The sequence below is a fragment of the Ambystoma mexicanum genome, chromosome 5p, assembly GCF_040938575.1.
Source record: "Ambystoma mexicanum isolate Mex_15411 chromosome 5p, UKY_AmexF1_1, whole genome shotgun sequence".
In the NCBI taxonomy this organism is placed as follows: domain Eukaryota; kingdom Metazoa; phylum Chordata; class Amphibia; order Caudata; family Ambystomatidae; genus Ambystoma; species Ambystoma mexicanum.
This window is the reverse complement of record NC_090930.1, coordinates 973,146,244-973,722,959: the sequence shown is the minus strand read 5'-3', so window position 1 is coordinate 973,722,959 and position 576,716 is coordinate 973,146,244. Positions and strand designations below refer to the sequence as shown.

The following is a 576,716-nucleotide window of genomic DNA, read 5'->3' as shown; positions in this document are numbered from 1 at the left end:
CACTCGGGCGCACATGCGTCAATGTCCAGACTGGACTACTTTTTCCTCCCCGGCGATAGTATACATAAAGTAATAGAGGCGACACTACAACCCCGAGGGATCTCAGATCACTCACCACTCACGCTGCTGCTTGAGAAAGAGAGACCTCACCCGCCACCGAGGTGGCGAATGAATGCATACTACCTGGGATTCCCGGAACTAACAGAAAAAATGTCAGGAAGCAACTGCAGCATACTTTGAACTGAACCAGGACTCAGTGGAGGACGTGGGGATAATATGGGAAGCATACAAGGCAACCCTGAGAGGTGAAATCCTGAGCTGGACAGCAGCACACAAAAAAGCGCACCAGTACGAAGTGGAAGCTGCAGAAGCAGAGGTGAAACGGGCTGAAGCAAATTTCATAAGCACAGGAGCGGTGGGAGACAACACAACTTTACAAGTGGCGCAAAAGAAGCTACATAATGTGGTGCTAACGTGCGCAAAACATGCACACAGAACCATACGCGCTAAAATATACAAAACGGGAGATAAGGTCAGCAAGATGGTTGCATGGCTGGAAAGGAGAGAAGAGGGCCATCTACAAGTACGCCGGATAAACACCACAAACACCGAATGGGCCACAACGGATCCAGATATTGCGGAAGCCTTTGCAACCTATTACGAAAACCTATATTCCCCGCCGATGACCCCTACGGATCCCAGCATACTGGATACGCTGACCATTCCGGCATTAAATGAAGCACAGAGGTTGGCACTCGAAGCTGAAATAACAGAGGAAGAACTGACGACTGCCATCTCCCAGCTCCAAAATGGGAAAAACCCGGGACCCAACGGCTTCCCTGTGGAAATATGGGAGAAAATTGGCACCGCAGAAGTGGCACCACACATGCTTAAAATGTTCTTGCATGCAAAGTAAAAGGGTATCCTCCCGCCGGATTTAAGAAAGGCCAGTATAGTGGTGATACATAAAGAAGGCAAACCTCCGGATGCTTGTAGCTCCTACCGACCAATCTCACGCATAAACGCTGAAGCCAAAATACTGGCAAAAATATTAGCCAACAGGCTACAGACAGTGATAACATGCTTGGTCCATCCGGACCAATGCGGCTTCATGCCACAGAGGTCCACACAAATGAATATTCATAGACTACAAACTGCCATCGAAAGATCCCCGGCTCTACAAGACACACTGGCGCTCCTCACTATAGACTTTGAGAAAGCCTTTGATTCTGTTCACTGGAAGGCCCTGTGGATCATAATGGCTAAAATGGGATTCGGAACTCAATTCACAAACTGGGTTAAACTCCTATACAAAGCCCCAACAGCAGAAATCAGAGTAAATGGGTGGTCCTCGCGAAGCATAAAACTTGGAAAAGGCACCAGACAGGGATGCCCCCTATCAGCGATGTTATTCGCACTGGCGATTGAACCACTAGCGATAATGCTCAGAGAATCCCAGGAATGGAAAGGTTTCCAGTGGGCACAGGACTGGGAAGACAAGGTTTCCCTATACGCCGACGATCTTCTAATCTACCTGAGTGACCCAGCTCTCTCTTGCCCCATCGTCACGAATATGCTAAACACCTATGGGATCTTTAGTGGGCTAAAAGTAAACAATGATAAATCCCTGCTATTCCCGATCAAGGGACTTGATCCGACAACTCTAAATAACTGTCCGTACAAAACAGAAAGAGAGCAGTTCAGATACCTTCGGATAAAGATCACGACAGATCTAACACTATATACGGAAAAAAACCTACACCCAATAAGAGATAGATTTGTGAATGATGTGAGGCACTGGATGATTCTTCCGCTCACACTGCTGGGAAGAGCTGCCCTATTGAAGATGCTTGCCCTCCCCCGGTTCATATACATCCTGCAGAACGCTCCGATATACATACCGAAAATAGAATTTTGCAAAATAGATGAGACGCTTAGGAAACTGTTGTGGGGAGGAGGGCATCCTCGTATCGCACTGAAAACCCTACAGCGCTCAGTATGGGAAGGAGGAATTGGACTCCCCCACCTACAAACTTATTATTGGGCAGCCCAGATGCCAGTAGGGAATGACATCCTACACAACGACACAAGCCTACCGCACAACAGAGCAGATACTCAGGCGGAGCAAGGGATCACCCTGATGGAAAACCTCTATAAAAAAAGAACAAGGCAGAACACATCCACAATGGCCGCTCAGAGAACACAGATCTGGACGGACGCACACAAACACCTGGGATGGGAAGGGAAGGTCACACTGAAACAGCCCCTGTGGCATAATAAGCATCTTCCAGAGCTCAGAGGTATCCCCAAGTGGTCGGCCTGGGGTGAAGCTGGGATCAAAAGACTAGAAGACATGGTAGTGGAAGGAGATATAAAATCATTCCAAGCTCTAAAAGGCGAATTCAATCTCCCTGCTTCAGAATACTTCCACTACAGGCAAATGAGGCACACCCTTATCACAAGTGAGATAGACCTCCCTAATGTACCAGAGTGTACCCCGATCGAGAGGAACATAGTGATGGAGCGAATTGATCATAAAATAACATCTACAATGTACAATGCAATCAACTCATTCGCTACAATGGAACCCACAGAACTTAAAGAGAAATGGGAGAGAGATGTGGGCCCAATTTAATCAGGGGACTGGACTACTGCCCTCATGGACCCCAAAGAGACAGCAATCTCTGCCAGAATCAGGTTGATCCAACAAAAAATCTTGCACAGAATATATTATCCCAGAGAGGCTTTGCAACAATGGGGAAGGGCGACGGATCCCAACTGTCTACGATGCCATCGAACGAGAGGGACCGTCTTCCATATCCTGTGGGAATGTCCACAAATACAAGACTACTGGCAAAAATGCTGCGACAGGCTATCAATGGTGGTTGGCCGCGAGATACCGATGAACCCCAAACTCCTGATACTAGGGATTGATGCAGAGATAGAGCTATCTCGATACGAAAAACTCATGTTTGCAACATCCACTGGACTTGCAAAGAGGAACCTAGCCCAATTATGGGGCTCAGCCTCACCCCCACAATACGAGAAATGTGTAACGGATGTGGACATGTGTTTACCGATGGAAACGAGAGTGTATACCACAAGAGGATGCCCAGAGAAAGCAGCCAAGATATGGCAAAGATGGGAAGACACTTGAAGGTTTGAAAAAAGGAGCCTAGAATCTGATGAACTGCCAGAATAGAACTCATGCATGCGATCGAGACGATCCTAAAAGCCATCGAGCATAACAGATCTACAGTATAAAAGGAAAGGAGAAAGAATTCAAGCTTCGTGAAGAAGTGTATACATGTGTGTTTAATGTATTGACTAAGTGTTAATTAGTCGATGTTATGTTTGTTTGTACCTATAAAACAATACAAATGTTATATAAAAAAAAAACAATGTAATGATCGGTTGTACTATCTCCGAAAAGGAAGGTATGAATTTCCGGTAGAAGTTGGCAAGCCCCAGGAAGGATTGAATCTGTTTCACAGTAGTTGGAACAGGCCAGGATAGTATGGAATTCACTTTTGAGTGGTCCATTCCAATTCCTTCTGGATTAAGGACAAATCTGAGATAGTGAACACTAGAGACATGGAAAAGGCATTTCTCAGGTTTAGCCAGGAATTTATGTTCACGTAGCCGCTGTAAGACTGCCTTAACATGCTCTTCATGCAGTATATCAGTATATCGTCCAGGTAAACTATGACCAAGAGGAGCAGCATATCGGAGAACACCCGGTCCATAAAACGTTGGAAGACCGCTGGGGCATTGGCGAGTCCGAAGGGCATAACCAGGTATTCAAAGTGACCAAACGGTGTTCTAAAGGCTGTTTTCCATTTGTCACCCTCCTTTATACGGATCAGATGGTAGGCACCTCTGAGATCCAATTTCGTGAAGACTACAGCTCCTCTCACCGCTTCCAGGATATCCGAGATTAAGGGCAATGGGTAGCGGTCCTTGAGGGTGCATTGATTAAGACCACGATAATCAAGGCAAGGCCTAAGCTCCTTGGTATCTTTCTTGGGAACGAAAAACAACGAAGCTCCCGCCGGGGATTTGGATAGTCGTATGGTGCCATTTTCTAGGTTGGTATCCAAGTATTCTCGGAGGGCCCTTTTCTCTGGTTCGGATAGAATGAACATCCTTCCAGAGGGAATCACTGCTGAGGGTTCAGTATCAATAGCGCAGTGTTCAGGTCTGTGAGGGGGTAGGGCCTGGACTATGGCAGTTGAAAACACATCAGTGTAATCTGATGGGCCCTGTGGACCTGGATAATATTTGAGACCACCGTGAATGGGCCTTGCTGGTCTGTCAGCGTACCTTCAGAGGATCTTGACGAGGAATCCAGGGATAGACAGTGAGACATACAATGTTCTGAACCAAGAAACAAGGATCCTGCCGCCCAGTTGATGTATGGGTTGTGCTTCTGTAACCAGGGCATACCCAGTACCATTGGATAATGGGCAGACTTTATGATGTCAAATTTGATCACCTCTCGATGATGGTTTATCGAGAGCTGGATCTCTTTGGTTTGCAGGGTTATGGGTCCTGAAGAGAGAGGTCTTTCATCGATGGCCTCAACAGGTTGCATGCTGTCTCGAGTTTCATATGGAATGTGGTGGGCAGTGACCCAATCCTGATCTATAAATATCCCCATGGACCCACAATCCCAATCCACTAATGCCAGAATGGGGTAAGATTCTTTCTTGGACGGCGATAGAAAGGCCTGCAAGATCACAAGGTTGTTTTGTACAGGAGAGTTCAAGGATGGAATAGATGTGGAGCAAACATCTCTCTCCCGAAGCTGTGCTCCATCTAGGATCAGGAGCTGGCATTTCCCGAACGCTGTGGAGGGACTAAAGGACATTCTCTTACAAGATGTTTATCAGAGGCACAGTACATACACAGCCCGGTGTGAATCTGTCGCATCCTTTCTTGCAGGGATATGGGTCCACGGAAGGCCCCTAGTTGCATGAGTTCTGGGTCTGTGGTCGGGGCAGGAGCGGGCTCAGGTCTAGAGGAAGGTTCTATAGAGGTCTTTTGGTAAGGCATTTTAGTCTTCTTCTTCTCCGCCTTCCTTTCCTGGATATGAAAGTCTGTTTGTAAAGAGAGATCCATAAGAGCCTGGAAGGAACCTGGGCGAACTACCCTGGCTAGCTTGTCTTTTATCTCTTCATTCAGTGCTCTTCGAAAAGGCTAAAGCAGGCCTCCAAGGACCAATCTGCTTCCTTGGCCAGTTGCTTAAAGCGTGTTATATAGGTGAGCATATCCTGGGACCCTTGTCGGAAATCCAGTAGGCGTTCTTGGGCACTGTAAACCTGTTCTGGGCGGTCAAACATGGGGCCTCATTACACGGATGGCGGTAAGGGTTTACTGGTACCGGTAAGGGTACCAGTGCCGGTAAACCCTTACTGCCTTACTACGAGGTCCCTTTGTAGGTCCCTACCCTAACGGCAGGTTTTACCAGCTGTTAAGGATGGGACCCGCGAAGGGCCCTTGGAGGTAATTACGGTACTGCAATTTGCGGTACCGTAATTACCGCCTTCCCCATTCCCATTGAGTCCTATGGGGGTGAAAATGGGAATGGGGAAGTGCCCCCACACACCTTGGAATAGGGCGGTAATTCTGCCATTCACCATGGCGGATCCTGTAAAATACTGGCGGCAACCATGGCACTAATAGCGCCATGGTTACTGCCGTACGTGTAATGAGGCCCATGGTCTTTAGAGCCCATATGAACCCATCATATTCATCCAGGAGGGCATCTCCAGAATTAACTAAGGGCGTAGCCCAAGTTAATGCATTCCCGGAAAGATGCGAAATCATAAAGCCCACCTTTGCCCTTGGGGTAGAGAAGTAGTAGGGCTTAAAGGTAAAGTGTACTAAACACGAATCAAGGAAGCCACGAAGGTTCTTTGATGAGCCATCATATTTATCCACTACTCCGCCAAGCAGTACACTTTCCTTGGTCGCGGAATCACGTGACAGGACTAGTTGTTTTAATGCGGCATTCTCGGCTTTGAGATTCTGAACTTCTGTTGTTGACTCCTGCATGCCGCGCATGAGGTCTTGAACTGCAGCCTCCATGACCGTATCTGTATCAGTTTGTTGGCGTCTCAATCTGTCACAGGTTTGCCCCCTTCTCACCTGTCTGTGTTGTTTGTTGGAGTTCTTCGATGGAGTCTTCTTCCACACAGTTCGGGTCTTGTATAACCCTGTGTGTAGGTCCTCGGGTTCCAGCGTGTGTTCAGCATGCCGTCTCCTGGGAACGTTCAGATGTCCTGGAAAAGTCCAGGAAACGACGAGGAGTGCACTCAGGGAACGAGTGCAAGGAGATCCGGAAGCAACAGAGGACAAAAGGGAAGGTATGAAGGAGGAGGAATGTAGGGGACCGGGAACCAGGAATCAAAGGAATTTGCAGTACGAACTACGGCAGCACACGTCTAGCCACTGCAAGCGGTAGCGTTGAGACGTGCAGGGCCGCGGGGGCGTGTCAGCTTTATAGAACGTAGTGCGTATGACGCAGAAACTGGTAAACAGCGTTCCGCGTTCGGGGGCCATGTTGGGAGTACTGCTGAGTGCAAGCCCCTATGGGTCAGGGACCAGGAAGTCCAGAAAGGACGCGTCCGATGGTTCATGACAACCATAACTGGCTGAACCACTGTGCACTGCTAACACTAACACCCAGGACATCAAAGATGACATCACATGTACATTTACTTTTCATGCAGAGGCTCCAAAAGGGATTGTAATTATATCATTGGCAGAAAAGTATCAGAGATGATTGAAGAACTAAAATATGCTACATAGTTCATTAAGTAATGCATTGATGAAAAAAAACAATTCCATTACTGAGTTCTTTCAGTACATGAACGAACTCATGAAGAAATGTAGACATTGGGCCTCATTACACGTTGTGCGCTAAAAATCGTAAATTAGCGGCATGGTGCAATTAACGTGTCCGCCCTCGCAAGAGGGCGCTAATAGCGTAACATTACGAGTACGCGGACACAAGCATTGCGCCATGCCGTTAATGACCCTACCGCCATGCCGCTAAAGTGACCAAAAAGTCCCTTACCGGCCTCACCGAAGGTGCAGATAGCACCTCCGCCCTCGCGCAGCATGCAAATATCGGTGTCCGCTATTAGCGGTGACCGCTAAAAAAAGCGGTGATCGCTATTAGCGGTGACCGCTGAAAAGCAGAACCGGAAATAGCGTCATCGCACAGGAACGGGAAAGAGCGCGGCGGCCATCTTTAAAAACACAATCCATTGCCATCCTCTGCCCCCTGGACCTGTACGTGTTACCCTGCTGCCTGGAAACCATCGTCACACCCTTACCATGCCCAAGGCACTAAAGAAATCCACAGACAGGCAGCGAAAGGAGAAGTTCTCCACTGAGGAGTTAGTCATGCTAACTCAGACATTAGCAGACGATGCAGGAGTGGTCTTTGCTAATGACATGCGGAGGGAGACCCTCCTAAAGAAGAAGGCCATCTGGGAGGGAGTGTCAACCAGAGTGAGTGCCGTTGGCAGCAGCACCCGCACCGTACGCGACTGCCGAAAAAGATGGGACGACCTGAGACTCCGGGTCAGGATGATCCTGTCCGAGAATCACAAAACTGCCACTGCTGGAGGATCAGGGTCTCCCATCAAGTTGAAGGAGTGGGAAGAGACTTGTGCAAACCTCATTGGGGTAGAATGCATTGAGGGTGTCGGAAGGATGGAGCACAGCGTGCAAGACACATCTGATGGAGGTAAATGCACTGATGCAAGCATGCAATGTGAATGTACAGGTCCCCACAAATGTCAGCCCGGGATCACTGCATGTTTGGCCCAGCACCCACACATGCATACATCAACAGAGCCAAGTGCCACACACAACACTGCATGGATGAGGCACTGAAATGACACCTCACCTGCATCCTCCACAATGATTTTGAAATGGGCCCAAATGTAATCATGATGTAGCCTGCATTGAGTAAATGCGACCATAACCAATGACATCCCCCTTCTTGTCCCCGACAGGGTCGCATTCAGACAGCGAGGGAGCTACCCAGGCACCCCCTGTGCAAAAGAAGCGAAGGCCACAGCCCAGCGAGGATGCCCCAATGACATCCAGGGGAAAAGGGCCAAGGCCCCGATTGCAGCCTCCACAACAAGACCTGCGCGCCACTGCCGGTGCCAAGCAACACCCTACTGCCCCGGCTCCAGAGGTCCACTCCCCCCCCCCCAATTCCCCGCCACCAAGGGTCAACCTCAGCTGCAACCAGTTCGGCAGGGGAGTCTGCAGCAATTGGCCCAGTGTCCGACGTGGATGAGCCCACGTATCTAGATCTGCCCATGCACAACCCAAGCCCTGCTGTAACCCCAGAGCAATCCCCCGCCCCCACACCTGGCTCACACGTCACTGCTGACGAGTCATTAGAGGCCTTCAGTAGCCCCCCAGAGGCGGCATCTGCAGACCGGCAGGCATCCGGATGCGCAGCAGACACACCACCACAGGCCGCCACTGCCCTTGACCTGGCCACCGTCATCCAGCGCCAGCAGGCTCTAACAGTGCTTGTCGGTCAACATGTGGAGGAGGTTGCCCGTCTCAGGGCTGACCTCGCTGAGACATCCAGGCACTCCAGGGAGGGGATGGAGTCTTGCACGGACAGGCTGTGTGGCGAGCTAACACGCGTCTGGGAGGTGCTGACCCGCATCGCAGATACAATGGAGCACCAATTTACACAAGGACAGTCTGCCACCTCTTCAACCTGCAGTTTGCGGCAGACGAGTCCACTGAGACGGTCTTCACGCACCACCAGGCGCACCTCCAGCCAGCCCCCAAATGCTGGCCCTGGTAATGAACAATAGGGCGTGAACGTCCATTGACCTCGGTGCATGCCAGAACACATGCATTGTTGAAGACTTATGAGGGACAGTTGTGGGGGTGGGGGGAAGGGTTTGATGGGACAGTTGTGGGGAGTGGGGGGAAGGGTGTGATGGGACAGTTGTGGGGGTTAGGGGGGAGGGTGTGATGGGACAGTTGTGGGGGGTGGGGGGAAGGGTGTGATGGGACAGTTGTGGGGGGTGGGGGGAAGGGTGTGATGGGACAGTTGTAAGGGTGGCGGGATGGATGGGGAGTTGCACATTTTTCTGTTTCTGTTCATTAATACACAGTTGTTTGAGCAAAACACAGGCCTGGACTCCTTCATTGTGTATGATCAATTTATTGACGCCAAGGTCCATTGTGAGCTAACAAACCGACACCAGTGCCCCACCAGCCATATACAGGTGACAGTATGACTACGTGTAACTCAGAACAATTGGTTGATCAAATGCTGTCTCACAGCGCATCCCTCCTGGCCATCCCCTCTTGCATGACCTGCATCCCCTTCACCTCCATCCTCATCCCCATCATCATCCTCATCAGCTGCCTCCATTTCAACCTCAAGGGGCAGTGGCACATTCCGTCTCATACACATATTGTGCAGCATGACACATGCCGTGGTGATCTTTGCCACCTTCTCATGGCCATATAGGAGTGCGCCACCAGACCTGCTTATGCACCTAAACCGTGACTTCAGAAGTCCAAAAGTCTGCTTAATGACAAGGCGGGTACGGGTATGGGCACGATTGTATTCTTCTTCATGCCTGTTCTGTGGGTTCCGTACAGGTGTGAGGAGCCACCTCTTCAGGGGATAGTCGGCATCACCTATATGGGGGGAGGAATGGGTTCCTGTTACTTTTCGGCACATGTGTGGCCTGTTCATGTCACATACTTTGACCTATCATTGAGAATCATGTGCACATTCAACTGCATCAATGAATATGGTCTGTGTGACTGCTTTGTGCAAAGGTGAGCGCAAGCATGCAAGTAGACATGCCCCATTGATGCCTCCTACAGTAATTCCCATGTCCTGGGTGAGGCCAGGTAATTGGTGTCCCTGTGGCCAGGCAGATTTGGTACCACACTGGTGGTGTACAGTGCTTCCGACATTGATCTTGCTATGCTGAGAGGCATCGCCTCAGTGGTGCCATGTGTTCGTGGTGCATTGCCATGGCTAGGGGGGTCCCAATGCATGCATCCAAGGGCACAATGCATTGTTGATGTTGTGCTGTAGGAATGCTGCATGACTATGTTGATGTCATGGATGTCATATGTGCATTCCATGGCGTGGAGTGTCGTGCAATGTGGATGAGGATTGATCTTCAATGTCAATGGGTTTGGATTGGCAGCTGTGTCGTGAGCCATATACTTGCATGTCCGTTCATCCCAAGTACGTTGCTGCCCTCACAGATGCCCATTAGCGTACATCTGTATGTGCATTTGTGCAACGGACTACAGGCCACACCCAGTTGGAGGATCTCTCTACCCCCCCATGCACACCCAGTTGGAGGATCTCTCTACCCCCCCAATGCACATCCAGTTGGAGGATCTCTCTACCCCCCCCATGCACACCCAGTTGGAGGATCTCTCTACCCCCCCATTCACACCCAGTTGGAGGATCCCTCTACCCCCCCATGCACACCCAGTTGGAGGATCTCTCTACCCCCCCCATGCACACCCAGTTGGAGGATCTCTCTACCCCCCCAATCACACTGCCATGTGCTTGCCCTGCTACTCACCAAGTAGCCACGAACGTTGTGCCGTTTGTCGCTCCATGTAGCGGGGGATAGTTGAGTTCCACAGGACCATGGAATCATGGGTAGATCCGGGAAATCTGGCACAGCAATGTGTGATTATATTGTTTGCGTCACATACCATTTGGACATTGATTGAGTGGAATGCCTTCCTGTTTCGGTACACTAATTCATTGTGATGTGGTACAACCAATTCCACATGTGTACAGTTGATGGCCCCAATGCAACTTGGAATGCCTGCCAGTGTATAGAAGCCAACTTTGGTGTTTGCAATCTCCTGGGCAGTCCGTGGCATGGATATGTGTTCGGGTGCATGCTTCAGGAGGGCATCGAGTACCTGGTTCAGTGTGCGTGCGAATACTGGTTGGGAGATGCCATGCATCTGCCCCACTGTATGCTGGTAGGTTCCTGTGGCCAGGAAGTGGAGCACTGACACCATCTTCATTAGAGGGGGGATGGCAGTTCTGATGTCTATGAGGCTCACAATGTCGTCGTGTATCATGTCCACGATGCTGGTGATGGTGTCCCGGTCCAGACGGTACAGGGTGTGTATCTGCTCAGGTGTTAGGTTGAATGGACTGGCTCTGATCCTGGGAATTGGTGGGTGCCTCTGTGGTATGAATAGGTGGCGTGGTGGTGCTTGCTGTGCCTGTCTGGCCCTCCTCCTCCTCCTGCGTCTCCTTTGTGCAGCCTGTTGTTGTAGCAGCAGCACTGCAATGAGGTCCTCTAGGCCATGTAATGCTGCCAGTATTGGAACCATCTTGGTGTGGGAAGGGGTGTGGGAAGGGGTGTGGTGTGCTCCTTTTGAGCTGCCAGTGTCCATTGCCTCCACCTGTGCTGATTGTGTCCACCTGTGGCAGGTGGGAACAATGCTCAGTTCTATTAACGGGTGGTTCGCGATGCCGGTATTAGCATCATGGCGGTAAGGGGTTTGGGGGCCTTTACCATGCCGCTATTACCATGTCCGCTCGCCTTGTGATGGTGTGCTATTAGCGGCATGGCGTTATTTACGGGATGGAGGGTCGCGTGCACGCGGCCTGCCCACTATTAGTGGCACCGTACTTAGCGGTGCCGCTAATAGCGGTGAGCCAGGTCGTGATTGGTATGGGGATTTAACGTTACCGGTATTACGTTACCGGTAACGTTAAATCCCTACCGCCTACCGTGTAATGAGGCCCATTGTCTGCAGCATGCACTACAAAGATGCAATATTTGCAATCTTCCCATGTTGCATACCACATTGATAAATGCTACCATTACAAATGTTTACATACTGTGAAACATAAGTATCTACGTATGCTGCCTTTACTGCATAATTGCACTATTACTCACAAAAACATATAGAGAGCACTATGCATACAAATATAACCATACTTAGGGAACGTAAAGCATGCACCAAAAAGTGCAGTTTTAATAGAAAATGTTCATACCCGAACTAATTAACTTTATGCACAGAAAACATTCTTGTGTTTCGGGATTCCTTCTTCTATGCATATGTGTGATATGATGTAACGTAACATAAGGAAAGTATTGTTAGAACAAATGAGAAGGGTAAGGACCACAAATATAGAACTTTTACCTTCTTAAACTCCTGACTGACAGTGAAGAAAGCCACCTGGCTTACATATGTCAGTGAACAAAAAAAGAAGGAGCTACACATGTAATGTCATCTGTTCTGTCACCATAGTACTTTGTACTATAGTATAGTGACTTTTTAGTTCCTGCCTGTTACTGCCCCAAATATATCAGTGAAGGAAAAAAGAGTGAGCCAGACGTGTGATGTCAACAGTGATGTCATCAATGACATTTGTGTTGTCATCTTTGATGTCCTGGGTGTTAGTGTTAGCTGTGCACAGTGGTGCAGCCAGTTATGGTTGCTTAGCCTACCATAACTGGCAAATTTCAGGGGTTTTTCGGTTTTACTTCGAACCATAATGTTAAGGTTATAAAGTTTTTTTTTGTGAATTTCACAGGTTTTTAGTAGCGCAACTTAACCATAACATCCCCCTTACAAAGTTTTTTTTTAGTGATAAGTATATAGACATGAATATGCAAATAAGACACCCAATAAGCATATCACTGGTTATACTATAACATAAGAAAGAACAATTTTTACTGTCAATGCTGCTGTAGAAGACACCTTCATCTGGGCCACTATGACACTGCTTAGTCCCAGAGCAGGTAGGCAAAGAGATCACGCGCAATAACGGGACCTGTAATGGAGCGTCCTCCCTTCCAGTGAAACTATATCATCCAGGTGTCCAATCTGACTGACTCTTTAGCTGACAAGCCTCTTCTCTTTATAGGGGCTTTTTCCCCACCCTTTTCAGTTATGGCTGCCCTCGGACGAAGAGCAGATCACAAGTGAAAAATGACAAAGAGTGGAAAAAAACAGCCAGAAGTGGAAAAACCCAGCTCATCTCCTTGCATTTATTCCCAGGACCCCTTATCACTGCACCTGCATGGCGCTCTGACTCCCTTCTTCAGTTCATCCTTCGACTGACAATATCATAACTATTCTCCACAGTAAGCCCGTTTGTCAACAATATCTACGTGACCTTGCTTTACCTTCACCGCCAAGCTGCATGTCTATACTGCTAAGCTTGCAAAGACTACGCAAAAAAAACATGTCCAAGATGTACACGCACCGGCGCCATGTTGTTTTAGCGCATAAGCATTACAGGGTACAAGCGTGCCAACCAATTGTAGAATGCCGTATAACGAAGAGCCTTATAGTTCGAGAGCCAATGAGATGTTGTGTTTCTAATTACTGTTGAAGATGACTTGCACTATGACTTGCACAAATGGAGGGCATGTGTGCCCACCTGACTATAGAGACCCAATCACGATCCTATCGCATATAGAAAGTATACTTAGACGTTTCCCTTACGCCAATCACAATCCCATGTAGGTTTTCTTATTTTTCCACGTAGTATGACGTCACGCATGATGAATTTTTAGTATATACGTGTGATTATTTACGAGAAGCTTTGAGATTATGCTGTGCGACGTCCGTTGATGTCTGTTGTACTCCCTGTTTTAGACAATTGCAAATAAAACAGAGTTATTTGACAACTTCCTGAGTCGAACTTATTTGCTAAGTGCAAAGGTTATTCTCTGTCCCATTCATAGTATGATGTGGCCTCTAGGGATCACGTGGTAGCATGTTGGATGGTTGATGTAAAGACCCATCGACCTATAGAGACCAGTGCTTCAGACGCTCGAGTGCCCTTCGCCAACTAGCCGGAAGATCGCCAGGTTTCCTGTGGAGAGCGGCCAATATAGGATTCTCGCAAGAAAATCGAGACAGGTGGGATGGGCCCCTCTTTGATGAAATCCCTCCTGGTTTCCACAGGCGCTTTGCGGACGAAAGGCAAAAGTGGTCGATTGGAGAGGGGAGTCGATACCGAAGTCCCCAAGCTGAAAGAGTGAATGGTGAGTAGACTAAGGGGAATGACCATTTGAGGGGATGGGATTATGGTGGTTTAAAAAGTAACATGGGACTTAGAAAACAGTATAGAAAAGATAATGAGTGGTGTTTTTTGTGTATATAGATAAGAGATAAGGAGTTAAAGGCCAGAGGAGTCCTGGTCCAAAGGGAGTTCAGAAGAAGTCATTATACACTACCTTCGGTCAAAGTAACTTTGGCGATGCAGAGGACAGGTCCCTGTAAAATGATGACTTGAATCCTGTAATCAGGGTATATTTAGGGGCAGAGATAAGGAATAAAGCACTGAGGATTAATGTGAAGAGTCGACTAGTTTATCTGTGTATTTGTGATATATTAAGGTTCGAAGAGCAACAAATTATGTAAAGAAAATTAGGAGAAGGTGTGGAAGATATAGTATCTATCTAGAGAAGTTGTCGGTACCGACTTAAAGCTAGACTGAGACTATTGGGAAATAGAGGTTTTGATCGGCGATCATTGGAGCACGCTAATATTAGTTGTTTTCATAAAAGTATTTTGTGTAAAGCACCGGTAAGTATTGACAGTCAATTGAGACTTGTCACAATGGAAGATGTTACTCCTTTAATGCATTTGTGCAAAATCTTGCCAAAACACACACCCAAGCTCAAACAGTGTAGTGTGGAATGGGTGAAGGGCACGGCAGATAAGATGTTCATGCCGTGGCCAGAACGGCGATCTTTGTCAAAAGCAGTATTGCAACACACGACAACATACTTGAACTCTGCATACATAGGAAAGGCATTGGAGAAGAGGTTAGCTATTTTAGAGCTTTGGAAAATGTACCAGGAAGAGAGATAGTATCCGCCACCTGAGATTTGGATGCTTAACCAGTGTAAAGAGGAAGGTGTTGAGCCTTCTGCTCCCCTTGCCAGGCCTGCAGTAAAAAGCATTAGTACAGAAAGTGCAGGATTGTATCCATTGAAGGAACTGAAAGCAGCAACAGGGTATAGTAATCCAATATACGAACCGCCTTCTTATAGCAGTGACGATATTCTAGAGGAGACTAAGAGAAAAGAGGAAACCTTCAAGGTCTTACAAAATAGGGAAGAGAAAGGTGAGCCATTGAATGTATCAACAGGCATAGAACGGGAGATTAAGAGATGGAAAGGAGAAAAGGAGGAAGCAGACGAGGTAACGCTTGTACAGAATGAATGGATAGGAGGACAGATATTGCTTAAACTAGATGGATAAAGCATTGAGGAAGTTAGGCAAAAGGAAGATCGAGATGAGCAAGACAGGAAAGACAGGGAACAAGAAAAAAGATTAAAAGAAGATGAGCAGGTACACTGGCCACCGGGGGCGCACGGATGGTTGCAATCGCCGTGTGAGCTCTGCCCCCACAGGTCCGGAAAGTGGTTTGAGCTCCCACTGCTGGACCCCCCCCGAGCACCCCTGCGTGATTGATACATGAACATAACCCCCACCAGCCGGAAAAAACCCAGAGAGAATTGGTGCAGGGACATGAACAGAAGAGATTTCGGCTACGTACAACGTGGAGCACCGAAAACGAAAGTGCTTGAGCACACGCAGTGTTCTGAGAAGGCCCAGCTGTGAGCCCAGAGGACCCAAAGAGTTGTGGAGCCATCGACGTAAACAGGAAAAATGTGGAAGAAGCAGTGTTGTTGAGGCGACATCCCGCTTGACGCCCCGACCCTTGCCCCCGGTTCGCCCCACGACGGGAGCGCACAGTTCTGGGGCGGCCCCCTATCGAAATAAAGCATTACGGGGGTAGAACATTGAATGTCCACAAGCCCGTAGCCACTGGCCTCCCCAATCCGCCATCAGAACGGACAACTCTCAGGCGGAAGCCCTTCCCACTATGCTGGCAAATGTTACAACCCCTGTGGGCCAAAAAGACATGAGAGGCTTCTCTCAATGACAGTGCTGAAGCACATCCCACAACGTAGAACACTTAGGAGCTACCTGAGATTAACGCCGGGGGCGACCAGCATATAATAAACAATCTGCCCACGAACTACACAGAGCATTGAACATCTCAGAAGAGTGGATTAGATTACCACAAACGTTTTGTGCGGTGGGGGGAACTCAGCATGTGCCCTTCAACTCATTCGCGCAAATGTGCGCATCGAGTGAGCTCCCGGTCCTTTGAATGCCCAAACCCAATAAAGCACACTACGGACAGATAGAGGGCCCTGGTACTTAGAGTGGCGCACTGCTGGCGCAAGCTAGTAATAGCGCAGCACATAACCTAAAGGACAACAAGAAGACCCAGATAAAACTAAAATACCATTGTAAAGAAGCCATATAAAAGAACGCACTCCTGGAATCACTCTGAAGCCACCAGGCCTCGTGCCCCCCAGGTATTTGAGACCACGCAGGCACTGAACTGCGGCAACAGACTTCGCACCAAAGGACACTTAAGACACTAAGGCAATTCTCGTAGCGCACTGCGCACACAGCGTGGAGTGGGGTGCGCGGTGGGGCCTCTCCACCACCGTAGAGAGCCATGCGGATACCCATTCCCATGATGGCACCCGAACCACAACGGCTCGCGAATGTGGGTTACAGGAAAGGAGGCCCATGGTGTCTAGTGCCCAAAGGAGTTAAGCCCCTTATATGAGGAGTAACGACCCCTTGTGGTGACAAGAGGAATAGGCAGCTTGTGCACTCTGCGAAATCCCCAAACAATCACACTGCAAAAAGGTGCCATGCTGGACGCTTGGGTGGACATCACTGTGAGTATTAACCAGAGGGTTGGGCCCCTGAAGCTGGGGCGTGTGCCATCCTCTGTGACCACCAGGATTCAAGACCTTGGACTTTCAGCAAATGGCTCCTGATGCCCCGAGCTGACCACTGGTGAGGCCTAGAACCGCAGAAGGCCCGCTTTTCCATACTGAAGATCTGAATTGAAACTCCAGGAGGCCGGGTTCACCCTATTCTAGTGCCCACAACAAATCCTCCCCAATCCGAACACCAAGAGTAATCTAACCAAGCACCAAGCCTAGTGGACTGGGATTTGAGCCCTCTCGAAGAGAGGCACGTGCCCTCCTCAGAACCCCACTCTTGATGAGAGACAAGACCGGGGTGCCGCCAGCGACTAGAGCACTAACCGAAACTCATCGACATCAGGAACTGTATAATCAGGAAAGGACCTGGAGATACCAGGTTGGTGGTGGAGATTACAAAGAGAACCAGACGACATAACCTCCATTGAACCCAACAGAAGTAACACATGGACACATGCCAAAAGTTGGCTAAATACTCCTACACCTCGCATCATCCAGATACAACCTCTTGCCCCGAGGTAACGATGGCAGAGTCCGGAGCAGAAGCGACCGCAACCAAAGCTGACGTGGCGGCACTTCTCAGTGAGATGAAAAGCATGAGGGCTGATATAGGGGGAAAAATTGATAAGAAAACGAATAGGATCAATAAACTTGAAGAGAGACTGAAGCCTTTGCGAAATTCTATGAATGCCTATGCACATCAGAAAGGGGTTCGGATGGGACAGATATAAACCAATATATGCAGGATGTCGATATGCTAAAACTCCCCTGGGACACAGTTGAAGAGATGGATTTACCCATCACAGCGGAAGAGGTAGAGAGAGTGATTAAAAGACTCCCACTGGTAAAGGTAAAGGGATATGACGGATACACGGCGTTGTTTTATAAGACCTTTGTCTCGTCCCTTCTACCATTTATGGTTGAGTTGTTTAATGAAATTCTTCAGCCAGGTGTGGCCCCCGAATCATTATCATAGGCACTAATCTCTGTGATCCCCAAAGAAGGCAAAGACCCCAAACAATGTGGATCATACCGCCCTATCTCCTCCCTTCTTAATATCGATGCAAAAATGTATACTCATGTACTAGCTGCCAGGCTTGAGAGTCACATGCCCTTACTAATTCACACTGACCAGGTCGGGTTTATACTGGGTCGACAAAGTGCAGACACAATGCGCAAAACGGTCCACCTAATCCACGAGCTGAAGTCAATGACATTTAACCCCACCCCTGTGTCCATCGACGCTGAAAAAGCGTTCGACAGAGTGGAATGAGGCTTCGTCGAAGTAGTACTCGCTAAGGTTAGACTGGGCCCTGTCCTCCGAACAGGGATCAAGGCTGTATATACTTCCCCCAAGGCTACGGTCATGGTTAACTCAGAATACTCTAGATGGCCTAACCTGGGAAGAGGCACGAGGCAGGGTTGCCCACTCTCAGCGATCTTGTTCGCTCTATCGCTGGAACCTCTAGCCCAAACCTTTAGAGCGGACAACCAGATAGAAGGTATGCAAGTAGGTGGAAAGGAATATAGGATAGCCCTATATGCTGATGACATTCTACTCCATGTTCAAAACCCCATGACCTCAATACCCAGAGCCCTCAGCTTGATAGAAAAATATGGCTTGCTCTCAGGCTTCAAAATTAATAGATCCAAATCTATATTGTTTCCTCTATATGAACCTACTCCAGAACACATCAATGCATTCTCATCACTAGGACTGGTACTCGAGGGCCACACTCTACGCTACTTTGGGATCAACTTAACAAAGAAATTAGAGAATATACACAAGGCGAACTTCCCTCATCTGCTAACCTGTTTCCATACGGATCTCGCAAAATGGCAGAAGCTTAGAATCTCCTGGATGGGGAGGCTTAATGCTATTAAAATGGTTTGCCTACCACGATTTCTATACCCGTTTCAAATGCTCCCCCTAAAAATCCCGGATACACTCTTCAGAGAAGTAAAGAACGCCATTGTGAGATTCCTATGGCAGGGGAAAAAGCAGAGGATACCTTATGAAGTTCTTATTTTGCCCAAAGAGAAAGGAGGAGTGGGTCTCCCAGTTCTTAGGCTATACTATCATGCGGTACAACAGAGGGGATTGATTCCCCATCTGAGAGGGAGGAAGGATCTACAATGGGTGCACTGAGACAATCACAACTTAACCTCTGCCACATTAGCATAATGGCTATAGGTTGCCAAGAAATAAATTACTCCGTAGAATGCAAACACATCCTATATTGAGGCAGGGGGCAGAGATGAAGGAGGTCACCACATGGCCTTCCCCTTTGAGCCACATATGGGCTCCGGGTATATGAGAAGAAATCCCAGATCATGCCAGATTTCAATCATGGTATGAGGCAGGCCTTGAAAGGGTGGGACAGTTGTGGAGAGGTGGTGTCTTCCTCATGATTACGGAGCTCGAGGAGGCGCTGGGAATTCACTCACTACCGGTCTTCCCCTTCTTACAGCTCAAGGGCACCCTCACAAAATTCAGAGGATCTCACCCCTTTTGAAAGGTTGTTAGGGACTAAAGGGACTAAAGGGATACTTTCCAATATGTATGAGGCACTCTTAGATGCTAGAAAGGGGTCAACTATTAACTTAAGGCATAGGTGGGAACTCGGCAGAGAATTAGATGTAGAAGTATGGGCGAAGATATGCAAAGGGGCCTCACAGGTATCTATTGCGGCACAATACAAGCTACATGCCATCAAACTACTCCACAGATGGCAGTATGACCCATATAGATTGTCTAAAATATTCCAAACAACAAGCCCATTATTCTGGTGCCAGTGCGGGGAGAGGGCTGACTATTGACACATGTGGTGGGGATGTCCTCGGATTTGGATTTATTGGGATGAGGACCTCAGTTGGATCAAACAGTTAGATGGAATAACCCGGTGGCCACACCCCTCCTAATATTCTTCGGCCTCGAAGAAAGTGAGGGAGAAGTGAACAAGATAAGAGGTATTGTGGTCCCTCTTCTTCTTGAAGCAAGGGCCTGCTTGGTAATTAGATGGAAAGCACACCAGGCTCCGAGCAAGAGAGAATGGATGGAGTGGTGACAAATATCTATACAATAGAGAGAATCACGGCGGCCCTCCACGGGAGAGCAGCCCAAAATGAACTGCTCTTGGTCGATTTTGCAAGTGAATATGTGCCTAACTCCACACGCGATGTGGTACAGTCGTAATGAAGGGCAACCTAATGACACTTATCGTAATACATCCTCTGCTTATTGTATATGTTTGAGTAACCTAAGGATAAAGAGTTAAAGGGCCCGCAAATGTACAGCCTGGTCCCTGGATTATGACAATGTGAATGGTCTACCAGAAACAACGTACATTGATATTCTGAGCATGTTGGAATTAAGATAAAAAGACTCTGTCCGGGTAGGGGGATTCGACGGGAGGGAGGGGTGAAAGTGCAAAGAATACAAATTATTGATTAAAGTTATGGGTTAATCAGGGGGTGAAGGGACAAAAATGATGGCAAATGTTTTATTGAGCTTTCGATTTGTACCAGTTTCTTACTTACTCTGTTGGATAAAACTTAATAAAAACCAAATATGAAAAAAAAGAAGATGAGCAGAAAAGGAAGAGCCGACAAGCGGCGAGAACAGTTGTATCAGGAGGATCAACAAAAGAAAGAAGAAAGGGCACAGGAACAAAGGAAGTATGACAATAGGCAGAGAGCAATGGAAGAGCAGAATAGACAATATAGAAGGAGAGAAGAAGAGGAAGCACAGAAATTGAGAGATAAGCGGATACATGGATGAAAGGAAGAGGAAGAAACAAGAGCGGAGAAAAGGAGAGAAGAAATGAGAAAGGACGAGGGAAAAGTTAGATGGGAAGCTAAAAGGCGAAAAGAAATAGATGAAGAATTAGAACAAAAAAGGAGACAACAGGAACGCAAAATTAATCGCATTCATAATGAATTTATGGAGCCAAGCCCAGTGATACGATAGAGTGACATAGAAGAGTTCCTCCCATTACAGAGAGCAATGTCAGGATCATCTAGGGTTACACTAGATGACGACTTCGATATAGGGAGCATCGGAGATAGGATTGATAAAGCCTACCAGGATTTAAGAGAAAGAGGCGAATCGGGAAGACAAGGAAAGGGAGATCGATCTATAATCTCCCCATCACGAGGTGAAGAGGAAATCCCACTTGGTCCTGAGCATAGAGCGCTGCCTTTAAGTAGGCTAACTTTAGACAAGCGTGAAAGAGAGGAGAGCCATACTAGTTGGGGACTAGACATGTCAGACGAAGAGAGAGAATCCTTCAGTGGGGAGGTAAGGAGTATGTGTACCCCCAAAGGAGGCTTACAGGCAGACAAGGGAGTAAGATGGTCTGATCTAGAACAACCTAAGGATAGGACGCCAGATCCTATAGCATGCCCAGACTACCCTAAAGGACAATCGTATAGCAAGAGGGGAGAATCGTTGCCATATGTAAGTCAGTTTAGGTCCTTGCCAGGAAGAAGGCGATCAGGAACTATTGTTCCTACTATGGATAGGCGGACGATGGGAGCGGATTGCGAAATGGGATTTTAGCACAGTTTCCCCTATTGGAGAAGGCAGGGGCAAGACCACAGTATATTGCATGGCCACAAATGGACAAGGATAATTTAAGGTGTAAACTCCCCAGCTTAATGGCAGGTGTGGGGAAATTTGATTTATGAGTTAGAGAAAATGACCGGAGGAAATACTTTAGCAATAGGGGATGTTAAGGGTCTCATAGCAGCTATTCTTGGAGAAAGAGCAGATGACATTTGGACAAGAGCAGGTTATTCGAGTGTCACTGCACAAAACACAGCGCAAGATGGAGATCCATTTAATAACTGTAGGGCAGATGTTTGGGGAGCCCTTAGAGCACAATATCCTGACATGTCAGATATGGGTGCGATCATGACACGAAAGATGAAAGAAGATGAGGATCCTGTTGCTTACATTGAAGATATTCAAGAGCGCTGGTCTCTTGAAACTATCCATGACACCAGACCCCCAAGAGGAACCAAGGGTTGATGTGACGATAGGAGGCAAATCTTTTTCATTTTTAGTAGACACTGGTGCTTCTCGTTCATGTATATGAGAGGGAAAATATCCAGTGTCGGGAAATCCACGAATGCTCAAGGATTCTCTTGAGCCACAAGTCGAGTTCCTTTTACTGACGAATTACAAGTCTCTATAGGAGAGTATGACAGGTCTCTTCCATTGCTGTATTTACGGCAGACACCAGTTAATATTTTGGGGAGAGACTTAATGACAAGGCTTAAAATGACAATGGCCCTCATTACGACCCTGGCGGAAATCGCGGTGCTAAAAGCACCGCGGAGCACGGCGGAAAGCTGCCGATAGCGCCATGGAGGTTGGTGGATTTTCCGCCCCATGCCGACCTTGGCGGGGCGGTAAATCCCCATTCCCCATTTTACCCTTCCCCATTCCCATTTTTGCCCCATAGGGTATAATGGGAGTGGGGAAGGCGTTAATTGCGCCACCGCAAAATACGGTGGCGTAATTAACATCAAGGTCCCGTAGCGCCATGGATTTCTCCGCCCGGAAAAACCAGGCGGAAAACGTTCCATGGCGCTACGGGAACTCGTAGTAGGGCGGACGGGTCCGCCGCGAATACCGCTGGCGTAAACCCACTCCGCCAGGGTCGTAATGAGGGCCAATGTCTTTTACTGATGAAGACATAGTGTGCTCCACTCCTGGGATACACTATATGAATGTGGGCAAGTTATATTGGCATTTACATGGCAAATGGCTCTGCGAGGTGTGCCGATGGAGCCAGAAATTTTCCTTTATGGGGCGAGCATTCTGTTAACATGGCTACCTGGCTTAGTGGGAAAGACTATAAGGATACCTGATGAATTTCTGTTTAGACTGCAGGTACCTATGGATGAAGAGGGGGGACCGACGATCCCCTTGGAATTAGATGCAGCCATAGTACGAGGGGAAATGGCAATGCTCGAAGGAACTGATGATGAGGGTAGACCATGGAGAACAGTGATTGCCATTGGGGGAGGGTGCAGATTGACTGACGTCACTGATGATGATATGTTTAGAGATGATCCATCAGATGATGAAGTGGTGTTCTTTATGAGCATTACGTATTGGATCAGAATAGAGAAAGGGGAGATCCCACATCGCATGGCAATAATGTGACAGCGTCCAGTATTTTTTGACAAGGATTTGGAGAAGGTGCCAAGTGTTTTATGGACCCTTATGATGTAGGCCTATTAAAAGGAGTAGGAGAGGTTAAAATAAAACTGAAACCAGGAGCAATTTGACTTCGATTGAGACAATACCCAATGTCTCGAGAGGCAGATGAGGGCATTTTTTAAACTATGGGCCTCATCACGAGTCTGGCGGTAACCCTTAAATGCGGCGGTAGTGCTATTACCGCTGCATTTAAGGGTCCGCCAGATCATGGCTTCAGCTGATTTTCCCCAGCTCTTAGCTGGGGGGAAATCCGCCGGAATTTTGCGCTCATACCACCGGCGGGTTCCTGCCGGTGGTAAGAGCGTGAAATTTCCCCATTGAGCATGGGGCATTCCCGAATGGGCTCAATGGGGAATGGGGATTTCCAGTTCCGCCAAACCCGTGATCCGGCGCCAATAGTGCCGGTGGGTTTGGCGGTAGGGCAGATAGTGACAGCGCTATTAGCGCCGGCGTTACCGCCCAACTTGTGATGAGGCCCTATCTCAGCATTGATGAAGCAAGGTATTCTAGTGCCGTCAGAGTCATCACGTAATACTGCGGTTTACCCTATGAAGAAATTAAAGGGAGGGTTGTGGAGATTCATACAAGACATGAGACCAATTAACCAGATTGCAGAGGCAGAGTTTCCTTTAGTTCCAAATCCGGCGATGATACTATGTAGTATCCCAGGGGAAGCGTGATATTTCATGGTGACTTGAAAAATGCCAGTTGTTTGTCCCCAAACTGGCATGCAACAGGTCCAGCTTTGAACCACCCGGCCGCATTGTCTCTGAACATATTTCGAAGAAAGTCTCTCCTGCTAACGAGAAGGAAGTGCTCCTGCCCAAATATGGCGAACAAATACACATAACTATTGATGGGCTATCCTCTTCGCCAAGCGACTCGGCTGTCGAGACTGACAAATCAAATCCGAGAAACGACTGGGCCTGGATGGCCGTCGCGCTAAGTGGTAATTCGATGCAATAATGCCAGGCATCTGGAAATAAAGACTATATCAAACTGGGTTCGTGGAACACTAGAGTTTTAGTCACCTCTTCTACACACCGTGGCTACAAGACTTGGACCTGGTTTGCTTACAGGAAACCTGGCTATCTGGAAGCCCTATTTTGCAAGACTTTGAAACTGCCCTCAACCCTGCCATAAAACAACTTAAAGGAAGACCGATGGCAGGCCTAATGATTGCGGCAAGGAAATCTACTGGCCTCAGAATTGTCTCATCTACTAATGTTTCTCCATTTATTCAGACAGCCAGTGTTCTGACCTCAAATGACATAAATGGAGAATCTGACGCTTTGAACATTATTAATGTCTATTGGAACCACGCCGTGACTGGAACGATACTCTTCATTGATCAAATAACCACTCTAATAGATGCACTCTTTGAGGATGTAGAATCTCCAAATTTGATTATATGTGGAGATCTTAACATAGACTGTACGATGCATGTCAACCTCAAAGGTGAGGGGAAAGTTACAACCCTTGCTCGTAAAGAAGCAGTCTCGAAATGGTGCCAGGAAATGGAAGCCAGAAGCATGCTTATGCTGAATGGCAATGTGACAGGGGACATCCCTGCCAATTCTACATGGAGAAGAATAAATCAACATTCTGTTTTGGACTATATGTTTGTGTCAGACGTGGTACATTCACAAGCACTTCAGTTCAAGGTTAAACCGATGGACCATAGTGACCATGATATGTTGGTAATGAGCTTAAACACAGCATGTTCGACATTGCCTACATTCTGGCTGCATGCAGTGTCCGTTCGCTCGAGCAGAATACGTCTCGAACTTGCTGATGCTGATGTAAACAAAATTGTCACCAACTTAAACCTAGCACACAACGAGATTGAATATTGTCATCTATTGACTGACTTCACAGAACATAAACAAGGGCTGAAAAACAAAAAAATGTGTCCACAAACATAGTTTTGACTTGAAGATTCAACAGCGGAAAAGGCTAATGAGACATGAACTTCGTAACTTAACCATGGAGGACAAAAATGCCTTTGCTTTAAAGAAAAAAGTAATAAAACAAGCATTTAGAAACTGGTGTAAGTCCTATAAAGCCATCATGCTGCAGAATGACTCGGAGGCAATGATGGTCAAATTACGGAGTAAAAACTCTGCGGATTTCTGGAGAACCATTAACAACAAATTTGCTCTGCAAGATTCTCTGCAGGCACACCACATCTCCGAAGCAACATGGACTGCCTTTTACACCAACATGTTTAGTGCGGAGGGGTGTGTAGAAGACTGCTATTCCTCGAAATTGGCTAAATGGGACCTAAAGTTCGATCGCTATGATATTCCAACTGCAATACAAAGAGTAAACGCATCCAGAGCACTGGGCCCTGACAGTCTTACGAATTACACTATCAGACATAATCCAGAGGTCTGCACAAACTTTTGCATGACACTCTTTCCAAGAATATCTAACAAACGAGTATCTCCAACATCTTGGAAGAGCGCAATTGTAGTCCCGATTTTCAAAAAGGGCAACAGGGCTAACCCTGGTGACTACAGAACTATTGCCTTGCTAGACGTCATCGGTAAGATCTACGCGACCCAACTACAACAGATGCTGTTGAGTTGGGCAAGCGAAAGTAATCACATAGATCCCAGACAAGCGGGTTTGTGACAGGTGTGGGGTGTGGACTAAACCTGCTAATACTGAATCTCTTTAAGATCGAAGCTATAAGACTAAACAGCAAAATACATCTGGACCTTATAGACTTCTCTCATGCTTTTGACAGCATTGACCGGGGAATTCTCTGGAAGAAATTAAGAGCATGGAACTGTCCCACAAGCCTTGTTGAAGCCATTAGGGAACTGCACTCCAATACAAACATCAAAATTCGGCTTGATCGACAGGGGACTCTTTCAAAGCCGATTAACACATTCAAGGGTGATAAACAGGGCTGTCGTCTGGCCGCCATCTTCTTTAATTTGTTTCCATCTGATGTCGGCGAAGCCCTTAGTGAAGTTCCTTCCTTTCCACCTAAGATGAACGGCACCCACGTAAGTTGGCTTGTTTACGCGGATGATCTTATACTGTTAGATATGACTCCTATGGGACTCCAACGTAAAATGGACGCTCTTGAAGCATATGTGCGCCAAAATGGTCTGCAAATTAATAAACAAAAGTGCGAGATATTAACACTGCAAAATCTGCGGACTGTGAAGAAAACTCAGAAATAACAGAGCTGGTTTATCAAGAAGACGAAGCTAAACACTGTATGTAACACAAGATACTTGGGCATGAGAATAAGCTCAAATATAGACGATGCACCTTGGGCAGATCTAGCGAAATCGAAATGCCGACAATTGGTGTGCCAAGCAGCGATTATCAACAGACAGTTCGGGAAATTTTCGCTAAAACCCATGATTGCATTTTACCAACAAAAAGCTGTTCCAGCTATAATTTACGGTGCTGAAAATGCACTGGGCTGTTCTTATAAGCTCTGGAACAGTCTTGAATACATCTTTTGGGTAAGACCGTTACATCTGCCTCGTGGCACGTCCACAGTCTGCATCAGATACGAATTGGGGTTAATATCGATGCACGCTAGAGTAAGCTGGAGCTTACTATGCCTCTTCAGAAAAAGCACTTTAACTAAACCAGTGTTGCAGTATGAGATACTAAAATCGAAGAAGGAACATGCTAGCATTACTTTATCAATGTGGAACAAGTACTGCACTGAGATCCTGGATTTGTATGACATCAAGCTTTCAACGCTGTTAGAAAATCCAGTTCTTGCCAAGAATAAAGTGTGGAGCATGGACTGGCATCTAACATGCGAACAAAGATGCAACACTAGAATGATGGCTGATGTGGTTGTAGGTCATTTGGTCGAAAACCAAATGATCGAATGCCATTTGATCGAGAGTCAAATGGTCGAAAAAATGGTTGAATTTATTTTATTTTTTTATTTTTTTTTTGATTGTGGGTTCCCCCAACCCCTCTTTTTCTATATTAGTTTTTTTTACCAAACAAAACTAAAAAAATATATAAATAAATAAATAAAAAAATTCGACCATTTTTTTTTCGACCATTTGACTTACGATCAAATGGTCATTCGATCTTTTATTTTCGACCATTTGACCGGACACCGGCTGATGTACCAGGAGAGGCTAGAACACATGGGAACCTCCAAGCTTACCAGACCCAATTTCCAGATCCCACAGCTAGAACCACATACTTGAGGTTTAGACTGAATATAATGGCTACCAAAGAACGTCGAAATCTACACAATCCAAACATAGAGCTACTTTGCCGCTTCTGTAAATCCTGTACAGAGACGCTGAAACATCTAACTCTTTTTTGCCCAAAACTACGCACACTGAGATCTCGGACACTTGGTCCTGTATTTGTGAAATTGCAGACACTGTGCGCCGCGGAATGTTGGGAATGGATGTTTGAAGGATCAAACCGTACACTCATGTTCGTTTTAATAACATTCCTAGATGAATTAAACAAACGTTTGAAAAAAAGTGAACCCGACACGGAAGTAGTATCTACAGAAGTCGATATTTAAGGACCTCCAGAAATGGTTTTTAGGCCAGACCTTTGCGCAACAATGCGATCCTGCACGCAGTAAGAGCGCGCATACTAAGATGTGGAGGGGAGCAAGCATTGTGAACTGTTTGTTTTGTACTCTTTTCTTTTTTTTTAAAGATGTGTATAAACTGTATAAAAAACAAAAAAATAAATTAACAAAAAAATGCGTTTTTCTCAATCCCGTTGCACATAGACTCACAAGATTTACCATCCTTTACGTTTCACCAAATTCAACTGAAACATACTCGTTTGCCTCAGGAATCTTTGTCGATCTTTAATAGAGTCCTGCAGATGGACCTTGGCAATACTGATTTGAAAAGTACCGTGATACAGTACGTAGATGACATTCTGATTTGTAGTATAACAGAAGATGAGTGTAGACAAGACTCGATTCAATTAATGACTATCCTTGCAGACAAGCGGTATAAGGTAGTCAAAGAGAATTTACAGTATTGTCAAGAATAAGTGTTGTATATAGGCCAGTTGATCTCACATGAGGGAAGAAAGGTGACACCCGAAAGAGCTGAATGTCATGATGCCTACCCCCGGGCATCAGGACCAAGGCCCTCAGCTCCGGGAGCAGGCATCCAGACATTTGTTTAAACCTCAGCAGCCCCGGCTAGGGGCTATCTGGGTTCAGTCCTGGCACCTTAGGCGCCAGGCTCATCATTGAAATCAATCCTGGCGCCATAGGCCATAGGCGCCAGACTCATGGACTTTACTTACCTGATGCAGACCATGCTGCAAAAGAGTCCAAGCCTACATGAGGTCTGGATGGGACTATTTTGTTACAGGGACTATTTTTTACTTGGGCGTGGCTCTAGGGAACTTCTTACCTGGAACTACTTTGGAGGCTATTTAAACCACACCCGAACAGCAGCACATGCTTCTCGTTATTCTGCATCCAGCAGCGTGACGCTCACCGTGCCTGCAGCCAGCATCCAGTCTTCTGCCACGCCCGCGTGCCTGCATCCAGCATCCAGTCTTCTGCCACGCCCGCCTCGAATTCGGAGCTCCTAGAATAAAGAAGAAGAAAAGGACAAGGTTAGAAAACAAACTTATTTCAAATTCCTCACCTAATTCCGGAACCATTTCATCTCCGGACCTGGAAAGTACATCAGTCCTGCACGCGTCGCTTCGCCAGCTCCAGCACGGCGCCATACTCACCAGTTCTCACAGCATATTTCAATCCGGCACTGTCTCCATCATTTCTTTGCCGTAATCCGGCACCTAGGGGACATAAGAAAAAACAAGGTGAGCCAAGGGAATCAACAAATACAACCTCTTACCACCATAGACTTACCTGATTTACCACCAGCGGTATTATTCCATAACTCTCCACATTTTCATATGCCGCATCTGTAAAGAGGGAGAAAAACAACACGTTAACGCATGCAATAGTTACCGGACAGCGTTGTGTAACACAGACTCTTCCCTGAACGCCAGCAGCAGCTACGAGACCTTCTTCTCACGGACTCAGTTGCAACTTAAGGAAGGAAGTGGACAAGAGTGAACATCGGGCACATTGAACTCTTTGAACTTGATAATTACCAATCCCGCCAGGGACTTCAGAGTCAATACTTACCGGAACTCCCCCAATGCCTTCAAACCAGTGAAGTAACTGGTATCTATGCGCCCCTGCAAGACACGCAGGATGGAGAGCTCATCTTTTACAAACATAAGGAAAATACTTCTTCGGGTCCAGCAGACAAGACTAGGCGGGCCAGTCCAGAGAGTTATCTCTGCACTACGCATCACGTTGAAGGAGACCGCAGCTGTCCAGGTCTGATCGACACCCCTGTGGGGTCCAGGTAAGCGTAACAGAACACGAAGCCTCTCTACAAATACCCACCCAGGTGTTATGGAAACCTCGGAAATCGACCAACTGGCCCAATTATTGGGGGAACTTAGGGCGGAAGTACATACCGCTCGCCAAGAGACTAATGCCCTCAGGAGAGAACTGATTGTCTCAAAGGAGCGCACTGATGATCTGGCTAGGCAACTACTGCAAAACCAAGCTGGGCAAACGCCCCTACCTGGATATGGGGGAAACCCAACACCCGTTTCATCAAGCAATCCTGTGCAAGGGGTTTTACCAGGAAATATTCCGTTAGCTCCACCCGAACGCTTTGCTGGGGACCCCAAAAGGTTCGCCGTGTTTATGAACCAATGCCGCTTGCACTTTTTATGCAGACTGGGAGCCTTTCCAAATGACCAAGCCAAAGTAGCCTTTGTATTGTCATATCTTAGTGGCAGCGCAGCGGTTTGGTCCATTCCATTAGTCAACCAGGATGATCCTCTTCTCCGGGATTTTCAGGGTTTTCAAAGGAGCATGGAAAAACTATTCGCCAGACACTCACAGGGTCAAGCCCTGGACAACAAACTTTTATCCTTACGACAAGGTTACCAGGATCTGCTAACCTATATTGCAACCTTCAATCGGTTGGTGGTGGAAACCGGGTGGCCGGAGGAAAAACGAATTACATTGTTTCATCGTGAACTTCGGGGAGAACTCAAAGATGTCTTGGCTCAAGTGGTGAACCCACCTCAGGATTGCACAGAATTTATAGACTTGGTGGTCCAGCTAGACCACTGACTTCAGAACCTAAAGACAGTTCGAGCTAAATTCGAGAACCGGGTATTGGTTAAACCCAACGTTGCCCACAAAGGAACAGATGCATCTGAACCTATGCAGATCTGTGGGGTTAAAGGACCCTTAACTCAAAAGGAAAGAGAAAGAAGATGACAGATGTAGTTGTGTCTGTACTGTGGAACCTCAGGACATTTTCTACGGGATTGCCCTACAAAACCACCCAAGAAGGTGTTAGGAGTTGCTGATAAAAGCCACATAGAGCCTGATTCGGGAAACGACCAAGCCGACAAGCGTAGAGGTCCGCTTGCCGAGCTTAAAGAAGGACACTCAGACCTTGCATGTGATCAATCCAATTTGTCCTACTTGATCCCAGGCAACCATCACGTATGCACGCAGTAAGGGCATACATAGATAGTGGGGCCGTAGGAAACTATATGGACCACGAATTGGTGTCAAGGATGAATCTACCTCTTTGCAAAAAGACCACTTCGGATTTCATCACCACAGTTGATGGAACTGAGATTGCCTCGGGGCCTGTAACTCATTTCACTACAGAGATGACACTGTTGAGTCAAGATGGGCATCGAGAGACTATTGTGTTTGATCTAATCAAAGCCCCACAGTTCCAGATAATACTGGGGATGCCATGGTTGGAAACACATAATCCTTGTATAGATTGGCGAGAGAAGAGAATAACCTTCCAGGATTGTGCACACACCTGTTACCCGGAGAAAACTTTGAACAAAGGCCTGGCTACAGTCGTTAACCCAATCGTGCAGTTACCTCAGGAATACCAAGAATTTCAGGATGGTTTTCAAAAAGAACAGGCCAATACATTACCTCCTCACAGATCATACTATTTTCAAATCGACCTCCTATCCGGTGCACAACCCCCATGCAGTAGAATCTACGCCCTCACGGAACCTGAAAATCGTCACCTACGGCAATACTTGGACCAGTACCTTGCTAATGTCTTTATTCGTCCTTCCAAGTCTCCTGCATCCTCAGCTTTATTCTTCGTGCCAAAAAAGGAAGGTGACCTTAGAACGTGCATAGATTACCGCGCATTAAATCAGATTATGGTAAAAAAACGATACCCATTGCCTCTGATCCCCGAATTACTAGACCAAGTAAAGGATGCTTGTATCTATACTAAGTTAGATCTCCGAGGGGCATATCATCTGGTACGTGTCAAGAAAGGCGACGAATGGAAGACTGCCTTTCGCACCAAGTACGGATTATTCGAATATCAGGTGATGCCCTTCGGGTTGTGCAATGCACCAGCAGCCTTCCAGTATTTTCTGAACGATGTCCTTCGTGAACTCATTGACGTCTGTGTCGTCGTATACATAGATGATATTCTAGTGTACTCCTCCTCAGAATCAGACCATGTTAAGCACATGCGTGCAGTCCTTGAGAAACTACGCCAGCACAAGTTATATACAAAATTGGAAAAATGTGTTTTTCATGCTACGGAAGTTGAATTTCTTGGATTTCTCCTGACTCCAAAAGGATTCCGAATGGACTCTCGAAAGGTGGACGCAATTCTCAAGTGGCCATCACCCAGTTCAGTCAAAGGGGTACAAAGCATGCTCGGATTTGCTCATTTCTACCGCAGATTAATTCCGGACTTCTCCCATGTTGTACACCCCATCACAGAACTTTTGCGAAAAAACGAACGCTTCTTGTGGACCGAAGAGGCTGAAAAGGCCTTCCAAGAGCTGAAAGCGAAATTCTCATCAGCACCTGTCTTAAAGCATCCACGCCCTGAGCTTCCATACATAGTAGAAACTGATGCATCCAGTTTAGCCATGGGAGCTGTCCTGTCCCAGAAGGATCCTGAAACCGGTCAACTTCATCCACTAGCGTTTTGGTCCAGAAAGTTCTCAGCACCTGAGTTAAACTATGCGGTCACCGATAAAGAGCTATTAGCAATCAAATCCGCCTTTAAGGCTTTGCGGCACTATCTTCTTGGTGCCAGGCATACTATTACCGTAATCACCGATCACCGGAACCTGCAGTATTTAAAAACAGCCAAAGCCCAATCATCGCGACAACTTTGATGGACATTGTTCTTTGCCGAATTCGATTTCGTGATCACTTATCGATCAGGCTGCAAAAATGACAAAGCAGATGCCTTATCCCGAATAGGGATGGGAGAAGCATATGCAAACCCGGAACCGGTGCCAATAATTCCCGAGCAAAGAATTCTTGGCATAACTACTCTACAGACACTAGAAGATATTCATTCAAAAATCCAACAACTCTTCGATCCAGCAACCCTGCAGGACTGGGTAAAGAAAGGCCCGGACTACTCAGTCATCAATGACCTACCTTACTATCAAGGACGACTATTTCTACCACACAAGGAAATACAAGAACTAGTCATCTCCAATAACCATGACACCCTGATGGAAGGGCACCCAGGTATCGCAAAAACTGAAGTGAAAATTAAGAGACAGTTCTGGTGGCCCACTTGCCGAAAAGATGTTAAGTCATTTGTGATGTCTTGTGGCATTTGCGCCCAAAACAAAAGCCAGAAGAAAAAAACAGCTGGCATTTTACAACCTTTGGATATTCCACCTACACCATGGCACACCTTGTCTTTAGACTTTATTACAGATCTACCTCCATGTAATGGATTTAACACCATCCTAGTTATTGTGGATCTTTTTTCCAAGATGGCCCACTTTATTCCTTTAAAGGGGTTACTTTCTGCTTCGATTCTGGCACGGAGTCCCTTCCGTATTGGTTTCTGACCGAGGTAGTCAATTTATCTTACATTTTTGGAAGAAATGTTGTCAACTGGCACAAATCGACGTGAGGCTATCAACAAGTCACCATCCCCAGACCGATGGTCAGACGGAAAGGACCAACCAGACCCTTCAACAGTACCTACGCTGCATACTACACCAGACCGAAAGCAATTGGAAAGATATTTTATGGATTTCCGAGTACGCATACAATAACTGTGTACATTCAGGAACCGGACAAAGCCCTTTTTATACCATATATGGACATCACCCTCGAACCTCAGAACTCGATTCGCCTCAGCACTTAGAAATGCCCGCATTTAGTCATTTGCACTCTACTATTACACAAGCCTTTAAGGAAGCCACAGAACATTTGAAACAAGCAAAAGAGAAATACAAGAAAAATGCTGATCAACATAGAAGTGAAACTCCACAATACCAGATTGGGGATCAAGTTTGGCTGGCTACAAAACATATAACTCTGAAGGGAACTCGGACTTTTAATCCTAGATATTTGGGACCTTACACCATTAGGGCCATTAGCAACCCGGTGGCCGTCAAATTGGAATTACCCTCTAATATGCAAATTCATCCTGTCTTTCATGTTTCACTTCTAAAACCAGTTCAACCAGGGACAAGATTAACCAAACCACCTGCCCCCATCTTGATGGATGGAGAACCTGAATTCGAGGTAAAAAATATCCTGGACTCCAAGATGATTAAATCAAAACTTTTTTATTTGATCGATTGGAAGGGCTACGGACCACAAGAAAGATCATGGAAGCCTAGCGACCACGTTCATGCACCTCGGTTGGTGAAAAGATTCCATCGGAACTTCCCAGACAAATCGGGGCCAGGGGGAAGAACAACTTTAGGAGGGGCCTTGGGGGGGAGTGCTGTCTTGATGCCTACCCCCGGGCATCAGGACCAAGGCCATCAGCTCCGGGAGCAGGCATCTAGACATTTGTTTAAACCTCAGCAGCCCCGGCTAGGGGCTGTCTGGGTTCAGTCCTGGCGCCTTAGGCGCCAGGCTCATCATTGAAATCAGTCCTGGCACCATAGGTGCCAGGCTCATAGACTTTACTTACCTGATGCAGACCATGCTGCAAAAGAGTCCAAGCCTACATGAGGCCTGGATGGGACTATTTTGTTACAGGGACTATTTTTTACTCGGGCGTGGCTCTAGGGAACTTCTTACCTGGAACAACTTTGGAGGCTATTTAAACCACACCCGAACAGCAGCACATGCTTCGCGTTATTCTGCATCCAGCAGCGTGACGCTCGCCGTGCCTGCAGCCAGCATCGAGTCTTCTGCCACGCCCACGTGCCTGCAGCCAGCATCCAGTCTTCTGCCACAGCCGCCTTGAATCCGGAGCACCTAGAATAAAGAAGAAGAAAAGGACAAGGTTAGAAAACAAACTTATTTCAAATTCCTCACCTAATTCCGGAACCATTTCATCTCCAGACCTGGAAAGTACATCAGTCCTGCACGCGTCGCTTTACCAGCTCCAGCACAGCGCCATACTCACCAGTTCTCACAGCATCTTTCGATCCGGCACTGTCTCCATCATTTCTTTGCCGCAATCCGGCACCTAGGGGACACAAGAAAAAACAAGATAAGCCAAGGGAATCAACAAATACAACTTCTTACCACCATAGACTTACATAACAAATACAACTTCTTACCACCATAGACTTACCTGATTTACCACCGGCGGTATTATTCCATAACTCTCCACATTTTCATATGCCGCATCTGTAAAGAGGGAGAAAAACAACACGTTAACGCATGCAATAGTTACCGGACAGCGTTGGGTAACACAGACTCTTACCTGAACGCCAGCAGCAGCTACAAGACCTTCTTCTCACAAACTCAGTTGCAATTTAAGGAAGGAAGGGGACAAGAGTGAACATCGGGCACATTGAACTCTTTGAACTTGATACTTACCAATCCCGCCAGGGACTTCAGAGTCAATACTTACCAGAACTCTCCCAATGCCTTCAAACCAGTGAAGTAACTGGTATCTATGCGCCCCTGCAAGACACGCAGGATGGGGAGCTCATCTTTTACAAACATAAGGAAAATACTTCTTCGGGTCCAGCAGACAAGACTAGGTGGGCCAGTCCAGACAATCATCTCTGCACTACGCATCACGTTGAAGGAGACTGCAGCTGTCCAGGTCCGATTGACACCCCTGTGGGGTCCAGGTGAGCGTAACACTGAAACAGTTATGAAAACTGCAAAATCGCACACGGTAAAACAGATGCAACGATTCTTGGGAATATGTAATTATGTAAGAGCATTGGTATTTGACTATAGCTCATGTATAAAACACCAATTGCAGGCTTTAAAGAAAGCACAGGTGAATAAGGAGAAAATAAAATGGACTGAGGAAGGAGAGGAAAAATTTGAAGAGTTGAAGAAAGCAATTTGCACAGCTCCCGCTTTAGGAATTCCCAATTATGCCGAAGAATTTTTCTTTCACACATCAATGGGACAGTTAAGATAGCAGTACTAACAAAGAGAACTACATTAGGGTACAAACCTCTGGCATATTACAGTGGGATGTTAGACCCAGTTATGAAAGGGCATTTTCCATGTGAACAGTCATTGGCAGCCGTCGCATTCGCAATTGAGAAGTCTACAAGCATTGCAATAGAAAGTCAAGATTCTATTAAAGACACAGAGGCGAAGGATTATCCCACCCGATCAATCGCTTTATGGAAATTGTGACAGACATGTAATACATATGAGATAATAATGTTGCAAAACAGTGCTGTGTCATAACTATTGGCCACCCAATCACAGCTAGCCTCAGCTTGTTATTTGATTACTCCGCAGGGACGGAGGTGAAGACAACAGGATCATGAACAGGGAAGGGGAAGGCCACAGCAAAATGCAGTGTCTACCGGTTGGGGGCGCTGATCTTGAAGTTGGAGACAGACAAAGAAAGACGAAGGACAGAAGAGTATAAAGGATAATATTGGACTATGGATGACAGGATTGGTTAAAAACGATCACGTGTTTTGTTGGACATATCCAAAATGGACTACACGCAAAAAGGCTATTTCCATGTGAAATGTAGTTTTAATGTGCATATTATTTTTATATAGTTTGTAATAGTTTTCAATGCTGCTTGAGTTTAAAGTAAAGAGAGAAAGCATAATCCTTTGTCTCTGTGTCTTTAATAGAATCTTAACTTTCTATAACGTTAGTGTGGAAAATCAGTATTTCCCTCTGGAATTCTCCCTCCCAGGTGTATCTGAATAATGACAACTATGCTTAAAACCCGTGACCTTGTTTCACGAATAGTCCATCACCAGCCATATAAACTCTGTCCACCATCTCAATTCTTCCTCTTTCTTTCGCTGGTCTTCTTAAAACGTTTGCACCCCAACCGGCAAACGCAAACTGGATTCAACCTCCAAGCCAGTGTTCACGTCTCTGTCGGTTTGTTGTCCGCCATGAAACCTACAAAGTAAACCTTTGGTCTATTCGGGTGGGTAATCGTGCCACATTATCATTTGCATAACAGAGCTATATCATAACACCATCATTACATCATTTATCTTTCATCACGATTATTACGGTGAGATAATACTGATTTTCCATACTAACGTTATAGAAAGTCAAGATTCTATTAAAGACACAGAGGCAAAGGATTATACTTTCTCTCTAGCAGCATTGAAAACTATTGAAAACCATATACAAATAATATACACATTAAAAACTACATTTCCGATGGAAATAGCCTTTTTGTGTGTAGTCCATTTTTGATTTGACAAACAAAACATGTGACATTTTCCAACCACTCCTGTCATCCATAGTCCAATATCTTCCTCTACAATCCTCTGTCCCTCCTCTTTCTTTGTTTGTCTACAACTTCAAGATCTGCGCCCCAACCGGTAGACGCTGCATTACGCTGTGGCCTTCTCCTTCCCTGGTCATGATCCTTTTGTCTTCACCTCGTTCCTGCAGAGTAATCGAATAACAAGCTGAAGCTAGCTGTTATTAGGTGGGCAATCATTATGACACAGCACTATTTCACAACATTAGTATCCCATATGCATTACATGTCTGTCACAAATTCCATATAACGATTGACCGCGTGGGATAATCCTTCGCCTCTGTGTCTTTAATAGAATCTTGACTTTCTATAACGTTAATATGGAAAATAAGTATTCTATGTCAAGACCGGAGGCTCAGATTATGCTTGTTCAAAGCTTACTTACCACCAACGCAGACATGTCATTTATCTGTCTAAAATAAAATTGTTTGAACGTTGACTCCCTAGAGCAATCTGATGCCTTTAAGATATCCCCAATCATAGCTCCTGCATTATATGATTAAGACGCCATAGCTCTTCTAATGGAATGTGCCCCCTGTGTTCCAATGTCAATGCCTGCCTGAATCATACACCATCTAACCCATCTTGCTAGGGTTGCCCCTGCTACGGCCTTGAATGGTTTCCTTAGTGAGATGAATAATTGGGTTACCCCAGTAGCTCTAAGAGAACCTGTTGTTTCTTCATACTTTTTCAGCACTGACTGGGCATAATCTAGGTTGGTCCGGCAAAGCTGAGTAGGAAACAGTTCTGATGCCTGTCTTAGTTCTCTTGTTAATGTAAAACATGACCCCTGATAGGGCTAAAGGATCTCTGGTCTCGAGTGCTTTTACATCTGACAGTCTTTTGCAAGATATAAGGCAGAGCAGTGTACTGAGCTTTGCCGAGATTGCCCTCCTTGTCAAGTGCTCTTTGTGTGGCCAGTTATTAAACAAATTCAGGACTGTATTCACATCCCATGTCTGTGAATATTTGGGTAACAGTGGTTTTAAAAGTCTCACTCCTCTGAGGAATCTACATACACGTGGGTGTTCTCCTACCACCACATTCTCTATCCTGGGATGGCCGACAGATATGGCTGATCTACATGTGTTTACTGTTCTGAATGCCTTGTGCTGCGAAAGCCACTAGAAAATCCACTATCTGTGTTACATCTGCTCTAGTGGGATGTATGTGCCGTTCCACACACCAGCTACTCCACTGTGTCCAGGCCAATCTGTAGGCCTTTCTGGTACCCGGTGCCCAAGCTTCCTCTATGAATATCTGAGCGTCTCCCAAAAGTCCTGGCTTTTGCCAGCCTGCCTGGAAATCGCCCATGCAATCAGTCTCAATTTCCCTTCCTGGTTCAGCGGATGACTCTCCCCCACTGGATTCTGAATCAGTTCCTTGAACTAGGGCAGTATCAGTGGTTTGTCGATTGACAATTCGAGAAGGTCCAGGAACCATACCTGACTCTTCCAGTCTGGCGTTACTGTTATTAGTGTCGCCTGTTGTCTCCTGGCTTATGCTACCACTCTCAGAAACATTGCAAATGGGGGAAAAGCGTATTCCTTGTCCGGTCTCCACTTCTGTAGAAATGTGTCTGTTGCCTCTGCTCCTGGACCCGGCATCCAGCTGAAGAATCGAGTCAGCTGCGTGTTCAGTCTGGATACAAATAGATCTGTGTTCCATGGTTCCCTCATTTACATTAGTGATATGAATACTGTCCTGTCTAATTGCCAATGACTGGCATCTCTCAGTTGTCTCAAATTCCAATATTCCACTTCGTTCTGCAGACCGGGAAGATACTCTGCTGTAATGCTGATTTTGTTCTCTAGGCACATGTGCCAGAAATCCTTTGCTAGCTCTGCTAGCATCCTGGACTTCATCCCGCACAACTTGTTTATGTAGCGTACTGCGGAGATGTTGTCCATCTTTATTAATACGCAACAGTTCACTGTGTCTTTGGTCCAGTATTTTACCGCAAAGGAACCCGCCAAAAGCTGCAGACAATTGATGTGGAGCTCTAGTTCCTTACCTGACCACCTGCCTCTCGTTGCCATCTCTCCGCAGTGGGGCCCCCAGCCCCCACGGCTGGCATCTGATTCAATGATGAGATCCAGGGATGAGACAAATATCGCTCTCCCATTCCATGGCTCCATGTGTCTGAACCACCACCATAGTTCTGTCCTCGCCTCTGAGGAGATCGGTACTCTCTGTTCCTATGATAACCCTTTTCGCAGGTGCTGTATTTTCAGGTGTTGCAGAGTTCTGCAGTGTAGTAGCCTTGGGAAGATCGCCTGAATGGATGATGCTAGTCTCCCTACTACTCTGGCTAGCTGTCATGATGCCTACCTCCAAGGAACCAGGCCGGGCCCAGCAACCCCAGAGGCAGACATCATTTTCCCCAGGGAAGTCTCAGCGGGCCCAAGTCGGGGCCCTTTGGACTCAGTCCTGGCGCCTTAGGCACCAGGCTCATAGCGGACCCCAGTCCTGGCGCCTTAGGCGCCAGGCTCATAGAAGAGGATATGTGTTTAAGTGCTTGGGTGCACACTTACCTGATGCAGACCTTGCTGCTTCATCCAGGCCCTCTTGAGGCCTGAATGGGACTACTTTACCTGTAGGACTACTTCACCACCCGGGTGTGGTCGGGGAAGGATACATACCTGATTGGTGGAAGGATACATACCAGGAACTTCTTCCAAGGCTATTTAAACCCCACCCGAACAGCCACACGTGCTTCGCGTTGTTCTGCACCTAGCAGCTGGACGCTCACCGTGTCAGCTCCTGCATCCTGACTTCAGCCACGCCTGCCAGCACCCTGGAACACCTGCAAGGGGAGAAAGGAAGAGAATAGGAGAAGAAAAGCCCTTACCTGCTAAATCTGCATCCCGGAGTCATTTCTCCAACGGCCCTGAAAAGGAAGACATCATTTTAAAGGCATTTTGTTTCGATCGCTGCAGCGCTGCATTTTACTCACCTTTGCAAGGCGCTTCCATCTTCAGCAGCGATCTTCCGGATTCAGCTACGCCCCGGCGCTTAGAGGAAAAAAGACAAGAACAAAGGTGAGAGGGAGAAAAGGAATAAGGAAAGCTCAGTTTCCTTTTAAGTCTTACCTGTTGGATTATTCCCACTGCATTTCGGGTCCTGCCGCTTCCTGGCATCTCCGGACCCCGGCCCCTATGGGGAAAAAAGACAAAGACATTGAATGAGCGAATGCAAAGACATTACCTGAGCGCTCATCCAGAACTGTTTCACTTCGGGTCGGCGCCATATCTCCGGCACTCCGAACCCCGGCCCCTAAGGGGAAAAAGACATAAGCATTAGCGCTTGCTGCAATTAGACAACGAACATTATTATTAAGCTTGAACTTTTGAACAGAACTTTTACAGCGCCTTACCTGAACAGTCAAGCTTACCTGAACTCCCATCAATCCTCAATCCAGTGAAGTAACTGGGTTTCAACGCGCCCCTGCATCAGAAGCAGGATGGAGAGCTCATCCTTCCAAACCCTAAGGTGAGGCTTCACGGGGAATCGTGGAGGAGGTATCGTGGAGGGTTGGAAAGGAGTGGGAGGCTTGAGCATTGTTCCACAGTTGGTAATACTCCCTTTTCACGCACAGGAGGGTATCCAACGAGCCAGGGAAGCCAGAATAGAGGGGCCCTTCCTGTCCATCTTCAGAGTTCTGCGCCTTCGACGCCGCGCCTCCGTGGGAACCAGGTGAGCGTTACAGAACGCGAAGCCTTACCACAATTTCCCACCTGGGCGCTATGGAGACTTCCGAGACAGATCAGCTGGCCCATCTTTTAGGGGAATTACGGGCAGAAGTGCACTCAGCCCGCCAGGAGACTAATGCTCTCAGAAGGGAACTAATCCTATCCAAGGAAAGAACTGATGATCTGGCCAAAAGGTTATTGCAGGGCCAGGCAGAGCACACTCCTTTACCTGTTTTCGGAGATATTTCTACAACAATGGGTTCGAATAACCCGGTACAAATCAATCTACCTGGACACATGCCTTTGGCCCCGCCGGAACGTTTTGCGGGGGATCCCAAGAAATATGCCGTTTTTATGAACCAATGCCGTTTACACTTTTTATGCAGGCCCGGGGCCTTCCCCAACGACCAGACCAAAGTAGCCTTTGTACTATCTTACCTCAGTGGCTGTGCTGCCGATTGGTCTATTCCATTGGTAAATCAGGATGATCCCATTCTCCGGGATTTCCAGGGCTTCCAGGCCAGCATGGAAAGATTGTTCGCTCGACACTCGCAGGGACAGGCCCTTGACAACGAACTGCTATCCTTACGACAAGGTAATCAGGATCTTTTGTCCTATATCGCCACCTTTAATAGACTAGTTGTGGAAACCGGATGGCCTGAAAATAAAAGGATCACATTGTTTCATCGAGGCCTGCGCGGAGAGCTTAAAGATGTTATAGCTGAGATAGTAGATCCACCCCAGGCCTGCGCAGACTACATAGACTTAGTGGTTCAACTTGATCACAGACTTCAAAATAGAAAAGCAGATCGGCTCAAGTATGAAACCAGAATACCTATCAAGACCCACGTTAACTCCAAGAGTACTGACGTTTCCGAACCTATGCAAATTGGCAGTGTTAAAGGACCATTAACGCAGAAGGAACGAGAGAGAAGGCGACAAATGCAACTTTGTCTGTATTGCGGAACTTCCGGTCACTTTCTTCAAAGTTGTCCAGTTAAACCACCCAAGAAGGTGGTTGGAGCCACTGATAACGAGTTATTGACACCTGGTTCGGGAAACGACCTAGCCCGACAAGCGTAGGGGTCCGCTTGCCGAGCTTGAAAACATACTCTTTAACCTCGCATTTTGTCATGCCAATGGTGCTTGTGAACCCAAAACAGCCTCAGCAGTTGCATGCTATAAAAGCATACATAGACAGTGGAGCTATTGGAAATTACATAGACCGTGAATTGGCTTCCAGGATTAAGCTTCCTCTCCGCCCGAAAGTAACCCAAGATGTAATTACTACAGTTGATGGAACCGAAATAGCCTCAGGGCCTGTAACGCATTCCACAGTTGAAATCACTCTGGTGGGTCAGGACGGACATCGGGAAGCAATCGTGTTTGATGTGATCAAGGCCCCACAATTTCAAGTACTTCTTGGTATCCCTTGGTTAGAAACACATAATCCGAGAATAGACTGGCGAGCAAAGAAGATAACTTTTCCTGATTGTGAACCAACCTGTTACCCAAGGAATCCAGCTATGGGTCTAGCCTCTGTAACTTCCACCCCTGTACAGTTACCATCTGAATACCAAGAATTCCAAGACGTTTTTCAGAAAGAGCAGGCTAACACCTTACCTCCCCATCGATCTTACGATTGCCAAATCGACTTGGTACCCAATGCACAACTACCTTGTAGTAGGATTTATGCTCTTACTGAACCTGAGAACCTGCATTTGCGCCAGTATTTGGATCAATACCTGGCCAATGGCTTCATTCGCCCATCAAAGTCACCAGTCTCTTCCGCTTTGTTCTTCGTACCTAAAAAGGAAGGAGACCTTAGAGCCTGTATTGACTACCGCGCCCTAAATCAGATAACGATTAAGAATCGTTACCCTTTGCCCCTGATACCTGAGCTTATCGACCAAGTAAAAGATGCTCGTTTGTACACCAAGCTAGATCTCCGAGGAGCTTACCACCTGGTACGTATAAAAGAGGGCGACGAGTGGAAGACTGCATTCCGCACCAAATTTGGGCTCTTCGAATATCAAGTAATGCCCTTCGGTTTGTGCAACGCACCTGCCGCCTTTCAGTACTTCATGAATGATGTTCTTCGGGAACTTATCGATGTTTGTGTCATCGTTTATATTGACGACATCCTGGTGTATTCCTCCTCAGAATCTGATCACAGAAACCATGTTAGGGCAGTTCTTGAGAAATTGCGCCAGCACAAATTATTTGCCAAGCTCGAAAAATGCGTTTTTCATACCACAGAAGTGGAGTTTCTCGGATTCATCCTGACACCTCAAGGAATCCGAATGGACTCGCGGAAAGTGGACGCCATTCTCAAATGGCCATCTCCTAGCTCTGTGAAGGGAGTGCAAAGCATGCTTGGCTTTGCCAATTTCTATCGAAGGTTCATCCCGGAATTTTCTCGAACTGTTCAACCCATCACAGCTCTCCTAAAGAAAAATAAACGCTTTGAATGGACTCTTGAGGCTGAACAAGCCTTTCAGGACCTGAAAACCAAATTCACCTCTGCACCTGTATTGAAGCACCCGCGCCCAGATCTCCCTTACATCGTGGAAACCGATGCATCCAGTTCGGCCATGGGAGCTGTCCTGTCGCAAAGAGACCCAGAAACTAACCAACTACACCCTGTAGCCTTTTGGTCCAGAAAATTCTCTCCACCTGAACTCAATTACGCAATTACCGACAAAGAACTACTGGCTATTAAATCAGCTTTCAAGGCTTGGCGTCACTATCTTCTCGGTGCAAGACACACCATCACCGTAATTACGGACCACAGAAATTTGCAGTATTTAAAAACGGCCAAAGCTCAATCTTTGCGACAACTCCGATGGGCTTTATTCTTTGCGGAATTTGATTTTGTAATTACCTATCGCCCTGGCTGCAAGAATGGTAAGGCAGATGCCTTATCCCGGATAAGAATGGAAGAACCCAATTCGAGTTCAGAACCTGTGCCAATCATACCGGAACAAAGAATTCTGGGCTTGACTTCATTGCAAACCATTGAGGACATCCAAGCTCAAGTAAAACAGCTTTTTGACTCTTCTGCCTTACTGGAATGGAGTCAAAAGGGTCCTCACTACACCGTTAAGGATGATTTACCCTACTTCCAAGAGCGGTTATTTCTGCCAAGTAAAGAATTGCAGGAACTTGTCATTACCCGTCATCATGAATCATTAATGGAAGGACACCCCGGTATCGCGAAAACAGAAGACAAGATCAAACGCCACTTCTGGTGGCCTTCTTGGAGAAAAGACATAAAGTCATTTGTGTTGTCTTGCGGAATCTGTGCCCAAAATAAGAGTCAAAAGAAAAGGCCAGCCGGCCTACTTCAACCTTTGGACATTCCACCAGCACCTTGGCACACCTTGTCAATGGACTTTATAACTGACCTGCCTCCTTGTGGTGGTTACAACACGATTCTCGTAATAGTGGATCTATTCTCCAAAATGGCCCATTTTATCCCTTTAAAAGGATTGCCGTCAGCTTCCACCTTGGCCAAGGAATTTATGGAAAATATAGTGCGGTTACATGGTTTCCCTTCCATATTAGTCTCAGACCGTGGAAGTCAATTTATCTCCCATTTTTGGAAGAAATGTTGCCAACTAGCACAAATAGACGTGCGGTTATCCACCAGCCACCACCCCCAGACCGACGGACAAACCGAGAGAACCAATCAGACTCTCGAGCAATATCTGCGGTGCATGTTACACCAATCCGAGTTAAATTGGAAAGACATCCTTTGGATTGCAGAATATGCATACAACAATTCAGTGCATTCTGGAACCGGACAGACTCCTTTTTATACCCTGTATGGTCACCATCCTCGGACCTCTGACCTAGATCCACCTCTGACCCTGGAGATGCCTGCAGTAAATCACCTACATTCCACAATAACCCAAGCCTTCAAAGAAGCTACAACCCACTTACAGCAAGCCAAGAAAAAGTATAAAGAAAACGCTGATTTGCACCGAAGTAAAACTCCTCCTTACCAAGTAGGAGATCAGGTATGGCTAGCAACTAAACATCTACCCCTCAAGGGTCAGCGAACTTTTAATCCCAGATTCATTGGGCCTTACCCCATCAAAGCTATTATCAACCCAGTGGCCTTTAAACTCGATTTACCATCCAACATGCGGATTCATCCCGTTTTTCACGCATCTCTTCTAAAACCAGTACAACCTGGAACCAGACTGTCTGAGCCCCCAGGCCCTGTCCAAATTGATGGAGAATTAGAATTCGAAGTGAAAGACATTTTAGATTCCAAGATAGTTAAGTCGAAACTCTTCTATCTTGTTGATTGGAAAGGATATGGACCTCAGGAAAGATCTTGGGAACCCAGTAACTATGTTCACGCACCACGATTAATTCAATGATTCCATCGAAGATTCCCGCACAAACCAAAACCCCCGGAGGAAAAGACCTTGGGAGGGGCCTTGAGGGGGGGTACTGTCATGATGCCTACCTCCAAGGAGCCAGGCCGGGCCCAGCAACCCCAGAGGCAGACATCATTTTCCCCAGGGAAGTCTCAGCGGGCCCAAGTCGGGGCCCTTTGGACTCAGTCCTGGCGCCTTAGGCACCAGGCTCATAGCGGACCCCAGTCCTGGCGCCTTAGGCGCCAGGCTCATAGAAGAGGATATGTATTTAAGTGCTTGGGTGCACACTTACCTGATGCAGACCTTGCTGCTTCATCCAGGCCCTCTTGAGGCCTGAATGGGACTACTTTACCTGTAGGACTACTTCACCACCCGGGTTTGGTTGGGGAAGGATACATACCTGATTGGTGGAAGGATACATACCAGGAACTTCTTCCAAGGCTATTTAAACCCCACCCGAACAGCCACATGTGCTTCGCGTTGTTCTGCACCTAGCAGCTGGACGCTCACCGTGTCAGCTCCTGCATCCTGACTTCAGCCACGCCTGCCAGCACCCTGGAACACCTGCAAGGGGAGAAAGGAAGAGAATAGGAGAAGAAAAGCCCTTACCTGCTAAATCTGCATCCGGGAGTCATTTCTCCAACGGCCCTGAAAAGGAAGACATCATTTTAAAGGCATTTTGTTTCGATCGCTGCAGCGCTGCATTTTACTCACCTTTGCAAGGCGCTTCCATCTTCAGCAGCGATCTTCCGGATTCAGCTACGCCCCGGCGCCTAGAGGAAAAAAGACAAGAACAAAGGTGAGAGGGAGAAAAGGAATAAGGAAAGCTCAGTTTCCTTTTAAGTCTTACCTGTTGGATTATTCCCACTGCATTTCGGGTCCTGCCGCTTCCTGGCATCTCCGGACCCCGGCCCCTATGGGTAAAAAAGACAAAGACATTGAATGAGCGAATGCAAAGACATTACCTGAGCGCTCATCCAGAACTGTTTCACTTCGGGTCGGCGCCATATCTCCGGCACTCCGAACCCCGGCCCCTAAGGGGAAAAAGACATAAGCATTAGCGCTTGCTGCAATTAGACAACGAACATTATTATTAAGCTTGAACTTTTGAACAGAACTTTTACAGCGCCTTACCTGAACAGTCAAGCTTACCTGAACTCCCATCAATCCTCAATCCAGTGAAGTAACTGGGTTTCAACGCGCCCCTGCATCAGAAGCAGGATGGAGAGCTCATCCTTCCAAACCCTAAGGTGAGGCTTCACGGGGAATCGTGGAGGAGGTATCGTGGAGGGTTGGAAAGGAGTGGGAGGCTTGAGCATTGTTCCACAGTTGGTAATACTCCCTTTTCACGCACAGGAGGGTATCCAACGAGCCAGGGAAGCCAGAATAGAGGGGCCCTTCCTGTCCATCTTCAGAGTTCTGCGCCTTCGACGCCGCGCCTCCGTGGGAACCAGGTGAGCGTTACACTAGCTCTCTGAGCGATAGCTCTTCTCTCACTATTATTGAGCTGATTTCTTTCTTGATCATATTCAGTTTGTCTATTGGAAGGCTGAGTGTGGATGTCCTCGTGTCTATCACAAAACCTAGGAACTCTTTTGTCTGCAGTGGCTCCAAAGCAGATTTCTCCCAATTTATGAGAAAACCCAGCTCCTGTAATAGTTGGATCGTCATCTCTGATTGTTGTACCAGTCTTGTCCCATCAGACAGAAATCCTCTAGGTATACTATCAGTCTGATGCCTTGATCTCTGAGGTGACTCACTACTGTCTGCATCAACTTCGTAGAGGCCCAAGTCACTGACGATAGTCCATATATGAGGCACATGAATTCCCACTTCTGACCTCCCCACCAGGTCATTCCTGACTAGCCAATCTTCCCTCTGCAACACGTCCCTCAGGAGATGGATACCTTCCATCTTGAAATGTCTGTATACTATGAATGCGTTCAAAAGTCTCAAGTTTATCACTGGTCTCTGCTTCCTTCTGCCCTTTATCAAGAATATATTGCTCACAAACCTGTTGGAGGAGTCAGACTGGAGCAATGACATGCTTCCTTTCTAGTTCTACTATCTCCTTGCTAAATAACCTTTTGTCGTCTTCGTTAAACCTGATGGGCCTCGGGTATTCTTCTTGTACTGGTTCTTGCCAGAATTCTATGTGGAAACCCTGTACTGTTTGTTCGACCCATGAATCTCCTGATAACTCTCTCCACCGTTCTTAGAACTGTACTGTTCCCCCGCCCCCTATCACTGGGGTCCCTGCATCTACTGGTTGAGTGTGTAAAGCTGTGACCAGTCTCACCTGTGTTTGCCTGTTGGCCTCTGCTATTTCCTCTCCAGCCTCTGCCCCTACCCTTTCCTCTCGGTTGAAAGAAGGGGTTGGGTCTGCACTTTTTCTGATTCCTCCAGTCATTCCTGGTAGTGTAGTTGGGCCTGTACGAGGAAAAACGGCTGGCTGAGCGGCCCCTTCCTCTGCCAGCCCTTTTGAAAACCATGTGTCCGAAGACTCTTTTTAATGATGCCTGTGCCTGGTCTATCGCGGCATAAGTATTTGCAAACTTCGCCATCTCCTTTATAAACACATCCCCAAACAGTTTCCCTGTGTCACACTCAACCCCCGATCCTACCTGTTTGTCCTTCGCCACTCTCTTCTTTGTGGGTTTCTCTGATATCGAGAAGTCCTGGACTTGAACAGGTACGGCCGGTGGTCCTCTATATCCAGCGTGGAACGTGGAGGGAGACAGAGGAAGAGTTCAGGATTCCAGGAAGCAAGGGTAGACTACGTTCAGGAATAAGCACGGAACCAGGAAGGAAGTTGCTGCTCGTAAGCTAAACAAGCAGGGTGTATGCACGGAGCAAGGAAGGGAGCCAGGAAGGAAGGAGCGAGCGGCCTGGAAGAGGAGTAACCGCTCCAGGGTCCGGGAATGAAGGGGAGAAAGGATTGAAGTATCAGAAAAGTGATACAAGGAAGGAACGCAAGGCACACTAGCAGCTAACTAGTATAAGAGCATTGAGACGCAGAGCGCCGCGGGGCTTGTCCTTTTTGTAGGAGTCCATCGCACCGGTGTAAACGCTGGAGCGCAGCATGACTGATGTGGCGGCCATGTTGAGAGGAACACCGCCGGTGGTACGATGCATCATATACCAGGAAGTCCAGAAGGGGCGCGAGTGGTGATTCATGACAGCATGCCCCCTCCTAAACCCCGATCCACCGGGCTTGCCTGGGTGAGTCAAATGGAATTTCCGCACTAGGCGAGGGGCATTCATGTTGGAGACAGGTTCCCAAGTTCGTTCGCTGGGAGGATATCCTTTCCATTCCACTAGGTACTGAAGTCGACCTCTTCTATGTCTAGAGTCACAGATCCTGGAGTCCTCAAATTCAGTCTGCTCGTTGACTTGCACTGGATTGGGTCGGCGAGTTGACCTAGTGGATGAAAGATAAGGTTTGAGCAGGGAAGTGTGAAAGACAGGATGAATCCTTCTCCAGGAGTCTGGTAACTGAAGTCGGTACGCCACTTGATTGATGACCTCCTTGATAGGAAATGGCCCATAGAATTTGGGGGCCAATTTATTAGGATGTAGATGTCGAGGTAGTAGTTTTGATGACAGCCAGACCTTGTCACCGATCCCATAGACAGGGGCAGGTCTCCGTCTAGCATCAGCATGTCTTTTGACATCCATCCTGGCCTTTTTCAAATGTTCTTTAGCATCCCTGTGCGAGGTGACCAACCTTTCAATCCAGGAATCAACCGATGGAACCGGGTGGCATGAGGTAGAATGGTTGGTAGCACCGATGGATGAAAACCTTGACTACAGAAGAAAGGGTTGTCTTAATGGCTGAGTGATTAGAATTGTTATAAGCGAATTCTGCCACTGGAATCAAGATTGACCAATCATCCTGGACTTTGGCTGAAAAGCAGCGCAAATATTGTTCTAAGGTCTGATTAACTCGCTCTGTAATCCCATTGGTTTGATGGTGGTAACCTGAAGACAAGGCATGTTGAATGCCCAGCATGTGGCATAGGTGTTTCCAGAACTGTGAGATGTATTGAGGACCAGGGTCTGAAATGATCTTGGAGGGTAGGCCATGTAATCTGAACATGTGTTTCAGAAACATACCTGCCATTTCCTGGGCTGAAGGTAACTTATGCAATGGGGTGAAATGAGCCATGTGGGTGAACAGGTTGATGGTAACCATTATGGTGGTAAATCCTTTGGAAGGGGGCAGCTCTACGATAAAATTGGTAGTGATTATTTCCCAAGGACGATCTGGCAACGTAGGTTGATGGAGAAGACCAGCAGGTTTCCTATTATCTGACTTATTCTGACTGCAGACTGGCCAGGCTTGGACATACGCCTTTACGCCATCCTTCATGTTAGGCCACCAGAATTGTCTCTGAATATGACGAAGGGTGGAAGTAATGCCTCGATGACCGGAATGGAAGGTGTCTTGACAAAGGTTTATGATCTTGGTTCTCAACTTGTTCGTGTGTACTGCCAACCTATTATCTTTGAAGAGGTAACCATCTTTTGTAATTAAAGACCATTGGTTCTTTCCGACATAGTCCTTCCACAATTCAGAGGATGGGGTTTCAGCTCGGAACCTTTCCAGCAGGGAGTTGGCTTGGGCGACAAACACTGTGTCAGGGAAAATTCTTTGAAAGGCACAGGCCTCCACTGGCTCGTAATCCGGGCACCTAGATAAGGCGTCAGCAATTACATTGTGAGTTCCAGGAACGTGATGAATGTGAAACTGATACTGTGCAAAGAAATAAGCCCAACGAGCTTGACAACTATTCCTGCATTCCAGGGATTGTAGAACCTGTAGATTTCTATGATCAGTTCGCACCTGGACAGGAAATTTGGCACCCAGGAGTAAATGGCGCCAATAAGTAAAGGCTTGCCAGATGGCAAGCAACTCTTTCTCCAGCACTGAATAGTGGGTCTCACTGGGAGTTAAAGTTTGAGCTAAATAGGCGATGGGGTGTTGCAAGTTGTCTTCAAATTCCTGTTTCAGGACGGCTCCAATTGCGTGATGATCTGAGGCATCAGTTTCTACCAGGAATGGTCTGTCGATATCCGGTTGGGCAAGGATGGGACCCTGAGTAAATCTCCGTTTTAACTCCTGGAAGGCCGCTTCTTGAGCTTCGGACCAAAGGAAGGGAATGTCTTTCTTCAATAATGCAACTATTGGCGGTACAACATCAGAGAAAGTGGGAATGAATTTCCGGTAAAAGTTGACAAGTCCCAGGAAGGAATTAATCTGTTTTACTGTGGTAGGGGCTGGCCAAGATAGGATAGACTGCACCTTGGAGGGATCCATTTCGATTCCCTTTGCACTCAGGACGAACCAAAGGTAATGGACTGTTTGGGTGTGGAATATACATTTCTCAGGTTTGACCAGCAATTTGTTCTCACGTAGACGTTGTAATACCGATGTCACATGTTTCTGATGTAGCTGAGGATCCTTTGAATAAATCAAGATGTCATCCAAATACACTATGACAAAGAGGAACAACATATCCGTAAAGACTCTATCCATGAATCGCTGAAACACCACAGGGGCGTTTGCAAGGCCAAATGGCATTACCAGGTATTCAAAATGTCCAAAGGGGGTCCGGAAGGCTGTCTTTCATTCATTGCCTTCCCTTATCTGGATGAGATGGTAGGCGCCTCTTAGGTCAAGTTTAGTAAAGATTTCAGCGCCCCTGACTGCTTCCAATATGTCGGATATGAGTGGAAGGGGATAGCGATCCTTGAGGGTGCATTGGTTGAGTCCCCGATAGTCCAGGCAGGGTCGAAGTTCATTAGTGTCTTTCTTGGGCACAAAAAACAAGGAGGCACCGGCTGGAGATTTGGAAGGTCGAATGTTTCCATTGGCAAGATTGGTATCCAGATACTCCCGCAATGCCCTTTTTTCCAGCTTGGAAAGGATAAACATTCTTCCAAATGGTATCACTTCAGAGACTTCTGTGTCGATAGCGCAATCTTCTGGTCGATGTGGTGGTAGTGATTGAACTCTAGCTGTGGAAAACACGTCAGGGAAGTCATGATACATTTCAGGAACCTGGGAAATACTGGAGACACAGATGGGCGGTTGTTGGGAAACCTGGGGTTCCATATCCACATTCTGAATCATGTTATGGGTTAAACAATGGGACAGGCAGTATTCAGATCCTAGGAATAAGGACCCTGCCGCCCAATTGATATATGGGTTATGTTTTTGTACCGAGGGCATTCCCAGAACCAAGGGGTAATGTGCTGCCTTGATGATGTCAAAACAAAGCATCTCTGTTACTCACCGAATTGGAGAGTACGTAAACAGGCCGGACCTCTTTTGCTGGGGAGTTGCTTGAAGGAGCTAGGGTTGGAGCCTCCTACCCAAGCCTCCTCTCTGTGAGGGAATGAGCTCTTTAAACCGATATGACCACTTGCTGAACTGTACAGACAAGGGGACCGATCGATCAAAAAAGCGGGGAGAACAGACCGTCTCAAACCCAGGCTGTAAAGGAAAGGATAACAAGTTAATAATCTGCCAATAATGAAACTGGTTTGTTCCCAAGACTATTCCCCTTTAGTAGTACCTGGTTTAATCTCCCCTTAGCCAAAGGAACCGGAGTAATCTATAAGGTAGAGAGGTCTTAGTATATGGCTAACGTATAATTCTGCAGTATGGAAAAACCAAGAAAAACTATACTTTACCCCTGATGGAGTCCTGGAAAACAACGAAAGTATAAAATAAAAAAATAGGGAGGTTAGTAAGGTAGCTATCCCCGAACGGAACGAGGGTCGCACTGGTTTCGGGATGGTGCACCACAGCAAAGCGTTCAAAAGATGCACTTAGGAATGAAGTCGAATTCCACAGTAAATGGTGTTCCAATTAGAGTTTTTCTTACCGGAGTAGTTACTGTCTCAGAGTCCAGGAAGCAGGCAGGGGTCTGGTACACGAGCGGTCACGAAACACAGCAGAATCAGTGTCCAAGAGTTCCGAAAGCAGGCAAGGGTCTGGTACACGAGCGGTCACGAAACACAATAGAATCAGTGTCCAAGAGTTCCGAAAGCAGGCAAGGGTCTGGTACACGAGCGGTCACGAAACACAATAGAATCAGTGTCCAAGAGTTCCGAAAGCAGGCAAGGGGTCTGGTACACGGGTGGTCAGAAAACAGTTCAATCGGGGATTCAGAATAAGGAGTCCGTGTGCAGGCAGGGTCGGTACACGGGAAAACAAGGACTTCACAATTCAAGATACCGGGAGGGCACTTCGGAAAGTATGCCGGTTGTAACATTAAACAGAAGCAGCGTTCTGTATGCCGCTGTGGAATAAATAACAACAAGAGGCGTATCGTTTGAAAATGAGGCTCCCCTCTCAACGCCGAGAACTACAACGTAACAGGTTTTCTGGATACTGTAGTTCGTGTAGAAATTTGCCATGGCAGCTGCCAGCGCGATAAGAAGGGCGCGTGCCGGCGCCGTAACCCTTTATGAAGGGCGATCACTTTCCTGTCCCTTATTTTGGTTTTAACCGGAATTCCCCAATTGTTCTTGATCATACGAGAGCAACGAGGCAGAACCCGGGAAACGCGGCACGGCCGAGGGCGAGGTGTAACAGCATCCACCCCCAAAGGCGGCGCAGACCCCCTCCGTTCATGGAAACGGCGTAAGAGAGCCGGAGAATGTATATTGCACAAGGGCTCCCAGGACCTGTCTTCGGGACCGTAACCCTTCCAATCCACCAAATAAAAGGGGCGCCCCCTACGGAGACGGAAATCCAGGATGTCCGCCACTTCGTATTCATCATCCCCATCCACCTGAATCGGAGGAGGGCGATCAGGCAGCCGAACAGAGGGTGGACAAGGCTTCAGGAGACATACGTGAAATACCGGATGCTGATTCCACGAGGAAGGCAAAGAAAGGCGTACAGCCACCGGATTAATAATCTCAATAATGGGAAAAGGACCCACGAATTTAGGTAACAACAAGCGCTTGCCAGGAATCCGCAAATTACGGGTGGATAACCAAACTTTCATGCCCACCTTGTAAGCAGGTGCCGGTTTTCTGTGACGATCAGCATTTTTCTTTGCCCTGGCCTGAGCTAGAAGTAGATGAGAGCGAACCGTACTACGGGTCGTCACCAATTCCCTTACACTGTCCAAAGCCGCCAGGTTATCAATGGGAAGCGTAGGATCAAACGGTAAAGATCGTGGATGGCAACCATATAGGGCAAAAAACGGGGAGACCCCTGAGGCGGTATGCATGGAATTATTGTACGCAAATTCAGCAGAGGGAAGCATCGTCAACCAGGATGCTTGGAAACGAAGGCAGAGACACCGAAGAAATTGTTCAAGGGTGGCATTTACCCTTTCGGTTTGCCCGTCCGTCTGAGGATGATAAGCAGAACTGAACCGATCGTCAATACCCAATGAAGCAGTCAAAGCCCTCCAGAAACGTGATGTAAATTGAGAGCCACGATCCGAGACCAGGATGGCAGGCAATCCAAAGAACCGAAAAACGTTCTGGAGAAAAAGGGAAGCCAACACAGGGGCAGAAGGCAGACCTGTACAGGGAATGAACAACGCCATCTTGGTGAAATAATCAATTACTACCCAGATAGTGTCAAAACCTTTCACAGGAGGTAGGTCCACAATAAAGTCCATGGAAACCATGTACCAGGGTTTGTGAGGCACAGGGAGAGGGCGTAACAAACCCACAGGTCTAGAACGGGAGACCTTGCATTGGGAACATACAGAACAGGATGCCAAATAGTCAATCACATCCCTTGACATGGTAGGCCACCAGGACCAACGGCGTAATGCCTCCAGCGTCTTTTGCTGACCCGGATGAGCCGCACATAGGGAATCATGAGACCAGGCTAGAGCACGTAATCGTGCCTGTCCTGGAGGCACAAACAAGCGTCCTTGGATGTAGGGTAGGCCTTGAACCACATCAAGATTGAGAGTCTCACATTCTTCTTTATGCGCGGAGACCCAATCCGAAATCAAAGTCCGCAGGCTAGGTTGAGGAGTGCAGGCACAAACAACGTTACCAGGTAACAAGAGCGGTTTGTCAGAGGTTTTGTTGTCAGAATGGAAGGCAATGCGTGACAAAGCATCTGCACAAGTATTCAATCGGGCCGGTCGATATGTGATTGTGAAATAAAACTGGGAAAAGAAGAGATGCCAGCGAGCCTGTCGTGCAGTAAGACATTTCATTGATTTAAACGCCAAAAGGCTCCGATGATCCGAAAAAACTGTGACCTGATGTCGAGCCCCCAAAAGATGGTGCCGCCATTCGGAAAAGGCGTCTTTTATGGCTAGGAGTTCCCTTTCTGTGATTGGATAGTTGCGCTCATAGGGCGTCAATTTTCTTGAGAAGAATGCAATCGGATGGGCTTCCCCTGAATCTGGACACTTTTGCGATAGAACCGCCCCAATAGCCGAGCCAGAGGCATCGGTCTCCACCAAAAATGGGAGTAACGGATTAGGGTGCTGTAACACTGGGGCAGAAGTGAAGGCTGCCTTAAGGGTGTCAAAGGCTCTTTGTGCCTCCTGGTTCCATTGATAGGATTTCTTAGAGCTGGTCAAAGCCGTCAACGGCGCTGATATAGAAGAAAAAGAACGAATGAAGCGCCTATAGAAGTTCGAGAACCCCAAAAAGGATTGTAAGGCTTTCATTGACGTAGGAACAGGCCAATCCAAGACAGCCCTGACTTTAGAGCGACTCATTCTTATACCCCTACTAGTCAGGTCGTAACCAAGAAACTCCACTTCAGTGGAGTTGAAGACACATTTTTCAGCTTTGACAAACAGGTGGTTTTCCCTCAACCGTTGCAAGACGATTTGCACGTGCCTCGTGTGCTCCTCACTGGAGGGTGAATATATGAGGATATCGTCCAAATATACTACAACAAACTGATCCAAACAGTCATGGAAAATATCATTCATGAATGCCTGGAAGGTGGCAGGGGCATTACAGAGACCAAACGGCATCACCAGATATTCATATAGTCCGTAGCGTGTTTTGAATGCGGTCTTCCACTCGTCCCCTTTTCGCATTCGAACGAGATTATATGCCCCCCTAAGGTCCAGCTTGGTAAAGACTACAGAAGAACCGAGCTGGTCCAAGAGCACTGAAATGAGCGGAAGGGGATATTGATTCTTTACCGTCACAGCGTTTAATGCCCGATAATCAATACAGGGGCGGAGGTCGCCCTCCTTTTTCGGAAAAAAAAAGAGCGGAGAAGCCGCAGGGGACCTGGAAGGTCTAATGAACGCCATGGCCAATGCCTTGTCAATATAGTCCTTTAATACCTTATCTTCTGGAACCGTAAGGGAATAGACCCTACCCGCCGGGACCTTAGCACCTGGCAGTAAATCGATTGGGCAGTCGTAAGGCCTATGAGGAGGCAATTGGTCTGCCCCTCCCTTGTCAAACACATCACAGAAAGACTTGTATTCAGGCGGGATTTCGGTTTCGGGAGATTTAGTGATGGCTCCAATCATGGACATAGATGCTACCAAGGCTTGACAAGAAGACTCAGAGGACACACTAGTGTCTAGGAAACACTTTTCGTTACACTCAGTGGAAGGAAACTGCACCGTTTTTCTTGTCCAGTCGATGGCTGGATTATGATGTTGCAACCAAGGGATGCCCAAGATGACCTGGAATTGAGGGGCTTTAACGAGATCGAAGGAGATCGATTCAGCATGTCCTTCCCTGGTTTGCATATGAATTAAGGCGGTATTTTGTGTGACTAGGCCAGAGACCAAGGATGTACCGTCCACAGCGTGAACAGCCTCGGGTTGGGCTTTAGAGACAACCGAAACGTTCTTACTTGTGGCGTAATCGTAATCCATATAATTCCCGGTGGCCCCGGAATCAATGATCGCCAATGAAGGAAAGGTACTATCTTCAGTGGTAAATACCACAGGAAGGCTAACAGGAATAGCAACAGCACCATGAGAGTCCAAGGAAAGCACCCCCGGCGTAGGGACCCTGTCTATCGCCGGGTTCTGGCGTTTCCCCGCTTTTTGACAGGTCTCTTAGGGCAATCTTTCAGAAGGTGTTCAGCAGATCCGCAATACATGCATAAATTATGCGTTCTGCGATAATCCCGTTGTGCAGAAGTCAAAGGACCTCTTACTGCCCCGATCTGCATAGGTTCGGGAAGCGAAGTAGAAGGAGAAGACTGTTCCACCTGCAGAGTAACAGGGGCTGGTGACTTGCGTTCACCCCTTCTTTCGGTTCTTCTAGCATCTATTTGTAATACCAGGTCTAATAGTTCACCAAAAGTGGTTGGAACCACTGGTACTGTGGCCAAAACGTCCTTTAGTTCCTCTGACAACCCTTTGTAAAACACGGCTGATTTTTTCTCCTCCGGCCAATCAGTTTCAGCTGCCAACTGATTGAATTTAGTAAGGTATGTAAACAAAGAGGATGTGCCTTGACGCAGATTGAGGAACTCCAGGTCAGTAGCCTGGGATTTATAGCGGGTGTCAAATACTCTGTTCTTAGCCGTGATGATAGCATCGCAGTCATATAGGATGTAACTATTAGATTCCAGTAACGGATTAGCCCAAGCGGCTGCGGTACCCCCAAGATGAGAGAGAACAAAGGCTGCCTTCATTGTAGAATTAGGGAAAGCAGTGGGCCGACAGAGAAAATGTAATTTGCACTGGTTGATAAACGTGCGATAATGTTTAGGATCCCCAGAGAATCGTTCTGGGGGGGCCAGTGGGAATTGAGTAGCCATAAGCACCGGGGTAGTCATAAAGCCAGAGGCAGAGGGTATGGGACCGGCTGAACCTGATGCCGTAGCAGCAGACGTATCCACCCCCAGGGTGTGGGGGCTTGGGAAACTCTGCAAATTGTCGATCCTTTGATGGAGAGCACTATGTGCGGTTGTCATATCAGAACGAAGTTCGGATACCAAGCGAACCAAGGTGGTTAAAGGATCAACTTCTTCCATGGCTTCTGTTTCTGTTACTCACCGAATTGGAGAGTACGTAAACAGGCCGGACCTCTTTTGCTGGGGAGTTGCTTGAAGGAGCTAGGGTTGGAGCCTCCTACCCAAGCCTCCTCTCTGTGAGGGAATGAGCTCTTTAAACCGATATGACCACTTGCTGAACTGTACAGACAAGGGGACCGATCGATCAAAAAAGCGGGGAGAACAGACCGTCTCAAACCCAGGCTGTAAAGGAAAGGATAACAAGTTAATAATCTGCCAATAATGAAACTGGTTTGTTCCCAAGACTATTCCCCTTTAGTAGTACCTGGTTTAATCTCCCCTTAGCCAAAGGAACCGGAGTAATCTATAAGGTAGAGAGGTCTTAGTATATGGCTAACGTATAATTCTGCAGTATGGAAAAACCAAGAAAAACTATACTTTACCCCTGATGGAGTCCTGGAAAACAACGAAAGTATAAAATAAAAAAATAGGGAGGTTAGTAAGGTAGCTATTCCCGAACGGAACGAGGGTCGCACTGGTTTCGGGATGGTGCACCACAGCAAAGCGTTCAAAAGATGCACTTAGGAATGAAGTCGAATTCCACAGTAAATGGTGTTCCAATTAGAGTTTTTCTTACCGGAGTAGTTACTGTCTCAGAGTCCAGGAAGCAGGCAGGGGTCTGGTACACGAGCGGTCACGAAACACAGCAGAATCAGTGTCCAAGAGTTCCGAAAGCAGGCAAGGGTCTGGTACACGAGCGGTCACGAAACACAATAGAATCAGTGTCCAAGAGTTCCGAAAGCAGGCAAGGGTCTGGTACACGAGCGGTCACGAAACACAATAGAATCAGTGTCCAAGAGTTCCGAAAGCAGGCAAGGGGTCTGGTACACGGGTGGTCAGAAAACAGTTCAATCGGGGATTCAGAATAAGGAGTCCGTGTGCAGGCAGGGTCGGTACACGGGAAAACAAGGACTTCACAATTCAAGATACCGGGAGGGCACTTCGGAAAGTATGCCGGTTGTAACATTAAACAGAAGCAGCGTTCTGTATGCCGCTGTGGAATAAATAACAACAAGAGGCGTATCGTTTGAAAATGAGGCTCCCCTCTCAACGCCGAGAACTACAACCTAACAGGTTTTCTGGATACTGTAGTTCGTGTAGAAATTTGCCATGGCAGCTGCCAGCGCGATAAGAAGGGCGCGTGCCGGCGCCGTAACCCTTTATGAAGGGCGATCACTTTCCTGTCCCTTATTTTGGTTTTAACCGGAATTCCCCAATTGTTCTTGCTCATACGAGAGCAACGAGGCAGAACCCGGGAAACGCGGCACGGCCGAGGGCGAGGTGTAACAATCTCCTGATGATTGTTGATCGAGAGTAACAGTTCCCTGGTTTGTTGGGTTATGGGTCCTGACGAAAGTGGTTTTCCATCAATTCCTTCGACAGCCTGAATTGTTGCTTTAGCTTCCCGGGGAATGCTGTGTTTCAAGGCCCATTCATGGTCCAAGAAGATTCCTATTGCGCCACAGTCTACTACGGCCATAACGGAATGAGTCTCCTTATTGGCGGTAGATAAGGATGTTTGTAGGACCACCAAGGTGTTCAATCGAGGGTAATGTAAGGAAGAAGCTGATGCGGAGCAAACACCATTCTCCCGAAGCTGAGCTCCGCTCAAGATCGGGAGCTGGCGTTTCCCAAACGCTGGGGTGGAGCAATAGGGCAATTCCGTACTAGATGTTTATCCGAGGCACAATACATACAGAGCCCTGTGTTAATCCTACACATCCTTTCTTGTGTGGCTATTGGACCCCGTATGGAACCCAGTTGCAGAGGTTCAGGATCAGGAGAGTGAGATGTGGTCGCTTCCTTAGGACTGGGATATTCCATGGGAACCTTAGGAGAATCTGTTTTGTTTTTTTTCTTTTCTGCTCTTCTTTCCTGGATTCGAAAGTCAATTTGGAGAGATAGTTCAATCAGGGCCTGGAAGGAACTTGGACGGGCCACTCTAGCAAGTTCGTCTTTGATTTTGTTGTTTAATCCCTTGTGGAACAGGGTAAAGCTTGCTTCCTGGGACCAATCTGCTTCTTTAGCCAACTGCTTAAAATGGGTTACATAAGAAAGCATGTCTTGACTCTCTTGTTGGAATTCTAGGAGTCTTTCCTGAGCACTGTATACCTGTTCAGGACGATTGAACATGGTTTTTGAAGGCTTCCACAAACCCATCATAATTATCCAGGAGTGGGTCCGCAGAATTGACCAAGGGAGTTGACCAGGCTAAGGCATTGCCTGAGAGTTGAGCAATTAGAAACCTCACTTTGGCTCGAGGTGTAGAAAAATAGTAGGGTTTAAATGTGAAATGCACCAAACAGGAATCAAGGAAGGACCCCAGTGATTTGCTGGAACCATCATACTTGTCCACTATGCCCCCGACTAGAGCAGTTTTCCTGTAGTGCGGAATCCCGGGAAAGCATGAGTTGCTTTAAGGCTGCATTTTCAGCTTTGAGGTTCTTGACCTCTGTTGTTAATTCCTGCATTCTTCTCATTAGATCCTGGACTGCAGCCTCCATATTGAACACTGTATCAGGTTCGGGGCGTCTCAAACTGTCACACTCAACCTCCGATACTACCGGTTGGTCCTTCGCCGCTCTCTTCTTTGTGGGTTTCTCTGATTTTTGAGAAGTCCTGGACTTGAACAGGTACGGCCGGTGGTCCTCTATATCCAGCGTGGAACGTGGATGGAGACAGAGGAAGAGTTCAGGATTCCAGAAAGCAAGGGTAGACTACGTTCAGGAATAAGCACGAAACCAGGAAGGAAGTTGCTGCTCGTAAGCTAAACAAGCAGGGTGTATGGACGGAGCAAGGAAGGGAGCCAGGAAGGAAGGAGCGAGCGGCCTGGAAGAGGAGTAACTGCTCCACGGTCCAGGAATGAAGGGGAGAAATGATTGAAGTATCGGAAAAGCTATACGAGGAAGGAACGCAAGGCACACTAGCCGCTAACTAGTATAGGAGCGTTGAGACGTGGAGCGCCGCAGGGGCGTGTCCTTTTTGTAGGAGTCCATCGCACCGGCGTAAACGCTGGAGCGCAGCATGACTCATGCGGCAGCCATGTTCAGAGGAACACCACCAGGTGGTATGATGCATCATGGACCAGGAAGTCCAGAAGGGGCGCAAGTGGCGGTTCATGACACCCTGTTGATTCTGCTGTAACGAGTTCCCTCATTTTTGGGTCTATTTTGACGAGGATGTACCTCCTTCTTTCAGTTGTCAGGGCCTTGTTAGCATTGCCGAGCAGGCATATTGCCCTCTGCGGCTATCCCGCTAGTATTTCCGGGTCTAATTTTTGTTCCGGCCCTCTTGCCTCTTCCACCATCTGCCAGATTTGTATTATAGGGCCTAGTACATCAAGGAGTGTCTCCTGGCATGATCTCGAGGACCTACCTATCCCTTTCTTGATGTCCCTGCAATAGAGACCCATGAAAGATAGCATCTTTTTGTCCATTTCCGGCGTTTCCGCCATGCCTTCCGGCACTCGTGGCCTGGGGCATTACGCCCGTAATTTCCTCCTGGCCTCTTTTGACAGGGTGTTACGAATTCTCTTCTTTATATAATTGGCAATCTTGGCGATGGGCTCCCACTCCGCCAACCTGGGATGGATAAGAGAGTCCGGGTTGAATACCTCGTCCATCTCTTCCTCCTCCCTCTTTTCTTGGCAGCCCTATGCTTGTTAGGAGGGCTCAGGCATGATATATTCCGCTCTTCTCAGCTGTCCTCGGAGCTCTCATCCCACTCTTCCTTCTCCACTTCCTCTGAATAGGTCTCATCACTTGTGTATGCCTTGCCTCTCCTCACCCATGACCTCACTCTTTTCACACCACCTTTCTTCTTTCGTGTCGTGCGTGGGGGGCGGGGGGTTGGCAGCTGCAGGCCTTTTCGGGCTTTGTTTCTTCCCCTTCCCCTCTTGGGGTCTCTTCGGGCCTTCTCCCCGCAGGGCCTCCATGCCTTGGGAGAAAGTAATAAGGTACTCCACCAAGCTCCTACCTTGGCATACTGCCCCAGACCTGTGCCCAGTACACACTGTACTGCTTGGCCCTTGTTGGATGCTGTCCACTGCCTGCTAGTATGGGGTTCCTCAAATTCTTTGCTGGAGCTTTGCATTTTTGTAATACTAGTGGGTCCTTGCAGGGTTCTTGGGCCTTGCAACTATTTCCGATTTGATAGGTCATCCCGTTCCTGAGATAATTAACTTTTTGGTTTTTGGGCTTTGTTTTTCAGCATAACGTTTTGTGGTGTTACTCCGCCATCTAAAGTTCATTTGTTGAAAGTGCTCATCATTGTGCATCGGAGCTGAAACATGATCAACACCTGATTCATTTCTATCGCAACATTTTGTAAAGGACAGGTACCTCACGCTCAAGAATTCAAATGGAATTTTGCTACAATTTGACGATGACATAGTTGAATCAGTTGATTTGAATCAGGTTCCATGTTTAACAAAAGACTTCTTTCTTCTGTATTCTCTCCTTTCAATAATGCTTTAATCCCATGAATATATTTGTACAGAAATGCCACGAAAAATTAGAGTAGTATTTAATCCCACCCAAATCAAAACATCAAAAGCTGAAACATGATCAACATTCTGAAGAAGGTAGATCTCAAGACCATGAAGCTAATAGAATCCAACATGATTTCAGACATAACAATGAAAGTGCTCAAGAACCTGAAGCAAGACTTACTAATCAGAGAATTTGTGCTGCTAAAAAACAAAGCAACGAAACTGCTGGTGAAACTGAACACGACTTGCTGTTAAGAGAATTAGTGCTGATTAACAACGAAGAAATGAAACTGCTGAAGAAACTCAAGCGAGACTTACTGTTGTGAGAATTTGTGCTGCTAAAAAACAAAGCAATGAAACTGCTGAAGAAACTGAAGTGAGACTTACGAATCAGCGATTTAAAACTCTGAGAATTTAAATCCCGGGCGAAGCTAGGTATTTAAGCTAGTATATATATATATAATAATGTTCTTGTTACTTACTCTCATATGTTGTTTTGTGCACTGGCAAGACTTCTCTCATTATGTTTTGCTCATAACCCCTCATTCTTGGCCCTAGCAGTTTTATGTTACTTTGTGTCCTTTATGTCTTTTAATCCCTCCGGAATCATCTTAAAACTGATCCAAATATACTACAAACATAATATACACTCTATATTCTCTTATATTGTGTTTTAGCAACACATGGGGTTACTGTTACTTAAGCTGGTGCTATATGTGCATTGTAAAAATATTGTCTACTATTGTGGGAGGTATATACATGTTCTTTGTGTGTGTGTGTGCGTGTGTGTGTGTGTGTGTGTATGCCGCAGCCCCCTCTTTATGGCCATAACATGACAAAACCCTAACGTAATTATCCCTATGTTTTTCCAAATCTCATGCATTATGTCCTCTTTTTTCTTTTTTCCACGTCTCCAAGTTCCCTTCTTCTTGATTGATTGATTGATTGTTTATTTATATAGCGCCTTTACACAATGTGTTTCAAAGCGGTTCAAGGGGGAGGGAACATAGTAAAATACAGTAACATTCAGTTAAAGTCCTTGAAACAATACAGAATGTGAAAAATAACTATTGTAATAGGCCTGTCGACATTTCTGATAGTGCAAGTGCATAGAACAAGTAATGCAAGAGGGAAGGGAACATGAGGAGAACAAAGCAAGCAGTAACATTACTATGTCTGACAACAATTGATGTAGTGCAGGAGGTATACAAGAGGAGGGGTGGAGGGGAATGGGGAGGATATGAGTGGGGGAAGGAGAAGAACAAGACACGCTACTGTACACATTTGTCAGTGGCAAATTTAAGAAGCAGGGGTGGGGGGAGGAGGGAGAAGAACAAGGAGGGGAGGAGGGGAGACAGACAAGCTGCTATCAAAGGTCAAGGGGACAGATGATAAGAGTAAGTGCTAAGAGGGGGAAAGGCTGAGAAGAGGGAGAAAAGTGGGAAGGGGATTAGGGAGATGGTAGAAGAGGATGGATTAATGGAGGGGGAAGGGGGTAGAAGGCAGGCAAGGGGGGCAAGGGGGTACACAGAGCCAAAAAGAGAGGGGGGGCAAGGCAGGGGGAGCACATAGACACTCACGGGGGGGCAAGGAGGCACACAGACACTCACGGGGGGCATGGGGGCACACAGACACTCACGGCGAGGCATGGGGGTACACAGACACTCACGGGGGGCATGGGGGCACACCAACACTCACGGGGGGCATGGGGGCAAACAGGCACTCATGAGGGACATGGGGGCACACAGACACTCACGGGGGTCATGGGGGCACACAGACACTCACTGGGGGCATGAGGGCACACAGACACTCACGAGGGGCATGGGGGCACGCAGACACTCACGGGGCATGGGAGCACACAGACACTCACAGGGGGGCATGGGGGCACACAGACACTCACGGGGGGCATGGGGGCACACCAACACTCACGGGGGGCATGGGAGCACACAGACACTCACGGGGGGCATGGGGGCACACAGACACTTACAGGGGGGCATGGGGGCACACTCCTTCTAATAAACTAATCATAAGTACTACTGATCCGTAACATGCTCAGTACTTGTGCCAAATCCTCCTTATTTCTGTTTTCAATCCTTAATTGCTGAATACATTTCCATTAAACAAGCCTTTGTTTATCAAATTAATCTACCAGTGTTCTTCACCAAGAGCCATCACTGTTCTTCAGTTTTATTCGCTCCTAACCTGCTTGCACTCATTGGTTCTTCTTCCTCATCTATAGATATGTGTCATCTAAATAAAAACACTATAGGTAATCTTAACAATCTCCCCTTTATTCTTAAAAACGTCATGCTAATCAGGGTTTGTGCTTCATCACAAATACTTATTTGGCCTAATTTCTCACTCCTTTATGTTTCCTGTCCTTAAAATACTAATGTGACTTCTTGTGTACTTACATAATGAATCCCCAGTATAGTTCATGTTATCCCCTAGACACTTACTCAAATCTCTCCCAATATATCTGGTAATACGTTACAAAAATGTTATAATAGTATACAAATATCATGCTCTACTATCCTATAATCTATATAACTTCAGTCTTTATACCACTTAGAGTGCTCCCTCTCATTACTATTACTTTCCCTTATCCTGAATACAAATGTTTCATGGTGCTACTACAAAAAGTGCCTAATCTGGTGTCACTTGTTATTACATTAACTTTCTCTGTTGTGTAATTTGCATTTATAATTGTATTTTTATTCTCGGCACATACCTGGTACCATGTGTGATCTTGTGCATATTATTTCAATGATTCTGTGCTATACAGTGGGTGGAGTTTATGTCCACCCTCTTTCTGTCCTTAGTTATCAATGTTCTCACTGTTTGGTTATTCGTAGCACTCTCCTGTGCCTTCATTGCAATCTGGATCTCACTGTTGCTTTCCAATGCCTGTTTCCTTTCTTACAACCATTCTCTCCCTCTCCTTCTTCAATCACTTTCCCATTTCCCTCTTCTGACATACTTCCTTGCTTTCTTATTGTTACAAATTATATAAAAATACACTGTTTGCATCTGCCCCTACTTTTGATAGTGTACTGAAACTTCTAAGAGCCATTCCAGTTGTTGCAATCATTTCTTATGTTACTTAACACAAGGGTGTGAGGCTCCTCCCTGTGCTCATTCAGTATATGTTGGAAAGCCTTTGGGCAAGGCACCTTTCCCTTTTCCAAATTACATTCCAACAATGTGCCTAAACTTAAAAAAAATGTTTTCTTTCCTTTACTCAACATGCCTTTCTCTCTCATCTATGTGATTACCCTGTGCGGGCTTATAGTATATGCCTTTTAAAGATGCCCCATCTATTACTAATAAAGATACCTACAATTCTTAAATAGGATTTAAAAAGTCAGGGGTGCTGTGGTGTGTGCTAATATAATGTCTATGAACAGGTCCTTAAGAAAACCAAAAAATCTGGCATAGCTCCACAAAATCCAAAATGGGAAGTGGCTTGTGTAATTTTAAATACGTGATCTAATGGGAACAATCTAATCCATATGTGGGTAATGATTCGGGACAAATTCTAGTGTGAAAAATGTGCTACAAATATGGCTAATCATAAATAACCATTTGGCCAAAAAAAGTATTAAAAAATATAGACCCTCACCAAATCAAAAACAAGGCTTACACACCCACAATCCTGTATATTCCAATCAAATGCTCCCCAAGGACATCACTTCAACATAACATGTAACAAAATATCACATTCTTTTTATTTTCTTCAAAACCTATCCAATCTTGAATTCCTTCAGCTGGCGTTGTTAAATCAAACTAAAACTAATGTCCTCTACTAAAATAACACCATTAGTGCAGATATTAAATGAATGCCAATTTAATGAGTCCTGGCTATTAAACACTTGTTAAATGAGAGTAGCACCAGGCCCCTGCTTCACTTAAAGTTCTGTATTAAAAAAAAATGTGTTTCTAAATATATGATCACAATCATTTTATATTTCCTCTACTAACAATGTCAGTTCAAAATCACTTGGCTACTGTATACAACATATTATTTTATTCTAAAAACTAAAAATTACAAATCTTAAAAACCTGTCCTTATTCACAATCTACACTATGATATGCATGCCTACATATATATCATCCCTAGCCCTACTAATTCTAATCATATACACACACATTATTTTTATGCCTCAGATCACACCTCTTAAAATGTTTCATTTTTTTTCCAAACAATCATAATTGGCACTCACATGTGTGCATAACGTTTCAAATACTCTTGCTAATTGTTCAACCACAAAAACATATTATTTCAAAAATACTTGCAAAACATCCCAGTCCACCTTTCTATGAATCCAAACTCTTAATATCATTTCTCCATATTTAACTTGTCATTTATCTCATCCGTACTAACATTTCTAACAGAAACTTCCCAACCAAACTCTTTTGCATTCTAAATACATACGCATGTAAACAATAGGTCGAACCCTACATTTTCTGTTATTGGGTGTATGTGATGTAACAGGGCAGCAATCAATATAATGTACAGGAAACACAGACTACCCCCTTCTCCTGTTTCTTACAACTCTAGACTATTAGCTTGAACATGTTCACAATGATGTTCACACAATTTGAACGATCCCGGACCCTTAGAGTTTTTTATATACAAAACGTTCACTTTTTAATTCATTACATGGACATCTCCTGTGTGGAGGGTATTTTTTATCTAAAAAAATATATCACAAAAACATTACATTGTAAAGTGCATCATCTACTTTCATCAATCACGGGTAAGTGTATGGTACCCTCCTTTTTCTCGTACCAAAAATGTTCTATGATAACCAAAAACAATTATCACAGATGTTCAGTTGATTCACATATCAACGCAAATTCACACAGAATCCGGTTGCTTTGGTTTTGCTGATGACACTACTGTAGTACCGTTGACCGTCCTGATGAGTTCATCCTGCTCCAGCTGGTCCAGCTCCTCCTCTCCCCTTTTGGTATGGAAGGAAAATCCCTCGGCTGCGATATAAGAATCAGGCTCCACCATGGTATTGATATGAAGGCAAATTTGTTGGTGCTTTAGGCAACTTACTGCTTGGAAGATTGAGGTATACCTCCTTAGCAGGTCTTCAGTTTATCCCAGGTACACACCAAATTTGAAATAGATGATGTTGCATGACTCTGATGTGTCACACCCCAACAGTGCGTCTTTACCAGCTATCGTCACGTTGAATTTTGCATGCACCAGATTCTGCTCAAGACATACCATAACATGCCAAACCACAAAATACAAAGGTTTGTAGCCATGTTCTTGTATCAATGGCTCGAAGGTTTTTGTAGAGTAGCAGCTGAATGACTCTGCAGGAAGTCCCACCCCCCCTACCTCCTGTATGTTGGAGATCTGAGATCATGCTATGCTTGACACCAGCAGTTGTGACCATACCACGGAGAATATTCGAAAGAAGATACCCTCTGAGAAAACCCTACCAAATGTATTCCCAAAGAGATGACAATCTGAGGGAGCAACTCCCTGAAGGAATATGAGAAAGAGCGAAAGGGAAGCCAGTGACATCACAAGAGACGAGCGTGACGCAGTAAGAAGACTGACTGAGGAAAATGCATGGACCTCATAGAAAATGATGCCAAAGTTAAGAATCGAGTAAACTTTCATATGTGAAAAGAAGATTGCATGTGTGTGACGCACTGCAGAAAATGCAAGCCGTTCAATAACTGTACAGATGCAGCAACGCAAGTAGATTAATAATCTTAGAAGCTGGCTATACGTAGTGAATAGACTGCAGGTGGAGCCGCCATTGTATAGAAGTTGGACATCGGTGTCATGAATTTAGTAAACCCAGACCCATGGAGAGGAAAGGCTGAGAGCTGTGTCGCAGCAAGAATTAGCTGAGATTGGGGTCAAAAGTGGCGAGGCTGTCTAGCCTGGTACCAAAGCTGAAGGCAGCCAAGGCCATTTACCTATTCTCAAAGGCAGTGAATGTGAGACGCTGAATCATCCCTTGTTAAGGTGCAAAGAAAGAACAGCATGTGTGCCAGGTTTCATTCATTTAACACATTTAAATGCTGCAAAATGGTCCAAATCGCGGTCTCCTGTCACGTGAGTCAAGGATGAAAATAAAGTTGAGTATTGAGTTCCAGAACTACGATAGTGCGTGCCCACACTCCCTTATATTCCCAGAGACAAGAATACTCTGCAAGGACAAGGTCAAAGCCAATCTTCATGGCAGAAGGCATGGGTGATGAGAGACGTTGGGTTAATTGGGTGGGGAGGAAAAGTCAAGTCCACCTCCTAGCACCTGGGTCTGAGCTCACATACTGCTAAGTGAACCGAATTTTCAAGACATGGCATGAGCCTGCCAACCAATTATAGAGGAACGTATAATGAATGGCCTTATAGTTTGAAAGCCAATGATATACTGTGTACTTACTAGTGTAGAAGATGACACATTTTAGAGGTAGGTATAAGTTGTCCACCTGACAGTAGATATCCAATCACAACCTCACCCCTTATATGAAGTATACTTAGATGTTCCCCTTAAGTGTATCACAACCCCCCATAGGTTTTTCTCATTTGCCACGTAGTATGATGTCACTTATGATGAATGTTTTGTATATAAATGTGTTTTTATAAGATATGCACTGAGGGAACTGAGCTAACGGACGTTGATGTCCATTGTAACTCCCTGTTTTAGATAATTGATATTAAAACAGCGAACCTTGTCATTTTACTGAGTTGGTTCGATTATTCGGTGTCGGAGTGATTCTGCATCCCATGCACTGCATGCGTTTTACCCAAAGGGCTCTAAACTCACGTGGTAGCAGTGCGGATGGTTCAAGATCCAAACTAGTTCAGCTCCAGAGTTTTGGACGATCGAGCATCCTCCACCATTAGCAGGAAGATCGCAGGGTTTCCTGTGGATAGCGGCTGAATAGAACTAAACTTGCAAGAAGAACCAAGACGGTGGGCAGGTCCGCCTTTGACAAAATCTCTGCCCGGTTTCCACGGGCGCTCTGCAGACAGAAGGCAAAGTCATTGGATTGGAGAGAGGAGGTGATACCGAAGGCCTCGAGTTGATTAACGAATGAATGGTGAGTAGACTAAGTGAAATGGGATGGGGTTGTGATCATTTTTGAGTAACGGGAAATATTGTGTAAAGAGAAGAAATAGCTCCTAGAGTCCTAAACTCAAGAGAGTTTCAGAAGGAGATGTCTCACATCCCAACATGGGTAGAATAAAAAATATAATGAGTAAACAGTTTTACGTAAGATGACGTCTCAAACCCTTTACAGGGTATAAGTAAAGGCGAGAGAGAGAGAAAAGTGTGATCACAGTGTTTATTAATGTGTAAAGCTGACTGGTCTGTATGTCTGTTTGTTTTGTTGAGTAAAAATATCGAAGAGCGATAGAAGTTGTGATGTAATTGAAAAAATTCGGGGAGCTATAGTAACTTCCTAGTGAAGAAGTTGGTACCAATCCAGAGGTAGAGATAGCTAATTAAGAAATTAGAGGCTTGAGCAGCGATTGATGGTGCACGCTCATATTTGTTGTTTTAAAGGTATTGAAAATGTGGTGATTTAAACGAAATGCATAAAAGGTCATTTCATAAGTCTGGCAAGTATTGACAGTCAATTGAGACTTGTCATCATGGGAGACACTCCTCTTATGCACTTATGCAAGACACTGCCAAAGCACATGCCCAAGCTCAAACAGTATAGTGCGGAATGGGTGAAGGCACGACATATAAGATGTTCATGCCATGGCCACAAGGGGGATCATTGTCAAAAGCGGTATTGCAACACATGACCACATATTTGTACGCTGCGTACACGGGGAAGAAATTAGAGAACAGGTTAGCTATTATAGGGCTTTGGAAAACGTACCAGGAAGAGAGAGAGGATCCGCCACCTGAGGAGTGGATGCTTAGTCAGCAAAAGGAGGATGGTGTTGAGCCGTCAGCTCTCCTTACCCAACCCGAAGTAAAAGAGCTAGTGCGGAAGAAATAGGGTTGTATCCTTTAAATGAGTTGAAAGCGGCGACAGGGTATAGTAATCCAATATACAAACCTCCCGCTTATAGCAGTGATGATAGTCCAGAAGGGAATAAGAGAAAAGAAGAGATCTGTAAGATCATGAAAGACAAAGAGGAAAAGAGTGAGTGGTCGAATACATCAACAGAAATAAAAAGGGAGATTAAGAGATGGAAAGGAGAGAAGGATAAAGCTGACAAGGTAATGCTCCTGAAGAACGAATGGATGGGAGGACAGATATTGCTCAAATTAGATGGGAAAACCATTGAGGAAGTTAGGTAAAGAGAAGATAAGGACGAACAAGAAAGAAGAGATAAAGAACTAGAGAAGAGATTGAAAGAAGATGAACAGAAAAGAAAGAACAGAGAGCGACGAGAACAGATGTATCTGGAGGAGCAACAGAAAAAAGAAGATCAAGCAGAAGAGCAAAGAAAGTATGACAATATACAGAGAGCGATAGAAGACAGGGATAGAAGAGAAAGGCAGAGAGAAGAGAAGGAAGCACCAAAATTAAGGGACAAAAGAATACAGAGACGAAGGGAAGAAGAGGAAAGAAGGGAAGGAGTAGGGAAAGAAGAATGAAGGCAAGAGGAAGAAAGAATTAGATGAGAGGCGAGAAAGTGAAGAGAATTAGATGAAGAAATGGAACAAAGAAGGAGACAGCGGAGTCTTGATACCAGTCTTTTTTTTTTTTTGGTTTATGAGAAAACCTTTACAAAAGAAGAGTATTAAAAGTTCAGATTTCATACAAAAAGCAGTTTTTCCTGCATACTTAAGAAGACAGAAAGTGAAAGGGTAAAGCAAAAGGGTAAAATAACAGGGTAAAATAAAGGCTCAGAAACCAGGGATTAACTAAGTAGACTGATCCCATTGACTGGAGGGTTCAAGAACATGGCTAGTCTGTTGATAGTTCCTTAAGATAGTAAGCTTCTCCAAAATTTTTACTATCTCAGCAGTTAGCATTACTTCTTGGCCAGAGATCAGTCTGTCCCAAAATGCATCCTGGACTAGGCTCTGATCTCTGGTTACAAATCTCCCCAGTGATGATACCCTAATCGCCCATGTGCCTTCGCACTCCAATGCAGGTGTTTGAGGGATTGTTAGTTCGGAGAGGCACAGATCTTGCAAATGCTTATTGCCTTCTCGCCCTGGTTTCTTTGGTCCAGTATTTCACCCGTGTGGGCTATGTTCAGTCTGAGCCTGAGAAAGTTGTTTCTAATTCTTTGGTCCGGGAATTTTTCCAAGTAGATACCAGTCTCGTTCATAGGGAGCCAGTAGGGCCAAGCCCAGAAATACGATGGGATAGAACAGAAGGGTTCCTTCCGATAAAGAAAGTAACACCAGGGGGATCTAGAGTTGCGTTAGACGAGGAAATATTTGATGCGGAAAGAATCGGAGACAAGATCGATAAGGCCTATCAACAGTTGAGACGAACTCGAGGGAACGATGATCGATCCCTAATGCCTCAATCACAAAGAGAAGAGGAAAGCCTGTTCAGTGATGAACGTCTTTAAGTAGACTGAACTTGGATAAGGGTGAAGGGGAGGAGAGTCACACTAGTTGGGGACAAGATATGTCAGAGGAGGAAAGAGAATCCAGTCTTGGGGTAGAAGGAGGGAATGCGTGCGTTCCAGAGGAAAGCCTGCAAATGGATTAAGAAGTAAGATGGTCAGATCTGGAACAACCTAAGGACAGGACGCCAGATCCCATACCATATCCACAGCATCCCCGAGGACGATCATTTAGTGAAAAAGGAGAATCACTGCCATATGTGAGCAGGTTAAGATCGCTACCATCGAGGAGACGGTCAGGGACAATCGTCCCTGCAATGGGTAGGCTGACAATGGGAGCCGACTGTGGTTTGGGGTTTACGCAGTTTCCCTTATTGGAAAAAGGGGGACCAAGACCACAGTATATTCCATTACTGCAGATGGACAAGGATAATTTAAGGTGTAAGCTCCAGAGTTTGACTTTGCGCACTGGAAAATGGATATATGAGTTGGAAAAAATGACAGGAGGAAATACGCTGGCCATAGGGGACTTAAAAGGTCTCCTGACAGCTATTCTTGGGGAAAGAGCTGATGACATATGGAGGAGAGCAGGGTATTCAAGTGTGACAGCACAAAACACAGCGCATGACGGTGCACTGTTTAATAATTGCAGAGCAGATGTTTGGAGGACTCTCAGGGTACAGTATCCTGATATATCGGATATGGGTGCAAAAATTGTGAGGATACCTGATGAGTTTTTGTTCAGACCACAAATACCTATGGACGAAGAGGGGGGACAGACAATCCCTATAGAATTAGAAGAAGCCATAGTACAAAGAGAGATGGCAATGCTTGCAGGAATAGATGATGAGGGCAGACCATGAGAACAGTAATATCTCACGAGGAAGGGTACAGACTGACTGACATCACTGATGATGACATGTTTAGGGAAGATCGAACAGATGATGAAGTGGTGTTTTTTATGAGGATCACATGCTGGATAAGAATAGAAAGGAGGGCAGTTCCACAGTGAATGGCGATAATGCGGCAGCACCCAGCATACTTTCAGGAAGACTTGGAGAAGGTGCCAAGTGTCCTTTGAGACCACAGGCCCTTATGACATAGGTTTATTAAAGGGAATAGGGGAGGTTAAAAAAAAGCTGAAGCCAGGAGCGATTTTACCTCAAGCAAAACAGTACCCCATGTCTCGAGAGGCAAATTAGGGTATATTTCAGACTATTTCAGCACTGATGAAACAAGGAATTCTGGTGCCATCAGAATCATTGTGTAATACCGCAGTGTATCCGATCAAAACATCTAAAGGAGGATTGTGGAGATTTAAACAAGATATGAGACCGAGTAAACAGGTTGTAGAGGCCGAGTTTCCTTTAGTTCCTAATCCAGACCTGATAATGTGCAGTGTTCCAGCGGAAGTTTGATATTTCACAGTGATCGAATTAAAAAATGCGTTTTTCTCAATCCCGTTGCACAAACACTCACAAGACTTGACTTCCTTTACGTTCCGCCAAATTCAACTGAAACATACTCGTTTGCCCCAGTGATATTGCGAGTCCCCATCGATCTTTAACAGAGTCCTACCGATGGATTTAGGCAATATTGATCTTAAGAGTGCAGTGATACAATACGTAGATGACATTTTAATTTGTAGCACCACGGAAGATGAGTGCAGAAAGATTATATTCAACCGATGACGATTCTAGCAGACAAGGGATGCAAAGTAGACAAGGAGAAGTTACAATATTGCCAAGAAGAGTTATTATACATAGGTCAGTTGATTTCTAATGAAGGAAAGAAAGTGACACCTGAAAGAGCTGAGGCGATTATGAAAACCTCAAAGCCAAACAGAGTGAAACAAATGCAACAGTTTGTGGTATTATACAATTATGTTAGAGCATGGGTGTTTGATTACAGTTCATACACAAGACGCCTTTTGCAAGCTTTAAAGAACACACAAGTGGATAAAGTAAAAATAGAATGGACTGAGGGAATGGAGGAAGGGTTTAAAGATTTTAAAAAAGCAATGTGTACGGCCCCTGTTTTGGGAATCCCCAATTATGCAGAGGAATTTTATTTGTTTTCACACACAAATGGGACAGTCATGACAGCAGTAGTTGCACAGAGGAATACACTGGGTTACAAGCCTTTAGCATATTACAGTGGAATTTTAGACCCAGTTATGAGAGGACACTTTCCTTGCGAACAGTCATTGACAGCCGCCGCGTTCGCAATTGAGAACTCTGCAAGTATTGTGAGCAGCTGCCCTATGACTCCCTTTGTTGAGCATGCTCTGTTTGTCATTTTAGAGAAACCCAAAGGCACATTGACAAATAGGACAGCTCACAGGGTCACTTGATGTGTTCAGTACTATCTGTGACACCTGACCCCCAAGACAAACCAAGGGTCGATGTGACAATAAGAGGCACATCTTTTTCTTTTCTACTAGCCACTGGAGCTACCCGTTCTTGTATACGAGAGGGAAAAAATCCAGTGTCGGGAATAGCCATGAATGCTCAAGGGTTCTATGGAGCTACAAGTTGAGTTCCTTTTACTGATGAATTACCATTCTCTATAGGAGAGTGTGACATGTCTGTTCATTTGTTATATTCACAACAGACACCAGTTAACATTTTGGGAAGAGATTTGATGACAAACTTAACATGACGATTTCATTCACTGATCAAGGGATAGTGTGCTCCACTCCAGGAATACACTATTTAAATGTAGGCAAATTTATATTAGCGTCCACAGGGCAAGTGACTCTACGAAGCGTTCCAGTAGAGCCAGAGGTTTTATTTATATGGAGTGAGCATTCTACTGACATGGCTACCTGGCTTAGTGTGAAAAACTGTGAGGATACCTGATGAGTTTTTGTTCAGACCACAAATACCTATGGACGAAGAGGGGGGGACCGACAATCCATATAGAATTGGAAGCAGCCATAGTACAAAGAGAGATGGCAATGCTTGAAGGAATAGACAATGAGGGCAGATCATGAGAACAGTAATATCTCACGAGGAAGCGTACAGACTGACTGACATCACTGATGATGACATGTTTAGGGAAGATCGAACAGATGATGAAATGGTGTTTTTTATGAGCATCATATGCTGGATAAGAATAGAAAAGAGGGCAGTTCCACAGTGAATGGCGATAATGCGGAAGCACCCAGCATACTTTCAGGAAGACTTGGAGAAGGTGCCAAGTGTCCTTTGGACCACAGGCCCCTATGACATAGGTTTATTAAAGGGAATAGGGGAGGTTAAAATAAAGCTGAAGCCAGGAGCGATTTTACCTCAAGCAAAACAGTACCCCATGTCTCGAGAGGCAGATGAGGGTATATTTCAGACTATTTCAGCACTGATGAAACAAGGAATTCTGGTGCCATCAGAATCGTCGTGTAATACCGCAGTGTATCCGATCAAAAAATCTAAAGGAGGGTAGTGGAGATTTAAACAAGATATGAGACCGAGTAAACAGGCTGTAGAGGCAGAGTTTCCTTCAGTTCCTAATCCGGCCATGCTACTGTGCAGTATCCCAGTGGAAGCTTGATATTTCACAGTGATCGATTTAAAAAATACGTTTTTCTCAATCCTGTTGCACAAACACTCACAAGACTTGACATCCTTTACGTTCCGCCAAACTCAACTGAAACATACTCGTTAGCCCCAGGGGTATTGTGAGTCCCCATCGATCTTTAACAGAGTCCTACCGATGGATTTAGGCAATATTGATCTTAAGAGTGCAGTGATACAATACGTAGAAGACATTTTAATTTGTAGCACCACGGAAGATGAGTGCAGAAAGATTATATTCAACTGATGACTATTTTAGCAGACAAGGGATACAAAGTAGACAAGGAGAAGTTACAATATTGCCAAGAAGAGATGTTATACATAGGTCAGTTGATTTCTAATGAAGGAAAGAAAGTGACACCTGAAAGAGCTGAGGCAATTATGAAAACCTTGAAGCCAAACAGAATGAAACAAATGCAACAGTTTGTGGTATTATGCAATTATGTTGGAACATGGGTGTTTGATTACAGTTCGTACACAAGACGCCTTTTGCAAGCTTTAAAGAAAACACAAGTGGATAAAGTAAAAATAGAATGGACTGAGGGAATGGAGGAAGGGTTTAAAGATTTTAAAAAAGCAATGTGTACGGCCCCTGTTTTGGGAATCCTCAATTATGTAGAGGAATTTTATTTGTTTTCACACACAAATGGGACAGTCATGACAGCAGTACTTGCACAGAGGAATACACTGGGGTACAAGCCTTTAGCATATTACAGTGGGATTTTAGACCCAGTTATGAGAGGACACTTTCCTTGCGAACAGTCATTGACAGCCGCCGCGTTCGCAATTGAGAACTCTGCAAGTATTGTGAGCAGCTGCCCTCTGACTCCCTTTGTGGAGCATGCACTGTTTGTCATTTTAGAGAAACCCAAAGGCACGTTGACATCCCAAAGTAATTCAGCTTATGAGGTAATGACTTCGAACCCAACCATTAAAATGGTAAGATGTAAAATAGTGAATCCTGCCATGTTTATAGCTGGTTTAACACACATGAACACTTCGTGGAATCCACTTTTTCAGCATGGAGGCTATTTATTTTTCGGATGCCATTTAATGTGTGGCCTCAGAGAACATTTCTTACGATGGAGCCCTCATAGCATATGTGGGCTTCTGTTCTTAGGGGTGGGATGTGCAGATCTTCTTCCCGCTGGGGGGGTAGGGTTGGGAGTTTGTGTCTCAGAGGTACTTGGGGCCAGATTTCAGAGAAGAACTGTTTTCATAGGTCATGGGACCTTTTTTCTTTTATTGACCTTCGTGAGAAGTGTGTGGTCCCCAAATCATGGATCACCTAGTGATTGTTAAAAAAGGAATTGGTAGAAACCCTTCCGTTGTTATTTTCTCCCTTCTGGTGATTTTATTTGTTTTAATCTGGCTTCTTTTGAATTGGTTATCCAGTATTGTGTTTGTGGTATATTATACTTTATATATTACCACTCCAGTTTGATTCTGGTATGGGTGTCCACAACACAACGGTTTTTTGGGGAAGAAGCTCTTCCACAACAGGATGTTGTTTAGTCTTGTTCGGAGGGTATCCCTGGTTGATTTCTTGGAATATCCTTGGTTAAAAAGAGGTCGACCGGTTTCGATGATTGTGATTCATCATCTTCTTCAGGACCGATATTTATGCCTGTCTCGATGAGATCAGGGATTGGGAGGGATCTGGGAAGCCGTCATCCCATCTGCCTTGTTGCAGCTCAGTTGGTCAGATGCTGTCAGCCAGATTTTTATTATACGCAGCTGGAGCAGTGCATCTTTGGGATCCGGGTTGAAGGGGCCCCTAGGGGACCCTCGTGTATGGAAACAAGGCACAATCACTACACACAAACTGATACGACAGACACAAGGTTGTATTCCCAAAAGCTAATGTTTATTGCAAAGCAAATAGTCTGAGTTGGCCAACTGGGTCTCACACCCCGCGACGTGTGTTTCCAGACTCCGGGGGACGCAAGAGAGAGAGAATCGTACAACAGTTACATATATACAAAGCAAGCATCTCACAATCAGTGGTGACACATTCAATACCACCCATATTGTATTTCCTTTGAATTGGGTTTGATGATTGACAATTGTGACGAGTATGGCACCTTCGACATTTATTTTAGCAACAGTTTGCAATTTCATGAGCCTGCAGACACAATTCTTTGTTGTAAGAACACACTGCTTCTGTTCTCTGCAAGCAAGCTGCGTGCAGAGGAGAGACACATTCCAGGCCTCGCTATCTCCTTGTTTCTATTTGTGTACTGAGTGTGAACTCGCTCTCCAGGGCTCTACAGGGCTCCGAAAAGGGGGGCCGCAAATAAGAGAATAATTCAAGCCATTAAATGTTTGTTTCTAACATTTCTACTGCATTAGCGAGACTAGCTGGCACCTGTGTAATGATTAAATGCCTTCTTGCTTACTTTCAAGGATTTGTGCAGGAGGAGACCGGGCATTTCTGTCTGGGTCGCTGCGTTATGTTTCAACAAGTCTCTCGCGGCCTTGCTCTATGCATGAACAATAATGTACTAGTGGGGCAGAATAAGTTTTCAACAAAGCAGTTTTAACAGAAGGCAAGAGGCAAAGGTTAGAAAACAAAATGGCGATTTCAATCACTTCAAAATGGCAGCATTTTAGTCAAGTTTATGGCTATGTATTTCTAATACTAAACACATGAGGCAGTTGGTCTTCGGCCAACAGAATACAATGCCTCCATCATTGAGGGGTGTCTACTTTTTCTGGACTGACAAACCCTCCTTTTGGCTGTATGCCAAATGCCTCATCCGTACATTGCATCCTCTTCCGACCAAGTATCTGATTCTGAATATTGCATACTACTAGGCTCCTCCCCGTTGTCATTGTCATCAATATTGATTGACATGAATTCTTTCACTGTCTTCAATTCATCATTTTCCTGAGTACTTGATTTAGTAGTGCTCCACCATCTGTACACACTCCTCACTTATTTCAGTACACATTATAGGTAAGCAGTGTATACAACAACAACATGTCATGAATATTCCTAGCACTGTTACTAGGATCGCAAATATTTTCCATCCCCATGAGCGTAATCCCTCCCAGAACCAGGAGCTTATGTTCAATTCCCAACTCCCTTCTGTGGGGTGAAGATCAGAGCTTAAAACGTGCAACTTTCTTTTTTGCTTTGAAAATCGTAAGGGAGGAGTCGCTTACGAATACGCAACACGCTGATCCCACGATTTTACAAACTCCCCCACGATCAACCCAGATTACATCAAGAGCCATCCTATTTTGGAGTGTCATTAATCTAATTCCTTTTTCCTCTAATGTCATATTGTATAATATATCTGTTGTTCCATTTATTGTTTTCTCTAATATTCTGGACAGTTGTCTTATATTATAGGAGTTTATTGCTTGGCCCCAAAATGGTATGAATGATTTTGCTATGTCTTCCGTGATCAAACTTCCTTACTCATTTCATGTCTTGACCTGGCCAATTTGGCTATATCTGCTGTTCTTGAAAGGAATACCCCCGGAAACAAAAGTCCCAGGTAACAAGTACCTCCCCAGTTTCTAGGTAACCAGGGATATGCTTTTTCTCCACATATGAAATAAACGGGGTCACCTACATAAACTGGCTCTACCTCTTTATCAAGGAATGCTATATTCATGCATCTAGTAAATGTCCCCACCGAATAGGAACCCTTTTTTCTCAGGCAATGGGGACAGAGCGTGGACTGTAATTTACTGTATAGGAGGGGGGCACTGTATCTTTGTTCCCTTCTGGGTTCATATGAAACGTGATTACAGATGATTTATAGGGCACAAATAATCTGTCTTGTGGCATCACTACTGGGGTGATCTGTCATGCTTATGTGAAATATAGAACAACCTACAAGTTTCATAATAATCTCTTCGAATTCATTCATATTTGTTCTATCTAATTGACCAGTTTCACTTTCGTTCCATTTCCCATAATATAATGCACTCAAGGATGCGTAACATGCAGAACTCAATGGCAGCGGCTGCACATATCAACAAATTCCCTTACCACCATGCTGCGGCAAGTGGGCACATACCCAGCAATTATTTTTTCTCAATATTGAATGAGTCATATTCATTATTAACAGTAATGTGTTATTCCCATAACCTTCCCTGTGTATTTCTTCTATCGGGGACAGAGTGTAAGTGATCCCATGGACCGGGCTTTCAGTAGTGGAGATGTTTCCAACAGGCAAGAGTACTTCCAAGGGGTGTATTTCTTCTAAGTACCATAATACCAGTACTGTCATTATTGGGGCTAACATACTGATTACACACATGACTATCGTTAAGATCAGCATACAATTTTTTCGGCAATTTCTTTTTTGTAACCTTCCAGTCTCTATAGTTAACTCATTATCAGCAGTGGTGCAGGAGGGGGCAAAAGCTGGTTCTGGAATTTTTCTCTCGCTGTTCTTCTTCTCCAACAATGTTCGTCGTGAATGTCTCTTATCGTTGCACTCGTTCGAATGTCATTAAGTTCGGTAAATGTCAACAGTTCGTTCTGCCAGTTCTTAGCAGCCTGGATTGCTATATGTTGGGCAAGATTTCTGTGCATCTGCACATTGCTCAAAGAACTCCAGAGCAATTATCAATTGGCTTCGTACCATGTGAGCCCCTCTTGTCCGTAAGGGGTGATCTGCACATGGATTTTTTTTAGCACCGAGGAGCCTCGCTCTTGGGCTGTCCGATTTGCACAACCCTCACACAGCTCTCCTCTAGGAGTCCGGTTCCTACTTCATCCGTGATAGGAAACAGAGGCAACAAAGATAAAAAAGAAATGAAGATTTGATCACTCCTTCTTCCGATTCCGTAAATTATACCGCCTTGCTCCTGGTATCGTGTGATCAATGAATAGTGCAGACGCCCTTCCAGACTCAAGCTCGGAGTCAGCCTGTGGCACAATGGCAGATGGGCGGCAAAGTGGTACACGTTTTGTGTCAGCCAGCAATGATGCAGATTCTGCTGGACAACGTTGGGGCACTCTTTGCCCTTTCTCCTTTATAGCAATTTTTTCAGGCTTCGTTTCAAGCTTTATTTCGAGATCAGGCAGATTTTGTGGCAAAGAACTGGCAACAGCTTCTTTTGTTTCTGTGGCCACTGTCTCTTTCTGGTCGTCTCGATTAGGCAGTTTTTCAGACGGCGATGGGACCTTTTTGGCATGCGTTGCATGTATCTACGCTTTCCTTCCGTCTACGCGGATTGCAGTTTGTATTGTCAAAAGTATCTGGTAGGGTCCACGACATCTGGGTGCATACATTTTTCACTAGAACCCACTCTCCGGGTCCAGTGAATGCCCAGGACCAGTGTACCTGATGGGTAGAGCCTCCTGCACCTGCTGATGAATCAAACGCAATTTTTTAATTAACAGATTAAAGTAAATGCTGAGCACATGATATTCAATCTCATTTAGCCGCCTTGGCTACGGTACACACCAACATTCGCCGGCCTCCCCAGCACTATCTCGTATGAGGAGAGCCCAGTACTTGCCTGCACAGATGTGCGCATGCACAGTAACGCTAGCGGTAATGCGTCCACCGAGCTCAATTTGTTTCCTGCACAAATTGTACTTATTTTGGCCTTTAAAATGCTGTTGTGATGTTCAATAAGACTGGCACTCATGGGGTGCCTAGAACAATGGAATCTCTTGTCAATCTGGAGACCTGTGCAAATCTGTAATATCACTGCGCCCACAAAATGTGGGCCATTATCTGACCATATGACACGGGGCAGACCAAACCGGGAAAAATACTCCTTTAACATTACTTTTGCAGTGCTCATCGCGGTGCAGTCTTTTAATGAATATGATTCCACCCACTTACTGAATGCACATATAACCACTAAAACGTACTTCAAGTTTTGGCACCTCTCCATCTCTATGAAATCAAAATGGATTACCTCAAATGGCATAGAGGGAGGGCCGAAACTGCCTGTTGGAGTCACCGTTCCCTTCCCCACATTGTGTTGTAGGCACGTGATACAATTTTGGACCAGCCTCTCGGCATTCTTCTTTATGTGTGTGTTCTCCCATACCGTGGCTAGATGCTGGAATATCTTCTTAGCACAAATGTGTGTAGGGCTGTGGGCCATCGTGACCATTGCAGTTACATAGGAGTTGGGCAGCATCCAGTTTTTACTTTTCTTGTCTACTCAGCAACCTTCTAGATCTAATTCTGCAGAGCCCTCAGCCCACCCTTTTATCTCGTCTGCAGTAGCTTCTGCCTGCATCTCTTTCACAGTGGCAATTCCATTTTCTATCATGCAGGGCACTTCCTCAGACTGTACTGTCAACATTTTAGCATTCAAATCAGTGGCAGTTTGCTTCGCAATTCTGTCTGCAAAAGTGTTTCACTCTCCCACTTTACATGTTACCTTTTTATGCGCCTCGCATTTCACTATTGCTAGGCCCTTTGGACACGTAAGTGCAGACAGTAATCGTACAATCAAAGGGCCATGTTGAATTCTCGCTCCATGTGATGTCAAGAAACCCCTCTCAGCCCAGAGTCAGCCAAAGTTATGAACCACGCCAAAGGCGTATTGGCTGTCAGTATATATGTTTACACTCAGGTTTTCAGAAATCTCACAGGCTCTCGTCAAAGCTATTATCTCCGCGGCTTGTGCGGAGTTGTAGGGGATTCTTTTGGTCTTCACAATTCTTTGCAAGGTAGTGATAACATCGGCAGCAGTTGATGTGCCATTAGGTAATTTAAAACAGGAGCCGTCACAAAACAGTTCTCCATCTGGCTCTTTTTGTGGGGTATCTGTTAAATCAATTCTTCCTTTCGTTTCTTCCTCAGTAACCATTAAGCAATCATGGGGAGGTGATTCATTTTCACCTAATTCTTCAGTGGGCAGTGGCATTAATTCTGCAGGATTCAAAGCGCTACACCTTATAATTTGGATGTGTGGCGCAAACAGGACAATTTCGTATCTAGTCAATCTAGCAGATGTGAAGTGTTGCGTCTGCGTTCTATTTAATAGAACGTCTATGGCATGTGGCACCATCAAAATCAAGGTGTGCCCCAACACCATTCCTTCAGTTTGTTTCACTGACGCAGCAGCCGCTGCAACAGCACACAAACAACGTGGTAGGGCACGCGCTATAGGGTTCAGCGCGGAAGAAAAATAGCTGCATGGCCTATTTCTTCCATCTTGTTCCTGTGTCAAAACAGCCAACGTGCAGCCCTCACTTTCATGTACAAACAACCTGAAAATGTTTTCATTATTTTGTGTGCCCAAAACTGGAGCAGAACACAATACAGTTTTGAGCAAATCAAATGCTCTTTGACATTCTTCATTCCACTGCAAAGGCATCACAGCATCCTTCTTTGTCAATGCCACCATTGGCTTCACAAAATCAATGCAAAATTCACAATCCACTGCCGGCAATAAGAAGCCATGCCTATTATAGCTTTGACTCCTTTCTGTGTTTTTGGAATAGGCATACCAGAAATACTCTCTATCCTTTCCGGGGTCAGTCTTCTCCCCTATCTCGAAAGTAGGTAGCCCAAATAAGCCACCTCCTTTCGACAATATTGGAATTTCTTTAAGCTCGCTTTGTGGCCATGCGCTGCTAAATGTGACAATAATAAAACAGTACTTCTTTTAAAAATCTCTTCTGTATCAGCAGCTATTAATAGATCATCTATATATTGTAACAACACACATCCATTCGGTAATTCTAGCATATCTAGTTGTCTTTCAATGCCCTGCTGTAAATACTCGGACTCTCTGTGTAGCCCTGTGGAATGCGCATGAATGTAAATGATCGCCCTCCTAATGTAAAGGCAAACAGATATCTACTTTCCTTGTGTACTGGAATACTGAAGAAGGCGTTCTTCAAGTCTATAACACTAAAGTACTCTGCCGAGGCGGGAATCATTGTCAAAATCGTTGTGACGTCTGGGACCAATGGGAATTGAGGATCTACTACTTTATTTAATGCACGCAGATCAATTATGAAACGCTACGGTACCTCATTACCTCCTTTCTTGTATACCGGGAGAATGGGGCTGTTACATATACTGCCAGTAATCTCTTCGATTACCCCCAGTTTTACCAAATCTGAAACAATACTCTTGAATCCTCTATCTCCTTCTGCTGAAATTTTATACTGTGGAATGTGCGGTAGCGTTACTCCTTCCTTTAAAACAATCTTTACTGGCTCTATTTTCAAACATCCCACGTCATTGTCATTCATCGCCCATATGCAAGTTGGCACCTTACTCAATTCTCCAGGCAAAGGTTTGGACAAAAATTCAGACACTGGTACATTCTGTGGCAAGATTGTCAGGAACACTCCATCGGGAGTGCAATGGATAACTGCACTCAGTTTTTTCAATAGATTTAAACCCAAAAGGTTTTCCCCACAATTTTCTGTTAGGAGAAATGGACAATATTCAGTGAATGGACCTAATGTCACTGCTACTGGTTGGGACACTGGATTGATCACTGGGGTACCTGCGAACCCTACTGAAATATTTCTTTGCCCTGACAGTGGTATTTCCGGAACCAAGTGATGGTCTATCGAGCACTTTTGCGCTCCTGTATCTACGAGAAAGCTATGCTCTCTATTCCCGACTTTCATTTCTACGTCGGGTCCTTTTTGATTCACTGGAATAGGCACCGGTTCCGACCCCTGTCTTGGGCTGTCCTATTGAGGGAACAACACATCATCTGATGTGTAATCATTACTATAATACGTATTTGGTTGTGTATCAAAAAATGTCCCACCCCTCCCTCTATTTCCATTTTGCGTGTTCTGTTGACTCTGATTTTGGCTAAAAGCAGTCTGATTTTGAGCTTGGTTCTGATTCTGGGTAAGATTGCCTTGATTATTTTGGTGCTGCTGCATATTGTTTCTATTCTGCCCATTTGTTCCTGGTTGCCCCCTATGCTGTCTTCTCTGACCATACCCATTTCTAATTTGCAAATGTGGACATTGCGCTCGCAGTGGCCCTCCTCTCTGCAGTGCGCACACTGATTTAATCCCAGAAGCCCTCCATGCATGTTCGAATTACTTCTGCCTTGTGCGTTTCCTCTCCCTTTATTGTGTCCCGTCACTTGCTGAAGTAGCACTTCAACCATTGTCTGTAGCGCTTTTCTTTTTCATTGCCAAGGGGTATTCATCAAATATCTCATGTATTTCCATAGTGGGAATATTAGGATCTGTAATCCATCTTAACGCCTCTCATATACATACTTTTAGTTTATCACCCGTTTGTCTTGACGACAAAAGAAATCGCTGCTGTACATATGGTATCGCCACCTCCCCCCTGTCTGTCCTTATATCCTTTTCCCTACACCGTATTATGCCAAACATTTCAGCATATTCATCATCAAGTTCATTCTTAAATTCAAAAAGCCTGTCTACATGTTATTTTATTTCTTCATCTCTCTCTCTACATCGTGCCAACGCATTCAAATGCAACAACTGCTGTGGCGGTACCCTCCCAATCAACTGCTTCCATTTCCCCTTTAAATATTCCCCCATGCATTCCAACACTACCTGTCTTTCATTGCTCCTCCTGAAATCATACATCGAAACCAGCGTCGACTTTTCATCATTCCCGTCTATAAACATCTCGTCCTGTTCTTGCAGCTCCCGCTTTCTCTCCTTGCTAATCGCGCTACAGGTCACTCTAGTACATTCACTTTGTCCCGTCCCCTCTCTTCTTTCAGTGAGTTCAAGTTCAATAATTGACGGTGCAGATGGGACAACAACAATCTCTTGGGAGGGAGGTGCGGATAGGACAACGGGAACGGGAAGTAACTGCTGCGGTACTGGCTGGCTAATGGGAGGTGCTGCTTGTATGATTTGTGGCTGTGCTGTGCTCTGAACAATAGGGAGTGGCTGAGCAACTGGAGGGGCTGCGCAATAGACACTTGTTCAGTTTTCTTAATCCCTCTTATTGGGCACTCTCGCCTTGTTTCAGTTGGTATTTTGCTTATCAACTCATCTGATGAATGCAGCTCTTGTTGTGGATATATCTTGTCTATACTCAACTGATCACGTCTGTTTGATTTTCTCAAACTATCATCCCACTCCTCCTCTTGCTTTTCTTTCACTCTTTCTGCTTTCGACTTATGCCTGCGCGCGCTCTTCTGTCTACTTTTCCAATGAAGCATGGCTTCCTTTCTCCAGTCCTTAAGGATATCAAATGCGGCAGAGCGTGTTTTCTTTTTCAACAACACCTTCTCCAAATAATCTATTCTCAGAATCTCAAAACTCCTGTGATTCGGCCATTGCAAATCTTCCTCTTTTCTGGTTTGCCTATGCCAAATCTCACAAAACATTATCGCCCCTAAACCATACTTCACATACATCTCATACGCCGGCGACCCCATGGGTGGCGCGACCTGGCCAGTTTCCAAAGATTGTCTACTGCAGTGGAAAAATCCCGCTAAGGTGGACAATACCCCAGGCATGTTTTAACCTTACCCTCGACTAATAAACCTTACACTGGGCATTTGATTTTGCAAAATCAACGCTCAACCAATATCAGGGTTACTTTGAATCGGGGCACGACTCACCTGATCAATCAAGTCGTCTTTCAAGACGCGATTCGCCTGTATACTGATGCAACCAATAATCGTCGTGTCTGCATATCTTGGCTCACTCTGCCTTGTTTCGGGACCCTCGCCTCCTTGTTCTCTGGCCGGGCACGTCGATCAGGGATCAGTATTGTGCAGATCTGCAAAGGAGTCTCTCATCACTTTCACAGGGGTGCCCCGAACACCTCTTGATCCCAGCTCGATCGTCTCGTCCTCACCGTTCTCTCAACCTTCCTTATTTTACAACGTACACGATGGAACAAGTGGGGGAGGGTCCCTATTCAGGCACCATCTTGAAGGGGCCCCTAGGGGACCCTCGCATATGGAAACAAGGCACAATCACCACACACGAACTGATACGACAGACACAAGGTTGTATTCCCAAAAGCTAGGGTTTATTGCAAAGCAAATAGTCTCAGTTGGCCAACTGGGTCTTACGCCCCACGACGTGTGTTTCCAGACCCCAGGGGATGCAAGAGGGAGAGAAACGTACAACAGTTACATATATACAAAGCAAGCATCTCACAATCAGTGGTGACACATTCAATACCGCCCATAATGTATTTCCATTGAATTGGGTTCGATGATTGACAATTGTTTATTTTAGCAACAGTTTGCAATTTCATGAGCCTGCAGACACAATTCTTTGTTGTAAGAACACACTGCTTCTGTTCTCTGCAAGCAAGCTGAGTGCAGGGGAGAGACACATTCCAGGCCTCGCTATCTCCTTGTTTCTATTCGTGTACTAGGGGTCAACTAGCTCTCCAGGGCTCTACAGGGCTCCGAAAAGGGGGGCCGCAAAGAAGGGCATAATTCAAGCCATTAAATGTTCGTTTCTAACATTTCTACTGCATTAGCGAGACTAGCTGGCACCTGTGTAATGATTAAATGCCTTCTTGCTTACTTTCAAGGATTTGTGCGGGAGGAGACCGGGCATTTCTGTCTGGGTCGCTGCATTATGTTTCAACAAGTCTCTCGCGGCCTTGCTCTATGCATGAACAATAATGTACTTGTGGAGCAGAATAAGTTTTCAGCAAAGCAGTTTTAACAGAAGGCAAGAGGCAAAGGTTAAAAAACAAAAATGGCGATTTCAATCACTTCAAAATGGGCGCACTTTAGTTAAGCTTATGGCTATGTATGTCTAATACTAAACACATGAGACGGTTGGTCTTCGGCCAACAGAATACATTGCCTCTCCATCATTGAGGGGTGTGTACTTTTTCTGGACTGACAGGGTATGTCGGGCGGCTTCCGCTCACATCTAGCCGTGGGATGCCAGAGCTCTCGCAGAGACACGCAGAAGAGCTTCTTCCCCCAAAAAAACGTTGTGCTATGGACTCCCATACTAGAATCGAACTGGAGTGGTAATATATAAAGTATAATATACCACAAACACAAAACTGGATAACCAATTCAAAAGAAGCCAGATTCAAACAAAAAAGATCACCAGAAGGGAGAAAATAACAATGGAAGGGTTTCTACCAATTCCTTTTTTAACAATCACTAGGTGATCCATGATTTGGGGGCCACACACTTCTCACAAAGGTCAATAAAAGAAAAAAGGTCCCATGACCTATGAAAACAGTTCCTCTCTGGAATGTGGCCCCAAGTTCCTCTGAGACACAAACTCCCAACCCTACCCCCCAACGGGCAGAAGATCTGCACATCCCACCCCTAAGAACTTAAGCCCACATATACTACGAGGGCTCCATCGTAAGAAATGTTCTCTGAGGCCACACAATAAATGGCATCCGAATAATAAATAGCCTCCATGCTGAAAAAGTGGATTCCATGAAGTGTTCATGTGTGTTAAAACATTTCCAAAATAACACTTCAAGTTAAACTATAAATTAAAAACTCATCTGCTCCCTGAGTGTTTTTTGGTACGTTTATAGCTGAGCCAGCAGCAGATGGTGATCATGTGCATGACTGTGCTAATTATGTTGAATTTTATGATGTTATACCCTGCGTGGAGGAAAATGTTTTAGCAGGAGGAGAAATTCTCTTTATTGATGGTTCTTCGAAAATTGATCAGACTAGTGGGGACAGGCATTCAGGTGCAGCGTTGATAAAACACAGATTAAATGGAGGATTTGAAGTTGTAGCCAGTGCAAGACTACTGTCTCACTTTTCAGCGCAAGCAGCAGAATTGGTAGCTTTTATTGTCGCACTTGAGAAAGACGAAGGGCAGGAAGTGACGGTGATGACACCTATGTGATGTCAACCACGCACGTAGGACTAGCATGCTGGAAAAGGAGGGGCTATCTTTGCGCGGACGGCACTCCAGTGCAGCATGCATGCTTATTGGACAGGCTTATTAAGGCACTACAACTACCAGTAGCCATAGCAGTCGTTAAGTGCGCAGTGCACACTAAGCGAACAGATTTTATCTCTTGCAGGAACGAAGCAACAGATGTAGAAGCCAAAAGGGTTGCATATTCTCCTGATATTTCAAGCTTTGATACTGAGAGTATTAAAGAGAAAGTAGTTATCGCCATAATAGTGCAAGAAGGGTTTAATACATTGTCGATAACCCAACTAATGGAGATTCAGGGAAGTGCACCACAGGATGAGCAGGAATCATGGAAATGAAGGGGGTGTTCTTTATCACCCATTGAAGCATTATGGCGGCAAGACAGCACTGGAAAGCCGGTGATGCCAGTAGCATTATTGAAGGTGGGGCTTGAGCAGCTGCATTACCCCGCGCATGTAACTAGGGAGAGTCTTGCTGCAACGATGTCAGGGTCCTGGGTAGATGCAAGTCCCTGGGAAAATAGAATCTTATTATTTTATTTGTTCTGTGTTTATTTTCTCTTTTGGGGATTTATTTACTTTAACCTTTTAAGTTCCGTTCTTGATTTGGTTGGGCCTTAACTTTAGTTCTCAGGATGCTGGTGGGAGCCCAAGCCAGGATGGTTGAAAGGAGCAAGAGTCATGATTGGGTGATGGGAGAACAAAGGCTGAATATGAACATTCTAAACTGCCTTTCATTTAGTTATCTTGTGAGCAGGTCATGTTTTTGAGTTCTCCTGAGTGTTGGGCCTTGAGTCTCCTGTGAAGAAATGTGAAAACTGAAAGAAATCTGGTTCAAGTTCCATGACAACCTTCCTGAGGATAGCCTTTGTTTCTGAAGAAAGAAGATTCATATCTGCATCTTAAAACTGAAGACCTTGAGCTAAGTACTTTTCCATGAGGGCAGATTATGGTTTCTTTGCCTGTGAATAACTTTTCCGTGAGAAAAAAGACTTTGAGACTAAAAACTGAAATCCCGGTTGTTTAAGGGTTAACTTATTTTTTGTCTGTTTATGCGAATGTATGCGCACGTTCGTTCTCTGGAGATTTGCGCTTTGCGTCATCGCTCACATGATTTGTTTACTTCTGCAGGGATGCTGCTATCTACGCTTCCGTATTGAAGAGGAAATGTGTCCGGAGTCGCATTGGTCGGATCCAGTGCTGGGAGGAGTTCGTGCCGCGGAAGGTCGTTGCAGTCCGGTTCAAGGTGAGAGCGTTTAATTTTCTTTCGGGCGGTTCACTTCAAGGAAATAGGGTAAGTGGACTCGCGCGAGAGAATTTTTCATTGCAATGCATGTTTTTAGAGATCTTTTAAAGACTGAGTATTCACGTGAGGTCGTGAATCGTTTGTAAATAGTTAACTCTTCCCCAGCACAAGGCGCACGTGCGCGGCGACAGTATAAACTGAAATAGACACTGTTTTGAAATCCCAAAATGCAAGGAAACCATTTCTAGACTCAATACGTTTGAGACAACGTTTTTCCTTCTGTGAGCAGTACCTTAAAAAGAAATTTTCAGAAAGCAAGCAACAATTTAAAGTACAGTAAGATTTGTGATGTTCATTCAAGTTCTTTCTACCGTTGCATTAATTGAAAGTAATGATGGACTCAGTTTCTGGTGAAAACATTGGAGTAAACTAAGTTAAGTTGCCTGAGCAGAATCACACACATATTTTATAATGTTCTGTTGGTTCCTTTGGGCATCAGCTTCAAGAATTTGAATTTGAGAGACATTTCAGTTTTCATTTGGAAATACTAAAAGTTTGTATACTCTGAATTATTATCCAATCATAAAAGAACAGTGGTCAATACGTTAATTGATGAACTCTTAAATATCCTCTGAGCATAAACAGAGCATTTCTCAGGTAACCAGTAGTTATGTGAATTAGATATTAAACTGGTTAGATTTGTAGATATGTTTAGTATTAAAAAATTGTGTATCTCTCGTTGATGCAGATACAATCCTCCAGAGGGAGGTCCAAGTTCCAGTGTCTGAGTTTGTTATTTTCTCCAATTTCCCCTTTCCCCCCGGGGTGTCACGAGCTCAACTGGTTATATAGTTAGATGAGAACGCTACGCTTTGGTGGGTCTTTGGGGTTCAGCAGCTCCTGCCTTGGATACAATACCAGCTATAACAAACAATTGTGGAAGACTGGTTCATTCCGAATCTGTTGGAACACGTTGCACACTTTATGGTAAACTGCACTGTGTGTCAAATGTTTACTGCCGGGAATACACTGAGAACTAGAGGGGTAATCACTAGGTGATCCATGATTTGGGGACCACACACTTCTCACAAAGGTCAATAAAAGAAAAAAGGTCCCATGACCTATGAAAACAGTTCCTCTCTGGAATGTGGCCCCAAGTTCCTCTGAGACACAAACTCCCAACCCTACCCCCCAACGGGCAGAAGATCTGCACATCCCACCCCTAAGAACTTAAGCCCACCTATACTACGAGGGCTCCATCGTAAGAAATGTTCTCTGAAGCCACACAATAAATGGCATCCGAATAATAAATAGCCTCCATGCTGAAAAAGTGGATTCCATGAAGTGTTCATGTGTACCTCGACCGAATGGTCAGTTTGAGCATTTTTTTTTTTTATTGTTGAATTTAATCAAATGATTGATTTTTACAACATTTACAGGTATTTCCTATATCTTGTCCAGGTTTATCATTCTGATGAAAGATAGTTTCTTTAGACGGCATGTAGAGTTACCGAGAGGAAAAGAAAAGAAAAGCCGTAGATGTGAAGGCTTAATCAGTTTCATTTTGTTTAAGCTCCAGTTTTTCTGTTAGCTGTTTCAGGATCTTAAAAGTGGCTAATAGCCATGATGTTCTGTCTCCGCTGATCATCCTTGCCCACCATATGTCTTCATCAAAGATAGTTGATTGCTGAAGAAGGTATTTCATGTAAGGAAACCTAACCTCCTTCGTTCCAGGGCAGGACAAAATTAGATGGCGAATTGTCTCTTTGTCCTTGTGACAGAATCTACAGATATTAGTCGGGCCCAGACGTCTGATGTGACGTATTTCATTTGAGTAAAGAAGATTCAGTCTTGCTCGCATTATTAGGTTTCGTGCAGCACGGCTTGGAGATTTTTTGATGTAAAACTGGAACACATTTAGTTTCTTCCATATTGGTGGCAGATGAGATGTAATTTTGTTTCCAACTGCTGCGTTTAAAGTACGGATCCAGTCCATCTCCTTTGTTTTTTTAACAATCCTAGATGGATTGCGGATCAGATCGTCTTCTGTGCACTCTATGCTTTTTAGTAGAGTAAGATTTTTGGTTTTCCATGCGTTGAGCAGTTTACAATTTGATGTTTGGATTTCTTTAAGCACTAACCCATGAAGAAAAGAAGTAATTGGCAGGACACATTTCCGGTACAGCATGAGTGTATTGCATTCAACAGTGCCTTGCAGGGAAAGCAGACTTAGTTCATGTCGAATTAGCGTAACTGGTGTTGAGTTTGGCAATCGTAGAACCGTCCTCTAAAAATAAGCCTCCAATTTGGACCAAAGAGCTTTGGGCAAGTTGGGCATCGCCTCTGAGCCGTAAGTCCCCGTAGGAACCACCTTGGATTGGTAAAAGTTTAACAGTAGGATAGTTGAACATTTTCCAAATTTCCTATCTATGGCTTTCCCTTTAGTCGCCAGACTTCGGATTTTTGAAAAGAGAGCTTCTTGCATGGCCAGCCCTTTTGTGGAGTTATCAAGGACCACACCTAGATATTTGAATTTCTTAACTTTCTCAATAGAGATCTTATCTAGTGACCAATTGAATTTTTCCAGTTTCTTTGTGGCTCGCTCCATAATCATTATTTTTGTCTTTTCGATGTTAATTTCAAGATTATTTTCGATGGAGAATTTGTGCAGGTTGTTGAGTTGACACTGTAGTCCTATCTGGGTCAAATGAAGAAGGATAAGATCAGCGTACAATAGTCTGCTTATATTTGTTTGAGCAAGTTTAGGGGGAAATGATCTAACGCGAACTTCTGAATATTGGTAGTCCCCCATGTAAGCAAGGAAACGAGCTGGTGTCAATGGGCACCCCTGCTTAACACCTCTTCTTGTCTCAATTTGGGCAGATAGAAGGCCTTGTTGATTTAGCCGCACTTTGATGTTGGTATCTGTATGAAGAGTTTTGATCGGGTTAAGAATAGATTTTGGACAGCCCCAGGTTACCAGTTTTTCCCAGAGTCTAGTGCGGTCGATTGTGTCAAAAGCCTGGGAGGAGTCTATAAATGCAGTAAATAGTCTGGGGCTACCCTGGTTCACTTTGCTTTTCAGGATAGTTAGCAAAAAGATGTTAATTGCGGTTCCTAGGGTTTTTTTGAAGCCTGTTTGAAAGTTGTCATTACATGGCGCATGAGAAGCCCAGTTTTGGAATTTTTTCAGAAGAAGTGATCCGAAGACTTTTCCTATTGGGTCCAATAAGGCAATTGGGCGGTAATTTATAGGATCATGTTTGTCTCCTTTCTTATATATAGGAACAACAATTGCAGAAAGCCATGAAGGAGGGACAGATCGAGAAGCCACACATCTAGAAAAGACAGATTTTATGAATATTGCCCATTCGTCTGGAAATTATTTTAAATCAAATTTGGTGATGCCGTCGGGGCCCGGCACACAAGACTTTTTAGGTTTTCTTTTATATCATCGAGGTCATCCAGTTTCGTCCATTGGTGGGGCTGGTTAGGACCTTCACTGTCGTCCTTGGGTTCTTGTGCCGAAAGATCTTCTAGTGGAGATTCCATAGGGAGTTTGAAAAGCCGTCTAAAGTGGTCTGCCCAAGTGACTTCGCTGATGCTGTTCGTAGTTTACAGACTGGTTTCCTCAGACACTTTATTCAGTAATGACCAAAAGTCCCTAGAATTGTTCATGCAGATTGTTTTCAGGATACCTTCCGCGTCTTGTTGATGAAGCTTCCATCTGTACGATCTCACCCACGCTTTGTATTTTCTAGTAGCGTTTTGAATGGCTACCTTTCCTTCCACCAGTGGTAGGCTCCTTGCAATTCTCTTAGCTTTCCTGAGGTCGCGGCGTTTCTGGACCAAAAGTATGTCATACGAATGGTTTGCCTTTCGAATATTTTCATTTTGTTTTCTTCTAGGCATTCTATAAGGCGACAGCAGGGGGGCGTAGTCAACTGAATATGTATTGAGAGCATGGCCTGGTTTCTTATAAAGGTTTGTAAGATCTTTAATACTATGGGCTGTAAGGCACAGTCTATTTCCCTGAGGATTTTGTTCTAACCCGATCTTCATCCTGTTGTAATTCAAATGGGATGACTTCCAAGTGGTCAGCAAGATGTTATGGTCGCTGGCAACTGTATGAAGAACATCAAAGGTGGTCGTCAGGGCCAGGATGGGCTCAGAAACGAAGATGTAGTCAGTAGTTGATGTTGTTTTTCCGTTTGTCCATGTAGCTAGGCGATCGTTGTTTTTGTATGTCATATCCAGGTTGTGAAATTTTCTTGAGTTCATCAAGTTTAGCCACTTTTCACCACGTTGTACAACGGGCGAGGTTTTCTTGCTGTTTTTTTGGTTGCAGGTTGCATTCAGTTCTCCACATATAAGGATATGATAAATGTTGTGGGTAGACCGTACTTCGTCGATAGTATTCTCAATTAGTTCAAGGAATTTCTTTTTGGTTGAGTGCTATTGGATTCCAGTACACATTGAGGATTGCTAAGGAAATAGGTTGTTGTTGAAGTCCTTCTGGAAATTGTTGCGACCAGGTTAGCAAAAGTGCTAGTAGAGAGAGGTTGGCAACGAGAATAGTAGACACTGAAAGATCTTTGTCCATCCGGCAGGCCGTAAGCAAGCCCGAAGAGGGTCGGCCTGTTGGGCCTTTCGATGCTGGAGCCAAAAAAAGTTCATATCCGTCAAGCGAAGGATTTTTTGTCAACCAAGTTTCTTGGAAACACAGTAAGTCAAAAGAGCCCAGGTTAACATCACTGGGGGAAGTTAGATGTAAATAACCCCTTGTGTTCCAGGAACCAAGCCTAAGTTCAAGGGGTGCCTTCTCGATGGGTGCCGGCGAGTCTTCCGAAAGGCTCTTCGGCTGCTATTTTGAGCGCTGCGTTGATAAAGCTTTCGGTAGCCAGGCCCAGAAGCTAGACGAGGAACGGGTATTTTCACGTGGCACCGACTGGCTACCTATCTCAGTTTGAATAATTTTAGAATGCTTCCTGTGGCTTTCTTTCCGTTCTCTGTGAAAACTAAGTTTGCCTTCAGATTCCTCTGCGTTTGAATCTACTTCTGCTGTACTAGATAGTGTTCAATAATCCTGCGAGATAAGTTGATTCTTAGACGAGAAACTCACTTTTGAAGTATGGAACATTTCCATTGCTGAGGATCGTGAGGGGATTCTTGGTTTACGAGAGATTGTACTAGAAGTAGATTGAGTTTGCAGGTGGTGATTATTTTCGCTATTTGTTCGTACTTTACTTTGTAAAGGTTCAGAGCTTTTGAATTTTGCCTGCTCTGCCGAGTCGCTCTGTAGCGAAAGATGGTATCCTAAGCTTTGGAAGTCCCTCTCTCGGTCAATCAGTGCGTTTTTGATTCTTCTTGAGAGAATGTGTAGATGGCAGATCGCTCTTCCATGATAGTGGCTGGGTTCTACTATCCATAGGTCATCTGATTTAATTTGGGTTAGCTTTGGGATAAGATGCATCAAAACCAAAGTGCCTCCTCTGTTCAGTATGACTTCGTCTCGGTTTTCTTTGGTTTGTTCCAATTTAAGAATCCATTTCCCAGGCAGTTTCTCGAACTTCGTTGATTTCTGATATTTATTCGTGTGAGGGGGCGATTTGGTAATTGCTGTCTGTGCTCTTTTTGCCTTGTTTTAGATTTATGTATCCCTTCTTTAGGGTTCTGTTTTGTTTCCTGGTCGTTAGCTGTATTTGGCCTTAGCTTAGTTCTAGCTGACGCTGATGCTTCAATTTTCTTTCGGCGATCCTCTAAGGTCATAAAGTACGGGTAAAATTCTTAATTCTCTCGGCTACTATTTATTGCTGAGTTGTTTGGATGATGTCTCAGTAGAGAAGATCTGTTTAGATCGTCAGCAAGCTGGGCCGGAGAACCTGTGGAAGAGACATCCAAGTGTTCTGTAAGATTCATCAAATCTGTATTTAACAAAAAATCCTCTGTTGTATTTGGGGTATTTTTTGCTTTTTGGTTCAGTTTGAGCATTTACATATTGACTATGATGATATGCTGCAAGTTTGTAATGGATATAGGTATCTATTAGTGGTGGTGTGTCCCTTTTCTAGGTGGATCGAGGCGGGTCAGTGTATACACCCTGATGCCACTTGAGCAGCAACGTTTTTAGTACGCAAAGTCTTCACAAGATGGGGTGTGTGTGAAGCGCTGAGATCTGACAATGGGCCACATTTTGTTAATGAGGTGTTTGAACAGATAGCGCTTTTATTGAATATAAAAAACAAGTTTTCTTCTGCTTGTCACTGTCAAGCAAACATGATATGTGAGAGACGCAACGGCCAATATTGCCAATTGCCAATATTTAATTGACTTTGAAGAAGGGATGGCTATATTTCCTACCCTTAGCTTTATATGCCCTTCGGAATCAGCCTGGTTCAGACCATCACCTCACCCCTCACGAGCTAGTGACAGGACGGCGAATGAGAACGCCTCTTACACCTCTGTCTAGGAGGAGAAGTGATGCCCAGAGTGTAGCAAAGACTTTAGGTGATGTACTGCATGATTATTTGACATGTATGACCTCTAGCATCTCTCTCATTTCAGATCAACTCAAACATCAGGGGGGTCGGTCTCAGAGCACAGATGAAGACAATTCAACAGCCAGCACAAATTAACTTTTATTGGCACCCAAGTTATATGTTGGTGATTTGATCTTGATAAGGAACTTTACCTGTAAGTGGAATGAGCCACGTTTTCATGGCCCCTTTTGTGTTGAAAATATAACCCTTCAGCTGTGAAGGTCCAAGGGAGATGAGATTGGCTCCACTTGGCTCACGTGAAAGCCTATAAAGGTGAAACCTTCCTTCCCACCTTTTCCGATCCAGAAACAAAACAAGAAGAAGAATTTCAGCGTGTGCAGACTCGATCGATGACAAAGAAGGACGATAAAACGACCAGCTGCTGATGCAGATTTTGCATTTGGACTAAAATTCGAACGGACATTGCTTATAGATATTTTAGCAGGAGTGAAAACCCTTGCTGAGAATCTTAGGAATTTTGGAATATGAACTTTAGAAACACATTGAAGCATCAAAAATATGCCTAAATTTCAGTTCTTGATCAGAAATTGGAAGCAAGATCCATATCCAGATTCATTTCGCGGTGCATATCTGTTCTAAGCAGTTAAACATATGGTCCTAACTGACAGTGATATGCATTGGCTTGTGATTTCTGTTTTTATATTTATACTCCAAGCTTATCCTGCTATTGTCAGAAGAGACGTTGATATTTGCACTTTTTTACAGGATCCTAAGAATGGCCCTGTGATAAGGATTCTCCTAATTGAGATTATTGAACAGATTTTACAATTACAAGTATAAAGTAATTTGAGGATTGTATTAAAAATGAGAAATGTAGAAGCTGGCAAGGTTCTAGAGAATGAACAAGTACCACAAGTATCAGAATGGCAATAAGATGGATGCCAATGTTTTGGTGCTTGTTATATGCCTGCACGATTACACTCTTTGTCTTTTTGTTCCTCACTTTTCACAGTCTCCATCACATTAGTACTTCCACTGAGGCAGAGGCCACTATGGTTCCCTCCACTACGGGAACTGCTTTTGATTTGCTTACTTCCACTGAGATAGAGGCACCTATGGTTCCCCCATTAGGAGAACTGCTTTTGATTTGCTTCATGAGCATTACACAACCTTTACATTTGTGAGACATAAGAGAAATGAGGGATAAGTACCTATCTAGACAATGCAGCACACATGGGTAATAGCTATTGGTATCAACACATGCATACGAATGGTTGGAGTGCAAAAGAATGGTTGGAGTGCATAGAATGGTTGGAGTGCATAGAATGGTTGGATCACATGGAATGGTTGGAGTGCATGGAACGGTCGGAGTGCATGTAACGGCTGAAGTGCTTGGAACTACTGGAGTGTGCTCGATCTCAAGATATATCACATCTATACGCTTACTCTCTCCTTTACACCACCACTCAACTAGAACACAGCGATTCTATGACACCATTCGGTATAGCTGTTCTCATACCATCACTTGCCTCATACTCCCCATCATCCTATCTAAACACAGCTGGTTACATAGCCTAGGCGTTCTCCTCAGGCCTAACACAGCCAGAATCGGTCTGGATAACAACCTGCCAGAACGAACACATACTCTTGATTTCCCAACCACCATACCTACCGCTAGAAAGCAGCTATCACAGGAATGCAACACCGCTGCACACATATTCGGTGCTCACACGCAACTTATGATTCTCTTTCTCTCTCTACTGACTTGAACTTCGGTTCCCAAGGGTGTTCAATTTACCAGCGCCTTGAAATCATACCAATGGTACATAAGGTGCTATATAAATGCAAAATAATATAATACAACATAACATGAGAAAGGTGGGAGAGGGAACATCTAAGGAAAGTTGCTACGTCTGCGCTCTCATACCCTATGCCATGAATACAGTGCAAACTTTTATTTCCAGAGAAATCCCAAAACATGATCCCAGGTGCCTTGTTCATCTTGCAGTATGCGTGACCAGAGCTCAATTCCAGGGACGTTGGGCCACTTTACGATGGAGATCGAAATGGTTGTTTCCGTTTCAGGATGATTATATCAAGACTTCACAGATGGAACCTGGATGGGAGAGCAAGATGCTTGCGTATCCTGCAGACAGACAGGAATAGGTAGTTGTGAAAGACATGAAGAGAATGCAATGTCCTGATATAACAGAGATAGCTGGATCGCCTGGATGTTGGGAACGTACTCAAGTCTTAGTCTATGTACAAGTGAAGTCCAAGAAGGGATGGGAAGGAGGACTGATGCCCTGTGCAGCTCATCTAATGAAGTCAGAATATGTGCAAGAGGTACAAAGAGTAAACAATGGGTGTTTGAAGTCATGGGCTAAGCATGGCAAATTGCTGACATGGGTAGAGGATGAATCAGGTCCAATGGTTGTGATTCCACTGGCAAATGCAACACTGCTTCCGAAGAGAAGAAAAGAAGCGTGTGCGAGATAACATAGGCTGCAAAACTACAGTTGACGTTTCCGGAATGGGAGCAGGAGCAGCTGTTCTGATGGATCGGTATTGGGCTTGAGGACCTAGGGCCTACATGAAGCTGCCCAAGGATTGGGGAGGGATGTGCTCCTTGGTGCTTATCCATGTTCCAGCATTAGTGGTTCCTCAGAGTGACCTGAACATTGGAAAGCTTCCGAAAGGTAGATGACCATTTGCGAAGGAGAAGAGTGCTTGAATTTCTCAATCGAACTAGAAAGGAGAATTATTTTTCAGCCAAGTCAATAGACGCATATGAGTCCATTCCTTATGAGCACAGGTTGTTCAGCAAGACTGCTTTAATCTTCATGACTATCTTCATGCCTGGGATCCAGACGATAAAACAAATAGGTGGGTTTCCCCTATTTCGCTGGCAGAGGGGAAGCAGCAATCAGTGAAAACAGAGGTCAAACCAGCGGAACAGAATTGTTAACACTCAAAAGGACGCAATCTGACCGCCAAAACAGGGAAGGTCCCCTAAAGGTAACAACACAGATCACCCTACAAAGGACAAAAAGTCATTTAAAATACTATATTTATTAGAATTTGTACACATTAAAATCAGTATTAAATCGTCTGGAGTTCATGTGAAATATACGCAAAAATGTAAACATTAATATATCAATAATAAAGTGCATCGTGTAAAGTGAAAAAGTGCTAATTTAACTGTTGGCTGCAAGTAAGAGAGTCAGTGAAGTAAATCACAGTGGGCCTAGATGCTACTAAATTCATCCCGAGGAGGGTTTCCCATACGAGCGAAGGGGATCACTCAAGTAGGGAAACCCCAGTCACCTATTCAGGTCTAAAGGCAATGGGCCAAAAATAAATCAAAAAATAAATCAATAAGAGCAATCTGGTCACTAATAAGTCATGCACCCAACCGCAATAATTAGTTACAACAATGCACAATGGGAAGGAAACACAATCATAGAAAAAGAACGCTAAAATTAGCCAACGGATGCTGTGCGTCAACTACTCATGTGTCAGGACAAGGACAATATAGCATACAATAGAATAGGCCTGACACAGTTAACACATAGTAGTTTCGATGGAGAAAACACATCTAACTTAAACGCAGATGATATCCATCTTCTTCAGGACGTGGCATTCCCGTAGGCGTCATACATCTTTGGAATTTATCTGTGTCTTTATATACAAAATGTATTTAGGAAGAAAAGCTAAGCATTTTACAATTTAAAAAACCACACCTAAAATACAAAAACAAAAGAAAAAAGAAGAAAAAAAGATGTGAACAATTACATGGACAATAATGAGAAATAAAAATGAGAGTTGGTGATCTGTGGGTGGAACCCAAGGGGCCTATCCCGTTCCCCGCAACTCAGATGCGTCATGAGGTCTGAAGAACAATAAGGGAGAAAAGGTATTTATCGTGATCTCTACCTGTAAGGCTGGTCCCGGAATCCTGTCGATAAGTCCAGGAAATATTAATTAGGCCGTGCCAAAAGCAGATCTCTATAAATTAGACCTGAATGCAAGGGTCCAAAATGACACATAAACGACCAAAATAGTACATGGTCGTAAACATTTCTCCAATGGTTTATATACAGTGAAGCAGGAGTATCCGAAATGGTAAGTTTAACTACATTTAGCAATAAATACATAAAGGGAGTAAAACCCAAGAGAAATTTGCTTAGAGCAATTTTATCAAAAATACACAAGAAAAGGTGCCCCTGTGAGGTGAAATGACATATCTGTAGGCTAGTTATGAACCAAACATTCAACTCACCAGTGGACAACTGGACAAAATCCATAGAGTTAAGTCGATTCCAAATGTAAGGTTTTTCTGGAATTCAGAGAGGGTAATATGGTATAAGCAGCGTCCAAATTGGTGCCATAAACATCGCCGTTTCTGCTTTCGCAATGGAGGTCGACTGCGTTGAGCCTCAATGTTCCAGCTATGCAGGAATAGATCCAGTGAACAACTGTGAAACAAATGTTCACGAAGTGCTGTTATCAAAGGGCACTAATTAAAGAGGTGACAATAATGCATAAAAATCAAATAACCGCCTGCAATTGCCCATAGCATGCGGTCAAAATCCCTGACAAGTTAAGTTAACCGTCCCTAAAGAACCTGTCCATGTACCAACGGAATCTCAATTGCCAACACAGGTCCCCAAAAATCAAGGCAAGATTTGCTAAATCAGGGAACCCAATCCCGAAAGCAACGATTTAGCAGTCTCTGCGAAATATGGTGGCTTTCTGTCCGAACTGGGGTATAAATCATAAATGGCGTAAGTTCCACCCAAATCACAGACAAGCCAACTCAGCAATGAGCCTAATATAGCTCAAATATGCCGACGCCAAAACCAGGACAGGGCGGCAACATAGAGCAAAGGAAGCTATTGAATTAACCTCGCCTAAAGCGGAGACTGACCCAAAGCATCCGCCTTCAGACTTCCTCAGCCTTACCTGGATTTCAAACGTACGACATGCACTAGCGGAAACGGGCTGGAAATGCCAAGCTACCGTCTGACGCCCATTCTTTCGTTTAAATACGCGTAAAGCGCGTAAGGCGTGTCACGTCTAACGTTCCATATGAAAAAACGGGACTAGACTGCTCACTGCACTTGGAGCCGCATAAATGCGAGTGACAACATCCTGTGGCAACTACAAAGCCGGTACAAAATGTACCGTTTGTGTAGTGGGAAAAAATCCCAAATTCAAAGCCAGTTAAAGGCCAAACAAAGTGACCACCAAACGGTACAGGCTGACAGCCAATAAAGGAACGTTCACAGAAAAACTACTTTCGCGTCAGAAAGGGTACATTGCATCTAGAGGAATAAAGTTCCCTCTGGATATGGGTGAATAAATCATTATTCGTGATCTCCCAACCGAAAAATTTCACCTGTCAACACTAATACCTGGGGGTCCTATTAAACACTGATTGCCATTCCTCCTGGGCATTTAATCTGGATATATGACTTTGAGTATTATATATCCACCAGTGTTCACGTGAGGCAAGTCTATTAGCCACAGCGTATTGGTCAGGCCCTGTGATACGTTCCAAACACCACCATTGTAAATCCTTACAACTGTGTTGATGCTCAACAAAATGACCCACTAGGGGCGAGGACAAGTTACGCATCCTAATGCGGGACTTGTGCTCTGAAATCCTCAATTTAATAGGACTCGATGTCTTGCCTATATAGGACTTCATGCATGGACACGGTATAACATACACCACATTCTTTGAATTACATGTGGTGTGGTCCCTCAGTTTCCAGGACTTGTGGTTGATGGTAACGGTGTTGGTAGCAGTGGTCAACTCGCACTGACAACACTGCCCGCACGGGTAGTGGCCAGTGACCTTCTCCATGCCCCACATTTGGGTGATGGTTTTTGGTACCTTGGTAGCATGTAACCTGTCTGCCTGGGATAACCAGCTCTTTAGGTTCTTACCCTTTTTGAAGGCATACATTGGACGCTCAAGGTCTGCTATGTTCATTTGAAGCAGATGCCAATGTCTGCCTATAGCCTTCTTAATCTCTGCGTGGTACGTGCTATAGGTCATGGCGCAAACCATATGTGAGTGATTCGAATTTGCACGAGTGTTTTAGGCCAATAGTACCTTGCGATGTTGGTATCGCGCCCTTTTGCGTGACTGCCGCAATATATGCCGAGGATAGCCTCTATGGGAAAGTCTATCCTCTATAATATTGGATTGTGCCACAAAATCCTTTTTGTCAGTACAATTCCGTCTGGCCCTTAGGAATTGTCCATAGGGGATACTTTCCCTTAGGGATTGAGGGTGAAAACTATCAAAATGTAAAATCGTATTGTGGTCAGTGGTTTTTCGATACAAGTCTGTTGTAATCACTCCATCCTTTGTTTTTAATTGGAGATCCAGAAAGGAAATAGACGTATTACTGGTGGACATAGTAAACCGTAGGTGTTCATTTTGGGAATTAATCCATGTCAAAAATTGGTCATGGTTTCCCTTGGTTTTGTCCCAAATAATGATGATATCGTCTATGTATCTCTTGTAAAAAATGATGGATTGCAAGAAGGGATTGGAGTCATCGAAAATGGAGACCTTTTCAAAGGCCCACATGAAGAGGGTCGCATAGTTAGGAGCAAAGGCAGCGCCCATTGCGGTTCCCTTGACTTGTAAATAAAAACTATCTTTAAACCTGAAGTAGTTTTTAGTTAGGGCAATTTCTAACAAATCAACAATAAATTCACTAGGAAGCAACTGCGGATCGCTTTGAAGGTCTAGAAAAAATGTAATGATAGGCAGCGACTCTGACTGTGGAATATTGGAATATAAAGATTCCACGTCTAGAGTAATGAAGAAATTGTTGGCGGAATCACAAGGTAAGCCTTCCAAGTGTACAATAGCGTCAGTAGTATCTGACAAGTAAGTGGGAGTGTTGGCAGCCAAAGGTTTGAGGAAATAATCAATATATTTACCCAAAGGTTCCAAAATGGTACCACAGAGAGACACAATCGGTCTACCTGGGGGGTTGAGCATATTCTTGTGGAGTTTTGGAAGAATATAGAATAGAGGGGCCCGCGTGCCTTTAGTCGTAAGGATTTGGAATTCTTTAGAGCTCAGAATGTCAGCGTCTTTGGTCCGTGTAACCAGGGCTAGGATTTCATTCCATATTCCTTCTGTAGGGTCCCCTCTAAGTTTGTGGTAGAAGTCAGAGTTATCAAGTTGTCTCAATATTTCGGTGTCAAGTTTTTCCATATTTTTGTTCGTAGTAAGCTTGATAAACTTGCCGTTCTTCGTGACTTCCATTCCATCTTTGCCACACCGGTTGACCCTAAACACAATCGTTGTTACAATTTCTCCAAAAAGGAGTGGACATGCCTTCAAGAACTCAAGCGAGACACAACCATCGTTGCCCTCTTTTTATGACACCGGAATATTGAGACAACTTGATAACTCTGACTTCTACCTCAAACTTAGAGGGGACCCTACAGAAGGAATATAGAATGAAATCCTAGCCCTGGATACACGGGCCAAAGACGCTGACATTCTGAGCTCTAAGGAATTCCAATTCCTTACGACTAAAGGCACGCGGGCCCCTCTAGTCTATATTCTTCCAAAAATCCACAAGAATATGCTCAACCCCCCAGGTAGACCGATTGTGTCTCTCTGTGGTACCATTTTGGAACCTTTGGGTAAGTATATTGATTATTTCCTCAAACCTTTGGCTGCCGACACTCCTACTTACTTGTCAGATACTACTGAGGCTATTGTACACTTGGAAGGCTTACCTTTTGATTCCGCCAACAATTTGTTCATTACTCTAGACGTGGAATCTTTATATTCCAATATTCCACAGTCAGAGTCGTTGCCTATCATTACATTTTTTCTAGACCTTCGAAGCGATCCGCAGTTGGTTCCTAGTGAATTTATTGTTGATTTGCTAGAAATTGCCCTAACTAAAAACTACTTCAGGTTTAAAGATAGTTTTTATTTACAAGTCAAGGGAACCGCAATGGGCGCTGCCTTTGCTCCTAACTATGCGACCCTCTTCATGTGGGCCTTTGAAAAGGTCTCCATTTTCGATGACTCCAATCCTTTCTTGCAATTCATCATTTTTTACAAGAGATACATAGACAATATCATCATTATTTGGGACAAAACCAAGGGAAACCATGAACAATTTTTGACATGGATTAATTCCCAAAATGAACACCTACGGTTTACTATGTCCACCAGTAATATGTCTATTTCCTTTTTGGATCTCCAATTAAAAACAAAGGATGGAGTGATTACAACAGACCTGTATCGAAAAACCACTGACCGCAATACGATTTTACATTTTGATAGTTTTCACCCTCAATCCCTAAGGGAAAGTATCCCCTATGGACAATTCCTAAGGGTCAGACGGAATTGTACTGACAAAAAGGATTTTGTGGCACAATCCAATATTATAGAGGATAGACTTTCCCATAGAGGCTATCCTCGGCATATATTGCGGCAGTCACGCAAAAGGGCGCGATACCAACATCGTGAGGTACTATTGGCCTAAAACACTCGTGCAAATTCGAATCACTCACGTATGGTTTGCGCCATGACCTATAGCACGTACCACGCAGAGATTAAGAATGCTATAGGCAGACATTGGCATCTGCTTCAAATGAACGTAGCAGACCTTCAGCGTCCAATGTATGCCTTCAAAAAGGGTAAGAACCTAAAGAGCTGGTTATCTCAGGCAGACAGGTTACATGCTACCAAGGTACCAAAAACCATCACCCAAATGTGGGGCATGGAGAAGGTCACTGGCCACTACCCGTGCGGGCAGTGTTGTCAGTGCGAATTGACCACTGCTACCAACACCGTTACCATCAACCACAAGTCCTGGAAACTGAGGGACCACACCACATGTAATTCAAAGAATGTGGTGTATGTTATAACGTGTCCATGCATGAAGTCCTATATAGGCAAGACATTGAGACCTATTAAATTGAGGATTTCAGAGCACATGTCCCGCATTAGGATGCGTAACTTGTCCTCGCCCCTTGTGGGTCATTTTGTTGAGCATCAACACAGTTGTAAGGATTTACAATGGTGGTGTTTGGAACGTATCACAGGGCCTGACCAATACGCTGTGGCTAATAGACTTGCCTCACGTGAACACTGGTGGATATATAATACTCAAAGTCATATATCCAGATTAAATGCCCAGGAGGAATGGCAATCAGTGTTTAATAGGACCCGCAGGTATTAGTGTTGACAGGTGAATTTTTTCGGTTGGGTGATCACGAATAATGATTTATTCACCCATATCCAGAGGGAACTTTATTCCTGTAGATGCAATATACCCTTTCTGACGCGAGATTTGTTTTTCTGTGAACGTTCCTTTATTAGCTGTCAGCCTGTACCGTTTGGTGGTCACTTTGTTTGGCCTTTAACTGGCTTTGAATTTGGGAATTGTTCCCACTACACAAACGGTACATTTTGTACCGGCTTTGTAGTTGCCACAGCATGTTGTCACTCGCATTTATGCGGCTCCAAGTGCAGTGAGCAGTCTAGTCCCATTTTTTCATACGGAACGTTAGACGTGACACGCCTTACGTGCTTTACGCGTATTTAAACGAAAGAATGGGCGTCACACGGTAGCTTGGCATTTCCAGCCCGTTTCCGCTAGTGCACGTCGTACGTTTGAAATCCAGGTAAGGCTGAGGAAGTCTGAAGGCGGATGCTTTGGGTCAGTCTCCGCTTTAGGCGAGGTTAATTCAATAGCTTCCTTTGCTCTATGTTGCCGCCCTGTCCTGGTTTTGGCGTCGGCATATTTGAGCTATATTAGGCTCATTGCTGAGTTGGCTTGTCTGTGATTTGGGTGGAATTTACGCCATTTATGATTTATACCCCAGTTCGGACAGAAAGCCACCATAATTCGCGGAGACTGCTAAATCGTTGCTTTCGGGATTGGGTTCCCTGATTTAGCAAACCTTGCCTTGATTTTTGGGGACCTGTGTTGGCAATTGAGATTCCGTTGGTGCATGGTCAAGTTCTTTAGGGATGGTTAACTTAACTTGTCAGGGATTTTGACTGCATGCTATGGGCAATTGCAGGCGGTTATTTGATTTTTATGCATTATTGTCACCTCTTTAATTAGTGCCCTTTGATAACAGCACTTCGTGAACATTTGTTTCACAGTTGTTCACTGGATCTATTCCTGCATAGTTGGAACATTGAGGCTCAATGCAGTCGACCTCCATTGCGAAAGCAGAAACGGCAACGTTTGCTGCACCAATTTGGACGCTGCTTATACCATATTACCCTCTCTGAATTCCAGAAAAAACTTACATTTGGAATCGACTTGACTCTATGGATTTTGTCCAGTTGTCCACTGGTGAGTTGAATGTTTGGTTCATAACTAGCCTACAGATATGTCATTTCACCTCACAGGGGCACCTTTTCTTGTGTGTTTTTGATAAAATTGCTCTAAGCAAATTTCTCTTGGGTTTTACTCCCTTTATGTATTTATTGCTAAATGTAGTTAAACTTACCATTTCGGATACTCCTGCTTCACTGTACATAAACCATTGGAGAAATGTTTACGACCATGTACTATTTCGGTCGTTTATGTGTCATTTTGCACCCTTGCATTCAGGTCTAATTTATAGAGATCTGCTTTTGGCACGGCCTGATTAATATTTCCTGGACTTATCGACAGGATTCCGCGACCAGCCTTACGGGTAGAGATCACGATAAATACCTTTTCTCCCTTATTGTTCTTCAGACCTCATGACGCATCTGAGCTGCGGGGAACGGGATAGGCCCCTTGGGTTCCACCCACAGATCACCAACTCTCATTTTTATTTCTCATTATTGTCCATGTAATTGTTCACATCTTTTTTTCTTCTTTTTTCTTTTGTTTTTGTATTTTAGGTGCGGTTTTTTAAATTGTAAAATGCTTAGCTTTTCTTCCTAAATACATTGTGTATATAAAGACACAGATGAATTCCAAAGATGTATGACGCCTAAGGGAATGCCAAGACCTGAAGAAGATGGATATCATCTGCTTTTCAGTTAGATGTGTTTTCTCCATCGAAACTACTATCTGTTAACTGTGTCAGGCCTATTCTATTGTAAGCTATATTGTCCTTGTCCTGACACATGAGTAGTTGACGCACAGCATCCCTTGGCTAATTTTAGCGTTCTTTTTCTATGATTGTGTTTCCTTCCCATTGTGCATTGTTGTAACTAATTATTGCGGTTGGGTGCATGACTTATTAGTGACCAGATTGCTCTTTTTTATTTTTATTTATTTATTTTTTTTGGCCCATTGCCTTTAGACCTGAATAGGTGACTGGGGTTTCCCTACTTGAGTGATCCCCTTCGCTCGTATAGGAAACCCTCCTTGGAATCAATTTAGTAGCATCTAGGCCCACTGTGATTTACTTCACTGACTCTCTTACTTGCAGCCAACAGTTAAATTAGCACTTTTTCACTTTACTCGATGCACTTTATTATTGATATATTAATGTTTACATTTTTGCGTATATTGCACATGAACTCCAGACGATTTAATACTGATTTTAATGTGTACAAATTCTAATAAATATAGTATTTTAAATGACTTTTTGTCCTTTGTAGGGTGATCTGTGTTGTTACCTTTAGGGGACCTTCCCTGTTTTGGCGGTCAGATTGCGTCCTTTTGAATTCTGTTCCGCTGGTTTGACCTCTGTTTTCACGGGATCCAGACGATGGCTAATGCCAAATAGTTGCAAATGACCAGATGCAAGCTTCTGCATACAATCAATACCACCATAAAGGGATTCAATGCTATCAAGGAAGAGCTGAGGGCCAATACGACTGATGACTCCCCAGAATAGACATGTCCTTGACATGATTACATCGATGGAAGGAGGAGTTTGCGCCAAAATTGGGTCATCATGGTGCACATTCACACCTTCTCATGATGATGAGAAAGGGACCTTGACAGAGGCTATAATGCTGTTGACAAACCTGCATAATCAGATGGACGACGAGAAAAAGATTATAGATGACAATTGGTTTGCCTTCATATTCTCATGGATTCCGCAGTGGATGGCAAACATCTTCAAGTTTCTTGGAGCACTATTGCTTATAGTGATGTTTGGATTCTGTGTAATCAAGATAATAATTGCCCAATGTAAGAATACAGAAAAGAAGGCAGTAGGAATGAAGATCGTGATTGATGTTCAATCAGGGTTTGGACGAAAAGAATTGACTGATGAAGATGTCAGAAAATATATCAAGGCCAGCATCTTAGCATCTGAAGGAACTAAGTTTCTATAACCGAAAAATCATAAGAAGTACGTGGGATGATGGGTCTATTGCAATCCAAATGGGCAGTGCAGGTATATGACCTGGAGTGTGGATGAAAATTTAAATCAGCCGGCACCCTGAGGCATGTGATGAAGATCTGGACTCCAGAGAAGCATTTCTTCAAGAGAAAATATCAAGATGTGGAGACCCTTGTTGAAGAGGTGGTCGATTACTTGACCAGAGGGGGGAGTGTAGGGGAGCAGCTGAATGCCTCTGCAGGAAGTTCTGCCCCGCTACCTCCTGTATGTTGGAGATCTGAGATCGTACCATGCTTGACACCAGCAGTTATGACCATACCACCGAGAATATTCAAAAGAAGATACCCTCTGAGAAAGTCCTACTAAATGTATTGCCGAAGAGACGACAATCTGAGGGAGGAACTCCCTGAAGGAATATGCGAAAGAGCAAAGGGAAGCCAGTGACATCACAAGAGACGGGTGTGACGTACTAAGAAGACTGACTGAAGAAAATGTATGGACCTTATAGAAACTGATGCCGAAGTTAAGAATCGAGTAAACTTTCATATGCGAAAAGAAGATTGCATGTGTGTGACGCACTGCAGAAAATTCAAGCTGTTCAATAACTGTACAGATGCAGCAACGCAAGTAGATTACGTAATCTTAGAAACTGGCTATACGTACTGAATAGACTGCAGGCAAAGCCGCCATTGTATAGAAGCTGGACATCAGTGTCATGAATTTAGTAAGCCCAGACCCATGGAGAGGAAAGGACGAGAGTTATGTCGAGCAAGAGTTAGCTGAGATTGTGGACACAAGTAGCTAGGCTGTATGGCCTGGTACCAAAGCTGAAGGCATCCAAGACCGGTTATCTATTCTCAAAGGCAGTGAATGTGAGAAGCGGAATCATCTCTTGTTAAGGTGCAAAGAAAGAACACCATGTGTGCCAGGTTTTATTCATTTAACCGATTGAAATGCTGCAAAATGGTCCAAATCGTGGTCTCCTGTCTCGTGAGTCAAGGATGAAAATAGAGTTGAGCATTGAGTTCCAGAAGTATGATAGTGCGTGCCCACACTCCTTTATATTCCCGGAGACTCTGCATGCCAAGTTCAAAGACACTGTTCATGGCAGAAGGCATGGGCGATGAGAGATGTTGGGCTATTTGGGTGGGAAGGTAAAGTCAAGTCCACTTCCTAGCACCTGGGTCTGAGCTCACGTGCTGCTAAGTGAACCGAATGTTCCAGACATGGCATGAGCATGCCAAACAATTATAGAGGGCCATATAACGAAGGGCCTTATAGTTTGGGAACCAATGATATACTGTGTACTTACTAGTGTAGAAGATGGCACATTGTAGAGGTAGGCATAAGTTGTTCACCTGACAGTAGATATGCAATCACAACCGAACCCCTTACAGAAAGTATACTTAGATGTTCCCGTTGAGTGTATCACAACCCCTCGCAGGTTTTTCTCATTTGCCATGTAGTATGACATCACTTATGATGAATATTTAGTATATAATTGTGTTTTTATTAGATATGTGCTGAGAGAACTGAGCGAACGTCTGTTGATGTCCGTTGTAACTCCTGGTTTTAGATAATTGATATTAAAACAGCAAACTTTGCCATCTTCCTGAGTTGGTTGGATTATTTGGTGCCGGAATAATTCTGCATCCCATCCACTGCATGCGCGTTACCCAAAGGGCTCTAAGCTCATGTTCTTAGCAAGGCACCAGTGTCAGTGAGCACTGGTACTTCCTCTCTCAAATGCTTTCCTTACAGCATGACTATCTTCTCTTGCTCAGTCCAGCTCCTAGAACCGTTGGAAAATAACTCCTATTCCTCTTCCTTTTCTTGCCCTTCTTTATCTTCCATCCTCCTAGGCATGTTCCACCTGTGCCACTCAGGGTTTGGATGCATCTGGGCACTGTGTGACCTGGTTCTGGAACTTACACACCTTTGTATAGCGATTCACCTTCCCACATTGAGAATGCATAGGCCTTGGCACACTTTGGCCTTCTTGTAGAGGCCAATTGCAGGGGTAGTGGCCTCTCTTTAACAGGATGGGGTGCACTCTTTGCACGTGACCTTGGGGATCCTCTGACCACATTTGCATCTTCCTCCTTAAGAATGCGTAGTGCTTAGAGGTTGCTCCATATTGGTTGTTCTTGACTTGGCAAGTTCATGGGAGCAACTGAACTCCAGAATCCATTTCAAAGTGATCTCCAGTTCCTGCAGGATTTGTTATTGAACCCATGTCAAGAAGCACCCTTTAATCCAACACACTCACACCTCATCTTCCTCACCCAGCAGAATATATTTAAGTCAAAGGTATCACAGCGAGTCGTACATGCTAGGCATCCAGCGATTTTCTCGGATCCTGCTGTAGCTGAAAGCATATGTAATCTGCGCTTAATAACAGAATGAAATTCACTAACAGAGCTGTCGTCACAGCAGTGTAGAACAAATTGTTGCCGAGAAGAGTCTTGCAAATCTTGTTAACTAGATCACCAAACAAATACAGAATTAGAAAACTTTTGCTGCATCATCTGTCTCCCTTAACAAAACAGAATTTGGGGCATTAGACCACAGTGTTCATCTGGCACCCAATGCAGAGGGGGTACCCACGACGTCACACTCCCCTTTAGCATGAAGGCCAGATCCTTGCCTAACGATTGGCACCTGCCGGCTAGGTGTGGGGAGGTGTCCGGCCCCTCACCCTTACTCCCAGAAAAGAGAAAGAAACATACATACTAGCCAAACAAGCACCAAAGTCGCTAGATCCAGGTGCGTGGCAAACTTAAATACAGTGCCCCATGAGGGGAATGTCCAAGCAGTGGGCAGGCTGCTGGAGCGTTCCTACTGGAGCCACTAGATTTTCTGTGGGGTGGATTTTGGGATATATTATGTGCATTGGCCAATCTTGTGTAGGAACAGCCTTTGGACAAGAGCGGGAGTGGCCACATGCATGGCACACCCTGGTCCTAGTGCTTTATGGTGCTAAACTGCCACTTCCAAAAGAGCTGTTGGAGCTTATGTTATCCGGCCAAAGGCAATGTTCCTAAACTGTACACACTGTTCCAACTGCTTAATGGCAGTTGTGTTTATTGATGGGGGTGTTCTTGGAGGCCCCTAAACACTGACACTGAAGGGAATATGAAAGATACCCTTTGCTAATCCCTGGGATACCCCAAGACAGGAAATACAAAGCCCTGGGAGGAGTGAAGAAACCAACAGATAGAGTACCCCAGGTCAGCATTGGGGCCTACACGCCCCAGTGGAAGGAGGACAACCAACAAACTTTAAACAGATACGCAAGAGGGAAGGTGCAGGAATATGATATCGGTGACCTTCTTCCTATTAATGTGCCTTGGGTACCTCTTTATTTATTTATTTGTAATGCGCTGAATTCCTGCAGGCATCGGGGTGCAGAGACATTTACACAAAAGGACGAACATCAATAACGGGACGAATATAAATTCCAGAAGGCAGCTTTAAAGGAGAGATACATTATTTGAACAGCAAAATCTTAAAAATGTTCCTGAAAACTCTTAAATCAGCTTCAGTTCTCAGTACAATGGGGTAGTGAGTTCCAAAGGTTAGCTGCTTTTACTAGGAAGGATTTTCCAAGTCCATTTACACTTCTGTGATCGAGGCAGATAATCTGCATTTTTTTAGCTGAGCGCAGTGCTCTGGATGGAAAATATTGTGGAATTAAGGATTTACGGTAAGCAAGAGCATGTCCATAGACGCATCTATGAACCAGCGTTCCTACTTTAATGTTGATGCGTTCCTGGATAGGGAGCCAGTGGAGGTTTTGTCTGTGATTTGATATATTTTCACATCTTGAAACTTTCTTGACAATGCATACTGCATTGCTTAGCAACAATTGGCATTTTTTTACTTTTGAGTTTGAAGCTCCAATCAAAAGAGACTTACAGTAATCGAGCCTTGAAATTATAATAGCTTGGGCGATAAACTGTTGTTTTCTGAAATATTAGGGTGGATGTTTCTAAGAAGGTGAAGGTGGTAATTACAGTTTTGGATCAGGTGGTTGATGTATGCATCAGTATTCAAAGAAGCCTCCAGGAGAATAGCTAAGGTTTCCCCTTAATCTGTACGGGGATGATGTTGTCTCCAATTACTAAGCTCCTGAAATCAGGGCTCAGTTTTTCTGAGGCATGCTTTGATCCAAAGATAAGAAGCTCTGTTTTGTTGCCATTAGGTCAGAGCCAGTTTGTAGACATCCAATAAACCCCTCATTCTTTAAAAAGTTATATCTTGAAGAGCCAGAGACACAAGAGGCAGAAGCCAAAGATCCAAGCGAGGGAGACGAAATAGAACCCCCAGTCGAAACGAGTGGTGAAAGTAGAGAATCCCCAGGCAGACCACTCAGAACAGTAAAGAGACCAGTGAGACTCATCGAACAGATGTAGTCGGACTTTCATGTTAAGCACGGGGGAGGTGTTGTACATGGTTAAAGGGACGCAGCCCCTTTAAAAACACACGGACACCAATGCGGGAAGATGGCGGAACGGGAGGGGCCAGGGAGAGGAAAGGCAGTTACAATGTAGGAGAGATTAAAGGAAAGTTGATAAGAACGGTGTCTCTGTGTTTCTGTGGTATGCATGGCCGTTGACGAGTTCTGAGAGCCCCAACAGTAGATGTTAGAAAGAATCAAGGAATCTGATGTATAATCAGCAGTAGTTTCCATAACTAACTGTGTGTCATTTGCATAGTTTGTAAAGAAAACACCCAGATCATCTACAAGTGAACACAAAGGCCTGATGTATGCGTGGAGCAGAACAGGAGATAAGCTTGCCCCCTAGGGGCCTCCACACCAAATTGAAGCTGTTGGAGAGCACGCCAGACCCCACTGGATTTTTGATTCCCTTTCAGATAGAAAGGAATGGAACCAGTTAACCGCCCCTCAGAATAATGCCCTAGATGACGTAGAGAATCAAGGAGGCGGTCATGATCCACTTAAATCGAAGGCCGCTGACAAATCCAGTAAAATCAGCAATCCCGTTTTTCCTTTCTCTGTGATTTTCAGCATGTGTGATTGAAGGTCTACTAATGCTGTCTCAGCGCTATAGTGGGGACGAAAACCTGACTGTCTATAGTGGAGAACGTTGTTGGATTCCACAAATGTTTGAAATTGCAAACAGGCAAGTTTGTAGAAAATCTTAATAAGAAAGTTGCAGTTTGTGATTGGTCTAAGGTTGCCAGGATCCTTTGGGTTTAAGTTAGGTTTCTTCAGCAATGGGGGTGACAGATACTGTTTTGATTGAGCATGGAATCCTGCCATCTCTAAAAGATGCATACACAAATCTAGTAAAAACTGGAACAAATACATCTTTATGTTCTAGAATTAACATTGGAGGCAAAATGTTTTCAGGGCAGGGAGTTGGTCGCATGGATGTAAGCAATTTCTGCATGTCAAGTACAGTTATTGGGGAAAAAGAGAAGAGGGGATGGTTTTCAGACTTAAGCACAGGAGGCTGATGTTTGTTTGGATCGGCCAAGTTATGCAGGGCTTTCTTGATTTTCTCTCTTGCGTTTACTATTTTAGCTTCGAAAGCATTTTGAACTGTTGTAGATTCTTGGGTCATAGGTACAAACGAAGTTTGCAGAGCCTTAGTTTTTCAAGGAGTCTGAGGGTCTCAAAACATTTTTTGTGTGCAGTTAGATGCCTGACTTATCTCTAGATTATAATAGCTCTTTTTATCTTTTACAATTTTACTTTTATTTACTTTGTCTACAACCTTCCAAGCCTTTTTGTTTTCATCAGATTGGTGTTTTATCCAACGTGATTCCAGCTTGCGCTTTTCCCTTTTTAATGAGATGAGATGAGGAGTCAACCATTTTTAATGTCTAGGGTTATCTCTTACTAGTCTTGGTCGAAGAGGAGCTGTTTTCTCCAACATCATCATAAACGTGTTTGAGAAAGACGACGAGACAAGGTGTTCAACTGAGTTCGTACTTAATGTCTTGGCCATGATTGTTTCAATCCAAGTAGATACATCATGGGCTTGTATCCTTTTAAAGTTACAACTTGCAACAATTTTCATGGGATTGTGTGGTTTAACAGTAACCTCTGGGCAATTGATGAGTAAATCAACAATGTAATGGTCTGACCAGATACAAGACTGGGTATGGTTGATGTCAATATTGAGATTTTTGGATACCACCCAGTCTAAAATGTGTTTTTGCCTGTAGTGGGGTCATTGTTCAAAATTTGAACATTTATGTTGTTTAAGACTATTTCTATTGAAAGCGGTTTATCTCTTGTGTTCATAAATCCTGGTAACCCATGGTTTGGTCAGCCAAACTCTTAACTGCAGTTCCCCCTTCCTCAAGCCATATGTTTATCCCACACCTGTGACACCCTTCTTCATCAATAATGCATGACCCCCCTTCAAATCCCACAGAGACCTGGTTAATCCAATACATCACAAATATTGTAATGAGGATTTGTTACCAGGATTTGTTGGCCACATACACACTGGCAGAAGCAACATACAAGCAAAGGGAGTGGGAACCAAGAAGGAACATGATAATGCAGAGCCTGCAGCCCTAAAACCGTGTAAGTATGCTACGCAGCTCAAAGGAAGGATTGCAGTTTCCTGTGTGGGTCCATGAGCAGGATAGAAGCATGCTCATGGGCATGGAGAACAACCAGATTCTGGAGTTAGCAGCTGCTGGAAGTTGGACCGGCAGTAGAAAACACAACAATGATGTAAAAAACAAAATGCTGGATGGCCCTATTAAGGGTTTGGCCCCAAGTGCATTGCTGAGATGTGTGCACTAACCAGTTGAAGAATTAGAGGATTGTTTGAATCTTGGGATCCATTCCCTGCGCTCAGAAATTTGGGGTACGCATCCAAGCACGATCTTGCATTCGCTGGCCCTAGGCACATGTCCACAGTCCTGTGAAAGTAGTCAACATTTTATTCTGGTAGAGGGAATCTGCGAAAGGAAAGCAGTGGCATTTCGGAGTGACAGGGAGCGAAGAACTGAGAGACAGGAAAAGACTGTGGAGAAGAGCATGGCAGATGAGCAGAACTGGGAGAGAAGGAGAGAAAGTGAACGGAATGGATGGAAGCAAAGAGACCGGGAAGGAGAAAAAGCAAGAAGAGGAGGTGACAAGTGGAAAGATCCTGAGACAGAGATATAGAGAACGAAGAAGGAGGGATAAGAGGTTGGAAAGGAAGTAGAGATATAGGAGGAGAAGGGTGTAAGGACAGAGGAGTGTGAAGGACAGAGAAGGGCAAGGAATTCCCGGAAGGGGAAGGGTCGGAGGGACGTAGTGAAGAGGAAGGAGGAAGCGGGAGAAGGTGTCACAGATTGCCTAACACTCCAACTCTCAGAGATGCTTCAAGGGTTTTGCTTGAAGTATTATGCTGGGTGGTAGGGCCGTCCCTCACTCTCTCGTCTACTTGTTTTCCTCCCTTGGCCAGGTGTCCCTATTCCCAGGTTAGTATATAGAGCTTATTGAACCCTGCAATCTATCATCCATCTTGCTTTCAATGAGGTCCTAAAGGCAATCACCTTATCTATCTAAGCGCCTTCTGGGGCTTTTGCTAACAATGTTATCATTTCTGAAGGTATTACAGGGCTGTGATTTACAGATACCCAAGACCCACTCTGGGTTCCTCCTCTCACATCCTGATGTTTCTCTCACTCTGCTCCAACTACTTCCCTCCCTACAACCTCTCCCCCTGATTCGCAGCTAATACTCATTCTCTCTGTCCCTTTTGTGTCACTTGCTTTGTCTACTTCTACCTCCAACCTTCATTGCTACTCCCTCCCGCTTCCTCACTTCATGCTACTCGTCCCTCCTCGACACTATTACTCCCTCCTCCACTCTACTGCCCCCTCCTCTACTCTACTACTCCCTTTTTCAGACTACTACTCCCTCCTCCACACTACTACTTCCTCCTCCACACTACTACTCCACCCAACCTTCTACTGCATCACTCGTCTTTCACTCTCCCAAACACTACCACTCACTCTCTACACTCTTTCTAACAGTCTCAATCCCCTACTTGCACGCATATTCTCCCAATAGTACCACTTGCTCTCCCCAACCAATACCTCGCTATTTCGTTCAAATGCCTCCACACTCCAGTTCACAGTCTCTCTTCCTGCTGGTCTCTTGGTCTGCTACCTTCTACTCCTCTGGCCTCCACCAAACAGCCCACAACTTCCTGTTTCCTGTCCCTCTGCTTATCTTTCATTTCCTTCTCCCATTGGACCCAGGCCTTGACCAATCTAGACCTGTCTTCCCGCCCGAGAAGTGTTGCAATAGTGAAAGTTTACAAATAGGGGGCATAGCCCCACTCCTTTCTTCTGCATTAGGCCACCATGCTGTAGCAATAGCGGCCCACAGTTCATATTGATCCAGTTTGTGTTAGGGGACTGCATTGCATTGAAGTTCAAATCAGGTAAGTAATAGTGCTTGTTTGAATATGAAAGCCGCTCTGCAGCAAGCTTGTATTGTTTTGTCTGTATCTGTTCTGCGTGGGTGTCAGTGTGTGGCAAGCACAGCTGTTGGGAAGCAGTGCGTGGTGACCCTGGCGGCTGCTCAGGCTCTCCATCACTTCGCTCACCTCCTCACTCCGTTGTTGCTCTAGATCTCTGGGGGACTGCAATCTGCTGGCTTGAGGGGCTGGTGGGTTGCTGTCGTGCGGGCGGTCCTGCCATACTTCAGCTGGCTTTTGAATGGGTCTCCAAGAAAGAGAAAGAAACTGGTCAGTATGATTATCAAGAGTATGGGGTGAGACAAGATGGTATTTCCAGGAAACATACATGCACTTGGCGAGGGGATAGAAACAGGGACCCCTGGTAGGCCACCCACCAAAGGCTCAGTGATATCCCTAACCTCACTTGACAAGGTCACCTTACTGACCTTGTCGCATAGGCAGTGAAGGAGAGACAGGAGTCAAGGAGGGTATGGAAAAAGTAACACTATGATTGCATGTGACTGGGAGAGAAGTATGGCAGCAAAGGGAGGAGGAGAAGTAGGAAAGAAGAGTAAGGAGGACAGAAGATAAATAAAACAACCAGCTGGTGAAATGTAGCCTATAGATTTAGGGGAAAGCTTCACTAAAAACTTCAAATCATTTTTAAATGTGCCTCCTTGGTACTCTATGAGGTGCCAGGGGAGGTCTACTGCAAATGTGCTCCATTTTTTTCTCACCCTGACAGTGTGTCAGTGTTACAGGGTGGTGGCAGCAGTGTACAGTTTACTTGGTTGCACCATGGTGTAGCCTTTTTTACTGCCATGCCATGTTAGCCATTTGCTCCCACAGACGGAGCAGCATTGTTACCTTGTGTCTTACTAAGTCCTGTGACGTGGCCATTGCCATTTTGTCCCTTTATGTTCGTTTTCATGATGGGAAAGTCCATGTTTGCTGTTTTATCTCGGTGAGCTGACTCGGAGCCCCCATAGGCTTCTCTAATTGAATGAAATCCTGTTCGGGCTGAGTGAGCACACTAACAGAAATGAGGCTGGCCTCCTCTAATTGGACAGCTGCCAAATGCTTGACACTGTATGGGACATGATTGGATGCCTGCGAGTCTGTTTAATGTAGATTACCCCTGTTAATTGCGCAGGGAGTTTTACTTCTATTAAAGACTAGGAGGCAAGCATTATGCTTCAACTTCTATTTATTTACTCCTCAGCCGTTTCAACAAAAAACACAAGAAACACTGAAAGGATCCTCATATCACTTTTCTTCTCTTGAAACTACAAGTCCCAATGTCTCTATAGTTTTATCTTGCTCAGTCCAGCTATCACACTCTTCCTGTTCCTGCACTCCTCCTCTCTTTTATGAGCTCTGAACTGCAACCCTTGAACATTTTAACAATGTCCAACCAACAGGGCGTACCACTTCAACTTGTCACAGACTCAACGTAGCTGCATCACGCTTGAACTAGTCTGCTTCTCTCAGACCTTGGCACCCACTGATCCTCGACTCTCAAATATTATTCTGGTCTTTTCCGTAAGGATCATGCAAATAACAATATCAGGGTGGTGTCCTTGTACTGTCGAATCCATAGTTCATTACATACAGTTTAGACAGAACATGATAGGGTGGGAATTTAATGATCGCCTCCTAGTCTTTAATAGAATTAATACTCCCTGCGCAATTAGCAGGGGTAATCTTCATTCTATGTCAAGACTGGAGGCGAGCATTATGCTTGTTGAAAGCTTCCCCAACACAGCCATAGCCAAACTTTCAATCAGCTTGAAATAAAACTCTTTAAATGTATTATCGCTTGCCCAATCAGCTGCCTGCATAATATCCTGCAGAGACACCCCTGCTGTAAATGCTCTGGATGCCATTGTCCCTCTCACTGAGAGCGCCCCATACTAATTCAGGTTGATGCCTGCTATGTGCATCACCTCTCTCACCCACTTTGCTATGGTGGCTGTCGCTACTGCTTGAAAAGTTCTCCTGCATGCAATTAATAGCTGTGTAGTGTTGGCTGCTCTGCACACTGCTGTCTTGCTCTCGTATTCTTTAATACACTTCGCTACACACCATTTAGTGTTTCTCAGGAAATATGGGTAATTAACTGTAGTAGTTCCTGTCTTAGTCCTTCTGACTATTGAAAACACCGCCCCTTCCGGGCCGAAAGACTTCCTGTTAATCTCAAGTACTTTGATGTCTGCTACTCGCTTGCAAGATACTAGACATAAAAGCATCTCTAACTTGCTAGACAGTTGCTTTAGTAACAGGAATCTGGGTAGCACGCTAGCAGACACAGCACCACTGTCATGTCCCAAAATTTATTATATCTCGGCTCCGGTGGTGCTTTATATCGCGCCCCTCTTATGAGCTTTGCTACCACTGGGTGTTCCCCTGCTGGGACTCCTTCGATCAGTAGGTAGCCTGCTGAAATAGCTGACCTGTATACTCTGATGGTACGAAACGCTTTCCCATCTTGCAACAGATGTGCCAGAAAATTCAATATAGCTAATATAGGGGCCAAAACGGGATGAACATTTCTCCCTCTACACCAGTTTGACAACTTGGCTGAAACCGCGTCATAGCTTTTCCTAGTGGATGGTGCCCAAAGATTTCGCGATGGGCTCTGCAGCTTGAGACGAAATGCCTGGCAGCGCCCAGCGTCTCCTGATAATCTGCACGCTATTAGTGGGAGAGTCCCTCTTACTCTCAGAGGATGTGATAACCCAGCTGGGTCCGTGAGAAGTCGCTCTCCGTCTGGGAGAATTCGAGGTATATCTGTTGACAGCTCCATTAGCGTTGGAAACCAAACTTGTGACTTCTACAGTGGCGCTATCAAAATCAATTCTGCTTTCTCCCTCCGACATTTCGCTAGTAGTCTGCTCAGCATCACGAAGGGAGGGAACGTGTAATGTTGTTCTCTTGTCCACTTTTGGAGAAATGCATCCCATGCCTTGAGCGCCTGCATCCAGTCTCCAGCTGAAGTAGCTGGGTGTCTGTGCGTCGAGGCGAGACGCGAACAGATCTGTGTGACCTGGACCCCACAGCTGATTCAGACGCTGAAACACTTCCAGTCGTCTACCACGTTCAGTGATCCTGGCAGATATTCTGCTGTCACTGAAGTCCCCGACTGAAGGCAGAAATGACAAATGTCTTTCACTGGTTCCGCTAGTAGTCAGGACATTTTTCCTCCTAGGTGGTTTATGTACCTGACGCTGATATATTGTCCATCTTGAGAAGGCCACATGAACTCACTCTCCCTTTCGTGAACGCTTTGATAGCACAGGAACCCGCTAGGAGTTCCAAACAGTTTATGTGTAGGTGGAGTTCCTCTTTGCTCCATTTCCCTGCGGTCTCTATAGATCTGCATCTTGCCCCCCAGCCTATGGGGCTGGCATCTGATCCTATTACTAGATCCGGTCGATCGCCAAAAATGGCACGACCATTCCAGGCATCCATATTGTTCAACCACTATTCCAGTTCTGTAAAGGATGCTCGATCTAAGGGTATTTGCTGGTGGTATTTCAGACTCTGTCGCAAGTGCTAGACCTTCAGTCTCTGAAGCGTACAATAGTGCAGCGGACCTGGGAAGATAGCTTGAATTGAGGCTGCTAGCATCCCTAATATCCTCGGTAGTACTCAGATCGATATTGTCTGCTTGCCCTGATCTCCTTCTTGATGTCCGTTAATTTTTGGGCTGGTAACTCTAATGTCACTTTCCTGGTATCTAGGACGAAACCTAGGAAGTCTAGCCTTTGTGCCGGTGTGGTGTCTGACTGCTCCATGTTCACTAAGAACCCAAAGGACGTCAGGAGGTCATTCACCCATGCCGTCTGGTATACCGGCATCTCTCGATCCTCTGCTAGGAGCAGTAGGTCGTCCAGGTATATAATCATCCTGATACCCTTCTCTCGGATCACTGCTGCTACTGGTCTCATCAACTTGGTGAAAGCCCAAGGTGCTGAGGCTAGCCCGAAGGGCATTGTTCTGAATTGCCATAGTTGCTTGTTCCAGTGGACAGCCAGGATGGTCCTGAATTCCTCTTGTACTGGCACTGTCAGATATGCGTCCTTCAAGTCTAACCTTGTTAGCCAGTCCCCCTCTCTTACGGAATCTCTGAGCTGGTGTATTCCTTCCATCTTGAAGTGGCGGTACACAATCCAGCCGTTCAGCTCTTTTAAGTTCATGACTGGTCGCACTTTCTCCTTCCTGTGGACCAGGAACATATTGCTTATGAATCTGGGGGGAGCCCAGCACTTCTCAATGGCTTCCTTCCTCTCTAGCTGGCGCAGTTCACGGTCTAGACTCTCTTGCTCCGCTTGAGCTAGGTGCGACTGGTGTGGCCAGAGTGCTTGTACGGGCTGCTGGAGAAATTCCAGCTGCAGACCTCTGACGGTTTCTCCGAAGAGGAGACCCTGTGCTGTCCCCCTGACTTCATAGGAAGCTAGGTTGCTTAATTTAGGATCTATCTTAAGTAGTAATCCTCTCCTCCTTTCCAAGGAGATGGTGCAGTTCACGTTGCCTAGTAGGCAGACTGCTCTCTGCACCCAGCTCACTAGGCATCGGGATCTACTTAGTATCCCTGGCTCTTTCCACTAGATCCATTATCTTAGCTAATGGGCCCGAAATATCAAGCACCTTTTCCTAGCAGCTCCTCCAGGACCTGTCTATCCCTTTTTGCGGATCCTTACTGGTCTTTGACACGAAGTTCAGCATCTTCTGGTCCAACTGCACTCTACCTTCTGTGCGTCTAGGAGCTGGAGCTCCCACCCACTGCAGGAGCAGTGGGCCCTTCTTCCACACCTGCCTCGGCCTGAGGTAAGCCTTTGGGCTTTATAAATACACCCCTCTTCCAGCACGCACTCTGCTACATTGAACAGATCGCGCCTTTTTATTGCACCGCCCGGCGTGGCTTTAATTCCTGGTTCGCCCGCATTACAATTGTGCTTGACTGAGCTGCCCGTGTGCCACCCTACTGGGGCACCCATTGCAGCACACGAGGCATTGGCCCTGATAAGATGGCTGCCAGCCTCCGCTTTGCCTGATTTCAGTGGTAGCCCTCGTCTATCGCGGCTACTTCCACCCGATTGGATGCTGGCCCTATTCAATTGACCAATACGATGCCGGCCTGGCGTGCGCCGGCCCACTGCCCGAAGGACCACGACCAAAGGACTGCCGCCTGTCCTGTGCCGAATGCCTGCACTCTACCTTCTGTGCGTCTAGGAGATGGAGCTCCCACCCACTGCAGGAGCAATGGGCCCTTCTTCCACATCTGCCTCGGCCGTGAGGTAAGCCTTTGGGCTTTATAAATACACCCCAGGCTTCCAGCATGCACTCTGCTACGTTGAGCAGATTGCTCCTTTTTATTGCACCGCCCGGCGTGGCTTTAATTTTTGGTTCATCCCCATTACATTTGTGCTCGACTGAGCTGCCCGTGTGCCACCCTACTGGGGCACCCATTGCAGCACACGCGGCATTGGCCCTGATAAGATGGCCGCCAGCCTCCGCTTTGCCTGATTTTGGTGGTAGCCCACATCTATCGCGGCTACTTCCACCCGATTGGATGCTGACCCTATTCAATTGACCAATACGACGCCGGCCAGGCGTGCGCCGGCCCACCGCTCGAAGGACCACGACCAAAGGACTGCCGCCTTTCCTGTGCCTGTCGTGGCCGTACGGGGCCAGTGGGCCAGTCACGCTGCCTCTTGCTACTCTGCTGGAACAGTAAGTCTGCTCATCCATATAAGGCTGTGTGTTTAGGCACTTCATAATCGCCGCCCACTTAGCTTGCCATTAGCTCGCAAAGCAGCGCGGAACACGTATGACCCTCAAGTCGATTAGCATATACTACAGATCACCCGTCTAACGTACCTGCGTGTGAGACAGCATCAGTATCCCTCAAGAACTTTCGTCTTGCATGCTAAATATCTTTCAACACATTACATGCTCTGTTGTTGTTTTTCTACGTCCAAACACTGCTTACTTAAGGTCCAGAATGTATTAATGACTGTACATATATCCTTGTTTCACTACCTCTCGTGCTTACCTACCTACATACGACGAGCTGATTACCTCTACTCGCCAAATTGTTAGCACGCGACTTTCTTGTATGTCCGTTTGGGGGTCAATATACTATTAGGCTATCTCTATGATTTTAGGGTTAACTACTTTTGCCATATATATCTCTTTGTTCTGTTTGCAAAAATTGTATTGTATTGTGTACTGCACCCCTCAAATGTCTACTATGGATGATGCTCTGTAGCTGTAACAAACACTCGTACACCACACCAACTACTCCATGCCCACACCCACTCTACCATCTAAGGCCCTCAGCACACACTTGCTTTCTCAACTGCACCTTCCTCCCGTTGCCCATCATATCATGAAACAACTCACGCTTCCTAGCAAACACACTACACACGTGGCTACACTCTCACTGTTTCTATTGTACCTTACATCTGCACATATTATCCTCCAACTCTCTCACTACAACCATACGCACTCACCTCCACTCGCTACCATGGAACCACAGCGCTCCCTGGCACCCAACCTCCCCACTAGGCTGCTCAGACTCAGAACATGCACCCTACCTATGCTCTTTTTCACCCACCCAACACACATCATTCTTAGGAACTCCAGACATAGTTCCCGCTCCATGGCCATACACCTCTCCCACTCCTCCAGCTCACCCACACACAAAGTCAAAACCACACAGACTTGTACACCCACCCCTCGATCGAAGTTCCCACGCCTGCCCAGAGCATGCAATATAGCACCAGAGTCACTAAAAAAACCTCACTCTTCCTTCCTCAAATGTGCACTACTCAATGTCTGCTCACTCACTGCCCACGCGCTAGAAATCAATGATCTTTTACTCAGTCAAGAACTTGACATCCTATGTGCCACTGAAACGTGGCTACAAGAGGCTTCAGGCCCTGCCATCACCCTAGCCCTGCCGCCTGGATACACCATTCTCAGACAGGACAGCATCTCCAAAATAGGAGTTGGGGTAGCACTAATCTATAAAGAGGAAATTTCCTTAAGATTAACACAGCCCTCTGTAGAAAATGGTGTTGATATCCTTTCAGCGAAACTAGCCCTCTCACCCACCAATACCATCAATATTCATCTGCTTTACCGTCCACCAGGATCTCCTGCAGAATTCCAGGGACACATTACCCACCGATTTAGCAGCAACCTGAAAAAAACCCACTAAAACACTCATCCTAGGTGATTTCAACCTAGGTCTGAATGACCCCAATGACAACGCAGCCAGCTCACTCCTCAATGAACTCACAGACCCAGGCTTCACGCAAAAGAGCCTGAGCCCAACCCACACCAAAGGTCACACACTTGATTGGATTGCTGACCATAACTGCAAGTCATCGCTCACGTCCAACAGCACTGTCATGATCTCTGCTTCCAAAAGATCAGGACTTGCCCGACTCCCTTGGAAGCAGACCCATAACCCCGGTTCCGAGTGCCAGCAGCCAGTCCCAATTGGGACCTTTTGGACCCTGTCCTGGCGCCAGTGGCACCAGGCTCATAAAGATGCCCAGTCCCAGCGCTGGAAGCGCCGGGCTCATAATGCTTGGGTGGACTTACCTGCAGCAGACCATGCTGCTTACTTACCTGCCAGTTGAACCCCTGATCCTCTTCTGTTTGGGACTACTTTTCCTGTTGGGTGGGGCAGGAGCCAGTCCCTAGGTTCAGAACACTGGAACTCTTCTGGAAAGCAGGAACTCTTTTCTTACCTAGGCGTGGCTGTGGAAGGAGACACCTAAGCACTACAGGAGGCTATTTAAACCACACCCGATGGATGAATCTTGCTTTGCGTTATTCTGCATTCTCTGCAGCAGAACACTCATCGTGTCTTCTGCTTCTGATCCTGGGCCTAAGGGAACAAAGGCTTACCATCCTGGAATCCAGTCTTCAGCAGCACCTGTAAAGACAAAGAAAGAACAGGTTAGCACTACGGTCTTCAGTGGCAGCGCTTCTCTTACCTGGTCCATCGGCTGTCACCAACGCCTCGCGCTGCATTCCGGCATCTGAAAGACAAAGGCTTACCTACTCTTCGCACGCTCCGGAGGTCTTCGCACTGCATTCCGGCATCTGAAAGACAAAAGCTTACCAGCTCTTCGCACGCTCCGGAGGCCTTCGGCGCTGCATCCCGCATCTGAAAGACAAAAGAAGGTGCGTTTAAAGACATTGGGCAACTTTATTACTCACGTGCCATTACTCCTTAGCACGCCGAATCCAGTGGGTATTCCAGCACCCTTCAAATTCTCTAAAGCTCCGGACTTGTACCTGCAAGATAAAAGGGACAGTTAGTGCGCATCGTGAAGCAGGCTACAAGCGCTTACTTACGTGCTTCCAGGCGCTTCTATTCGATCCTCAACTCTCATCAGCCCGCCATCCGCCATCGCCGGAACCCTGCAAAACAAGAGATATCATTACAAAAGACTTTTAAGACATTTGAAGTGCCCAGAACTTACCGTTCGTGCAGTTAACGACGGACAGCAGTCCTCTGAGGTCAAGAGGCCTGCACCCTTATCCAGTGAAGAAACTGATTACGGCACCCTGCCCCGAGGCAGATGGAGAGCTCGGCGTTCACTTACCTAAGGTGAGGGTGTTAACCTTTGGGGTTCTACAAGAGAAGAGAAAGGGAAGAGGAGAGAGGCACCCAATAACCCCAGTTCATTAATCCCATATTTTCTATCTGCAGACATCTTACTCTTCGAGTCAGACATACAGTGCACAGAGGTCCAGCCCAAAGAGCCTACCGTGTGTTAAACATCACCTTTGAAGATACGGCATTCACCCAGTCAAGACCGGCGCCTCTGCGGGAATCAGGTGAGCGTTACAGAACGCAAAGCCTATCGCAAAACTCCCACCCAGGCGCTATGGAAACCTCGGATACCGACCAGCTAGCCCAGTTACTTGGGGAACTAAGAGCAGAAGTGCATGCAGCCCGTCAGGAAACGAATGCTCTAAGAAGGGAACTGATTATTTCCAAGGAGCGAACAGACGATCTCGCTAGACTATTGCTACAGTCACAAGCCGGACAAACTCCGTTACCCGCATCAGGGGCAAATCTTCCTTCAACATCCTCTACGAACCCAGTGCAGATCAACCTACCTGGGAATGTACCTCTGGCTCCGCCCGAACGATTTTCTGGTGACCCAAAGAGGTTTGCAGTATTTATTAATCAGTGCCGGTTGCACTTCTTATGCCGGCCAGCAGCCTTTCCAACTGATCAAGCTAAGGTAGCTTTCATGCTTTCGTACCTTAGTGGCAATGCGGCAGACTGGTCGATCCCTCTAGTTAATCAAGATGATCCGGTTCTCCATGATTTTCAAGCTTTTCAGCTCAGTATGGAAAAACTGTTTGCAAGACATTCACAGGGGCAGGCCTTGGACAATGAGCTCCTTTCATTGCGACAGGGTAATCAAGATCTTTTGGCTTATATTGCGTCTTTCAACAGACTGATATTGGAAACTCGATGGCCTGAGGACAAAAGGATTACGCTGTTTTATAGAGGTCTACGTGGAGAGCTCAAAGATGTGTTAGCCCAAGTAGTGAATCCCCCGCAAGACTGTTCGGACTATATTGACTTAGTCGTTCAAATTGACCACAGACTGCAGAACAGGAAGGCCGATCGTTCCAAGTTTGATGCTCGAGTATTTTCCAAACCACCAACTCCTACCAAAGGAGTAGACTCCGGGGAACCCATGCAAATAGGGGGCCTGAAAGGACCACTAACACAAAAGGAGCGGGAAAGGAGAAAACAGCTGCAATTATGCCTCTATTGCGGAAACTCGGGGCACTTTCTTTGAGACTGTCCGGTGAAACCAGCCAAGAAGGCAGTAGGAGCTGCAGTTACCAGGGTCACAAACTCTGAGCAGGGAAACGACCTCGCCCGACAAGAATAGAGGTCCTCTTGCCGAGCGTTAAAACCAGTTCCGTGACCTCGCATTTCGTGATACCTATGGTCCTCATTAGCCCTGAACATCCGGATCGATTAAATGCGATTGAAGCTTACGTCGACAGCGGTGCCATCGGCAATTATGTGGATCATGAAATGGTTTTGAGGATGAATCTGACTCTTTGTCCAAAGGCTGTAAAGGACGTCATTACTACGGTGGATGGTACGGAGATAGCCTCCGGACCAGTAACGCATACCACCCAAGAAGTGACGCTAGTAAGTCAAGATGGACACCATGAGAAGATCGTGTTCGATGTGATCAAGGCCCCTCAGTTCCAGATTATTCTAGGAATTCCTTGGTTAGAGAAGCACAATCCTCAGATCGATTGGCGAGCAAGAACGGTTCAGTTTCCAGAATGTGTCTCTACTTGTCACCCTCGACCTGGTGTTGCACTGGCAGCAATTTCCTCGGAGGCTCCTCAGTTACCTCCTGAATACCTAGAATTCCAAGATGTTTTCCGGAAGGATCAGGCTAACTCTCTACCTCCTCATAGGTCTTATGACTGCCAGATAGACCTGATACATGGATCTACTCCTCCTTGTAGTAGAATTTATGCCCTCACCGAGCCTGAGAATCTTCACCTCCGACAATACCTGGATCAATACCTAGCGAATGGGTTTATTCGTCCTTCCAAGTCCCCTGCTTCCTCAGCTTTGTTCTTCGTTCCAAAAAAAGAAGGGGACCTTAGAACTTGTATAGATTATCGCGCCCTGAACCAGATGACCGTTAAGAATAGATATCCGTTACCTTTGATCCCTGAACTCCTGGACCAAGTCAGAAAAGCATGCATATATACAAAGCTGGATTTTAGAGGAGCCTACCACTTGGTACGAGTAAAAGAGGGCGATGAATGGAAGACGGCCTTCCGCACCAAGTATGGGCTATTTGAATATCAGGTCATGCCCTTCGGACTTTGCAATGCCCCGGCCGCCTTTCAATATTTTATGAACGATGTCCTCAGAGAGCTCATAGATGTGTGTGTTGTTGTTTACATTGACGACATCCTCGTTTATTCTTCATCGGAAACTGAACATCGGAAACACGTGAAAATGGTCCTCGAGAGATTGCGTCAACACAAACTTTTCGCTAAGTTGGAAAAATGTGTTTTCACGTGACTGAAGTTGAATTCTTGGGATTCATATTATCACCTAGCGGAGTGCGTATGGATTCAAAGAAGGTCGATGCAATTCTCAAATGGCCATCGCCATCCTCCGTAAAAGGTGTTCAAAGCATGTTAGGCTTCGCTAACTTTTACCGCAGGTTTATCCCCGAATTCTCTCGAATAGTCCAGCCCATCACCGCCTTGTTAAAGAAAAACAAACGTTTTGAATGGTCTACCGAGGCGGAACAAGCTTTCCAGAATTTGAAGACTAGATTTATCTCTGCACCGGTCTTAAAACATCCTCGCCCAGAACTCCCCTACATCGTTGAAACTGATGCTTCGAGCCTTGCCATGGGGGGAGTTCTATCACAAAAGGACCCAGTAACCAATCAGTTGCATCCCGTGGCATTTTGGTCCCGCAAATTCTCGCCTCCTGAAATCAATTACACTATTACTGATAAGGAACTTCTAGCTATCAAGTCTGCCTTTAAGGCATGGCGGCATTATCTTCTGGGGGCCCGACACACCGTTACTGTGATTACAGATCACCGAAACCTGCAATATTTGAAAACCGCAAAAGCTCAATCCTCTAGGCAACTCCGTTGGGCACTATTCTTTGCCGAGTTTGACTTCATAATTACCTATCGACCTGGTACAAAAAACGGTAAAGCTGATGCCCTTTCTCGGATGGGAGTGGAAGAACATTTGATCAATCCTAAACCTGTACCTATCATTCCCGAACAAAGAATTCTAGGTGTAATCGCCACACAATCCATAGAGGAAGTTAAGGATAAAGCCAGGCTACTGGTAACTCCAGCAGACATACAGAATTGGCATCTGCAGGGAAAGGACTTTACGGTGAAGGACAACCTATTATATTTCCAAGAACGGTTATACCTGCCCAGCACAGATTTACAGAAAAAGGTAATCTCTTGTTATCACGATTCTTTAATGGAAGGACATCCCGGTATGACCAAGACCTCGGAAAAGATCAAGCGCTACTTCTGGTGGCCGTCTTGGAAAAAAGATATCAGAGACTTTATAATGTCCTGTGGAGTATGCGCCCAAAACAAGAGTCAAAAGGAAAAACCAGCCGGCCTCTTACACCCTATTGACATCCCGCCTCGCCCTTGGCATACGCTTTCTATGGACTTCATCACCGATCTACCTCCATGCTCCGGATACAATACGATCCTAGTAATCGTGGACCTATTCTCCTAGATGGCGCATTTCATTCCACTCAAAGGCTTACCAACAGCAGCAACTCTGGCCCGAGAATTTCTCGAAAACATCATCCGACTGCACGGTTTTCCTTCAGTTCTAATTTCGGATCGAGGTAGTCAATTTATTTCTCATTTTTGGCGAAGTTGCTGTCGGTCGGCTCAAATTGATGTGAGACTTTCGACCAGCCACCACCCTCAAACCGACGGACAAACCGAGAGGACCAATCAAACTCTGGAACAGTATTTGCGCTGCATGCTACAACAAACTGAAAAAACTTGGAAAGATATCCTTTGAATAGCCGAATATGCCTACAATAACTCTGTCCACTCGGGAACTGGGAAGACCCCGTTTTTTCTTTTATACGGTAGTCACCCTCGAACCTCGGAGTTGGATCCACTCCAAGATCCAGCAGTAGACCACCTGCATTCTACAATCACCCAAGCCCTTAAGAAAGCCGTTTCTCACCTTCAAAGGGCTAAAGAACAATACAAGAAAGGAGCAGACCAACATCGGAAGGAAGCCCCCCAATATCAAGTAGGAGATCAAGTCTGGTTATCCACCAAATATCTACCTCTAAAAGGACCACGTACATTCAACCCAAGATACCTTGGTCCCTATTCCATCACTACCATAGTAAATCCAGTAGCGGTCAAGTTGGACTTGCCCCCTCAACTGAAGATACATCCGGTCTTCCACGTCTCTCTATTAAAACCCGTGCAACCTCAAACCCGACTAACTACATCTCCAAAACCTATTCTAGTTGATGGAGAACTCGAGTTTGAAGTCAAAAGCATCCTGGATTCCAAGATCTCCAAATCTAAACTGTTTTACCTGATTGACTGGAAAGGCTACGGTCCCCAAGAAAGATCCTGGGAACCTGCAGAATATGTCCACGCGCCTCGTCTAATCAAAAGATTTCATCGAACATTTCCTAACAAGCCCAAACCCCCAGAGAAGCCCGGTTTGGGAGGGGCCTTGAGGGGGGGTGCTGTCATGATCTCTGCTTCCAAAAGATCAGGACTTGCCCGACTCCCTTGGAAGCAGACCCATAACCCCGGTTCCGAGTGCCAGCCAGTCCCAATTGGGACCTTTTGGACCCTGTCCTGGCGCCAGTGGCACCAGGCTCATAAAGATGCCCAGTCCCAGCGCTGGAAGCCCCGGGCTCATAATGCTTGGGTGGACTTACCTGCAGCAGACCATGCTGCTTACTTACCTGCCAGTTGAACCCCTGATCCTCTTCTGTTTGGGACTACTTTTCCTGTTGGGTGGGGCAGGAGCCACTCCCTAGGTTCAGAACACTGGAACTCTTCTGGAAAGCAGGAACTCTTTTCTTACCTAGGCGTGGCTGTGGAAGGAGACACCTAAGCACTACAGGAGGCTATTTAAACCACACCCGATGGATGAATCTTGCTTTGCGTTATTCTGCATTCTCTGCAGCAGAACGCTCATCGTGTCTTCTGCTTCTGATCCTGGGCCTAAGGGAACAAAGGCTTACCATCCTGGAATCCAGTCTTCAGCAGCACCTGTAAAGACAAAGAAAGAACAGGTTAGCACTACGGTCTTCAGTGGCAGCGCATCTCTTACCTGGTCCATCGGCTGTCACCAATGCCTCGCGCTGCATTCTGGCATCTGAAAGACAAAGGCTTACCTACTCTTCGCACGCTCCGGAGGTCTTCGCACTGCATTCCGGCATCTGAAAGACAAAAGCTTACCAGCTCTTCGCACGCTCCGGAGGCCTTCGGCGCTGCATCCCGCATCTGAAAGACAAAAGAAGGTGCGTTTAAAGACATTGGGCAACTTTATTACTCACGTGCCATTACTCCTTCCTACACCGAATCCAGTGGGTATTCCAGCACCCTTCAGCTTCTCTAAAGCTCCGAACTTGTACCTGCAAGATAAAAGGGACAGTTAGTGCGCATCGTGAAGCAGGCTACAAGCGCTTACTTACGTGCTTCCAGGCGCTTCTATTCCTCACGCGGGTTCGATCCTCAACTCTCATCAGCCCGCCATCCGCCATCGCCGGAACCCTGCAAAACAAGAGATATCATTACAAAAGACTTTTAAGACATTTGAAGAGCCCAGAACTTAGCGTTCGTGCAGTTAACGACGGACAGCAGTCCTCTGAGGTCAAGAGGCCTGCACCCTTATCCAGTGAAGAAACTGGTTACGGCACCCTGCCCCGAGGCAGATGGAGAGCTCGGCGTTCACTTACCTAAGGTGAGGGTGTTAACCTTTGGGGTTCTACAGGAGAAGAGAAAGGGAAGAGGAGAGAGGCACCCAATAACCCCAGTTCATTAATCCCATATTTTCTATCTGCAGACATCTTACTCTTCGAGTCAGACATACAGTGCACAGAGGTCCAGCCCAAAGAGCCTACCGTGTGTTACACCTCACCTTTGAAGATACAGCATTCACCCAGTCAAGACCGGCGCCTCTGCGGGAATCAGGTGAGCGTTACAAGCACCTATCCCTGGACAGATCACCACTGCATCCAATTCTCCATCCCCACTACCTCTAGCCCAAAAATCACCAATCCTACCCTCGCCACTCTAACTAGAAGCACCAAAAAACTCACAACAGATAACATCCGATCATAACTAAACACCCCTTGCCTAGCACCTCCCTTCTCACTAGGTCCTAACATCATAGCAGAAATATTCAAAGATTCCCTCTCCAAGGCAATTAACACAGTAGCACCTCCAGAAAGTAAAAAAGAGAAAAAATAATTTCATGCCAACTCATGGTTCACTGAGGATTTGCAAATTATGCGCTATAATAAGCGAATTGCACTTAAATCATGGCAATCTAACGCCTGTGACGCCACTAGAAACACTTTCAAATTACTGGCACGAATTTACAAAGAAGCCATTTCACTGCAAAATCTAACTCCTTTAATCAATGAATTTCCAATGCAAATTCAAAAACTAAAGAACTATTCACCATATTTAAGGAAGCTACTACGCAGCCCACCAACATAGATGAAATCACTAAGGACAAAGCCTGGTGCGACAGCATCTAAGCTGCTATGCTAAATAAAATAGACCTCCTCCAGAAGAAAATCCAGACCCACTATAAAGCATTACTCAACCAAAATGTACCTACACAGGCCACACCACCTGCCAGCACTTCCCACCTCCCTGAATTCGTCTTTAAGAACATCACTGGACTCGAAGTCGTAGACCTTCTCAAACACCTCAAACCTTCACCATGCAAAGGGGACATCTGTCCTCCGAAGATTGTGAAAGAATGCGCCAAGGACCTTGTCCCTCTTCGCACAGCGTTCATCAACTCCTCATTCAATACTGGCATTGTCCCCACCACCCTCAAAGAAGCATGGGTGCGCCCTCTTCTGAAAAAACCCTCCCTAGAGCCCACTCAGTCCAACAACTGCAGGCCCATAACCACAGTACTGTTCCTCCTTAAACATCTGGACAAAGCAGCCCACAAGCAAGTCCAACTGCACCTTGAGACGAATGCTGTCCTTGGAAAAAGACAGTCTGGGTTTTGCAAAGGGCATGTCACTGAAACCGCACTTCTGGACTTAAAAAATCAAATCAACCAAATCATAGACAAAGGTAAACCGGCCCTCCTCTTACTACTAGACCTCTCAGCTGCTTTCGACTTAGTTGACCAAAACACTCTCACCACTCACCTCAGTCAAGCAGCCAACTTCTCCAAACAAGCAACATCTTGGATTACCTCCTTTCTTGAAGGAAGAGTAATGAAAGTTTTCTCTGACAAAGCAAATGCAGCTCTCACCACAATTCATTGCGGAGTACCCCAAGGCTCATGTACTGCACCTATGCTCTACAATCTTTCACAAAGCCTCTCTTTGATATGCTTGATGCACTTGGGATCGCATGTACCAACTATGCGGACGATACCCAAGTACTCCTACCTCTAACTGGCTCATACGACACTGATGCTGCCACGCTAAACCTAATCTATGCAACCATCCAGGCCTGGATGGCAGAAAACGGCCTCTGCCTCATTGGAGATAAGACCGAGATTCTCATCTTGGGACAAAAGACAACGCTAACAAACTTAGACTGCACCTACTCCAGTTTTGACATAGACAACATCATCATCCCTGTCCTTAAGTCGGTCAAGATCCTTCGGGTTCACCTTGACGCCACACTTTCCATGAATAAACAAGTCAACGCCATAGCATCGACCTCTGCCTTTAGCATCAAACTCATCAATGCCATCAAACTCTTCCTAACCAAGACCAACTGCCTCTCCATCGCCAGAGCCACTGTAGGCGTGAAGCTAGACTACTGCAGCTCACTCCTAGCAGGCACTTCCTGTAAATATCTAGACAAACTACAGGTCACTGAAAACAATGCACTAAGGACAGCACTAGCTATCCTAAGAAGGGACCACATTTCTCAAGCGAGACAAGCAGCTCATTGGCTCCCAGTCAAAGACCGCATTACATTTAAAATTCTTTCTACAGCCCACAAGTACATTAACCACACAGCACCAGCCTATCTCTCAGAAACACTCTCGAAAGCCACTTCAGCAAGACCCATCAGAACTCGCTACTCCAACCAACTCACTATTCCTCGCATCAACAAAGCTAAGGCAGGAGGGTTAGGCTTCCTGTACCTAGCCCCTAAGCTCTGGAACGCCCTTTCTGCATCTCTCCGAGCTCAAACATTTCTACTAACCTTTGGAAAGATTCTAAAAACCTCCCTCTTCAACTAATTCCCACCTCCCCTCTCACCTACCACCTGCTCTTACCCACCCCCACTCCTTAACTACTGACACATTATATGTATGCTCTAGCAATAATGCTAGATTTTTTATACATGCTACCACTGTACCTAAGCAAAGATCTACGCATGTATCAAGCCTTAAAAATGTATACCATTGTATATGAGCATTGTAATGTATCTGTATATGTAACTAAGCAAATCTCTTCTCATGTAACAAGTGCCACGCTGCCTAAGGGCTGTTGTGCGTTCTACAAATGTGAATAAATAAATAAATAATAAATAAATAAACTCTGGTATCGCCGCCACCTTTCCCAGGAGGTCTGGTCGCAGGCATTCTGCGCACAGACGTTGCCTAACCTCCTTGTTCAGGGCCTTCCTGAGCCTCAGGGCCATGTACTGTGTCTCTCTCTGGGAGGGCTGCCAGTCAGAGGATCTCGGGTTCCTGATACTGTCTGGGTCAAACAAATCTAGGATCTCCTCTGGCCCTTTGTCCAGATGTTTCTCCTTGCAGGCTTTCTTACCCCCGCTGGGTCTTGCCCATTCTTCCTCTGCTTTCTCTTTCTCTTCATGCAAGGATAGGTCTCCTTCCGCCGGCTATTCTTCCGAGCCTGGGTCTTCTTTACCCATGTTATCTTCCCCAGGGAAGGGGGTTGTGAGGCCCGGCACTGTCTGTCTTTGCATGAATGCTTCTTTCAGCTTAGCAAGGGCATCAACTGCCTCTGGGGTCCTCTCTTGAACCCTGTATGTTTGATCCGGGGGTCAATAGAGGCTTTCCTCTTTCGGGTCTGGTTACTCTCCTTTGGCCCTGTTTTCAAGGGTCCTGTGGGCACGCTGTCAGTCTCACTGGTGCTCTCTCGGGCTGGCTCAACATTCTTTCCAGGGTTTCCTCCAGCCTTTCCTGTACGTGTTTCACCCCTTGTGCCACGGCATCTATCAACGAGCTCCCCAGCACTTCTTTGAAACTGGCGATGAGGTCTAGAGGCTGCTCCTCATCACGCCACTCAAATTCAGACACGTTGTCGTGTGCTGTGTGCCTGGTACCTGAATCAGGTGTCTTTTGCACACCCACAGCTACGTTGATTATGATGCTTCGATATAGCTGTCTTTGCAAAGGATATTAATTTATTTTATTATTTTCTTTTACTTCTTTATTTATTTATTTATTTTTCTCATGGCTTGCACCAGTCTTTTCTTACTCTTTACCATTTTCTGGCCGATTGCCTCACTTCTAGGCTGTCTTGGGCCAATTCAAACTGAGAGGAGTTCCTCTATGTGTGTCTCGTGGCCTGTACGTGCCACTTATCAGCTCTTCTGAGCAATTATATTAGCTGGCCTGTGCTGCTTGTTGCGTGTCCTCGCAGCATAGACTTTTCTTCGCTGATGTATGTAGCTCGAGTTTCTGAATCAATATCTTATCTCTAAATCACGGCCGGGCCCGCCATAAGCTCTTCTACTCTCTCTGCCGCAAAGCAATAATTGTGCGAAGTGGTCTCCCGGCTCTAATCTCCACAAAGGAGGGGGCCAGAGAGCTTTGTGCGCATTTGGCTCCACCCCTGTGAGGGTGGGGCTTGCTGTGGATCGCGGCTGCGAGGCCGAGCGAACCCTAGGGCGTGCCGATAATGCGGCACGCGGCTGCCTGCCTAAGTTCTGAAAATATGTAACTAGATCAAATCGAATGAAATTGCAATCTCTTAACGTGCCTACCGTGGCCGCTGCTCTCAATGCACTCCTGACCTCTGGTCGACGGCGCGCATGTCTACTATACTAACAAGTAGAAATGTGTACTCCTGATACCGTAGATTCTATAAGCGCACATATCTATGCGTATCCCATATACATACATATTAACCACTTATATCTGCATAACGACCAACTACACATGTACAAAACAGAGAGGCGTTAAAATGGTACTTATCTGCTGAAGACCAGTAAAAGATGAGGAGGAGTCCAGGAACAGGAAGAGTGCCATAGCTGGACTGAGCAAGATAGAACTACAGAGACATTGGGACTTGTAGTTTCAAGACAAGAAAGGTGATATGAGGATCCTTTCAGTGTTTCTTGTGTTTTTTTGTTGAAACAGCTGAGGAGTAAATAAATAGAAGTTGAAGCATAATGCTAGCCTCCAGTCTTAACATAGAATTGTACAGACCCCTAGCCACTGACTGCTAGTACCTGCAGCTGCATCTGACTAGCTCGAAAGAAGATGACAGTGATGTTTCTCAGTGGAAATTCTTCTGTGGCTCATCATCCACTGCAAAGCGTTGCTCCCTTTCATCTTGCTCATTAAACAGTACCCATACTGTACCATATTTATATCTCCACTAAGATGTGATAAAGGTGCTGGTCCAGTCCCCACTTTTAGGCAGGGCTATTGTAGAGTGTGGAGATAAAGGAAACATTATGGATACGTCGGATTCCTGTCCAAAATTAGGAAAAAAGGGAATCCATTCAGTCAATGGATGAGTCTAATCTGACTTTACGGACTGTATTGATCCAATTTCTTCGTTCAATTTTTTCAATTTAATGTTAACAACCTCAACTGCTGTGCTCTCTAGAAGTTTCTTCTCTTGCTCTAGCTTTTATGGAATAATTGACAAATTGGCACCATTTATTACCCACCCCATTCCAATATGGTTTAAACTTCGAACTGTAAATAAAGACTTCAGAATATTTTAACTTGTAGTGCTTCAGGAATTGCAGCTGCTTCGAGATACCGCTGCCTAAATTTGCCAGCTAACTCTCTTCCTGTTGGATTCTTAATATTATGCTTAAGGAATTTGCATTTCAAGTTGGTGCGCAGGGTGTAGCGTCAAACATGAATGAGACACTGATTTGTTGTTGATTGCATCAAACTAAACGAGATGATATTGACATTCTCTATGTTTTGTTTTCAAATAACACAGTGCATTTTGAAGTTGAGAAGAGTTTCCAAGGTCAGTGCATACTGTGGCCAATCCTTAGCTTAAAGAAACGAGGTAGGGATTAATAGGAATTTGATGTTTCTGTAATTTCTGATGCTAGAATTAGCTGGGGATGCTTGCAATGTTGGTTCATTGGCCAGACTCCCCAATTTGTGATGCGTCTTGGGAGTCTTTTTCCTTTGCTTATTCTCCTATAGTGTTAGTGAGCCGCTTCTACCAGCAATTTCCTGATAAGCCTTATGCTCTCGGGAGGCAGGGAGGTTACTATCATGCTTGCTGGTTGGGATCCTCAAGGTGATCTGTGGTGACAAGGGTGGTGTTTGTGCTCTGGGCATTTGGCTGTTCATTGAAGCCTCAGGCATCAGATTCAACTTGGACTGTCAGAGTGGCAGTACTAGCTTTGTAGCGTATGTGCTTCAGAGCCATCCCGTTGATGGTGATATTGATCATTGGTTGTGCTCTTGGGTTACAGCCGGTTATAAAATGAAGTTTGAATTGTGTTCTGCAACTTCCATTCAGGTTTTCCTCCTTCGGGGTACACTGTTCAAAGTTTTGTTTCTCATTCCGAGGCACTTGCTGGTGCTGCTGAATCTTTCTTCCTGTCAGATGGTTGCAGTAGTGTGTTTCTGCAAACAGCCTCAGAACTAAGGTGCGTTGCAACCCTTGTTGACTACTCGCCTCTTTGATTGATATGAGAGTCAGTGCCACTCAGATCTTCATCTGCTGGTCTCTGACACTTCATTCCCTTTCATCGAGGGTTTGCTTTTCTGCCTGGCACCTTTATCCTACACTGGAGTTGCTTTCCTATAAGCATTCTGCTTCTGCCAAGTGGGCCCACAATGGACAGCTCTGGACCTGCATTGCAGGAAGGCCGCAAGGGGCCGTAGGCCTCCTTGCCTCAGGCAGCCCCACTGAAGTGAGTATGTTGTTTGTTACAAGGTGACCTGTAGCGGGGTAAAGCGTTACTTCTATTGCATATGTTTATGATCATTTACCATTCGTTTATTAATGTCTGCATTTTAATGAATGTGACAGGAAGAGTAAATATTCACTCATAGTTTCTTAACTTCCTTTACTTATTTGGCTGCTTGGTTGCTAAAGTATAACTAATTGTACCATACTATCGATTTTACATTTTCAACAATCTCTGTGATTATTTGTTGCATTAATTTGTTAATCTATTTAAAGAAGCACACAGAATCTCTCCTGCAAGAGATTTCATGTCCGTTTCATGTGAGTGGAGGTACAATCTTTCCAAATTATTGGCTTATTCACTTCAATGGAAATTCGGTCGTTATCCAGGACTGGTGCCATTTACTTAACCATCTAAAATGCAAACACCTTATCTATCACATCTCTATAGTTCTCTTTCTCGCTCAGCTTACATGCATACTCAAACCCAAGTACCACTCTCTCCCACCAACCAATGCCTTACCTTTCACACTCCTTCAGCAATTCTCCTCCAAGCTCCTGTGCTCTGTCCTTTCTCGGCCTGGTCTCTTGGTCCTCTTTCTGCCCCTTGACTGCACTGGAACAACCCACAGCGTCCGGCTCTCCCTTTTATCCTCTCTCTTCCCTCTCAATTGGCACTCTTCCTCTTCTGGGTCACTGGGCCAACCACTGACTGTCCTTCTCCCCGGGAGTTGTTGCAAGCAAGGAAACATACAAGATGGGTCTTAAGCCCTGCCCTTTGTCTTTTGGGTACACCGCCATCAATGGCAGCCTGCAGGACTTAGTGTCTCAGTTCGTATTCAGGCCTTCCCTCTGGTTCGAGATGTTGGCTTGAGCGGTCCATGCACCGACTTGCACTGGCTTTGTGCTGGTGTGGCTCACATAGCGGCGCGGATGCTGCTGCGCGATCTGCTCTGTATCTCATTCATTCGTCTCTCTCCGTCTGTGGGTTTGGTTGCTTGCTGGCTATCACATTGTTAGGGACAGCTGATACTGCAATTCAGAGTGTGAAAACGATAAAGAAACTGTCCGGAATGGTTCTGTGCTGTTAAGGGGGGGTTGAGAGATCAAAGATGCCCTTACAATCTTCAATGATGGCCATCCTTCCCCCTGGTTCTCCTTAATCTCTCAGCAGCATTCACTGTAGACTACAGTAGACCAATAGACAGTTACTGAAATGTTATATCAATGCATGGGGAAGGCCTTCCAGCGACTTTCTTGCACCACTGAGATGTGTCTGATGTGCTGCAGCATGACTCATCAAAGGATTAAGCTAATTCAACAAGATCTGTCACATCGAACTGCACTGGCTACAGATGCAAGCACATATCAGCTTTATATCCTGCTATATCATCTATAAGGATGTCACCCTAAGTTCCCCAAGCTACCTTACTGAGAAACGAGAAACTGAGCAATTCTGCAGGTTTATGATCCATCAGAACTAAGGATATGTGCAGGCCTGAACGCCGCCAGTCCAGGAAGGAACAAACCAGAAGACAGACTTTCTCTGTCTATTTGCCCAGACTATGGAACCACCTCCTTGTCAAATCCAGACTCTACCCTCACTTCTACATTTCAGGAAGGAGCTCAAGACCCTCCTCTTCAAGGAATGTAGTCTCCCTAAAACCTAAATCCACACTCCCTCCACTCTCCACCTAACCATTACACTGGGTGATCTGCTCCCACCTGTTTCTCCCACTGGTTTCTTGTAGATCTATTACTGCCAAATTGTCTGCATTCCCCTGTTGTTATCCCCCGCTCCCTTGTATCTCTGCTTCCCTTTCCCCATGATTTGTAAAGCGCTTCATTATTTTCTGAATATAGATCTATGCTCAATAAAAACCCTAATCATAATAATAACAATAGTGGTACTTTTCTCAAGCATGAAGGCACAGGGAGAAGGGCCCGGGAATGGTGCCCTCTGAACTCCCACCCCAGGCTGAAAAAGGTCCCCACCCTCTCCTGACAGGGACAGATCCCTGGCCCTGTCACACATCTCCACCGATGGCAGATTGGGAGCAGGTCCAAGTGGATGTAGGTCACCAGGCCTAAGCCCCGCCCACCTGGTGCTTTCCTGCCTGTCTCTCTTTTTCACCACTTAGCAAGCCCCGCCCACCTGGTGCCTTCCTGCTTGTTGCTCTTTTTCACCACTTAGCAAGCCCCGCCCACCTGGTGCCTTCCTGCTTGCCACTCTTTTTCACCACTTAGCAAGCCCCACCCACCTGGTGCCTTCCTGCTTGTCGCTCTTTTTCACCACTTAGCAAGCCCCGCCCACCTGGTGCCTTCCTGCTTGCCGCTCTTTTCCCTACTTAAGGAGCCCCCCAGCCTCTTTTCCTTTGCATATGGGGAGCAGGAGCAAGTGGATGTAGGTCACCTGGCCTAAGCCCCGCCCACCTGGTGCCTTCCTGCCTGCTGCTCTTTTTCACCACTTAGCAAGCCCCACCCACCTGGTGCCTTCCTGCTTGTCGCTCTTTTTCACCACTTAGCAAGCCCCGCCCACCTGGTGCCTTCCTGCTTGCCGCTCTTTTGCTCTTTTCACCACTTAGCAAGCCCCACCTACCTGGTGCCTTCCTGCCTGCCGCTTTTTCACCACTTAACAAGCCCCACCCACCAGGTGCCACTATCTGTAATGTCATCAGGCCTAGTATGATAGTCGCTTGTTTTGTTCCTCCCCTACCTTTCTGCACCCCTCTCCCTCACCTTTTGTTTTCTCCGGCTCTACCAGAAATGTCATCAGGCCTAGTACGGTAGTCGCCTGTCTGTTTCCATTTCCTTCCCACTATCCCCCTCCCTTCCTTATCTATGTCTTAGCTCTTGCACTATCTGAAATGTCATCAGGCCGAGTACGATAGTTAATTTTACATCCTTACTGTTCATGGCCTGTAAGAATGTCATTGTATTTTCCCTTGTTCCCTCCCTTGCCTTGAAGCGCTTTGAAACACATTGTGTATAGGCGCTATATAAAATATCATATCTTATCATATCATATCACCCTTTCTTCTCAGTCCCCTCATCCTCTATCCGCCAGCTATCTATCTCCCCCAAATGTTATTTGGGACCTTCTCTCCTCCTGGACTTTTCTGCTACTGGTTACACTATGGACCTTTCCCAGAAGGTCTTTTGGGACATTGATTAGAAATATGCACCCAGCCCACATGCATATAATTTGGTTGCTTGGTTAATCCGGGGATTTATAGTTGGTGTCCTACAGCCTGGTTTCTGGTGGCATAAGGATTCCATTCATCCCTTAAATCCAGAAAATCTACAGCCCAATATCAAATCCTCTTGCAGGTCCAGGTTTACAAGGATCTTGGTAATCCTGGCCATCTGCCCCACTTGGATTTGAACCCCTGCCATGTCCCGTTCCTGAGAATGCAACAGGTAGCCATGAGATTTCCTGCACAGGGGTTACGCAAGGATACATTTTCCAGGCGAATGGTGGTGTGGTTGCTGACTGAATTTAAAAGGGCCCAAACCGTCTCCCCCTAGATCTGGACTGGCATTATGAAGGTCATTTCCAACAGGTCACGGCAAGCATGTAGATGGCCTTGGAAGTTCTTCTCTTGCTCCATCACTGTGGGGTTGGCTTTACTACCAGTGCAAGGTCCACCTACTGGCACCTGGTAAGAGGGCATAAATCTTCCATGGGCCCTATCCTCTCATAGACCAGACACAGCATTTCCTTTGCCCTGCCTTCACTGTTCTTTTGGGGGACCAAGTCCTCTTTTTCGGGTCTCTGCTGTAAAATGACTGCATTGAGTCTCGGTATTTCCTCCAGGAAGGGTGCCTCTTCCTCTTCTAAGAGATCCTCCTGCTGCAGGGGGAGGGAGGGTCCAGTGTCCATCCCCTTATTTCCCCTGGAGTTGCCTTTCTCTGAGGCCAAAGGACCCCTTCTGGTCTCAGATGGACCTTCTAGTAGCAAGCTCTTGGCTTCCTGTTGGGTCTTCCCCTTTTGTTTTCCTTGGGGACGCTCTTCCCATTTCCTATTTGACCCTGTCAAGTCAACCTTCAGTAGTTTGGACCCAGGCTTTAGTGGATGCAGACCCTAGTTTCTCACCTCTTCTTGGGATCCGCTGACAGACAACACCCAAGAGAAGGATTTCACACCCAGGTCTGATGGTTTATGTAACCTCTCTTTGTATTAAGTCTATAGTTCTGCAAAGAACTCCAGGCTTGGGTTGTAATTAACACTCAGACATGTTTTATCAAATTTCTTGCCATACTGCCTAGTGTGGCAGGGCTGGTAGGTAGTCATAGCATGTACCATATTATAATAGTTGCTTTTCTTCCATATGCTTTTATTGTGGATGCCGTTATAGCTAAAATTCATTAGGCAGCAGACAGGTAGGTCAGCCCAGGAGAGAGAGAAAGCAGAAGCGAAAAGGAAGGTCCTAAGCTGCTTCCGGAACCTCAGGTTGTCTGGCTCAAGTTGAGAGAGGCAGGGAGGCCATTCCAGAGGGAGGCACCTACAGAGGAGAAAGATCTATCACCCACTAGCTGCCTGGAGAAGCGTCTGACCCTCAGAGAGTTGGAGGTGGCTGAGCGAAGGGCTCGTTAAGGAAGAGAGAGTTTCATGTAGTGCGGGCCCCGATGCCAGAAATCCTTGTGGACGATGCAGAGGGTCTTGAATTTGATCCTTGCAGCCATCGGGAGCCACTGGAGAGATTTCAGGGCTGGAGAGCTACTACCCCTGGGCCAAGGAAAAGTCTTGCAGTCCTGTTCTGGATTATTTGCAGAGGGCGGAGAGTACGGAGGGCAGATTGAGAAAGAGGCTGTTGCAGTAGTCCAGGGCTCTGGAGACAGTGAGCTTCTGGGGGAAAGTGAAAAAAAGAAGAATACCTCTGAGGAAGTGCAGCTGGTAGTGTGTCTTCTTAGCGAGGTCCATTATCTGAGGAGAGAAGGAGAGAGTGGAGTCCAAGATGACACCGACATTTTTTGCCTCACAGGAAAGTGCAGGCAGGGGGCCCAAAGGGGACGGCCAAAGTGAAAGACAGAAAGTGGGAGCAGGGGTCCCAATGAGAAGTATCTCAGTCTTACTGGCATTAAGGCAGAGATCGTTGGAGGCACACCACTCCTGAATCGTGGATAGACAGGAATGAGCGATGGAGGAAAGGAGGCAGAGGGGAGCCTGAAGGAGCGCTGAGTTTCATCCACATAACACTGAAAGTTAGAGGAGAGGTTAGAGATGAGGTGGGTCAGAGGGGCCAAGTAGACATTGACAAGCCAGGGTGAGAGGTTAGAGCCCTGGAGAACACCAGTGATGGTGGAGAGAAAGGACCCATTTTCGACCTGGGAGGGTCTGTCCAGGAGGATGGAGGTCAACCAAGCTAGGGCCTGATCGTGATGCCCAGGTTCCCACAGAGACGATTGATCAGGATGGCATGACCGTGTCGAAAGCAGAGGAAAGATCAATGAGGATGAGGATAGAAGGAAGGCTAGAGTCAAGATTAGTGAGCTGATCGTCACAGGTGTTCAGGAGAGCAGTTTCTGTGCCTCTGGCTGCTCTGAAGCCAAACTGATGAGCATGGAGACAACCACCAGATTCAGTGTGTAGAGTAAGCATGGAGATGGCTAGCTTTTCCAAGGGTTTGCCCAGGAAAGGAGTGATAGAGATCGGGCAGTAGTTTGACAGACAGGAAGGATCAGTGGAAGGCTTATCAGGAGGGGGTGCACAAGGGAGGGCTTTAGGAGAGAGGGGAAAGTTCCAGTGGCAAAAGAGTGATTGCAGAAATCGGCCAAGGCTGGAGCGAAGGTGTCGATGTGGTCCTTGATGGTTCTGGAGGAGCAGGGGAGCACCTGCATGGATGACACTTTCATAGATCAGACTTGTCTAAGAGGATTGTATGGTGTGGTCAGAGAGAAAGAGGAGAAAGGAGGAGGCGATTGAGAGGCGGCCAGAGGAGCGCCAAGAGAGGTAGAGGGAGAGGAAGAGGAGAGGGAGGACAGGATGTCCTGAGTTTTGGTGGTGAAGTGAGAAGCCATAGCCATACAGAGAGACTGGGAGGGAACAAGAGATGTGGAGATTGCAGTAGGATTGGCCAGCTCCTTTCAGATTTTGAAGGGTTTATTGCCTTTGGAGCAGGCAGCAGGCCATTTTCTCAGAGGATGCCCCCGATGCCCTCCACTTGCTCTTAGCCACCCTACACTTGCTTTTTAGGGTGGCGAGGTCGGAGTCATAGCAAGAGTTGCACTTGGAGGTAGACTTCATGCGGATTCTCATGACAGCGGCAAGGACGTCCAGAGTGTTAGCGATAGAAAGATGAGACTTTTTATTCAATAAATAGACATTATAAAAAAGATATTTACATTGAACAGTCATAAAGGAAAGGAAAAAAGAAAAGGAAATAGCAAAAATCAATGGGAAATACAAAGTGATACAAAAACCTAACTGAGGCAAACTTGGTTCAGTAACTCTTTGACAAACAACCAAAGTTTAGTGAACGGTAGATTAGATTTATGTTTTATCCTCACAGAAACAACACAAAATCCAATCTCCAGACTCATAAACATGCAGTGGGTCTCCATAAGCTAGTAAAGATCTTCTGCGAATGGCAACCATACTCTCACATTCAAGGAGTAAATGTTTTGTTGTTTCTAGTATAGGGTTGCCAAATAATCTGCAGTTGGAGTCAATTCTAGATACGTTTAATCTTGCTACAATGATAACAAATAATTCTACATAATTACAATGTACTTCCATGGTAGTTTTAGCAGAGGTGGAGTTGATCGTGGCGGGACTCCCTTTTTCTCCTGCGCACCTCCTCTTATCTTGTTGCCGAATCTGGCCAGCAGCCTAGATCCTGGTTTTTTGAGCAACCAACTCTGGGGTTCCTATTAAAATGTAAGAGTTGTGGGGATGACAAACTCTGGATCAGTTGGGCCCTGGTAGGGTATGGTGGCCCAATGGTCGCTTGTTGAGCGATTAGATCAATTATATGGTCCAGTCAGGTCATAGTCATTCGTTTGTTTATTTTTGGTTAGTTAGCACCAAAGAAAACATCATTGTAGAAATGAATGACAGGTTTTTGACATGGTAACTCGCTACACAGCCAACGCACGTTTCAACCTAAGTCTTTTTCAAGGCCAATTGAGTTGAAGGGTGGACTTCAATTGCTGTAAGCTGGTCCTCCCAGATAAGGCCTCCAGGGGGGCTGGATAGCCGATCGTTGGCCGGTCTGGCGAGTTTGCTGCGTGCGAGCGTTCTCGGGAATCCACGGATTCCCGAGAATGCTCGCACCTGACTGGATCATATAATTGATCTAATCGCTCAACAAGTGACCATTGGGCCACCATACCCTACCAGCGCCCAACTGATCCAGAGTTTGTCATCCCCACAATCGCGCTTCCATAGTATGTTGTTCTTAGGAAATAAGGAAATGTACTTTGGTATAGATACTCGTTCAAGGCCCAAAGATAAATAGGCACTGCGATTTACATTGGTGGCAAGATTCACCATGGACAATTCTGAATCTTAGAGTGGGATTGTTTTCCTAGTTATTGTTTTATTGGTACCATTATTGTAGTCCATAGGACTTGGGCGATATTAGTGCTCCTGGTACGTGTGGTATGAAAAATAGTGTCAATCGCTGTACTTGGAAGAAAAAAGATCTAGCTAGCTAGCCCTTCGTCATCACAGATAACAAACTACCAGGGAGAGAATTTAGACATTTACAGTCAGAGTTAAGTCGCCTGGCAATCATAACTGAACTATCGCTCCAAAGATGAAACTCTAAGTAAACATAATCAATGACTGCTGGGGCTGGAAGTCTCATTTGTTTTTGAAACATTTACTTTCAATGCCTTCGAAATCCTTGGTCATTTTGTTAGGCCCACATTTTCGCGCCATATGTTATAGTTAGTAGTATTTTGGCTTGGCACACTTTAATCAGGGTGTTTAGTGAAAAACCTCCATGCCACTTAGAAAAGCTCTAAGCACACTCAATAGTTGATCTACCATAATCTGTGTTTTCATCAGTTGGAACTGCTAGTTTAGTGTATTGTCCGTAATAATACTAAGGTATTTGAATGGATCAACAAGCTCTATTGTGTGGTCGTCCAACATCCATTTAAATCCCTTGTAAACTGCTTTGCCACCTGGGTAGAAGCCATAACCTTTGTTTTTTTCAATATTGATTGCCAGCGTAGCATACGCACCTCAAAGTTTTAACTGTTCTTGGAGACCTTTGGGAGTACAGTCTTTTATGGCTACGTTGTCTGCGTAATCAAATCATTGAATGGTTGAGTTTCCTATCTTAGTAGGATGAATAGTAGCAGATCTAAATGCCATAGGTAAGCCTGCAAAGTATACATTAAATAATGTAGGTGCCAGGATACAACCTTGCTTGAATCCCCAACATTTTGGAATCCAGTCATTGACTGCTCTTTATCTGTTGAGTCAAATTTGTATTCTTGTGTTATCATACAATGCGATAATCATCATATGTAAGCCGGCCGGTATGTTCCACTGTTGCAATTTACTCCACAAGCGGCCTCTCAAGACATTGTCGAACATGGAGCGGAAGTCAACAAATGAAGCGAAAATTGATTGGTTATGGATGTTCCAGGCTGATTCAACCACTGTAACCAGCATTAGGTGGTTATCAAGGTTAGTAGCTTCAAAAGAAAAATAATCTGTTTGGTTACACATTAGAATATGTTGTTCTTTTATTCAGAAATGTAATTAATATAATACTACCGTGGCAAAAGTATTGGCTGAAGAATCCAGCATAGCCAATATTCTGTAATGAGTAGGATTATTCGAAGTCCTTTCATGAAAAGAGGAAAAAAATGCTATCTGTCTAAGAACGTGGAAGAATGCCAAATTCCCCAATAACTTGAAAAAGATGGTATACAAGTTTGACCCAACAAGCATGTTTATTTTCTAAATAAGGCATTACAAATTCCGTCTTGACCTGGCGCTCGTGAATGTTTGAATGCTTTAATAAGATTTTCGATCTGATATTTCTGCAGACCGAAAAACCCATCTACCGCCTATTGGTTTAAATGCATAGTCAGTGTTAACATGAGCACCGGTAGAGTTACTGATAAAAACGGTCCAGTCCTCCTCGGGTACCCCATTTGGTAGTGATACTATAGGTGTGTTCTTATTAATAATTTCACAAAAAGCATGTGAGTCGTGCCTTACAGATCATGAGGCCAATGATTGCCATATCTCTCTGTCAAGATTGTAGAAGTGGTTTCTCAACCACCTTTGGCATGATGCTTTTCCAGCTCTAACAGCAGATACCAGATGATCTGCCATAAGTGAGCTGCATGAAAGCAGTCAGCGGTATCGTCTTACGAGTTTATCAGCATCATAACATCTATGTTTGTCAATGTTCCTGTGCACCGCATTGTATCCATTCCTTTTCTCTCTAGGTATTGAGCAATCAGCAATATTCAAATTAAAAAACTCAAATTTAATGAGAGAATCCCTAACTATATCCAGATTGGTATTACTAAGCAATAGGTGACAGTCATTACGTATTTCATAGACTACTGTCTCTAAATTGTTCACAAGTGCATTATCTTTTTCTAGGTTTACTGCATATCAGCTAACTCCATTCAGACCATGTTCACGGATAAAAGGCCCATTGAATCCATATCTTGTTTAGGTTCTTCAATATACAATGTGGTAAGTAGGGGCAAGTGATCACTTTTCTCCCTTTCCAACACCTGGAGATGGGATACCAGAAGCTGTAAAGTTTGATCCACAAACAGTCAATGACAGAAGCGCTGTTATTAGAAATATAGTACATTTTCTTGGGCAGTCACCACGAAATTGAACATTAAGCATGGTGAGGCCATACTGATATAACAGTTTTGCCCAAAGGTAGCCTTTTAAATCAGTGAAGTGTTGAGTGGGATTAGAAGAAGTGACACAAGCAGATTCATGTGTATGATCAGGCAGGATTCTAGCATTAAAGTTGACACATATACAGAGCAATAAGATGCCAAGATATTGTTCCAAGAGCATGTCCTCAGCTTCAAGTAAAGCAGGTGCTCTTGACTAGTAGGGGATCTTAAATGTTAATTATAAGCAATGACTTGGTGATTCCTACCAACTGCTGATGATCCATTGTTACAGCTAAAACCAAATCAGTGGAGGTTTTTATTTCATGAATATTCCAAGAGTTACTAACACTAATGATCAAACCCCCTTTGGGTCTACCTTTCAGTAATTGTATAGTAGGTATACCGTCTATGTCAGTTTTGTCTACTAGCCAGGTTTCCTGTAAGGCAACTACACTATATCTGGAGAAATTGTCAAACAACTCATCAGCATCGGAATAGTGAGTGAATCCTCAAGTGTTCCATGAAAATAAATCAAACTGTTGACTAGGGTCTTTTTAAAATTTGTGTTTGAAGAATAGTGTGTAACCACTTCCAACTATTGCTTTCTGCTCAATTGGTTTGTCTGACCACAGTGGGCTGGAGCTTTACCCTTCTAGCTCCCTGTGTGTGTAAGACAACAGTAAAGGGAGGTATACTAAACATGCTAGTGTGGGAGTAATACTTGTTTGTCCCATTAGTATTTGAAAGAGGATTGACATTAGATTGTGACACAGTGCTTAATGGAGTTTCGAAACATCATGGTAAGTTATTTAAGACAGTGCAATCATAGCTCATTTTACCAAAGTGGGAGTCAAATGACATGACAAAGTCTAAGATACCAGATGATTTAAAATAAACAATAGAGGTAGAAAAATGTGTGTCTTCTAGTAAGTCTACAACAGCAATGTTGTCTGATACGATACCAAGTAATGGTATATTGCTTAGTACTAGAGCAGAATAAACTCTGTACTTTTATGGCTAAGCATTTCTTGTCCACTTTATTATAGCTTTCATTTGGTTTAGAAGCATTAACCACAGCTTCACATGGCCAACTAGACAGATTAATGGTGATAGCATCTCTAATTTGGGGATAGGGGGTGTCTTCCGGGCAGCTTGCATTTTGTTGTTTCAGAAGTTCTCTGATATCCTTGTGAAAAAGCCATTCCAGTCCTTCATATATTGAAGAATTATCTAGGCCACTTGACAAGAAGCCGAAGAGTTCTGAAGTGAAATTGAACCCTTTTGAGGGGCTGAGAGGTCAGGTTTTTTTGTTAAGTAGTCACAAATATTCTTTTTGTTTTTTGTTTTAGTCTGAGTTAAACTTCTGCTGTTAACCCCAGGGGTGTTGGATAACCCATTCTTCTTAGATTTTACACAAAGGTTTTTCTTTTTCTGTGTCTTTTGTAAACGTCTAGTAGACCTTTTTTGCTCCTGTCAGTAGGTACAATGTTACACTGGCTGTAATTATTTGTAATGAGAGCAGCTGTCGAGAGTTCCTTCTTTTGACCAGTATGCCTGATTATTCTTTTTTTATTCTTCTGGCTCTTATTTTTGTTTTACAGCTAGCTGTGAGTCGTCAATTGGTTTAGATGGGAGTACCAGGTCTGACTCAAGGTTAGAAGGGGCTTGTCAAACAACAGAAGGGGTTGTCACTGCATCTAAGTCGACAATTTCTGTAATCGATTTTGTCCGCTCCTCATTCTGAGAACCAAGGCCCATAAATGTAGTAAGATAATTTGCATCTTGATGATCTAAAATATCAATAATGGTAATATTTGCACTACAAGCTAAGTTAGTATGGGGTCCACTAGTCTGTCGTTAATGGTGTTTAAAAGGCAAGTATATGTAGCCACATTCCCTTGTTGTGCTTCAACTAGTTTTATCAGAAGCGGTAGTAGAGACTTGAATGCCCGATATTGTGTAGTAGAGGAGTTACAATCCTGACCAATGCTTTCTATTGTAGACATGTGTGGCTCTGGTTGAGAGCTAGGTTACAATGAGCCTTGAGTTATGTCCTCCTCATTAATAGATTAATTGAAAAGTAGAGGCTGAGGAGTATGAAGTATACTTTTTTCATGTGAATTACCATCCGTTTTGTGTATGGCTACAGCATCCACAGTTACATCAATATAGCGCAGTTTGAAAGTTGATGGTGTAGCTGGCGTCTATGTAATAGCAAAGGAAGGGGACAGATTGTCAAGTCGAGGATCGCCATGTGTACCAAAATTAACAGCCATGTGGATTTCGGTCTGAGCAGAACAATTATCTTCAGTGGGTAAATGACTAGTGATCGTAGAATGTAGATACTGAACGATGCCCTAAGCTTACTCCCCAGGCACGCCAATGTTGATGTTAACTCGCGCTCCAGAGGGGTAGTTAACTGTTCTTCTTCTCTTGGTAAAAAGAACTTTGTCATTTTGGGATTTGAAGAAGAGGGTGTGCCTTACCGAAATTTAGTAGGAACCTTAATAACCTCTGGGTGACAAAAGCTAGGATGTCTAACGTCATATTTGCAATTTATTTTGGCATTAGTAACGTGCGATTCCTCTCTTACTGCTTCATTGGGTGCTGAGCGGCATTCCTTGTTCAATAGACTGGATGCCGTTCCAGGGCCTGCCGTAGCCAGAGCCGAGTTGTAGCCAGCGCTGCTCAGGGGGCACCCAGCAGCTCGCAAGCACGGCCAAGTAACCTGTGGGGCAAGAGGGCGTTAGGAGAGGGGCAGAGCACAGGCTGCTAGACACATGGTCTGCACCCCCCCTTCCCATCTCCCTCAGCTACAAAGAGACATGAAGGACAGTATATGGGCCTCACAAGGTGCAAAAGTACATTAACATGTACTGCACCTACAAGAGAAATCCATGCGGCAGGAAATACCACCTGGTGACCTGCGAGGGTCACCAGGAGGCACTAACTGCTGATGGCACCAGCCGGCCGGGGGCAAGGAAAGCCACCCCCACACACATGCAGTGCCTAGGGCCTTCATGAGGGAATATAAGGAGCTGCCTGGGCAACAAACAGCACAAGTTGATCTGCTTACGCAGGTAACTTTTCTTTTATGAAACATTGGGCCTCATTATAAGTTTGCCGGTCCGGTAAGTATGGTACTGGTAAGCTTGCCGGTACAATATTTACAGGACCGGCAAACTACGAGGTCTGCCCGCAGGTGCCTGTAAGCCCGGCAGGTCTGACCTGCTGTGCGGAATGGCACCTGCGAGCAGACCTACCCGGTAGCGCCGGCACCGTTATTGACGGTGCCGGCGCTCCCGGCCTCCCCATTCCCATTGAGCCCTCTCGGGCTCAATGGGAAGTAATAAATACCGACACCCAGCAATGGGTAATTACCGGGTCTGGCGGGGCCGGAATGCCCCAGTGATTGCCCATTGCCGGGTGCCAGAAAGAAAACGACTCCAGCGGCAGCCGTGCTCGTAATTACCGGCAAGGTACCTTCATAGCCGTAATGAGGCCCATTGTCCTGTTTTGAGCCGAGTACACTGCATCTGGGGCTTTGCCTTGCTCCGGTGTGGGTGGCACGAAGCATTCTCATCATTTTCATTCCTGCCGTGAGCTTGATGCTTTGCTCTGGGACATCGTTGCCCATCCACCCCGACACCAAGCTAAAGAAGAAAGAACTCCTGGTGAGCTACGCAAATTCGGAGGATCGGCATACCAGCAGTAGGAAATAAAAAACAACCTACCCTGGTGTTGTTGGCGGACAGAGGCAAGAAGATTCCACGGCAGCTGGCGGGACAAGAGGGACGACATCTGTATGAACAGGCCGGAGCAGAGGCATACAGGCGGGGCAAGCATACCGCCGCCGGGAAGAAGAGCAATGGACCCAGGAAAGTGAAAGAACACGCTGCAGCACTAAGAAGGTCCCGGCTGGGGTTGCCAGGCAACAAAGATACATGAATGCCCATGGAGACAGCACAGGTGGAGTTTTAGCAGAAAATTTAACCTGCGCAGAGAGTTGGACATGAGTTACAGCAATAGTACGAACACATGCAGCAGCAGGCAGTACGAAAAAGGGAACACTTTGGGAAACAAGGAAACACATTTGTTCGCAGAGTCAAGGTCGGCACACAGTTTTTGGAAACAAGACCGCGCAGAGCAAAAGAAAAGGGGCCCATAATACAGGCGGACACACATACGTACAGTGGCGGCATGAAAATAATGCTTTACAGTCAACACGAATAAGAATAAACTAAATATGATGCGAGGAGTACAACAAAAGCAGGGAAGCAGTCTGAAGAAGCGGAGCAACTTCGCAACTAATAAGCATTTAAAACTGGTCGGTGGGTCGAGTTTGGCAAAACATAAATCAAGCCAGGAGCAATGATAGGGAGTCGCACAGGGGGAAGCTAAAAATACAGATATTTTACAACCCATAAATACACAAATACCTGTTACGGGGAGTTGCATGTGGAGTCACTTACTTAAGTACAATGACCGAAGAAGGGACAAGCACGCAATTTCAAACGTGATTCGCTTGTATTGACTGGCGGGGAGCATATACAAAACACGTAAAGGTATGCCGAGGAACCATTCAACTGCTTTGTTTCGAAGGGGACATTGAAGGAAAAGAGGTCACAGAGGGTGACAATTACACCCCCACCGCTATTCCCAACTAGAATAATTTTAAAAATCTCTCATACAAACAGTGTTTTTGTTTACTCTCAAAACAAAGGCTAGTCCAGTGTGAGAATAATTCCAAAATGGAAACACACACAGAGGAACTGCATCCAGCTCTGGAAACGTGGAGAGACACAGACGGCGAAATAGGGCAAAAAACACACAATGCCACAAACATTTGGCCCACAAGCGCGACAAACACGCTCGCATTTGGAACCAAGACGACGCGGAGCAACTCTGACTTTATCTACGGTTTCACGCTTAGAAATCAATGGGGATTGTAAGAAGATTCAATTCAACACTACAGCTAAGTCAATGCCTAGTCTGGGATACTGAATGGAAACCCTTATTGATATATCTTTATGTCCAGTTCATGAGTTCTGGATGACTACCCCTATATAACACCCCTCTCTTAGAATCCCCCTGACCCCACTGAGCCAAGAAGTAGTTCTGTTTTGCAAGTTTAAAAGGTTTATTTGAGAAATAAGACAAAATATAGATACCACGCTTTTATAATAAATTAATAATCGATATCGCCCTTATAAATATAATGTTAATCAACAATGGGTAATCTGACACTAGCACACTTCTTTATAATCAATGAGGAGTTAGTATAGGATGGATCAAGTAGCAAAAATACTTTTATGATTTCAAGGGAAAAGCAATGAGGAATAAAATGCAGTACAGAAATACTTGAGATGATTTTAGCAAAAGATAATATAATCACTTTTTCTCTGGCAATTCACCCCCCTCCCCTATGCAATGTAAGACATGGAAGTAGATGGAAAGAGGAGCACACCGTTCTCAGGAATGCAATCAAATACAATACGAAATTCAGTTCCCCCCCCAGCAAGCTTAGAGGAAACCGGTATGAGTTTTAAAACACAGGCCCAAGTGCTTTGAATGTGGTGGCAATGAAGTGAGAAATATGCTGAAAATGCTTTTAATTCCCTTTAGGAGGTTCAGGGTGAGTGAGAGATACTTGGGATGAGCTCGGGCTCACTTTAGCAATGATTCAGAGATGGTGATTAAGAGGCAAACAAATTTTTAGCAAGGAAAGAAATGACTGCTGATGGTTACACGTGGCTGGGTTTTTAACCAAATCGCAAATCGCGGTAAAATTCGCGAGTGCGTGAATCGTGATTGCGGAAGAAGTATAAGGAGTAGGAAGTCGGTAGTTTTTCGGATTTAAAGTAACTCAAATTGACAAGTGACAGCTATGCAGCTGCAGAATTGACAAGTGACAGTGGTGCAGCTTTACAAAATGACGAGTGACAACTTCTAGGAGGCAGTTCTGGTTAGATTAAAATAGTTTGGACTAGATTATTTTAAACTAAGAGCTTATTTCTGTCACAATCTGACCTAAGTACTCACAATATATTTTGGAAGGACTGGACCTCGTCACGGATCTGACAATCAGGCTAGCGGCACTTCACAGTGATCTGGTCTCTGGGTCTGCAGTTCTGCACGGTCTGGTCTGGTCTGGCACTGGTCTGGTCTGTCCGGATACAGCGGTCTCTGCACGGCTCCTGGATCTCTGCACTGGTCCTGGCAAAAGTTCTTGGCAAGGGATTCAAGCAGCTCGCCCGGCTGTGAGTAGCTTGCAATGATTTGAGGCCTGCTGCAGAGAACTCAGCTTGTGGTTTTAGGCCTCTGATTTAGGTTCTAAAGTATAGATTCTAGGTTCTGGAGTATGTAGCTTGAGTCAGTCTGGAACTGGTATCTTCTGGATGTTGTGTGGTCCGGCAAAACGCTCTGCAGCAACTGGATTTGAATGTCTCTACCTGTCCCAGCAGTCTCTTTTTATGTGTTTTGAAAATGGGTGTGTGCCTGGGCCTAGCTAAGCCTGCCCCTCTCTACTTGTCATTGGCCCAATTCTCCCCTCTCCCATGATTAGGGGAAGGAAATGTGAGTCAGAGTGATGCTGTAGGTTTTATGGGTCAGAGGATCCTCCCCTGGTCAGTTTGCCCACAAATCTATATTTGCTTCAAATACATCCTTCCCAGATATACAACTTGTTGAAATTACATGTGCACATTATATATTCCTTATGATCCATGCTTGTCCGCCTCTGATCTTCCTGGGGGCTTGCATTAAAAAATGACAACATTTTGCGCTTTTTAACTGGTTTTGCAATATCGGACATTTACCCAAATTTACACACATGTGCGCAAGGAGTATGGACATGAATTGATGAAGTGTCCGATTTTTAACATGCGGACATTTGGAGTGAGACCCTATTTTCCGCTAGCAACCCCTCAGAATACACCACAGGGTCCTAACGCATCTCAAAATGTTCACAGAAAAATCACAAAAATAATGATATTACTTATATAATTCTGACAAGTCCGCACTATGAGTTATCTATCTTTTTAAAATTATGCTCTGGCCCAGATGGGTGTGGTTTAGGTTCCAAAGCACATGGGGGAAGCTTCTGCCTGTCCCCGCCTCCAGCTCGGGTGGCTCCCAGAGGCACTTCTCCTCCCACTTCTCCCAAGAGGAAGCCACTTTTACAACGCCCCCAATATAACATTTGCCTGAGTCCAGGACAGGTCTTTGTTCACCTCCCTGTAGTCCCCAGATGCTACACCCCTAATCTAATAAGAGAGGTGACAACTCCTTTTGGCAAGGGGAAGAGTGGCTGAGCAGGTTTTAACTCCTGTGGGGGTAGATGTCAGGCAGAATTCAGTTTCATTAAGCCAGGTTTCAGCTAAAATGTCACTTTTTGTTCCCCGGTTTAAGTCAATACAATTTTTACATATGCAGCTAGAATGCTGATTCTAAGTTCAAAACTATGACATTTTAACAGTTACAAACTATGTGACACTCAAAAGTAGGTCACTCAGTTAATTTAAACATTTCGATTTTGGTGGTTTTAATCCAGTTTCAGTTAGGCTGCTGACATGCATAGCTCAGCCAGTTTTGTTATGAACATTGTTTTGGGCTCTTCATCTTCCCAGATTTTGTATGCACACATACTTCATTCTGCCAGATGTCCGCTGGTGTTCAGTGAGATTTTTGGATGTGTTGCAATGTTTGAAAATAGGCATTTTGAGCTGGCATTCAGAGAAACCAAAGGTAATTTTAAAGCGTTTTTGAGCTAACAGGCGCTGCTGTTTTACCTTTGACACCCATTCCACTCATGGCACCCTGGCCCATCATGCTCGCACTGGTGGGTGGCGAGTTAGGCAGCCATTTTGGTGTACGCGCAAACTGCGTGGTTCTCCTGGATTCTGGCGCACATGTGGGCTTTTTGGCCATCTTGGATTTTCTAAGCCCACAGCACCAAATGTTGCACCATGATAGCTCAAACGTGGGTCAGGACACCCAACAGGATCAAGGCCGCCGTGGTGGAGCACATACATGATCCACGGCCGCATGGGAGGTGAAGCACAAAATTAAGAATATTGTCATGGGGGGATAGCACAGCAGCAACGCGCTCACCTTGGAAGCAAGACAACACGACACAACACAGAATCTGGGCAGACAGCGCAAAAGGTGAGAAGATTTTGCATCTTCAACAGTCACCAGGAGGAAATATCTAGGTAGCAAAGATAAAAGGGGTAGTGGTTGAAGCTATATAGACAAGACCAACCAGCACCCGGGAAACAACATCTTTGGGCAGGACGAAACAGACTTCAAGCAAGCAGAAGTCACACGTGACCAGCAGTCAGGAGTACCAACCAAGATTGGCATGGGGAAGCATATCCTTGATTGACACAACTTATGTGGACTGCAGCAGTTGGGGTCAAAGTTTGTCAGCCCAAAACCATAACGCAAGACAGGGGGAACATCCGCATCAAAAGTCTCTAACACACACTGTAGAATTTGCCTTATCCCTAATCAGTAAGGGATCAGAAATCACAAAGAAGGCCGCCCAGTCAAAGGGAGGCAAATAAAGGGAGAACCCGGATTGATGAGGCAATCTCCAGTTGCACGCAGCACTCTGAACGGAATGCAGCAAACTTAGTAGGAGGTTATCGAATATCACAGGCAGCAAGCTCACAAGCCAATTCGAACCAGTCATACTCCTACATTGACACGTGTTATGCGGTACAAGAAGGTGGACTGCAGCGATGATGAACGCAAAGTTTCAACCAAACGCAACAGAAGGCAGAACAACACCCGCAACAAGAGAACAAACACGCGTAAATGTTTTCCAGGACAATTAAGAGAAGGCACACACAGGCGGTGCAAGCCAGATAAACAGTGGCTAGAAAATTAAGAGAATAGGGTCCAATGGAAGCCGATGGACACCAACAAGGATCGACTGAGAACTTCAGGAAAACCCAGCAAAAGAGAAATTAGTAAGGAGACAAATCACCGACAATAGCAAGTCAGTCTAAAAACATATAGAATTTTAGTAAAATAAGGCGAATAGCCCACAAAACACGAGCAAAAACCGGAGGAAGTACTTTTAAGAAATAAGTAAGGCAACAATAGGCCAACGCTGGACAGCCGGGGCCAAAGGGCTGCAAGTAACACGAAACCTGAAAATGCGTATAAAAAATAAGAGTGGACTCGCTGAGAAAGCAGTGGCAAACACCACTCAGCACAACACATCAGGCCAACGCTGGACGGTCGGGGCCAAAAAAGGTGCTGCAAGTAGCACGAAACCTGAAAACGGGTTAAAAACGAAAGAGGACTCACTGAGAAAGCAGTAGCAAACACCACTCAACACAATATAGCAAGTGGCTAACAGCAGTAATAATAGAAACCAAGTTAGTACTTGGGGGCTCACAAAAATAATATGTACAAACCCTAGCATAAGACAGTAAGTAGATTAATAGAAAATACAGGGCCAGTCCACATTGAATACAGTATAAAGTCAAGCTAGGGCGGCAGACCACAAACACTGCGCACGCAGAATGGGCGCAGGGAGAAGGGCCAGAGAAGTCATAGGCCCAGCAGAAGGGCCAGAAGGCCATGTTGGGGGGATCGTAAAGAAGTACGAAAAAGAAGAGTGCTCAGAACCGGTTAAAACCAGAAACGATTAAAGCAGCAGCCACCAGGGCTCCGGGGAAGACAAGGGATAGCCTATCTTAAACCAACAGGCGTTTTAATAAAAGCAGTCATCTGAGCAAGGTTAAATAAGAGTCCAACACATAAGGGTAAGACCATACCAAGCTATAGTCATAGCAAAGAGCTGGACTAATAACAGGCAGAATAATTACAGCATTAGAATGCAACCGGCATGAGCAAGACCAGGTAATGACAAAACCCCCACAAGGGGTAGTACTGGTCACAGGGAAGGGGCGAGCCCCACCTGGAATTGGCAGATAATTTGGCCATTGGTAGAGATAGAGGAGCAACTTTTGGGGGAACCTGGAGGGCCGGTAACCCATCCAGGTGTGGTGGCACGGGCCAGGGTGCACAACCGTGGACCTGGTGCCCAAAAGTGTAAATTATGTATGATATGGTTATTATTATTATGACTATTTATTTTGTGTAATATTAAGTAATGTACAATAAAAACCCACTGCCTTTTTATTGCCAACACTTACACAATGCGTCAGTAATCACTGGGGAAAGATAATATGGGTAACTGTCGCCAGCATCTTGGCTCCACTGGTTACTGGTGGGCAGACAGGATGACTGAGATGCGCTTGGCTCGTGCAGCTGCGTCAGCACTACCAGTTCCTCTTATATGGCTGTTAGGGGCGGTTCAAAGGGCAGCAGCCCTGTTGTTGCCGCCGCCCGCAAGGTTTCTGGATGAATGAGTTTGATTTCAAACACAGATGGTAAAATGTCGAATTAATTAATACTTTCCTATGTTCCCATCTTAATCTTCCCCCTCCCCATAAAGAAGAATCGGTAAGTTGATCAGGCGATGGGGGCAAACATATTTTTAAAAAATGACATCCCAGAAATAGTTCAGAATGTTCAGAAATAGTATTCATAGCCATTTTCTTCGCATTGTCGGCAATGTTGTTTTGCTGGAGTTGGGTTCCAATTGGTTTATAATAATGTAGATCTACTCAGAATCAAAAGTACCAGCTGGACTGGACCAAATTCTCGCTCTGGTTCAGAGCTCTTTGCCTGAGCCACAGTTCCAAGCATTCCAGTGTTGGAGGGTAGGTCTTCAGCTCAAATTTGTTAGCAAACATGCTTTGCGATCTGGCCAGCCAGGCCAGGTCTCCTGGTCCATATACGCACACCGCTCTTACATAACGACCTGTAAAGGGAAAGGACAGAAAGCAAATAGAACATTTATTTAGCACATGGTTATGAATGTGAAGCCTGTAACAAACAGCTATGTTTTATTCATCTTAAGCAAACTAGGACTATATATGCACAACTCCACCAGTATTAGCAATTTATCTGAGGAACTTCGGGCCTTACTGCAAGTATAGTGGTACCGTTAAGACAGGAGGTAGTCCACAAACACTGCGGCCCTCATTACGACCCTGGCGGAAAGGGTTTTACGCCAGCGTAATGCATGGCGTACCTTTCCGCCTTACTACGAGTTCCCGTAGCGCCATGGTGGTTTTTTCGCCTGGTTTTTCCGGGCGGAAAAATCCATGGCGCTACGGGACCTGTTGTTAATTACGCCACCGTAATTTACGGTGGCGTAATTAACGCCTTCCCCACTCCCATTATACCCTATGGGGCAAAAATGGGAATGGGGAAGGGTAAATGGGGATTGGGGACTTACCGCCCCGCCAAGGTCGGAATGGGGTGGTAAGTCCGCCAACCCCCATGGCGGAGTTGGCAGCTCTGCGCCATGGACCATGGTGCAAATTGCACCATGGTCCTCCGCCAGGGTCGTAATGAGGGCCTGTCTGTTTTAGTGCCCACCACATTCCATGTCTGGCTGAGTATAGAACCCCAGCGACCTTACTAAGGAATACTACCAATGGTAAGTACATCTGTATTACAAGGTGGATACTTGCCTTGGAATAACTCCAATTCTTATCTCCACCCAAAGGTAGAGCTAGACATTGTTAAAAGTCCCAAGAACATTTAAAATGTTTCTTCCTGTACTGAAGGGAATGGCAAGTGCTTTCCTTCAATACAGAAAAAAGAAAATTCCATAGGGAAATTAAAAGGCTCTGAAAAAGTGGGCCTCTACAATGCTGACCTTCTCACCACCCTTACCTGCATAAACGGATAATATTTAGCATGTTGTATTAGCAGTTCTAGCCAACTCCTGTCCCATTGCATTGATGCCTTTTGTTTGCAAAGTCCCGGAGAAGATGGTCATCTCCCAACTTCTGGCCATTACTGAGAATAATGACCTGTCAAACATTCACCAATCTGTGCTCCAGCATATGAGAGAAACTCAGTCAGCCCTCATGTTTATGACAGACAACTGCTGCATTTGCCTAATAGCCGTCTTGCCCTCCTCATCCTGCCTGATCTAACTTCGGCCTATGACACGATCACTATTCCACTCTCATTTTCTAGTGCACTATCTACAACTGTGGTGCTCCCCAGGGCTCCAGCCTCTCGATTTCTGGTGAGTTTCCTACCCCTTCTCCTTTTAATTTTTTGCTGATGACACTCAAATCATATTCACGATTGATGGCGACCTTTCATCAGCACCTAGCCAGATCGCAACCTTCCTCCATTGTGTCTAGGCCTGGATGTTTGAAAACAACCTAAGCTTTAATGATGTTAACACTAAAAAGCCTGATCTACTTAGGCTGTTCTACCTCCTTATCTTTTCCATGGCCCTCCGCAATGGGCATCACAACTAATATGGTTTCTTATTAGAGGAACCTTGGAGTTCTCTTCAATAACTCATTTTCTTTATTCCCATTCAGATTCTTAACCTATCAAAAGAAGTTTCACTCCTAGCTGCACCTTCTCAGTTGTATTCTGCCTTTCTTGAATTTCACACATAAGGTGCAGGAGAACGGAGCAATAGTCATCTCGATGCTTTCTGTAATAGCATCTATCTGGGCCTGCCTACGTTCTGCACTAGAGTAATTTAATTGCACTAGAACTGTATTAGAAGCTTCCAGAGGCATCTAGAACGCTATAGTTTGAAGTCAGATTTTTAAAAGCCCTTTTGTATAACTGTGGAGATAATTTTAGGTATTGTATTGTTTTTTAAATTGTGCCTGATTTAAATTGTGTCTGCTTTTGAAAATATGCCTAGGGGATTCCAAGATGGCCGCCGGGACACGAACGACACACGAACAACGTGAGGAGAGGGCTCCCGCCCGGGGCCACCTAAAACATTGAGGATTTTACATAGCAGATCGCAAGGGGTGTCGGATGATTAACGTTAGTGCCTTGTGGACACTGTAGATTCCTGAGAGACTTGCGATGGAGAAGGATTCCTCTTTCAGCTGAGCAACGATCAACGTGATCCTCCAGGGGAGTGGCGATTGCCATATTGGCAGCTAGCGATTCAAGAAGGCCCTGGAAGATTTGAGTGGTCCCCTCTCCCACCAGCAGCAGCAAGGAGTGCTAGGTGTGTTGTGACATGAGTATGCAAAGAGTTGCACCCTATCTTCACTGGAAAATGAACTTTTGGTTCATTGGTGAGATTATCTCTGGGGCTACAACCAAAAGACCAGGGGCTATAGCCCCGTCAGCCCCCCCTAGCAACGCCTATGGCTAGCTCAATCCTTGCAAGAGGTGAGAGGGGATATCAATGAACTGACAGAGAGAGTGGATACCACAAAAAATGCCATCCAAGAACTGGCTGAGGATATGTGCAAAATAGATGCATTAACCAACCAACTTGCAATAACTTAGAGATTCAGAGTGAGGACCGTGAAAATCACTCAAGGAGATCTAACATTCGGGTGAAAGGTCTCCCTGAAGGAGTTGAAGATCGGGACTTAAAAGATACTATGCAACAGGTTTTTGCGGACCTCCTAGAGTGTGAGGCGGGGGGAGAGGTTCCCCTGGATCAAATCCACTGTGTGGGATCTAGGAGAGTGGAACCAGGGGCCGGACCTTGTGATGTAGTTACGGCTCTTCAAAGATATGGACAAAAGGAGGCGATTCTACAGGTGGCTAGAAAGGCAAGTCCCATCAAAGTAAATGGTGCCAAAATACAACTGTATATAGACCTAGCCCAAACTACATTGGTGAATCAGAGAATGATGGGTCCAGTGGTTAAAGCTTTATCGCAGGCTTAAGTATGATATAGATGGACATTCCCATTTGGATTGCTGTTTCCATGGGAGGGATGTCAGCACTGCATTACCTCCTGCGAATAAGGTTTTAGGATTATGAAAATTGAGGATGAAGGGGTTGCCCAACAAGATTCTGGGCCCATACGAGAAACAGTAAAGATTAAACGATGGGAATGGAGAAGAGTACGAGAGTGGTCCAGGCACATCCGCCAGTGAGGGCAAAAATGTACATTATGGACCGATCCTGGAGGGAGGAGGTGGGACTTGGATTAGCCTGGGTATTATCAGAGTCAAAACCACTAGGAGGTCAATCGACAAAGAGGTGATGCTGAGGCAGATGGGAGGTGATTCTGGCACTTGGAATTTGGGGAGAGGATGGGTCCTAGTAGACCTGCAAAATGCATCTCTGGGTGTTTAGTGAGACTCAACCGCCATGGCTTGTTGCATGGGTGAGGTCGGAAATGGGTTGAGTCCGACCGGAGTGTTGGGGGAGGAGAGAAGGGGAAGATGGGAAAGGGGTCGGTTGGGTTGAGGGGGGACAGTTGCCATTGAAAGAATCAAAATACCAAAACTGCCATGGGGTAAAAAAGGGTTCCAATTAATGTCACTGAATATTAGGGGTTTATATTCCCCCGTTAAAAGATGTAAATTAGAAGCCTTTTTAAAGCATGGTAAACTGGACATTGTAACCCTGCAAGAGACCATATACGTAAGAGCGATAGCTATAAATTAAGGATCAAGGGGTACCCTCATATACTGCAATCTAACAATGGGGCTAATAAGGGTGGGGTCCTGATAGCTTTTAAGGGATTGGTTGGGCTACATATTACTGCGAAGGAGGTGGACAAAGAAGGTAGATATATTTTTGCTCGTATCCAGTGGGGGAGGTTATGGTACATGATAGCTACTTTATATGCACCAAATACGGGGCAGGCTAGATTCTTGCGGGGGGCGCTGGCCAAGCATGAAACATTTGCGGTATGACAAATCATATTAATGGGGGATTTGAATGTAGCTTGGGACCCACTGGTAGATAGGAGTGCGACAGTACAATTATCTTATAGGGGCCCCACACAAACTTTACAAACATGTATGACTCAATTGGCTGTAGTAGATTCTTGGAAAGAAACTCAAAGGAGAACCAAAGGGTACATGTTTTATTCCCATGTCCATCGGTCACTTACACAGATAGATTATTTTGGGTGTCAGCCACTCGGATGGGGCAAAATGGATCTGCAGCCCATCAGTTTGTCAGATCATGCACACATATCAATAAATATACAACAGGAACTGGAAGGGTCTGGGCTGTGGTGCTGGAAATTCTAGAGTCATCTACTGGGGACCCGGTCATAAGTAAAGAGGTATGTGATAACATTGGGGAATCATTTGAAATAAATAGGACTCTGGGAATTTATATGTATTTATTTATTTGGATTTATTAAGCGCCCAAGGGGCCCAAGGGCATTGTGGCGCTGTTACAGATTATTCACTTAATACACGTTAGGACCGGTATTTCAGAAGCAGTAATACAAGTTATGACAGATATTACACAGGTAGAAACACAGGATGAAAGTCAGTGCTGAGAGTGTTCCAAGGTTACAGTGGAACGGTGTTGGAGGCAATACATTCGGAAATGGTTTAGTGAAATAGATTTGGAATGTAGGAGCGTACGCTGTGGGATGTTTCCAAGTCGACTATTAGGGGAGAGTTAATTGTGAGGAAGATTCTACGAGAAAATCAGCTCGCCTCAATAAAAGAGTTAGAATCGCAACCGAAGGGAGTACTGAGTAGAATGGAAACAAGCAGGGATGACTCTAAAGAGGGAATTTAGGCACATCAATGGACAATTAGATTTATTACAGACTAAGCATGCCGAGAAATTCTTGTTATATTTAAAACATCGGTATTACATCAAGGCTAACAAAGCAGACCGTATGTTGGCAAGGCAAATGAGGAAGAAGGAGGAAGCAAGGGCTATCCTTCCTATTAGAACGGGACAAGGAACCTTTAGCTCCACTTCGGAAGATATATTGCAGGTATTCACAGAATAAGAATACTATTCTGCACTATATACTACTGATTCCCCAGATGAAGAAGTTCATGCAGTATAATTGAAGCATTGCCAGTTAAAAAAAATTGATTTAGGTGAAAGGGAAGAGCTGGAAGGGGAAATTACTCCAGAGGAAGTAGGGGCAGCTATCTTGTCTTTACCAGTCAACAAGGCTGCAGAACCAGACGGCTTTCCGGCATTGTTTTACAAAACATATAAAGATATATTCATTTTGGGAATTACCTCTCTTTTTAACTCCTTTATTAGATCGGGATGTATCACTCAGACCATGGAAGAGGCAAAGGTAGTGTTATTTCCCAAACCTGACAAGGATAGTACACAATGTGGGTTGTATCGACCCATAGTTCTTATCAACATAGATGCGAAAATATATACTAAAATATTAGCATCAAGATTTGGTTAATTAATACCTAAACTCATTGTTAATGGGAGGCAAACATTTGACAACTTAAGACGGGTGAGTCATCTGATCGGGAAGGCAAATAAGTCAGGGCTTTCCGCGGGGCTAATAACATTAGATGCAGAAAAAGTGTTTGACCGCGTGGAGTGGTATATTTTGTTTCGCACAATAGAGGCTATGGGGTTTGATCCGAGATTTTTACGAATGGTCAAGGCTAATTATCAGTCACTGGTATTACAATTGGCAATCAATGGATATGTTTCTCATGGAATCGGGGTGTCTAGGGGTACTAAGTAGGGATGCCCGTTATCCCGGCCCTGTATGAAATACACTTGGAGTCACTTCTATCTAAGATCCAGGAAGAGAGGAATATCAGAGGCATACAGTTTGGAGGAGTGGAGCAAAAGGGATGGTGTTTGCCGATGATTTACTTCTCATGGCAACAGATTTGGCTAGCTCATTACCAGGGCTAACAGTAGAGTTGGTGAGATTTGGAGAAGTGGCAGGCCTGAAAATCAATATTCATAAATCGGAAATTATGACTCCACAAGGGGGAACAGTATCAAAGGAACGGTTCGTGGATATGGGTCAGTATGTGAGGACAAACAGGGCCCTACGATATTTGGGAGGGAAGATAACTAATTCCTTGGACTCTATCTACCAGGCAAATTATCCCCCTTTATAAGACTCAATCAAAAAGCGGCTGCAGGACCGTAATTCCCTGACAATTTCTTGGATAGGTAGGATTAACATAATTAAAATGGTAGTGCTTCCAAAGGTATTGTATTATTTCCAGGCCTTCAGAAATGTTTTAAGATCCTAATTATGATTGTGGGGAATTTTATATCGAAAGAAAAGAAACCAAGGGTAGATTGGAAAGTACTGACGGCGCCCATAATGAGTGATGGGGTGGGGGCCCCAAACTTAAGAACCTATTATCAAGCGTCCCAGCTGCAGATAATACATGAGTGTTTTGGGGGAACCATGAAAAAATGTGGCTGTGGATGGATAGAGCAGTGGTAGGTAGGCCCCTAGAAGAAGTTTTATGGTGTCAGAAGGCTGATAGGCTGGCTAATATTTATATGAGTAAAATTACAGCTTTGATGGGTGATGTATGGGATACAGTGGTATGGCGGGTGGGTATCTACGTTTCCTTCTCCATTAATGCCCTTTTTTTGTAATCCTCAGTTTACACCGGGAGTAGAGCAGGGAGTCTTTAGGCGATGGGAGGAAGCCGGCTGTCAAAAGATGGTGGGTATGGTGGAGAGCCAAAAGATTAAGACATTCCAACAATGTAAACAGTTTTTCTCTTTACACAAAGAGGAAAGGTTTAGATACACACAACTGAGACATTGGCTGCTACCTGCGGAAAATAGACAGGGGGCAATGAGGGAGTTTACCCCCTTTGAAAAGTATCTGATGACAAATTCAGGTGACCAACATATTGTTACAGCATTATATAGGCTTTTTTATGGATGCCCCAGTTCAGTTACAGTGGGGATACAAGAAACAGTGGGAAAAGGCTTTAAGCAACCCCATATTGGAACAGCAATGTCAGGAGGTGTGGCAGAAAATTCCAAAACTCCTGAGGGGACTCCAGATTTGAGAGATGTAGGTCAAGGTGATGGTCCAATGGCATCTGACACCTGAGAAATTACACACATTTTTTTTCTAAAGTGTCTGGGGACTGTTGGTGGGGATGTAAAGTCATTGGAACATGGGGGCACATATAGTGGGAGTGTCCAATTTTGAAACCATATTGGAATGGTGTTAATACAGTGATGAAAGTTATATTTGGGCCCCATTTACATAGAGACTTTGGGGTGATGTCTTGGATATTTTACTAACAAAATCTAAACAAAAAGCCATAGATGATCTTTATTGTAGCAGCTCTGTCGCTCATTGCTCAATAATGGAAACAAACCCCAGCTCCCACACATAAAAGCTAATAAAAACATTTTTTAAAAAAAAGGAAAATACACCTAGATTTGATTTAGCAATTGTAGGCTCGATTTGAATACTTTTGCGTGTGTGTTGATGTAGCTAGAGGCAATCTGAGTACTAGAGCACTCACTGAATCGTGAGGTGGAGTAACTACAACTCCCAGTCAAATTGTAGTTCCTGGCTCCTTTTGTTGGCCAGCAGGTGCACCAGCGCCCGGCGCGACTGCAGCAAGCCAGTCTTTTCCGGGTACTTAAAGGCTGTGCGGTTAGTCATGTGGTTAGTCACTTAATTGCATTAAAACTGTATTAGTAGCTTCCACAGACATCTAGAAAGCTATAGTTTGAAGTCAGATTTTTATAAGCCCTCTTATATACCTTTGGAGATAATTTTAGGAATTGTATTATTTTATTAAATTGCCTGATTTCAATTGTGCCTGCTCTTAAAAACATGCCTAGATTTGATTTAGCAATTGTAGGCTAGATTTGAATACTTTTGCATGTGAGTGTCGTTGACGTAATTAGAGGCACTCCGAGTACTAGAGCACTCACTGAATCATGCGGTGGAGGAACTTCAACTTCCAGTCATATTGTAGTTCCTGGCACCTTTTGTTGGCCAGCAGGCGCGACAGTGCGAGCCCGACTGCAGCAAGCCGGTCTTTGCTGGTCCTTGTCAGATGCATCAGCGTCGTCGGCAGGCCGCAGGGTAAGGCTTAAACCCTAGTAGTGTTACTTTTGAGGTACCCTATTCTAAGAGATGTTGGAAGGCTGACTTTTAGCAATATGGTTGCTCTGTGGGCAGGGGGGTTTCCTGTTAAAGCTACAGGAGGCCATTATAGGTGGGGGAAGGATCTGCACCCATATCTCAGATATGTAATTTAAATGACAATCTTAAATTATTATTAATGAATACAAGATTCTTAGTCAAACATGCACTATTAGTGGCTGAGTATATCATTGACTTTGATATGAATATCTGTGCCCTTACTGAAACTTGGCTCCATGAGGCAGCCGGACCATCTTTACTACTCGCTACTCCCAAAGATGACTCCATACTTCATGTTAGTAGGGAGAACCAAAGGGCAGGAGGGGTTGCAGCCATTTTGAAGAATAGTCTAGATATTTGGGAGTCGGAGGTGGACGGCCCTATGAGATGTGAAACCTTTTGCATTAAGGTTAGGGCCGATGCTTCTGCAACACTGAACATGATGCTGATTTACTATCCCCCTATCACCATGCAAGACTTAGTCCCCCGTTTGAATTGTTTGATTTGATCACAGCTGAAATGCTCTTCCAAATGGATAATATTGGGAGATCTTAATCTTTGGAAAGTGGATAAAAATGATGTAGCAGCTCTGGAATTAGAAAGGTTCATGACAAGTATGGGCTTTATAGAGCATTTTGATGAACCCACCCATGTTATGGACAATATGCTGGTCTCTTATAAAGTGAATTTGAGCAAACCTAACATTGAGCCGTGCCCCTGGTTGGATCACTTCTTCATTGAGTTTGGTATTGTTCAGGAGCTCAAAATTAGAAACAGGGTCATACAACAAAACTGGTGTGTCTCGAGAAATTTGAAGAGGCTGAAACCTAAGACAGTGCAGGAGTGGATTTCACCTCTTATAATGAATAATTCACTCTTGCATTTCGGTACTGCAAGTTCCAGGGAAGACATCTGCATTGTTACTTGAAACATGCACACTTTTTAACATTTTTTTTTCAAAAACACTATTAGAAGAAAATATCCTCTCTTGGTTTTGTGTGTGTGTTGATTTTATGAAAGGCAAATGCCATTCAACCTGTGAAATTCGGTGGTTATGCAAAGCCAATTTAATGAAATGTGCATATTTTACCTTTATATGCTAATTTTTGGCAACCTAACATCCCATTGCATTTGTTGATGAGTCCCCCCACTTTAATTTTTAGGACATGACACCTGACCTAATGTCTCATTCCTCTGACAGGAAACTACGAGGAAGATGCCAAAGTGGTTAAAGAGACCTATAACCTTATTCAGGATTGGATGTGCATGAGTGGTCTGGCGCTGAACCTCGACAAAACCGAATTTATGGCTCCAGCCATAGACGGAATAAGATGATGTAGAAAATAAAAGCTTCCTAATTGCAGATCATGTAATACCAACTAGAGATAGAATAATAACTCTGGGGGTCTTATTCGATCAAACCCTTTGCATGAAGGCTCAAGTGAGTAGTCTGGTCTCCTCATCGGCATGTTATATTAGACTCCTATCGCATATTCGCCCATTCCTGTCTCAAGAAAGTGGGGAAGACAGTGGCCCGAGCGATTATTGGATCTAAAATAGATTATTGCAGCAGCCTGCTGGTGGGGATTGGGTAGGGAGAGGTGGCGAGATTACAGGTAGCACATAATAACACCCTCCTGGCCATAATGTGGCTGAGGAAATTTGAGCATGTCTCTAATATTAGGATACGCCACCACTGGCTCCCCTTTGAGCCAAGGATTGAGTTTCAGCTACTCACTATCACTCATAAATGTTTGTCAGGACATTTTCCATCTTACATGTGAAATAAGGAAATCAGGACTCTTATATCTAACAATCTAAAACTTTTAGAAGTACCAAGAATTAATTTGGCCATGGTTAAAAGAGTGCATTCTGGGTGGCAGCACCCACGTGTTGGAATAAATGCCCCTTGATCTCAGATGTGGCATGTCCCTGCATAGCTTTAAGAAAAAACTTAAAACCTACCTACTTAGATAACTCATTTTGGCAGTATAGCCAGCACATTTTAGGCCCCTTGATTTGTATTGACCATAACCATCTCCTAGGGACTTGAGTGCCTGGCACCCGTATGCCTCCGGGCCACTCTGGTAGCGCCTAACAAATAAAGTAAAGTAGAGTAAACTGACTCCACCAACTTCAGGTTATCCAGAACAAGGCAGCTAGGCTCATCCATGCTCTCAGACCGCATTACCAGATCACTTCCACTCTGAAATCTCTTCACTGGCTCCTAGTAGAGGTCCAGATCTCCTTCAGACTCCTCTGTATCATCCAGCGACCCTTCTGGGGGCATGCACAAGGCTACTCAATCAATAACATACTTTATTTCGGGATGTAATCCCATAAAAGCATAAAGCATTTTACACATCTATCTTAAAAGACCACACATCAATACAATTGCATAATAAAGTAAAAGTCGAGTCAAAATTAGTAAAAACCTTAAAGTTCGTATAGCGGAAGCATGATCATTCATGCACTTGTATAGAGTTTTCGGAATGAAGTCCAAATAGGTCGGAAAATCGTTCCTTAGTGTATAGGTTGCTTAAGTTCTCACAGTGCATTTTTCAAGAGCATTTGCCCAATGCTGGCTGGCCCGTAGGTTAAGGGCTTGCTTAACTGATGTACTAACATTTCCCTGCATTGTAGTCGGATTGGCAAACCATTGACTCAGTCCTAATTTTGTCAAGACCAATTTCATGTTTTGTAGCCAACTGGGCTTGTGACTGGGCAGAGTGGAGTGCAGCTATTTTACTAACATGACACAGAGCAGACTATTTGATTGCACCAGGGTACCCCTAGTGCATAGTTTCCAATTATTGCCCTTCACGGTCCCTAAGATCGGGCACATCTAGGTCTCTTGCTGTCTGGTGTTTCAGGAGAAAAAGCATTGGGGCAGGATCATCAGAGCTGCCTGTGTCTGTACCAATCTACCTGCCCCGTGTAGAGAAGAAACACGCCAATGTGGTATGATTAAGGTACTAATTACTCTGCTTTTCTGCAAACTCTTTGACGCCTAGGGTGGGACTGATTTTCCTACCCTCCTCTCTCTGAGCCTGCCCAGGCTGACCTCTTTGGGCAATATTAACTCTTTAGTGGCTACCTTGTGGCAGGGACTCATTTCACCAAAATGCCTGGGGTAGCGGAAGTGACATCACAAGATTCTTGACCACTGATGAGTTTTGTCAGTTGACCCTGCCCCAAGTGACATCACAGGAAGTGATGGCACGCAACCTTTCACCTCTTGACAAATAGCATTGCTCCTCATTACACTAAGAAAGATTTGGTTACAATATCACTGTAATATAATATACATTTCATACACGAATGGATCACCATGTGTAGTGTTAATATCAGTGTCTATCGGCCCATATTATCAAATTACTGTGAATGTAAGCGGTCGTCCAACACAACAACCTGGACTATTGTACATTACTCAGGCTAAGCTTTAAACATACAAAGCATCTCAAAGAGGCCTAAACCCAAAGTGAAGAAATCCAGTGCCTGCCAAGTGTCTGGCCACAGACTGCAAACAGCAACTGACCACCACAAGTCCAACCAGAAGACAATCAGAGGCTGTACTTTTTCATGTTTTTACACTTGGGCAATACGCACAGGGATTTTATTGTCAATAGTGCATTTTGAACCATTGCACAGGAACCCACTCCTGGCAGTCACCCAGCGCTTGAATATCCCCCAACTATTTGGGTACCCCATCATCCACTGTGAGTCGCGCAGGGCCCTCCGTCAACAGCTTTAAATGTCTGGCGCCCACTCCTGCCCTCCAACACCTTGCACCTCCAATGCCTTGCTCCAACACCTTCATGTTTACACAGTGCTACCCGCCAGCAACTTAAGTCTCCAGCATTCTCCAACACCATCAATCTCAAACAAACTAGCAACTTAAGTCTCCAGTACCCTTCCTTCAACACCTCAACAGTGTGAGCCTCAATGACCCTCCTCAAACATCTGATATCTGCATTAAATGCATTTCAACTCTCTTACAACACATTATGTCTCAAACACTCTATCCCAACATCTGTAAGTCACTAGTACAACATCTTAAATCTCCAGTACCAGCCTCCATAACATCGAGCCTCAAGCACACATCTCAGACCCAGAGGAGTGCCGGTGGTCATGAATCATTTGAAACCTTTCAGCCATCACTTTTCTGTTTTGCTTATTTGGTAAGTAACCCCGTTTTTTTGTTAGATGGGAGATAGAGGGGAAGGATGGGTTGCAGGTCACCGTAATTGCAGATTTTTTTAAATATTAAAATGTAAACAGCAGCAGCAGCCTCATGACATCACCCCTAGGAAAGGCCAAATTTATTATTTTCTTTGGTCCTTTATATGTTGCTTAATGCCAGTCTCCTCCAGCTTCCAAGCACAGGAACAGGAACTGAACCCATGTTGCACTGCATCCTCTTGTTCCCAAAGCAAGTGCATTGCTTGCCCCTGAGCTATCCTTCCAAATGTATATCTTTTTTTGCATGAGGAAGCAACAGGTGGTTTGCTTCAAAGGTGTAGGGCAACTTCATGTAAATCAATTATCTCATCTTGCGTCTATCAACAGTGTTCCTGTGATGCAGGTCTGGGAGATCTGGGTCAGGTCACACAGTGCCCAGGCAGGATTGGTGGCTGAGGCCACTCGGGCACACCCCTCTCACCACAGGCTCAGTGGCTCAATGGATGTGCAAAGCAGTCAACGAGAAACACTGATAAGATATGCGTTCATGCTGTTTTGTCACTGAGTACTGCAGGTGGACTGTGCATGCCTCTGAACTTCTCAGTTCACATAGCTCTCATACAGACAAACATAAAGAAGCTGTCAAATCAAACACATTTGTATTGCTGTTGTGGTTAACCATTGTCAACAGGTGTTAAGAGCTTACACTCTAGTCAGGGCATGTTTTGCTGAAATATAAGCACAATTTGCAACTCGATATGCTTAAGCAGTATCGAGTTCTCATGGGCTATTCACATTATAAAAATACTTCCTCACAAGTGAGTGCATGACCTCCTGTATAACGAAATTTGTAACCGTGCTGACTGTTAGGTTTAATTTACCAAGTACTCTAAAGAACACATGCATGTCCCATAAGTGTGAGTTGACACATCGATTAGTCACAAATGTAATCAAGGCACTTAGAGTAATCTTAATTCAAGAACATTTCTGAAAGGCACTACAAAATCTTAAAATATTAAACACGCATTGGCAAAGCCAACAGTTTTGGCTTTTGGATAGGCAATTTCCTGGTTCTCACATCAGGGTGCTTACTGGCTAGGTGATGACAACAGCTGGCAAATGTTGTTAGTAACTGGGTATATTGTGACAGCACCTAGAAAATGGCCGTACAGTGGGCAAAATTATTAATTTTGCCAATGCTTGTTTTTTCAGTTCAATACAAAAAGGAGATACCTGCGCTACAATCCCTGGTCCTTCAGGAAAAGTAAAAGCAAAAAACATAGGACAGACCAGTGGATAAAGGATGACAAAACTAACTAGCTCGACTAGCTTAATACATTCGATCGAAACACGAAACACGTGTCGACTATACAAACTGTTTGGAAATTATAACAAACTGTGAACGGCACCATTATTAAGGCTAGGGTCAAAAAAACATAGTATAGAAATATATGTTAAATATATGTGTAATATCAAGCTATATCTATACTTTAAGATACTTTAAGATAGTAAGCCTTTGCTGTTTTATGAGTATGTTTATGAATTAGTGACGGAGAGTGTTGAGTATGAGCCTAATTGTGTAGAACTGTGATTATGAATAGTGATTCATTTTATTTTTATATATGAGTATGGTGTAACATACAATGTATGATTATTATTTGTACTGGATTTAATAATAACATTTGTATAATGTATTAAGCTAGCCGAGCTAGTTAGTTTTGTCATCCTTTATCCACTGGTCTATCCTATGTTTTTTGTTGTTTTTTCCAGTGCAACGAACAGATGCAAGGACACATATATTGCTTATAAAGAAAGTGGCTGAAGGCACACATGATTAAGACAGTTTTATTATAACAGGAGCTGGATTACAGCTACTATTAAGACATTAGTTTAGAGAACACTGCACAAAAATAACAATGTCATGCCCTTAAAAGCAGATCTAGCGCAAAGGGATCCTGGGGCTGACGGGTGTTGTGGGACAGGTAGCTTGTGGGAATGTCCATAGGAACTAGCAGGCCATGGGTGTTCAATTGGTGGGTGAAAAGCCAAACGTCCACAGGCTGTATGTCTCTCCTCACATCTTCTCTCTCCTATCCTCACTTCCCATGCCAAAGGTGATGGCATGTGTGCAGAGCTTACATCATTCACTTCTTAACAGCCACAACTAAAAAAGAGCACACAATGGTGGAAGCAATACAGTGCACACTCTGAAGTCAGCAGAGTGCACTCTTTGGTCCCCGAGGTGCAATCAGGATATGAGCCAGTTTTCAGCCTGTTCACTTTTAAATGCCATTTAAATCAGAGATTTGCTGTTTGGCCTGTCGATGTCCATCTAAGCAATTTAGGGAAACCTGATCAGTCTACAATTCGAATGCAGCCCTGCAAAAGGTGGATTTTGATCACTTTCAGAAATTAAAATCACAGGGTTTAAGATCAACTTCACCCAGTAAAATTGGCGAGGTTCGGTGAGGCATCGTTTGGGGGATTGGAGGGTTATGAAGTGTTTGCATCTTTGAAGGAAAATAATCACAGGGAACCAGGATATTATAAGCATGTAAACGTGCAATCTAGTTTTATTTTGGGAGATGAGCAGTAGGACTGTACACGAGCTTGAATCTACAGTTCCGTTTAATCAAATTAAAGAGTAAAGTGTTTAAACAGCATTTGTCAAGTAAGTTGTAGCCTTTGCCATGCAATGCCTGTCGTGCAAGCTTCCATGATCGGGGAGTAGGATAAGTGAATGGAAGAGACCGACCTTGAACTGCACATACTCAACTGTTGTGGATCCGTGGGCATAAGATGGTACCAGCTGCAAATTGGTCTGAGTATGTGGGCCTATGATAGCTGTCCCTGGCAAATGCCTACCTAATACCTATGCACAAGCCAAAACTGTTCACTTTGCCAATGCTTCAGGCGTATGGCTTATAAATTAGGTACTGAAAGCACGCTTGGTTAAGACATGTTTATTACATCAGTAGTGCAATTATTGCTGAAATGAAGCTACTAACTCTCTGAAAATTGCTTTAAAATAACACTTGCAGGCACTTACAGCATCAACTTTGATGTTACTACCTGTTAAAGCTAGCTCATAGAGTTCCCAAGAGGATGTGTTTTGGGTGGGCACGCAAAGGTAGTGGTTGGGAATAACCATAGGGAGTATTATGGCCATAGGGAGTCAATAGGGAGCTAAATAACCAAACAAAACCCACAAGCTGTGTGACCCTCCTCACATCCCATTTCCCTTCTAGCTGTTCGCCCATGTAATAGTTTCAGCTTATAGGTGGTGCTAGAAAACGAAAAAGGATAGCATTTGGAACAGGCATAGTGCAGATACAGGCCATTCATAGAGATGAATGCTGGACTGACATGCCTGCAACAAGTATTCTCACGGCTGAATCGATGCCGTGAGCTTAGTGCCAACCCGACAAAGGACTCCAGTAAAATCAGCACTACAGCAATATACTTACACAATTTGCAACATCGAATTCATAGGTCACACAGATCATAACCACGGTTTTCAAGTTTGATGTGATATGATATGGCATTTATAACGCGTCCATACACAAGTGTTTCAAGGTGCGACAAGGCATGGGAGGGGCAACAGAGGGAAGACAGAGACAACGATCTTACTAGGCCAGGTGACATTGAGATCGTGCAAGTGCAGGGGAGGGGGAGAGGGAAAAGTGCGAGGAGGGGGAGGGGCCAGTGCAGTACATAGGATAAACAGTAAAATAAATAAAACAATAAATAAAAAGTGCATCCAACTGGTGGCAAGTGCAAGGGTAAGTGCAGACAGCGGGTGTCAAGTGCTGGAAGGGGGCAGTGCAGACGTGCAACAGGTGGGGGGGTACCTGGGCCTGTGATCAGAGGGTAGCCGGGTAACCAGTGCAGTTTCAGTTTCAGCCAGGAGATCAGCAGGGGGGAGGAGGAGAAAGAGCAGAAGAAAAGAGGAAGGTCTTGAGGTGCTTCTGGAATCGGAGATGGTTCTTCTCAAGTTTCAGAGAGGCAAGGAAGCTGTTCCAGAGGACAGCCCCAGCCGAAGCAAGAGATCTACCACCAACTTGTTGTTTGGAGAAGCGACTGACCCTGATGGAGTTGGAGGCGGACGAGCGAAGAGCTTGAGAAGGAAGATATTTAGAAAGTGAGAGTTGAAGGTAGTGAGGCCCCATATCCCTGAAGGCCTTGTGGACAATGCAGAGGGTTTTGAACTTAATTTTCACTGCCACTGGGAGCCAGTGCAGAGATTTCAGTCCTGGAGAGATACAATCCCTGGGCTTGAGGCCAAGGACAAGTCTCGCAGTCCTGTTTTGGATGAGTTGCAGAGGGCGAACAGTAGAGGCGGGCAGATTTAGAAAGATGCTGTTGCAGTATCAGGCTGCTGGTCCTGAGGTGATAATCCGGTAGAACTAGTAGCGTAGTTGTAGAGTTCTTTCTACCAATGTATCCCTTTGTATTTCTAATCAAACTACAAAAGAATCAATTAGCTGAAAGATGGAGGTCACTGCATCCGTTGTTGGAATGTTCAGACACTGTTGGTACTGTAGGGTTGGAGATTTCAATACCGTTGACTGCAGTAGGGGAAAAACCTGAGATCAGATCAAAATAATCTCCCAAGGACCAGAGCAAGAACAGGACACCAGAAAAATACGAGAGATTTACTGAATTTCCAAATAATTGAAGAAGAAAGCAATGAGATTAGATTATGATTTACCACTGTGGGTCTTTGGCGAAACACTACAGAGGAATTCTTACACCACCCAACCTAGCCCTAAAACTCCGCCGGCAAGAGGATGCCTAGGCGGAAAACAGTCTCTAGTCCAGGATGCTACCCCGACGAAACGAGGATGCCTGCCGGCCTATGCGCCAATGATCACAGTCTCTAGTCCAGGCGCTTTGAGATTTTGGATGGTGTAGGTTCGCTCTAGACAGTAAGGGGAATGGAAACCAGACCCAAGGTGATCCGGAGAACGGTCAGCAGCGTATGGACAATGAAAGTACTGTAGTCAAATAAGTAGAAGCAGATTGTTAGACAATCCGGAGGCAACAGCGTGTGAGCAATGACGGTAAAATCCGATAAGAAGAAGCAGGTCGTTAGACTGTCCGGAGTCAGCAGCGTGCAAGCAATGCAGGTAGGGTCCGATAAGCAGAAGCAGGTTGTTAGACGGTCCGGAGTCAGCAGTGTGTGAGCAATGCAGGTAGGATCCGATAAGCAGAAGCAGGTCGTTTGAGGCAGGCCGGGGTCGAGTACCAGGGGAGGACCAACACAGACCAAGAAGGGCAAGAAGGGTCAAGAACAAGAGCAAAACTACGAGCAGACACTAGCCTTGATTCGAAATCAGAAGCAGCGAGTGCGGCCACCCGGAAGGGTTTATAACAGGTGAGCGCGGCCTCGCTTGATTCCTCTGTGGAACGTGATAGCGTTGCACTTGTGGAGAGGACGCCACAATCGCCATGGTAACAATGCTGTACGAGTTCTGATGCGGCTGTGGATGTAAAGGGGTACTGAATGTTGTGTAAGGTTTGGCAAGGTTTTGCCGGAGGTTTTGCCAAATGGTAAAAGTGACAAAAAGCATATGGGCCAATCCTGACAGTTCCCCACCTCAAAGAAGACCTCCCTCTCGGGGACCAAAATTCAGAAACCAAGAGTGGAGCGTGGATGTTGTTTGTAGGTTCCCATGTTCTATCCTCAGGCCTATAACCCTTCCAATCCACTAGATACAGCCGAACCCCTCTCCTAACCTTAGTATCCAGGATGCGGCTAACTTCGTACTCATCAGAACCTTGCAAGTTGAGCGGGGGAGGACGCGAGGCCAACCTCGTAGTGGAAAGACAGGGTTTCAATAGAGAAACATGAAAGACCGGATGGATGTGCCAATTGTCCAGTAATTTCAAACGTACTGTTACAGGGTTGATAACAGCCGTCTCCCGATAAGGGCCAACAAAATGTGGTAGAAGGAAACGTTGGCCCGGAATGTGTAAATTCCGTGTCGCCAACCAAACCCGGGAACCCACCTTGTAAGCGGGTGCAGGAGCCCTGTGAGAGTCCGCCTGTATTTTGTGCTGCAACTTGGCTTTTTGTAGCTGAGAGAACACTCCATCCTGAGTCTTGTTTAGATCACGCAAACACGCATTCACAGCAAGGCTGGAGACCGACAGGTTCGGATGTATGGGAAGTGTTCGCGGATGCCGGCCGTACATAGCGAAAAAAGGGGAGGTTCCTGTAGAAGTATGGAGTGAGTTATTGTAAGCGAACTCAGCCATATCTAGCACGTAAAACCATGTCTTGATGTTGCACAGCGAGACACCTCAAGTATTGTTCAAGTATGGCGTTTTGCCTTTCCGTTTGACCATCCGTCTGTGGGTGGTAAGCTGTGGAAAAACGATCCTCGATGCCCAAGGATGTGGCCAGTGCATGCCAAAAAACGAGATGTGAATTGGGATCCACGATCCGAAACAATAATATGGGGAAGGCTGACAGACCTAAAAACATGATGCAGGAAGAGTTTGGCCAAAGCAGGTGCCGTAGGAAGCCCTATGCAAGGAACAAATAGGGCCAGCTTAGTAAAATAGTCGATAACGACCCAAATCGTATCATGACCATGGTCACAAGGCAGCTCAACTATGAAATCCATCGAGATCACGGTCCAGGGTTCTTTAGGAACCTGCAATGGGTGTAACAAACCAATAGGTTTCGTTGGAACCACCTTGCACTGAGCGCATATAGCACATGAAGCTACGTATTTCAAGACGTCTTTCGACATCTGAGGCCACCAGGACCAACAACGTAGTAACTCCAAGGTTTTCCGACCTCCAGGATGCACTGAGAATTTGGTATCATGACACCAACGCATAGCTGTAGCGCAAGTGTCTGTGTCAGGGAGGTAAACCATTCCATTATGGTAGGGAAGGCCATGCAGCAATGTTAAATTCATTTTGTGAATGATTTGTGGATTGACCTTAACCCATTTGAGTAAGGCAGAACGTAAAGGAGTGTGAATTCCACAGGCACATAACACCTGAGTAGGAAGAAGAACGTTACGTTTGTCCACGGGAGGCGGAGGGACATTGTGCATCCTGGAAAGAGCATCAGCCTTAGAGTGCTGTGCACCGGGCCTATAGGTTACTTGGAAATTGAACATTGAGAAAAATTCATGCCAACGAGCATGTCTGGCTGTGGTACATTTCACAAATTGTAAAGCCAAAAGGTTTCGGTGGTCTGTATATACCTGAACCGGCACAGCAGTGCCTAGGAGGTGGTGGCACCATGCGAGGAAAGCATCCCGAATGGCCAATAGCTCCTTTTCTGTGATAGTGTAGTGTGACTCATAGGTAGTGAGTTTCCTAGAATGAAAAGCCACAGGATGCGGTTCCCCGTTGTCCTTACAGTGCCGAGAAAGGATAGCGCCAACTGCGATATCCGAGGCATCCACCTCTACCACAAAAGGTAGATCTGGGTTAGGATGCATCAATACCGGGGGAGGTAAATGAAGACTTGACACTCTCGAAAGCTTCCTGAGCAGCAGTATTCCAACAAAACGAACGTTTTGAACTGGTCAAAGACGTGAGAGGGGCAACTATGCTTGAAAAGGACTTAATGAAGCGCCGATAATAGTTGGCGAAACCCAGGAATGATTGCAACTGTTTAAGATCTGTAGGCGTCGGCCAGTCTAAGACTGCTTTGAACTTGGCGTCACTAATTTGGATGCCTTTAAATATGATGTCATATCCCAAAAACTCAACAGAAGTGACATGGAACACGTATTTCTCTAGTTTAGCGTAAAAGTGATTGTCACAAAGTCTTTGGAGAACTGTAGACACGTGTTCTATGTGGGTTGAGTATGATGGAGAATAAATGAGGATGTCATCTAGATATACCATCACGTAGGTATCCAAGAGATCCTGAAAGACATCATTGATGAAATGCTGAAAAGTAGCAGGGGCATTACACAGCCCAAAAGGCATGACGCAGTACTCATAGAGACCGTATTTGGTTTTAAATGCGGTCTTCCACTCATCCCCTGAGCGCATCCTAACAAGATTGTAGGCGCCCCTCAAATCGAGTTTCGTGAATATTTTGGAATTGCCTAGCTGATCTAACAGAACCGAGATCAAGGGAATAGGATATTGGTTCCGAACAGTGATGGCATTTAATTCATGATAGTTGATATATGGACGAAGATCCCCTTCCTTCTTCGGTAGAAAGAACATGGGGGAGGCCGCAGGGGACCGAGATAGGCGGATAAAAACCGTACTCAGAGCCTTGTCTATGTATTCTTTCAGGATGGCGTCTTCTTTGCTGATAAGGAGTACACCCTACCACTCGGTATCTTTGCCCCAGGGAACAAATCAATAGGACAGTCATAGGGTTGATGGGGTGGCAAGACTTCGGGTCCTTTCGCATCAAAGACATCTTGATAAACATTGTATTCTGGAGGTAAGGACGTAGCAACCAAAGCGCCCACCGAGGGTGCAATGTTTATGAGGGCACGACAGGGGTTTTCATCAGGATGTTGATGATTTTGACAATGTTTACCACAGAAGGTAGAATCAAAAATCACAATGACCTTGTCCCACTCAATGGTTGGGTTATGCCGCTTAAGCCAAGGTAAACCTAAAATGAGTTGAAACTGAGGTGCAATGATAACATCAAAGGTAATGGTTTCCGTATGCCCGGAATCCATAGTCATGGACAAAGGTACTGTTTGTTCAGTAACCACACCTGACAAGAGTGATGTTCTATCAACAGCATTAACAACCTCCGGATGACTTTTGGCATTGAAGTTAACACCATTTTCCCGAGCGCAGGAGAGGTCGATATAGTTCCCGGTGGCACCTGAATCTAGGAACGGTTCCCCAATCCAAGAGGGACCTGACATAGGCTGAAAAGAAGCCTTAAGCGTGACTGGATTAATCGATACGGGGTCCTGAGACATGTGGCTCAGTAGAGGAACCCCATCTACTACCGATTCGTGGCGTTTCCCGACTTCTTGGGTTTCTTTGGGCATGCTTTTAGAAAATGTTCTGCGGACCCGCAATAGAAACAAAGATTATTCAGTCGTCTCCCCTCTCTTTCACTTGGTGTTAAAGGCCCTTTACGGCCCCTATTTGCATAGGTTCTAGAGCATTGGAGGAGGCAAGAGAAGGAGTAACTAGAACAGGCATCACACCCCTTTTCTCCCCCTTCCTTTCTGCTCGCCGGGCATCTATCTGTAGAACGAGATCCAGAAGTGCATGGAAGGCCGTTGGTACCACTGGTACTGTACTTAAGGTGTCCTTAAGAGAGTCAGACATACCCTTATAGAACAGCGAGGCCTTCTTATCCTCAGGCGAGCCTGTTTCTGCAATCAGCTGATTGAACTTGGCTACATAGTTCAGGAGAGGCGTATTGCCAGTAATTCTAATTCAGTTGCTTGGGTTCTGTAACGAGTATCGAATACACGACCCATCGCCTACAGCAAGGCATCGCAATCAAACAGCAGAGGACTACCATCCTCCAATAACGGGTTAGCCCACGTAGCTGCGGTACCAGCCAGATGGGATAGAACAAAAGCCGCTTTTGTGGCCGTATCAGGAAAGGTCGTAGGACGACACAAATAGTGCAAGTGGCACTGATTCAAAAAAGTGCAATATAGTTTGGGGTCACCTTGAAACCTCTCGGGGGGAGCCAACGGGAAATGTGTGGCCATAACCACGGATGGTTGAGCGGCTCCTTGGGAAGTCGGAGCGGCTGAACTAGCGGCCACCACAGGACGAGGTACCGGTACCGGAGTTGACGCCTGTGCCTATAACTCATCAATTCTCCTTCTTTTGAGTGGCGGCATGTGCGGCCGTCATGTCAGTCTGCAACTCCTCCATGAGTTGCATGAGATTGACCAGGGTGTCATTAACATCCATTTTTTGTATGTATGGCTTCTGAATATATCAGACTGCTGGTCCTGAGTTGATAATCCGGTGGAAGAACTAGTGGCATAGTTGTAGAGTTCTTCCCACCAATGTATCCCTTTGTATTTCTAATCAAACTACAAAGGAATTAATTAGCCGAAAGATGGAGATAACTGCATCCATTGTTGGAATGTTCAGACACCGTTGGTACTGTAGGGTCGGAGATTTCAATACCTTTGACTGTAGAAGAGGAAAACCTGAGATCAGATCAAGATAATCTCCCAAGGACCAGAGCAAGAACAGGACACCAGAAAAATACGAGAGATTTACAGCATTTCCAAATAATTGAAGAAGAAAGCAATGAGATCACATTATGATTTACCACTGTGGGTCTTTGGCGAAACACTACAGAGGAACTCTTACACCACCCAACCTAGCCCTAAAACCCCGCCGGAAAGAGGAAGCCTAGGCGGAAAACAGTCTCTAGACCAGGATGCTACCCCGACGAAACGAGGACGCCTGCCGGCCTATGCGCCAATGATCACAGTCTCTAGTCCAGGCGCTTTGGGATTTTGGATGGTGTAGGTTCGCCCTAGGCAGTAAGGGGAATGGAAACCAGACCCAAGGTGATCCGGAGAATGGTCAGCAGCGTTTGGACAATGAAGGTACTGTAGTCCAATAAGTAGAAGCAGGTTGTTAGATAATCCGGATTCAACAGTGTGTGAGGAATGACGGTAAGATGCAATAAGAAGAAGCAGGTTGTTAGACAGTCTGGAGCTAACACTGTGCGAGCAAAGCAGGTAGGGTCCGATAAGCAGAAGCAGGTTGTTAGACGGTCCGGAGTCAGCAGCGTGCGAGCAATGCAGGTATGATCCGATAAGCAGAAGCAGGTCGTTAGACGGTCCGGAGTCAGCAGCGTGCAAGCAATGCAGGTAGGATCCGATAAGCAGAAGCAGGTCGTTTGAGGCAGGCCGAGGTCGAGCACCAGGGGAGGACCAACACAGACAAAGAAGGGCAAGAAGGGTCAAGAACAAGAGCAAAACTACGAGCAGACACTAGCCTTGATTTGAAATCAGAAGCAGCGAGTGCGGCAACCCAGAAGTGTTTATAACGGTTGAGCACGGCCTCGCTTGACTCCTAGTCTGCGGAATGTGATAGCGTTGCGCTTGTGGAGAGGACGCCACAATCGCCATGGTAACAATGCTGTACGAGTTCTTATGCGGCTGTGGGTGTAACGGGGTACTGAATGTTGTGTAAGGTTTGGACAGGTTTTGCCAAATGGTAAAGACGACAAAGAGCATTTTGGGCCAATCCTGACATGCAGTAGTCCAGCCTAGAGAGACCAGAGCTCTGGAGACAGTGAGCTTCTGGGGGAAGGAGAGAAAGGAAGAATAACTCTGAGGTGGTACAGATGGTAGTGTGACTTCTGAGAGACGTCAGAGATGTGAGGAGAGAAGGAGAGTGTGAAGTCGGAGATGACCCCAAGGTTTTTAGCCTCACAGGTGGAAGCAGGAAGAGGGCCAAGAGAGGCCGGCCACAGAGTGACAGGAAAAGAGGGAGCCCGTGTGTCGATGAGGAGAATTTCTGTCTTATTGTCATTAAGGCAGATCTCATTGGCGGCACACCACTCCTGGATAGCAGACAGACAGTCAGAGATGAGAGAAGGAGAAGAGGTGGCAGAAGGGAGTCTGAAAATGAGTTTCATGTCGTCTGCATAGCACTGAAAGTTGGGGCCTAAAGCGGCAATGCGGTGGGCAAGAAGTGCCAGGTATTGGTTGAACAGCCAGCGAGAGAGGTTAGACCCCTGGGGAACACCACAGGTAGAGATAGAGATAGAGGAAGGACCCAAGTTGGGCCTGGGTGGTCGATCGGAGAGGAAAGAAGTCAGCCAAGCCAGGGCCTGATCAGTGAGGCCCAGGTTATCACTGATACGGTTGAGCAGGATGGCATGGTTAACCGTGTCAAAGGCAGAAGAGAGATCAAGTAAATTGAGGACACAGGGGGTGTTGGAATCGAGGTTGGAGAGCAGGTCTTCACAGATGGTCAGGAGAGAAGTATCTGTGCTTCTGGCAGCTGTGAAGCCGGACTGATGGTCATGGAGACAACCAACAGATTCAGTGTGAAGATTAAGCTGGGAGATAGCCAGCTTTTGCAGGAGTTTGCCCAGGAAAGGAGTGATTGAGATTGGGCGATAGTTGGCCGGGCAGGACGGGTCAGCAGAGGGCATTCTTAAGAAGAGGGTGCACAAGGGAGTGCTTCAGGGGGGAAGGAAAGACTCCAGTGGAAAAGGAGTGGTTGCAGGAGTCAGTTGGAGCAGGAGCCAGGGTTTCAATGTTGTCCTTGATGGTTTTGGAGGAACAGGGTTGAACCTGTTTTCATGGGACTTACATAGATCTGACTTGTCTAGAAACCTTGTCTGGGGAGAACAAGGGAAAGGCAGAGAAGGAGGAGGAGAGGTGGCTGAAGAAGGGCCAGAGGAAGAGCAGGGAGTAGAGGGAGGAGGGGCAGAGGATGAGAGAGAGAACAGGATGTCCTGAGTTTTAGAAGCAATCAGATAGCAATCACAGTAAGTACATTTATGGACTATGAAAGAGTTTAATATGGCCCACACCAGGGAAAAGGAAACAGTCTGTGTCAGTTTCTACAGGTAGATGACCATAAACGAAATCCATGATAGCAGATGCCAATGCCAGCGTGCATGTTATGTTATGTTATTCTATTGTGATTTGTACTACGCACCGCTGCCAATTTCCTGGTCTCCAGGCGCCCAGCCGGATCTGAAAGAAAGGGGGTTGGGATGGGATAGTTAGTGGGGATGACAGTGAAAAGCGCAAGAGAGCTTTGATGTGCTCTTGGTAGCTTCAGTTCGGACAAAATGGTCACTGTGTGCTGGTTTGATTTTAGTTGATCAATGTTGTGTGGTGTTTGTGTGTGGTTGTATGTGGATGGTTTATGTGCATCTTGTGGTGTTGCAGTGAGTCAGTAAAGTGCTTATAGTGCCCTGTGTTTTTGTGACGGGCGTATGTGTCTGGTTTGTCCAGTGTAGGAGGGTGGATATGCAGAATGTTAGAGAGTTATTAGTACTGTTAGTCAGCGGTTGTCTGATTTTTCCTCTGGGCTGGGTAGAACTGTTGGGTTAATAATCTTCTAAGGTGTTTGGTGAACCAAGAGCACAGACCCTTAACAGGGAGGTCAGCAAATGTATGAAAGGATTACTGTGGCGCTGTCAAGTGATCCCCGATTTCTGGGTTCAACCGCAATTTCAATAAAAACACAGGAGGCTGCAGGTAAAAAAAAAACCCTTAGGGCAGGCTGGGCATAACTACATTACGTTGCATATGGCATTTAAAAGGCTCCCAGCAGCAGCACTTTTTCTTTGAATGCAGTGCAGCTCTTGGAGCCAATGCTTGCCTGCATGTTATTCTGTGGCCCCCTCACATCCTACCTGAAAGTGGTTCGATGCTGAAGCATCTGATGACATACAGTTAGAGGAGTTTTCCCATAGTATACCAAATGGTGACACTTTAAAAAACAATCCCTTGGTGGACAAGCCCCAACTCTTGGAATACGTCTGTACTACCCAAAAGTTTGATAGGAGGGCAGAGCAGCCAGGCTTATCCTAGAAGGAGGATGTAAGCTGTAGCTAAGTGCAATGAACTCAGTAAATACATAGGCCCAAAGAAACTCTCACACACTTATAGTTATAGTAAAATAGACATTTATTTTATATACTCAAGGCAAAGTTATATTCAGGTAAGTAGATACTATTTCAATTAATCAACACACCAGAAAACATGAGCAATACTTGAGGTGAGTAAACCAATATTCGGGCAATTACAGTTCATGAACACAGTTTAATGATAAGTAATAATCACTTGTCATAGCCACTCAGAAAACATTCTGCTGTAGGAATACAATGGTGTATTCAGCACCAGCAATAGCCGTTCAATACTTTCAATGACTTGTAATACTTTTCACTGGCCTCAAGGCATCTGCAGTCCATCCCTATCTATATATCAGTTAATCAAAGTCAGATTGGAGGGAAAACAGGTAAGGCACATCAGCAGAAAGGGCAAAGTTCCAAAGAATTCCTGGATTACAAGTAAGTATGATGCTTTTGAGGGTTGAAAAGGTTTCAGGGACCGTGGGACAGGCTCCTTAAAGGCGCACAAGCATTAGACTTGGGCGATCGCTATGAGTAAACACTCACAAAGCTAAATGTTTCTCACAAGATGCCATTTTATTCAAGAAAAAGGGGTGAGACAAATGCCTATCTTTCCGTAGCCTAACAAGAATGTCCCTACCTAACAAACTAAGACTAAAGAAAAATTACCTAGTGTCCAAAATGTATCTGACCCCCACACTAATAAACACAACAAAATGATACAGGATTAGTTTGGTTGTCTTCTGTTCCACAAGATAACATAGCAATTCAAACTCAAAAGCTTTAGAAAATACTCCTTGTGACCAGGATCGGACTCCCTTCTCCTGGATCAGGTCAGGAATATCTGGAGCAAAGTTCAAGTTCAAGAAAATGCCATGCAATTACAAAGTTCCATTCAACGTAGCACAAAAGGTCTCTTCCATGCAACAGATTCTTCCACTTGGCAAAGTAAACATCTTTCTTTCCACAGGCTTGTTCACAACTCTGAACGACTATTACTCTTCCACAGTCTCTTGCTTGGCAAAACAAAAGTGTTTTCCTCAAGACACAAGTTCATAACATAGGAAAAATATTCTTGCCCAAAAGTCAAGCAATTATTAGCACATCATATCCCTTCTTCAAAACAAACACTTCAGTCAGGACAGAATAATCATACCTCTTCTTTAAAGGAAACACCTTCTGAAAATACAACAGTTCAGCAAGATAAGGTGCTGGATTTAACACTTCTTTTGCAACACACCTCGTTACCACAGTACTATAAATCATCTTCTTCTTTCCTGGTATACTCGCCTGCCAGGACTAACTACTAATGGTCCCTTTCCTGGTTTACTCGCCTGCCAGGATAAAACTCTTACTACTGTAATTGTACTCTGTGGTAATGCTTGTTCTATAATTGTCCACATGAGGATTCTAAGGGAGGAGGTTTAAACAACAGCTGCTTCTCTTGGTAGTCTTTTGACTATTAACAAAATGGGTTACAGCTCTTCCCAAATTGGTATTGTTTCTGGATTATTCTTTTCTCACCTCTTGGCTGTAGGCAATGCAGGTTACAGTTCCTCTCCCTTGGTCTCTCATACAAGGAGGTCTTTGCTCATGCTGTCTTAGTTCTATATTTGTGCAACCTCTTGGCTGCTGGCAATGCGGGTTACAATCATCCCATAAGTTGTATCCCTTATCAGGAGGGTTTCACCCTGTTTGTCTTGTTATCACACTTCTGCGGCTATGGCAAAGCAGGTTAAAATGATCCCATAGTTGGAATCCCTGACTAGGATAGTTGCGCTAAATTTTCCTTAATGTCACTCTTCTGCAGCTTTGGCAATGTAGGTTACAATTGTCCCCTTATTAGAATCCCTGGTTCGGAGAGTTGCCTTTATGTTACTCTTCTTCGGCTTTGGTCATGCGGGTTACAATTTTCCCCCAAATGGAATCCGTGGTTAGGAGAGTTGCGCCCTGTTTGCCTTAATGTTACTCTTCTGCAGCTTTGACAATGCAGGTTACAATTGTCCCCTAATTGGAAAAGCTGTTTAGGAGTGGAACACCAAGTGTGCCTTAGTTCATTTGTTTGGAATGCAAAATTCTCAATTTCACCTAGTAGTCTTCTCCAGAGCGCCCCAGGGTCACCTGCTTCAGGCCAACTCACCTGTATGCCTCGGCGTCTCCTTCTGACTCGCTGCTATTGCTGCAGGTTTCTTCAGAGCCTTATGTGTCTCTGCCAGCTGCCATTCAACTGCTGTGGTCCACGCAGTCCTTCGTGGGAGCTTTGACAGTTGTGTGTGATCTACGGTGTGCCTTCCGTAAGGGAGCAGTCCACGGCATGTTGGGAGCTCGTCTCCCACACAGCGTAGTGTCCTTCAGAGCCGCTTCCTGCTGTGCATTCTCTGCAAGGCATTGCTTCCTCTGCATCTACGGTGTCTCCCGCACAGTGTCCTGCTGCCGCCACTAATACACTATCAGCTTCTCCTCCCTCCTGCACATGGAACCCATTTATATATTTAAAGGTCCCGCTCAGGTGTTTCTATCACAACAACTAGACTGCTCATGATACTTCATCAACTCTAAGTCCCTCTTCCTAGTCCCAGCCCAGTTGAAGTCCATAATGTTTTTGTCCTTTTTATGATAAGTTAACTTAAGCTGATTGGTTAACTGAGAGGGGTCAGATGTACGTGAGGTTGATAATAGAATGGGTGATTTACCCTTGGGGTTTAAACCTCTACATAAGGCAGAATCATAACAGTTAGAAGTTGCAATGTTAACTTCCTGAACCCCCAATGTAGCACTTTTATGCTGATTAAAGAGGTTTTGTGTTCTGTACTTTGGGTAGTTCTAGGAGAGCAGAACCGTACATTGACAGATGCCATTAGATATTTGGGTAATGGCGAATCTCATCCTCACAAGAGGATGAATACCGCATCCCTCCTAACGGAGTCACCACTTCCCCTTGACAGCCATCTCCTGTGTTATCCTCCCTCATGTTACCACCCCCAGCGTTAGGGTCAGGTAGCGGCTGCCTTCCCCTGGCCACATGGGAGGAGACTTTAGGCTGGGGTCAGCACTCCAGCAACATAGGAGTGACAAGATAACTTGAGGTAAGTACTACCCATAGTCCCACAGTACCTGATGAGAGGTGAAGAAGATGTAGCTGGATTCTTTCATGGTGCAGTAGCGGTGGACCTAGTCTCCTGTTCTTTGGTCATGGTGCCAAAAGGAGGGAAGCTGGAAGGGATGTTGCAGCAGCAATCGAGAGAAGGGACTCTCAGCACAGAATTCTTCATACTCCCACATCGGTCTGCAATTCTGGCGCCTTTTTATAGGCACTAAGGAGGAACGTTTACCATCCTGGCAACCCGCCTCAATTCTTCGGTCGTGCTCTCTGGGGAGAAGTCTTTGTGGTGGGAGATCTTGCCTCTGGAGGTCCAACTGGAGCTCACCAAAGTCCTGAGAGGATTCGTTCACGGGAAGATGATGCAGTGCAATTGGGCAGAGGTCCCCTTAGCTTCTGCCTCAGGAACCTCACATTTTATTTGGATTTCACACTCATCCTCTGCAAACTCTCCCTGCAGTTTACAGAAAGGGGCAGGTGGCTGTCTAATCAGGACAGCCAGCCAAATAAAGGGAACTGGTTCCTTTCAGGCACACCAGTTTCCTTTAGACACAAATCTTAGATCTACTTCTACCTTCACCTCGATTAAGCCCACCCCTTTCCTACCTGCACTGAGTACCATCAGTCGGGACTCAAGTATAAGGCCCACACCTTTCCTTGCTAACCTACACATCGCCTCATCTGGGAATAACAATTATACTACCACCACCCCTACCAATGATATTACTACACCCTACCTATCTACAGGCATACCCACCCTCCATTGACAGAAATAATAGACTTAGAGCTAGGCTCCCTACGGGCTATAGCCCACCAGTTAATCATAAGCCCAAGACCATCAATAAACTACCCAATAAATACACTGACCAACTGTAAAAGACTTCACTGTAAGCCTAAAGAGACTCTGACCATTAAGAACACCCCCATCACTCTGAAACACCTCATTAAAGGGGCTGTACTAAATGCCAGGTCCCTTGTGGACCACGCTACTGAGATTGCTGACACCATTTTGTCATACAACCTTGACTTCCTTGCTGTAACGGAAACCTGGCTGCACAATGCAGCAGGACCGTCTATTGCTCTAGCAATCCCTGAAAACTATTCCATTCTTAGAGCTGACAGAAGTAATTCCAAAGGATTGATTGATTGATTTATTTATTTATATAGCGCTTTATAAGGAGAAGGCACTGCCATAATCTTTAGATCCTCACTAGACATGAGACTTGCCACCTCGTCTCCGGTCGCTTCATGCGAATTCCTATCAATCAAATTCCAAACTTCACCTAAAAGTACCATCACCTTCCATATCATATACAGGCACCCTGTTTCCCCTAAGATCATTTGAAGAAGACATTTCCGCTATAGCAGCGGATAACACTAAACTCATGGTGCAAATCATTATCTTGGGCGACTTTAACCTCGGTTACAATTATCCCAAGGATTTACCTGCCACATCGGTAGCTAATGCCTTGACAGAACATGGCTTCCTACAAAAAAATCACCCAACCCACCCATGAGAAAGGTAGGACACTCGATTGGATAGTGGACCTAAATTATAATATCATAATGAAGGAGTCATCACCCCTATTATGGACCAACCACCGCTTCCTCTCCTTTGAGTTCAACATTAACAATTTAGAGATGTTAAAAATCCCTGTTGCACCACCTTGTCTCACTAGAAACAAACGCAATATAACAGCAGAGGCCATCCTACCTCTGGTAATCCCAATACCCAATGCTCTACCTCCTACGAGTTACCCGAACCGGATGGTAGATCTGTACAACGAATCCATGATCAAATCCTAAAATACGATCGCCTCTCTAAAAATGTGCAGTGGGAAACCAAGAGCACATCTGAACTTTTGGTTCACTCCTGAACTTAAACTACTACGCACAGAAAAGAGGAAACTCAAAACACTCTGGAAGAACACTGCATCTACTGAAAACAAAACCAATTTAGCAAATATCACTGCCACATACTAAAGTGAGATGATCTGCACCAAAAAAGAAACCTTCATTGATAGGATAAACCAAGCAAGCTCCAGTTCCAAAGAACTGTTTAACATCCTCAGAGAGCTGGAAAAGCATCACCCACCTGCAGACTCCTGTCTCAAGGATAAACCCTGGTGCACTAGCATCCAAAATGCTCTTACCAATAAAGTTTCTGGTCTCCAAACCAAAATAGCCAACAAACGACACTAAATAACCATCAGCAATCTACTCAGCCCGACCAAACTTGCCCCTACTAACCTTGACTCAGGCTTTAAATTCACCAATGTAACAGTACCAGAGGTACAAACAATTATAGCCTCGTTGAAACCCTCGAACTGCAAAGGTGACAGTTGTCCAGCACAGATCATAAAAGATACGGCCAGGGATCTGGCCCCTTTTATAACAAACTAATCAACTCATCTTTCACCAGCAACTCTGTACCATGTAACTTAAAGGAATCTTGGGTGCTCCCATTACTCAAGAAACAAACATTAGACCCACTGATACCTACAAATTACAGACCAATAACCATGGTCCCCTTTCCTTAAAAAATATTAGATAGGGTTGCATATTTGCAAATCCAAGAATATCTTGAGATCAATAAACTATTTGGGTCACGACAATCTAGCTTTAGATCTCAACACGGAACGGAAACGGCCCTTGTTGATCTTAAAAGCCAGATTGACAAACTAAAAGATAAAGGTAGAGTGGCCATCCTACTCCTCCTTAACTTGTTGGCGGCTTTTGACCTGGTCGACCACAAGGTACTTTGCGACCACCTTGCATGGGCTGCCCATTTCTCAAGTTCTGCTATCAAGTGGATTCAATCATTGCTTGACAACAGGACCATGCGGACCTCTCACCCTCAGCAGCTGCTGACCCCATAACCATCACCTGTGGTGTGCCACAAGGGTCATGTGTGTCGCCTACTTTGTACAATATCTTTGCAAAGCCAGTATTTGATAAACTGGACCATCTGGGTGTTACCTACACTAATTACGCAGACGACACCCAGATACTCCTACTCTTATCAGGCACCTATGACACAGATGTAGCCAGGATTAATGAAATCTACACCATCATCAGGATCTACACCATCATCAGGCTTGGATGGCCCTCCATGGCCTCTGTTTGTCTGAATGGGATTGTCCTGGTTGAATCGCACACCAACATACAGAAACGCAGCCCAAACTTCTCTAGCATTTGCATAGATGGGAAAAATATACCCATTGCCAAAGAGGTAAAAACGTTAGGATTTTATCTCGATGCTAATTTCAATCTTACCAAATATGTAAATATGACTGCCTCAGCTACCGCCTATACTGAAAGCTGATTAGGGCATGCAGACCACTACTATCACTGAATAGTTGTCTCATTTTAGCCCGAGCTCTTATACAATCCAAACTGGACTACTGTAATGGTCTATACTTAGGTGCCAATAAATCCATCCTGAACAAACTTCAGATTCTGCAAAATAATGCACTTAGAGTCGCCCTAAATATACAGAGAAGAGAGCATAGATCAGCAACCAGAAAGTCCTGTAAATGGCTCTCCATACAAGACAAAATCAACCTCAAAACTCTTTGCCTCACCCACAAAGCACTGAACCACAGAGCCCCACCCTAACTGACTGACAAATTCACCTTGAGATCTTCCACCCAGACCACAAGATCCTCCAACACCTCCTGCCTCCTGGTACCCAGATACAATCTCAAAAGAGCCGGTGGCTCAAGCTTCCCTGTCTTGGCCGCCCAGCTATGGAATACACTCCCACAGGACATAAAAACCATACAAGTATTCAAAAATTAAGACGATGTGTTATCACCTGGCTAATCAATAAGAACTAACCTTATTTTTTTTTTTATTGTATTTGGTTTATATAAACCTTTACAATCATAAAAAAAGGTACAAGAAAAATGAGCAAAATAAAGACCATATTACAACATTTAAACAATTTAAAAAGAACACACAGCTTATAAAGGGGTCACATTTCTATGCAGCATAAAATTATTACCAATTCCTTTCTTCACAATAAACGCATGGAAAATTCATTTAAGTTTGTTTCAATACTTGACAATAATTCGATTAATTTCAGATAAAATGAGAGGCTAGAACTACTCATGCAACGATTCCAAAGCGATTCCATATAATTTCCAGTTTGGTTCTGAGCATTAAAATCAAGACTTTTGTTCCGAAGTGATGAAAAAAAAGGACAGTAGATGATCATATGTTTAAGTGTTTCATCAGTTTCGTCATCCTCGCAAAAACAACATGAAATTGAACAGTTTATTGGTGGTACTCTGTACCAATTTTTAGTTTTGGACAGAGTATGAAATTGGTTTAAACGGAAGTGAATCAAAAGATTTCTACCAATTGCAGAAGGAAATTGAATTAGATAAAACGAGCGATCACCCCATTTCCTTCGAAATTTATTATATTCCGAGTAAGACGGATAAGTACCCATTTTGTCCGTCAAAATGCACCAAAAATAACGCTCATATTTTTTTTTGAGCAGGAAGTTGCATAGTCATACTGTTTGGTGTTTCATTGATAGCATTTAGAATTGTGTTAAGTTTGTTGGTGGCAGCTTTCAAAGATTGAATACTCGTGTTGTCTATCAATTTATGTAGCTCAGAATATAAGATGTTTATCGGGGGATCTACCATCTTAATATAATTCTTTATATTGCGCCAGTTTCTTTTTACGGAAAGAGGTAATAGATTCAATTCATGACAAATTAATACATTCGGGATGGAATAGGCAAGTCCCAAAGCAGATTTCCACATTTTTCCCTGAAGTGTATCAAGAAAGGAATCAATTTCATGCAAACATATGTCCAATGGATATAACAAGCAGGGTTCAACTTTAAGTAAATAAAAATGGATAAGAGGTAACAAAGAAAATAAACAATATTTATGAAAAATTATTTTCATCTGCGACACTAATGTTTTTGCCTTATTATTAAGAAATGTTTGCCACATACCTAGGGAATAGGAGTCAGCCAACGGATAACCTAAGTAACGAATGGATGAGGAATAAGGAAGTGAAATTCCCTGTAGAAACCATTAGAATTTATTCACTTTGCATCGCCCATCGTAAAAGGTAAGAATAGAAGATTTAGTTGGGTTGACTGTGAGATTGCGTTTTTGGGCAAAATCTGCAAATAGATCTAGTTTTTTCTGGAGGCCATACGGTGTGCGATCAAATAGTAGCAGAGCATCTGCAAAGCCAATCCAATTAAGCCTAATTGACCCCAGTTTAGCTGGAAATACAATTTGCTCTTCCCAAAGTGAATCCATTCCGTGTAAATACAGGTTAAAAAGGACTGCCGCCATATTGCAGCCCTGTTTAACCCCCGTTTCAGTAATGATAGAATTCGTTAATGCACCATTTCGGTTTAGTCGAATTCGATATGACGTCTTAAGGTGCAGCATGGCAATCAAGGCGACCAAAGAATGAGAAATTCCTATCTCAATCATTTTGGCCCATAGAATTTCTCGGATAACGCTATCGAATGCAGCCGTTAAGTCCAAGCTAGCCATATACACGGGCCCCATATGTGCATTGGTGACTTGAGCCTGAAGATGTGCTAAAATGGTTGCATTCAATGGGCAGCCAATTTGCTTTCTAAATCCCACCTGGAAAATTGAGAATAAATTATTTTGTGCAATATACGTTTGAAGCTCCTGTAAAAGTAGGAGAGAAAATATCTTGGATGAAGCATCAGTAAGGGCGATGGGACGATAATTGCAAGGTAACTCAGGAGGGCCCTTTTTGTAGATGGGAATAATGTGTGCTGAATGCCATGAAGGTGGAATTACCCCCGTTTGTAAAATCAGATCAAATCGGATCTTCAATATGTGTGCCCAAAAAAGAGGATCTGATTTATATACACACGGGGAAAGCCCGTCCGGGCCAGGCGCCTTAGAATTGTTGAGCTTATCGATTGCATCTATGATGTCATTAATATTCCATCTAGGATTTGTATTGAAAATAAATATTGGGTGGCGATTTTTAATAGAAAGGAAACGATCGGGCAATTTAAATTTAGGTTTTATGAAGTTGGTCCACTCGTCAGCAGAAATTACATATTGAAAATTAACTCGTGGTCCTGATTTTATAGTGCGCAATAGTGACCAAGAATGCCTAGTGTTATGTTTTAGTAAGTGATACATCATATTTTGATTATCAGCGATATACATGGAGATTTTAAGGAATTTCATTCTGTTTTTGAAGTTTTGCTTGATTCAATTTAGCATTGTTGATCTAGATGAACAATGAGGCATAGAACTTATCATCACCCTGATTAGTTGGTTCTTCTCTCTCTTTGCTTTAGCAACAGATGTATTGTATTTATGAACATGACTTACATTTGGTTGGAAAATAGACGGTTTAATCAAAGCAATTTCTAATAAATGAAATTGGATACGCTTCATATTATTTACCTCAACTTCACATAGGGAGAGGGAGGTGCTACTAAGGTCAGTAATAACAAATGGGTCTGCCGCAATCATTTGCAACAATTTACGGCAAACATTCGGATTCCATCGAACTGATATTAAATGACGATCTGATTCAAATAAAGTTAGGCTCGGGACAGCTTCAAATCTGGTAAAAGGAAGATTAATGGATAAACAAATTAACATATGATCACCAAGGCCGGGGTCCAAAATGATAACCGGCTTAACGGAGGAGTACAAGCATGAAGAGACAAAAAAGAAATCAATCAAAGTTTTAGATTTTCCTCTGTGCCAAGAGTAATTGTATGGGTTTAGTGTTACAGGTACTGGCTGGATGTCCCAATCCAAAAAGAATTCAAGTCTGAGTTGCCCATTTTGTACAGAAGAAATAGAATGGCTAGGAATCAAATTCTTTTTGCATTGTAATACATCATCGCATAATGCATTAAAGTCACACCCCACAATTATGCAGAGAGATGGATTACGTGCAAAAGCTGCTACCAGAAGTGAGTTCAACTCATCCATAATAGTGTCAAGAATAGAGGACAATTTGTTCCAATAGATACAGATTAACAACAGAACCGTATTAGACGAGTTGTCCCGGGTTAACTCAACAGCCAGTAAACCTTGCGTACTGCAAATGTATTTGGCGACGCCTTTGGTTACGGTATTAATTAATATAGCGATCCCACCAGAGGGTCGCCCCAAAGAACCATGCGAAGCCTCATGTGAGAAAACTTGGAAACCCTCGATTGTGAATGGTAGTCGACACATGGTTTCCTGTAAAAAAAGAATGTCCGGCTGAGGACGATTCTCTTTATTCATCCAAGTCCGGAAGTTATTAAGGCCGCATGAGTTCCAGGACAGAACTAGTAAATTCCCAGAGCTAAGAATTTCCTAAAATCCCATTGTTTGGACTCGAGGCAGCTGCAGTGGTACCTATTGATTGAATACCCTTAAGAGCAGATATAATTGCTAACAATTGCGTAAGAGTATTAGTATCAAGGTCCAAAGCTCCTCCTTGGTTTTTCAATGCAGAAGGGCTTTGAGCTACTGGGACCTGGGTATTAACGAAACTTTCTGCGTCATCAATGCAGGAAAATAGTGTCGGTACTAAGCCTATGGAAATTAAATCCACCTTTTGTTCCCAGATCAACTTCAAAATCAAAGGGGAATTGTATCTGCAGATCATTTTGTTGTTATTCGTTAGTGCAGGTTTTACCCAATCAATGTCATTAGATCTTATCATTCTTAAGGCTGGAATCGCTTGCAGGGTTGAAATAAAATATGAGCGATTCAGCCTAGCTTTGCCATGGAGTTCAATGTCACTTTCCCAACCCATCACGACAGCTTTTATTTAGGTCATCAGCTATGTTATTTATAGCTCTAGATTCGGTGCTGGCTCTTAGCGGGGAGCAATGAGCAGTCGTAATAGTCAGAGTTGGGTTGGCATTTGATATAGCCTGATTCACCTCCAAGGGCAATGTATTGGGCACTTTTTTTTCTGAAATTGCAACATTATTGCACAAATTTGTGGTAGGAATAGGAGCAGCCGCTTTTGTTATTAGTGCTTGTGAACTTGGCTCGCTTTTCGTGGACACATCATTGCCTAAACCACGAATAACTCTGTCGGTTTTTTTTGTGGCTAGCATTGGATAAAAGCTTGATAGCATCGCTTGTTTAGCAGCCAAGTGTCCCTCATTGAATGTGGGTAAAACAATTTTGGATTCAGTTTCCACACACGAGTTACTATTTGCAACAACGTTTTCTTTTTTTTTGGAAGGCTGGTTGCACATTGATTTGTCACCTCCTGGACGCTCATCTTTTGAGCATAATTCTATTGAGTTAACGATAGATGGAAGTGGAACGGAAAGGTGAAGCACTGCTTTAGATTCTGCATTTAGTTGATTCAAATCTATGGTACCCTCCTCACCGGACAAATTACAGATCTCTTTTATGTTAGAGTTGTGATGATCCAGTTTGGGAGCACTTTGGTTCTTAGATTTTTTTTCCATTTTTTGTTTCAGTTTTTTATCAGCCCCTTTTCGCTTTTCGATCCTTAATTGTGCTCTCTTTTGTTTTCTCGTAAGCACAATTGGTGGAGCTTCACAAAGAAGGGTTGCAGCGATGGGTTTATCGCGTGTCGGGTTCGCATTAGAAGCATTATCTGAGGTTTCAAGCAGATTAATGAGAGCAGTAGGGCTGTCAGGGGTGGATAACATTGGGCGTTCCATTGAGGTAAGAGCCCGATCAAGATTTGACATAGTCACAGGCATTTTTATTGACTGAATTTCTTTAAATGCAGACAATAATTTCTCAATATTTGCAGCATTAGATGCTACTAGTTGTTCTATTTTATTAATCGGGGAAACAGAAGAAGTAAGCAGTGCTGGCGGAGTATCGGAGACAATTTCTGCAAAGGTTTTCGTCTGAGTACCTTTGTCACTGACATTGGGAACAATAGTAGGTCTTGAACTAAGGGCAGAAATTGCATTGCACGCAAATAGCAGGCCTTCAATCTTGTTAATTTTTGAGGATATTTCAGTATATTGCAAATGAAGAAACCTAACTTCTTCATGCGTGCGTTCGTGTCCTTTGTCAAGTAAATTCAGAATACGTGTGACAATAGGAAATGCCTCTGGATTAAATGGAAAATCCTTTTGGAGGTCTGAATTCTGAGTATGAGTGGGGTCATGATCATGACCTACGTCCCCTATTGGATGTAAATGAAAATCCTCATGTAAGAAAGTAGCATGGGATAGTTCCGATTGTGGTTTTGTTACCATAGGGGGCTTTGTCAAATTATCAGGGCAGAGCAGATTCAAGGGATCAGATACAGAAGAAATACCTCTATTTGCAACCCTCCCCTGCGATACAGATACTTGAGAGGGAGCAGACAGAGGATAAAATGGGTCCTGAGTGGGAAAGTGTAACGGGCCCCCTTAAAGCTTCTTTGCGAGATTGGTGAGGGAGGTTCGTGTGATAATCTGATTCGCCTACCCAAATCAGTTTCAATCATAGTGGGAAGAGTAAAAAAATCAGTCAGATGATGGTGAAAACTCTCAATCCCCATTTTCTTTTTAATAGCAGCACGCACAATACTATCCTCTAAATTAGCACTGTCATCCAGCCAGTCATTTGGAGAGCTGGAATTAATAGCATTGAGATTGGAGGTCACACCCGCCGGGGCTATTGTGGATACCGCACTCAATTTTACTGAGTTCACTGTCAGAGCCGGTAACGGAGCAAGCTCCTGTTTTTTGTTTTGTATTACAGGCACTCTTTGCTTCAGCTCAGAGTTAGTGTCCTGTTCGCCAGATTGATTTCCAAAATCGGGTTGGGTGACTCCTAATGTATTTAATTCCACAGTGTGCTTTGAGGTAGTAGGTGAAGCGCTAGAGTCGCCAGACACCATATTGTCAGGCATCTCCTTACAACTCTTCTGAGGGGTTAGGTTCTCAGAAAGTTTGAACTCCATAGCGTCAAGAGGAGTCAAATCAGAAACAGGCTTAATTTTAGACAAGATATCTATAGCCTCCATGACAGAGGAATCGATTACAATACCCCTCTTAACGTTAGATAGCAGAGAGCGATTTCTTTTTGAACGTTTTGCTGGAGCAGGAGAATGTAATTTGGCTCCGCTGCGTAGTCCACTAGACATTACATTAATGGGAATTGTCGTGTGGACTCAAAGGTACATGATGTTAAATATAAAAGAAATAAGTGCAGTTTGGACCTACCCACAGACCGCAGCACCGCGAGCAGCGAACAGCAAACAGTACTTTTTCGGTACTTCTGCGGTGCGCACGCGGTGCGCGGTCAATTGGGTTGAAATAGGCAGTGAAGAGCACGTCAACCAGTAGGGGAGGAGCTCCAGAAAGAGGAAGTGCCCTGGAAGCAAAGAAAAAAAAGTGCTTGAGAATGCCGTATGTTGAGGAAAAATGTAATTAAAAATTAGCTTAAAATTCCACACCCGCACCATGCAATTTCAGATTTTGTGACAAAATGGTGCCAAAGCAAGTGGGCACACCATACAGGATTGGACACACAGCGTTGGGTGCACAAGATATGAATTCTGAGCAAGGACACCAACGCTACGTGTACGATTGAAATATGGGGGGCAGGGAGGGCACAAAGTAACAGTCTCCTCGATGAGGGGAAGTCAGGCAAAAGTCCGTGCAGCAGGCAAAGACGTCCTCCACAAGTGCGGACGAAGAAAAGGCACAGCTTCCACTTCAAATTCCAGAAAACCTTGTAGCAGCGCGGAGCGGTCAAAATACCCAACAAACAGTACTTTTTCGATACTTCTGCGGTGCGCGGCCAATTGGGTTGAAATAGGCAGTGAAGAGCACGTCAACTAGGAGGGGAGGAGCTCCAGAAAGAGGAAGTGCCCTCGATGAGGGGGAAGTCAGGCAAAAGTCCATGCAGGAGGCAAAGACGTCCTCCACAAGTGCGGACGAAGAAAAGGCACAGCTTCCACTTCCAATTCCAGAAAACGTTGTAAAAATACCCAGCAAACAGTACTTTTTCGGTACTTCTTATTTCTATCTTAGGCTTCCCCACCCAGCCTGCCTACACATGCCCATATCAGCTTATGTATGACTTTACCTGACTGTGCTTATGCTGCCTTGCAGAATATGTCCTAACCATCTGCCTGTATGAGCCACATTAAGTGACGTCGGTAATCTTAATTGATTGTAACATGTATGAGTGACCTATGTACCTTTCAAAGTTCTGTAACCTGTAATCAGGTGCGCTATATAAATAAAATAAACAAACAAACAAACCAAAACACAAATGATAGCAGAGTTTCGGGATCTTCCCATGCTTTTTGTCCCTGCAGACACACTGGAGTGTCGGCATGCTACAGAAAGGGTTTGCGGCGAACACAAAACTCAAATCAGCACCTCCCCATGTATATAGTGCTTTCACGTCCAGACTGACCAACATATCCACTTTCTCCATGTGCGTGTTAGCTAGAATGTTGATTACCTCAGTTGTGTTACGTATGTAGTAATCCATTTTGGCCACATCAAAGACAAAAGCAGTGGATATGGTTGAATGCAGGAATGTGTATATATTTTGTAGCGCACAGTGATCTGTTGAGAAGGGCCATTGGAAAAGAACAATAACCTGGGTATCACTGGTCAGGCTCTGGCGTGGCTGACTTCTTTCCTCTCCAACCAACCCTCCCATGTCCAACTTGGGTCCTTCCTCTCCGACATCTTTTTCTCTACCTGTGGTGTCTCCCAGGGATCTAACCTCTCTCCCTGGCTGTTCAACCAATACCTGGCACTCCTTGCCCACCTCATCGCCGCTCTCTGTCCCAACTTTCAGTGCTATTCGGATGATACCCAGCTCATTTTCAGGCTACCCTCGGCCTCCTCCTCTCCTTCCCTCATCTCTGACTGTCTGTCTGCCATCCAGGAATGGTGTGCCGCCAAAAACCTCTGCCTTAATGCACACCCACTCCCTCCTTCCCTGCAGCTCTCTGGCCGGCCTCTCTTGACCCTCCTCCCACTCTCACCTGCAAGGCTAAAAACCTTGGGGTCATCTTCGACTCTGCACTCTCCTTCTCCCCTCACATCTCTGACGTCTCTAAGAAGTCACACTACCAGCTGCACCTCCTTAGAGGTATTCTTCCTTTCCTCTCCTTCCCCCAGAAGCTCACTGTCTCCAGAGCCCTGGTCCTCTCCAGGCTGGACTACTGTAACAGCCTCTATCTAAATCTTCCTGCCTCCACTCTCCGCCCTCTGCAACTTATCTAGAACAGGACTGCGAGACTTGGCCTCAAGCCCAGGGATCGTATCTCTCCAGGACTGAAATCTCTTCACTGGCTCCCAGTGGCTGCGAGGATTAAATTCAAAACCCTCTGCATTGTACACAAGGCCTTCTGGGGTCTGGGGACGCAATACCTTCAACTCTCTCTTTCTAAATATCTTCCTTCTCGAGCTCTCCGCTCATCTGCCTCCAACTCACTCAAGGTCAGTCGCTTCTCCAAGCAATGAGTTGGTGGCAGATCACTCTCTTCGGCAGGGGCCTCTCTCTGGAACAGCCTTCCTGCCTCCCTGAAACTCGTGGAGAACCATCTCGGGTTCCGGCAACACCTCAAATCATTCCTCTTTGCTTCTGCTTTCTCTCCTTCCCTCCCTTGCTGAATTCCTGACTGAAATTGCACTGGTTACATGTCCACCCTTTTCTGATCTCTGGCCCAGGCCCCGTCAACTGCCCACCTGCACTGCCTCCCTGGCAACCCCTGCACTTGGGGACCGTTTTTTCTGTATCCCTTCAGTCCCCCTTCCAGCACTTATGCCTGCACTTCCTTGCACTTGCCACCAGGTGGCTGTTTTATGTGTTTTATTTATCTTATTTATTCCACTTCCTATTTACTGCACTTTCCCTTCTCCCATCCCCCCGCGCACTTTTCCTTTCCCCCTTCCCATGCACTTGCGTGATCTGAATGACACCTGGCCTAGTAGGATCATTGTCTGTCCTCCCTTTGCCCCCCCTTGCCTCGTCTCGCCTTGAAACACTTGTCTATAGGCGCGTTATAAATGCCATATCATATCATATATCATATCATAACAAGAGCACTCGTCACGCGCAGTGGAGGATTATAGTAGCGTTTGTGCTGCCCAATAGAGTGTGTCACAATAACCTCCAGAAGAGCGGCGCCCGAAATAGATAGGGACACATGAAGTATATTATTATACCCAGAACTGAAGTGCTATATTTTCAAAAAAAGTAAAAACATTTTTAAAAAAAGAAAGAAACGGATAGCATTTTTAACTGAAATTAATAAAGATTTTGAGAAATTAAGTGGAAATCTGCAAATCGAATTAAAATACATATGCACTTATTTGCGTTATGTAGGTGATGTAGTGACTAAATGAGGACTGCCAAAAAGCAGATTGCCTTTGATCACTTGGATGTTGTTGAAGAAGTATCAGCAAGAGAGGAAGTATCAAAAGGTAATAACAAACTAAATTGGTATTGTGGGAGTGATGGGCACCACAAAACATTCTGCAGAATTTAAGAATTGAGGTATAAACAGAAACCCTAGATTTGGAAGATTATAAACTAGGAACCTCTATGTTTTCTACAATAGATGTGCTGTGAAACACGAGAGTATGCAGCAATTGAAATTAAAACAAAGATTTAGCTGTTCTCCCCACATAAGAAAACAAGGTTAGTGTCAAACATGTGAATGCCATTTTGGCATGGGGTAATATGACCACATTGAATCTCCTACTGATTTTACTTTTCAATATTTGTTTTAGAAACCTAATGAAGTAACCAAGGGGCTGAATGATTTGATCAAGATGTTTATAAAATGAACTTTTGTCCTGACAAAGGCCTATCTATCTATGAACAAAACCGTTGTGTATTAACAGATTTTGCTACGAAGGGCCGAAACGCATGAGCGTCGACATGATTTTATCCAATTAATGTCTGATGGAATAGCCAATCTCTGTGGAAGTTGAAAGATATGATGTTATATATGAAATAGGACGATGCAATTAGAATGGATTTTGAAAAACTCTGGGATACTGTTACCAGCAATTCATCTCATGTCCATAAGAATATGTAAAGGCAACATTTGAAAATACCAGACTCCCTTTAGACGCTTGCCACAGCAAGCTTAAAAACGTTTTTGTATTACAAAAATAAACACTGTTTACTTACTTCTTTTCGCATAGTAATAGTAGGATTGGATGTAATGTGGTTTTTAGAAATAATGAATCAGAACATGTGTTGAAAAATAATAAAACTTGAATGTACGTATATTTCTTTAGAAAAAAAGCTTGGAGTTTTCAACAAACAGCAATAGGGATAAAAAAAGCTGTACAAATTGACGGTTTGACTGTTATGGAGTAATAGAACATGAAGAGGAGAAGAGGGTAGTTTGGGTTTGTTGTTATATTTTCTGATATTATAAATCCCTCTTTGAACTCACACCACTGAAAAAATGACCTGTTATTCAAATAAATTCAAAAATAAATAAGCCACCATGTTGGGACAAAAGTGGGGAAATGTGTTAGGTCTAATTTTCTCTGAAGGAAATTGTGTTATGGTGTTTTACCCCAGCCCAGTGCTCTGGACTGACCATTTAATTCTCCCATTCATGATTGCTTCCATGATTTCTGCCCCTCAGCATTTTCCAATAATCTGTTCAAAGAGTCGGCATTGGGTATCCTCTGCCTCTGTAGTACATTTCTTGGGGGCCAGTACTCTTCAGTTTATGTCCAAAGAAAATCAGGACCCCTGTAAAATCCAGATGCCAGGATTTATGAGTCACCCTCGGTTTGGGAGGCTGTCTTCGCTGGAACAAACCTCAAAAAAGGTCTGCTCTATGAGGGTGACCTTTCCTATGAAGCAGAATCTCACCTAAATGAACTATACAGGTGAGACTAAGATTCAAATGAAAGAGCAGAAAATACCACCAGGTACGAATGGCAGGCTGTAAATGTAAGAAGATAGTTTTAGTATGGATACAGCGAAAGGAGATATCAAATGCACATACCCGAAATAGCAGTAACTATATGGGCTGGATGTTAGCCCAGTATTGGGAACGGTATACACCTGGTGGCCAAAAAACTCTGCTTTTCTTTTCGTTATTCTGTAGAAAAAATCTACATTGTAGTGGATGCAGTAAGAGGTCTATTTAACTAAGTACCCTATAGTCATATGCTCAGCTAGTACCTACAGGAAGGCTGCTTGACAAACAAAACAAAACTGTAGAATCCACCTTGAGGAATCAAGCAGTACAACGAAAAACAGGGAAGGGAAGTTAGTAGGGTTAGAAGGAACTACCGCCAGGCAGCACGAGGACGCTCTAATGACAGGAGTAATGTTAAAGGTTCTTCAATGCAGCAGAGCATGCAAAATCCATTAAGCAAAGTTCCAATTCCCCATAGTGTCTTTTGACTCCTCCAGCAGCACTAAATTGGCAACAGTCCGTTAAAATCCAAGAATCCATCGGCAGAAAAGGATGCAAGGGAAATCCCGAAGGCAGTCCAGGAATCAAGAAGCAAGTTTTGTTAGCAGGAGGTCAGACATACACAGTAGAAAAACGGGATCCGATAACAAGGTCTATTCAGAAAAGCGGGTCAAAAATCAAACATGGAGCATTAAAAGCAACTAGGAAAAACACCAGGAGACTTACTTTAATAAGAAGCGCCCGCGCCATGGAAGGGAACCTCTTTGAGGATCGCCAGAGCAGGAAGTACTGCAGCGGCGCATGGCTTTGCGTCGGCTGCCCTTGGCAGAACAGGATAACCCGATGGCGTGATCGCTTAGCTGGAAATGTACACCGCTCATGCCTTCGCTGCTGGAGCAAGCGCCATGGCAACCGCCAAGCATACTGGTGGAAAAGCGCAGCATAACAGCTTTTCCGTTGCCGGTGGAACGCTGCCCTTTGTATTGTGACATCAGTGCTGCGGGTCCTCAAACAAGCCTGCCGTCGCTGTGAGCGTAAACGACGACTTGATTTTGACTGAAACCTCAAGACTGCCTATAAACTTTCAGTGGCTCTATACCAGGAAGCTTGTAAAGCTGCAAAAACCCAGTACTATTATAACTGTATTTTATGAGCTCCTTGTGCGGCTCAGGAGCTTTTTAAGGCTGCAGAGGAGCTTTCTAGTGTTCCTCCGGCAACTGACCCTCTGCGGTCACAAGCACAATGTGATGCGATAAGCTTATTCTTTAACAAAAAGAATCAAAATATTTGGCAAGCCTTAGCAGTGTGTGGTCGAGGGGTTTCAGAGGTTCGGTTTCCTGACTCCTATCTAATCAAAAGTGAGGCTAAGTTGGCGTCTTTTGAGCATGTTACTGATGCCATTATTATGAAATCTCTCAGAAAGCTTAAATCCTCCTCACAGGCAGATCTGATTCCTCTCTGGTTAATGCATGGCAGTTACTCTACTTTGCACAGCTGTAGTACACGTGTACTTTTCGAGGAGCTTTATCCACGATAATCTGAAGCATGTGCTTGTTTCTCCACTATTGAAGAAACTGCAGCTCGGCGCTGCTCTGGCAGTTAACTATCGGCCTATCTCACTACTCTCAGGTATTATGAAGCTAATGGAAGCCACTGTTACCCCCCAACTATCCAATTTTCTTGAATCCTAAGCCCTTCTACATCTATTGCAATCTGGTTTTCACTCTGCTATGGGTACCAAGGCAGTGAGATCTCTGTCCTGGATGGTATTGTACTGCTCCAGGACCGCAGAGTGGCTGGGGTTTTAAATCTCATTGACCTCTCCACAGCATTTGATACTATTGATCATACAATCTTGATTCAGTGCTTGGAACAGGCAGGGATCTCAGGCCTCCCACTAGCCTGGTTTACCTCTTTTCTGTCAGATCGCACCCAAACTGTTTCTTTATTTCCTTTTCAATCCCCTCTGACTACTCTTTCTTGTGGGGTCCCCCAAGGGTCCTCACTTTCCCCTCTCCTCTTTAACCTTTACCTCTGTGCTCTGGCAAATCTCATTCAGGAACCTGGGATATGGTTTTACACATATGCTGATGACACGCAGCTGTTCTTCTGTCTGGATTCTCCAGTTTCCGACTCCTCCCATAAGCATTGCAATTAACTGGCGGCAGTAACAGATTGGATGGCCAGAAACTGTCTAAAACTTAATAGAGAGAAAACAAATATCATGGTCACAGGCTATGTCGCAGCGCAAACTGCCTGGACCGAGGATTTCTGGCTTGAATCTCTTGGGGGCGTGCCCCCAACCCAGAAAATTAGTAAAAACCTTGGGTGTGAACATTCTACCTTCTGGCTCCTGGGAGCTTCAACTCTTAGCGGTCTGTAACTCAGGAGTTTTTAAACTAAAAATCTTGAAAAAAACATTACCTTTTCTCCCATGAGAATCTTGGGCAAATATTGTAGCAGTGTCTGTTTTAGGATCGATTGATTACTGTAATGTCATTTATCTTGGCCAATCAGCCTTTTCTTTTCTTCAGAATACTGTGCCCAGGCTGGCTTTGGGTGCAGACCGCAGGATCTTCTATGGCAGCTGCACTGGCTTCCGCGGAGCAGTCATATTAAATTTAAGATTTCCTGCATGACTCACCAAACCTTCCACGGTATCATGCAGAATTTCTTCAGCCTAAACTGACCTGTACACGCCCCGAGGGATCTTGGGTTAGCCTCTCTACATCTTGTGACAGTCCCTCGATATCGTCTGGTGAGGGTGGGGGGTCCAAGCATTATCAACTTTGGCACCGGCTCTCTGGAATTCTCTCTCGGGGCAGCTATGTGAAATAAGTGATCCCCCATGCTTACAGAAAGCTTTAAAAACATACCATTTTAAAGAGAAGCTGTGTGTTTTTTTAATCACTCAACACTAATTCCATCGCTCACTCTCTTTAGCGCCTAGGTGCCCCCGGACCATAGCCAGCCCCGTACAAATCCTGTTACATTATGTTACATTACACATGGTTTGCATAGATACTCCCAGCGATATGAAGGAGGCTGAATAAAAAGGTTCTCTTCAAACTGATGATAGTTATCTCATCCGCCCGGCTTACTGGCTCCATTTCCACATGCATGGCACATCTGGGAATACAATTGATCGATCACTTTAGTCTCGGGTGCTACTTTACCTCATATTTTTACCGGTTCTTGCCATTGACCTTGAGATTGGACCCATCCCTCTGGTCCTTCTGCAAAGGACTGAAAACCTGTCTGTTTGACAAAGATTCCTAGAAGCTCTATGCACATGCTTCCTGCTAATCATGACAACGCTACACACCTGTACTTAGACATTACCCTTATCTATGCTATATGCACCCATGGTCGATAACTTGTGCCACTGTGACCCTTGTAAACAATGTCTGCAACTTAACCAATGTCTGTAACATGTTGCTAGTGTACAATGTAACCTCTGTAACCATTCACCATGGTTAGCCACTACTGTAACCAACTTTCCTAAGAAAAAGCGCCTAGATGCCTATGGGCTTTGTGCGCTATACAAATGCTAAAATAAATAAATAAATAAATGGCTGGGTCCTTCTGCAAACTTCAAGGCACTTAAGTGGATTACCTCTGCCTCCTGTGGAACTAACAAGCCATAACATTGTGTCCTGTTCAACGGCTGGCCAACATGAACCCCTCTTGATCGTGCAGACCTTTCCTGACCACTCTGTGAGAAACCCGAGGCATTTCTCCTAGGTTATTCTGGGGATCCTTTGTTCAGGTGGCCAGGGGAGGGTTGTCACTCTTGGATCCCAACCCTGGCGGTAGACAAGCGAGGGTGGATCATCTGGGCAGGGTTCCTTGGGGACTATGGGAGACATGGCCTTGGGCGAGACATGACATTCCTTCTGTTCTGATACACCCCTACCCGACATCCCTTCAGTTGTCATGGGATATTGTAAACAGAGTCCAATCATACCCCAGTACCTTTCTGTAAGGAAAAGGCGGAACCATCAGGGAAAACAAAGACCACCCCTACATTCCAACACAAGTTTTACCCCTCTTTCCTCAAAATCCACTTCTCAAGAACCCTACATTCAAACCCCTTTTCCTGACAAAAATCCACGTTATCCTTTTTTTGTAGAACATCACAATTCCCATAATCCCATCCCCCTATTGAAATACACAAGGACTGGGACGAAGAAGAGGGTGATGAGAGTCATTAGAATTGCCCATAGGAATCAAAGGGCAATGGATTCCTATCAGCATTCTCCATGTTGTCCCGAAAATGAAGTCAGGCGGAGTCAGGCAGAGAGGGACAACTACTCACACCTGACTCCAATTAACTCTAGCTGGGAGTATAAAAGCAGCAACCAGAAACAGCATTTGAAGCAAGCTGGGGATGCTGAAAGGTGCTGAGAAGACAGAGGAAGACCAAGTGAGCTGCAGAGACCCTGTGAGACCTAGAGGAGGAGGAAACTGCCCAAACACTGGATCTTTGAATATAGGGGAGGCTACAGTGTGGAGAGGGAACTGTACCTCCAGGAGGCAAAACCAGGGGCAGCTGGGGTCTCCTGGCGTTGCCACACCAAAGCTCCTCCCCTGGAACAAGCAGGCAAGCCCAGGTCTCTGAGGGGCAGGCGGTGAGACCAGACCTCAATAGACATCACCATTGAAACTCCTGCAGCTCTGTTTTGGAGAGCTTTGAAGTGGGAGCAAAATACACCACAATGCATTCTGGGACTGGAAGTCAAAAACTGGTTCTTTGTAAAAACTGAGAGGAGTCTGAGCGAGACCTTTGTGTAAATCATCAAGGAGGGGTCCAAACCAAGCGGAGGGGGAGCTTTTGGGGAGAAGTCGGGAACACGCAGAGGACCAGGAAAGCCAGAGTGCATAAAAAGAAGCCCTGAGAGACCGGAGAAGAACGTGAAGCCAAGATGCCGATTCTGAGCGCGAGAGAGGCTGTGGCATGGCGAGGGAGATGTATCTCCAGGCACCCCGTGAGTTGAGAGAACTTGTGCAAGACCGAGCTGTTTTGAACAAAGGTTGCCAGCGGCTAGAGTGTCACTGATGAAAGATTGGTGAAAAGAGTGAGCTGATCCAGATAAAAGTGGAACAGTGGGGAAAGCAGGAAGAAAGACCCAATTTTCTACATGGTAGCAGAGTGGTTCGGCACCACGTGGGTGCCCAGTCAAAAGATCTCTGCTAGAAAGGTATACTGGCAGAGTTGTTGACTGTATTGACTTTTTGTTTGCTCGCTACGGTTCTTGATGTTGTGTTGCCATACACGGTTTGTGGCATCACATTGCAATTGCCTGCATTCTTCAGTTCTAGGTTCCCTGTTGTGCTTTGTGCTTTGCCTTGGTTCTGCACTACATCTGCATTCTCTACTTCTATGTTCCCTGTTGTGCTCTTGTCTTTCTGATGGTTCTGTACTGCATTTAATTTGTAGGGCTGTTATTCTTGTTCTTTGTGCCCCCTCTCTTTTGTCACCCCCTCCTTTTTCCTGCACCCCCTACGCTGTTCTGTGTCTCACCTATCTTTTCTAACTGCTTTTCTATTGACCCTCTCACTATGTTGGGCAGGAAGAAGCTCAAAAGGGACATCCTGGTCTCCATCCCAGGCCTCCCTATTGCTGATACCTTTACCAGTGCTTCTGTCAGACAGACCCTTACTGACATACTGTTTGTCGTTCCCTCTCCAGGCCTATGAACCATACTGTATGGTCTCTGTTCTCTCTCCTTTTTCCTCTTCTCCCATTAATGTTGGCACCCACTGGGAGGCCCATCTGGCCCCCTTCCACTCCTCTAAGACCATCATTAATGTCTACTTAAATGGCACTGTCTTGGTCGAGGGCCCTCAGGCCAATCTCCTCCTCTTTGATAGATGCTTCCCGTGCCTTATCAACTTCATTTCCACTCCTGCTATCTCTTCTTACCCCCCTCTGGCTCCTCTGCCACCTCCTTCCTGTGCCACCTCTTCGGCACCCCCTGCTGCTTCTCTGGCCACTCTGTTGCCTCCCTCCTCTGCTGCCCCTCTGGCACTCTCTTCTTCCTCTCTAACTGCCCTGCCTTCTCTTCCTTCCTCCTCTGCCCATCCTCGGGCACCTGCAACACTTTCCAAGAGTGTACCTCTGGTGGCATCCTGCTCCACATCGCTACTCTCAACACTCGTTAAGCTGTCAAATATTCCTATGACCTTTGCCATCTCCTGGAAGAGCTTGATTTCATTCTACTCGATCGCACTGAGACTTGGTTCACGGCCAGCTCTGTCACGAGTTTTGACACTCTCCTTCCCGATGGCTACAAGATCCTCTCTGTACCCTGAACCAACCATCCCAGTGGGGGGTGTAGCCTTGGTTTTCCCAGAGTGGATCCCTACTTCTATCATTCCAATGCAGCACTACTCCTCTTTTGAAGGCCTGGCCTGCAGGCTCTCTATTTCTCCTGGCCTCTCTCTCACTGCGGCTACTATGTACAAGCCGCCTGGCCAGCCCACCTTTTCCTTGTTGGAGTGGGCAGACCTCTCCTCCTCGCTCCTTGCCTCTACATTGCAACTTCTCCTCCTTAGAGACTTGAACGTCCACTTGATTGCTACCAGTCCTTCTTCGGGACTCTTTAGCAACCTCTGCGATTCTCTCTCTCTCTCTATTCTTCCATCTAGCCCGACTCGCTCTGAAGGGCACACCCTGGGTGTTCTGATCTCCTCAGACCTCCCCGTCTCTAACCCTCTCACCACTCCTTTCTCTTGGAGTGATCACTTTCTCCTTTCTTCCCACCTTTCTCTCTTCCCCGCAGGTCAAGCCGACACCAGCACTACCAACCTACCTTGAAGCGTGTGTCAGTTGAGGCATTCGTGCTACTTTCTCTCCTGCTCCTGAACCTTTGGCTGACTCATACCCTGACACAGCCCTCTCTAACCTTCATCTCTCTATCTCAAACACTGTGGATGTCCTTGCCCCTATGATGAGGATCTGCTTGAAGCCCAAATCCAAGCACAACTCTTGGTACGATTCTGACTTAGTGCCATTAAACGCAAGTGTAGGGTGGCACAGAGGAAGTGGAGGGAATCGGGCGCACCCCCTGACAAACTGGCCTGCCGCCTGCTCCAAAGGCAGTACAGACTCTCTGTCCTCTCTAAGAAGTCTACATTGCTGCAGCATCTAACGGCCACACTTTTCAAAATCTGCAAGGAGCTGGCCAAACCTGCTGCAGTCTCTACCTCTCCTCTTCCCTCCCAGGCCCCCTGCACAGCCTTGGCCTCTCATTTCAGCACTAAAACTGGGGAATCCTGTCCACCCTCTCTTCCTCTACCTCCTCTACCTCCTCCACTACCAGCCCTGGCCCGTCTGAGGCGGTCTCTTCTCCTCCTTTCCCCTGTTCACCCCTGATGATGTTTCTAGACAAGTCAGATCTATGAAAGTCTCGTCAAAGCAGGTTCTCCCCTGATCGCCCCGTACCATCAAGGACCACATCGACACCCTTGCTCCAGCCTTGGACGATTTCTGCAATTACTCCTTTGTCACTGGAACTTCCCCTCCCCATAAGCGCTCTCTTGTGCAGCCCCTTCTAAAGAGACTTTCAGTTGATCCTTCCTCTCCGGCTAACTATCGCCCAATCTCCATCACTCCTTTCCTGGGCAAATGCTTGGAAAAGCTAGCCATCTCCCAGGCTAATCTACATACCTAATCTGTTGGTTGCCTCCATGACAACCACACCAATCTGGCTTCAGAGCTGCCAGAAGCACAGAAAACTGCTCTCCTGAACACCCGTGACGACTTGTTCTTCAATCTTGACTCTATGCTCTCTCTTCTGTCCACATTCTCCTCGATCTACCCTCTGCTTTTGACACGGTCAACCACGCCATCCTGCTCAATCGCCTCTGCAACAACCTTGGTATTACTGATCTGGCCATGGCCTGGTTGACCTCCTTTCTCACCGACCCTCTCAGGTCCAACTGGGTTCTTTCCTCTCTTCTATCCCCCACTCTAAGTGTGGTGTTCCCCAGGGGTCTAACCACTCCAAGCCAAAGGCTAACCTGACTCTTCAACCACTACCTGGCACCTCTTGCTTACCGTATCGCTACTTTCTGTTCCAATTTTCAATGTTATGCGGATGACACTCAGCTCTTCCAGGCTCCCCTCCGTCACCTCTGCTTCTTCTCTCATACCACACTGTCTGTCCACAATTCAGGAATGGTGTGCTGCCAATTATCTCTGCCTTAATGGCAGTAAGACTGAGATCCTCCTTATTGGGACACCCGCTCCCTCCTTTCCTCTCTCTCTCTGGCCTATGTGAGAAACCTAAAGGTTTCTCCCTAGCTAGTCCCCAGGGATCTGTCATCCAGGTGGCCAGGACATAGCCATCCCTTTTGGATCCAATTCCTGGGGGTGGACCAGTGGGGGAGGATCACCTGGATGGCGGGGTCCTCGGGGAGTGGGGGTGGGACACCAACGTGTGAGATGATGTGTCCCCCTTCTTTTAACACCTTTTCCCCATCCTACCACGTAGATTTTTTTGCCCCACAAATCATACCTATCTCGTCTTTCCTCAGTCTATCAGCCATTTTCTTTCTTGTGACACCTTTTCCCCATCCTACCCGCAGGACACTCGAAACTTCTAACACCCTCCTTTTTCCAATACAAATACTTTGTATTACTGTGATAGAAAACGGGCTAATGTTAATGTTGGTTACCTGATATGTCCTGATACAAGGATCAGGCAAAGTCAGGTAATTATCCAAAATCGCACACACCTTTCCTTTGCCCACAGGGCTAAAGGGGGTAACGAGAAAGTACACTAAGAGCACGGCAGACAGCCCGACGAAACGGCTAATACGGCGTGGCAGTTCAAGAGAAGGAGAAAGGTGGTGGGAAGCGAGAGGGTGGTGAGGAGAGAGTGACCTTGCCCTTTTCATCCCAGACCCGCTGAACTTTCGTGGTGTGGTGCTTCTATATACCAAATGTAAGTACCTTGACTCTTGTTGGCAGACCAACGCCGCTGTATGCCCAAGAGAACGGTATGCCGGCTACACCTCCTGCCTTTATCGACCACAAGTCTATCTGTTGACCCCCACTGGGTTCTATGATGGCAGTGTAAACATGGAGTCCAAGAGTAAAAGAGTGCCAGTTGAACGTGCCGAGACTGAAATGGGGTTGTTTAATTTATCACCCGCAGGAACCCAGCTGGGTCTTCATGTACCTTGACTAGTACTGCCCAGCTCTGTTCAATAATTCCTGATTCCCTGCTGTGACATCGGCATGCTTGTTGCTGTACCTGTTGTTGGGGGAGTGTCTCAGGGCCTCAATACGAGAAAAAGCAAGGCCATTGACTAACTCAGTCAGCTGCTGTGTCGCCTCTGTCCTTCCTTGACAAGCCCGCTTACGTGTTGATGTCGGGCTATGCACCCATGTATTTTTATTTTCTGAAAAAAGTGTATTGAATTCTAAAAAGTGATTGGATTTCTAAATATATTTTGACATATTCAACTTATTAGTGCACTCTAAACACTTATCTTTGCTTTGACTTTCTCCATAGAAGCACACTCCTATTTGACTAGTTTTTGGAGATATAACTAAAATAATTGACAGAAATTAGGACTGTCCTCAAGCGTAGGCACCTCTTTTGTTTTTTTTCTCTCCCCTCTGTGACGTCGGCATGCTTGTTGCTGTACCTGTTGTTGGGGGAGTGTCTCAGGGCCGCAATACGAGAAAAAGCAAGGCCATTGACTAACTCAGTCAGCCGCTGTGTCGCCTCTGTCCTTCCTTGACAAGCCCGCTTACGTGTTGATGTCGGGCTATGCACCCATGTGGTCTGTGTTTGGGTTTCATCCTTTTCAACAGCGAGCCTGTAGTCCTGTGCCGATGGTTTCTTCTGTGTACCTTGCGTTGTTCGCCACGTTTCCTGAAGCTGTTACTGAGCCATACGGCAACCACTAACCTTCAAGCCCCCAGGTACTCACTTCTGTGTCCAGCAGCAGTTAACTGTGCTTGCCATGCATTGTAATCGCAGCGCTCAGTCAGTATTCCGTACATGCCTGGGGTACTTGGTCAACTGTAGTTCTGCTTTAAAAGCAGAGCAAGTGTAATTTCTTGCGATTACCTGTACACGTCACTCGTCCCTCCCAGGCGTTACATCGATCTGGGCACGCTGTTTAGTATGCAGCTTTTCAAAAAAACAATGGGGTCCAAGCTGCTGATGAGTTAGTTATAAATATTTATAATGATTTCAGTATTGAGTGTATCTTAACAATATCACTAGTTAATGGCTATGTCAGACTCTGAAAGCAATCTAGACAATCTCATGATAAAAAATTGAATTAATATTTATAAAGATAATTTTTCAAGGGTCAAAATCTAAACAAAAAACACACAAAACAAAAAACATAATGATGAACAGATAAATCAATCTTAAAATTTTTAAACAAGTCTAGAGTTAAGCAATGAAACAGTGAAACAGTTCTGTACAGTCTTTTGCTGATGACAGTAAAAATAGAAAGCAAAAAGTGACAGAAAGAAAACATCTGCCTTAAATGCAGTTATTAATTTGTTCAAACAACTAAAGTAAAAAAAGCTGTCAACTTTAAATTAGCCAATTTTTTAACAGGTCTGCCTATGTGTACGTGTCATTTCCTGAAAGTGTTTTAAAACTAAATAATGAATACATTGAATAGACATCTGCGACACGTTTCGGCAAATAAGCCATCTGTCTGGCAATTAACTCCAATAGTTGCCTTCCTCAGGGCGGGGAAAAAAACCACAACTGGACCCTGTAGGGAAGCAGACATGAAAAATAATAAATAATGACGGAAAAATCTTTAAAATGAAGTGAATTAATTCTAAGTAAGATTCTGTGAAGATTGCATGCAGAGTTAGTTTTAGACCATGTGGCAAATTGCCAAATAATGTGACTGTAACACAGTTTGAGCAGCCAGACGGGGTGCTTACCGATTACTGGGGCAGAGAGTCTGGGAGAAAGGCCAGGGATGCCTTCACCAGTGCAGCATCATCACAGAGCAGTACGACGAAGAAACAACCTCTAAAAAGAGTAATTAATGCCTAATTCAAATTCATAACTTTTTTTGGACTCATTTGTTTTTCATTTACTTGAAGAGATGTACAATTTGGATGCTGCTAGTTTAAAGTTGCCTACTGGCTTGTTGAAAATACATAAATAAGTACCTGGCTCTCTGTTTTTTTACTTTTCAGACAAAATCGGTCCATGCACTGCCGGATAAGACGAAGAGTTCTTTTATACTAGTAAAAGTGTTGTAGGGCGAGTCTGAAGACTCATGATGATTTGGGTATGCAGCTTTCCCTGCCTGTGGAAGCGCTCTCTCGCTCTCCCGGCACGGTCAGCGCAGGCCATAAGAGTTGCAGTGTTCCAAACCTCCGATTCCCGTTGAGTTTTCAAGTGAAACTCAGCCAAGTTGTAACAAAGCACCTCTGACGCAGGTATAAGCGTTCAAGTGTCGGCAGCGATTCCGAAAAGCGGGTTTAAAAGTGAATTCTGCTGCACTACCCACAGAACCTCAGAGAGGTGCAGCCATTTTGTGGCTGCTCAACAACACACCCTGTGATGCTTGAGACTTTTCATCAAGATGTTCATTCGCCTTGTGTGCGGACTTCATGGTGCGGCTCCCACCATGATAATCATACTCCATGTCGTCCATTTCTGTTGTCTCTGTGTTGTTACATGGATCCAATTGTTTGTTTATATCCTCTGCTCTAGTAGATTCTCTTCTCTCCTGAACATGGCTACTCTGTCTAGATTCCACCTTTTGCCATTACTGGTGTAAATGTGATTGGTGCCTTTCTGGGAAACCTCTATGGGCTGGCTATACTTGAAGCCAGTTATCATGTCCTTGTGTGGCAGTCGTATTTTTACTAAGTCCCCTTCATTGACTTCCATACGGTGGACTGCTCTGCGCATATCACTTTGTGCCTTAATCAGATCTTTGTTTTTCTGTATTCTCTACACTATCTCCCTCATGTCTATGGCATCATCCTGCCTGACTTTGTGTAACCATGGAGGTACAAGCGCGAAAGCATCTCTCCTTCTTCTCAACATTTGAAACGGTGACACCCCTGTGTCTGCATTTGGGGTCAAGCAATAGGCAGCCACGGCTTCCTTGACAGTTTTGTATATGTTCATTCCAGCTGCATTGGCCAGTTGTAAGGCTCCCTTATTGAACCGGTTTGCTCTTTCAACCAGGCCATTGGCCTGTGGGTGGTAGAGACTGGCTCCCAACTGCCAAATGCTGTGCTTCTTGAGAAAGGTTTCAATCTCTCTGGAGGCTAACTGGACACTGTTGTCTGTCACAATTTCTTTGGGCAGCCCTTCTCTCTGGAGCACATAGTTCAGCACTTCAATGACAGTTGCAGCAGTGATGTCCGGAACAAAGTCAACCTCCATCCATTTAGACAAGAAGTCCACCATGACAACCCTGTACCTGCGATCGGTTAACATGGCGTCCAGTGGGCCGATGAAAAGTCAAGTCCTAATTTGTGCCACACCCCAGTGGGAACTTCAGTGGGAATCATGGGTTCCTGTCTTACTGTGAGTCTTTTATCACTGTTGACACATTTGTGGCATCTCTTGATCATCGTTCTGACATCTTGGTCCATGCCTGGCCACCAGTATGTGCCCCTTACTCTCTGTCTTGTCATGCTGCTCCCTAGTTGTTCAGCATGGGCTCTACGTAGTATGACTTTCCTCATGCCTCTGGGTGGAATTACCTGATCGCCTCTCGTCACTAGGCTGTCCAGTTCCACGATCTCCTCATTAACTTTCCAATACGGGTGTAGTCCTTTCAGTATCGGCCTTTCACTTCGCCAGCCGTTTCGAGCCCAGTCTGCTACTTTGCTCAAGGACTCATTCTGTTCAAGTTCATCCTTCCAGTTCATCCTTCCAGTGAGCTTCACTCATCTCCAAAAATTCTCTGCTCCTTAGGTCTTTGATGGATGCTCCGATACATTCATCTTGGAGGAACGTGGTGCCTGCGGTTTTGCAGTCTAATAATCTGTACATGCAGTCTGCTTGGGCATTCTTACAACCTGATATGTGTATGATTTTGTATGTATACTCTTGTAGTTTCGCTGCTATCCTTGCCAATCTCGGTGTTGCTGTTTTTGTCCCTTCTGGACTCAACATGTGTACTGTAGGCTTGTGAGCGGTGGCCAGTCGAAACATGATGGCCCACATGTATGTTCGAAAGTACTCCACACCCCAGGCACATGCAAGCATCTCTTTCTCGACTGTGGAGTATTTTCCACTTCTGAGAGTGCCTTAAATGCAACAGCAAATATATATTCAGTATCTCTCTTCTTTTGGGTGAATGTGGCCATCGTCACGTAGGTCTCCCACATTGGGTTGAAGGGTTTTAAACATGGATCATGAAGAATCCTTGTTTCGACTTAATTGAACGCTGTCACTTGCGATGCACCGCACACATAGTCCACGCCCTTCCTCAGTAACTCCCTCAACGGGGCTGTAGTTTCAGAGAATCTGGGTACAAAATTTGCATAGTACTCTGCGAGTCCTAAAAAAGATTGCAGTTCATCTTTCGATGTTGGGGCCAGGGCCTTGACAATGGCCTACAGGAGATCTTTCGCCGGGCTTACCCCTTCTTTTGAGATACGGTAGCCATGGTACTCCACATCTTGAGCTCTTAACACACATTTTTCATAGCGCAGACTCATGCATCTCAGCATCCTGGAAATATGACACATTACTGATACCACATAGCAGGGAGTCCATCATTCTCTAGAATGCAGAGGCAGCCGATGACAACCCAAACGGCATGCAGGTATATTGGTACGTGCCTAATGGTGTGATGAAAGCTGTGAGGGTGCACGTTTCCTTCTGTAGGCTGATTTGATGATATGCATCACGCATATCCAGTTTGGAGAAAATCTTTGCCTCTCTCATGATGAGAATCATCTCATTGATGCTTGGTAGCAGGTAGCTGTCCGTAATTATCTCCATGTTGAGGCTGCGCAGGTCAATACACACTCTTGTGTCATCTGCCAAATGTTTCTTGATAAGTACTACTGGGCTAAGCCATTCTAAGGACTCCACGGTCTCTATCATGCCTTCGCTGACCATCCTGCACAGTTGGGACTCTAGTGCCGCTCTCGCGGTTGCTGGGACCAGCCCGACTTTGTGCTTCACAGGCACTGTTCCCTGCTTCAGATGAATTTTGTGCACACAGTTTTTTATCTTTTCTGGTCGCTCGCAGAATAATGTGGGAAATTAGTTGCGCAGGCTTGACGTTTCTCCTGCTGAGCCCAACAGAACATCGGTGCTGAGGTCCAGACGAATACTCAACTTGTGCTGATCGTGCCATTCCAACACTGCTGGGCCTTAGTCTGAAAAATACACCTTGGTCGTGGTCTGCCTGCCTTTAAACTCAAGGATTAATTGATTGATTGATATTTTATTTCTATCGCGCTCGTACACAAGTGTGGCAGAGCGCGACAAGGCAAGGGAGGGGAAAAGGGGAGAACAAAACAGCGATCTTACTAGGCTCAGTGACATTGAGAACGCGCAAGTGAATAGGAGAGGGGGGAGGGGGAAAGTGCATGGAAGGGGGGAGAGGTGGAAAGTGCGAAGCAGAGGAGAAACAGATAAATAACAATAAATAAATAATTAAGGCAACAAACAGTGGTAATGCAGCCAGCAATTTAAAAGTGCTAGGTTTAAGGCAGCAGACAGGGTAGGTCTGATAAGTGCAGGAAGAAAAAGGGGGGGTTGATGTATCCCAACAAGGCCACTGCAGCACTCTGAAGACTGTTGGCCTGTGCTTGGGACTCCTGACTTCTACTGTGTCCCACCCCACCATGTTTTTGTAAATCCGGATGGCGAGGATGGTTAGGCCAGAACCTGAGCTGTCCATTACTCGGGTCTCATTGCCATCGACTTTAATGACGCAATGAGATTTTTCTCTTCTGGCACGGGTCGAGTTCACTATGATGACTGTGGGTCTGTCTCTGACTTCCTCCTCATCACTCATGCCCCTATCCCCTTCTATGTATGCCATGTTTTTTCCTCTCCACATGCAAGCGACTGAGATGTGACCAAACCTCCTGCACTTCAAACACTCCTTGTTTCTGGCAGGACAGACCTTGTCGCTAACCAAGTGCTTGGTGCACCTGTACCTCTTCGGGGGCTCTCTCTTTCTGGGTCCTGCCTCTCTGGCTGCATCTCTTACTGTCTTCTCACTGCGTCCTTTCTAATGCACCGCTGTGATTTCAGGTGCCCGCGTGGTACCTGTAATTTCTTTGTATCTACTTGACGTCTCTTCTTCAGCCCTTGCTATTTGGATGCCTTTGTCTAAGTCAAGCTCCTTCTCCAGGATGAATTTGTCCTGAACCTTTCTGCATATTGGTATGCACTACCAACATGTCACAGATAACATTTTCTGTGTAGTCGCCAAATCTGCATAGAGACGCTAGCTCTCACATGCGTGTGATGTAGTTAACAGTGCAGCACTACATTCTCTTTGTTGGAGAATCATGTTATGATTCGGTTAACAGCCTCTTTGTATACATTGTCTCCTTCAGCCCAGGCTGACTCTGGTTTGAGGCCTGCACAAATCTGCTGTCCTTCTATGGTCATGGCATTGAGTAGCATTGCCTTCATCCTGGCAACAGAGTAGTCCGTTCCTACAAATGCTTCCAGGTAGGTGGTGAACAGCGGCTCCCATTGCTGCCAAGGAATGGTGAGCCTCCCTGGGGATTGGAGAAAAGCCAGGGGCGGCGTAGCACCTTGCATGGCAGCTGCGTGGGATGGTTTCTTAGGTCCTCATCACCAATTATGTGGTGGCTTTAAGGATCACTTGACACTGGTACCTTGTGTGACAGGCTTTATTATCTATAGTCACACTGAACGGACACAACAGAAAACAATATACAGTTACTATCCAACTACCACAGTTACGTCGCTGCTGTGGAATTGTTCTTCTTTAAAGTGTCTCTCATCATATAATGTCTAAGAGTCACCACAAGCACTGCAGGTTGGTCCTGTGGAATTACACTCTAACAACATTTAGTCTGCTCACAACATTTAGTCTGCTCACAATTGCAGCGGGTGGAAGGAGCCGCAGGAGGAGTGCCAGGGCATATCTGCTGCCTTACCAGTCTGCTCCGACACTGGCAGGCTTTCCTGTTGATGCACATTTCGCGCGTGCAGTCTCGCAAGGTCTCCGCACTCGAGATCTCGCAAGGGTGGTTCCTCACACAGCCTCCTTTGGAAAAGAGGTTTTGAATGTCCAGCCACCATGCGCCCTCCCTGTTAATCTCTGAGGAAATCAGAACCACAGTGGATATTGGAGGAAAGAGAAAGAGCTGTGAGGTGGGGTAGATCAAGTCACTACAGAGGGGAATTTAGGTTGCACAAACTAAAGGCCTACCTGAAAAGGCAGCTGTTTCTTTCCACTGAGGCCCCACTTCTGGATGTTAACTGGCTTCTTAAAGCAGATTTACCAGGATCATCTTTATTACAAGCCTTGGCAATACCATTAATTTCAGCTTTTGTGTAGGCATGGGAAAGGCACTTGCCAGGCACTGCCATAGTGATATTACCTACCCATTTTTCGTAGCAGGTGCAAAATGGTGCGAGTACCTGGGCATGTAATAGCAGTGCCTGGAAAAAGCTTAAAACGTATGCACAAGCCAAAAATGTTGACTTTGCCAATGCTTGCTTTATACAGGACTTCAGTCAAGCACACACAGAGTGCTTTTAAAACGAGTGGCTGAAGGAAGACCTGGTTGATATTTTTATTACACCAGAAGCTGTTTACAACTCCAGTTAAGTCATTGGGCTTCATTACGGGTCCGGCGGTAACCGTGCCGGTGCTACCGGCAGGTTGCTGCTGGACCCGTAATGATTTACTGGTGCCTGACTTCCCAGTAACACCGGGGATTACAACCCTGGCGGCCGGGAAATCAGACGCCGGTATGTTTGTAAATCCCCATTCCCATTTATGGGAATGGTATCACAGAAGCACCGGCACCGTTGTTAACGGTGCCGGTGCTTCTGTGACGGGTCTGCCTACTGTGGCCACTGTGCCCAGCAGGGTCACACCTGTTGGCACGCGGCACCGGCAGGCAAACTCGTAGTTTGTCGGTCTGGAAACAACAGTGCCGGTAAGCTTACCGACATCGTTGTTTCCGGACCGGCAAACTTATAATGAAGCCCTATATTGCATGACAAAACAGTGCCCTCTAGTGGCCATATATCAAACACATTCCAGGTCCTATTTCTTCAAGTTAAATGTTGGGATTTGTCCTCTTTCAAATACTCAAAGGAACCGTATTCTTTATTAGTACCCCTGCGCCATCCACCGAATTTACCAAGTGATCCCATTGGTCGTTTCACAGGCTTTGCCAGCCGGTAAAACCCTATTTCCCCTGTGCAACTCGTGAGCCGCACGTCATCCTTTCCACCACTCGATCCCTTTCTGTTTTTGTCTTCTCTCTCCGCCGCCATTTTCCTGCTGCTTCCACATATTCGGCACGGTCTGGAGCTATTCTCCGAAACGCTATATTTAAATACACCCCTCCACATTCGTCGAGATCGGACTACATGATGTCTGACTCATCCCAGGTTAACATCAAGAATTTTGACTACTCCTACTCTGTCTGCGAAGCACTAGTGATTCCATTCAACATTACGGGTGCACTCTCCTTCAATGAATGGCTACAAGATATTCCAACAAAAACAGAAGATGCAATAACATGCCAACCTTAATATCCGAGTAGTATTGAACAAAACAGAGCCCCTGGAAATGGTAGCAGACATGCTGCTACATGCAGCAGTGACTTGGGATTCTATTGCATTACATAAATCGTAAGTAAACACACAATCTGCATTTAAATGGGCTGTGTACACATTACAACGTTGGCTAACACAAAAGGGCTTTTCACCTAGTTTTGAACAGGAACCTCTCCCTGTATTGGCTTCCTTATTGCGCCAATTCTACACTGCGGTGCACACTGTATCTGGCACTGCGTACCAACCACAAACCGTCATTTAAATAATCCACCCTTCAGTCGTAAAATAAACATCATGTGCAATGGGCAGTTTCTCTGTGCCACTAATGTGTTTGTCAGCAAAATCAAACATCTAAAGCGTGATGGGAAACACCTGGCTGTTGGTAAAGCTCCCATTTCACAAAGGGACACGCAAAAGCTGCACTCTTCCGGCATTTTCAATGTTAAATATCCTGATACCTTGCAATTCAAAGTTTGGTTTGATATTCAACTCCATTTCGCCCGCCGTGGTCGAGAATGTTCTGAGACTCTTACCTGCTCATGCCTTCCAAGTGATGAAAGACAAAACAGGAAAGCAGCATGCAACCCTCACTTACAAAATGTCACTGCTCATTTCTCGAAAGGCACAGCAGTGACTCGCTTGGAAGAATGTGCGAAGTCCCAAATGATGCAGACTGTCCAATGAAGTCACTACTGCGTTACATGTCAAAACTCCCAATTATTGCACCCTGCTTTTGTGTTGTACCTCGAAGACTGAAAAAGGAACAATGCACAAATGAAAAAATCTGGTACACTAATCGGCCTTTGAGGAGAACTACTATTGGCACCTTTATGCCCAAAATAAGCAAACCTGCCCACATAACCACAATATACACTAACCACTCAATTCATGTCACCGCAACACAACCTCTTGTCAGCGCCAGACTCGAAGCAAGACAAATTATGGCCGTCACCGGACACCGAAATGCCTCCTGTATTGAAAGATACTGGCAGTCTCAACCTCGTGACAACAATCCTTCACAATGCTGAATTGAACAAGTGTCCTCCAAACACACAGTCCATTGCACCCATCCAATGTACTACCCCTACTGTGGATACCCGCCTCCAAACTTGCTCCACTTCTACTTGACCTTTTTCCATCACCTTTTCTAGTAATAACCCCACTGCTCAGTTTGCAAACTGTTCACTTACCTTCCTCCGTAATGTACAATTCAGCTATAAATAACACCCTGAGCACTTCAGCATTACAGTGTTACTGCCTGTATACATATTTCCTTAGTGCTTTAATATTCCAGATATTATTCTGTTCCATTTTAAAGTTTTCTAAATTACTTATTTATTGTTAACATATTTTCGATGTTATTCTAATCCTTTGCTCATTTTTAATAAATTACTATTGTGTTAACTGCATGTGCAAACGTTAATTCAATAAATGTCCTTATTCTCAATAGGGAAAACATTATACTTCCAACATGGCCACCATACTTCTTTTTTTTTTCTTTATTGTGAAAAAATATGGTTTCTTACAAACCTTATCATATAAAAACATCAAATCAATTGCTAACAAATGTACAACAAAAAAACATAAATCATAAATCACCTTTACATAAAATCCAGACATTTATTTACACATAAAATATCATACATGCTTTAAAAAAACAGTTGCCAAATATAAAATTATGTGGTAATTCTTTTCATAGATTCTGCACCTTACCTTGATCCCCAAAATGGATCAGTCTCCACATACTCAGATGTATGAACAAATGACATATATCCATGTTTATAACAAGATTCCAGAATAGGGCAATTAGTAAGGATATTTCGAATGGTTTCCACATCTGTTTCACATAGCCTACACGAACTTGCCATTCAGGGAAGTTTTTCCATGCTCCCATAACCTCTAAAGAGGGCAGTTTATTAGATCTCATTCATAGGATAAAATCATTGGATCTTTTTACTTTTACAGTTCACAAGATAGTTAAAAGGATGGGGAAAATAAAACCTTTGCCTTACACTTTCCGATTATTTACATTTTGAGGACAAATACTGCAATAAATGACTTCCATCCCATAATAAAAAAAGAAGTGGTTTCTCTATCATAAAACCATTTCCATCATAAAATTTAAGAATCTCAGTTTCAAAGATCTTAAAAGTTTTCGATTTTGGGACCAAGCCTTTTATCATTAACGAAAAATGCTGTAATAAGCTCTCTCTGCTTGTGTCCAAGTCCAACAATTTTAGATAAAATACTCACTGATTCACTTTCCACATTGTTAGAAGAGAGGTTAAGCCCAACTCGCAATTAATCGCCTCAATTGGTACACATCTAGGAAAACAACATAAATACCTCCATGTTTTTCCCCACAGTGCATGTAACCATGATACTTATTTCTCTAAAAATGATTCTAGCCCATATAGAATCTTTGGGATAATACAGCTTTCATAACATTTTATAAGACCAGTAACCGAATATCCTCCTTTATGTGTTATAAATGATTTAATCAAGCAAACCTTGTTTAAAGTTTTAGTCTGCATATAGTTACTTAATACACCACTATTTAAACAAGAGGATCGGGGTATTTCCAAATAAACATAATCTTTGACTACATCTATCCCCAGGTCTTCAAGCCTACACACACATTGTGACCATGATTTTAGTTTTGTGTGAATACGTCTAGCGTGAACACAAATTCAGTGGTCTAGTGTGTGAAGTAAATATGAGCGCGGCCATTTTCAGGCTGCGCTTGGCATCAGCCTTTCAAATGAGTATCCCGGGAAATACACCTGTGATACTAATAGCAATAAACCCCTTGCTGGGTGGGCATTACTGGGTCGGGGGCCTAGCTCTGGGTTTATTGCTTAAATAACTAATTACTCATGTTAAAGACTAAATGTTTGCTTTCCTAGTTCCAGAAGTTCAAATAATAGTTAAAGCAATTTTAAAGCGTTGTAGTGCGCACTTTTATGAAAACTGATCCTTCAGCCATGTAAATAGGAACATGACAAATGTTGAATTTGCTGTAAATTACCTTAACAGATGATCATTTTGTAAGAAATATACCAACTCATTTTTCAGATTATTTTACGAGCTGAAACTGCTGCGATTGGCCAATACAAGAACCACATGTCATCAGAGGGTCGCTTTTATACTTCCAAGAGAAATGATTTATACCTTTATTAAAAAAGACCAGAGAATCGCATGCTGCATTAAGACATGTTGTATGCTTCTTCACTTACACATATATCTTTTCTAGTCAATTAATTTGAGTTGCATGCCAAATATTTCCTATATTATTATTCCCCCTCACTGCCAGTCTAATCCCTAATAGATTGACATATCGCCGGAGTTAGGGCCTTTCTTTCAGAATGAATTCCCACTTCCTGAATTCAGACCTTCCTTCCAGTGTTCATGCTACTATGGTGTCTATTTATGACATGGACTAACACAACAGCTAGCCAATCCAGGGGGTGTGGGGCGTGAGGTCTTGTCTGCACAGTTTATAGAATTGGACCATGGACTACATAGTTTTGGATACTTTGTTATATATGTCCCTGTTGCCATCTATCTCTGGAAGAGCATCGTATGCCTCTAGGTTCTGAATATTCAGATATTAATGTAAACAAGGAACCTGATTATCACTAGATACTATTATTGGTCCTTTAAGTTTCAGTTTTATATATCTATATTACTGTGTACTTAGCAGTATGCAAGGCAAAGCCTGCACACCCGTTTCTAAATCCCACTGACAATTAGTCATTTGCCCAACCTAACCAGTTTAAAACAGACGCAAGTGATCACAGTTCAAGGGCATTTATTAAACTGTAAAATGGGTGAGATAAATGCCTAATCTAAACTTAAATCTAAGAAGGGAGCAAGCTACGACCATCAAATAATAATAATAGTCCTAATAGAGTCTAGTCAAATAAAAAGGGCCTCTACTAAAAAAACAACTATTGGTAATCCTTACCGCTATGCTACAAGATAGTGTGGGATGATGTTCACAAGTAAAGAAAGAAGTGTTCACAAAATGATAAGTCAGATGTTATATCCGGGATCTCCCTTCCCCACGTTTTTAGCATGGGACAAGGCGGGACTCTTGAGCAGAGCACACTCCTGGGCTTCTGTGGCATGAGCTTACAGTTCATTTGGTCTATTTCTGGCCCTTCTGTGCCCAAGTCTCTTCTCATGCAAAGTCTCTTGCTCCTGAGGGCCTGATATGCAAAAAAACAAAACAAAAGTTCTTCCTGCTAATCTTCAAATCGGGTGATTACCCCTCACGCTTGCATCACACTCAACCGGGCTCCGATCCTTCATTCAGCGTCAAACTCCCAAAGCACTTCCCAATTTAAACATAGACTTCCGAAGGGCGACCCCGTCTCGCTGGGTCACTCTGTTAGCCTACGGCAAGTGCGGGTTTCACAAAATCACAGTTCGCCTGGCTTTCCACTCAGGCAGGCATAAATGCCTGTTTCACAATTCCCTCAGTTCGGTTCAAAATTTTACAATCATCAAAAACCTCTGCAACGTGTCAAGGACTTTTGATTGTATAAGGGGTTTGGCTTGACCCTTGTATGACCACCTTGACACCTTATGCCGGCCTTCCTTATGGCCTCTTGGTACTTGTAGTTTCAATACCCTTTTAGTTCAACACATTCTCTTTGTTCAGGAGAGGAGTACCAGCCAGAGACATTCGAATGAGCGCCCATGTGGCACTGGACCACTCTATCTCTGGTACCAAGTTCGTTCACAAAAGATCTTTGTATCCTAATCTTCCTAATGTTATCACTGTAACCTTGAGCCTAACACAGTCCGGCCCACTATCAGGTTCTTCTGACTCACCGGCTGTGCCGAACTCATTGATGTTTCTTTTGCCACTGGAGTCAAGGATGGTACCACAATGGCAACCATGTCTCCTCGCCCTGGCTATCAGTGCAGGAGGGTTCCATGTACCACTAACGTCCGTCACACCATTCGCCAGCTGCGATTCACGGTCTTATGTTTCTTTTGTTGGAGGCTTTGCAGGTCTGGGTTGAAAAAGGCAAGGGCAACTCCCTCCTTGATGTCCTTTTAGGTCTTGCTGCCTTTCTCCTCCGTTTGAACTGCCGTCCTGGAATAGCTGCTTCTTTGTGCGTTCAGCCTTGCTCAGAGTGTGCTCTCATGCTCCACCTTTTATCCCTATGGGGACGGGAAAGGACAGTCAGGTGTGTGTAGTTGCCGGCAATTGCCTGACCCTTGTGATGGGACATGTCAGGTAAACAGCTCTGGTATAAATCCGTTGTCATTGACGGTGTGAGAAACTGTTTGTGTTTGAAAGGGGGGTAGAGTTTCTAAATATCCTACTGGGCAGGATGGGGAAAGGTGCCATAAGGAAGGGGATACCATGTCTCACCCTTCGGTGTCCCACTTTCACTCCCCGAAGACCCCCCATCTAGGTGATCCTCCTGCACTGGTCCACCCCAGGAACTGGATTTTTTATCAGGGGACAGGGATAATCATGTTTTAGCTGATCACTTCTGTCTATCCCACCCCCTTCCTTTTGTTACCAACAACATTCACCTCTCACACATCCTAGCCTTGGACTAGGCCACCTTCTGGCGTTTGGAATCTTCCATATGGTAACAAAAACAGACGCTGCAGGACGTTTAAGCCCATGTGTCTCCCAGGATCACCCAAGCAGCGCTCAAGCACCTCGCACACCCAAAAACTATGTTAATCTCTAAAGTGCAATTCTTCCAGAACTGCTTTGGAACCCAGTGCGTATATTAACTCAACACATGTTTTCCTGTCTCACATCTCTCGAACAGTCATACATGGTGGACTAACAAGCATCCACCCTAACGTAAAGCATTTCCCTCTGCCTGACTTCCCTCGCTGCATCTACAACCTCCTTCCCCACTTTCCCTCCATATTATGTCACTCTTGCCCTTGTTTGTTTGTTTGTTTGTTTGTTTGTTTGTTTATTTATAACGCGCAAACCATCAGGCCCGGGGGCATCATGTTCTCTTTCCCAGCAGGCTAAGGTCTGGTTTCCCTGGGTGGGGGCCTAATACACAAGGACGCCACTATGGTGTGGATTCGGCACAACACAAAAGCATAATAACATAACACTGGCCCAACTGTAGCAAATTAAGTGACAGTAACCCTTCATAGACAACCAATAGGTAAATGAATAGTCAAAATGTGTTCCTTCAGCGCAGTGATGGTGATTGAAAACATGAACTACAGCAGCAGAAATAAAACGCATACACTGGCAGAAAATCCTGTAATGCTGCTAGTACATGGCAATGGCAGTTGGGTGCTATGCACATACCAACATCATACAAGATAATAAAAGGCCTGATTTATGTTTATCTGATGCAGTCATGCACAGTAGAGACTGCCCGCTTCGCATTTTGCCAGTGCTATAGTTGCCTTAGGAAATAAGTTGTTGCCTTAGGAAATATATAAGGTCTGATGCAGTCATATTACCATTCTGAACATTTCTCTCCACACAGGCTTTCACACTAGTCAGAACATAAAAGACTGTGTTTGGGAGCATGTCTTGTTGCAGTGTGTAATGCTGAAGAATAAAGGAGAGGCACCGCAGAAGAGGGTATTCATGTGAAACCCCGAGGGGGATATTACCCTCTTGTCAACATTACTTAAGCAATAATCCCTGAGCCCATAGTTACAGGCCTGAGCATAGCGAGGGCCTTAACGAAGGCCCCTGGGCATTACCTGACTTGGTAATGCTCCCCTCCCCCGGTAAGGGAATTATTACTATTATTACCCTGGCCTGTAAAACCAAGGTACTAAAAGCATTTTTCTGCGTTGCACGTTTCGGAACGAAGAAAACAAAAACCCCAAAAAATAGCCGGCAAGGACGGGAGGGAGAACGTAGTCCATTCTCCCTTTCCATGGCGGCTATTCAAAAAATAGGAAAAAATGTCAACAAAAAAATGGCCATCATGGAAAGGAGAAGGGACCACATGCAGAGGGGCTGGAGACAGAAGCCTTTCCAGCGCGTCTGCTCCAGAAGAGGAGCAAAAAACAGGTAAGTGGAGGGAAAGAGGGGTGGAAGCTGTGGAGGGGGGCCATAAGGGGCGGAGCACTTACCTGCCTCATCTGTCCTGGAGCTGTGCCTTTAGATTTTGTTTGGTCTGCACAAATTGAATGAGCAAGACGTGCTTGAGTTTATGGGTAGGTCATAAATGGCAATGGCAACAACGGTGGAGATTTTCTACAACACATTCACTGATTAAATAAACATGTACCACGAGTCACATTTCTTTTTGTAAAACCCACACAAAAAATACCCATTATACATTACCATGACATCCGCCGTGGTTTCTTTCATCGCCCCACTTAATGGCTCTGAGGTTACCTTCCCATTTTCCATGTGGCATCGATCCAGGAAAATCTATTATTTTGGTCCAAAAAGAGAAAGCATTACACTCTGTCATAAAACACTATTTTGACATCAATTTCCTCTAATTCGTGGGTCTGGAACCTTTGTCTCACAAGATGTTTTGGACTGCAACTTCCATCACCCCTAGCTAGCATAGTCAATGGTGATGGATCATGGGTGCTGTAGTCCAAAACACCTCGAGAGCTGCAGGTTTCAGTCCTCTGTTCACGAATGTCAGCTGTGTCGTAGACATTAATTGAAAAGTCGTATGAAAATGTTTGATTCTGTGGTTCTCAACAAGAAATGTTATTTGATTACCCTTCAGTGCAAAATGTCTCATTCAAGCAATGCAGGTGGAGTTGATGTTACAGTAGTCTAGGTTTGATTTAATTTATATTTAAAATTTGAATAATGCCACATCACATAAGTAAGCTCCGAAGAGCCCAAACTCCACATCCAATTAGAAAAGGAAGGGGAACCCATCTTTATGAAAGGAACCTCAGTGTCTAGTTATTCCATGTTTGAGGCATGCTTTTAAATACCCTTTAGTAGACCACCGACAGGTGGAATGGCGCATGTATTGCAACATGTTGCATGTACCGGGTACTCAAAGCATAGTAAAAGTATTGGGTGTGATGCTAACTTCTACTTAGATGGCCGGAGATCAGAGAATGGCAATTGTAGTGTTTGATCCGTGAGATAATAGTTTCATGCCATTCGTTAGAAGGAACAAAGAGCCAGAGGGGTGGGTGACAGCGTAGAAAAATAGGACTGCCCTTTGCACCTATTGTAGACCGAAGGGCAGTGAGTATAGTGCCCTGGAAGCTATAAGCAAAAGAAGAATCATGCCTCAGAAAGCCCCATTAACACCAATGCTCATTTTAACAGACTTCTTCCACTTATGGCAGCCATTTTTCTGTACTGCTGGAGCCACAAGTAACAAAAGAAAATGGAAGTTAGAAGGTTCAATGCAGGAATGTGACATTCCGGCTGAGCGTAGACTCCAACAGGGGGGGGGGGGTTGCATTGAAAAAAATGTGTTCAAATAACCGTGCACACCAAATATGCACCATTTACATTCGAACAACCAGAAACATTAGTTGCAGGAACTTGTAAGCAGGCTAGAGTTTTAGGAGACCATACGACGGATAGCAATAGGTTGACATCTGGTGAAATAGAGACCAGGCGTTCTTCAAGTCCTTGGCTTAATGAAAAAACGTAATATGCACATTGGGGCTCAGTTTTATGGTGTGAAGAGTGGGGCAGCTTGTAACTTACTGGCAAAGCATTTGCTGCATGGATCTGGAGGCAGTGCATGAAGTCTGCATCCTCCTCCCGCATTCGCTACAGCGCACATCGGCCGTTTTGACAGGAAGAGGAAGAAATTACATGAATCTACATCCGCATTGAGTTTGCATCAGGGGAGAAGCTGGAACCCACATGGAAATAAATGTTCCTGGCTTTTGCACTTGCAAAAAGCAGGAGGAATCTATTGGGGATTCGTGGAAATACCTCTAGTCATGCACGGACACGGTTGGTGGCATGCAACTTTAGTTTTCTGAATGGGTAATCCATATCTGCCCAGATTTTTGTGGTAGAATTACAGCCAGGAATGTAAAAAATGGAAATTGCACTGGGAGGACACCTTGCACGCAAGTGTAAGCATGAACAGTCCACTCTGTGCAATTCAGAGGCTAATGCAAAAATACCCAATTTGTTGCATTTGTCCTTTTTATGCTATGGTGTGTAAAGTCATAGAACCGCAACTGTTGCCCTCCAGGCAAGGCCTGCGTCCCAGAGGAGCCATTTGTTTTATGCCTGGCATTTTTGTTTCTTTCATCTCTCTGCCGTCGCTCCCCTTGACCTTCCCTCCGCTCTGTTCCTCCCCTACGCCCCCTCCTCTCCTCACCCTCCCACCTTCTCCCTGTTTGGCTGCTGCTTCTGGGAAGCACAGCATACCCATCGCTGCAAGGGAAGCCCTCTCCCTATTCCATACGATGAGCGCAGTGCTCCAGGACCCTCCACCCTCCAGATGAGGCCTACGTCCCAGCAGAGCCTTTTGTTTTCTGTCCTGATTTTCTGTTTCAGTCACGCGTCTCCTGCACTCCCTTTGGCCTTCCCTCCACTACGTTCCTCCATCAGCCCCTCCCCTGTCCTAACCCGTTCTCCCCCCTTCCTGATTGGCTGCTACTTCCAGGAAGCACGTTTAGTTGAGAGCCCCAGGGCAGCCTTGCCGTGCAGCCTGCTAAGGGCCTAGGCAAAGGGCAACTCCTTGGGCACATCCATCGCCTGTTTGCCCTGGGAGGAATGCCAGGCACTGACCCCTGCTGCAACCCCCAGGTAAGGGACGACGAAGTTTGGTACTTTTTGCATAGGTTTGCATATGTGATTCTAGCTGCAGACGTATGCCACTGCCCTGCATCTTTTCCACAGAAAGAGGACTGTAAGCCTGTAATTGCAAAGTTAATTTAATAATTTGGGTAACACAGCTTTGAATTTAGACACACAAGAATTGTAATAACTTGTGTAACGCAGCTTTGAATTTAGCAACAGTAGAATTGTATTGAGCTAGTTAATGCTGCCTTTAGCCACATTAGAACTGTAATGAGTTGGGTAACGGTGCTTTTGAGCTTAGCCACATGAGAATTGTAATGATTGCGGTAACGCCTCTTTTGAATCTTGTCACAGCAGAACTGTACTGTTTCAGCATATGCTGTTTTGAATTTAGCCACGCTTGAATTGTACTGAGCTTCCTGGTGCCACTTTTGAATTTCGCTACAGTAGAATTGTGCTGAACTAGTTAGCGCTGCATTGAACCTAGTCAAACTAGATTGGCAATGATTTAGGTAACACTGCTTTCAATTAAGCAATACTAGAATTGCGCTGACTGCTTTTGAATCTAACCAGACTACAGTTGTAAAGATTTAGGTAACACTGCTTTGAATTTGGCCACACTAGAACTGTACTGATTTGGCATCCGCTGTTTTGAAATTTAACCACACGAGGACTGTAATAATGTAGCTAATGCTGCTTTGATTCTAGCCACACTGTAACTGGACTGATTTGGCATCTGCTGCTTCTGAATTTAGACACACGAGAATTGTAGTGACATAATTAATGCTGCTTTTCAGTCTAGCCATGCTAGAATTATGATGATCTCGTTAATGCTGCTTTTGCATCTTGCCACATTAGAATTGCACTCAGTCAGATACACTGCCTTTGAACATAGCCACACCAGAACTGTACTGTTTCGGTACATGCTGTTTTGGCCACACTAACATGGTAATGATTCATAGTTAATGCATAGTTATGAATGGTTCTGGTGCATCCACGAGTTGTGCTTGCGGGTGCTGCAACTGCCGCCAGGTCCTACCTGAAGGGCAGAGTGAGACCCGCAAGCACAACTCGTAGTGTGGCAGTACGGTAGCAACGGTGTCGGTAGCAATACCGGTGCCGTTGTTGCCTTGCCGCCATACTTATAATGAGTGTGTCCAGTGCCTGGTTTTATTTATTTATTTAATGTATTTATTGTTCGCTTGTTAGTCGCTTATACAGCGAGTGAATTCTGTTTCAAAGCACCCACAAGGCTACAGGAAGGGGACATAGGAATGGGAGACATTAATATACATACAAATATTAAAAACAGTGGAGGGGAAAAGAAATGACAAACCTACTATTGCCTTGTGAGTATTCAGAACGTGCAAGTGCAGAAGGGGTGGGGTAGTGGGGGTAGGTGCTGGAGTGCCCGTGCTCCTGGGTGAGCAGCAGATGAAGTGCATGGTAAGATAATTGCAAGCCTCCAGGATGGAGGGTGTGCCGAGGCAAGTGCTGAGGAAAGACAGAAGCTGGGGGTGATTGAGCGTGGGAGGTCAGGGCCCAGAGGATGCATAAGGGCCCTGGTGTCCCATCAAGGCAACTGTGAGATTATCAGAGGGGAGAAGGAGGAAGTAAAGAGGAAAGTCTTGAGGAGTTTACGGAATTTAAGGAAGTTCTGCTCAAGACGCAGAGAGAGGGGGAGGCTGTTCCATAGAAGGGAGCCAGCTGAGGAAAGCGATGGACCTCCTGCCCTCTGTTTAGCGAAACACTTTACACACAAAGAATTGGTGCCATAGGAGCGAAGCGGTATAGAAGGGGGATATTTAGTAAGAGAGAGTTGCAGATAGTGTGATCCCAGGCCCCAGAAAGTCTTGTGGATGATACAAAGGGATTTTGAATTTAATCCATGAAGCAACCAGGATCCAGTGAAGACTTTTTAGGGCAGGAGAGATGCGATCCCTGGGCTTGAGACCAAGGATAAGTCTTGCTGCTCTATGCTGGACTATCTGGAGGGGTTGCAGTGTGGAAGAAGGTAGATTCAGGAGGAGGCTATTGCAATAGTCAAGCTTGGAGAGAACCAGGGCTCGGGTAACATTGGGCTTCTGGGGGAAAGTGAGAAAAGGTAGAATTCCTTTGAGAAGGTAGAGCTGTAAGTGGGACTTCTTGGCAATGTCCTGAGCATGAGGGAGGAGGGAGAGAGAGGAGTCGAAGATAACTCAAAGGTTTCTGGCTTCAGAAGAAGGAGCACGGGGGGAGCCCATGGAGGAAGGCCAGAGTGAAGGGAAGAAGGAGGGAGCAGGGGTCCCATTGGGAAGGATCTCAGTTTTGCTGGCATTGAGGCAGAGATCATTGGAAGTGCACCAGGCTTGGATGCTAGATAGGTAGTCTGGGATGATGGAAGGTGCAAGAGGGTCGGCAGGAAGTTTGAAAAGGTTGTGTGTCATCTGCGTACCACTGGAAGTTGGGTGAGAAGGAGGAGATGAGGAGTGCCAGCCGTGTAAGTTATATGTTAAAGAGCCAAGTGGAGAGGAGTAGGAGATGATACAGTGCCCAGGATGACTTGACAAGAGCGGTCAGATAGGAAAGAGGTTACCCAGTCCAGTGCCCGTTCCGAGATACCAAGAGTATCGTGGACCCTTTGTATGAGGATGGAATGTTTGACTGTGTCAAAGGCAGAGGAGAGATCAAGTAGAATGAGAACAGCTGGGGATTTGGAATCCAGAGTTGCAAGCAGTTCTTCACAGGTGTTCAGAAGAGCAGTTTCCATGCCTCTAGATGCTCGCAATCCAGTTCGATGGTCGTGGAGACCACCAACAAGTTCATTGTGAGAGTTGAGTTGGGCAATGTCAACTTCTCCAGATGTTTCCCCAGGAAGGGGGTGATGGAAATAGGGCAGTAGTTGGCTGGGTAGGTGGGGTCTGTTGATGTTTTTTTTAAGGAGGGGGCACACAAGGGAGTGATTGAGGGAGGAGGGGAAAGATCCAGTGGCAAAAGGGTGGTTTCAGAGAACAGCGAGTGTGGGGGCAAGAGAGACAATGTTGTCCTTGATGGTTCTGGATGAGCAAGGGGAAACCTGTTTGGAAGAGACCTTCATGGAGCAGACAGCTCTGATGACCGCTTCAGATGTGGCAAGGGCGAAGGAGGAGAAGGGGGAAAGGAGGCAGGTGAGAGGCCAAGGGAGGAAAGGGGGTGTGGGATGGACTGGGAGGTTGAGTAACAAGGCTGTTCAGGATGTCCTGAGGTTTTCTGGCAAAGTGAGTGGCCAGTGCATTGCAGAGGCCCTGGGATGGTAGAGGGGAAGAGGAGACTGTGGTAGGGTTGGCTAGCTGCCGGCATATTTTGAAAAGTTCAGCCGTGTTGTTGAATGCACCAGATACCCGTGCCTGAATGTGGGCTCTTTACTTGGCACGTATGGAAAGTCTGTATTGCCTTTGGAGCAGGCAGCAGACCGGTTTGTTAGAGGGTGAGCCTGAAGATTGCCACTTCCGTTCCACCGCTCTGCACTTTCGTTTCAAGGCTGCAAGTTTGGAGTCGTACCATGAGTTACGCTTAGAGGGGGGTTTCAGGCAGATCCTCATGACTGGGGCAAGAATGTCAAGAGTGTTGGTGATGGCCAAGTGGAAGTTGCTGAGAGCAGTGTCAGTGGTAGAGTCTGAGTTAGGGGAGTAATGAGGGATAAAGGTGCAAGTGAAGGCAGAAGCTGACACTCATTTCATCCTGCAGATGTTCATGAACGAGGTTTGCAGGGTTTTTGGGGGTGCGGTCAGTGGGCCAAAGGGACCCATCTGGGAGAAGAGAAAAGAGTGGTCTGACCAAGAGAGAGGGGCAACCAGAGGAGATGAGAGAGGGAGGTCCAAGTGGGTGATGGTGTCCAGAGTGTGTCCAGCAGAGTGGTTTGGTCCAGAAGGGAGAATGGAGAGGTATAGAGAGCTGCAGAAGTCAACGAATAGAGTGGATGCTGTGCCCGGGGAGTCCAATTAGATGTTAAAAGTCACCCAAGAGGAGCAGATTGAAGGAGGTTGAAAGTAAGGAGGAACAGAAATCAGCCCATTCAGAGAGGAACAGAGAGGTAGCACCTGGAGGCCAGTAAATGGCAGCAATGGTCAGAGTGGAGGAGGGAGAGATGACCAATTTACATACCAGGCTCTCAAAGATGGAGTAAAGCTGGGTGGGTAAGATAGAGGAAGGAACCCTCTCAGGGAAAATTAAGGCAACCCCACCGCCAGCACAGTGAGGTTGAGGTTTGCAAATTATCTTGAAACCGTCAGGTAGGAGGGAGTCAAAAGCACTGACTGAGCTGGCAATGAACCATGTCTCAGTAAGAGCGAGAATGTCGAGGTCAGTGTCTTCAAGTAGGAGGCAGATGTCAGCAGAGTGTTTGTTGGCTGAGCAGGTGTTAAGAGTCACCAGGTGGAGACGATCTCTGCCTTTGAAGGTTTTCTGAGGTGGAGTCCAGGGCGTGGTACTCCAGTCAGGGGGGGAACTGGGAGAGTGGTAGAGGGAGAGGCAGGAGAAGGAAGAAAGTTAATGAGGGATGGCAGGATCCGGTCAAAGAGAAGGTTGGCTTGAGAACCCTGAATCAGAATAGTGCCAGTCTGGTAGGCATTAATGATGTAGCATGATCAGAAGAAGCCCACTAAGAGGACTTCCCACTTGGTGACACAATTAATGGGAGAGAATGTGAAAGGGGAGAGAGTAGAGGTGAGATGAGAAGTCCAAAGGTCTAGAGAGGGGACAGAGCAAAGGATATCAGTGAAGATCTCTCTGGACGATGCACTGACATAGGTGTCTGCGATGGGAAGGCCAGGATTTGCACCCTTATGTCTTTATTGTGCTTTTTTCATCCAGACTTTGTGAGAGAGGGAGGATAGGTGATAGTGTTGCAGTTAGAGAAGATAGGAGAGATGGTGATAAGAGACTGAAAGAAGGGGGAGGGGCTGCACTGCACAATCCTGGGCCGTACTCCAGAGGCTGCCTAGCAGTTAAAAGAAGGCACAGATACAATGCAAAGCAGTAGGTGGGGCGCAGGATTCTGTTATAAAAGGATCACAATGCAGTGCACAAAATGGATGCAAGATGAAAGCACACCTGCCTAGAAACGATTTTAAACAGGATCACAATGCCTTAGAAACAGGACTCTTGGATGCAGTGGCTGGCTACCGCGTATCGGCGATATTGATTGTCTCTTGAAGAAAGGAGCCCACCAATCGCTGAGTGGCTGCCCAGAAGGTGCTGCTTTGTTTTCTACTGCAAAGTGGAGTCAGCCATTTTGGAGAAGGTGTTCCTGTACAGGAAACCGATGTAATCCCGATTGCACTTTCGTCAGTGTAACTTTATGTTGTTGGCCATATGTGGTGAATTTCCCTTCTGGTGAGGGGCTGCTACAAAATTGGCTTTACATAACTGGATGTTTGTGTTTTGTTGTGGGAAACGGGTAGGATTCTGGGTAAGTGTTAGAACTCAGGTTGTTGGCACTATTCTTTTTAGTGTAATGGCTTTACTTTTCCTTTTTTCAATATTAGCTTTAATACACTGTTTCTGTAAGTGTACTATGTTGGTATATATTAGTTAATTATAATGTTGGCATATGTATTTGGACATTCTGTATGGAGTCACTTGAAGATTTTTTGAGTTGATAGTAATCCCAATACCATCATTGTTTAGTTCTGTAACTATTATGTTGGAATTGATAGAAGTGCTGCTTTTTTGTTTTTTGTTTTGAATTTATATATTTGTTTGTACATATTGCACACAAATGCTCTTGAAAATGGACCAAAGCTCCGAAACATGTTGAGCAATATTCCAGATGTATTCACTTCAAGTGTGCTGTAAACTTTGGTGTTTAAAGTGTTATGTTATATTTAAATGTTTTCTGAATGCCTATGTTAGATAATTATTTAGCTATATCTGTTGCAAAACACTAGTGGTTCGGTTCGTTAACCACATATAGGAGTGCAGACCCTCAGTGGGTTGATTCCCTACTGCATTCAGGATTGTTACATATGTGGCCCTTTTGCCATGCAGAGTGGCTTCCTTTTATGCTCCCTGAAACACACACAAAGTAGAAGCACGAGACTGTTTAGAGTGTGTGTGCGTGTGAGTTTTTTATACTGGAAATGACCATATAGGGCCATTCCTGACATGTGTGTGCCAGGGGATGGGATAGTTGGAAGTATTCTCAAATCTTTGTCTCCTGAGTTTGCCTGCAAACATATCTGCACATTTTTTATGTTGCACCCAGCCTTCATTGGCTGGCATCCAGATGTTTTAGTGGCTCATGATTGGAGTTTAAAGTCAGCCCAAGACTCAGGTTTAGTGATAAAGGTTGACAGGATTTTACCCTGATGCTCCAAGACAAAATATTCATGGAAGGAGGGCAACTGATGCGCTGCACCAGCATCTTCTGGACTAAAACCCTGACTATTATGTTATGTTACATAGATTTATAGCATGCACAGCTACCTCCAAGGGCAATCTCCTGGTGCTCACAATGGATGTGTGCTGGAGTTTGTGTTGGGTGTGTGTGTCTCGTATGATATTTAGAGTGGGTTTTGCAGTCGTATGCATTGGTTAGTTGTATCTGCATGGGGTCCAGGGTTGCAGATGACTGTTGGTTGTTTTTTGTGTTGTGTTGGTGTGCATTTGTGTAGTGTTGATGGATTTATGGACTTTCCGCGAAGGTGTTGGGTGTGAACATTAGATTAGTTCTCGGTGTGTCTATTTGTAGTATAGCTAGCCTCTAGTTGTGTATAGTGGCGTTGGTTATGTTGGAGAAGCAGGAAAGGGGGAGATTGGTTAGTAGATTGGTTAGTTTGACAATGCCTCTGATGCACAACTCCGGGTGCTGCTCGATGGTACTTCCAACGTTCTTTGTTGTGGTCGTCGGCCAATCCCACCTCCTCTCCAAGCATGGAGGCTGACTTCCCCTATGGGTTTGAGGGTTTGAGGGCAGAGGGTTGGTAGTACCTAGTGTGTTCCTGGTTACTCGGCAGGATTTTAATCATAGCATTTGGGATTGGCCTGTTGTGGGGTTGGCTGCTGACTGGATGTACAACTGTTATTATAATAAATTGAGGAAGTGGTGATCAACCAGTCGACCCCAGATATGTGGGTGGGCAGATGATGGGTGATGCTTTGATTTAATGCTTTATTTGTCTGGGCTTTCTCCGGGTGCAGTAGAGGGAAAAAAAGTACATTTTCTCCCTCCTGCGACAAGCCCCAGATGACATCAACTTGACGAAAACCATTGGGGCGGAAGGCGGCCTAAAAGGTAGTACCTTCACCGGGTAATGGGTGCTGCCTGTGATAAACCTTGGGAACTTTGTGCTTTGGAAAAGATTTGCACATGAAAATAAGCAGCTTTAAGGTCCACTTACATCAAACATTTCTGCTACTGTAATGACTGCAAAGCTATTACTCTCCTGCAACCAGAAGGAACCTTGTGAGGCACTCCTTCCCCTTGATCTGGTGGAATAAGTTGGGTCCATACCTCTGCAAGGTGGTTGTGCGTCTCTGGAGCTTCTGGGCCTTCCTTTGCCTATTGGCACACAAGCAGTGCCAGGTATCCCCTAGAGGCCTGGTGTGTCCGTTGCTTTTGCTCATTGCTTTACTTGTTGCCTGGTCTGTCAGACAGGACCCTGGTTCCGTAACTCTGATGTGGGAACTCTAGTGGCTGATCCTGCAGCTCTTTTATCAGATGGCAACCTATGACCCTAGCTAGAGTTAATATTGTACATTCTTCTTCAAGAAACTGCTACAGTGCCCTGTTTTTATCAATCATGCATCAGTGAGGTCTATGTTCAATTCCTCCAGGGATGGGGTCTTCCATTACTGCCCTTACACATCCAGCAGGTCACCATAATCTCTCTGGCTGTGAAGTTGGGGCCTCACACTGCAAGCTCTTCACCAATGAGACATCAATGTATTTTCTGCACCCTTTGTTCAATGTTTGGGTCCATTGATTTCAGTTGGGGTCTTGGTTACAATCCTCAGCTGTGGAGAATTCTCTTGCATATCTCTGCTCATTCGACTTTGAATCACACAACTCCTCCAGATCCAGAGTGCTACGCTGCATCTTCAGGTTGGCATGATGGTGAGTCATCTTTGATTACTGGACTTCCTATGTGGGGTTCCCTTACCCTCTTCTGGGTCTTCCTGCAGCTCTGGCTCAAATATTAGGGTAGGGTGTGTGTGTGTCCTACATTTCTACCAAAGAAAAGCAGTGGGGCATTGGCTAACATTGGGGAGTGTTATACCAATCCTTCGTTACCGCCACCAGCCGCCGGCTTGGCTGGTGGCGGCAAGGATGGAACATCCCCTCATGGAGTCCTACTGGACTCCATGAATGGGGATCAACACCGCTCCGCCAGCACTTGTAATCTAGCGGCAATGCCACCAGACAGGGTACCAGAAACGGTATCCACATTTGCCGGTATCCTGGTGGCTCTACCGCCAGGATACCGACAGGGTTGGAATGAGGCCCTTTGTGATGTACACTATTAATTGGTCCAGAAGAAGATGCTCTCATATACTCCACATCCCTCATGTCTGCCAGATCAAAGAGACTGGACTGCCGCCATTACCTCCTTGGTGTCACCTTTTCTTGGAGCGGTCAAACCTCTTTGAAACATCAGCTCCCACACTACCCCTCCAGCATGTCTTGTCCCAGTTACTAGCATTAGCAACATCTGAACTATGTCAAGTGCCGGTCAAGTGGCACAGCGAGTAGAGCGCTCGCTTTGACATCTGTGCAGAGCCTGCTGACGCAGGTTCGAATCCCGGCGGGGCCAAACTCAGCCTTTCATCCTTCCGAGGTCGATAAATGAGCACCACACACCGTGGGTAATAATAAGCAGCGCTCAGATACCTGAGGGTTCGTAGCGCTATATAAATGCTAAATTATTATTATTATTATTATTATTATGTAGTAACATCCCTGAGAAGAGTAAACAGGCAGCAAGTATCGGGGAACAGACTCTGGTCTGGGTAACGGAGCATCCCCTGGTTATGTGCGCATTATTTTAGAAGAACAGGACTCAAATAACTCCCAGGGCAACAAACTGGATCTAAGAGTAATTCCGGTTGAAAGGTCTAAAAGTAAAGTATCTTTGATAAATCAGAAGAAGTAAGGCCTACAGAACAAAAAAGACAAAAACACGCCTACAGTATCATAGCAAGCAAGTTGCTAGAAAGCTTGTTTGATCTTTATTGAAGCAACTGTCAGTGAAAGCAATTTTTGAGAATGTATCGGCCAAGTGCCCAGTAATTCAGCCAAGTCTACTACTTGAAGTTGAGAATTCTTTAAGAAAGGAGCATTTTGTCATTAATCCAGTGGTTCCATCAGGGGGGAAGAGGTTTCCTACCCTGTGCAGACAGATCCTCCCCTGATTGTAGTAAATGCAGATTCCTCTCCTATGAAATCGAATGATGTGATAGCTGGCTTGTCTAAGTGTGGAATTTCCACAATAACTGAGATTCAAGGTTTTAATTCACACTATGGCTCCTGTATGCCTGGCAAATTACCTGCAAATGCCTCTATAGCTTATAATGTATTGCCTGAAAGTAGTACTCATCTCTATGCCTGGCAAACAGGGGGGATAGTAGATTGAAGTCGACTAATCAAGTTTACAGTATACTAAAAGGAACACAAGGAGCTGAATTTGAAAGCTGTGTACCTGACTTTCGATCCTTTGGCTGGTACAGATTCAGATTTGAAATTCAGTAATGCTGGCAGTCTGGTAAACACTGAAGAGTTGGGTGGTAGACAATAATCATCTTGTATTGAATTGTTCAAACATTCTTCGTCTTCTAGGTGTGATTCCCAATTTGCAGGCAATCTTCATGAGAGACATCGAACAGGTTGATTTAATCTATTTTGAAAAGGGCTCTACACAATTGGAACATTGAGATGAACAACAGGCAAGTTGCTGCCTAATACAATTGTAGTGTAATCGGGTCAAGGTCCAGGAAAAGCCTGGGAGATTCAAGTGGTTAAGAACAGGCCAACTGTGTACAAATCAATAAATGACTAGTCCTGGCTCTTGGGAGTGCTGTGCATTTCGAATAGTAGGCTTGCCTCACATTCTACCTAACGCACACACCCCGAAAGGATATCTGACACTTTTATCAAGGAATTCCTGTGGTAATAGGCATCTATTCACTAATCCCTGGGTAGGTCAGACTCTTAAAAAACAGAGTATTATCTTGCTGCAAGAGACCTGGCTTATGACTGTCCCTTCTTTTGACGGATAAGTGATTAATTTTTTGTCAGCAAAAAGGGGTGCCCAAGGTCACAGTTTGGTGGTCTCTACTCTAGTGAGGTCTTGTAAAGAACAGGCGTTTACTGGCTGTATACATTTTTGTGTGGGTGTATTGGTCACCCACATCAAACTTGTTGGAGAGAATGCTTTGGATCTTCTGATTTTAAACGAGTATTGGCAAACTGGTATTAGTGATCTCAATGTTTTTTTAGATCAAATGTTGTCGTGTGTCAATGATTGGAGTGACAATCATTTAGGAGGCCAGATTATCTTGTCATAGGATTTAAATGCATCTTGCATAGGTATGGAATTTCAGACACATTTTATTACAGATTTGGAGAAGATGGCCAAAAAGCAATATTGTGGATGGCACTTTTTAAAGGCTTTAGGTTAGTTAGGACTATGTATGTTGAATGGCGCCATTGATGGGGACACACCAAGGAAATGTACTTGGCATAATGGAACACTTACTTCCACAATAGATTATATATTAGTGGGGAAAGAGCTTTTTGATAAATGTGATTCTTTAAAGATTGCACAGACTGAATACAGTTATCACTGTACACTATCAGCAGTATTTGAGGTACCACTCTAGTATGGTTGCGAGTGTGGTCCTTGTGATTCAACTGTAAATACTGCTGGGAACAGAGTAACTTGGAATGCGGGTTCAGTGACACAGGTCAACCGTACTTTGGTTACTTTTCTTGGTGTGTCCTCATTAGAATGACAATATGAGCCATTTACTGTATATCATTTTTAGAGTTTTATAGCAGATACAATAGATTTTACTATGGCCAAAGCCAAACTTCCAATTCCTGGTAGAAGAACCAAGAAAGATGCAGTAGTTTCTGCCAGGAAAAGGGATTTAAGAGCCCAAGCAAGATCATTAAAAGTAAAAGTGGGCCTGGATCCTCTTAACATCTCCAGCAAGATTAAGAAGTTTACAAAATTGTCTAAGGCGGAATAGGGCTATTAGGTAGCAAGAGTCGCTGAGAGTATATTATTGGTCCTCCGTAGTAAAAACTCACAGACATTTTGGAGACTGATCAATGACACGGATGTCTCTCAGCTGGTACTGCAGATAAAGGGAGTTTCTGAGCAAGACTGAGTATCCCATTTTAAACCACTATAATCTGCACTTGGCACGCCAGTTTACAATCAATCCCCCCAAAGAGGTTGCAAGAAATGAAGTTTGGAAATTAGATGTCAAGTGTGAGGTCATCTTAAAAGTGCTAAAGATTAGTACATCACGTGCATCCGGTCCCAAAAAGTTATCGAATATTCTATTTAAGGCAATCCTGCCTTGTGGGCTCTACATTGTCCATCCTTTTTTCATATGTAGCGGATTCCTCTACTATTACAAACTCATGGTCTAGTGCATATATTGTACCGGTTTACAAGAAAGGATCCCGCTCTGAACCCACTAATTATAGACAGCAAGGTTTTGCAGCCTTGCTTTTGGAGCATTTGGAAACATGGGAAAATCAGGAAGGCTAAAAAAATGTCCGACAGGATTTAGGAAGCACATGGGGGCATCTCTGAATGGATTTATTTTAAAGTGCGCCCAACATTTGGCCTAGCCCAAAATGTATTATTCTATGTTTTTCCGGCATGGGGTTCTACATTTGATAATGGGCCTGCATGAACAATCCAATGTGCAGGTCAGGCTGAATTCTAACAGTACTTTTTCTTGTAAAAACTCGACTTTTAGGGGTGTTAGGCTCGGTTGCGTATTGGCACTCTGTTTTTTTGATCTTTATATCTTTGATATAGGTGACCATGTGGAATCAGCTGCCTTTGGTACTCCTAAAATATCAAACTTAAAACCAATATGGATGGCATATGCTGATGACGTTTTAAGCTTTGATTGCACACAGATGGGCTTGCAGTATTTGATCAATGCTTTTTTGACCTTTGCTTCTTCGAACTCACTGAAAATAAAGCCTGAAAAAAACAAATTAATGCATTGCACAGCAGAAAAATAAACTGCCACATTTCAGTGGCGGATTAATTCTGATGTGCTGGAGCAGTTAGAAAGCTTTATCTTGGTTTTCTGATAACCCCCAAACCACAGAAAACACAAATTAAGGATTGGATGAGACGTCCGGCAATTGCTCTTTCAAACCAGCTATCCAGAACTGATGCTAAATATGGAAAATTCTCTTTAATATCGATTTTAAAGTTTTACGAGGGGAAGATTGCCACAAAAATGTTATATGGTATTGAGGTTCAGGCATTGTGCACCCTGGAATGTTTGCCCGATTTGGGGGCCCTAATTTGGAAGAGAGCTTTAAGGATTCCTATTCCAGTTCCACTTGCGGCGATCAGGTATGAACTTCGTATTGCATCTCTAACCAGTACACTGGAAACTTTCATCTTTTTATAACAAGATTTTAAATCCATTGAATGGTTCTTTATTTTAAAATTTGAAAATTATTTTGGTTGAAAAGGCTGAAACATTTTTATTAGAATCTTCCATGTTTTGACTCAGTCTTCTTAGACTAGGCTTGTGTAATCAAGATTTGGTGAATGATTCTGGAAAAGTAAAACATAAGTTGCTTGAATCTGATTGGCTCACGACCATAGGACATATGCATGGTTATGAATCATTGAACCATTTACGCTTGGAGCAGAAGTGTGTGGGAACTCTAGTGCCATACCTTTCCATCTATCCTGACCGAAGGAATGGGCGTATCTTCTTAAGTTTTAGATGGAGTCTGCTTTTAACAAAATAAATCTTAGCTAGATATTGTATGTTGCAATCAGCCTCTACTAATTGTATATTTTGCAATGAGCAGGGCCAAAGTGAGACATTGCAACATTTATTGATTTTGTGTAATGCACTATAAGGGAAAAAAATGATATTTTTTAGAAAGGTTCAGAATCTGTTTATTTTCGGTGAGAGGGAAGTAGCTTAGTTTTGTTGTTTGGCCGAACGCACAACCTCGAATGTACTGGCGGTAGTTGGATTTGTTAAAATTCTTTGAACGTGAAATAATATCATTAGATCAATTTCAGAGCGGGTCTAATTTTAACTTATTTGTAATTTGTTTTATATCATAGTTAAGGAGCCCTATGATTAATTGTTCCAGTTTATTAAAAGTGTTAGTAATAATGGTTTTAAGAATTAATTATGGGATTTGGATGAACAGATGAAGTACTAATTATTCTTATACTATTTGATACGAATGATGGGTCAACTTGGAACTTTATTAGTCATTGTAAGGACATATTTTGGTTGTTTCTTTTAGCTTTTTTTTTAGAATTGTGTTAAATTATATTGAATTTTATTGTCATATCGTAATGTTGTGGATTTTATTACAATGAATTTAAATGTTACATAGGAATTGTGTAATGTTAAAGGTTAGCTTGTATAACCATACAAAATTAGATAAATGATTATAATAAAAAACGTGGCTTCAACTGTTTGCGGACGATGCTGTCTTAATTTCAACTTCGCCCAGATGATTGCATAAATTGGTGGTGGCCTTTCAGGAGGTTTACACGAGCAGTGGCATGCTGATTAATCATGCCAGGACAAAAAGGATTGTCTTTGATACACCAGTTCCTAGGGTTACGCTCAGGCTCAATATTATGATTGAGGAGCATTCAATTGAGCAGGTGGAGTCCTTCGATTAACTTGGCATTTGATTCTCAAGTAAGGCTAGTTGGTCCAATCCGGTTGATAAGGCAATGCTGATACTGGAACGCCAAAGTAATGCAATATCAAAGTTTACACTGTGCCATGGCAATGGGGTTTTTCCCCCTGCACTCCAGTTGGATAACCCCCGAGGCAAACATTTCTATGTATGGGCCGGGATCTGGGGACATTTGCGCACCACTGGGATGGGTGTAATAGAAAATACATTTCTAAAAAAGGCATTCTGCCTCATCACAAGTTTGGCGGTAACCCTTAAATGTGGTGGTAATGCTATTACCGCTGCATTTAAGGGTCTGCCAAATCATGGGTTTGGCAGGATTTACCCCCAGCACTGAGTTGGGGGAAAATCCACTGCGATTTTGCAGATTTTCGGCAATATTACTGCTGCACTAATAACGCTGGCGGTAGTAGCGCCGAGAATTCCCTATTGGGCCCAATGGGGAATGGGAAATGATCAAATTGGGCCAATGGGGATTTACCGTTCCGTCAAACCCATGATAAGGCAATTGTGTTTACCCACTTGTACAGCGATTACCATACTACTGTTAGAACCTAATTGGCTGTTGATTACCGATGTGATAGCAATTATTCCAACTCGGTATTGGCTTCTGTTATGGACCTTATCCTATCTGGGTAAATATAGGGGGGTGATGGCTGATCTCTTAGCCCCCAAAGAGGAGGGAAGTGGTTAAAATGGTGTAAGCATGTTAGAACTATGCTTAGCAAATTAGGATTGAATGATTTTTGGCATAACCTGCAACAAATTACCCCATCCACAAAATCATTGTTCACCCAGAGATATATAGGCATGCTTCAGAATAGGGAGACTAGCATCTGCTACAACTCTAGAATTGCCACTGAGTATTGGCCTAATTAAAGGGAAATTTGATATAAAACATATTTAGACACAATCTCCCCTAGCTATGCCCGTTTGTTATTTGTTACGTTTTGGCTAAGGATCCTACGCTTGTTCAATCGGCAGTTCGTCTGGGGTTTGATCAATACAGTTGTGTGTCCTGTTTGTTCATCTTTTAGAGATGACATTGTACATTTTATTTTCATCTGTCCAATGTACAAAAGGCTTAAGGGCACGCTATATAAACCCCTTTTGCACATGTGTTCAGTGCAAATCTACCAACAGCGAACTGGTGACTCATACTGTTTCTGCACCTGCATAGTGCGTGTAAAATAAGATTGTCACACTTAGGGCCTGATTTACTCACAGAAGTGTTTTATAATGGTGCAATCCCATAGGAAAACCTACTGTGAATCAACCCCTTAATATGTTTCACCATACCATCAGCCCAAGCGGGCACTCTTTAATGGCAGACAAGGTTACTCCACACCCTAATTGTGTGGTGAATCTGTACCAGGAAACCAGTAAGGTTAAAACTACGGGCATAACTCTTTTCTTGTTTTGCTCTTTTATCAATAGCCATGGATTTGCAATATTTTAATCTATATAATAAATGTACTCTTTCTAAAAGGAAGTCTATTTCAAAAGTCAGTAGATATATCTATTCCCTCTTCCGGTAGGAAAGAGGATATTATTCAAATCCTTGTGTATGGTGCATTGGGCTTTTACTGGCCTGGGCCCCGGAATATATTCAAGAAAAATTCCCCAACTATGTACCAACGCAGTGCCTCTGCTCACACCCTGGGATAAGGTTCCCTGTTTTAGATTGACCCGTATTGGCGGCCGTGCGTATTCTGTGGCTGCCACCAAGGCTTGGAATGCTATTCCTCAAGCACTGCGGATGATAGCTGACCACCAAACCTTTCGGCGTCTGCTTAAAACACTTGTGTTCTAAATCTGGTTGTGTGGCCGCTCCGTTCACATGTCAGTGCCAGGGTGCCTTCGGGAGTTTGTGCACTCTTTAAATGCTTTTAACATAACATAACATTTTCCAAAAGTGAAAACAACACAATCATGTAATACTGGAATTTGGTAGTGATGAATTTGCTGGAGGGGCATGGGGGGACCCAAAAGAGTTGGATTTTGTATGTTTGTATGTCTCAGCAGGGTGTACTGGCCTCTAGGGAACTCTTGAGATTTCCTGATAGGCCACTGCACCCTGTGCCTCTTTTGTGTGGCATTTCCAAATGTTCCCACAGGAAAAGGGTTGGGCTTGCTGAAAATGTGTACTATGGAGCAACTTCTGACAATTTCTGTTTTTAAATCCCAAATTGTAAAAATAATGAATTTATGAATATACAAAATAAAATTTAAAACAGAAAAAGAGAAAATAAATGTTGAAAAAAGTTAGTGATGTACAGTTAAGTGGCTAACAATAAAGAATGACCCAATTAATGGCATGTTAAATTATTATTTGGTAGACTATTCTGATACCAAACAACCTCAAGCCTTTCAAATTCGTAAAACTCCCACTAGACCTGCAGGCACGTTCCTTAGTTTACATACTCGACCTAAGAGAAATATTCTTGCCCCAGGGTGACTGGTGACACCATTTTTACCACTGCTTTTTGTAAAATGGTGCATGTCGCCATAAGCACACTTCATATTTGGTGAAATACTGTCAAGCATGCACAGTGAAACTTGTATTTGCCATTTACTGCAAACCAAGTGTGTTTGCAGTACGTGAAAAATATGTTTCTAACATCCCCATACTCGGCAGCGAGTTTTAGTACAATAGAAATGGTAATCGCCCTTCATAAAAACTATTCGCCAATGCTACTGGACTGGTAGATTTTGCGAGCCCTGAACCTCTACATTTTAATATTTCTGCTGGCAACACTTTTAGGGGGTAATTCATAGAATTCAGCGCACAAGTGGCGCACACGGCTGGCGCACAGTGTGCGCGTGTGACAGTCTGCACCAGCCGCGTGCGCCAAAATCCATTCCCGCGCATAGCATATTCATGGATTTTAACATCCATTACCAGCCGTGGCGCAGAGTGGCGCAGCGGCCCTGCAGCAGCGCCAGTTACGCCCCCAACCCCTCCCCGTGCGCCATGTACAGCGCACAAATCTCGTACATGGCGCACAGGCCAGTGGACCAGCATACAGCCCCCCAACCACAAACGCCTGTAAAACTCCCCGCGCACCCCTATGAATACACGTACCCCGCTGTGTGGGGAGAATCACACGAGATTGGCCCTGTGTGAGCGAGGTAAGTGTATTTCGGGGGTTCGCGGGGAGTTTCACACGCGATTGGCCCTGTGCGAGCGGGGTACATGTATTACTGGGGTTTGCGGGGAGTTTCACACGCGATTGGCTCTGTGCAAGCGGGGTACGTGTATTACTGGGGTTTGCGGGGAGTTTCACACGCGATTGGCCCTGTGCGAGCGGGGTACGTGTATTTCGGGGGTGCGCGTGCAGTTTCACACGCTATTGGCCCTGTGCGAGCGGGGTACGTGTATTTCGGGGGTTTGCAGGGAGTTTCACACGCGATTGGCCCTGTGCGAGCGGGGTACGTGTATTACTGGGGTTCGCAGGGAGTTTCACACGGGATTGGCCCTGTGCGAATGGGGTACGTGTATTACTGGGGTTTGCGGGGAGTTTCACACGCGATTGGCCCTGTGTGAGCGGGGTACGTGTATTACTGGGGTTCACGGGGAGTTTCACACGCGATTGACCCTGTGCGAGCGGGGTACATGTATTTCGGGGGTGCACGGGAAGTTCCACACGCAATTGGCCCTGTGCGAGCGGGTTACGTGTATTACTGGGGTTTGCGGGCAGTTTCACACATGATTTCGCTGTCAGAGCGGGGTACGTGTATCCAGTGGGGTGCGCGGGGGGTCCCACACGTGAACTGGCAGTGTGGGTCCTCCCAGGCGTGCCCTCTACCCCCTCCACGGCCCCTGCCGGCAGCCCCCACCACAGGGGACTACCCAGCACCCCTGGTCATGTCCCGCAGGCAGCCCATCCACCATGGGCATGCCCCCCAGCCAGCCCACATGTCACCTTGCACTAGTGATCACCAACTCATGTCCCCCTGCACCCCCACCCCCCAGCAGTGAGGGGCACCTGCCAGCAGGCCCCGACTCAGGTCCCCCAGCACCCCCACCCACCCAGCATTGACAGGTACCTGCCAGCAGACCCCGACTCATGTCCCCCAGTACCCCGACCCCCAGCAGTGAGCCGCAAGCCCTGACTCATGTCCCCCAGCACCCCCACCCAGCATTGACGGGCACCTGCCAGCAGGCCCCGATGCATGTCCCCCAGCACCCCCACCCACCCAGCATTGACAGGCACCTGCCAGCAGACCCCGACTCATGTCCCCCAGAACCCCCACCCACCCAGCATTGATGGGCACCTGCCAGTAGACCCCGACTCATGCCCCCCCCTACATGCCATAAAGATGCACAATCATGGCCCACATCTCCACCAAAATACCACAGCACGCCACCCCAGTCTTGAGACGCAATGATTTCCCAATCCACCCCACACTGACATGCCCATCTCAAGACACAAACCAAAAGTCAACTATGTACATCAACACATGTCCGTCACACACACAAACTGGTTGACATTGATTGTGTAAACCCACATTTTCACATGCTTGAACACAATGAGTGAATTACACACATGGAAGTAAAATATCAAAATGTATTTTGGAGAAAAATAAAGCAATGAAATGAAAGCATAAAAACATTGCAAACATGAAGAAATGAAAAGCATGTCCAAAAGATGAGTACATGAAAAGTATAACCAATCCAAAGAAATCCAAATGAAAAATAGTCCAAACTCTCCCTCCACCAAAGCAAATCCAAAGGAAATGTAAAAAGTAAAATCCATTAATTCATGGTGAAATCCAAAGAAAAGGTTCCAATAAATCCATTGTCCAACTATGTACAATCAATTGTCAAGGGTCCATGAGCCCAACGAAAGAAGAGAAACCTATGAAAAAAACTACCTAATAAAAACTATATACAAATGTGTGGGGCAAAGTCCAAACACCCCAAAATAAAGGAAAATGAAAATGAAACCCAACACTAAAAACTATACACAATGGCGGCGGGCTAGTCCGACGGCTCCCTTTCCGATTTCCCGGGCCAGAGCATCATCGAACTCCTGCTCAATGTCCTGGAGGTGGTCCTCTTCCATGGCCCCGAGGGTTTGCAGGGACGATGCCATGTTGACCTCCAACTCCCTGCGAATTGCCTCGAGGCACTCGGCCCGCCTCAGTGCCCTCCGCATGGAGTTCTCCGCCCTGACCATTGTGAGCCGTGCCTCTTCCACCCGCCGCCGCTCTGCATCTATGGCCTGGCCCAACCGCTGCCACATGGAAGACACTTCCAATCCTGGGTCTTCCTGCCCTCTGGCCGATGCCTGCCCCTTGGATATTGAATGCCCCGAGCCATCATGGCTCCCACGTTGTTGCTGCTGCTGCTGCTGTGCCTGTGCCCTGGCTCTTGATGCCTGCACGTCCTCCTCGGGCTGGGGTGCAGTTGTTGAGGTGGCCACCCCTGCTGGACGTCCGACTCCCGACTGTGGCAGGGATGTGTCCTCCACCAGCCTGGCCGCAGGGTCAGAGGCAGCTCCACAGGGTACCCAGGTGATACATGGGTGATAAGATGGCATGGAGGACGACTGGCGCATAGGGGGTTCAGGTGAGGAGGGGGTTGGAATAAGGTCCAGCATATGGAGGAATCCAGCCCTGGTGACCCGTCCCAGTAGGTCAACGTGGTCAACGAGGCATCTGAGATGACGTGCAGTGTCTTCACGAAAGCACTGCAGGTCACCTTGCATGCCCTCTTGACGCAACGCCATCCCAGACAGGACAGGCTCAACCTGGTCCCCGATTGCCACGTTCGCAGGGAGAGGAAGGCCAGTTGTTGTGCGCTCATCCCCTCCCTGAAAACGGGTCGGACGTAGTCATCCCTGCTGGTGCAGGACAATGCAGTCACAGGATCGGGGACAGGATTACACACAGGCACCTCCACGGCGGCCTGTGCTGCCTCCTGTCCCTGCCCCTGCACTGCACCACTAGCACCAGTGGAATCCCCACCTTCAGACCCCGTGTGTGTCCCTTCCACGGCCTCCTCCTCCACCAAACCCCCCATCAACCTGGATGACTCCATGCCATCTTCCTCCGTCGGACCCTGTGGGGTCTCAGCTGCCCCTTCTGCTGCCGAGGAGTCCACCTCCGACCTCCGCCTCTGGGGCATACCCTCGGCAGCTGCAGCCTGGGATGTGGCACCAGACTCCTCACTCCCTGACGAGATGACAACTTGGGAGGGGAGCCGGGCCTTGCGTCTCCAGCTGGTGGTGCGATCCCTGCCGCTTTGCTTCACAGCACCCTCTCTGCCCTCTTCATCAGTTGACGCTGCAGACAGGGAGAGATAGAACACAGGCATCAGGGCACTGTACAATGGACTGATACACACATGACAGTTGCACATGAGTGGCAGTGTAAAACTACAGACATGGCATCACACTCCCCAACACACATGTCATTTCAACTCACACACATGAGCAAATCAACAGGAATATTGCACCAGGCAGCACCGTCCATACACAAACAACAGCACGAGCAGCCGAAGGTGAGCCCGACGTCACATGAAACACAGGGAGTGCACAACACATGCACATACGCCACCAGACTGACATGCATCTGTACATATCCACCACTGCAGTGATAATGTTACCATCCATGTCACATCTGGCAATCAGCCTCCTACATGTCAGTGTCACATGCATCCATGTTGCATCACAATTGCACCCTTGTCACATACACACACATGCACATGGACACAGTGCAGATACATGCAGCAGGAACCCCCATCCATGTGTGACACCACAAACATGCCACAGTACATACACATAATTTTCACATGTGCGCACCCACCCATGCATTTGGCCAGCATGCTTGCCAACACATACACCATCGATGTGTCACACACTTGATAGGAATCACATGTGGCAGGTTCACGTCCCTGTACATACGCATCCATACTTGGCCCTACAAAGACATATGTTGAACCTGCACACTCCTGGCACACCACAACATGCACAGCGTCCAATCAGTAGGCATGTACACTTACCGCTTGACTCCAGACGGGTCTGCCTCTCAAGGACCTGGACGTGGAGCACTGGGCGTATGCATTCCAGGACCCTCATTTGGTGGTCGGACAGGTGGCCCCGTTACCCCTTGGCATCCGCTGCCTTCAAGAGGCGCCGGGCCTTGTCGAGGGTCCTGGACCTGAAGTCCTCACAGCGCTTCCGGAAGTGTTGAATGTCGCGGACTTCCACCCCCTCCGCGTTGATGGCAGTCACAATGTCCTCCAGATCCTCTTCCGTCCTTCATTGTCGGTGCGCAAACTTCCAAAGAGGTCATCATACTGCCCCAGGACATGCTCTACCAGGACACCAACTTCACTGGCACTGAAGCTGGTGGCCCTCTGCCTCTCTGGCTGGGGGTTGCCAGTGGTGCCAGATGGTGTAGACATGGCAACCCCATAGGCAGCTGTGAGTGGGCAACTGGGTCCTGGGGCTAGGCTGTGGAGAGATAATATCCCAGTTGGGAGTCTTCAGTTCCAGCAGGGGTGGTCACAGCAACTGCACCCCTGGCTGACGTGCAGGCACCAATTAGCAGGGCACGTGGGCAGCAGGCAGCAGCAGATGGCAGGTGGGAGCATGCTCGGAGCTCGGGGGGGCAGGAATATGGCCTTCTGGGCAGGAGCGTGGTCTTCTGTGTGTTGTTGTGTGGCCAGCTTGGTATGGGGTGATTTGGCACGTGAAAAAATTGCACGTCAGAGTGTAATTCGAGGAAAGGCCCTTAGCATGTAAGCGCGTCTGTGACGTTGCACGCGCAGGCGTTTCCCTCATGACGTGGGCATAGTGGTTCAGCGCGTGAAAAAACTGCACGTCCGCATGTGAATGCGTGTAATCCGAGGAAAGGACCTACGTGCGTAAGTGATGCGATGCGCGCAGGTGTTTCCCTCAGCACGGGTTAAAGGTGAGCGGGGCCAGCAGTTCGCTGTACGTGCCTTTCGTGGAGACCGACGTGTGTTGCTACTTTGTGTTGTTTCGCGCGCCATCACAACTTCACAGCGGATCAAGGACGTATCTCTTCTTTTGGCAGGGGTATTGGCTACGCGTGTTTTTCATCATCACGCTAGTCTGACGGTGAGTCGCGCACGCTATTTTTCCCACTGCGGATGCCCCTGTGTATCGCACCCATTTTCGAGATCATAGTAGTCTGTGTGTCCCACGCGTACGTGTTTTTCGTGTTACTGGGAGCCACCGCGTACTGCGGGAGGTTAATTCCACGCACGTAGGCTGCAGGGTTGCGTGCACGGTTTTACTGCAGTTTTGGGGTGCCTGAGCGTTGCGTGACCCGTCACTACATCACTGGGGTCACATACAGCCTTGCAGGTGCAGGGGGGCTGTTAACATCTTGCATCCCACCCCCTTCACCCCAACTGCCCAGGACAATTGCCATGTACACCTCCTATTGGCACTCCTCCATCTGTGCCGGCACTACTCCATCTGTGGCATGGTTGGGAGGCCACCAAAGGTGAGGGGTGCCTCAGTTGGGTGTCCTCCTCGTGGCGGGCGTGGTCAGGGACGTGGCCGGGGTGACCAGGGAGTAGGGGGACTCCAAGGTGTCCAGGGTGGCCGCAGAGGGGGAAGAGGCAGGGGTGCGCCACCTGAGCAAGATGTTGTGCCATGTGTCGGTGCAGTCATGCCACCACCCCCTGTGGTTTCGGGAGATGCAGCTTCTGCATCTGGCATTGGCGCCCGTGTTATCCGGCAGTCCGTTTCATCGACTGCCACGGGCCCAAGGGTAGTGGTAGCTGCAGGTGCAGCTGTGGACACCACCACCCAGGCTCAGGGTCTGCCAGCGCAGGCTGTGTTGGCACTTGAAGAGTCCTTGGGAGATTTCCAACAGGGCAGGAGGGAAACTGTAGGTGCACGCAGGGCTACCCTGACCAAGACACGTGTCCCTTGGGCAGTAATGTCATCTGCGGCCCCGAGCAGCCGGGTGTTGGCAAGTGCAGGGGCAGATGCAGCCAACAACACCCCGGTTGTGAGTCTGCCAACCAGGACAGTCGCGGTCAATGACCCTGCCACAGCGGATGTTGCTGCGCAGGGTCCATTAGAGGGCACCCAGCTGCCACTGACGCAAGTCAGGCATTTGGTTGTCCCTCCACCTGCCACTCCCTTGGCTCAATCCACTGGTGCCACTGGCCATACTGATCTGGGTGGCATTTGCCAGCCAGGGTCTGCGCCACAATCCAAGAGGAGGAAGGTTGCACCTGCAGCACAGGCTGGGACCCCACACACAGCCACGACCTCCTGCATGTTGAGGAAGAAGCCTTTCTGCAACCAGGAACTTGACTACCTCGTGGACTACGTGCGGGACCACAGCTGTGACATGCTAGTGGGGCCTAATTGTCAGACTACAGCTGCCCACCGTGATACCCACTGGAAGCAAGTTGCGGAACATGTGAGTGCATTCGGCCATGAGGTGCGCACGGCGCAAGAGTGCAAAAAGTGTTGGAATGACCTCAAACGCAAGGCTAAGGCTAAGCGTGCCTCAAATTACAACTTGACTCTGGTGACTGGCAGTGGGCCTGCACCTGAGGAGGAAGACCTCACTCCGCATGAGTCACTCATTGCGGAGTTCATACCCCCTGAATCGGTCAAAGGAGTGGGAGAGATGCCAGACTTTGATGCCCAGTCCAGTGAGTGTTGCTGCATGTTTGTTGAGGACATGTGTGTTTTACTTGTGTGATGTGTTGTGCATAACTGCCACTACATGTCAAGTGTACATGGCTCTGATGTGCAAGTAATGCAATGCTTCACTGATGCATAGCTGCTCTGCTGGATGGTGGACATGTGGAGCGGACGGGGACTGTCCGCATCACCACTATTGCACCCTACTCACATGCTGGTCACCAGGATGCCCCACCGGTCCATGTTCCAGCTCACTGGCCCTGCATGTAGCCTGGGGTGACCTTCCTCTCAGCCCAGGGACTATGTCATAGCATGACTGACGTGCATGTGTCCTCTGCATGCATGCGGGTACTCCATGTAGGTATGCTCCCTTGCCCCTCCACCCCCCCCTCTGCACCCCAATTCCACCTTTGCACTGGTCTGCTTCAATTTTGCCGTTGAGTACTTGCCTGTTCATGCGTCCTGTGTACATGCTAACTTCCACCGGCCAATCTGCCAGCCATATGCTGTGTGGTACATCCTTTGTACTTGATGCAGAGTGTCTCACTTGGACTGTGCAGAGGTCAGATGCCCCGCAGGGACAGGAGTGCCCATTCATGCTCCACGTGTATTCCACGCATGCCCCTATGTCCTTGACTGGATGATCATTGTAGTACGAGTCCAGGGTGACCTACATTGCATGGCATTTCATCAGCCTTCCCATGGCCACTCTGGCTCAGTCCTGCGTCGCACACATGTTAGGGGGGTGACAGTCTGTGTGGGTCACAGGTCTCAGCCTGTTTAATGGCCAATGACTCTGTCCAACTGGTGTGTCTTCTTCACACGTGGGTGTACTCCGGAGGTTGCATCATGTGTCCTGCTTACTGTCCCATCATCATTTGCTGTGTTGTCACTTGACTCACATGATACAGTTGATGCTAGTCAACACTGTCTGTCAATACAAAGGTCTATGGTCATCCTTTTGATACCATGCAGGGCATCCCTGCATTTGCACTTGGGGGGAGGGGTGGTTTGCTTGTTGCCATGCTACCCATTGAATGCACATTGCACGTGATGCCTGAAGTTGACCTTGCACTGCCTTCACATTTTCAGATACACATCATGAAGTACTTGTACATGTAGATAGTGAGTAACGTACAAATTTGCTGCACTGCATCGACCCACTTCTGAGCAATATGACACCATTCTACATGCCTAATCACAGAAGCAAAGTCAAGTTGACCCAGCATGCATGGCAGGTTCTCTTTTGTGTGTGACATGTCTGCTTGATGTGTATGGTGTCTGTATGATATCTGTGTGTGTGTGTGTTTTGTGCTTCTAACATGTGTAGTGACCTTTTTCCTCTCTACTTTTCAGATGATGACGCAATGGAGCCAGAGGATGGTGTTGTCATGCCAGGCACAGGGTTGTTATCACTACAGCAACACGGCACAAGTGGGGATCGTGGGGTGGTAGGCCACGAAAACCCACATGTGCCACAGTCCATCTTGTCCCTGGCTGGCAAAGAGTCCAGCCCTGATGACCACTCTGACGTCCATGTCGAGTTGGATGTGCATCAGGTCCATATGTCAGGGGTGAGTGATTCTGATGTGGGCACTCCTCTGTCCGCGACACCTGCACTGAGGGGTCAGACAGTGTTGGAACCTCCGCCTGTGGTGGATCGGGACACAGGGTCACCCTCCACACCAGTCACTGATGTGCCTGGGACATCACGTCGACGGGGGCATTTAGTCGTGCATCCGTGGGCGGTGCCAACACAACGAGGACACCCGGTCCTTGGGTCCCGCAGGGGTCAAACCCAGCAACACGGTCGCTGCGCGTAACTGCAGTATACTGAGTGGGAGCAAGACATGAAAGCCAAATCTGAACGCCAGGGGGCAGCAATGAAGAACATCCCTGTGAGCATGGAGCGTGTGGCCCAATCCGTGCTCCCCCCTGCTAGGCAGGTGCTTCTCCAGCAGCAGGCAGCACGGTTCACGGGCCGCTCGCTCAGGCTGGGCATGGCGGCCTCAGACAGGGCAAGCCAGGCTGAAATTTTGTCTCTGCATCAAGCAATTGCTGCTCACGCAGAGGCACACATGGAGGCCCTGAGGCAGGAGTATGCTTCCCTCAGATCCACTCTGGGTGTCCTTCTGATGTCCCAGAGTGATCGGTCAGAGGAGAGATTTGCGCAGCTTGAACGTACCATCTCGGCTGAGCTACATGCTTACCGGGAGGTGCATCAGTTGTCCAGCCAGGACTTGCAGGCGGAACTCCGTGTTACACGTGCTACCTTGCAAGACGAAGCACGTGTATCATGGGATGTTCTGCATGCAGACCTACGTGTCATCGCAACACAGAACCAGGTTCACCCGTCCGGCAGACTTGCTGCCGATGAGGGGCAAGCTGCGGCTAGGCATGGTCAGGCTCCTGTGTCACGTCCTTCTTTCCAGGAAGAGCCAGACTCGGACGACAATATATCTCCCACAGAGGTCGGGCTGTGCAGGCGTTGAGCCCATGGAGGTTTTTTTTTCCTCAACATCATCGCATGTGGTTGTTGAGCAGCACCCTGTACCTCCCTCCTCCGGGTTGCCTCCACCCGCCGGGTCGTATGTGGCCATTTTTTATTTTTATTTTAGTTTAGTTAGTTAAGTTTCAATTTGATAGTTAGTTTAATTAGGTAATGTAGGTTTTTCATAGTTAGTGTAATTAGTTAATATTGTTTAAAATTGCTTGTCTGTTGTGCTTTCATGTGACGGTGTGGTGCTTTGTGGCTGTTGAAAGCATCCACTGTCTGTTCCAGCTGGGCCCTTCAAGCTTGTCTTGTGTATGTGTTTGCAGCTTGGGGTCCTGACTCACATATGCCACTCCTGCTTCCCTTATCCATGGGCTCGCAAGGATGGTTCGGTGTAACAGCCTATTACACAAGGGCTTTGGACTGTCATATCTGTGGCATGTCTGCTGCTGTCCTACTTGTGTTAACACCCCCAGTGGGGATAATAGGGGTGTTATTGATCACTGTTCTTCTTTTGCTAGATGGGGGGTTTCATGATTCATGTGTACATTATTTGCTATACATTGTGTAGTATGTTTCTTATATTAACTGTACATGTGCTTGTTGCAATTCATGCTGTAGATAGTGTGTACCACACTTTGCCTGTGAAAGACGCACTGATGGTGTGATTTCTGATGTACGTCTATGACATGGTCCAGTCATGAAATGCCTGAAGAGACACACACAGGTGATTTTAAACACACAGGTGATTTTAAAGGATTAATCATGTGTTTCATGCCCTTTCTGCAGGGGGATAAGCCTCCAGACCACCTTTGCCAGCAGACATGGCCCATTGGACGTCTGGAAGCTGGACACGTTTGGTGGTGCTGACATGTGCATGTGTGCGCAAGAAGAGGCACAGGGATTGCGCTCATACATCTAAAAAAAGCTGACGTGTTTCAAGGGACTCCAGGCAAGGTGAGCAGCACAGGGGGGCCACACCGCAGCCAACCTTCCACCAGGCCAGTTGCACATGCATGCTTAGTAGCAGCACTGACGGTGAGCTTGGACAAATGTTGGTGTTGAAGCACACAATACAGCTGAGATGCGTTGGTGGACTAATGGCTAGTTGAAGGGGAAGTTGCCTGGGGCACCTGCAGGGGCAGTGGCACATACCCTCCGGTCGACCATGGTCCATTGAGGCAGTTGTATTAGCCATGTAGCATTCCAAGACATGGAAAGAAGCAGCTCACAGGGACAGACAACGAGGGACAGACTTGTGTGCAGTGCATTTCATTTCCATGTAGAATTTGACACATGCACTACCTGCTTTATTTCGGTTATGGTGGAACACGATTTGTTCTGAAGTCGTACCTTGCTATATGCGTCTGGCTGCTTGCCCAGGGAACATTGCATGTTGTGTGAATCGTGACACATTGGTCTTCCATTTGCCACGCACCCACCAGCGCCTGACTTACTGCATTGACTGCGTATGAACCATCACAAGGGGAATGTTACGTATGGGTACGAAGCACCACAACAGATTGTTTGTTTGTAGAGTAGTTTGTTACTTTGCGGCATATATGGTGGTGTGTTTGTGTGTCATGGGCACGCACAGATTAGTAACTGTGGCTCTCTTTGCAGCATTGAACTGCTCCCGTTAGCGGACAGGAGAGTGCGCAGCAGGAGGCCAGCACTCACACCAGAGATAGGTTTCTCTTTGACTTCCATTTGAGTAATTTGGTACTATGTGCATGATGAACAAGTTTGGTCTAATTGTGTATGTGTTAATGTGAGTAGTACAGTTTTGTGCATTCCCTACTTTCCCATGTCAATCCTACTCCCCTCTCCTGCCCCTCATTCTGGTTATCCAGTATACCAATGCCTGTCCCGACTGCATATCCCTGACCCTCCTTCCCCACCATGGTCTCAGAGGCCTATGTGAGTATGACCTTGCAGGCATCCAGACCACGGTGGGGGTGGTTGGTTCGTGCCACTCCTGTGCCTGTACACGTGAACTGTGACAGTAAACATCAGTTCGTGGTGCATCATTCTATGTTATGTACCACACATGGTACACATCCTGTTGTGACATTGTTTTACTGTGCTACCTTGGTTGTTACATCATTGTGGTAGCACTTGGGCTTTGTGACGTACTGCTACTTCAAGTCATCTACTGGAGGCTCTTCTGGTTTGTTTTGCTGCCTGCAGGCTTTTTGCTTGGCTTCTGTGTTGGCCTGCTTTGAGTTCTCTTTGATTTGGTGTTTTTGCAAGTCAAGGTGGCCTCTGAGGGTGCTGGACACTTTTTACACACAAGGTGGAAGATGGTGACAAAGGGGAAGGGTGATCCTGTGGCCAGGTGAACTTCAAGGATGAAGGCTACATAACCCAGGAGCAGTTGTTCAGTGGGTCATGGTGATTTGTGAGGGAGGGGGGGGGTATTTTGTTGTTGACAGTTGCCTTGCCCTACAGTGTGATGGGCACCCTGACATTGTAATTGTGGTATCCTATGTACATGATGTATTCTGATGATCAATGCCTGTTCATGTGTTGTGTTTACCTTTCAGGTGTGAGGGAATAGTTGTGGTTTGACATGCTGAGGTGTACACATGGTCAATGTTCACATGTGATGTGTAGTGGACACTGATGGTCACTTGATTGCACATGCATGTATTGAGTGCATGTCCCTACTGGCACACACACTTGCACTATGATCCACAACATGTACAACCACCCTTTCATGTCCACATGTACACTCAGTTTGCCTTCTGGGGCCCACTGTGTCCCTGCAGCACATGATCTATTACCATTTTTGGATCCTGTACATGCGTAATTAGCTTTTTGATGTTTGTCGTTTTGATGTGATGCTCAGGGTGTGCGTCACACACAATGGCTGGTCACTATGCTGTGTGCTGAGCAGTGTGTTGCAGAAGATGGACACAGCACACGGAATCTGCAGTGTTGATTTTGCAATGCACAATGTGCATGTAAACAGGCATTCATTGTTATGTTACAACTACAACTGTTGGAATGCATTTGGGTATGACTTATTTTGGGTGGGAGGTTGTTGGTCAGTCATTTCATCTGATTCCATAGCAGGCATCATTGTCTGATGCCACTTTACATTTTTCACATGTCAATGTGTACCTTATTGGTACTGTGTTGGCGCTTTACTATTGCTTGCCATGTCATGTTGTGGTTTGGGAGGGTTTGGGTGACATACCAGTGAAAGTCATGGCCTGTTTTGCAGGTCTGTGTGATTCACACCTTGCATGTGTGCCTTTTGGTCAACAGGATTGCTTATGTTTAAGTAGCTAGGGATGTACACAATGTGGCACTTCCATGGCAACATTCTCAGGGTGGTATGGTTGTGACAGTTGATGTCTCTTTGTCATCATCGATTGTCACCTGGTATGTGCCAGGCCTGTGTGCACTCAGCAGGGGTGGGAGTTTAGGTGAAAAATGTAGCCACAAGCTGGGTCCGGGCTGCCTCGCCATGTGCCCTATCCCCTCCCATGGGCAGAGCCTGTGTCTGTGGTTGGGGATGTGGGGGCACCAACATGTCCACCGGTACGCCCTGTCGTGTTGCAACATTGTGCAGGACACATGCTGCCACAATGATCCTGCACACTACTGGGGGTGCATAGAGTAGCTGCCCGCCAGAGCGGTCAAGAAAGCGGAAGCGTGACTTCAGCACTCCGAATGTGCACTCCACTATGGCCCTGGTTGCAATATGGGCCGCGTTGTATCTTACTTGGGGTGGTGTGGTGGGGTTCCGGATTGGCGTCATCATGTGGTTGCTCAGAGGGTAGGCACTGTCCCCTGGAGAGGTGATAATGGTTGTGATTATTGGGGTTTGTGTATTTGTGTGTGTGTGTGTGACATGCATGCATGTGCACGGGCATTTGTACTCACCTAGGAGCCATGTGTCACCATGCTGCCCAGCTTCCAGGGCCCGGCTCAGCGCGGACATTCTGTATATGAAACTGTCATGGGTGGAGCCAGGGTAGTTTGCATAGACAGAGGTGATGATTCCCTTTGCATCGCATACCACCTGTACATTGATGGAATGCCAGTGCTTGCGGTTTCGGTAGATGTGCTCAGTGGCCCTAGGTGGACGTAGGGCCACATGGGTGCAATCTATGGCACCGAGCACTTTGGGGAAGTGTGCCACCCTGTAAATGTCCTGGACAATGGCCTGCCTTTCTGCGGGTGTTCTGGGCATGTATATGTGCCTGCGGACTGAGGGGCGCGCTGTCATGATTGCCAAGACCTGGTGTAGGCAGCGTGACTGCGTGGCCTGTGAGACCCACCCCCCCCACTATGGCAGTAGTCCGCTGAAATGACCCAGTGGCCAAAAAATTCAGGACATTGAGCACCTTCTCCAAGGGGCTCAATGCTTGGGAGCAGAGAGTGGGGGATGTAAGGTCATCTTCCCACTCCCTGACTAGGATGATACGAGCTGGAAACGTATACCTGCCGTAGACCTGGTCGTCAGGCATCCCAAAAAGGCTTGTCCGGGGTGAAAGAATGCGGGCCCTGGCTATTCTCCTCCTCCTGCGGTGTCCCACGATCAGTGCTGCGACAAATGGGGCATTCATCGTAGCTGTATATACGTGTTTGTTGTTTGCGCGCACTTTTATACTGTGTGCGGGGGACGCTTCCGCCTGCCTTCGTGTGGCGGACGCATTGACGCCTATGCGCGTCTTTTGCCGTGCGCGGGTTTCCCGTATTAGAATCCATGAATACGGGTTGTTCGCGTGCGTGTGGGCGTTCCGTGTAAGTACTTCCCCAGTTACGCCTTCTTTTTCACGTGTTGTTCCCCATTCCGTGTGTTACGCCCCGTGTCCCGCCCCCTTTTTGGTGTGTGCGCGGATGTTGTGTGTTTTCCCTGTGCGCGTCATGCACGGCATTCGGGATGTTTATATATATATATATTTTTTTTTTTTTCAAAAGGAAAAGTATGCCCTGAAACAGGGCAAATCCAACGGATAGCACTCCGAGAGCAGCGGGGAAAAGAAGTCCAGTCCCAGCAATGAAGTGGCAAGACAGCAGGTCCACGCAGCACAAGTATTCTTTATTTAGTAAAAGTGCATCAAAAGGGAAAGCCTGGCAAACGACGCGTTTCGCGGTATACTGACCGCTTGTTCACGTAGGTAGAGTATATATATATATATTAAATAATTACTATTTTTCAAAATTGGGATTATTTATTAAAAATTGATGGTACCACAAGACTATTGTTATTTGGGATGTTTTCTTGCTAGCTAATACCATTCTGGAAGAGTATACCTGCTCTCGGCCCACCATGTTATCCTAAAGAAGCGAAGGAGGTGTACCATCAAGGTATTGTCTATTCCACCTTTATGACTGAGAGCACTGCTGATTAGTACTGGTGTGAAACTGAGTAAGAATTTAGAAACAGTTACACATTCCTGTGCTCCTGCAGAGCAGTAGTCATTTCGTCAAACTAACATCAAGCAGTTGGGATCCAGCTCAGACTGCGCCTACAGCTTAGTCAGCAAAAAGTACTGTACATTCATTTTACAAACAATGCCAGGTAATTCTTTTTATAATGGAACTAAACATGGATATCATAAATGGTTTGAATGTCAGCGTTTTGTGCTAGAAGCCACCCATGTGGCAGTAAGGTTTGTAAACCTGAAGTGCTGAAAAGCCTCTGAGCTTTTGAGGAGGGTAAGGACAGTTGAGGAGGGCCTGGAGACGGCAAGTGAATCTGAGCCCCACAAGGAGGTACCCGGTCCAGAGAAGGGCATAAGAGAGAAAGGAGACAGCGACAATGATAGCTGCTCCCACAATGTTTCCCAAAGTGATGGTAGTGTGATTTCCTGAAGGTCCAGGGGCTCCGCCAGGTGGTAGGGTACTCTCTCTGTAACTGAGATAGCTACTAGAAAGATCTTTCTGGAAGAGAAGAAGGTAGCGATACTGGAGAAGCAGCCAGATCTGTTGATGCTGTGCAAGAGAGCTCAAGGCACAGAGGGAGGTGCACAGAGAGGCTTCTGGTGAGGAGGAAAGTACTTCAAGTCATGGCACACGGACAAATGTAGGTACCAGACCCCCAAAGATTTAATACAACCTTTTGATGTGGATCATGTGCTTGGATTGAGGCCCTGAATGGACCAGTAGCTTGAAAAATCCCATAAAAATGTGGCTAGTCAGGAATTGGTGAAGCGGTGTCATCACTAGAAAGCAGCAATAACAGAGTTCACACCAGCTGATTTAGTCTTTAAGTGCAGGCCTGTTAGGCCCAGCACACTTCAGTAAAAATGACTAGAGCCCTAAACTGTACTCCAATAGGTCAGCAAAGCTACCTCTCAAAAGAATTGTAGGCAAGCACAGATGATCTTTCATGTCAGCTGGATGAAACTTCATTACAGCAGGGATGATTTGGTGCTGGCTCTGGCGACAGATGGTAAATCTGAGGAGGAAACCGATCCCTTCCCAGAATTGCTACAAACAAATGCCATAGATGGATGGCTTTATAGAAGGGTTAACATCTTATCTGGTCTAGCAGAATAATTACTGCAAGACTGTCAGCAGATACTAGGCCAATTTTCAGGTTTTATTTTGATGACTCCAGGTCGCACAGACTGGTGCATGCATGGTATTGACACAGGAGACAGCAAGACAACAGAAAGTAGAATTCACTAGATAACTGAGAAGCTGAGGGAAACCATTGTGGTAAAAGTCTCCAAGCTGTTGGACCTTGGGGTTACTGAGTCATCCTACGTCTGTGGAATAGCCCATTGGTGCTGGTCCCTAAAATGACTAGCAATGAGAACACTGAAGTCTGCTTTTGTGTAGAGCAACATACAAGTCAGATTCTGTGTAGACTACATGGGGTTTAATTATGTGACAAAGACAGCCACTCACCAGATAACTAAAGGAGCTGAGCTCATTGATAAGTTGGGTACTGACAAGTACATGAGTACTTTTAATCTCATAGCCGAGAACTGGCAGATCAGCTTGACTAACAAAGCAAAGGAGATGTCAGCATTTTCACCCCAGAAGGTCACTATCAGTTTACTGTTATGTTTGGGTTGAAAAATGCCCCTGTCACCTTTTGGTTTTGGTGGATGGTGAATCAGGTTCAATCTGGGATGGAAGTCTTTAGCATCGTCTAACTAGATGATGTTACATTATTCCGTCACCCCTGGGATGACCATCAATTTCCTCTGATTCAGGTTCTGCAGTCCATGAAGAATGCTGACTTGACTATCAAGGCATTCATGCGCAAGACAGCACAGGGTACTGGGACTTACTTAGGACACCATGTGTGTGGCAGTAAGAAACAGCCTCTCCAGGCAGAAGTGCAAGTCGTAATGGATTGGGACATTCCTACCACTGAGCCCCAGGTGAGGGTGTTCCCTGGTCTCAATGGGTATTGCCTAGCCTTCATCAAAGGATATAGGACCACTGTCCTTCCCTTGAATGATTAGACATCCAAAAAAGATGCCAATGGAAGTCAAATGGATTCATACCTGATGTTCAGAGACCAGAAGATGCCAGTTCTAAAGATCCTAGGCAAGGGACAGAAATTCATCATCCAGGCTGACCCCTGTGTATTTGAAATTGGAGTAGGATTAGCACATGTAATCTCTAAAGTGGTAGAACAACCCATTGGCTACATTAGCAGGCAGTTGACAAATAGAGTAAGCACCTGGGACTCATTTGAGAAAGAGGAGTTTGCCATGACATAGTGTGTGCGCAAGCTGAATCCCTACCTTTGCGGGTCTCGCTTCACGGTTCAGACTGACCATACGCCTCCTAGTAGGTTAATAGCCATGCAAGAGGAGAACCAAAAGCATGTGCATTGGGCCATATTCCCCCATGAACTGAATACAGTCATCCAGCATAAGCCTAGTTCTCAACACTCAATGCAGATGGCTTCAGTAGATATTTTCTCATGGACAATGATCCAGATCCTTAGAAGGATTCTCTTCCATGATGTCTGCTCTGTTAAACAGACTTCACTTTCCAATGCTCCATGCTTAAAAGTACAGTGAACAATTGTACTCCACTGGTCTCTGCCTACTAGCACACCAGCAGCTGCAATGTGATTTGGCTACATATCAGCTACAAAGAAACATCTACTTTAAAATATGCACAGACCGAAGTTAGTCACTGCCCCTGTGGGATTCCGCTTCTGTGGCCAGTGGCTCTAAGGGAAATACACCATACCATGCAGTGGTCTGTTAACCCATCTTTCCGCTATACACTGGGATGGATAAGGTACAAGAGAAGCCACTATTTGGTTCCTAAAACATTCGGATGGATTCAAAATAATTTCAACAGCCGTGAGCTGCCTATAAAATTACTGGCACCCATGTTCAAACTACTTTTAACTGCATATCCTCATTTGTTTGGTGGTAGTACTTTGCTTAAATATAAATATTAAGCTATATCCACTTAAATATAGTGGCATAACTAGAGATACAGTTAAATTGCCAAAACCTGATCTGATGTCATTATTTCATCCACATAGTTATCCCTGTGACCTTCAGCAGCAGATCCATTTGTTTATTTTGTGTCTGGCCCAGGGAGTTTCACCAACAACATATGGTGGGTTTGCCCAGGATGCCTTTTGTCCTCTTTTGGGAAGTTTTGACCCCTTTCCTAGGAGAACAGGGCATATCTCCTCTGGGGTGAGGTAGGATCTGGGAGCTTTAAAGGGACCTCTGCAATATTATGGGCAAGTCACACTAGGGGGATAATTACGGGAGTCCCTTTGATCCGAGGCCAGAGATGGGTGTGTGTGGAGGAGAGTCTAGCTAGGTGAGGACCTTCACGCTGGAGATCGGGTCACTCCATCTTGAATATACATACCGCACGTCCTTCCTGGGACCCCTAACTTCCTGCATACAGGACAACCTGGGAGATGACATCACAAAAAATAACCCTTGTTACAACAGCCAAGACCGATCTTACAGAAGACTTGAAGTGGACAAATCCACTGTGGCAAAGTAAATATACTAGTAGGTGAGACTCCCATTAACTGAATCATCTTTAAGATACATTCAGGAATATGTTTAATCATCATTTTAGAACCATCTTGCAACAGCTTAAGGAAGGTTTCACTGAAACCTTGTTGGTAGGAAATCTGCCCAAAGTCCCATCCATTAGGGGGAAGCACAGACCTCCAAGGAGGTTTCAGACTATCTCCCTAACCATTTCTGGGGAATATTTGAAATGGCCTGCTGGAGGAAAGCCTCACTGCTACTCGAGACTGCTATCCAGGACGATGTTTGCTGAAGTAGTATCCCTGCAAGTGCCCCTACCAAACTTCCTGACTGGGAGGGGCAGAAGACCCAATGGAGGGTCCCCCGCACTGCAAGGACCAAAGAAAGCTACCTTTCGCTCTCATAAACACACCCAAGCTCCATCGAGCCTCTGCCGATACCACAGCTAGAATATCAAGTCTAGGACACAGAACGATCGCTGCTTCAAGCGGACTCAACACTGTAAAGCACTGAAGACAAATTTCGGCCTGCGTTAGTACGAGACCAATTTGAGCCTCCTAGCTATGCCAACTTAAATATTTCCTACCTGTGTTAAGCTTTTTGGCGCCTGAGGTCATTGCCAGGTTGTTGAAGTGCATCACTTTTCCAGATACGTTCAAGCCAGCTCGCCACCTCAACCTGGAGCATTGGAAAGTGCCCAAATTCCCTGCTAAACACTGTCAAGACCCTGAAAGACGATACAAAGATATACATCTGTGGTTCCCTTGGCCTTCTTCTATGTTCCCTAGTGACATTTAATACCCCATTTGCATGCCTTTCAGACATATTTCGGAAACTTTGCTTGACTTTTTCCAAGACTCTTTAGCTGCAGACCCGTTCTTCAATACCCTAATTCAGAGTACAACTTTCTCCCAAAATTTGCATTCTCTGTATATCTTACTACAGTGGTGGGTTGCTAGTGTTTTCGATAGTTTGTCTGCTCTTTTAATTTAAAGATTTATTTTTGTAGATGTGTTCGGATATTTCTTTTATTTCGGCGCTTACCATGCCATAGTTGCTTTGGATGCGTCCATGCTGGGTCCCATAGAATTCCCATAGAATTCATGATGTGGGTTTCTGATTGAGATCACTGTTGTTCTACTAGTAGTGTGGTGCAGAGATGGAGCTTAGAAGCCACCCCTCATCCTTTTACTCCTACAGGGTACAGTCTACTTATGGTTCCCATTTGACCATGTGAATTCCCTTATTTATTTATTTAATCGTTCATTTGTACGTTTATAGTGCACACCATTGGATCCAGCAAAGAGAGAGTTGCAATAGTCAATTCTTGATAAGATGAGAGCTCTAGCCAAAGTGATGCAGTTGTTAGTCGTTAGGAAAGGTCTGCTGGCTGTGATCAATTTGGCTGTGTAGGCTGCTGATGAGGCAATGGAATTGGCCTGTCTTGTGAGAGACAGGGATGAGTCCAAGTAGACTCCTAGTGTTTTACTTCCATAGCCACAGTGATGATGATGCTGTCGAAATTGAATGATTTATAATTTTGGGGAAGTGATTTTAGTCTAGAAGGGTTGCCGATGAAAACAAGTTTGGTTTTCTCATTGTTTAAACAAAGCTTGTGTTGTGCCATCCAAGCTTGAATAGTGGGGTAAATGTTGTTTAATAGTTTGGTGTCGGTGTCAAAATGACCTGAGATGGGTACAAGAATGTGGGTATCGTCAGCATAGTTGGTGTATGTGACGCCTAGTTTGTTCAGAAGGTCCAAGAGGAGCTTTGTAAATACATTTTAGAGGGGCGGAGAGATGCAAGATCCTTGTGGTACGCCGCATGTGACTGGGAACGGTTGTACTGCTGCCATGGGTGAGAAGACTCTTGTGGTGCGGTCTGCCAGTAAGGATTTGATTCATTTGATGGCATTGGTTGAGAAGTGGGCTGCGTGCTACAAATGTTGACAAAGGATATTGTGGTTAACATGGTTGAATGCAGCGGACAGGTCCAAGAGGAGGAGAATTGCCAAGTTTCCTTTATCCCTGATCTGATCCATTTGAAATTTAAGGTCTAAGAGGGCAGTTTCTGTCCGTGGCCTGGGCGGAAGCCTGATTGGCAGAGGCCTAGAAGGTTGTGGTTTTCCAGGTATTTCTGAATTTGAAGGTATGCAACTCTGTTGAGAATCTTCAATAGAAGTGGCACCGTTATGATTGGTCGATAGATGGTCGGATATTTGGATCTAGAGTCGTTTTTGTCAACAATGAAAGCACCAATGCTTCTTTCAGGTTTCCTGGAACATTGTAATCATTGAAGGAATTGTTGATTAGGGTTACGATGAATGGTGCTAGTTTCTCAGTGCAATCTTTAATGAAGGTTGCCGGACAGATTTCGCCTTGGCATCTAGATGGCTTTAGACCATTGATGATTTTTAATGTTTCAGTGTGGAGATTGGGGTGAATTCAAATCTGGGGATGAGGTTGTTGTGTGGCGGAGGTATGTCAGGCAGCAGGCCAACTGGGGCGAGCTTAGATGATTTCTCTTTGATTTTCTTATGAAGAGAGGCGATTTTGTCGGATAGGGCATTTTGGATGTTAGTATACCAGGAAAGGTCCTTGATACAATGGTCTGGTGAGGTAGCGAGTGATTCAACTCCCGAAGAATGGTGAAGAACTCCTTGGAGTCAGAATTAGCATTCTTAATTCTTGTATTATACGTGTTGCTTTTGGCAAGGATAGTAGCTGTCTTGTATTCAGACGATAGAGAATTGAAGAGACTTTTGTTATTGAGGGTTGTTGTTTTTTTTCCAATTACTCTCTGCTGTTCTATTGGCCATGTGAAGGTTTTTTAGGTTGTCTGTGAACCAAGAGTTGGAGTTGGCGAGAGGTTTTGATTTGCGAGGGCCTAGAGGGGCCACTTTGTCGATGGGCTTTTGTAAGATTTGGTTATAGAGCATTATTAATGAGGTGAGGTTAGAGATGGTGTTTACGAGCGAGGTGATTGGGCATAGAAGGGGCAGCATATTGTCCAGTGTGATGTTCTTCTGGTTTCTTGCGTGGGCTGCTGCAGGAGTAGGTTGCGGTGGAGTGTTGTTAGTCTTGCATATGACGCTGATGTTAAATTGGATGATGTTGTGGTCTGACCACAGGCATGAGGTATTGCTGAGAATGTCAGTGAGGCAATTCAAGTCGGCCAGCCAGTCAAGCGTTCACCCTTTGATGTGTGTAGGGCTTGTGATTCTGAGGGTAAAGCCATGTGCTTCTGTAGTGTTGGCGATATTGGTAGCTTGGCTATCCAATCAGTCATTTAGGCTTAGGTTGAAGTCACCCATAATGATGATTTTTGATGATGGTTTAGTGTTGGTAGTGAGGAGAGTCGCTATATCTTCTTCGAAGGAAGAGTGTGCCAGGCGGTCTATAAATCAGGTGGATGGTGAGGGTAGAAGTGGCTGAGAGGGAAAGTGTGAGCGAGATCAGTTCCCCTGATGGGAATGTATAGGTGGTGATTGTCATAATACGAAGGTTGTTTTTGGTGATGAGTGCAACTCCCCCTCCTTTGGAACTTTTCCTGTCCTTCCTAAGGATGGTGTATCCTTCGGGAATGGCCATGGATAGGATGGGGCCATCTTCTGCATGGAGCCAGGTTTCGGGGATGGCTAGGAAGTCAAGGGCTAGCGTGGTGATGAGGTCAGCTATGTCTAGGGCATGTGCCAGGAGAGATCTAGCGTTGAAGAGTGCACCCTTAATGTTGGATAATGAGGGGATTTGGGCGGTGTTCAGCAAGTTGGGTTTATTTAGTTTACTCTTTTTTACTGTATCCTTCAAGATTTGGATGTGTCGGGAGGCTAGGCGGTTGTTTCTAAGTTCGAGGGGGCAAGGGGTGGTGTGTGCCCCAATAGTTGGCATTGGCTGTTTGAGTTTAGATTCTATATAATCTGGTGTTTTCTGTACACTAGTGGTCGTGGGTGAATTTTGCGGGTCCTTTAGAGATGGGAAGGACTGTTTTATAGGAAGAAGATGGGATGGAGGGATGTCTCGTGAGTCAGGGAGCACCTGGGCCATTTGCATAGTCTTTTGTACTTGACATGTTAGGTCAAGGGGGTATTTGTTTGGTTCTCCAACGTGCGACATGGTGACCTTAGTTGACACGTTGGTGACTAGTTGACGTCTATCTGCAGAGTTACTGCAGTCAAACGAAATTGGGGCAGTGACACATCTAGGTTTGCTTTTAGTAAAATGGATGCAATAAAGCCATCAAGATTCGCAAATCTATATTCACTTCTGTAGAGTTGGGATACTAGCACATTTAGGTACACTTTGTAAGATTGGGCAAAATATAGCTAGATTTGCTTTTGCCAGGATGGGAAACTAGCACAATTAAGTACACTTTGTAAAATTGGGCATAATAAAACTAGATTTGCTTTAGCAGTAATGGGATACAGGCGCAATCAAGTGCACTTTGTAAAAATTCGGCAAAACACAACTAGATTTGCTTTAGCAGTAATGGGATGCAGGCGCAATTAAATACACTTTGTAAAAATTGGGCGGAACATAGCCAGATTCGCTTTTGCAATTATGGGATACTGGCGCAATTAAATACACTTTGTAAGAATTGGGCAGAGCACAGCTAGAAGCAGTAATGGGATATTTATGGCTTTTAAACTCCCGTACCAATTTCTTTTTTAGCCAGGTGTGTCTTATTCCAGAGAGCCGACCATGGTTTGTGTCTGTTTGTTTTATGGATGTTGGAAATAATGTTTCTTCTGTCCTTTACTTGAGCCATTTGTTTTATTCCTGATGCCTGGCATTTCCCCATTCACTCTATTTTTCCAACACTCAGAGATGGACTTGGTAGAAACATCTCAATAATGGTGTAGCCTAAAGTATTTTCTCTGTTCGATCTATAGTTGCCCAGCCAAAGATTTGGCTTTCGAGCAGAACTGATCCTCAATTGAGGAATTGTGATTTGGAGACATGGTAGATATCAGTGTTGGACTTTCAATTCTAATATCTTCAGGTATCTCAGGCTTCTCTGCTGCAATGATCACTTCACATGCACCATTAGGCAATCTGGGTTCTGTATGTGACCATGTGGAAGAGTCCAAGAGGTGCTACTTTCTCCCCATCAAATGCATACTTCTGCAATGGATGCATTGTCTAGTTACCCCTATCTCTCCCAATTTCCGTTAATCGTTCCTCTGCTAGGGCCACTAGCTTTAGGTACATTAGATGACACTGGCCCTTTTATGGTATTCCAACCTGCCTCCCCCAGTGTTATCATTTCAACAATAGTGGATTCAGTAGGTACAGAAAAGGCCTCACAGCTTATTCATTGGCTACCTGCAGAACTGTTGTGGGCCCCCTATAGTCGATATAAGGCCTTCATAGGATAGCCATCTGACTGGGCTAAATGAATCAGTGTAGAGATTGTCAAGGTTTGACATAAGAAGTTTGAAGACGACCCCTGTCCCTCGGAGGTTCTTCATTCCTCTGCCTCGCTACCGCTCTTATCCATTAGATTCTGTAGCCTTTGTTCACTTTGTCAAGGTGAAAAACACATGGGCAGCTGTTCTGTCATTATTTGAGCCCTTTCATACACCACTTTCAGTTATGAGGCTGATGCCCCGAGCAGTCTCATTATCTTGCCCCTCTTGTTCGTTCCCATCCTTGGGGGTTCTGGCTTTGTCAAGACATCATTTGCATTGACTGGTGTTAGTGGCTCCACTACAATATTATCCCTTTATATGTGGGAGCATGTTATTGAAGGGTAGACATCCAAGATATGAAGCAATTAACTTGCCAAGGAACATTTTGTCAATATTTCTTTGTCCCACGTTCTAGGACCAGTGGTCATGTGCATTGGGATTGCGTTACTTTGTGGGTGATGTAGGCCTTTTTATATTTCTAAGTGACGTCTGTTGGAAATCGCCAGGGATTTATGCAAGATTCATGCAGGGATGTTTGTTGTGTTTTAGAGAGAAAAAAGGGGTAATGCTTAAACCAACACACAATTTAGCAGACACTCTACAGTGACAATGATATATATCCCGCAGCTACCCTCATCCTCTGGTAATTTAAAATGTATAACCTCTTCATTCTTTGCCACCACCCAAAGAGCTGCAGAAACGACTCCTCCAGTCTTCAAAAGCAGACGCAGGAGTGCAATTCGCAGAGTACAGGGTAGGAACCAGCGAGGGAGCCAGCAGCGGTAGATATATATTGGCAATAGGGGTGCAACAGTTTTAAAAATAAAGAAGAAAGCAGCATAAGGCATTCAGCACTGACAACCGAGATGGCCTCTCTTAGCCTCCCCTCTTACATTCAGTCTATGGTCTCATCTAAGTCGTGCCTTGCCTCCTCCTCACTTTGAACACACTCTTGAGCACAGGCTGCTTTGTCTACCTGCTCCGTGTTGCTGAACCTGGGCAGTGTAAATCTTTGACTCATGTGTGTAAGGTTTCAGAAGTGTTATCTGTCAGTACCTGGCAAGGCTCCTTAATCCCTGCAGGGTGCGAAAGATATGAACCAAAAAAGGTGGTCACCGACCCCCCCCTGAGAATTCACAAAGGGATCCTTTTAGGCCGTGGAGCCCCTTCTCGGTCCACAACTGATAAGGTATGTTGGAAGGTGTGCAGATAATACAGTTTCAGCAGGTTCCTGCCAATCTATAAGGAAGGCTCAGAATTAATACAAATGTTCTTTATAAAAGAACGGCCTGCCCTGAAGCCTCCCTGAACCCTTCAAGGTATTATACTCACACTTTATTGATGTGGACCGGATTGGTAGAAAGTTGTATAATCCTCAAGTACATTGGGGAAGTTTGAAGATGGGGTTTGTGTAAGAGGTATGTTCACAGTAAGCGTTAAGTTTAGGTTTAAAGAAGTTCAAACCAATTTCAAGGGGGGTTCACCCTGGTTTACTGGTACTTTGTTTTATCCATCTGAATGACCTGTAACATGGCATGTCATAGGGGGCTACCGCTCTTTGAGGTACTGGTCTCTCGCTTGACCTAACTGCTAATTACTTAGTTGGTTTCAAAGAGGAAAGTAGGCCAGGAAATGTATCATAAGACTCAGTAAGGCGCATGGGGGTGAGTACTGTAGCGCAGGTTCTCCTTGAAATATGGCTTTGTTGGCCGTTGATCAGATGCGCTTCTGTGCTGATCATGGACCTTTGTTTCCTATGCACCGAAAATTAAGGGGATGCCTTTCCTGTTCCTCGCCGCTTGTATTCATGCCTGGCACTATCCCGAGAGCTGCATCCTGGGTACAGGCGCTAGGCAATGGAGTGCGGACCCTGGAGCTGTCTTCTGCCCACATTGGAGTCATTCTGGAGGGCTCGAGGCACTGTCAAGTAAGTGTGGTTCCTAACAATCCACCTCAGCTCTCCTGGCTTGCTCCACCCTAACCCAGCAAGATGCACCATGCTAGTGTCTTCAGAGAAAGCATCAAACGTGGTCTCTTTTACTGTTCCTCCTTAGCTCCCAGAATAAGATTCTGACATCACTACTCATATCATACTTAGAGGTGACAGCCAACACTCAGATGTTTTTAGGTGCTACTGCCGTGATTTCCATCATCCTTGCATGACAGAGCCTAAACACCACCCTAAAGATGGTTTACTCTAATGCCCTCCTGGGGCTGCAGCAGAGAATGCTGATGTCCCCAACACAAGGCTCTGGAGAGCACTAGATCTCTGTGCTTAGTACAAGAGAAAGCAATACCCCTGAAAATCTGACAGGCTTATTATTGAACAGCAACATTGTTTTGGTGTACCTCTAGAGTATCTAGAAATCAATGCCTATTACCCTTTTGTGTATGTTAAACATTAGGTGTTACCAACATATTCCATTCATAGCTTTATCACTAAACCAACAAGTATCGACACTTGCAAAATATTATTATTTGTGTTCATAAATAGTAACACATTAATAATGCTCTCACACTCTTGCTTCACATTTATCTATATGTATTGTCTTGTAGAGATAATATATGAGCATTAAAATAGTAAAGCCAAACAATAAATAGTTCCCAATTTGAGCAAAAAAGTAGTTGAATAGTTTTCCGATATTTTACTGTTCTATTCACTTCTAAAATCATGGTGCCGTCAGGATTGGTGTGCCAGGGGACAGATGAGGTTATGCATACCAACACCTGAATAACCCATAAATGGAAAGGGTAAAGAAAGGGTTGACTAAGAACAACCTACAAGCAATCCAAAGTCATGGATACAAACTTGCACGTTAAGATTTTGAAATCCCCCTGCAAATAATTAATCTCTTCCATCCTATGTGCTCTGATGGATCAACTTATCCTTGCCAAATAAATATGAGGGGTAGCACCGGCTGATGTTATGTGCTGTGCTGAAACACGGTATTGTGATAAATGTAGTGTTTCTCCAGTATAGAGGTTGTTGACAGGCTGCCTAACAAAAATACATCATGCTGTATCCTAATGGTGTAACCATAGAAAAGAAAAATATATTTTGAAAAAAATGTCTAAACATAGATGATTTCACCACACAAAATATTGAAATAATCAAAAGAATTAGAATTTGGAAAAATTGGCAAAGTGCCCTGGTTCAGCCATGAACACTATTCCCATGTTATGGAGAAGGCATTTAAAAGCGGTTTGTTGCTTTCCACCAAAGTAGTTGAGCTCTGTAAATTAGTTTTGCCTCCAAATTATTGAAGCAAGCATAAAACAATCCGAATTTTGAAAAACTGGCAAACGGCCAATTCTAGGCTCACCGACTGAACTCTGTCATGGGCCATGTATTACATTATCTGCTTGATTTCTTTTGCTGAGGTAGTCAATTCTTGTGGAATCAGCTGAGTCATCCAAACTCTGGCCCATCTGGCTTCTTCAGCGCCCTGGCCTCCAGCTACTTCTGTAGTCTGTATTCCCTGTTGTCTTGTGCAGCAGGTTATAAAAACATATACGTCTACCTCTTCTGTTTGACCATGTCCACCCTTGTTTCTTTGCTAGCCAATCCTCACTAGAGGGACTCATTCTTTGTATCACTACTTTCAATCAGCTGGACCTTAATGTGAGGTCTTTGTCGCATGTGAGTAAAATTACACTTGCAAAATATTTATATTAAAAATGTCCTCCGTCTAGGAAATGCCTACCAGGAACAGTGCATCCCCATTTCTTCTGTTATCATCTTTCCTTGATCAGCTGGACCTAAACACAAGCTCTGTTGCCAATTGGAATAGCATTGAATTTCCAATGTGCTTTTATTTGGAGTTTCCAGTTGGGATATGTACACCCCCTCATTATGGATGCAGCCAATGTGCATCTGATTCATTGGACTGACACTGCATGACAAAGTAGTTTTCATGTTCTTGCCATCAAATTTTCAAGATGGTGGAATTTGCAGATTCTCGTTTACAAAGAATTATATAAGGTGAGAAATATTTAACTATTTCAATTTACAAAGACATGTCTTTCGAGATAATGTAAATATCCTTTTCTTACAGTGTGCAATAAATCGTTACAAAAGAACAGATTGTGTTTCACGAATAGCCTTGGTATGTTTTGAATACGTGCGTTCTCTGTCTTTCATAATAAAATTAGGATAACTGATAGCATTTGTTCTGTGCACACTGGGTTTGGCGTTGAGACAAAGCAATGTTTGTACAGTGTGCTTCGTAAATAATGAATACAAGATTGAAATTAATCCTTTCAATATTTTACGTGCTCTGTGCAGTTTGCCTAGAATTTTTTTTTAAACATAACATTGCTTTTCTGGCTTTAACAGCTCTTCCCATGTCACTTGGAGTGGACATTGTTTACTTCAATCAGCGTCAAATGCAATTGAAAAGGGATTAATAATGGTTGTGTGTATGTTGCTCGTGTGAGCATTTAGTATATGTCAAAGCCAATAGGTATAAATGTGCATGTGTAAATATGCATCTATGTGTGTGTTTGCTAAGCCAAAGCCAATAAGCATTATTGCACATAAGTTCCAGGCAAATGTAGCTTTCCTTGGTTTGTAAGTTGTTCAATTTACAAGCATAGTTATGATATGTGCGATAACATGTCCCTGCTGCATCTCACCCCTCTGCCAAGCCCATCTTTTCACAATACCTTCGAACTAAGCAAACCAAGGAATTGGCAAACAAACCAGTTTAATGGGTATTTGAGCTCCACAGCTGATTCTTTTGCTAGAGTTAGCTTACAAGTGATCCACATTTTACTGCCCAGTCACAGCAGTTATACCAGAGATAGCGTTCAACTGTAACCCCCCCCAAAAAAAAAAATCTGATTCCCTCAGAGAAGCACACATTGATTGGTTCTAACCATCCAGCTTTTGTTTTCTAGCATTAGCCACTTAAGTTACATCTGTATACTTACAATGGCAAGTTTTGTGCCCGCAACATTTTTTGCAATGGCAAGATTTTCCCAGAATTGTTCTGCATGGTAAGTTATTGCTGAGTCAAATTTGCTTGCAAAAGTACACCTTCCCATTTCTACAACCCCTTTGTTGGCCCTCTTTGATTCCTATGACCAAAGCTTCTCCAACATCTCTTACCCCGGGCACCACATGCTTACTTCCCCCTCCATGACTGCTGGAAGCTTTTGGCTGCGACAGTGCCATACTCCTTGGATACACAAGTTACCCTTATCAAGACTCCATGGGGACTACCACTTTTGTGTTCCCCAATTGCTCTTTTTATACCGTTTTGTGTTACCTCACTCCAGTTATTTATATCATCCATAATTAAACCTATTCTATATGTTATGTTAATAGGTTTTTATACTGCGCCAAATCACATATTATTATATATGGGATAAAGTAACCACTACTATACTTTATAAGGGTATTGAAAGTTACCATAGAGTTCTGTGACAGAATAAAGGAATGTGGCCAAAGGCGGAGAACCTTTATAAGGTTGCAGAACTCCAAGGTGACTTGCAATATCATTTTAACCTATGGTAGGTGTTTTACTCCTTACAATACATAGCCACTCATTGTCCTCCCCTTTAATTCCTGGCCTCTTGCTCAATCGAATCTAAGAGATCCCCCAGTTGTTGATACATATACTCAGTTTATACCCTGGTTAGATTAAAGTAAACTGATATGCATCTTCTAGTGTGTCTTAGGAAAAACCGTCTTAGTGGTTCAATAAAATGCCTTTTAAAAACGTCTTGTGCTCTAAAGTAGGTAATACTGTGCAAATATATTCTTGCTTCTATCTGTTGATCTTCAGCAGCGCACATAATAAACATACTAACATAAACAGTTCCTTATCAATGAATGTATGTAGAGTTGTCAGACAAAGCTATTTTACAAGAAAGGAATTTGAAAAACATGTCATGTATTTAATTAAGTGCTGAAATGACAGCTGAAACTATACTGTGTGCTTGCTCAAACAGCAGACCTTATGATGTCACAACTGAAGTGTATTAACTGGATACAGTGCAGTGGCGTTGACATTTTCTTATTAAAGGTCAGTACGTATGTCACACATAGCCTAACCTCAATTTTCTACTGTATTGAGGCGTCTGATCATTCTCTGTTCAAATTTCTCCTAAATGGTACCACTGACCAAAATAGATCCATACACATGATCATTGCAGTCCACAAAATGCTCAAGTATCTTGTACCATAGGACACACAAAACACATAAGAGTATAGAGAAAAAGGGGATTAAACTCTTCCATTGAATGGAACTGGTTGCTGCCAACGATGTAAAGAAAGGTACACACTGTAGTATTAGAATTTGAGGTATGGTATATGACAAGCCATAAGAAGGACTCGGATCAGTGGACATGTTTGATGGCAGTTTTATTTGAAATGAATGGAAATGCCTCACTGATCCTACTTCTATAAGGAAGTTCCCTTCCTAACAAAACTAAACTAAGGTGCTCGTCTAGAGTAAAAAAATATAGTCCTCAGTCCAAATCTCAGTCCACCACTAAAGTGGCCCTACCACTTAGCAAAACGTAAAAGAAAATAGATTGAGTGCCCTGCACTCTTGGTCCTTCTCTAAGGTATCGCTGGCTGAACCAGGAACAATGGTTTGAAGAAAACAAAAGTCACACTCAAAGAAAACAGTTATTGTCAGTTTATCAACGTTCCTCGAAATTCCCCAAAGAACAAAGTCTAAAGTTCCTGAAAAAACAAAATGTCCAAAATACTTCCCTCATCCCTCGCCACCAATTTGGTCCATCTTCCCACGTTTAACCAACTTTAGGTGTCTCTGTGCTCCCCTGATGGTGGCTGGCCCTTTCTTCTTGCTCCAGTACTCAGAAGGGGTGTGTTGTTCAGCACAGGTTATCAAGCATATGGAAAGTTCAGCATTACCTTGAGCCAAACACATAGTTGTATTGCTAGCATGTTTTACTCTCATGTAGGAAGATAATACCTTTGGTATAGGGGTTTCACCTTGGAATTGGGAGTCCTTGTCTTCTAAAGGGGACTCACTTCCGTTGAGGTTCCGCTTTCCCAAACCCCTAGGGAGGATTTTACTGAGCAGGTTCACCTACCTAGCTTCAAAGGGGGTGGCTCCCCTTAGAGGAGAAGGGATAAAGTCTCCAGATTTTTCACATGTTATATGAAACGGATGTCCCAGATCCTGGGGATATATGAACTCATTTTCTGAGCATATAAAACCCTGTGTGTTCTTTTAGAAATATTGTGTTACACTAGAATAAATAATGAGCAAAAGGTCACATGTGATAAGATGAAATTATGCCTTAGTCGTTAACAAGGGATGGGACATGAAGTGACAACGTGCAACATGGAGGAGAGTGAGAACTTTGGGAGCACTCTAGATGTCTGAAGTACTTACAAGGGGAAGACCATCCCATCTTTTTAATACTGCTGTTTGGGGCTCCGGAAGAGCAGTACAGCACAGAAACCAAATCAGCGTGTGTTCACAGGGTAAACAATTGCAGATGGCACGAAGACCTGATATCAACAGGTCTTACAGGTAAATAAGAAATGGCAGTCTGATGCCGGACACTTTCCCGAGCATGGTTAGAGACTATTAGATAGATGCCTGTGACAATCGGTCACCAAGGACTATACAAGACGGGAAGTATATTGGAGAAACTGTTTGCACAAACACGTTACATATGCTGGCATGAACATAATGCCATGTATATGACCTAATTCTGATCAGTTGGGGTAATGGAAACACAGAACAATATTTTTGTGGTGGCAGTACACATGTAAGCATAGTGCATTACGTCTGATTCAGACCGCTAGGCAGCTAAACAATGCTGCAGAGGTGAGGTATTTCCATATGTTTGAATGTGAACACGATTTATGAGATATTTATGTCAGACAAATTATTGAGCTATATCTAGAGAAGGAACTTTTCTACCCTACATATGGCCAATGGAGGAGAGATGTAAAGGATGACATGGACAACAGATAGCATCACTTCCTCGTGTGTTATGGAAACACATTTGTGAAATAAAGGAAACAACTTGCGAGTGATAAAAGAAAGCACTCTATTAATAATAATGTCATTGAAAATGTATTTGTGATGCAACCTGGATTCTGGGTTTGAAATGGGAGTGTGATAGGTGTCAGAGCATCGATAAACACCATATATTTCTATACACACAGTCAACAAAGATAAAGAAATGCTAGTCGAGGAAAGTTGGCCAAAAGAGGTCTAACATCTAAGACACTGAAAGAGGAAAATTATAACTAATGAGTAGTCTAAAGATATAATGCAAAATGAAATGTTGTGGCTCAGGGTGAAAGAAGAAATATGAATTGTGTCTTGTGAATATATTTTCAGATGCATGAGGACATTGCTAGCAAAGGGGTTCACATTTCCTGGTAAAGATGGAAGTGTGGTTGTCTTGATGAAGGCCAGACAGAGGAATTGATGGGACATAGGATGATTCCGGACCCTAACAGTGGCCGAAACAGAGAGTGTCAGTAGAGGATGTTTTTGGGTGGAAGAAATGTTATGGATCAGCTGTGAGATAAGCAGAATTCCCCCAGCACAGATGACATAACTCTGTAGCTGTGCCAACAGAGTTTTGATGATTGATAAAGCAAAGGGAAATGTTTACACAACTCAGTTGTAATGGATTATCCTTGAACATTGGGGCAAGCTAACCTCACTTTAGATTGTTCGTAAAATGTTGTAAGGCAATAACTGTGTTTGCACTTACAAACCCCATTTCACAAATAAATATTTAAACTTAAATGTGCAAAAATGTAATGTTTGTGATACATACTGTGCAGTCTTTAGTTTTTCTAAAGAGTGTATTTATTTACTAATAATCACATATTTCGGGTACATAACATTCGCTCTTGTTCATATTGGATTGATTTGTCAAGTTACACATTCAGTATATCTAATGGCAACGTTAAACCTGTTACATGCCCTCTGTGATCATGAGTCCTTTCATTTTAACACTAACGCCCCCCAAACCTCCTTCTGTTCCCTGCCCAACCCCAACATGTATAACCTAGATACAAGTCTTCCGGGATTGATTATACCTTCTATCTCTTTTGGGGCCATTTTTCTGCTGTCTGTTCCCCACTGTATTCATACCGCATGTACATTTTTGAGCAAGGTTGGTTTCTGGAAGTGATGGTCTCTGTCCTTGACATAATCATGGAAACGGGGCCAGGCTGTCAGGAACATCTGGTATCTCCTGGCTTTTAGCGCGCACACCTTTTCCATGGCGAGCACACCCCAAATTTTAACCCACCACCAGGCTAGTACAGGTCCTTATACTGTTTTCCACCCCTGGGCTAACGTTGTTCAGGCTGCCATCAGCAAGTGCGTAAGGAGGGTAGCGTTGGCGCCACTTGCAGAATAGACTCCCTCCATCTGCGCCCCCAGCAGGATCACAACTGGTGAGTCAGGTAATTTTGCCTCTGTGATCTCTTTTATGTGACCCAGGATCTCTTTCCAGTAAGTTTTGGCTTTGGGACATGCCCACCACATATGATACAGATCCTTTACTTCCCCACATTGCCTCCAGCGTAGGGAGCAATAGTTTGTTCATCCCATGTAGGCAGTGAGGGGTCAACTACCATCTATAACATATCTTGTATGCTGTTTCTTTAATGGACGTACATTTAGATGTTTTATGTGCCCTCCTCCAGGTTTGGCATCAATCCTCTTCTGTAATAGGGGTGCGATAGTCCCTTTCCCATCTACTCATATAGGGAAGCTTGACTCCTGGCTGTGCCCTATCCAGCAGTCTATATAATCTCGAGATTTCTTTAGCTATCAGGCCTGCCTGGAGGGTTAATTATAGTCCCAGGGATGCCCTTGTGCCTGCTTCTCTTACCTCCCTCTGAGAGATCGAGTGTCTAATTTGTATATAACTATACCGTTCTCCCTCTCTCTCCTATGCAGAATTTCTGTTTGCACTCCTCAAAAAGCAGTGGGTTCCCATTGTGGAATAGATCCCCCAATGTCGGGCTCAATGGACCTCCCATGTGTCCCAGAACGCTGCTTTCTGCCCATGGGTGTGGTCAATATTATGAGCCATTGCAGTATAAGGCCCTAAGCCCCGGGATATGTGTTTCCATTTTAGTGCCTGATCCCACCCCTATAATTATGTTTTAGTTGCTTCTAGTAACTGTCCACCCGCTCCTCTGGCTCAGGTTCTCATAGTGTGTAGTATTCCCAGTGGAATGGATGTGACTCCATGTTCAATTTCACACCAGCCCTTTTGCATCTCAGCTGCTGGCCACTTCAGCATGGGTGCTATTTGAGCTACCAAAATATATCTTTTCACATCTGGTAGTCCCAAGCCCCCCTCGAGTGCTGGGCGGAGCAGAACTTTTCTGTCCTTGGTTTCTTCCTATACCATATGAAAGAGATCATTTTGGACTGTAAGATTTTGGTCATATGGGCTGGTATCTCTATCGGGATCGAACTCACCGCATACCGCAAACGAGGTAGTATCGTAATTCTAACTGCCGCTATTCGAGCAAGCTAGGAGAGTTCCTGCGTGTTACACCTATGGAGATCTTCCAACAAGTGTTTCCACAAGGGGGTTATGTTTGCCCCATACAGACCCTTATATCCTTTCATTAGGTTTATCCCCAAGTACTCTTTACTCTTATCTTCCCAGATCAATGGATATTCATTGCTCAGTTCTAGTATTTCTCCCTGGTCTTTGGTTATATTAAGGGCCTTAGACTTGGTGTAGTTTATGGTGAACCCTGAGACTGTCGCAAATTCCCGTAGTCTCTCCATCACCCTGGGTAACAATAGTTTTGTATCCTTCAGGAATAGCAGTATATCATCTGCATATAATGAATGCTATTTTATGTGTCCCTTTTCCACACACTACCCCCTGGATCACCTGGTCCTGTCTAATTAGGACCACCAATGGTTCCATGGCCATAGCAAATATTAAAGGGGACAGTGCACATCCCTGACGTGCACCTCACAGGACTCTGACCTGCGCCGTGTGTCGCCCATTAACCAGGAATTTCGTTGTGAATAGTTGGAATTTCGCTAATATCATCCTTGTGAACTCTGGGCCACATTCTGACGCCCCGAAAACCCTCCAAACATACCCCCAATCTAGACTGTCAAAAGCTTGTTGAGCGTCCAATGCCACTATGGAGAAATTCTGCCCAGTTCTAGTTCCCAGGTCTAATATATATATTGCCCTCCATAGATTATCCTGTGTGTGTCTCCCAATAATGAATCCAGCTTGATCTTCATGTATTATCCCTGGCAGGACACCTGTCAATCTCCCTGCTAGAACCTTGCCATGGATTTTAGCATTGTTGTTTAGTAAGGAAATAGGGTGATAATTGGCACAGTCTGCTGGGTCTTTCCATGGCTTGAGGATTAATACTGTGGTGGATTTCTCCATATAATCTGTGATCACTCCCTCTTCCCTTATCTTGTTAAAAATGCATGTTAAAGGCGCGAGTAAGTGCGATCTAAAAGTTTTATAATATCCATTACCGAAAACATCAGGTCCGGGTGTTGACCTCTTGTGCCGTAATAGGATTCTCTAGAATTTCCCTTTCCTCGCTAGCTATATGGGGCAGTCTTAGTTCCTCCACATAGTTTGCCTGGAGATTTGGGTCCAACTCTTTTTGTTTCAGTAAGCCTGCATGAAAGTACTCCATGACCCTTAATTTATCTCCTTGCGCCTTGTGTAGTGTACCCTACTTATCCAGAAGTTGGGTTATATAATTTCAGGTTTTTTGTTTCTGTAGCTTAGCTGCTAAAATGAAGTTGGCCTTGTCTCCCTGAATATAATATGTTTGTTTGGTCTTTAGTATGGTTTGTGCGGAGCGTTCTGCCACGTGTACTTTCAGCTGTGCCCTGATCTTTCATAGTGCCCATAGTGTTTTCTGTGATTGTTGACTTTTATACTGTTTTTCTGATATTTTGACCCCCCTCCAGTTTCTTCCGCAGTGCCTCTTTCCCTCTGATATATGCTGTGGCTTGGATATAAATTCTCCCCGAACCATTGCTTTCCTGTGCCCCAGACCACCCGCCAGTCCATTTCCCCAGTATCGTTTTCTTTAAAGTAGTTAGAGATTACTTTCTCCATATGTGGCCTAAGGGCAATGTCCTCCAGGATCACACCATTCAGTCTCCAGTGCTTCCGGGTCTCTTGATCATTTCGATTTGCAGTGTCACCGGGGCATGGTCGGTGAGATAGTTGACCCCAATTTCTATTTTTAACACCTGGGGGATTAGTGTTGATGAGACCAAGACCATATCTATTCTTGAATATCCCATATGTACTGCCAAGTAAAGAGTGTAGTCCCTTTCGGTATGTGGAAGAATCTCCAGGTTTTTATCACCCCCAATTCTCGGAATAGTTTCCCGAGAGCTGGGCGATTTCTCTCGTCTGTGAACATGGGGGGAAGTGTTTTGTCTAGTATAGGATCCATTACACAGTTGAAATCCCCTCGCATAACTACTTACCCTTTTGACCAGCTCCCTATTTTCTGGAGTAGCAACTTCAGGAAGAGATTCTGTCTTTTGTTTGGAGCATATACTGCGACTAATGTATATGTTTGGTCCCACAGTGTGCCCTTGAGTATTAGATATCTCCCTCCTGGGTCTCCATAAAGGAACTGTTTTCTGAATGCCAGTTTGCTCCTATCATGATTGCCACCCCCTCTGTTTTTGTCCCAATAGATGCAAAGTACTATTTGGGGAAAGCCCTGTGTTTCATCCTCCCTTCATCCTTGGGGAGGAGATGTGTCTCCCAAAGGAATACTATAGATGCCTGGAGTTGCGAAAGCCTCCTCAGTATCAAACAGTGTTTCATTGGTGAATTCAAACCCTGATCATTGAGGATCAATATATGCACTTCAGCCATTTCCAAAAGATCTCAGTGCCCCCTTACCCTTTTCTAACTTTGTCCCTTTATTTCTTTCCAAACCCATGGTAGGATCTAAGCCATACAACAGTCCACACAAGTGTCCCAAACTTCCAAAACCCGAACCCCAACTCCCTCCCACCCCCACCACCTAACCCCCCTAATTCCCTCCCCTACCCTTTTTCCGGTCAGGGCCTACATTCTCTTGAACCCCACCCCCAGATACTAACCTGTGGCATTGGACCAGGTATAACCCCGGAAATTCCCCTTGCCAGGGTGAACTACACCCTGATTTGGACTCCAAAATAAACCCTGACTTCGTCCCTTCATCTGGGCCCACTCCCCTTAGTCCGATAGATCCATATTTCTGTACCCCCTTCACATCCCTCCACAGCTTTAATGTAGGTATAGTATTTTAGTTTGTACTCTGTCATTTGGCTAGGGGGGCTGTCAGTTTTATTTTCCCATTGCCTCTCCTCCCCCTGCCCCTCGACCATTCCCAAGGCCTGGTACCATCTCCAGGGGTCTGGACATTTGCGTCAGTCGAGCTTCTTCCTCTTTCATGTTCATTAGTGACAGTCCTTCCTCAGATATGTTGATTCGCTGTTGCTTGCCATCCCACGTAAACAGGAGCCCAAAGGGAAATGTCCACTTATAAGCAATGTTTTTCGCCATTAACAACCTGGTCATGGGTTGCATTGCTCTCCTCTTTAGCAGCGTGGTCAGTGCCAGGTCTTGGTAGAGATGGATCTGGGTACCGTTAATTGTCAGGTCCTGCTGAGTTCTTGCCGCCCACAGTATGTCCTCTTTCATAGTGTACAATAAGACCACCAAGACATCACAAGGCCTTGCTCCAGGGTCCTGTTTTTTGGGGCCTAATCTGTGTACCCGATCTATCTTCAATTCCTCTGGTTGGGTTTCTGTCAAGAGGCTGCCAAAACACTGCTGCATGGTGTCCTCTAGGTCAGTGTCCAAGAGAGCTTCGCACAGGCCTTTCACTCTGATGTTGGACCTTCGAGGGTGATTTTCAAGGTACTCTGCTTGAAGCTCTAAGCTGTGGGTAGCCGCAGTGAATGGGGCCACCCAGAAGAAAGAGCTGCAGTGGGGCTAAGCCCCAAAGTCGCCAAGGCACCCATGATAACCAAACAGGCCCCAGAACAACCAGGACAGGCCACATGGCATCATCAGGGGACATGGTGCCACAGAACCACAGCCACAGGACTCTATCCTGTTTAACCTCCTCCGACATCTAAGATAAGCCTTGTTCAGTCATGTCCACCCTGTTCCCGAGGTCAGTGATTTCCTTCCTGACTTCCTGGAGTGCTCCTTAATTCTTCTTTTATTTTTCTAAATTGGTCCTGGAACAAGCTCATCATCCTGTCCTCCATACCCCTTAGGCACTCTTGTAGATCTTCCTTATTCAGTGCCATGGTGGAGGGATGAGGGGGGTCCTGCTTTGGATTCTCCTGTAGTTTGTTTCTCGAGGGCTGCTCACTGTGTTTCTTCTTGCTGGTGTCTCAAACAATGTTCCAGCTGGCCCCCTTGCGGGTCGGCTGACCCTTTAGTTTTGGTCCTGTGTTTTGTACTTTTTCCCCTGCCATCTGAAGGGCTCTCCCTGCTTTTTCTGGTTTCTTATATGGGACTTTATTGTCCACTTTTCCCTTTATTGGTGTACCAGCCCTGTCCGCATCTTCCTTTTGGAGGTGCTGGCCTGAGGGTGAAAGATTGCTCTGCTTTGGGGCGAGGGTTAGGCATGGGGGATGGGGGCCCTGGGTGCGACACCCTCTGTCCATAGCGGGCTGCACTGTTGTATACTCTACCCCACCTCGGGCAGGGGGCCCATGCATCCACCACTGTGTGGGGTGGCCCTGGTCTGGGGGATGGTGGGTTCTTCTGGCTCCTCACCTCTGCACAGTGTCCTCACAGGTTAACCTGCGTTCCGCGCCCTTCACTCTCCCCCATCTGCTCTCTGTGAGTCTTATTTGTCATAATATTGTCACATGGGAGAGGGGGGAACTCTCCTATCCCTGGGCCCTTCCGACGTACCTCTGAGCGCTCCATGGTCACACTGCCTCGTTCCTGTTTCGTTTACTCGGTCCAGGGGGGGAGCACAACCATCAACAGCGTCTGCTTACTACCAGCTTTGCAAAAGGACTTGCTCTGCTGCAGCCCGCTATGCTCTCACCGGCATCCACATCAGTTGCCGCCTATTCGGGTTGGTGCTCTCTTTTACCGCATCCGCTGGAGCTGGGCCAACCCCCCTTCCTCCACCATGCCTGCCTGTACTCCTGGTCTTCCCTGGGTGCCAGTAGGCCCGCCTGGAATGTTGCTTGCCTTCGGTCCCCCGTCACCACCTCTTCTTACAGCGTTCACAGGCTCTCTGCTGAGCACTTCACCAATGGCCTTGGTCCAGGCTTCCCCTCGCCCGGCCCATGGCTAAATGGGTCCCACAGAACATGCACTTCATCCGCTTCCCTGGAGGTAGTGGGAGAGAGGGGCACTTCCTTAAATGAGAGGGGGGGCAGAGGCAATGTGTTTCAGTTTGTTGCTTTAATGCGCTTGAAGGTGTGCTTAGGGCCCAGATGGAGGACTGAAACAAATGTCCTCATACATCGGTGGCCATCTTGGAATCCATGCAGTGTTTATTTTACATGAGTTAGAATGTCAGCATAACAAAGCAATGTTATTGAAAAGACAAAATTAGGTGTAACATACATGGTATTAGTACAGAGAAGTTATTATATCCCCAAGGGCACAAAGCAATAATTGATATAAGAGAGTAAGGTTTATGTAATGCCCTTTCTCTGGTTTTATCTTTATTGGGAATAAAAGATCTACGTATTTATGTACAGGCTTTTATAAAGGTATTGTAGCCTGCCATGTATAACAAATATTTATATTCATTATTCAATTGTGAGGGACATCTTTTATATGAAGCCCGTGACCAACAAAGGACCCGGCAAGTAAGGACCCGGCTAGTAAGGGCTGCATGCTTGTCTCTAAAGTGACAAAACCTAGAAATGAAGACGCAGACACCAGGGTTTAATACAAGTGTGTGTGTGTTTGTTTTTAATTTTGGAATGGGGTTGGATGGAATGTTAAAAGGAAAAAGAGAAGGACAGAACAAAAAGCCAGAACTGCCCTGTTCAGGAATGGGCTGGGCAGTGGAGAAACGAATTTCAAAGAGGATTTGGAAAAAAACTGTTAGAAAGGACAGTTGAGAGAAAGTTAATACGAGGAAGAGCAAAAAGAAAAAACTGAGAAAGGAGAGGAAAAAAAAATTCCCTTAGGGGGCTGCTGGCTCAAGCGGGCCCCCAAGGCCCATAGAAAGTGTGCTGTGGGCCCAAGGGTAGCAGCCTATCTAAGGGAGCACACCAGACAGGTCAAGGAATATCAAAGCGCCTGGGCAGCATGTGTGGGGCTACCCAAGCCAGAGATAGACCACCCAGTCTGTACAGTGTGCAGTCCATGCCGTGTGAGGGGGTGGCCCGAACCAGGCACTCCGGCCGTGCCCCCAGTCGGCCTATGAGGCGGACCCTTTCTGAAAGTCCTCCTAGGCAGTGCAAGCCAGGCGCCTAGGACAAAGCAAAGCCCGTTCTGTCCCGTAGGGCATACAGTTGAAGATAAGTCCTGAGCTCCCTTGCAGGGCAGCCAGGTTGATGAGAGGCCAGCCCAGGTGAGGAGAAGCCTCAGACTGCCGTAGTGAGGCGCCCGGGTGAAGCTCCGGTAGGTCGCACCCTACATCTCTGTGGGCTGGGAAGAAAGGAAGGGCCCGGCCATGATCAATGGTGGCCTCCCTGTTGCCATGGGGACACTGCCTGACTCCAAGATTGGCCCAGGCTGCGGCAGTGACTCAGCGGCCCCCACAGCAATGGAGTCATGGGGAGAAACGGAGAGCGCGAGTGGACCCGCCAACCTATACGGCCCACTATGAAAAGATTGACACTGCGGGTTACAGTGGTGAAAGTGGCAGCATCCCCATGCCAATGTGGATGCTGTCTGGAGTCAATAAGGTGCTGTGAAGTGGGATGGTGATATGAGGCCCTCATGGCAACTGGGCCACCCAGAAAAGAGCAGTGTTGCTGCAGGGCGCAGTGGTTAGTGTGTCTGCGTGACCACCCTGAAGATTAACAATGGCAGCGGGTCGTGGCAGTGATGTGGGTGAGCCCCCACTCGGTAGGGGGACCCCCCCAAGGACTAAAAAAAGGCACAGGCCACGTGCAGTGAGACAGGTGGCCACACATGGTGGATGGGGCCACCCAGAAGAAAGAGCATCAGTGGGGCCAGGCGCCAGAGTCGCCAAGGCCCCCAGAACAACCAAACAGTCCCCAGAACAACGAGGAAAGGCCACATGGCATCATCAGGGGTACTCTTAATGCAGCAGTCACCCCACTGTGACATAATGTATTCTATGTTTTCTATGTTGTGTGTAAATGTATGCATATATTTTATGAGAAAAAGGACGCTAAATATTATTCAGGCAGTAGGGTTTTTTAATGCAAATGTTAAGTAGGTTAAAAGTTAAGTAGGTATAAGATATTAATGTTAAATGTAAGGGAGTAAAGAAGACGTATCCTGGCGTGAGGTAGCAGGAGGAAGCAGCAAACTACCTGAGGTCGCCTAGGGAGGTGGCACCACCCACAGAGGACATCTTCTGGCCTCACCCGTCAGTGGGTGGTACCAGGAATTAGGTTGCATCAGTCTCATAATGGGTCTCTGATATTCCTCCAAAGAAGGGTGAGCTGACTGAGCAGATCTCAATTTAGATGGAACTCATGTCGGGGGAATTTTAGGGCGGGAATAGGAAATAAATTTAAAAGTAAATATGTGTTTTTATAAATAAAGAGAGGCCTCCGTTTGGATACCTATAAAATACACTGCGATGTCTGCGTCCAGTTAATAAGGTAAGAACTCAGGGTGTGGCCATTGTCTGTTAACAGAAATTTCATTTTCAGGTGCAGCACCCCTCTCGGTGGCCTGGAGGGTAGTGGGTGGTGGTTCCCATGGGGACTGTCCCTGACCTGGGCAGGGACGGAGCACTCCCTGGCCCAGGTTAGAGCCGGAAAACAGGGACTACACAGAACTTAAAAATCACATTTATTTGTCTTTTTGCAATAATCCTGGATGTCTGCCGCTTCTGTCCCTCCCACACACATAGGTGTTTGCTTGCTGCCATCACTGCCATTAAATTGCCCACCTTCTCCTGCTGTTTTTCTTTAGGTTACCTTGGTATAATGTTTATATCCTTGACAAGAAAACCTGATGTATATTAAAGGGCGACACTCAGGGAACTTCATGTTTTAATGCATCAAAGCAACAGCAAAGCTATCTTGCATTTCCCCTACCCCACTAACCGAAGCAAACACCCACTCTTTATGGTCTGCCGAGCACCTGGAGACCATCCAACTGGCAGCGGAGTGAAGTATGAATCCCATTAACATAAATATCCCAGTCATTCCTCTTTAATAGTCATTGATCAACTAAGTACAATGGGCCTCATCATGTGTTGGGCTGTAGCCCTTAAATGCGGTGGTAACAGTATTACAGCGAATTTAAGGGCTGGCCCTATCACGGACCGGTCGGTGCTAGGGCTATTACAGTCGGGCGGTATTACAGCCCAACTCGTGATGAGGACCAATATATGAAAGGACAAGAGGGGACTCATGCTAGGCAATTGAAATGTTTGTAAAGGATGCAGTAATAAAAATAACCTTTTGTTTTAAAAGCATTACTTGAAACGTGCAGACACCACATAACAAACAAACTTGACAATATATATACATCTTGATAGTAACCAAACAGTCCAACCAAATAAATCCCTTGAGAGGCAAGTTGCATCAAAGGTCTTCTTTTTTCTGATTTTGATGAGCGTTTATGAGTCCTTTCAGCCCCATCCTACCATTCGTTAATAGGTTCACTGTGAACATTTTACCTCACCGGGCCTGTACTTTTATTGCTGGACCATTGACATTTATTACAAGCCATTAACGCACTCCTTTTTAACTTCAAGCTTGTAGGTGCATGCAGGAAATGGAAACAAAATCATGTCAAGAGCAATGAGCATTGAGATTGAACCTAGAACTAATATTTCTGCCTGAAAGTATAAATGATAAACAATTAAGCAATGTGTTCCAATTAAGGGACGGGCCGGTATCCATAGCATGAAACAACCACCATTTAGTTCCACTGTCTAGTGACCCAATTCTTATCTAATGACAAGCTTGGCATTGCCAGGTTGCTTTGGCATTGACCCTACCGCATTTCATAAATTCTCAGCACTCATTACAACTCTTCTGACCAAACTCCATTTGGCTAGTAGGTTTTTTCTACATATAGTCTACAATTAAATTAATAATTACTTACCTAACACAGACACCCCAAACTTGGAGCAGCAATCATTAACACTTCAAAGTGAATCCGAAACATTTCCTTTTGCGCAAAAATGTGTACTATATGTAATGTTCCTGGCCCTGATGAGAAAATGATGCTCAAAAGCTTTACACTGTTAAAAGTTATGTGTTCTACAACAAAATGTCTTAAGTGGCCTTATTAGCAAATAGATTACCCAGCGTATCAAAGGAAAATGTACATGTTTTACAATGTGGGGTCAGTACAAACATTACATTTTGCTTGCAACCTAAAGAGGTTGCCTACATGGTCTGGGAAGCTGACCCATTGCAATTGTCACACCAGGAGATCTTCTAAAGTAAACACTTTCAGATGCTTTCTGCCCGCCAAAAACACAATTTTTAATAACGCGTTTTATACATTACTTTTTTAAGCCTGACAAGAACGAGCTCTGCTTGCCAACAGAGCTCAGGAAGATCCACATTAGAGAAGGGCACAATCATCTGATCCATAATTCATACAGGGTGTACCCTAGAGAAAGCTCTTTCACAGCAGGGGACATTTTGTAGTAGTGAGTGAAATCAATTAAATTGGGAGAGATTTGCTGAAAGTTGTTTTAAAGGTCTTGTTTTGTTTTCATTCTGCTTTGTACATTGAAGTAGTTATTGTTCATTTTGTTGTCCTTTTCTAATATCTGCCCTGAACTGTAGGGCAAACAAAATCTGCAAATATGATGCCATAGCCAGGCCTATTATCTTTGCCAATGCATTTTAAATAGTTAATTTGAAATATGTTGGGCATCACTCTTGCTTACCCAGGCAGTGTCAGGGCTTGGCCCAGCTTCGGGCAGCAGCTTGAAAGAGACATGTCATGAGTAAACTGGCTGCAAATGCAGTTTGTTTATTTTCAGCCTAGTGGAGGTGTTCAAAGAGTATTTCCTTTGCTCTCCACTTTTTTGGGCCAAAAAGACCTAGGAGGTAAAACACAAGATGTCTGCACGCTCATCATCTCTGCCCAGGGCTGAATTTCCACGATAAAATCATCTGACTATTGGTCTATCAAAAGAGTGTCTGGCATGCCTGTAAGGAAGATTTTCCCAAAGCCCAGTAGTCAGGGTCTTTAGGTGTATCTTCCTGACTTACACACTGCTAGTGATTCACTCAAGATCAGCAGACTCTCCAAGTGGTAGTCGTGACAGAGCAGCCCAGGTCTAACTCTCAGGAGCTGGAGTGGGGATGGTTAAGAGGTGCATTACACACTTTCATTCATACCCACTCAGAGAACGACCATACACTTTAGTTTTGTAAGAATATAATCTTGATTTAAGAAAAGGCAAATAGAAAAATGACTGCACTTACAGGTAGGTAAACTTTGTGAAACAAACAATACCACAATGTATCAGGTACGTAGAAACAGTTTTAAGAACGGGTCTTTCGAGTCCAATAGGAGTCCTTCCTAGAAACTAAAATGCAGTAACAGGTGTGTAAAGGGTTTTCCTCTCTAGGGCAACAGTTTAAGAGAGATCAAAGAAATGGCAGTAAGTCATATTTGGTGCTGTCTATCGCAGGAATGAGTTACCTTTGTGCAAAAGTGTCCCAAGAAGCAGTTTATGGAGTTCTGGTAGAGTGAGTGCCACAGAAGACACTTGAGGATTAAGACGAGTTCCAGGGTTGAAGAATTAAATAAAGAAAAGACTCACCCGCAGCACCGAAGTGTAAGGCAAGCAATACCCTTAGACCTGAAAAAAACGTTCTGCCGTAGTTGGTTGGCGGTTTCCAGAATTGGTTGCTGTGCACATTGCTCAGCGAGCAGGCAGGGTTCAAGCGAAGGCACACCAGTGCAGGAGGGACCCCAACATCTTTGGGAAGTACGATTATTGAAGATCTGGTGGTTGCCAGGGCTACGGTTGGAGCCAAAGGAATGGAAAGGTGAGTCAGCTGAGCTTGCCAGTAGTGGTCAATGGAGGGTTCCCACATCATCACCATGTTTCAGCTTCTGGGGATGGTGTCGAACATTGAAGATAGGTTGAAGAAGCCACACCAGAGGAGACAGCCATGGACGTAGGACCGGGAGGGGAGTGCAGCGGTGCGGTTGCAAGAACCAAGGCAGCACAGGCCCCTGGAACTTCTCAGTTGGTGTGTGTAAATGGAAATGGGGTGCTTGCCTGATGTCCTGGGATGAAGATTTTCTGGTCAGTTTGGTACAGAGAGTCTCACTGCTTCTGGGTCCGGTAATGCAGGCATCGCCAGGAACTTCAGGGAGACAAGGCCTTTGAGCACCATATTTATTTTATTTATTTATAGGTTATTTATAATGCGTCTATACAAAAGTGTTTTGAGGGTGCAACAAGGCAAGGGGAGGGGGAAACAGGAAGGGCAAAACAGGGTAGCGATCTTACTTGGCCTTGTGACATTCAGATTGTGCAAGTGCAGTATGAGAAGTGCATAGGGGATTAGAAGGAGGGAAGTGCAGGAACGGGCAGAAGGGCACTTGAGAAGGAGAGTGCCAGGGGAGGCCGGGTGGACAGGGAAGCAGAAAAAGCAGGGGAAAGGAGGGTCCACAAGCTAATTTAGAGATGAGGGGCTGGGATGGCTCCAAGAGTGCAGGCCAGTCAGACAAGTGCAGGAGGGGCGGCCCATAAGGACAAGTGCAAGATGGGGGGAAGGAGGTGATGGTTCATGTGGGATCAAGTGCACGGGTAGTCTGAACAAAGGGGGGGGTCTGGTGCGTTGTATGACTCTTGAAGGAACCAGGCCACCAGTCTAGGGCAGAGGGGGACATTAGCAGGGGAGGGGGAGAGGGAAGAAAGAAGAGAAGTGGAAAGTCTTGAGGAGCTTCCGGAACTTAAGGAGATATGGCTCAAGTCTGAGAGGGGCAGGGAGGCCATTCCAGAGGGAGGCACCTGTGGAGGAGAGTGATATACCCCCCTCACCCCCTTCTCTGCTTGGCAAACCATCTGATCTGCTGAGAGTTAGAACTAGAAGACCAAAGAGGTCTAGCAGGGAGGTATTTAGGGAGAGAGCGATGGAGGTAGCAGGTTCCTAGCCGCCAGATAGCCTTGTGGATGATGCAGAGGGTCTTGAACTTGATCCTCGCAGCAACCGGGAGCCAGTGGAGGGATTTAAGGGCTGAAGAGATGCGGTCCCTGGGCTTGAGGCCAAGGATAAGTCTCTCAGTCCTATTCTGGAGGAGGGTAGCTTGAAGGAGAGCTGTGTGGCATCTGCATATACTGGAAGCTAAGAGATAAGGAGGAGAACAAATGGGCTGGAGGAGCCTGGCAGATATTCAAAAAAGCCAATGCAAGAGAATAGAGCCCTGATGGACGCCATAGGTGGAGAGTGAGATGGAGGGGAGAAAAAGGCCCAGTTGCACCTGGGAAGGTCGATCTGAGAGGAAGGAGGTTAACCAATCTAGAGCCAAATCTGTCATGCCAAGGGTGTCATGGAGCCGCTTTATTAGTGTGGCATGGCTGACTGCATTGAAGGCAGAGGAAAGGTCAAAAAGGATGAGAATGAAAGGAGAGCTGGAATAGAGATTAGAGAGAAAGTCATTATGGGTGTTCAGGAGAGCAGTTTCCGTGCCTCTGGCATTTCTGAGGCCAGACTGATGATCGTGGAGGTAACCAACATATTCAGTGTTGTGGATAAGCTGGGAGATGGCCAGCTTCTTCAAGAGTTTGCCCAAGAAGTGGGTAATGGAGATAGGGCAGTAGTTAGCCAGACAGGAAGGGTCGACAAAAGGCTTTTTTAGGAGAAGGTGCACAAGGGACGGCTTGAGGAGTGAGGGAAAGGAGCTAATTGTCACGATCCTACTCACCTGCCGCCCAGCACCACTACATGTGCACATTCAGAGACTCTGTTTATGGTATACTTGCAAAGTTAAAACCTGCAAACTGCCTCTGCATTTATTTACTTGTTTTACCGCTGCAGTTTTGGAACAATCTAATTTCATGTTCCATTCTGGCTTTTGGGTTAAACCAACTGATGCATTCTGGTACATGTATGCTGTCCAAACGGCAGAGGGCTGGAGGAGGCATACTAAATACATTTGTTTGCAGCAAGATAGTAAGAGCTGCAAAGGACCTGATTTCATTCACCTGTTCCAAGCTACTGCAGGTTAACCTGCAGAGAGCTGGAGAGTCCTTAATTAGAAACCACTGCTGCAGGCTACTGAAGCCAGGGCTCGGCTTAATTGTGCACAGCTGCCTGAGACTGCAATCAGCTCCACCCTGTTGGCCTGCTGGCTGGGAGGGCCTTTATAAGCTCACTTTGAACAGAAGCAGTTGTCAGTCAACAGCTTCCACTGGGAGTTTGTGCGTGTGCACCTGTTCCCAGTTTTTGACCTTTCCTGAAAATCCTCATTTTGCCTTTTGAATCATGTTGCTGTTGCTGCTTGCAGCACCCTCTACAGTCTGCTTTTGCCTTCTGCCCTGCACCTCTGGGCTCCCTGCCTGGCAGCCCTGGCACTCTCATCTGCCTTCTGCCCTGCTCCTCTGGGCTCCCTGCCTTGCAGCCTACCTGTTATTCAATCTTTCCTTGATTTCCATCTTTTGACTTCTGATACCTTTTGAGACATTCAGTTCTTAACTGATATCTTTTCTGCCTTTCTGACTTTATGTAAACACCCTGTTTTCTGTAAGCATTTCTGCTGGTATCTGGACTTTGTATCTAATGCCATTCCACCTACATTTTTCCATCAAATGCATATTTCTGGGGGGTAAAAGGTTAATTATTGTTTTGGTGCATTATAAAGGGTAGAGAAACAGGGGTTGGGTGGTGGGGACCCCCCAAAAAAGACCCAAGAAACAAAATGCATTTGATGAACATTTTTTAAATGGAAAAAATGTAATGCAAATGCATGTCGATGCAAGGAATTCGAAGCAATGACCATAAACCATTTCTGCTTCACAGACTTGTCCTGTTTCTGCCTTGCTTTCCTCTCTTTCTGCAAACCCAGCCTTTTGAAGTGTTCCTGTTTGTTCCTTGCCCTTGATATTTCCCAACTTCAGTCCATTGTTCTAGTGCCAGTTCTTAAGTACTCTGAGTTACCTAAATCCCTTGTATTCGCTGTGTTGGCAGTGACCCATCTTGCCTTAGTCCTTTGTCTTGTGTATATTGATATTCCAGTCTATGCATTGTACTGTGTTTCTCTATCTTGCCCTGTACCTGGTTAGTTCTTTCAACGCTGCTCTCTACCTGTATTACATCTTGGTCCACTGCTGTGCCACCCGTTTTTAACCTTTTACAATGTGACCCCTGTGTTGGTCTCCGTTCAGATCAGATAAAGGAATTACTTCTGTTGCCTTCGCCTATTCTGTTGAAGCCTTACCTGCCTCAGTATATGGTCTCCAGTTTTACCCTTGCACTGAGTACAACAGTTTCTTCGGCACGCCTAACTCATGACGCTGCTGTATGACCGTTGTTAAGAGTAATCTGCTGGTACCAATCACAAGGGCTTTCCTTAATCCCTGGAGACCCCTTATCAAATTCCAGTACATCCTTTATTCTGATCAATCGGTATTGCCCAGTGTATTTGCTTGTCTTTGCTTCCTCTCTGTCTCTTTGTTTACAGCCAGCTTCTGCCCTTGCAGTTCCTGTGAATACCTGTATCAACTCAGATAAGCTTGGTATGTACCCTGTTTCTGTTACATGCTAGCATTGCCTCTGGAATCTCCTCTACTCTACAGTGCATAGCCTTTGCCCTGTGCTGTGCTCCCCGGCCAGACTTGTGACACTAGTGGCAAAGGAGTGATTGCAGAAATCGGTCAAGGCTGTTGCAAGGGAGACAATGTTGTCCTTGATAGTTCTGGAGGAGCAGGGGAGCACCTGTTTGGATGAGACTTTCATAGAGCGGCCTTATTTAGAAATTTCATCAGGTGTAATGGGAGATAAGGGAGGGGGCGCTGCGTTGGGGAGGGCAGAGGGGCCCAATGGAGGCTAGAGAGAAGGTGAGAGAGATGGGTGTAGAGTAGAGGAGAGCGAGGAGAGGATGTCCTGCATTTTCTTAATGAATTGAAAGACCAGAGAAGTACAGAGGGCCCTGGAGGGCAGAGTAAATGTGAAGACTGCAGTAGGGTTGGTGAGTTCCTTGCAAATTTTGAAAAGTTCTGCCGTGTTATTAGTGGCCACGGAGATGCAGACTTGGATAAAGTCCTTCTTCTGAGCAGGTGGAGAGTCTGTTTTGCCTTTGGAGCAGGCGCCAAGCCAGTTTGTCAGAGGATGTGCTTGAAGCCTGCCTCTTCCGCTCAGCTGCTTTGCACTTGCATTTCTGAGTGGCCAAGTCAAAGCCATACCAAGAGTTGCACTTGGAAGCAGGATTCATGCAGATCCTCATGGCACAGGCAAGGATGTCCAGAGTGTTGGAAATGAAGAGTTGAATGTTAGTGAGCGCTGAGTCAGGGTGAGAGTCATATGAAACCTCAGGTATTCAGGGCAAACCAAGAAAACCTCAAATTTGGTGAAATGGAGGAGGAGTCAAAAAGCACCCATCCAGGTCAAATGGATTTCACCCAGTGGAACCATTTTACACAGGCAGAAAAGCTGCCACCAGGCTTGTCACATATTAACAGAGGGCACCTTTGGAGTACGCCTGTCTTTGGAGTTAAAAAGAACTCTTAAGAGAGAGCACATAAAAACAGAGCCAAACTCTCAGTCAGGCTTTAGATTAATCCTAGCTGGGAAAAAGGTGTCCCATGTTCAGAATCAGGGCAACTTCCATCCTTTATGAAATTTAATCAACTTCTTGCCTGAGTATGGCAAGTTCCACTAATTCCATCCCTACATTATTAATTTTAACGATTGTGAATGACTTTAATGAACATTAGCACCTTGGGCTGGGTGCACAGCAAATCATATTGCTCGGCACGGGGGCTGTATTGTGTGCTGTGTTCTGAGAGGTCAGAGCGCTGCATGTCCCATCCCCCCAGTGCCTTTTCCTTTCTTCGCCCATTTAGCACCCACAATGATCCTCCATGGGTGGTGAGGCGCTTTAGTAAATGTGAAACATTACAAAGAAAACCCTAGCAATGCACAATGCCACTTGGACACTGAAAATGGACTTCACTGTCATCGTGGATTGCAGAAGTAAGTTTTCTTTTTTCTTTTGTTTTAGTAGTAAAGAGCCTTAGTGGCTGTGTATGCTCATTGCGAGTGTAATGGTAATATTCTCCTCCAGAAGCAGCAGACACTTCGGTAACAGCACTACACCTGTAGAAAGGGACCCTCACTTCACTCGGGCACCTAACTTGGATGATGGGCTGTTACAGACTGGGATTGCCCACTCTGTCTGGGAATATTGCCTCATTAAAACACTAGAACATTGGGGGTTTCCTTTGTGCACAATGCAGTGACATGCTACAATGGCTGGTATAAGTCATCTATAATATATGTCGGCCTGCAATATACATATAAAAGCCTAGACAAAATTTGTCAGACATAATTGGCCCAAATGGTATCCCGAACGTAGTGCAAAATCCTGAAAATTGTATACGCCCACATTGAATTAACAGGTGTGTACCTGTAAATAGGCGCAAATCAGTGCTTGTGCCCATATTTAAAAAAGGCGATAGGCTGGAATCCTCCAACTTTCACCTTTTGGCCATGATGGACACCAGCCAGAAAATATTCTCGAGCATTATACTGGTTGAACTGAGAACTTGGGCAAAATACTAACATTTAGCCAATTCAAAACAGGCTTCAGGAAAGCATACTGTACAACCACTAATATCTGTACTCTACAATTTTTTATTGGGGAGTACAGCAACAAGATCGGTAAGACACTGTATTGTTGTTTTGTTGTTTTTATAAAGCCGTTGATTACATATCTCGACCCATTTTATGGCAAAAATGAAAAAACAGGGAATTGACCCAACATTATTGTATTACATGAAGCAGTTATATACGAACACGTCAGTCACAATCCTTTTGAACTCAACAGGTGACCACAACAACTATTTTCAAACCAACAGAGGCATAAAACAAGAATGCGTTCTGGGCCTGATTCTATACAACCTCTACACTGCCGACCTAGAGCAAGAACCTCAACAGGCTAAAAACTTTACCCCAAAAATAAATGGCGAACAAATTCTGTGTTTATCATACACTGATGATACAATTTTATTTGACTAAACCCCAATTGGTCTTCAGAGGAAGATAGACACTCTGGTAGAATACGCACACAAAAAATGATTTAACACCATAAAACAAAAAACATGTGTCTAAGTAACAGCAAGCCAGGACAAAATCATTTTGTATGGAAGTTACATAGCATCGAATTGGGGAGTACTAACGCCCTTTATATACCTGGGCTTTACAGTAAAATAAATCCAACACTACTGTATTATGCAGGAAACATTACGGGATAAATTTGGAAAAAATGGTTGGCCCTGAAAAGTTATGTAGCTCATCATGGGGAGCACAACATTGAGGGCTTGCTCGAGATTTATGGCATGAGCATAGTCCCAACAATAGTATACACTCTCGAGGAACTCCCATACGCACACGTACGCTGGCTGGATAAACTGGAAGGTAAACTACTCCGCTCTGTAATTATTCTACCCAATGCAGTAGCAGTTGAAGCACTTAGACTGGAGTATGGCCTAATGTCACTAATAACAACGGGGCTTATACGCAGAACAGTGCTATATGCCCAAAAACAAACAACAACTCAAATAAATTATATTATTCAAAACCCTGGGTAGGCAAGACGATGGAGGTAGGAGCAAAGACGTATTCATTGAAGAACTGCGAGCTACTAAGTGCATTGGATTAGGTGCCCAACTTTCTTGACTCTGAACCCAATTATGAATTGAAAATAAAAAATAGATCTAAGCTTTGGAATTGAACCAAGAATGTTGATAGTCTCCATGACAAATACATTTATACAGAATTCTCATATCAGAGTTTCCCCTTTTACATCCAACAGCTATTTGACTAAGCGGCACTGCTCTATAGGCCTAAAAGGCTTCATCTTGCTTTTGCGGTTACATTTACTTCAAACAAAAAAGAAAAGGTGAGGGGATTGTGGGAAAATTCCCCATTTTTAGAATGTTACTGTCGACGTTTTAGGAAAAAAAATTGGGACCAGATGTCATTTACTGACGGCTTGCCCTGTGTTGTTGACCAGTTGCACAAAAGGATACTTGAGTTTTGTTTCCAAAATCGTGGACATTTCTGGTGATCAGTTTTGGCCAACTACCCATGGAGGAGAATCCATTGTAACTATGGATGCAGCATATGCGGTATGGCGGGAGTTCTTGTGGAGAATTGACCAAACATATGGAACAGTAATGTAAGTACATGTAGACCTTTTTATATATTTTATGATGATGAAATCTACCAATGCTGATTTAATATTTGTATTTGTTTTTTGTTTTTTTATACATGTAGTGGTATTTGACTTATGTGCCAAAAGTTGTTTTAAAATAACTAAATGCACAATTCGCTTCAGTTGTGTCACCATGCCTGCTGCTTGAGCCAGCAGAGAGCAAAGTTCCAGCTGTCACTGCAGCATTTAATGAATACCACGACAAGCTTTTCAAATTTCATTAGAGAGCTGCATATTCGTTTTTTGAAATTCTACATTGATAACATGGACCAGCAAATGGGAGATTTGACCTTATATTAAAGGGGATGCCAGTGTGTGGCCATGTATTATCAGGAATCAAATACCCTCAACCATTTAAGGATATTGTAAGTCACATCAGAGTTCTGTGACCTTATAAAGGAACTTGGCCTTCAGCGTCATTCCTCTCTTTGGGCACAGGCCTCGTTGGTGACTTGCAATTTCCTCAGAACGTAGGGTAGGGGGTACTGTATCCCATATCCCAGCATTCCAATGTTTCTACTTTGCCATTCCTTATTTTAAACAGAAAATTCAACCAACAATGCGTGGAATGTTCTAATAGCAAGAATAACCCCCCACTCAGCACATAGCAGGTGGTAATTTCCCTTGGTTCTCGTTAAAGTCCCTCACGAATGCCCAAAGAATGAGGCTTTGTTGCGAAATTATATATAAAATTGGCATGTTTGAGAGCCATTGTAAACAAATGGTCAGCAGAAGGCCTAAACCACTGTTACAACGCTTGATCTTTCTCTACCAGTTTTGCACTTCTAGGCTCAGTGTCTCCGTTTTGAACATTCCACCAGGACAATGCTACCTGCAATGACCCGAGAACATTCTTCAACTGTCTACTTTTGTTTCTATTCAGTTTTATAATAGCACCGTTAGTTACACTATCCAGCACACCTTTTGCCATCAGCAGTTGCAGGTGGATTTGGAGCGTATTGTGTTGGGCTAGCTGGTTGTAGCCACGGGCAGTGGTGATGAGAGGAACACTTTGTGCACGGCACAAGGACAGATTCTCTCTGCCCATAAACCATAGCAGAAGCATGTCTTTGGCACTGCCTGCCACACATATCGCATTTGTCTGAAAATACACACATGCAATGTTTATTTAATTAAAACAAATTCAGATTGTGTTATAAGGTGGGTCACACTGTGTGCCAAAATCTCAAGTGCAATACTCTGATTTGCATCGTACATTGATTAAGTGCACGTGATTTTTCGTCATCTTTGGCCTCCCATGAGCCTGATTGACCTCGCAGGCAGAGCTTGACAGTAACACCAAACAACCACCAGGGAACTCTGGAGAATTCCCGGTGAGCCTCTTTGTGTGGGTACCCTGTTTTCCTGCTCCTCTTACCCTCTATCTGATGCACCCCACCCCCGTCTTCCATCTCTTCTCATGTCTCATATCCCTTTGTTATGAAGCTTCCAGTATGTTACTCTTAAGTGCAATATGCCAGTTTTTTTGTTATGTTGAACTACTTTTTAATCCATACAGAGCGGCAAATGTTAATAAAAATTCACTATTTGAGCCAATTTCTTGTTCAAATGTTCTTATGGGAGAGCCCCCCCTTTCCCTCCTGTCCTACTTTAAGAATTTGGGCTTGCTCACACTAGGTAATATGGGTCAACTTTGACAAACATTTCCACAGCCACTTTTGGTGCTCAGTCCAATCCTGCAAACAACCTCCCGCCTGCTCATTGCCATCCATTCTTATGACATATCCGCCATTAGTACCCGGTGAGAGTCAAGCAGAATGCAACACGCATTCTGATTGGCTCTCGCCGGGTCCTTACCCAGCAGAGAATCCTTTGACTCTCGGCCGGGATTCCAGCCACCTTGTCCTCGGCGGGGGGTGTGGCAGCCCCACAGCCAGTGAGGAGGCTAGAAAGGGGGCCATCCCCGCTCCGAGTCTACCCACGGCTGAGAGGCTGCCTTTGCCCCTCACCGGGGACTCAGATAAGTTATTATTATTTTTTTTTGTTCTTTCCCTTCACTCCTCCCTGCCCTCCCCACCCCCCTGCCCTCCCCACCCCACTTACTTCTATCCCTTGGTCCCCGGTGGGGGACGATGGCAGCCTCCTGCCATGTGGAGACTCGGAGCGGGGCCATCCCTTCTTCGAGCCTCCACAAGGCTGGAGGCTTCCATCGTCTCCCGCCAGGGACCCAGGTACTTATTTTTTTTCCGCCCTTCCCCTCCCTTTCACCCTCCCAACCGCACTTAGCATCTGTTTTTTCGGGAGCGGACGCGCTGGAAACGCTTCCGTTTCCAGCGCATCCGCTATCGATGGCCATCATGGAAATGGAAAACGGACTCCATTTTCCCTTTCCTGGTGGCCATTTTCTTTGTCGTCTTCTTTTTTTTATTTTCATTTTTTCCTGAAACGCTGCAGCATTTCGAAAAGAAAAAGCTTTTAGTGCCCCGGTCACGGAGTTTTTGCGGGCCGGGGTACTAATAGCTATATGCCACTCGCGGCAGGGGCATTACTGACTCTGGTAATGCCCCGGGGCCTTCGTTAAGGCCCTCGCTTTGCTCTGGCCTATAACTATGGTTCCCGGGGCATTACCTGAGTCAATAATGCCCCCGCCGCTCGGGGCATATTGCTTTATTAAAACCAAGTCACAGGGTAGAGTGTGAGCTTTATTACCAGAAGGGCTGCAAGGGTTAAATGAATTGGGCAATATACCCTTCTTTCATCTACTCAACTAACTGAACAAGTTGTGTTCTTTCTGTAAAGCCAATACTTTTTAAAATGTGTTGAGAAGTTTGTCATCTCTGGCTAGAGTGCAAGTGCTATATGGTGTCCCATGATATGATATGATATGATAGGTTATTTATAACGCGATTAATACCCATAGGTTTCTAAACGCGGACCCGGGGATCGAACTTGTGATGCTCCATGTCGTCTTGCTTCCAAGGTGAGCAAAATATATAGAAAAGAGCATGTGGTTTTCATCACCAGAGGGGAGCTTGGAAGTCTGGCTCATGAGACGAAGGTAGCTTTAACGGAAGTCAGGAATGTAGAGAAAACAGCACGGCAATAAAGAGTCTCACGTCCTCTCCCAGTGGGGGAAGGATTGTTAGGGGGGAGGGGATGACACAGCAACACTTCCTGGATGAAGTCGAAGGTGTGAAAAAGATATTCCTCTGTGTGTTTTGTCAGTTGCGAAAAACCTTTCTGAGTTTAAAAAGTGATTGTGGTCAACATATTTATTTTATGTGACTTAAAGTGTGTACCAACTGTTCCACAAACAAGTACCATAGCTCAGAAGGTTGGGCTTCTAACTGTCAGATGCCTGTCTAACTCCTTATAGGTCGACAAGAAGAGTAAGTGCTATTGAACTGATTTGATAGTTCATCTGCTGTCTATTTCCCGTTATTATGTTATCATTTCTTCACCATTTACATACCCCCAACTGTGTAAATCGTGTTTGCCCACACTTTGAATTTTTGTTTTGAAGCATATGTAGCATAATGCACCCCAAATGTACATTGTAAGGACTTTAGCAGTAACCAAAGCCTCTGTTGGGTCTTTTGATGTCCTTAAGATGCACTCAATGGGCCAAGGAGTCACCTGGGAACAGCCATGGTTTGGCCCTGAGTTTCTAGGATTTGACTTTAAAGTGTGAGCTGATGGGCATAGGAAGATAACTCGGCTTAACCCCCACGCTATTACATTTCTGCTTTCACCTAATCTCTGAGGTTTGCAAACATGTTAGACTAGGTTTCCTTGTGTAGAGGAGCAGTTGCATGCCTCTTCAGGAAATCCTGCCTCCCTACCTCCTATATGTTGAAAGCCTGAGATTGTGCCATGCTTAACACCAGCTGGTATGCCCATACCATGGCGAGTATTCGAGAGAAGGTACCCACTGAGACAGCCCTATCGAATGCATTCCCGAAGAGATGATAATCCGAGGGAGGAACTCCCTGAAGGAATATGAAAAGGAGCAAAAAGAGGAGCTGGTGACGTCACGAAATATGAGCATGACGCCCTGAGGATACTGGCTGAAGAGATTGCATGGATCTTACAGAAACTGATGACGAAGTTAAGAATTGAGTAGACTTTCATATGCAAAAAGAAGAATGCGCGTTTATGAAGCACTGCAGAAAATGCAAGCCATTCAATAACTGTAGAGATGCTGTAACGCAAGTAGATTAAGTAATCTTAGACGCTGGCTATATGCAGTGAATAGACTGCAGACGAAGCCGCTATTGTATAGAAACTGGACGTCAGTGTCATGAATTTAGTAAGCCAGGACCCACAGAGAGAAAAGGCGAGGACTGTGTTGCAGCAAAAAGAAGCTGAGATCGTGGAAACGAATGGCGAGGTTGTCTGTTCTAGTATCAAAAGCTGAAGCAGACAAGATCAGTTATCTATTCTTGAAGGCAGTGAACGTGTGAAGTTGAATAATCCCTTGTTAAGGTGCAAAGAAAGAACACCAAGAGTGTCACGTTTTATTCATTTAAGACATTTAAATGCTGCAAAATGGACCAAATCGTGGTCTCCTGTCACGTGAGCAAGGATGGAAATAGAGTTGAGCGTGGAGTCCTAGAACAACGATAGTGAGTGCTCGCACTCCCATATATTCCCAGAGACAAGGATACTTTGCAAGGCCATGATCAAAGACAATCTTCATGGCAGAAGGCATGGGTGATGAGAGATGTTGGGCTAATTGGGTGGGGAGGTAAAGTCAAGTCCACCTCCTGGCACCTGGGTCTGAGCTTACCTGCTGCTAACTGAACTGAGTTTTCCAGACAGGGTACGCGCATGCCAACCAGTTATATTGGGCCTTATAATGAAGGCCTTATAGTTTGAAGACCAATGAAAAACTGTGCACTTAATAGTGTTGAAGATTACATGTTTTCAGAGGTAGGCAAGTTGTCCACCTGACAGTGGGCAGCCAATCACAATCCTAGTCCCTATGCAATGCATAATTAGATGTTCCCCTTAAGCATTTCACAGCGTTTTCTATTATTTGCCATGTAGTATGTCACGTTTCATGTAATTTTTGCAAATAAAGATGTTTTATGAGAAATGCACTGAGAGCTCGAGAGAACGTCCATTGATGGCTGTTGTAACTCCCTGTTTTATATAATTGTTAATAAAACTTAACTTTTGCCATCTTCCTGAGTTGGTTTGATTATTTGGTGTCAGAGTTATTCTGCATCTACATCCATTACATGCACTTTAAAAAAAGTTCCATATGCTCACTTGGAACAGCATACATGTTCATGTCACATAGCAATGCATATGACACAATTAGTGGTCAGAGCCTCACTAAATTCCGTATTTTGTGGTGTGGGTTAAACTTTTTGGAGGGTTAAATCAGAAAAGTTGCTTACATGCACATTAATGTATGCAATTTTCAATTTGCAATCTTTTTTAAATGTGTTTTTAAGATGTATACAATCCATTTTGCCTCTGGAACTTGGATTTTGCAGGTTTTGTGGAAATTTGGAAAAACTAGAAAACCGGGAACATTGTACTGTCCAGTTTTGGTGTTTCTTCGAATATTTTATTTTGGAAAATGTGTTCATGGCCTTGCTCATGTGGATACAGGACATCTTTGGCATAGGATCCTGGGTAGTCAGTCTGTTTCATTAATATGGCTGTTTTAAAATTCTTACAGAAGCTGGATCTGCTCAAGTTGGTCTAATTGGGGGGGTTCAGCTTAGTGGGCCTCCTGGATTTATAGTGGTGTGTGCTCCCATATGAGGAGTACACCAAACAGAGAATATATAATGAGTATGTTGCTGCTGTTAGAAAGTCTTAAACTGTTTAATACATTTTAGCAAGTTTTATTGGAATGTAATATGGGATTTGCTTATTGAGGATATGTGGTTTCTTTGTAATAAAATATGACATTTTATAAAATATAATGTCTTTCGATTGTTTTATAGTAGGGCATGTTATTGAGAATATTAATTGAATTAACTTGTGTCTGGATATTATTTGTTTTAATTGTGTGATATTGAATGCATTCAATTGTAAAGATTTGTTTTAAACCAAATACAATTAAAACATGTGTTTTTTAACGTTCTTGTAAAGATTTGAATTATCTTTACTCATTTTTCTTGGCTGGGAATTCCTTAAAGAGTTCTCTTATTATCAGTGGCTAAATACTCATTTTGACTTGATATAGTTTTTGTTCTCAGAGTATTTTATGGTTCACAATTTAGATGTCCTTGATAGAAGATGTTGCAGGTTTGCTTACTATTCTGTTTTTTAATTTGTGCCTTTACACAATTTACTTTTCTGTTCATAACCCAATCAGTAAATAATCCTCAAACGATTTGCTTTTCATGGTTATATTTTGTTTTTGGTGTTGTACAGGGCTACATCCTTCCTAAAGAAAACCTCAAATCCCCTTCTTAGTCCTCAAAGGATTCTCAGCAAGTATTTCACTTCCATTGTAGCTCATCAGGGGGATAGATTTGCCTTTCTCATCAGGAGGATAGATATGCCTTTCCTTTCTCATCAGGAGGATAGATACGCCTTTCTCATCAGGAGGACAGATACAGGAGGATAGATATGCCTTTCCCATCAGGAGGATAGATATGCCTTTCTCATCAGGAGGACAGATACAGGAGGATAGATATGCCTTTCTCATCAGGAGGATAGATATGCCTTTCTCATCAGGAGGATAGATACAGGAAGATAGATATGCCTTTCTCGTCATGAGGATAGACATGCCTTTCTCATCAGGAGGATAGACATGCCTTTCTCATCAGGAGGACAGATACAGGAGGATAGATATGCCTTTCTCATCAGGAGGATAGATATGCCTTTCTCATCAGGAGGATAGATACAGGAAGATAAATATGCCTTTCTCATCAGGAGGATAGACATGCCTTTCTCATCAGGAGGATAGACATGACTTTCTCATCAGGAGGATAGATATGGCTTTCTCATCAGGAGGATAGACATGCCTTTCTCATCAGGAGGATAGATATGGCTTTATCATCAGGAGGATAGACATGCCTTTCTCATCAGGAGGATAGATATGCCTTTCTCATCAGGAGGATAGACATGCCTTTCTCATCAGGAGGATAGATATGCCTTTCTCATCAGGAGGATAGACATGCCTTTCTCATCAGGAGGATAGATATGCCTTTCTCATCAGGAGGATAGATACAGGAAGATAGATATGCCTTTCTCATCAGGAGGATAGACATGCCTTTCTCATCAGGAGGATAGACATGCCTTTCTCATCAGGAGGATAGACATGCCTTTCTCATCAGGAGGATAGATATGCCTTTCTCATCAGGAGGATAGACATGCCTTTCTCATCAGGAGGATAGATATGCCTTTCTCATCAGGAGGATAGACATGCCTTTCTCATCAGGAGGATAGACATGCCTTTCTCATCAGGAGGATATATATGCCTTTCTCCCTGTCAATTTCAAAACAGACTAGATAAAGAATCAACATCAAAATACAAAACATTGCTACAGAATAATAAAGGTGAAAATATGAAAATATTAGCAACTTTAAATTGATTTTATTTTGGGGCAACATTGTGCATACGCATCCACCCTTGTGAATGCTACAACTGACGTGACATTGATGGGAAGTCAGAATAACTTTTGAAGTGCGTTGTTTTGCAAAATAATCATTTTCAGCACAGCACAGCCAATAGACCAGCACGCTGCTCTCTTCAAGGTAAACATATTCCAAACTCATTATGGCCAATCCATTAAATGCAAGCCTTTGCTTTGATCTTAAGGTAGAAAGCTATTCATAAAAATGCAAAACAATGTTCTTGTCAATACTGACTAATCTCTGCTTCTGCAGGCGTGGTGGTAGTCCTCCATGTTTACTTTAGCTTTTTAGTCCCCTCAATATGTGCATGGGTGTGGTGAAATAGCTCTTGTTTATGAGTGTCCCCTCAGTGGCCCAGGAGGTGTCAGCATAGACCTCCCATCATGTTTAAGGCAATGTAGCGTGGTTCTCCAGGAGGGGAGTTCGACCATAGTAGTTAATTTCTGGAATGCTAGGCTGATAGCCGGCATGCCTAGCCATGGAGGAGCCATGGGACTTTGAGCTGGGCTTGCAGCTGCTGCAACACAAGGGAGGCCACCTTCAGGCTTCTGCTTGGTTGGCTGTTGCTAAGTCTGCTGGCTATTCGTTTGGATTTGAAGGTGTATGGCTCGACATCAACATCATGTACTATCGGCAAGGTGAGCCAGAGCAAACCACAGAAGCCATCCTTCCTGGACCCATGACCTGTGGGTAGACTAGTATTCCACAACAATAACCACTGCACTGCAAAGCAGAGGGTGCTAAAATTCGAGACCAATAGCTGGTAACCTTTCAAAAAGCCAGTCACACGTAATGACATTCCTGTATTTAAGCTGTTATTCAAGGTGGAAGGCACTCCTGGTAATTATAGGGGAGTTGCAGCCAATGGCTCCTCCCTCTTGTTCTTTTTCAAGTCTTGCACTTTAAATTTAGGTTTGAGTTACACTACCCTTGCAAACCAATATTGGCAAAGACAAACAGTCTGACTTTGCAAATGCAGAGGGTAAGACATTTTGGGGGGCATTACAAAAAAATAGCCTCTGGATCTCCAAAGCCAGATCTACTGGCTTTGTCAGCGCTTGTTTTTGTTGTATGCAGGGTGCTCAAAAGGAGAGTGTTAGTGTTATCATCATAAATCAAAAATCTAACTCAGTAAATGTGCATTCTGTATCTAAGGCTGACTCTGCCCTTTCTGCCTCGTGATAACTCTGTGGGTTAAGTGCCTGTTGCAGAGTTCTAGCACATTCAGTAACCCACTTTACGTACTGGAGAACAGCAGATACAGGAAACTGCACTCCCTGCGATATACCCTTGTGGTTACTGTTAGGCAGAATTGCATGCCGTACCCTCTGGGAACACCACACACAATTAGGACTACAGGTGTAAGCAAGACCAACCTTTGGTATAAGTCTGCACCACACAGTTTGTTGGTAGCGAGCTGAGCAGCCAGGCTTATCTCAAGAGTGAATGTGAGCCGTACAAGTAGTTACACAGGGGACTTTCAATCACAGTGGTTCAAGTAGACACTTATACTCAAGGTTTCTTGCTAAAATCACTTATTAATTTACTACACAATCATTTAGAAAACATTTCACTAGAAGACAACTTAATATTATATACCAATACACTTCAATACAAAACTCTAAGTTTATGAGACAGTTTGAGCTCCCCTGAAATGGAAGCAAAATAGCAGTTCAGTTAGTTAGCAGTAAGCAAAAAGGACAAAAGTAATTAGAATAGATTACATATACTTTCTAGGCGGTGCAAATAGTTTCAGTTCACCAGAAGAGTTCAATTCAAGTAAATAGGCCTGGCCAAAGTCAATGGGCTAGTGTTTTGGATGGTGGGCAGTCATAATTTCGAAAAAAATATGTTGATAGACAAAAATGTCGACAAAAAAATGTCGACAAAAAAAATGTCGACTTTCGTTTTTTTTTAATTATATATTTATTTTAGGGGTTTGGGAGTTAAAAAAAGGGAAAAATTAAAAAAAAATTAAAAAAGGGGGGTTGGGGGGGAAACCCCCCATTTAAAAAAAAAATGCATTGAAAAAAAAAGTCGACTTTTTTTCGACATTTTTTTTTCGAAATTTTGACTGTCGACATTTTTGTTGTCGACATTATGACTATAAACCGTTTTGGATAGGAAAGAGCAGTTCTGGTATCAAAGGGTAAAGTCTTTGCAAACGTTCTCAGAAGTAGTTTAGGCGAAAAAGAATCATTTGTGCGGTCACAAGCTGGTTAGGCATGCAAGTTGGGAAAGTTTCGCAAACTTTCACCGCGAGAGTGGCGTTCTCTCAATCGGTTTGGCACAGTACCTTTATATGAAGAAACAAATGTTGCTGAAGTCGTGGTTCCTGGCAGTTCCTGCAGCTCTCGCTGTTCCTGAGCCTCTTTCGTGGGGATAAGAGGGAGGACGTTGGGGGACTCCTGCAATGCACGGGATTGTTGAAGAAAGCCAACAAAATGGAATCACTGCAGTTCCAGAAGCGGTAGATTCAAGAACACAAACTGGTGTCCCTCTCCCTGGTTAATCCTAACCAGCATTGAGAATGATGTCCAGGTGTCTTATGAGTTGATTGGTCCCACCAATGCAAAGGAAGAAGCCGTCCTTGAAGAAGCTTCTCTGTCGAATGGAGTTTGGCCATTTGGACCTTCAGCAGGGCTTCACTGGCAAAAAGAATGGTCCAGGAGTTACAGCAGCCGTCCTCTACCAGCTCGTCTTCGGTTCTTTAGTTCCAGTGGTCAACTCTGCCTTGCAGTCCACGAGACTCACCTTTTAAACAGTTCTCTCCCTTTCATTCCAGCCTAGCTGTCACTCACCCAGTAGGGTGGCTGTCCCTGCCGGACAGTCAGCCAGCCAATCAAGCCAGAGTGCATTTGGGTCTCCTAGGAGACTAAGCACATGGAGTTTCAGGCACCTCCCTCACTTCCTGCCCATCCCAGACACTCATACACCAAGGGAGGACTTCAGTCCTGAAGCCCGCCAAAGGCACACAAACAAAGGGACCAAACCTGGTTTGGCACACACAGACAAACACCAGAAGGACCTTTTCAAAAAGAAATAGCGAGAAAAGAAGACCGGGACCTGTTTAAACAAAGGGGCTTAAGGCGCCATCTTGAAAAACATGGCTCCCGTGATTTTTAGCTGCCGGTGTTCGCGGTCGGGAAAAATCATGGTAGTTTGTTGCAAAACCACTGCCACCAGCCTTTTTCAATAGGAAAGGGTAGCATTTGACTGCTACATGAGTGTTTACACACAGGGGATATTATGTAACCCCTCCAGCACCCCATTGTAAGATGGTGTGTGCTGGGTCTAGGAATTTAGAAAAGACTAGTGAAGTCAATTTCACTTTACATTCTCTGGGAAACAGTAGTTGATCCCAGAGAAGGTATTTAAACCTTGGGGAAGTCTAAAAGACATCCCTGTGTCACTGCACTGAGGGTGCTGTGTAATACACATGAAAAGATGATGCCTATGGAGTTATCTAAAACTCCATAATCAAAGAACACAAATGTAAAACGCACATCAAAATAGATGAAAGAGTGGGGAAAAAAAGGCTCACACTCTTTCCAGGTTAAAAAATTCAAGCCCTCAAAATCCTGCAAAGTTGCTGGGGGTCTCTAAAGTGAAGGGAATTAGCACATTTATGAGAATTCTCCCTAACAGTTACTTGTGGGGTTATCCTGCTAGACTTCCATTTCGGAGGAGGCACTTCGCTCTGTGCACATGTTAACAATATAAGAATATCACCCTCCTGGGTTGAATACCCTGCGCTGGCCCTTTAATATTGAAAGGTGTGCAGAATATGAAGACACCAACTAGAACGCTGTTTGAAAGGCACGTTTTATTATGCATGTGTGTTGAAAAGAGAGGAAAGGTGTTTCCCACTTATGCGCTTTCTCAAGGAAAAAGATTATATGATGCACACACCTTGCTTTATGATTCACTATATGTAAAGTACAGATAATGCTATTGTTTTCATAAAGGGATGTTCAAATTTCATATCACTCTAATTGCATTATCTTTGGTGCCGTAAATAGCAGCTGACAGACTTGGGTCATATACTGGATCTGCACGCTCTCTTCCTAGTGGGGGAAAGTCAAGTCTCAACTAGCGCACCCTGTGATTAGTAATTGCATTGTTTGCGGGAAAACGCGATTTTTGAGAAGGCATGGGGTGCTCAACTGAGAACACAGTCTATCGGCTGCTGTCAAAAGGGGTATCCAACAAGCAACCCTCACCTTAATTGCTACTTCTGTCGCGGCAGCATAGCTGCACCTGTTACATGCTGATCACGTGACCACTAGGGAGCAGGGGATTGCTGGGGAATATAGTTGCCATTAGCATCGATGACCCCCTTTCCCCCCAGAAGACGCCATGCCAGACACCATGGGAATGGGAGTCGAACGGAACTGCGCAGTGGTGGAAATGGAAAAAATTTGGTTGGGGAATCCCACAACGCAAGGACCGGGGTGGGGAGAAGTTTGGTGGGGGGCGGTCTAAAGGGGGCGGGGCTATTAGTGGACATCCAGCAATGCTGGAATATGTAAAAATAGGAAAACGCCTGCAACCCTTTTACCGCGGCTTTGCAATGGTGTGTAATGCACAATGCTCGCTTTTGGCACTGGTGTATAATGCACAATGCTTAGTACATGTACAGATTACTCAACAGTGGCAAAGCCGCGGTAATAAAAGGCAATGCTGCCGTCCCGTGCGCTTTTCCTTTTTTTTTTTTTTTACTATTCCAGCGCGGTTCATGGTCTTGGGCGGCTGACTCTGGCCAGATCCCGAGATCCGGCTCCATATCTGGTGCCGGATCTCGGATCCGCCGAGAGCCGGCCCAATGACCAGCACTGACTAGTTGCAGGAGAGTTCGCCTTTACGAAGGACCCGCATGGGGTAAATCACGCGGGCCGGAAGGGGATCAGAAAAGGAGAAGGGAGGCCGTTGTAAAGAGAATAATGATAAGGTTGATTGCAAGGAGCCGGTGTCCCGTGTTGTCCTTTGCTCATACCATAAAGAGGTAACAGAGACCTGACAGCCATGTTGCTTGTGTGTTCTGGTGCTGAAGCTTTTCGCTGGACAGGCTTAGCACATTCATAATGGTTGGTAGATCTGTGCCCCCTTGCCCATTATGGAACAGTCACCTCTGCACTAATGCACAATCAAACTGCACCATAATCTGAAAATAGAGCCATTTGCACCAAAATAAGCTTCCCTCACCCTCGCCTCACATTCCTCCCTAATGTTGTGCCCCTGATCTAACAGAACGAAGTGAACCCACCCTACTAGATTATTTTCTCGCCCTCCCCCTCTCACCTTGGCATTCATTCACTGACTGCACAGGAAAACATGCCCACAATTTATTTAGCACAAGCCAATCAAAGAACGGGCACGAGGCATTTCATTTAACAAACTCCTTAAAAGAACACCAAAAGAACCACACACAAAACATTCTACCATAGCACCGAGGTACTTCCTCAATAAACGTGCCATGGACTTTTTAAATCATAAACCGCATGTGCCGGTCGAGCAATGATATGATAGGTTATTTTTAACGCGCTTAATACCCAGAGGTTTCTAAGTGCGGACCCGGAGATCGAACCTGTGTTTCTTGGTGTTGTCTTGCTTCCAGGGCGAGCACGTTGAGGCTGAACTATCCTCCTGAGACAGCTCCAAATCATATTATGGCAATCAGTGAATTTCCTAGAAGTGATTCCGTATACCACCTGCATTGTTCCCACTGGCACCCGTGGCATTTTGCATACCCTAGCCCATACCCTAGCTACTATCCTACTGTTGCCCACCAAAAGAAATAGATGCCCATTAAAAGGGGGAACACGTGAATGGCAAGTGCTGAAGAGCTAGAGGTCAGATGGCCAAACTAGGTTGACAAAGGGGGTTTCGGAGACCCAGCACAGCCGAGAAAACCGAGTAAGTTGTAGGCAGGGCCATCTTAAGCACTTTTGGGCCCCTTGGCACAGACTTCTTTGGGGCCCACCTCCACCAAACCAAAGGAATTAAGTGATCAAGAATATCTGAGATGCCCCCCTCCCCGCCGCAATCACAACCCATAAATTGATATGCTGCCTCACACCATTAAAAATAAGGATGTTTACTCCCTTTAAGTCTCCTTACCCTCTTCATTCTTGCTCTAATCAGACTGATAATGCTGGCCTTCAAATGCTACTTGTTTATCAGTCTAGGAAGAGGTTACTTCTGTACTAGCATAGATACAGGAGACTTTATATCAATAGAATCCAGGAAGGTATGCAGCCTGTAGTATTAATGCAGGACTGTATGTAAAAGGTACATGTAATCCAGAATAAACAGAGATCTCACATTTGCTGCCTCACAGAATGCAAACGTGATCAAGCATGGATAGAGCAGACCAATTGGTAGGAAGGAGAAAGCTACACGTACCATAGCATGGATAGTGGATGTCGATTAGAAGCTACCATGAAGGTGTCTGTATCCAGACAGACTGGGATTATAAGTGGGACATAGTTTTCAAATAGTGCTGCCATTAGAGATCAAAGGAACAAGTTCCTGTGGTGTGCAATATATCAATGCTCACTATTATAGTGGCAGCAACACTATAGCCAGTGAAACCATGAGTGAGGCTGTTTTGAAGATCATACCCTGAGAAGGAAATCCCTTCTGTTTCCCACCCCTTCCACTCAAATAGCCTACATAAGAAGAAAGATCAAGTAATAGGCTAAATGATGCCACCAGCATGCAGGGAGGAAAACTTCACAGAAGACAGTACACTAATGTACAAGTTATAAGATGATTGATAGGATCACTGCGTTGTCTGCTGGCAAAGCCAAGATACAAGCATGAATGCTTTGGTTCCAAATTCTGCTACTTATTCATCTCTTGGACTAACAGTTTATGCTCATCGTTGGAGGCGATTGCCTATGTTTTACAACACCCCATCTCAGCGCACCAATTTCTAGACATTCACCATAAGGATGATATGTTCTTTTTTATAGCAACCCCTATCTGGTGCAGGTACATTGCTGATTATAGCACCTATTGTGCTGCAAGACCAAGTACATATGCAGGCAGGTTTATAAACTTCAGACATAGGAAAGGCTCAGTCAGCCTTACAGGAATGAGCTATTCTAATCTTGCATAGTAACACATATCACTGCAATGAGTGTGTAACACACTGAGCTAACTTCTGAACCATTGTGGCACTCAATTTACCAGTATGCATTTCAAATGTGGCTATTGCACATGATCAACATAATTCCCACAGAAAGGAAAGAATGCTACAGGATTTGTGCCGCAAGGAACACACAAACTATATATACCACAGTGAACACAGAAAGCCTTACATGATGAATTGATTGAGGTAAAATGTAATTTCCAAAACAGACAGGCAATGGGTTTAGAGCCTCAGCACCATGCAATAAAATATCCTTGTGTGAGCTATTTAAGTCTGGTGAACAAAGGAATCTTACTTCTTTAGATCAAGCAGCCTTGGGACCCCCTCCAAGGTGGGGGCTCTGGGCAAGTGCCCCCTTTGCCCTCCCATAAAAACGTTGGTGGTTGTAGGAGTGAGTTGGGCTCTAAGAGGGTCAGGAGGAGGCTGATGAAGCGACGGCGGGAGAAGGTCCCAAGCTGTTGAGTAGAGAGGTGGGGTGCAGCGGGGAATGGGAGCAGCTCGGAGAACATTGAAGAGGAGCTAAAAGAGCAACACGAGTGAGGAAGGAGGGGCACCTAGCAACACCCCTAGGCACCAGCATGCACAGAGAGAGGGCGGCGTAGGCTCACAAAATGCAGCCACCGGGGTGTGAACAATACGGCCACCCAGGACAAGCACAAGGGGGGCTCACCTAGTATGGGAGGGCGCATGGTAGGTTCAGGTCCCATTTGGAATCTCCAGGCCTGAGGGGGTCCCTGGGAGGGTGGTGGAAAGAGGTTGGGTGGCCGGGTGAAAAGGTGACATAGAAAACGTGCCAGAACCAAGAAGCAGGGAAAGAAGGGTGGAAAGGGGAGTGGCGATACGGCAAGCAGTCTGTAATATGGGCCCGAACTACAGCGACTATGTAGGCAAGACAATCTCCCCATAGGAGCCTAAGTGGTACCTACCCTCACCTCTGGGGAGTGGGGAAGAGACTTACTGTCCTGGGAAAACAATCATCCCACAGGATTTCAATAGTTGCATTGAAATCTTGACCATTGCACAAACAAAGAGGGGTTCTCCCTTCTCTACTTCCTTATTAGGCCTGTGATCCAGTACCTCCTTATCTGGGTCTTCCCTCACACCTCACCCTTCCAGATTTCCCCTTTTCCGGCCTCCTCTTTCTTTTTCTCCTAATTTCTCCTTAACAGTCCCGTAGGCTGCTTAGGCGTCACACTGGCTGCAGTAGCACCTACTGCATTTCAGTGGGCAGTGCGCCCCCCTTCCTAGGAGCACACTTTTAATACCCCGTCAATGCTACTGTACGCAACTGCCCTAAAATGTGGGACCAACCCACACCCTAATCCCCGTCCCACTCCACAAGAGATTCATAAATTGGCTCCCCCGCCTGTGGTTTTCTAGACGACTGGACGGCCAGGCTCCTCATTTAGACCAATGCTGAGTCCGGAAATAAAGTGGGCGGACGCTCTCTCTACTATCCTCTGACACCGATTTGTCTTCCCGAAGAAACCCTGTGAGCAAACGGACACAGCAAGAGTGGAAAAATGCTTTGCATGCTCAGCACTTTTGTATCTCAGCCTCAGGCAAACAGAGTCCAAGCGCGTTCACTATACTCGTGCAATACATATCGTTTGTGCCGCGGAAGTGAGGGCAAGAATGAAAACGAAAATAGAGACTTAACTGGTTGTTTAAAGTGTGCAGTCTGGGTATTTATATCAATCACTTTTTAATCTAATAAATTACGAGAGGGCGATGGCGGGATGCGGTGAAAAAACTATATTTGAAAATGTTATATGACATGATATCCAATCACCTGGTACAGCACCATGGCTCTTTATATGTATTCTATTCATAAGCGCTCCACGAACCTTTCAAATGCATTTAATGAAAGTCCTAACATTTTACTTATAGGTACATGCTTTTTATTTAAAATCTACAGCAAAATATAAAGCTAAGGGGTCACCTCATTGAATGCCCTTAGATTTAAAAAATGCCTTTAATAATATGTCATGGAAGCTTGTCTAAGAAACACAAAACTACAGCATAAACGTATTATTTTCATCCTGGAGAAAATAGAAAATCAGAAGCTAACACTTTGGAATCCTTTTGTTGTTCATAAATGCACAACGCATAATGCATAACCTTACACACAAACACGCCGGAAACCCCACATTTTCTGGTCAGTGCTGTAACACAACATGTGTGCCCCCCCCTTGCGAGCTACTGCACGAGAAGAAAGATATAAATATGTGTTTTAATGCATTATACCGCACACTTTCTGAGAAAAATTGGCTTAAAGGCCAGAGCGTTTGCAATTGTTTTGTAGGGTAACAGAAATCCAAAAATCCAATATATGCAAGTCACCAAGAGTGCACAGGGACATTAATGCTATAATTAATATAATGCTTTGCTATTAAAAATGCCATGCCACAATGAAAACACATGCACAATGTAGACCAGTCTAGACACGTATTAACATCTTACAGTAAAGCATGACAAGCCACATTTAGACATACATACCTAGACTGGTTGCACCAAAATGCCAGTCGAAGCAATAACCCTTATCATGGCTATTTTATCACAGATGTCCAGAAAAATATAAAATGCTGCAGTAAGAAACGGCTAGACTGGTAGCACGCAAATGTCAGTCTAGCCAGGAAATTACACGGTTTAGGTCTGTTTGACTGAAAAAAATGGACCTTTTCCTATATGACCTAATTTTTTGGGGTCTTTTTTTGTTCGAAACTGCGGGGGGTGACCCGACGCACCCCCTCCTTTCCCCTCACCTTAACATATTCCTTTACCGCACATATATATTTATTTTATTGTGACTGACTTTCAACAAAAAAATGATCAAAAAAATGGTCAAATAGAAAAGGTCAATTTGACTTTCGTTCAAGTATGCTAATACCATTTACACTTAGCAGGACTGATTTATCAGAGATGCCCAGTTAAAAAAAGTCAAGCCAAACTAACAAATTACCAGACTGGCTGCACCAGAATGACTTTCTAGCAACGAATACCACATAGCAAGCCTTCTTACTCTGGACATGGATGACCGTTACGATTTATCACACAATCCCCATCCCACCCCACCCCCCACAGATCCCCTCTCCCTCCCATTGCCCAACCCACAATATCAGCTTCTCTGCCCAGAATTACCTCCACATCCCTTTTCCTTGCCTCATAGGTAAGTACTGGAATGAGGAAGAGTGGGACTAGGAGTAATTAAGATTACAGGTAACTAAGCAAGGCATTACCTCAATGTCCCTCTACCTCAACCCAGTATTTGTGTATGAGTCAAAGTGCCTCATACACAAGTACTGGGACGAGGAAGAATAGGGCTATGAGTAATGAAGATTACCATTAACTAACCAATGGATTAAACACAAGTAGTGACACAACTACATTGAGCTGGCTGGGCTTCAGCCCCTCCCTGGCCCCCCCCTTGACAATGTGGGCTATGTTGACCTAACCTGGGTGACCTACAGAGCCGTTGCCAGACAGAACAGGACACAGATGTTAAACGGCACCTGGGTTTCCTGTTAACAAAGGCCCAGCAATTACTAACGTAAAGCATTTCACTGTTAGTACCTGCATTCAAATGCATAATTCTTCAGGCAATTGAAATCTTGATGTGGGTTTAGTACTTGCATGCCAGGGAAGTGATTGGAAGGGTAGAGAGGGGACAGCTGACCACTTATTCTCACAGCAGTACATAAGTGGGTGCTTTCAGACTTAAAGGAGAGAGTTAACTCCTTGTAACATTGAAGTTGCCCTAGTATAGTCTCATTAGAATGCATAAAGAAGTTAGATGCCCCACACAAATAAGTTTGCCCCTCCCCCACCACCCATGAAGTTAGCACCTCTCCCAACATTTGAAGGGTTATCACCCCCTGAAATGTAGGTTTCTTTGCACCCCTGAACACAAGCACACACACCATTCAACATACTCACACACGCATACCCAGCCACCCATACATTTAAGTGTGTACCCTTTCACCATACAGCGCACACACTCCCAGGCAGCCACCCATACATTTAAGTGTGCACCCTTTCACCATACAGCGCACACACTCCCAGGCAGCCACCCATACATTTAAGTGTGTACCCTTTCACCATACAGCGCACACACTCCCAGGCAGCCACCCATACATTTAAGTGTGCACCCTTTCACCATACAGCGCGCACACTCCCAGGCAGCCACCCATACATTTAAGTGTGCAAACTTTCACCTTACACTCACACAGGCAGCCACCTATACATGTGAGTGTGCACCCTTTCACCATACACTCACACAGGCAGCCACCCATACATTTAAGTGTGCACCCTTTCACCATACAGGCACACGCAGGCAGCCACCTATACATTTGAGTGTGCAACCTTTCACCATACACTCACACAGGCAGCCACCCATACATTTAAGTGTACCCCCTTTCGCCATACGGCACACACACTCCCAGGAAGCCACCCATACATTTAAGTGTGCACACGTTCACCATGAACTCACACAGGCAGCCACCCATACATTTAAGTGTGCACCCTTTCACCGTACAGGCACACCCAGGCAGCCACCCATACATTTAAGGATGCCCCATTTCGCCATACACTCACACAGGCAGCCACCCATCAATTCAAGTGTGCCCACTTTCACCATACACTCACACAGGCAGCCACCCATACATTTAAGTGTGCCCCCTTTCACCATACACTCACACAGGCAGCCACCCATACATTTAAGTGTGCCCCCTTTCACCATACACTCACACAGGCAGCTACCCATACATTTAAGTGGGAACCCTTTCACCATACACTCGACACGTACACCCAGCCACCCATACATTTAATTGTGTACCCTTTCACCATAGACTCGCACACACACACATCATGGGGTTGAGGGGAGCCCTATCACTTCAAAAAGAAATGGTTTCTTTTTGAAGTCACTCCGACTTTATAAAGAAATTACTTCCATTAATGAGCAAACCATAATAGAAATAATTTCTTTAGGAAGGCAGAGTGACTTTGAACAGAAACAATTTCTTTTTGAAGTCCTCATTACAAGTCAGCCGGTCCGGAAACAACGGTGGCGGTAAATCCGCCGCCACTGTTGTTTCCGGACCGGCTGATTCCGAGTCCTGCAGGCGGGAGGTGTCACTCTCGCCAGTAACATCACCCGCCTGCAGGTGGACATGGAAACACCGGCTCTGTTATAGACGGAACGAGTGTTTCCATGGTCCCCATCCCCATGGAGTCCTATGGGGATGGGGACTCCATGGGGATGGGGCTTTACAGAATTCCGCCGCCAGAATTACCGGGTCACCAGGGTTGTAATGCCCCAGTGATTCCGGCAATCACGGAGGCGGAATGGAATTACCGGTCCGGCGCAGCCTGCCAGTTTTTCCGGCACGGCTACCTCCGGACTCGTAATGAGGCCCATACAGTTCCCTCACCCCATGACATGGAGGCCTCCAGACTAGAGGCTTCCATGTCATGTGGTGGGGGGAGCCCTTGGATTTAAAAAATAAATTGTTTCTTTTTGTAGTCACAATTAACTTCTCAAAAGTGTGATTCCGAGAAGTCTGAAATTCACAGAATTAAGGTAGACTTTTACAAATATCAACTTCCTCCTAACGGGTCAGACAACCTATGCTCTTATAAGGAATTTGACGCTGAGTCTGAAAGCGCAAAATTTATTTGCCTCGTATGTCAGGGGCAGAGGTAAATTGCAGAAATAATGTTTCTTTGACAGGAGGTCCAAAATGGCAAAATCTCAATGTGCAACACATTACTCGCATTTGCCAATTTGAGCTCAGCGCTATGAATGTATGCATTTATGAGATTTATAAAATTGCAAACCTTGCTGTTATGAGCATGAGCAATGTAAATATGGAGTGCACCCATGCGGTTACAATCAGAGCATGGAGATAGCAGAGAAGCAAGGATGGGTGAGGGAAGGGGGGCAGGGGGTTAGAGCTCCATAGGGGGGAGGAGTAGGGGTTGAGTGGAATGTTCAGCAATTGTGGATTCATTTTTTGAAGTGTAGCATCTTCTTGTCCTTCCTTGAAGTTGGAGGGATTGGGACGGTCTTGTCTGATTTGGTAACATGTTCCAGAGACAGGGTGCATAGCAGAAAACTGTGTCTTGTGTTTACCCTGCTGCAGTTCTTAGTTTCCATCCTGGCAGTGTCGTGGCATCTGATTGTGCCCCGGCCTCTGGAAATCATGAGCTTCTTAGCCAGGTAGAGTGCTGCTTTGATTCTGACAGCTTTGTATGTGACGCAGGTTGTCTTAAACTTGCATGCTTGAAGGGGTAGTTAGTGCTGCTCTGTGAGTATGGGGTGAAGTGCTCACATTTTCTTAGTCCTCTGAAGAGGCATACTGCATGGCTTTCCGAGGGTCCAAGGTGGCACCTGGAACTCCTGCAAGTAAAGTTTTCTCCTAGAGAAATCCATGAATGATTTGGATTTTCAGGTGATAAATAAAGAACCAACAACAGCAAAGGGAAACCAGCTTGACTTGATTGTAACCCAAAGTCTTAAGGCACAGATGGATGATACTCTGCCTTGCATCTGGTCAGACCATTTTAAGGTCATCTTCGAGATTCAAACAAACCATCTGCTTGAAAAAGCCTTTAATCAATCCACATAAAAAAGGTTCTAAGTAGAAACTTTAAAAATCTAGGGCCCATCCAATTAGAACAATGTCTAAATAAAAGATATTGAACAACTTTCAGGAAGGGGACTCATGCGAGGATATGATCCAGCAGTATTCTGATTCAATCCTAGAACTGGTGGAACAGCTTGCTCCACTTCACTCCAAGCTGGTAAGGAAAAATAGCAACCACCAGAAATGGTTTCACAGCGAGTTATCCAAACTCAAGAAAAAAGAGTATTGGAAAGAAAGTGGCTTAAATTTCCGCCACCAGATTCCAAGGAAAAATTGAAAAGCTGCATCTCACGTTACAGGAAGGGTATCAGAGAAGCCAAGACTAACCACTATAATGAACTGATAGCAGCGGCACCAAATTCCAGAGTCAAATTATTCAATATCCTCAAGTCCATTGAGAAACCTACGCAGGAGGACTGCGAACTGGTGCAGAGAGCCTTTGCTCCTAAAATACAGAAAGCAAGAGACACCATAATTGCCGCTAGAGAACTACCAAACAGTAGTCCATGCATACCGGTCGGGGAACAGAGGCAAAAGGAAGAAGTCAACTTCCATTTTCACCTCACTTCTAACAAGGAGATGGTTAGAGTGTTGGCCTCTATGAAGCCCACTTCCTTGCCCTGAGAACATAATACCTCTGAAGATCATACTGGAACATAAGGGCATTTTTTCACCAGTATTAACTAAAATAGCCAAGGCATCTTTTACTGAAGGTATAATGCCCAAGGCCATAAAAGCTGTCCCTATCACCCTTCTTATTAAGAAGCCAGGCTTAGATCCTAAGGATCCAAGGAACATGCGTCCCATTACAAATTGTAATTTTATTCTTAAGGTTTTAGATAAAATAGCAATAGCCCAACTACAGAAGCATTTATGTTGGATTTACAGACACACATGCTTAGCATACTGCATAAGGGCAAACCAAGGCTACTGATGCTCCAGGATCTTAGCCCGACATTTGACCTGGTAGACCATCAACTATTACAGCCAGGTCCTAGACAACATGGCTGGCTGCTCCAAGGAAGCATTGGCATGGTTGACATCCTTCCTGTCCGATTGAGAGGCTAAAATCCATTGGGGGGGGGGGACATTTTCCAAGGCAGAGCATATAACATATGGGGTCCCACAGAGAGCCAGCTTATCCCCTCTCCTTTTTAATCTGTATATTAAAATGTATATGCGCTGCCTGTGTGATTTACTAGAAAGCATCTGCGCTTTTTTTACAAACTACGCCGACGATACTCAGTTGGTGGTAGAATTGGACGGGGACTACATTAAGGACAGTGCCAAAATTTCAACCCTTTAGAATATCATAGAATGCTGGATGGAGGGCAATTGGATGTGCCTCAACAGCAAAAAGACGCAATTGATGATTTTTGACAGCCGTCAAGCGAGAGTTAAGCTAGGACCAGGCTATGAATCTTTTCAGATCAAAGGCACTTGTATCCAAGTGACAGAGCAGGTTAAAACCTTAGGGATGATTATGGAGGCATCCCTGGGAGCAGACGCACAGTTTCACTATCTTCTTAAAAACAATTCATACCATCTTCCGTCTATTAAGATCTATTTGCCCCTTCCTCAGTGAGAGGAATACGGCAACTATTGCTAGGGCTACCATATTGTCCCGTTTGGACTACAGTAACTCACTCATGCTTGGGGCTTCAGAAAATTGCATAGAGAGATGCCAGATCATGGAGGATAATGATGTATGTGTCATCAAGGGCATGAAGAAAAGCGACCATGTCTCCAAGGAGAGAAGAGCTCTTCACTGGCTTCAAATTGAAGATAGGATCCTTGTTAAAACTCTCACACTTGTGCATAGGTGCCTATATGGTACCTTGCCAGCATATCTCAAGAAGAGGATAGCACAATATGCCCCCAATCGCTCCTTGAGGTCAGAAACCCAATGCAGGATTATAGTGCCAATTCCATTCGAGTCACCGGTGCAGGGGGAGCTTTTCCTGTAAAGGCAGCCAAACACTGGAACAACTTACCTTTGACAATTCATTTGGAGCCAGGCTATCTGGCTTTCAAAAAGAACCTTATAACTCACCTATTCAAATAGTAATTTTTTGTTCCTTGTTCCGCCAATCATTGCAGGCTGGAGTTAATCTTGTTATGTCCGTTTTGTATTTTGCGTGTTTTATGTAATGCGCCCCTATGCCTGCATGCTTTCGTCGCTTTAAAAGCATGGAATCAAATTAAATAAAATCAAGTGTTGCCACAGACCAGTTAGGCGACGACCACGACTTGGGTAACTGTTCTGAAATTCGAGCAGGGATGCAAATCTGGACTTTGTGAAGGAGCCCAGGCTGGTATCATGTTGGTTCGATCTTCTTTGTGATGTGTATTAAATGAAGAGACACAGTCAATGGTTAAGCTGAGAGATGGAGCACTGTGTGAGAGTTGAGGCGTGAATCTGTCCAGCTTTTTCTGAGTCTGAAAATTCTGGTTTTGAGCATGCTTGGTGGGGTTTCCTAGGGGGATGGGTTCAGTCCTTGTTGGGTCGTGCTTCAGTTAGGCACTTGATATTCAGACTTGGATTAGGGGCGACAGTGGTTGAGTTCTTATATGTTGTTGATGAAACTGATCTGTAGGTAAAGTTGAGGGTCAACTTTGTGTTGGAATATCTTGACACCAATTGGTGAGGAGTTCCCACGTATTTCTATGGTGAGGTTGACAATGACAGTGGACAGGTTGGAGCCTTGTGGAACTCCACAGTGTACCGGGCGGTGCTGCTATCAATTGAGGTTCTTCTAGATGAGTTGGTCTCTACTGGAGAACACAGAGACCCATTCCATAACAGCCTGCATCTTTGCAGACTAGGTGGAGCTGGATTTCATGGTCAATGGAATTGAATGTTATAGAGAGGTTGAGTGGGATAAACAAGCTGTGGTACACTTTGTCCAATCTGTGTAGAGTCTAATTTATACATTAGATTGTGGTGATCTCTCAGATGCACCATGGTCAGAGACCATATTTCTATTTCTGTAGAGAACTGTGCCGATTGACTCTTTCGTGCAACTGATGGTGACAGCCTTCTTTCAATCACTTTGCCAAGGAAGGTTACATGCATGATGGGGCTCTAGTTGGGCAAGTCATCTGGGCTGAGCGTGGGTTTGCTGGGGGAGGATCTGTCCTATTTTCAGTCCATCTCTGAAAGTAAGTTGTCTGAGGGAGGCATTGATGATGTTGCGAAGAGGTGCAAGTGCTTCCCCTGTGATGGCCTTCATAATGGAGGAGTTGAGGAAGTTGTCTTTGTAAGCAGTGGATTTCAGGGCTGCAAGAGTGTTGGACAGGTCTTCTGCAGTAATTGTCCTGAATGTGGTCCATCTTGATATGGTGTGGTCTGGTATGTGAGGGGGTATCTGGCTTGTTTGGACCTGTAAATGTGCTGCATTGTCTTGTTATGTTGTATTTGGAGAAATTGTTGATGCCACGGCCTTTGTCAACAAATTGCAGTATTGCAGGATTGGGCAGAGTTGATGCAGTGCTTCATAACTTAGAAGATCGCTCTTCTCCTGTTTGATGCTTCTGTGATGGTTGTTCTGTAAAAGTTTACTTTGTTTGTGGTGTCCTTTGAGATGAAGGGATGGTTCTCAGGATGATGAGATCTTTTTGTAGATGGCAGTTTCCCAGAACTTTTTGTGTTTGCAGAGGGCAAGCTTGCTTGTTTTGCTTTTGTAGATGAGTTGCTTGATATTCATGGATCTGAGCAGTTATAGTATAGTCTGTTTGGCTTTCTTGGTGTCTTGGCTACCTGACAGGTTGTGGTCTCAGAGGAAGATGTCTTTTGTGTTGTTGATGGCTGCTGTTGTTATTGGGTATGTGATTTCATCATGAAAGCCATTCTTTTTTTGGGGTGGCCGGTAGATCAGATTGGGTCTAAGCATGAGTGAATTGGAAGTGACATGTGAGGAGTTCTATTGAGGCAGGTGCAGTGGCATGCCCATTACATCACCATTCTTACCTTTGCGTCCTTGTGTTCAATGCTGCGCTCCATTGTGGATGAGGATATCCAGGATGTCTGTGTAGGAGGGGGTGAGCCATGTCTCTTGATTAAAGAGTTCATCTAGGTGCTGAGTGGTGATGATGTCAGTAATGTGTGCTGCATGTACTACTGCGCAGATAGCATTGATGAGCATGAGGTTACATGTATGTTTGGAGGTACAAAGTGGGTGGTGAGGAGTGGGATGAGTATGAGGTTCGGTGGGTTGCAGGTGTGTGGGAGCATGATGTGGATTGAGTGTTTCATGTATAGATGGGGATGGGAAAGGGTGAGTGTGATAAAATGGATATGATGTGCGCTTACCTGGGATAGGTGGAGCAGGAGTACAACACATCCCAGCCTTTTTATGTCCTAATAGGATCAAAAGGCAATTACTTTTTTATTAAAAATCTGCCCTTCGTTTCACATGCCCAGATGAGGGACGCATTGGAATGCCGAAAGATTGTCAAGTGATAAGCAGGTTGGCGGAACTGAGGTGACGTGACCAAGATCCAGTTACACCAGGTGAGCAACTACAAAGGAAAAGAAGGCTGGGGGTAGCGTGTATACAGAAAGAAAGGGGTGGGGTGTGAAAAAGAGCCCCAAAGTATTAAAGGTGATTAGCACGTGGGCGGGGCAGAGGTCATGTTACATACATCCACTTGCAGCAGCGGCAATTTAATAGGGGAAAGAAAGGAGTGGGGCAGGGAAAAAGAGCACCAATCGTCTACAGTGATTATCAGTAGGCACAAAAGATATGCATCACGCGTCTACGATATTCCTACAAATAGTCAAGATTATAAACTATTTTCGGATTATTTAAAAATACCTAGGCAATCCAAATGAGCCCAATCTCGCAGCTTCTGGAACTTTTGGGCTAACTCTGAGTATAATGCAGAGATAGAACCGTGCATTATCTTTCAATGTTAACCAGGTGTCTTCATCGGGTGGTGCAGAGTGAAATGATTAGCACAGCAACACCCACATCACATTATTCCCAAAGCGAAGAGAAAAAAGAACTCTCAATCACGTCAATGGTTGAAGGAAAAGTATGCATGGAATGCAGGGCTGCTGTGGCTGTCTCATCTAACGACCATAAAACCCCTGAAAGCAGAGAGCACAACTGCTTTCAGTGAAAATGTAGTCCACATTGGTAGCTGAGAGTTGTCTTTTAAGAAAAACAAAGTTTAACATGTGACTGTTGAAAGTAATATTGTTCGCAAGGTTTAGGCACAGGCAGTCTTGTATATGGACCCAGTAAATTCTTCAAATTACTGATTTTATTTTGAATATATATTGAAGTGAAAGATTTAAAACCCCATAATTGAAAAGCAGGGTGTGTATTGTATCTTCCTCACCCTGTCTGAAAGTGTGTTTTGCAGCCTCTCCATGTAGTGATTTCAGTTCAGCTGCTAAGGTTTTCTGGCCAGTATAGTATGTGACATTACAGAATATGTTCACCAGGTTTAACTGGTGCAGTCTCCAATGTAATCTTAATATGCCCCAATCTTCATAATAGCTTCTTGGCTTGTATAAAACATGGGAAACGGAAAGTACCTTACCCATGTTGGAACTGCGGAATGTCTGCTCTTATCTCAGTGTGTTTACTGCTTGATAAGGGGTGCCGACCAGACCTGAATTGCATGCAGGCTTTTCTTTCACCGACATTCGTAACCCCACAAACACAATGTTGACACTCTTTCTAGAAATCATACAAAATCACATGAAAGTGCAAGTGTTTGGGTAACTGTTCAGTCAGGGCACCATACGTGTTCAGAAAAGCCACCACGTTGTCACCTTTTTATAGAGCAAATAACTGTTGTTGGGTGAAACGATTCCTTCCTGACTTCAATGTGGGCACAGTCCATACCTTGTGCAGATGACAGACAAATCCTGTCAGCCCCTTTCTATCTCTGGAAGGACAACCCCCTAAAATTAGATGACTACTGCACACCTGTTTGAGAATGCATGATTCTTTTGAGAACGGGGCAACTGAAAGACGAAGCAAGATGCTCCTCCTGCCATAGCTTCAGCCTTCCTCTGACACCTGATAAGAGCAGCCTTCATATTCATTGCCTTGGAGGTATCATTGAAGTGTCTATCCTAGTGTTTTATGCCATGCCCATTCTTTCTCTCCTGTACAGAGCTTTCCAATGATCAGTATATAGCAAGTGGCAAGAAATACTGCAAATTCAAGTCTGCAGTGCTGTTGCATTGCCATCCTAACTCTTATCCCCAGCGCTCAATCCCCTTTCCTTCACTGTCAGCATGCTTCTCTTTACCTTCTCCCAACCCCTTTCAATGAAGGGATGGCGCATCCAGGTTTGTGGGGCACTTTCGTGAATCCACACTTCAACATTTATCTTTCCTGCTCCTCATCTCATCAACGGCCCCATGAAGAACCCCTTGCAGGGTTTCAGCATTATTCCGAAACTTAAGTCACAGAGCTGTCTCATTACCTGTTGAAGGGAAGTGGTTGGGGTTTGGGCAGGGAAGGGAGGATTCATTTTCAACCTGTGGCTGAGCGCACTGAGTGAGGGATTTGAGGCCTTTTGGAGACACTGGGGTAGGCATTTGGGAGAAATTACCAGGGATTCTGCTCTTTGCCCCAATAGCCCAATGAAAGCCTGACAAACATTATTTACTGCCTTGATGGACAAAAGACCCATCTGAGAAACTTAGAGTGAGTAATGGTCCTCAGTCTACCAACCAACATTCCTTCCAAGGTGAACTGTGCACATGAGGTTTTCATATCTCAGCCAGCTCTTAATTGGAACAAAAATGTGCATCTCTCCCATAACCCTTTTGTAGCCCTTGCCTCAGGTAGGGACCTGATAGTTGGGCATTAAGGGTTTTTAGCTTGAGTTAGTGCAGACTCACATCACGTTTTTGATTGGTTAAATTAAGTCTATTTGATGTGAAGCGTCTATATATTTTGTATTGTGTTGACTGATATTGTTTTGGTATTGTGGCTCAGCTATAAGATCTAGTAATTACCTGGGGATCTGTCACTGCGAGAGGGGGGCATTTGCAATGCCCTGTAAGTGTTGCAATGGCCTGTAACTGTAGGCTTGACACACCTGCACTGAAGGATGAAGTCTCCCAGGCAACCGATACAAAGAACGATGGTGGAGAAGATTGAGAGATGAAGCATGTAGGACCTGCATTGCATGTGGCGTCCTACCCCACCCCTGAGCTAGTGAGGAACCAAGTTGGCACACCCTACAAGCTACTCACCAGCAGAGTGGTCTGTGGGTGCAACTGGAGGATGGTGGGGATCACGCTTCTCTTGGAACACATATGTAAAAGTGGGGCCTGGCTCTGGAGGGATGTCCCAGCGAGGCCCAGGGAAGGTCTGAGCCTGCCTCAGAAGGCATCTAGTGTGGGCATGTCAAGCAGTGTTAAGTGGAAAAGGTGGAGGATATCCCATGCTGAGGTGTATCAGGCAGGATGTGCTCCGTGATGCCTGCAGGCCTTAGATTGCAGGCCGGTCGGGGCAGACCTTCCCCATTCAGCACTGGTCAGGTCTATTACTACTTGAAGTGGTGGGTTGGACCCCCTGGCAGCACCTGACACTCACTGGTGTCAGTGTGCTGGAAAACCTATGGTGTGGTGCAGAGCTCAGCCTCACAGAGCGACGAAAGCCCGGAGTCAGCGAGTGCTCTGGTGGATGAAGGTGCTTCTTTGTGCACCATAACCATTTAGTGTGAATCGGTTGTGAGGCTGACTACAGCACCCTTAAGACATGGAGGGGTACAATGTTGTACAGTTTTATGATTTAAGTTTCCCCAGTTTCAGCGATGTTTGCACACCATGAATCATTAATTACAAAGCAGTGTGTTATGCCGCTGTAGTGTAACAACCATGGTCGTACTGACCACACACACACTTGTGGGTAGTTGAATAATAATCTCCCCACCATGTGTCTATAGGTGCTTCCCTCTGTCCGTTAGTATCTGCTAACTGGTGGTCAAAACGCCCCCCACATTCTTTTGGGGTTCATGTACCGCAGCACTTATTACTTGGTTCTTGTGATTGGATTGTCTGTAGAAGTTGTCAGGATGTCTTTCTTCTCTTGAGCTGGAGCCTGCGCCACCAGCCCCCTTGGTGGTCTGCGTTGTCTGCAGGTGGGCCAAGGCATCAGACACCTCTGGATTGTGACAAAGAGAAAGGTGGTCACTGGGGATAGCAATGCCACCAAAGTTGCTGGTTGGAGACATTGCCACAGTCTCTCCCTGCATCTCAATCACCTTGTTAGCTTGTTCCCCATTCCTAGGTACCTCCTCCATCTCCTTAGCTATCTTGCCCTCCTTGGATCTGGGCTTCTCGTTCTTCCAATCCTCACATATCTCTCTCCTTTATTCTTTGACTCTTCAACATACTCTACTTTTCTCCTTGTTTCCCTTTGCCTTCCCTCCTCTCAACTTACCCCAGACCTCCTCAGAACCATCACTGGTGCTCTTCTGCTCCTGTTCAAGTTTCTTGACATAAACTTTATTTTTCCCAGTACCTTTCTCTTTCTGGCTCTTATTACTTGTCTCAATATCCTCCTTATACCTCCTTTTACCTTCCTGTACTTCCTTCTTCTCAGTTTTTTTTTCCTACTCAAATTTTCCTCCTCTCCCCTTATCCTAGTATCAGAGTCATCCTTTTCCTTAGTTGTCTCTCCCCTCTTCTGGGTGGTCACCCCTAATAACTGGTAGATCAGCTTAGATGCTATGCTCATTTTATCTCTGACGTCTCTGCAGTGGAGTTACTTTGCTGAAAATGTTGGGGGTTGAGGGGCATGACATTTAAATGCCAAATGAGTGGGAGAAAATGGTGTGCCACAAAGGTTGGGGGGACAAACACTCTTGCCCCCCCTAAAATTACATCCATGCGTCTCTGCTGAGATTGTCGGAATTGTACGAATGGACTGAAAGAAAAGTCTGAACGTACAAAAAGTCTGAAAAATGCTATCACCAAAGTTTCGAAGACCAAAAGTTTGAACCTTTGCTGGTAGCATGAATTGAAGGTAAGTTAAAAAAAAAGACTGTGGGGGCTGACGGGGTGTCCCCCGCAACACCCCGCTCACCATACTATACAGTATAGTGAGCAGGATTGGAGGGGACGGCCCCGCTGGACACCCGCCATTAAAAAAAATAAAAACAGGGGCTGCAGGTTGTCCCCCGCAACATGCCGCTCACTATACTTTACAGTATGGCAGTATAGTGAGTGGGAGTTGCAGGGGAAACCCCTGCAGCCTACTGTAAAAAATAAATACAAAAAAACAAAAAGAAAAGGACCGTGCGGCACCGGTTCCCGATCACAGAAGTGAAAGGGAACTGGCGCTGTAGGGACTCAGCGTGAAGAAAAGGTGAGTAGGGTTTGTTTATTTTAGGGGTGTGGGTGGAGGTGTTGTGGGTGTGGGTGGGGGTGTGGTTGTCGGTGGAGGTTTGGTTGTGTAGGAGTTTTGAACGAGTGTTCGCATGGAAAATGTATGAACCTTTTGTGGTTCGTACATTTCACATGCAAAATGTTCAGTTGTGGGAAAATCAGCCGCGGTCGGATCATGTAGATCCGAGATGGTTATTAAAGCTATTGATTTAATGGGATTTTTAGGCATATGGACACTTGGCCACCTACTCGATCTGTTTCACATTCATCACCAAATCTAAATTGGTGTTTTTGTAGTCTGGCAGAGTTTGGCTTACGTGTACTCCACCTTTACTGTGTATGTGCCTTCCCGCCACAACCTACCCTCCCTGCTCCCTGAATCAACAGGCTTGCCTTTGGCAGATCACAAATAAACAAAACAATAAACCCATATGTGACCTGACTTGGATTTCATGTGGTAAATTAAGGCAGCCTTTACCAAGGTATCAAACTGCTGAGTCAGCTGAAATTGCTTGCCTGATTGATTTAGTTATGAGGGCATCCATGCCTTCCCCAGAGCGCTTGCCTTGGTACAGAATGCAAAACAGCCACTGCCCATGCTTTTATGTAACTACCTCCCAATCATTTCCTTTTGACTCAAATGGGAACCAGCATATTTTCTGACTGCGCATGGAGCACCCAGGCTGCACTGTAGAACACAACCAAACCAGCCAAAACTTGGTTTGCCAGGTAGCATGCAGGCTTTCCATTGTATAGTGGCTGCCTTGAGTACCCTGTTGATGAATAGCCAACCAGTGCACCTTCTGCCGTTATGGGGGAAAGGACTAGGGCTCATTATGAGTTTGGTGGTATGTCGGAGGTAATATCACTGAGATGCCACCAAACAGTAATAGTGTTTGTGCCATTTGGTCTAACGTTATTACCACTGCAGGTATTACTTCTGGCCTTAATAACGCTGCACTGCAAGTGGTGGTTTGGCAGTGTAAATCCCTATTTTATGGGGATTTTTGTCTGTATTAACTCCGGTGGAATTACCAGATGGTAATAACACCGGTTTATGTAGGTAAAGTGGAGGAGTTACCTCCAGCTTGAAGCAAAAATCAGCTGCATTACCATCTGGTATTCCGCCGGAGTTAATACCGCTAAATGGGAAAATGGAGGCAAACAATATTACCTCCAAACTTTTTTCCTGCACCGCCATACTCGTAATGAGGCCCTATGTTTTTTCAAGCCCCATGCCACACACTATCTGTATGTGGCATCATTTGTGACTTGTAGACATTTTCTTGGAGCAGGCCCATATAGATACTGTGGCAACAGCTCAGCTTAGAAAGTTTCTAGAAAGGGCTGTCGTAGGGGACACAGACTGACAATAAAGCTTTGATGGTAATGAACAGCTTTTTACAAAAGCATTCACCCACGTATGATATGATATGTTTTCCCACATATGATATGATAGTTTATTTATAACGTGCTTAATACCCAGAGGTTTCTAAGCGCGAACCCGCTCCCTGTCGTCTTGCTTCAAAGGCGAGTACGTTGCCCCTGAGCCATCAAGACCCGTTTCTCAAATGAGAGTGTGAATCGAAAAGGACACCTAGATTGCGAACCACCGTGACAGGTTACAGTGTTTGCCCAAAAATTAGACGCCAGATGAACATGAGTGTACTGGTTATGGAATCACAGCCTAAGGGGAGAAACTCTGGCTTTCCAGTAATCAGTCAAAGCCAGGTGGATTCCATCCAGGCTTTGATCCTGCCCAAATAATCACCTACTCTATCCAAGTCCACTGCTACTGAGTTTAGGTTGACAAGCATCAGGTTGTCATCACTATACATTTGAAATCGCAGGTACATTTCCTCAATGAGTTGAGCCAAAGGTTGCATATATGCAATGCATAGCATGAGCAGGGAAAACCACCTTGCAGGACTCCAGGTGACTGCAATCTCCTCGACCAATGCTCCACAAATTACACCTGAAAAAGAGCCCTCTCTGTCAGGAAGTACCGAATCTCAGCCATAGTAACATATTATGCTGTTCATTTCAAAGCAATTGTCCTTTGCAGTTTTCGAGTTGATTTGATTTGTTTATGTAGATTTTTTGTATGTTGCGCAACACACCACCTTGTGCGAACCTCTGAGTGCCGAGACAAAGGAGAGAGTTGAAGAAGAAGATGCCCAAGTACAACTAGATGTGGGATTGCTGAGTTTTACAGGGTTCATCATCTTTGGTGCAGAGGTGAAGTTGAAGCCTTAGGAGTGGAATATTAACTGAGTGACCCTGCAGCTGGGTGAAAGGAGAGCCAGGCTTAGGCATCTGACCCGTCATAGGAGCCGATGCAAGGATGAGGAGCGTTGTAGAGGAAGGACTCAGCCTGACCTCGCCAGTTCAGTCTATTCTGCTCCCTTGAATTCTTTGCGATTATATCACCTAAATGTAACCCCCTGATCCAAGTGGGGTCCGGCTAGGCGTGTAATAATGCTCACCTCGTGAGGAAATAAAGGACATAGACACCAGGGTGAAAAGATCGTTTATGAAATGTGTATATTTTCTTTTACTTAGACTTGCCTGCTGCGGTGGGAGAAGTCAAGGTCTTCTTCCTGTAATGTACCTATGGAATGCTGATCAGTAAAGAACAATGGGAAGGTCTCTTCTGTTCAGGGACAAGGCACTGTCAGAAATCTGACTGGTGAAGTCAGCAATCTGGAGAGGCGAGTGACAGAGGTGTGGAAGGAAAAACCTCAGGATTGGAAAGAGAAGCTTCTGGTAGCCATAGGGCATATCAAAGATTAAAAGAAGACATGAATAGGCTAAACTAACGGAATATGAACCTGGAAATACATGCTAGAAATAATAACCTGCGCCTCATTGGTGTTGCTGAGAAACCTGACTCCAATCTGTGTGATCTTGATCTGCAAATATTTTAAGATTGTCTGCCTGACTGCGGCTTGCAGAACAATGACTTGGATGTGGTGTTTAGAGCTGGCAAACTGGAGACTGGGAAGCCAAGACAAATAATTGTGACATTTTTGCAAACTGCAATGAAGCAAGATGCTTTGAATAATGCCAGGCGCTTAGGGACCATATCTTGGAATGGAGGTACAATACACGTTTACCCCGACTTTCCCAAGGATGTGGTGATGAATGAAAGGTTTTTGTGGAGGCGAAGCACTTAGCAAAGGAAACAGGAATTAAAGTGTCACTTTTACAGCCTGCAACCTTAAAAAAGTTTTTACCGGATGGCATTAAGGCTACTGACTCCCCCTCACAGGCATGTGACTGGCTCAGGGGACGGCTGGTTTCATCAATGGATTAGTTTAATGCAGTTATTTGATTCCATTTGTATTAATGTTAGTTGTGTACATTTCATTGTTTCATTGTGTCAGTTGAACGGTTTCAGCTTGGCACATGTGATTTCAAGTAATGCATTACCTTCCTGGCATTAGCTGTTTGCTCGCAGTGGTATTGTCACGTGCAGATGCCAGGTTGACTATGCACAGCGTTGGATTGATGTATGAGTACAGGCCCTAGGTGTGCATCTGACGTCCAACGCTTTGTTAATGGAAGTGTGAAGTTTTACTTTGGGTGAAGTGGATGATGACTGGGGTCCCGCCCCTTTGCCTGCGGCTACTTTAAATTAGGTGCACCGTCATGATTGTAGGTGAGTGTGGTGAGGCTTGTCATTAGAGCAGCCAGGGTGTTTTTTCAAGTAATGATTAATGTTTTTGATACTTTAAAGTTAATGACGTGCTTTTTCGCAGCCTTGATCGGTATGCCATCCCGTGGTGTGTTATGTGAGGGCCGGTCGTTGCAGATAAGGTAGCAGTGTGTGCCTGCTAAACAGTAAACAATAGATCGTAAATCTGCTTGGATTGAGAGTCATTTGGGAGATTACACGCACGCTAGCAATTAAATGCTGCCAGATTTCAATTCTTCTCTCCAGCTGTTAGTTTAAATGCTCCGAATTTAATCTGCAGCAGAATGGCATCTTTAAACCGCACCTATCGTCACACCTCATTTCCTCTTTCTTAACGCAGGTGTCCCTGGGAATCTCAGATGCCGCGTCACACCTGCAGCCACTTGTCAGGGGAATTTTAGGGCGGGAATAGGAAATTAATTTAAAAGTAAATATGTGTTTTTATAAATAAAGAGAGGCCTCCGTTTGGATACCTATAAAATACACTGCGATGTCTGCGTCCAGTTAATAAGGTAAGAACTCAGGGTGTGGCCTTTGTCTTGTTAACAGAAATTTCATTTTCAGGTGCAGCACCCCTCTCGGTGGCCTGGAGGGTAGTGGGTGGTGGTTCCCATGGGGACTGTCCCTGACCTGGGCAGGGACGGAGCACTTCCTGGCCCAGGTTAGAGCCGGAAAACAGGGACTACACAGAACTTAAAAATCACATTTATTTGTCTTTTTACAATAATCCTGTATGTCTGCCGCTTCCGTCCCTCCCACACACATAGGTGTTTGCTTGCTGCCATCACTGCCATTAAATTGCCCACCTTCTCCTGCTGTTTTTCTTTAGGTTACCTTGGTATAATGTTTATATCCTTGACAAGAAAACCTGATGTATATTAAAGGGCGACACTCAGGGAACTTCATGTTTTAATGCATCAAAGCAACAGCAAAGCTATCTTGCATTTCCCCTACCCCACTAACCGAAGCAAACACCCACTCTTTATGGTCTGCCGAGCACCTGGAGACCATCCAACTGGCAGCGGAGTGAAGTATGAATCCCATTAACATAAATATCCCAGTCATTCCTCTTTAATAGTCATTGATCAACTAAGTACAATGGGCCTCATCATGTGTTGGGCTGTAGCCCTTAAATGCGGTGGTAACAGTATTACAGCGAATTTAAGGGATGGACCTATCACGGACCGGTCGGTACTAGGGCTATTACAGTCGGGCGGTATTACAGCCCAACTCGTGATGAGGACCAATATATGAAAGGACAAGAGGGGACTCATGCTAGGCAATTGAAATGTTTTTAAAGGATGCAGTAATAAAAATAACCTTTTGTTTTAAAAGCATTACTTGAAACGTGCAGACACCACATAACAAACAAACTTGACAATATATATACATCTTCATAGTAACCAAACAGTCCAACCAAATCAATCCCTTGAGAGGCAAGTTGCATCAAAGGTCTTCTTTTTTCTGATTTTGATGAGCGTTTATGAGTCCTTTCAGCCCCATCCTACCATTCGTTAATAGGTTCACTGTGAACATTTTACCTCACCGGGCCTGTACTTTTATTGCTGGACCATTGACATTTATTACAAGCCATTAACGCACTCCTTTTTAACTTCAAGCTTGGAGGTGCATGCAGGAAATGGAAACAAAATCATGTCAAGAGCAATGAGCATTGAGATTGAACCTAGAACTAATATTTCTGCCTGAAAGTATAAATGATAAACAATTAAGCAATGTGTTCCAATTAAGGGACGGGCCGGTATCCATAGCATGAGACAACCACCATTTAGTTCCACTGTCTAGTGACCCAATTCTTATCTAATGACAAGCTTGGCATTGCCAGGTTGCTTTGGCATTGACCCTACCGCATTTCATAAATTCTCAGCACTCATTACAACTCTTCTGACCAAACTCCATTTGGCTAGTAGGTTTTTACTAGATATAGCCTACAATTAAATTAATAATTACTTACCTAACACAGACACCCCAAACTTGGAGCAGCAATCATTAACACTTCAAAGTGAATCCGAAACATTTCCTTTTGCGCAAAAATGTGTACTATATGTAATGTTCCTGGCCCTGATGAGAAAATGATGCTCAAAAGCTTTACACTGTTAAAAGTTATGTGTTCTACAACAAAATGTCTTAAGTGGGCTTATTAGCAAATAGATTACCCAGCGTATCAAAGGAAAATGTACATGTTTTACAATGCGGGGTCAGTACAAACATTACATTTTGCTCGCAACCTAAAGAGGTTGCCTACATGGTCTGGGAAGCTGACCCATTGCAAATGTCACACCAGGAGATCTTCTAAAGTAAACACTTTCAGATGCTTTCTGCCCGCCAAAAACACAATTTTTAATAACGCGTTTCATACATTACTTTTTTAAGCCTGACAAGAACGAGCTCTGCTTGCCAACAGAGCTCAGGAAGATCCACATTAGAGAAGGGCCCAATCATCTGATCCATAATTCATACAGGGTGTACCCTAGAGAAAGCTCTTTCACAGCAGGGGACATTTTGTAGTAGTGAGTGAAATCAATTAAATTGGGAGAGACTTATTGAAAGTTGTTTTAAAGGTCTTGTTTTGTTTTCATTCTGCTTTGTACATTGAAGTAGTTATTGTTCATTTTGTTGTCCTTTTCTAATATCTGCCCTGAACTGTAGGGCAAACAAAATCTGCAAATATGATGCCATAGCCAGGCCTATTATCTTTGCCAATGCATTTTAAATAGTTAATTTGAAATATGTTGGGCATCACTCTTGCTTACCCAGGCAGTGTCAGGGCTTGGCCTAGCTTCGGGCAGCAGCTTGAAAGGGACATGTCATGAGTAAACTGGCTGCAAATGCAGTTTGTTTATTTTCAGCCTAGTGGAGGTGTTCAAACAGTATTTCCTTTGCTCTCCACTTTTTTGGGCCAAAGAGACCTAGGAGGTAAAACACAAGATGTCGGCACGCTCATCATCTCTGCCCAGGGCTGCATTTCCACGATAAAATCCTCTGACTATTGGTCTATCAAAAGAGTGTCTGGCATGCCTGTAAGGAAGATTTTCCCAAAGCCCAGTAGTCAGGCTCTTTAGGTGTATCTTCCTGACTTACACACTGCTAGTGATTCACTCAAGATCAGCAGACTCTCCAAGTGGTAGTCGTGACAGAGCAGCCCAGGTCTAACTCTCAGGAGCTGGAGTGGGGATGGCTAAGAGGTGCATTACACACTTTCATTCATACCCACTCAGAGAACGACCGTACACTTTAGTTTTGTAAGAATATAATCTTGATTTAAGAAAAGGCAAATAGAAAAATGACTGCACTTACAGGTAGGTGCACTTTGTGAAACAAACAATACCACAATGTATCAGGCACGTAGAAACAGTTTTAAGAACGGGTCTTTCGAGTCCAATACGAGTCCTTCCTAGAAACTAAAATGCAGTAACAGGTGTGTAAAGGGTTTTCCTCTCTAGGGCAACAGTTTAAGAGAGATCAAAGAAATGGCAGTGAGTCATATTTGGGGGTGTCTATTGCAGGAATGAGTTACCTTTGTGCAAAAGTGTCCCAAGAAGCAGTTTATGGAGTTCTGGTAGAGTGAGTGCCACAGAAGACACTTGAGGATTAAGACGAGTTCCAGGGTTGAAGAATTAAATAAAGAAAAGACTCACCCGCAGCACCGAAGTGTAAGGCAAGCAATACCCTTAGACCTGAAAAAAACGTTCTGCCGTAGTTGGTTGGCGGTTTCCAGAATTGGTTGCTGTGCACATTGCTCAGCGAGCAGGCAGGGTTCAAGCGAAGGCACACCAGTGCAGGAGGGACCCCAACATCTTTGGGAAGTACGATTATTGAAGATCTGGTGGTTGCCAGGGCTACGGTTGGAGCCAAAGGAATGGAAAGGTGAGTCAGCTGAGCTTGCCAGTAGTGGTCAATGGAGGGTTCCCACGTCATCACCGTGTTTCGGCTTCTGGGGATGGTGTCGAACATTGAAGATAGGTTGAAGAAGCCACACCAGAGGAGACAGCCATGGACGTGGGACCGGGAGGGGAGTGCAGCGGTGCGGTTGCAAGAACCAAGGCAGCACAGGCCCCTGGAACTTCTCAGTTGGTGTGTGTAAATGTAAATGGGGTGCTTGCCTGATGTCCTGGGATGAAGATTTTCTGGTCAGTTTGGTACAGAGAGTCTCACTGCTTCTGGGTCCGGTAATGCAGGCATCGCCAGGAACTTCAGGGAGACAAGACCTTTGAGCACCATATTTATTTTATTTATTTATAGGTTATTTATAATGCGTCTATACACAAGTGTTTTGAGGGTGCAACAAGGCAAGGGGAGGGGGAAACAGGAAGGGCAAAACAGGGTAGCGATCTTACTTGGCCTTGTGACATTCAGATTGTGCAAGTGCAGTATGAGAAGTGCATAGGGGATTAGAAGGAGGGAAGTGCAGGAACGGGCAGAAGGGCGCTTGAGAAGGAGAGTGCCAGGGGAGGCCGGGTGGACAGGGAATCAGAAAAAGCAGGGGAAAGGAGGGTCCACAAGCTAATTTAGAGATGAGGGGCTGGGATGGCTCCATGAGTGCAGGCCAGTCAGACAAGTGCAGGAGGGGCGGCCCATAACGACAAGTGCAAGATGGGGGGAAGGAGGTAATGGTTCATGTGGGATCAAGTGCACGGGTAGTCTGAACAAAGGGGGGGTCTGGTGCATTGTATGACTCTTGAAGGAACCAGGCCGCCAGTCTAGGGCAGAGGGGGACATTAACAGGGGAGGGGGAGAGGGAAGAAAGAAGAGAAGTGGAAAGTCTTGAGGAGCTTCCGGAACTTAAGGAGATATGGCTCAAGTCTGAGAGGGGCAGGGAGGCCATTCCAGAGGGAGGCACCTGTGGAGGAGAGTGATATACCCCCCTCACCCCCTTCTCTGCTTGGTAAACCATCTGATCTGCTGAGAGTTAGAACTAGAAGACCAAAGAGGTCTAGCAGGGAGGTATTTAGGGAGAGAGCGATGGAGGTAGCAGGGTCCTAGCCGCCAGATAGCCTTGTGGATGATGCAGAGGGTCTTGAACTTGATTCTCGCAGCAACCGGGAGCCAGTGGAGGGATTTAAGGGCTGAAGAGATGCGGTCCCTGGGCTTGAGGCCAAGGATAAGTCTCTCAGTCCTATTCAGGAGGAGGGTAGCTTGAAGGAGAGCTGTGTGGCATCTGCATATACTGGAAGCTAAGAGATAAGGAGGAGAACAAATGGGCTGGAGGAGCCAGGCAGATATTCAAAAAAGCCAATGCAAGAGAATAGAGCCCTGATGGACGCCATAGGTGGAGAGTGAGATGGAGGGGAGAAAAAGGCCCAGTTGCACCTGGGAAGGTCGATCTGAGAGGAAGGAGGTTAACCAATCTAGAGCCAAATCTGTCATGCCAAGGGTGTCATGGAGCCGCTTTATTAGTGTGGCATGGCTGACTGCATTGAAGGCAGAGGAAAGGTCAAAAAGGATGAGAATGAAAGGAGAGCTGGAATAGAGATTAGAGAGAAAGTCATTATGGGTGTTCAGGAGAGCAGTTTCCGTGCCTCTGGCATTTCTGAGGCCAGTCTGATGATCGTGGAGGTAACCAACATATTCAGTGTCGTGGATAAGCTGGGAGATGGCCAGCTTCTTCAAGAGTTTGCCCAAGAAGTGGGTAATGGAGATAGGGCAGTAGTTAGCCAGACAGGAAGGGTCGACAAAAGGCTTTTTTAGGAGAAGGTGCACAAGGGACTGCTTGAGGAGTGAGGGAAAGGAGCTAGTTGTCACGATCCTACTCACCTGCCGCCCAGCACCACTACATGCGCACATTCAGAGACTCTGTTTATGGTATACTTGCAAAGTTAAAACCTGCAAACTGCCTCTGCATTTATTTACTTGTTTTACCGCTGCAGTTTTGGAACAATCTAATTTCATGTTCCATTCTAGCTTTTGGGTTAAACCAACTGATGCATTCTGGTACATGTATGCTGTCCAAACGGCAGAGGGCTGGAGGAGGCATACTAAATACATTTGTTTGCAGCAAGATAGTAAGAGCTGCAAAGGACCTGATTTCATTCACCTGTTCCAAGCTACTGCAGGTTAACCTGCAGAGAGCTGGAGAGTCCTTAATTAGAAACCACTGCTGCAGGCTACTGAAGCCAGGGCTCGGCTTAATTGTGCACAGCTGCCTGAGACTGCAATCAGCTCCACCCTGTTGGCCTGCTGGCTGGGAGGGCCTTTATAAGCTCACTTTGAACAGAAGCAGTTGTCAGTCAACAGCTTCCACTGGGAGTTTGTGCGTGTGCACCTGTTCCCAGTTTTTGACCTTTCCTGAAAATCCTCATTTTGCCTTTTGAATCATGTTGCTGTTGCTGCTTGCAACACCCTCTACAGTCTGCTTTTGCCTTCTGCCCTGCACCTCTGGGCTCCCTGCCTGGCAGCCCTGGCACTCTCATCTGCCTTCTGCCCTGCTCCTCTGGGCTCCCTGCCTTGCAGCCTACCTGTTATTCAATCTTTCCTTGATTTCCATCTTTTGACTTCTGATACCTTTTGAGACATTCAGTTCTTAACTGATATCTTTTCTGCCTTTCTGACTTTATGTAAACACCCTGTTTTCTGTAAGCATTTCTGCTGGTATCTGGACTTTGTATCTAATGCCATTCCACCTACATTTTTCCATCAAATGCATATTTTTGGGGGGTAAAAGGTTAATTTTTGTTTTGGTGCATTATAAAGGGTAGAGAAACAGGGGTTGGGTGGTGGGGACCCCCCAAAAAAGACCCAAGAAACAAAATGCATTCGATGCACATTTTTTAAATGGAACAAATGTAATGCAAATGCATGTCGATGCAAGGAATTCGAAGCAATGACCATAAACCATTTCTGCTTCACAGACTTGTCCTGTTTCTGCCTTGCTTTCCTCTCTTTCTGCAAACCCAGCCTTTTGAAGTGTTCCTGTTTGTTCCTTGCCCTTGATATTTCCCAACTTCAGTCCATTGTTCTAGTGCCAGTTCTTAAGTACTCTGAGCTACCTAAATCCCTTGTATTCGCTGTGTTGGCAGTGACCCATCTTGCCTTAGTCCTTTGTCTTGTGTATATTGATATTCCAGTCTATGCATTGTACTGTGTTTCTCTATCTTGCCCTGTACCTGGTTAGTTCTTTCAACGCTGCTCTCTACCTGTATTACATCTTGGTCCACTGCTGTGCCACCCGTTTTTAACCTTTTACAATGTGACCCCTGGGTTGGTCTCCGTTCAGATCAGATAAAGGAATTACTTCTGTTGCCTTCGCCTAGTCTGTTGAAGCCTTACCTGCCTCAGTATATGGTCTCCAGTTTTACCCTTGCACTGAGTACAACAGTTTCTTCGGCACGCCTAACTCATGACGCTGCTGTATGACCGTTGTTAAGAGTAATCTGCTGGTACCAATCACAAGGGCTTTCCTTAATCCCTGGAGACCCCTTATCAAATTCCAGTACATCCTTTATTCTGATCAATCGGTATTGCCCAGTGTATTTGCTTGTCTTTGCTTCCTCTCTGTCTCTTTGTTTACAGCCAGCTTCTGCCCTTGCAGTTCCTGTGAATACCTGTATCAACTCAGATACGCTTGGTATGTACCCTGTTTCTGTTACATGCTAGCATTGCCTCTGGAATCTCCTCTACTCTACAGTGCATAGCCTTTGCCCTGTGCTGTGCTCCCCGGCCAGACTTGTGACACTAGTGGCAAAGGAGTGATTGCAGAAATCGGTCAAGGCTGTTGCAAGGGAGACAATGTTGTCCTTGATAGTTCTGGAGGAGCAGGGGAGCACCTGTTTGGATGAGACTTTCATAGAGCGGACTTGTTTAGAAATTTCATCAGGTGTAATGGGAGATAAGGGAGGGGGCGCTGCGTTGGGGAGGGCAGAGGGGCCCAATGGAGGCTAGAGAGAAGGTGAGAGAGATGGGTGTAGAGTAGAGGAGAGCGAGGAGAGGATGTCCTGCATTTTCTTAATGAATTGAAAGACCAGAGAAGTACAGAGGGCCCTGGAGGGCAGAGGAAATGTGAAGACTGCAGTAGGGTTGGTGAGTTCCTTGCAGATTTTGAAAAGTTCTGCCGTGTTATTAGTGGCCACGGAGATGCAGACTTGGATAAAGTCCTTCTTCTGAGCAGGTGGAGAGTCTGTTTTGCCTTTGGAGCAGGCGCCAAGCCAGTTTGTCAGAGAATGTGCTTGAAGCCTGCCTCTTCCGCTCAGCTGCTTTGCACTTGCATTTCTGAGTGGCCAAGTCAAAGCCATACCAAGAGTTGCACTTGGAAGCAGGATTCATGCAGATCCTCATGGCACGGGCAAGGATGTCCAGAGTGTTGGAAATGAAGAGTTGAATGTTAGTGAGCGCTGAGTCAGGGTGAGAGTCATATGAAACCTCAGGTATTCAGGGCAAACCAAGAAAACCTCAAATTTGGTGAAATGGAGGAGGAGTCAAAAAGCACCCATCCAGGTCAAATGGATTTCACCCAGTGGAACCATTTTACACAGGCAGAAAAGCTGCCACCAGGCTTGTCACATATTAACAGAGAATAGGTACCTTCTTTAGGTCACTAGAGGGCACCTTTGGAGTACGCCTGTCTTTGGAGTTAAAAAGAACTCTTAAGAGAGAGCACATAAAAACAGAGCCAAACTCTCAGTCAGGCTTTAGATTAATCCTAGCTGGGAAAAAGGTGTCCCATGTTCAGAATCAGGGCAACTTCCATCCTTTATGAAATTTAATCAACTTCTTGCCTGAGTATGGCAAGTTCCACTAATTCCATCCCTACATTATTAATTTTAACGATTGTGAATGACTTTAATGAACATTAGCACCTTGGGCTGGGTGCACAGCAAATCATATTGCTCGGCACGGGGGCTGTATTGTGTGCTGTGTTCTGAGAGGTCAGAGCGCTGCATGTCCCATCCCCCCAGTGCCTTTTCCTTTCTTCGCCCATTTAGCACCCACAATGATCCTCCATGGGTGGTGAGGCGCTTAAGTAAATGTGAAACATTACAAAGAAAACCCTAGCAATGCACAATGCCACTTGGACACTGAAAATGGACTTCACTGTCATCGTGGATTGCAGAAGTAAGTTTTCTTTTTTCTTTTGTTTTAGTAGTAAAGAGCCTTAGTGGCTGACTCTGCTCATTGCGAGTGTAATGGTAATATTCTCCTCCAGAAGCAGCAGACACTTCGGTAACAGCACTACACCTGTAGTAAGTCACTTCACTCGGGCACCTAACTTGGATGATGGGCTGTTACAGACTGGGATTGCCCACTCTGTCTGGGAATATTGCCTCATTAAAACACTAGACACTAAAACACTAGAACATTGGGGGTTTCCTTTGTGCACAATGCAGTGACATGCTACAATGGCTGGTATAAGTCATCTATAATATATGTCGGCCTGCAATATACATATAAAAGCCTAGACAAAATTTGTCAGACATAATTGGCCCAAATGGTATCCCGAACGTAGTGCAAAATCCTGAAAATTGTATACGCCCACATTGAATTAACAGGTGTGTACCTGTAAATAGGCGCAAATCAGTGCTTGTGCCCATATTTAAAAAAGGCGATAGGCTGGAATCCTCCAACTTTCACCTTTTGGCCATGATGGACACCAGCCAGAAAATATTCTCGAGCATTATACTGGTTGAACTGAGAACTTGGGCAAAATACTAACATTTAGCCAATTCAAAACAGGCTTCAGGAAAGCATACTGTACAACCACTAATATCTGTACTCTACAATTTTTTATTGGGGAGTACAGCAACAAGATCGGTAAGACACTGTATTGTTTTGTTGTTTTTATAAAGCCGTTGATTACATATCTCGACCCATTTTATGGCAAAAATGAAAAAACAGGGAATTGACCCAACATTATTGTATTACATAAAGCAGTTATATACGAACACGTCAGTCACAATCCTTTTGAACTCAACAGGTGACCACAACAACTATTTTCAAACCAACAGAGGCATAAAACAAGAATGCGTTCTGGGCCTGATTCTATACAACCTCTACACTGCCGACCTAGAGCAAGAACCTCAACAGGCTAAAAACTTTACCCCAAAAATAAATGGCGAACAAATTCTGTGTTTATCATACACTGATGATACAATTTTATTTGACTAAACCCCAATTGGTCTTCAGAGGAAGATAGACACTCTGGTAGAATACGCACACAAAAAATGATTTAACACCATAAAACAAAAAACATGTGTCTAAGTAACAGCAAGCCAGGACAAAATCATTTTGTATGGAAGTTACATAGCATCGAATTGGGGAGTACTAACGCCCTTTATATACCTGGGCTTTACAGTAAAATAAATCCAACACTACTGTATTATGCAGGAAACATTACGGGATAAATTTGGAAAAAATGGTTGGCCCTGAAAAGTTATGTAGCTCATCATGGGGAGCACAACATTGAGGGCTTGCTCGAGATTTATGGCATGAGCATAGTCCCAACAATAGTATACACTCTCGAGGAACTCCCATACGCACACGTACGCTGGCTGGATAAACTGGAAGGTAAACTACTCCGCTCTGTAATTATTCTACCCAATGCAGTAGCAGTTGAAGCACTTAGACTGGAGTATGGCCTAATGTCACTAACAACAACGGGGCTTATACGCAGAACAGTGCCATATGCCTAAAAACAAACAACAACTCAAATAAATTATATTATTCAAAACCTTGGGTAGGCAAGACGATGGAGGTAGGAGCAAAGACGTATTCATTGAAGAACTGCGAGCTACTAAGTGCATTGGATTAGGTGCCCAACTTTCTTGACTCTGAACCCAATTATGAATTGAAAATAAAAAATAGATCTAAGCTTTGGAATTGAACCAAGAATGTTGATAGTCTCCATGACAAATACATTTATACAGAATTCTCATATCAGAGTTTCCCCTTTTACATCCAACAGGTATTTGACTAAGCGGCACTGCTCTATAGGCCTAAAAGGCTTCATCTTGCTTTTGCGGTTACATTTACTTCAAACAAAAAAGAAAAGGTGAGGGGATCGTGGGAAAATTCCCCATTTTTAGAATGTTACTGTCGACTTTTTAGGAAAAAAAATTGGGACCAGACGTCATTTATTAACGGCTTGCCCTGTGTTGTTGACCAGTTGCACAAAAGGGTTCTTGAGTTTTGTTTCCAAAATCGTGGACATTTCTGGTGATCAGTTTTGGCCAACTACCCATGGAGGAGAATCCATTGTAATTATGGATGCAGCATATGCGGTATGGCGGGAGTTCTTGTGGAGAATTGACCAAACATATGGAACAGTAATGTAAGTACATGTAGACCTTTTTATATATTTTATGATGATGAAATCTACCAATGCTGATTTAATATTTGTATTTGTTTTTTGTTTTTTTATACATGTAGTGGTATTTGACTTATGTGCCAAAAGTTGTTTTAAAATAACTAAATGCACAATTCGCTTCAGTTGTGTCACCATGCCTGCTGCTTGAGCCAGCAGAGAGCAAAGTTCCAGCTGTCACTGCAGCATTTAATGAATACCACGACAAGCTTTTCAAATTTCATTAGAGAGCTGCATATTCGTTTTTTGAAATTCTACATTGATAACATGGACCAGCAAATGGGAGATTTGACCTTATATTAAAGGGGATGCCAGTGTGTGGCCATGTATTATCAGGAATCAAATACCCTCAACCATTTAAGGATATTGTAAGTCACATCAGAGTTCTGTGACCTTATAAAGGAACTTGGCCTTCAGCGTCATTCCTCTCTTTGGGCACAGGCCTCGTTCGTGACTTGCAATTTCCTCAGAACGTAGGGTAGGGGGTACTGTATCCCATATCCCAGCATTCCAATGTTTCTACTTTGCCATTCCTTATTTTAAACAGAAAATTCAACCAACAATGCGTGGAATGTTCTAATAGCAAGAATAACCCCCCAATCAGCACATAGCAGGTGGTAAGTTCCCTTGGTTCTCGTTAAAGTCCCTCACGAATGCCCAAAGAATGAGGCTTTGTTGCGAAATTATATATAAAATTGGCATGTTTGAGAGCCATTGTAAACAAATGGTCAGCAGAAGGCCTAAACCACTGTTACAACGCTTGATCTTTCTCTACCAGTTTTGCACTTCTAGGCTCAGTGTCTCCGTTTTGAACATTCCACCAGGACAATGCTACCTGCAATGACCCGAGAACATTCTTCAACTGTCTACTTTTGTTTCTATTCAGTTTTATAATAGCACCGTTAGTTACACTATCCAGCACACCTTTTGCCATCAGCAGTTGCAGGTGGATTTGGAGCGTATTGTGTTGGGCTAGCTGGTTGTAGCCACGGGCAGTGGTGATGAGAGGAACACTTTGTGCACGGCACAAGGACAGATTCTCTCTGCCCATAAACCATAGCAGAAGCATGTCTTTGGCACTGCCTGCCACACATATCGCATTTGTCTGAAAATACACACATGCAATGTTTATTTAATTAAAACAAATTCAGATTGTGTTATAAGGTGGGTCACACTGTGTGCCAAAATCTCAAGTGCAATACTCTGATTTGCATCGTACATTGATTAAGTGCACGTGATTTTTCGTCATCTTTGGCCTCCCATGAGCCTGATTGACCTCGCAGGCAGAGCTTGACAGTAACACCAAACAACCACCAGGGAACTCTGGAGAATTCCCAGTGAGCCTCTTTGTGTGGGTACCCTGCTTTCCTGCTCCTCTTACCCTCTATCTGATGCACCCCACCCCCGTCTTCCATCTCTTCTCATGTCTCATATCCCTTTGTTATGAAGCTTCCAGTATGTTACTCTTAAGTGCAATATGCCAGTTTTTTTGTTATGTTGAACTACTTTTTAATCCATACAGAGCGGCAAATGTTAATAAAAATTCACTATTTGAGCCAATTTCTTGTTCAAATGTTCTTATGGGAGAGCCCCCCCTTTCCCTCCTGTCCTACTTTAAGAATTTGGGCTTGCTCACACTAGGTAATATGGGTCAACTTTGACAAACATTTCCACAGCCACTTTTGGTGCTCAGTCCAATCCTGCAAACAACCTCTCGCCTGCTCATTGCCATCCATTCTTATGACATATCCGCCATTAGTACCCGGTGAGAGTCAAGCAGAATGCAACACGCATTCTGATTGGCTCTCGCCGGGTCCTTACCCAGCAGAGAATCCTTTGACTCTCGGCCGGGATTCCAGCCACCTTGTCCTCGGCGGGGGGTGTGGCAGCCCCACAGCCAGTGAGGAGGCTAGAAAGGGGGCCATCCCCGCTCCGAGTCTACCCACGGCTGAGAGGCTGCCTTTGCCCCTCACCGGGGACTCAGATAAGTTATTATTATTTTTTTTTGTTCTTTCCCTTCACTCCTCCCTGCCCTCCCCACCCCCCTGCCCTCCCCACCCCACTTACTTCTATCCCTTGGTCCCCGGTGGGGGACGATGGCAGCCTCCTGCCATGTGGAGACTCGGAGCGGGGCCATCCCTTCTTCGAGCCTCCACAAGGCTGGAGGCTTCCATCGTCTCCCGCCAGGGACCCAGGTACTTATTTTTTTTCCGCCCTTCCCCTCCCTTTCACCCTCCCAACCGCACTTAGCATCTGTTTTTTCGGGAGCGGACGCGCTGGAAACGCTTCCGTTTCCAGCGCATCCGCTATCGATGGCCATCATGGAAATGGAAAACGGACTCCATTTTCCCTTTCCTGGTGGCCATTTTCTTTGTCGTCTTCTTTTTTTTATTTTCATTTTTTCCTAAAACTCTGCAGCATTTCGAAAAGAAAAAGCTTTTAGTGCCCCGGTCACGGAGTTTTTGCGGGCCGGGGTACTAATAGCTATATGCCACTCGCGGCAGGGGCATTACTGACTCTGGTAATGCCCCGGGGCCTTCGTTAAGGCCCTCGCTTTGCTCTGGCCTATAACTATGGTTCCCGGGGCATTACCTGAGTCAATAATGCCCCCGCCGCTCGGGGCATATTGCTTTATTAAAACCAAGTCACAGGGTAGAGTGTGAGCTTTATTACCAGAAGGGCTGCAAGGGTTAAATGAATTGGGCAATATACCCTTCTTTCATCTACTCAACTAACTGAACAAGTTGTGTTCTTTCTGTAAAGCCAATACTTTTTAAAATGTGTTGAGAAGTTTGTCATCTCTGGCTAGAGTGCAAGTGCTATATGGTGTCCCATGATATGATATGATATGATAGGTTATTTATAACGCGATTAATACCCATAGGTTTCTAAACGCGGACCCGGGGATCGAACTTGTGATGCTCCGTGTCGTCTTGCTTCCAAGGTGAGCAAAATATATAGAAAAGAGCATGTGGTTTTCATCACCAGAGGGGAGCTTGGAAGTCTGGCTCATGAGACGAAGGTAGCTTTAACGGAAGTCAGGAATGTAGAGAAAACAGCACGGCAATAAAGAGTCTCACGTCCTCTCCCAGTGGGGGAAGGATTGTTAGGGGGGAGGGGATGACACAGCAACACTTCCTGGATGAAGTCGAAGGTGTGAAAAAGATATTCCTCTGTGTGTTTTGTCAGTTGCGAAAAACCTTTCTGAGTTTAAAAAGTGATTGTGGTCAACATATTTATTTTATGTGACTTAAAGTGTGTACCAACTGTTCCACAAACAAGTACCATAGCTCAGAAGGTTGGGCTTCTAACTGTCAGATGCCTGTCTAACTCCTTATAGGTCGACAAGAAGAGTAAGTGCTATTGAACTGATTTGATAGTTCATCTGCTGTCTATTTCCCGTTATTATGTTATCATTTCTTCACCATTTACATACCCCCAACTGTGTAAATCGTGTTTGCCCACACTTTGAATTTTTGTTTTGAAGCATATGTAGCATAATGCACCCCAAATGTACATTGTAAGGACTTTAGCAGTAACCAAAGCCTCTGTTGGGTCTTTTGATGTCCTTAAGATGCACTCAATGGGCCAAGGAGTCACCTGGGAACAGCCATGGTTTGGCCCTGAGTTTCTAGGATTTGACTTTAAAGTGTGAGCTGATGGGCATAGGAAGATAACTCGGCTTAACCCCCACGCTATTACATTTCTGCTTTCACCTAATCTCTGAGGTTTGCAAACATGTTAGACTAGGTTTCCTTGTGTAGAGGAGCAGTTGCATGCCTCTTCAGGAAATCCTGCCTCCCTACCTCCTATATGTTGAAAGCCTGAGATTGTGCCATGCTTAACACCAGCTGGTGTGCCCATACCATGGCAAGTATTCGAGAGAAGGTACCCACTGAGACAGCCCTATCGAATGCATTCCCGAAGAGATGATAATCCGAGGGAGGAACTCCCTGAAGGAATATGAAAAGGAGCAAAAAGAGGAGCTGGTGACGTCACGAAATATGAGCATGACGCCCTGAGGATACTGGCTGAAGAGATTGCATGGATCTTACAGAAACTGATGACGAAGTTAAGAATTGAGTAGACTTTCATATGCAAAAAGAAGATTGCGCGTTTATGAAGCACTGCAGAAAATGCAAGCCATTCAATAACTGTAGAGATGCTGTAACGCAAGTAGATTAAGTAATCTTAGACGCTGGCTATATGCAGTGAATAGACTGCAGATGAAGCCGCTATTGTATAGAAACTGGACGTCAGTGTCATGAATTTAGTAAGCTAGGACCCACAGAGAGAAAAGGCGAGGACTGTGTTGCAGCAAAAAGAAGCTGAGATCGTGGAAACGAATGGCGAGGTTGTCTGTTCTAGTATCAAAAGCTGAAGCAGACAAGATCAGTTATCTATTCTTGAAGGCAGTGAACGTGTGAAGTTGAATAATCCCTTGTTAAGGTGCAAAGAAAGAACACCAAGAGTGTCACGTTTTATTCATTTAAGACATTTAAATGCTGCAAAATGGACCAAATCGTGGTCTCCTGTCACGTCAGCAAGGATGGAAATAGAGTTGAGCGTGGAGTCCTAGAACAACGATAGTGAGTGCTCGCACTCCCATATATTCCCAGAGACAAGGATACTTTGCAAGGCCATGATCAAAGACAATCTTCATGGCAGAAGGCATGGGTGATGAGAGATGTTGGGCTAATTGGGTGGGGAGGTAAAGTCAAGTCCACCTCCTGGCACCTGGGTCTGAGCTTACCTGCTGCTAACTGAACTGAGTTTTCCAGACAGGGTACGCGCATGCCAACCAGTTATATTGGGCCTTATAATGAAGGCCTTATAGTTTGAAGACCAATGAAAAACTGTGCACTTAATAGTGTTGAAGATTACATGTTTTCAGAGGTAGGCAAGTTGTCCACCTGACAGTGGGCAGCCAATCACAATCCTAGTCCCTATGCAATGCATAATTAGATGTTCCCCTTAAGCATTTCACAGCTTTTGATAGGTTTTCTATTATTTGCCATGTAGTATGTCACGTTTCATGTAATTTTTGCAAATAAAGATGTTTTATGAGAAATGCACTGAGAGCTCGAGAGAACGTCCATTGATGGCTGTTGTAACTCCCTGTTTTATATAATTGTTAATAAAACTTAACTTTTGCCATCTTCCTGAGTTGGTTTGATTATTTGGTGTCAGAGTTATTCTGCATCTACATCCATTACATGCACTTTAAAAAAAGTTCCATATGCTCACTTGGAACAGCATACATGTTCATGTCACATAGCAATGCATATGACACAATTAGTGGTCAGAGCCTCACTAAATTCCGTATTTTGTGGTGTGGGTTAAACTTTTTGGAGGGTTAAATCAGAAAAGTTGCTTACATGCACATTAATGTATGCAATTTTCAATTTGCAATCTTTTTTAAATGTGTTTTTAAGATGTATACAATCCATTTTGCCTCTGGAACTTGGATTTTGCAGGTTTTGTGGAAATTTGGAAAAACTAGAAAACCGGGAACATTGTACTGTCCAGTTTTGGTGTTTCTTCCAATATTTTATTTTGGAAAATGTGTTCATGGCCTTGCTCATGTGGATACAGGACATCTTTGGCATAGGATCCTGGGTAGTCAGTCTGTTTCATTAATATGGCTGTTTTAAAATTCTTACAGAAGCTGGATCTGCTCAAGTTGGTCTAATTGGGGGGGTTCAGCTTAGTGGGCCTCCTGGATTTATAGTGGTGTGTGCTCCCATATGAGGAGTACACCAAACAGAGAATATATAATGAGTATGTTGCTGCTGTTAGAAAGTCTTAAACTGTTTAATACATTTTAGCAAGTTTTATTGGAATGTAATATGGGATTTGCTTATTGAGGATATGTGGTTTCTTTGTAATAAAATATGACATTTTATAAAATATAATATCTTTCGATTGTTTTATAGTAGGGCATGTTATTGAGAATATTAATTGAATTAACTTGTGTCTGGATATTATTTGTTTTAATTGTGTGATATTGAATGCATTCAATTGTAAAGATTTGTTTTAAACCAAATACAATTAAAACATGTGTTTTTTAACGTTCTTGTAAAGATTTGAATTATCTTTACTCATTTTTCTTGGCTGGGAATTCCTTAAAGAGTTCTCTTATTATCAGTGGCTAAATACTCATTTTGACTTGATATAGTTTTTGTTCTCAGAGTATTTTATGGTTCACAATTTAGATGTCCTTGATAGAAGATGTTGCAGGTTTGCTTACTATTCTGTTTTTTAATTTGTGCCTTTACACAATTTACTTTTCTGTTCATAACCCAATCAGTAAATAATCCTCAAACGATTTGCTTTTCATGGTTATATTTTGTTTTTGGTGTTGTACAGGGCTACATCCTTCCTAAAGAAAACCTCAAATCCCCTTCTTAGTCCTCAAAGGATTCTCAGCAAGTATTTCACTTCCATTGTAGCTCATCAGGGGGATAGATTTGCCTTTCTCATCAGGAGGATAGATATGCCTTTCCTTTCTCATCAGGAGGATAGATACGCCTTTCTCATCAGGAGGACAGATACAGGAGGATAGATATGCCTTTCCCATCAGGAGGATAGATATGCCTTTCTCATCAGGAGGACAGATACAGGAGGATAGATATGCCTTTCTCATCAGGAGGATAGATATGCCTTTCTCATCAGGAGGATAGATACAGGAAGATAGATATGCCTTTCTCGTCAGGAGGATAGACATGCCTTTCTCATCAGGAGGATAGACATGCCTTTCTCATCAGGAGGACAGATACAGGAGGATAGATATGCCTTTCTCATCAGGAGGATAGATATGCCTTTCTCATCAGGAGGATAGATACAGGAAGATAAATATGCCTTTCTCATCAGGAGGATAGACATGCCTTTCTCATCAGGAGGATAGACATGACTTTCTCATCAGGAGGATAGATATGGCTTTCTCATCAGGAGGATAGACATGCCTTTCTCATCAGGAGGATAGATATGGCTTTATCATCAGGAGGATAGACATGCCTTTCTCATCAGGAGGATAGATATGCCTTTCTCATCAGGAGGATAGACATGCCTTTCTCATCAGGAGGATAGATATGCCTTTCTCATCAGGAGGATAGACATGCCTTTCTCATCAGGAGGATAGATATGCCTTTCTCATCAGGAGGATAGATACAGGAAGATAGATATGCCTTTCTCATCAGGAGGATAGACATGCCTTTCTCATCAGGAGGATAGACATGCCTTTCTCATCAGGAGGATAGACATGCCTTTCTCATCAGGAGGATAGATATGCCTTTCTCATCAGGAGGATAGACATGCCTTTCTCATCAGGAGGATAGATATGCCTTTCTCATCAGGAGGATAGACATGCCTTTCTCATCAGGAGGATAGACATGCCTTTCTCATCAGGAGGATAGACATGCCTTTCTCATCAGGAGGATATATATGCCTTTCTCCCTGTCAATTTCAAAACAGACTAGATAAAGAATCAACATCAAAATACAAAACATTGCTACAGAATAATAAAGGTGAAAATATGAAAATATTAGCAACTTTAAATTGATTTTATTTTGGGGCAACATTGTGCATACGCATCCACCCTTGTGAATGCTACAACTGACGTGACATTGATGGGAAGTCAGAATAACTTTTGAAGTGCGTTGTTTTGCAAAATAATCATTTTCAGCACAGCACAGCCAATAGACCAGCACGCTGCTCTCTTCAAGGTAAACATATTCCAAACTCATTATGGCCAATCCATTAAATGCAAGCCTTTGCTTTGATCTTAAGGTAGAAAGCTATTCATAAAAATGCAAAACAATGTTCTTGTCAATACTGACTAATCTCTGCTTCTGCAGGCGTGGTGGTAGTCCTCCATGTTTACTTTAGCTTTTTAGTCCCCTCAATATGTGCATGGGTGTGGTGAAATAGCTCTTGTTTATGAGTGTCCCCTCAGTGGCCCAGGAGGTGTCAGCATAGACCTCCCATCATGTTTAAGGCAATGTAGCGTGGTTCTCCAGGAGGGGAGTTCGACCATAGTAGTTAATTTCTGGAATGCTAGGCTGATAGCCGGCATGCCTAGCCATGGAGGAGCCATGGGACTTTGAGCTGGGCTTGCAGCTGCTGCAACACAAGGGAGGCCACCTTCAGGCTTCTGCTTGGTTGGCTGTTGCTAAGTCTGCTGGCTATTCGTTTGGATTTGAAGGTGTATGGCTCGACATCAACATCATGTACTATCGGCAAGGTGAGCCAGAGCAAACCACAGAAGCCATCCTTCCTGGACCCATGACCTGTGGGTAGACTAGTATTCCACAACAATAACCACTGCACTGCAAAGCAGAGGGTGCTAAAATTCGAGACCAATAGCTGGTAACCTTTCAAAAAGCCAGTCACACGTAATGACATTCCTGTATTTAAGCTGTTATTCAAGGTGGAAGGCACTCCTGGTAATTATAGGGGAGTTGCAGCCAATGGCTCCTCCCTCTTGTTCTTTTTCAAGTCTTGCACTTTAAATTTAGGTTTGAGTTACACTACCCTTGCAAACCAATATTGGCAAAGACAAACAGTCTGACTTTGCAAATGCAGAGGGTAAGACATTTTTGGGGGCATTACAAAAAAATAGCCTCTGGATCTCCAAAGCCAGATCTACTGGCTTTGTCAGCGCTTGTTTTTGTTGTATGCAGGGTGCTCAAAAGGAGAGTGTTAGTGTTATCATCATAAATCAAAAATCTAACTCAGTAAATGTGCATTCTGTATCTAAGGCTGACTCTGCCCTTTCTGCCTCGTGATAACTCTGTGGGTTAAGTGCCTGTTGCAGAGTTCTAGCACATTCAGTAACCCACTTTACGTACTGGAGAACAGCAGATACAGGAAACTGCACTCCCTGCGATATACCCTTGTGGTTACTGTTAGGCAGAATTGCATGCCGTACCCTCTGGGAACACCACACACAATTAGGACTACAGGTGTAAGCAAGACCAACCTTTGGTATAAGTCTGCACCACACAGTTTGTTGGTAGCGAGCTGAGCAGCCAGGCTTATCTCAAGAGTGAATGTGAGCCGTACAAGTAGTTACACAGGGGACTTTCAATCACAGTGGTTCAAGTAGACACTTATACTCAAGGTTTCTTGCTAAAATCACTTATTAATTTACTACACAATCATTTAGAAAACATTTCACTAGAAGACAACTTAATATTATATACCAATACACTTCAATACAAAACTCTAAGTTTATGAGACAGTTTGAGCTCCCCTGAAATGGAAGCAAAATAGCAGTTCAGTTAGTTAGCAGTAAGCAAAAAGGACAAAAGTAATTAGAATAGATTACATATACTTTCTAGGCAGTGCAAATAGTTTCAGTTCACCAGAAGAGTTCAATTCAAGTAAATAGGCCTGGCCAAAGTCAATGGGCTAGTGTTTTGGATGGTGGGCAGTCATAATTTCGAAAAAAAAATGTCGACAGACAAAAATGTCGACAAAAAAATGTCGAAAAAAAAAATGTCGACTTTCATTTTTTTTTAATTATATATTTATTTTAGGGGTTTGGGAGTTAAAAAAAGGGAAAAATTAAAAAAAAAATTAAAAAAGGGGGGTTGGGGGGAAACCCCCCATTTAAAAAAAAAATGCATTGAAAAAAAAAGTCGACTTTTTTTCGACATTTTTTTTTCGAAATTTTGACTGTCGACATTTTTGTTGTCGACATTATGACTATAAACCGTTTTGGATAGGAAAGAGAAGTTCTGGTATCAAAGGGTAAAGTCTTTGCAAACGTTCTCAGAAGTAGTTTAGGCGAAAAAGAATCATTTGTGCGGTCACAAGCTGGTTAGGCATGCAAGTTGGGAAAGTTTCGCAAACTTTCACCGCGAGAGTGGCGTTCTCTCAATCGGTTTGGCACAGTACCTTTATATGAAGAAACAAATGTTGCTGAAGTCGTGGTTCCTGGCAGTTCCTGCAGCTCTCGCTGTTCCTGAGCCTCTTTCGTGGGGATAAGAGGGAGGACGTTGGGGGACTCCTGCAATGCACTGGATTGTTGAAGAAAGCCAACAAAATGGAATCACTGCAGTTCCAGAAGCGGTAGATTCAAGAACACAAACTGGTGTCCCTCTCCCTGGTTAATCCTAACCAGCATTGAGAATGATGTCCAGGTGTCTTATGAGTTGATTGGTCCCACCAATGCAAAGGAAGAAGCCGTCCTTGAAGAAGCTTCTCTGTCGAATGGAGTTTGGCCATTTGGACCTTCAGCAGGGCTTCACTGGCAAAAAGAATGGTCCAGGAGTTACAGCAGCCGTCCTCTACCAGCTCGTCTTCGGTTCTTTAGTTCCAGTGGTCAACTCTGCCTTGCAGTCCACGAGACTCACCTTTTAAACAGTTCTCTCCCTTTCATTCCAGCCTAGCTGTCACTCACCCAGTAGGGTGGCTGTCCCTGCCGGACAGTCAGCCAGCCAATCAAGCCAGAGTGCATTTGGGTCTCCTAGGAGACTAAGCACATGGAGTTTCAGGCACCTCCCTCACTTCCTGCCCATCCCAGACACTCATACACCAAGGAAGGACTTCAGTCCTGAAGCCCGCCAAAGGCACACAAACAAAGGGACCAAACCTGGTTTGGCACACACAGACAAACACCAGAAGGACCTTTTCAAAAAGAAATAGCGAGAAAAGAAGACCGGGACCTGTTTAAACAAAGGGGCTTAAGGCGCCATCTTGAAAAACATGGCTCCCGTGATTTTTAGCTGCCGGTGTTCGCGGTCGGGAAAAATCATGGTAGTTTGTTGCAAAACCACTGCCACCAGCCTTTTTCAATAGGAAAGGGTAGCATTTGACTGCTACATGAGTGTTTACACACAGGGGATATTATGTAACCCCTCCAGCACCCCATTGTAAGATGGTGTGTGCTGGGTCTAGGAATTTAGAAAAGACTAGTGAAGTCAATTTCACTTTACATTCTCTGGGAAACAGTAGTTGATCCCAGAGAAGGTATTTAAACCTTGGGGAAGTCTAAAAGACATCCCTGTGTCACTGCACTGAGGGTGCTGTGTAATACACATGAAAAGATGATGCCTATGGAGTTATCTAAAACTCCATAATCAAAGAACACAAATGTAAAACGCACATCAAAATAGATGAAAGAGTGGGGAAAAAAAGGCTCACACTCTTTCCAGGTTAAAAAATTCAAGCCCTCAAAATCCTGCAAAGTTGCTGGGGGTCTCTAAAGTGAAGGGAATTAGCACATTTATGAGAATTCTCCCTAACAGTTACTTGTGGGGTTATCCTGCTAGACTTCCATTTCGGAGGAGGCACTTCGCTCTGTGCACATGTTAACAATATAAGAATATCACCCTCCTGGGTTGAATACCCTGCGCTGGCCCTTTAATATTGAAAGGTGTGCAGAATATGAAGACACCAACTAGAACGCTGTTTGAAAGGCACGTTTTATTATGCATGTGTGTTGAAAAGAGAGGAAAGGTGTTTCCCACTTATGCGCTTTCTCAAGGAAAAAGATTGTATGATGCACACACCTTGCTTTATGATTCACTATATGTAAAGTACAGATAATGCTATTGTTTTCATAAAGGGATGTTCAAATTTCATATCACTCTAATTGCATTATCTTTGGTGCCGTAAATAGCAGCTGACAGACTTGGGTCATATACTGGATCTGCATGCTCTCTTCCTAGTAGGGGAAAGTCAAGTCTCAACTAGCGCACCCTGTGATTAGTAATTGCATTGTTTGCGGGAAAACGCGATTTTTGAGAAGGCATGGGGTGCTCAACTGAGAACACAGTCTATCGGCTGCTGTCAAAAGGGGTATCCAACAAGCAACCCTCACCTTAATTGCTACTTCTGTCGCGGCAGCATAGCTGCACCTGTTACATGCTGATCACGTGACCACTAGGGAGCAGGGGATTGCTGGGGAATATAGTTGCCATTAGCATCGATGACCCCCTTTCCCCCCAGAAGACGCCATGCCAGACACCATGGGAATGGGAGTCGAACGGAACTGCGCAGTGGTGGAAATGGAAAAAATTTGGTTGGGGAATCCCACAACGCAAGGACCGGGGTGGGGAGAAGTTTGGTGGGGGGCGGTCTAAAGGGGGCGGGGCTATTAGTGGACATCCAGCAATGCTGGAATATGTAAAAATAGGAAAACTCCTGCAACCCTTTTACCGCGGCTTTGCAATGGTGTGTAATGCACAATGCTCGCTTTTGGCACTGGTGTATAATGCACAATGCTTAGTACATGTACAGATTACTCAACAGTGGCAAAGCCGCGGTAATAAAAGGCAATGCTGCCGTCCCGTGCGCTTTTCCTTTTTTTTTTTTTTTTTACTATTCCAGCGCGGTTCATGGTCTTGGGCGGCTGACTCTGGCCAGATCCCGAGATCCGGCTCCATATCTGGTGCCGGATCTCGGATCCGCCGAGAGCCGGCCCAATGACCAGCACTGACTAGTTGCAGGAGAGTTCGCCTTTACGAAGGACCCGCATGGGGTAAATCACGCGGGCCGGAAGGGGATCAGAAAAGGAGAAGGGAGGCCGTTGTAAAGAGAATAATGATAAGGTTGATTGCAAGGAGCCGGTGTCCCGTGTTGTCCTTTGCTCATACCATAAAGAGGTAACAGAGACCTGACAGCCATGTTGCTTGTGTGTTCTGGTGCTGAAGCTTTTCGCTGGACAGGCTTAGCACATTCATAATGGTTGGTAGATCTGTGCCCCCTTGCCCATTATGGAACAGTCACCTCTGCACTAATGCACAATCAAACTGCACCATAATCTGAAAATAGAGCCATTTGCACCAAAATAAGCTTCCCTCACCCTCGCCTCACATTCCTCCCTAATGTTGTGCCCCTGATCTAACAGAACGAAGTGAACCCACCCTACTAGATTATTTTCTCGCCCTCCCCCTCTCACCTTGGCATTCATTCACTGACTGCACAGGAAAACATGCCCACAATTTATTTAGCACAAGCCAATCAAAGAACTGGGCACGAGGCATTTCATTTAACAAACTCCTTAAAAGAACACCAAAAGAACCACACACAAAACATTCTACCATAGCACCGAGGTACTTCCTCAATAAACGTGCCATGGACTTTTTAAATCATAAACCGCATGTGCCGGTCGAGCAATGATATGATAGGTTATTTTTAACGCGCTTAATACCCAGAGGTTTCTAAGTGCGGACCCGGAGATCGAACCTGTGTTTCTTGGTGTTGTCTTGCTTCCAGGGCGAGCACGTTGAGGCTGAACTATCCTCCCGAGACAGCTCCAAATCATATTATGGCAATCAGTGGATTTCCTAGAAGTGATTCCGTATACCACCTGCATTGTTCCCACTGGCACCCGTGGCATTTTGCATACCCTAGCCCATACCCTAGCTACTATCCTACTGTTGCCCACCAAAAGAAATAGATGCCCATTAAAAGGGGGAACACGTGAATGGCAAGTGCTGAAGAGCTAGAGGTCAGATGGCCAAACTAGGTTGACAAAGGGGGTTTCGGAGACCCAGCACAGCCGAGAAAACCGAGTAAGTTGTAGGCAGGGCCATCTTAAGCACTTTTGGGCCCCTTGGCACAGACTTCTTTGGGGCCCACCTCCACCAAACCAAAGGAATTAAGTGATCAAGAATATCTGAGATGCCCCCCTCCCCGCCGCAATCACAACCCATAAATTGATATGCTGCCTCACACCATTAAAAATAAGGATGTTTACTCCCTTTAAGTCTCCTTACCCTCTTCATTCTTGCTCTAATCAGACTGATAATGCTGGCCTTCAAATGCTACTTGTTTATCAGTCTAGGAAGAGGTTACTTCTGTACTAGCATAGATACAGGAGACTTTATATCAATAGAATCCAGGAAGGTATGCAGCCTGTAGTATTAATGCAGGACTGTATGTAAAAGGTACATGTAATCCAGAATAAACAGAGATCTCACATTTGCTGCCTCACAGAATGCAAACGTGATCAAGCATGGATAGAGCAGACCAATTGGTAGGAAGGAGAAAGCTACACGTACCATAGCATGGATAGTGGATGTCGATTAGAAGCTACCATGAAGGTGTCTGTATCCAGACAGACTGGGATTATAAGTGGGACATAGTTTTCAAATAGTGCTGCCATTAGAGATCAAAGGAACAAGTTCCTGTGGTGTGCAATATATCAATGCTCACTATTGTAGTGGCAGCAACACTATAGCCAGTGAAACCATGAGTGAGGCTGTTTTGAAGATCATACCCTGAGAAGGAAATCCCTTCTGTTTCCCACCCCTTCCACTCAAATAGCCTACATAAGAAGAAAGATCAAGTAATAGGCTAAACGATGCCACCAGCATGCAGGGAGGAAAACTTCACAGAAGACAGTACACTAATGTACAAGTTATAAGATGATTGATAGGATCACTGCGTTGTCTGCTGGCAAAGCCAAGATACAAGCATGAATGCTTTGGTTCCAAATTCTGCTACTTATTCATCTCTTGGACTAACAGTTTATGCTCATCGTTGGAGGCGATTGCCTATGTTTTACAACACCCCATCTCAGCGCACCAATTTCTAGACATTCACCATAAGGATGATATGTTCTTTTTTATAGCAACCCCTATCTGGTGCAGGTACATTGCTGATTATAGCACCTATTGTGCTGCAAGACCAAGTACATATGCAGGCAGGTTTATAAACTTCAGACATAGGAAAGGCTCAGTCAGCCTTACAGGAATGAGCTATTCTAATCTTGCATAGTAACACATATCACTGCAATGAGTGTGTAACACACTGAGCTAACTTCTGAACCATTGTGGCACTCAATTTACCAGTATGCATTTCAAATGTGGCTATTGCACATGATCAACATAATTCCCACAGAAAGGAAAGAATGCTACAGGATTTGTGCCGCAAGGAACACACAAACTATATATACCACAGTGAACACAGAAAGCCTTACATGATGAATTGATTGAGGTAAAATGTAATTTCCAAAACAGACAGGCAATGGGTTTAGAGCCTCAGCACCATGCAATAAAATATCCTTGTGTGAGCTATTTAAGTCTGGTGAACAAAGGAATCTTACTTCTTTAGATCAAGCAGCCTTGGGACCCCCTCCAAGGTGGGGGCTCTGGGCAAGTGCCCCCTTTGCCCTCCCATAAAAACGTTGGTGGTTGTAGGAGTGAGTTGGGCTCTAAGAGGGTCAGGAGGAGGCTGATGAAGCGACGGCGGGAGAAGGTCCCAAGCTGTTGAGTAGAGAGGTGGGGTGCAGCGGGGAATGGGAGCAGCTCGGAGAACATTGAAGAGGAGCTAAAAGAGCAACACGAGTGAGGAAGGAGGGGCACCTAGCAACACCCCTAGGCACCAGCATGCACAGAGAGAGGGCTGCGTAGGCTCACAAAATGCAGCCACCGGGGTGTGAACAATACGGCCACCCAGGACAAGCACAAGGGGGGCTCACCTAGTATGGGAGGGCGCATGGTAGGTTCAGGTCCCATTTGGAATCTCCAGGCCTGAGGGGGTCCCTGGGAGGGTGGTGGAAAGAGGTTGGGTGGCCGGGTGAAAAGGTGACATAGAAAACGTGCCAGAACCAAGAAGCAGGGAAAGAAGGGTGGAAAGGGGAGTGGCGATACGGCAAGCAGTCTGTAATATGGGCCCGAACTACAGCGACTATGTAGGCAAGACAATCTCCCCATAGGAGCCTAAGTGGTACCTACCCTCACCTCTGGGGAGTGGGGAAGAGACTTACTGTCCTGGGAAAACAATCATCCCACAGGATTTCAATAGTTGCATTGAAATCTTGACCATTGCACAAACAAAGAGGGGTTCTCCCTTCTCTACTTCCTTATTAGGCCTGTGATCCAGTACCTCCTTATCTGGGTCTTCCCTCACACCTCACCCTTCCAGATTTCCCCCTTTCCGGCCTCCTCTTTCTTTTTCTCCTAATTTCTCCTTAACAGTCCCGTAGGCTGCTTAGGCGTCACACTGGCTGCAGTAGCACCTACTGCATTTCAGTGGGCAGTGCGCCCCCCTTCCTAGGAGCACACTTTTAATACCCCGTCAATGCTACTGTACGCAACTGCCCTAAAATGTGGGACCAACCCACACCCTAATCCCCGTCCCACTCCACAAGAGATTCATAAATTGGCTCCCCCGCCTGTGGTTTTCTAGACGACTGGACGGCCAGGCTCCTCATTTAGACCAATGCTGAGTCCGGAAATAAAGTGGGCGGACGCTCTCTCTACTATCCTCTGACACCGATTTGTCTTCCCGAAGAAACCCTGTGAGCAAACGGACACAGCAAGAGTGGAAAAATGCTTTGCATGCTCAGCACTTTTGTATCTCAGCCTCAGGCAAACAGAGTCCAAGCGCGTTCACTATACTCGTGCAATACATATCGTTTGTGCCGCGGAAGTGAGGGCAAGAATGAAAACGAAAATAGAGACTTAACTGGTTGTTTAAAGTGTGCAGTCTGGGTATTTATATCAATCACTTTTTAATCTAATAAATTACGAGAGGGCGATGGCGGGATGCGGTGAAAAAACTATATTTGAAAATGTTATATGACATGATATCCAATCACCTGGTACAGCACCATGGCTCTTTATATGTATTCTATTCATAAGCGCTCCACGAACCTTTCAAATGCATTTAATGAAAGTCCTAACATTTTACTTATAGGTACATGCTTTTTATTTAAAATCTACAGCAAAATATAAAGCTAAGGGGTCACCTCATTGAATGCCCTTAGATTTAAAAAATGCCTTTAATAATATGTCATGGAAGCTTGTCTAAGAAACACAAAACTACAGCATAAACGTATTATTTTCATCCTGGAGAAAATAGAAAATCAGAAGCTAACACTTTGGAATCCTTTTGTTGTTCATAAATGCACAACGCATAACATAACCTTACACACAAACACGCCGGAAACCCCACATTTTCTGGTCAGTGCTGTAACACAACATGTGTGCCCCCCCCTTGCGAGCTACTGCACGAGAAGAAAGATATAAATATGTGTTTTAATGCATTATACCGCACACTTTCTGAGAAAAATTGGCTTAAAGGCCAGAGCGTTTGCAATTGTTTTGTAGGGTAACAGAAATCCAAAAATCCAATATATGCAAGTCACCAAGAGTGCACAGGGACATTAATGCTATAATTAATATAATGCTTTGCTATTAAAAATGCCATGCCACAATGAAAACACATGCACAATGTAGACCAGTCTAGACACGTATTAACATCTTACAGTAAAGCATGACAAGCCACATTTAGACATACATACCTAGACTGGTTGCACCAAAATGCCAGTCGAAGCAATAACCCTTATCATGGCTATTTTATCACAGATGTCCAGAAAAATATAAAATGCTGCAGTAAGAAACGGCTAGACTGGTAGCACGCAAATGTCAGTCTAGCCAGGTAATTACACGGTTTAGGTCTGTTTGACTGAAAAAAATGGACCTTTTCCTATATGACCTAATTTTTTGGGGTCTTTTTTTGTTCGAAACTGCGGGGGGGGTGACCCGACGCACCCCCTCCTTTCCCCTCACCTTAACATATTCCTTTACCGCACATATATATTTATTTTATTGTGACTGACTTTCAACAAAAAAATGATCAAAAAAATGGTCAAATAGAAAAGGTCAATTTGACTTTCGTTCAAGTATGCTAATACCATTTACACTTAGCAGGACTGATTTATCAGAGATGCCCAGTTAAAAAAAGTCAAGCCAAACTAACAAATTACCAGACTGGCTGCACCAGAATGACTTTCTAGCAACGAATACCACATAGCAAGCCTTCTTACTCTGGACATGGATGACCATTACGATTTATCACACAATCCCCATCCCACCCCACCCCCCACAGATCCCCTCTCCCTCCCATTGCCCAACCCACAATATCAGCTTCTCTGCCCAGAATTACCTCCACATCCCTTTTCCTTGCCTCATAGGTAAGTACTGGAATGAGGAAGAGTGGGACTAGGAGTAATTAAGATTACAGGTAACTAAGCAAGGCATTACCTCAATGTCCCTCTACCTCAACCCAGTATTTGTGTATGAGTCAAAGTGCCTCATACACAAGTACTGGGACGAGGAAGAATAGGGCTATGAGTAATGAAGATTACCATTAACTAACCAATGGATTAAACACAAGTAGTGACACAACTAAATTGAGCTGGCTGGGCTTCAGCCCCTCCCTGGCCCCCCCCTTGACAATGTGGGCTATGTTGACCTAACCTGGGTGACCTACAGAGCCGTTGCCAGACAGAACAGGACACAGATGTTAAACGGCACCTGGGTTTCCTGTTAACAAAGGCCCAGCAATTACTAACGTAAAGCATTTCACTGTTAGTACCTGCATTCAAATGCATAATTCTTCAGGCAATTGAAATCTTGATGTGGGCTTAGTACTTGCATGCCAGGGAAGTGATTGGAAGGGTAGAGAGGGGACAGCTGACCACTTATTCTCACAGCAGTACATAAGTGGGTGCTTTCAGACTTAAAGGAGAGAGTTAACTCCTTGTAACATTGAAGTTGCCCTAGTATAGTCTCATTAGAATGCATAAAGAAGTTAGATGCCCCACACAAATAAGTTTGCCCCTCCCCCACCACCCATGAAGTTAGCACCTCTCCCAACATTTGAAGGGTTATCACCCCCTGAAATGTAGGTTTCTTTGCACCCCTGAACACAAGCACACACACCATTCAACATACTCACACACGCATACCCAGCCACCCATACATTTAAGTGTGTACCCTTTCACCATACAGCGCACACACTCCCAGGCAGCCACCCATACATTTAAGTGTGCACCCTTTCACCATACAGCGCACACACTCCCAGGCAGCCACCCATACATTTAAGTGTGTACCCTTTCACCATACAGCGCACACACTCCCAGGCAGCCACCCATACATTTAAGTGTGCACCCTTTCACCATACAGCGCACACACTCCCAGGCAGCCACCCATACATTTAAGTGTGCAAACTTTCACCTTACACTCACACAGGCAGCCACCTATACATGTGAGTGTGCACCCTTTCACCATACACTCACACAGGCAGCCACCCATACATTTAAGTGTGCACCCTTTCACCATACAGGCACACGCAGGCAGCCACCTATACATTTGAGTGTGCAACCTTTCACCATACACTCACACAGGCAGCCACCCATACATTTAAGTGTACCCCCTTTCGCCATACGGCACACACACTCCCAGGAAGCCACCCATACATTTAAGTGTGCACACGTTCACCATGAACTCACACAGGCAGCCACCCATACATTTAAGTGTGCACCCTTTCACCGTACAGGCACACCCAGGCAGCCACCCATACATTTAAGGATGCCCCCTTTCGCCATACACTCACACAGGCAGCCACCCATCAATTCAAGTGTGCCCACTTTCACCATACACTCACACAGGCAGCCACCCATACATTTAAGTGTGCCCCCTTTCACCATACACTCACACAGGCAGCCACCCATACATTTAAGTGTGCCCCCTTTCACCATACACTCACACAGGCAGCTACCCATACATTTAAGTGGGAACCCTTTCACCATACACTCGACACGTACACCCAGCCACCCATACATTTAATTGTGTACCCTTTCACCATAGACTCGCACACACACACATCATGGGGTTGAGGGGAGCCCTATCACTTCAAAAAGAAATGGTTTCTTTTTGAAGTCACTCCGACTTTATAAAGAAATTACTTCCATTAATGAGCAAACCATAATAGAAATAATTTCTTTAGGAAGGCAGAGTGACTTTGAACAGAAACAATTTCTTTTTGAAGTCCTCATTACAAGTCAGCCGGTCCGGAAACAACGGTGGCGGTAAATCCGCCGCCACTGTTGTTTCCGGACCGGCTGATTCCGAGTCCTGCAGGCGGGAGGTGTCACCCTCGCCAGTAACATCACCCGCCTGCAGGTGGACATGGAAACACCGGCTCTGTTATAGACGGAACGAGTGTTTCCATGGTCCCCATCCCCATGGAGTCCTATGGGGATGGGGACTCCATGGGGATGGGGCTTTACAGAATTCCGCCTCCAGAATTACCGGGTCACCAGGGTTGTAATGCCCCAGTGATTCCGGCAATCACGGAGGCGGAATGGAATTACCGGTCTGGCGCAGCCTGCCAGTTTTTCCGGCACGGCTACCTCCGGACTCGTAATGAGGCCCATACAGTTCCCTCACCCCATGACATGGAGGCCTCCAGACTAGAGGCTTCCATGTCATGTGGTGGGGGGAGCCCTTGGATTTAAAAAATAAATTGTTTCTTTTTGTAGTCACAATTAACTTCTCAAAAGTGTGATTCCGAGAAGTCTGAAATTCACAGAATTAAGGTAGACTTTTACAAAATATCAACTTCCTCCTAACGGGTCAGACAACCTATGCTCTTATAAGGAATTTGACGCTGAGTCTGAAAGCGCAAAATTTATTTGCCTCGTATGTCAGGGGCAGAGGTAAATTGCAGAAATAATGTTTCTTTGACAGGAGGTCCAAAATGGCAAAATCTCAATGTGCAACACATTACTCGCATTTGCCAATTTGAGCTCAGCGCTATGAATGTATGCATTTATGAGATTTATAAAATTGCAAACCTTGCTGTCATGAGCATGAGCAATGTAAATATGGAGTGCACCCATGCGGTTACAATCAGAGCATGGAGATAGCAGAGAAGCAAGGATGGGTGAGGGAAGGGGGGGAGGGGGTTAGAGCTCCATAGGGGGGAGGAGTAGGGGTTGAGTGGAATGTTCAGCAATTGTGGATTCATTTTTTGAAGTGTAGCATCTTCTTGTCCTTCCTTGAAGTTGGAGGGATTGGGACGGTCTTGTCTGATTTGGTAACATGTTCCAGAGACAGGGTGCATAGCAGAAAACTGTGTCTTGTGTTTACCCTGCTGCAGTTCTTAGTTTCCATCCTGGCAGTGTCGTGGCATCTGATTGTGCCCCGGCCTCTGGAAATCATGAGCTTCTTAGCCAGGTAGAGTGCTGCTTTGATTCTGACAGCTTTGTATGTGACGCAGGTTGTCTTAAACTTGCATGCTTGAAGGGGTAGTTAGTGCTGCTCTGTGAGTATGGGGTGAAGTGCTCACATTTTCTTAGTCCTGTGAAGAGGCATACTGCATGGCTTTCCGAGGGTCCAAGGTGGCACCTGGAACTCCTGCAAGTAAAGTTTTCTCCTAGAGAAATCCATGAATGATTTGGATTTTCAGGTGATAAATAAAGAACCAACAACAGCAAAGGGAAACCAGCTTGACTTGATTGTAACCCAAAGTCTTAAGGCACAGATGGATGATACTCTGCCTTGCATCTGGTCAGACCATTTTAAGGTCATCTTCGAGATTCAAACAAACCATCTGCTTGAAAAAGCCTTTAATCAATCCACATAAAAAAGGTTCTAAGTAGAAACTTTAAAAATCTAGGGCCCATCCAATTAGAACAATGTCTAAATAAAAGATATTGAACAACTTTCAGGAAGGGGACTCATGCGAGGATATGATCCAGCAGTATTCTGATTCAATCCTAGAACTGGTGGAACAGCTTGCTCCACTTCACTCCAAGCTGGTAAGGAAAAATAGCAACCACCAGAAATGGTTTCACAGCGAGTTATCCAAACTCAAGAAAAAAGAGTATTGGAAAGAAAGTGGCTTAAATTTCCGCCACCAGATTCCAAGGAAAAATTGAAAAGCTGCATCTCACGTTACAGGAAGGGTATCAGAGAAGCCAATACTAACCACTATAATGAACTGATAGCAGCGGCACCAAATTCCAGAGTCAAATTATTCAATATCCTCAAGTCCATTGAGAAACCTACGCAGGAGGACTGCGAACTGGTGCAGAGAGCCTTTGCTCCTAAAATACAGAAAGCAAGAGAAACCATAATTGCCGCTAGAGAACTACCAAACAGTAGTCCATGCATACCGGTCGGGGAACAGAGGCAAAAGGAAGAAGTCAACTTCCATTTTCACCTCACTTCTAACAAGGAGATGGTTAGAGTGTTGGCCTCTATGAAGCCCACTTCCTTGCCCTGAGAACATAATACCTCTGAAGATCATACTGGAACATAAGGGCATTTTTTCACCAGTATTAACTAAAATAGCCAAGGCATCTTTTACTGAAGGTATAATGCCCAAGGCCATAAAAGCTGTCCCTATCACCCTTCTTATTAAGAAGCCAGGCTTAGATCCTAAGGATCCAAGGAACATGCGTCCCATTACAAATTGTAATTTTATTCTTAAGGTTTTAGATAAAATAGCAACAGCCCAACTACAGAAGCATTTATGTTGGATTTACAGACACACATGCTTAGCATACTGCATAAGGGCAAACCATGGCTACTGATGCTCCAGGATCTTAGCCCGACATTTGACCTGGTAGACCATCAACTATTACAGCCAGGTCCTAGACAACATGTCTGGCTGCTCCAAGGAAGCATTGGCATGGTTGACATCCTTCCTGTCCGATTGAGAGGCTAAAATCCATTGGGGGGGGGGACATTTTCCAAGGCAGAGCATATAACATATGGGGTCCCACAGAGAGCCAGCTTATCCCCTCTCCTTTTTAATCTGTATATTAAAATGTATATGCGCTGCCTGTGTGATTTACTAGAAAGCATCTGCGCTTTTTTTACAAACTACGCCGACGATACTCAGTTGGTGGTAGAATTGGACGGGGACTACATTAAGGACAGTGCCAAAATTTCAACCCTTTAGAATATCATAGAATGCTGGATGGAGGGCAATTGGATGTGCCTCAACAGCAAAAAGACGCAATTGATGATTTTTGACAGCCGTCAAGCGAGAGTTAAGCTAGGACCAGGCTATGAATCTTTTCAGATCAAAGGCACTTGTATCCAAGTGACAGAGCAGGTTAAAACCTTAGGGATGATTATGGAGGCATCCCTGGGAGCAGACGCACAGTTTCACTATCTTCTTAAAAACAATTCATACCATCTTCCGTCTATTAAGATCTATTTGCCCCTTCCTCAGTGAGAGGAATACGGCAACTATTGCTAGGGCTACCATATTGTCCCGTTTGGACTACAGTAACTCACTCATGCTTGGGGCTTCAGAAAATTGCATAGAGAGATGCCAGATCATGGAGGATAATGATGTATGTGTCATCAAGGGCATGAAGAAAAGCGACCATGTCTCCAAGGAGAGAAGAGCTCTTCACTGGCTTCAAATTGAAGATAGGATCCTTGTTAAAACTCTCACACTTGTGCATAGGTGCCTATATGGTACCTTGCCAGCATATCTCAAGAAGAGGATAGCACAATATGCCCCCAATCGCTCCTTGAGGTCAGAAACCCAATGCAGGATTATAGTGCCAATTCCATTCGAGTCACCGGTGCAGGGGGAGCTTTTCCTGTAAAGGCAGCCAAACACTGGAACAACTTACCTTTGACAATTCATTTGGAGCCAGGCTATCTGGCTTTCAAAAAGAACCTTATAACTCACCTATTCAAATAGTAATTTTTTGTTCTTTGTTCCGCCAATCATTGCAGGCTGGAGTTAATCTTGTTATGTCCGTTTTGTATTTTGCGTGTTTTATGTAATGCGCCCCTATGCCTGCATGCTTTCATCGCTTTAAAAGCATGGAATCAAATTAAATAAAATCAAGTGTTGCCACAGACCAGTTAGGCGACGACCACGACTTGGGTAACTGTTCTGAAATTCGAGCAGGGATGCAAATCTGGACTTTGTGAAGGAGCCCAGGCTGGTATCATGTTGGTTCGATCTTCTTTGTGATGTGTATTAAATGAAGAGACACAGTCAATGGTTAAGCTGAGAGATGGAGCACTGTGTGAGAGTTGAGGCGTGAATCTGTCCAGCTTTTTCTGAGTCTGAAAATTCTGGTTTTGAGCATGCTTGGTGGGGTTTCCTAGGGGGATGGGTTCAGTCCTTGTTGGGTCGTGCTTCAGTTAGGCACTTGATATTCAGACTTGGATTAGGGGCGACAGTGGTTGAGTTCTTATATGTTGTTGATGAAACTGATCTGTAGGTAAAGTTGAGGGTCATCTTTGTGTTGGAATATCTTGACACCAATTGGTGAGGAGTTCCCACGTATTTCTATGGTGAGGTTGACAATGACAGTGGACAGGTTGGAGCCTTGTGGAACTCCACAGTGTACCGGGCGGTGCTGCTATCAATTGAGGTTCTTCTAGATGAGTTGGTCTCTACTGGAGAACCCAGAGACCCATTCCATAACAGCCTGCGTCTTTGCAGACTAGGTGGAGCTGGATTTCATGGTCAATGGAATTGAATGTTATAGAGAGGTTGAGTGGGATAAACAAGCTGTGGTACACTTTGTCCAATCTGTGTAGAGTCTAATTTATACATTAGATTGTGGTGATCTCTCAGATGCACCATGGTCAGAGACCATATTTCTATTTCTGTAGAGAACTGTGCCGATTGACTCTTTCGTGCAACTGATGGTGACAGCCTTCTTTCAATCACTTTGCCAAGGAAGGTTACATGCATGATGGGGCTCTAGTTGGGCAAGTCATCTGGGCTGAGCGTGGGTTTGCTGGGGGAGGATCTGTCCTATTTTCAGTCCATCTCTGAAAGTAAGTTGTCTGAGGGAGGCATTGATGATGTTGCGAAGAGGTGCAAGTGCTTCCCCTGTGATGGCCTTCATAATGGAGGAGTTGAGGAAGTTGTCTTTGTAAGCAGTGGATTTCAGGGCTGCAAGAGTGTTGGACAGGTCTTCTGCAGTAATTGTCCTGAATGTGGTCCATCTTGATATGGTGTGGTCTGGTATGTGAGGGGGTATCTGGCTTGTTTGGACCTGTAAATGTGCTGCATTGTCTTGTTATGTTGTATTTGGAGAAATTGTTGATGCCACGGCCTTTGTCAACAAATTGCAGTATTGCAGGATTGGGCAGATTTGATGCAGTGCTTCATAACTTGGAAGATCGCTCTTCTCCTGTTTGATGCTTCTGTGATGGTTGTTCTGTAAAAGTTTACTTTGTTTGTGGTGTCCTTTGAGATGAAGAGATGGTTCTCAGGATGATGAGATCTTTTTGTAGATGGCAGTTTCCCAGAACTTTTTGTGTTTGCAGAGGGCAAGCTTGCTTGTTTTGCTTTTGTAGATGAGTTGCTTGATATTCATGGATCTGAGCAGTTATAGTATAGTCTGTTTGGCTTTCTTGGTGTCTTGGCTACCTGACAGGTTGTGGTCTCAGAGGAAGATGTCTTTTGTGTTGTTGATGGCTGCTGTTGTTATTGGGTATGTGATTTCATCATGAAAGCCATTCTTTTTTTGGGGTGGCCGGTAGATCAGATTGGGTCTAAGCATGAGTGAATTGGAAGTGACATGTGAGGAGTTCTATTGAGGCAGGTGCAGTGGCATGCCCATTACATCACCATTCTTACCTTTGCGTCCTTGTGTTCAATGCTGCGCTCCATTGTGGATGAGGATATCCAGGATGTCTGTGTAGGAGGGGGTGAGCCATGTCTCTTGATTAAAGAGTTCATCTAGGTGCTGAGTGGTGATGATGTCAGTAATGTGTGCTGCATGTACTACTGCGCAGATAGCATTGATGAGCATGAGGTTACATGTATGTTTGGAGGTACAAAGTGGGTGGTGAGGAGTGGGATGAGTATGAGGTTCGGTGGGTTGCAGGTGTGTGGGAGCATGATGTGGATTGAGTGTTTCATGTATAGATGGGGATGGGAAAGGGTGAGTGTGATAAAATGGATATGATGTGCGCTTACCTGGGATAGGTGGAGCAGGAGTACAACACATCCCAGCCTTTTTATGTCCTAATAGGATCAAAAGGCAATTACTTTTTTATTAAAAATCTGCCCTTCGTTTCACATGCCCAGATGAGGGACGCATTGGAATGCCGAAAGATTGTCAAGTGATAAGCAGGTTGGCGGAACTGAGGTGACGTGACCAAGATCCAGTTACACCAGGTGAGCAACTACAAAGGAAAAGAAGGCTGGGGGGTAGCGTGTATACAGAAAGAAAGGGGTGGGGTGTGAAAAAGAGCCCCAAAGTATTAAAGGTGATTAGCACGTGGGCGGGGCAGAGGTCATGTTACATACATCCACTGCAGCAGCGGCAATTTAATAGGGGAAAGAAAGGAGTGGGGCAGGGAAAAAGAGCACCAATCGTCTACAGTGATTATCAGTAGGCACAAAAGATATGCATCACGCGTCTACGATATTCCTACAAATAGTCAAGATTATAAACTATTTTCGGATTATTTAAAAATACCTAGGCAATCCAAATGAGCCCAATCTCGCAGCTTCTGGAACTTTTGGGCTAACTCTGAGTATAATGCAGAGATAGAACCGTGCATTATCTTTCAATGTTAACCAGGTGTCTTCATCGGGTGGTGCAGAGTGAAATGATTAGCACAGCAACACCCACATCACATTATTCCCAAAGCGAAGAGAAAAAAGAACTCTCAATCACGTCAATGGTTGAAGGAAAAGTATGCATGGAATGCAGGGCTGCTGTGGCTGTCTCATCTAACGACCATACAACCCCTGAAAGCAGAGAGCACAACTGCTTTCAGTGAAAATGTAGTCCACATTGGTAGCTGAGAGTTGTCTTTTAAGAAAAACAAAGTTTAACATGTGACTGTTGAAAGTAATATTGTTCGCAAGGTTTAGGCACAGGCAGTCTTGTATATGGACCCAGTAAATTCTTCAAATTACTGATTTTATTTTGAATATATATTGAAGTGAAAGATTTAAAACCCCATAATTGAAAAGCAGGGTGTGTATTGTATCTTCCTCACCCTGTCTGAAAGTGTGTTTTGCAGCCTCTCCATGTAGTGATTTCAGTTCAGCTGCTAAGGTTTTCTGGCCAGTATAGCATGTGACACTACAGAATATGTTCACCAGGTTTAACTGGTGCAGTCTCCAATGTAATCTTAATATGCCCCAATCTTCATAATAGCTTCTTGGCTTGCATAAAACATGGGAAACGGAAAGTACCTTACCCATGTTGGAACTGCGGAATGTCTGCGCTTATCTGAGTGTGTTTACTGCTTGATAAGGGGTGCCGACCAGACCTGAATTGCATGCAGGCTTTTCTTTCACCGACATTCGTAACCCCACAAACACAATGTTGACACTCTTTCTAGAAATCATACAAAATCACATGAAAGTGCAAGTGTTTGGGTAACTGTTCAGTCAGGACACCATACGTGTTCAGAAAAGCCACCACGTTGTCACCTTTTTATAGAGCAAATAACTGTTGTTGGGTGAAACGATTCCTTCCTGACTTCAATGTGGGCACAGTCCATACCTTGTGCAGATGACAGACAAATCCTGTCAGCCCCTTTCTATCTCTGGAAGGACAGCCCCCTAAAATTAGATGACTACTGCACACCTGTTTGAGAATGCATGATTCTTTTGAGAACTGGGCAACTGAAAGACGAAGCAAGATGCTCCTCCTGCCATAGCTTCAGCCTTCCTCTGACACCTGATAAGAGCAGCCTTCATATTCATTGCCTTGGAGGTATCATTGAAGTGTCTATCCTAGTGTTTTATGCCATGCCCATTCTTTCTCTCCTGTACAGAGCTTTCCAATGATCAGTATATAGCAAGTGGCAAGAAATACTGCAAATTCAAGTCTGCAGTGCTGTTGCATTGCCATCCTAACTCTTATCCCCAGCGCTCAATCCCCTTTCCTTCACTGTCAGCATGCTTCTCTTTACCTTCTCCCAACCCCTTTCAATGAAGGGATGGCGCATCCAGGTTTGTGGGGCACTTTCGTGAATCCACACTTCAACATTTATCTTTCCTGCTCCTCATCTCATCAACGGCCCCATGAAGAACCCCTTGCAGGGTTTCAGCATTATTCCGAAACTTAAGTCACAGAGCTGTCTCATTACCTGTTGAAGGGAAGTGGTTGGGGTTTGGGCAGGGAAGGGAGGATTCATTTTCAACCTGTGGCTGAGCGCACTGAGTGAGGGATTTGAGGCCTTTTGGAGACACTGGGGTAGGCATTTGGGAGAAATTATCAGGGATTCTGCTCTTTGCCCCAATAGCCCAATGAAAGCCTGACAAACATTATTTGCTGCCTTGATGGACAAAAGACCCATCTGAGAAACTTAGAGTGAGTAATGGTCCTCAGTCTACCAACCAACATTCCTTCCAAGGTGAACTGTGCACATGAGGTTTTCATATCTCAGCCAGCTCTTAATTGGAACAAAAATGTGCATCTCTCCCATAACCCTTTTGTAGCCCTTGCCTCAGGTAGGGACCTGATAGTTGGGCATTAAGGGTTTTTAGCTTGAGTTAGTGCAGACTCACATCACGTCTTTGATTGGTTAAATTAAGTCTATTTGATGTGAAGCGTCTATATATTTTGTATTGTGTTGACTGATATTGTTTTGGTATTGTGGCTCAGCTATAAGATCTAGTAATTACCTGGGCATCTGTCACTGCGAGAGGGGGGCATTTGCAATGCCCTGTAAGTGTTGCAATGGCCTGTAACTGTAGGCTTGACACACCTGCACTGAAGGATGAAGTCTCCCAGGCAACCGATACAAAGAACGATGGTGGAGAAGATTGAGAGATGAAGCATGTAGGACCTGCATTGCATGTGGCGTCCTACCCCACCCCTGAGCTAGTGAGGAACCATGTTGGCACACCCTACAAGCTACTCACCAGCAGAGTGGTCTGTGGGTGCAACTGGAGGATGGTGTGGATCACGCTTCTCTTGGAACACATATGTAAAAGTGGGGCCTGGCTCTGGAGGGATGTCCCAGCGAGGCCCAGGGAAGGTCTGAGCCTGCCTCAGAAGGCATCTAGTGTGGGCATGTCAAGCAGTGTTAAGTGGAAAAGGTGGAGGATATCCCATGCTGAGGTGTATCAGGCAGGATGTGCTCCGTGATGCCTGCAGGCCTTAGATTGCAGGCCGGTCGGGGCAGACCTTCCCCATTCAGCACTGCTCAGGTCTATTACTACTTGAAGTGGTGGGTTGGACCCCCTGGCAGCACCTGACGCTCACTGGTGTCAGTGTGCTGGAAAACCTGTGGTGTGGTGCAGAGCTCAGCCTCACAGAGCGACGAAACCCGGAGTCAGCGAGTGCTCTGGTGGATGAAGGTGCTTCTTTGTGCACCATAACCATTTAGTGTGAATCGGTTGTGAGGCTGACTACAGCACCCTTAAGACATGGAGGGGTACAATGTTGTACAGTTTTATGATTTAAGTTTCCCCAGTTTCAGCGATGTTTGCACACCATGAATCATTAATTACAAAGCAGTGTGTTATGCCGCTGTAGTGTAACAACCATGGTCGTACTGACCACACACACATTTGTGGGTAGTTGAATAATAATCTCCCCACCATGTGTCTATAGGTGCTTCCCTCTGTCCGTTAGTATCTGCTAACTGGTGGTCAAAACGCCCCCCACATTCTTTTGGGGTTCATGTACCGCAGCACTTATTACTTGGTTCTTGTGATTGGATTGTCTGTAGAAGTTGTCAGGATGTCTTTCTTCTCTTGAGCTGGAGCCTGTGCCACCAGCCCCCTTGGGTGGTCTGCGTTGTCTGCAGGTGGGCCAAGGCATCCAACACCTCTGGATTGTGACAAAGAGCAAGGTGGTCACTGGGGATAGCAATGCCACCAAAGTTGCTGGTTGGAGACATTGCCACAGTCTCTCCCTGCATCTCAATCACCTTGTTAGCTTGTTCCCCATTCCTAGGTACCTCCTCCATCTCCTTAGCTATCTTGCCCTCCTTGGATCTGGGCTTCTCGTTCTTCCAATCCTCACATATCTCTCTCCTTTATTCTTTGACTCTTCAACATACTCTACTTTTCTCCTTGTTTCCCTTTGCCTTCCCTCCTCTCAACTTACCCCAGACCTCCTCAGAACCATCACTGGTGCTCTTCTGCTCCTGTTCAAGTTTCTTGACATAAACTTTATTTTTCCCAGTACCTTTCTCTTTCTGGCTCTTATTACTTGTCTCAATATCCTCCTTATACCTCCTTTTACCTTCCTGTACTTCCTTCTTCTCAGTTTTTTTTTCCTACTCAAATTTTCCTCCTCTCCCCTTATCCTAGTATCAGAGTCATCCTTTTCCTTAGTTGTCTCTCCCCTCTTCTGGGTGGTCACCCCTAATAACTGGTAGATCAGCTTAGATGCTATGCTCATTTTATCTCTGACGTCTCTGCAGTGGAGTTACTTTGCTGAAAATGTTGGGGGTTGAGGGGCATGACATTTAAATGCCAAATGAGTGGGAGAAAATGGTGTGCCACAAAGGTTGGGGGGACAAACACTCTTGCCCCCCCTAAAATTACATCCATGCGTCTCTGCTGAGATTGTCGGAATTGTACGAATGGACTGAAAAAAAAGTCTGAACGTACAAAAAGTCTGAAAAATGCTATCACCAAAGTTTCGAAGACCAAAAGTTTGAACCTTTGCTGGTAGCATGAATTGAAGGTAAGTTAAAAAAAAAGACTCTGGGGGCTGACGGGGTGTCCCCCGCAACACCCCGCTCACCATACTATACAGTATAGTGAGCAGGATTGGAGGGGACGGCCCCGCTGGACACCCGCCATTAAAAAAAATAAAAACAGGGGCTGCAGGTTGTCCCCCGCAACATGCCGCTCACTATACTTTACAGTATGGCAGTATAGTGAGTGGGAGTTGCAGGGGAAACCCCTGCAGCCTACTATAAAAAATAAATACAAAAAAACAAAAAGAAAAGGACCGTGCGGCACCGGTTCCCGATCACAGAAGTGAAAGGGAACTGGCGCTGTAGGGACTCAGCGTGAAGAAAAGGTGAGTAGGGTTTGTTTATTTTAGGGGTGTGGGTGGAGGTGTTGTGGGTGTGGGTGGGGGTGTGGTTGTCGGTGGAGGTTTGGTTGTGTAGGAGTTTTGAACGAGTGTTCGCATGGAAAATGTATGAACCTTTTGTGGTTCGTACATTTCACATGCAAAATGTTCAGTTGTGGGAAAATCAGCCGCGGTCGGATCATGTAGATCCGAGATGGTTATTAAAGCTATTGATTTAATGGGATTTTTAGGCATATGGACACTTGGCCACCTACTCGATCTGTTTCACATTCATCACCAAATCTAAATTGGTGTTTTTGTAGTCTGGCAGAGTTTGGCTTACGTGTACTCCACCTTTACTGTGTATGTGCCTTCCCGCCACAACCTACCCTCCCTGCTCCCTGAATCAACAGGCTTGCCTTTGGCAGATCACAAATAAACAAAACAATAAACCCATATGTGACCTGACTTGGATTTCATGTGGTAAATTAAGGCAGCCTTTACCAAGGTATCAAACTGCTGAGTCAGCTGAAATTGCTTGCCTGATTGATTTAGTTATGAGGGCATCCATGCCTTCCCCAGAGCGCTTGCCTTGGTACAGAATGCAAAACAGCCACTGCCCATGCTTTTATGTAACTACCTCCCAATCATTTCCTTTTGACTCAAATGGGAACCAGCATATTTTCTGACTGCGCATGGAGCACCCAGGCTGCACTGTAGAACACAACCAAACCAGCCAAAACTTGGTTTGCCAGGTAGCATGCAGGCTTTCCATTGTATAGTGGCTGCCTTGAGTACCCTGTTGATGAATAGCCAACCAGTGCACCTTCTGCCGTTATGGGGGAAAGGACTAGGGCTCATTATGAGTTTGGTGGTATGTCGGAGGTAATATCACTGAGATGCCACCAAACAGTAATAGTGTTTGTGCCATTTGGTCTAACGTTATTACCACTGCAGGTATTACTTCTGGCCTTAATAACGCTGCACTGCAAGTGGTGGTTTGGCAGTGTAAATCCCTATTTTATGGGGATTTTTGTCTGTATTAACTCCGGTGGAATTACCAGATGGTAATAACACCGGTTTATGTAGGTAAAGTGGAGGAGTTACCTCCAGCTTGAAGCAAAAATCAGCTGCATTACCATCTGGTATTCCGCCGGAGTTAATACCGCTAAATGGGAAAATGGAGGCAAACAATATTACCTCCAAACTTTTTTCCTGCACCGCCATACTCGTAATGAGGCCCTATGTTTTTTCAAGCCCCATGCCACACACTATCTGTATGTGGCATCATTTGTGACTTGTAGACATTTTCTTGGAGCAGGCCCATATAGATACTGTGGCAACAGCTCAGCTTAGAAAGTTTCTAGAAAGGGCTGTCGTAGGGGACACAGACTGACAATAAAGCTTTGATGGTAATGAACAGCTTTTTACAAAAGCATTCACCCACGTATGATATGATATGTTTTCCCACATATGATATGATAGTTTATTTATAACGTGCTTAATACCCAGAGGTTTCTAAGCGCGAACCCGCTCCCTGTCGTCTTGCTTCAAAGGCGAGTACGTTGCCCCTGAGCCATCAAGACCCGTTTCTCAAATGAGAGTGTGAATCGAAAAGGACACCTAGATTGCGAACCACCGTGACAGGTTACAGTGTTTGCCCAAAAATTAGACGCCAGATGAACATGAGTGTACTGGTTATGGAATCACAGCCTAAGGGGAGAAACTCTGGCTTTCCAGTAATCAGTCAAAGCCAGGTGGATTCCATCCAGGCTTTGATCCTGCCCAAATAATCACCTACTCTATCCAAGTCCACTGCTACTGAGTTTAGGTTGACAAGCATCAGGTTGTCATCACTATACATTTGAAATCGCAGGTACATTTCCTCAATGAGTTGAGCCAAAGGTTGCATATATGCAATGCATAGCATGAGCAGGGAAAACCACCTTGCAGGACTCCAGGTGACTGCAATCTCCTCGACCAATGCTCCACAAATTACACCTGAAAAAGAGCCCTCTCTGTCAGGAAGTACCGAATCTCAGCCATAGTAACATATTATGCTGTTCATTTCAAAGCAATTGTCCTTTGCAGTTTTCGAGTTGATTTGATTTGTTTATGTAGATTTTTTGTATGTTGCGCAACACACCACCTTGTGCGAACCTCTGAGTGCCGAGACAAAGGAGAGAGTTGAAGAAGGAGATGCCCAAGTACAACTAGATGTGGGATTGCTGAGTTTTACAGGGTTCATCATCTTTGGTGCAGAGGTGAAGTTGAAGCCTTAGGAGTGGAATATTAACTGAGTGACCCTGCAGCTGGGTGAAAGGAGAGCCAGGCTTAGGCATCTGACCCGTCATAGGAGCCGATGCAAGGATGAGGAGCGTTGTAGAGGAAGGACTCAGCCTGACCTGCCAGTTCAGTCTATTCTGCTCCCTTGAATTCTTTGCGATTATATCACCTAAATGTAACCCCCTGATCCAAGTGGGGTCCGGCTAGGCGTGTAATAATGCTCACCTCGTGAGGAAATAAAGGACATAGACACCAGGGTGAAAAGATCGTTTATGAAATGTGTATATTTTCTTTTACTTAGACTTGCCTGCTGCGGTGGGAGAAGTCAAGGTCTTCTTCCTGTAATGTACCTATGGAATGCTGATCAGTAAAGAACAATGGGAAGGTCTCTTCTGTTCAGGGACAAGGCACTGTCAGAAATCTGACTGGTGAAGTCAGCAATCTGGAGAGGCGAGTGACAGAGGTGTGGAAGGAAAAACATCAGGATTGGAAAGAGAAGCTTCTGGTAGCCATAGGGCATATCAAAGATTAAAAGAAGACATGAATAGGCTAAACTAACGGAATATGTACCTGGAAATACATGCTAGAAATAATAACCTGCGCCTCATTGGTGTTGCTGAGAAACCTGACTCCAATCTGTGTGATCTTGATCTGCAAATATTTTAAGATTGTCTGCCTGACTGCGGCTTGCAGAACAATGACTTGGATGTGGTGTTTAGAGCTGGCAAACTGGAGACTGGGAAGCCAAGACAAATAATTGTGACATTTTTGCAAACTGCAATGAAGCAAGATGCTTTGAATAATGCCAGGCGCTTAGGGACCATATCTTGGAATGGAGGTACAATACACGTTTACCCCGACTTTCCCAAGGATGTGGTGATGAATGAAAGGTTTTTGTGGAGGCGAAGCACTTAGCAAAGGAAACAGGAATTAAAGTGTCACTTTTACAGCCTGCAACCTTAAAAAAGTTTTTACCGGATGGCATTAAGGCTACTGACTCCCCCTCACAGGCATGTGACTGGCTCAGGGGACGGCTGGTTTCATCAATGGATTAGTTTAATGCAGTTATTTGATTCCATTTGTATTAATGTTAGTTGTGTACATTTCATTGTTTCATTGTGTCAGTTGAACGGTTTCAGCTTGGCACATGTGATTTCAAGTAATGCATTACCTTCCTGGCATTAGCTGTTTGCTCGCAGTGGTATTGTCACGTGCAGATGCCAGGTTGACTATGCACAGCGTTGGATTGATGTATGAGTACAGGCCCTAGGTGTGCATCTGACGTCCAACGCTTTGTTAATGGAAGTGTGAAGTTTTACTTTGGGTGAAGTGGATGATGACTGGGGTCCCGCCCCTTTGCCTGCGGCTACTTTAAATTAGGTGCACCGTCATGATTGTAGGTGAGTGTGGTGAGGCTTGTCATTCTAGCAGGCAGGGTGTTTTTTCAAGTAATGATTAATGTTTTTGATACTTTAAAGTTAATGACGTGCTTTTTCGCAGCCTTGATCGGTATGCCATCCCGTGGTGTGTTATGTGAGGGCCGGTCGTTGCAGATAAGGTAGCAGTGTGTGCCTGCTAAACAGTAAACAATAGATCGTAAATCTGCTTGGATTGAGAGTCATTTGGGAGATTACACGCACGCTAGCAATTAAATGCTGCCAGATTTCAATTCTTCTCTCCAGCTGTTAGTTTAAATGCTCCGAATTTAATCTGCAGCAGAATGGCATCTTTAAACCGCACCTATCGTCACACCTCATTTCCTCTTTCTTAACGCAGGTGTCCCTGGGAATCTCAGATGCCGCGTCACACCTGCAGCCACTTGCTTGCCGGCACCTCGCACGTTCACTTTCTAAATAGGCAATTTGTGACTCATTATATTGCTACCTACTTGTGTTATTTCATGTTATGCTATGTTCAGGGTTACTTATATAGCGCAACAGCTATGAAGACTGCCTTCCTAGCGCTTATAAAGTAACCTTTCTACTTATGGAAGAGAATGAGACTGCAAATGCATTTTAAAATAGAATGCGAGTTTTCAGAGCCTTGCTAAAACTTAATGATCCTAGGGGAGTTAGTTTCATACTTTAGCTGTCACAACGGGGAAAAGTTTTTTTCCCCCACAGAACTTCTTAGAGTTCTTATTCAAGTGCGGCGCCTGCAGGAATCTTTTATGAGAGGAACAATTGTGAGTGAGTGAGTGGCAGTAGAAAGAACATTTGCAAGAAAATGTGCCTTTGCCAGAAGTGTGGAATTCAATCCTCTTGTGAACTAGCAACCAATAAGGTGAATACAGAGCTGCCTAAATATGCCCCTTCAGACTCAAGTTGAAGAGTTGGCACGCAGCTGCATTTTGTAAGTGGTGTCGCTTTCTTGTGAGGTAAGCAGGCAGACTTAGATAGATGCTATTTGCGAAACAAATGGAGGTCACTTTCTAGAGGCTTCTTAGCCGCCGTCACTTGAGAAGCTAGGAATTGTAGCAACATAGCTCCAGTGTAAAAAAAGCAGGCCTACAAGTCCCAGCATGCATTGTGCGTTAGCCACAAAGACGGAACTGTAAGAGAGTGCCCCTCATTACGTGGTCCTCATGAAGCCTGTTGGCAGCTAGGGAACAGAGGTTATGCCGCACTCCTATTTATTGCCTCAATTTGTTTTAATGTTATCCTATGTACTGCACTGCCCCCTCCCCTTTTCCTGGAACTCCCCCCCCCCCGCCCCTTTCCACTGCACTTGCGCAATCTGTTACCTGGCCTAGTAGGATCATTGTCTCTGTCTTCCCTCTATTGCCCCTCCGGCGCGTCATAAATGCCATATATGTGAGCAGCCCTGCAGTCTAAAGGGTATACGTTATGGAAGCAAAGCACTGCCAGCACCATACCAACTAGCCTGTCATAAAACGCTTTCCCTACCTCTCTCACAGTCTGTCTCTGTTGAGTTTAGTCTTATCTCAGGGCCTGGGTTTCTGGGTCTTTAGAAAGTATGTTTTTCCGACCAATGGAGACATCCACGTTCACCACCTGTACATACATGTATTGACACCTTCTTTTTATCTCCACGCACACTGCTTTCACGCCATGTTGTTTGTCTTTGTATATTTCTAGTTCTCCTTTGCTTGAGGGTGTAAAGTGACATGAGTTTTATTTTTTTTATTGATTTTTTTATATAAGGACTGATGGCTGCCGACACTAGCAGAGTGATCTTGTGGTTGACTTCAAATTAACTTTGAAAGAAGACCGCGTTTAATCTCTTGGGATTAAATGAATTTATTCTAATATATATATATATATTGATATACAGGTATGAAATTAGTTGTCAATTTTAATACGCATTTGCAAATGTTTCTTGGCGGTAGCGATGCGGTTATTCGCTATTTGGGGAAATAATACCGAAAAGAAAACAAAAGGTTAGTCATGTCGCTGGAACTTGGAACATACTATAGGACGGGGCTTGTGGATTTTTGCTACTTTAAAGTTAAACGTTTGTTGTCTAAGAGTGTGCAGCTCCCGGGTATATGTTGTGGCTAAAGGTGTGGTATGGTGGCTGTCATAACCCATAGTCCTGGAACCTTATGCTTCTCCCCTTGCCGGTCACATTTGTTCATACCACTAGAGGATAATTGGAGTGGGACATGTACTCGTTGAGAGAGTTATCTCATGTGTAGCTTGTTTTGGGGCTAATTCAATCTTTACAAAGCGACTGTTTTCATATGTTAATACAATTACAATGATTTCCATACATGTCTTAGATGCAAAACCATGTGGAACTTGGCATGGGCATTGTCTTAAATCAGTTTAGAGCCCATCAAGACCTTATGGGCTTACATCACCTCGCATGAATTCGAAAGGGTTTACAAGAGAATGCAAGTTTGATTTGGCAGGATATGGGTCAAAGGTTGCCCTTAGCACTAGCTTGGATCTAACCCTGTACTGTGAAAGACCATTCAGGTTTTTTATTGGGTAGGTAATAACCCCCTTTATGGTCAACCGTGTACCGGTTTCGATGACTTATACAGTCAGAACCCATTCTGTTAACGAATTGTACCATGATTTATAGTGACGCACTTTTTGGCAAGGATCTAATCCAAATGCTCTGGTTATTGCGGAAAAGTAGATGGGATAGGGAACGGTAATGGCTGCTGACACATTGGAGAGGTGTAGAAGACAAGTGCTTGGAGGACTGGCTTATTAGTTTAGTTTGAAATATTTTTACGCATGAATGGGGTGCTCCGAAGTACTGGGGCTTTTTATAACTGACCTTGACCTTCTTTCGCTTTCCGTTTTTAAATCATATAGTTAGGTAGGCCTGAGGAACACCAACTATGCTCCTCTCACGTAAATCCCTCTGTTCTGTGTGTAGTTTCCTTAACTAGTGTGGGTTTATACTAAGGGAACTTACATCCCAAGGGGTTTGCCCAGGGAAGAGCGGAAAAGCAGAATTAAGGAGAAGTTGTTAACCAGTCTGTTCATTCTGCTGTTTTCGATAGATTGATTAAGACTGACTTAACAAAAGAGCTTTGGGCAAATTGCAGAGTTATTGTGTGTTTCTCCTCCCATTTTTGACAGGAGGGGTGTTAGCGTAGAACCCAAATAGCAAGAATTGGACCCACACTACTTGCGTGTGAAGAACCCGGATGTATGACCAATCCTGTTACAGTGTATTTTAACCCTAAGTCACTCTAAAACCTTCTACACATTATACCGCTCCTCTGATAATACCCTCTACCGTTTTGCTTCATGCTTGTGTGTTCATTTTATATGGGGAAGGGCTTAGGAGTGGTTATGCAACCAATTGACGAGTCTTACACGATGACATGACTCCATATCGAATATTGTGAGCTATCGCTAATTGTTGTGTATTCAGGGTATTTGGCTTAGACTGCACATTATATTAAGCCAATAGTGCATGTAGCTTAAATGCTGTTGGTGAAATTTGAGAGTGCCTATAACTTTCAGGCAACCTATTTGGCAAATATGCTATGCAATTAATGGGTGGCGGGTGGGCATTATGTATGGTTGTATTTTTCATGCGTTCTGTACAGGATTGTTCTCTCGATACTGTCCTGCTATTTGTTGGTGGTTTATCTTCTTGTAACTATAAGCAGGTTTTCCTGTTTATCCATGACGCGGTTGGGTTTGGATTTTTCTTTTCTCTTTCTTATTAATTATATTCTTTTTATGTTAATTACACAGTCATTTTACACACATACTCAGTGTATTTGTGTGTTGCTTTATTCTAATTGACTGATAAATTAATAATTGTTTAATCATGAAACCTTGTGTGTAAGAGTTTATTTCAATACTTGTCACTGTGAATCTCTGTGTAACTCCCCTACAGCTCCTCGACCACACTACCAACCTGTGTAGTACAGACTTATACCAAAGAACCTTATACCAAAGGTTCCAATATGAAAACAAGCTTTGTGGATCACCTGAAGCTGGTATCTTGGAATGTAAAGGGAATCAATAATGTTGTAAAGCGAACCAGGGTGCTGTCTTTCTTAAAATCTATGTCTTGTGATATTTCTTTTCTCCAGGAGACTCATCTCGTAAGTGATGAAGTTGCAAAACTTAAATGGAGTTGGGTCGGTCAAACCTACCTTTCAAGACTCAGTTCAAACAAAAGGGGTGTCTCAATTTTAGTTAAAAAAAAAACTTGCAGATAAAGGTTTTGTCTAGAAGCACTGACAAAGAGGGGGAATTGTGTTAGTAACTGTTAAAATACAATACTTGTGATACTGTTATGTAATATATACGCGCCCAATACAGATGATCCAATTTTTTTCCATGAAGTTGCACAATATATACAAAATAGTCAAATAGATTCTGTAATTTTAGCTGGAGATTTCAATTTGGTTTTGGACCCATTACTTGATCACTCAAATGGGGATAGATCTAGGATACCAAAAAAGATCTCTTGGAAATGTGATTGATGAGTTTCAACAGGCTGATATTTGGCGTCTAGAACACCCATCTGAGCGAAATTACAGCTCCCACTCTGCTTGTCATGATGTGTACTCGCGTATTGATTTTTTTCTGACATCTGGACACATAACACCACGCTGCTATAACACTGATATAGGAATCACTGGGGTTTCTGATCACGCCCTGATATCTCTATGCCTTTCCCTACAATACACACTATGTAAATCCTTTAGGTGGAGAATGAACACAGCCATAATACAGAATGAGCACCTCAAAGAAGAGATTGCGAATGAAGTTGGGACCTTTATTGCAATCAACAGAACTGATGATATCCCTGTTTCAACGGTCTGGGAAACTTTGAAATGCTACATGCGAGCCATATTGATGTCAAAATCAGGGAAATACTGGAAAATGAAAGAGAAAGAATTCAAAAGATTAACTCAAGATGCGAACAAACCGGAGAAACAATATACAATGAATCAGGACCAGAATGTAAGGTCTGAACTCAGGAAAAGGAAATATGAGCTAAATAAAATGTTATCAGGCCAGGAGGACTACGCATTAATGAGGAGTAAAATCAATTACTTTGAACACAGGGTAAATGCTTGAAGATTGTTGTCACACAGATTGAAGGTTGCAGAGAACGAAGGGTGCATTACTGCGATAAGAGACCCTTTTGGTGACACATCAGAAGAACATAAATGAAATATTTAAAGGATAGTTCCGGGACTTTTTTTTTATTGTCCCTACGGTTCGGCCATGTGTTTTTAAGCATAAATCGGTAGATCGTAGAAAACTTTCCTATGGACCTTACCCGACTTTTCGTCCATTAACGCACTCAAAATCAGCCGCCATTTTCTGATAATCCTATCACTTGCCGCATCGCCCTGGCTCACCTGCTTTTGCGGCACTAAATCAAATCCCCCGCCCCTGAAACAGACTTTATCAAAACATTCATATTCCCCGCCTCTATCCGTGACGTGACTGAGCTGCGTAGGCAAACGCGCCCAGGCGTCTTCTACGCGACTCCACACAGAACCCGGAAATCAACACAGATGAGCTCACACAACACAGCGCGCCACAATCGGGAATATGGAACTGTACTTTTAAATTAAACTTCAAGATTGTAAATTTGGTAAAGTACATTTATTTGACATCAAATGTTTTGAGAATATTCAGCGATTTTCATTTTTATTTGCTCACGTTCCAAAAAGTTCGTTTTGAGGCACGCGATGTGCCTTTGCTGTACACAGGGTCTTAGATCATCTCACAATACAGCGCCACAATTCGGAATATGAAACTGTGGTTTAAAAGCAAACGGCAAGATTGTACATTTGGCAAAGTACATTTATTCGACATCAAATGTTTAGAGAATATTCTGCGATTTGCATTTTTCTTTGCTCTCGATCCAAAATAGTTCGTCTTGAGGCAAGCGATGTTCGTGTGCAGTACACAGGGTGTTGGTTTACGATAAAATAAGCTCTTCGGTCGCACTGATAATCGCATGGCTGTTCCAACAACGAGGCACTAGGCCACCACAACGGTCTGTATGTTGCATCTAGCCGTTAGTACCGCGTAAGGGCATGCTTGTACTTGGCGATCGTCCCATAAAATGGTCAGGGTGGTAAAGTTGTTCACGCGTAGAAGCAACTGGCGGTTAAAAAACCCATCCGCCGGTGTCTGGTACTCGTGACACATGCATTAATGCATGATGTACCTGTTTGAAAAACATAAAAAATGAAATTAGTCTCACCATCAGATCTTTATTAAAATTATTCATTTTATATATTAGGTCGGGAAATTATTTCATAGCTAGGACAGTGCAACTGGGTATTATACATGAAGGGGGGGCTGTAGGATACTGAGACAGTCCCCCAGTGCAGGGGTTGACAGGGAGGCAGTGCAGGTGGAGAGTGGAAGGGCCCAGGACCGAGGTCGCAGACAGTGGACCAGTTGTAGCAGGGGAGAGGGAGAGAGAAAGCAGAAGCAAAGAGGAAGGTTTTGAGGTGCTTCCGTAAAAGGAGATGGTTCTCCTCAAGATAGTGCGCGGTACAAAACAATATGCCACATAGAACGAACAAGTACAACTTAACCCGTCTTTAAAGCTACTGTATAGTAATTAAATTGCGGTATAAACTCATCTAAAGAGTTACTTACATTATATTTGCATTTTCCATTGTGTCTGTGCGTAGGGCACCCCCGAAATACCACTCCTTGTATGCCAACGTTATTTCTTCTAATGAACGAACATTAAATGGCTATCGTTTCTGAAATTTTATTCATTATCGTTTCTTACGTTATTGCACCACACCCCCAAAAAGAAGTCTTTCGGGATGGTCCCGGCCTGTCAAGGTCAAATAACAATAGAACCTTATACTGAGTCGTGGGCCATTCCGGCACCCGAGCAAAAAATCAAAGCTGCTGACCTTCACTTTGAACGAGCACACATTCCTAGTTAGCTACATTCAGTGTAAGGCCATCTCACAGGACTTGAAATTTACACTCCATCTTTGCATTTTGTCTGCGTGCTTTGCAGCCCCAGAGAACCATAAATACGGAGACATTCTATATTTTTTGAAAAATGATTTATATTACTGTTTGGTTTAATTTAATGTGCAAATGAACAAGGTTGGATAGACACATTGCATGTACACTGAGCAATCACTTTTATTTACACAATACATAGCTACACATATTCAATGGGCCTGCGACATGAGGAGACTCGAGAGCAAAGTCACAGGTGACACCCGGGTGGTTCGCACTACTGCACGGTGAAGGGAGGGGCAAGGGTGGAGAGACACATTGCATGTACACTGAGCAATCACTTTTATTTACACATTACATAGATACACATATTCAATGGGCCTGCAACATGAGGAGACTCGAGAGAACAGACAATCAAATTACAATCATTTAAACCGTGATGTGTATTTCTCAATGAGCTCTTCTTTAGGTGGACATGGAACAGAGGCAATGTTGGGTGGCAATGCAGTTGTCCCCTGCACAGGTTCGTTCACAAACTCCATTTATGTGCCTATCTAGGACGTCAACAATAAGTCTCTCAATAAACTCATATTGCATATCCTCAAACACTGGTTTGATCACCCATTGTTTACTTCTTTTAGTGAAGGCCTTATTGTAGCGAAGCGTCCCTAAAGTTCCGGTCGTCCTACTTTGTTGACGTCCAACATTATGGTTATGTGCCAAGACCGCTAGAAGAGTCCGATTTATCATGCCCTCCATGCCAAAAATGCAATCGTTTTGGCCTGTACTTTAGGCACATATTGTGGAACACCTCCAAATCTCCTGTGTGGCAGAATTCCGTGAGTCCCCTCAAATCTCTTGTTATAGTTTTATCAAATACAATCTTTTCAATGGCTTTGTGAGTGGGTGACGAAGGAATCAACCACTTCTTCTTCCGTGCCTCCTCTGTGGACAAATGGCCATGTTCACAATTGTGGAAATGTTGGTTCATGTTCCAGCGGTGAACGTTGCTACAGTGTAACATTACTGACCGCCATTTTTCCAGTAGAATTTCCAACGACCCTCCACATGTTTTTGAGCTCCACCAAAGATGGTTGCTGATTGACTTGGACCACTGTGAAATACCTTGCGTATCTTTTTTTTTACCTGCAGCCAACATTTTTTTATTGATTGTTTTTGCAAGATGCCAAACGTCAAATTGGTGATTTATATTTTTGTACTCTTCTCTCATTGTCTTGGCAATTGAAACGTGTCTGTCCGTGGCTATCAGGTCGATCACCATTCCCCGCGATTGTAGTTCTTGCAATGATGCTACAAAGCCAACTTTCTCCATGGCCACTGAGGATGTACTTTGTGACACCTGCACGACCACCGAACTCACAATTTTCTTACTTTCCATATCCTGAAAGTGGTAGGTGCAGTACTTGGCTGAAAATCCTGGGCTGTCGCACTGTCCATCACCGGCTAGCCTGAACCGTTTGCCCGCGAATGTACTATCAATAGACATTTTTTCCATTCTCCAAGCTTCGCTAATGGCTGGAAATAGATAATCGGTTTGGTATTTGTAGAACTGAGTTTTCGCAATGAAATGGATTCCCACAAACTGAAAGAAAGACTCTAACTTTTTAAAACTTGAACCACTAAAAAGTGCAGCCGCTGCACAAAGTAGATTGCCTGCTGGCAGTTGCCCCAGCATGGGTTGTGCAGACCATGAGAAAGGATGATATTTTGTGCAGGTGGCATGTATTTTAAGGTTAGTGCCTCGAATTGCACGAGTCACATTAATCAATGGCTCCCCACATACTTCCCCACCAACCGAATGCCCACATTTCATCCGAATAATAATATCAATCAAACAACTATCGAATACAATGAATTTGGCCTCTTTCCTCATACTGTCACTCTGCATCCCAGCTGGTTCGGCCTGTAACGTTGAGGACATGTCACTCACATGAAAGGTAGAATCTCTGATATCGTCTTCCGCTATGTTCAGTGATATTGATGGTGTTTCATTGTCGTCCACTTCATTCTCTTCCATTGCAACATCTGTTCCTTCTCCGGCGATGGGTGAATAAGACAATTTCTTCAACTTTCTCGCGGTCTTAGTTTTTGCGGGTGTGGATTCTGTGAACTGATCTCCGACTGCATCCGAACTACCAGGAGGACATTCACTATCAATGGCTGGATGTGGTATAGCTCCGTTGTCAATCACTTCATATTCTTCCCATTGGCACGATGCATCTCCAGTCTCAAGTCCCTGCCAAAAGGTTTGACAAGCAACATCTCTCGTTCGCTTCACTGTCTGTGTAGATCTAGTTCGTACACCCACTCGCAACTAGAGGACAGATTGGAAAAGGGATGTTCAGTTTAAACACAACTTACAGTATTGAACTATTAACAGTGAAAAACAACATAATATAGTGACCAGGACACTAACCTTCTTTTGCTTTCTTTTCTTTGAAACTTTCTTGCCTCAAACTTCAACATTGGGACGCTGTTGCTCCGACTCGTGTGTGCATGTCTCCACTTCCTCTTGCGCTGCAACGACTATATTTTCATGATAAGCACATCCATCACGCACTGACGCTCCATCGACTCCCTGAAACATAGAACTTTCATTAGTATGTATAATAATATCGAAAACACAAAATGTACCTGGGGACCAAAATGTACTTGGGGACCGTACATCTCAATAGCAAAACACGAATGAACGCTTTGTGTAGAACATTCAAACGACAATTATTCACGCATTGTTGATCTAGTTAGATGGAACTGTCAAGATCCATACCTCGGGCTCCTCATAGACTTCCATTGATGATATTATTGAAGATGATGCTTCAGTAACTCCCTGAAACACAGTAATTGCATTAGTATGGTTTTCTATTTTGTTAAAAAGAACATAAACTTTGTGCAGGCGTCAACGGCTCATCTAAATAGACCTGCACAAATGATCAGTTGTCTAAAATAAATAATGGATATGTAAATATGATTCGATTTGCTCGATCGTTGGAAGTGTCACCACCCAGAGATCTGCATCAACTACTAGGGGTGATGTCCTTGTAGAAGAAGCTCCATCATCTCCCTGAAACATAGTACTTGCGTTAATAAAGATGGAAGTATAGCGGATGTAATCACGTCATATGATTTCGCTTGATCGAACTGTCAGTATCCATACCTCGAAATGCATAAGAACATCAAGGGACGATGTAACTGCGGTGCACACTTCTGCAAGCTGTTGCGCCGACCCGTAACTGCATGCTCCCCCTTCTTCTTGGACTAATGCTCCATCGACTCCCTGAAACATAGGACTTTCATTAGTTATGAACACAATATTGAAAAAAGAAGACACATAGGAGGGCGACGACAGATGGACATATCAATGGCTAAAAACGAAAGAAACATTGTGTGTAACAATCACGCTACAAGAATGCAAGATCTGATGATCTCCATCGATGGAACTGTCCCGAAACGTACCTCGAGCATCTGAGTGACATCAACGGTTGTCGTCAATACGTTGGACTCCTCAGCATCTCCCTGAAAGACAGTACTTGCATTATTTTGGATAACAATAATTATAACTGAAAACAAAGACTAGAGGACGAGTACAAGGGTGTACCATTAGGTAAAATAATTACACGATAAATTAAAACTATTGATTTACATGCCTAAAAAAAGTCAGTGGCAGAATAGCCAAGTAAGATTACCCGATAGGCGCTTGAAGTGGCTGATGACTGCAATAACGACACGGATGGAGAATCTTCCGCCTTCATATTGAGTGGATACATAAATGGGGAAATTATTGTTAGCTAATGCTACACACTACCGCAAGGCCGAGAGATAAATACGTAAACTTGACTCACCAGTGGAGGGATGTGGACGAATAGAGTGGGAATAGCGGTTGAGAGCAATTTTCGCCTCGCTCGCGGTGTGTTCTTCTTTATTAGCAATGATGTGGAGTACATGTCTGAGCTAAAGTGCCTGCTGCAGATGCGGTATCGATCACCCCTCTTGTCCGCAAAGACTTCTAGGACTCTACTTTCAAGCTCAGACGGTGGATATCCGCAATATCGGACCCATTCTCTTATCTGATCTATTGTCTTAGGGAAAACATGCATTATAGTACCTTCAGATTTATTATGGGTCTTCGAAGGGCAACCGCCAATGGAACAGGCAGGCATTGTGGAAAGTTCTGAAAAGTAAAGATCAACAATTCTCTATGAATACCAATGTAAACTCAGAACATGTGACTAGTTCCTTGCATGTACTGTCTTGAACAAAAAGAAATTGGACGCAAAATGATTATGCTACATGGCCTTACCTTGACGAACAAACAGTTAGATGCAGGGATCAGAGTACTTTCTTGTCGTACAACAGGGAGCAGTTCACCGGTTGCAAACTGAGGAGTTTCCTCGGAGTGGTCACGGAAGTTCACAGAGACGAAGAGCATATAACCAGCACCTTCACGGGTTGACTAGCAAAGCGCAAAGAAGTGCTCATTAGAAATATGAAGTGGGTTATAAAGAATTCGAAACAGGGGTGTGTTTGTGAATGAATGACGTCTATATGTCGTGTCATTATGTGGATTGCAGGGGGCCGTCCAGCGTGAGGGGGGATGCTTGGCAGGAGACACGGGGTCTGGAGGTAGACATGGGAACAACAACCCATGCTCTATAGACCACTTTGAAGTGTACATGGTCTTTGGCACCTCTTGGCCTTTATCGCTCCCTGACAGCTCCACTTGGCAGCACAAGTACCCCGGTGCGAACTGCCTTTGATAGGGCGGGGGGTGGATTGGGGCGCTGGTCGTGCAGACAAGACACAGGAAGACTCGTGAATGGAGACACACTTATGTGGATTGCAGGGGGCCGACCAGCGTGAGGGGGGATGCTTGGCAGGAGACACGGGGTGTGGAGGTAGACATGGGAACAACAACCCATGCTCTATAGACCACTTTGAAGTGTACATGGTCTTTGGCACCTCTTGGCCTTTATCGCTCCCTGACAGCTCCACTTGGCAGCACAAGTACCCCGGTGCGAACTGCCTTTGATAGGGCGGGGGGTGGATTGGGGCGCTGGTCGTGCAGACAAGACACAGGAAGACTCGTGAATGGAGACACACTTATGTGGATTGCAGGGGGCCGACCAGCGTGAGGGGGGATGCTTGGCAGGAGACACGGGGTCTGGAGGTAGACATGGGAACAATAACCCATGCTCTATAGACCACTTTGAAGTGTACATGGTCTTTGGCACCTCTTGGCCTTTATCGCTCCCTGACAGCTCCACTTGGCAGCACAAGTACCCCGGTGCGAACTGCCTTTGATAGGGCGGGGGGGTGGATTGGGGCGGTGGTCGTGCAGACAAGACTCGTTTGCCGCAGGGCCTCACCAAGGAGAGGCCATCTAACTGCATGTAAGAGGCAGGCTGCAGGATCTAGTACATGGAAGGCAGGGGGGTGACTTTATAAATACCTCACCCTCCCAGGAGAATATATGGGTGCAAAGGTTATGTGGATTGAAGGTGGGCGGCCAGCGTGAGGGAGGATGCTGGCCGGAGACATGTGGTGTGACAAGACAAGGCACAGGAAGACTATTCAATGGAGACACACTAGATTCATTTAAAAAATGAAAACAACCATTGTTAAAATATATGTTGGGTTTTATTTTAGATCTTAATTTCAATTGAACATAAATAATAAACATTACACATTGTAAAGTTCCGGTTGCAGCACATCCAGGGAAAATCCGCGGTATTGTCCACTGTCGCTTGGGAAATGTTGTCTAATGGCAAGTACCGCACAGGCAGGTATTACTCTCCGAACGCGGTGTCCGAGCCTCCCGTGAAGCCACCAAGTGAAGCAACGATAGGCCACCAGCCTGTACCACCTGTGAAAATGAAAGATGCAAACTGTATTAAAATGACAAAACTTTCTTATCATTCTGCTTTGAAAAAAATTCTATCTAGAAAATGCACAATATGGACCCAATTTACATGCATTCGAATGATATGTAGATGTAATTTTATATGTGGGAGACGACCATGACATAGTAGTGGCATCACTGACATCAAAACCAGAGTATACTTACTCGTTACTCGGATTACGCGGACGAACAGTGCCGCGAAGTTCGTGCATAAGCACCATCATCATCCTCAACACGGTCCGTGAGAGGCAGGCTTCCCTGAACTCTGGCAGCTCGGTGATGCATTGCGGACTTGGCTCGCCTTCCGAAATGTAGGCCAAGCACCCGGAATTTTCACGGCAGCAGCAGTTCTCCTCCTCAGTTGGCATTAGCTCGCACCGATTGCACGTGCGCCAGGTGGAGACGCCGTCCATGCGACATGGTCCAGGCTCTTCGTCCGTTGACTGGTCCTCCCTACTGCCGTCCGAATCCCCATCGTTTTCGCGTGCTTGCCTTTCCAGTAGTTCCTCCTCGGTGTACTCGGGCTCGTACATATACGGCATTATTGTAGCCATTGTGTGGTAAAGAAAGTAAAATAATTTACAGAGATGGTACAGTGTTCACAAGGCCTAGAAGTGGCGAAGGTAGCTGACCAGAGCACAGAAACGAGTCACAGAATACTCAAAGTAACACAGAGAGAATAATGGAATCGAAAATCTGCTGCTGTGTGTTGTGAAACGGTGTGTTTATACTTATTGAGGAAAGAGGCGTCCTGCCATTTCCATGGCGACACGTCATTAGCTGAGGCGCAGCGATTGTTGACACGAAACGTGCTTTGGCGTTGGGAAATGGGCGGTACGCGTCTGCTGATGTCAGGCTCAGGGGCGGGGGATTTGATTTAGTGCCGCAAAAGCAGGTGAGCCAGGGCGATGCGGCAAGTGATAGGATTATCAGAAAATGGCGGCTGATTTCGAGTGCGTTAATGGACGAAAAGTCGGGTATGGTCCATAGGAAAGTTTTCTACGATCTACCGATTTATGCTTAAAAACACATGGCCGAACCGTAGGGACAATAAAAAAAAAGTCCCGGAACTATCCTTTAAGGACTTTTATGAAGAACTTTACCAATCAGAACAAAGATGTGACCAGAATGCAATAAAAGACTTTCTAGACTGTGCTGACATCCCGCGATTCACAAACGAGCAAGCCTTGCTTCTAGAAAACACAATAACTCTGGAGGAAGTTTGTATAGCAGTTTCAATGCTCCGTGGAGGCAAAACTCTGGGTACTGATGGATTACCTGCTGAGTTTTATCTTACCTGAGTGTGCCCTACAGCTACTGTGTGATGTGCTGACTACTTTGTTCGAATCTGGGACCTTGCCAAATACTATGCATCATGCATTGGTGACGGTTTTAACAAAGAAAGGCAAATCACCAACAAAATGTGGAAATTATAGACCAATTAGCCTGATTAATACTGACTGCAAGCTCTTGGCGAAGATACTGGCCAAAAGATTAGAACCAGTTATTCCATCAGTAGTGCATGACAACCAGGTGGGATTTGTGACAGGAAGATCGGTGGCGGATAATATGAGGCGGCTGCTCCAGGCGACTGACATTGGATGTAGGCAAATGCGTCCCACTGCAGTGGTCTCTCTGGACGCAGAGAAGGCCTTTGATCATTGTTAGGGAGGATTCTCAGAAATGTGCTAATACCTTCTACCTTAGAGAGCACCCAGCAACTTTGCTGGATTTTGAGGACTTCATTTTTTTAACCTGGAGAGAGTGAGAACCTTTTTCCCCACTCATGTGTTTTAATGTGATTTTCTCCAGCATGGGGTCTGGCATGGATTCACATGCTCATGAATATTCCCCGTCGTCAGGCTGGGAATCTTCGGTAAAGAAAAAATCAGTATCAGTTTCGTTTCTGATCTGTCTTTCTTATTAGTAACCAATCCCTAATCTCTGGGTCATACTGCCCCCAGCCAATGACTGCCCTCTCCCTAAGCCCCGCCTCTGGCAGCCATCCTCAGATTTTTACTGCACACTCAAGTGTTGAGAGTCCTTGTGTTTATCTCTCGAGTTTTTTACTGCGTTTTCACGTTTTTTCAGGAGAATACTAATTTTTTCGGTTTAATCGAGCCTCAAGCTCCACCGTTTCTACTTCCGATAACAGGGACCCGTTTCAGAATTCTTCTACGCCCCTCAAGGGTGAAGTTTTCGTCGAGTTTACACTTCTTGGAGGATTCCGGAAGATCTGCGGCCTACCTCAAGACATGGCCCAGGACAAAGGGAGCTCGACGCCCGAATCCAAGCTGTTCAGGAACTGCCCTGGATGCGGATAATATAACGTTTTCAAGGAGGACGAGCATTCGCGATGTCTCTACTGCCTCCATGGGGACAAGACGCACATGGAGAAGGACTGTGCGTTCTGCAAGAACCTTTCGGAACGGACCAAACAAGATCGTCGTTCCCGCCTCGCCACCTGGCTGGAGAAGGGCACGGCAAGTGAGAAGGCGAAGAAGAAGTCTGAGCGGGCATCTAAGTCCTTTGAGGGCGCCCCGGCGACGGGGGCCCAACAGAAGGGCAAGCACCGCGAGTCCGCAGGCTCCGGGAGCGCCGAAAGGTCGGGCTCTTCGGTTGCCAAGCAGGCGCTACTTCCCCAAGACGTTCGATCACAAGCCAGCGCTCTGGGTCGGGGAAGAGGAAGTCCGAGAACCTGGGTAGGCCGCTGGAGCGGACCCGGTCGATCTCGAAGGGGGAGCGAGGCGTTGACCCTCCCCCCCCCAAGGCGAAGGCCCAGGACACACTTAAGGTGGTGAGGGCCTTGATCCACCCGGCTAAGGCCTCTGCCGAAGTGGTCTCTGCGACCCTGGCGGAGCCGGCTGAGACTACGCCAATGGAAACGGCCTCTGGGTTCAGAGTTTCCCTGCTGGCGCGGAGGGAATCCTCTTTCCAGCCCATCGCTAAGACCCCCATGAAGCCCCCGGCTGAAAAAGAGGGGGGGGGCGGTGGCTGTTACAGACTCGGAATCAGCCTCTGAGGAGGAACTGGTGGAGACCGAGAGGGACCTCAACAAAAGGTCCATAGGCCCCAACGAGAGGTTCATAAACCTCAACAAGAGGTTCCAGAAGGTTCAATCCCAGGGGACGGTCCCTGCACACGTGATCGATGATAGCGACGAGGACGACGAACAGGGCCCACTGGAGCGGCCATCCCGTCCGTCACAGCCATTGCCCGAGCCCCAGGATAGCTCGGCGGCCATTTTGTTGGCAATCCAATCCTTATGTACCGAGATAAGGATGAGATTACCATGCACCCCGACGGAGGAGCCAGAACCAGGCCCGTCAGGAAGCCCTCCGAACAAGCGGAGGAGAGTCCACCCCGCTCCGCTCTTCGTGCCTGCGAGACCGGTGGACCCCTCATTCCCCTCGCCGGGAGAGGATACAGCGACGGATATGGCGATGGGGACGGACGACGACGGCGGCGATGACACAGCGGACAGACATCCTGTCGTCACCCCCCCAGCCGACGAGGTTGGCTCTTTCCACGCCATGATAACCAGGGCATCCAAGCTCTTCCAGCTCTGCCCTGAAGAACAGAAAAAGGAGGGGTTTCTGTACCAGCAACGAGAGGCTAAGAGGAAGATGGTCCTCGCAGTGCCTTTACTCGATGACATCTGGGACGAGGCGCTTGCTGTCCTCAAGAACCCTGCCACGACACCCGCCAAGAGGGACCGGTACGAGAAGAAGTACTGAGTCCCCGATGCCGTCCCCTTGTGCCTCAGGGCCCAGCCCACGCCGGACTCGGTAGTCTCGGCAGCGGCTAAGAAGAAGGCAGCGGGCGCAGCGGCTTCAACTTCCACCTCCCAGCCGGACAGCGAGGGTAAGAAGTTGGACTCTATGGGACGACGAGTCATCTCATCGGCGGCGACGACGATTAAGGTGGCCAATGCCTAAGCGATCGTGGCCCGCTACGACAGGGAGCTCTGATTCAAGATAGCTCCCCTGCTAGATTTCCTGCCTGATGACAAAAGGGCGGAGGCCCTAGAGATTCTGCAGGAGGGCGAGGTGGCGTCGGATCATGCCATTAGAGTGGCAACGGACATTGCCGATACCGGATTTCGCCAACTGGGCAACAGAGTTTGCCTCCGACGACGAGGATGGCTCAAGGCGACAGACTTTGGCCAGGACGTCCAGACCAGAGTGTTGGACATGCCGTTCGACGGCAACAACCTCTTTGGTAAGGCAGTGGATGAGTCTCTACAGGCCATCAAGACCGACTCGGAGACGGCCCGGGCCCTTGGGGTGCTTCAGCAGCGACGGCCCTTTCGGAGCTCTGGAGGCAGACAGGGTGCCTCCAAAGGATCCAGCGGTGGCTCCTCCACCTACCGCCAGGTGGCCCGCTCCTCTTCCCAGGAGGCCTACAGAGGTTGCGGCAAACAAGGGGGTTCCCGCCGTCGTCGCCAAGGAGGCCAAGGCGGCAAGGCCGCCTCCAAGCAAGACTGATCCGGCAGTTGTCGGGCCCCCACCAAAGCACCCCGGTGGGAGGCCGGCTGACGAAGTTCATCGGCGTGTGGGAGTCCATCTCCACCGACCGTTGGGTGTTGGACACCCTGACCAACGGGCATTCGCTGGAATTCCAAAAGAAGTGCCCTCGCATTCCTCCTGTGGCCAGGAAGGAAAATCACATCCCTCAACTGCTGTTGGAGGTAAGGGCGATGCTCAAGAAAGGTGCCATCGAGCTCGTCCCCAGAAGGCTCCGGAGTGTACTCGAGGTACTTCCTCGTCAGGAAGAAGACAGGCGGTTGGCACCCCATCCTGGGCCTGCGCCGCTTAAACAAGTACATTAAGGCGCAGAAATTCAGGATGGTCACCCTCCAGCACGTGCTGGGACAGCTGGAGGAAGGCGACTTCCTATCGTCGCTCGACCTGGAGGATGCTTACTTCCACATCCCCATTCTAAGAAGGCACAGGAAGTTCCTCAGGTTCGTGGTTCAAGGACGCCACTACCAATTCAGAGCCCTACCGTTCGGATTAAAGTCGGCACCCAGGGTTTTCACCAAGTGCCTGGCACCAGTTGCGGCGCGGCTGTGCCTGCAGGGGATCCACGTCTACCCCTACCTGGATGACTGGCTAATCCGAGCAAGGTCAAGGGAACTCGCCATCGATCATAGGGCGAGGACTGTCCGGTTGCTCACGGAGCTGGGGTTCTCCATTAACTACCCCAAATCCCACCTGGTTCCGTCGCAAGTAGCACTGTTTTTGGGGGCGAAGCTCGATACAGTAGAGCAATTGGCCCCCCCTTCAGAGGAGAGGACCAAACCATCCTGGGCAAGGTATGGCGACTGTTAGCCACGGACGTGGCCAGGATGAGGTCCATCAAGTCCCTTCTCAGGATGATGTCCTCATGCATCTACCTTGTACCCCTTTGCAGACTTCGGATGCGTCCGCTACAGGAGTTCCTCGACACCCGCTGGTTTCAGGCGGGGGGGCTGCTTCGAGGACAGGATCCCCCTCGACGAGGAGTTCCGTCAGGCGATCCTATGGTGGGGCACCTGGGCTCACATCACGACAGGCACGGACTTTCAAACCCCGGCGTTTCAGGAGACGGTGACTACGGATGCCTCTCTGGAGGGTTGGGGGCCCACACTGGAGATCTCCACGCAAGAGGCCTTTGGCTCGGGGAGGAGAGGTCTCTTCACATCAACATCTTGGAGCTGTTCTGGGCGCTCAAGTCGTTCCTCCCGTCCCTCAAGGACAAAGTGGTGAGGATCTTCACCAACAACACCACCACGATGTTCTACATACGGAACCAGGGGGGCATCAGATCCCCAGCCCTATCCAAGGAGGCCCAGGATCTGTGGCACTGGGCCGTCGCCCAGGGGATGTTTCTGGTTCCCTTCCACCTGGCAGGAATAAAAAACACCATCGCCGACTCACTCAGCAGGGAGCTACGCTCGTGCCACGAGTGGGAACTGTGCCAGGATCAAGTGGATCGACTCTTCCAACGATGGGGCAAACCCTAGATCGACATGTTCGCGACGGCGACAAACTCCAAGTGCCAGAGGTTCACCAGCAGGTTCCCCCAGCCGAGGAGCATGGGTGATGCTTTCTCATTCCCTTGGGACGGGCTGTTTCTATATGCGTTCCCTCCATTGCCGTTGCTGCACCGCCTCATCAACCAGCTCAAGAAGTCCAGGTGCAGGATGATCCTTGTCGCACCGGCGTGGCCGAGGCAGATCTGGTTCCCGGACCTTCTGGACTTGTCAACGTCCCCGCCAGTCAGGCTGCCGGCGGACGCGGATCTTCTCTCCAGAGAAGGAGGCGCCATTCTACACCACGACCCACAGTCGCTGAACTTGCAGGCCTGGCTCCTGCAGCACTAGAGTTTGGAGGGTACGATATCCCAGCTGATTGCAGAGAAGTTCTTGCAAAGGCCAGGGCGTCCTCAACTCTCAAGTGTTACGGTCATAAATGGAAGAGGTTCTCTGTCTGGTGCCGTGCACAGAAGATGAACCCTCTGCGGATTACGGCCCCTCAAGTGCTGCCGTACTTACTGTCGCTGGCCAAAGCTGGACTGGCTCACGCCTCCATAAAAATACATCTGGGTGCCATTTCCCGATATACCAGGACTACGAGACGGGCGTCCTTGTGGTCTCATCGCCTGGTAAAGGAATTTATGAAGGGCCTATTCCGATCATTCCCACCGGTGAAGGCCCCTACCCCGGCATGGGAACTTAATGTGGTGCTGACCAGGCTCATGGGGGCCCCATTCGAGCCTATGCATTCGGCGCCTAAAAAGTTCCTGTCGTGGAAGACAGCGTTCCTCATAGCCATCACCTCTGCATGACGAGTGGGAGAGATTCAGGCCCTATCTTGCAAGCCTCCATACTTTCGCACCCCTCTTTCATGCCCAAGGTGCCGTCGGACTTCCACCTCAACGAGCCCTTGGTGTTACCAGTTTTCTTTCCGTCGCCTTCGACTCCTGCCGAGAGGACTTTGCACTCGCTGGATGTAGCTAGAGCGCTGAAGTTCTATGTGGACCGCACAAAGAGTTTCCGGAAGACGTCACAACTATTTGTGAACTTTGGGTCTGTGAATCAAGGGAAGGCTCTCTCGAAGACTTCCATTTCCAGATGGCTCTCCGGCTGCATTATGCATTGTCACCGGTTTGTAAACCGACTGCTGCCCGGCCGTCCAAGAGCCCATTCGACCAGAGCGATCGCTGCTACTACGGCGTTCCGGTCTGGTGTGCCCCTGCTCGACATCTGCAGGGCTGTTACGTGGAGGTCGACGCACACCTTCACAAGATTCTACTGCGTCGATCGGGACGCCAGGGATGAGTCCAGGGTCGGCCAAGCAGTGCTGCGCAACCTGTTCGCTTAAGGTGAGCCTGGTGAGGAGGTAAGAGATGCTTAATGTTGAGTTGTTGTATTACTTAATGTTGAGCTTGTTGCCACCTCCCGTGGTTGTGCATGTGTATACTGCTATGTATTCTTTTATTCATGAGCATGTGAATCCATGCCAGACCCCATGCTGGAGAAGGAACAAGTTACTTACCTGTAACTGTTGCTCTCCTGCGTGGGTCTGGCATGGATTCACATGCGAACCCTCCCACCTACCCCTTTGCGGCTCTTCACTTGGTCATACTGCCACTTGGCGTGCTACCAAATCTGAGGATGACTGCCAGAGGCGGGGCTTAGGGAGAGGGCAGTCATTGGCTAGGGGCAGTATGACCCAGAGATCAGTGATTGGTTACTACTAAGAAAGACAGATCAGAAACTAAACTGATACTGATTTTTTCTTTACCGAGGATTCCCAGCCTGACGACGGGGAATATTCATGAGCATGTGAATCCATGCCAGACCCATGCTGGAGAACAACAGTTACAGGTAAGTAACTTGTTTCTTATACTCTGTGTATCTTTTGGTTGTGGAGTCTGACAAACTCCATTGGCATCATCTTTTACATTGTGTCACACAGCACTTTCGTTGCAGTGACACAGGGAAGTCTCTCAGATTTCCCAAAGATTTAAATATCTTCTCTGGGATAAACTACTGTTTCCCAGAGCAGTAAAGTGAAATTGACTTTACTTACATTTGTAACTTTCTAGACCCAGCACACACTATCTTACAATAGGGTACTGGAGGGGTTACCTAGTATCCCCTTTGTCTAGATTCTCATGTAACATTTAAATGTTACCCTTTCTTCACTGAATGGCTGGTGGCAATAGTTTTCTTTTTACTACCATTACGGGATTTTACCTAGGGCTGCGTTCGCAGCCACGGTAAAGCACCCATGGGTGCCATTTTTGTCAAAATGGCCCAGTCTTCTTTTTTTACCATTTCTTTGTGGAAAGGTCCTTCATGAGATTTACTCTCCGCGCCAAACCAGGTTTGGTCCCTTTGTTAATTTTGCCTTTGCCAGGATTCACGAGTGAAGCCCGCCTCTGGCTCCAGGGTGTCTGGTGGGGGCAGGAAGCAAGGGAAGTGACTGAAACTCCCTGTGATTAGTCTCCTAGGAGACAGGAATGCACTCTTAGGTGATTGGCCAGCTGGCCGTCCGGCAAGGACAGCCACCCTGCTGGGTGACTGACAGCTAGGCCAGAATGAATTGGAGCAAGCTGCATAAAAGGCGATGCCTTTTGGATTGGAAGGCAGTCGACCACTGGACGAAGGAATCCGAAGAAGAACTTGAAGAGGACACATGCTGCAACTACTGGACCGTTGGTTTGCCCTGTGAAGCCCTACTGTTGTGCTAAAACTCCAAATTTGTATCAACTGAGAAGCCCCTGCAAGGACGACTTCTCCCTTTTGAGTTGGTGGGACCAATCACTCCAAAGTAAGCCACCTGGACATCCTCTCAAAGCTGGTCAAGTATACACTGCAGTCGCTGCTGGAACCGGATAGCCTGGGAGAGGAACACCAGTTTGTGTGCGTTGCTTTTAAGCTGGCCAACAGCTCCAGGAACATCCTCCGGATTCCCAGGAAGCAGGACTGACCGAGCCTGAGCCCCCTCAACAGAGTGCGGGACCGCAGATGCAAGGAAAGCCCATCTCGACAGCCAGGAACCACAGTGTTGCTATTTGTGGTAGACGCGAGGAGCTGAAACACTGAACAGCCACTTGTTTGAAGTTTGCCGGGTGTGAGCTGTGATCGTCCCATTCCAGTGTAGGAGTCCCCCCTCTTGTCACCACGACTGAGGCCCAGGAACAGCGAGATCTGCAGAGATAAACAGGAACAGAAGTCATCTGCTGCCCTTTTTCTTCAGCCTGAAGGTACTATACAGTCTAAGAGAACGTACCTCTTGTTGTGTAGCCACTTGTCCTCGTTGGAGACTTGCTTGGTTGCATGTGTAAAGTTGCTTGCAGCTTCTTTCCTTCACAAGCCTAATCAGCTTGTGGCCCTACTTTGATTTCTTCTATTCTACAAATACTTTTTAAACATTAGAAAAGACGTTCTACTTACCTGCAAGAACTGCTTCAGTTCACCTTGACTTTTGCTAACTTACCATTGGCTGGTCTGGCTCCCTTAACGACTCTTCTCTCTTCTGCTTATGTGTTTTACCTTCCTTCCAGGAAAGGGTTAACTGACTTTGCATTGGGGGGTTGTATTGAAAGTACTTACCTACTTAAGAATAACTATGTGAATATTTGTTTTATTCTGAACTCTCTTCTCTTTAACACTACTCCCAAGAATATTCTAAATGCAACAATGATATATAAATGCCAACAGCACCCTAGCTATTGAAGTCACCTGAGGGTGTAGGTAGTGCCTGTGTGTCATTCCAAATGGGTATTTGCTGATTTAGATAACTAAGAGTGTGTATCTTTGGAGTGTGTTTGTGTGTTGCTTTATATCGCTCCCTTCTGAAGAAGGCTTATTCTAACTGACTGATTAATAATTGTTTAATCAAGAAACCTTGTGTGTAAGAGTTTATTTCAATACTTGTCCCTGTGAATCTCTGTGTAACTCCCCTACAGCTCACATTGACCTCTTTTGAGATATGCCTGGCTACTCGACCACACTACCAACTTGTGTAGTACAGACTTATACCAAAGGCTGGGTTCCTATTGCCAGGAGGTCAGGGTTGTTGTAGTGAACCCAAAGGGTACTGTATACAATCTTGCCGAATGGCAATACCTATTTGAGTGCTTAAATAAAATGAGGTTTGGAGAGAACTTCAGGCAATGGGTGAGGCTTCTGTACAATGACCCTAACACCAGTGTGCTTCCCAATGGATTGATCTCAGAACCCTTCAAGTTAAAAAAGGGGACTAGACAAGGATGTCTGCTGTCCCCTCTACTATTCATCCTAGCTATAGAACCATTGGTGGTGATGCTGCGATCAGATGAAGATATCTGTAGAATTGGTGAAGGTGAAAGTGCGCAAAAAGTGGGGTTCTATGCCGATGACTTGCTGGTGTTTCTAAGTGACCCAGGCACCGGCATTCCACAGTTAATGGAGGATATCCAGCGCTTTTCTACGGTGTCAGGGTACAGGTAAACTGGACCCAATCTGATATTCTACCCATTAACAACGCATGCATGAGGCAAATGTTTAGCCAGTTTAACTTTATTTGGTGCCCTAAAAAGATTTCATATCTTTGAGTCTGGATCAGTTCAAAAATTGAGAGTCTGCCAAGATTGAACTTCAATTCTATTATACCCAAACTAAAATCTGAAATGGACAGGTGGGCACTTCTGAAACTCTCGCTGTGGTGCAAAACTAATCGCATTAAAATGAACATAGCACCAAGAATCAACTACATCCTCTCAATGCTCCCTATTAAGATGCCAAGACAGATTTTCAAAGAGCTGGATAGTGCTATACAAAAATTTCTGTGGGATGGCAAACCACCGAGGTTGGCCCTATGGAAAATGCAGCTGACACTGAGACAAGGTAGTATGAACCTGCCGAACTTCTGTGATTATCATCTTGCATTTTCCGTCCATTTACGTAGTACATTTGGTATAGAGGAAGAACTTTCAAGTGAGATTGTAGCCGAATGCAATGGTGTCTAACATTTAGCACCTAAAGCCTTATTAACAACAGTGAGCAGACCATCTCGAATCAAGAATCCCCTGACAGCATTCTTGCGTGAGTGCTGGTGTAATATATCGCGGCGGATTGGATGTGATCCGTACTTATTCTTGGACGCATCTATCTGGCTGAATCCTGCGTTGACCTGCAATGGAAAAGTGCTTTTTGGGCCATCATGGTTTCTGGGAGGATTTAAATACATAAGGAACCTGATTAAGGACGGAAATGGGGTGCCCTTTGCATGTCTGTGTAATGAATTTGACTTGAGCGATTGCACCTACGCAGAGTACAGACAGCTCAGGGGAATCATTGCCACTAAAATGATGCGCAAATGATGTCTCAACATATGGCATGGTCGGCGCTGGAGCTCTGAAAACGTGCGCTACATCCAGTGGCCACAATGTATGGCATACTGCTGTCCAGTCGACAGGGAGACCCTGAACTGACAAATGTCTGGGCTAATGAATTAGGTGAACGAATTGGTCAAGATTGCTGAGGGCGTTGCTGACCAAACTCCTCTTCAGGACTTATTGGAGTCTGGAACGTATTATTCAGAAGACATCTCATTGACAATTGCAAATGCTGGAAATGTAAGCTTGAGAAGGGCACCTTAAGTCACCTACTCTGGGCCTGCCCCAAAACATGAGACTTTTGGAAAGGTGATTGTGAAATCTTGGGCTGGTTTTAAACTGCGCGATTGAAATTAAGGCATCTATTATTATTCTCGGAGATACAAAACCATTGGCAGATGTGCCTTTTTACAAAAAGATTTGGCTACTCTGAGCTTGTATGGTGGCAAAAAAATGATTCTAAGGGGGTGGAAGTCTGCGGCCTCCTTTTATAGTGAAGATTGGGTGGATGAGTTATTAACTATCTCCACATATGAGAGGGCAATTTACAGTCTGGAAATATGGATACATTTACTGACATTTGGGGAGCATTTCATGATACACCAGTTTAATGCTTAAAGAATGTAACTTGTGTTGTTAACTGCGATTAATGTTTTTTTTTCTTTCTTTTCTTTCTCTCTTCTCTTCCTTCCTTCCTTTATTTACTGTATTTGATGCTTGCCTTTGAACTTTTAATTTCTATTAGATTCTGTTTGCCAACTTGATAACCTGCACTAACTGTTTTGTTTTTAATGTAATGTACCACTTGACGAATGAAAATAAAAAATGTGAATCTGAGAAATCTGGAGGCGAGAATGGCTGTAACAAAAGAACTGTTGAGGATAACGGCTGGATGAAGGCGAGAAAAAGTGAGAAGGTGAGAAAGTGAAAGGCAGAGAGAAAGAGAGACAAGCAGCTAAAGGCCCCATGGGGCGTGAAGCTCTCAGAGAGCTTGGTCCCATTTACCAGGAGTTGCCCAGCACAAGCCCTCCGGTGGTGAGCTCGGTGCAGCATGGGCACGCACAGGTCCTGCAGGGGTGTTTGTCTGCCGGGGCCAGATCATATTGAAATAGAAGTAAGCACTGGGCCACTTAGAGATAGCAGCCCGTGTGAAACCAGGGCTTGCTGGCCTGAGCCACATGAGTCAGGCGGCCCAAGACCTGGAAGCGTGGCCTTTGAGGCAGGCAGCCTGCCCTGGAGCCAGTCAAAGAGGGATCAGTAGATTGGCACCCGCAGGCCATGTGAGCCTATGTGAGCCTAGTGGCGCAGGAGCAAGAAGAGAACCGCTGGTGCTGCTGGCCCACGTCAGGGGGGATGGTCTAGTAAAGAAGTAAGTCCTGAGGGGTGTCCTCACAGCAGATTGGGTAAAGGTGGAGGCGCTGCTGTCCCAACCAGAATCAATCAGGTTGGGCTGCCGAAGAAGGAAGCCCCAGGCCACTTCCTAATGGAGACGTTGGTCTACATCGGAGCACAGAGATGAAATGGGTAGAGGGGTGGGTACTGAACATGGGCAGGTCCAGGCCGTGGTAGTGATGGTGGGGTGCCCCACCTGGGCAACGTGCGTCACCAAAATTTAAGGAAGGGTCTATGCAGTGGGTTTTCCCTGGACTGAAGCAGGCATGCGTAAAGGCCAGGGAAAAAACACCTGGGCTACATAAGGTTAGAATGTGCTGCAAGTTCATGTTTCCGAGGGGCTGAAGGAGCTGTTCTGCAAGCCTTAACTGTCACTTCACAGCCCTTCCAAAGTATCCTTCTCACACATCAGTACATACTGCTAAACTAATAAAGGAAGAAGTATAAGAATGCATCTGTGATATTTTTATTCCACACCTGCCATATATTACCTATTTAATCGAGATCTGGGCCACAACTAGGAAAGTGAGCGTCGGGTGAGGACTGCTGTGCGACCCAGGCAGGTCGCCAGGGAATGTACTCCCCTGTACCATTCCGAAGGGCCTTTCAATTTGATGCACTAATCTTCTACATATGCTATACAGCAGGAAGGAGGAGGGGGAGCTATCAATGACAGCTGCCTGGCGGCCATTTCCTTGTGTAAACACGATTACGATCTTTGTAAATAAATTGTAAGGAGAACTGCATTTGTCCAGAGGTATTGCATAATGACCTCTGCGTCTTTATGTGGGCAGTGCCTGAATACATCCCCTGGTACTTTGTAAGGTACTGCCCATTTCTTGAATATCCTTTTGTGTGAGAGAAACCTGAAGTGTTTTTATTTAACCGGTCACACCTACTGCATGACAAAAGTTCTTGGCTGTGCTGTTTGTGCCAGGCATGACCTCAGACGACCACACCGGGATGGGCATGTGCACCCATCCAATGGAACTAGACCCTGGTGTGACCCACACAGAATCTGACATCTCTAAACATTTATATACAGTACAATACTTTTTTATGTTTGTAATGAATAAAAGGTCATTTATTAGAGCACAGATATGTTATGATCTTTTAATATGCTTTTATATTGCACCAAATCACCACCGCAGTATTAGCGGCGAGCTTAGGCAGACCACCCAGCTTATGGCGATTTTGCGATTTGCAAAAAAAACGCAAAATTTGTCTTTTCCCGCTATGGCCGCTATAAATCATTAAATGAGCGCAAAAAAGACACATTAGCTTTATGTATCTTTTTCACGCTCATTTAATGATTTATAGCATCCACAGAGGGGTTGCCAATTGCAGCAGCTCAAAGGTTAACAACTCCACTGAGCAAAAAGCAAATAAACCGAGGGGCTTCAGTTCAAAGGTGTGAACCAGGGTTGACACCTTTGAATTCAAGCCCCTCCATGGAGCTGATCGAGCTGTAGCCCTCTCCCCCCTCCACACCCCAAAATGTTAGGCTGTGGTGACTCAGCCTGGCTGTCCTAAAGAGCGCGGCCAGACAGAACGGGACACAAATGACAAAGGCCTTGCAATTAATTACCATAGCAGCAGCTGGCAATTCCTATACACAGTTATGTTAAAATCAAGTCAATACTGTTGGATTTGCAAATGCTTGTTTTTAGCAGGACTTCAGTGAAGGACACTCATAGAAACTATCTTGGGGAAGGAACCCACGTTTTGTGTTTGGCAGAGGTACTGGACCTGATTAAGTGTAACAGAGTTATTCTAGGGAGGGTCTGCACTGACACCAAGCTTGCCGAGACCAAGCTTCGGCAACAGCAGTATCCCATATCCTCTTCACATGGCAGCAAGCTCCTGTAAAGCGCATTGCTGCCACAGCTGTGCTGTGACCCTCACCAGTGATGTGGCCTGTCCTCCGCACTAAATGACTTAAAGGATTTAAGGTGCCAGGAAACCTGGCAGGATTACTGGCAAGAGCGCTTACTGGATCCCTTGAGCTTAAGAAGCATCTTGAGGGACCCCTTCCCCAAATAACACAGTGTTGCTGTGGAGGATTAAGGCTTTGGGAGCAACTCACAGAACACTAGTAGCGATGGACCGACTGTGGGAGCACCTCAGAGTGTTATGCGGTTTTGAGAGTGCTTCCAGAGGACCAGGCAGTGAATCTGGTAGAAAGCTGGAATAGGAACTGGGAAGGAGGTGATTTTCAGACGCAGGTGACCCACAGTGAAGACTAAGAGCTAAAGGAATTACATAAATGCCCTGATTTATGCAAAACAATTCTAGCAGTGTGCAGCAACTGACTGGGAGTATAGATCTGGGGGACGAATGCTGGCGAGGGAAGTGCTTTCAGCCTTGGAGGCAAGCCAGATGGCCTGCAGAGGATGCTCCTGTCCTCCGCTGAAGAGAGGATTCTCATGGCTCATTTGGATGGGAGACTGAGTCTTTTTGAGATTATCGTATCGACGTTGTCATCTTTAATTAAGATACACCTTCCATTTACTTTTATAGGGATCCCACCACCCCCATGCCATCTTTGGATTTCCTCTTTCTTCACTGCACTCACCCACTATCTATACCCAACGCTTCACTCCCCAGTCTTTTAAAAATTTCGATTATAGTACTTATCTGCCAATTTAGGCTTTGAGGGTGTTTAGCTCCACTTCAATGTCATTGTTTTGAAATGTGTGGACCTAACCCCGGAGGACTGCCCGTACACATTGGTTGCACATGTCATGACTAAAGGTTGGTAGTGAAGCAGTGATGGGCTTCCAGAAATGGACCATAAGGGTTACCTTAATTAGGGACAGGTGTGCCTGGACGCACCTGTGTGAGAGGATCTCAGTAGGGGGATAGCAGAAGGGGCGCATTTTAGAATTTAGGTAGATCAGCAGAGCTGTGTGCGTGTGTGCCTGTATGTGTCTACATCCCAGTACTGAAAATGCAGGGGTTATAGCTGGGCAGCATTATGAAGGTACCAAAGCAGGAGTTGGGCAGCATTATGAAGGTACCAAAGCAGGAGTTGCGTAGAGTGCTGAAAGTCAGGACTGAGGTCGACTGGTAGAGCTATATTTAGGAACCCACAGAATAAAAGAGGAGCTGCAAGTCAGGACTGATGTGATTAGGGGAGATGGGATTGAGACCAAGTACTGAAAATGATGTAGCTCAAGAATGGACGGGGATGCTCAGAAAACTATGCAATCAGTGCCATTATAGTGCTTATAAATCAAGTGGCAGAAGGCATTAACTCAGAAGACTGCTTTGAAAAAACAATGACGGGCATTTCAGGCTCACAGTTTGATGCTATTGCTCGATAAAGTTAGCTCAAAGGTTTGTTAAAAGTTCTCCACATCACCTCAAACATTCCTGTTTCAATGTGCAACACTCTGTACTGTTCAAGTTATCTGTTTTTGGATAAAAAAGATGTTAAATGATGTATTTTTCGACAATAAATAATGCCGCAAAAAATGCAGTTGTGTGCCGCAATTTTTTCTTTTTTGTGCCGCAAAATTTTCCATTTCATGCCGCAATATCCTGGAGGGTCTGCTTAGGCATGTCCACGCAGTGGTGCACTGTGTCCCCAAGGTCTATCCAGAACTTAAGAGTGCTGGAAGGAAAAAAACATGAGCGAGTGGAAGATAAGAAAATGGGAAAGTGTGAAGTAGATGCTACAAGCACAGTGAGGGGGGATATACTGGAGGAAATAATATTCTGTGGCAACCTGTGTGTGTGGCATTCCCTTTAGTTGAACCATGGTTTTGCCAAAGGGGGAGGTGATGTGTCCTAAAGTGCTGAGATAATTGGGTTGGGTTTCCAAGGCAGGTGTGGAGAATTTTAAGTTAGGACACAATGTAATGTTGGATGCTTGAGGGACTCGAGAATGTGTTTGGGCAATACTGGAAGTTTGGTAGCTTCTTTTCCACAATTTTAGAGTGCATCATGATCTTGTGTGATACAAGCAAAGAGTGCAGGGAATACAATATTTGATTCCAAATGTGTTTTGTACAGACGGCCCGGTTTGCCCAGAAGTGAGATGATGCATTATATTGGCTTCAGGTGATTAGGTTTTGTGCCATAAGTGGAATGCCTCACTTGAGCACTTTCTTCTTAAATTAGAGAGTAGATGGAAAATTACTACGGGATTGCCCGTTTCAGGGGCACCGACCAGTTAAGGAGTGTACTGGTTATGGAATCACACCCTACTAGGAGAATCTCGGGCTTGCCAGTAGTGAGGCAAAGCCAAGTGGATCCCATCCAGGCCTTGATCTGCAGTAAGCAATCACCTACCCTAGCCTTGCCCAATTGGTATGTAATTTGGGTTCACAATAATCTGGGCGTCACCACCATACATTTGAAACCTTAGGCCCAGTTCCTCAAACAGTCGAGTCAAAGGCCACATGCATTCAGTGAGTAGCAGGGACGAGAAAGCAAAACCTTGCAGCGCTCCACGGATAACCACAATCTCCTCAAACCAATACTTCACCAGTCTCACACACAGAAACACAGAACCCTATCTGTCGGGAAGAATCACAAGTCAACCTTGCTAACATATGAGGCTTTTAATTTCTATGGAATTGTAATTTGCAGCTATCTAGTTGATTTTAGTTATTTATAAAGTTGTTGTATTGCGTGCCATACTCGCTCTTGTGGGAACCTCAGAGCACGGAATGAAAGGAGAGAGTGGAAGAAGAAGGGAAGGGGACGTGCTAGTAGAATAAGATGTGGGATTGCCAGGTCTTACAGGGGATGTCACATTTGGTGCAGATGTGATGTTGAAACCTTAGGGTAGGAATATTCACAGAGGGGGGTGGGAGGCGAGTGGATGGTGAGCCGGGTTGAGGCATCTGACTCGACATAGGAGCTTATGCTAGGCTCCTTAACGAGGAAGGATTGAGCCTGGCACGCCAAGTCAATCTGTTCTGCTTCCTTGAATTCCTTGCAGGTGTGTCATGTAAGTGTAACCTGAGGCCTATTTAGGGATGGTTAGGAGGGTTATGTTGCTCACCCCCGAGGGAATATAGGGGAAATGAGACACAGACACCAGAGTTATATCATAGTTTAACAAATGGGTACATGTTCTTTTACTTACTTATCTGTTGTTCTGGGGGAAACCAAGGTCCCCTTCTCATAGGGCAACCATGGAATGTTAATAAGGAATGAACAATGCGCAGGTCTCCCTTGTTCACAGACAATGTACTGTCAGAACTCTCGAGAAAAGAAGGGCTGTTAAAAAATTCCCTTTGAGTATAGCAGCTGTTGGAAGAAAGAGAGTGGCAGCAGAACCAGCAGCTGATGGTCCCCTGGGGGCTTGCAGCACCGTGAGCCTCCCCAAGCTTTAACATCTGTGAGAATCATGCCAAGTATGCTTGGAGCAGTCCGGCAAGAACTGTGAACCCTGGGCTGCATGCAAGCCCGGGCCCCTACGGGGCCTGAGAGCATTCTGGCCAACATGGACGTGAGACCTAGTGGGCCAGAAGAATTAAGCCCCGGGCCACGAGGGAATGTAGACCCAGGTGAAGAAAGTGCCATCCACCCCGAACTATATGGGCGGGACTGCCTGGGAGTAGGCAATACAGCCTTAGAGGCAGCCAGCCATCCCCAGGGCCAGTCGGGTCAGGCCTAGATGATCCGCACTCCTGGGGTGCGGGAGCATGGTGGCTCGGGACCAAGAAGAGAACTGCCGGCGCTGTCTAGTCGCCCTGAGTCAGGTCGGGTGGGCCAGCGAAATAGTAAGTCTAAGTCACTTCCTTGCGGCAGACCTTGTGACTGAGGAGGCAATACCGGCCTGCTGGAGTCAAGTGGGACAGGCCGGTCAAGTCACCGGTGTGGAGACATATGTCTGTTCAAGAGCGCAGAGAGGGAATGGGGCAGATTTGCACTCCAGTGCGGCATAAGCCCAGTGAGCAGAGGGGGAGGGTGCCCCAAAGGGAATAAACGCAACCGTAGGTCCTGGCTGTGGCAGTGGCAGTGCTGCGCTCCACTTGAGCATGGGACAAAGCTAAAATCTGAGGACTCTCTGGGCCAGTGCTAGGCAGCGCTGCGCAGGGGGCACGCCCCAGCTCGAGCGTGGACAAGTAACCTGGGGGGCAATGGAGTCCACGGGGAGATGAGCATGAACACATGCTGCAGACACAGGGTTTGCCCCATTCCCCTCCCCTCTCACTCAGCCACAGGAAAGACAGGCAGGATGAGGGCCATAGCAAGGTGTGAAAGCACATTAGCATGTGCCGCACCCACAGGAGATATCTGAGGCAGAAAATAACAGCTGGTGACCTACAATAGTCACCACGAGGCGCTAACTGCTGTCGGCACCAGGGAAAGCTGCCCCCACACACATGCCGTGCCTAGGGCCATTCTAACAGAATATAAGGGGCTGCCTGTGCAGTGAACAGCACAAACCTGGGTGCTCCATACGGAGCACCACAAGTAATCTGCATTCGCAGATAACATTTCTATTTGGAACATTGTCCTGTTTCATTGACTTGCCATAAAGCAGCTGCAAGTTTACGTGAGCTTTACCTTGCTCCGTGGTCACGCTTGCATTAGCTGCGGTACACTTAGCGTACATTGAAAACAATTTTGTCCCCTCGAGCGGCAGCCGCGAGTTTGATCCTACTTGGATGTGAAGGATCACCTACAAAAATCTGCATCAGGCACAGCATTTGGTGTCAATGATCGAAGGCACCATCCAGAGCGCTAAATCAAATTTGACGCTGTGCCGTTTTTCTATTGGGCAGCTGAAGGAAGCAATTTGTCGGCGAAAACAGTGCGAGCCCTATGATAGCTCTATAAGGCTTTCAATCGGCACGAGCGGCGAGCCGTCAGAGAGGTCGGGTTGCAGATACATTGGTGTGAGGAGAGAAGAAAACAACTTACCAGAGAACATGGCGACGCTAGGGGAGCTGCGAGCCACAACAGCTGACAGGACGAGTGAGAGCGTCTCACCGAGCAATCCGGAGCAGACACAGACAGCATATCGCAGCCAGACATGAGTACGCAGAGGAACATGTACTAGTAATAAAATGGGAGCCTCACCAACAGAAATTGACCAGCTAATAAAAATGTTAGAGAACTACCCAGACCCTGCAGCTAGATAATTCTTGGGTCAGGGCTTCAAAGATGGGTTTCAGATCCCATTCAAGGGCCAGGGATTTCCCACTATACCCAAAACCTAAAATCTGCCTCTTCCCTAGCCAACATAATAAGAGAATAAATTGGTAAAGAGCCAAACCTAGGGAGGATTGAGGGTCCCTTCCAACACCCTCCTTTCATTGAGTTTTTATGCTTCCCCCTGGCCATTGTGCCCAAAAAACAGCAGGGGGAGTTTAGGACGATCCACCATTTATCTCACTCACCCGGAAGCTCTTTCAATGTTGGCATCCTTGCCACTGAGGCTACTGTCTCTTACAGCGGCGTGCAGGATGCGGTTGACCTAGTAAAACTGTCAGGTAGACACGCTCTCATGGCGAAAGCCGACACTAGGTCAGCATTCAGGCTGCCGCCTGTGCACAAGAACACCTACCAGTGGCTGTGTTTCCATTTTGACAACAAATTCTATTTTGATAAACGCCCCCACCACCCCCATGGGCTGCGCCATCGCGGGTGCCTACTTTTAACAGTTCAGTTCTTTCCTACAAAGGGTACTCCAACAGGCCACGCCTAGAGCCAGAATGGTATACTATCTAGATGATTTCTTCTTCACTGGCCCAGCAGGGTCTCCCATATGCAGCTCATCCATTAAGTTATTCAGTGAAACCAGGCAGGCATTAGGGGTTCCACTGGCGCCTGAGAAGACGGTAGGACCCACCACCACCCTGTCATTCTTAGGCATAGAGATTGACTCTTCCAAGAGGGAATGCTGCCTACCCATAGACAAAATGGAGGACCATCTAAAGACCATAAGGTTGATGACAGGCAGGGACTAGGCAACGCTGCGGGAAATACAGTCCCTTGCTGGGAAGCTCAATTTTGCTACCAGAATCAGGTTCCAAGGCCGGATCTTTAACAGGAATGTGGAACTAAAAATGAGGGGGGGTTACTAAGCCACACCACCACATCAGATTGGGCAAAGAAATAACACTAGACATGGCCATATGGGAATCATTTCTTAACAATTTTAATGGCCATGTGATATGGCGCAAAACCATGAATGGAGCAGACAAAACGTCCTTGTTCACAGATGCGGCTGGCAGCAAAGGAGTTGGGTTTTGTTTTGCTAACAAGTGGTGCGCTGAGCACTAGCCTCCCTTCTGGCAGAGGAGGGGCTGGTCCAGGTACATCACACTGCTAGAGATATTTCCCATAATGGATGGCACTCTATTTATGGGGGGACTTGTTGGCCAGCACAGAACTGGTCACACAGTCAGACAACATGGCGGTTGTACACATTCTAAACAAGGGTGCTGCCTCCTGCCCTCTGGTGCTAAAAGTGTTGAGAGAAATGACAAACAGTCACCCTGGAAAATAACATGGTAATAATTGGGCGGCACATTGCAGGCAAAGATAATAAGGCCGCTGACGCTCTTCCCGTTTTCAGTTCTCCACTTGCAAGGCACTAAACCCACAGGCAGAAGCCAGGAGGACAGCAGTTCCAGAAGAGGTTTGGGCCACCATGGACACATCCAAGGCAGCCCCCGCCAGCCAGCCGGTCACAGCTCTCCCGTCTGGCAGCAGTTTCATATTACACTATAGGCAAAACATATCAATAAATGGCTTCTTCCAAATCTTCCTCTTAATTTTGCGCTCAATGTGCCATGCAATAGTCTTTTTTAAACTTCTATTCACGCTTTTGCCGGCTGTGCGCCTCCCATATTTAGTCATTTCTGGGCTTGGGGACACAACATCATTGCTAGGCCCAACCCACACTTTAATGTGGCCCTGGACATCCTCGCCCCCAGAATCAGACTCTGTATCCGTGCTGTCACTCTCGCTGCTGGAGCTGCTCGAGTCATCCCTGTGTCTCTTCTTTCTTACAGCACCCCCATCCTTGTGCCATTTTAAAAATTGTTCTCGCATTGGCCCCAAAACATTGCTTTTCACAGTACCTGATTTTGCTTTTCTTTTGGTGCCGGGGTGGGTTTCTGAAGAGGCGGGCATGCTGCGGACGTCAAGGCGCTGCTTCTTCCTAGCTGGCTGCTCCCTTTCTGCTGGCTCCTCATCGCCGTCGACCTCCTCTTCCAGGGGGCCTGCGTCATCCTCATTGAGACTGGTGGATGCGAGCTCAGCCATTCTTTCCTGTACCACATCCATGCCATGGACGGCTTCCGCTGCTTTGGCCCATTCCAGGAGTAATGTTTCTTTCTGGGATAAGGCGTTGGCCATCTCCTGCCTGTTTGGGTCTCTGCGTGCTGGTTCGTAATGGGTTGTCCTAGTGTTTCCCAACTTGCCGTGTGGGTCAGGGTCCTCTTTCCCCCCCTTATTGTAATTCCCAGGCGAGGTAAAATGCTGGGGCTCTGTATCTGCCTCCTTCTAGTGCAGGTCTGCTGAAATGTGCGTCTGGGAAATCTCGCTGTCCCCTGTCCTCTGTGTCCTCCCTGATCCGGAGAGAAATTAAAAATTGTTTTGCCCAAATATAACTTCTTGCGCCCGCTCCGGGGCTCGAACCAATGTCCTTATATGCTTGGGACTGACGCTCTGCTTGTCGTGCTATGGAGGCTCTGCTGATGCAGCCCTGCTCACTCCTTGTGTTGTGCTCGAGGACCCGCCTTCTTTGGGCTCTGCGAGCTCCGTGTGCGGCCGTTCGCTGCCGTGCAGACCTCTTCGGAGACCTGCTTTCTATGAGTCCAGTGTCCTCCCAGAGCCGGAGCAAAATTAAAAAATGTTTGCCAAAATAAAATTCTAGCGCCCTCTCCGGGGCTCGAACCTATGTCCTTGTACGCTTGATGAAGGCTCTGCTGTTGCAGCCCCGCTCACTCCTTGTATTATGCTCGGGGACCCGCCTTCATTGAGCTCTGTGAGCTCCGTGTGTAGCCGCTCACTGCTTTGCCGACCTCCTCGGGCTCTAGATGTGCGAAGTCCGTGTGCAGCCGCTTGCTGCAGGCTTCCTCGGGCTCCTTGGTCCTGCCTTCCTTGCGTCCTCGGCAAAGACCCGAAACGCCCGCCGTTCCTGCTTCTCTGGTCCCCTCAGCTGTGGGGAAAGAAGTGCGAAAGAAAACGAAAAGCCCGCAGAGGCAAGACGGTCTTTTCTCTCCTGAAACCAAGTCCCTTTAGACCTGCAGCCATCCTGCTGCTGTTCGTGGCTGACGGGGAGGAAGCATGAGAAGGGCCACCTTGCCCCCGCCAGATAAAGGCAAAATTCGGCCTGGGGGCAAGGCGGCCCCTTCTTTGAACTTCAAAAGGCCCCCGCTCAGCATCCACAGGATGGGAAGGGGGGCCTTTGAAGTATGGAGGGCAAGGTGACAGGGGGCGGCGACTGCCGGTTGTCACCTGCCCCTCTCACCTCACCCTCCTGTCTTGGAGACGCGCTGTCTGGGTTCCCATTGTTAAGGGACCCAGCAGCCCGACCCCACCATGTGCATGCTAAGTGGGGCAGCGCCAAAAGGCACTGCCCCACCATACTTAGCACAAACACCCCACCTCCCAGCTTACGGCCCCGGGCCTCCCATCCAGGTGGGCCCGGGTGTATAGGGGTCCTTAGTAACAAAACCAAATGCAAGAAGGCAAGCAACGCTACTTAGAGCGGCACGGTGCACACCGTCCAGGCAGACTGAAAAATTTCGGTCAGCAGAAAGGGGATCCCAATAGAGCAATAGATAGAGCACATAATCCAATAGGGTAAAATGAGTGCAAAACATGCACAGGCTGTCGCATGCATGAAAACCAGACATTATCAGGCCTGCTATTTCCTTGGGAAAAGTTTATGCTGCAAGAGCACAGCCTCCAGTCTTTACGGCTTCAGGTCGTAGGCCATAATAAAACTGTGGTTTGAATCCTGGTGTCAGCCGCTGGTAAATAAACTTAGCAAAAGGGCTGCACTTTTGTAAAAGTGTGACCGCCTGCTACGAAGTGGGCATGTGCACAATGCAACGGTGCAGCACATGCAATTCAGCCATTAGAACACCCAGAAAGGGAGGGCGGTAGTCGCAGGAAATAAAGTGAATCCCAGCTATTACAGGATCAAAACAACAGCAATGATTGAAATGTACCAGGCAGACAAAAGGGGGGCATCGGGGGGAATGCAAAGCGTTTCCCCCCGGGGAGTTTTTGGCGCTGCACACGGCCAGCGAGTGGCCGTGGGGGGCAGAGCGCCTCCCGGGGGTATTTAAGGGCTCAGGGAAGGTTCGGGAGGCAGGCGACGGTTAGGACTTGGTGATTGTAGATTGGTCCTGTCACCTGCTCCCGAGCCTTCCCTGAGCTAGCCGGGCCTTCGTGCAGGATAGCGTGGGTGAGAGTTAGTTAGGAGAAGGAGAGGGGGAGTTTGGGGGGGAAATTTAAAATAAATAAATAAATAAATACATTTCTTTTAATTACATCTTAATTATTGGTTTGTCATAGCTGGGGGACCCGTATATAAGGTACCCCCCTTACTGTTTAGTTCATTCTCCCTCAGCGTATCCAGGGGTCCGGTAGATTTTCTCCGGTCAAGTTAGCAGCACGTGATTTTCGTCGGGAGTGATTTAGGGTGAAGGAAAGGGACGCTGTCAGGCAGCTGTTCCCTGTCCTGAGTTCGTTAGTTGCAGGGGGCGGGTTTGGGGAGAGGGAGCGCCGTGTAGTGTAGCTTTTCTTAAAGGGGCTGCGTTTTTATTTGTGGCCAGTAGGTGCAGTGGGGCTCAGACGCCACCAGGGGGCAGTCAATATTGTCACATCTATCCACAGTTGATGGCTTCTGTTTTTAGGGCTAGCTTTTCCTGGGCAATTTAGTTCTTCAGGCTGGGGGGTTTTCTTAAGGAGTTTGGCGGTATTTTAGGGGTAATTTTATAAAATATATATATAAAAAAAAAAAAAGATTTCTATTAAGGAAAATATACAGCAGTTAATTAAGAGTTCTTCTGGGTATTTTATTAGCGTTTTGGGTTTTGTTAAGGGCATATTTATCCATTATCTAGCTAGTGCATTGCATTTTGGGCACAGGTCCACGGGTAGTTTTTGGCTTGGGGGCTTAGGTTGCTAGGTTAAGTAGGAAGGGGGGAATAGATATTAGTGCTCACCCAATTTGGTAGTGCACAATGGTGGGCCAGGGAGCCAGCAAGAAGGGTCTTGTGGATGCTAGGGCTCTAAGGGAGGCCTTAGAATTAATTAGTAGGGCATCTAGGGCCCAGTTGGAGGGAGCAGTGGGGGAGGTCACTGGCGGAGAGGTCACGGGGGAGGGGGAGATAAGTGGGGGCAGGCCGCAGCGTAGAGCAGCGGCAGATGGGGCTCTCGCGGCATTGGTGGCTTGCACCCCATCGGCGGGGAGAGAGGGGTTTGGGAAAATAGGGGCAGGAAATTGAGGAAGGAGATAGACAGGAGGGCTTCAAGGGGAGAAATGATTTCGGGTGGGCAGCCATGGAGGGAGAGAGCGAGTAATAGTTCTGGGGAAGATAGGAATTCTCAGATGGAATTGGCTCAAAGGAATCAGAGTGGAGCCAGTGAAGGGGTGCAGAGGGGGGTGACAGGGCAAAGGGGAAGAGGGGGTAAATACCTGCAGAAGAGTGCAGGTGGGAGAAGGAGGGAGAGGTCACCGTCATTTGAGGAGGTTAGAGTGGGGCGCGGAACGGCCCCCCCGGGTAGGAGGAGTGAGGGCGGAGGGCGCTGGGCAGCCCCCGCTGGTCAGGTGGAGGTAGAGGGTTTCAGTACGGCCCCTCCTCGGTCAGCGCAAGGAGAGCCTAGAGGGCGCAGCACAGCCCCTAGCAATGAGGATTCCAGTGTGGAGGACGGAACGCCTCGCCCGAGAGAAGAGGACCAGGCAGGGGTATCCACAACCCCGCCGAGAAAACGTCAAAGGAGTGGCAGGGCGGACGCCCGGGCTCGCAAGAAGATCATCAACTCAACTCGGGCATGAGCTTGCATCCGCAATGGTATATAAGGGGTGATGAAGTGGGATGGGAGGAATATGTGGGGCAATGGGAAGTGGAAGATTATGGGGCGGAAAGGGAAAGTGGGGAGGAGAGAAGAAGTTTGAGGTGGGATATGGAAAGGGAAGTGCAGGGTGGACAGGGTGGAAGGGGTCAGGGGAACTATTGGCTGGGTGAGTGTGCTGACATGTTTTGTCCCCGCAGTAGGAGCCCTCTAAGAAAGGAGAGGAGGAGCATCGTTGTGGATGCCAGACCACAGGCGGCAGGTGTGGAAAGAGGTGAGCGGGAAAGGGAATGGTCATCTGCATGGCAGAGAGGGGTCACAAGAAGGGGGACAGGGGATGAAGGGTCTGGACTGCAAAGTGTAAGGAAAGAAGTTGGTGTGCAGGCCATTGGAGCCGCAGGGGTTGAGAAGAGCATTTGCTCAGTGGAGGTCCAAACGGACAAGGTGGTGGAGCCATTGGTGCTCGAAGTGCAAGCCGGAAAAGATAAGGAGTGTGAATTGAAAAGAAAGGAGAAAAAATTGCCATACATGGGGATAACAAAACCATTGGCGGCGCACTTGATGACAGCGACCAGGGAGAAGATTCAGGCGGGGGAATTTGTGGATGTCTTTAAATTGCTCCATAGGGAAGTGAGAGCAAAGGAGGGGTCTAAGGAGGAAGAGAGGGAACTGGCTTCACGCCCAAGGGTCCCGGTGACTATTGAGAATTGGACGTCGGCGTTTATCATTTATGCCAGTGTGTACTGTGAAAAATTCCCGGAGCGTTGCGTGGCCCTGCTTAAATATATGGATGTAATAAGGAAGGCTTTTACGAGTTTTGGGGGCTTTGCCTGGGTAAGGTATGATGAGGAATTCAGAGCGAGAATGGCAGAGGACAGTCAGGCGGTCTGGGGGGAGATAGACATGGATCTCTGGCTGCAATGGATGGCCCCAACGAGGCCTGCTCCGACATTGCACACAGCAAGTGGGCTGCCTGTGCCTTTCCGGCCCTTTCTTGGTCGCCCCGCCCATGAGGGGGTGGGGGGAGGAGGCAGGGGCCAGTCCGCAGCAGCGTGCTGGGGGTATAATAAGGACGGCTGCACAAGGACCCTGTGTAGGTTCAGGCACGAGTGTAGCAAGTGTGGTGGAAAACACCCTCTCACTCAGTGTTTCCAACAGGGAGACAGGGGGAGGGGGAGAGGTTCAGGAAAAGGGGTTGTGGGGAAAAGCTTTTACTCCATTTAAAGTGGGTGTGTTGGAAAAATGGTTGCAATTTTATCCGGATAGGGAAGGGGCTACGATTTTGAGTGAGGGGTTTTGTCAGGGGTTCGGATTAGGTTACCAGGGCCCAAGGGTGCGTCGGTGGGCTGAAAATTTAAAGTCGTCGAGAGAGAACGTGGAGGTGGTAAGACAAAAATTGAACAAGGAAATAGCGGCAGGAAGGATAGTGGGCCCATTTGATGACATGCCGGGTGATTTAGTGATATCCCCATTGGGGGTGGTGCCCAAGAAAGCTCCGGGGGAGTTCAGACTGATTCATCATTTGTCATGGCCGGAGGGTATGTCAGTTAATGATTTCATTGCCCCGGAAGAATGTGGGGTTGTGTATGCAAGTGTTGACCAGGCGGTTGAGCTGATAAGGAAGGAAGGCCGGGGGGCCTTCATGGCCAAGTGCGATATCAAGGCGGCTTTCAGGTTATTGCCGGTGCACCCGGAGGATTTTTGGTTGTTGGGTTTGCAGTTTGAGGACCGCATATACAAAGCATTGCCAATGGGGTGCGCAATTTCCTGTGCTTTGTTTGAACGATTCAGCTCTTTTCTACAGTGGGTTTTCTCATTCAGCTCGGGTTGGGAGAGTGTGCTGCACTATCTGGATGATTTTCTGTTCATTAGTGGGGCACAAAGAGAGGAGGACTGCAAATAAATGCTAAAGTTGTTTCAGGAATTGATGGAGGAGCTGGGTGTACCCTTAGCCGAAGACAAAACAGAAGGGCCGGCAGTGGTGTTAACATTTCTAGGAATTTAACTGGATTCAGTGGCCATGACCTCACGCTTGCCGCACGACAAGGTGAGCAAATTGGTGGTACTGTTAGAGAAAGTGGTGGGGGCCAAGAAAATGATGCTGGTGGAGATGCAGAGATTGGTTGGGCATCTGAATTTTGCATGTAAGGTGGTGGCCCCAGGGCGGACGTTTTGCAGGAACATGGCAAGGGCCATGGCGGGAGCAAAGTGCCCACATCATCGGATAAGAGTATCGGGGGCAGTGAGGGAGGATTGCAGAATTTGGCTGCGTTTTTTGGAGAGTTTCAATGGAGTGTCAATGTGGGTGCAGGGAGACCCGGTGGCATGGGAAGTTCAGATATTTTCGGATGCAGCAGGGGCCAGAGGTTTCGGAGTTTTTGGGGGGGAAAGTGGTGTGCGGAGAAGTGGCCAGCGCGGTGGTTGAAGGAAGGGAGTATAGCATTTCTTGAATTTTTTCCATTACTAGTGGCATTGGAGTTGTGGGGGAAGGAGTTGCAAAACAAGAAGGTGAACTTCAATGTTGACAACGAATGCGTGGTCCATGTGGTGAACAGGCAGTCAGCTAGGGATCAGAGGGTGGCAAGACTGATGAGAGAATTTGTTCTGCGTTGCATGGAATGGAATGTGGTGTTTAAGGCAACACATGTGCCGGGGAAGGATAATGGCATCGCTGATGCATTATCTCGTTTTCAATGGCAGAGATTCCATGGATTGGCTCCAGATGCAGATCAGGAGGGGCAGCAGATTCCGGAGGAGCTGTGGAAGATAGGAAGCTGAAAGCGCTGGCTTTGGTGGAGGGTTCATTGGCCTCGGCGTCTAAGAAGTCATACAGGAGGGCCTGGGAGGATTTTATTAGAGGATGAGCTTGTAGTTGGAAGGGTAGATGGGATGCGGAAGAGCGGAGGAGGGATGATGTTATGAATTTCCTCCTGAGGTGCATGGACAGGGGCTGGTCAAGGGCAACGATAGTGGGAAAGCTAGCAGGGATTGCCTATTATGGGAAATGGTTTTGGGGTTTTCAGCCAAGTGGGGGGGGAAATGGCGAGTAGGATGTTGGAAGGATGGGCAAGGGAGAGTAAGAGGGATAAGGTTAAGAGGAGGCCGATATCGGCGGAATTGCTGCAGAGGTTGATTGAGGTGGTGGGGGGAGTTTGCTGGTCGGTATGGGAAGGGGAACTGTTTGCGACTTGTTTTACGTGGTTATTCTTTGGGGCTTTCAGGGTTTCTGAGTTGGTCGGGGGAAAAGGGGGGGTAGGGAGACTGCAATGGGAAGATGTTCAAATTACAGAAGAAGGTTTAGACATCAAGATTAAAAGGTCTAAGACAGATCAAAAAGGAAGGGGCTCTTGGGTTCTGCTGGGTCGAGGGAGCAAGGTTTTATGCCCAGTTCAGGCAGGAAAGGTGTGGAAGGAGCGCTGCGGGGGTAAGACAGGCTTGGTTTTTCAGCATGCGGATGGATCGCCGGTTTCAGCGGCCCAGGTGCTAGGGGTATTGCGGAAGGCGCTGGTGGCAGTGGGAGAAAAGGCAGAGGGTTTTGGGACTCATTCCTTTAGCATGGGCGCAGCATCTGAGGGTACTAGGCTGGGTTTTTCAGAAGACAAGGTGAAAAGATTGGGGCGTTGGAGGTCTGGGAAATACAAGGGGTACGTCAGGGAGTTTGATAAAGGGGAATGTTGAAGAAAGGTGGAGTAGGACTTTGTGGGCCAACTGTTGTTGAAATATTTTTTGACTTGTCAGTGATTTTGTAATTTCTTTTTCAGATGCTGCGCGAAAGAAGGGGGAGTTGGCGCAAGTTTGGATTGTTGGCCATTCAATTGTTAAGTGGGCTGGAAAAGAGGCGAAGAAAAGGGTTTTTGGAAGGCAACTGGGGTGCAGTTACAAGGAAGTGGTGGTGAGATGGCACGGGTTGGGGGGCCTGCAGTGGGAGCAGCTGCTTTCTATATTGGCAGGGATGAGGGAACGCTATGGGGTTCCAGAGGTGGTGATTATGCATGCAGGGGAGAATGACCTGGTGAGAGATATGGGGGTGGCTCTGCTAAAGAAAATGAAGAGGGACTTAGTGTGGGTGCGGGAAATGTGGCCTCAAGCCGTGGTGGTGTGGTCTAAGTTGTTGCCGCAAAGAGTTTGGAGGGGAGCGAGAAGTGAGGGAGCAATAGAGCGGGCCAGGAAGGGGATAAACAGAGAAATGGGCAAATTTTGTGCCTCGGTGGCGGTGCAGGTCATGGACCATAAGGAAATAACATATGAGGGTCTCCCGATCTTTAGAGAGGATGGGGTACACTTGTCCATGTATGGGAATAGTCACTACCTGGCGGACTTGGGTTCTTGGCTGGGAGACTGGGTAAAAAGTCGGAGGTAGGAAAAATTGGGGGGGGGGTGGGGCAGAAAGAACACCTCGGGGGAGGGTTTTTCTGGTGCCGGGGGCATGGCCCCTTTTGATGTGGGGGGAGGGAAGCACAATGGGGGAATGACACGGGAAAGGATGGGGTGGCGCTGTTTGCACAAGCAGGTCACCCTGGGGGAACAGGTATTGAGCCTGGAGGGACATGGCTCCTGGGAGAAAGCGGGACGCCTGGAAAAGGGGCAAGGAGACGGTAGGGTCCAAGGGATAATTAGGGAGGAAATAGGTTATTTAATTATTTAATTGTTGGGGGAAAATGAAAATGAAAATGTTTAATTTATTTAATTGGTTGTTAAAATATTTCTGTAGTTTGTTAGGCCATGGAGCCAGTTAAGCGTTTTTATTGTAAGCTTTGGCCTGTCACATTAAAGCGACCTTTTCCACTTTTAAATGAGTCTGGGTTTTTGTGCAGTAAGCCAAAAGGGGGGCCCCGGGGGGAACGCAAAGCGTTTCCCCCCGGGGAGTTTTTGGCGCTGCACACGGCCAGCGAGTGGCCGTGGGGGGCAGAGCGCCTCCCGTGGGTATTTAAGGGCTCAGGGAAGGTTCGGGAGGCAGGCGACGGTTAGGACTTGGTGATTGTCCTGCCCTCCCACCCCTTCATTATGGTTTCAGGATGGTGTCTGGTTATGGAATTTGGGGGGGTACATTGTTCATGGGATTATGCGGGGGGTTTTAGATGACATGGCGAGTTTTTTTATGAGTTTTGGGGTCTGTCAGGATGGTAGGGGTTGGTAGTTTTGTGTGACAGGTCAGGGCATTGTGAAAGTTTGTGTGTAACATATGTTGCAGATGTGGCAGGTCAGGCTGGCTGCAGGGCATAGGAAGGGGGAGTTTGGTGTAGAGGGGAGTTTGAAGGGTGTTGAAGTGGGTCGGGGCGACGGGGGCATGGCCCCTTTTGATGTGGGGGGAGGGAAGCACAATGGGGGAATGACACGGGAAAGGATGGGGTGGCGCTGTTTGCACAAGCAGGTCACCCCGGGGGAACAGGTATTGAGCCTGGAGGGGCATGGCCCCTGGGAGAAAGCGGGACGCCTGGAAAAGGGGCAAGGAGACGGTAGGGTCCAAGGGATAATTAGGGAGGAAATAGGTTATTTAATTATTTAATTGTTGGGAGAAAATGAAAATGTTTAATTTATTTAATTGGTTGTTAAAATATTTCTGTAGTTTGTTAGGCCATGGAGCCAGTTAAGCATTTTGATTGTAAGCTTTGGCCTGTCACATTAAAGCAACCTTTTACACTTTTAAATGAGTCTGGGTTTTTGTGCAGTAAGCCAAAAGGGCCTCTCTGCGAATTGACACGCAGAGACCGAGAGACACAATACAACATAGCCCACAAGGTCTAGTACTTAAGAAATCAATCAACAGAAAGCAAAACAATCCACAGTGCCAACCCTCACGGTCGGAAGACCACAGGAAGCAGATTCAATAACAGAGGCCACATTCAATAATGAGTGGGTTTGCATAAGGGGATGCCGAGGAGAGCCGTGGCCATAATTCGGAAAAAGTCCACACAGGAGGATACGGCAGAGCACAAGGTCAGACTACGTTAGCAAATGGGTTATCCAGGCAACGCTGGTGAATTGGGCAAATAACGATACTCTCTGCTTTGCTAGAAACTGGAGATATGGGTTTCTTTGATGAATGACACAAGACATATGTAAATATTGGACATATTAAGTGCAAATAACTAGTTTTTCAAGCGTTACTAACAGAAGAGTGAATGGACGCAGAAATACCAGCAATAAGTGCATGAACAGGGATAGGACTAAAGTCCCCATTTGCAAACAGCATCCTACACAGTGCAACTGGGTTTTAAGTCAGCAGCAGCATAACCAGCACAGGCTAGCAATTAAGAAATCAACCAGAACAATAAGCCATACTGAGGCTATCATTTGACAGGAGCGGGGAGCTCATGGTTAAACAAAAGACATACTGGTATACCCCTGCAGTACACGTTGAGGGCAATACAAGAAGTGGACTGCAGTGATTGGGATCACAATTTATGGAAAAAACCATAGCAGAAGGCAGCTCCAGCATCCGCAACAGCGGAACAAGCACGTGTCAAAGGTTTCCCAAGCCAAATAGGGGAACAAAAAATCGCAGAGAGAGCCACCCAGACAAGAGGGGGCAAATAAAGGGGACCCCAGGAGAACAGAAAAAATAGCCCTGAAAACGGGGTTTATAACACTGCACAGTGTGGTTTACAAATAAGGAGAACCCGATAGAAGGGGGACCCAGTTCTCACAACTCTCCATACGGAGCACAGCAGGAGTAGACTGGGGGCTCAGAATTCCGCATATGCAACAACAGGGGCACCGTATCGGTGTAACGGCAATCCGAGGAGTGGGCACGGAAACCAGTGTGACATCCGACGGTCATAAGACAGGAGCAAGCCAAGAGGGTAAGTAGTAAAGTATGTTAAGGGACCCACCCAAAGAAAAAGTGCAGCATTGCTATGCATCCCACTATGTACGTTTACTAGCCCAGGTGGGCGCAGGAGAGGGATATTTTTTCCACACAAGGGTGCTAAAGCCTGCTTAGAAGTGCTGCGCCCGCAGGTACGAGATATGCAGGACAAGGGTAAATGGCCAACAAAGGGCGCAATAAGGTGCTAAGGCCATCGGTGCCAGCCAGCCCGGGGCTCTAGAAAGCCCCCACAAACACATGTTTAGCCCAGGGCAAATTTACTGGGGTGAAGGAAGTCGCTGGGGGAAAGAGAAATCAAGTCCTAGTACTGCACACGCAACACCGCCAGGGAGAGGCAGACTGGCTCGGGCCAGTTAAGAGAGGCCGATAGTTGGCATAATAACAGTTACAGGGGATAGTACCAGAAACTGGTCGGATAGGGCAAAAGACCGAGCTCAACCTTTCATCCTTCCGAGGTCAAGAAAGGAATACCACGCACTGTGGTTAATTAAAAGAAAAGCACCCGAATACCGGAGTATTCATAGCTCAATATAAATAGCGAATTATTGAAGGGATTTTGGGGGCAAATTTCACCCAAATGACAAATGTAATAAATGTGCGCAACCCAGCCAGTTAAGGGAGCGGTTCAAGGGGAGGCTGTCACACCGCACATGAACAAGCGGGATGGGAAAACAACAAGGCTTGCCTATGCAGGTGCCCAATACAACAAAAGATAAGAGGAAGAAAGAGAGCAGAACTGGCAGCCAGCAGAGCAATTGAATAGCCATTAGCAACGATGTCAGCTCAGAAAACCAGACGTTAGGCAAGGGCCCCAAGGAAAAACCTGCTCAGAGGCAATTTTTCGCTACAAATAGGGGAGTCACATACCAACAAGCAGCTGAACCGGGCAGCGCCAAGTTTAGGTTTACCCATGTTAGATGCTATTACTATTAGCATAACAAGTTAACTAGCATGGGAACACTGGGAAACATCGGACTAGTGTAAAATATGGGGAAGTTTTGGTTATAGAAGTACTGGAAAGAGTATGCCAAGCTCAAAAGGGCCACGCAGAAAAATAAATATTGTGATAAAAATGCAAAAAGGTTAACGAGTACAAGGAACTCGCAACGGGAACATGGCAGTAAGGCACAATAGTGGAGTGCAGTTTTTTCTCCCAAAATCTGCGGTCAAGAGGGGCGCGAAGGGGTATGCCAAATAAACCCACTACAAGTAAAAGCTAGACTACAGCTGATGGGGGTAGGAATTTGCCCCAACGCTGACAGGAATAAACAGGGTGCTTAAGATGACACAGGGAAACGCTGTTGGGGTATGAAAACACCTCTAGAACCACCACACTTCGGTTTGGGGGGGCGGGAATAGCCCAGAAGCAACACGGTTGTCCGAAAATACATATTGATGGGACAGAACATAGGGACGACACATTAGCTCACGCTCAGAAACCATTCATGGGTAGTAAAGCACAGGATAACGGAACGGTAAATATACAAATAATAATTTAGGGACAACTACCATGATAACTACCATGAAGGGGAAAAATGGGTAAAGAGACACCGCACAGGTGATAACAAGCCAGAGAAAGGTATCTAGACATTTAGTAGAATAGGGGCAGCAGAGAGTCTGCAAGACACCGTCAAATACCGGTGGAAGTTCTTTAAGAATTTGATATGGCAACAGCAGGCCAACGCTGGATGGCCGGGGCCAAGGGGCTACAGATAGCACAGACCCTGAAAACAGGGTTCTTGTTACGAGGGCTCACTGAGACGTCATTGGTGAGCACCACCCAGCGCAATATAACAAGTGACCAAAAACGGTACTAATAAAAGCTAAATTTAGTATGATGGGAACTCGCCAAGAAGACATTGGCAGACAGCAACCAACTCAATACTGTAAGTGGCTGAAAACAGTATTACAAGAATTAATAGAAGATACAGGGTTATCTCACATAGAAACAGTATAAAGTCAAACTGGGGCAGACCCAAACCACGGCAAACATATAATGGGTGCCAGGAAAGGGTACAGGAAAGTTTTTAGGACCTGCAGAAGGATGAGAGGATCCGGGTTTCAGTGGGTCAGAAGAGGGAACTCCAATAGGTTTAATGGATGGATAGACGGTGTCCAGAAATGCATGAAACAAACGGTTATAGCAACATTTACCATGGCACATGAGGAGACAGGTGCCATGCAATTTCAAACAAACAGGATGCTAATAAAAGAACAGATACCCCAGTAGGTGTAAAAGGGAGCTCAGCGTATATTGGTTTAAGAACATACAATGCTATAGACATAGCCAAGAGCAATAGCGTTAAAAAGGGGGAAAATTGCTAGAGCAAGGGAGGAATGCACTCCCACACGAGCAAGACCAGGGAATAGACGAGTTTCATTCAGAATTGGAAGACAATCTGACCGCAGGTAGAGGTAGATGAGCAACATTTGGGGGTAACATGCATGACCGATAACCCATCCGGATGTGGGGGCACAGGCCAGGGGACACAACCCTGGACCTCATGCCCAGAAGTGTACATTATGTATGATATGGTTATTATTAATATGACTATTATGTTGAGTAATGTTATATAATGTACAATAATAAACCACTTCCATTTTATTGCCAATACTTAGACAATGATTCAGTGATCATTGGGGAAACACAATATGGGTAACAGTCGCCAACCTCTTGGCTCCACTGGTGATAGGCAGCGTTGCGCAGGGGGCACCCCGCAGCTCGAGGGCGCAGGCAAGTAACCTGGGGGGCAATGGAGGCCACGGGGGGGTGGGCATGCTGCGACACAGGGTCTGCCCCATTCCCCTCCCCTCTCACTCAGCCACAGGAAAGACGGCAGGATGAGGGCCATAGCAAGGTAAGAAAGCACATTAGCATGTGCCGCACCCACAGGAGATATCTGAGGAAGGAAATAACAGCTGGTGACCTACAATGGTCACCACGAGGCGCTAACTGCTGTTGGCACCAGCTGGCCGGGGGCGGGGAAAGCCGCCCCCACACACGTGCAGTGCCTAGGGCCATTCTGACAGAATATAAGGGGATGCCTGGGCAGCAAACAGCCCAAACCAAGGTGCTCTGTGTGACCTGGTGCCCAAAAGTGTACATTATGTATGATATGGATAATATTATTATGACTATTATGTTGTGTAATATTACGTAATGTACAATAAAAAATCACAGCCTTTTTATTGCCAACGCTTACACAATGTTTCAGTGATCATTGGGGAAACACAATATGGCTAACAGTCGCCAACCTCTTGGCTCCACTGGTTATTGCAGCAAACCATATTGGCAAGGCGCAGTAAATTAAAGATGAGGAGGGCCCGGGCCTCCACAGTGGTGACGAGGGTGTCCCATTAGGACACAGGGACCCGCTACAAAGAAAACAACACCTAGGGGTTGCCAGCCCCCAGGAGGCAGCAGAGAGCGGCAAGCCCATCCTCCATCGACATCAGCCACTTTAAGGTACTGTGATTGGGCTGCCTGGGCCCAAGAAAGAACTGCCGGGTCGTTCGAGTGGCTGAAAGCAGCAGTCACTCCATTTAGTTATTTAAATATTGATTTATGTGTATGTATATTTAGTTATATATGCTCTATTTCATATGAGCAGGGTATTGACTGGGAGCAAAGGTTAAGGGGGTAGTATAAGGATAAGCATAAGTGAATTGGGTAATGAAGGTTAATGGGTATCGTTTGGGGTGGCCTGATATGGGACAGTGGGGTGGGGGGATGAGCCGTCATCCTGGTAGCTCCCACAGGGACTTAGGTGGGTGGCACAAGAGGATCTGTTGAGTCTGTTCACTATGGCAGCCCGTCCATGACTCCTTTAAGGGAGGGCGGGCTGGCAGACGGAGCAGGACCCTGGTAGGAGCGTTACACCGTGCTGTGCTGTATTAGTGAAGGACATGGAGTGTTAGAAAGGGGACATATGAGTGTGTAGGTTTGTCATTAGTATCGTTACTGGTATAGTAAAGCAAAGGTCGCCATTGAGCGTAAAAGAAATCATTCTGGAGTCTGGTTCAATTTGTGATGGGACAGATAACAAAATAGTATGGCATGTCAAGGAACTCGGGTGACAGCCCATCTCCTGTTTGTGTAGCGGATTATAACATTGTTTCTTTTACAGGTTGCCCAGCTCCCCTTTCTCTGCATTTGGGCTATGGTGAGGAGGGTGTATAGTGGCCCCTCCTTGGTCTGGGGGCAGGCCTGCACAAGGGCCATCAGCCAGGAAAAATCACCAGAGCTACATAAGGGTCAAACGCTGAGCACGGTCATGCTCCCCAGGGAGGCGAGGGAGCTGTCCTGCAAGCCTCAAATGTCATTTCACCGCGCTGACAAAGTGTGTCTCTCACACATACGTACATACTGGTGAACTAGTAACAGGAGAATTATAAGAATGCATTCATGCTACACCTGCCCTAAATTATCTATTTAATCCAGATGTAGGCCACAACTAGAAATAGGGAAAAGTGTGGGGTGAGGGCTGCTGCTTGACCCAGACAGGCTGCCAGAGAAGTCCCCTGTATCATTCCAAAGGGTCTGCATCAATCTGCTAAGTACGCGGTACAGTAAGAGGGAGCAAGGTGAGATATCTACTGCCCCAGAGGCCATTTCGCTGTGCAAACAGTATTATGACTTTGTTAATACATTGTAAGGAGAACTGCTTTTTGTCCAAAGACAATGCATAAAGTCCTTTGCCTCTTTATTTGGGGAGTGCCTGAATCCATTGCCACTTTATGAAGTATTGAATATCCTTTTGTGTGGGATAAACCTAAAGGGGTTTTGTTTAATCTGTCACACCTACTGCAGGCCAAATGTTCCCGGTTCTGATGTTTCTGCCAGACATGACCTCAGGTGACCGCATCCAACTGAACTGGGCCCTGGTGAGGCCCACTCAGAGGCGGACATCTTTTGCCATTTCTAAACAATTCAATACAATATGTTACATTTGTAAAGAATAAAAGGCCATGTCATGTACTACAGTTCATGAACTGCGAGCGCGTCACCATCGCCTTTGATAGTTGTAACAAGGAGCGCAACGAATACATCATACGATTCTAAATGAATTTAGAACAGATTGCCCGGCATGGGTGTGTCCAAGGAGAGACCTGGGGTGGTACGTGCTATCCCTGGAGTCACATTTTTGCCGCTGTTGACTAGGACCTACACAATGGGTTATGAAAATGTTCAAACCATGACCAAATGTTGTTCCAGATGAACTATGATTTCGCTACACTGGTTGTGGGTTAAGGGATCCACTATCGTCTAATAGGCCAAGCAGGTGTGGACAGTTGGGGTGGCCCCTCGGATTGCTCATTGGGTGGAATTGTAGCGCAGGCTTGGGTGTTGGACTGTCTGGATGGACATTGCATTCTGCAAGTAACCCTGGAACAGCTCAGATAGCTTGTAGGCCAAACAGCCAGCTGGCGGGTCGGCATGGTTGCTAGGGTCAAGGTCATGGAAACCCCTTATGGTTGATATATAAGCATATGGGGTTGCCATCATGATATTTGAGAATGCATGCATATACGAGTGCCCCCCTACTGAAGAGTCTTGTGTAGAATGTGAGTTTCCCTCTATCTGAAGCAACAGAATAACTTGTCTTGAAAATGCTCGTCTATACTATTCAACAGAGACAGTAACGCAGATTCCTCTGCAAGTTGTTTTTTGACAGCTACTTAAGGTCTGCAGGGATGTTTCTGTGGAATGTTTTGTTTGAAAAGAAATTCAAATATGAGTAACAGTTTATGAGGTTGTAACATGTCTTATTATGGCCTCAGGAACGAGACACAATTATCCACTCACCCATCAATGGTGGGACAGAGCTTGGGTTGTGTGTTTGCCCTTACATTCAGGAAATATTGGAGGTACCAAGACATACTAACACACCACGCACAGTAATAACTGCATGAACCCTTAGGTGGCAGACCTGTCCTCCAACAAGGAGACCTTTAAAGTGCAATTAGGACTCTAAGTACATCAGGGGTGTTTTAAAATGCATTGTTGGTGCTTCCCAGGTCAGAACTGAACTTTGGTTCAAAGATGCAGGAGGGAATCTAGATTTAATGTGATTCCACTTTGCTCTGTATCACAATCAGAGCTTTAAGTGGGCTGAAAAACTCGGTGGTTCCCAAAACCATCAGAAAATGTAGTCACATGGCCCAAGAAATGCCTGGCACATTCTAAAAAGCATAACTAATAAACTAAGAGGACTTGACTATCAGACTCGTCAGGTTTCAATCTATTATAAAATATACTTGGCATGAAAGAAAGAAAAGTAAAATGTAATGAAATAAATCAGTAGTACTAACCTACTAAAGTAAAGATATTCAGGGCTTTGGTGTTGTAAGGAAGGCATGGTATCGAGTAATAGACACAGACATAATGAATACAAGTTTCAAAAACCTTTATTAAGTATTTTAGTTGGGTTGGTAGAATTCCTAACTGGCCCTAACTCTAGAATGGGAGTAGTCTCGACCATTAAACAAATAACAGTCTAAGTCAATCTAGACGAAATACAAAAGGCCTATACTAGGAAAACATAACCTTGCCCTCCTTCTCAAAATGACAAATGTGTTAAGGGAATACAAAAGGAAAATAATGTCTTAAGTGAAATGTCAGAATGGCTTCAGTAACAACTCCCTTCCCCACGTTTAGTCCTACGTGGTCTAGAGAGTTACTTAAAAAAGGATAGGTAGATGGCACTGTTCTATCAATCTTGCACACTTTGCCTTACTGGTACAATTCAATAGTTCAGTCTTGGGCTTCAAACTCCTGGTAGTTAAATAATTTCCTTAGGCTTCATCCGCCTTGTCATCAAAACTCTGTTCACATTCACTTTCTCATATTCTCGCAGTTCTGCACAGGCTTCCCTCTGCCGGGCTCCAGTCTGTACATTCATCTTTCACTTTATCACACAATTCTGCACAGGCTTTCGTCTGCCGGGGCTTGAGCCTGTCTCTTCTTTGTGGGGGTCTCTTCCCCATGTTTTATCTTATGTACCTTTTCACTGTTGAAGACTTTTAAAACTACTAAAATTAATAGGGGTGCCCCACTGCGGTGCATCTAAGGTGGGGGTCATAAACATGTAATATGAATAATGCTATCATAACATTGATTTGGAATCTAGTTCAATTCTTTCATGAATGTATCCAAAACAGCAGATATCACCCAACACTGTTTCCACTAAAAATCTGAAGGTGAACATTAACTTCATAAAAAAAGGACACTTTTATTTTTAGAACAATCTCTTAAAACAGCAATTATGAAGATGAATACAGAAATTAAAGAAACATGAATTGTTGTTAAATGCAGATGAAGTGAAAAAAAATATAGAAAAAAATAACAACATCGAATTTCACAAGATACGCACAGAGTGTGCTCACAAAACTATTTAACCAAATTCTGGCTATTTCGGGCTCGTATGCTTGGTTAATGAATTTCTTTTCTCTAAACAGGTCTGCCTAGGTATGTGAAAACATCACAGCTGGTTATTTTATAAATTGTATGGGTGTTTTGGATCTAATCAGTAGACACCCATATACGTTTCGGCAAAGCGAGCCACCTTCCTCAGGACGGGTTTCGCACATGACCCCGATCATTATAATGGGTAATCATAAATGTGATGCAAGCTGTTAGTTACCCTTGTTCATCAGAGGCGCGTGGCGCAGAGGTAAAGGAGTGAACAAACAGTGATCCACCTAACAGATCCGGTGTTTTGTAGAGTTTAAGGTGGCCTTCCCAAAGGAACCGATTATTTTCTAGTTGGGGAACTTCACATTTAATCCTGTCACAAGAATTTCTAGGTGCAGGATAGGTACAATAACCTTATAAAAAAAGCGTAGCGTTTTGAACTGGTCTTGCTCCTCAGTGCAGGACAGGGTTATTTGCTTTAAAAATTGGGAGCCTTGCTGTTGGTATTTTAGATGGCTGGTGGTAAAGTCATCACTCAGAACGTCTTTGTTCGCAGGGTGAAAGAATCCCTTCCGTTGCAGAGCTCCACGTTGCAATCCGGCATGCTGTGCATGCCTCGTTGAGCAGAGTTTCATGCCGAATTGCAGCAGGTGTGCACATGATAGCTACAACATTAGAGCTATCAAAGGTAATTTGCACCTGTGTTCCATCTCAAGTATAGAGAAATAGCTTTGCTACATGGTCTTAATCTGCACCCGAGATCAACCCAGCCCTGCAACAAGAACACAATGTGCATGATAGAACATTTTCGACATTACAAGTGTCCTCATAGTGCTTCAAGATTAAAGACAGATTGTAAGTGCCACCATTACTGAACACAGTATATAGCAACCCTTGGGGCACAGAGCATGTGCCATCTGTAGAAGGGTCACCTATGCCCAGGAACATCTACCGAGCAAATCTGCCATGGCGTGACAAACCATTCTCAGGCGTCTTATGTCTGAGATGGGACCTGGTGGGGTCACCAACCTGCGTTAATCAGCAAAAGGCACTAAAAGTCCCAAAGTTCTCAAGTGGGGAAGTGTGCAGCCATCCTGAGCACAGCATTTCATATGGTAGAGTCGTACCTGTTTCCCTCACTTGCAATACTAATCTGTACCAAACAGCAGCCTGCCAGTGACCAGTGGAGCTCTGCCTGCTGCCTCTGCAACAGGAAACCAACAGAGCAAGAAGGTATCTGAGGCTAGAGCACATAACGCGCTAATACTGTCCGTCCATGTGCCCCACAGCAACTGAATCTAAGAGGAGTCTTAGGACAAGGTGGGGGCCACAGTCAGAAGACATATATGTTCCCTGGTTCCCAAGTGGGCAGACGTTTTGGGCACAGTGCCTCATAGGGTAGAGCTACACCTGTCACTTGCAGCACTATTCTGTACCAAATAGCAGCCTACCAGTGACCAGTGGAGCTCTGCCTGCTGCCTAAGAAACAGGAAACTTCCAGAGCAAGAAGGTCTTTGAGGCTCAAGCGCATAACAGACTAATCCTGAGCATCCATGTGCCGCACAGACCCCGAACCTAAGAGTTGATTTGTTTTACAGCTGTTGAGCTAAAGCATCAGTATGCACTGCAGCAACAGAATACGTGCTGGTTTGTTTACACTTGTTTGACCTAAAGTTCGATCTTATTATTCTTTGCAGCAGCACTTAAGGAGAGCATGCTTTCCTGCATGGACAGAAAAACAATGAAGGCCGCTTGGAATCTTGCATCAGGGATTAACAATTGTTCTGGTGATACAAAACATTGACAGCGATGACCTGACATGTGATTCAACATGGTTAACTTTCTGAATAACTAATAACAGACAAAATGGCCCTCATTACAACTCAGGCGGTAAGGGGTTTACGGCGCCGTAAACAGCGCCGACCCTTACCGCCTGAGTACGAGGTCCCTTAGCGCCATGGCGGATTTAACACCTGCTTTTAGCAGTTGTTAAAATCCATGGCGCTAAGGGACCATGGAGTTAATTACGCCACCGTAATTTACGGTGGCGTAATTAACGCCTTCCCCACTCCCATTATGCCCTATGGGGCAAAAATGGGAATGGGGAAGGGTAAATGGGGATTGGGGACTTACCGCCCCGCCAAACTCGGAATGGGGCCGTAAGTCCGCCAACCACCATGGCGTAAACATAGTTTACGCCATGGTGGTAAAGTCACGGCCCAGGCGGTAACTTACCGCCTGGGTCGTAATGAGGCCCAATGTGTCTTGGTTACAATGTTAAATATATTCTAATGCACATGGAATAATTAATTTGGAATAACCACAGTGAAGGTTGGATACAACAAACGTACATATTGAATGTTATTTCAGCCTTTGTGTACTAATGTTGTGCGACTAAATCTTCCACCCCATCCTAAAAGCTTGTCATTAGCATCTCCCCAGTATACCTAACTCTTGCATATCTATCCAACAAATAAACCTGATCCCTCCTTCCACTGATGTTCAAAGAATTGTAGGTCTAATTTTCCAAGTTGGAACAAATTGTTTGAAAGGGACCGCAAACATGTCTACTTTTGTACAAGCAGTCCCCACCATGAAAGTTGCATTAATTGCACTACAAAGTGCAAACAATGCATGAGATCTGGGCCAACCCAGGTTTCTGTGCAAACAATCGTAACTGACTCCCCGTGCATGGTGGGAGGTATTTTACATGGATTCCTTAGGATTCTAGTGTATTTTAGCAGGTGCAAAAGCTGACAGATTCGGCAAGCTTCAAAATCAAATGTTGATGGAGATTCATTCAAATTTCTATGGCAGAGCACACCTTTACACATGCTTTTTTGTGCATGCGTTCAGGTGCCGCTGCCTTCTGCAACAAAAAAAAAACGCAGAGGCCAGGAACCTGATATTGTATGTTTGCAGATTTACAATGAGAGGAAAAAGCTGTGAAGCGAGATGCACTCAGGGTATTAAAAGTAAGGGGCTGGGTGTCAGAGGTAGATGAAATGGGTGAGCAGGGCATGGGAGACCACAGGAGAGTGACAAGCAGGGACGAGTGGAACGATCAGCGATTTGGTGAGAAGTTCTTTGAAGAGTAGTGTCTTCAAGTTTTTCCAGAAGAAAAGGATGAAGGGTGCAGTCTTGTCTGCACTGGTAACTTGAACCAGAGACAGGCTATGTAGCAGAAAAATCCCCTTTTCCTGTTTTTACATCTTGCAGTTCTTTGCTTACAGTCTGGCAGTGTTGTGACTTCTGCGGGTGCACTGGCCTGTGGAGATGGTGAGTTACTGGGTCAAGTAGCGTGGCGTTTTGGTTGTGATGGCTTTATAGTGGATTCAGGCTGTTTTGACCATGATGCATGCCTGAAGGGGCATCCAGTGCAGCTTTTGAGGATATGAGTGATGTTGATTTTTCTTAGTCCTCTGATAAGGTTGCTGCCGCCATCTCGGTGGCCATGAGAGGGGCCAAGGCGGCATCTGGGACTCCTGCAACTAGGGTGTAGTCTACTACCAGGTGGCAGGTATCCAGGGCTTGAATAACAGTTCTTAAACTCAGGGCAGACATCCAAGGTTTGAATTTGCGGAGGAGCATGAGTTGGCACCATGCTGTTTGGGTCTTCTTGGTGATGTGTGTTTTGAATGAGAGGCCACAGCTGATGATAAGGCCGAGAGATTTTGCTCTAGGTGAGAGTTGAGTCTTGAATCCATTGAGTTTCATGAATGTCAACCAACTATGTACTTGGAATTGCTTAGTGGGATTTCTTAGGCAAATTAATTCAGTCTTTTTAGAGTTGAGCTTCACATAGGTGCTTAACATCCAGATTCTGGTGAGTGTAAGACAGTGCTTCAGTTGATGGATGTTGTTGATGCAATTGATCCTTAGGTAAATCTATGTATCTACGTATTGGTGTAGCTTGATGTCAGTGTTGGCAAGGAGTTCCCCTGGAGATTCCATGTAAAGGATGAAGGTGAGAGGGGACAGGATAGTGCTTTGTGCAGCTCCACATGTTACTAGGTGGTGCTGGGATCTGTTGGGGCCCATCTGAATGACTTGGTTTCTGTTACAGAAGTAGGAGACAAACCACTGCAGGATGGTTCTGTCAAAGCCAATTTGCATGGCGATGTTGTTGAGGAGGGAGCATTGTCATCGTCAGTGGTATAGAATTCAGAAGAAATGTCAAGGGTGATAAGTAACCAGGGGTCCACTTTGTCGAGGATGTGTAGAACGCCACCTATAGCTTGCATTATGGCAGTCTCTGTGCTGCATCGTGGTCAGAACCAAGATTGGTAGTCTGTAGGAGATTCGGCTGATTGATATTTTCACTCTAATGGATGGCAATGGTCTTCTCAGGCATGAGGAACAGTAGATGCGTGTAGGAGCAATTGTTGTCCAGGACATCCAGCTCAAGTGTGTTTTTTATATTCAGAATTACATGAGAATCTTTTCCATTTTCATTGCATCTGGGAAGGTGCCTTGTTTGAGGGATGTGTCCTTGATATTGAGAAGTGGTGCGAGTGCTTCACCTTTGATTAAAGTCACAACAGAGGAGGGAGAATGTCTTTATACTTTGTGGGTTTGTAAACTGCAAAAGTGTTGGTCAGGTTTTCTGGAGTAATTGTCATGAATTTGGTCTACCATGATATGCTGTGGGCTGTTATGGGTGGGATGTCATTGGAATGTTTGGAGCCATAAATTTGTTTCTCTAGCTTGTTTGTGAAGAGGATGTTGATGGTGTTGAATTTGCCTGTGGTTTGTGGTAGTGCTGGGTCTGGTAGGGGATGGTTAAAGTACTTCATGGCTTGGAAGGTTGCTTGGCTTTTGTTAGATACTGCCATGATGATTGTTCGGTAGTTGTTTGCTTTGGCTGTGGATATGAGTGCCATACATGCAGATTTGAGTGTTCTGAGTGATGAGATCTTCTAGATTTTAGGATTTTCTACAGAATTGTTCTTTTCTACAGATGGCGTGTTTGATGTACCCGAGTTCCTGTGTGTGCCAAGGTGTGGAGGTCTTATGTTTGTTGAGTCTAAGTTTCAATAGTTCATGAGTGCTAGTGGCCTCAGTTAAGGTGTGGTTAAGTGCACAGATCTGGGCATTGACATGCTCCAACTGGTCAGACGTGGAGGCCAAGGAGAAGAGGTTTCCTTCCAATATGTCCATGGGGAGGTTTTTGACAGCATTGTAGTGCCTTGGTCAGTTTTGATTGGCCCCAAGAGATGTGTGATGAAGCAGGATGGGTAGGGCTGTGTGGTCTGTCCAGTTCAAAGACTGGACAGACCACACAGAAGACATAAAATGGCTAGAGAGGTGGTGAATACCAGGTGCACAGTATTGCCTTTCTTATGGGTTGGTTCTGTAGCAGGTTGCTTGATGTCTATGTTGTCAAGCAGTTCAAGTGGAGTATCTCTGGTTTCCTTGATGGCTTGGGTCCTGGCAAATTTGACATCTCAGAGTTAGCTGTGTTGTTGATGGATGCTGCTGTGATGAAGTCAGTGGATTCATTGAGGAAGGCCTTGTTGTTTTGGGGTGGTCTGTAGATCAGATGGAATGTAGCTGTCTGACAGTGGGTGAGTAGGAAGTTGTAAATGAAGCATCACAGCCATGATCGTTGGCATGACATGGCAAGGCTGAAAGGAACCATGATTGGTTGACCATTCAGAGGAACGTAGAAGCATTGCAGCCCCCGGACATGCACGCACTAGACACAATGGATCCAGCAGTTTAGTTGTCCATCCACATTGCGTTGAGTGCATGCATGGCCGGCGGCTACGGTGTGCATGGAAGCACACAATGCTCCTTGTCCTCGTTGCGCAGTGCTAGCGTTGCCATAGGGATGCATCCCTGACAGTATTCCCCTTAGGCCCCAGGGGTCAGGCATGAAGACAATGGAAATGTCTGAGCAAAACAGGAGCATGAATGTGAAAAACTGGTTCCCAGATGCAATCACAGATCCCATAACCTTTCCACTGCACAAGGTAGTGCAAGGTGCCACATCTATACCTGGAGTCACAAATGCAGTCAACCTCATTTTCCAGACAAGCATCACAAAGAACAGGGGAGGGGGTTGAACAGTGCAATGAGGAAATCAAATGGTCAAGACATAACTTCTTGAATAAAAACCATCCAATGCCAGCCAGTAAGCAAACATAGCTCGTAGGCCACAGGATGGATTAATCCTCTTGAGTACTGATCAAGGGCCCAGGTAATCGGGGGTAGGTTTCAAGGTACCACATGCCTTGGAAGATACTTCACAAATAGCTAACACTTGTGTATAGGCCTGTTATAAATGCCATATCATGTCAGAACATATCACAGCTAAACAAGGTCTTCCACTTGGTAAACCGGTGTCCCCGAGCAATGGCTGTCAGCATATCTTTAGTGGCCTGTTGGGCTAACTCTGTATTCCAATATGCCAGTCAGATCCCGAAGGGCCACTAACAGGCCCTCAGAAGCAGCATGCAAGCGTCAGTCCACAACTAGACAGCTGGATCTGTTGCGTCTAGGCGGTGCGTGGCCGGAAATGATCATGTGCAAAGCAGCATGCATTGCAACCTCAGTGCGTGGCATAGTAGTTGCCATAGGGATGCATCCCAGACAGTCTGTCTTTATTTCTTAGATGAAGAGGACGTAACCAGACCAGCCAATAGGATGATAGACAAGGTACAGGGATGAGAGATTAGGACCAGAAAGGGAGATTAGGGACCAGAGATTAAGGATGCAGAGCTAGGACAAGTGATTTGTGATGAGAGACCAGCAACAGGTACTAGGGAAAGAGTTTAGGACAAATGGCTTAAACGAGAGGTGAGGGGCTAAGACAACAAATAAAGGAATATGAAGAAATCCTAGGACAGGAGACTAGGCCAGGTGGCTGCGACAAGGATGAGGGACTAGGATAAGAAATTAGTAGGTGGACCCGGGACTAGGACAAATTTAAGGATTATGATGATGTTTTAGAATGTGAGACTAGATGTAGGATGACGGACAGGGAGTAGGATGAGGGATAAAACACCAGGATGAGGGACTAGAATGAGGGACAAGATTGAGAGACTAGGAACAAGCAGAACAAGGGACTAGGATAAGAGCCATACTGAGGAACTTGGATGAGAGAATGGGATGCAAGATTAGGGCTAGGACAAGAATGAACGACTTGGATGAGTGAGCAGTACAGGATGATGGACTATCATGAGGGACTAAGATTAGGACAAGGAACTAGGACTTGGTTGAGTAAGTATGATGAGGGACAGGTACTAGGTTAGGAATGAGGGACTAGGATGAGAGACTAGAATGAGAACAAATCACTAGGCAGTCAGACTAGGATGAGGAACTAGTGTGAGGATTAAGATGAGAGACTAATATGAGGGACTGGGGATAGGAGGAGGAACTAGGGGACAAGGTGCTAGGGGGGATTAGGATGAGGACAAAGAAAAGGGATGCAGGACTAGGATGAGGGCTGAGAGACTAGCAAAATGTACTAGGATGTGGCACTAGGAATAGAACAAGAATGAGGGACATAGGCGAGGATAACATACTGAGACAAAAGACTAGGCATTGGATACTTGGATGAGGACGAGGGACTAGGATTAGGGATTAGGATGAGAGTCTATGACTATGATGATAGGCTACCATGAGAGACTAGGATACAAGACTAGAACTAGGCAGAGGGTCTAGAGCAAGGACCAGGGACTAGGATGCAGGAGTAGGATGCATGGCTAAAATGAGAGACACGGATAAGAACCTAGGCTTAGGATGATGGAGAAGCAAGAAGAACTAGGACAAGGGACTAAAATGCAGAAGAGGGACTAGAATGAGAGATAAGGACAACCAATTAGGACAAGAGACTTGAACGAGTAGCCCTGACTGAATAAGGCACTAGAACTCAAACAAGAATGAGGGACTAGAGGAGCAGAGACATGGACAAATGTCTAGGATGAGGATGAGTGACTGGGATGAGAGACTAGTATAAGAGACTAGTGTGAGGAATTAGGGCTGAATGAGGCTGAATGAGGGACTAGTATGGAAAACAAGGATGAGAACCTAGGATTAAGATGATGGACCAGGACAAGGGACTAGGAGGAGGAAGAGGGTATAGTATGAGCGACAATGCTGACATATTAGACTAGCATGAGGGACTAGGATGCAGGACTAAGATGAAAGAGAAGGTCGAGCGACAAGGGTGAGGTATTTGGTCTAGGAAAAGGAACTACAATGAGATATTAGGACTGTAATGTGGGACTTGGACTACTACAAGGGACTAGGATGAGAGACAAGGCCTATAGCAAGGGACTAAAATGAGAGAATAGGATGAGAGGTTGGAAGAGAGTCTAGGATGAAGGCAAACATTGGTGACTAACAAGAGGTTCTATGACTAGGATGAACAACTAGGATGGGGTACTTGCACTAGGATGAGAGACTAGGATTGTAGACTGGGGTGTGAGACCTAAACCATAGATTAGGTAGGACAAGAGATTAGGCCTAGGATGTGAGACTACGTATGATCAGACACACAAAACAGGATTCTAGACTTGGAATAGGAGGTGGGTGGGGCTAGGATTATGGACTATGGATGAGAAACATGGGGATAGTATAAGAGACCTTTGACAAAGGACATAAAGGAAGGAGGACAAATGAATAGGGCTAGGATGTGGGAGTAGGAGGACACGGCACTAAAATGAGTGACTAAGAAAAGGACGATGACAAGACACTAGGACTCAGATGATTGACTAGGACACAGGATCAGGTATAGTATGATGGGCCATGATCAGGACAAGTGAGTATGACACGGGAGTACAATTAGGGACTAGGAATTAGGATGATAAACTATTGCTAGCATGAGAGACTACCCTGAAAGATTAGGACTCATTTGAGAGACAGGGACAAAAGACTAGGGCGAGAGACTAGAACTAGGGTCTAGTATGAAGGATTAGGATGAGGGACTAGGTAAAATGAGTAAAAATGACTGGAATTAAGGAATTAATATGAGGGGTAAGGATGAGAGGCTAGGGCTAGCATGAATGACTAAGACACTGACCTGGTGTAAGGGGCTAAAATGAGGGATCCTTGAAGAACACAGAAACAGACTATTAGTTGGGTCTAGGACAAGGATGATGGACTAGAACAAGGGGCTAGAGTGATAGACTAACATGAGGGACTAGGACAACTATTCCAAACAAGGTTTATGATGAGAGGCTAGGCTGGGAGACCAGGGTGAGAGACTGAGTATGGTGAGTGATTAGAATAAGGGATATGAGAATGGGTGACAAGGAGCAGGAGGATAGGGTTGTTAGACTAGGATGAGGGACTAGGACAAAGAACTAGGCTAAGAGACTGGGTTGAGAGAAGGAAGATGGACGCAGACTAGGAAAAAGAGGCCAGTGATTTTACTAGGACAATTTATTAGAACTACAAGGAGGGACTCAAATGATATATTAGATCTTGGGTGTGGGAGTAGGACTAGTACAAGCTACTTGGATGAGGGCAAGCATGAGGGAAAAGGACAAAGATGAGGGAATAGAATGACGGACTGGACAGAGACTATGACAAAGATGAGAGACTAAGACATGGAAGAAGTACTATGGCTAGGATGAGAGACTAGGATTAGAGACTAGGACTGTAGACTAGGATGGAAGACCTTTACTATAGACCTGGATGATAGACTAGGACTAGGATGGGAGACCTTTGATGATGGATTTAAAGTCTTAGGGACACAGAGGACAAAGGAATAGGGCTAGGATGTGGAAATAGGAGGTCAAGGGACTAGGATAAGAGTGAGAGACCAGAACAAGGTGCTATAGTGAGGGACTAGGATTATTATTATAATTATTTGTTTTATTATTATGGTATTTATTGAGCATGGGTCTAGCTTCGAGAAGCAACAGAGCACTTTGCAGAGGTGTACAACAAATACAGATGCATAACAAAGCACTTCACAGGGGTATACAACAGTACACATGCATAACACAAGCGCTTTACCGAGGTAACAACAGAACAGATATACAGTGGGGGTAGGATACAGAGGGTCAGAGAGGAGTAGTACAGCTGTACCCGGTAGCAGGAAGGAGAGAACCGGCCAGCGTCTAGCTAGTCAGGTAAAGTGAGGGGCAACGCCATGGCCTATGTGTTGAAGAGGAGAGACTCCTTGAAGAGGTGTGTCTTGAGATCTTTTCAGAATTGTAGGAGCATGGGGGTGAGTCTGATGCTGATGGGGAGGAGGTTCCATAGTCTTGGGGTGTAGACAGAGAAGGCTTGTTTTCTGGTCCTTTCCTTTTTGCAGCGGCAAATTACATGTCTGCATGTGTCCTTGCTTCTGGTGGTGCGCTGTCCACCGAAGATGTTGAGTTTCTCCGCGAGGTAGCTGGGTGACTTCAGGGCGAGTGCCTTATAGGTGATGCAGGAGTAGGAGTAGGATTGCAGGCTAGGGTTAGAGACAATACTGATGATGGAAGACTAGGATGGGAGACCATGATGAGAGACTATGAGTAGGATGAGTGACTAGGATATGGGATGAAGGTGGGTGACAAGGAGCAGGAGAACAGGGATGTGAGACTAGGAAGAGGGACTAGGATGAGGGACTAATTTGAGCGACTAGGATATGGGACAAGGACGCAAGACTGGGAAAGAGAGTTTAGTGATCTGAGTCTAGGAAGAAGGACTGGGGTGAAGGAATAGGACAGTATTAGGAAGATGATTAGGGATTAGGATGAGAAACTACGTCTAAAAATGGTGGATGAGGGGCAAGGATGAGAGACTAGGAATAGGAGAGAGACAAAGATGAGAGACTAGTACTACAATAAGGGACTATGATGATGTACTGGGTCTAGGAAGATGGACTAGATTGAGAGAGTATAACTCAGATGTAGGACTAGGACAAGGGACTCGGATGAGAGACAAGAACTAAAAACAGGAACTTAAATGAGGGAATATGATGGACTAGAAAGAGAGACTAGCACATAGGTGATAGAATATGACTAGGATGAGAGACAAGACTTGAATGACAGACTAGGTTGTGAGAATAAGGTAAGTGACAAAGACACAAAACTAGGAAAAACAGACTTGTGTTATAAGCCTAGGATAAGGGACCAGGAAAAGATATTGGGACCAAGAAGAGGGACTAGAATGAGATATTATTACTAGGATGTGGGTCTTGACAATGGACTAGGATGAGAGACAAGGACCAGGGCATGGGACTTAGATGAGGAAATAGGATAAGGGCCTGAGTAGAGGGACTAGCATGAATACAATGATGGGAGACTAAAGTACAATTTGGATGAGCGTCTAGGATTAGAAACTAAATTGAGAGACTAGGATTAGAGACTAGGATGAGAGACTTGGACTAGGCTTGCCCCATACAACAGGTATGGGGCAAGAAAATGGGATACATAATTCTCAATGAGGCACGTGTTGAATGGACAGACATTGGAGCCCTCTCAGCTCTCACACCCTTTCTCTGGAGCAGGACTGGCTCTGGGACCACTGTGGTAGGGCTCCTGCCCCAGTGTGAGAGGGGTCCCATCCCTTCTTGGCAGGCTCAAGTCCATAACCCATCACACAGACCAAAGTCTGGCTACCATCCAGGGTGGGGTCACATTTTGCTTTGACATTGACAAGGCTTAGCGCTTAAATACCACTATGGTGGTGAGGTGAGCAGTATTAAAGACAAAAAACATGACCTAAAGTGGATGAGGGATGAGGATGATGGTCTAGGACCAGGATGAGAGATTAAGAGGTAGACAATGGACCAGGACTTGGATGATGTACTAGAATGAGGGACAAAAAAGTATGAGGCTCTAAAATTAGGGACTAATACTAGGATGAGGGCTAAGGATGAAGTACTTGGACAAGGGACTAGGGTGAGGAATTTGGATGGTAAATTAGGACGAGCATGAGTGACTAGGATGAGGAACTAGGACAAGAGACTAGGATGAAAAACGGTTTATAGTCAAAATACCGAAAACAAAATCTCGAACTACCAAAATCTCGAAAAAAAAATATCGAAATTTAAAGTATCGAAAATGTATACATGACATTAAAAGGGTCAATATCTCGAATACTTAAATGTCGAAAAAAAAAAACCGAACATGCATAAATAGAAATAAACAAAGTGACGAAATTAGCGTTTTATGATAGGGGGGGGGAGCCCCACTCCCCCAACCCCCCCCCCCTGTCGACCACCCCCTTACCCGGCAGCCCGCTACCATCACTCCCCCCCACCCACAGTGTTGTCAACAAACGTATTAGAATCACGAGTGTAGCATTGGTTAAAATGATAGGTGAAAAACAAGAGTAAAGAACCTTGTTCAGGAACCAGGATTGGAATAACGGTAATGCCAAACCGTCATTACCTGACAGGACGACATTTGATGCTGTACTGCGGGAAAACACTTGCGTTTACTTCGGAAAACAACAGGTAATATTTATAAAACATTGAAGTGGAATATCAGTAAAAAAAAAACATTTTACGAGGACATATATGACAGGAAACATTTCTTCTTTTTTTATTAGAGTACGAAATGGAATTTGTAACAAGCCAAAAGGGAGGAAAACAGCTAACACTAAATGGATACGTTTATCATAAGGAATATGAGAAGAATGAGCGTATATACTGGAAATGTGCCGAATATAAAAGAAATACATGCCCAGCTCGCGCAATAACTGAGGGAACAAATGTGCGCAGTAAAAACGAACATAATCATCTACCGGACGAGTCTAATATAATTATAAAAAAAACCCTCTCGGAGCTGAAAAGAAGGGCAGAAGAAAATCTCGGGGAAACAAGTGGCTCGGTTGTGTCAAAAGTATGTGACCATTTACCAGTCCATATCGCTGGACAATTACCAGGTGAAAAGTTAATGCAACGGACAATAAACAGAGCGAGAAAACAAAAAGAAAATATGCCGCCTGTACCAAGGCTTTTTGAGGACATTACAATCCCTGATGTATTTAAAACAAATAAAAATGGAGACATATTTCACCAAGCAACAATTGATTTACACCAAGAAAAAATATTAATATTCTCAACTGCAAGTAATTTCCACCATCTGACGAACAGTGAAAAGTGGCAGAGTGACGCAACTTTTAAAATATGCCCGCAACCGTTCTACCAGTTTTATACTATTCATGGAACAATAAACGGCAAGACAATTCCACTTGTATATACATTGATGCCGAAAAAGACTGAAGAGGCGTACAAAATCGTTTTTGACAAAATAAAACAAACGATCCCTGAGGCAAACCCAAATACTATAATCATGGATTACGAGACTGCGCAAATCAACGGATTTAAATCAATTTTCGAAAATACACGGATTCAGGGATGTTTTTTCCACTTCACACAAAGTATATGGCGAAAAATGCAGAAATTAGGCCTGAACACAAAATACACTGAGGACAGTTGCTACCAGATTAATATTAAAAAACTTTTTGCATTAGCTTTCGTACCAATAGATTATGTGACTGAATTTTATGAACATTTAATTGACAGTACATTTTACAAGAATCATGAAGAAGAATTTAGTGATCTATTAGACTATTTTGAAAAATCATGGATTGGACAATTGACAAGAAGTGGCACAAGAAGACGACCTAAATACCCATTAAATTATTGGAATTGTTATCAGGCAACCCTAGAAAAAACACCTAGAACTAATAACGCCCTGGAGGGATGGCACAGCAGGTTAAACACGCATTTTAACATCAACAACCCCACTTTGTGGCAATTTCTACGCGACTTGCAAGAAGAAGAACAACACCAACAGTTTAAATAGGCACAAACCATATCCTTAACTAACCAGACACAAACGAGAAAAATATACAGAGACTATGAAGGAAAACTAATACAATTAATAGAAGCTTTTGACCCCCAAAACCAAGAAACCTTCTTAGAATCTATAGCGTTCAACTTAAAATGTTAAAAAATGTAACTCACGTTTTCGGATGAAGTTGCAGTCCACTGTGCCATGAAACCCAAAAAAAATCCAAATAAAGCAAAATAGCCAGCCAGGAAAAAATAACCAGGAAAAACCATGAAAAAAACCTAGAAAGTCCTCATGAAAACAAAAAAACCAATGCAAATCCAGTAACAAAAAAAGACGTTGTAGGCATAATCCAGAATCCAGCGACTGCAAGTGAATCCACTGTAAACCCATATTTCACCAAATCCGGCCAATCCTGTAGAAATCCACAGTCCATGTAATACGAATAAATCCAGTGAAAAAAAAGCCATCCATGGAAAAATAAAATCGAAATCCACGAAAAACCAGGAACAGCATCCAGGAACAGCCTGCCGGAGAAGCGAAAACCAGGAACAGCATCCAGGAACAGCATGCCGGAGATGCGAAGTCCAACGAAACCGGGAAATGTAACCCGAAAAAATCCAGTGGAAAAAAACCCATTTGAATTTAAAAAGAAAAAAATCCACGAAAATCCAGGAGCAGCTTGCAGGAGACGCGACCGCAGCAGAAACCAGTTGAATATGAACTTTAAAAATGGCGTTTACGTTTTACGTAGAAACACGTAACGTGAATTTAAATAAGTAAACAAAGACAAACTTACAATATATACAACTGTTATTATTGATACAATAGCACCATCGAGAGGAAAAGGGATGTATTACATGTTAACATTTTTAATCAGTTTAACATAGACTATATGTAAGTTTATAATAATACATATAAAAATATATTAAATACTGTTAAATTAGAAAGCTTTTCGTCTAATATATAAACAAAATTACAGTTAAAGTTGTTACTAAAATAAAAAGAAAACAAAGTGTAATTTTGACTTACCTTTGTCAAAAATATGATGTTTACTCATGTTAATAAATTCGAGATTACTTCAAAAAATTCGAGATTTTGTCTTTCGAGATTTTTTATTTTCGGTATAATAAATTCGAGATTTTATTTTTCGATATTTTAGAATTCGAGATTTTGACTGACCACCATGAAAAACCAGGATGAAAGAATAGGGTGAGACCCTAGGACTAGGAATAAGGTTAGAGCAATAGGATAAGGGAATCAAATAAGCGCCCATATTGAGGGGCTAGGAAGAGAAACTACGATGAGTATGAGGAACTAGTATTAAGGACTAGGACAAAGGGTGAGGAACTAGGGTGGAGGACTAGGACAAGAGACTAAGACTAGGATTAGAGACGAGGGACTAGGATGAGGATGAGAGAGTAGAATGAGGAGCTAAGCTGAGGGACTCGAATGAGCGACTAAAATTAAGTTTTAGGATGAGGCTCAAGGACTAAAATGGCACACTAGGATGAGAGACCAGGATGAGAGAATAGGATGCAGGACTAGTACTATCATGTGAAACTAGGTTAAGGGTCAAGGATGCAAGAATACAAATGAGAAACTAGTGATGTGAGACTAGGAAGAGGGACAGGTTGTATTGTATTGTTGTTGTCATTTATATAGCGCCTTTTACCATTACTATAGTCTCAATGCGCTAGTGGAGGGAGCGCCCTCAGGGACCGAAGTCCAGAGTGTTGGGAGATCACGGAGTAGGATTGGAATGCGTGTGTGCCTTTGGCCACGATAAAGCCTTGCATGGCTAGCCAGATAACGGTAGAAAGCAACCCACAAGGCCAGGCATGTGGATGAGTGCTGAGAGGTGTCAGGAGATGGCGTGAGGGCTAAAGACTCGCTAAGTGTCCAGCTGGCCAGAATTTGTTGTAGGTCTTCGCTGCATACTGATGTCAGAGGTGTTGAGGCATTGTTTGGTGTAATTAGGCGGAACAATTATGTGACAAGCGTGACCAAATTTGTTGTAGTCGTTGCTCTATTCTGATGTGTGCAGGTAGCCATGTCTGCGGCCAGTGTCCACCGGAGTGGCGTATTTATACGTACCTAATAACTCAGATGGAGGTTTGTTGTATGTGCACCCCATCAGGTGTTGTCATCCTCTGTCGATTCTTCCAGTTGCAAAAAATTGTTAGTGGCAGGCTATGTTTCACAAATTGCCACTAGTAGAGCACAGGCTACTTTTAAGCTCTTCCAGGTGGAGAGCATGGTGAATCTTCACAGATGGTGTCCACGCGCTTAACCTTCACAATAGTTTCCTTTATTAAGAGAAATACCCAGGGAACACACAAATTCCTACTCCTTAGCGCCACTGGGAGTAAAATTAACTACAATGCAAATGCTTGCACAAAGCGTACCTCTGAATGCAGTGATAGACTAATTAGAATCAATGTTGACAAAGCAATGAGAACCAATTAGAGTCAACTTTGGGAAAACTGTGAGAAACCGGTTAGTTCAGTTTTAGCCAAGCAATGCATACCACTTATATTGAACCTTGCCCGTCCAATCAAAACCACTTAGATTCAACTTTGGCAGTGCAATGAAAAACCACTTAGATTCAAACCCTAGCTGTGCAATGAAAAACCACTTGGATTCAAACTTTGGCAGTGCAATGAATAACCACTTTCAAACTTTGGCAGTGCAATGCAAAACCACTAAGATTCAAACTTTGGCAGTGAAATGAAAAACCACCTAGATTGAACCTTGGAAGTGCAATGAAAAATCACCTAGATTCAAACTTTGGCTGCACAACGGAAAACAACCTAGATCCAAATGTTGGCAGTGCAATGAAAAAAACTGTTAAACAATTATGCTAGATGCAAGTAGGCATAAGATATTAATTAGGTAATAAGAGTGGTGTGGTTTTCCTGGAGCACAGTAATGGCTGTACTCCCCACCCACACCACCTTATCAGTGGCTGTAGGTTATCTGCGTCAGTCATACCAGGAGAACACAGGCAAAGACTGAGTGGAGTGGCTTAGTAGGAAGCTACCCTTTGCCTTGTGGCCCTTAGCCAATTGACTAAGAGGAGGGCCTAAAATGTGGGACGAGTGCTAGGATGAGGGAATGCAAGCAATGAGGAATGAGTGTGAGAAACTAGGACTAGTATGAGACACTAGGAGAAGAAAGAAGATGAAAGATAGTTATGAGTGACTGAGGGCCTCATTACACGGTAGGCGGTAGGGATTTAACATTAGCGGTAATGGAATACCGGTAGTGTTAAATCCCCATTCAAATTATGACCTAGCTCACCGCTATTTGCGGCACCGCTAAGTACGGTGCCACTAATAGTGGTCAGTCCGCGGGCGCGCGACCCTCGAGTCCGTAATTTATGCCACGCCGCTATTAGCACATCATCACAAGCCAGGCGGACGTGCCAATAGCGGCATGGAAAAGCACCCAAAACCCCTTACCGCCATGGCGCTAATACCGCCATCGCGAACCACCCATTAAGAGAACTGAGCAGTGTTCCCACCTGCCGTCGGTGGACACAATCAGCACAGGTGGGGGAATGGAGACTCAGGCAGCACAAAAGGAGCACACCACACCCCTTCCCACACCAAGATGGTTCCAATACTAGCAGCATTACAAGGGCTGGAGGACATGATCGCAGCGCAGCAGCAGCAGGCAGCACAGAGGAGACGCAGGAGGAGGAGGAGGAGGGCAAGACAGGCACAGCAAGCACCACCATGGCACCTAATCATACCACAGAGGCACCCACCAATCCCCAGGATCAGAGCCAATCCATTTAACCTAACCCCAGAGCAGATACACACCCTGCACCGTATGGACCGGGATACCATAACCAGCATTGTAGACATGATACACAACGACATTGTGAGCCTCATAGACATCAGAACTGCCATCCCCCCTCTACTCAAGGTGATGACTGTGCTCCACTTCCTGGCCACAGGCAGTTACCAGCATACAGTGGGGCAGATGCATGGCATCTCACAACCAGTATTCTCATGCACGCTAACCCAGGTACTGGATGCCCTCCTGAAGCATGCACCTGAACACATATTCATGCCACGGACTGCCCAGGAGATTGCAAACACCAAAGTTGGCTTCTATGCACTGGCAGGCATCCCACGTTGCATCGGGGCAATCGACTGTATCCATGTGGAATTGGTGGTCCCACATCACAATGAAGTAGTGTACCGAAACAGGAAGCAATTCCACTCCATCAATGTCCAAATGGTATGTGACGCCAACAAGATAATCACTCATTGCTGTGCCCGATTTCCTGGATCAACCCATGATTCCATGGTCCTGCGGAACGCAACTATCCCACGCTACATGGAGCGACAAGCCGGACAACGTTTGTGGCTACTTGGTGAGTAGCAGGGCAAGCACATGGAAGTGTGATTGGGGGGGGAGAGATACATATTCCGATTGGGTGTAGCTTGTTGTCCGTTGGACAAATGCACATACAGATGTACGCCAACATCCATCTGGGTAGGCCCAAAACGTACCGGAGATGAATGGACATGCAAGTGTGAGCTACATAACATAGATGACAATCAAGGTCTAGAAAAATCAAACATCCATCCACATCCACATTGCACAACATTCCACACCTCAAAATACACAAATCTCATACATGCCACCAACATAGTCCTACAAAATGAGCGCAGCACAACAGCAATAATGCATTGTGGCCTTGAATGCATGCGAAGGGATCACCCCTAGCCATAGCATTACACCACGCACTTATAGCACAACTCAAGTGATGCCTCCCAGCATGGCAACATCAATGTTGGAATGGCAGTACACCAGTAGTGTGATACCAAATCTGCCTAGGACCAAGGAACCCCTAACACACGGCTTCAGCCATGGCATGTCAATTACTGTTGTAGGCATTGACAGGGCATGTGTACTTGCAGGGTCGCCCTTACCTTTGCACATTCCAGTCACACAGACAGTCTGCATGTATGCTGTTAATTGTGCACTTCAATCACAATGCAAATTTAAAAAGCCTGAAATGAACTGGCCGCACTTGAGCTGAACAGTAACAGGTCCCCATTCTTCCCCCCATACAGATGATGCTGGCTATCCCCTGAAGAGGTGGCTCCTTACCCCTGTACGGAACCCACAGAAAAGGCACGAGGAGGAATACAATCGTGCACATACCCGTACCCGCAACGTGATTGAGCAGACCTTTGGCCTTTTGAAGACACGGTTTAGGTGCATTAGCAGGTCTGGTGGCGCTCCCCTGTATGGCCATGAGAAGGTAGCCAAGATCACCATGGCATGTGTCATGCTGCACAATATGTGTATCAGACAGAATGTGCCACTGCCCCCTGACGTTGAAATGGAAGCACCTGATGAGGATGATGATGGTGATGAGGACGGAGGTGAAGGAGATGCAGGACATGCAAGAGGGGATGGTCAGGAGGGACGTGCTGTGAGACAACATCTGATCAACCAAATATTCTGAGTAACGTGGTTTTTTACTGTCACATGGATATGTGTATGAATGCACTGGTGTATGTTTGGAAGCACGCAATGGACCCTGTCGCCAATAAAGTACACAAACACAATGAAGATGTCCAAGCCTGTGTTTTGATCAGACACCAGTGTGTTAAGTAACGGAAAGATGAAAAAGTGCATGTCCCCAAACATCCCACCACCCTTCCACCCACCCTCCACAACAGACCCATAACACCCTTCCACCCAACCCCCCTCAACAGACCCATAACACCCTTTCCCCCACCCCCCACAACAGACCCATAACACCCTTCCACCCATCCCCCACAACAGACCCATAACACCCTTTCCCACACCCCCCACAACAGACCCATAGCACCCTTTCCCTCACCCCCCACAACAGTTCCTCATGTGTCTGCCACTATGTTTCTGTCCGGCCATGCACGCAGAAGCTTTGGCATTAACTCCCTATTGGCCATTGTCTGCAGCAGCATTTGGAGGCTGGCTAGACATGCGCCTGGTGGTGCGTGTGGAGTGGCAGAGGGGGCTTGTCTGCATTGAACCGGCGGATGATGACGTGGCTGACTGTCCTGGTGGTGTGAAGTGGTGGTCCATGGTGTCCGCTATTCGAGTGAGGACCTCCCTAAGTCTGCCTATCTCCTCGCACAGCCTGTCTGTACAGGCCTCCATCCCCTCCCTGGAGTGCCTTGCTGTCTCCACAATCTCCTCCCTGAGATGGGCAGCCTCCTCCACATGCTGGCCAACCAGCACAGTTAGTTCCTATTGCCGCTGGCTGATGGTGGCCAGGTCGAGGGCAGTGCTGGGTGCTGGTGGAGTGGCTGCTGTGCCCTCTGATGCATCCATGTCAGCAGGTGAAGCCACCGTGGGGGTCATAGAACCTAGAATGTTGTCCTCGCCAGTGGCATCAGACCCAGGTGTCTGGAGTGGTGATGGCTCAGGAGTTCCAGGGGGGGTTGGGGTGTGCATCTCCATTGTGACATCTGTTGTGTCCTCCACATAAGATAGTGGGGCAGTGGCTGCTGCCTCTCCTGCGGAGCTTGGCGCAGCTGATGGTGGGCCCTCCGTGGCTGGGATTGGTGGTTGTGGGTTCACCTCCGGTGGTGGGGCTGTAGTTGGTGGTGTGGCTACTTCTATCCTGGCAGTGGCACTCCTCCGATGCTTGACACTCATCATGTGGAACCTTCCCTCCTTGCCCCTTGATGTCGTGGGGGTGTCCTCAGAGTCCTGTGCCCTTGTTCTCTTACTTGCAGGGGGTGCCTGGGATGCATTTCCGGCATCCTCACTGTCTGTATGTGAGCCTGTCAGGGACAAGAAGGGGGATGACATTGGTTACGTTTCTATGTACTTTATGCAGAATACATCAATAATGCAGTTGTGGCCATTGGGACTTCATTGCTGGGGATGCAGGTGATGTGTCAGTTCAGTGCCTCATCCATGCATGGTTGTGTTTGGCACTTGTCTCTGATGATGTGTGCATGTGTGTGTGTTTGGGTCTGACACTGACGTGGGCAGGGATGGATGCATGTGTGGATGTTTGTCCATCCATGAGATGATTCTGGGCTCACGTTTGCGGGGACCAGTACATTCACATAGCATCCTGTCATGTGTACACTCACCTCCATCTGAAGTGGTTGCCACGCCATGCTCCATAGTGCCGACTCCCTCAATGGATTCCACTCCGATTAGGTTCGCACAGGTCTCCTCCCATTCCTTTAGTTTGATGGGTGAACCGGATCCACCTGCAGTGGCTATTCTGTGGTTTTCGGCAAGGATGCTTCTCACCCGGAGTCTGAGGTCATCCCACCTTTTCCTGCACTCACACACATTGCGGATGGTGGTGCCCACTGCACTAACTTTCACCGCAACATCATCCCAGATTGCCTTTTTTTTAATAAGTGTCTCCCACCGCATGTCGTTGGCAAAGACAATGGCGGCATTGTCAGCCAGGGTCTGGGTCAGCATGATTAGGCTCCTCTGAGGTGAATTTTTCTTTCCGCTGCCGGTCGGTGGTTTTTTTCAATGCCTTGGGCATGTTGAGGGAGTCCCTTATGATTTGCACTACAAGCTGCTCAAAACAGGTCCAGGGAGCAGAGGATCGCAATGGATTGTGTTTTTAAAGATGGCTGCCGTGCTCTTTCCCGTTCCTGTGCAATGACGCTATTTCCGGTTCCGCAATTTAACGGTCACCGCTAATAGCGGTGACCGCTATTTGCATGCAGCGTGAGGGCGGAGGTGCTATCTGCAATTTCGTCGAGGGTGGTAAGTCACTACCGGTGACTTACCGCCCTCTTTAGCGGTGCTATGTCTTTTAGCGGCATGGCGGTAGGGTCATTACCGGCATGGCGCTATGCTCGTGTCCGCGTACTCGTAATGGTATGCTATTAGCGCCCTCTTGCGAGGACGGACATGTTAAGAGCGCCATGCCGGTAATTTGAGATTTTTACCGCACAACATGTAATGAGGCCCTAAGTCTGTATGGAGTGAAAACGTCTTTTTAATTTAAGTGAAAATTAAAAAGACTGATTTAGAAAGACAGAGCAGTCTTTCTTAATTATAAGTGTCACGCCCCTGCCACACACGAGTGCACACAGGGGCTGACAGGCAATCTGGGACGGGCAGGGGAAGACAGTAGACGGCTGACAGGTAAGTGTCGTGGGGAGAAGGTGTTTGTCTGCGTGTGTTTGGTTGTGTGTATTTGCATGGGGGTTTGTCAGCTATGGTTATGGCAGGTTTTTTGTGTGGTTTTAAAGGGGGAGCTTGGGGGTGAAACCCCCTGATTTCACTTGCCAGATGGGAGAAGGGGGGGAGGGAAGAGATATATTTAATAAAATAAATCGGCCTTTTTTTGTGTGCAGCCTTTAATATTCAAGTGTTAAAAACCCACTTACTTAAATGAATTTAGGCACTAGTTAGGGGTTTTGTCATGACTGGACCCTGTTTATTGCCCGTTCCTTAAATTTTGATTCTGCTGTCTCTTCTGACACCCATTTGATGATCCATCTGCGCCTAAATACGATTAAGTTTGTCAGGTTGAGCGGTACAAGTAAATCAAATCAAATAGCAAGATGGGCTCGCCTTTGGATATGGAACTAGTACTAGGATGAGCGAATACTACTAAGAATGAGGGACAAGGGATTAGGACGTAAGATTAGGATTAAGATGAGGGACTAGTACAAGGGACTATGAAAAGGGCAGAGGGATGAGAGAAAAGGGATTAGAATGAGAGACTTAGATGTGGGTCTTGGAGGATTAGGCACTCGGATGAGGTACCTGGAGTATGAGGGAGTGGGAGGAGTAGGGGCTAGTATGAGAACCAAGGACCAGGGCAAGAGACTAGAACGAAAGGCTAGTATAGGATCTGGATGAGAGGCCTGGGTGAGGACTAGGAGATAAAGGTACGAGGCTAGGTTTAGGGTTGAGGGGCTAAGACAATGGAAAATGATAAGAGAGTAGGACTAAAATGAGCAAAAAGGAGTATGATGAGAATGAGGGACTAGGAAGAGAGAGATGGATGAAAGACAAGGACTAAGATTAATGACAAGGGATTAGGAAGAGGAACTGGTTAGGGATTAGGATAAGAATCTGGGAGTAAAATGAGAGACAGGATATTGGGTCAATAGATTAAGACTAGGATGAGGGACTAGGTCTAAAATGAGGGGCTAGATTAGACTACTGTACTAGGGAGACCAAGACGTGAGACTAGGAAGAGGGGCTAGGTTGAGATAATAGGACCAGGACAAGGGACTAGGACATAGGACTAGGCTGAGAGACAAGCAATAAAATGAGGGGAAAGGATGGGGGTCTAGTAAGGGAGACTATGGTGGTCATTAGGAGTTTGCTAGTATTCCGCCTGTAAATCCGGCAAGATACCGGCAAATGGTATTACTCTTCCTGCCGCCTGATGTGCCAGAATTACCAGCATATTACAGGTGGTGGGAATAATGGTAAATCCCCACAGGACTCCATGGGGGGTGGATTTTCCGTATTATCGACACCAATAATACCGGTGCCGGTAATGCCATCTGTTTTTTGCCATTTTTGCCATTGAGGTACCTGATTTATCTCCAGCACTTGGATATCGTGCTGGTAAACAGAATTACCAGCATGTTAATTCTAGACCGGCATACTCCTAATGACCCCTATGACATGGATAATGTTAAAAGACTCAGATCAGCAAGAGGTCAATAGACTATGACTAGGATGTGATACTACCACGGGGGATTAGGAAAATATTGGGACTAGATAACAGGACTAAATTAAGAAACAAGTACTCTGATGAGAGACTAGGACTTGCAAAAGAGTCTAGTATCAGGTTGAGAGACAAGGACCAGGATGAAAGACAAGGTCTCAGATCGGATACTACGACAAGGGATTATTACAAGAGATGGGGAAAGAAGGAGCAAGGAGGACCTGGAGGATGAGGGACTACGATGTGGGACTAGGAGAATGAGCAACTGGGTCTAGGATGAGGGATTAGGATTAGGGACTAGGATGACAGTCTAGGATGAGACAGTAGCAGGTGGAGGTTGGACTAGGGTTCAGATGAGGGAGTAGTACAAAGGACTAGAATGAGAGACAACAACAAAGGATTTTGATTAAAAATAGGAAGAGGGTCTAGGAGTAGGTACTAGGATGAGGAACTAGGACGAGTGGCTAGGAGGATGTGCTTGGAGCATGAGGGCCTAGGAAGATGTGAGAATAATAAGAGAGGCTAGGGCAATAACAAGGCCCTATGACAAGGGTCTAGGATTGAACAAGAGACTAGGATTAGGGAATAGGATCTAGAGCAGAGGCTTCAACAGGAGACAAGTATTAGGCTAGGTGGAGGGATGAGTGAGTAAGAAAATGTAATAGGATGAGGGTCTAGGTCTAGGGTGAGATTGAGGGACTAGGATGAAGACAGTGGTGTAGCGCAAAATGTAGGGGCCCCCTGCCAGCCAATGCTGAGGGCCCTCAAACTCCACAAAGCATGGGCCACACCACACTCTGTGGTTTAGAAAAGTGCAACCCGTTTGCAATCTTGACTGCATGCTCCTCTTATAAGCTTTGAAATAGATGCTCTCTGTGGCTGCAAGGTAATAAATTCATTGAGGTTGCCCAATGATTGAAAGAGTAGAAACGTAAAGAAATTACCTATATGTTGTGCCTTCAGAGTTCAGGTAGTATATATGACAAAACAAGTGGGCAAATAAATATTTGTTGTCATTTTATTGTTTACATCGCATTGATGCTATTTATATTTACAGATAATCCTCGCTGTTATGGATTCAACTCTGTGCTGGCTGGACCACAACGCCAAGCACTGCACTATGTGAAAGATGTAAGTATGCTTTTTAATCCAAGCTTAAATCTTTTGCCTAGCATAGAAACAAGGGGGCAGTGCCTTTGCCAGACACCCAAATGTACTAGCTACCAGTGGCGACTGGTGCCATTTTAAATGGGAGGGATGTAAATATTTGCTACAAATATGGAAGAGTGACTGAGTAGGCAAGGGAGCCCAAACCAAGTAAGGGGAGTTCACGGGGTCCCCCAAAAACATGTTTTTAACAATCGGTTAAAATGGTGCATTTTATAGCACACTTTAAATGAAAAATTGGGTCAAAAGCCAAACAGTTTGCAATCGGTTTTTAAGGGTAACTAATGAAAATATCTAATAGATGAAGGTCACCAACAGTGCACTGCATTTCCCAACACACTTTCCTTTTGCCTTTACCCACAATATATGCCAGTATGAAAACATCTTTATGCTGGCTGTGCCCATATTGTTCCATGCTGGCTGCATCAATATATGCTAGTATTTCCATAGAATAACATACGCATGTTTGCTTTGTGCATAATGCCAGTAATGATACTATATGAAAACATATCCAAGCATGCTCTGACAATATACTCCATTGCCATGTGAGTGTAAAGCTCACCTGGTATCCATGTGCACGCCACTAAGCCTGTTCGGACCTCCTACGACCTCAAACCCTTCCCTGGAGTCTGCTTGACTGAAGACTGGGCCTAAAATACAGGACTGTCAGAGTTTAACTCTCTATTGTCTCTGCTTGCTTGACCCCCCTCTTTCCTGGGGTCCAAATCTTCCCCTCGGTCCACTCCTCACCTTGTATTCTTGTGTAGCGTTCTCTCCGTCCTGCTTTCAGTGCAGGGGTGCGTTGATTGATGCGAGCTCGTTGCTGCCTAGTTACTTCACTGGCGTGAGACCGACAGACTGAGCTTACGGTAGCTTTGCCCGACCGGTAAGTAGAATGAGTCTTTATGAACAGTTCTGTTAACTCTCGTTTCTTCTAATGTGTCTTTCCTTCCTTAGGTGATGGACGGGGTTCGGAGATGGCAGCGTGCTGTTGAGGTGAGTAGCACTAATAGTGAGTGAGGGCGTGATGCGCGATGCAGCCCCTTCTTACTTGTATTAATCAGAATTCGTCTCTATGTCCTTTTAGGTGCCACAATGTCTCAGCATGGTTGCCAGCTAAGCGGAAGAGACGTGAGCGCGATGTACGGTGGCTCCGAATGTTTTCCACGCTAACCGGGTATGTCTTTTTCCTCTTACAGATTGATGAAATGCTCCGGAGTTGAAGTTACCCCGAGCGGCTTGAATTCAGGTAAGTGTTGAATCTCGTACAGTTTTCGAGTAAGTAGAGATATGCAGAATGCTTACTAATGTCTTCTCCTCTGTTCTTTTCCCTTTTCTTAGGAAGCGGCATGCCGAGATGAAGATGGCACCGCCGTAGCTGCCCACAGGACTGGAGGAGCGATGGATGTGAGCTGGATGCTCAGCAAGGTAAGGCTATCATTAATGGTGTTCTTGGTCTTGCATGGGCGCTGGGTGCGGAAGAAAGGAGCAGGCCTTCTGGAGACCGATCCGAGCACGGTGAGTGTCACGCTGCAGGTGCAGAGAAACGCAAAGCGTGTTTCTCGGCCTGGCGTGGCTTAAATAGTCTCTAGGTATCCCAGGTATCCCTGGGTTGAACCACACCCAAAAGTCTAGACTGCATATGCAGTTCCAGGAACTGGAAAATGTGGGGGCATCCATCTTGCCCTCTATGCACTACAAGTCCAATGCCATCCTAGGGAACCGTGTGAGCCTGGCGCCACAGGCGCCAAATCTGTCTGCAAGTTGGTCTTTGGAAGGATGGAGAGGCCCTTAGGGGCCACGTAGGTGATTGTGGCCTGGCTCCAGCCTGATATCTCAGAGGGTTGGGGGCAGGAATTATGACAGCACTCCACCCCAAGGCCCCTCTCAAGGTGGCTCTCCTGTCTGGTCCTGGTTTGGTTGGATGGTTTTGAGGAAATCTTCTAAGCAAGCGAGGTGCATGGATATACTCACAAGGTTCCCATGTTCTGTCCTGCGAACCATACCCTTTCCAGTCCACTAGGTAGTATAGGTTGGATCTGACGTACTTTGAATCCAGGATGTCCTTGACCTCAAATTCTGGCTCTCCTGCGACTACTACTGGCTTCGATGGCGTTGCTATTCGGGTCCCAGGTTGAAGAGGTTTTAGGAGAGACACGTGGAACACAGGATGAATCTGCATGTTTGATGGCAAGGCTAGTCTGACAGCCACTGGATCTAATACAGAGGTGACGGTGAATGGACCTAGGTATCTTGGATGGAAGGTTCAGGTTCCTTTAATAGGCACGTGTTTAGATGCCAGCCAGACTTTGTCTCCAACATGGTAATTGGGGGATTTTTCTCTGTGTTGGTCAGCAAACTTCTTTTGGCGATCCTTAGCTTGAAGTAGGTGTTCAGCTGCTCTTTTAAAGGTTTGAGAAATGCTCGTGTGTAAGGTTTTGATTGCTGCCATTTCCAAGCTTGTAGGGACGTCTAACTCGGAAGTATGTGGGTGCCTGCCATACATGGTATAAAAGGGCGTCTGCCCAGTGCTGGTGTGTAGGGAATTATTATAAGCATATTCAGCTATCCATAATAGGTTTGACCAGCTTCCTTCAGCTTGATGTAACATGCAGCGCAGATACTGCTCCCGCATTTGATTCGTCCTCTCAGTTTGACCATCCGTTTGGGGATGGTGACTGGTGGATAGCCAGATGTCGATTTGAGCCAGAGAGCAGCACTTCCTCCAGAAGTTATACACAAATTGAGTACCTCGGTCTGAGACCAGTACCGAAGGAAACCCATGGAGCTGTACGATGCCTTCAAGAAATACCTTTGCTAGAGTGGAAGTGTTTGGGAGCCCCTTAAGAGGAATGAAGTGTGCCATTTTTGAAAACAGGGCCACGACTACTAGATTGGGGTTAAACCCTTGACTGGGTGGTAAATCGGTAATAGAATCGAGGGATAACTTGTGCCAGGGTGCTGGTGGAATCTCCAATGGTTGTAAGAGCCCAGCCGGTTTCTGCTTGGATGATTTGTTTTGTGCACACACTCCACAAGATAGGGTAAATTGGATAATGTCTTTATGCCACGTGGGCCACCAGTAATTTTGTTTCACCTTGGTTAGGGTTTTTGCGATCCCTGGGTGGCCTTCGATTAAAGAATCATGATAACCGGACATGACTTATTCTCGTAGTTCTTGGTTTGGCAAGAATAAATGGTTCCTGAAGTAGGGCAACTGGTCCTTTACCATGCAATGTTCTCCTTGTGTACTCCACTCTTTAGCTGCTCAGGACACATCAAGTTTTGGATTTCTTCATGTAATTCCTTCTGAGTTATGGTTGCTGTGATTCCTAGGAGTTTGTTACTCGAGACGATGGCTATCGGGTCAGGGGTCTGGTACCCCTGTTCTTCCACACCCATACGGGAAAGGGCACCGGCTTTTCTGTTTTTGACCCCTGGTCGAAATGGCATCACGTAGTCATATTCAGCGAAGAAAAGAGCCCAACATAGTTGGCGTGAGGATTGAGCCTTTGTTGTTTTTAGGCACTGGAGGTTCCGATGGTCAGTTATCACGGTGATTGTGTGTCTGGCACCCAGAAGATAGTGTCGCCAGGCCTTAAAGGCTGCCTTAATGGCCAGGAGTTCTTTGTCCGTGATAGCGTAATTGAGCTTGGGGGGTGTGAATTTATGCAACCAGAAGGCAACAGGGTGTAACTGACCTGTTTTGGGGTCCTTTTGTGAGAGGACGGCTCCCATAGCCATGCTCGAGGCATCCGTGTCCACCAGGTACGGGAGATCTGGGCGAGGGTGATGTACAATTGGGGCAGAAGTGAATCTTGCCTTGAGTTCCTGGAAAGCCTCTTCTGCTTCTTTTGTCCAATTAAACTTTTTTTTTGCATTTCCTTAGTAATGATGTGATAGGATGCACTATTTGCGAAAACCCCGGGATGAACCAGGGGTAGAAGTTTACAAAACCCAAAATTCTTTGGACCCCCTTGAATGAATTTGGGGATGGGCAGTTTAAGATAGCACCTGCCTTCTGTACATCCATTTGGATTCCATTCGGACTGAGGAAGAAGGCAAGGAATTCCACCTCGGAGACATGAAATGAGCACTTTTCGAGCTTGGCATAGAGCTGGTATTCACAGAGTTTCACCAATACAGATCACAAGTGTTTGACGTGGTCCTGCTTTGATGGGAAGTATAGTAGGATATTGTCAATGTACACTAGAGCACAGGCATCAATCAATTCCCTTAAGACGTCATTCATGAATATTGAAATGCAGCGGGCGCTTTGCAAAGGCCAAAGGGCATTACTTGACATTCATACAAAGCATACTTGGTACGAAAGGCGGTTTTCCATTCGTCACCCTTTTTCACAGGAACGAGGTGGTATGCTCCTCTCAGGTCTAGTTTTGTATAGATTTGGGCATCTTTTGACTTGATCAAGCAGTTGAGGGATTAGCGGCAGAGGGTAAGGATTTTTCACGGTGATCTGGTTCAGTGTGCGATAGTCGATGCACGTTCTTAAGTCCCCTTCCTTCTTTGGTACGAAGAATAGGGGACTGGCTGCTGCAGACTTCGAGGGACTGATGAACCTGTTTGCCAGGTATTGGTCGAGATATGACTTCAGGTGCTGGTTTTCTGGTTCCGTGAGTGCGTAGATTTGTCCACAAGGGATTTGTGCGCCGGGTATCGGGTCAATGTGGCAATCGTATGGCAATTGTATGGTATGTGCAGTGGTAGGGTATTAGCTTGTTCTTTCTGAAATACATCTTGAAAATCCTGGTATTCACTTGGTAGGGTACTGGTTGCCACTGTCCCAAGCGTAGAAGTTCTGGTATCAATTGGTTGTTTCCCTTGGCGATAACATGTGTGGGCGCAGTTCTCGGAAAAGGCCAACTCTTTTGCTCGCCAATCGATTCGAGGATTATGAGCTACCAACCATGGCATTTATAAAATCAACCGGAACTGCGGTTCATTAATGAGGTCCAAAACGATAGATTCTTGGTGTCCATCCTAGCACTGAATGGTTAAGGCTGCAGTGCATTGGGATACTGGACCAGAAACTATTTCCGTGCCATCAACTGTGGTAACAGTGTCTGTGGTTGACTTAGGGCATAAAGGAAGCCCCATCTTTGCTGCGAGATCCTGGTCTATGTAATTCCCAACAGCTCCACTGTCTATGTACGCTCTTACTGCGTGCATCCGAGACGGTTGTTGGTGATTGATCAAGACCACGGTTAGTGGAAAATGGGAGGTCTGTAGTTCACTTTCTTCGCTCGACAAGTGGACCCCTACACTTGCGGGACTTGGGAGTTTTCCAATTCCTTGTCCGTGGCCCCTACTGTCCTCTTTGGTGGCTTCACAGGGCACTCTTTAAGGAAATGACCGACCTTCCATAGTATAAACATAGCTGCTGCTGTCTCCTTTTATCCCTTTACGCCTTAGACAAGGGGGATCTGACCCCCCCCAATTTGCACTGGTTCCCGAGCCTTCAGTTGTTCGAGAAACATTGTTCTTTGAATGCACATACATAGAGCGAGGGTCCGGTCTGGTTCGATCTGCTCTTCGATCTTGCAACCTATGATCCAGTTGAACAACAAGGTCAATAAATTCTGAACAAACTTTCGGGGGTCCACTACTTGCTCGAGAACATCTTTGAGCTCTCCCCGCACACCCCTATGAAATAACGTGGTTCTCTTCTCTTCAGTCCATTCTGCTTCAACTATGAGTCTATTGAGTCTATTGAACATGGCTATGTATGTTAATAGGTCTTGGTTCCCTTGACGTAGAGACAGAAGTTTGTTGTCTAATGCCTGCCCATGAGTTCAACGGGCGAAAGGTTTTTCCATCTGCTGCTGAAAACCCCTGAAGTCAGGCAGCAAAGGATCGTCTTGATTCACAAAGGGTACAGACCAGTCCACGGCACTTCCGCTCAGATAGGATAGCACAAAAGTGAGCCGTGATTGGTTAATCGGAACGGGCCCTGGTCTGCAAAGGAAGTGCAGGCGGCATTGATTCATGAATGTTTCATACTTCTTGGGATCTCCCGTGAATCGCTCGGGCGTGGCCAAGGGAACTGCCCCATGAAGGGTTATCTGAACGGGGTTGGCTGATGGTACTGACGTTGAGGGCACGTTACCCGGTAACTGTGCATGCCCCGCTTGTGACTGGAGAAGTTGCTGGCTTAAAACATCAGTCCGTTCTTTAGCAACTATCAACTCTCTCCTCAGGGTGTTGGTCTCCTGCCTGGCTGCATGTACTTCAGAACGTAACTGCCCCAACATTTGGGCTAACTGGTCAGTTTCTGACATTTCCATAATGCCCAGGTGGATTTTGGTCTGAGGCTTTGCGTTCTGTGACCTCCTACGACCTCAAACCCTTCCCTGGAGTCTGCTTGACTGAAGACTGGGCCTGAAACACAGAATTGTCAGAGTTTAAATCTCTATTGTCTCTGCTTGCTTGACCCCCCTCTTTCCTGGGGTCTAAACCTTCCCCTCAGTCCACACCTCACCTTGTTTTCTTGTGTAGCGTGCTCTCCGTCCTGCTTTCAGTGCAGGGGCTTGTTGATTGATGCAAGCTAGTTGCTGCCTAGTTGCTTCACTGGTGTGAGCCCGACGGACTGGGCTTGCAGTAACTTCAGCCCGACCGGTAAACAGAATGAGTCTTTATGAACAGTTCTGTTAACTCTCGTTTCTTCTAATGTGTCTTTCCTTCCTTAGGTGATGGACGGGGGTCGGAGATGGCATCGTGCTGTTGAGGTGAGTAGCACTAACGGTAAATGAGGGCCTGATGCACGATGTAGCCCCTTCTTACTTGTATTAATCAGAGTTCATCTCTATGTCCTTTTAGGTGCCGCGATGCCTCAGCGTGGTTGCCAGCTAAGAGGAAGAGACGTGGTGAGTGAGCACGATGTGCAGCGCCTCCGAATGCTTTCCACGCTAACCTGGTATGTCTTTTTCCTCTTACAGATTGATGAGATGCTCCGGAGTTGAAGTTACCCCGAGCGGCTTGAATTCAGATAAGTGTTGAATCTCGTACAGTTTTCGAGTAAGCGGAGATATGCAGAATGCTTACTAATGTCTTCTCCTCTGTTCTTTTCCCTTTTCTTAGGAAGCGGCATGCCGAGATGAAGATGACACCGCCGTAGCTGCCCACAGGACTGGAGGAGCGATGGATGGGATCTGGATGCTCAGCAAGGTAAGGTTATTATTAATGGTGTTCTTGTTCTTGCAGGGGCGCTGGGCGCGGAAGATAGGAGCAGGCCTTCTGGAGACCGAACCGAGCATGGTGAGTGTCACGCTGCAGGTGAAGAGAAATGCAAAGCGTGTTTCTCGGCCTGGGCGTGGTTCAAATAGTCTCTAGGTATCCCAGGTATCCCTGGGTTGAACCACACCCAAAAGGCTAGACTGCATATGCAGTTCCAGGAACTGGAATATGTGGGGGATCCATCTTGCCCTCTATGCACTACAAGTCCAATGCCATCCTAGGGAAGTGTGTGAGCCTTGCGCCACAGGTGCCAAGTCTGACTCCAAGTGGGTCTTTGGAAGGATGGAGAGTCCCTTAGGGGCCATGTAGGTGATCATGGCCTGGCTCCTGTCTGATATCTCAGAGGGCTGTGGGCAAGAATAATGACAGCGAGAAACCTGAAGGTGTCTCACCCGCTAGTCCCCATGGATCTGTCATCCAGGTGGCTAGGACACAGCCATCGATTTTGGATCCAGTTCCTGGGGGTGGACCATTGCAGGAGGATCACCTAGATGAGGGGTTTTAGGGCAGTGGAAGTGGGACACCGGATGGTGAGATGCAGTATCCCCCGCCCTGTCACACCTTTACCCCATTCTACCAGGTAGGATACATAGGGATTCAACCCTCCCCCCCTTTTCTGACACAAACACTTTCCCACAGAAAACTCGCTGTAAGCGAAAATGGACTAACACCAGAGCTGTATACCTGACATGTCCCACAAGAATGGTCAGGCAGGGTCAGGCAATTACTGATCATTACACCCACTTGCCTTCCATCACCCTTCCCCACACGGATAAAAGGCAGAGCACGAAAGCACACTCTGAGCGAGGAAGCAGCAGTTCCAGATGGCAGTTTAATACAAGGCAGAAGACGGCAAGACCGAAGAGGATTGCAAGCAGGGAAGGGCCCTTGAACTTTTCACTGAAAGACTGCACCTTTCATGAGCCTTCGAGAATAGTGTTGGGAAGGAGCTAGTGCCTTCCTGCACCCCCAAGCACTTTAGAATTAGGCAAGACCTCTGTTGACTGCTTCTAGGCACTACAAGGAACCAGGGGGGAGGAGGGCACTGGGAAAGCTTTTTCATGCAAATATAATCACATACACAGACATGGGCAGGCACTAAAAGAAGGCGGTTATTATTTAAATATAAGGTGCAAATAACTATTAGCTGAATACATTTGTAAATGTTAAATCCTATGTAGTTCTAGAATCTTAAAGCATGGTAGATGCAAGCAAGCATTCTGCCGGGAAGAATGCAGCTTGTGCTAAAATTGGACTATAGGCTTCGCAGTGTTCGTGCTATCACTGGCAGAACACACAAAGTAACTCAGCAGCTGTTTGCTGTCTGTCAAAAAGCCCATACAGGCTAACGTTTGATGCACCCAATGCAGAATTATGGAAAACAAGGTTTAAAAGAATTTACAGGACCACATTAAAACATGAGTAGAATGAATGAAATATGGAGAGCATGACAGGAAAATGTTGTTATATATACATTTTCATAGGTAGCAAAATGATGAAAAACATGAGCTAAAGTGTATTTTTGCATAGGCTAGCAATATGAAAAGTAGCATGTCCTGACAGAAATCGCTGACAATGAAGAAAGGAAGACTGAAGCGTTGCTTGTATGGAAGCAGGATAGTTTGGGATGAAGCCATGCCCTTATCCAGTGACACAAATGCAGCAGGCCAACAGTATGTAAACCCTGCCTGGCTCCAGTTTGGGAGGAGAAAGGTACGGTTGAGGGACAGAGGAGACCGTTCAAGGAGCAGAGTTCTTTGCCCCATCCTCATTTCTGCAAATATTACATTTGTTATCCTTGCCAGAAAGACTCTTGGCCTTACTTCCCTAGTGGGGTGCATTTACTCTGGTGTGAGTGTGATTAGGGCTACCCTTATAATTAGGGATACTCCTGTAAATTGGGTTACCCTTACAGTGGTGACCCTTTGAAGTAATCTCAGTTTTGCAAAGCCCGGGTCAGTCACCAGAAAGAGCCACTCCCATCTATAGTGACCGGTCCCTTAAATCAAAAAACATGTGTATCCTGAGTGATTTTAGTAGGAGCCATTTTAATAGAAATCCTCTCTGCTCAGTAAAGCAGGACATGGCTCTAGAAAGAAAGACAGCCCAGCTTCGAAACAGAGGAAACTCGAGTGAGCACGCACATATGAGTATACTCTTGAAAGAGATAACAAGGGAACAGGTATGTATGCATGTTAGTATGGTGATGTGAATGAAGTACAAGTGCAATGAAATAGATTGAATAGGACTTTTGGTGATATGTTAGTGAATAGATTGAATAGGATCTTTGGTGATGTGTTATGGTATAGATTGGATAGGATTTCCGGTGATGTGTTAAGGAGTAGATTGGATAATAGGTGGGTTATGTATTGAAATTGTTGCATATTTTTGTTTTTCTACTTTTAATAATGGAAAAAGGGAGCCTCAGTGTATAACGACTGAGAGGAAAGGGAGCCTCAGCCATAATAGGTTGAGAAGGTAGTACCACGCATTATTCATTTATGACAATAAAAGCAATGGGATCCTCAGCATATTAAAAAAGATGGGAAGGTGGTATTAACAAGGATGTACGGAATACACCTAGTGCTTGGTATAAGGAATCGGTCTGGATTTTAGTCAATTCTTTTTGTATATTTTCTCTTGCTGTCTTTTGTGGTAAAAAAAGGAAGGAAGGTGGATGTGTCACGGTGTGTGTGTGAGTGAAATCAAAGTGGAAAAAAATAAAAGGGAGTGGGGAAAAAGTGGGTTGATCTGTATTTTTGTGTAACAAGCAGCAGCATGCGCAGCATAGCAGTAAGGTCTAAGTGAAGCATTAGGGATGCGCGCAACATTATGGGGGAAGAAACTCCAATAAAACACATGCATGGGGTCCTGCCACTGTATTGTGACAGGATAGATAAGTATCACAAACAGTGGATAGTGGGGGGAAAAAGAAAGGGTGGATGTCCTGCTCCTGGCCAGAGCAGGGCTCCTATAACAGAAACATGCTTGAAAAAATGTCCATCTTTTTAGCAGCAAAATATAAGGGGAAACAATTCCAAAAAAGAAAAGAGATTATTCGAAGATATGGAAGATCAGGAAGGTGAAAAAGAGAGCCAATGTAAGGGGATATACCCCGTAACGCCCAAACCTGCAGAAGGGTATGCAAACCCAGTCTATAAGCCTCCACTGGTAGAGAGAGTGTCAAAAACAGGAGTATAAGGATTAGCAACTGGGGGGGAGGGGATTCAAGAACTTTTGCAACTACACCTCTATATAACCCATCCACAAGCACTGACATGTCCATAGCCTTGGTGTACCTAGAGGGTCCAGAAGTAGATATAGACAATGAGTTAAGAGCATTGCGGGAAATGTTGGTCAGGTTACAAGAACCTGAAGAAGTATCACCAGAAATAAGGTACTAGCAAATAAAATAGGGGATTGGAAGTCAGGAGATTTTTTGGTTATGTTCAACCCTGGGGCAACAAGAAATGTTTGTGTTAAAAAAGATGATGGGGAGAGGGTATGGACGGTCCTGGGACAAGAAGTAGAACACGCAAGGGAAAATGAATGGGAAGATCAAGGTGGCAGAAATAATGAAGAGGCAGGGAAGAAAGAGATCAAGGAGGGGAGGCGGCAAGAAACCCGTCCCCGCCACAGGAGGCAGTTAGGAAGGATAGACCAAGAAATAGACCAGATTTAATAGGGGTAATACAAGATCAGATGAATACTAAAAAGGGGGTAGAAAACAAAATAGACATGCAGATGCCTGTTATACATAAAGTAGTAGCGATAACGCATTATGTGCCATGGCCTAAAATGCACAAAGGTATTTCATTAAAGCACTCCCCCAGCTTACAGACCGTGCTAGTAAATGGATCTATGAATTTGAAAAACAAACAGCAGGGGTACCTTTAGCACTAGGAGACCTTAAGCGTTTACTGGTCACCATCGTTGTGGACCAGGCTGGGGACATATTGACAAGGGCTTCGTACCTTGGGATAAGTCTTGCAGATAATGAACATGATGGAACAGCCTTTAATGAAGTAAGGGTATGGGATGCCCTACAAAGGATGTACCCAGCTACCCCTGACTGTATTCTTTAATGCAGTGCACAATGGGTGATGATGAGGACCCAGTTAAGTTTATTCTTCAGTTACAGGAAATGTGGAGGGTTGAGACAGGAGGGCAACGGGACCACTTGGTGCTATTTTTCTATTTTATCGTAAAGAGGGGATTACCAGAAGAGGTCCAGAAGGCACTAGATAAAATTGTGGGAATTGAAGCCAAAGGGTGGACAGAGATAAAAGTATAATAGTCCACCATTGTAAGAGAATCAAGGAGCGGGACAGGGAGACAGCCCAAAGGTGGCAAACGGATGAGGCAAAGCCAGTGGAAAAGAAACTAAATAAGGTTGTCATCCAAGCACCAGCGACAGCACCGGTTCAGGGGGAAAGGACAGGAGACACTCAACAAATTGTGAATGCCACAATTGCGGCACTATGGGAAGAAGAAGGACAGGGATAATGGGGTCGGGGGACAGTACCCCAATCCACAGTGGTAGTATGAAACAGCACCAAGGGAAAGAGGAGGATTTCAAGGAGCAAGAGCACAAGGCTTTGGGGGATAGGGCCCCGCCGGGGAGGATTAGGAACATCACAGTGCTGGTATTGCGGTAGATGGGCGCATTTCGCAAGGAAATGCCAGAACTGGCCTGGGATGGGATTTAATTATGGGCCATCACCTCCAGGGCAGGGATTCCAAGGAATGGCACAACAGCAATTTGGGCAAGGGGGTCAGTTCCCTTATGGGGCTGACAGGCAGGGCAACATGGGCAGCAACCACAGCAGGGTGAGGGAACACAGTTTAACAGGATGGCAGGGGGGACAGGCACCCCATTCCAAGGAGTTACAATGGCGGGGCAGACCTTTTTCATTCCCTCAGACAAATGCATATTCTGATTAGGACAGCTCACAGAGAGCACTTGTGCGTCCAATCATATTGACAACCACACACCCTGAAGAGGAGCCCTTGGTGGAGGCAGAAATTAGAAACAGGCAATTTATATTTATGGTAAATTCAGGTGCAACTAAATCATGCATTGTGGAGGGGAACTTTCCATTATCAGTTAAGACTCTTGACACACAGGGATTCTCTGGGGCTATTTCTACGGTTCAATACACTGAGGAGCTGGATATAAAAGTGGGAGGGAAGGTAGTACTAAATATAACTATATCATTCACAGATCAAGGGGTAGTGTGTGCCACTCCAGGGATGTGTGTAGCTCGAGCAATGGTAATAATCAATGCAATGGCAAGGGAGTCATTAGTCCATGGGATTCCTGTTGTCCCGGACATATTTGTCTATGGTAACAAGGTATTAGTAAAAGCAGTGCCTCAAATTACGACAAAGTGTTGGCGAGTGCCCACAGATTTTATTTTCCGACCCATTGTGCCACCCGAGATGGTGGCAGGGACAATAGTGTCATTAGATTTGCAAGGACTGGTATTGTCAGACAAAAGAGTAGTCCTGATTGCAACCGACCAGGATGGGTGCGAGTGGCGTACAGTACTATGTGTAGACTCAACAGCTCAATTAAAGGAAATGACTGATGAGGAGTTATTTGAGGACAGTGAGAAAAATGGGGAGATCATTTTGGAAATCTGCATCCCCTGTGATCTCATGGTGCAGTATAGGGAGGTACAGTGCCCCCTGATGGCAGTGGTGACCCATTTTTTGAGGAGGACATGCAATATGTGCCAGCACAATTATGGACTATTAATCCACATGATGTTGGGTTAATAAGAGATGTGAACCCAGTACAGATTACATTGTGAAGTCAGAAGAAGTACTTCCAAGGGTGCAGCAGTACCCATTGTCAAGAGAAGCAGAGGAAGGGATAAAAGGCCCTATTGAGGCTCTATTACATAGAGCAAGGGATCATTGTTCCATCCATATCCCCGTGTAATACGGCCATATACCCAGTCAAGAAAGCAGCAGGGGGTAGTTAGAGGATGATACAGGATCTACGTCCTCTTAATGATGTGGTGCAGAAGGAGTTTCCGGTAGTTCCAAATCCGGTGACAATCCTATGTAGCATTTCCAAGACAGCAACATATTTCAGAGTGGTGGATCGGATAAATGCATTCTTCGCAATGCCACTTCACCCTGATTCATGGTATATCACTGCATTTACGCATGGGCAACAGCGCTTTCAGCACACGAGATTGCCTCAAGGGTACTGTGAAAGTCCAAGTATTTTCAACAGAGCACTGCATACCGACTTGGGAAACATTCAGGTGCCTAGCACAATCATCCTTTATGTGGATGATCTGCTGGTATGTAGTAAAAATGAACAACAGTGCATGAGGGATTATGTTGCATTATTGAAATTGCTGGCTCACAAAGGGTACAAGGCAGATAAAAAGAAGAAAAAGAAGCTACAATACTGCCAACAGGAGATACTATACTTGGGACAACTCATTTCTGCAAATGGAAAAAAAAATTGCCAGATAGGGGAGCAGCAGTACACAACACCCCTAGGCCCAGTATTGTCAAGGAAATGCAGCAATTCTTGGGTTTATGTAATTATTGTAGGGCATGGATCCAAGACTACGCAGTCTACACAAGGCCGCTGTTACAAAGTCTCAGGGAATGACAGAGGACTTAAAAGTAAATTGGAATGGACTGAAGAAATGCCTAGACAGTTTGAGGACTTGAAAGAAGCTATTTGCACGGCCCCTGTTTTAGCAACTCTAGATTGTACATAGGAGTTTTATTTATTTTCCCACTTTTATGAATGGCTCATGCATTGATGGAAGGAGACGTACTATATGTTGGTGGGTCATCAATAATTCACCAGGAGATGTGACAGAGGCATACAGGGGCGGTACTGGTGCACGGTAAAAGGGGGGAGAAGTAGGGCCCACCCCTGTAGAAAGCGAGACCACAGTTCCATTCACAGTATTGCCCATATTACAACTGGACCATTATTACCTGGGGAACGGATCAGCCCCAGGTTTCAAGGTCCTTATGAGGTGTTTTTCTGTACTCCTCTCACTGTCCATGTAAAGGAGTTAAGATAAGCTCAATCAACAGAGCAAGAAGTAGTGGCACACGCCTGATTTTTCTTTTTTCTTTCTTTTTTCAATTTTTCATTTTTTATTTTTCTTTTATTTCTTATCTTTTTTTCAATTCTTGAAGGACCAGAACGCGGTCAGCCCTGGTGGGAAAAGGGTCTCTTCCTCCCCCCCTCACTCTCCCTCTTTCTCTCTCTCCTTCTCCCCCTCCTCCTTCTCCCTCCCTCTCTCTTTCTCTCTCTCTCTCTCTCTTTCTTGATAACCTTTTTTCTCTTCTAAAGGAATAAGCAAAGATGCCTGGCCAATGTGTTCAAACCTTTCTGTTATGTAGGGATAATGTTAAAAAGAATGTCATTTGTTGTAGGAATTATATATTATGCATTTTAAGTATTACATTGTTTTGTATGACACTGGTCGTGGTTGTTGGAGTGGATGAATGTATGTCTTATATGGGGGGCAATATAAAGGGGGTGGACAGTTGGAAAATAATACTACTATGACTATGTCTAAGATGAAAAAGAATTACAAAATGTCTCACTTTGTGCCGGCCACCCCTTCAAGTTTTCTTAGACAAACAAAATGGGAAGTACGAATGACGTATGAATTATATAAGGGGTTGGGCTTTGATGCCATTTCTGACATAGAATACTCAGAATCCTCCAATAGCTGGTACTCCGATATGCGTACTTCAGGAAGAAATGTGATAAATGAAAGCTGTTACGTGTGTGCACTTATCCCGCACGCATCAGGGGCTCCTAAGGTTTTAGTTCCACATCCAGTCCCAATTACAGAGGCACAATGCCTGGTACATCTTGCACTATGTACGATAAAGGACACATTCCAGGCACACAGTGTGCAGTTGAGGAGCATTGATCTAGACCCAGCGCTGTGCAGTGGCAATACAAAATACCACCAGTGTCTACAAGTACCATATTTTTCCTTGGGAGGTTACTCACATGTCAACGACAAATGGCAGGGCACCACAGTGATGTGCCCAGCAGATGGACTGATCGAGTACAGCAACGAGACAATAGCCCGAGTAGAGACTATGGTCCTCATTAGGAGTTTGGCAGTACGGTAACAATGATGCCGGTAAGGCACCGGCACTGTTGCCACCGCACCGCCAAACTACGAGTTGTGCTCGCGGGTGCCTTCCATTCCGTCAGGTCTGCGCTGGTGGAATGGAAGGAACCCGCAAGCACAACTCGTGGATGCACTGGCACCGTTCTGAATGCTCCTCATTCCCATTCAGCCCTATGGGGCGGAATGGGGATGGGGAATGCGTTCATACCGGCACCCGCGAATAAGCAATTACATGTCTGCTGAACTTGGAATGGACCGGTAATTGCTCATTCGCGGGTGCCGGTGTCGGATGCGAGTTTGGCAGTAGTCGTGCCGGCCTTGCAGGCACGGCTACCCCCAAACTCCTAATGGGGCCCTATGTGTGCGCTAATATGATCCCAATACATCACAAGGCTGACATGGATTGAAACAATGGAGAAGCCAGAGCAAATACATAGAGACATAGACTATGAACTTTGTTTTAGTAATGAAGGAACAGTTCCTGTTGGCGCAAACAGACAATGCAACCACACTTTTGTGATCCCTGATATGACGAAAGGTACGGTAGCGGGGATGGATTACTATGAGGTTTGTTGCCGACAAGCCTACATGCACCTCCCACTCTCCTGGACGGGCAAGTGTTCGGTGGCCACCCTGCACTCGGTGCTACTAGTAACCCCGGAAGAACACCTGAAGGGAGAAGAAATGCCTGTCAAGGTGCCAACAGCCACTCCAGCACCTAAAGAAGTAGAATGAAGATTGCAGATCGCACAACAATTTGGTATGCTGCCAGAAAAGGGATGATTTCAACATCAGGGAAGAATGAAGAGATCAAACTACAAATGTGTGTAAAACGTTGGCAAGCAGCTGCTGCACTTTTGTACCCCCAGAGGATGCTGAGAATGGGTCACTATCCAACATCATTTAGGCGGTGCACAATCCAGGTGTTCAAATGAAGAAAGAAGGTGGCGTTCAGAAGACGGATTGGCTATCGCTTGACTTTGATTGAGTCCCATCATGGCTGGGGGCAGCAGTACAAATACTGGTGCCTGTTATCGTATTCTTCTTGGTCCTCTTCTGTACATGCCAATTGGGTCCCTGATTTTGTATCAATATAGTCTCTAATTGTGCAAAGATGATGGTATCAATTGGGGGATCTAAAAAACCTTGCCATACAATAAACAGCGAAACTCAAACTAATATTTCTGGGGTTGTAGATATGTCGGGTGGGGATGAGTTTGTTACTGTAGAAGTAACGAAAGAGGGGAATGTTGGGAAGGAGCTAGTGCCTGCCTGCAACGCAAGCACTTTAGAATTAGGCAAGACTTGTTTGGACAGCTTCTGGGTACTACAAGGAATGAGGGGGAGGAGGGGTACTGGAAAAGCTTTTTCATGCAAATACAATCACACACACCCACACACTCACATGGGCTGGCACTAACGAAAGCAGATATTATTTAAATATAAGGTGCAAATAACTATTAGCTGAATACACTTGTAAATGTTAAATCCTATGTAGTTCTAGAATCTTAAAGCATTGGAGATGCAAGCATTCTGCCGGGAAGAATGCAGCCTGTGCTAAAATTGGACTACAGGCTTTGCAGTGTTCGTGCTAGTACTGGCAGAGCACACAAAGTAACTCAGCAGCTGTTTGCTGTCTGTCAAAAAGCTCATGCAGGGTCAGGCTGGATGCACAAAATGCAGAATTATGGAAAACGAGATTTAAAAGAAATTACAGGGCCACATAAAAACATGAGTAGAATGAATGAAATATGGAGACCATGACAGGGAAATGTTTTTATATATAAATATTCATAGGTAGCAAAATGCTGAAAAACATGAGCTACAGTGTAGTTTTGTATGGGCTAGCAATATGTAAAGTAGCATGTCCTGACAGAAATCTCTGACAATGAAGAAAGGAAGACTGGAGCATCGCTTGTATGGAAGCAGGATGGTTTTGGATGAAGCCATGCCGTTATACAGCGACACAACTGAAGCAGGCCAGCAGTATATAAACCCCTGCCTGGCTCCAGTTTTTAAGGAGAAAGAAATGGTTGAGAGACAGAGGAGGCCGTCCAGGGAGCTGAGTTCTTTGCCCCATGCTCATTTCTGTAAAGATTAAATTTGTTATCCTTGCAAGATAGACTCTTGGTCTTACCTCCAGACAGGGGGGTATTTACAATGGTGTGATGTGAACGTGATTAGGGGTCCCCTTATAATTAGGGATACCCCTGTAAGTTGGGCTAACCTTACAATAGGAAACGTAAGACCTGGAATTAAAGCTGAAGAATCCTGCATTGTGTGTCAGTGGTACCCGGGGCTCTCTTGTGTCGATAGTCACGGCGGGGAGAAGCGTTTGCCGCTGTGGTACTGTCCATGGCTTCTACAACAAAGCAGCACCAGTGAAGTCAGCCGGTGAGTTGGGGAAACTGATACCAGATCGGGCTATCTGGAAACCTAGGTTGCAAGCAGCAATATTGTATAAAGAAGATTATTAAAACTTCGGATGAGTGAATGAACTTTGAAGATGAGATACAATACCGTATACAGAGTAATGCGGCATCACATCGGTGCTCATTCGAAAGCCTCTGTTAGGTGTCCATCCGCAAGGGTGAAAACATTAAAAGAAGGAGAATTGTGAAATCAAAGTAGTCCTACAATGGGTCAAGCCAAACCCTGTGCACATTTGAACGTCTTCGATACTTCATGTAAAATTGACATTGGTCAAGCCCAGCTGAGGGAGACTAATTGTGTTGAAGGGATCTGAGCCCAGCTAAGGGGGATCCGGGGTGAACCATGAGTTACCCGAAAAATAATAACCTACGAACATTGTGTGATAAAGTGAAAGGTGAAAGACAGGCGAGCCCAGCAGAGGGAAGCCTGTCCAGAACTTTGTGCTAAAAGGATCTGAGCCTGGCTAAGGGGGATCCGGGGTAAATAGTGAATCACCCAAAGTGAATGCTTGTGAAAATCTAAAGTGGAAAATAATTGCATCAGGCCCTTTGAGTGTGGAGACTTTGAGAAGCAAGGAGACTTACGCTCCAAAGGCCCTGATGTTGATGACTAAACTGTAACCTTGTGCTAGGGAAGCCAGAGACTGTGCTACGCTCGAGCAAACCACGTTGTGCAGTGCTGAAAACATGGGGAAGGGAGGCCAATGGCCTGAACACCTGACATATCATTTTGAACACTTCTTTCTTTGCCATAAACATTATTCTCCACACTATTTGTATTTAGAGGTAAGGATTGGCAATAGGTTTTCTTAGTATAGGCCCTTTTATTTTGACAAGACACTACTAAGACTGCGTTATTATTGCTTGATGGTCATAGCTTGCTCCCATCTCTAGATTTAGGATTAGATAGGCGTTTATCATACCCTTTTTGAAGTACAATAAACACCCTTGAACTGTGGTCACTTGTGTCTGTCTTACTGTTGATGCCATGCCTTCCTTGCAACCCCACTTAAGAACATATTTGTGTTGGCTTTGCTATTAAAAATGCCATGCCACAATAAGAAAACCTGGCAAACCTAGGAGCACCAATGTAGGCCAGTTTAGACACATAACACCTATATTGTACTGTCATGCCACAGTACAATATTATATAGCTAGACTGGCTGCACCAAAATGACAGTCAAGCAACAAAATAACATTTATCATGCTTGTTTTATCAAAGATTTCTTGTAAAAACAAATGTTATGCCTGCCCGCTGGGGCACTCATTGTGAATGTCATTGTGTGTGCATCAGAGGCACTGGAGGGTCCAAGGGGCAGGGCATGCATGGCATTTTTTACTGGGTTATGTGAGGGGTTAGAACTGTGAGGCAGACAACTTGATGAGAGTTTTTCAACAAATGCCATTTTATTTAAATCAAAAGGGTAGAATAAATGCCTCACTAGCCCTGCCCTGACGAGGATTTACCAGCCTAAAGTAAACTAAAGAAAGCACTCTAACAAAGGTTTTCTGTCCTACACACCAAATCAATAAGGAATTATATGGCAGTTTAACAACAACAAACAGAGCAACATAATTCATAACACAATAGCTGCTTCTTCTGACAACCTGGGTGAAATCCCCTTCCCCAATTTTAAGCAGGTCATTCTTTAAATGTTCAAAAAGGATGAGGAAATCCTGTATCATAACAAAAGAAATGTTCCACTTCAGTTCTTTTCCTAATCCAACTTGACAATGCAAAGTTCCAACTTGGATTCCAAGGATAGTTCACAATTGTACAACAACACTTTCCTCTCTCTACTTGTAGTCAAGTTCTTGAGACAGCTTCTTGCCATCCACACTCAGCAGTTCGTAATGTTTTTAACTTTAAAGCAAATGTCTTTGTCAGGGTGTTTTAGAACCACTTCAAATTCAGTACTGATTTCTCAAAATAGACATCCATTAAGCACATTTCAAAACTTTATGAACTTAAATAAATGTTATGTTCAAAATGTTTTGGTACCGCTTCAACCTTGTCATAGGTTTTATCCCACCACAGTACTTTACAAGCTTTTACCTGGCTTACTCTCATGCCAGGTTTACCGCTTCCACAATAATGGTTTCAAATTCTCTTGGTCCTGCCAGCCAAGACAAACCACTGCAGTTCACTGTACGGGTATACTCTCCTGCCCTCAAAGAACCACTTGTTACAAAGTTCCCTATACTCTCTTGCCCGGCCCAACTATTACCTACAAGTGCTTCTGTGAAAGGGATCAACTTCAAAGGTTTTAATTAACAATATCTTCTGCTTCACAACTTTATATTTAGAATTCTCTTCAGGGGACACAAGAATCACACTGATGCTATTTGTCAAACCTGTGTGTTTACTACATGCAAGAAAGGCTATGCTTCCTTCCTCCTGATCCTCGTGTATCGGAAGGGCAGCCATCCTGACAATCTTGTTCCACCTTTGTTTGATTAACCAAATGCTGATTATAACTCTTCCTCTTCTTCACACTTCTTTGGGCTGTGGCAGTGTAAGTTTAATAGATTCTCTATATCTGGGCAGTCTTCGTCATGCACTTTGTATATGTTTAGATTTCTACCCCTGATTTAGGTAACTCAGGGTATTTGTCAAGTGGCTTAGTGTATGTCACACTTGGATTTGGCAGTGATGGTTTGGGTTCCCTTCTTTATATATTGCCCCTTTGTATGGTTGGTTATTCCTAACCCCCACAATATAGCAACCACCTTCTTCAGTTGGAATCTTTGGGTTTCTGTTTAACAACTGCTTTTGTTTACATCAGCTTGGTATTGGTTAAAGTCAGTAATCAGTTTTACATTAGGTCGGTTTTCAATAATGTGACTAGGTTTGTGCAACGAGGGACCACAGAGTGCTCCGGGGTCACAATTCAACAGTGAACTCTCCAGTGAAGTGTGCGTCCGTGTACATCGTTGCTCCCAGTCTATCTCGTTTTTTTCTTCTCCGATGCAGCCCGGCAACTTCTTCTGCACGGCATCCCGCATCTCAGAGTCCTCGTGGCTTCCCCAGCGCTCGCCTGCCACTGCTGGACGCAGCTCATTGGGGAAAATTAGAAACAGGTGCGCTTTACGTTGTGTGAACTCTGCAGCTGAAATCTCGGAACCACACACCTCTCTCAGGACCGGCATCAGCTTCTCTCGACACTTCTCTGGTCCCGGCATCCTGGTTCTTCCATGATTTCTTCTGCTGCTTTTTGGGGAGTGAAATACTCCTCCACCCACTACTGCTGCTACTACTGTGCTGCTGCTGCCTCGACCCACTCGCCTTCTTCCACCTCAATCTCGTTCTGGATCTTCCTCCTAATCTAATGGCCTGCACCTGAGGGGGCCTTTAATGCCTCTCAGCTACCCTCAGGTGTGGGTTGTTAATCCCAAAGGGCTGCACTCTGCAACCCTGTGCCTCTGCAGCCCTCTTCCTCGTCCCAGTACTCTGGGAATTCTGGGACTTGAAGTTCATATCACAAAAGTTCATTTTTTAAATAAGGTTTTTCCCACCAAGTTCCCTTTTCTCCTCAAGTATATTCCTAAAAGGAGTATTACAAAGATAAAAAGGTATATTTGGTTTCCCAGAGGATTGATTTTTTTCAGTTTCAGATTGGTAGCTTTAAAAGACCTCTTGGTAAGCTTTTCCTGAGACTCAAAAGATTTCCTACTTCTGGGAGTGTTTTTATTTCGATAAGAGCCTTTCTTGCCTTTGAGACATGACCTATTGCAATTGTCCTCACTCACATTGTTATAATTAACTTTAGGGAACACCTGGTCTCTTTGGCAACATGCCATAGCATGTACTGGCATTAATGATACCTCTTTCCTGGAGGTAGACAAATATTGTAGCTCATCCCATGAAGTCTTCCTGTTTCCCTGGGACCCTTCTCCTCCCAGGTGACCCTCCCGGCTAACAGCACACCCAGGGTCAGGGTCAGGAAGCGTCTTCCTTTCCTTTACCTGGCCACCTGAGAGGAGACTTTAGGTAGAGTTTTCGTGAGGCGTCCATGGGATTCATCACAGTTATGATGGATGCCCAGTATAAAAAAGCGATTCATGCCCCCACATCTCCCAGTTCCTAACACACACACATAATCACACTCATAATGAATGGGATTATGTGTGTGTGTGAGGCGAGGCGTTAGGAGAAACTGGGCATCTGCAAGAGATGCCCAATAAAAACTGTCTTGCTGGGCATCAGTGATTATGCCAGGCACTGGAGGGCCCAGGGGGCAGATGTGGTATATTTTACTGGAATCTATGATATTCATACCCAGCCAGTCACTCACCCTTTAAACTTCTCTTGCATTCACTCACATGCACCGTGCACCCAGAACATTCACACACACAGTGCATCCTCATTCATACAAAATGCACACTCACATGACATGCACACTCATACGAAATGCACACTCGCACCTACACATAGGTATACTATTCTCATGCGCCCATGCATATACATAAATAAACAATCACATCAGACACACAGGGCCAGACTCAGACGTAAACACATTTACAGAACAAATAAGCCTTCTTACACTTTCTCTCATTTTCATACTGCATTCCCCACATGCACATCCACCAAGGACATTCACACACACTGCACTCACATTCACACGATGACACACAGTCACACCCACACATTCATATACACCATTCACATGCATGGGTGCATAAATACATACTTATACATCAGACACAAATGCATCATACAAAATACAAACATTACACACATACAAAAAAGGTACTAGGATGAGGGTCTATGACAAGAGACTAAAAGGTGGTTGGGGGACTGAAACTCGGATTAGGGACAAGCACCAGGACAAAGCACTAGGATAAGGGACTATGATGAAGGACTAGGTGGAGAAGCAAGGATGGGGACTAACATGAGGAGAAGGAAGAAGGAGAAGTGGCTAGGAAGAGGCTCTAAAGGCTCCACCGATTGTTTATCAGGGCCCATTCCTAGGCTCTGTTTTTAAAAGCAAAAGTGTTCATCAGTGCTTCTGCAGAGTTTGGTGTAGCGCTGATTTACCTACAATTTTGAAGGTAAAACATATCTTATTGAGCATTATTCTTGGGATGGTTCTACGTTGTTTTGCTGAAGCAAATTACTCTGCTGTAATTTACTTCAACAGCATTATTTATTTATTTTTAAATGCGGGTCCCCACCAGTACCTCCCTTTGCCGCCACTACCACCCACATCCCCCAGTCCCAACCTCCAACCCCCACCTCCTCATACCCCATAACCCTCATAAAACATTAACATATTTACTTCCTATGATGTAAAGCTGTCACAGTAAATTTCAATGCAGTCATTTACTTCAGTAAAACAGCAGCACACCCATGGGATATTGACTTTGATATGGATGATGTTGAATTCTGCTGAACTTCATTATATGGAATTGGACAATGAATATCTGGAGGAAACATTAATTGGCACTTCAATCTTACGGGTTCCAGGTTTTTTAAGTCTAGAACTCCATCCAACAAAAAACAAAATGTGATAGCATATTAACTCATTCATCAGCACCCCATGTTCAATTACTACAATCCAGAACAGAAGATTGGACTGCAGTCGTCGGTTTACAGAAAGATTAAAGATAGAAGCCTCTTATAAAGTGAAGATCAAGAATCACTGTAGGAAGCATAAATCATTCATAAAACGAATCAAAAATGGGACTTCAACAAAAGACTGCAACTACTGCCCAATCCCCTCTCTGAGGGAAACAGACCAAGGGCCTAAAACAGCTTTGGAGAGTAGACAACACGACGACACCCAGAAGGGAGGAAGGGGAAGCCATATGGCAAACAAGCGATCAGGGCCTCTAAAACATGGGTGATTCAACAATGACGAAAATGGACATGCAGAACTGCTTCAAAAACTTCCAGAACCAATTCTTACTCTCCGTCCAGGAACAATTTCAGACACCAAAAGAGGATATGAAACAATCCTTACAGCAAGTTAGGATAGACATTGCGAAACTGGACGAGAGGACAGACACAATAGAAAGAGTAGTACAGCAAATTGAGGGTGACACTCAGAAATCGGATGAAGTGCTGGAGCAGCTAGCGCATATCTCTTACAATCTGGAACTGCAGTGCAAGGACCTAGAAAACAGATCAAAAAGATCAAATATCAGGATCAAAAACGTACCAGAAACAGTCAAGTGCAAAGACCTGTCAGACTCACTCCTCCAACTCTTCACGGAAATTCTGGCAGAAGAAATGGAAACTGGGGTCCAACTCATTAGAATCCACTGAGTGGGGCCGAAAAGACCGTCCGTACCAAGAGTACGCCCGAGAGATGTGCTGACGGCAATATCGTCCTACTCCCAAAAGGAACAAATTCTACAAAAAGCAAGAAGAGCAGGCCTGCTACGAGTAAATGGGCAGAAAGTACAATTACACCATGATCTCGCCCAATCCACGTTCCTGAAGAGAAGAAAAATTAGCCTGGTACTGCAACATCTGCAGACATCCAGATGCGATACAAATGGACTTTTCTGTTCGGACTCCTATTCACATGGGAGGAGCGGCAGCATAGGATTACCACCTGCGAGCAACACAAAAGAGGTGATGGCTGGAAGGTTTAGAATGAATCTTAACCTCTGGCATCGCTCTGGGCAACCCTCCAGACCATCTTTCTTTGCCTGCCAAGCCATTACAAAAGGGGAAAGACCATATGCAAATCAGGCTTGGTCCCACCCCCAAAGGGGTAGTCCAGCCCGAACTGCTAGGTCACATCCCTTCTGCACGAGACCACAAGCATCCCCAGACATGTTTCAGCCTTGTTGGGCGTCATCAGTGAGGAGTAGCTTGGGTCTCTAGGCCCAGCAGGCACGGGACCCACGCCTGGGCATACCCGTCCCACTCGGGGTGACAATAGCAAAACAAAAGAGGTGATGGCTGGAAGGTTTAGAATTAATCTTAACCTCTGGCATCGCTCTGGGCAACCCTCCAGACCATCTTTCTTCACCTGCCAAGCCATTACAATAGGAGAAAGACCCTATGCAAATCAGGCTTGGTCCCACCCCCAAAGGGGTAGTCCAGCCCGAACTGCTAGGTCACATCCCTTCTGCACGAGACCACAAGCATCCCCAGACATGTTTCAGCCTTGTTGGGTGTCATCAGTGAGGAGTAGCTTGGGTCTCTTCTCTGTGAAAAATAGTGAGCTAAAGACTATGGGTAAGTCTCTATAACCAGGACTAATGTCTGGCAGAGGCACTACCAGGACCCCCTTGTTAATTTGCATATTTAAGTAACTTTGGGTTTCACCCTAAGTTACTAGGGGAATCCAGACGTGGACCCCTTGCTCACTATTCTTAGAGAGGCACAGATCCACCCTACTGATGAGGTCCAACCAGACCGAAACACGTATCTGGGGTTTATGTTGGTACTCTTCTTCAGAGGAGAATTGCCTAGCATTTCGGTGCTGGACTGCCCCAGGGCAGGACGAAGACTGATATGTTTGGGACATTTCTTCTCTGTGAAAGATAGTGAGCTAAAGACTCTGGGTAAATCTCTCGTAACCAGGACTAGTGTAGGCAGAGGGACTCCTAGCACCCCCCCTTGTTAATTTGCACATTTAAGTAACTTTGGGTCTCACCCTAAGTTACATGGGGAATCCAGACGTGGACCCCTTGCTCACTATTCTTAAAGAGGCACAGATCCACCCTACTGATGAGGTCCAACCAGACCGAAACACGTGTCTGGGGTTTCTGTTGGTACTCTTGTTCAGAGGAGAATTGCCTAGCATTTCGGTGCTGGACTGACCCAGGACAGGACAAAGACTGATATGTTTGGGACATTTCTTCTCTGTGAAAGATAGTGAGCTAAAGACTCTGGGTAAGTCGCTCGTAACCAATACTAATGTCTGGCAGAGGGACTCCCAGGACCCCCCTTGTTAATTACCACATGCAAGGAAGGGGAATAAATCCTAGGCCTGCAACGGAATGATGAAGATGAGCAGGACCACACCCGCAGAAGAGCTAAAACTCTCTATAGAGGAGAAGGCTGGAAAATGGTCGGGAGAAAGATAAGAGGAGGAAGGAGAAAGTAAAATGAAGCCTCCCTGATAAATCATACGACAGAACGGAAGGCATGGAACACATTTAGATAAAAGGAGGTGGGAACCCACCCTGAAATGAAAGCCCTGGGGAGAAGGAGGAATGGCAATGTTGAAATCCATAGTGGGGTTTAGGACCCCCCACAAACTGAACCTGAGACTTATAAGGGGCCAGGCGCGAGAGAAACTATGTCTGAGCACTTTTAGGAACCTAGCCCCTCCTCAGGGGAAGGGGAAGTTGGGGTAGGGTGGAACCAGGGAGGAGAGGGATGAAGGGGAGGGTGGTGAGACCGGCTGGGACAAGGGAACAAGCTAAAGGTGGGAGGATACCAGGACAGTGCACAAACCCACATAGAGGAACATGGATAGCGGGAGCTCGAAGCCAGTAAAGGTCCTATCATACAAAGTAAGGGGAATGAACACCCCGATTAAAATAAAGAAACTAGAGCGTCAGGCTTGGAGACTACAAGCAGATATTATTATATATCACGAAACCCAGTAAAAGCAGAAAGATAAGACGAAGGTCAAAATTAGGGGGGCCTCCCAAGTGTACCAAGCAAATGCGGGGCAGAAAAGAGCACAGCTCCTTATAGATATACAGGATAGAATCAATGCGCAAGTGCAGAACTCCCTGGCAAATGAGGAGGGGCGGTACCGCTTTCTTAATGTGAATATAGGAGGCAAGCAACTTACTCTAGCCTCAATTTATGCACCCAATGCGAGACAGGATGGCTTACTGGGAAGGACCCTGGGGGCACTAAAGGGATTCGCCACAGGGGAAATAATCCTCGGGAGGGACCTCAACCTAGTATGGGACCCGCAGCAGGATAGAAGTTCTAAAACACGACAAGGGGCGATAACCCCCTCGGGGGCCTTGAAAAAAGCCTTTGAAACTCTAGCCCTTCCGGACATCTAGCGCGCAAAGAAGGGGGATACGCAGGGTATCACCCACTTCTCACATGTACATAACTCTCAATCCAGAATAGACTATCTGTGGGCATCAGCGGGCTTAATCGGGGATGTGGAAGACATAGAACTAGGTCCAATTTCCCTCTCAGACCATTCCCCAATAACAGCATTGTTTAACATTCATAGACCAGGGAGGGGGGTCTAGTCTTGGAGATTCCCTGTAGAGATCCTTCACAACAACATTCTAGCGGAAACAATTAAGGGGAAGATAGAGCAATATTTTGTAAAAAATATATAGGGGCAACCCCCCCAGAGTGTGGTATGGGATGCCTTTAAACAGTACTAAGAGGGGACCTGATAGCAATGAAAGCACAAAGGGATAAGCAAAGAAGAAAGTGGGAAGATGGTTTGGAAGGGGAACTGAAGAAAGCGCAGAATGAGGTGGCAAACAACCCCTGTAAGAAGACAAAACTAGCCCTGAAACATATACAAGGACAACTGGGCCTGGTACAGAACAAGAAAGCAGAATTAGCCCTACTAAGTTTGAAGCACAAATATTACATCAGCGCCAACAAAGCGACAAGCTGTTAGCAAGACAACTCTGAGAGAAAGGGCACAAGACTGTCATACAACAACTAAGGGACAGTAATGGTCAGATGAAAACGACTAATGAAGACATGGGAGAAATACTGATGGCATGTCATCAATCCCTATATCAATCGAAGGCACCTATATAGGAAAACCAGAAGGCATGTTTGGGCAATCTCCCACTCCCACAGATCTCGGATACAGACAAAAATGTGCTGCAAAGGGATATAAAAGAGGAGGAAGTTCTCCAGGCAATAAAAAACCTCTCGAGAAACAAAGCGCCGGGACCAGACGGCTATCCAGATGCCTTTTACAGAAAATATAAGGAAGTGCTCATCCCTGAAACTGACCAAGATATAGAACGACTTTAGGACCGAAGGGAACATTACAGACACCATGAATGAAGCAAAACTGATCTTCCCCAAACCAGGGAAGGCCCAACACTTCCGGGCTCATATCGCCCAATAGCCCTGATCAACTTGGACGCTAAGCTCTACACAAAATTTCTGGTGGAAAGACTCACCCGACTACTCCCAACACTAATTGGCCCAGATCAATCAGGATTCACCCCCCAAGGCAGACTGTAGATAACACCTGCAGGGTATGCCACCTCATAGAGACAATAAAACACACATGCACCCCCGCCATTTTAGTGTCTCTGGATGCAGATAAAGCATTCGACAGAGTAGAATGGACCCAACTTTTTCACACTCTGGAGGGATTGGGATTTGGACTACACTTCATGCAAATGATCAAAGCAAACTACAAAACCCCCTCTCTGCAAGTCTCTGTCAATAACACTCTCTAAGAAAAGTACCCCTGACCAGAGGTACGAAACAGGGTTGCCCCTTGTCACCCCTTCTGTATGGACTATTTCTGGAGCCTTTTCTGATTCAGATCCGAGGGGCACACCAGCTGATGGGCATCACAATGGGAGAGGAAGAACATAAAACCATGCCTTCACTGATGACATGTTGATACCACTAACGGCTCCAGAACTCTCCCTCCCAGCGCTCCTGTGAGAACTGGACCAAATCAGAGCCATCTCTGGCCTCAAGATAAATAGGCAAAAATCTGAAATTCTGAACTTGCCGGCAGACCCATCAACGATAGACAAACTGGCCCGAGAGAAACAACTGAATAAAACCTCAGAAAGTATTCAATACTTAGGGATCAAACTAGCACCAGCGATTGGATAGATATACAGTGCAAACATTCCAAGTCTACTTTTGAAAATAAAAACCAGCCTCGAGAAGTGGAGCCCGCTTAACATCTCCTGGTGGGGGGGGGTGACAGCCATAATAATGTTGGTATTACCTAAGCTCCTGTACTACTTCCAAACGCTCCCAGTTAAGGTACCACGATCATTTTTCAGGGCACTCACCAAGCTGGTAACGGCCTACATCTGTCAACGCAAACCACACAGGTTGGCAATGTCTACCGTAACAGCACAAAAAGACCAAGGGGGGCTAGCGCTACTGCACTTCCGGAAGTGCTACGAAGCGGTGCAGCTGATAGTCATCAAGGAATGGGTGGCTCAGTCCCCCAGTCACACGTGGGCAAAGCAAGATCAGGCTGTGGCTGGATCCCCCTGGCCAACTTACTATGGCTGCCAAAACAACACAGACACCCGAACATAAAAATTAGTGAAGTAATGGGGGCAGGAACAGTGGCTTGGGATGAGGCGACCAAAAGGGGTACATTGACGACATTTCCGTCTCCATTGACTCCGCTGTTCAGGAACCCCGACTTCCAACCCAGACAAGACCGGAGCTCATACCAGAGCTGGACACAGGCAGGGTGCATGAAATTAAGAGACATGTACAAGGGCCAAGAGGGCATGTCATATCAGGAATGTAGACGAGATGTGGGTATAAAGAGCACAGAAGAATTCAAACATACCTAACTGAAATATTGGATTTACCCCCCCCGCCCCCGACCCCCAACAAGGAAGCGGCCACCAGACAACTAACACCTTTTGAATGCTTCATGATGATGGATCCGGGCTCCAGGAGAATAGTCTCTAATCTTTACAAATTCTTGAATGACCAAGGGGAAGACATTCAATGGGCCTTTATGAAGAGATGGGAGAAATCATTAGGGACAACCATAACAAGACAGCAATGGGTCAACGTGTGCGACAAAATGCTGAAACTAACGCTCTCAATCCAAATGAGAGAGATATGGTAGAAAGTCTTGGTGCAAAGGCACTACACTCCGGAAAGGCTCCAGGCAATGTACCCAACCTCAAGTGACCTATGTTGAAGAGGATGCCCAGTAAAAGGAGATTGGAGACACATATGGTGGGACTGCCCTATTCTGCAACTGTTCTGGGGAGAAATAAAAACCCAAGTAGGTAAAATGCTCCTGCAACCAGAGGATATAGAGGAGAAGGTATAGTTGGCAGGACTATGGGACCCAAACCAAAGGGGTCACTCAAAAGCACAACAGAGGGGAGTAATGACTATGGGTACAGCGGCCTGGCTGACGATTGCCCAAGGTGGAAGCAGAAAGATCCACCCATGACAATCGACTGACTCCCAAAGGTATGGAGATTTGTATCAATGGAATGGATGACCTATGAACTGCAAGGATGGCCGGAAGCTTTCCGGAGGGACTGGGGTAACATCCTTAAATATCTACAAAGTGACTATATGCTCCAAAGGTGCCCTTAACATAAGAATCCTGGACATTCTATAAAGACCAAAAAGTCCTGAAACAGAAGAACCGAAGATCACCACTAGAGGGAAGGGACGGGGTAGGAACTTGGGAGTTGGGGAAGGGGAATGTTGATGATGTTTACATTTCTGCATAAACAACCAAAGAAATCACATTAAAAAGTAAATGGGACTTCGACTATGTTATATGCATAATTGCATATCAATATATTAAAAACCCAACTGTGGAGTTGTTTTTGGTTTTAAGTGATAACCATGAAGTGAGAATTTGGGTAACTAAGACCAAATTCAATCAATTTCCAACATTAGTATAGGCCTGTTGTTGGCCTGGGAATCTCCCTGAAAAATGGTCTTCTACGAGCAACAATGCTACAATCAAGGCCAAAATGTAATGTATCTTTTTCTTCCAAATATAGAATGATATCCCCAAACTGTTTTGTGAAAGTCAGATGTTTACATGACTAGAGCACAGGCACTTTTTGGAGGAATTCAGTCAAAATAGCTCTGGGATGCTGATTTGTATCATCCCCTAAATTATATTTGGAACATTTTCATTGTGAAATAACTTCATATGGGACCTATTCATGGAATTATTTGCTCTGAAAATAGGGAACTTGCGCGCCAAACTGAGTGCCTAATCCTGCTCGACGATTCATGGAATAGAATGCACAGGATTTTCCTTGGACTTGCATAGATTTTGCAGCAGGCCAGCATACCGCTGCTTGCGTGAGATACCATGCAGAGCATGGGCGTGGCTTGCGCAGAGGGCTGGGAAGGGGGTGTAATGGAGTAAAACATACATAAAAGTGGCTGTTACGAGGGATGAGCCACAGGCAGTCCATTGCACGACCACAATTGCGACCAAAACAAAATGTATTCATGGACTCACCCACGCAGCCTCGCAGCAGGGAAATGGCCACGCAAAGCCCTCACAACATCCGCCACCGTAGTCAGGCTCAGAGGCACCTGCACATAGGAATCACTGTGCAGAGGTGGGATTGTATGTTGGATTTGGGGGTCCATGTCAGCAGCCCGGGTTCTTATCTAAGTTAGGGGTGAGTGTACACAGTGTAGCGGGGTGCATGAATGGATTACGGGTTTTGCAAGCAGAATTTCTGAGTTTCATCGGAGTTCTGAAAAATCCTACGCATGTTGTCAGGATGCAGTTGACAGTTGCGGGGCACCCTGTGCAGGGTCCCCAGGTGCAGGCTTGATTGCGGGGGACCCCAGTCACTGGTAACTGGGCTCATGTTTGCGTGCCCACGGAGCACGTAGAGGTAGCTGTTTCTGGCATTTTGGATTTGCGTGGGGGCGTGTCAGGGTGTTCAGGCCGCAACTAGCGTATAAGGATTAATTTGAGAGAACAATTCCATGAACACGTGGAGCATGCAGAAAAACTTCGGCGCGCAGACTCGTGCAGAGTCAGTATCGGCGCACGTGCTTTGTGGGATAAATGCGCACTTTTCCATGAATCGGGCCCTATATCTTTTCTTTAATGTATTAAGGATGTGATTAAGAAAATTAAGTACCATGTCTCGTGGTCCTCCATTAATTTTAGTTTATCGTGAGCACTGAAATTGTATTGTCTGCACAATATGTGTGATTTCAAGAGATTCTGTTTTCAAAATTTGACGTTCGCACATGTTGTAATTGTGAACGTCAGATAAAAAAATAAATAAAGCTGGAGACTGGAAGTGCATGTGGCGCCGCAGCAGATAGGGTAAAGTCTCTGTTGACTATGGAGTCCACCTCGGCAGACCTCTTGTGTTTGCATTGAAAGGTGTCCTCTACACATCATCTCTTTAGAATGCATTCTCATTCAGTAATCCATGCTCCACGATGCACACACACACACAATAACACATTGCTATGGGTGCCGCTGAAGATAGCAACTCTTTGCACGGAAGCATGATCAGTCATGGTATGCTGCAGCTTTAAGGCAGTGCTGCAAACAATACAGAAGACAGTCTCTCAGTACAATAATCTATTAAGAATTATTTATTGGCTGTATTCCACAGTGACTCTAAATCAAAGTCCAGGAGGAACAGAGACTAATTTACAAACCCTGTTCGTGTTTACCTGTTTTATGTTTCTTTGCATATCAAGTATAAAGAAACAAATAGGAGGGCACATAGTTTGTAAAGTTTGTTTTAAAGTGTCTTTGTTGTCAGAGCATTTTAAATGGGGAGCAATTAGTGGTAGGTGACTTCAGACACAGCTGAGAAGGCTAAATGTTGTGTAAAACAATGACCACAAGTAGGTGACCTTATTTTGCATTTTTCTTCCAATGGTTACCACTGAAAGAAAAATGCAGGCCTCCATAGTGCAACTGTAAATCTCGGTAAATTTAGCCAAAGTATGTGATTATTATTTTTCTTATTTTTTTATTGATACGACTGAATTTCAACATTTCAACATATTTAAAACTACATTTTTAAGATGTACATAAAGTTTCTTTCAATTACATTATACAATTATCTTAAATTAGTTTTTAAAAGTTTCAGAAAATACAGTATGACTTCTAAATAGATTACTTCTAATCAATTCAATGTACAATTAGACTTAGTCATTGTCAAGAGCTTTGAAAATGATCTTAAATGAATTGCTCAAAATTACATATAAAATACAGTATGACTTCTAAACAGATTCACTATAATCAATTCAACGTACAATTAGACTTAGTCATTGTCAAGAGCTTTAGAAATTCACTAGGTCTAGTAATGCATCTATTATTCAATTTGCATTTGTTTTAAACCCTTTGGTAAACTCATCTAAGTGATATAATCTAGTCTGAGTGAGTCCAGAAAATTAATTGCAGCAATGATAACAGAAATGCGCTCCCAATTGAAAATGCTATTCCATTCCATAACATATCACCAGTGATTGGCTAGAGATTATGATATAAAAATTGTAAATAGAATTTCCTTTTATGATGTGAGGCCAGACAAAAAATAAGAAGGTGCTCAAGTGTTTCAGGTTATAAGATGTCTTTGCAGAATCTACACACTCTAAGATGGTGTGTTGCCTTCGTCCTCCTTCCTACAACTTCACACGTGGGCCAAAGATTGAACCTGACGTGTAAAAACATACTTTTATATTTCAGGCTTGGGAATTTGATTAAATACAATTCGGGTTTATTAACACCCTTAATTCTAAAATCACCATCTATAAATATTTTATATTGCATACAACGCAGCCGGGTCAAAATCCAGGCATAAAGCCACAGCTTCCTTTTAGATCTGGGTTACCTATCAATAGATTTAATGTGATTCCTGCTGCTGACATTTTGGCTATAATTTGTTTCTTCCAAGGTACTATAACATCCACCACAGTGGAATTGAAGTAAATAGTCAAAATCGACAACAAAGATCCTTGAACATCATTAACCAAACATTTCTTATACAAATTAAGCATTTTCCATGTGCAAATTGCACCAAGGGATAACACGCCAAGTTAATATCGTACAATGCACATCGGCTGACTAGATGGAAGGGTCAAAACCCTTTTCCAAAATAGACTTTCCAACTTAGTCGAAGATGCCATATCCTTATGGGCTCTGGTCTCTGCACCATATGTGATTACTGGAACCACTTTTTGTTTGTAGAACTTAGAGTACATTTTCCGTATTTTTTGTGTATCACCGTGGCTTGGGCAGCTGTAGTCTGCGTCTTTCTTCTCCTTTACAAGATATAGGGAAGGTCAGAAGTTTGGTTGTTTGTATTAAGACCAAGATACAAAATACTCATTTATTGTTTCCAAAGGGTGCCATGGAGATGCCAAAAATACTTGCTCTTCTTAATTTGCTGTTTAGAGGCACAAATCAAGATCTTAGTTTTGTTCAAATTCATGATCAATTGATTGTTGATGACATATGACTTCAAAGCTGAGAGCAGGTTTTTTAGACCTTTTGGAGTTTTGGAGAAAAGAACTAGATTGTCAGCATACAGTAGCCACAGCAATGCACAAGGGCCAATTTTTGGGGGAGCAGAAATTACTGTTTTGAAATGCTGTCCAATATCAGCTATATCTGATAGATAGTGGCATGATGGGATTTTGGCCAGTTTTTATATCGCATTTTCAGAATGTGAGTAGCATTCAGCCTTAGATTCACAGCTAGATGGGGTAGTTGTCTTATATTTCTGCGCAGCTCAGATTTTTTCATGGTCACCTCCTGATCGTAAACATGCTTATGCTTAAACATTGGTTTCTGATTGGGCTGAAATTTAAACAAGCTCATGGCTGCCACATAGTGACCATCCGACTGCGACAGATTGGGGTTCAGATTCCAAGAATCAGCTCAAAGACGCTGTTCAAGATCGACCATTAGGTCAGCTGACCCCCGAAACCTATTGCAACCCCTCAAAAGCTCAAGCGAGGGCATGTAATATTCAGGGTAATTCAGAACAGTTGCCCGTGACCAGGTCATCGCTAGTAGAACGTGATCATTGTGGACTTGGGAGAGTACTTGAAAGTCCTCAATTATATCGAACATACCTCTCTGGACAAATATATAATCAGTGATGGCAGCTTGCTTTCCCCTTCTCCATTGTAGGCTTCGGTGGAATATCCCCCTTGAGGGCACCGTTTAGCATAATACATTGCCTTTCATCCATTAGCTTTAGCCATTTATAATTTAAATCAGTTGGCTTGGCTGTACTACCCGAGAGGCAATGGATGTTTAGATCACTTGCTACAATTTCAAAGATGATAGTGGGATCTTGTACAATCAGTTCTAACATTTGCTCCAAATGCCAAAGAAAGGTGAGCTCCGAAATCCCATTATGATTCCAATATAAATTTAAAACTGCAAGGATCGCAGAAGAAGTTTTTATTTCAACCAGTTGCATAAAAATGTAGGGGGTTGCCCATGGCTCCAAAATGAAACCTAACTTTGCCTTAACAGCTACCATAAGACCCGCAGATGGTCTATCATGAGCAGATGCTTTGGCGGGCAGCAAAGATAGAGTATATCCATGCCATACGGGGAGCTTGATAAACCACCTTTCTTATTATAGAATGCTATCAAAGTCATTGAGAGGGCTGTGCTCAGTAAACAATAAAGGCTTGAACCCTCTTGTGTTCCAACTAGCTAACTTACAAATACTCTGCTGTGCAGGTGTGAATTGTTATGCATCATGTGCACCACCATCAGTCTGTAAGTGTCTAGTTCTCCATGGACCATGTGGGTTAGCTATTGGAACAATGTACAGAATCAAAGGCACCTCGAGAGCAAATAATTCTTAAAACAGTATCTGAGTCTGCGCCAACTCGGTTAGTATCATGTAAGTCACATTGTTCAATTCCAGTTACCCACTTACAGAGGTGCTCTTACTTTAAAATGAAGCCCATATGAAATTGATCAAATCTCGCTTTCCATATAGTGTTCAAAACTAAACCAGGCTGGATCCGTAATCTAATTTACATCAAATCTTGCTCATGGACATACTCAACTTGTGAGATGTCCAGGGAACACAAGTCTTCCAATACCAAAATATCGCTAACGGTACTTAATGAACTAGATCTGTTCAAAATATAAGCCTGATACGGGCCCCTACAATACTATAATAGTAATGTACGTTGAGTTTCTGACGAGCCAGAGCGCCTTTCCTTTGAAGACGATTCAATTTTTAAGTGAGTGTTCGCTAGGTCCTTTTTTTAATCGCTATTGGTTGTATCAATTAAACTGCAGGTCTGATTTATTGTCCTTGTGCAAGGGATTTGGCAATTTCATTCCTTCTCTGCTCTAATGTGAGGAATTGAGGATCAAATATGGAAGGTTTCACGCTTAACCTGTCATCCGGACACTTAGTATGTATCTCAACTTTGTTGACAGATGATGCCTCCTGAGGACCATTTATATTACTTAGAAACTCTGCTCCACATATTAAATCATCAAGGGGTTCATGGTCCACGAGTGGCCTATTGGCCTATTGGCAGGTTAGGTTGCTTGGCTAGTTTTACCTTCTCACGGTCTGACCTCGCCTTAGCCCTTTTTACATATTTTTTAGTTATTCAATTTTTTGTTTTCGGAATTTGCTTATCAGGCAATGAAAAGGATTGAATAGAATTACGAGAACTTGCTTGGGAGGATTTGGGTGGAGCTTTCTGATTTTTAGATTTAGGTTATCAGTTGTATCGACTGGTGTATAGGTTTCGTGTTGGTAAATATGGTAAAAGACGGATGAGTGGGATTATGAGTAATTACCTCTGAATTTTGTGTTAACTCCTGTGTTGATTCACAAACCACCTCTTGTACAATACTCAAGTCATTAAATTGATCTAAAGGTGAGTGTGCTTTCTTCCTCAAAAGAGCTAGTTTCGTCGGAGCTAAGGAACTATCTTGTGCACCATGTTTAGAATTTAAAGAATGGTTTATTGATGAATTAAAAGTCATCCTCTGTGGCCCTGGAATTGGAGGAGTTATTGGGTTAACCTGTGCATCATATTTGTGGTTTGTCACTACATTTAGACCCCTTAACCGAGGTGCACTGCTAGATGCACTCTTCTCCATCAGATGATGTTTATTCAAAAGAGTGACAATAAATCATTGTTTTTATACACTTATTTCATCCAATGCCTCATAAAGCTTAGCCAAAGACATCAATGGAGTATTCATAGCCCCTAAATTCACCTCAAGAAATGGTGGTGAGACTTTTTTTGGGAAAGATACTCTTCGTGGCGTGGGATTGGCATATGAGATTGATAAAGGCGAGGAGGAGGAGGACGAATTAGGAAACATAATAGGTGACTGTGATACAGTAGAGAATGGTAGGGGTGGGGGTGGAAACGGACTGATGTCACATGGCCATCTACATGATCAGTGGTGGTCCCTTAGGACTGCACTGACCCAGCCATATCTGTAGAGTTGTCATTTACTACCTGTGCATCAGAGATGCCAATCACACCAGGATTAGGTGAGGTCGCAGTGTTAGGACTATTAACCAAAATCAAAATCTGTGCATCTTTTGGTATAGGTGGCAACATAAAAAGGGGCGGCTGCTCAGCAGGTATTAAATTGTTAGGTGTAATGGACTGTGCAGCCTAAGAGAGATCAGTAAGCAATGCTTGCATGGGCATAAGAATTAAACGTTGCGCAAGATGTTTGAAATCCCAGCGTAGCCTCCAAATTTGGGGCATTTGCAAAGTCAATTATCATTTCATCAGGGATATCTTGGGCCTAGACTGCTAGACTGCACTCGCTAAACACTCAGCAAATGCACGATTATTATAATATAATTGTTCTTTTATAACAAGCTTATTACTGGAGCCGTTTCCTAAGCGCATGCCCGGGAGTCAAACCTGTGTTGTTATGCGCTGTCTTGCTTCCAAGACAAACACGTTTCCCCTGAGCTATCCTCTGGCTAAACGGATTCTGGGCAAATTATTTAATTTCACTGTGCCTTAGGTACCAAAATTAGGAGTCGCTAGAAGTGATTCAGTTTGCAGACTAAAATCATTGACAAAGCAAACAATTAAGGCCAGACTAAATCTCCTCAACATCTTCTCCTCTTCAACACTGCTAAGCAATTAATCTTCACTTTAGTACTCACTCAATCTCACTACTGTGCAATTCTCCACTATGGCCTTCCCAACTATGCCTTTTCATCTCTTGACAAAGTCTTCAACTTTACTGTCCGTACACTCTTCAACCATGCTCACTGCACCTCCATCTCCCCAGCCTGGCGTCAGTTAGGTTGGTTATCTATGAGACAAAGACCAAAGTAAAACTAATTCATACCATCTTCAAAACTATACATGAACTTGCCCCAGCCAACCCATTGGCCCATCCCACTCCCTACTTTCCCCCTCACTCCCTACGATTATCCTTGGCTTAACTCCTTACCACCTCTTGTGCCCCTTGCGCTCCCTCTCATTTCCACTCTCTCCCTCTCCTCGCTCCCTTACTCTGGAATGTTCTTCCTCTCCCACTCCGAATAACTCCAACTCTATCCGATTTAAATACAGCCTCCTCGCTCTCCTTTCTGAAGAACCACTTGCATAGCAGTCTATGCCACCACATCTACCTGATCACCTCTGCCCCCATTTCTCTAGCACCACCTCCACTATCCCGTTAACATATAATGCTCTACTGTCCTCGTCCCTGGTTCATGTTTTTACCTTACTTGCATTATCTGGGCTTATATCCACATCCTAATGGTAGGGACACTGGTCCTCAACTCTGTAAATCAATGTTAAATATTTTGTAAGCATTTTTATGCCAAAAATCCATTGGTTTCTCTGTAAATTTTATAAATAAAATCCAGCCTAAATTATGGATAGTGAAAATGCTTTTTTGTTGCAATGTATTCACCGTGCAAAGAAATATTGGTTGTTTCCAAATATGTGATTCTTCCTGAAGATCTTGTGCAGTTGCTGAGAAGCTCCCCTCTGGGCACAAAGGCCAGCCCTTTATAGAGACCTCCTGGAAACGGATCCACACAAAGAACAGGCGTACTTCTGCACTGTGTGCATCAGCACAGGAGAAAAGCTATCTTGCCATTCCCCTCTCTCCCCACTATCTTAACCCACCATCGCATGCTTTCAAATCTCCCAGAGCATTTGAAGACAATGAAAATGGCAGCGGTGAGCAGAATAAACACAGGGTAGCATAACATAGCAAAATATTGTTAAGAGGAGTTTCAATTTAACCCGATCAAACATATTGTGGGTCTTTAATGGCTGAAGGCTGGTTGTTAGGCTCTAGTTATGCACTCACTTGATAGTAAAACCATCACAACAATATGCAATTTTGCAGCAGCAAACTCTAGTAGATCGTCCTTTAGACATTGAACCTATGCATGCAATAATTAAAGTGAATTGTTTGCAATGTTATTGGCTACTTATTACTTTTAAGTACTTTAGATACAAGTTAATAAAATTAGCTTTTCATTTTATTACAATAATTGTATAGTGTTGACAAGGTGTTAGAGTGTGGGGCTCCTAGTAGAAGGAGGCATTCACATCCATTCTCTCCACTTTATTTGGTTGCCGGACGGGTCTCTCAGGGCTGATCATTGGGTGCTCGGGTGTTCAGGTTTGTTGACTTTGGCCATTAAATCTCCCCATCCTGCTCCTCAGTATGTGAGGTGGTTTTACTGTGGCGTAAATCTCTGTACAGAGTGTGGCATTGCCTCATTCTGACAGTCAAGGCGTAGTAACATAACATGAGAGAAGGGTTCCAGTCTGTCACTGCATACTGAAGGACAAATGGTCCTTCTCTCTCCTTCTATTCTACCCTGCGCATACACATCTGCCTTTCACTAATGAACACATTGTGCGTAGGGAGCCCAGGCTAAATTTTCTCACCACAGAAGGCTACGTATTAAATTACTTAGATAGCCAACCTCCAAGTAAGGTGCCACCCTGTTTTATCTTGAACTAAAATAAGGTTTAGCACAAGACATGGAGCAAACTCTTATCAATAAACCTTCTGACTTCAAGGAGACAGCCCTTTTTGAATTGGACCACTCCATTCCCTTACTTTCTTACTCTCTTACCAACATTTACTTGCCTACGGTCTATCCTTGACTAGGCCACTCTTGGCTCAGGCTTCGCAGTCACAGAATGGACATTCTTCAGATCCAAAATGTAGACGCGCCAAGCAAATAAGCCACTGAACTTCCACGATTTCCAAGGACACTCTTTGCTTCCACCATTACATTGACAACTAACTTACATTCACCAAATCTTCCTTGGAAACACAACCCAATTATCACAACACTTAAAAACATACTTGCATCCTGCAGCAGGGTCCACCTAGCAGGGCTGACACAAAGCCTTTCTCCCTGTTGTATCCCCCCCCTGTGTTTATAGCATCCACTGCCTGCTTTCCCACCCTCTTACCTTCCCCTCGCCCATTTTATGTTTTCCAGCAGCCCAAGATCTGGAGACTGGACTTAGATCTGTACGCCTCTCCACAGACACGCCTGGGCACTTTGACACTACTACGGTACTGATTTGGAGCAGCATAAAAGCCTATTAACCACAACAGAACATTCAACTGTTTTGCCCTGGGTGCTATGCTCTCTAGAAAATGCTCTGCAGAAACAGCTCACAGAGGCCTTCCCCTCTGTTTCCATGGTTTGGCATTGGCAGTATTGGACCCTGCTGGGAGAGTAGCCTTTTCCAGAGTCCTCCACTTGTGAGGTGAGGGCAGGTGTTTCAAGGTCCAGGCAAGCTTTGCTCCCTACCCATCCACTGGGAACATTGGGGGTGAATTGCTGTTGCAGCAAGACTTGCCCCTGTATGCCAGGGGCACTGCTACCCAGGCTGCTCAGCGGAGGTTAAGGACCTCCGCTGCAGGTGCTAGCTTGCCACGCCCAGTTTGGGGTATTCTATGTGTTTTACCAGAGTGGCTGAGTTGTACAAAATTAAAAGGAAAAGGTGACTCATGATGACATTATAGGGGCCCAGCCGGTTCCACTAGACTCAAAGTACTTTGCCCAAAAATCCTCATCCAGTGTTTATATTCTGAAACATTGCATGCTCTGCACAGTGTTTTATGTGATTCCTGTACTGGGGCCCTCCTTATAACATGTTAAAAACGTACACACACAAAATATTAAAGTAGAGCATTGGTGATGAGGCTGAAACCTATCAGGTATGGCAGCTTGCTTCCCCTGGGTGAAGGTTCTAGCCTATAGCACACCGGTGTTATGGCCCTGACTTTCCCCTAGGCTTTTATGCGCTAGAAAACAGTCCAGCCACGGGCACTCTGGACAGAGCACCTGTGTGCAGGTGTGCACACACACACACTAGCGAAATGATAGTGTCTTGCATGACTGCACCAGCAGCCTCGGAGAGTGATTTTGGGGCCAAAACAGTGGTGCCGTGTGCTGATGATACAAAAGTTTCAGACTTACGTGTTACTTGTGCACCATTCTCTGAAACAATGAAATTAGGGTCTCGATGCTCAAAGTTAGACTTCCTCATTCTCTTGTTTTCAACGTACTCTCTCGTAGTATATATAATCAGGCAGCACTCGCATTTTAACACGCTTTTTAGAATGCCGGTCAGCCAATAAGGATTCAGGAATTCGGGGGCCTCATTTCTGGTAACGCTCTCAATTTCACCACCCCCATGGCTGGGTCATTACCAAAGTGTTCTGTACCTGTCCCCCTATCCCCCCTACGCCCCCAGCCTCCGCTGACCTTTTCTACAGCTCGCTGTCTTTTCCTTTTCTCGATCTGTGGCAGTGGTCTCAGATCTGTGGGTGCCTTTCTGCCTGTGGCCTCCGGGTTCTCCCCTTTTGCCCCGACGTTCTCTCTCTGCCACTGCTCACTGGGAATGCTGTCCTTCTTTTGTCTGTTCCTCTGACTTTCTGATGCCCCGTGGAGAATGTAAAAAGCAGTATAGCCCCGAAAAGAGGCCAACAACAGCCATTAGGATCCCAGAACCCTTCTTAAAGTCCTTTTTTTTGCTGAAGACTGTTAACATGAACAATGGCGGACATTACCTCCTGCTTAGGGAAATAATACTATTTTTCCAGTTAATGTTATAATTTGCCCACTTATATAACCCTAGCTGTGAAACTGCTATAACCATCACAGAAGCACCTCACCAGTCACATGGCTGGGAAATTCAGCATTAAATCGGCCTGATTTTCTTAAATGGATAGTAGCCATTTTTGGGCCTGGTTCACAGAGCGTTTTCCTATGGGGCTGTGCCACTATAAAACGCTTCTGTGAATCCAGCCCTTTGTGCCTACGACGGCAGCGCATTTCGGTTAATCACGGTATTTTTTACCATTTCATATAAAGGGAATACATGTAATTGAAAAGGAATATACTCAGTTGTGTTTGTTAAAACATTTAGCCAGGAACAAGGCTGATTAAATGTACTGCTTCTTGCGTTTAGTTTGATAAAATGATTCACTATTCATTTAATAGAATATACGTTTTTGTGTTACTTCTGCTTAAATTGTATTAATGCATATTTAAACTATTCAACAGTACCAGCATGAGCTGTTTTTCTTGAATGTACACCTGTGGTCATATCTATAGGGGAACCGTTTTGAAGATGTTAAACTGTAAATTATAATTCTTCAAATGCATGCTGTGGTTTTATGCCAATTGTTGGCTATGCAGAAAATCCCTCTCCTCCTCTGTGGAAAGGTACCCAATCCGCTAACATGGGAAAGAAGCATCCAGAACCTTTGATTTTTCAGCAGAACATAGCAGTTGTCTAGCCCCATGCAGACATCACAAGACAACGTCAACGCAGTGGTGGGTTTAAAAACAAAGACAGTACAAAATGAATTATAGCACGCAATGGAAAGGAACCGTTCCCATGACACAGTTTTCTCCCCCAAAGGAAGCCAGAAGCAGGACGTTTGCATATTTCAGGGCGAAACATCGAGTCTTCCCCTTCAATAGTTCTGAACTAAAGCTAGGCGCACTATAACGCGACATACTCTCCAGTGTCATGCAAATGACATGCTTTCAGAGCGATAAAACTCGGTCGTGGAAAACAACAAACAAACAAACAAAAGTGAACTTTATGGTGAGTAACAAAAGCAAGAAAAGAACACCCGGTTATGAGTGCAATGGGCAGGATGCGTTTCCCACGACCTCCTCACCCGGATCAATGCCGCAGTAACCTGAGAATGTCCCCAAGAATCGGGGCACAGGCAGAACAGTCTGCGTTTTCCGATGAGAAACATCCATTTCTGCCGCAGAAACGTACGATGGCACCTCCTTTACAATCTGTCGCAAAAGCGGTCAGTTTCCGTGGCGTTCTATTGAATGTGCTTTGTTAGCTGTAGAATTGTACACTGTGGTGCTTTTCTGTAGGTTTGCTCGTGTGAGCTGGGATTTTATCCAAGTCAAAGTTCAAGGGCCCGTTTCATGGAATTTTTTGCACGGTTGAAAGTGATTCTGCACGGCTGAAAAGTGACTTTGCACAGCCGACACAAACCCTGATTCATGGAACTGTGCAAAGTGTATTTTTGCAGTGCAACGTCCGTGCAAAGTAATTTTGTACTGCAAAAACGACTATGCACTGACTTTGCAAGGCAAAAATACACTGCACAGTTCCATGAATCAGGGTTTGTGTCGGCAGTGCAAAGTCACTTTTTAGGAGTACAAAGTCACTTTGAACTATGCAAAAAATGCCACGAATCCGGTCCTAAGTCTGTAATGTCTTTTTCCTGTGGTGCAGCACCGATAACGAGAAAACTAAATCGTCAATTCTGCAGCCGTTTATCTGAATGTGCATATAGTGCAACAAAAAGCATGGACTTTACCCTCACAAATGTGATTATGCAGCACAAATATAGCTATAAATGTTTTGCAACAGGACGTTCCAATACAGGCCGCCAGTCATGGTACGGAATTACAACAGACATGGGCTCAGTTATTTCTACTTTTTAAATACCATACAGTACCTTATTTTGGCTGTTGTTCGTTCCCATAAATAGACAGAAATAAAAAAAGGGCAATTTGTAAAGTAAATTATCAGTAGATACAATAATCAACAGGTGCAGGCCAGGGTTATTAGACAGCTTCTCCCATTTCCAGTGTTTCAATGAAGGCATACAAGTTCAAAGGTCAAGAGCGTCAAAGAACCATTTTTTGCATGCTGAAAAGTGTCTGCGCACTTTTCATTGCGCAAAACTCCTGTCACCGATTCATGGATTAGACTTGGTGTGTATTTCCAGGACTATGAGCGGGTCCATCACGTCTTTGCGTGCAGACAAGCACTTTGCGTGGCACTCCACACAAAGCGTGGGACAGGCCTACGCAAAGAAATGAATAGGGGGTGAAACATGCATATTCCCCATTCTCCCCGCAAAATGAAGAAGAACAAGGAATAACGTGGACGTGTTGAGGGACGGGCCACACAGCGAAATTGCACGCTCAGGCAAGTGCAAATATAACTGTATTCATGGATTTCAAGGCGCAACTTCACATTGGGAAAAGTTACAAGGAAACCTTGTGAACTCACGACACATGATAGCAGGAGCAAAGCACTATGCGTATAGGATCCAATGCGCACAGATAAGGTTTACATAGTAATTTAGGGGTGATGGCACAAAGTTATAAGGTGCTGCTTGGAGTTAGGGGTGATCGTATGCAGATAAGCGGGGTGCTGCCTTGAATTACGGGGGTTCGTACACAGATTATCCTAGCGCTGCAATGAGTTACGAGAAATGGAACGCAGATCATCAGGGTGCAGTTTTAGGTTTCAGGGGTTCATAGGCAGTCTTGTCGGGGTGCTGCCATGGTTGTGGGGTAACAGCTCGCAGTATTACCGGGTGCTTGATGATGGGGATTAACTAGGCGCAAAGGTCGGTATATGTCACTGGTTTTGGTTTCCGTGGGGTCGTCTCGTGGGTGTTACATGTGCAACTCTATTTTCTTTGCACTTAGGGTTACTTTGCGTTTATATATTTCCATGAAAACGTGGATCGCGCAAAACAAACTTTTGCGTGCAGGTAGGCGCAAAGTTGTTTCATGTGCACAGTATTGTACGGGGACTCTGCGCTTTTTCTATGAATCCGGCCCTTAATCTGCTGGAGGCGTTCTGAATAGGTAAACTTTATAGCACAATTACAAAATATTGTGACTTACAGCAATAATTTTTCAGATCTCAATTTAGTGACAAAATGTGCCACCATATTTTTCACATTGAGATGCACTATTTAGGATAGCAATCATCACTTCACTTTAATGTGCCAGAAGGAAATACCTAATAGAAGGAAACATTTTCAGCTTATTTTGCTGTACATAGAAACCTACTTCTAGTCTACATCTTTGATACCTTCTCAGAGAAAAACACTGTTTGCATTTGAGATCAGTAACAGTAGTAAGGTAGCTCAGCGAGCTGAGTGTGTGCTGCTGAGATCTGTGTGTGATCTCCAGGACACAGGCAAGAATCCTGGTAAGGCCAATTCAGGCTTTCATCCTGTTGAGCTTGTTAAATCAATACCAATTTCAGTAGGGTAATAATTGTATATAAAAAGGTTCTACATATAGCGTTTTGGTGACCTCACTATATAAGTGACATAAAACCCCCCACAGTTTTGTACAAGCGGGGCTTCTTGTGAGGTTCTGGCTATGTCAGCAAAAGTTATAAACACAGAATCTGTTTTACAATCATGGAGATGTTCCCTTCCACCTTCAAAAAAATGATATATCATCACTAGCTACAGAAATTCCATGTCCCACACTTCCGAAAACAGAGCTACTAATCCTACAGGGCATAATATGCAGAGAGGGCAATTGGATCTACTGTGGGCGCCATAGCTGTGGAACAAAAAGCTGCAGTCCAAAATCACATTCAATAGTTCTGCTTTTCTGCTGTAAATGGCATAATGCACTGAAGTGTGATCTTGCATTCCACTGCTTTTGAGCATCACACTTTTCACTCCCCTTCTGTTCCATGTAATATACTATGGCAATAATAACGGCTTTGGTGGGCATCACCAGCCGGTTATGGCCCGGGGCCCAAGTTATAGGCCTGAGCGAAGTGAGGACCTTAACACAAGGCAATGGGGCCGTTACTGGGCCAGTGAAGCAAACGGAACCCGTTATTATTTCCATATTAGCTCCTTGGGTATCCAATCCAGAAACCCGGGGTGCTGGTAGCAATGTATTGCGCATCCCATTCATTCAATGAAAACAATGTCTTAAGATGGCCATTGGGAAACGGAAGTCAGGGCTCCATGCGCAGCCCCTCTTCCATTTCCACTGCGGCTGGCTAGGACAGAGGCTGGAGTGGTGGTTACTGCTGCCAAAACAATAAGGTGAGTGCGGTAGGGGTGCGGGCAGGGGAAGAAACGTGGACTGGAGGGGACGTTAGGGTGTGGTGAAGATGGCGTGGTGGGTAAGCAGCCGTCAGGCTGCTCAGAATGTGGGCTGAGATCGTGGTATTCGGGTTCCTCCGATCACGGCCTGAATGGTTTGCTCCCCCGCCCCCAGTTGCTAATCCCTTCATTTCAACTTAATTCTGAATGAAGGGGGAAGTTGTGGCTTTTCGTCCTCATACACAGCAGGGATTACCATTCTGATCCCCCCCTACTGGCATTATTCCAATGGACTGTGCTCATTTTTGCAGCAAGCAAGCACAGGAATAGTCCATTGGGATCAAGTTAGCAATGAGTGGCACCTTATTTGCTATGGTGGCTGCCATCACAGCTCTCCGCCGTGAGCAAGTGTATATGGTGGAGATCCCCTCTGAAGGGACACAGTGATAGACACAGAAACTCAGGTGGATCCTGGGTTACTGTTACTGTCATTGTAAGTATGTGGTGACCCCTTGAACTGTCTCATCTGTGTGTGGCGATGGATTAAAATCACTGACAAGGATGCGATGCAGCGGGAGTACAACTGGTTGCACTAGTCCCTTTCATTCATACAGGCTCCTCAGAATGAGCCCTTCGGTTTACAAAGAATCATTTGAACCTAAAATCCTTTTTTCTCGCTGGCACACAATCTTCTGTGTTAAGTTTCAAGCAATGATCGAGAACAATGCTTTTGCCCTGGTTTTATCATTTAGATGTTGCACAATGCTTTGTAAGGAACTCGAGGAGAGGAGGGCGTAGAAATCCTTATCTAGCAATGGACCAGAGAGACTGTGAATTGTAACGGTTTAATGACACGGCACACTCCAGCCAGGGACTTCTTCCACTGACAATGAATATGGCGCACAATAAAAAAACCTTTTTATTTTTATTTGAATCCTGAGTTCTTTCTTGAGAAGACCACTAACCCGTCTCACACCCACCTTAACAAATACCCCGTGTAGCAATGGACTATGAACCAGGCCGGTGTGTAACAATGAAATATTTATAAATTTACGATTCAAGGAAAAATCAGAGCAAAATCCATTAATAGTGCAGCAGCCACCACTGTTGTGGTAATACAAATGAAACAATCCTACAACACAGTTAATTAAAATTCCTAACACCATCTATGTAAACCTTTAATAGAAAACAGAAGCAAAATCACTTTTCAGAATGACAGATGGCACACAGGTTATGCACTTACCCTGCAACACTTCCCCCAAACACCCGCTAATGAAATTCTTTGTGGATGGAAAGTAGTGGCAAGGAGTCAGTAGGAAGAGGAAAAATCGAAATGTTGATCCAGCCCACCACCCCAAGATGGGAGGCCAGAAACGGAATTGAAAACCTTATTTAAGAGCAAAATGGCATACTTAGATTTTGCTTATTATTTGTGCATCAGGTTACAATTGCAGCGGGATAGCTAGGACAGACATTTGTGTGGCTGCACTTTAAGGTAAGAGAGCTTACAGACTACTCAGCAGAGCACCAAAGCAATGTGAACATAGGTGAGAACATTGATTTTGGAAAGAAGACAAAATTAAAAAAACACATGCGGCAGAATGATAATTCCTTTCTACACAGAACCTGTGCTGACAGGCAGCCACAGAGAAGGGCCGAACTGCCAAAATCAAAAATCGTTTTTTAGGATCATAGAAACGGGCACGTGACAGATAGGATTCTGATGGAAAGGGATGACTCTTAATGGGATGATGGTGTGGGTTTTTCAATGGGAAATGCAAATCGGAATTTTTGGAAAAGCACAATGCACAAGCAAATTGGTTTTTTATTGCACTAGACTATTTCTGTTGAGACTATATTTTAATGGATATGATTAGTAAAGACACTTGAAAAAATGGTTACATTTGAAGGGCAACAATAATGAACGTGAATTTTCAATGGGGAATTCATTGATTTACTTCATATGATACTAGGGACTTACACAGATAACTGAAAGATTTAGAAAAGCAATACACTAACAGACATAGACTAACACAGATTCTTCAATGACAAAGGTGAACAGATGATACTGGCAATTTTGGATTTTCAATAGGATTTTCTAAGAAATGCAGGATTCAGAAGAGAAGGGTATGCAATAAGGGACTTTCAATGGGATTTTCCAAGATACAAAATTAAAAGAGCGGGATATGCAGTCTCGGGTACTGGGTGATGTGATACATACAAGGTAAGCTTGAGTTTGGGACTTTGGACAGCCGGCGACGTCTCTGGATAGTGGGGCCAAGGGATCTGGTCACTGGGACAGCAGGGTCAAGAGATCTGGTCACTGGGACAGCTGGGCTCTCCTGGATGGGATCAGCTGGGCAAGGTCTGGTCACTGTGGACAGCAGGATGGGTCAGTTGGGCAAGGTCTGGTCACTGGGCTCTCCTAGATGGGATCAGCTGCCTTTCTTCCTTTCTCCATGGATTCTTGTGTATGCCTGGATCTGGATGGGTAGTTCTGCCTGGATCTGGATGGGTGGTTCTGCCTGGATTGAATCAGCTGCCTCTGGGTCTGAGTCTGAATATCCCTTGTGTTTCCCTATCTCCCCCTTAAATAGCCAGAATGGCATCATTGGTTTGCAACCGGGGGGAGGGAGGGAAGTACCCTGGACTTACCCCTCTGCGGGGCTAGGGCAGTCTCCCAGTGTCCCCTCCTTTGTCTAAGCCGATTGGTTCATGGGAAAGGACATCATTTTATGTGTGTGCATTCATGACTTTCTTTGTCTCACCAAAGCTACTTTTTCACAGAAATGACTTATAGATCAAAACATCAGATTTAAACTAGCCACCGTCATGAAAAATAGATATGCAGATTCCATATGTCACAAGGAATTGGACAGTCTGATTGCCTACTCTGTGTGATGTTGCATTGCCCTTCGGCACAATTTCGTCATTTTCAAGAACAGTATAATACTTAAAATTCAGCAAATAGCTACACATATGCCCAATAATATTTCACATATTTTCACCGAAATGCATTTTTCCTGTCATTCCGGTTCACCAAGTGCTAGAAACAGGTGCTTGGTCTCTTTGTGTTTTTCCACCACTCACATGAAATACTGGCGTAATAGAACATTACTGCTTATTCAGGGCATTGGGAAAAATGTCTTCATTTACAACAATTCTTTAAAGTCAATGGGCTGGATTAGTCACATGTGTGGGCGGTCCTGTAAACCCCCACAGCCAAATTGCCTCCTCCAGGGTCACCCTGCACAAAGGACCTCCTGGGAAAGTGTGATGAAGGAAATCACACCTATGTGTTAAAACACAGGGCCCAGTCACTTCCTTTGTATTTTCTGGCAGTCCTGCCGGCCAGTCTAGCAGAACTAGTAGTTATCACACTGTCAGTCTCAGCACATGTCCTTGCAGCATCAGTTCACTGGTAGGTGTGAAAGTTGGGAGGCAACCCTTCCTGCCAAATTGGTTTGAGTGGAATTCCTGGGCCTCAGCCAGGGTGATTGAAGTCTTGTGGGGGCGCGGGGGGCGGGAGAGCATACTGTACATGGCTTTGCAGCCCCTCCACCCCCATACACAATAATCTTTCTGTGCGAGCCACAGCTGTCATTTGTCATTTTGTTTTTAAACAGCATTTTCCTGATTTCAGAAGAGCAAATTCACACGTGTTTATTTTCTTTCATTTTGAGTTTACCAATGCAGTTTCTGCAGACCATAGTTTCACTTCACTTAATCCTCTGGGGGCTTTACATATACAGTTGATTTATGGACTCAAAAGAATGCTGCCAAGGCTGTCTTTGATATTGACATGAGAAAAAGAAACACTGCGTTATTTCTTTCATTTACTGCAGTTTGTGTGCAATGGTTTATAGCAAACGAAAACAAAAGCTATGTTAAGTGGAAAACATAATTCTTTGCCTTTCAAGTGATTTCCCAGCACATCAGCTGTTCTGGAAATGTATTGCCTCACTTCTTGGTAATCAGCAGAAATAAAGCATGCCAGGTGTGTTTCCATGAAGGGCACAACTTTGTGATTTTTAAAAATGAAATCAAGAACACATGCAAAGCCTTTTGGATATCATGTGTGCAGCTTTAGTATTCAGAAAACAGAACAGCAAATGTGGTGCCCTTCTGCATGTCGGTCATTTTCAGATGATTTAAATGGAGGAAAAACAATGCAGATCACTTTTGGTGGCATTGTTGTGTTCATTGCTTGCCACACATAGGCACCATGGAAAGAAAAGTGCTGCCTTTTTCTGCATTATTTCCATGTGATTTTTGTTTGAAGGGGATTTCTGCAAGGGCCTTAAATGTACCCCACAGAATTTAGTAGCCCAGTGTTGTTGGACTCTCCATCCCATGCCCCTTCCCAAACACCCCTCGTTTACTACCAGAATGCTTCTCTTCACCTTCCAGCAGTTGCACTATTTAAGCTAAGAGATGATACACCTAGCTTGGTGGGAAACTTAGAGGAACCCACACTCCTCCTTCTATCTTTTTTGCTCCTCATTTCAACGTGAAGAACCCTCTGCAGGGATGGCCTATGGCTGGGTGCACTGTGTGAGTGGCGTTTGAGGCTTGTGGCAGAGAGGAGGGTAGACCTGTGGGTTAAATGATAAGTGAGAATGGCTTCTTCCCTGACCAATGCCTTCTGCTGTTCCCCTCTAAGGGTGTTGCCCTGATGAATAAAAGTTCCAGCAGGCCACTGAGAATGTTAGAGCAAGGTTTAAGGTGTCTCACCGCCTACCATGCAAAATACTAAGGAAGGTGAAATGGGTGTCCATGGCCCCCAAATTTCAAGCAGCCCTTTCTCTGAATGAATACGTATTGTCTTTCATAACCTTTAGTATGTATCCTATGCTAAGAATACCCCCTTTCCCTCATATGCTAATTTGCAGTTCCTTGTTTTGCTGAACGTGTCTCCCTCAAACCTACAGATCACAGAATGGCACCCAGGAACCGGTTACTTCTGACATGCACCCATCAACACCATAGGTTTTGCATCTGCTCCACCCAATACGTCCTAATGGCCAACCTTTTTCTTACAGAACCACGTGTAGCAAGGCCAACAAAAATGGCAGAAGAGCCCTATACAAGATTACTTATACAGTAGCAAAAGCATTTCATTTGAATGTACATTGAGACTAAACTATGGCTTCCTTAAAATATGTCTGTAGCATGTGCAGAACGGTCAGTACAAACAGGAGCACAATGTGTGGGTGCTTTTACCAACATTGTAGCCACTCATTGATTAATTTGGGCTGTTGACAGCCACTCACTGACGAAATACTGGTGAATGCGGTACTGATTTAATAGGGGCCCTCGAGGATGTTCCCCAAACACCTCTACAAGTTGTATAGAGCTCAGCAGCAAGACTTGTACCCGACGCCAGATGTTGGGATCACCTCTTTTCAAAATTGTTTTAAATGCAATGGGCCTGATTTAAAGGGGAAGTTCACTCAGAAATTGAATTATTTAAAAATATGTTTTAAAATGAGCCTCAATTTCCTGTTTTTCAAGAATTTGGATGCAGCCATTTTCTAATCAGAACCAGATTCATGTGTTTGTGTTAACGCTCTTGTGATAACAATTAAGCAAAAGCCCCCTACTGGGAGAGCAGAGCAGTTTGTAAATCAAGCCCTCTGTTGCTTAAAGGAATGGTTCGGCCAAAAAATGTTATTTCAAAAATAGATAGCCAATATTAAAAAACAACGATTGGCAATTTATTTTTCTAAGTCCCTATGTAAAATTTTGAGCAATTCAAGCGCAAAGATAGCACATGGGGGCATCCATTTTGTGAAATGGATGCCCGCCGATGTGCTCGCTTTGGCTTTTGCGGCACTAATGAAGGAAAAGCCAGCCAGCTGTAGTAAGCAAAAGCTACCACTGGGTGGCTTTTCCTTCATTGGTGCCGGGACTCGGAGGATGCAGACCGGAGACTACAGGCAGAAAAGCTGCAGCTGCATCTCGGTAAGTGCTATTTATTATTTTTTTTAAATAAGCACTAGCTGCAGTTTTTTTTCTAAGTTTTCCAGGCTGGAGGAGCCCGGAAAATGTAGAAATAAAACCGCAGCTTTAAAAACGTTGTATTTATGTTTGCGGTAGCTTTTGATGCGACCGCAAACATAAATACAATGTTATTATATTTGAAAACGCCTCTCCGAGCCTGAGAAACTTAGAAAGAAAAACCGCAGCATTTTCAAACACAACCGCGTTGTGTTTCTGCCTAAATCTGCTTTCCCATTTGGGGCTCTAGGGCTCCCCACAGGGAGCCCTAAGGCCCAAATGGGAAAGCAGATTTAGGCAGAAACACCGTGGCATGTAAACACAACCCTGTTGTGTTTCTGCCTGCCTTTGCTTTCACTTTGGGTCTCCGGTGATCTCCTGGGGGAGCACCGGAGACCCAAAGTGATAGCAACGGCAGGCAGAAACACAACGCGGTTGTGTTTGAAAATGCTGCAGTTTTTCTTTATGAGTTTCTCAGGCTCTTCTGAGCCTGAGAAACTTAGAAAGAAAAACCGCAGCGTTTTCAAACACAACCGCGGTGTGTTTCTGCCTAAATCTGCTTTCCCATTTGGGGCTTTAGGGCTCCCCGCGGGGAGCCCTAAAGCCCCAAATGGGAAATCAGCTGTAGGCAGAAACACTGCGGCATGTAAACACAACCATGTTGTGTTTCTGACTGCCTTGGCTTTCACTTTGGGTCTCCGGTGCTCTCCTGGGGGAGCACCGGAGACCCAAAGTGATGGCCACGGCAGGCAGAAACACAACGCGGTTGTGTTTGAAAATGCAGCGGTTTTTCTTTCTGAGTTTCTCAGGCTCCTCCGAGACGGAGGAGCCTGAGAAACTTAGAAAGAAAAACCGCAGCGTTTTCAAACACAATAACGTTGTATTTATGTTTGCGGTCGCTTCAAAAACTACTGCAAACATAAATACAATGTTTTAAAGCTGCGGTTTTATTTCTAAGCTTGCCGGGCTCCTCCAGCCCGGAAAACTTTGAAAAAAAACGCAGCTAGTGTTTATTTTTATTTAAAAAAAAATAGCACTTACCGAGATGCAGCTGCAGCTTTTCTGCCTGTAGTCTCCGGTCCCCGTCCTCCGTGTACAGCACCAATGAAGGAAAAGCCACCCAGTGGTAGCTTTTGTTTACTACAGCTGGCTGGCTTTTCCTTCATTAGTGCCGCAAAGGCCAAAGCAAGAACAACGGCGGGCATCGATTTCACAAAATGGATGCCCCCATGTGCTATCTTTGAGCTTGAATTGCTCAAAATTTTACATAGGGACTTCGAAAAAAAAAATGCCAATCATTTTGTTTTAATATTGGCTATCTATTTTTGAAATAACATTTTTTGGGCGAACCATTCCTTTAAAACCAAAGCTTCTACTTTTTTAAAAAAGATAGTGTGTTGATTCCTGCAACTCCTTTACGTGCCTCGTTAAAAAAATGTTTCTATGTAAATAGCACTGAATGCCATTCATATTGAAACCGGGAGCAGCCACGTGCAAGCACGGCCGTCTTCCGACATCTGTGCTAGTGCACAAAAGCGTCCATTCATTTTACTCTCTAGCCTAGAGCAGGACGTGGAGCTCATATCTGCCTTGCTTGAAATTGGCAACCCTCAAACTGAAGAAACTAGTCTGCAAACGTCCTCTCCGAAGCTTTCCAAACCAGACCCTGGCATTTTACGGTGCTAGCCAGTTGGCTTTCCAGGTGACATTCTTTCTAGAAAAGGCAGGGTAAATATTTGAGTCATCCCAATTTTAAAAAAGTATATTTTCTGACCTCTTTTAAAAGTATGCATATTTTCAAGGTAAAATAAACTTCCAATAAGTAATTTAAATTAGGTAGGCATTGTGACAAATCAACTTCCGGAGCACAAGTTGTCCAGGGATGAATATTAGTTTATAAACCATCAATCATCCCTACACCTCTAGTACACCAGAAGGGATTTGAACAGATTGGAAACACAAGTCAATTATAAACCTCATTGTCCAATTTTGGTCACGTGGACCAAATGGCAGGCTTATCTCTGCATGGTCGTGCATTGTTGGTTAGTTGCAACACTGCGAAAATACAATTATTACTCAATCTTGGGAGGATAGCTCAGGGGCAACGTGTTCACCTTGGAAGCAAGATGACACGGAGCACCACAGGTTCGATCCCTGGGTCTGCGCTTTGACACCTCTGAGTATTAAGCGCGTTATAAATAACCTATCATATCAATGACAAAAGGGACTGTCTAGTCAAGGTTGTATAAAAATATCTACTGTGTTGTTAACACAACAGACAGTTCTAGCACACTACAAAATACAACCCACCCTGTAAAGCAGCGGTATTCAAACTGTGGGGCGTGGCCCCGTGGGGAGCAGTGAGAGCCCAGCATGAAATGTAAAAAAAAAAAAAAATTTTTTTTTTTGTAATGATTGTAAGAAATGGGCTGGGGTGGCTCACATGATCGGGTTGAAGCATCACACGGTCTCAGGCACCAATGAAAAAGTGGCCCGCAGTTGTAAATGGTTATTCATTAACAGACTGTTTGAACAGTACCCAAGGGGGTGCTTTGTGTTAAAATGTAAGTACATTGTGATATTTATAGAATATGTATTCAGCAACAAAGGTCAAAATGACTAACTGCATAGTGAAATAACTCATCAAACTGGCCCACATTGGCCAAAAAGGTGGCCCATTTTGACTGGCCCACACTAGCATTTTGTATTTTTGGTACAGGCGTTGCCCTATAGGCCAGTCCGAGCCTGGCGGCTCATCCGTAATGGCGAGGGGGCACCCACCCAGTGCCCCCCTCACCCATCATGGAGGAGCTATGGAGCCAGCCCAGTGAAACAATGAGCACTCCCTCAGCTGCTTTTACCAGCTGAGGTAGTGCTCCTGTGCTGGCTGAACTGTCAAAGGGAAACCCTATTTACCTTTGACAGTTCAGTTCATTCTGCAGCCACACATGCTCACTGAGCAATGCAAGGCTGGGGCGTTTTGCTTCGCCAGCATTGCATAGCTCATTGGAAATGCTGGATGGGGCACTGCATGTCTGTATGTGCGAGGGGGAGCTCCTGTGCCTCTTCGCACATACGGACAGAGCAGCCTGGAACAGGGCGTTTCAGCACCCACATGCAGGCCAATGCAGAAGGTAAGTTTATGTTCATTTTTTTTATTGAAACCTGTGTATGGATGCGTGAATGCTTGTGTTATGTGTGAGTCTATGGTGATGGATGTTCATGTGAATGATAAGAGTGATTGCTGTATGAATGTGTGTGTGTTAGTTTGTTTTGGTTTGTTGAGCTGATTTTGGCAAGTGGTGGCTAATGGGGGGAAGGACAGTTGTACAACAAAGGCATTTTAAAAATACCTAAATGCCTTTGTTGCACAATCCCCCTACCCACCTGCCACAATAAGCTCTCCTTCTGAGGTGCTGTGGAGCCCAGGGGACATGGATGGTATTTTTTTTACTGGATTTCTATTACAGATGTCCAGTCAAAAGTACCATGCTTTCCCCCCTGGTACCCCAGCGCCTTGCATACACACATAACCATGTTGATTGTGTTAGGCCTAGTGGGGCCCAGTAGACAAGGATGGTATATTTGTGCTGGACATCTATCATAGATGTCCAGTAAAACATGTCATGCCTGCCCCCTGGGCCCCCCTAGCAGCAATTGCAAACTGTTTGGATATTTACCCATTTATTTTAATAAAGAATGCTCTACAGTGCAACATTTTAACCCATTATTTTATTTTAAAAAATCGCGGGGGGAAACCCCCAAAACCCCCTTGATTGGTTCAGACTCCCTCACTGCGCTCGGTCGCTATGGCATTTTTCTGGGGAAATAGTTATGCCCCTCCACTTACAAAATTCACGAGCCACTACTGGCTCTCGGTCTGTGTTGGGAACCGGATGGGGGAGCCCAGGGACTGTGGTGGGAGCAGGATGGGCAGGAACCATAGGATAGTGGAGGGCGCAGGGTGGGTTGAGCCCAGGGTGTGTGATGGTGTGGGAAGAGCCCAGGGACTGGGTAGGAGTGTGATGAGGGAGCCCAGCTACTGTGATGGGAGCAGGTGGGGGAGCCCAGGTGCTATCCTGGGAGTAGGGTGCAGTGATGGTGCGCAATTCATACTGCCCATTTGGCATTTTATTGGGGGCCCGGCCTGCCGAAAATTTTGCTCCGGGGATGCCCAGGCCAAAAATGTTTGAATACCACTGGCCTAGTGGATTTACAATGTGAGGCAACTTCTTTGATTGGCATGCTCGTCCGAGTCTCATATACAAAGCAATCCAGTGTGCTCGTGTATGGACATCACACATTTCGCAGCTCCCTCTATAAAAAAATTAACACCATCACAGATGGGCCGGGGCACGGGGGTCCCGAACAGTTTATTGTTTGCTCTGGGGAGCCTTGGCATAAAAAGTTTGAAGACCACTGCTGTAAAGGAATACAGAGGACAAGGAAAGGGGATGCAATCTGGATACTGACAGGAGGATACCCAGTAAAGTAATTCATCACAATGTTCAAGGATACTTGGTTTCAGCACAAAGGGAGCAATCTGTCGTAAATGTCTCTAGGCGATTTCGGAGAAAGACCAGGGGGACAGAACCACAATGTACCTGGTGCTTGGGATGATTTTGAGGTTCAACAGGGTTGAGTCAGTTCCAGGGCGCTTGCAGCTCCGGCAACAGAGTTCAAGACGGGAGACAGCTGCGGGTATCAGGCGGCAGGCAGTTTGGCAAGCAAGGCTGGATGGATGGCTGCAGGCTGGCCTACAAAGCGGCTCGGGATCAAGAATCGCTGTCTCTGTGCTGGTTGGCGGATCTGGAACACTGGTCGAAGTGTTTCAGACGATTTAATTACTGCAGTGTGACAAAAGTCAGTGGTGGAGCCGGTCGCGGTTCAAGGGCTCGACTGCCTCGAAAATTTCCTTAAAAGATGGATGCTGGTTGGCACTCCTCCTAGCTCCTTTGTGGGCTTGTGTTGTCCTTTAAGACGGATGGCCCAAAGCCGAGGAGAGTGTTTGCAGGCAACGGCCTTGTCCTTTGTTCGTAGACTCTCTGGCACTTCTCATCTAAGAAGCTTGCTGGCAGAACCTTGCAGGGCACGCTGTGTGCTGGCTGGGTATCAGTTCTGGAGCTGCTGGATGGGTCCTCTGAGTTTGGTATCTCCCTCTGTTCCCTGGGAGATGTTTAGGGGAGGGATCTTGCTTCCATCTTGGAAATCCTGATCTTCCTTCACTGGTGGAAGCTGTAAGGCAGACTGTACCTTCAGCCAGGATCCAAATGAGTCCTTCTACTTACGCCTTTCAGAGTCGTCGGATGATCTGCCAAAAGAGGTGCTCAACCCTCCTTTTAAACTGAAATGGGCCCCAGTGATTGGTGCAGGCTAAGCCTACCTTGATGAACCAATCCTGGGTCCCAACCAACAATCTTCTGTTATGCGTGAGGTCATATCCAGAGTGCTTTGCTAGAGGAAAGGTGAAGGGCTGACAACATGTACTACTAAGTCCCACCCATCTTCCTGTCTGTTGTGGATGAAAGGGTCTCTCTGTTTAATTGAGCTCTCTGTGGTTCCTGATCAAAGCACAGGTCTCCCTTGAAGTTGTGGCGAGAACAGATGTTCTGTCTCCATCAAATCACATACTTCTACTCTCTGAAAGTGGGTCCCCCTGCGGGCTTGCCTACTGTAAACAATTGTCCCAGACATGGCAGTTCACTGCCCTTGATACTAAGTGGCAGAAACTGACTTCAGGTTGACACAGATGCATATCAAAAAGTTGTTGAGTTTCCTGTCCCCTTTGACAGCTCTGCAACCAGGCTTCTTGCTGGCCTGCTTGAATTACATTCTCATTAGTATGCTCTTCCACCAGCACCCAGACAAAGGAGAGGGTGGATCCATGAAGCCATTGTCAGTTAATGAGGCTGGCCATGGCACAAGGAAGATTTTGTCTTCCCCTTTCTTGAGATGCTTTGATGTACCTGTGGCTGTCATATTCCAGCTGAACATGACAGGAGGACTACGCCTGTAGGCTGTGTCCACCCAGAGTACACGTGACTACATGTTTGCTGTGAGACAGGCATAGGAAAATGTGTGCGGATTAGCCCCAAACATTTTCCAGAGGTTGATATCTCATCCTTCAATTTCCTTACAAAATTTTAAAAAAGCCCAGGCGAGCGCACACTCCCCATGCGGATGGTCGAATTCCTCACAGGCATCCTTATTTTTAAGAAGTACCCTGTATATTTTTATTAGTATCAAAGTTTTGGCACGTATTAACCCATTACCAGACAAGAACATTCCTCAGTTGTTTTATAAGATAGATTTATTTTTAAGAGCGCTGTCCGCGTCGAGTTATGAAAACGTGAGTGTGTGCCTTACAGATCATAGAGAAATAAATACATTGGAAGGGGTAGTTCATATGAGACATATCGATATAGAGGTGCTGAGGACTCACCACGTATCTTCCCAAAGCAAGCATACAACTCGTATCCAGGAATGAAAAGCACATCGTCGACCAACGTATAGGTGACATTTGCCTTTATTGAAAAGCAAGAAGCATGAATTACTGCCAGAACACTCAAAACCACTGCAAGTTAAGAACACACAAGACTTACAGTAGGATTGCTCTTTTGATTGGTTCCCTAACAGGGGTAGACTGAGAACCAAAAGAGGCCCTGGAAAACATGTTCAAAGTGGCCCCATATTACACATTTTCAGCAAGACCAAACCTTTTCCTTTGGGAACATTTGGAAATATAACAGGTAACCCCAAAAAGAGGCCCAGGATGCAGAGGCCAACTGGGAAATCTCCAGAGTTCCCTATAGGCCAGTCCAGCCCTGCCCTCACCAGTGCTCTCTCTCCTTTGCCGCTACTCTATGGCAATAACCCCTGCTCACTCATGCCTACCCCACTTTGCAGTTGACCCCCATATCTCAAAATGCTCTTATGCTCGCAGACCTCCTCTCTTATGTCCTTGAACGCTCACTCTCACCCAATCTCTCTACCATGCAACACACACCCCTTACCACACCCCTTACCACTCCCTTCCAACACTGCTCTTTTAGTCATTCTCTCACTCTCAGTCAGCCTTGCTAACTCACTTTCACTCCAATTGTGCCACACTCTAACCTACACTTACACCCATGCCCCATATTATTTATGAGTGCTCCCCCTCATGTCTATCCCAATTACACGTGTTCTGTCACTCCCACACTTACTCCATCCTCTCAGCTGTGCATTGTCAACTTTGCTGCTGCATCTTCAATTTCACCACTGTTCTGTGGCTCTACACACTCACAGTCAAGGACCGCAACAAGACCTTTCACCTTTTTAGTTGGGACTATCATATAAGCAGAAACTGTAGCATTGGAGTACAGAACTGGAGGAAAGACATAAGAGGAGGGACACATCCTCTGTAGGTGTATTTTGGTTATGTGCCCAACCATTGTCTGTCCATGCTAATCCCTATTGGCGTTCCCACCCAGTCCTGTCTCCAAAAGAAACCTCCTCATGGGAACTCTTTGAGCTCACTTTAATCAAGTTTTACCATCAGGCTTTGCATTCAAAGTGCCAGCCAGTGTTTGTCAAAGCACTCTTCTGAGAGTTAATGACTTAATTTGAGTTGTAAACACGTTATTAGTATAATAAAAACGTCTTAACAGGGCTGGATTCAACCATTTGAGTTATAAGCACTCTGTGTGTCCTTCACTGAAGTCCTGTTTAAAACGAGGATTGACAAAGGCAAAATGTTTGGCCTGTTCAAAAGTTTTAAGCTGTTGCCAGGTACTGCTATTAGATGCCCAGGTACTTGCATCATTTTGCACCTGCTACCAACAATGAGTAGTTAATACCACTATGGGTATGCTTGGCTAGTGCCTTTCCGATGCCTGCATAAAAGCCAAAACAGTGGCTTGTTACTCTAGTTTCGACTACATTAGCACATTGCTGACAAAGAGCAATTAATAACTTTTCAGAGGACATTTAGTGTTTCAGCTTCTCACTGGCTTCCTGACCTGTGATAATCTGCGTTCAGCCCCTCACTACATTCCTTTATATGTACATTATAATCAAAGCACCCCTCCAGTGGTTCTGAGTGTTTTTCCCAGCTGTAGGCCATGGTGCCTGCAAACATGTTCAAATGGGCCCCCGTGAGCCCTGACACATTTCCAGTTGGCCGTGCGCAAAATCTCCACTCATTTCCTCCACAACCTCCCTTGCATCTACTCACTCACTGTAGTCCCTTATTATCTCACTCTCAACCCTGATCCTTCCATCAGGAAAGCATAACTGTTCTCTCCTTCCAACTGACACGCTCTGCTGTACACTCTCACCACCACCCAGGCATGGCTGAAGATTTGTGGGGGCCCATTTCAACATGAGGGTTGGGGCCCCCTGTTGAGAGCGAAAACAGGTTGAGGCACCCTGGGGTGCATTCATTAAAATGGTAATAACAATAAGGTGAATAGCTGGCGATTGACACAAGACTGCGAACCAGCAGAGAGCTTAAACGCTAAAGGCCAACTGAAGAGCTCTAAACCATTATTTGCCAGAAAGGGGCTGATGTGGGGGAACCAGTGTTATAAGGCAATAAGGTGATAACACTTCTGTATATCCCATGGGAAGAAAAACTGCAGCTTTTATTGTGAGCACTGCAAAGCACACATTTAAAGCCCCATAACGAAAATAGAGAAATAACTATTTTGCTGTGTTAAAAGACTGCTGACTGGCAACATGAGGGCAGTTGCTGGGGGCCCCCCTGAGGCTCGAGACCCCTTTAATTTTAAAAGATTGAAAGGCTCTGATGCCCTCCCTGCCACCACCCCTAATTGCTGTGCCTCCCTTCTTCTCCCTCGATTGCACTAACCTTCGTCTCACCCCCCACTGACTCAAAGCACTACCCTGCCCCTCCCCTCCTCTCCTCCCCCAGCAAGCAGTATGCATGACCGTAGATCTGTTCAAGAATGCACATTGTACAAAGAAATGCACGGATGGAACCAACCAGTGGACCCACACCCCCGTTTCCCCACAAGTAACAAACACCATCTAGAACCCACTTCATGGCAAGGGGCAGGGTTGAGGCTGCATTGTGTCTAAAGAGTCATAAAGGGAAACGTGGGGCAGTTTACAGACATTACCAGTAAATAACATAACAAGTAATAGCATGACAGGGGTGCAGCGCAGGAAGAAAGCCTCTGGTCAGTCAGGCATATTACACTATAGGGCTCGATGCAAGGGCGCACAGTGGGCACATGGCAGCAGGCATCGTGAGGTAGGTGGCCACCAATGCTATAAAGTTTCCAGAGAGAGGTACAACAAAGCCCCAAAAACCCCCAACTCCTGCATGCCCCCAATCCCACAACTCCCACCGTATCAACCTAAATCAATCACACAAAACAAGGATTAGGTCTTTCGTTTCTTTCGGGACAGTTTAGGCACACGCTTAGCTTTTTTTTACAATAATAATTGTTTTGCGAAAAATCTAGAGTGGTCATTGTAACGTGGTGACAGTTTGGAGGATCTCATGTCCCCAGACAGGAGTGCAGAAAGAAAGGGACGTGTGGGCCTATCTTGCTGCTGTGTGTGGAGGTGGAGGGGAATTCTTGCATCCTCACCACCTGAGCTAGGTTAGCACCTCATAATCAGGGTTGGACTGGGACAAGAAATAGGCTCAGACACCCAAATAAAAGTGGCCCACCCCTCGCCTGAAAAAAGTGGCCCTCAAACCATCATCCGTGAATCGCGTCAATTCACGACTTTACAGAAAATGCTACTTATGGAGGGTTCATGTGTCTGTTGCATTTTATGTTTTGTGTAAACGCTTGAGAAAGTGATAACATTCCTTTAGTTCTTTTTTTTAAAACCACCTCCTCACATAGCTAAATACTTATTTTCCAGATCCGGACTCAAGGCATGTCTACTCGTTGCCACAGTAATGAAAATAGAGTTGCATTTAATAAGCAGTACACCCACATGATGACACATGCACACATGATTGATCCTTCACAAAGCGCACAGGCACCACAAGACTACATTTTCAAGAATGCACTCTACTCATTTGACGTAGAAATTCAAACATGCCCTAGAATACACCTTGCCTCACTATGTAGAAACACCCGAGGGCAATACGTGTCCCACACTGCACTGTGACTAATCCAGTGCAGATCACAGGGAATTCTATGTCCCAGAATACATTATTCCCTACTGATTAATGATGTCACCAATCAACATAGGTGTTCTCTCGGATGATACTTGTAGGTGGGTGAATCACAGGGCTGGCAGCTGCGTATGTCGGAATGCATTCCCTCACTCAATATTTACACCCTCAAAGTGTATTGCATGCCTGAGAACACACACTGCCTCTGTACATCTCTCCTCATTGAACTATAGGTCCCAGACTGCCCGCTGACTCTTGTGATGCAGTTCATGTCATCAAACTAGTTATCACAATATACAACGTGGCTTACCTAAGAAAAATACCCCCAAAAGACTACTTAGCCCATAAACCAGATTGCCTCCCTTAAAACAGATGCCTCAACATGTCTACATGTTACAAAAAGCCCTGGCTCTGTTCAGGGGCATCCCACATTAAGACAATATAGAGAAAATGAGTATCAAATGGAGCCAAGAAAAGGAAGCCAGGGAAGGATTATTCGAATCGTGAGTGGAAAGATGAAAGAGAATACGTTTAACAGAATCATAGATTGAGCTAAGAGTTGCTAGGTTGCTAGGCCGCTAGACCAATCAGAAGGGCAGAATAGCAGTGATAAAAGAGAAGATTAACAAAAGCTAAATAAAATTTAAAAAATAAGGCCATAATTAGAATTATTTGCAGAGTAAAAGGAAAGAAATGGACGGGCCTTATGCATGTTATACAAATGGAAACTACAGGAATGAGCAATGTTAGAAATGTAATGGGAACCAGATCAAAAATAACATCAGGATTGTGTGGTATCCTCCCCAAACCATGGCAGCAGCATGGAAGCATCTGGCAGAACTCTGTGGGATACGACATGTAAGTCGTTATTGTAGTTACAGGCCATATACAGGTAGTAAGTCAAGATTCTCAAAGGCAAGTACCATCTCCATGATCCCATCCTGTCTCATCCCAACCGTCAACTCACTGACATACCGCATTCCACAAACACCCAGAATGTCAGCCACGGTTGGTACAACACAACAAGGTCACAGAATACAACACACCTCCTTTGCTAAAACAATCAACAGGTTCTCGCAGAGTTACCAAAACGCAACCAACCAACAGAGAATCCATTCAGAGAACCAATACTCACATACAGACCAAATCGTCATAAAGCATTAAGGAGTGAGCACTGCCATGCAAGGTGTGCCATAATCCACATAGAACGTAAGGGGTCCAACAAATCAACAACCTAGGCACGGGCAGGCTGTAAAATATGCCCACAGGGTGGATGAACAATAACAGCTTTTTGACACACCTGGACCAAGGGCTTGCCAAACCTGGTTCAGGACAATGTGGGTCATTACGACCCAGGCGGTAAGTACGCCAACTTTACCACCATGGTGTAAACTATGTTTACACCATGGTGGATGGTGGATTTACCGCCCCATTCCAAGGTGAGTGGGGCGGTAAATCCCCATTTCCCATTTTACCCTTCCCCATTCCCATTTTTGCCCCATAGGGCATAATGGGAGTGGGGAAGGCGCTAATTACGCCACCGTAAATTATGGTGGCGTAATTAGCACCAAGGCGGTTTAGCGCCATGGATTTTAACGGCTGCTAAAAGCAGCCGTTAAAATCGGAATCAGGCGTTAAGGGTTAACGACGGCGTTAGCCCTTAACGCCTGAGTTGTAATGAGGCCCAATGGCCCTGCTAACATTCTGTTAGGAAATTATCTAGTAGAGTTAGGGTTGATCTCGGATGGTCTACCCATGACTGCTGCTGCAGTCACTAGGTCACAGGTAGCACAGAGGCTGTGAGTCAGGTACCCGACCCAAAGGCGAGGTCTATGGCAAGAAGATGGAAGAACAAGAAGGCCACCTGGGTGAAGGGGGCTCCTTCTCTTCCTGCTGTTCCTACAGCACCCATTGGGATCCATGCTCCCGACGGGCTGGGTCCAGTGGAAAACCCAAACTCTACTCCTGAGGGAGAGGAGGCAGAAGACCCTCCTGCAGGAGAGGTTCTCAACCCGGAGGACCACCCCGACCTTCAGTGCCTGTTGGCGGAAGGGGGACCCTCCCGGGCGGACTTCTGTAAGGGACAGAGAGAATTCCACTCTCTCGGGGGTCTGAGGAAACAGGCCTTGTCACAGGCACAAGGACAAGTGCCTAGGACATTCCGGATCTATTGGGAAGGTGAGCTCCTTGTTAGTGAGACACTAAGCCTGAACCTGGTGCCCTCAAGATGTTGGTGGTACCCCAGGTTTACAGGCCCTTCCTGCTGCAGTTGGCGCATAAGGTGCCCTTAGCTGGTCATCTTGGTACCAAGAAGACAAAGCAGAGGCTCTCTGCCCATTTCTACTGGCCCCGGATGGGAGTAGAAGTGGAGTCCCACTGCAGGACCTGCCCAACTTGTCAGTTGTCTGGCAAGACTGGAGGCAGTGTCATTGCCCCGCTGCAGCCATTGCAAGTGGTTGGCACACTGTTTGAGAGGGTGGGCATCGACATTGTCGGTGCCCTTGACCCTCCCACTTCAGGTGGGCATTGGTTTATCCTGGTCTTGGTTGATCATGCCACCAGGTACCCTGAGGCTATAAACCCTTCGGACTGTTACTTCCAAGGTGGTTGCCAGGGCTCTCCTGGGCATTTTCACCCATGTCGGATTCCCTAAGGAGGTTGTCTCTGACAGAGGATCCAACTTCATGTCTAGTTACATGAAAACCATGTGGAAAGAGTGTGGGGTAACCGCCGGCACTTCTGCGATGAAGCCGCTCTACGCCGGTCCTGGCGGACCCTTTCAAAACCACTCCTGAATTTCCCCTCCTCAAGGTTAGTTGCCATAGGAGGCATTAAGAAACTATTGCGTGCAGCGCGCCATTGTGAAGTAGTCTTTTGTAAAGAGCATATTGGAACTACTGGTTGAAATTAGATCCGAAACAGTCACTCTCTGTGACTTTAGCATTTGAACAAAATGTAGCATGCATTGAAATTGAAAACTATCAAGACCTGATTGAGTGCTGGCATTCTTGCCATTAATTGCAACTGAACAGACTTGTGAACAGAATAGAATTGAAATCTGTATTTTGTTAGTGTACATTATCCAGGTCACCACTGTGGTGTGCGGCTCCTATCACCAAGTGCAACCTTGTATATTATTGTGATCTACTGTCATTACCTTTGTGCATTACTGTGATTAACTGCTCCTTTGGGCTAATACGTAGGCACACTTGACAAGAACTACAGTTCCCAGAGTGCTCACTCGTCGCCTTAAGGAAACATCAGGCGCTTCAGCGCGGCACTTCCGCGACAAAGCCAGTCTACGCCGGTCCACGGCATCCCACGGCACACGGCACGATTCTCTGCCAGTTTTACATCCAACAACCTTGGCATCTAAACCACAGGTATGGGGTTCATTAAACTTTGCCAACTGATGAATCATGCCACAATACTACAGAAGCAAGGGCTACTCCAGGACTACATAAGTTCCAGACCAGATCCCCCTAAACCCAGCACATCACTGAATGATTGCATATTACCAACGCCAGTTCACCAGGTAAAACTAATACCTGAAACTATTAAACCAAATGCCCCAGAATCTTCTAAACTCAAAATTGCTCTACTTAACACCAGGTCACTGACCAAGCACGCCCAGGAGATCCATGACTACATCATAGATGATAAGATGGACATCCTATGTCTAACTGAGACATGGCTACAGGAACCAATAGGTCCTACCATAGACAATGCAGTGCCAACTAACTATAACATCCACTTCAAAAACAGTGAATCTGGAAAAAGTGGAGGAGTGGCAATAATCGCCAGACACAACCTCAAATTCTTTGCCGCACCCATACAGTGTACTGGCTGTGAGATTATCCATCTCAAACTAACACCTACCAATAATGATTGTTTGAACATAATAGTCATCTACAGGCCACCGTCCCTAATTTCTGAATTTAATGATGAACTAATTACTATCCTAAACAATCTTAAAACACCTAACACTGAGACTATTCTACTAGGTGACATCAACAGATGGAGGGGTAACCACAAGGATCCTGAGGCTATAAATTTAGAGGAAGAACTAGAGAACTGTGCCTTCTCAGTTGTCAATAAAGGCCCCACGGCCATCACAGGGAACCAACTCGATTGGATAATCAAAAACAAATCTGACATCACACTATTAGGAACCCATCCATGTATCTGGACAGATCATTTTAAAATTGAAGTCCTACTTACATTAAAACATGAAACGGCCAAAACAAATAACCCACCTAAACTGTACTTGATAGGAACTTGAAAAAATCACTAGCACTATTCTAGCAGAAGGAGTAAATGTAATCATGTCTAACACTAATGATGACGACTCATGTGAAAATATCATATTAGCATACAATCAACAATTAAAAGGCATAACAGACCTCCATGCTCCCTTAAAAAATAAACAGGTTAGGCCCAACATAAACACCAAAAATGGTTCAATGCTGAAGCCATTGAACTATAAAAGGTGAAACGAAATTTGGACAGGAAATTGTTAATAAATCCCTCAGAAACAAATAAAACAAACTGGAAAAACACTGATGGTAGATACAAAACCAAACTCATACAAATTAAGAAAAACCATTACAATTAACTTATTAGCAAGGCATCTAACTCCACCGGCAAACTGTTTCAAATCCTCAAAGTGACTGATAAACCCAAAGCACTCACCCCGCCTTTCCAGCCAACAGAATCAGATTGTGAGAAAGTCCAAATGGCCTTCCACAACAAAATCATTAAGGCCAGAGAAGCCATTATAAACTGCCAGAACAGTAGCCCATCTACAACAGAGATACTAAGTGAAATCAAGCTCGAACCAACAATTCCTAAATTCCAATTCACACCTATAACACTTGAAGAGATGAAGGAAACACTCTCTAACATAAGATGCACTTCATGCACAGAAAATGTGTTACCACCAAAACTTATACTTGAAAACATCGACATATTCTCTCCCTTTTTTAGAAGCATGGTAAACGCGTCCTTTAGGGATCAGACTGTACCGTCCCTAATCAAAACAGTCACGGTTACACCATTACCCAAGAAACCAGACCAACAGGACCCCGCAAACCTCAGACCAATAACTAACTGCAACTTCTTGTTGAAAATACTGGACAAGGTTAACACTGAACAACTTCAGAACTATGTGGACATGAACAACCTCCTGCACCCTCAACAATCGGGCTTCAGAACAGCCCACAGCACCGAATCAGCACTGCTAGATTTGCAGACCGAGATGTTGGGCATACTAGAAAGGAGCAAATCCGGCCTCCTGATCTTGTTAGACCTCTCAGCAGCCTTCGATCTGCTTGATCATACGAGACTTCGAGAGGCCTTAGAACTCTCAGGAAATTGCTTGCAAGAGGCAACTGAGTGGATATCCTCATTCCTACAAGATAGACAATCTAGGGTAGTCTGGGGAAATCAGGCCTCTAAAACCAAACCAGTAGACTGTGGGGTCCCACAGAGAGACAGTTTTTCGCCCCTGTTGTTCAATCTATATATGCGCTGTACTATGCTGACACAACTAGGCATATTTTTCACTAACTTCACCAATGACACCCATTTGGTCTTCGAGCTTATTGGTGACTATAGACAAGATAGCGATAAATTAACATATATTTATAACATCATTGAAGGCTGGATGAAGGACAACTGGATGTGCCTTAATGGTACCAAAACGGAACTAATGGTTTTTGGATCAGCACATGCCAGAAAAAACTAAACCCATCATACTCCTCCTTCAGTATCGAAAACGCTCAAATACCAACATCGGAAAAAGTGAAGACACTTGGAGTTTACTTGCAGGCTTCACTAGGTGCTGAGGCCCAAACAACATACTTGAAAAGAAACTGCCAGTATTACCAAAAACTACATTAAAAAATCAGACCCCTACTTAACCAGAAAAATAGCGCCACAATAGCCAGAGCACAATACTCTCCAGACTTGACTATGGCAATTCCCTGCTCCTTGGGGCAAGCAGCAAATGCCTGAAGCAATGTCAGGTGATACAAAACAACGCCATCAGGGCTATCACGGGCAAGTCAAGAAGGGGGCACATTACGAGCGACAGAAGAGATCTGCACTGGCTGGCCATTGAGGAGATAATCGCATTCAAGTCCCTCACTATGGTCCATCGATGCCTAAATGGCAAAGCCCCAGCATATCTAAAAAAACAATTCAATTGCCATGAACCAACCAGAAACCTAAGATCATCTGACAAAGGCCTCCTCCAAACTACTCCAGCCAAAAAGCAGAACGGTCTCGGCAAGGCCTTCTCAGGCAAAAGCATTCTTAAATCGAATGAACTACCTACGGCGCTGAAATTGGAATCAAACTACATACGATTCAGAAAGAAACTAAAGACCCTGCTATTCAAATAAGTACCCAACCAGACCACTAACCCTAGCACCACACAGAATTGACTTATACTTGTGATTTTCGTTGTCCCGTTTTATGTCCGAACATGTCCTGTCTTATTGGAACACGCTCTAATGCCCGCTGTCTTTAGCGCTATACAAATAAACAAATAAATAAAATAAAATACATTTCTCCACCGCTTACCATCCCCAGACCAATGGTTTGGTTGAGAGATTTAATAAAACTCTCAAGGGCATGCTAGGTGCTTTGGAAGAGCTCCTAAGGAAGAAGTGGGATCTTCTCCTGCCATGCCTTCTGTTCGCTTACAAAGAGGTATCTCAAGAGGGTGTTGGTTTCAACCCCTTTGAGTTACTCTTTGGACATCCAGTGAGGGGGTCCCTTGCCTTGATTAGAGAAGGTTCGGAAGCCACCCCTCCACGTCTCGCCAAGCAAGTGGGGGACTATGTGTTAGGCCTCAGACGGAGGATCACCCAGATGATGGGCCAGGCGACAGCAAATCTCAAGGCAAGCCAGGAACTGAATAAATACTGGCATGACCTTAAAGCCTTGCAAGTGGTTTGGACTCCGGGACAGGAAATCCTTGTGATGGAGCCTACCAAGCCTAGTGCTTGGGCAGACAAGTGGACTGAACCCTTCAGGATCATCTTCAAGATGGGCAAAGGTAATTATCTGGTTGACATGGGAGTCCTGGGGGTAGCCCCTCAGATATTCCATGTTAACAGGCTCAAGCCTTTCCACAGGCGAGCAGAAGTCTCATGTCTCTTGCTAGCTTCAGACCAAGAAGAGGATGAGAGTGAGGCCCTTCCTGATTTGCTGCATAGCAACCCTCAGGATGGCTCAGTTGAGGGAGTACATCTCTCTCCAGATCTGACAACAAAACGGCAGAAGGCCTGCAGGGCTTTGCTCCGGCAGTATGCCTCTCTGTTTTCACTGACATCAGGCCTTACACTGTGGTGTAGACACGAAATTGACACTGGTGACAGTGTGTCTGTCAAAAGCAGGTGCTACCGTATGTCAGATACTGTTAAGAACCACATCCAGGCTGAGGTCGCCAAGATGTTGGATCTGGGTGTTATTGAACCCTCAACCAGTCCCTGGTCCAGTCCAGTGGTCCTTGTCCCCAAGGCAAGTTCCCAGGCAAGTACCAAGGATTGGAGATTCTGTGTGGACCATCGAGGAGTCAATGCCGCCACCAAAACTGACGCACACCCATTGCCCAGGGCTGATGAGCTTGTGGACCCCACAGGTGCTGCCAAATTTGTGAGCACCTTTGACCTTACCTCAGGCTATTGTCAAATAGCCCTGACGGACCATGGCAAGGAAAAGACGGCGTTCTCAACACCCGAGGGACTCTACCAGTTTAGGGTCATGCCTTTTGGGTTGAAGAATGCCCCTGCCACCTTCCAGAGATTGGTCAATCATGCACTCAGTGAGCTGGAGGCCTTTTGTGTGGCCTACTTAGATGACATTGCTGTCTACAGTTCCACCTGAGAAGAGCATTTGACACATCTGGATAATGTGTTGCAAGCCTTGAAAAGGGCTAACCTCACTATCAGGCCACCAAGTGCCAGATAGCTCAGGGGAAATTCACATGTCTTGGTCATGAGGTAGGAGGGGGTCAAATCCAACCTCTCCCCAGTAAAGTACAGGATGTACATGACTGGGAGACTCCCACTACTCAAACCCAGGTAGAGCCTTTTTGGGCCTCACTGGGTATTATCGCTATTTCATGGCAGACTATGGAACCATAGCTGCACCTCTGACAGCTCTGACTTCACCCAAACAATCTAGGAAGGTTAATTGGACTGAAGACTGTCAGAGGGCCTTTAATGGCTTGAAAGAATGTCTGTGTAGGGCACCTATGTTGTGTGTGCCTGACTACAACAAACCCTTTACCGTCCAGACGGATGCCTGCGACAACAGAATTGGACCTGTCTTGTCCCAGTTAGATGACAAAGGGAGGGAATACCCGATCATATTCATCAGTAGACAACTCAAGGGTAGAGAACTTAGGTGGGCTACTGTTGAAAAGGAGTGTTTCAGTATAGTTTGGAGTCTTAGGCATTTTAGGCCCTACCTTACGGGGTCTACCTTCAAGGTCCAAACAGATCATAAGCCCCTGAAGTGGCTTATGCAGATGAATGGTGAGAACCCAAAACTGCTCAGGTGGTCCATTAGCCTGCAAGGGCTAGACTTCACCATCGAGCATAGACCAGGGAAGAGTCACGATAATGCAGATGGCCTTTCCAGAATGTATGTTAACCGTCTGGATGAGGGTGTCTATCTCATGGGAGATTAGGGACCCTAACCTCAGTCTGGGGGGGGCGACTGTGATGCTGGAAATGCATTGGAGGGACAGGGCCTCCCTGTCCTTGTCCTTTAGTCCTTTTTCATTTGTGTTCTGTATTGTTTTCTGCCCAGAGGTCCATGTGGGCCTCCTGGCAGTGCAGCTCTTCCTGTTTTTGGGCTGGGTCTACAGACCCAGTGGATACTCTTATGGAACCCCTGTGTGGGAGTACAATCCTGTGCCCCTAGTGTATGTTTTTGGGCACCTGTGTGTGGCCGACAGAGCAGGGTATGGGCTGTGGCAGCTCCATGCTGAATTTGACAGGTGCTCTTAGTATCCTCTATTTTGGGGATACCCAGGCCCTGCCAGTGGAATCAGTTGATTCCTGATAGGAAACAAGATTCCCCCTGTGGCCTCTTGCTTTCTATTGCCTGTTACCATGTTTTCCCAAAGTCCTGGGAAGCCCTGACCCTGTCCCTTCCCCCTGACTGGCTGTTGGGAGGAAGTTCCATATATGGTGTTGTTGTGAAGTCCAGGCCAGACTAGCTGGAGACTTCCCAGTGACTGTATGTTGTGGATACACCCTCTGGGTGGGACCTGGGTGAATGGAGTGTGTGACCAATATGCACTTCTTGTTGTGTATGTCTAGTTTCTGGTGTTTGCCTGAAACTGGTATGAATGCAGTGTGTAGTGTTGAATGGCTGGCTACTTGTCCCAATACACATTCCTTGTTGTGAGTGTCTGAGAGTGAGGAGAATGGCTGAAAGCACTGTATGCTTGATTGGCTGACTGACTGCTGAATGCCCTTCTGAGTGATTGGTTTCCTGAGTGTGACCCAGCAGAATTAATGGGAGATCAACTAGTATATCTGGGGGCCTCTCACTACTAGAATTCGTTCACAAGCTGAAGTTGAAACTGATGCTTGATCTTGAAGCCGAGCCTGAAGAAGAGGGTTGACTGCTGTCTCCCTTTGCCGAAATCCGAAAGCCGCAGAGCTGTTGAGACTGATCCAAGAGAGGACCTGGTTAGGCACCCTCTTCCCATGCTCCGAGGGACCATCGAGCACCGCTAACCGTTGCCGAAGCTCCCTGGAAGTCAGACCCTCGACATGCTGCCGACCGGAGATGGGGACCGCCGAGGAGAACGAAGATAAGCACTGGACATTCCATCCACCGTCGTTGACCAGGGTTTGTAGGTTTGCTATTACCGCTGGAGGCCCATCGAAGCTGTGTTGCCCAGGAGAGGGGACCGCTTGACGCCGTGCCATTGACGACCAGAGCCACAACACTCCTTTGCCTAAGACTTGATTCACGGATGCGCTGGTCCGCACCACCGCCTGCCTTATCCCACCGGAGAAGGCCAGGCCATTGAGGCGCTGAGGAGCATCCGCCGGTGTGTTTCCCGCCACCCAAAGATCGTAGAGACGCCGGACGACTCGACACCCTTGCTGGGCTACAGTTCTTCACAAACTCTTTGCGGTCCTGAACTATCGACATCGAGGTGCCCCGCACGCCTCTTCCATGAAGGACGCCTTTGACTCGTCGTCGACGCGCACCGCCAGAACCGAAGATGTCGCCGAACTTCCATCGAGGATTCTCAACGCCGAGTTCACTTTCTTCGAGGCCCATCGACGATCTGTGGCTCCTGCTTTAAAGGGAGTCACTCAAGAAGGATCCCTCGACGCCTCCTCGAGGAACTCTGCTATTCCAGGTACATTGGGTTGGTAGAAACATTTTAGAAGGGAATAAGACTCATTGAACAATATATGGACTGGGCTTGTTGTATATCTTTATCTTACAGGTTGCCCAGGTGGGGGGATATCTACACATAACTGTGTCTAGGGGCAGGGGCCAGTATTCTGCCAATTGGTCTAACCAACTGCTTTCCCTTCTATGTCTATTGTTGGTTACCTTTATTAAGTGATGTGTGGGACATTTAACCAGAGTACAGTTGATGCACTTTAATGAAATCTAATAATAATTGTGGTACCACTTAGAACTGTATATATTTGCCATTGTAGATTTACTGAGCACAAAGTGAGTTATTGTGATTGTGTATATGACTTTGAACCTTTAATTATATAAAGACTGTGTTTTAACTAATACAGTATGTGGACATTCCTTTGTGGGTGCTTGGGGACTATACTGTACTTAAGAACCAGCCTGCATCACTTCCTGAGAAGCTAGGCCTTGATTGCTCGTCATTGCTACCGTAATAGAGAATCTTGGCTGGGGTCCTCTGTGCCTCTCCTATACCATATAGATAGCAGAAGTACAGACCCGCCCTCCAGTCTTTACAGATCCACAGTGTCAAAGGCAGCAGATAGATCAAGGAGGTTAAGAATGGAGGATATCTAAGAGTGCCAAGCCGAACGTAGAGAGTTGGGAACATTAAGTAAAGCAGTTTCCGTAAAATGAAAAGTGCAAAAGCCCGACTGAGAAGGGGAAAGTAGAAAGTTAGAATTAAGGTAGAAGGAAATGTGGGTAAAGACCACCTGTTCTAGTCAATGTGCAAAGCAAAGCTGATTTTGAGTGCTGGAGTACCACGTTGAGACTAGTTTGCAACAGTGCTGGAAATTGACATTTTTGACTGTGGAATCGCACCAAAGAAGACAGGAAAGTGAGGGAGATAGGGTTGTTCTTATGTTCTCACCCCCACCCATGCCTCTCCTTTGCCTCTCAGAAGATTCATCATAGATACCTGGAAAATAACCCAAAGGAGAGGCGTTTCCTATACTATTGCAAGCAAAGTATACAAGGTGCAGACCTTTTAAACCTAAATGCTGTACTTATGACATGTTAAATCTTAACAAGTGATTTCACAGAAATCTTGATCAAATGCTCAAGTGGTCTTGTGGATAAGTGTCTCGCCCGTGATCCTAACGTTCTGGGTTAGTCAGAGCAGCGCCGTTTAAAGCGGGCTGCATGCACTAAAATTAATGAAGGATGCCAATTCACTTTGCCGGATCTGAGACCAGGTGAGAGATTCATTTGCTGGACCCAGATGCACGAATATCCGTCCTAATGGCAGCACCGGTGTGAAGAATCAATAGTCAAACTGTACTGTTCGCAACATGCATTGCAGAGCGAGCTATGTTGCTTGCAATGGCCCCTTCCACACATGCTGACCCAATAATACTTACCACGTGTTGCCCTCACAACTTCAACACTGCCTGCATTCGCGTCTAGCTGCCCTCAGCTCAATAGCAAACACACTGCACATACTACACTCAGCTACATTTCACAAATAGCACACATTACTGAAAAAACAACGCTCTCCAGGAAACCCCCTCCCCCTAGATAGACACACGAACCTTTCCCCTATTCTCACAAAAAATACACAGCTCTGGTAGAGTGTGACAAAGGCGCGTGTGTGCCTAGATGTCTCTGTCAACCCGCACAAGCACACGCCTGGAGCTCTCAAACAGATGTTGAGGAACCGAATTTCTCCCAGCGACCTGCCCATCATATCACATGATCTGCCAGAATTTCAGCACAGTCATTATGGAAGGACTTTATAAATGACAGGCGCTGTGCAAATGATCACCAGGGCAGTAACAACCTCTGCCATCCCAGAATTATCTTCATGGAGCTCCCAGTCCACAGGCTCTCCTGCCTCTCTCCCCTTTCACCCCCTCTATTCCTCTCACTTCCCCTTGTCCTCTCGTGCTACCTGTCTTTCCTTCCCTCCCTGTCTCCTTCACTCTTGCTTCCCATCTCCCTTGCACACGCACTATTGTTATTGCTCCTCGTAACTCTAACCCCCCCTGCTCTCCCGACCGCCTTCTCTCTTGTTTCTCATTGCATGGCATGTTGCTCCTGTGGGCCCTTTGGGTGGTGCATGTCCTATCTGGGCGTGCGGCGTACCAAGCAATGGAGCTCATGCAGAACACGTCTTCTTTATTTCCCCTTCACAAACAAACTCCCCGATCCCGCCCCCCTTCGTCACTTCCCTTTTCTCCCTGGTTCCTCCCACCCCCCTGTAGTCATGGAGACATCAACGTGACATCTCCCCCCTTTTTAAACAGTTACCAGATTCTTCGCAACAAGAGGCGGTCTGGTGGGCTTCTAGTCCATTTCCTCAATCCATCGGCGAGGTCTGTTCCGAGCCCTCTGCAGGCGTGCTTGACTCCGTCCTGGGGATGGTCCACTTTCCTCAGCTTCATTCCCCACGTCCGGTTCTGATTCCTCTGAGTCCCACTGATCTCCTTGATAGGGATCATCTGATTCGTAGGTTAGATGAGTCTGTACTCTCCCACTCAAACGCCGGGCTCCTTTCGGTGGAAGTTCTTTGAAGTGGGATGAGTTCCTTGTGACAGATCCCTCTGTCCCTTGGGCGGTGACCATGGAGCCCTTCTTTTGGGTGACTAGTAGGGGTTCTTCGTGGAATGCTGAAGTGTGCTTGTGCGTCAATGGTTGCCGGACCGCCACAACGTCTCCTACCTCTATGTGTGAGGTCTGTGCCCTCCTGCGGGTGTCTGCATACTCCTTCATTCGGGCTTTTGCTGCCCCTTCTCGCTCTTGTATCTCTTGGTCCAGAGTCGGTGGGTTGGGGGATGATGGCATTAGCCTGTGGGATGCACGTCTGCATGTTCCGTCCCAAAATTAATTTCGCTGGGGTCTTCCCTGTGGTGCTATGGGGAGTCCCTCGGTAGTCCCTCATAAGTTGGTTTAGGACCTGTTCATATGGTTGGCCTGTGAGCCTGGCTATCTGGAGGGCTCGCTTTAGGTTGGCCATGAATCGCTCGATCATTCCATCGGCCTGGGGCCACAGGGGAGTGATCTTCCTGTGATGAAATCCAAGGTACTCAGCGAATTGAGCAAATTGATGTCCACAAAACGGGACCCCATTGTCTGTCTTCAGCACCTTCGGTACTCCATAGGCTGAGAACATGTGGTCTAAAGTGAGGATGACGTGGTGGGCTGCAGTTGACGATATCAGCCGCACATCAGGGTACCGTGAGTACTCATCCATCACGGCCAGGATGTACTTTCCCCCTTCGATGGGCCCGAAGAAGTCAGCCGCCACGGCCTCCCATATTTTCTGCGGCAGCTCCGACATGAGTAACGGCTGTGGGTGACGATTGGGTGTGATGAGGCAGCATGAAAGGCACGCCTTCAGTGCTGCTTCTACAAGTGTGTCCATGTGAGGAAACCATACCTTTTGACGGAGCATGCGTTTTGTGGATACCATGCCCCTATGGGTCTCGTGGGCCAGCTCTATGACTTTGGCTCTCATGGATTCAGGGATTACTAGCTTGCAGTCTTTGAGAAGCAGGTGATCTTCTGACACTGCGAGTTCCTCTCTCACCTGCAGCAGTCTCTCTACATCCTCTTGCACCGTGCCTCCTGCGCCCCCCCCTTTCTTTCGCCCTTCGCCACAGTCCAGACTCCAGTCCTTCACGAATGATACTGCAGGCTAAATCATTCTCTGTTTATCTGGTGAACGCCTCCATGTTGATTCCCTCTGGGCGGTCTGATGTATGAGGTATCTTAAATACCTGTCGGCCACTGACGGTTCCGGTGCACTCTCCTCCCGTGGTCTCCTGGACAGAAAGTCTGCCGGGTTTTCGCCTTTCCCCGGCCTGTGGATGATCTCAAATGCATAGTCCTGTAGTCTCAGACCCCATTGGGCTATGCGTGGGGGCATTTTGGCCTGAGGGTTGCCATACAGGAATAAAAGGGCCTGATGGTTTCTCGTACAGAAACAGGTGGAAGTGCTTGCACGCCCATACCACCGTGAGCCATTCTTTCTCCGCTTGAGAGTAGGCTTGTTAAGTGGTGGATAAACTGCGACTGGCGTAGGCCACTATGTGTTTTTGTGAGGGGTCTTTTGGGTCGAGCTGTGCTAGGATGGCTCCTAGGCCAACAGGACTGGCCTCGACCGTAAGCTCGGTCTTCATTTTGGGATCATGGTATAAATGAAAGAGAACAACAAAGTAAACGTCCCCACTCATACAAGCAAACCCATGCTACTAGACGGAACTCCAAGAAATGTATCAAAATTTTATTCAATATCATCAAAGTTTTCTAAAAGGTAAGGACATATTTGTTAAAAATAACAAGAACAAAGTGCACGTGACAGTAATTGATTTTACCATATTCATTGACAATTATTCAAACACCGTTGTCAAAATGACTTCGGGCAACAACACCTGAAAAATTACAATGACATATACAGGTGAGACAATAATCCCTCGCCGGGTTTCAAAAACAATAAAGAAAACACATATAGCTAGTACTGTTCTTTACTAGTCTTTTGCCTCAACATGTTTCAGTTATACAGGTTTAGTAAAGAACTTTCTAGTAGTTTTTCTAGGTCAGTTCTTCCCTCCCCTTTTTTCTGAGTGTTTTTTAAATGAAATAAGAGCATTTTAGGTGCTCACAGTGGCTCTGTGTGTTTTCGGGGCTCTCCTTTAAGTCTGATACACAATTTCTGCATTATTACAGATTACCCTCCCTGATAAATTTCGGGACGTGTTGGGACTATAGTTGTTCTCTATAATTTATCCTTGATATACCCCTATAATTTATCCTTGATATACATTTCTTGGAGTTACGTCTAGTAGCATGGGTTTGCTTGTATGAGTGGGGACGTTTACTTTGTTGTTCTCTATAATTTATCCTTGATATACCCCTAAATATACAAAGTACCAAATAAGGGGGTTTCCCTTTTATATACCGTTGGGATCATAGTATGACATGCCTTTGCGACTCTTTCCCTGATCAGTTTGAATTCCTTTTGGCAGTCACTGGTCCATTCGAATTTCACGTCCTGGTGGGTTAGCTGTCTTAGTGGTTCGCTGTGATGCTGGAAATGCATCTGAGGGACAGGGCCTCTGAATCCTTGTCCTATTACTGTTTTTATCGTGTGTTCTGTTGTGTTTTCTGCCCAGGAGTCCATGTGGGACTCCTGGCAGTGCAGCTCTCTTTTGGTTTGGTGAACAGACTCATGGGATACCCTTATGGCACCCATGGGTAGGGGTACAACCCTGTGCCCCTAGTGTATGTTTTTGGGCACCTGTGGGTGGCCCACAGAGCAGGGTATGGGCTGGTGGCAGCTCCATGCTGAATGTGACAGGTGCTCTGGGTGTCCTCCATTTTGGGATACCCAGGCCCTGCCATGGGGATCAGTTGATTCCTGATAGAAATCAAGATGGCCCCTGTGGCCTCTTGCTTTCTATTCCCTGTTGTCTTGTTTTTCCCAAAGTCCTGGGAAGCCCTGACTCTGTCCCTTCCCCCTGACTGGCTGTTGGGTGGAAGTTCCATATATGGTGTTGTTGTGAAGGCCCAGCTAGACTGACTGGAGCCTTCCCAGTGACTGTATGTTATGGGTACCTCCTGTGGGTGGGACCTGGGTGAATGGAGTGTGTGACCAATATACACTCCTTGTTGTGGTTGTCTGGTTTCTGGCATGTGAGACAAAGACTGAGACAGCCCTGGCCGAAACTGGCCTGAATGCAGTGTGTAGTGTTGAATGGCTGGGTACTTGTCCCAATCCACATTCCTTGTTGTGAGTGTCTGAAAGGGAGGAGTGTGGCCTGAATGCACTGTGTGCCTGATTGGCTGACTGACTGCATGAATGCCCTTCTGTGTGATTGGCTGCTGTGTGTGTGCCAGCAGTGTGGATGAGAGACAGAATAGTATATCTGGGGACCTCTCACCACTGGAAATTGTTCAGAAGCTGAGTCTCCACTCAAGAGTAACTGGAACTGCTGATCCTCGACGTCCAGCTGGAAGAAGAAGACTTGCTGCTGCATTTGCTCTTCCCGTGCTCCGAGGGACCATCGAGCACCGCTGAATCTTCGCCGAAGCGCCCTGGAAGTCAGACCCTCGAAAGGCTGCCGACCCGAGACGGGACCGCCGAGGAGATCGAAGTGAAGCACCCGGACATCGACGCTGTCGAAGTCCATTGCCGTCGACCAGGGTTCGCAGGTTTGTGTAACCGCTGGAGGCCCGTCGAAGTTGTGTTGCCCAGCCGTGGGAACCACTTGACGCCGTGCCGCCGACGACCGGAGCCGTCCGCTCCTTTGCCTAAGAACATTCAATCGAAGGACTCTCTCGACCGCTTCGTCGACCGCTTATCCTGCCGGAGAAGTCGAGGACGACCAACGCGCCGAGGAGAAACCTGCCGGTGGGTTTCCCGCCACCCGACGACCTCAAAGACTCGGACGACTCGATGCCCTTGCTGGGCTCCCGTCTCTACAATCTTTGCGGTCCAGAACTATTGTCATCGAGGTGCCCCGCACACCTCCGCCTTGCAGGACGCCGATGCCCCGACGCCGACGAGCACCGCTCGGACGAAGCTGCCGCCTCTTCGACATCGCTCTACCTCGTTTGTCGACGGACGTTTGACGCCCCGTGCCTCCCGCTTGAAAGGGAAGGCATTCAAGGAGGGCCGTCGATTCCCCGTCGCCGAACACCGAGTCCCTCGACGTTTGTCGACGCCTTTTCGAGGAACTCGACTCCACCAGGTACATTGGGGGGGTAAAAACATTATAGGAGAGAATAAGACTTGCAGAGCAATATATGGACTGGGCTTGTGTTATATCTTTCTTTACAGGTTGCCCAGGTGGGGGGATCTCCACACAGAACTGTGCCTAGTGGTAGGGGTCAGTATTCTGCCTATTGCTCAACCATCTTATTTTCTCTCCTCTCTCTATTGCTGGTTTCCCTCTATTGGTCTGTGTGACATTGTACAGTATTGTTCATGCACTTCAATGAGATCTAGGGTGGTACCACTTTAGGATTGTAAATATTTGCCATTGTAGATTTTGCCAGAGTACAAAGTGAGTTACTATGATAAATGTACATAACCTTAACTATTGATTATATAAAGACTGTGTTCTAACCAATACAGAGTGTGGATATTCCTTTGTGGGGGCTTGGGGATACACTGTACTTAAGAACCAGCCTGCATCACCTCCTGAGAAGCTAGGCCTTGATTGCTCGACCATTGCTACCGAATAGAGAATCTTGGCTGGGGTCTCCTGTGCCTCTCCTCCACCATATAGGGAGTGGGAGTACAGACACCCCCCACCGGTCTTGGAGGCCCGTCTCTCACACTGGTGGCAAGCGGTGGGATGCTTATGGTTTTAAGAATCAGTGTATAACCGGGCCACTTACAAAGGATATTTGCCCTTTATTGAATTAAGGTTTAGTTGTGTACAAGGTAACTGCATTACAAACAATGGAGTCTATTGCGAATGGCAAATTAACTCGGATGAGCTTGGAGGCTCTCCAGAGTGCTTGTGAAGCTAGGGAGTTAGACTTTGTGGAGAAGTCTAGGGCTGAGCTGATAGCTGCCCTGCTGGACTACCAGACTGATAGTGAAACTCTTGATGAGGGGGGGAATGCAACCAATGAGGACTCTGCCCCTGGGGTTTCTGCTGAATCTGTTTCTGGGAATGCCGCCATTCCTGCTGCCTCTATTCCAAACTCCAGCAATTCCTTAGAGCTTGAGTTATTAAGGATGAAATTGGCCTTTGAATACCGCAAGTTGGAAATAGATGCTGATCTTAAGAAAGAGGAGTTGGCTCAACAAGTGGAACTCAAAAATAAGGACCTTGAACTCAAGAGCCAGGACACTGAATGTCAGAGGATCCAGCTAGAGAAAGCTAGAGTGGAGACTTCAGCTAAAACCAGTGAGAGTGTCAGGTCCCCCGCCACCAAGTTTATGAAAGATTTGGTTGGTGTATTTGTGGAGGGTTCGGATATCCTCCAATGGATTGAAGCGTTTGAAATGGCTTGTGAGATTCATGATGTGGATAAAAGAGATTGGGCGAAGTGTTTGTTAAGCAGAGTGCCTCAAACCGGGTATGACTGTATTCTGAAGCTGAGTGTGGAAGAAAGGGGTCAGTACGAGTGTATGAAGTCTGCTTTGATTGTCAAGTTCGGCAAGACACCTACCCAATACCTTAGAAGGTTCAGGGATTTTAAGAAAAAGGAGAATATGTCTTGGGTTGACTGGGTGAGTGCTGCGCACATGAACATGATGGGGTGGATCGATGGATACAAGGTTAAGACTTTTGTTGAATTGTCCCACCTCTTGTTTTTTGAGCATTTCTCTGAAGCCTGTTCACCAGAGCTGCGTCAGTATGTGGCTGACCAGAACATTTTGGACCCCTTTAAGCTGGCTAGGTTGGCTGACAAGTGGGTCTCCCACCGGGTGTCCCCTAAGGACTCCAGTGGGAAGGACAAGGACAAAGAGAAGGGGGCCTCTCAGAAAGCTGAGGAGTCCCCCAAGCAGTCACAGTCGGGTAAACCAAAACCTTCCTCTCCTAAGACCCAAAAATCTAGTGGGGATAAGTCATCTGGGGGTGGGAATAAGAGTAGTGGTCCACCTGCTGCAAAGCAGGCTCCCAGTGGTTCCAGTACCGTACCCCGCACTCCTGGCGCTTGTTGGGACTGTGGGGCTCTGGATCACAGAAGGGGTGACCCCAAGTGTAAAGGTAAGGCACTTGGAGTACAGGCTGTCAGCCTGACCTACCCTTACCCCGTGTCTGAGGTGGAGGCCACTGTCCTCCCCTCCTCTGCCGGGATCACATTTGGTGCTCCGGTGGAGATTTCCTTAGTGTCCCTTGGGGCCTGGGACCAGTACGCAGACGTACTGGCGACTATCCCACAGAACACCCGTAGGTTTTTGAGAAGTGTCCTCTTGAATGGCCAGCCTTCTACTGGTTTGAGAGACACTGGGGCAAGCATGACAGTGGTGGACAGGACCCTGCTCAGGCCAGAGGACTATGAAGGTGCTCCTCTGCAAACCACCAGGTTAGCTGGTGGGCCTCCCAAATTATCACCTGTAGCCTTAGTCACACTCATGATTGGCGACAAGACAGCGAAGCTTGCTGTCCTGGTTCAGGACAATGTCCCTGCTAACATTTTGTTAGGGAATGATCTAGTAGAGTTAGGGTTGATCTCGGATGGTCTTCCCATGACTGCTGCTGCAGTCACTAGGTCACAGGTGACACCGGGTCTGGCTGTGGGTCAGGTACCCGAGCCAAAGGCGAGGCCTAAGGCAAGGAGAAGGAAGACCAAGAAGGCCACCTCTGTGGAGGGAGCACCTTCTCTTCCTGCTGTTCCAACAGCACCCATTGGGATCCATGCTCCGGACGGGCTGGGTCCAGTGGAAAACCCAAACTCAACTCCTTTGGGAGAAGAGGCAGAAGACTCTCCTGTGGGAGAGGTTCTCAACCCGGAGGATCATCCCGACCTTCAATGCTTGTTAGCTGAAGGGGGACCCTCCCGGGCGGACTTCTGTAAGGGACAGAGAGAGTGCCACTCTCTCGAGGGACTGAGGAAACCGGCCCTGGCCCAGGCACAAGGAGAGGTGCCTAGGAATTTCCGGATTTATTGGGAGGGTGAGCTCCTTGTTAGTGAGCCCACTAAGCCTGAACCTGGTGCCCGCAAGAGGTTGGTGGTACCCCAGGTTTACAGGCCCTTCCTACTGCAGTTGGCGCATGAGGTGCCCTCGGCTGGTCATCTTGGGACCAAGAAGACTAAGCAGAGGCTCTCTGCCCATTTCTACTGGCCACGGATGGGGGTAGAAGTGGAGTCCCACTGCAGGACCTGCCCAACTTGTCAGTTGTCTGGCAAGACTGGAGGCAGTGTCATTGCCCCACTGCAGCCGTTGCCAGTGGTTGGCACCCCATTTGAGAGGGTGGGCATCGACATCGTCGGTCCCCTTGACCCTCCCACTTCAGGTGGACATCGGTTCATCCTGGTCTTGGTAGATCATGCCACCAGGTACCCTGAGGCTATACCCCTTCGGACGGTTACGGCCAAGGTGGTTGCCAGGGCTCTCCTGGGCATTTTCACCCGTGTTGGATTCCCCAAGGAGGTTGTCTCTGACAGAGGATCCAACTTCATGTCTAGTTACATGAAAACCATGTGGAAAGAGTGCGGGGTAACCTACAAGTTCTCCACCTCTTACCACCCCCAGACCAATGGTCTGGTTGAGAGATTTAACAAAACTCTCAAGGGCATGCTAGGTGCTTTGGAAGAACCCCTAAGGAGGAAATGGGATCTCCTCCTGCCATGCCTGCTGTTTGCTTACAGAGAGGTACCTCAAGAGGGTGTTGGTTTCAGCCCCTTTGAGTTACTCTTTGGACATCCCGTGAGGGGGCCCCTCGCCTTGATCCGAGAAGGCTGGGAAGCCACTCCTCCAGGTCCCGCCAAGCAAGTGGGGGACTATGTGTTAGGCCTCAGGCGGAGGATGACACAAATGATGGGTCAGGCAACAGCAAATCTCAAGGCCAGCCAGGAGTTGAATAAGTACTGGCATGACCTTAAAGCTTCGCAAGTGGATTGGACTCCGGGACAGGAAATCCTTGTGATGGAGCCTACAAAGCCTAGAGCTTTGGCAGACAAGTGGACTGGACCCTTCAGGATCATCTCCAAGGTGGGCGAAGTCAATTATCTGGTTGACATGGGTGCCTCTGGGGCAGCCCCTCAGGTATTCCATGTCAACAGGCTCAAGCCTTTCCACAGGCGAGCAGAGGTCTCATGTCTCTTGCTAGCTTCAGGGCAAGAAGAGGATGAGAGTGAGCCCCTTCCTGATTTGCTGCATAGCAACCCTCAGGATGGCTCAGTGGAGGGAGTACATCTCTCTCCAGATTTGACAACAGAGCAACAGAGGGCCTGTAGGGCTTTGCTCCAACAGTACGCCTCTCTGTTTTCACTGACACCAGGCCTTACACCGTGGTGTAAGCACGAAATTGACACTGGTGACAGTGTGCCTGTCAAAAGCAGGTGCTACCGTATGTCAGATACCGTCAAGAACCACATCCAGGCTGAGGTCGCCAAGATGTTGGATCTGGGTGTTATTGAACCCTCAACCAGTCCCTGGTCCAGTCCAGTGGTCCTTGTCCCCAAGGCAAGTTCCCAGGCGGGTACCAAGGATTGGAGGTTCTGTGTGGACTACCGAGGAGTCAATGCCGTCACCAAAACCGACGCGCACCCATTGCCCCGGGCTGATGAGCTCGTGGACACCATCGGTGCTGCCAAGTTTGTGAGCACCTTTGACCTTACTTTAGGCTATTGGCAAATAGCTCTGACGGACCATGCCAAGGAAAAGACGGCATTCTCCACCCCTGAGGGACTCTACCAGTTTAGGGTCATGCCTTTTGGGTTGAAGAATGCCCCTGCCACCTTCCAGAGATTGGTCAACCATGCGCTCAGTGGGCTGGAAGCCTTTTGTGTGGCCTACTTAGACGACATTGCCGTCTACAGTTCCACCTGGGAAGAGCATTTGACACATCTGGATAAGGTGTTGCAGGCCTTGAAAAGGGCTAACCTCACTATCAAGGCCACCAAGTGCCAGATAGCTCAGGGGAAAGTTACCTATCTTGGTCATGAGGTAGGAGGGGGTCAAATCCAACCTCTCTCCAGTAAAGTACAGGACGTACAGAACTGGGAGACTCCCACTACTCAAACCCAGGTGAGAGCCTTTTTGGGCCTCACTGGGTACTATCGCAATTTCATGGCAGACTATGGAACCATAGCTGCACCCCTGACAGCTCTAACTTCACCCAAACAGCCTAGGAAGGTTAATTGGACTGAAGACTGTCAGAGGGCCTTTGATGGCTTGAAAGAAAGTCTGTGTAGGGCACCTGTGTTGAGTGCGCCTGACTACAGCCGACCCTTTATCGTCCAGACGGATGCCTGCGACACCGGAATTGGAGCTGTCTTGTCCCAGTTAGATGACAAAGGGAGAGAACATCCTATCATATTCATCAGTAGACAACTCAAGGGTAGAGAACTTAGGTGGGCTACTGTTGAAAAGGAATGTTTTAGTATAGTTTGGAGCCTTAGGCGTTTTAGGCCCTATCTTACGGGGTCCACCTTCAAGGTCCAAACAGATCATAAGCCCCTGAAGTGGCTTATGCAGATGAAGGGTGAGAATCCGAAATTGCTCAGGTGGTCCATTAGCCTGCAAGGGCTAGACTTCACCATAGAGCACAGACCAGGGAAGAGTCACGATAATGCAGATGGCCTTTCCAGAAGGTATGTTGACCGTCTGGATGAGGGTGTCTATCCCGTGGGAGATTAGACACCCTCCACCTCAGTCTTGGGGGGGTCGACTGTGATGCTGGAAATGCATCTGAGGGACAGGGCCTCTGAATCCTTGTCCTATTACTGTTTTTATCGTGTGTTCTGTCGTGTTTTCTGCCCAGGAGTCCATGTGGGACTCCTGGCAGTGCAGCTCTCTTTTGGTTTGGTGAACAGACCCATGGGATACCCTTATGGCACCCATGGGTAGGGGTACAACCCTGTGCCCCTAGTGTATGTTTTTAGGCACCTGTGGGTGGCCCACAGAGCAGGGTATGGGCTGGTGGCAGCTCCATGCTGAATGTGACAGGTGCTCTGGGTGTCCTCCATTTTGGGATACCCAGGCCCTGCCATGGGGATCAGTTGATTCCTGATAGAAAACAAGATGGCCCCTGTGGCCTCTTGCTTTCTATTCCCTGTTGTCTTGTTTTTCCCAAAGTCCTGGGAAGCCCTGACTCTGTCCCTTCCCCCTGACTGGCTGTTGGGTGGAAGTTCCATATATGGTGTTGTTGTGAAGGCCCAGCTAGACTGACTGGAGCCTTCCCAGTGACTGTATGTTATGGGTACCTCCTGTGGGTGGGACCTGGGTGAATGGAGTGTGTGACCAATATACACTCCTTGTTGTGGTTGTCTGGTTTCTGGCATGTGAGACAAAGACTGAGACAGCCCTGCCCGAAACTGGCCTGAATGCAGTGTGTAGTGTTGAATGGCTGGGTACTTGTCCCAATCCACATTCCTTGTTGTGAGTGTCTGAAAGGGAGGAGTGTGGCCTGAATGCACTGTGTGCCTGATTGGCTGACTGACTGCATGAATGCCCTTCTGTGTGATTGGCTGCTGTGTGTGTGCCAGCAGTGTGGATGAGAGACAGAATAGTATATCTGGGGACCTCTCACCACTGGAAATTGTTCAGAAGCGTTCAGAAGCTGAGTCTCCACTCAAGAGTAACTGGAACTGCTGATCCTCGACGTCCAGCTGGAAGAAGAAGACTTGCTGCTGCATTTGCTTCGACAGATCTGAAGGTTGCCGAATTCGTCGAGGACTGATCCGAGAGAGGACCTGGTAAGGCGCCCTCTTCCCGTGCTCCGAGGGACCATCGAGCACCGCTGAATCTTCGCCGAAGCGCCCTGGAAGTCAGACCCTCGAAAGGCTGCCGACCCGAGACGAGACCGCCGAGGAGATCGAAGTGAAGCACCCGGACATCAACGCTGTCGAAGTCCATTGCCGTCGACCAGGGTTCGCAGGTTTGTGTAACCGCTGGAGGCCCGTCGAAGTTGTGTTGCCCAGCCGTGGGAACCACTTGACGCCGTGCCGCCGACGACCGGAGCCGTCCGCTCCTTTGCCTAAGAACATTCAATCGAAGGACTCTCTCGACCGCTTCGTCGACCGCTTAACCTGCCGGAGAAGTCGAGGACGACCAACGCGCCGAGGAGAAACCTGCCGGTGGGTTTCCCGCCACCCGACGACCTCAAAGACTCGGACGACTCGACGCCCTTGCTGGGCTCCCATCTCTACAATATTTGCGGTCCAGAACTATTGTCATCGAGGTGCCCCGCACACCTCCGCCTTGCAGGACGCCGACGCCCCGACGCCGACGAGCACCGCTCGGACGAAGCTGCCGCCTCTTCGACATCGCTCTACCTCGTTTGTCGACGGACGTTCGACGCCCCGTGCCTCCCGCTTGAAAGGGAAGGCATTCAAGAAGGGCCGTCGATTCCCTGTCGCCGAACACCGAGTCCCTCGACGTTTGTCGACGCCTTTTCGAGGAACTCGACTCCACCAGGTACATTGGGGGGGTAAAAACATTATAGGAGAGAATAAGACTTGCAGAGCAATATATGGACTGGGCTTGTGTTATATCTTTCTTTACAGGTTGCCCAGGTGGGGGGATCTCCACACAGAACTGTGCCTAGTGGTAGGGGTCAGTATTCTGCCTATTGCTCAACCATCTTATTTTCTCTCCTCTCTCTATTGCTGGTTTCCCTCTATTGGTCTGTGTGACATTGTACAGTATTGTTCATGCACTTCAATGAGATCTAGGGTGGTACCACTTTAGGATTGTAAATATTTGCCATTGTAGATTTTGCCAGAGTACAAAGTGAGTTACTATGATAAATGTACATAACCTTAACTATTGATTATATAAAGACTGTGTTCTAACCAATACAGAGTGTGGATATTCCTTTGTGGGGGCTTGGGGATACACTGTACTTAAGAACCAGCCTGCATCACCTCCTGAGAAGCTAGGCCTTGATTGCTCGACCATTGCTACCGAATAGAGAATCTTGGCTGGGGTCTCCTGTGCCTCTCCTCCACCATATAGGGAGTGGGAGTACAGACACCCCCCACCGGTCGTGGAGGCCCGTCTCTCACATTCGCTAACTGACGCAAAGTCCCGAATGTACCGGTTGCAGTAGCTGGGCAGGCCCAAAAAGGACCGGAGCTCTGACACGTTGGATGGGGCGGCAGTGTCCTTCAGCGCTGCCACCTTGTCCGGGTCAGGAGTCATGCCTGACTCTGAAAAGACATGTCCGAAGAATTTCAGAGTGTTTTTCCGTAAATCACACTTGTCTCTATTTAGGGTGAGATTGGCGTCAGGCAGGGCCTTGCATAATTTCATCAGAGTCTCGTTGTGCTTGTTTACGTCGGTTCCGAATACTAGTATGTTGTCCGAGTAATTGAGGCAATTCGGGATGTGCTTTATGCTGTTATGCACTTCGGCCTGGAACTTTTCAGCCGCAGAGGACACCCCGAAGCTCAGTCTTTTATACCTGAAGAGGCCGACGTACGTAACGAAAGTTGTGATGTTCCTGCTCTCGGGGTGTAGAACGTGCTGGTGGTAACCTTTCTGCAAGTCGAGCTTGGAAAAGACCTTTGCCCTGTTCAATAGGTGTATTATATCTGCGATGCGTGGCGCAGGGTGCCTATTGCTTTTGATGGCTTGATTCGGGCGTTGCATGTCTATGCACAGCCTTATGGCTCAGAACCTTTCTTGGGAACTGGGACGATTGGTGATACCCACGTGGTGGGACCGGCGGCCTTCTCAATGATATCTTGTTCCAGTAGCTTCTGGACTTCATCTTCAACTTTCTTTTGAATGTTTACCAGGATCCCGCGGTAGGGCTGGGCTACTGGACGAATTGAGTCGTCCATGTGGAGTTTTATTTGCCTATTTCAAAGTCTTCCAATTCCTTTGAAAATCTTGGGATATAGATTATTTATCATTTCGACTGGGTCTATGTATTGGTGGACCATTATGTTGTAGAGGATGTGTATTAGGCTCATGTCGGCAGCCGCATTAAAGCTTTGGACGCAACCGCTGTCTGTTTCTGTGGCCAGAACGTGTATTGGTACCCTCATCTCATGTCCTTTGTAGCGGCACAGGCCGCTGAATTGTCCCAGGCATTTGAGGGGTGTTTTGGCTCCGTATGCGTATATGTCCACGGTCGCCGGGTGCAGCTTGGGTTTGTGAGGGAGATCGGAGTAGACCTTTTCGCTTACCACATTGACCGTGGCTCCTGTGTCTATGAGAAACTCAGTCGGTCTCTCTTGCAGTTTGATAATGAGTGTTGGGCTGCGCGCTGTCACTTTGGGGTTGCCCAGAGCATATACCTATGCCTTTTTCTTTTGGTCGCTCCCTGATGAGCTGGGGTAAGAGTCTGTGGGGGACTGTTCCACCAGGTTTCGCACATGGCGTCGGGACCTGCGCTCTGGTCTTGTGCGCATTACAAACCTTCTTCTTTCTCTCCTCCTCTGCCGATCTTCTCCCGAGTCTCTGTCTCGCTGGTCACCCGTGGGTTGTTTCTGGGTGGTTGGGGTGCTGGGGGCTGCATTGCTGTTGGACGACCCCCCGTATCGGCTTCTCGGGCAAGCAGTGTTATCTTTGGGTCGGTCTCTCCCTCGATCATGGAACAGCCTACACACTGCCTTGAAGTGTCCTTCTTCGCCACAGGATGTGCATCATTGTCCTACTGCGGGGCATGTTCCTTTGTGCGGGTATTCAAACCCACACTTATAACAGAAGAGTTCTTCCATTTTCTTCTCCAGTTGCAGCCTGTTCAGGTTTTCTCCTCTATTGGTGTTGCCGAAACTCTCCACTTGGGAGTCAATGGCCCTCTCGGCCTTTGCTAGCGCTAGGATTTCCTCCAGCGTGCGCGATTTTTGCAGTAGCTTCCTACGGAAGATTTGGGATTCACACCCTGAGATGATCTGTGACCTAAGAGCCTCTGTGTTTGAGTAGTTTGCGTAGTTGCAGTGCTTTAACTTGGTGCGTAGTAGCATCACATATGCGTCCATGGTTTCTCTTTTGGCCTGCTTGGTGCTGTGAAACAAGTGTGTTTCATAGTCTACATTGGTATGTGGCGCAAAGTATGCGGCAAGCGCATCTTTGAGGTCCTGGATTTAGTCAATGTTATCTTGGGGCATCTCGACGATCATGTCCCATGTGGCAGATCCTACGGCTAGTTTGAGGAGGCATACCTGTCTTGCGTCGGCAACTGGCCCTGTGGCTCCCATGCACAGGTCAAAATCCCTGATCCATTTGGTCCACCTGGGGCCCATATTGCTCGTGTCCGTCACGTCGAATGCTACCGGCCTTTGGGCTGCCAGCATGTCCGGTAGTTGGTATGGTACGTGATCTGGTGTTGGCGCACCTGGAGCTGGGGGTGCATTTGCTTGCGCTCCTTGTCCATCGTCTTGGCCTGACATGGTGCTTGATGTGGTGGTTGCTTGCTATGTGTTCGTGGTGCCACAAGCACCATTCATTGAGTGTGGCAAGTGCCACTAAAAGGTTCTTCAGGGCTGTCTACCCTCCTCTTCCTAGGAGTGATTTTCCACTTGTTAGCGTGGGATGGCCACCAGACGTGGCACGAGCACCATCAAATTGTCCCTGCCCCTCCAGGGGTTCTTGTGTCACCTTGTGCTGGGGCCCTCTATGTGGCCTTGGTAGCTTGTGCTGTCCTGCTACAGGGTTTCCTTTGCCCTGTAAAGCGTATGTGCTGCACGCCTTTTCCGGGCTGTGGGCCTGCGCTGCCAGCGCTCCCTTTGCAGTTAGAAAGCACGTGGATCTTGTGCTTACCGGCCGGCCGCTGTGCGGGTGCTGGCTCCTCCGCGTGGGCATGTGTGCTTGTGCCAGCTTCTCCCATCGCTCCGCTCCCTCGTGAGCGATCACCGCCACGGCCCGGGCGGCGTGTGATCACGAGTCGGCTGGGCGGTCTCGTGCTCACGAGCGCTTTGGCTTGTGGTTGCCGTGAGCGGACTGCTGGTGTTCCTATGCGCGTCGCCTTGCCCATGATCCCATCCTCGTCGCCATTGTCCTATCTGGGCGTGCGGCGTACAAAGCAATAGCGCAGCAATAAAAGAGCCGACACGGAGCTCATGCATAACACGTCTTCTTTATTTCCACTTCACAAACGAACTCCCCGATCCCCCTTCGTCACTTCCCTTTCCTCCCTGGTTCCTCCTGCCCCTCTGTAGTCATGGAGATATCAACGTGACAGTGCACACCTCAGATTATGTTATCCAAATCAACACACCACCATGTTATCATCCTCTGCAGGCAAAAAGCATGGGTCAGCCCTAGTGGTACTTAAACCTGAGACCTGGCAGGCACAAAGCAATGCATGTGTAGCCTTCTGTGCAGGAGTCCACATTTATCATGTTAACGAATGCGGAATGGGTGAACACATATTTTTAAAAAACGCTCATTTGTATTTATTTATTTATTTATGCACTTTTGTGCATTCATGTTTTCATATTTTTTCTATTCCTCTCATACTTGTCATTGCAACCTATTCTATTAAATCAACGAACCAGTCCCTAGGATGCAATCAGCAAACAAGAGCTTCAGTTCATATTGTAAAAAGCAAGCTTGTGAAGAAAATCAATGCTATCACCATTTATTTAAACTCTAAATCAGTATTTGGCAGGGTGCAGTGTTAACTATTCCTCTTCGGGTAGATCATCAAAAAAGAGTTGCTCTGAATCAAGGGACGGGGTCCTAGTTGCATACAAATTATCATCAATTAATGCCAACAGACACCACGAAACACCAATAGCCAGTCCCTTCAGGATTTGCGTCTCCATGGCTAGTGCTGAAGATGACCAAAAACCCACATGAAACTAAATGCATCCAGTAAGAACCAGATGTAACTGGTTGGCTGGATGATGGCAACATCAGAGATTGCAAACAATGGATAACCCGCCTGGATCATAATTTTAAATTGATCATCACGACAGAGAATACAAAAATTGCGTTTCTTGATTTAATTTTTAAAGAGAAAGAGGGTCGGTAAGTGGTTTCCCTGGTTAGGAAACCCACTGACTGTAAGGCTCTTTCACAATACAGTAGTTACCACCCTCGACCTTTGAAAGATAAAAGTCTGTTTGGGCAATTCTTGAGGGCAAGATGTAATTGTGCACTATTATCTGATTTTGGAAAACAACCGTCTATTATCACCCGGAAGCTATCTGACCGGGGATTCCCTAAAACTCTTTTGAGACATTAAAAGAAGAGCTAGAAGTCTGGAGAGAAGTATTTCTATTAAACTCACTCAAGACAAAAGAAGCCATAAAGAACTTAGTTTGTTTTACCACATTTAGTCCGTAAAGTAATGATATTAAAAAAAATTGATAGTTAGAAACTGGCATATTTTACAACTGAATGAACCTGGACTTAAATGTCTGTTATTTGTCTTAACAAAGGGTGTCCATTTCAGAGAAAAAATTCGAACAAACCAACCAACCGACTACTTACATCCTGGGCCCGTGAACCTGTTAAAAGCCATAATCCATGTGGCAACTGTTGTGTCTGTCGACTTACAGAGAAACAAGACACTTTTACACTTCAAGAAAAAGAAGGCAAATTAAAATCACACACCACCTGCAAAATTCAGAATGTTATGAATGCCATAGAGTGCCCATGCAAAAACGATTTATGTTAGTAAAACATCGTGCACAGTAAATACAAGAATTATTGAACACCCTGCTCACACCATGCTCAGCTTCCCTCCATGATGCACACACTGCTCACACCTATGCTAGCCACGCTGAGCTTCACTCCATAATGCACACTCTGCTCACACCTATGCTACCCACGCTCAGCTTCCATCCACAATACACACACACACTGTTCACACCTACGCTTCCCACGCTCAGCTCCCATCCATGATGCACAAACTCTTCTCACACCTATACTATCCACGCTCAGCTTCCCTCCATAATGCACACACTTTGATCACACATATGCTATCTACGCTCAGCTTCCCTCCATGATATGATATGATATGACATGGCATTTGTAACATGCCTATACACAACTATGTCAAGGCGCGACGAGGCAAGGAAGGGGGAACAGAAGGAGGACAGAGACAACGATCCTACTAGGCCAAGTGACATTGAGATGCACACATTTTGCTCACACCTATGCTATCTACACTCAGCTTCCCTCCATGATGCACACACTCTGCTCACACCTTTGCTAGACACACTCAGCTTCCATCCACAATGCACATGCTCTGCTCACACCTATGCTTCCTATGCTCAGCTCCAATCCATGATTCACACACTCTGCTCACACCTATGCTATCCATGCTGAGCTTCCATCCATGACGCACACACTCTGCTCACACCTACACTTCCATACTCAGCTTCCCTCCATGATGCACAAACTCTGCTCACATCTATGCTATCTACGCTTCCCTGAGTTGAAGGTGGAGGAGCGAAGAGCTCGAGTCGGAAGGTATTTACGAAGAGAGAATTGGAGGTATTGAGGACCCAGGCCCCAGAAGGCCTTGTGGTCAATGCAGAGTGTCTTGAACTTAATCGTTGAAGCCACTGGGAGCCAATGTAGAGATTTCAGTGCTGGAGAGATACGATCCCTGGGCTTGAGGCCAAGGACAAGTCTTGCAGTCCTGTTTTGGATGAGTTGCAGAGGTTGGAGAGCAGAAGCATGCAGATTTAGAAAGAGGTTGTTGCAGTAGTCCAGCCTAGAGAGAACCAGAGCTCTAGCGACACATGATGCACAAACTCTGCTCACACCTATGCTATCTACGCTCAGCTTCCCTCCATGAGGCACACACTCTGCTCACATGTACGCTTCACACACTCAGCTTCCGTCCATGATGTGCACACTCTGCTCACACCTATGCCAGCCACACTCAGCTTCCATCCACCATGCACAGGCTCTGCTCACACCTATGCTTTGTACGCTCAGCACCAATCCATGATGCTCACACTTTGCTCACACCAATGCTATCCATGCTGAGCTTCCATCCATGATGCACACACTCTGCGCACACCTACCCTTCCCACAATTAGCTTCCCTCCATGATGCACACACTCTGCTCACACCTACGCTTCCCACACTCGGTTTCCCTCCATGATGCACACACTCTGCTCACACCTATGCTAGCCGCACTCAGTTTCCATCCACAATGCACACACTCTGCTCGAACCTATGCTATCCACACTCAGCTTCCCTCCATGATATGATATGATATGGCATTTGTAATGCACCTACACACAAGTGTTTCAAGGCACGACGAGGCAAGGAAGGGGGAACAGAGGGAGGACAGAGACAACAACCTTACTAGGCCAAGTGACATTGAGATTGCGCAAGTGCAGTGGCGGGGAGAGGGGAAAGTGCCAGGGGAAAGGGGAGGGGGCAGTGCTGTACATGGGATCAAAACAATAACAAGAAGTACGGCCAGCAGGTGCAAGGGTAAGTGCAGACAGCAGGTGTCCAAAAGTGCAGGTAGGGGCACTGTAGGGTTACAGATACAGACCCAAGTGCAAGGGTTGCCGGGAGGAAGTGTGGGTATGTAACTGGGGGGGGCAGGTACCTGGGCCCGAAATCAGCGGTTAGTCAGGTGATCAGTGCAGTATAAGAAAGGAAATCAGCAGGGGAGAGGCAGAGAGAAGGCAGAAACAAAGAGGAAGGTCTTGAGGTGCTTCCGGAATCAGAGATGGTTCTCCTCAAGTTTCAAAGAGGCAGGGAGGCTGTTCCAGAGGGAGGCCCCGGCCAAATAAAGAGATCTACCACCAACTTGTTGTTTGGAGAAGAGACTGACCCTGAGGGAGTTGAAGGTGGAGGAGCGAAGAGCTTGAGTCAGAAGGTATTTATGAAGAGAGAATTGGAGGTATTGAGGACCCAGGCCCCAGAAGGGCTTGTGGTCAATGCAGAGGGTCTTGAACTTAATCGTTGAAACCACTGGGAGCCAATGTAGAGATTTCAGTGCTGGAGAGATACGATCCCTGGGCTTGAGCCCAAAGACAAGTCTTGCAGTCCTGTTTTGGATGAGTTGCAGAGGTTGGAGAGCAGAAGCAGGCAGATTTAGAAAGAGGCTGTTGCAGTAGTCCAGCCTAGAGAAAACCAGAGCTCTAGCGGCACATGATGCACACACTCTGCTCACACCTATGCTTCTCATGCTCAGCTCCAATCCACGATGCACACGCTCTGCTCACACCTGTTTCTCATGCTCAGCTTCCCTCCATGTTGCGCACACTCTGCTCACACTTATTCTATCCACGCTCAGCTTACATCCACAGTGCACACACTCTACTCACACCTATGCTATCCCCACTCAGGTTCCAGCGCTCAGAGGGACTGCACATAACTGTAAATATACACTTTGCGCTGAACACTATCTATGACTTAATAAGCTGTTTATATAGCACACAGCATCAGACTGAATACATTCTAAGCACTATCCCAATTTCACAGGACAGGAAAAGCAGCATTGGGTTTATTACACATCTACATCTCATACATATATAATACTTCACATTTTGTGCCTCATCATCGGACGTGTAAAAACATCCATATTCATATCTCAATAACGCACAATAAAGTGTACTATACCGTACATATGTGTCCATACGACTTCTGTGCACTGTATTGTATATATTTGCCTACAAGTGCACTTTTGGTTTTGTATGACATAAGTGTGTTCACACATAGGCATTCTAAGGTTCACACTTGTGATACGGTACACATTTTGCTGCACTATATACCGTACATGCTTGGCTATCTTTCTTGAGCTAACTGCGATGGTTCCAAAACTGATCATTGATGGGCATACAGTCAAGAGTCAGGAGAATTGCAGGTTGAGGCTCACATTGTACAATTAAATTAATTATGTCCCACCACTTTTTAAGCCCTCTAGCAACCCCCTGTGAGTTTCTCAGCCCAACAATCAGCAGGAAGCGACTGTATGGCTAACGTGTCAAAGAGGTAGCTCACCAGGTGCTGCTTAAATATAATTTCTCAATCCAGACACAAGTCTTTGGCTGTCCTGTCCAAAGGCTTTTCTTTGTCTTATATAACCTCATAAAGTATTACATAGCACTATTGGATGAATGTTCACATTTTGGAGTGGCAGTATCGCTACATGTTATTGCAGTACTTCCAAATGAGTACGCGCAGTATAGTATGCAATATTAGTACTCGGAGGGGCGTGGGGGGTAGCAGCCTCTAACCCAATGAGGAGGCTCAGAACGGGGAAATTATCAGACAGTAATCCCTCTGCTCCGAGCCTCCTCACAGCTGGAGGCCGCCATCTTCCCCCGCCGGGGAACCAGGTAAGTGGTCCTCCTCTCCCCCGGTCCTTCCCCATCGACAAATTCCCTCCCCGACCCCCATTTACCTTCTTTCTGTCTATTTTGGGAGTGGACACGCTGGGAACACTTCTGTCCCCAGCGCGTCTGCTCCCGATCTGTATTCGGAAGGGTACCTGGTTACTGCCTTGCTCTGCCCAGGTCGGTACAATAATATCAACAAACGAATGAGCAAGGTCAGGTCGATCTCTGCTGAAGAGTAACCACTGCTACACCCTGAGTGGGTAACCCCTTGTGTGGGTGGTCACAGAATTCTCATGAAACTGTTCTACTGCACAAAAGGGTTTTATTTTGAAGTGCAGTGGTGTAGTAATACACTGGTATTTTTCAAAAACATAGGACATTCACATTTGAGGACATACAAAGTGTAGTACCTAAGTACGAATGATCAAGTAGTCAATATTTGAGACATCTACTTGTACAGTTTGTTCATTCTCTATAGGTTCCTTGGGAAGGAAGCTTAGAGAATTCAGTGGAATCATAGACAGGTAGGGGGCCCATAGAGTGTGGGTACAATCAAGAGTTGAACAACAACATATAATAAGTGTCAACACAACAGTGTTTCGGCCATTTTGCGTGGAGCTAGGTGAGCTGCATCCTCGACATCCGAGACGACACACTGCTGCTTCAATGATCTTGGCAGCTGAATGCATTGGCAATAGGCGTGACCGCGACTGTTGACAAGATGACGACTGCATCCTAAAGAAATGGATCCTTCGACCTCTTAATCTGAGCCACTAAGCTCCTCGGATTCGACCACTTAGGACCCTCCACTCGTAAAGACACTCCTGTCCTGATGAAGGCCTACACCATTAGAGCTCACCTAGCTCCACGCAAAATGGCCGAAACACTGTCGTGTTGACATGTATTATATGTTGTTCTTCAACTCTTGATTGTGCCCACACTCTATGGGCCCCCTACCTGTCTATGATTCCACTGAATTCTCTAAGCTTCCTTCCCAAGGAACCTATAGAGAATGAACAAACTGTACAAGTAGATGTCTCAAATATTGACTACTTGATCATTCGTACTTAGGTACTACACTTTGTATGTCCTCAAATGTGAATGTCCTATGTTTTTGAAAAATACCAGTGTATTACTACACCACTGCACTTCAAAATAAAACCCTTTTGTGCAGAAGAACAGTTTCATGAGAATTCTGTGACAACCCACACAAGGGGTTACCCACTCAGGGTGTAGCAGTGGTTACTCTTCAGCAGAGCTCGACCGCTCCCGATCTGTGACAGGACGTCATGAAAAGGAAGAAGGGACTTCATGTAGTCCCTTCTCCTCTTTTGTCCGTGGCGGCCATTTGTTTGCTTACTTTTTCCCTTTTTTTTGGAATGGCCGCCGTGTAAAGGGAGAAGGGACTGCGTGTTGTCCCTTCTCCCTTTCCATGGAGCATTTTGTTTGTTTACTTGTTTTTATTGTTTTCAGTGGCTGCCATGGAAAGGGAAAACAGACTTTGTTTTATCTTCCCCGTTCCATTTTTTTGTAACTTTTTTTTTCTTTTTCCAAAACGCTGCAGTGTTTCAGAACAGAAATAAATGCTTTTAGTACCCCGGTTTTATGGGCTGGGGTACTAATAGCAATAAGCCCCTCGTGGGGGGGGCTTACAACTTCAGGTAATGCCACAGAGCCTTCGTTAAGGCCCTTGCTTTGCTCAGAGCTGTAACTATGGGCCACGGGGCATTACCTGAAGTACTAATGCCCCCCCTGCTTAGGGCGTATTGCTTAATTAACGCTCGAAAGCGCAGCACATGTGTTCAAATGATATAGTTATGTGATGTCTAAACTTGTCATGGGCTCCAGCCCCTTTTTTATTACAAACCTAGCAGCGCAGCGGAACCTAGCAGCGCAGCTGCCAGTTGATATATCCAAGCCTTGCTGTAAATAGACTACGCTGTTTCATGCATTTAACCAGAAAGGAGGGTTCACTCATATACATGAACGGTTACAGTTAACTATTTCTCAATGGTGGGGGCATGCCCAACCACCCAGCTATGAAGAGGTGATCCCTGTGAGCTCTGTTTGAGCCCCCGGAATCCACCCACTATCCAGATGGTCCATATGGCATTTTGGAAGAAAAACGCATGACAGAATGCTCAGTCACAAAATGCTCTGAAATGGACTCTGCGTTTCCAGTGGCCCAGTCTAACAATGAAGCCGCAAGGTATGTACACACTGCTGGGGCATGGAGAATCAGGATTGCTGTTAAGTGTGTGTGTGGTCCTCTGAATCATGGAAGCTGTGCAGTGTCTGAACAGGAACTACTGCTGTGGAAGCCCAGCTCAGAATTGCCCTACTTGTGGAAGTGTGCGAGAAGAGGAGTGGACAGAGAATTCTCTGGTGCCTTCTGCAGGTGATATGTACGCTGGATCATATGGCGGGCGACCCTTTCCTTACTCCGGTTCTATATCTCAGGGGTGAGGGCCGCAGGGAGGAGATGCAGTGGGGTCTCTAGTGTGGGGGACTAGTACTAGGGTGATTGGAGCTCTCCCGGACTATGAGCAAGAGTGGTGGATTGTAGGGAGGCGCGCCGAGACACTGTTAATGTGAAGGCCTGTGTTATTACAAAATTAAATGCTGAAAGCTAACATATTTGGCCAAACGCCCCCAAGATCTGCCAAAATGGAGAGGCAAATGTTGCAGAAACATTGTCAGCACTGAAAGTTCCACTCTTTTGATGTTACAGTGAGGAACACAATTACTATGTTTACATTGAGAACTGTCCGATTTCACAGAAACCATTAGCAAGCCACCTCCAGATCTATACACTGAGGCGTATAGTAATCTAAAAAAGCCAGTTGTGTACTACTACTGGCATGGTATTAACCCCATAATACTTACCACGGTTTTACGAACATTGACACCCCCCATCCCCGTTTGGACGCTTGATGTCACGCAATGGAGCCTTTTTGCACTACAAAAAGTGAAAATTAGCCAAAAAGCCTGGCACCTGAGATGAGTCAGGACCTGGAGGCTCATTCACCACATGATTGAGATGATGTGATCATACTATGTGCAATATTGGTTTTGAGGACTTAATTGGAGGCAACCATTGGAGAGGTCAAAACTGATGTACCTTTACTCGGACAAGTTCTTACGAACCTATTGGTTGGACTTGGAGAATCCGAGGGGAAGATTCCAAAAGTCAATACCATGGGTAAAGATCTGACAGAGACACTGAGAAACTGATGAAATGCACAGAAATTATTAAACTAAGTGGAGGATGCAGAAGGTTGACAAACGGTCCCAACCAATGAATATGATCCTGGAAGTACACAAAAAGAAAACTGTTTCTGTAGTTCATTATGTGGTTTCACTTTAAGGGTTCGCGAAACTAACACCCAAACAGTTTACGGGAAAACAATTTTGAAAAGTCTTCCAGATTCTGCATCGAATTTTACAGTGCATGAAGAACTACGTCTGAAGTTTATACAGAATTATCTTTCTCTGCAACCAATTCTACACTGGTTGAGAATATAGAGTTATCAAAAAGCAGAGCTAGCACAGGTTATTATACGATCTTTGCTTGGTAAATGTGGGGCACTGTTTACACCTTGGTTACAACACGTTAAAGTATGTCTTACCAAGGTTAATGCACACTTGTACGTAATGCCACCAAATATTTTACATGGAGGTATTTTCCAATATTTAAAAGATCAGCTGCTACCCTAGTCAAAGGACACATGAGAATTGATTGAGCTTATGAAACCCTTCAATCAGAGGTAGGCTTTTATAGCTTCAACACTATATAGCAGTACCTCATTTGGTCTAATTATTCTCATGAGCGCCCTTTGTTAACTAGAGCCAGATTTAACTGTGTGCCTCTGCGACTGTTAAAAGCTGTTTGGTCTGGCAGCCTCGAGGAAAGTACATATTTACTCTGTGGTGCTGCTACTGAAGATCTACAGCATTTTGTATTCTTTTGCCCATGCTCAAACAGACTCAACTTCAGTATTAATTGGCTGGGAGGGCTGCCAAGTCTCAGCACTATGCGGAACGCATACTCCTGGCTCTGTGTGCTCTCTCTCTCAGCTGTTTATAATTATGACGGAACTTCTGCTCCCTCCTCAGCCCAACCCCTCCTACTCCCAGGATACCTGTAATACTATCAGTTTGTTTTTTGCAGACAAGATTGAAAAAACCAGGAAGTCGATCATGATGTTGGCGTTAGGGACAGTGGCTGCCGCTTCATGGAACCCTCCTAGTGTGGCCGAGTCCAGCCCCCAGTCCCTTAAGAGCTTAGGGGTTAAGCTTCTCCACTCTGGTTCTAGAGGGGGGCAGATTGCAGCGATATGTAATGAGGATTTTTTTTAACTGAGACTTTTGAGGAAAGTGCTCCCTTCCATTCCCTCGCAGTTTCGGGCGACAGTAGTCACAGCATCTATAATGGGTGTGTTGGACTACTGCAATGGCATTTATTTGGGTACACCAGATTTTTTGATCCAACGGCTTCATTTACCACAATATTTGGCAACATGAAACGGTCCTCCACCTCGCTCTTATTGGCTAGACTTCATTGGTTCAGGTGAGAAGCAGCACAAAGTTTAGGGCACTTGCATTGGACATCAGGCTTTTTTTTCTCATCAGGCCTGTTTTTCTTCAGTCAAAATGTACTCGTTATACACCTCCTCGTTCCCTGCATTCAGCCTCGGCAAATTTGCTGCAAGTTCCGTGTTTTTTCAAAACTCATGCAGGGGATTTGGGGGGGCGCTCTTTTTTGGTCTTGGCCCCTACATTATGGGATTAACTGCCTGTACATTTGTGAGAGATGTATTATCAGCTGCGTTATTGGAAGGCTCTCAAGACTTTCTTGTTTTAAGGAGGGTTTGTGATCCTTTTGGCTCTTCTTTGCTTTTGGCTGTTGGCACCCGAAAGCCTTCTGGCCTTGGTTGGGCTCAATAAATCTTTTTACATTACATTAGATTAAAGCATATGACCACATAAGAGCAACAACACTGGTGCCCCTCCTGAGGGGAAAGTGGTTTGTTCAATATCATGCAGCTGCTTCTGATTTTTTAATGGTGGATACTCCTCTATAATAAATAATAATTTAGCATTTATATAGCGCCCTCTGTGTGGGTGGACTATGTTAATGTATTGAGCAAGCTGTTAAAAGTAGAAAAGATCTAATTGCTATTTTGTAATGACATTTTTAAATATTTTATTATGGATTTTCCTATCTATTTTTTTGAAGTTGTATTTTCTGTATGTATTGTTTTATGGATTTTAACCAAATAAAGTTATTGATCGTGAAGAGGAAACACTGCACTGTTCATATACCCTGATTTCCCAACACATGGCCAACAACATAGGAGGTAGATGCGACACAGGCTAATGTTCACAATTATATCTAAGTGTGCCACTAGCTAACATTCACAATTCTAAGTGTGGCACTTGCTAACATTCACAATTCTGTCTAAGTGTGGCACTAGCTAACATTCACAATTCTAAGTGTGGCACTTGCTAACATTCACAATTCTATCTAAGTGTGGCATTTGCTAACATTCGCAATTCTATCTAAGTGTGGCACTTGCTAACATTCGCAAACCTATCCAGATGCGACGCAGGACAACATTCACAATTCTGTCTAAGTGTGGCACTTGCTAACATTCACAGTTCTAGGTGTGGCACTGTATGTGTGGCACTTCTATTGTGCTCTGTATGGTAGTACCAACAGGTAGAGTAGTAACTATATTGGGACACTTGCCCGATTGTGTGATCTAATGCTTGCACAAGATGTGAAGCTTGAGCATACTACACTAGGTCGGATAATCGTGTGAGTTTTAAAGTTTGGGTTTATTAGGGGGAACGATGATATAAAGACCATAAATATTATATACAAGGTGGAACAGAAAGGTCTGACAGCTATACACAGCCCTTTACTATTGTGACGGCTATGCAAATGCTTTTTGGAATACTACTGTTGATTATAACTGGGATTCTAGCAGCTTAGAAAGTTGCATATCGGATCAAGAGATCAGTTTTTCAGAATATAAACTGGAATGCAAGAGGTCTGGGGGGGTATCTTGAGAGAGGCAGGATAAGTGTTTTCCCTGAAAGCAAAATGATTTGGGATGGCACTGCTTCAAGACACATATCTCTCATGAAACCAAAGCAGACTGATTAAATGCTGGGGGGATTTGGATGGAGATCAGTGAATTCTTCTCATTCTAGAGGCGTATTTCGAGAAAGGTTGTCTTCATTGCGCACAAAATACATCAAGATAAAGAGGGGACAAGAATGATATTTGTGGAATGGTTGAGAGCGTATTTATTTATTTATTCATACACTTGTAATGCGACAGAGCCTGCAGGCATCAGGATGCAGAGAAGAGGAAAAATTAAGAAACCAAAGGAGCCATGACAGGAGAGGACAATAAAAGCAGGTTATTCGAAAAGAAGGGTTTTCAATTTTTTTCTATGTTTCATGTTTCATTAGTACTTTCACACCCAACACTGAAACAGCCCCTTTTTACCAACATAATACAATTAGGCATTCCATATATGCACTCCACCTGGATATGGGTAAGGGACTTTAATTGTCCACTAAACCCAGAACTAGATAGATCCATCCCCAGACATACACAAGCAGCTAGATCATTGACTACTACTATTAAGGAGTTGGACTTGTTGGCTTATGAAGAATCCATAACCGTCATTCTTGCGTGAACTCCCATTACTCTCAACTACAGGGGTGTATGCCCCTATTGATTACTTATCTACTGGCTATGAAAGCACACTATATTTTGATGAGATATAATATCTGGGTAGAACACTTTCTGATGATGCTCTGCTGATGGCCTATTTAACACTCAACATATCATACTCCCCAATACCAACTTGGACACTCAGACCAGAAGTGCTGCAGGATTTGGCTTATCAGATCGCACTAGTTGAAGTGATGCCATAGTTGTTTGAAACTAATGAATGACGTGTGGAAGACTATTGTCTAGTCTGGGAAACCTTAAATGTAGTGGTGTGAGGACCATCCATGTACAGGGTATGCACTACATTGGTGAAAGACGGACTGAAACAGAGTAGGCAATAGTTGAGACTGGGGGAGTAAGTTGCCATTGGGCAAGCAGGGTGGGCAGATGCAAGAGCAAATGAACCTAGGGGGCACTCCTGCAATTTCCCACCTAGTTACATGGCTTGGGATGGAACGCTTTAACGTTCCAGTAATAGCGTTTCATTAGTGCCATCAGGGTGCACAATTTGCACTTGCCCCTAGTCATTGACTAGAGATATTGGACTCTTGGTGAGTAAGCAATGGTGCTGTGTGTATGTATAGAATTGAGATAGTGAGTAACTTTTTGATGGCTGGCTAGTAGATTGCAACTTGAATGTTTGCCCCCTGAGTGACATGACATGTTTTATTGGCTTTATAAGATGTACAAAAAAATAATACCCTGGGGGGAAAATACTTAAAACAAATGATGTTTGTATAGAATCTAGGTGCTGAAAAATATCATGTTATCACACGTATATATCCACTCGGACAATAAATGTCATCTCCAAGTAGTCTGTTTAACACCTGCCTTGTTTATTAAAAAAATGTTAAAACTTCCACCAAAAGTGCAACAAATTGGCTGTGCTGTCAACCAATCACATCACAGCTCAATGTACACATTTTGAAGTATTTTAAAAGTAAATTGCTATAACCAAAATGTGTACCTGTAATTACCACCGCCATACATCAGGAATGTTTTGAGCTCGACTGATGCGCTCTGGATGTATATCATTTTCTGAGGTTTTTTAGGTGTATTGGAGGTAGCAATGTTTTAAATTTAATAATATTTTCTTTTTTTTATCACCCATGGGAATCTAACTTTGTTCTGTTATCATCACATTCTTTTCAGGTTTTATCTTGATTTGTATTGGTGGTTCTGCTTTTATTTTTTACAGGTTAGGTATGGTGTCTTAAGATTTTTATTTATTGAATTTTTTCTGGTTTTCTTTCTTCTGTGTTTCATGTATGCAACTAAGACCAAATTGCACTTTCATTTGTGTTTTACAATGCAGATTCCCCCCTCAAGAAGAATATGTATGGATCTGCAATGCATTGGCCATTGGTGTCTACCTGTATACATTCATAAATAATGATTTCCAGCACCTATTTATTTTTCGACGTATGGAGCAATTTTTTAAGCAAGTTAATTTTGTGAATGAACATTTGAAATGAATATAGGCATGATTACTAGGTGTAAGAGTGCAGCCTTCACTGTGGCTTTTCACCCAGGACTTTTCTGCTGTATATTTTGAACACCATATGCGGGGGTGTTCTTGATGGTTTCCACCTTCAAATACTACCTATATTTGTATAAGGCAATTGAGTGTTTCCGAATATACAAAGAGCGGTGCCCACCCCGAACCGCAGGCCTTTTTGTATGCAAATCCAACATATGAGATGCGGGCAGTGTTTAGTTTGTAAAAAAAAAAGCAAGTGCCAGGGCCCAAATATCTCCTAGCACTCCTGTGACACTGCGGGTGGGCACTGCTGCTGCCACCACCTCCCTACAGTGTTGACATATTTGGTGTTACCCTACAGCTCGCACCTGCGCATTATGGTAGAGGATGCACTGGCTATCACCACTTCATAATTAAAGTGAGTCTGAGACAATATGTGCTAGGGCTCAAAAATAAGTGTCAGCCCTGGCAAACACCCCCACAAATGAAGCACTGTATGTGGGTATACTGGCGTATATTGGAGCAGACAGTATGGTTATGTTTCCTTACAGTGGCCTTACATGTTTTACTAGCATCATAAACACAAGGTGTATATTCTTAAGTGGGGAGACTGGCATATAGTGGCAGAATAAGTATGGACATGTTTCTGTACATAATCGTTACTAGCCTTATGGGAAAAGCAAACAAGAGTATGTTCTTTTATGGGGATTCTGGCATATATTGGTGCAGCCAGCCAGCATGAATGTGTACAGACACAGACAGCATTACAATATTTGTTTACACTGGCAGAATACTGGTGTGTAGTGTGGGCAAAGGCATCAGGAAAATCCATAGGAAAATGTTCCTGTGCACTGTTGGTGCCTTGGCATCAATTGAATGATTTCATGTTTACCCTCTTCAAAACCGACTGCAAACGGTGTGCTTCTTCAACAGGCGTGCAATGCCATTGAGCTAATCGGATTCAGTGCTCCCCAACCCTCAAATGGGAGCTGAGGGGTGGGGCTTCCGCGCATAGCTTTTTGTTAGTCAGAGAGGGGAAGAATCCTTTCCTGAAACCAGCGGCTTTAAAGGGTTACTGTGTTCGTGCAGAAAAATGTATTTGCACAAACGCAGCAAAACGTTAAAGCTGTTAGTTTCAAGAAAGGCTTCCCACACCTCTCTGCCTAACAAAAATCAAATGCTCACCCTCTTGGTTGGTTTCAGGGTCCCTCCGGGCAATTGATTGCTCCCCCAGGTTCCTGGCAAAGTATTGCCTTTCTCAAAACAAAAAAAGTCCACATGCTGCCACTGAGAGATTGACCTACAGCAGAAGTCTGCAACCTCTGGCTCTCCAGGTGTTTAGGAATACTCCAATGATCCTTCACCATCGACTATGCCACCTTGGGCTGGTGGGAGTTTTACTCTAAAACACCCTGACAGCCAAAGGCGGCACCCCCTGGACGTATGCATGTTCCCAGAGTTGTTACTAAATGTTCTAGGTTTCTATTACCTATAATCAAGATGTTTCGTTTTCTAAAGAGCTCTTAGGTGTTACCTAAAGCACATTTGAATATAACACGGTATCAGACGCACCTGGTATGCGGTTCAGCGTCACCCAGTAATGCTCGTCTGGACTGTAGGTGTCCCGGGACCACGTCAGTAGATCGATAGCCCGCTGGTCTTTGAGGATAAAGCTGACAAATTCTCTGGTGAGAGCCACATACGCCGTCCCAAAATAGATGGTCAGATTGTGTGGAGGAGGCGCTTTCAAACCCCTCGACCTCACGACATGGGGAGGGGAACCGCTAATGTACTCCTTATGCACATATTTCGTCCTCGGGTTGGTATGCTTAGGCGATAACACCCCAGGGGTGATATTTGTATTCTTAAAAGACTTTAGACGATTAACAATTTCAATATTGGTATTTAGGGGGAAGTCTTGACCACATGTATTAATAACGTAGCGCCACCGAATCTGAGACGCTGTCAAGTCTTTCATGCAATTCAAATCCGCCTGAAGCCGCGATATCCCCGCGTACACCACCGGCTCTGATTTTGACGCAAGAAACGCGTTGGGGAAACAGTTCACAAAATCCTCCAATGACTGCTTAAAATCCGCGGGGGCTTTCTCGTCCACGTGAATGCAGTAGACGTTCTGGGGCATGTACACGGCGCGGAAGAGTCTCTCGAATGTGTCGAAATCTTTGTGTAACACCATGATATAAGCCAAGGGGAAGGCGACCTCCTCGGCAGAGAGAGGGGATGTTATATAGTGACTGCGTAGAATGTACTCTTCGCAAGTTGCGTTTCCAAATGATGGCACAAGTGAGTTTCCCCAAACATAAGATGTCTTTCCTGCTACAAATGCGGAGCATGCTTCTGCTAACAAACTGCCTTCTCGCGAAATTCCTCCCTGGGAGACTCCTGTCTGTAGGTGTGGAGTATTAAAAGATGCTAACCAAAGTGTAACACCAAGAAGGGTAATAGAAAATGCGCACGCCATCCAGCGGCTCATCCTTTTCGCCAGGAAAGTCCACATTTCATCCTGTTGACGCTGCAGCTCCGCAAATCAATCTCTCAGTGGGTGAGCGTGACGTGAAGCCCAGGCTGGCGTCCGGCTTTTTCTGCAGGTGGAGAGGATGCGCCGCTCGCGGCGAGCCTCCCTGCGCATCTGTTTCCTTTCTGTCCGGGGAGCCGGCGTCCCTGGCTGGCGCTGCCGCTCGCGCTCTCCTGAGCTGGGACTCCGGAAGCCGCGAGGCGAGCGCTGCCTCTTTCCTCAGCTGCTCATTAGCTTTCGATTTGCATAAAGAGGCCGCTTTGCGTAGATTCGTCCAGGGCAGGTTCTCAGAGAGAGCGTTTGATTCGGTGCGGTGCGTGTCTATTCGTGTTAGATAGGCTCTCTCGTGGTTTCTTTTTCCGCTTCTCCTGAAGCCGCGTAGTCTGTTTGGCTATTTTTCGATACAGTCATTGATGATGTAAGGTTTTTCTATAGGGGCATTTCTATGGCTCGCAAGCCTTTCTTACCCATAAACACCTGCCAGACTGCACTTGGCATGACTTCCCCCTGCACTTGTCATCAGATGCGCATGCTCACGTTCTTTTTGTTTTTGGCATTGCCACTTTTCGTGTTGAGATTTCATCACTAATATTAGAGTTTTTTAAATTTATTTATTGGTTTTTATAAACCATACAATGCACCTGTACAGAATGGGCCCGATTCATAGAATTAAGCGCAGGGTAGGCGCAAGCTGAGAAGGAGCGTGCGCCACGCGTGCACCAGCCGTGGCGCAAATAATCAATTGCGCGGCGCGCGTATTCATGGATTAACCGAGGCATCACTAGCCGTGGTGCAAGGAACATCAAGCTGCGCCAGTAACACCCCCAAAAAATCAGCGAAATGCCCAACACGGCGCAAGCCCCAGCGTCATCCCTGGTCCAGTATACAGCCCTCCCAGACAAATTGGGTGAAAATCTGTTGCAGACTGGGCATGCACCTAGTTTCCACGCAACTTGGCTGGGGTGCGTCTAGGGTACGCAATGAGTTTCCACACGACTTGGCTGGGGTGCGTCCGGGGTACGCGATGAGTTTCCACGCAACTTGGCTGGGGTGCGTCCCGGGTACGCGATGAGTTTCTATGCGATTTGGCTGGGATGCATCCGGGTACGCAATGAGTTTCCATGCGATTTGGCTGGGGTGCGGGTGCCCCGTCTCATGGGATACCCCCACCCAGAACACTTTGGACCAATATATATTCATGCAGCACATGTCAAATCAAATGCCACCACACGCTGCACATTCCCAGTGCACCTCAACACCCATCCATTGGTCATGCTCCCCAGTACATGCCCCATGGCATCGGAATTCCAAAATCACACATGCATGCATGTGTGCACACACATGAACAATATTGGTCAACATCCAGGACACAGAACTGAATCAAGGGAAAGTGAAACATGTACTAAACCATCGAGACCAGACACCACTTTGATTTCAATGGTAAAAAATAAATATATTAAAAAACTCTGTATTAAAGTCATACTCAGTAAAAATAACATATAAAACCAGCATGAATTAAATAAAAAAAAAACAAAAGAATGTGAAAACGGAAATAAATTGGATGTTAAAAATGAAAACCTCAAACATGTGGTCCATGTCCATTAATGTAAGTCCAAGTAAAAACACAAATGAAAAGAAAACCATTCCTTCATGGTGAACTAAAATTGACCACGGAAAAATCCAACTATTTACAAACAACCAGGGTCCATTATTCCAAAACATGTCTTAAAATCCTTAAAAATACCAGTAAAAAAGAACTATGTACAAAATGTGGAGCAGGAACTCAAAATAAAAGTGAAAAATAAATGAAACCTACCCTAAAGAACCATATACAAAGGCAGTGGCCTAGTCCTTCGACTCACCATGTCCCTTGAAAGTCTCAGCCAGGGCATCATTGAACACTGCGTCAACCTCCACTAGGCGGGCCTCAGCTCTCCCCTCGTGGGCTTGCAGAGACTCAAACATGCTCCTCTCAAACTCCCTGCAAGTCTCCTCGAGGACTTCTGCCGCTTCTCTGCCTGACGCAGTGTATTCTCCACCCTGGCCATGGTGAGTCTAGCCGATTTGCTGGCCCAAACGCTCCAAGACGGAAGACATCCATGTTGTGAGGTCCACGTTTGCCTCCTGCCTGATGGCCTGTACCTGCCCCACTGCTGTTGAAAGCCCCGAGACCTGTTGCCCCCTACTCTGAGCCTGCCGCTGCCAAAATGCCTGGTGCCTGCGCCACACGGACAGCCTCCAGGTTGATGAAAACCACGTGCCCTTCTCCTTGGTGCATGCTCTTCCTCCATTGGTGACCACATCTGCTGATTCTACCTCGACTCCCGACTCTGGTGGGGATGTGATCTCCACCAGACTGGCTGCCTGGGTTGGGACAGATACACAGGGGGCCCTGGTGGTATCTGGGCCGGAAGACGGCAGGGAGGATGACTAGTGCACAGAGGAGGAAGACGATGAGGAGTTCACTTAAGTGGCCAGCCCACGGACCCATTGTGAGAACAGGAACTGTGCTAGCCAGTTCAAGAGACGACAGACCTCATTGTGATGACGTGAAAGCCTTCGATTGGAAGCCTGCACCTCATCACGGATGTTGCATGTACGCCTTGTGATACCGGCTAGCAACGGTTCCACCTGGTCCCGAATGGCTTCATCCGCAGGTATTGGTGTATCCGTTTGCGTGGATACATCCGCCACATGCGGATGGGTCCGCCTGAGGCATGCCCGCAGGTGCATACTGATGCAGTTGCTGGCCCAGGGACAGGAATAAGCACAGGCACCTCCACGACGACCTGCACTGCCTCCGGCCCCTGAGTCTGGACTGCATCAGTCACACCTACATCATCATCCCTGCCGGGCCCCATGGACTGGGCTGATGTGGCCTCCTCCTCCTCCCCCGCCAAGCTGGATGCCTCCCCACCGTCTTCCACAGTGCCTTGCTCCTGTGCGGGCACATCTGTCCCTCCCACCGCTGAGGAGTCCTCCACCACCTTCGCCCTCTTGGACCTACCCTCAGCAGCTGCGGCTGTTGACTCTGATGCAGCACCAGCCTCCTTGCTCCCGGAAGATGGCAGTACCAGGGAGAACGACTGGGCCTTCTGTCTGAGCCTAGTGGAGGCAACCCTGCTGCCTTGCCCCACAGCGCCTTCTCCGCCCTCTTCCTCCATTGTTGTTGTGGATAGGGAGACAATGAACACAATCATCAGGGTTCTGAACATATGTATGGTTATCACAAAGCAAATGCACATGAGTAGCACAGTTAAACGTCACAACCATCATCACCCTCCACAACACACAGGCCAGTGCAATTAACACACATGCACATTCATGTACGTCATGCGCAACAGACAATCACATCCATGTACAAGACACTGTCAGCACATCATATTTGTGGCTACACCTCACATGCATCATGGGACAAACACATCTCATTCACACACCACCAGACAGTCATGCATCCTTCCAAGGAGCAATCACATCACAGTGCACTTGAGGACAACTTGGCAGCATGAGTCAATCACACATTTAAATGCTCAAGTGTCATACATCAATGAGTGTCGGCCATTCATACACTCACTTCCCTGACACATGCACATGTACACCATGCATGCCCATGATGTTGCTGAAAGCACACATGTGTAACACCACTCACATGCCCCAGTATAGACACATGTACACAGACATCTGTACAAGAGGCATTCCAGACATGAGGCCAAGGTGCACACTCCAACCATACATCAACATGCGCATGCACCATGGTGTCCAAGAACACATGAACACTTACCAGTCGATTCCAGACAAAGATCCATCTCCATGACCTGGGCATACAGCGTTGGGTAGAACCTCTCCAGGACCCGATAGTTGTCGGTGGTCAACCGGCCCTTGCGCCTCCCTTGGTTCTCACCAGCCTTGAGGAAGTGCCGGGCCTTGTTGAGGGTCCTGGCCTTGAAGTCCTCCCAGCGCTTGTGGACATGTGTGTAGTCACGGGGTGCCACCCCCTCTGCGTCGATGGCACCCACGATGTCAGCCCAGATCTTCCTCTGTCCTTCCTTGCTGACCTGCGATGGCCCATGGAAGAGGGCATCATAATGCCCCAGGACTTGCTCCACCAGAATGCCAACTTCCCTGGCTGAGAAGCTGACAGCCCTCTGCCTCGCTCCTGGGGGGTTGTTACTTGCCTCAGGTGATGTTGGGTCAGACATGGCAACCCCCGAGGCAGGTGTGGGTGGGCAGGTGGTCCTGGGGCTGGGCTGTGGAGCGGTGGTATGGCACGTCAGGAGTCTTCGAGATCAGCAGATGTGGTCACAGTGACAGGAGCTCTGGCAATGGCTTTACAGCAGGCACCAAATTGCAGGCACACACAGTGGGCAGGCAGCAGCAGATGGCTCGTAGGAGGCAGCTCGGGGCACTCGGAGGCAGGTAAATTGGCTGGTAGGCAGGAGTGTGAGTCTTCCGTGTCACTCGCGTGGCCAGCCGGAAACAGAGTGACTCCGCACATGCGGAAACAGCCCGTTAGCGTGAAATCAGAGGAAAGGCCCTAAGCTTGTAACTTACATGACACACGCTGAACGTTGGGCGTGGCGTTCAGGATCGGGATAAAGTAGTGCATAGGAGAGCATCACACTCTTGCCAAGATATAGCGGACGGATGTGTGGACTTCGTTTCCACACGATCTCTTCACTGCGTGCAAGCATCTTCTTTTGGTGAGGGATTGCCTCTGCGCACATGCGCGTGTACTTTTGAGGCTGACAGTGAGTTTCGGACGCATTTTGCAATCTGTGGGTGCCCCTGTGTGTCGCGTAACCCCTTATTTCCCATCGCTGTAGCTTACGTGTCCTTCGAGTACCTATTTTTTGTGTTGCTGGGTGCCACAGCGTACTGCGTTAGGTTTTTTCTTTACACGTGGGCTGCCGAGGGGTCACGTACACGTATTTTTCATATTTGGAGTGCCTGTGCATTACACGGCCCGTTTATTTTTTCCTCAGAGGTTACATTGAGCCTTGCTGGGGCACACTGGTACGTTTCACATCACATACAGTGCCCCCTCACTCAAATTGCCGAGGACAATTGATAGCTGAACCTCCCATTGAACCAATCCATCTGTGCCATGACTGGGAGGGGAACTAGTGGGTATTGAGGCTAAGGTGGCCGGTGTGGCGGAGGCACCCGAGGTGGCAGAGGTGCGATGTGGCGTAGGCGGCTGAGGTTGCAGAGGTGTCTGGGCCCATGCAGGAAGAGCAATGCCCCCACCTAACTGGGTCAGGAAGCTGCAGGGGCACCCAGCCATGCCTGTGGTGCTCCCCGCCCGGTCCACGGAGACACAGGGGCAGATGCTATCCGTGCATTGAAGGGAAAGGAACATGATGCGCAGCATCATGGCACCGGCACCCAGGGTCCAGATGCAGCAGTGTCATTGAATAGAGGTGCCAAACGTATGACACATTTTAGGTAATATTAATTTTAGTAAAACGAATTGTGCAAAAAATACATACGTATGGCACCTCTATTCAATTGTGTGCACAATTCTTTTTACTAAAATTAATATTACCTAAAATTTGTGACTGTATGTTTCCTAGCTTTTTTGTTAGGATTTTGCCGACATTCGGGTGGACACCGCTTTCCCTCCTCGAGTGATCCCCTTCACTCATCTTGGGTTTCCAGTGCCTTGCACGTTTGCATGCGTTGTGGACCTTCTAGTTGGTCCGCTTTAATGGTGTACAATGTATTTCTATTATGATGTACTTTATCTGTAAAACAGGTCCGCTTTAATGGTGTACAATGTATTTCTATTATGATGTACTTTATCTGTAACAGATTGAACCAATATTTGGTATATGCCTATACAGTCTGAACATTAATTGTATCTATTTTGTGATACAATAATAAAATGGCAATATATTTTTTATAAAATGACATAAAATTGTTTGATGGTTTTTTGTCTTTTTGGTCTCACTCTGGGCTCTTTCTATCTTATTTTTGTCTGTTTAACACTCATGTATTAGATTCTAATTTTGTTTCGCTTGACATGACCCTTGTTTGATTACTGTTATTGTTTCCCCTCTGTCAGCGACGAAGGGGACACTCATTTTCTGTTTGAATTGCATTTGCAGGACTGCAATGGGTGAATCATGTCATGGTGGACTAACACATGCTTGTTGACCTGCAGACTGCATACGCACAATGTGCGGCACACCGTGACAAACCCCATCACCACACTTGCTCACTCCTTCCATGTAACTCTGTCCAGGTTCTCTTGCCCTCTTCCTGCTCCAACCTGTGATGGCGGATAGCCTATGACAATCTTGCACTCCACACTCGCCTTCTCTCTGCACATCTCTGATGTCTCTGAGTGGTCACCCTGCCAGCTGCACCTCCTCAGGGGGATTTCTCCTTTCCTCTCATTCCCCCAGTAGCTCAATGTCTCCAGAGGACTGGTCATACCTATGGCGGGGCACTGCAACGGCCTGTGCCCAGATTTCTGTGCCTCTACTCTCTTCCCTCTGCAACTCATCCTGACCTGGACAGTGCAGAGTGTCCTTTTGTCTTGGTGCCAGGTATTGTGTCTCCCTAGGACTGTGATGATGGCACTGGCTCCCAGTGGCTATGACTGTTCATTTCCAATTGCTCTGCATTGTCCACAGGGCCTTATGGGTCCTGGTGCCGCAGTTCCTTCAACTCCATCTTCCCAATTTGCTTCCTTCTCATGGTATTTGATCCTCTCTTTCCTACTCCCTCAGGGCCAGTTACTTCTCAGAGCAATTCGTTGGTGGTTAATGTCTATCTTCGGCTGGGGCCTCCCTCTGTTACATCCTCCCTGCCTCAATGGAACTGGAGGTGAATCTTCTCTGGGTCTGGGGGCACTTAAGATCCTTCCGCATGTGTTCTGCTTTCTCTACCTCCTCTCCCCTGCTGGAGTCCTGGATGACTGATATAATGCACTAGTCACCTGTCCACACTCTGATCTCTGACACCGGCCTCTGAGCCACCAGTTGGACCCATGGACTGCCTCCCTGCCATACATACTCCACACTCAGTGGCTGTTTACTGCATCCCTACAACCCTCTAGCAGCAATTGACACCTGATGTCTGCACATACACTTCCACCAGCCCTCCGCATTTTCATTGATGATAATGTAGTTTTAATTAATTGGTATGCCATTCCCAAGTACTACACTGCCCACTCCCACTTCCAACCCCAAGTCTCACCTTCACCATGCCTATTCACTCGTGTGATGTCAATGTGACCTGGCCTCATGGGGTGGGTGTGTCTGGATTCACTATATTCCACCACCCTTGCTTTGTAACACTGTGTGACACTTGTGTGTGCTGAGTTTGTGATTTACATGTCATGTCACATCCATTGTACATGGCTCTGGGACAGTAGTCAGCAAGTCCCATCTCATGCAGTATTACAGATCAGGCATGGCTATGGTACGTGGCATATGTATTTTTGCATTTGTGATTTTGGTGGATGAACTATGCCAGTCAAGTGCTCATGTGTGTAGCAGATGCTATGCACCATGCACTACATGTTGTATTTAGCCCTTCCACACAGGTCCATGGCTGCTTTCATGCTACACTTCACTTGCATTGACACTGCATATGTGCGGGAGTTTGTGACATGGCAGGATGATGTGTTGCATGACGACATTGTGATGCCTATGTGTGTGGGCTATGGTATTTACATGGCTCTTCATTTATTTTTCTGTCCATGTGCAGGTGATGAGGCACTGGATGCAGAGGATGAGGAGGTGGAGGAGGAACAGGAAAGTGAGCTCGACCAACAACCAGTGGAGGGCGTGGTGTGGGAGCCCATAAAGATACACAGGTGCTACAGGCCATCCTGGCCCTGACTCAGTCTGAGTCCGCCTCCGAGGAAGCCTTAAGCTCTGGTGGTGAATCAGATATGGATACCTCTGTGCTGTCGCAGGGAAGTGCATCGACTGTGGGTGCTGTTGCATACCAAACGTCTGGATGTGGTGGTTACAGTTGCAGGGTCACGCTCCGCAGTATTGACTCCTGGTTGTGGGGCAGCGGATCAAGGGAGAGTTGCAGTCCTGCAGCCACAGGTGGTGTCCTCACATCAAGGGCCAGGTACCCTTGGCCTAGGCAGGCGCGGAGTCAGCCAACGCGGTGGCCGTGTGTTAGCTGGCGATACTGTGTGGGAGCAGTCCATGTATGCTGTTGCACAACAACAGGCTGCTTCACATGAGATGTTGGCTGAGGGCATGGATAGGGCGGCCAATTCCATGATACCCCCAGCAAGACAAGTGGAGCACTAGCAGCAGGCATTGCGGTTCATATGCCGCTCACAGAGACTGAACATGGTGGCCAGCAACAGGAGCCGACGGGCAGAACCTAGGGCTCTGCGTGCATCCTTGGCTGCAGAGGGTCGGGCCAACAGGGAAGCCCTGAGGTCAGAGTATAGGTCCCTCAGGATTACACTGACTGCACTCGAGGCATCCAGCAGTAGACGGTCTGAACAGCAGATGCAAATGATGACTCAAACCATCATGTGAGGAACTGCGTGCATAGCATGAGGTGATGCATGGAGACCTCCGGGCCATTATGTTGCATATGCAAGCATCTCAGTCCTGCATGGCCAGTGCCATGGAGGACCAGACCTGGGCTATAAATGGTTATCCTCCCTTTCCACTACCACATTCTGATGCAGCACCAGGGGGTGGCGACAGCAGCGCCAGGTCTCCCACTCCATCATAACCGAGTGGCCCATTAACCCATGGAGGGTTATTTTTTAACATCCACAAATGTGGGTGTTGATGTGCACCCTACACCACCTCCCTCCTGGGTGGGCCCCCACACCCTCCGTCCCTGTGATGCTGGAAATGCATATGAGGGACAGGGCCTCCGTATCCTTGCCCTTTTCTGCTTTGTATCGTGTGTTCTGTCTTGATTTCCGCGCAGGAGTTCATGTGGGACTCCTGGCGGTGCAGCTCTCTTTTTCGGTTTTGGTGTACAGACCCATGGGATACCCTTATGGCACCCATGGGTGGGGGTACAACCTTGTGCCCCTAGTCTATGTTTTTGAGCACCTGTGTGTGGCCCACAGAGCAGGCTATTGGCTGGTGGCAGCTCCATGTTGAATTTGACAGGTGCTTTGAGTATCCTCCATTTTGGGATACCCAGGCCCTGCCATTGGAATCAGTTGATTCCTGATAGGAAACAAGATGGCCCCTGTGGCCTCTTGCTTTCTATTGCCTGTTACCTTGTTTTCCCAAAGTCCTGGGAAGCCCTGACTCTGTCCCTTCCCCCTGACTGGCTGTTGGGTGGAAGTCCCATTTATGGTGTTGTTGTGAAGTCCAGGCCAGACTGGCTGGAGCCTTTCCAGTGACTGTATGTTGTGGGTACACCCTGTGGGTGGGACCTGGGTGAATGGAGTGAGTGACCAATATGCACTTCTTGTTGTGGGTGTCTAGTTTCTGGTGTTTGACACAATGATTGAGACAGCCTAGCCCGAAACTGGTATGAATGCAGTGTGGAGTGTTGAATGGTTGGGTACTTGTCCCATTACACATAACTTGTTGTGAGTGTCTGGAGAGAAGTGAATGGCCTGGATGCCCTATGCACCTGATTGGCTGCCTGCCTGCATGAATGCCCTTCTGACGGATTGGTTGCCTGAGTGTGACCCAGCGGAATGAATGGGAGATCAACTAGTATATCTGAGGGCCTCTCACTGCTAGAATTTGTGTTCAGAAGCTGAAGTCCAAATTACAAAGAGTAACTGGAGTGAAACTGAAGCTTGACCTTTAAGCCTCCTGGAAGAGAAGAATTGCTGTTGCTCTTCTTCACCAATTTGAAAGCTGCTGTGTCTCCAAAGACTGACCCAGAAAGGAACTGATAAGGCGCCCTCTTCCCGAGCTACGAGGGACCATCATGCACCAGCTGATCTTTGCCAAAGCTCCCTGGTAGACAGACCTACAACAGGCTGCCGACCGGAGATGGGGACTGCCCTGGAATCCCAAAGAGAAGCACCCAGACTGTTGTCCGCCCCCGTCGACGACCACCGTCGCCGACCGGAGCCGCCGTGCTCCCTTTGCTTAAGAACTTCATTTGATCCAAGGATGCTCTCGTCTGCATCACTGCCTGCGTTATCCCGCCGGAGAAGGCCAGGCCGTCGACGCGCCAAGGAGCATCTGCCGGTGGGTTTCCTGCCACCCTAAGACCACAGAGATGCCGACGACTCGACGCCTTTGCTGGGCCACAATTCTTCAAACTCTTTGTGGCCCAGAACTATCGACATCGAGGTGCCCCGCACACCTCTTCCTTGCAGGACATTTATGCTTTCCCATCGATGAGCACCGCTAGGAACAAAGCTGCCACTTCACCGCCGTAGTTCTAGTGGTAGGGGCCAGTATTCTGCCAATTGTTCTATCCAAATGCTTTCCTCTTATATCTATTGTTGGTTTCCTTTACGAACTGATTTGTGTGACATTTAACCGTACAGTTGATGCACTTTAACGAGATCTAATAGTAATAGTGGTACCATGTAGAACTATATTTGCCATCATAGATAACGGAGTACAAAGTGAGTTATTGTGATATTGTACATAACCTTGAATATTAATTATATAAAGACTGTGTTTTAACTAATACAGTGTGCGGACATTCCTTTGTGGGTGCTTGGGGACTACATTGTACTTAAGAACCAGCCTGCATCACCTTCTGAGAAGCTAGGCCTTGATTGCTCGACCACGTACCAATAATAGAGAATCTTGGCTGCGGTCCTCTGTGCCTCTCCTCTACCATATAGAGAGCAGAAGTACAGACACCCACCTCAGGTTTTTACAGTCCCCTATGGGCAATTTTGATTTTTTAAATTAGTTTTTGTCTATTGTGCATTTATGTGACAGTGTGTTGCTTTGTTTGGCAGCCGACGGCATCCACTGTAAGTTCCAGCTGGAGCTATAGAGGCTTGTCTCATGTTGGTGTTTGTGCCTTGGGTCCAGACACATATGCCACCACATATGCCACTCCTGCTTCCCCTTTCCATGGGCTTGCTAGGAGTGCAGCATGTGAAATTACCTTACACAGTGGCATTGGACTTCCATTCTATCTGTGGGCAGTCTCAAGTCCGACCTGTGTATACACCCCTAGTGGGATTCATGATTGTTTGTCCAGTGCATGGTTGGCACCACTTTTTGTTTGTACATTATGATGCATCCTTCATGTATTGCTTTGACTATCTCCATTGTTGTTAGCCTTCATACTGTATGCACTTCCCTGGCCCCCTTTGGTTAGCAGTGCCATTTAGAAGGGTAGATTTGGAAGGGTGGCATGAAGTGTGGGAGGGTTTAAGTGACATAACAGCATTTAAATGTGGACTTTGTCATGGTGTTTATGGCATACTCCATCTTCCATGTGTTCCTTTTGTGCACACCAGATTGAGATACTTTTAGTACTAAGGGATGCACACAATGTAGCACTTCCGAGGACACATTCTCAGGGTGTTAAGGTTGGGAGAGATGATTGTCCCTTTGTCATCATCGATCGTCACCTGTAATTTGCCAGGACTGTGTGCTCGCCGCAGGGGTTGGATTTTAGGTGAAAAATTGGGCCACTAGCTGGGTACGAGCAGCCTCACCACGTGCCCTTTCCCCTCCCATGTGCAGCCTCCGTGCATGTGGTTGGGAATGTGGGGGCACCACCATGTCCACCGTTATGCCACGCTGTGTTGCAACGTTGTGCAGGACACATGCTGCCACAATGATCCTGCACACTACTGGTGGCCCATATAGTAGCTCACCACCAGAGTGGTCAAGGGAGCGGAAGTGTGACTTTAGCACTCCAAATGTGCGCTCCACTATGCCCCTAGTAGCAACATGAGCTGCGTTGTATCTTACCTGGGGTGGTGTGGTGGGGTTCTGTATTGGTGTCATCATGTAAGTGCTCAGAGGGTAGGCACTGTCCCCTGCAGAGGTGAGGTGGGATATCAGTGATGTGGGTTTGTCTGTGTGAGACATGCATGCATTTGCAGGGCCATTTGTGCTCACCAATGAGCCATGTGTTGCCATGCCTCCCAGCTTCCAGGGCCCGGTTTAGGGGTGACATTCTGAATATGAAACTATAATAGGTGGATCCCGTATAGTTGGCAGATACAGAGGTAATGATTCCCTTGGCATCACATACAACCTGCACGTTGATGGAATGCCAGTGCTTGCGATAGATGCGCTCTGTGGCCCTAGGTGGACGTAGGGCCACATGGGTGCAATCGATGGCACTAAGCACTTTAGGGAAGTGCACCACCCCGTAAAATTCCTGAACCATGGCCTGCCTTTCTGCGGGTGTTCTGGGCATGTATATGTACCTGCGGACTGAGGGGCGTGCAGTCATGATTGCCAACACCTGGTGTAGGCAGCGTGACTGTGTGACCTGTGAAATGCCCCCGACAATGGCAGTTGTCAGCTGAAATGACCCAGTGGGCAAAAAATGCAGTTCATTGAGCACCTTTTCCAAGGGGCTCAGTGCTTGGGAACACAGGGTTTGTGATGTGAGGTCATCTTCCCACTCTGTGACCAGGTCTAATTTGATATGAGGTGGAAACCTATACCTGTCATAGACCTGGTCATTAGGCATCCCAAAAAGGCTGGTCTTGGGTAAATAAATGCGTGCCCTGGCTATCCTCCTCCTCCTGCGGTGTCCCACGATCACTACTGCGAAAAATGGGACATTCATCGTAGCTTTATAGAGCGTTGGTTTTCGTGGGCCCTTTTTATGCATTGTTTTTAGTGCGCGTTGATGCTTACGCCTGCTTCCGCTTGGCGGACGTGTTTCCGGATTAGCGTGTCTTTTTCCGCGCGCCGTAGAGCCCTGTTAAATTCCATGAATACGTGTTGTTAGCACGTGTGTGGGCGTTGTAAGTATTTTACTGTGGTACTTCCCACGTAACGCCCACATTTACGCTTGTTGTTCCCCATTCCACGTGTTCCGCCCCCTTTTTAGGTGACTCTCGATGGTATGCGCCTTCGCTGGGCGTCTCGCGCAAGGCATTTGTGGTGTCGCTGTGATGTGTTGGACCTCCACGGATTCAGCGCAAATCTCCGCAAAGCCACGCGCAAAATGTGTTCTTTGAATCAACAAACGGGAGCTTGCACGCGTTTTGCACGCAAGTGCCCGTTTTTTAGTGCTATTTTATTCTATGAATCGGGCCCAGTGTGTTTCGAAGCACGACAAGGGAGGGGGAAAACAGGGAGGGCAAAACAAAAATGATCCTACTAGGCCTTGTGACATTCGGACTGTGCATGTGCAAGATCAAGTGTAGTTAGTATCAAGTGTAGTTAGTATCTGTTCTTATCTTTTGATTTGGATTGGTATTATAGGCACTGGTGATCATTTCTGCTGCATAGGTGGATTTATGCTGAAAAATATAGAATTATATTTTTCTAACACTTTACCCAGGATCCACTCCGGTACTCAGCTATTTAAGGTGGGGATCCAAGCGTGGTTTCTTGCAGCCATAACCCACTTTTTAGAGCCTGGGAGGAAAGAGTGACTGACACCCAGCTGCAGTCAGAGAGGCGACTCAAGAGGAGGCCACAGTGGAGATGGCAGCGAGCAGCAGCAGAAGCAGTGATGGCCTAGCTCTGGCCCAGGCGGAGTAGATGAAGGAGGGGCCGGTGCTGGCTGGTGGAGCACCCTGCGGGGAAGGCCCAGAGCACGGGGCTGGAGAAGCCAGGAAGGGAGGTACAGGCACCCAGGAGGGAGCGCCCCACCAGGAGGAAAAGGCAGCAGTGTGGTGCAGCCCGGCAGCCCCAGTACTGCTGGAGGAAAGGGAAGCCCCTCTGCAGGCACCAGTTGAACCCAAACAGGCAGCAGTGGCACCAGGCCAGACGCCAAACCAGACAGGAGCAGCCCTTGGTGCATAAGCCTTACCCCCTGAACAGCGGATGAGATAGACGGTCCGGGTGCAGGTCAAGGAGGTGGATGGCAAACGGGACATGGTGGACTGACATATGTTCTGGAACAAGGTGGTCTTGGAGACGGGGGTAAAACCCAGCAAGATCCTCAGCCTCCAGGACTACCTGTGATGCAGAGTTCTCCTCCCGATGTTCCTCATGCAGGCCCTCTGCGAGAAGTACTGGGATGTCTTCCGGGCGAGGAAGGAAGAGGCACCGTTCAGCATGTTCGAAATGGAGACCCAGAAGGAGACGAGGGAAAAGAGGATCATGGTGGAGATGACTAACACTCATGTCTCAGAGGCAGAAATCAGTACCCTGCTGAAAAGTTACGGCACCATCAAGGATGGGCCAACGCAGAAGAGGGACAGCAATGGGGTTTGGAGCACCTCATGGAGAGCAATCCTGGTGCTGCACCCCAGCGCTGATGGCCGGGATGGCCTGCGACTTCCGCCGTCCGTCTTCTACCTGGGAGCTGACGAAGGGAGGATCAGGTACCCAGGCCAACCCTTCAGCTGCAGGAATTGCAAGGGCGAGGGGCACAGAGGGAAAGCGTGCCCCGTGACATTCTGCTGAACATGCAGGGAGTCAGCACACAAGGCCTACGAGTGAAGCAGCAAGAAGACGTGCAATTTATGCAGAGCATTGGGCCACACCTACCACAGCTGCCCATCTTCAACTAAGTCCTACGTTGGAGTGGTGGCTGGGGGAGCCAAGGTCCATAGCCCACCCTTAAAACCGTCAGTCAAGGGGCACAAGAGAAGATCAGTGCCCTGCTAAGGGAGAGCAGAGAGGAGGAGGCAGGCAAGAAGATGAAGGCAAGGAAGAAGACCACACCAGGCCAAGCAAACCGAACCCAGGTGGAGCAATCCCCTCACAGGTCCAGGATCCACAGAGCCGGGTAGAGCCAGAGCCGGTCCAAGAGCACCCAGGAACAGCCAAACCAGAGGCGACTGCAGCCACGACGCCGGAGGAACCTACCCCTGACGTGGAGGTACCTGCAGCAGATGGAAGAAAAGCCCAGCAGATAGCAGAGGTCAAGGAGGAGATGGAGAGCACCCTCGCTCCAGGGGCAGAGAAGTAAATGGACGACGAAGGGGTCCGGAACAGCAGAGGGAAAGGACAGAAAAAGTACAAAGCAAAGAAGAGCAAGAAGAAGAAGGAGGAGGAGAGGAGCATGAGCAAAGGCAGACCAGAGCACAGCGCCCGAGCCGAGCAACCAGTGGAAGAAAGCAGGATGGAAGAGCAGTGGGTGTGGCCTTCCCGGTCGGCAAGGAAGAGACCAGTGTAGGCCAAGGTGGACTTCTACTCAAACATGAAGGTAGCATGCAAAGAACAGGCGGTCAGTGGAGTGGTGGTAATCAAGGGCGATGACAATGACGTGGAAGTGGAAGTCCAGAAGGAGTTGGCAAGACTTCACTAACAGCTCAGCTGAGCGCCATCGACCA

The 576,716-nt window shown here is 45.7% G+C and overlaps 1 protein-coding gene across 1 annotated transcript; it reads right to left on the bottom strand.

Moving 5' to 3' along the window:
• Positions 1-151,801: 151,801 nt before the first annotated feature.
• GCNT2 (glucosaminyl (N-acetyl) transferase 2 (I blood group)) lies at positions 151,802-561,682 on the bottom strand. Its single transcript, XM_069613442.1, has 3 exons — positions 560,395-561,682; positions 226,248-226,337; positions 151,802-157,359 (listed from the first exon to the last, which is right to left on the bottom strand). Exons 1-3 carry the CDS (start codon positions 561,338-561,340, stop codon positions 157,169-157,171), a joined length of 1,227 nt encoding a protein of 408 aa, XP_069469543.1. The 5' UTR covers positions 561,341-561,682; the 3' UTR covers positions 151,802-157,168.
• Positions 561,683-576,716: the final 15,034 nt, after the last annotated feature.

Coding starts and splice junctions, on each gene's coding strand:
- GCNT2 (XM_069613442.1), bottom strand. CDS start 561,340: ATGTGGACTTTCCTGGCGAAAAGGATGAGCCGCTGGATGGCGTGCGCA. Junction 226,338..560,394: donor GACGCTGAACCGCATACCAG/GTGCGTCTGATA, acceptor CCAAAATAATAG/ATTTTCCTGGATCGATGCCA. Junction 157,360..226,247: donor AAACCACGGCGGATGTCATG/GTAATGTATAAT, acceptor TTCCCTTTACAG/GTCGTTATGTAAGAGCGGTG.